General features: G+C 38.9%; 2 protein-coding genes and 1 pseudogene across 4 annotated transcripts in view; all 3 read right to left on the bottom strand.

Moving 5' to 3' along the window:
• GREM2 (gremlin 2, DAN family BMP antagonist) overlaps nt 1-35,057 on the bottom strand; it is a 108,788-nt gene extending 73,731 nt beyond the window's left edge. Inside the window, exons 1-2 of one of the 2 annotated variants that reach the window (XM_039217415.1) lie at nt 34,918-35,057; nt 30,113-30,192 (exon numbers count right to left, since the gene is read on the bottom strand). In XM_039217415.1, the coding sequence (XP_039073346.1) occupies nt 30,113-30,168 (56 nt within the window). In that variant the 5' untranslated portion in view covers nt 30,169-30,192; nt 34,918-35,057. Of the gene's footprint in view, nt 1-30,112; nt 30,193-34,358; nt 34,539-34,917 lie in introns of those variants that run through there. The other variant, XM_039217416.1, reaches the window with a different exon arrangement.
• A 123,301-nt stretch (nt 35,058-158,358) lies between these two features.
• Nucleotides 158,359-427,827, bottom strand: RGS7 (regulator of G protein signaling 7). 2 transcript variants are annotated; one of them, XM_039217412.1, is made up of 16 exons: nt 427,731-427,827; nt 322,916-322,966; nt 285,475-285,581; nt 280,462-280,513; nt 241,108-241,172; nt 239,692-239,768; nt 239,504-239,585; nt 199,441-199,515; nt 191,734-191,832; nt 190,490-190,551; nt 189,073-189,183; nt 187,712-187,837; nt 182,133-182,319; nt 179,035-179,124; nt 176,759-176,839; nt 158,964-159,026 (listed from the first exon to the last, which is right to left on the bottom strand). In XM_039217412.1, the coding sequence occupies exons 1-15, from the start codon at nt 427,825-427,827 to the stop codon at nt 176,765-176,767; spliced, it is 1,356 nt and encodes a 451-aa protein (XP_039073343.1). In that variant the 3' UTR covers nt 158,964-159,026; nt 176,759-176,764. The 2 variants fall into 2 exon arrangements, with proteins under 2 accessions (XP_039073344.1, XP_039073343.1); XM_039217413.1 differs by lacking the exon at nt 176,759-176,839 and having other exon boundaries at nt 158,359-159,026.
• On the bottom strand, nt 305,089-305,493 carry LOC120220332 (annotated as a pseudogene).
• Nucleotides 427,828-468,247: the final 40,420 nt, after the last annotated feature.

The raw sequence follows: 468,247 nt of genomic DNA, 5'->3' as shown, positions 1-468,247 counted from the left end.
CTGGCCATGTGTAGCAACATGGATGGACCTTGAGGGTGTCATGCTGAGCGAAATAAGTCAGGCAGAGAAGGACAAATGTCATATGTTTGCACGTATAGGAGGATTAGGAGGAACTTGACGGAGGAACAAGGGGGAGAAGAAGGGCGGAAATGGTGGGGGGAAGGGAGAGAGGCAAACCATGAGAGACTCTTGAATGCTGACAAAAACTGAGGACTGATGGATGTGAGGGGGGGAGGGGGGAGGGGCATGGAGGAGGGCACTTGTGGAGATGAGCACTCGGTGTTATATGGAAACCAACTTGACAATAAACTGTAAAAAAACAACAAACAAACAAATAAATAAAATGTGTGTCAATTCTGTATTGGCTGCTGTTTGTCTCCCACTAGCTTCTTGGTGGTCATGTTACTTCTGATCCATTATGTTCTTACAATTTGGTTGGAAATCTTGTGTTCTTCAGATGCTTCAAGTTGCAGATAGATGTACAGATGGAGATGCATATTTGATTTTCAATGAAATACTTGCACTGGGCTTGGTGTTTGAGGTCCCTGATACTCTCTTTTTAAAGCTAAATTAATTAGGATATGAAAGTTTTTTGAATAAGTTTCAGAAAGTTGAGGAAACCCTAGCAAAGGACAAATACGGCTCATTTTAATAGAAGGCCTGAGACACTGATTGTTCAGACAGCAATACTCTACTGAGGGAATTGCATTCTATACCAGGGATCTTCAAAGTGTCTTCCTGGAGAAGTTAATGTAGTACTGACAATTCTGTGTTATAGTTTCACTTCTTCATTTATTACCACCAATAAAGTCATTCCAAAAAAGACAGTGCCAGGTAACCTAAGTAACCATGTATTTGTAGGTCACGTGCCACATTGTTTTTGAGTGAGTACATTAGTAAAATGTACATGGATGTGATCATCTGCATACAATACTATGTAAAATTCCTTAATCATTATTATTTTGAGCTAAGTGACCCATACCCTATGCACATGCAAGTAATGAATCTTATGATTTAAGCAGGAAACAGTGCTTAATATAGGAGATACCTGGCCTATCTAGGTTAAACACCTACAGATTACCAATTACATTCATATAATATTCCAACATTTGGAACACTCTTAATACATTATCATTAATTTTAATATAGAACCAGTACACCTAAAAAAATAAAGAAGAATCAGTGTGCCTATAAAAGACAAATCCAGGTTTTTTTAATTGGAATTTCATGTGAATGTATTTTTCTACTTCGTGTGAAAAAAATTCTGATTCTATTCCATAATATTCTAATTGTGTTCAGCTTAAAAAGTGGCATTTCTTATGAGCAAGCAGAATCAACTCGTGGTAGAGGGAACATTGGATAAGGAATTCCATAGATCGGTGTTCTGTTCTAAAAGGTGGGTAGCCTTGAAGAAGTTTCATCACCTATCGAGTGAGAGCTGTTTGAATTAACTGATTTCCAAGATCCCTCCCAGGGTTACATACCTGATTAGGACGTATCTTTAGAGAAGGATTCAGGCCAGTTTCATATCTGGCATTTATGGTAGTCTCTGCCCTGCAGTGAACTTTTTAGGGGTGCTACCTATGTCCTCAAGTTCCACTACCAATTAGTTTTCAGTTTTCTAATTGAAGAATTTGAATTATTGATTGTGTTTGAGCACTGAGGAAATAATGAAGCCAAATGCAAGTGCTGGGTTCAGCATCAATTCTCAAGTTCCTGAGACATTCTGACTGCCAGAATCAGGCATCTACGTCAGCATCACCACTCAGAATTGGCTGATTCCAGAAGGGAGTCTAATTACACCCACAGGGCCCCATGAGAATTTTGGCACCTTTTGATCCAAGATGTAATTGATGCTGAAGTAATGATAAATAAGCTTATTCTTTCCTTTCTCTTGTTTTCTCTAGTTTTAATTATAGCTGGAATATTCCAACAGATTTATTAGGAGATTTTTATTTTCTATTTTAAAAAGATGTTTGTGTTCTGGTGTATTCAGATAGATCTTTTACACTGAACATAGTTTATAGAAGAATTTCTGGCAATAGCTGATGAGGCAATTGAGTCTATCGCTCTGGTGTGTTCCCATCACTTTAACTGTCTATAAAGTAATAGAGTCAATCAGTAGCACTGGAACAATAACTAAAGTAGTTGGCACTACTTGACACATAAGACATACAATGACTTTTCTAAATCTTATTTTTCTGCATTCTATATAATCAGACACACCACTTTAAAGAATTAAGTCTTCTCCAGCAGCTGACAAACTATGTCCCTATGTCAACAAAGGAGAGACACTGATAACATCTAGTTTATTTTATCTCCTGGTGGACTTTACCTTTGACTAATGATTATAGAGAGTTAAAAGTCAATTTTCTTACAGTTGTGAGGTAATCTCCCATAACTCTTGTTTCGTATAGATAAGACCCTGTTTTTCTTGGTGGATTGGTTGTATGGGATCTCATCAATTCATTAATGTTGACTAAAAACCCTAAATATTTCAGGCAAGCAGCCAAATAAGGTGACTGGGTGGGTAATCATTAAATTAAGCATTTCTCTTACCAAAGTGTCTAGGCTGGCACACACACTGAGGTACGAGGAGGGAGATGATCTGAAAAAAGGAGTTTTGTTGTGATAACACAGCTGACTAATTCTCAACTTGCCTTAATGGTAAAATAAAATGATGTATCTTTCCTTTGAATCATAGAGTCTTTAATTTTGTATTAAAGTTAGTCACCAGCCTTTGGAAGTGAATCTATCAAAATAGTGCTAAAGTGTGGGCATGCAGAGCTAGGACTAGGGTGAGGCAAGTAAGCTGCTTCCCTCAAGTCAAAATTGAAGAGGGAGCAAAAGCCTCAGTAATTGAGATAAACAACATTTTTAAAAGATACTAAAAAGAAACCCTAAACCCAAACCAAACACCAAGTCCATATAAAAAAATCCATGATGAATCAAAATATCAAAGCTTTAATAAAGACCAATATTATTTGGATTTTTCTCCCCTTTGGTTTGAGCTTAGTATACATAACTCCACACAGTATCATTGCTGACACCATTTATATTTAAAACTTTGACATTTTGTTCATCCTGGATTTTTTTGTGCTAATTTTGATTCTTTAAAATATTGCATTAAAATATTATTTATCTTGATTACTCAGGTTTTTGGCACCCTCTTAAATGTTGTACCAGAGGTGGTCTTGTCTTGCCCTTGTCCCAGCCCTGGCTTTCTACTACGATGCCCAAGGTCAGAGACTGAAATTCCAAGGTCACACAGTCATTAAGTGCTGAAGTCTGGATTTAATATCAGGCCTCATCAGGCCTTCTGTTGAGGACTGTGGTCTAATACTTCCTAAAGTGGCTGTGCAGTCTAACAGCTCTGGAGAAACCAGCTTTTTTCTTGCCAGACTGGGATAGTAAATCCAGAGCTAACAATCTCAGAGATGAGACTGAACTTTGACAGAGATCCAGGAATGAATTAAGGGCCAATTATGTCATGTAGGAGGAATGTTTACATTTTTTGTTATTGTTATTGGACAGGATTCAATCCTAAAAAGACAATAAAGGGAACTGGTCATGCAAAAAGGTAACATCTAAGGAGTAATTTCTCAGAAAAGGACCTAGCTTTGTATAGCCTAATGACGAAACAATAACCTCCAACATAGTCCTCATGCTTTTTTGATAGTCCTCACCGGTGCATTTATTTCATGCAAGCAAGAGCTCTGGGACACAAAAGTAAGCCCTTGGAACAGGAAGGGGTGCTTTTCCTCTGAGATAAGACAGAAAGTGTCAATGGATAAAAATAAGGGAAAATGTCTACTTGCAGAAAAAAAAGAAATACCAGATTATTTGCAGATAGAACTTGTAAAGTGGCTCCAGACAGCCAGCTCAGAAGTCAGTGAAGTAGAACACTGTAACTACTGGTGGGAAGGTGGGGGTCGTGAGAATGTGGAAGGCGAGGGCAAAGAGGTGGACAGTTTTGGAAGGCTCTTTGTGGTAAATGTGGTTAAGAGTTACTCTAATTTTTTCACAAAAAATAAGGCCACAGATCATACTCTAGTGGAAACAAATCTGGGATTACATAGTGGAAGAGAATATGAACCTAAGATTTACTTAACTGAAACTTAGTTTTCAATAACTTTCATTGGAAATTTCCTAAAGGGTAATTCCATTCAGTGTGTTGTTCCATTTATATTATTAACATGTTCATTCCAGCTGCCATCACAGTAAGATTGTTAATTAAAAACAATAAGATTATACAGAAGTAGAATGAATAACAACATTAGAGTCTGGGTGGTATGTGCTATACTGGGAAAAAAGAGCAAATAACAAAATCACTTCTGTAAAATCGTAGAGCATTATCAATGGTAAACCCAAGAAAGAAAGGCTATTTTCCCAAAGTAAGAAGAAAAAAATAATCAAATTGCTATGTGTCCCATGGAAGTAACTTTTAAAAACATTTATTCCAACTCCTTATAGCAAACAACCACACACCTCATAGAAATGAATTCTCTAGAGAAAACAGACAATAAAGAAAGGAGAAAACCTATGAGCTCAATGATGTACACCAGCTAATCCATCAAGGCAAGCATGAAAGCTGAACTCGAAATCTGTATTCATAGATTACTCACTATGACTTACTGGGGCTAGCAACAGAATTGGCTGTGTTCTCTCTGCACCTTAGTATAGCTCCTCCACCCCTCCTCCCAAACATAGTGTTTTTCCAATCTTGTCAATGGATCTGCCTTCCCTTTCTTGACTGAACTTGCTGCTCTCATCTAGGGAATGTAATGCAGCCTTTGTGACAGTTGGTCACATTACTAACATCACCCTTCCATATTTTCTGTTCAGATGTCAGGCAGGCCACAAACTCTGGAGAATAATAGCTTTGGTTTGGTTTGGTTACGATTCTTTTTTTTTTTTTTTTTTTAAGAAACCGTGAAACCACACAAGTCCTCAGTCCCAAAGGCTGCCAAGCCTCCCTGGTTGACCTAGTTAGTATCGTCGTGGAAACCGGGATGGGTGAAAGTTAAAGAATACAACTCTAATTAAAATATTCAGATGGCTTTCAAAAATTTGAAACTGAACTCCTTGGAGTAAAAACAACTAAGTATTTGGGTGTGATAAAATATCAGAAATTATAACAATTTTTTTCTTAAAATTTCAGGTGTCCCAACTGGAACTAAATTGAGTTCAATTAATTGAGGTTTATTAAGCTCTGCTAGTTCTTTTTCCATTTGTTTGCAGTATTTTATTTTTAAAACAACTACATAATCAATATATCAGAAGAGAATACATAAGACTACTTGTATAATTACTGAATACTTGGTAAGGTTTTTTAGTTCTGTTTCTGATGTATATTTCTGAGTATAGTGCTACATGGTTTCCTTGTTCAGTCTCAGTACTCATCTAATAAACAATCAACAGATTTATATTTAAAATATTTATACAAAATTTCCAAATAAACCATTCTGTCTCTATTTATAGTAGGTATCAAAATCAATCTTTGGTTTATAGTGGATCTTTCTTATTTTTCTTCACAAAGTCATGCAAAGCCAGGATCTCTTCTTTAAGTGAATTTTAAAAACATTCCTGGCAGTGTCAATATCAAAATAAATAGAAGTTCCATTCCTGAAAACTAACATGGAACTGAGTCGGCTATAAAAGTGATGTTGTCGCAACTTATTTCAACAAAGAGGAGTTCTAAAATTAAAAACATGTTTCTTCTGTCATGTGTCATACAAGGAAAAAAATGGAAATAAAGGAAAACTCAGTGTGTTCCTAATTTAGATTCCTCTTCTTTACTATAAACATAACTTTCTCCAACAACGACACACAAATATGTTGTGCTACTCTTGAGTATTGAAGGAATTTCTTTTTTCAAGTATGGTTCCCACCATTTGGACACAACATTAAAAAATAAAGTTATAAACATGAGTGCTAATGAGAGCTGGGTCTACTATTTACACGGATGTTTCTTGAATGGGGTTTTGGCCCTAAAACCAGAGCATCATGAAACATATTTCTTTGAGAAATTACAGTTTGGGATGTTAGGTCTGAATGCCAAGTTTTTAGATATTTTGACTAATTCACAAACTATTAAATTACCTTGTTAATGATATTAACAATTTCTAAATCATAAACTTATGGTTACCTATGTGTATGTTCTATATAAAATGTTTTATAATTTTAGCTATTAGATTTATGGAATATTCACAATGAAAACGAATCAGGCACAGACTAAATCCATGTAAGCACATCTACGTTTTTTGGAATAACTGAGCTGAGTAAACAACTTATTTTTAAAAAATAAAATATCCAAGAATTCAAGATCATCATTTCTTGAGCGCAAGTCATGAATCTTTGTATACATGTGGTATTAAATTCAAAGAGCAAGAAGCTGAAGGTGTGTGGTCTGAAGAGCGTAGGGTGTTGGCTTATTCATTTTTTTATGGCTTCTTCACTCCATGACCCTTGGTAAAGCAATTCTCTTTCTTTTAGTTTGCTCACCTAAACAATGGGTATAAAAGCATTTGCTATGCTACTGTTTAGCCTAAACAATGCTTCTGGTTGCTATGTCATATTTCCCAATTATTTTGTTTTTATTTGTTTCCAACCTTTCTCCACCCAAGTTCTGAGATCTCAAATTCACTGATGGTAAAATAAATGAAACTGGAATTCTTAACAGATGTTCCACCATAAATTCTTATGGGCTTCAGCCGAATGCATGGCAAGCTTTACGGCTGCTTATGAGGGTTAATGAGATTAACATCTATGAAAGGCTCTTGGGAGGAAACAGCAGGTTAATCCACATGCTGAACTCACAGAGGCACATTATATCCCCCGGTTTCCCAAATTGTGACCTACTAATTACTTTCATTAGAATTACCTGTGAGTTTACTTAAACTGTAGATTACAAGAAGATTTGGTAGACAATAATGAATCAGAAGTCCTAGAGCAGAGATTGTAAACCTGCATTCTTAAAAAAAATCTCAAGATTGGGGGTTTTGTGAATCTCATTTGAGACTTTTATGCCTCAGACTTTCTTTACACAATAGGGCATGGAGAACAAGCTTGAGCCGAATGTCACAGCTGAAATCAGGGCGGCTGCTATCATTCACGGTTACTGTTCTCAGCTTCCTCCTTCCCCTGGTTAGACTGCTAGTTTACAGCTCCCATGGAGATACTCAACCGAAACCATTTGTAAGTGATGGTAGCAACTGTTTACTAGAGTGATGCTATCCAGAATATAACAAATAGTACACATTGAGACCCATAAGAAAAATAGGGATTGAAAGGGAACAATCTTCACACTTAGGTAGGAATTCATCAGGCATTTGGCACTTTGGAGACTAGAAGATCTTCTCCCTCCTGTTCAGACACTTGTTGTGAGGGCATTCCTCGAAAACCGTCAGGGACGAGAGATGAATTCCCTAGGCCACAGCTGCCAGATTCCACGTACAATGACATCCATGCCCAATTCTCTCTGCCACTACTGCCTGTGGAGAAACTTTGAGATTTGTAGAGAAGTCTACAAATTAAATTGTGGGAAAGCAATCAAAGGCCGTAACATCGACTTTGCAGTAGGATCCCAACTACCCCAGAATTGATTAATTTATTTTTAGATTTGTCAATTCATTCAACAAATATTTGAGGATAGATGTGCGTTGGAAGAAGCACAACTCAAGAGTGAAACTAAGCCAAACCCTTTCTCAGTATTACTCTCAGATTCGTCATGTACTGTAAGAGAATCATGATTATGCCTAATCGTGGGTATCTGTGAGGATGAAGTGATATCTGGGGTGAAGGCACCTTATAAATAAATTCTAATGCCTGAGCAAGCATTCTTTATCCCTTGTGCAAGATGCTGCAGTAAAGGTTATAGAAATGCAAGGATGTTGAAGACAGGTGTGGTCCCCCCGTCCCCCAAGGGTAACTGCAATGTCATAAGGTGTTGACATCTACATGGGCAGCTATAGTGTGAATGTCATGGGAGTGGACGAAATGCTGAAGGATTTTGTTCTGAAGGATTTCTGAAGGATTTTGTCCGGGATCACCTGGAAAGTTTTGTTGCAGTGCATAATGGCATATCATTTGGGCTCTGAAGTGTGGTGAGGATCTCAAATGACAAGTAACTAGAAGGGCATTTCTCGGAAAGGGGAGGACATGAGGAACAGTGTAGACTTTCAAGGATGGAAGATGTACTTGGGAGAAGATATACTTTGCCTTCAAATCCATCTCTACCTTGGGACCATCCTCGTCCATATGGTAGTACAAAGAGCAACTATGAAAGTAGAGTAGCTAGTGTCAGCCATACATGCTTGTTGTTCTTCACGAGACTCAAAGAAACCTAAGCCAGTATGCCTCTAAAAATGGAGATTTCTGTCCAAGATGCCTGAAATTTGGGCAACTGTAAAACATTATGAAAAGTTCATGTCAATGCTAAAATATTTCACAGTAATATGTATGTAAGGATGGAACATGAATAGATAAGTTAGGCTTTTGTTAAATCTCTCTTCTTAGCCTATTGAAAATAAAAATTGTTTGAATTTTCACAAGCTTTCTCTTCATACCAATCATCAACAAATATTTTCACTTGTTGGAATGCTACATCAAGATATAAGTTCTTGTTTAAACAACTGATAACTCTCTTTGACAAAACATGTATGGAGACACTTGTCTCAACTTGTTAGTTACTACTACATACATAATTTTCTATGCAAAGTTTGTTGTAAAGTATTCAAGATATTGTCTATATTATATAAATATCTGCATTTAAAAACTTGAAATAAAGGAGGGGATAGCCTGCTAGTTAAGAGCATGAACTCTGGGGCTCCTGAGTGACTCTCCGTTAGGTATCTGACTCTTTTGATTTTGACTCAGATCATGGTATCACAGTTTGTGAGTTCGAGTCCTGCACTGGGCTCCATGCTGACAGCACGGAGCCTGCTTGGGATTGTCTCTCCTTGTCTCTCTGCCCCTTCCTTGCTAGCACCTTCTTTCTCAAAATAAATAAACATTAAAAAAAACAGAACATGCACTCTGAAGTCAGACAGCCCGAGTTTGTAACACAGCTCTGAGATTCAGTAGCCCCTGATCTCAAGCTAGTTACTCAACCTGAATGGATTGTAGCTAATATTAAGTCCAAACATTTTAAATCAAATTGACTCTTACCGAAAAGCTTCAAGAGAGTTTAATAGCCTCATAAAAATGTTAATAAAAGTATATTAAATCAAATATTAGTTAAATCAAATTTTAGTTAAACGAAGGTACACAAATGAGTTGTATTTTACTTAATTTAATTAATGAGTTTAATTAATGAGTTTAATTTGACTTAATTTATATTTTTACTTATAAAATAAAAGCAATGCATCTTATAATAAATAATGTAATAAATAACACATATATGTTATATATAATTTATATAATTATATTTTACAATATAAATAACGTGAATAGATAAGGTGATTATTATGATAAATATAACATAAAAATAAACTATATAAACATAAATATAATATATAAATGTTACATATTATTTATATTACATTAATAGTATTATATAATAAATTATATGCATACAAAAATAATAATTAATTGATCTTATTAAAAATAAATTCTCTTTCTCAATTGTATTGCTTTGGATTTCTGGAAGCATTTTTGGCCATGAAATATTTTCTTTTTTTTTTAACATTTATTTATTTTCGAGACAGAGAGAGACAGAGTGTAAGTGGGGGAGAGGCAGAGAGAGAGGCAGACACAGAATCTGAAACAAGCTTCAGGCTCTGAGCTGTCAGCACAGAGCCTGATGCGGGGCTCAAACTTATGAACCATGAGATCACGACCTGAGCCAAAGTCGAACACTTAACAGACTGAGCCACCCAGGTGCCCCATGAAATATTTTCTAGATAAAGAATTAAACTTGGAATTGAGCTTTTCTATGCCTGTTAATTTACATATATAAATAGGTATTGACTGAATAAGGGTTCTGACATCAAATTTTCAATACAGGTTTTTCTGTCTTTACATTTTGAAAAGGTATTAATTACAAAATAAATTAGTATTAATATATAATTGATTTTGGTTGTTCTCCAAACTAAAGCATTAATATTAATACTTCAAGTAAACCCTTCAATAGATATCTACTTGGAGCCTATAAGGAGATTCTGTAATAAAGTGGTCCTCAAACTTCAGAGTCGTGTGAAGGCTCATTAAAGCACGATTTCTGGGCTTCATCCCCAGATCTCTGATTTTCAGGAGGTCTGGGCGGGGGTGAGAATCTGCCTTTCTAACAAGTTTTCAGGTGATACTGATGATATTGGTCAGTGAACCACACTTTGAAAACCACTGCTATAATTCATTACAAGAATTAAAAATGTTGGATTCTTATTGTCTCATATGAATAAAACTTTATTAAGAAATCTGTTATATGTTCTTCTCTTCTTTGAACCAAGGACCAAATATTTGTATGTTTTTCTTTTGTCTTTTTTTTTTCCTCTTTAGATTTTTTCTTTGAGCATAGCTGACACACAATGTCACATGAGTTTCAGGAGTACAACATAGTGATTCAACTTTTCTATATATTTGTTCTTGAACTCCAAAGGATGCATAGAATCTAGGAAAATCTGTTTCTTGGAAAATGACTTCTGGATTCCACTGCTGACATTCCCCCCCTCCGCCCCACTTTAGATATGTTCTATAAGACCTCTTTGTACTTTGTTTCTCCTCCTCAGCATACTTTATTTTGATGATGATGATAATCTCCCTTTATGGGATTTTAGGATTTTGCTTGGCCTGGGTAAGTCCTAAAAATAATATTTCCTTGTATCTACCTGCACATTGTCTTATAATCTATAATTACACTGAATTACCATTTGAAAGTACAATTTCTGGAATGTGACACTTGAGAAATAATCCTTAACTGCAGAAAATGTTGCTTATTCTGCATGATACGCATTAATTTCATGGAGGAAAAAGGGGCAAAAGAGGTTAAGAATATGTTCAAGACTGGGCAGATGTCAGAAGTATCCAACCACATAAAAATGCAGATATCATTTTGGAAGAATTAAAAGACGTGACACATAGCGAATGAGAAATTGCCAATGTTCCTATTTCGCCAAACATTCACACCAGGAGTTTTCCCTGCACGTGCTGCACCAAATATACCTGCAGTCAGTGCCTTTTTTATTACATTTTTTTTTTTTTGAGGCAAGTGCTCCATTCAAACAACAGGAACTGAATTGTCTTCTATAATTTTGCTCTGATGACCAAGGTATGCGCTACATCAGTTCAGACTTCTAAACCACCTCCTTCCATTCCCTTCGGCCTGCTTTCTTCCTTCATACCCTTCATGTCCATTTAACTCTGCATCACCCCTTGTTCTGAAGCTGAATCCTCTAGACCCATGGCTGTCCCCTTCCCTCCTGCTACCTGAACAAGAATACGCACGGAGTACTGCAGACATTTTTTTGGTCGTTCCCATTTCTGTAGTTTTCCTTCCATTTGGAAAAAAAGAATGTGGTTTAGTACAGACAGCATGGCATTAAAATAAAGCTGTAGGCTCCAATCTATCTATTAACTGCAAGACCTTTATCTACAAATGTAGGTTCCGTATCACATTTGCTTGATTTCATGAGATGGTAGTGAGGATCAAATTAGACAATCCAGGTAAAGTCTTCTTTGTGTGCTACGTAAGCATAACCTTCATGTCAGGGCTGGGACTGGGGTGAAGCAGGTGAACTGCCTGGGTGCTACGTTTAGGGAGGTGCCCACTCTCAGGGTTGTGCCTACACAGGGTGTGAAGGCTGCCTTCAACTTCCCACCCTTAACTGTTGTCGTCACATGCAATTCAGTGGACGAAGGGGTTAATATCAGAGTGAAAAACAGTGAAAAATAGATTAAACACTATTCTTTCTCCTAGGGGAGATGTACTTAACAGAGACAACAGTTTGGGATTAAAGAAACAGAAATAAAGTTCCTAGCTGGTGAAAGACCCCTCAGAAGTTCGCAATGGATACATGGCAGCCTATTCTACCCAGGAATAAGGCTAATCCTGCGTTTCAAGAACACTGACTGAAGAGTACTAGCAGGGAGGAAGCTTGAACATCTACAAAGAATTTGCATCGACTGAGCTCCTTCTCAGAACAATTTTCCCACTTGGGTCCTCAAAGTAAAGACTTTAGAATTTTACTATATTTAATTCAGAACCCACATTAAAAACAAACAAAACCCACACATAATTAGAGCAGGAAGCTCTCTCTCTGACTTATCCTAGAAACTGTTATGCTTCACAAGCAGATTGAAGGGAAATTTCTCCCTGCCTCAACATAACATGAAGACAAAGATTACTACATAGTGACAAAGCTAAATCATCTCAGGAGGATAGAGTTCCTTGCTCACTAATGATTATCATCTGCCAAGAACTAGCATGCTATTAATACTTGCAAAGTTCTCTGGACTAGAAATTCATTACTAGCAAAAGTACAATTCCATTTTTATTCTAGGTAATTAATCTAATTTGACTTTCTCCTGCTGCTGCTTAGCAGAAATGGATGCTGACTCCCTTCTCTATAAAGAACAAGCAGATCTTTACACTTCTCACCGAGTAACCTTAACGCACATTTCTTTCTCTTTATCATACCTTCTCTATGCTTAGTGAATTCTCCAAGTGCAGAAACTTGTCCAGGGCTGTGATTACCAGCAGAAAAGATACCCAGCGCCTGATGGCTTGTGTGTAAGGAAGGAGGTGGGCCTGAGGAGAAAGGCCCAGGAAAGACTCATAAGCCAGGCTCCCAATCCCAAAGGAAAATAACTAAACGCTACACATTCATGGTGTTTTTCCTGAGAATACAGAGTTGGGGTGGGGCAGCCTTCAACCTTCATATGCTTCCTTCAAAGAAAGCTGAAAAAATGTTTATCTCACTACGAATAAGATGGCTCTTAAAGAATGAAGTTCAAGTGTGTTGATTTCAGTGATTTACTCCATCTCTAGAGCTGCCTCAGGCAAAGAAACTGCATGTTTGAAAATGTCCTTCTAAGGTTCCAGTCAGCCCACTCTTCTACTGAAAGTGAATGAAACTGGACAAATCAGAGACTGCAGAAAACTACACATCAGTCATTAAAGCAGTCAGTGGAGAATTCTGGAAACAGATATGACATATATTCTAGATATTTCTGGATTAAATTGATTTTATTCTCTAGTCTGATTATTTGATCCTACTCTTGGGTATGATTATTTTTTGCTATTCTAAAGTTAAATTGTTCTACGGAATATGTCAGAGACAAATGAAAAGGTAGACATGAGTGGAAAATAAAATCCTGGAGAAACCTCCCGCCCAAAAATAACTTCGGCTAAAATTTACACCCTGTGTATAAATATTTCCTTCCAGACTTTTATGCATATTTATATACACATGCTTATGTTCAAAAGTTTTTAACTTGTGTTGTCACTTTCATGAGTATTTTTCCAGGTAAATAGATAAGCTTTAATACATTATTCTTATTCACTGCATTGTGTGCCATGTGTAGACACCACAGCACTTCCCAATACCTTGCTTGCACTTGAATCCTTGGCGCAGGGTCTGCTTCTGGGATTACCCAAACTAAGACCCCTCTTACGGTCTCTTCACCAGGAGAGATGCTGAAGGCACGGCCTCCGTGTTGTTGCAGAGGTAATGGAGGAATGCATCCAGTCACCAAACATCAGTATAACATTTGACGTATTCACAGAAAAGCAGAGCGGTGAAGACCATGTTTATTTTTCATATTGAAAAACTGTAGACTCTGAGGTTAAGCAAACTTTGTACAAGGTCATGCGGCTGGTTAGAAGAGCCAGTACCAGATCTGTTTTCTTATTAGACAACTGTATCTTTACTAAGTAGCAGTTGTGTTTCAAAAGTGAGGTCAGCTTGGGATGAATATGTTGCCTGAATTACTTTTCGGAAGTCTAAACCTTGAAGTATACAGTCTATTCAGAGTATTTTAAAATCATAGTTATTTGCCTTGTTCCTGATCATAATCTCCGCTTTCCATTCTCTTTATGTTACATCTGCAGCACCTCTGTCACTTCCTTTGTCACCTAAGGGTGAACTGTCTCTTCCATGCACTCTACGGGGTCATAAACTCCTAAGTGCCATTTAGCTGAACCTTAGGAGGTTGGACTCATGGGGGACAGTGATGTGCATAAATAGTTACAGTTCAAGGCAGTGTGTGGTAAGCACTCTAAGAGAGGTAGAAAGTCCTTTGGGAGGATAGAGGAAGGAAAGATAAAATTCTGGCAGAGGGAGAAGGGGAGGCTTGATGGAACAGGTGGCCTTTAAGCTGGATCTGAAAGGATGGGTAGGATTTCAGCAGGCGGTTGTCAGGGTGGGGAGGGGAGAAAGGAGCAGCATGAGCACAGAAAAATGCAATATGTGTTCAGGGGATGTCGAGTGCAGTGGGGTGACGGGCTCACAGAACACATCGTCAGAGACAGAAGAGACACGTTGAACATGATTAAGTTCACATAGAATAACATCAGAGTCCTTTACCGTGACTCTGACATGATATAGTACCTGGCTTTGCCTGCTTTTCCACCTCAAATCATGCCATTGCCATTTGCACACTAAGCTCCGAGCACATTTGCTTCTCGAAGTTCCTAGAAGTTTCTTCTGCTCCTCCCTGGCCCAGGGATTCTGCACTGCTTCTCCCTCTAGCCTCCATATATCTGGCTTCCTTTTCTCCTAAGTTCTATTGAGGTATGACTGACATATATCATTGCATAGATTGAAGGTATACAGCATAATGGGTTGACCTACATATATTGTGAAATGCTTAGCACAGCAAGTTTAGTGAGCATCCATTATCTCATATAGAAACAATAAAAAGAGAAAGAAGAAAACAGAAAAATATTTTTCCATGTGATGAGAACTCTTAGGATCTACTTTCCTCACAATTTTCGTATACATCATGTAGCAGTGTCAGCCATGGTCACTGTGTTGTAGGTCACATCCCGGTGCTTACTTGTCTTCGTACCTTCTGACCCCCTTCCCCCTATTCTGCACTGGTTTCTTCTTCTTTTTTTTTAAATTTTTAATGTTTTACTTATTTCTGAGAGAGAGGGAGACAGCATGAGCAGGGGAGGGTCAGAGAGAGAGGGAGACACAGAATCTGAAACAGACTCCAGGCTCTGAGCTGTCAGCACAGAGCCCGACGTGGGGCTCAAACCCATGAACTGTGAGAGCATGACCTGAGCCGAAGTCGGACGCTTAACTGACTGAGCCACCCACGTGCTCCACACTGGCTTCTTCTTAACTGACATTTATTTCAAATAAAATCTCCTTGCCCACCCAATCTAAAGTAACATTCGTGCTAATTTCTATGTAGAAGCTAACAAAATTATTTATGATTTGTTTGTTGTACACTCTCTGCTACTGTAATTGGCTCATGAGGGCATGCATCCTATAGTCATGGTCTTTCAGGGCATCCCCAGAGCTCGGCAGAGTGACTAACACATACAAGAATTAAAAAGAAAAAAACTGTTGAATGAATAAATTGAATGAAGTAGGATTAATATTGTTAGAAAACTGGAAAGACATTACACGGCTTAGAGATATACCTTAAATAAGGTATTCGGCATCTGCTTATGGAGGTTTGCATTAAGGTCTCTGAATCATACTGGTTCAAGTGTGCAGAGTATCGTACCATTTCGGATGTCCTTACTCATGCTAGCTCACACATCGTTTCTAGGTGCAATTTCCTCTCAGTACATTTGTTCCTTCTTCCCCACATTTCCCACCTCCAGCATTTTCTGGCCATTATTTCAACTAAGTGCTAGGCTTGGTAATTTTCCTAATGATCTGGAAATGGATTGCTCTCTTGCAGATGGCCGTGGATTGAGTTGCCCAAGACCCGGTCATAAGTCATGACTTGCTGAAAAGAAAGGGAGTGTTTTGAAGTGGAGGGGCCTTTGGAGGTCATCCAGCAGTTTTTGAAACAGCTCCAGCAGCCAAACTAGTAGGCCCAGTACCTTCCCTGGTAATCTGGTTTCCTGATTTACTATGAGGTATGGAGCTGTTTATGATGCTTTTGATAGAAAATAAATGACTCTTAATTCTACCGTATGATGAAGTTCATATTTGAAATGTTTGAATAGGTTTTTCAGACCATGGTTCTACAACTGGCTATAAAATTTTACAGTCTTGTTTCAACGATATAAAAATCTGTGATTGGAGCCTCTACTCCAGGCTTCAACGGGAAGAATCATAAAGCTGAGGCTACAGCTGAGAGACCCTTCTTCCTGGCTTTGGAATAAAAAAGTGCATTGAACTAAAGAATCAATGTGTAAAGGTTGGTAAGCCTGATTTAAGACTACTTCTAAGATTAAGTTTCACCTGGAGGCAGAAGAAAAGAACACTAATTAACATATCCGATGATCTCTAGAGTGAAAGGCAATCAAAACTGTAAGACACAGTTGATTCCTAAACGGAGTTCATAGGACAGAGACGATTTGTTTTATAAATATTTTGATTGTGCCAATGGACACAATGAGATGTCATCATAATAGTGGCCTGCTGAATATCTGAAGGGAAGCCCTACCTGTTTTTCACGTGGAATTTCTTCCTTGTCAAGCATATAATTTCTTGCTATAGCTTCATAAACATACTACAACTCATTCTCAACATTTCAACTTTTTATGTTGAAATGTTGAGAATGAGTTGTAGTATGTATGTGAATTGTCCAGGGTCATGTTGAAGGTCAGCATCCATGACTCCAAAGTTAAAAGTTTGTACTTCCTTGAGCTGCATAATTAAAGTGGCTCCTCATATACCTAAACATTATTTATCTGACATCTTTGAACGCAGCCAAGAACTGGGGACCAGGTTAAGATGATCTCTGAATAGCAAAAATTGGCGCAAAATTTAGGAACAAAATCTTCCACGCTTTTTAGAAGACCATCCTCTAGAAACTTGCACACTTTTATTTAATACTCAATTTTAATAAGCTCTGTTATTTGGTTTGCTGTGGCTGATAAAACAAATTCGCCATGGTGAAGAGTAAGGGATAAGAAACCACAGACTGAAAGGAGGAAAAGGAATAGAGTTCTTATGTGAGGCAGTACACGGCATACAGATGAGAAATGTCTCAGCCTCATAAAGATGACATGACTCAATTATAAAGCATTTGAAACAGTACCTGGCACACAGCAAGCACACTGTAGATGCTTATTAAATTAATATAAATAAATGTGTAGCTTAATAAAACATGAGGGCCTACAGCACAATTGATGTTCTCTAGGATGATAATGATTTTACAAAGGAGGGTTTTATCACTTTTAGTACATTATATTTAATAGGGCAGGAAAATAAACACTTTTTGAAAATATTTCCAGCAGAAAAGAAACATGTAACTTAAACCATAGCAGTTAAAATGGTACATTGGGATTATTTTCAAAACTCACATAGATGGAAGTCCAACACTTGATGTCATCTGACAAATAGGGTTTTCTGAAGTCTTTGTTCTTTTTTTTTATTAAAAAAAATGCTTAATGTGTATTTATTTTTGAGAGAGAGAGAGAGACTGGGACAGAGCGTGAGCAGGGAAGGGGCAGAGAGAGGGAGACAGAGAATCGGAAGCAGGCTCCAGGCTCTGAGCTGTCAGCACAGGGCCCAACACGGGGCTTGAACCCACAAACCATGAGATCATGACCTGAGCTGAAACTGGACGCTTAAGTGACTGAGCCCCCCAGGCGCCCCTGAAGTCTTCTTGTTCTTGATTTATTTCTTGATTTACTGTGTAACACGGAGTCTATCACAATTCTGAGATGTGACAGAAACTACTTTCTAGTGACAGCAGTATATTAGGAGTCAGTTTTTCATGTGAAAAGAAAAGCTCAGGGTACAGTGGAGACCGAGGTTCTGCATCCACCTCTGGCCTCATCAGTGATCTTAAACTTAAGCAAAACTGCCTATAGTCATATGCTTATACATCTCACCTCCAAAATGTTGTCAACTTTGGGCCTTCCCTACTCTCCACTGCAGAGACAAGTATTTTGAAGACACGAGTCTTGTCCCTGGCCTTACACCATGATGCTGAACAGGAGAAATTCGCTTCCTTGGCCGTTGGCCTAGAATGTCGCCATCCCATTCCTCTGCCCCCTGATGAAATTCCAGGCTTTCTTCAAAGCCCATCTCAAATGCGACCTCCTTGTGATGCTTCCTCTCCCCTCATGCTCCGCACGCGCCACAGGAAATGGGAGGCTTCTTTGCACTCCACCATCATTTGTCATCTATGCCTACCATAACATGTGTCTTAGGTCCTCAACTTGGAAGCAGAAAAGCATGGTGGCCGTGAGCTGAGGCCTGAACCTGCACATATCAAGGCTTGAACCCTTTTTCCACCAGTTATATGTTGACAGACCTTGGACATGCTCACCTTGCTGAGTCTCAGTATCCGAATTTGAAGGGCCAGCATAAATATGTCACTTAGTTCACAGGACTGAATGAGAATGACATGGGATAATGAACAAAAAATCAATTAACAGAGTGTGTGCCATGTGGACTGGTCTCAGGGAATTCTGGTTAGCACCGTTACCATTACTAACATAAGTCATGTATATATCTTTTTTCACTAGATTGTGAGTGTCAACAAGGGAATCCTTAATAGTGCCCAGCCCCACCCTGGCACACAGGAAGTTCTTAGTACTTGTCAATGAATATATGTGATTGCCTTCAGTGTCACATGTAATTTTCCAGGACTGTGTTTTCCTAAAGGGCTTACACTCCCCGAGGGGCCAGACCACTCTTCTTTCATCCCATTGTTTGCCTGTAATGGCCTACCTTCTGCCTGTTGTCCCAGAGAAATTATTAATAGCACCCACTTAACCTCTGATAAGTGTCTGGTTTGGACAACAAATTTTATGGACACCTAGTTTTGAGAGGCGTCTCATCAGCTTCATTCCCAGAAACTAAGTTCCTTGATTTGCAAAACATATACTACATTTGACGTTTGGGGGAGCAGTCAATCAGTTGCTGTATGGAGCTAAAGTCCCGCATACAGAGGAAATGTTTCAATAAATAGTTGCTAAAAGAATAAATGGAAGAAAATGGAGCCATTCTTTATTTTCCCTTTTTTGGGGGAAACGAAATAGGGTAAAATATTGGCTATGAGTCCAGGAAGATAGGAATATTGGACTGAGAAACTCTTTCTGCCATTTAGAATTAGAGGTGGGATAACACCACATGGGTAGAACATTAGAGCTTATAATAATAAATCCAAAATGAGATACAAGGGCAAGACCAAAGAAAAACCCAAGTCAAGGATATATATGCTGTCTGGCCTCATATCTACTTATAAATAATATTTTCAGGGAATGCTACTATGAAATTTAAAGGAAAAACTTAGTTCAGAGTTTCCTGGGTGCCTGTTTGTTTGTTTTTTGATAATAGGCAGTGTGGCTCGCTGCCGTAGCCCTCAGGAAAATGGTGAGGTAGTTGCTTCTTTATTAATCCTCAGGCTCCTTTTCTTAACTTATTTTGCTCTCTCAGCACTGGGCCCCATCCTTTCCCTGTGTACCCTCTTCCCTCTGTCTCTCTGCCCTGGTGCACCTGTATCCTGGCCTTGGCAACCGAGAGCTCTTTGGTCAATCATCAAATACCACAGCGGTGTTTTTCTTTCCAAGTCACTTTCCAAATTATGGAATGGAAGGTGTTATTTCCTATTAAGGGAATTTCAGGCACCAGAAAACCCACTGGGAAGAAAGGCAATCTGAGGATGAGGATAGCGTTCTGGAACACGTCTGGAGGCAGCATATTGAGTGGATGGAAAGCATGGGATTTGGAGTCCGGCCGAGTTGGGTCTGAATTCTGGCTCCTAGCTACTGGCAGTGTGGCTTTGGGTCTTCATTTGTGTGAAAGGAATAATAATAAGACTTGACTCTAAGGTTGCTTTGAAAATTAAACGGGAATGTCTTTGTAAAACACCTAGTAATATGTGCAGGTGGTAAACTTGCTGAAGGTTATGAGTTAGAGCTTTGGAAGTAGATAGGGCTTAACTTTTGCTCAAGGAGAAATAACTTGACTCTCATGCTTCCGAAGCACAGAGATAGCACTGCTTTTCTCGGGACTGTTATTAAGGCTTAAGTGCATTTAAAAAAGACCGACTCCAGCCCTTGAAACATATTAAGTCCTAAACGAGGTGTGGCTATTATAATAACACTTATAGTTAGATTGCTCTACTGTGGATGGTCTCAATGAATGACAGAGATTACCTTTCTTGTCATTATTATTATCGAATCTTTGGCATTTCTAAATTCCTTTGAGAGATGGATATCTTCCTTATTTCAACATAAGGTAGAATCTTGATTCTAATCAATCATTTTATATAATAACATTTCTTAGCTGGGGGAAACTTAGTCAATGTTTGAAATCCATTAGGTTCTTCCAGGGAGAAGCTAAGGAAATGCAAACCTACAGACAGACCACTTGCTTTCTTCTGTCCCCCATTACTACTTACCACAGTCATTTGTGTGCACCCACCCAATATTGACCGGATCTATCTTTAACGCCATCTTGGGCTGCGGAGAGCAGTTTAGAGCACTCCAGGTAAGCCTCTGTTATGAAACAGGATTCCAGTTCAGCTGCCTCTAGTCACGTAGATGTACCCAAACTTATGCTCTGACAGAAAAACAAACATTTGGTTATCTCCTTGTGCGTACTTGGGGGAGAGGGGAAAAAAAAAAGAAAAAAGAAAAGGATCTGACCTTTTGATAGTCACTTTCTCCATCCTGCGTTCTGGCCAGCGCACAAGTAAATAAAGGCTGGAAACCACACGCCTGCTGTGCCATTCTTCGTCCTGAACTAAAATCCAGCCAACGCCAGATATGAAACCAGAAACAAGGAGCATTACTACTCTACTCAGGCACATTGCCTTCCTCAGATCATGTTTTTCCGAAGAGCTACACCTGAATGTGACTTGCTGGGATTCCAAGAATCCTTTTTTATGATCGTGGTTATGATCCGTTTGGAAAAAGCCAGGGATGAGACCACGGTCTCTGGTGTGCAGCAGAACCCAGAAGCCAGAGCGTTCAGAGAGCAGAATGCCGGGGGCGGGGGGGGGGGTGTCTCCTGAGCCACGGGCGGCCAAGCCAGCAGGACAGTTTCGATGCCACAAACCGTCTGCACTTACTCATGGTTCAAACCACTAGGGAAAAGTTGCACAGCACACCTTCTGTACTGTCACAACAACAACAACCAGCCTGCTAAGCAGATGACTGTAGGGGTTGTTCACTGCTTCGCACACCAGGCACACACTCTCCTCCGATGTGTGCTTTCCAGTCTCCACGAAGCAAAACTAGTGATTCCCATGTGGCATTTTTGCCCCATTCCCACTTCCCTTAGCTCAGAGGTAGCCCTTCCTACTGAGTGTTGTTTTTATCTTGTTAGCATGTGTGCCCCCGGGAGAGCCAGGACTCCAGGAGGTCGAGACCACAGCTTAGTCCTTTTTTAGATTCCTAGTGCCTGGCGCACCGTAATCACGCAATAATGTCTATTGACTGTATAAATCGGAACCCTGATGAAACAGGGCCGAAGTTTTAAACTGATGGCCCATTTGTTAACATTACCTGTGACTTTTTCTACATTTAAACAAGTACAGATCCTTACTTTCAAATCCACATGCTCTACGTTATTCGTTGTTTTTTTTTTTGTTTTTTGTTTTTTTTTTTTGCGCACCCTCAAAACATTTTCAACGCACCCGCCCCTCGCGCCAGGTACTCGGGGTTTACACAGATGGAAAAAAATACTTTCCCCTCCTTTAATGAGATTACTGAGTCTGTGTCATGAGCTACAGTCTATGTATTCAGAAGCCGCCCTAATAAATATTTTGGGGTTTATTTGATAGTCTTGGCCGTCATTGGAAACAGAAAATCAGTTCAACACCACAGCAGTTAACTGTTGACTAAACAGCTCCAAACCTCAGTTGGCCAATGTTTGAATCATATGGAGACGATCTGAGTTTTACTGCCATCAAGAAACAACGGGAATATCTAATGCAGGAATTAGGAATGCATATCAGTTTTCACAGAACAGTGTGGTAATTATGAGAGTACACTTTCTTGTTGTCATTAAAGGGGCTTTCTGGTAGCCAAACTATTGTTCTGGTGTGTGCTGAGCCTAAAGACTCCACTGGCCTCGCTGCCTTTGATCTTTTGAGTTTCTGAAGTTGTGGGATTTTGCATGCTACACTGATAATCTGGGAAAATGTACAATCACTATAAAAGGAAATTTTCCTATTAGTCCAAGAATAATCGTTTATAGCAAAACCACCTGACAGAAACATGCGGGTGCATATCACCCTTGTGAGACCGAAGATATTTTTACAACTGAGGATTATTTTCTTCCCTTTGTACAAATCCATATGGTGCCTATTCAGACATCAGTCATCAGCAATGCTGTCTCATTCACCCCCAAGAATAGAGTTCACAATTTTTGCTCCAAATTTGGATAAAAAGAACTTTTATGAAGAGTTAGCTGTTTCATCTTCCACAGCCCAAATACTTGAGGTCAATGGCATGTAAACTCAACTGGAGTAAGGCAGCAAACATGAATGAAGTAGCCAAGGAGCGTGGCTTTCCTGCCTTGGACGTACCCTGCTTTATCCATCCCCTGCTTCCTGCTGCAGGAAACATCTTCCTGACTCTGCAAAGGACAGTGCTTCTCCCACAGTGAACCGTCCATCTGTTGCTGACTCTCATGGTAAGCTGGGGGCACCATGGGTAAGGACTGCTATGCTTCATTCATTCATTCATTCATTCATTCATTCATTAAATAGAGAGTAAAGGAAAGAGGTGTCCATTATTTACTGGAGGATCTGTCCCAGGTGAATGTCTGGTTCTGTGCATGTCTGGTTCCAGAAACAAAAGGCAAGTGGAAGGAAAAAGAACACTGTGTCAACATGACTTGACTAAGGAAGAGCAGAATGTTTTTCTCCTGAGAGTAACCTTCCTCTGACAGGAGGAAGAAGGTTCTGCATGGACTCTGAAACCAACTCTTTTCTTTTCCCAAATCCTGTCCAGAGGCTGCATTTGTTGGTTAAGGTAATTCTAAATATGACCAAGTAAACCAGTCTAACTAGGGCATTTGAACTAGTTGGTGGGGATGGAGAAAAACCTGACTACATATATCACAAGAAAGATCCATTCTTGGTCCAAACAGAGGGAAAGAAAAGTCATTGCCATTACTTCAGTAAGCCAAAATGTACCACGGCACTTGGAGACCTGGGAAGGAGAATGTAAGGCGACTTTACTCTCCTACTACTCTATTCCATTTTCCATTTGTTCATCACTTGCCTTGAAGACACTGTTGGACTTCTAAAAATGACTGGGACTATTTCAATGGACCTCAGCCTTAGGGAGTTCAAGCTCTTGGATTATTTAGTATTACAGAGAGCAGGAGAAAAGGTCATCCAAATTAAACAACAACAAACTCCACTGCATTTATACAAAATCCTTCTACTTGTCCTCAAAGCAAAGTGATTTCTCCCCCACTATGGCACACAGCCTTGTAGGCTGCACCTTGGACCTTTGTGAAATCTCCTACAGCACTTCATGTACTGTTGATTTAGGCTTAGGGTAATGGTGGAGGTACACTGGGGAGTATGGGGTAGTAGAAAGAGGAATAGACAGGGAAATAGGGAATGTGGATTCTACTACTAGTTCTACAAAACACTAGTTACCAGTCTTTAAATTTTTTAAAAAATGTTTATTTTTGAGAGAGAGACAGTACGAGAGGTAGGGGGCAGAGAGAGGGAGACACAAAATCCAAAGCAGCTCTGAGCTGTCAGCGGCAAGCCCAACATGGGGCTCGAACCCACAGACTGTGGGATCATGACCTGAAGTCAGAAGCTTAACCAATTGAGCCACCCAGGAGCCCTTCATTAGCAATCTTAAAAAGCACATGAGTTTATGAGCTATCAGTTCCTTATCTGTAAAATGAGAAGATTAAATGAATTGTTTCTTTGTATCTCTAAAACTGTTAAGTTAGAAGACATTAATAACAGGGGGCAGAATGGGGCGCCTGGGTGGCTTAGTTGGTTAAGCGTCCGACTTTCGCTTAGGTCATGATCTTGCGGTTCGTGGGTTCGAGCCCCGCGTCGGGCTCTGTGCTGACTGCCAGCTCGGAGCCTGCAGCCTGTTTCAGTCTATGACTCCCTCTCTCTCTGACCCTCCCCTGCTCACGCTGTCTCTCTCTCTCCCCTAGAAATAAATAAAAATATTAAAAAAAATAATAATAACAGGGGGCAGAAAACAGAAAGGAAATAGTGAAAAGTGGCACACTGCATGTTTGCCCAGCCCTTAAGCATCAAAAATTCTTCATTGGAAGTGTTTTCTCAATCCTCCAACACCCTTGGCACATTATCTGCCCACATCCTTATATCCAGCTTTTTATCTTGTGTTTTTATTATTGAAATATATGTCTTATCTTCCCAATTAGCTATAAGCTCCTTGAAAATATGCTCCATCTCTTGATATTCTGCCATTTCTAGCTCTGGATCCATAAATATTTGTCTAAAGAATCAATGGTTCTGACTGAGTGCCTAGCTTAATTAACTTTAATTAATTCTTCTAAAAATTATTACAGTTTAAAGGTAAGATTAAGACCCAAACATTTATCTCAGTTTATAAAATTGGATTTGAACTCTCAATTCTAAAGTATTCACAGAAATGAGCTGTTGTTTTAATAAACATTTGCCGATACTCATCCTGAGGACCTTTGCTTTTTTACCCCAATCCACTAATATCAAAAGCCTGCTAAATAAATAAATACATGCATATACACATAAACACTTACATACATAAAAACAAGAGTTATATTTTTGTGCCTGGGTTAAACACATTATCTTACATAACTCTTAAAACGATGCTATGGAATTTTAGAAGAGGAATTCTGCCACTAAGTAATAGCGCCACTCACCCAGGAATGGAGCTTGGTTTATCCGACTCCAAAGTTCATGCTTACCAGTAGTGCGTGCTCCCTCTGTGTTTGGTTATCCACCCAACACAGCCTACCTAGATTTTTATATCTCTGTGAGTCTCTGATATGAACTCTACATCAATGCAAGGCAATGCAGCCAAAATTACTGAAGAAAAAGGCAGTATATAAGAGCTGTGTTGTAGTGGAAAGGCAGTGAATTTTATTTGGTGTTCTTAAGTTCTTAATTTAATGTTTACTTAGCCCCCGACTGGCTTCACAAAGCTAGGAATTTACTGAAGCTTCAGTTCTTTCTCAGTAAAATGTGGACAATAGCACTTATCTCCATAAGTTTTTATAAAAAATGAAATACTGTGTATTGAAATATCTAAAATGCATAGTATATGCTTAGTAAGTCATTCCCTGTCCCCCTCCTAACTCTGCCTTTCAGTCGAAGCACTGTCTTCCCAAATTCTGTAACAATAGAAAAATGAACTACACATTTACAGAACACCTTGGAATCCTCTCTTAAGGAGAACTCTCCTCCTCAGCCTAACCAAGTCTCAAATAAAATGCTTTACCTCCCTAGAAGTTACCAGAGGCCACCAAGGCTCCAGCCATCCTGAAAGCCATTTGCTATCAACACTTCCATTGAGTTGAACAGAAGTTGCTCATCCTGCCATATCCAGGATCCGTTTTTGAGGCTCTTATTTGGGTACTTTGTGGTCCAGAACTATGTTCTCCATGAGATAATCTCACAGTGATACTTATATTGAGTAGAATCACAAGTATTCTTTCTCATATTTTCCTCCTGAATTTATTTTTTAAAAATGGAGCCCCTGGTTCTGCAACAACAGTGACCCCTACAGGGGTATTCATTGATCCATCTGCCAAACATGAAGTATCTTGGACTAGAGATGTAAAGATGAAAACGCAAGGCCCCTTAGCTATCTCACAGGACAGCTGGGGAGAAAATACAGGAAAAGACAATTAGAATGCAGCCTAGAGCTATCTCTGACTGGGAAAGCCATGCAGAGAGTCTCTGACTCTTTAGGGCACTAGCCAGACCTGATCAGCCACTGCGGCCTTCAGCCATCCAATTCAGCCATCCAACAAGTTCTTACTGATGTTTGAGACTTGCCTAGAAACACACACAAAGATATGTGGCAAAGGTACGACTTTCAGGACTCTTCTCTTCTTACACTAGCTGGCTGGCTCAAACCCTTGCAAATCCGAATTGAGGAAAGCAATGGACTTCTCTAGGTCTTTTGGTCTTGACCATGTAGCCTCAGTGTTAGGTGGCAGCATCAAGGGCCAACTCGGTATCTGATGTATGACTTTCCTCAACCGAACTCCATCCAGGGCCCCCCTCACCGCCTCTGCCAGCACAAGCTTCCTTGGCTCACAGGGCGGCCCATTCCAATTGGAGCAACTTCAGCTGATAGAAAGTTTGCCATCTAATAAGCCAAATTTATCATCCTATAGGGTGAGTTGTCTTACATTTTTTGTCCCCCGTGGGCTTCCTTTGGGTCTGATGAATCTCCTTTTCAGGATAATGTTTCTAAGTTCAGAAATGTATACTTTAGAAAACTATGTATGTGTGTGTGTGTGCATATATACGTACATACATATATATATATATATATATTAAAACAAACTGTGATATGGATTTATGTGGTCTTCTTTATAACCCATTACTAATAAGATCTAGAAATAGGTATAATAATTACCATAATTTTGAAGTAGTGACATGTGTGATATTTTGAGACATCTGTATCAACTCTAACGTGATATGAAAATAGCTCTGATTTCTACTGGTGACACAGTGACGGTCCTGTTAATACTACTATGGTTTGTTGCGCACACTCATAACTAAAGGCAATGGGAAATCACAATTACAAGGCAGTAGAAACACAGATGCAGTTTTTTTCCACTCAAATTCATAGACTCCCCTGAATTCTCATAGACTACCCCAGAGTAAAGAATTCTTTCACAAAGATTTTTTAAAAAACTGTTTCTTGCAACCACAGAGATCAAAATAGTCCCCTTGAACTCTCCTGCTTCTCTTAAATGAAGCTGTCATTCATTGTTTCCATATTCTTCAGTAACCTTATCACTTTGTCTGCATGAGATAGAGTTTGTTAATTCCAAATTGAAGCACTGAAACCAGGAGGTCAGCAAGCTTTCCAGGGCCTACGACCAGCCCATGAACCCCCAAAGGAACGAAGGACGGGCTTGCAGGGACATCGGCGGCCTCTCACAGGGAGAAAAATCCGTCAAAATGGTTATTAGGTATTTTAAAGTCAAAGCAGTATGTTTTATGAAAAGAGGAGTAACTGACTGAAAAGCATTTTTTTTTAATGTGTATTTTTATTTTTCAGAGAGAGAGATTGACAGAGTGAGAGCAGTGGGGGAGGGGCAGAGAGAGAGGGAGACACAGAATCTGAAGCAGCTCCAGGCTCTGAGCTGTCAGCACAGAGCCCGATGCGGGGCTCGAACCCACGAACCGTGAGATCGTGACTGAGCTGAAGTCAGACGCTTAACCGACTGAGCCACCCAGGTGCCCCAGGAATAAGTGAATTTTAATGACAGTTTCATTTTCTTACCTAGATGATCATTTTAAACACAAAGATGTAACACAAGGGATCAGTAATACAAAGCAAAAAACAAAAAAGTTTTTTCCCCAAGATGAATGACTGAATTTGTAGTTTGTCTGGCCTGTGCTAGATGTGTGTATTTACAGCTTTTCACCTTTCAACAGATAATAAGCAGGAGTCTCTGATCCTAGCTTTAAACTAGATACAACTGGATCTCAATGGAGGTACAATGAATTAAGCACTAATTCTGTGCTGGGAAATAAAAAAAGATGGATACGAAATGGCTTCTGTCCACAAGGGAACCTAAAATTTATTCAGAAATGTAAACACATGGCAAAAATAATGATACAAGGAGCACTAAAGCCATGGTTTATTGGAGGAGAAATACCCAAAAGATGTAGAGGAAAGATAATAATCAGTAGACCTATATCGTCATTCAAATGGTTTTGTTAACAAGGCAAAATAATAACCAGATTTTCAAGGCATCCCGTATTGTAATACTATGCAAATGGCATGATAATTACTAGGATATTCTTTGTCTTCTCCACTTGTTTGAGCTCTTCACGATTATCCCAACAGCCTTGCACAGCACCTCCCACATGGTATCCTCTCCACACATAATATAAATAAGTGAATGAAGGTGTAACATACTATAGTAATGGTGGAGAACAGGGGTTTTGAAACCCAGTTCTGCAGTTTGCTTGGCTGTGTCCATTTTTGAAAGCTCTTAATCTCTCTCTAAACTTTAGTCATCTCACCTGTAAAATGGGGATAAGGACAAGAACACTAGGATTTGGGTAGAGGTCATATGATGCCTGTAAACTATGTAACAAACAATCATCCTGCAAGGAATGTTCAGCTATCGTCACAGAAGGAAGCATGTAGAACTGATGCTCAGAGCTGGAATGAAATATGATAATCCACTTCCGCTTTCTCCTTTTAAAGAGTGGACTCAAGAGACTGTGGGTTGTCCCTAAGGCCACACTTGCAGTGTGAAAAACAGAACAGGTGCAAACCCGGGTCTCCTGAGTTTCCCAGCTTAATAAGTCTTAATAATAACCAGAGAACCCTCTTCCAGGTCAAGAGAGTCTTAATGCCACTTGGTTCCCTAAAACAAAGTAATGTTGTTGTCTGTTTTCTCCAAAGTTTACATTCTCTGAATTCATAGAAGTGAGATACCTGAAGTACTTTTTCCATATTATTTGTCACGTTGGAGTCTTGGATAGATAGACTTGAAGCGTTTCTATTGCTTCAAATACTGAATGAGGAACAACGAGGCATGCTGTCTGCAGGCTACGTGGCATGGACCTGAGACATGAGCACAGCCTTAGCAAAAGGGTTAAGATTGGCACCTATCTATTTTTCTCTCAGACAGTAGGCTTGAGGATGGATATTTTTCATTTGTTTATAGTCTGTCAAAGGAGACACTTCTATGACGACAGACATAAATCGAGCCACAGTCAATCAAGATTATTTCCATATACATGATTTTAAGCGTTTAGTGATGAGCTGGTGCTTCTAGAAAGAGGTTTGCTGTTGTTTTCAGCTGTATGAGGAATGGCTCACACAGGAATTCAACGCAAGACTGTATGTGGAAATATAGAGCGTCATGCTGGGAACAATACCCAGACTATCCTAGTACTGTCGCTGTTGTTACTGCCATAGAAACAAGAAGCTCAACAGCTCCTTGTTGAATGAAGGCTTACATAAATGGTCATGTTCTTAGCTATCGAACGCTGTGGTTATCATCAACTGCCTTAATCAATAAAACTTGCAGAAGATAAACCCTTGAGGTTGTAGTGAAGATTAAATTACATAATTTGCAGGAACACGTCTAGTATAACCTGGAAGCTTCCAAGCGTCTGAGAAATGTTAGATGAGTCGTAGCTTGTAAAGTGATTAATCAAGAAAAGTTAAAGATAGCTTGAAAATTTGATGAGATTTAGACCCCTAGAAAAAGCAGTTGGCTATGAGATCTCATTATAGAGCTACTGGATTTTTATGAACTCTCAGTGCAGTATCACACATTTATCAACTTTCCCCAAACACCACAACTGTGATTAGAAAATATAATGCATTACTCAGGGTTTGTGTTGCAATGCCATAAAAGCAGAGTGAGGTGGCGAGTTTCCCATAGGTGATAAGATTAGCTTCCTCCGGCCTTTAGAATCACGGTGGTAGAACCAGATGGAGTGATTTTTAATGGGGACAGTATTTGTACTAGACAAAGTCAAGTTAGCTTAGCGTTTCACATGAGCTAGCCAAGTGTTCCCCTGCTCAGTTGTTCTGTTTTTCCGCTCTCTCACTGTTTAAATAAATTACAGGAGAGGAGAATTTTAGCTTGAAACTGCTACTAATCCATAACATGAAAGTCATGTCTGCGAATATTTGTGCTCTTGGCGTCATACCCTTCAAAAACTCTATTCCGGGAGAATGTTTCCATTAAGTCATGTATTTCCTTTGTGTCTAATTCCCTTGCATTCATAATTCAGAAATGTTTTCTTAGTGTAACATGCCCTCAAGTATGTCTTCTCCTGAGGGTTACTGTATCTGCCAGGAGGCTATGGTCGTACTTACCCTGCTTTGCCTCTCAAACAGGTAAGTGCCTTCAAAGAGATTTCTCCTTCAGCCATGGGATTCCTTTACTGCAAAGTAATCTAAAAAAAAAAAAATAAAAAGAAAAAAGAAAAGAGATGGAACCCAGAGTTTCTCTGACTGAAAGGAGATTCGAAGAGCTACATTAAAAGCTGAAAAGCCACGGTGGAGATTTTCAACCTCTAAGATTTACCTCTCCCTCCGTGTTGCTAACCTCCTGCTACTACAGCATTGTCTTGGTTCTACGTGACCTTGGATGAATCTTCCCCTTCCATCCAAGCCCCCCCCAGCCCTGGGGCGCTACGGAGTTCCAGACAGTATATGGGCAGTGCTACAGAGGCTAATCTGACTGAGAGTGGCGAGGACACACAGTGACCTCCCTTTCTTCCCAGACACCAAGAAATCTTTACTGTGTCCTTGGAAAACCCTCTTGCTTTGATTCAAGGACGCCATACCTCCCAGCAGAGAAGAGTGGCACCAGAGAGAGGCAGTGATCAGAGCCTCCAAGGCCTCATTCGTACCCACAAGCTGAGCCCTGCCGGGCAGCCCCTGAAAGTCCCAGGATTCACTTCCCCAAATTAGCCTCAGAATTACCCGTTCTCGACAAGAGCTCATGGCTCCTCTCACCCCATGTGCCTGTCCCCAGCCCAATGTTCCTTCTGCCTCCTTTTCTCCCAGGAGGAACCTCAACTTTTCACCAAGAATGCTCTCTTCTGGGCCTCTCAGACTTTGTTTTAAAACTCCCTCTGAGGGGCGGCTGGGGGGCTCAGTTGGTTAAGCATCCAACTTCAGCTCAGGTCATGATCTCACAGTTTGTGGGTTTGAGCCCCGCGTTGGGGTCTGTGCTGACAGCTCAGAGCCTGGAGCCTATTTCAGATTCTGTATCTCCCTCTCTCTCTGACCCTCCCCGGCGCACGCTGCCTCTCTCTCTCTCAGAAATAAATAAAACATTTTAAAAAATTTAAAAAAAAATAAAACTCCCTCTGAGCTGTGTCCTAGGGCCTTCATATTTAGCAGCAAGTTGTGTGGCATTTGAACTAAAGATGGCAAAGAGACAAAGGTGTTGAAACAACAATCACCAACCTAGCTAAATTAAGATGAAATGTGCAGAAATGACACTGACAGCTACAGGCTGCGCACTTTAAGAGTGATTATCTCTCCTACGCACATTTAAATTTTGCTCCCAGAATATGGCTGATCCATGAAAGAAACAACAGTTGCGAGGCTTACGGGCCATGTGTTTTTAAAAGGCTGGACCAGGTGTACTATGGAGGAGGTTTGGCCATCTCTGAGATTCTAAGAGGCAGATGCATAATTTTTATTTTTGAGCACATGGTCTTAAACTCTGGAACACTCAGAGAAGCTATTCCCGCCCTTCTGTTTTGAAACCAAATTCGCCAGGATTCTAGACACACTACTGATTGCCAGTGTGTAAAATGCATTCTTGTGGCCTTGAACCTGCCTTCAAAGACATGCTTAATATAAAGGCTAAGTTCTGGATGAAGTAGCTCATAAGCCTTTCCCCTGGAGAACCAACTCAAGAAACCCCATTTTTATTTTCTTTTATTCTACGTCCCTTTCTCCCACTCATCTGCTGGCAGAGTCAAGATAAAGACTGACTGAAGAGCTTCAAAGAGTGAAGCGAATTCAAAGAAATAAAAGTTCTCTCTGAACTATGCTGCTTTCCTTGTTTTGCCCGGCAGCACCAAGTCTGGACGCAGAACCAGAACCAAACATTTCTGCATGTGGTTTCCCTTGTTAAGTAAGGCCCAAGACTCTGCTTTCTAAAAGGAGGAAGGTGCGGACAGTTAGGGAGTCTGGTTCAGCTATTTGGAGATTGGAGTCTCCCCCTGGTCAAGAGGAGGTAACACCTTTCAGAGTCTGTATGCTGCCCTCTCCTGGCCTGTGTGTACGGAAGTGTTAGGTCATTGAATGTGTTGATGTTCGTCCCATACCTGTGTGCAAGGTGCATGTGTTCACATGAGACACTCAGAAACTCTCACTAACTTTCATACTTGAAGCTTATTTGATGAAATAAACTCATTATTCCTTTGTCTCTTGGCTTCATATTCAAGGATGCCGATCATTAGGCCACCTTCGCTCATACTGTGGTGCTCTGACCCTCTCCTTATTCATCATCTTACTGCCATGAGGCTCTGGGACCCTGCTCTGCAAATCTGTGATCCAAATGAGCTAGGTCCTCTGGATGCGCTGGCCAGAGACATCTTCCCAACTAGAAGTGGTGGCTATGGGAAGTATCTGTATTTAGATTAGTGGCTGGAAGACCATACGTTAGCCTGACTTGTGATCAAGACTAATTCTATGCATTATTAGCCAGTGTGTCCAATTCATATAAAGGAGAACTCTGCTGTAGGAAGAGAAACAGCTAAGCAAACACAGGAATAGATGGCACCAGAGGCCAAATTTATAATTACACACTTTCCCCTTTGAAACAATTTGTCTTATTTGCTCTTCCGTTGTGTGACTTGTTTTAAGCCCAATACTTGTCACATTTGGTTGCAATAATTCATTACTTTCTCCTAAATACTTAAAGGACCCTGATACTGAGGAAATGCTTGCAGTCTGGCGTGGGATTGCTAGAGTAACACTGCGGTAGAAACGTGGCTGGTCTAATCTGCTGTGTGCCTGGGACTCCACAGCCTCTCCGTGTTTGTCCTTGACCTAGGCAGGCCAGGCCTCTCCATATCAATCAGAACTCGGCGCCCAGACTGGAAGCCTAATTCCACTCCTTTGCTTTAGAAGAAGAGGGCTAAGGAAGAGGTGTTTACTTTAAAGAGATTTAAAGGCATGTACCTTGTTTAAACTTTACCAAACGCATAGGGTAAGCTCTGGCTGGCTATACTAAAATGCACATGGAATGAACTCTTGATTACTTCTTTCAATGAAGAATGATAGCACAAAACAATGAGTAATCAAAGCACTGCTTACATTTATCTTCAAAATGCCATCACGTGTCTTAGTTCAGACCAAGTGTGTATATGTATTCGGTCTCACATTTACTTTGTCGCCACCAACATGACTAAAGTCGCTTTAGAGTTTGAATGGCAGGAGGGAAACAGGTCTCAATTTATTTCAGATATTATATTTATAGATTGAAAAATGTTCATAGTGACACAGAACTACCCTTTTAACTGCATAGAATTCAGTTGGGTCAGTTAATTAGTATTTATTTAAATAGGCGAATTCTTGACAATCAGTTTCCTTTGTGATACAAAAAGAGAAAAATACTCATCTATAAAATCAAAATGCGCTCCCCTAAATAAAATATTCATTTGCCGTGTTTATTCTCTGACATGATTTCAAAAATACCCTGTTAAATCATTCAAACTCGGCCACGGGCAAAAATATGGACATTTTTCATGGCTACACTCATGCATTTTCCTTAATGACAAAGGAACATGCTCATTTGATAAAAGAAAGAAAACAGGTCAATGTAAATTCTCCACTGTGATATGTAAAATAAATACCTTTCTATAACTTCCTTATCTGTCTTGGGCAGGCACAGTCTTGGATAAGGAGTGCCCTGAAGCCCAGCCATGACAGAATGGGGAATTGATTGTGAGTTACCAACGCATGGTTTGAATATGTCCCACCAAGAATCTAATGAGAACAGTGCGGGTAAGATAAGGTCTTTCTCCTGCACCTGCTGCTGTGACATTCTCTTGCTGAACTAGAGTCCCAATCCGCATATGTTCTTCACTGCAGGAAAAGCTGGTTTTCCAGGCATTCAGAGCGGTTATACGCCAGTTATTTGAGGATCGCCCAGAGCAAGACTCATCTTTTAACTCAGGCTTCATTCAATCCCCACTGGCTTTTCCAAGGGAAAGACTGAACTCATGAAGCAATGTTAATTTAATCACAAGTAATCAACAGGAAAAAAAAGTGTTATATAACCTTCTTCAAAATTTGAAATCAAACATGGGAAAATCCCAGGAAATAGATTTTTTTTTTTTTTTTTTACAAAACTCATGTCTCAAAATAAAATGAAGAAAGAACGGAAAAGACATGGCCAGATGCCTACCGAGTTCAGTATCAAATAAAATTAAACCAAAAATGGGCATTTCCTTACAAGTATCACATTTATAATACATTTCCAATTCACGACTTCTCTTGAAACTCATTCTACCTGAGGGTGCAGAATACAAATGCATTTTCAACTCAGAAGACAGTGTAAAAATAAGTCAGGTACACAGGAAGGGTCACTGACCATTACACTGGGAAACCCCTCTCTCCCTTCTCTCTGTTTCTTTCAACCACAGCAGAGCGACACAGACAGATTTCACTCGCGAGCTTAGCGCACGTTGGCCACACGCTTTAAAGATCCCGACCACGCTCAAGTCCGCTCGGCGCCTCTTCCTTTGGGGAGGACATTAACCCGACAGGCGGGTGGGAACGTTCGGAGCCTGCTCTCTCACAATCGGTGTTTGAGTTGCTATAGGTCACAGTTCTAACGGAGTCACCAGGACACAGAAACGGGCAGCGTGACAACACGCAGGTCCTGATGTCATTTGAGAGAAAAGGGGGCCGGTCAAGTTCGAGGGTCCCTGTTTCACACCCACGGATAATTCCGTAGGCGAATAAATCCCGTGGCCCCCGAACACACGTTAACGGCCCTGATCATCCAGGGGGGACGAAGCGAGTCACGCTCGGGGCTTTCTGCTCTAGACCCGCGTTGGAAGCAGCGCTGTCGATGACTTTTTCGAGCCTCGCGAAGGCAGAAACCAGAAACCCAGCCCGGGCCACGTCCGTGGCGACGCGCTGCGTACCTGCGGGGACGCGATGGAAGCCTCCTCCGCCGGTCCCTCTCGGCCGCGCCGTACAGTCCACGCGGGCCGCGCGCCGGCTCTGCCTCTGCCGTCTCCGGGGCCCGGGGGGCGCGGCCGCGGTGCGGGGCGCGCGGGCTGGGGGCGCGGGGGGCCGGCTCCGCGGGGCGCGCGGGCTGGGGGCGCGGGGGGCCGGCTCCGCGGGGCGCGCGGGCTGGGGGCGCGGGGGGCCGGCTCCGCAGGGCGCGCGGGCTGGGGGCGCGGGGGGCCGGCTCCGCGGGGCGCGCAGGGCTGCGGCGCGCAGACGAGCCCGGGCGCGGAGCTCCGTCTGACCGGCCGCGGCGCTGCCCCGGGATATCAGCGCGCGCTGGGATTGCTATTGGCTCCGCGCACCAAACAAATCACACCAGCCACCCCCCCACCCCCGCCCCCCTTCTCGGTTTCGCTCAGCGCTTGTTTCTCATCTAACCCACAAACATTGCAGCCACACACACTTCACTCGCTCGCAGTGTGGCTCTGCTCCTTCCAGTCTGGATTTACAACCCTGCGGTCAGCGGTAACATTTTTTTTTTTTTTTTTTTAGCAGACTTCCAATCCAAGCCTTCTTGTTTATGTAGAGAAATTCTCCATCCCCTAAGCCCACAAAACCCACTCATCCCTCTCAGATCTTCTTCCTCCTTTTTGTTGATGGGTTTGCAATGTGAAGAATGTGCAAAGCCTATGTGTGTGATGCGTCTGCGTGTGTGTGCACACACACATACACGCACACACAGCAGACTCCTTTTGTTTTGAATAATTGAGGTCAGCGAAATTAAAGGCAAGCTGAGCCCAATAACCTAAGTGAGAGCTCAACTAATAAAACCTTGAATGAATTCAGTGGAAAACACTCATTGCTTGAGTTTGTTTTCTGTTCCAAATAGCGCGTTGGTCATTATCCCTATTTTTGCCTATTGAATGCAGAGGTTTCTAATGTAAATCAGACTCTTACAGCATCCAGTGAACGTGGAACAGTTCTTGTGCGACGTGGGCTCCGTGCGTTGTACCCGAAGGCTCCGGTGACGCCTGCATGCTTCCTCTCATTATTTTTTGGTCTTTTGTCCCCTGATGGCCTCAAGACAGACACTGTTAGTGTGAATCACTGGCCAAAGAAAGCTGGTGAGACTCTGGTGATAAAGTTTCCTGGATTAAAATTTTCAATCTGTGTATGTCAATAGTGATAAAACTTGGACCCTTCCGCAGGGAAGGAGCCCAAGAAAAAATTTCTGAGATCTGACAAACTTGGCTTGGAAAATTAAGAATAAAATAAAATTTCACTGTGTTTTCTAAAGCAGACCCTCCTTTAACTTACATCCCCCCCAAAATCATTTTCACTTGTGCCTATGAAAATTTTAATGACAGCTATTTTTGAAAGAAGCATTACTTCTGTAATACTGAGCTCTATTTTCATTTTTGACTTGGATTTTTCCCCCCAATGTTATGACTTTTGTATACTGTTTTGGTGTCTGATATTTTGGTTTCAGCCCAGCTTGTAACATATTTTGTTGCAAAGTCACAGGAAACAAAAATTAGTTTTGAAATTTATTATCACTGACAAACTACCTGCTTGTTTTTCTTGCTTGGACATGTTCCAAGAAACTTTGTTTTCAGCTGAAACCAGCTGAAATTGACAAAAGAAATACAAAACAAAACCACATTTGGCCACATTGGTTTCTGTCCACCACAGTCCAACTTGAAATAGCATCTCCTTATTACTTTTACAACTCCAATCCATTCCTTTTCCTTAGTTAAAAAAAAATAACACTGTCATAAATCTTTGAATGTGTGAAGTGTATTTCCTCTAAAGGCCTCAACGTTCGTAGAAAGAAAGGAGCTATAGGTAAGACTTTCCAGATTTTCCAGGTGGAGAAACAGAGGCAGGGAGTGATAAAGTGATTTGCCTTAGGTCATGAAGGTGGACAGCAAACAGAGCTGGGAAATTGGATGACTGCTTTCCTTCTTATCTTTTGAGATTACTGTTCTATACAAATTATTCAAGTCAAAGGAAAGTGAAGTGTTAATACTGCAGGTTTGGATTCCCATGTGCCTTTGCAAAGAAGAGCTAACAATTCGAGAAATCATTTTATCAACTAGGTAAATAGTTATTTTACACATTATTCCAGGACGGGTCATGATATGTTCTGATAAGTTGCCAATAATTTGTACTTGTCTTTCTAGAAAGAAGTGACTGATAAAACCAAGCAAGTTGTTACATTTTCTGCTTGTTATTGGGGGGATCACTATCACCCTTCGTGTCCCTGAAAAGATAGTGTAAATAAAATCATGGATAACAAAGTCACAGACAAATCTTAAACTTTATTTTAGGTGATCATTCAAGCCTTCTTTCTTTTCATTAATGAGGAACACAACTGTGTGGTTAAGAAGACACCTCTTCTACCCAGTCATGTGATTAAGAAAAAATAAATTATCAGTATTTATTTTTCTATATTGTATTCTCTTGATCAATTTGCTACTTGTAAAAGATAGTTTTCAAATACATTTCTCAAATGCTGCAACTCAATTTGCTCTTTATAAATGACATAGGTGGTGTTAGTAAGAAAAATTCCGCGCCTAGGAACTCACTACAGTAGACGGCCAAGCAGATTAATGGCAGAACAATCCTATTTTATTTCCCATTCATTCAGCCACATTAGGATTATTCTGTTTCGTTCAGTGTGGCACTTTTTACAAGAGACATTCACAAATTGGCATGTATCCAGAGGGGTCAATAAGACAAATGATTGTGGATATTATAATTTTTAAGAGATGATAGAAAGAATTGGGCAGTTTGTCTTGGAGAAAGCACTTGGGGTGAACATGGTAACAATTTGCAAATAACATACGTGAAAGAGGAAATATACTTAGCATCCATATGTGCTTCAAATGTATTGTCATTTTCACAAATACTTTCTTACTTGAATCTTTTAAGAGCCCTATGAAGAATATAGGATAAGAGTATTAGCCTGGTTTTGCAGAAAAAGTCTGTATAGGAAAGTATAGGAAAGTAACATAATTTAGTTAGGGTTATGCCACTAAAAAATGGGAAAAACTTGAAAAGCATTCCAAGCCCAGTGCTCTTCTGGGGAGAAGGTAAAGGAGGTGAACTAAATTCCAAATAGAGTCAGACTTCTCATAATAAGAGCATGCAGTCAATTGCAAAGATTTCCTGGCAAATTGATGATTTCCCAAGGACTAAAGTAGTCAAGAAAGGGCTCACAGTCATTGAAGGAGATTATTAAAGCATTGCTGTAAAGGTCAAACTAGACAATCCCTGGTCTATTCCAGTTTGACAGCATCTTTGATTCTATCATGGGGCTTTAAAATATTATAAAAGATCCTGTCACCAAATGATCTTCATGATATATTATTAAGTTAAAAAAGGTTTCAATTATGATCTAAGTATATTCCTGGACTAAAGGTGATTGTAGACGGTCTTTTAATGTTTTACATGTACTATGAATATGTATCATTTGTTAACAGGAAAAAACTTTTAAAAAATGATATAGGAGAAAAATAAAAGGTTGCAATTGTTTCTCTACTCTTCAAAGATATGAGATTTCCACATAACTAGTATACTGAAGACTGATGCATTCCTAGTAATATAAGCATCATACTTGATGTTTTCTATACCTATTTATAATTTTCTTTCCAACTTATAGTAGATACCTTTTCAATGCTGATATTTTTTCTTGCATATCTCATATTCATCTTTGTAGCTTTCTTTTAACCTCTCAAGTATTGATAAATGGATAAATACATGCCTTTTAGTCTTTTTATCGCTATAATAATTTTTTTAGGTTATCATGACAGTTTAAATTTGAAATGATTGAAACATTCTGATATAAAAAATTTAAGTCTTCAAATAAACATATATTCATCCATCAGATAAAAAGTTTCATTTTATAGAAAGGTAGAAGCTCTGTTTATTAGTGTTGTATACTTATGTCAAAATCTCCAAGTGAAATGATATTTAGGATTCACGGATTTACATGAGCCTACAGTTTTACCATGCACGCATTTCTACTGTTTACATCTATGGAATAACATTTATCTCTCTTGTGTCACAATCTTCATGGCCCAAATGCAGACGAGTGATTTATAAGGTTTTTATGAGTTTTATAGCAAAAAATATAGCCCTTACTGGGCTGCAGAACAAGCTCCTTGGGCAGGAGAGTGCCATCTGTCATGTCTGTGTCACCCCAATGGAGCAGCGAGCACAACCCACAGAGGAGCTCGGGAAATTAACAGGAAAGAGAATGTCCACATATTCAGCTCTAGCTCCGTATTCTCCCTAAAGACCCAGGGAGCAGGTGGCTGTGGGTGTTTTTGATTCATTAGTTCCTGCTCATTAGATGTCAGCAAGGCCTCTGCGCTGTACTCTGATTTCTGAGATGGGTATGGAAAGAGGCGAAGAGGGCACGAAGCGGGCAGAATCAGAGTAAAGAGAATATGAAACCACCTCTGACCTCACTATGGTTATGACACGGCAAAAGAAGATAGCTGAAATAAGATTTGAATGACAAATGTAGTTGAGATCGTGGCCAGGACAGTCTCAATTATAGTGCCTGCCACCCCACAGCTCTTTCCCCAACCTCACTGCCTGGTTAAGGAAGCACTCCTAGATAGTTCTGCAGGTGAGTGTAAATGCGTCATACTCATGTCCCTATCGCTACAGAGAGCAGACTAGACGGGGCTCAATGGCAGCCAATCCATGCAGAGATAATGGTGGTAAACTGGCAATGAGATTTCCTCTTTTGCGAATCTTGAACTAAGACTATCTACATCTCTTTCTCTACCTATTTATCCATCTGTATCTGTCTATCCACCTATAGTTGGCAATTGATAGCAATAACATAAGCTTAAAAGTCTGAAAATCAGAGAAAAGAGAATATCCTACTTATGGTCTTGCTAAAATGGCCAGTTAGGAAGTTTTGACTAAAAACGCAGCACTAAGAATGCAAGCCAAGATGAAGTCGGGTTGTTCAATCTTTCTTAGCTTCCACGGGCTCTATTCATATTTCCCTTGTTTCTGTATGCATTCTTAGACTAAGGCTCCCAATGCTAGAGGTAAGGTTTGTGAATTCCTCCTCCTTGCAAATGAGACTACAAGAGGAAAAGAATGCAGTGAAATACGGGGGCAGCTCCTGTAATCTGAACATTTCAGATGAACCACAGGCTGAGTTTTAGACGATGGACATTATTGCACTATCATTCCGTATGTGGACTTTGATGTCAACACAGAGTTTGAAGGTGGAGTCACTTACTGTTTGGGATTTCTGCTTTTCTTCTCGGGTTTTGGTTTTTACATATATAAAAGTAGGTTAAAATACCCACAGTGTAGACTTCAAGGAAGATTAAAGCAGATTTTGCTTCAGAGAGATTGTACAATGCTTGGTCCAGGGAAATCACTTAATAAGATAAGGGATCCAAGCTCGACCGAGTAGACATCTCATATGCTGTGGAGAGCGGGAGCTGCCGCAGTTCACTAATTAGCATTTGAATGTGGATGGGAGAATATGCTCAAAATGAATTGGAGAGAGGTTGTCCTCTCTGGGATTGCCTTTAACATCCTCAATGCAGTCTACTGATTCGATATTTAGAGATAATCCCAAATCACTCAGAGCTGTGCCATATGGGAAGAGACCAGTCTGCCTGTTTCCATTTTAGAACAAATTAAGACAATGCAATCATATGAGGAGTCTCTCTCCACTCCCTAAGGCCAGGGACTGTGCCTCATTTGACTTTTTATATCCAGTGCCTACCAGTGTGCCTGGTACATAGCTGGCACTCAGTAAACTTTAGTTGAGTGACTTATTTTATAAATAATTTTATGAGAAAATTGACTGACTGATGAGTGAGTTTGTTAATGGAAAGATAACTTCTTTATGTGGATTATAAACTAGCTAGGAATGTGATTCTAAAAAAAGGGTCCCAATCTGTTTTGTTCAAGAGAAATGCTGTTTGAATTAAGTGGTTAATGGTACTTGATTGTACTATTGTTCAAAATCCTACTTTCCCCACTCTATAGGACCCATCCCTAAGAGAGGGTTATATACGCCCTCTCCCTTGACTGAGGCTTGGCAATTTGGCTTACTCTGGTCACAAGTTACGTTTGTATTTCCACAACAAAGCTTTTAGAGCCATGCATGGCTCCCAGTTTTCCACCGGCTCTCGTTTTCTTCCAGGAGACCAGCAGGGTGCTGGTCTCTGAATCAGGACAGCATGAAGATAGCCAAACTGATACAGATACGAGGATGAGAAATAAACTTTAGTTGTCATAAACCACTGTGATTTTGTGGTCACTTAGTGACTGTAGCATAACATAGTTTCAGCTGACTTATAGGACACATTCTTAAGTCACTTAAGATTCCAGAACTTTTTTGCATAGGTAAGATCCAGTATGCTTGTCAATAGGCAAATGTCCTCTGGTCATACTTACATTGGATATTACACATTATTACTTTCTACGTATAAGGCTCATGTGTACCCAGGAATCATTTGGTGATGATTTCTGAAGCTCATTTCCTGGCATGTGGCCAGGAAGACACATTGGATTGACAAAGGCGATGCTGTTGAAGGAGCCCTGCTGGAATGAACATCGACCCCAACAGGGCCTCTGAATGTGTCTTGATCACTCCTGTCCTTCCTCAGTGACTCCTAGGAAAAACAATAGCTAAGGGGGGGGGGGGTGTTCCTAATTCTTACCAGCCTTAATGACTTATCACACTTTTTTTTTTTTTTAACAGAAGTCAGTTTCCACATCTGTAAGATGGGAATGTTAAGACTTATCACCCGACATTGTGTAAAAATTATCCATGATACAAGCAAAGCGTTGAGCAAAGAGTAATGTGTATTTACCTCTGAGGTTTTCCATGTGCACTTTCTTCTTCCTGAAATAGTTTTTCACCTTGAAAATTCATGCCCTTCCTTCTAGGCTCAGCCTGATGCCACATTGTTCTTCAGCTTCCTCTGTTGGTAGTGGGTCAGACATTCTTTTCCTTCTAAAATCCTCATATGGAAAGTCTCCCTTTGTCTTGTTATTCTTAGTGAATATAATCTGTTGCCCCTATTTTACTGCAAACTGTCTGGACAGTTAACTTCACAATTCAGACAAAGAACTTGGGAGTCAAACAGCCTAGGTTTAAGCCTTCACTCCATTAGTCTCTCAACCTCTCTCTGACTCAGTTCCCCATCTATAAGAGGGATATCAATAATCCCTCTTCAGGGATGTATCTGGTAGAGTTCTTGGCAGTAGACATGCAAAGAAGCTTTGTTAAATGACTAAGAGGCTGCTTGTGCCATTGTGGAAGGAAACACTACTCTTCCCCCCTTGTAGTATATTCTGTTAAATAGACATGTTCCCTGATTGCTGCATAAGATCCATTGGTTACATCTCAGAGCAATTTCTGGAGGAATAGGCAGAGCTTAAATACTCTGAAGCAATTTTCTCTGGTTGTGCTTACAATAGCAGAAAGTATTAATTTTTAATTAATTTCTGTTAAGAATGGCAATATGCAATACTACTCTTTCTTTAAACCCTAGTCCAGGTCATCTAAAATGTACATTGATCGGGTCACCCCTCGCCAGTCCAGAGCCAGAATTAAAATAAAACAGTCCTCACTGCTGCTTCTGTTCTCCTGCACGTACATTCCTGCTGTCTGGAAGGACCCAAAGCAAACGTTCCTGATATATTTGGAAGGGAACGAAAGTCAGTATGGAACAGCATTTGACCTCTGTCTTGTATTAATGTGAATCTGAGGCTGCCCTACACGAACTTCCGAAAGTGACGTATCTCCCTGTGGGATCAGTGACAGGGGGACAGCTGGCCAGCCTCAGAACAAGCATGGCCCCTTAAGGGCTGCAGGGCTGTCCTGTTAGAAAAGCAAGGGTAACAGACTCCTCCCCAGCTGGTGCCTTTGTATGGACTTTCTCATCAAGGGTAGTTACAGAGCCAGGGTTGAGGAGTCACAAATCTACGGGGATTTGGCAACAATAGGATTATGTTCTGTTAGTCTTGAGCATTCAGAAATTCATGAATATTGAAGAAATGCATGTGGTCACCATAAGAAAATATCGATTAAGCTTCTGTACCCAAGTGTCAGCATATTAGGAGTTAATAAAGTGAACTAAATTGATTGGTGACATTGATCTCTAACTCAGGCAGTGGAATTAGACCTTGGGTAGGTAAGGAAATCAAAACCAGTAGACACACCCTGTGTCCTTGCAAATAGTTCTAAAGTCGGTTTATTCTTTGGTTTTATATTATCAAAAAGATTCTTTAATTTAATATTTATGTATGTGTGCCTGCATGTATGCATGTATGTATGTATGCATGCATGTGTGCCTGCATGTATGCATGTATGTATGGGCAGTCACTCATAGACAGGATGCAAGACAGAGTTGATTTTCATGCGAAACCCCATGGCATTCATATAAATCATATTACAAACAGAAGTACCTTGTCCCTCTGTTCTCCTTTTGAATGGTTGGTTTGCACTACTGAATAACTCCTTACCACATCTTCACTCAAATTGGGATAAATTAAAAGAACTAATATCTCTTTTTAAAAATTTTTTTAAGTTTATTTATTTATTTTGAGAGAGACAAAAAGAGAGAGCTGAGAAGGGGCAGAGAGAGAGGGAGAGAGAGAGAATCCCAAGCAGGCCCTGCACTATCAGCATGGAGCCCAATGTGGGGCTCAAACTCACAAACCATGAGATTATGACCCATGACCCATGACCCGAGCCAAAACCAAGAGTCAGACATTTAACCGACTGAGCCACCCGGGTGCCCCAGAACTAACATCTCTTAAGAGTTTATTAAGCCTGGGGTGCCTGGGTGGCTTAGTCGGTTAAGCGTCCGACTTTCACTTAGGTCATGATCTCATGGTTGGTGGGTTCGAGCCCCGCATCGGGCTCTGTGCTGACTGCCAGCTCAGAGCCTGGAGCTTGCTTCAGATTCTGTGTCTCCCTCTCTCTCTGACCCTCCCCTGCTCACGCTGTCTCTCTCTCTCTCTCTCCTAGAAATAAATAAAAAAAACATTTAAAAAATTAAAAAAAAAAAGAGTTTATTAAGGCTTATGCACTTGCAGTGGTTTAACTCATTTTACAGGTAAAGACACAGAGGCTTCCCCTGCCAGCAAATTGAAGACTTAGAATATGAATTTGAATCCTCCATACTCCACAATTTATGCTTTCTGTCTTACAATAAATATTTTCCCATAAGAAAAGCTCTAAATGCACAGTTAAAAGAAAGCACATCAGTCAAATTGCATCACTAACATTTTAGTATTTTCTTTTCTGATTGTTCATTTTTTGCTCAGTGAGATCACACTACATATTAAGCTTCCATATTGCTTTTCTATTTAGTATTATATTTGGGCATTTGAAATCTGAAACAAGATTATTTATAAAGCATGTTATGATTACATAATTTTCTAGATCATGGATACATTAAACCAACTTTTCTTATCAGATATTTAAAATATATTGGAGATTTGTTATTATAAATAAATTTGTAAATACATTTTATTATGTAAAAATATCTATGCATTCTGGATATTTTAAAAGATTCTGAGAGATAGTTCTGGGTTTTTGTATATTCAGCATTTTTTTAAGTTTACTAATTTTGAGAGAGAGATTGTTAGTGGGGGAGTGACAGAAGAGAGAGAGAGAGAGGGAAAGAGAGAGAGAGAATTCCAAGCAGGCTTTGCAGTGTCAGCACAGAGCCCAATGTGGGGCTCAAACCCATGAACTCTGAGATCGTGACCTTAGCCAAAACCAAGAATCAGGTGCTTAACGAGCTGAGCCACGCAGGTGCCCCTTGTACATTTAACTTCAAAGTAACACTAATTTTCTCATGGTGATGTCGTTAGCCACCTATTCATGGTAATTTTGGAATTCTATGCATTAACTAACAAATATTTCAAGCTCTTCAGTTCTGACAATATCTTCTTTAATTTAATATTTATTTGTTTGTGCACTTATTTATTGGTGATCAACACTCCTCACAGAGGATTCCAGACAGAGCCAATTTAACTTGAACCCCCATGAATTCATAGAAATCACATCTTAAGCCTGAGTAACTCGGTGCTCTGCGATCCTGATTGGTGCATCAGTCTTCATCTTTGCCCAGAACCAGATGTTTTCTAGGCTCCAGCACATTTCCATGTGAACGTTTATTTGTTTCTATGACGTCAAGCATTTGTCAATCATTTTAATATTTTATAGTCTTTATCCTACTTATTTTTCAAAAACTAATGAATATTGATAGTGGAGGTAGAAAATGTAAATTATTAAGTATAGCCAAAGTGGCACAATTTCATCCTCATTTGAGACTCACTGTCCTTCAGTTATTTGACTATGAATGTGTTCAGTAATGAAAACAAAATTAAGAAACGTACAAAATGTTGAAAATGCATGTAAAAGATAGTACTTCAACAGTAACGTGAAATTAGAGATATTCAAATAATTTTAGCAATTTCGTAATTGAAACTTCCCTTTAAAACTATTTCTTAGTGGGGCGCCTGGGTGGCTTAGTCGGTTAAGCGTCCGACTTTCGCTCGGGTCATGATCTCGCAGTTCGTGGGTTCGAGCCCCCCGTAGGGCTCTGTGCTGACTGCCAGCTCAGAGCCTGGAGCCTGTTTCAGTCTGTGACTCCCTCTCTGACCCTCCCCTGCTCACGCTGTCTCTCTCTCTCTCTCCTAGAAATAAATTTAAAAAAAACATTAAAAAAAATTACTTAAAAAAAAAAAAAAGAACTATTTCTTAGTATGTGGCCTGTGGATAGTCTGTGTCAGAATAACCTGGGGTCCTTTTGAAGAATGTAAATTCGTCTGCTTCCGCCAGAAGTGAGAGGTGGAATAAGAACTGGCATTTTAATACATTTCTCAGGAGATTCTTAGCCACTTTAAAATTTGAAAACAATTGCCCTTAAAACTCCTTTTTCCACTGGTCAGCTTCTCCATGTTTGGCATTTGAGTGGGTTTTCAGAAATATGTGATCAATTCAAGGAATGTCTATAGTACATGCTACTGTTAAAGGCTCCTCATACACATATCTAAAATTGCTTGAAAATTTTCCACGCTCTGCTCCCCCATAATAGATGAAATTGCTAGTTGCTTATTAGCGGTATCATTCATTTTTTCCCCTCATTTGCCCAACCTGGGATTTGTCATGTGTTGTTTCCTGTTTTTAATGACAGGACAATTAGGAGTGTGTGTGTGTGTGTTAAATTATCTGTGTGTGTTAACTCGTTTATTTGCTTACAGTGGGCTCTTGCCATCCACTCTTGCCATCTGGGAGACAGGAGCATGGTGGCCACGTGTGAGCCTGGGTTCAGGTGGGCTGGCAGACATTGACCAAGGAGAAGACCCCGGGGAAGCCAAACCCAAATTAGGTGTCATTTTTATCTACACTATAGGGGCCAGTGTTTACCACAGCCATGTGCATTGGTATTCTGTAAACTGTTTCTTTGTATACGTTCTATTCCTTTAACTTTTAAGATCTTGGTATGTATCTTTCTCAATCTATGCAGTACTTCTTTACATAGTAAGGTATTAACCCTCTGCCATGTTTATTCATAAATATTTCCACAGTATATTGTTTCCCCATACATTTACCCATGCTATTTTAGAAATATAGCATACAAGTTTTAAAGTATATTCCATTATTATATTAATATATTTCTTTGTTACTTCTTTCATTATTTTACAATATTTGAAATCTATTTCCGATCCAAGGATGAAGTCAATTTTTGCCTCTATTTGCTTTTATTTATATTCGAATTGTAAAATTTAACAAAGAACAATATATTGATACAGTTTAATTTTAAGTAATATTAAATAAATTCAATTTAATTAGATAAAATGTATTTTGTTACATAGTGTAAGGTGACATGGTTGGTGAATAACTAATACGCCTAATTTGTATTAGACTAGATCTTTGTAAGTATGTTAGATTATGTATGTTTTATAAAGATATTATATTTTATATAAATGGTACCCCATTTCTCTGCTTAAACAACCCTTAACTAATGAAATAATGGTCCTGATTCTATTGGCTATGGGGATTCTCATAGTAACATAGATACTAATCAACAGAGAGGTTGTTTTTGTCCTGATTTTAATGGTAATGAGTGAAAGTTCTACTCTTTCCCCATTAAGTATAAAGTGGGTGATTAATATTTATAAATATTTGTCATATATACGGTATTTGTTACATGTTATTTTATTTTGTTAATTATGATAGGGAAACGTTCTTCTGCAGTAAAAGAATAGTTTGAAAATGTAGTTCGTGTGCACTCCTTACGCTCATTTTGTACAGCGAACTGTGCTTGAAGGTAGGGACCTATAGCAAGAGGAGAGAAATAATTTATTCAATGCTCAGCTTTTGAGTTTCAAAACAGACCTTCCATCTTCCACACCAGGACACTTCTGAGTGTGAAAAGAGGCACCTTTAATTATGCTGGACAACAGGCTGGGCCCAGGCTGTCCTCAGATACACTGAGAGAGTCACAGTCATCCCAACCACAAAGGATATGGTTGGAAAAATCCAAATATAAGAGGAATAAAAATCCTCCCAGCTGGGGAGACGGCAGACAGTCCAAGGAAATGCAGTGGATTTAGGGATTGTTCAGTGTCCCTCAGAAGGGATTCTGAGCAGATATCCCAGTTCCCTTCTGGGGCTAAATCCCGTGAAGGCAGAAGGAACCTGTGACGTCCTCATTATTCTTATCTTGCTGGTGTGAAGCTGACATGGCTGAGGGTAAGTTGAGGTACAAGCGGCTCAGTCAGGCTCATAGGACACCCAAACTGGGTGGCATGGGGAGCAGCCAAAGGGGTGAAGCATGTCCATGGGGAGCCAGGAAGCCCGGCAAAATCCTTTGATAGAGACCAGAAGGCTAAAGGAGCAGATTTTCGTGTGGACAGACACCTGGAGTGAACAGGAATGACTAGTTACAAGAAATGACAAAGGAAGGGGGGATGGCAGCTAAGGACCATGGAGCATGGGTGTGTGTGACAAGATCACACTCTATATTTGGAAGATAATTCTGACAAAGTTATAGAAGATGTATAAGGGGAGAGATGTAGATCGAACCTCCAAACACCCAGTTACCCATACTAGAAATCATCGAGTCATCTTTGCTTTCCTCTCTCCCTCAGTCGAACTTCCTATATAGCCAAAGACCAAGTCCTATTGCGATCTGGCATCTTCTTGCTCTAGCTCAGATCTTCTTTATATCTTTCACGTACTTTTGAAATGACTTTTTTTTCTGCCACTCTTCTTCCACATTTCACTAGTTCTTCATCTTCTGAAGTAAGCCATGGATCCTTCTGAGAGACTATTAAAATGTATAGGGCTGCTCAGTCCAATATGGTAGCCAGTAGCCTCATGTGGCTATGGAGCACCTGCATGGTGTTGGCTAGTCTTAATTAAGATGCGCTCAGTGTAAAATACATACCTGATTTCAAAGATTTCATATTTTAAAAGGATGTCAAACATCATGATCCATTTTTATTGATTATATGTTGAAATGACAGTATTTTGGATATATTGGGGTAAATAAACTTTCTATTAAAATAATTTTACCTGTTCCTTTTATTTTTTTATGTGGCTGCTAGAAAATTAAAGGTACACGGATAGCTCACATTACATTTTACTAGACAGTCTCAGCATAGCTACTCGTTTTAGAAAAATACACATAGTCATGTGAACAATTTAAATTCATATTTAATTGTTGGCATCCATAACCCTATTTAAGGTTGATAGAATCCAGGTAGAAAATCATAGGTCCAGTCTATCCTCCAGAATGCTCTCCGGTGGATCTTTCAAATAGCAAGTTTAAAAATGTCATGGCTGTGGCTTAAAATATTGAATGGATCTCTCATTACCCACAACGTGATGTATTTCTATAATATGAATTTGTGTGTAATATTTACTTTTCCAGTCCTTTTTCCTGACACATCCTGACTGCACACATCCTATCCTTCAGCTTCTCCAAACAATTTGACCTTCTCCCAAACAGGTGTGCATACAGCTTTTGCCCTTTTCTCGGCCTCTTCCCTCAGCCCAGTTATTCCCTTCTTCCTTGCTTTCCTGTCTAAATACTCCTCATTCAACAAGTTCTCATTCAAGTGTCATTTCCTCTGTTAATCTTTTTCTGTCATCAAAGTTTGTGGTAGTTACTGCTATAGAGTCATTCTGTCCCATTGCAGTGTACTCACATCACTATGATGTCAATTTACTTCATGTTGCAGTTTTATAAACACATAATTAAGGGGATCACACATAGATATATGTATATGTCTTCCATACTCCAATATGAACTCTTTTAATCAATGACCTTATACTATCATTAATAGTGACAAAAGCTGATAACACAAATAAACTAGAAAAACACCACGTGAAAGAGGAAGTTGACCACAGGTTTATTATGAATTGACCTCTTTCTTCGCATATTGTGGGTGCACCATAAAAGTTTGTAATGAATGAAAAAGAAATCCTAGAGAAAAGATCACATATTAGATTTCTGGATATGTTAATAAGGACTGAAACTATGTGAATAGAATTGTGGAAATAGAAGAGAAATAAAAGGGATCTAGCTCATGTTTGGATAGAGAAAATAAGAGAAAACAGGGGCCAAAGAGCACTTTGAGCCCACATGATGGAAATGGATGGTGATGAGATTACTGGAAATTGTTGGAGGCTGGGAAAAGAAAAATGACAGAAAGTTTAAGATACAGCGCAGAAAGCTGGGTGCTGAGTTCAGCTGGGTGTCCGCTGACCGCAGGGTATATTCTGAAGAGGTTCCAGAAGTTACAAAACATTCGACTACAGAGTTTGGGCGATACTTGAAAATTATCTGCTTAAAATGTGTAGACAGGACCATGGGAGATGTGATCAAGGGAGAGTATGTGGGAGAAAATGAAGAGAATCAAGGCCGGGGTCCTGGATGATAATGCTTAAGGGTTGGAAGGAAGAAGTGAACCCAACAAATGAGACAAAGACAAAGAAATTAGAGATGGAGAAAGAGACTGGGAGGACGGTGTGCCAGAAAAAAAATGGAACAAAACAAAACATATGCAAAATTGGTCAAGAATAAGTACCAAGATGAGGAAGTCGTGAAGGTTAAATGCTACAGAAATCAAGTATGGTGAGGACAGAGAAGAATCTGTTGGATTCCACATGTGTAAGATTTCACTGCAAGGAGTAGACAGTGTTTGCACATTTCACGCAGAAAGGGATTTATTATGACATTAGGTGTTTATGAAGCTGTTGACAGGGAAGCAATAGTGAAAATCAGGGGCTGATGATTGGTTTAAAACTCACATGCTCCTCGTGGAAATCCAGTGGTCAGCACGGTTCTGTCTTAGTTCTGCTGTTTGTCACCACACCCGTCCACTGCCTGGGTGACCCTAGAACTGCTTGCACCATGCTCATCCACTTCTGGAGGAAGATGGTGATTGCCTCCCCTCGGACTTCTGGATCTCACAGGGATGCATCTCATCGGCTAAACCTAATCAGACCTGGAACTGTAGCTGCCATGGAGTCTTAAAATTATCGTTTTTATCCTTTCATTCCTTTCGAATTTGAGCAGGATGGGGGAAAAATAGACGCCAAATGCCAGTTAACCTTATTCAACATTTTGGGATGAGCAGGTTACATTTGACCCTTGAAAGAACGGTTTTAGTAAAGTGGTAAGATCTTAAAGCAGCTAAAGATCATTGAAGTGGCAGGAAACAGATGTGAATAGGTAAGAAATGCAGAGTAAGATGGAAGAGGGGCAGTTGAAGCACGATTGTCCTCTTGAGATGGTTGCACTATTTTCTTGCAGGTTCTAAAAAGCTCTCATTTGTTAGGAAAATAGCTTCTGGACTTAACTCTCAGCTACTCCACTTACTGGTTTTGAAATTCGGAGCAAGTAGCATGAGCTCTTTAATTATTCATTTTCTCATTTGTGGGATGAGGGTAGTAGTAATGCCTGTAAGATTCACTCTGAGGGTGAAATTATTTAATCCCTACCAAGTGCTCACAATAGCCCTGGGCACAACGCAACGTACAAGTCTCTGGTACTCTTGCTAGCTGGGCCCCGTGTTCTTTTGAGTAAGACCCCCTGGCCACGACAGCACCAACTTCCTAATCTGTATCAAGTGTTACATTAGTTTGCTAAGGCTACTCTAACAAAGTACACAGAATAGGAGGATTTACCACCAGAAGTTTCTCACCGTTCTAGAGGTTGGAAGTCCAAGATGAAAGTGCCAGCAAGGTTGGGCTCTCCGGAGGCCCCTCTCGTTGGCTTAGAAATGGCTGTCTTCTCCCTGTGACTTCACATGGTTTTTCTACTGTGTGTCTCTGAGTCGAAATCATCTCTTATAAGGAGGCCAGTAAGATTGGGGTAGGGTTCATCCTAATGACTTCATTTTAACTTTAACTCTTAAAAGATCCTACCTTAAATATAGTTATATTCGGAAGTACTTGGAGTTAGGACTTCAATGTATGACTTTTGAAGGGACACAATTCAGCCCATAATAGGTGTTATCTGACTGAAAACACTTTATATCGTATCCTTCAGGGAGGGAAATTTGGAAGCGTATTAAAGGACTAAGTCAGATAAAATTTTTCATCAGAAGAAGAACTCAAAGCCTCAGTCATGAACTAGTTTGCTTGAATTCACACAGCTGATACAAGTGGCAACAAATTCTGCCAAATTCTAACGCAATGTTCTTATATATTTGACCCTCCTCTCTTCCTCAGCACCTCTTATTTATGTCGTCTAAGCCTGAATACTTCTTTATATGTACGAACAATTCTTACAGCTCCTGATATTTAGATATTGGATTGAATAGTGATCTTATTCCATTAGGGTGGAAAGGCAGAGAACAAGATGGTTTTACAACAGAGATTGAATAAAAGACAAATATACAAAAAAGCCCTTGGGTAGGGCTGTCCCAAGAAGACAACTTGCTACTGTGTGCCTACATGAAGTCTCCACCAACTCCTTGTAAAACATGGTACCGGAATCCTCTAGCTCAGGCCCCAGGGCCTCTATTATGGCAGTCTGTGCCACATATGTATCTGACTGGGGTGGTCAGTGTGGCCATATGTTGCTTATTAATAAACTCTTTTGGCCTTGCAGATTGCTTAGAGGATGCCAGATTTCCCCAATGATTTTGTTTACTACAGTCTCCATCATTAAGTCTCAAGTAGCACAGCCATCTCTGTCCTACTATTTAATGATGGGTCATTCTAAAAGTATAATGTTTTCACTCTGAGCAGATGATCTAGTCTAGTCAGGACTAAACAATATATCACTTCTTTCATCATTGTCCTCTGTGAGGCGTAGAAAATGCAGGTAGCATGAGTTGCATAGTCTATGGTATATAATATGTACTCAATAAATGTTAGCTATTATTAATATTAATATATATAACTAGTTCTGTTCTACATAATGTATAATTAATTCATTATTATTAATATTAATAAGTCTCAGAGGAGGATAAAAGTGCACATGGCAAAAATAGCTGAGAAATAAGTTTTTAGTTCATATTAAACAACTGCTATTTGGGTACTAAGTTTCCAAATTTATATGCCACATATAAAACTCTTGTTCAGATATCTAATCTCCCTTTCATAGCTCACTCTTATTATATTAATGGTTGATATTTCTCATTTTTGCCATTTATTATTAGAATATAATTCTGTTATATAAAAAGTACAGAGAGTAATACAATTAATAAGCACATATCTACAACCCAATACGACTTCACGCATTCCAAAGCACAAGTGAAACCTACTGTAAGTTTTCATACAATCCCCTTAACCTCTCTTTCTCCCTCGAGATCTTCAATCTTAAATCCTGCCACTGTTATTCCACCTTAAAATGGGCAAGACTTCCCCCCAAAAATAGTTCTACTGGATAGCTAGTGAAGGAATAAGGATAGAAACATCTATAACTGGGTGCCAGACTCTGAAAACTGTGTTTTCCCAGTGAACATTGTTCTATTTGTTAACTTACAGGGAAAACTGCCATCACCATATTTTTCTCATCCAGTGTATTTAGAGCAACAATTTTTAAATTCTGGGCCCTGACTCATTAGTGAGTCATGAAATCAAGTTAGTGGGTTGTGACCTGCATGATTAAAAATAATGAAATGAGACAAAAGAGAAGTGAGAAATGAGAAAAATATATCGAAGTGCCCATAATAAGGACAAATATTCTTAGGTGAACTTTTTGTTTCACTTGTTTATGATTTGTAAATGATTACATATTTATATATGTATACACAGTTGTTAAGTGAATTATGTTTGTGTATTATAAATATAATTCAGAAAATTATATTTCTTCCCATGGAGTCTATTGAAAAAATCCTGAAAATGGCTGAGGTGAAAGACAACAATGCTCCAACGGACCTGGTATCCAGTCTTCAGCATCAGTGAGGAGGAGGCAGTGAGAGGACAGTGCAACATCAAGGCAGAACTTCAAGACCAAGACTACTGTCCAGGAACTTGAGGCAGGAAATGTACCCTCAGCCCTTCTTCTCCCATGCAAACCACTGACTGCCTAGGACTCTATGTAGACAGGAGAGCAGCCTCCATTCTGAACACCAACACCTCTGAATGCTGAGCTGGCGTCTTACTCCTCTTTGTACTCTCCATCGCTCCGGCTACCCAATGACTTTCAAAGTACTATGCCTGAAGTAGGTTTTTCACTACATGTTTATGTTTTATGAGGACCTGGGATTTATATTGATTACAAATGGTAAGATATGTAGACATAGAAATGACTGTCATGAAGAAAGAAGTGTTTTATACTCACAGATTCTAGAAGAAGCACGGCATGTCATGCTGGGCCACATGGGGAAGCACCGAGGTCAGTCAGGAGGAAGGGAAAGTGAGGGAAGAACATGGACCTTTACTGGGTTTTCTATGGGAAGGAAGGGATGAAACAAGCTAAATGAGTTTAGGATCAGTTATTTTGAATTATTTCAATGGACTCTGGGGCCTAAGGGTTGTCCCTAGTTGTCTGATGCCTGGCCCTGGGGTGATTAGGACAGGTGGTAGTGGCCTTGTGAGAGCCCACAAAGCAGGTGGTTGGGTATATGGACTCAGGGTTGTTGGTTTGCATATGAAAGGTGTACCCAAAGGTGAACTGTTTGCTCCCTCTAGGAGTTGGCTAGTCAGGACCAGCATCAGCAAGACCTCCAGATATCAAAGCATCAAAAATACAGAAAATAAAGAGATATTATTAATGATTAATATAGTCTGAGAAATGAGGATAGACTAATAAAGCTGTTTTGTAGTAGTTGTGCTCTGAAGCATAAAGCAGAATATAAGTTTATAATTTTATGTTGTTCTCTCTCTCTCTCTCTCTCCTATTTATATGTCCTGTTTGGTGGTTGGTATTCATTTTTCTTTTTATATTTAAATATTATAATAATCTTGAGTTAGTAGATATAAACTCGTTTCTGCATGGGAAGAGATTCATTAGAACATAACTTTTCATCAAACCAGGAGTGATAATATATTAAATGAATGTACTTACTCATATGGAATCTTATCTTTCTGGCATAATAAAGCAAATAAAGAATGATAATGTGGTTTATATTTGTTAAGGTTGCTAGGGAAAATACACAATGCCCAATTAAACTTGAATTTCAGAGAAATAACAAAAATTTTTTAGTAGAAGTATGTTTCAAGTATGGTATGAGATAGACTAAAGAAATACATTGCTGTTTTCCTAAACTTTGGTTTAACTGGATATTCTATAATTTCTTTTTCCTCCCCTTTGGCTAAGTCTAATACCTTAATGTGGTAGGCAGAATTCTAAAAGTGGGCCTCTAAGACTCCACACCCTAATCTCTGAAACCTGTGAACACGAGGAGTTTCCACTCCCATGATTACATGATGATATATACAGTTCTATAGAACACAACTGACCTTAAGATGGGAAGGTTTTCCAGTGAGCTTGATCTAAGCAAATAACCTTTTTTATAAAAAAAAAAAAAAAAAGCTTATGTAGAGAGCTTTCCTTGGTCAATGAAGGAAGAGGGAATAGAAAAGAGAGCAGCAGAAGAATTCAGAGAGATTCAAAGTATGAGGACTCCACACTCCATGGCTGACTTTGAAGATGGAGAGGGACCACATGATAAGGAGTATGGGCAGCTTAGAAGATTGAAAAATTGCAAGGACCTGAATTCTGCCCAAACATGAATGACCTGGATTCATTCCAATGAATTTTTTCCTAGACCCTCCAAATAAGAACCCAAACCCATCTAATGCCCTGATTTTGGCTTTGCGACAAACTGTACATCATACGCAGATGAGCCCATCTAGACATTGGATCTATAGAATAGTGAGCTTATATAATGGGTACTGTGTTTAGCTTCTATGTTTGTAGTACTTATGCAGCAGGAGGAAATAGATGTAGCCTGTATATACATTTGTTTTCAAAACTCTTCACATATATTTTAAAACTTGATTTTCAAATGGAAGATAGACACAAGATGAGTTTTACTGCAAGTTTTCAGATATATCCATTGGCATTCCGACAAATTAAACGACTTCCTTAAGGTCCCCTGTCTTTGAGATATAATTAAAAATCAAATTGTCAGAGAGTGCTTTTTGTTGTTTTTGTTTTAAACAAGTGTTACAATAAAATACTTGAAACAAGGCATGGATATTTGTGAAAACCTAGACTGTTTGTTTTTTACTTTTTTTTTAATCTCTCCCTTAATTTTCCAGATATGAAAGCCATCCTTTTGTATAGGATTTCCCATGTTTGGTACTGTGGAAGAGATTTTAAAAGAAGTGAGCTTTAATGGGATCGAAAACTAAAGGAGTCAGTTTGGGGGCCTAAAGTAGAAGAGATAGAGAGGATTAGGGCCTATATACAAGATACCAAGAGAGTATTTCCAAAATCATTCTGTCACTTTGGCTGTAGAGATAATCCAAAGCTATGTGTGTGTTCTACAGACCTCTAGCTAAGTATTAGCTAAGTATTAAGTTCAAAAGCAGCCTGCTCCATTTTTCACTCCACATCTGAGCATAGCCAAGGAATAGGATTAGAAAGCAGTGAGCTGTGGCTCATACTCTGGCCCATGGGGCTTTGAGAACATGATCCATGTTTTCACAAAGAATGAAGACTGACAGTGCGGAAGCTTGCCTGTTCTGGCCGAAGGATTCACACCACTGATAGTGTGTCCTGAGCTATACCAGGTGTTTATTGTGAGGCCCACCCCAAGCAGCTCCGCAAAAGGAGATTCACACCCTTTTCCTCACCCCAGCTTTCTCTGATTCTACAAGCAAATACCCTCTTATTTCCATTGTGTGTAAAGTCAATAGCCCTTTTCCTTTAACCTACTATTTAAGATCACAAACCCTGGAGGCAAATCGACTGGGTTCAAATCCTGAATCTAGAAAGAACTGTGATTTTCAGCAAGTTACTTAACTTCTCCAAGCCTCAATTTCCACATCTGTAAAGTAATAATAATAATAATTAAACTCATAAGGTGTGGTAAGAGTTAAATAATATATAAGTGAGGTTATCATTATGCTTGGCATATGTTATACATTTTTAATAATTTCTACCACTGACTTTATTCATATTATTTGTACTATAATTAGCTGTTCATTTATGTTCATCTCTTATTAGGTTATGAGTGAGTTTGGAGAGCAGTGACCCTTTCTTATTTATATTAATTCCCCTGAACATCGACTATGATGTCTGGCACATAATAGATACTCAATAAATGCTTGCTGAATGAATGGATTGATGAGTCAGCAATTGCTTTGAAGCGTTCCTGCTAGAAAATGTGTTTGGCTGCTTTTTTAAAAAATGGTAAGTATGTAGTGGGTTTGGGGTAAAGCCAGAGGTTTTTCCTTACCAGCTCTGGGACAACACATTGTTAGCATCCCTGTAAACTTGGAAAGAGAGAATTGGATGGCATACCTTCCAGATATATCACATTAAGTGACAGACCAGCTAAGCTTCAGTCTAGTCTTCATGTACTTTTTAATTGACAAGCCATGGCAACTATGCCATCCAATGACTTGCTTTCTGTCTGCCCACAGTCTGTTTCCCTAAATTTATCCCCACCATCAAAGTGAGAAAACTGCTCACAAACTCATGGCCATGCGGACATGCCAGCATGGTATTACTTCATATTTTGCCTGAGGTGTTAGAGCCATGTGGATGCACTTGAACAACAGGAAAGCCAAAACGATTCCCAAAGGATTCCAGAAATGACTTCTGGAAGCACATTTAAAAAAATTCCAAATGGATGTGTCTGGAGTAAGAAAAGCCTGCAAGTGTGTACATCCACCTTCGAAGCTAAAGTTTCTCTAACTCAATGCATACTTACGGGTTTGCTGTTTCTAGGGGTCTACCGAGATGCCCTAAACTATTTGTGTACTATCGCATACATCTCTATATTTAAGTGTGATTTTCTATCTAAAAACTTTCTACATTTTTCCATGGAGATAAGGCAGTTTTCTTAAATCCGCACGTACTCCGTATGAGTCACGTAACCTACATCATTATTCTCAGAAAGGAAGTGTGTCTGTGTGCTTGTGTATGTGTGTATAGGCACACGTGTGTGTATGAATGGTGGAAAAGTAATGTTTGTGCTTGAATAATCAAAAGATTTCACTGATTTCCTTTCTCATTTCTGGCAGATGGTCATCTTTCATGAGATATGTTCATGTTAGAAAGATTCATTTGGTTCCTAAAACCAATCACTTATACACAAAAGCATTTGTTCAACAAACATTTTTGAGCACTCTGTGCATGAGACTCTGATAAGAATTCTGGAAAATACAAAGTGGTACAACAAAGCTCTGGATAAATAAGAGTCCAGGTGTATACAATTATACGAAATGCAAGCAAGAGCAGAAAAGATGCCACCTATGGAGTTCAACAAAGAGCTATTATTTCTGGCTCTACTGAGCTGGAAAGGCTTTGGAGGAGGTGGAATCTGAACTCAACCTTAAAGTATGGGCAGGATTTTTGTCAATGGAATAAAAGAAATATGGTGGAAGAACATTCTCCATAAGTAGATGAATAAGCAAAAAAAGAGACAGAGCTAACAGATTATAGGGATGGGTCAGGAATGCATACAGGCTTGTTTATCCAGAACAGAGCTTTTATGTTGGGAAGGAATAGGAGGAATATTTGCAAAGTAGACAAGGGTCACTAGAAAGATCAAGTATGGCAGTTGTATCAGAACTCATTAGTTTGTAAATAACAAAATACAAAATAAATAAATGACTTAGAACTTTTCAGGAAAACAAACAAACAAAAAACCCGAAATTAATAAAGCTCCAGGGTTTAGGAAGATAAGGTGTTGGAAACACCGTATGGCACTTCAAAGAATCAAGACTATAAGAACCAGAAGAAGGGTATAACCAGCAATCAGTGACTCCAGGACTCCAAATCCCCCTTTCATTTCTTTTATTTTCTCCCTTTTGTTTAGTTGTTATGCAAATCTTTTCTGTCAGGCAAATCTTTGCAGAATAGAGTTAAAAACAATGGCCACCTATAGCCCCTACTACACATACCTCTACTATCATGCTATCAGAGACAAAGCTGCTTCTTTTTCAGCTCTAAATCAGGAAACAAGCGACTGGGCTCTAATGTACTTGACTTCAGTCACATGACCACTCTAGTCCAATCACATAACAATGGGAAGTGGCATTATGATTGCCAGGCCCGTATCACATGCCCACCTTGTCATCCAATGGGAAATGAGCAAGCTTTCTGGAAAAAAAAAAAACTGAATGCAGTAACAGCTACAATTTATTGCACTATACTAAGAGTTTTATTCTTTTTTAATTAATTCACTCATTTATGTATTTATTCCTTTCATTTTTATCATATGGACAAAGGAGAAACACTAAAGGTCTTTTATTTAGTAAATAAACCAATCAAAGCAGAGATTGTAGTGCTCTCCAGGGTAGACTGGAACAAAGAAGAAGAGAGGGCTATATGATATTGATTATCATACAAAAAGGGATGCAGCTGGAGCCAGGGTGGGTCATGCGAATGAGGAGAAAGGAAGTGACAAATTAAATAATTAAGAGGTAGATCATCATGGAAGAGACAAGATTGCAACTGAAAATATGAGAATACAGGAGTCAAAAATGACTTTACTGATAAGAGTAAGGGGGACAATTAAGGCAATACTAACTGAAATTGGAAAGTCAGAATGAAAATTAGACTGGTTGAGAAAATAATATTCCATAATAATAGCATTCTGGAAATAATGGGTTTGAAGCGACAGTGAGTCATCTGAGTGGTATTTCTTGCAGGTCGTTGCAAAGTGCTCTGGAGGGAAGTTGAGCTAAGGATTCACACTAGGATCATCTGAATCAAGATGCAGTTTGAAGTTATGGGAGGGGACCGAAATTCCATGGGAAAGAATGTAGAAAGACAAGAACTAAGAAGGCATATAGGATGATGGAGCAGGAGGAAGAAATCTTTAACCAATGATGATCTTTATTATGAACAGCATTGTGTCCCCCTAAAAAGATAGTTTGAAGTTCTAACCCTGGGTACCTGTGAATGTGACCTTATTTGGAAATGAGGCCTTTGTAGATAAAATCAAGTTAAGTTGAGGTCATTAACATGGACCTTTAATCCAATATGAGAGACATCCTTACAAGAAGGTGGGGGGTGGGATTTGGAGAGAGATATAGACCCAGAGGGAATACAGCTATGTGAAGGTAGGGACAGACACCAGACTTCTGCTGCCCCAAGGCCAGGAGTACCTGGGACCATTAGAACCTGGAGGAGATGAGAAGGATCCTTCCTGGGAGGTGTCGGGGAAGCATAACTCTGCTGACATCTTGATTTGGGGGAAGTCGTGAAAAAGTGCAAGCAGATCCCATTATTGAGAGTTTGGAGCTCCTCAGGTTTGGAAGTGAATTTTCATCTAATCTGAATAGAAGCAATCTGTGCTGTAGACTCTTCCACAGCTGAGCCATTAGGGAGATTCAGGAAAGAGAGGTTTTCAGTTTGGGAGGAAACATTTTGAGACTGCCATGTATGCCCAGAAAATAAACTATAAATGAAAAGAAAGGCCTAATTGTGGGAATCGTCTGGTCTCCTATTTCTGGAGTTGTGAACACTACTGAATAATATCACAGGCAAAATTAGGGGACAGAAGACATATGAAATCAGGGACTCCATGGTTGGGATACATATTAATTAAATTTTGCTAACATTTTAAAATTCTCTTTAGACCTATGAGTTTGCTGTGTTTAAAATTAGAGAATTAACGAGCCAACTGAACCATCCACTGGAGAGATTAGCCCTTATTCTTGTGAAACGCTTGAACAAAGAAAATATGCCAGCTGCATAATAAAACAGTCCTCTGACATAAAGGCCACACATATTTTCACTATGCTTTGTGTGTTCATGAAATGATCCAATAGCTTTTTTTGTCAGTGAAGACTCAATGGATTGCTTAAGATTACTGGAGACTTTCACTGACCTTCAAAATTTGATCTTTGTGTGAAGTTCTTTTAGAGTCCAAAGCATTATGTAGCAAGGAATGGATAATGTGTTGTAACAAATCCTTTTAAAAATATGTCTATAAACATCCAGTGTTCTAATACAAATGCAGTAAATGGTATTCCTCGCAGCCAGAATAGGCTCCCGTACCAGGAATAGGCTCAGTCCTGCTTAGTGCACCAAGGTGAAATTCACCACCCTCAGTGTGACCAGGATTATGAGTTTTACTTGAGATGAGGCCAATATCATGGTCAAATCAGAATGTTTCCTCCCCAGTATATGCCTTTCCTTTAGGAATGAAGAAATGCTTCTAGAACTCAAGCCTTGGGAAACAATACTTTCTTTGAAGTGTTTCCCTTCAATTTTTGCTCAAGTGGTTTAAGAATTGCCTGATTGAGAAGTGAAAACTTTGTCCTGAGTTTCCTGCTGAAAGGAACATTTTGGCCGCTGTTTGGAATGAAAAGCATTCTTCTCATTTAGGAAATCTCAGTTAAAGTACCACTAAATATATTAGCTATGTGACTTTGGGCACGTCACTTCACTGCTCCAGGCCACAAGTTTCTCATCTGTAAAATGGACAGTAGATTATTTCTGAGCAGGTTGATCCTATAATTTACTTTCTAGAGTGAATTATACTAGCCCCAGGAATGAACTGGAACTATCCTCGAGAAACTAGAATGTATGGTCATTTCTCTCTCTGGAGTTTTGAAGCCCTGTAACCATATGGTTCTTAGGTTTACCGTCTGTACCCAAATCTAATTGCTGGGCTGGTCTTTGTGTTATAACTTTCCTCTAGGCAGGATATGTCTATTCTGCTTTGAAGAATAGTTTGACTTAATGGAAGTGTTTCTCTGTCTCTTAGGTACAGAAGATGTAAATGTTCGAACTTGGGCTGCTGCTGGGGAACAGTCAGGTTTCTCATGTCTTATCTAAGCAAAACCCAACTCTAGACACACTCTTCTCCCACATGGATTGATATCCAGGTCCCAAGAGAGAATTTTTTATTCCTATATCCTGGGATCTGGGTAACCATGAGCCAGTACTAATACTTGGCTGTTCTGAGAGTGATATTAAAAACCATTGCAGCGAAGACCGCACATAGGTTATTGTCTTTCATTTGTGGTGATAATGACCATGATTCTTTCATTGGAGGAGATACCAGAGTCTAAAGGAAACTAGGAGTAGCCATCTTCTTTATCATCAGCAGATTGGAGGCCAGAGTTGCAACTTTCAGTCTAGAACTAACTTACTTCACTTATTTAATAATTAACTCATCCAGCAAATACTTAATGATTATAACTATGCACCAACATTGTATAGGAGACTCAGCTTATCGGCTGGGAAACTGATAATTACAATACAGTACAATAATTGATGGAATAGAAATCTCACCAAACATTAAAAGACCACATACTTTGTGAGGTGGTTCTTATTTCTGTCCTTAATATGCTTCTCCAGTCTACATTATTTAAATTACCTCAACTTATTAAAATGCAGGAATTTAGTTAACCCTTTTGTCATCTACTTCTTTAAAAAAATTTTTTTTAATGTTTTATTTATTTCTGACAGAGAGAGAGACAACATGAGCAGGGAAGGGTCAGAGAGAGAGGGAGACACAGAATCCATAGAAGGCTCCAGGCTCCGAGCTGTCAGCACAGAGCCTGACACGGGGCTCGAACCCATGAACCCTGAGATCATGACCTGAGCCGAAGTCGGACGCTTAACCGACTGAGCCACCCAGGTGCCCCTTGTCATCTAATTCTATTACCCTGTTCAGCCCAGAGGAATTAATGTTGGTTTAAAATGGATTTCTTGTTAGCTTATCTCTAATTAAAAAAAAAAAAAGATAGTATTAAAAACATATTTCTTCTAAAGTTCCCAAATTATTAAATGTGCATTTAGGAATAATTTATTTTGGGGACATTTACTTTGGCACCCATGTTAAATTTATTTCTCCTTTGGTATTTTAAGAGATTAAAGGTAATTCATGACATAAAAAACAATAACATTTAAAAAATAAAAGAGATTTCTTGTTAATGGCACTGAGTTGACATCCAATGCAGTTATACCAGAGTGACATTGTATGGGCACAAATTCCCTCTTGCTGGAAAGAATTTTAGTTTCATCCATGCTTTTTCCCTCTCTTCTCATTTCTTTCATTTATTTTCCTTCTCTGTGCTTCCACACAGACACTTAGTCACACATATGGTGTTTCTGTGACACGTGTGCATCCTTGCCTCACTCACTCTCACACGCGCACTGTCCTGGGCCCATGCACATGCCTATCACTCATTCTGTCGAAGCCTCTTACCCACTGAGTTTCTCACTCTCAACTACACATGATCTCAAGTTTGTAATTTCCTACAGATGCTCTGTGTCCCTGGAGACACATTCTCTCTCCTTTGAGCACACAGCCTCTCTCTAACAGCCTTGCTCTCACAGGCACACGCCCACATCTGCAGGCATTCATGCCCCCGGCCCCTCCCACACCTCAGGCTTCTCACTGGTGATCAGGGGAGGGATAGGAGACAGGAAGGGCGGAGGAGATACCAGTAAGTCATCTGCCTTCCGCCCACATTTTCTTCCATTTTTTTTCTTCCTTTCTGGTAAGCAGAGAGAAAACTTGCTGGTAGTATGGTATGGCTTTTTCCAAGCATAGGATGAATGTAATCAGGCATCTGAGAAACTTTAAGAGTGATGTCATTAGAAAGGGTCAAGGAAACATTTCGCTGTCCCCAAAGAGAAAAACCTGTCTCACTCAACAGCTACCTTCTAAGAATTGTGACCACTGGGAGTATTTCTTTAAACAAGGCATTTTGTCTCTACGAGAAATATTAGAATTCTAGAGGAGACAGTACATGAAATAGAGTTATTATTGAATACTGATCCATATCAGGGATTGGCAAACCTTTTGTGTAGCAGAGGCCGTATAGTAAATATTTTTGGGCTTTTTGGCTAAAACTATTCAACTGTGCCATCATAGAATGAAGGCAGCCGTAGATAATACATCAGCTAAAATGTATGGCTGTGTTCCAATAAAACTTTATTTATAAACATAGGCAGTGGGCAGGATTTGAACCATGCTCCCTAGTTTGTAGATTCCTGATCTATATAAAGAGCACCGTGTTTAACCATATATTTTTTTCTTTTTTCTTCCTCCTCTCTCTGTTTTTCTTACCATTTGATTTGAAAATGGCTGAATTAAATTCTTAGTAAGTTTGGAAGATTAATTTAGAATGGTCAGATGTAAAGAAATCAGCTTTGTACTTCATGAAAAATCCTCTTTTGGTGGCTCTAGAATCATGCTAAAAAGATAAGAAATCATTTGCTAAAGTAGAAACTCTATCATACAATGAGAACATTTAAGTAAACAACTGTTTCAAGTATAAGCCCCAATTAGATTTTTATCAGAATCAAGTTGCTGCTGCTTATGTAGCCACCTCTCTTAGGAGGCTCCTGGTGTGTAAGGGAACCATGTACAGGGGAATGATCCCTAGTACAGAGAAGCTGAGATAGTGAGAGTAAGCAAGACCTTGCTAGCAGGCATGTTTAGGAGGTTACATCTGCACAAGGGAAGCTGGGGAGGAGGGTGACATGACCACCCTGGGGATTAGTTGACTCCAGTAAATTCATGGTCCAGTTAAGGTTTTTAGTTTTTTTCTCCTCTAGTAAAATTTCATCTGAAAGTATCTTGTTCTTTCTTTTCTATAATATATATGCTTTTTTTGAGAGACGGAGACAGAGCACAAACAGGGAGGAATACTGAGAGAGGCAGAAAGAGAGAATCCCAAGCAGGCTCCGAGCCTTTAGGACAGAGCCCAAGTTGGGGCTGTAACTCATGAACTGTGAGATCATGACCTGAGCCGAAATCAAGAATTCAATGCTTAACAGACTGAGCCTCCCAGGCCCCCTAGAAAATATCTTGTTCCTGAGCCAACTAGCTAGAAAGTAGTTTCAGATTTGCATGCCATACTCTTTATTAGTTTTCCTTTGTTCTTGAAATGTTATTTAAATTTGGCAACCACTTCTGAATAATAGAATACGGTGAAGATATGTGCATATTAACATGTTTATACGGTATATTGTTAAATGAAAGACAAAAGCAGATTTTGGCAAAGTCCTGATAGGAAAATCTCACATTTTCTGTGTGTGTATGTGTATGTATGTAGACACAGACACAGACACACACACACACACACACACACACACACTCATTTCTAGAAAAGTTCATACAAATATGCACAAATTTTCAACATGGTCATTTCTGGGCAGTATGGTACTCCTAAGTAACTATACTTTCTCCTTATCCATTTCAGTTTCTTTCTCTTTCTAACTATAAGCAAATATTAGACTTATAATTCAAAGGACAATGAGAATACTTTCATTTAGAATATTTTTCAAAATTGAACATTCATGACTTCAATTCTAGAAGGAGGGGTTATTCATGTGTTGAGACTGGGGAGGAGAAGGCCTTCTTATTTACCTTGCCCTTTCTACACAAGTTGTTGGAGGAAAGTTACTTCCCATATGATTCAGGCATGTGCTTTATCAGTGAAGGGATAAGTTTGTCTTTGCATTTAACATTATGTATGAGTCAACAGTTCAGCCATATTAGGAACAAAAAAAGATTTTGAATGCAGTGTTCTTTGTAGATTTGGCAAATTACTTAACTTCTCTGAAATTCTATTTCCTAATGTCTACAAAAGAATTAATAACACATACCTGACAAGTGTATGAAGATTAAATGATGGGACAACTGGGTGGTTCAGTTGGTTAAGCATTTGACTCTTGATTTCAGCTCAGGTCATGATCTCATTGTTCATCAGTTCGAGCCCCACATCTGGCTCTCCACTGACAGTGTGGAGCCAGCTTAGGATTCTCTTTCCCTTCTCTCTCTCTGTCCTACCCTGCTTGCTGTCTCTCTCAAAATAAATAAATACATTTAAAATGATAACAAAAAACAGACCAACAAACAAAAAACCTAACTTCTTTCTCTTTCTCACATGTTCTTTCTCCTCTAGCAACGGATTTCCCAAATGAGGAGAAAAATAAATGGGTTATACTGCCATCTTTAATAAGTCCCATTGCTTGTTCTCCAAATTCCAAGCCATTTGCTTTCTCTTTCATTCTCTGAGAAGGCAAATACCCAGATAGCAAGAAAATACTGGAGGAAGAAACAGATGGCAATCCAATTTGTGCTTTGAATGGCCAATATAATTTCATTTCATAAGGAAAGTCTAGAAGCATTTGAAATAATCCAATTGCTCTTTATAATATCATTTTTTGGAAAAGAAAAAAAAACTTGACTCAGGCAGGTTTATTTTAAACCAGAGATTGGTTTACTGCATGTGATACCATTGATACCATTTCTCCATATTCCTCAGTTCATCACTGAATCACCAACCCCCTTTCCCTGCTGCCTTGTACCCAAAAGACCACCAAAATCGACATAACACCCAGTTTCTTCCAGTTAGTGGAAGACTATCATTCAAATGTGTGCATATTTCTTGATTTTACTGTTCTGCACATCACTACGTTATGGTATGAACCGGTGTTCATATCCTCCCTATCAGGAATGTTGGGGTTTTCATTGTAGACAAAGATATTAATATTGATTGTGTGATTTTTCGTATAAGGGAGAAATAGTGTCAGCCTCAGCATATGCCAAGCTGAGCTCACAAATGTTCTCTACAATCTTCTTCTCTTGCACACACTTTCTCTCATAATAGTATCACGTTTTCCCACATCATCCAATTTGAAGACCTACAGAAGAAACTCCATATTTTCCAATATGGCATTTGGGAGCCTTGGTAATCTTGGGTTAGCATCCCTGGCTAGATACATGGATAGTGTCTTGCCATTTTCTGCTTCCGGTGTGTAGTTCCAACAGCATGAAACAGATTCTGAATGCCTGTATACAGCATTCTACCTCATTAATTCTGCTTTAGGCTCATGTCTGCTCCTTCTTAAATGTATTTTCCCCTATTGACTAACTTCTATATGTTCCTTAAGATACAATTCAAGTATAAAAATTCTATGAAGCTTTGCCAAACTCTCCCAGATAGATTAAGTCCCTCTTTTTGTGTGTGTTTCTATGTAACTTTTTCATTGTACTCATCAACTCAAAACTATTTGTGTATCCATATTTCAAATGGTTCTATTGGCTCTTAGAGGTCAGGTAGCTTGCTTTCTTGTATCTCTGAAGTATACCATAATGATTTAAAGACTGTAGATGTCTACAGGTACCTACTGAATAAATGGACTAATCCATAGGTATATATTAGTTATCTGTTGCTTCACTACCTCATGCAGAGGCTTAAAATGACAGATATTTATTATCTTATAATTTCTGAGAGCCAAGAATCCAGGAGTAGCTTACCTGGATGGATCTAGCACAAGATCTCTCATGAAGTCAAGATATCAGCTGAGGTTGTAGTAAACTGAGGGTTTGGATAGGGCTGGAGCATCCACTTCCAAGTTCACTCACATGGCTGTTGTCAGGGACACTTCAGTTAACCTCCCAATGGGCATCTCCATAGAATTACTCATGACATGACTGATGGTTTCCCCCATAGTGAGTGATTTGAGAGAGTAAGATAGACCAGAATCTAGATGAAGTCATAGTGTCTTGTATAACTTCATTTCAGAAGTACCATAGCATTACTTCACTGTATTCCACTGGACACACAGACCAACAGTAACACAACACGGAAGGGTCTGGATATCAGAAGGCAGGGATCACTGGGTCATCTTGGAGGCTGGCTACAACAGGTAACATTTGTCACATTCCTAAAATCCTCCTAAGTAGGTATTCTCTCCTTTGTCTTCTTATAGGTCATTTCTGGACATAGGAATCATTCACAAAGAGTGAATCAAACAGGGTCTGGGTAAAGCCTCTGTAATTTCTGGGACCTGTTTGTTTTGTAAATAATAAGAGAGCAAGAGAGATTATCTTTGGAGAGATACAAGTTTCTCTTGATATTGTTTATTCAACAGCACTGGCCAAGTTCATTAGCCTGACAATAAGGTATTTATTATGATTGGTTCTAAAGGCTCACACTTGATATTTATGCATTTCTCTCACATGGGACATATAACCCAAGAATATTTTAAGTGGATGAAAATTTAAGGATTAGGTTTAAGAAACTGGGTTGACTGTTATAGGGAGGAGCAAGACGAGCAATGGGAATAAAACCAAAAATACTAGTCCAGTTGGGTCCCTAAACAAATGATACTCAATTCGGGGCAGAAAAGCATTCCGTCAAGATCAAAGATAGTGGCTGCAGTTTGTATTGTGCTCTGCAGACATCAGCTCAGCCAGCCAACCTCTCTTAGCCCTTCTGTTTGCTTGTTTAAAGTATGAGTGTACTGATTCACATGTAACTATATTTTTCTAAAGAAAGACATACTCACTCATAGACTTTTTTTTTTTTTAAAAGAGGTGAGATGCAGCAGGCCCTGCACAGAGGTTGTTTCCTCCCTGGCTGGATGCATGCTTTCCATGCCTCACATTTCTAACACGGGGTAGAGCTCTTGCCTCCCAGGAGGGAATGAAATTGTTCCCTCAATTGTTTTCCATATTCCTTACTAACTTCCCTCCACAGGAAAAGTAACTTACCTGGCTGGAAACTGGGAAATAGTGCAGCTCTCCATTTGGGCTGTATCTCATATTTCTGGCCTCATGGAATCATGGCTGTATCTATTCTCAGGCAGTCCAATTTGTCGTTGGGTCCAAGCCACTTTCTCTGAACCTCTTTAACTATCAATAAAGCTGTTACGTGCAACTTCTATGATTTCCATATCTGTCCCTCGGTTGGTTTCAATATACTAGAGAAGCCCAGGTTCAGTTAGATTTCCCACTTACGCACTCCTATTACACTCTAATTTTTCATGGCACTCCTCACACCTGCAATGTATTTCTCCCTCTTTACACAGACGTGAAGTATGTCATAGCAGTTATGGTATGAGAAGGGGAGTCATATCTTCTGGGTTTATATTCCAGCTGTGATGTTTATTACTTAATATGCACTTTAGTAGGTTACTTAACCTTAAAAAATAATTTACAGAAAAATTAAACCCTGGTAAAACAGAGATCTCATGTACTTCTTCTTCCCTTCACCCCAATTTTTCCTATTCATAACATCTTGCATTGGTGTGATATAGATATAGATATTTTACAATCTGTGATCCAATATTGATACATAATTATTAAAGTCCATAGTTTAATTTAAGGTTCATTCTTTGTGTTGTTCAATTCTCCGGTTTTTGTCAAGTACGTGATGTCATGTATCCACCATGACAGTATCATATAGAATAGTGTCACTCTCTTAAAAATCCTTGTGTTCATCCCTCCTGCCTCCAATCCCTGCGAGGCCACTTAATAAGAAAAAAGAAGAGATTGGATTTTACCTTTGTTCATCCTTTCTTTAATGTTCTCTCTTTTATTATGTAGATCCATGTTTCTGACCTACATCACTTTCATTCTCTCTGAAGCTTCTTTTAACATTTACCGCCATGCAGGTCTACGGGCAACACACCTCCTCAATCTTTATTTGTCTAAGTCTTGTGTGTGTGTGTGTGTGTGTGTGTGTATGTGGGTGTTATTTTTGAAGGATGGTTTTTCTGGATATAGAGTTCTAGATTTTTCTTTCAAGATTTTTATTTTCCTTTGATTTTTCTGCAGTTTTAATATAATTTGACTGTGTGTAGATTCCTAGGTATTTCACTTGTTTGGTGTTCTCTGAACTAGTTGGATCGATGGGTTGATGTCTGTTATTAATTTTGGAAAATTCTCCACCATTATTACTTCAAACATTTCCTCCATTTCTTTCTCTTTTTCTTCTCCTTCTGACATTTCCATTATAAGCATGTTGTATCTTTTATAATTGTCCATAGTTCTTCGATATTCTGTTGCATTATTAATTTAATTTTTTAAATATCACATTCCCAGGACTTATTTTGCTTGTAATTGGAAGTTTGTAGCTTTGACCATGGCCATCTGTTTTGCCAACCTTCTATCCTCTAACTCTGGCAACCACCAATCTGGCCTCTGTATCTGACTTCGATTTTTTTAAAATCCATATGTAAGTGAGATCACACAGTATTTGTCTTTCCTATTTTACAGTATTTATCATACAGCAGTTGTCTGACTTATTTCACTTAGCATAATGCCCTCCAGGTCCATCTATGATGCCACAAATCGCAGAATTTCCTTCTTTTTTAAGGCCTATATATAAATATATTTAACAACTCATTGTATGTTTATATACACCACATTTTCTTCATCCGTTCCTGTTGGTGGACACTTAGATTAATATGTTTTGGTTATTAACCATAGCTTTACAACAGGTTATTTAAATACCCAGAAATGGAATTGCTGAATTTGTGGTAGATGTATTTTTAATTTTGGGGGGGAGTGACCTCCAAACTGTTTTCCATACTGGCTGTGCCAGTTTACAATCCCACTAAGAGTGCACCATGTTTATCTTTTCTCCGCACCCTACACATAACACTTGTTATCTTTTGTCTTTTTTATGATAAACCATTCTAATAGGTGTGCAGTGATATCTCATTGTAGTTTTGATGTGCATTTCCCTGCTGATGAGTGATGTTGAGCATCTTCTCAGGTACCTTTGGGCCATATGTATGTCTTTTTGGAGAAATGTCTATTCAGATGCTAAATTTTTAATCAGATTGTTTATTTGTTTCTACTGAGTTGTATGAGTTTTGTAAATATATTTTTTGGCTATTAACCCCTTATATAGACTTTATGATTTGCTAATATTTTCTCCAATTCAATAAATTGTTTTCTGATTTTTGTTGATGGTTCTCTTTGCCATATAGAAGATTTTTAGACTGATGTAGTCTCACTGGGGTTTTGTTTTTGGTTTTGTTGCCTTTGCTTTTGATGTCAAATCCAAAAGTAATCATTGCCAAGACTGATATCAAGGAGCTTAGCCTTATGCTTTCTTTTATTTTCTGTTTCTTTCTCTTGTCCTTCTGCTATTGCCATCATGTGTATATTGTATATTTTGTAATTGTCCCTGTAGCACTTGGATATTCTATCCCCCCTCTTTTTTTTGTTTTTGCTGTTTCGGGGTTTTTTTTTGCACCTCTGCTTTAGAAGTTTGATGTATTGGTGTATGTTTAAGTCCACTGATTCTTACATATCTAGTCTACCAATAATCAGCCCATGAAATGCATCTCTGTTACAGTTTCTTTTTTTCTAGTAGGTTCCTTTGATTCTTCCTTAGATTTTGCATCCCTCTGCCTACATTACACACCTATTTTTGCATATTGTCCACTTTTTTATTAGTGTTCTTAGCATATTAATAATATTTACTGTAAATTCCTGGCCTCATAATTCATAACTCAGTGCCATGTCTGAGTCTGTTTTTGATGCTTATTCTTTCTCTTCAGACTGTGTTTTTTTTTTCTTTTTAGCATGTTTTGTAATTTTTTTTTGAAAGCTGGATGTATTATATCTGGTAAAAGGAACAAAGATACATAGGTCTTTAGTCTGAGGTCTTATGACTTTGTGGCTAGGAGTTAGTATGTGTTTCTGGCTAGGAGTTCATCTGTGTAGCTCTGATGTCAGAGGCTAAAATTTCATCTAGTGTTATTATTTTTGTCTCCCCTGTTGGTTTTGGGCATTTCTAGAGACTATTTAAATAGGGTCTGAGGCTTGCAGTTGTTTTAGCTATAATCTTCTAGAACCCTCATGAAGTGGGGGGTAAGGTAGAGAGGAGGGAAAATATTCTATAGCCCTACAATTAGGTCTCAATATTTTACTGTATCTAAGTTAGCTATTTCCAAAGTCACTAAGTTAGAGGAGAATGGAGGCACCTGGGTGGCTCAGTTGGTTAAATGTCCAACTCTAGGGTTCGGCTCAGGTCATGATCTCACGATTTCATAAGTTCAAACCCCACATCGGGCTCTGTGCTGACAGTGCACAGCTTGCTTTGGATTCTCTCTCTCCCTCTCTCTCACCCCTTCCACTGCTCACACTGTCTCTGTCTCTCTCAAAATAAATCAATAAAATTTAAAAGGAGACTGAAGTTGGATTTTTCCATTTTTTCCAAGTTGTTTTTTAGGCTTCAGTAAGAGCTCCTGCTAGTTAGGATCCAGTAAGATCATTTTCCTTGAGAGCAGCCCCTTTTTAAGGAAGACAGAGGATTTTGGTCATATTTAAAATGGCTACTTTTTCCTTTCTCCTACTGGAAGAAGGTTAGAAGATTTTCTTTTCTCAGTAGTTCACCATGAGAACTTGGTAGGCATCCTGGAGGCGAAACTCATAGAAGTGTGGAAGCCACCCAAGACTGCATCCCAGCATGTTTCTTCCTCCAGCTAATCTACGCTGAGCATCCAACAGTGCACCAATTACAGTTTTAAGTGTTCAAGCTGATACTGGATCCAGCTATGGAATTTTGCTCCTGGGCTTCTGTTCCTCACAAATTGTGGTTCTCTGTGTCTACGTGTTTGTTTCTCCAGTTTTCAGGGCAACAGTTTACCTCATTGCCTCAATTATCTGATGCATCTAAGAAGAGTTCTTGAAGTTTCGTTTGTTTAGCTTTTCTTTTTTCCTGTTAGGAGGACAGGAGAGATGACTGCCAACTTCCTTATATTTTGGAACAAAAACTTGAACTACAAACTACTTCATTTTTTTGTACTTTACTTTCTTCATTTATACAATGAGTAGAGTAATATCTAAATTAGAGGACTGACGTGAGGTTTAAATGCGTTAAGAGGTGGTCGAGATTGCAGCAGAGCCAGGCATATACTAAATCGGCAATTAGTAGTATTATTAAAGGGCATAGGGAAGGGACCAGGTCAGTCTTGGTCATTCTGCTCCCCAGCGCCTAGCACAGAGCAGGCCATAAATTTTGTTGACTAAATAGTCTCATTGATTGACTAACGTGACTAAATGGTCTTGAAGACCGACTAAAGCTTTGGTAATCTCTAATATATCACATGTTTTCTTTAGCTTCTAGAATCATAGGATTGTGCTCATTTCTGTGTCCTTTAACTCCAGATCACAAGCAAATGGGGCCAATGACACACGGGCGGGGGCCGGGCATTGTAGTTACTTCCCATAGTTGTTCATTGGAGCTGAGGGGCTGACAGATGACTAAAGAGATTCACATCATAGTACCATTTTATATTTTCATTAATCCAATAGAATGTGTAATACAGGTCTGAATCAGCCAACTTTACATCCCCGTGGCATCTTGAGTCCTTTTACCTAGTTGGGTCCTTTCTATCACCTACATAGGGAGCATCACATCCTCCGTAGCTGAAAGTCCAGTCAGTCTAGGAAATTATGAACGTGACAGGGAACACATTCAGAGTTCCTTATCAGAGTGAATTTCACAATGTCTCCTCACTATGTAGGTAATGGGATAGTCTCAACATTTCAATACCCAGCAGATATTTTTGGCTTTACTCCATCTAGTGGTTAAAATCAGAAATATTTCATTTGGTTATTTCTCTTGCTTCCCACTTTATCCTTAACTTGTGTTCTAATTTCCTTTAAAATTTATTTTCCTTAATTTTAGATCATCCAGTCTCCTCCAGATCTTCTGCCTTCTATAAATGCAGAGTTGTCTGAGATTGTAGATCCTTGGTTTTACACTTTTTGGCATTTTGTTTGGTGTTTTCAAAATCGCAGGTGTTAAATGAATAGATAAACACAATTCATGCTTCTTTAACACAGATAGAGTTTGGTCCTGTCTGCTTCCTTTTACAACCCCTGTCTATTGAGAAGAGTAGGAAAGGTAAGCTCAAAGAAAAAGAATTAGCATCCAGTCAGCATTTCATCTCATTCCCTTACTTACTTGTTCTAGAAAATAGTTAAGATAGTTTACAAAGTCTTATGAACTTCAGGAAGAATTCATGCAATAAATAGATTAAAAAGAAGGAGAGGAAAGAGGCAAGGGATAATATGGAAGCTCAGGCAAAAAGACAATCTATAAAGATTGACAAACTTATACGAGGGCCAGAAATTGCCTATGAAGTGTCCAGCAGTGACTCCTGAAAGGGAAATCGGATTAGTCACAAGAGAAATGACTGAGTATATAGCGTATGTGTCCTGAAAGTTGTTTCTCTCCACAGTTGATCCTAGATGTTAGGTGTCAGTGAGCTGAGATCGATTGATACAGTAGCTAGTGATTAGTAATAATATAGTGGTTTTTGTATTCCCTCTTCATGAGCACTTCTCTGAGACTACCCCAGTTTTGACCTGTGGCCTCACACTTCTTTGATTGCGCTGGCTCTTACATGGGTACTTCTGGAAACAGCCTGTCTTACATATTCCCCCAGACTAACCTTTCAAAATTTGACTCTGATCATATCATTCCTTGTTTATAAAGCTTAAGTGGTTCCTTATTCTTTGAATACTTATCTTATTATTTAAAATCTCTCGAACTTAGTTGTGGTATATTTATACAATGAAATACTACATGGCAATGAGAAAGAATGAAATCTGGCCATGTGTAGCAACATGGATGGAACTAGAGGGTGTTATGCTGAGCGAAATAAGTCAGGCAGAGAAGGACGGATACCATACGTTGGCACATATAGGTGGATTAGGAGGAAGCTAACGGAAGACCATGAAGGAGAAGAAGGGGAAAAATAGTTGGGGAGAGGAAGGGAGGCAAACCATGAGAGACTCTTGAATACTGAGAACAAACTGAAGACTGATGGGGGTGGGGGAGAAGGGAAGGGGGTGATGGGCATGGAGGAGGGCAATTGTTGGGATGAGCACTGGTTGTTATATGTAAACCAACTTGACAATAAACCATTTAAGAAAAAAAAAATCTCTCAAACTTACCATTACAAACTAACCTGTCACATCTCTCTGCACAAATGTTTAACCTATTGGCAACCATAAACCATTGTGGAAAGTGTTTTTGCAACTGTCTTCTTTGTGGCCTCTTACATACACCACCAAGCCTGCAGAAAGTGTATCGTTTCTTCAAATCTTGTTTCAAATACCAGTTCTTCCATGGAATGTTCTAGATCCTGCTTCCTCCTTCATCCTCTGCATTCTCATGTAGTTAATACATATTGTGGACCTCATCTTGCTCCGATTTACCTTTTCATTTCATTTCAAGTGCTGTTCCCCAAGCTCACTGTGTTTCAGCCACACTGGCTTCCCTTCAGTCTCCAGGGCCGCCATGCTGTCTTATGCTGTGGAGCCTTTGCCAGACCTCTCTCTGCCAGGGTGTCCTGTTATTGAGTCTCTGCATGGTGAGACCTATCTCAGTTCTCAAGATATCCCTGCTATAATCCTTCCTTCATAAAGCTCAGAAAGTGGATGTCTTTCTTTATTCTCCATTTTTCCTATATGACACATTTTTCAAGACATAATTACAGCTGCATTTATTTGTTTGCCAATTAATTTTCTATCTACCACCACTAGATTGTGAACTTTAAAGAGTGGGCTTATAATAAGGTTTTGTTCAGTGAGTGAATAAATACATCATGCATGCTGTTATAGAAAAATATTGTAATTATTTGTTTTTATTAAACATCACAACTCCTCTATGCCTAGTACAGTATTGAAAACAGAAGACGGTTGATAAATAAAGATGTTTGTTGAAAGCAATTGATTGTGTGGCTTTCTCCTTCATGGTTTGTAAGACTTTTGGGGGCCAAAAATGGTGCTCCTATGTAATACTACTTCTCACAAAATGTTCCCCAATTACAGTGTTCATTTTATTGAAACAATAAATAGAACATTGGATTAGGGAACATGCTTCATTTTTATTTGTTCCAGAAAACCGGTACATTGAAACTATGATATTTTATGGTAGATCATTATAATGAGTCATCATACTATCCACATGTAATTAAAGAAACACATAATAATACATGTATAAAGAACAGGAATGTTTATATAGCACTGTACATTTTCAGGGCAATAACTTTAGTTTATAATGTCAGGGCGCTCATTCTCAGTTTCTTCTAAAATGGGCATGTTGCCATTTCTAGTGCTTCTTTTCAGGATTCCATGAAAGTTATCTTCCCTGGCTATTTTTATCACCCACAAAACGCCGTTTACACACACAAAAAGCACTTTTTTGTCATTTTGGTTGTCCCAAAGGCCAAATATAAACACCAGCATTAATTAGTGGATTGGTAAAATAATGTAGTGGAAAAGAGCTTCAGTGTGACCCTACGTCTGAAGTAGCTTGAAGCTGTGACTTTTCAGTAGACAAGTTTGACCTTAAGAAAATAACTGGCTTCTTTTCAACGAATTTCTTTCTCCTTCTTGCTTAGGCTTGTATACAAAAGGGAATTTTGTATATTGCCCGAGACACAGTAAGTGTTAAGTATTATTTTCCTAATAATAAATAAAGAGGAAATTTTCAAAATAGGAAAATAAATTCTTATTTCCTAGTCATTTTCCTAATGATCTAGCCAATCTATGTGGCTCAAAAAAACTTTCCATCTTGTGTATGTTGATTTCTTGCCTGAAGACTTAGTTATTTTCTGGTTAGGAATTTTTCTCAAACTTTGTCTCTGGCAATACTCTTTAGGGTAATGGCTCCATTTTAAAGGAAATAGAATTCTAGATGTATATATAAAGAGCTGTCAACACCTCTGTTATGTCAAACGGAACCCAATCTGAGCCCATCCATTGCACATGGAGCGATGGTTTATCTGCAAACTGAAAAATCCACTTCATTTAAAACATAGCTCTTTATGATGTGATCAATTACTCAGACTGGCCTGAAAATGTCAGATGTGTGGTCCTAACTCCAGTCAAATGAGGTGAGTAATTTTCAGTCACTTGTTCAGTGGTTGAGCCAAGAAGAGAGTAAATATTTATAGGCTTATCCCAGGGCGCTGGCTAACAGAGTGCCTGGACAGCTTCTAGAGCAAATAAACAAGAATCCCCTACAGTATTTAAACTTGTCCACTATTTCTCAGCCAGCTTGATTATATACCACTCATTCCCAACCACATTTTGATTGTCCTGCTGCTAAGTTATAACAAGTATTTTAGAGGGGACAAGAGTTGTTTTCCTTTTTTTTTTTTTTTTTGACCGCATGTTTAGATTGTATGAGCCATTGTGTTTATTCCGTGTTTTTATTCCTTAGCTTGCTTATTCTCTCTTAGTAGGTGACCACAATGTTTGCTTTTGCTCATTAAGCTTTTGAACATCACACAAAGCATTCCAACAGAAAACTATCTAATTTGTTAACTGATTAAGTAATTTCATCTAAAATCAAATATCTAACTTCTGAGAGACTTGAAGTTGGGAGACAATTAATTTTATGAGGTTCTGAGAACTCAAGAAGAGTTTGATTTCATGTTTAAGTTTTCATTGATTATGTTAATAAAACCGTATCTGTTGCAAGGATTTTTTAACCATGTGTCTTTTTAAGTTTGTATGTGAACCTTCCTGACAAGTCTTAGAATTTTACAGCTGGGAGTGATCTTAGAATTTACCATCTAGTCCAAACTCCTCATTTTACAAATAAAGCAATTGACATCCTGGGACATTTAGGAGAGGACACACCCCAGAACCCAATGATTGCTAGTGATTTTGTGGCGTGTTTTCCCAAGATGAGCCTTCCAGTCTTTCTGATAACATTTTAAATTCTTGTTTGATGAGCATAGTACTCTTTCAAATATAGAGAAAAAAACCCCACCTTCCCCCCCCCAAAATGTTTATTAAGCCCCTAAAGATGGTAATTAATCTTTGGATCATTACCAAAGATTAATTGGTAACCCCTTTGGGAATCTGCTGAAAACTCTGGATGTTCCCAACAGAATAACTCATAGAGACAGAAATTCACACCTCATTTCATGGAATCCATAAACTCCTGAAACCTTAATTCCAGATTTCTTTATTTATTAACAAAGATCTACCATGATAATGGTGGTCTAATTATATTTCTGTACTTGAACAAATTTAGATATTAAATACCATTTGAAGTAGTTTGATGGTTACTAATTAAATGATAGCTATTATTACTAATAAGAGTGAAAATAATACACTCTGCAAAAATACTATTTTTGATTTCTATGCCCACATTGTCAGACATAATGAAACTATCTCCGTTCAATTTCAACTCACAAAGGTAAACAGGTTTTGTTTGACATGATGGGATGCTTTACGGACAACCCAGAATAAAGATTCTCTGAATTCCCTAACATACATCTGAGAAATAGCAATAATAAATGCTACTCAGGATCTACATTGGGATTGGAGTGGAGCTGAACATCATAGCAGAGTGTATTATCTGATATGCAATGGCCAGACTGTAAGGGGACTTCTTACGTGGTGGGAAGCTGGCCCAAGTTTGCATATCTCCAAAATTCGTACTTCAGATCTCAGCCGTAGCACTGTCGAGGCAGCTGTAAGGAAAGACATCCACATTTATTCACACTTAAGGATGTAAAGAGAGACCTCATGCTAAAAGGATAGTACTGGGGGCGCCTGGGTGGCTCAGTCGGTTAAGCGTCCGACTTCGGCTCAGGTATGATCTCTCCGTTCGTGGGTTCGAGCCCCACGTCGGGCTCTGTGCTGACAGCTCAGAGCCTGGAGCCTGTTTCAGATTCTGTGTCTCCCTCTCTCTCTGACCCTCCCCTGCTCACGCTGTTTCTCTCTCTCAGAAATAAATAAAACATTAAAAAAAAATGAATAAAAGGATAGTACTGTTAGCGGCTTCTAATCCGGTCTCTCCTAACAAATGCTCCATCAAACAAGACAGAAAAACAAGCATACAAGAAGATAGGAATCTGGGTGGAATTTTGAAATTGCTTAACTGAAAAAAATGCAGATGCCAGTGTTATTCTAGCAAACAGAGCAAGACTGCTTGCCTGAAATGAAGTCAGAAAACATTTCTTATTTCCCTGTGTACTGTAAACAAAGTAAACTGGAAAACTAGAAAACTGTAGTTTGCAAAGATGCTGCTCTTGAAGGCAGGTCTGGACTTTCTGGCACTTTCTCTTCTGCGCCTCTTCTGCGCCCACTCAGAGGCCAAGCCTGGAAATGAAGAGGCAGGAAGAAGGGAGTGGAGGCAGTGACGTGATACTGCCTTGGGGGAGAACTACTCTCAAGAGAAGCACAACATCTTCACAAGTGATCCAGAAAATGAGGAGGAAAAGGCTGTTTGACAGGAATACTTGCTGAGGATTATGGTCATCAAGAAAAAAGTTTTACTCTGAAGTCACCAGGCATTGAGATAAGACATTCAGCCCCATGTCAGCTGAGTGATTCTAGATGAAAGAAAGCCCTCCCGACTTTTGTAATTGGTTGAGGGGCTTTGCACATCAGCCCAACTTCCCTCCATAAATAGGAAATGTGGATTCAGCCAGAGTGAACGTGAGTAGAATGAGCCAAGAATAATCCAAGAAGGCTGCTGGGTTTGAAAGTTTTTGTTGAGGTCTTCGATTCTTCTAGGATGACATAAAAAAAAAAAAAAAGAATGAATGTGATAAAATACTGCAGAACAAGGGAACAACAAGGGAACAAGCATCAACATTCTGATTAAGAGTATGTTAAATCACACACTAATGTATTCATGATATGATACTAAGTGTAAGAAGTAGAGCACAAATTTAGACATACACTTTGAACTCAATTTCATTTTAAAATTATGTAACACATCGATATACTCCACATACTCAATTATATACCCAGATCAAAAGGTGAAATTACAGATTATTTTTAGTTTCATCATTGTTTTATGTATATTTTTCCACTATAAACATCTGTTATTTTTGTATCAAGAAAACAGGGGGGAAGAAGCGCTTAAGAAAATTAGTAAGAAGTGGGGCACCTGGGTGGCTTAGTCGGTTAAGCATCTGACTTCGAATCAGGTCATGATCTCACGGTTCGTGGGTTCGAGCCCCGCGTTGGGCTCTATGCTGACAGCTCAGAGCCTGGAGCCTGTTTCAGATTCTGTATCTCCCTCTCTCTCTCTGACCCTCCCCTGCTCATGCTGTCTCTCTCTCTCTCTGTCTCAGAAAAAAATAAAAAACATTAAAAAATTAAAAGAAGAAAATTAATAAGAAGAAATATTAAGGAATTGGCTGAGGTGAAGAAACATGGTCTCCAGCCTTGTTTTACTCTTAAGTATAAGACATGAGAAGCTGAGTACCTTATATTTCACATTATACCCATTACTGCAGTGTGTTTGGACCACAGGCTGAATATATTAGTAGTTGATTTCTTTTGGGTTCTTAGGCATAAACGGTTAAAAATTTCATTAAAAAAATGTTTTGGGCCCCTGGGTGGCTGAGTCACTTGAGCATCTGACTTCAGCTCAGGTCATGATCTTGCCGTCTGTGAGTTCCAGCCCTGTGGTGGGCTCTACATTGATGGCTCAGAGCCTGGAGCCTGCTTCAGATTCTGTCTCCCTCTCTCTCTCTCTCTCCCTTTCCTGCTTTCTCTCTCTCTCTCTCTCTCTCTCAAATAAATAAACGTTAAAATTTTTTTAAAAAATGTTTTAAAACATTTTAAAATGTTACCCATTATTTTGTAACACAAAATCTTTATTTATTTATTTTAATGTTTATTTATTTTTGAGAGAGAGAGAGAAAGAGAGAGAGACAGAGCATGAGTGGGGGAGAGGCAGAGAAAGAGGGAGACACAGAATCCCAAGCAGGCTCCAGGCTCAGAGCTGTCAGCACAGAGTCTGACACAGGGCTCTAACCCATGAGCCTTGAGATCATGACCTGAGCTAGAGTCAGATGTTCAACTGACTGAGCCACCCAGGTGCCCCAACACAAAACATTTTAAACCAATTGATAATTTATTAGATGTGTTTAGTTGTTCCTGACAAACAAACAAACAATAAACAATAGTAAGTAAGTCTATTTTATTGCATGATTTTTTTTTTTCATTAAATCCTGCTTTCGGATTTCTGTGGGCTCTGTTTTTTGTTCTAAATCTCGTGCTTTGGCAAAAGCATTAGATTCCTTTAAGGAATATTGAGGCTATTGTCAGCAATAATCTTTCTCCAGGACTCCATGATCGACACACTTCTCCTTCAGATGGAGATTATTGTGGTATTTGTGGAACCATTCAGTCTTTCCAATTCAAAGAATCTACTAGTGATAATGTGACTTTTTTTATTTTCCATATAAACAGATCCATGCCAATGGTACATTGTGGTTTCATTGGCTTGTAGGCATCTCAGTATTTGCGCTCATTGGAAACAATTGGATGTTTCAAGATAAGTCAGGCAATTCTCAGACACAATATAAGCCATGAGAATATACTCAGATTTTTGGTTTGCATTTTTCCAGACCTGTGGGCTAAGGTTGGACTTTTGTTAACATAACTAATCTCCACGCATGTGGAATCATAATTTTCATACCATTTTAAGAATAACTCTTTTCATCAGATTTAAAAGTTAGCAACAGTAAAGATTGTTTTGCTGATTTGTCCAACTCCCTTACTTTAAATTGCTTTTTAAAACTAACAAATCTTGTACATTGATCTAAATTTCTCTAGTTATTGAGAAAAAGCTGATAAGAACATCTGTGTTAGCTTATATTGGAAATCTAGAAAAACTGAACCTGTAAAAACATAGAGTAGAATGGTGATTACCAGGGGCTGGGGGCTAAGGGAATTAAGGAGATTATTTAAGGGTACAGACTTACAACTTACATAGATAAGTAAGTTCTGGAGATCTAATGTACAACATACTGATTATAGTCAACAACGCTGTATTAGAAACTTTAAAATTGCTAATAGACCAAATTGTAACCATTTTCAACAAAAAAGAAATGATAAATATGTGACATGAAAAAAGTATAAACCAACATACTGTACAAGTTAAATTTATACACTTGTATGTCAACTATATCCAGTTTAAAAAAAATCTGTGGAAAAAGATCTATGTTAGTATTTGTATCTTTGACATCCATGTTGCCGAAGAATAGCTAATGCTTTCCGTACTGAGATGTCAAGAATATTGAACTGTGTATGGATGTCTCAAACTTGCATGTACCTCTGAGCCCACTGTCTCACTTTTAAACATAATAGCATGTTTACAGGAAGCTGGTTATGCTGTAGGTTGGAGGGAAGGAAATTATAAACCCATTAAAGGGAAGTTCTTATGTATCAGTAAGTATTTTGGTATTGCCAACCTAATGATACGTAACATACATTCTCACAATCAGTATCTTAACAATCATAATAACTTATTCTCAAGGATGTGCTAGCTGGGTAGGGTGACTTTGCTGCTTGTGACTGAGCTCATTCATGTAGGGTGGCTTGGATTTCTTGATCTAACTGGGACACAGATGGATAGCTCTACTTTTCACTGCAGGTCTGTGGGTTGGCCAGTAAGTTCAGCTGCACATGTTTCTCATCCTCCTTGGAGCAGCAAGCCAAGTAAGCAAGTTCTTCTGATGGCATGGCAGAGGGCTGAGAGGGCTGTGGAGCTAAGCCTCTAAGGCCTCTGCTTGCATCATGCCTGCTAATATGCCTCCAGCCAAAGAAAGTCACAAGGCCAAACCCAAGGCCAAGTGGAAAGGAAGTACCCTTCTCCCGAAGTGACTAGAAGATGGAGTGGAACATTTTGAATAATAATCAAATCCATTACACCATGGTAGGTTAAAATGTTAGTTGAAAAAACCCTACTTCTGTCCATGATGAAGTAGCTTCAATTGGACTAAGACTCACATGGCGAACTGCTATAAAAGTAGGAAAAACTACAAAAACGACTGCTTGAAGACATTTCAAGTCCTAAGGCGGCCAGGAGTTGAGAGGCTGAAATCTGGAGACAGGAGAAGCACATGGAACTGAGCACCACGTTGCCTTTTCTTTTAATGTTTGGAGCATGTGCTCATTTGCAGCACATGAACTAGAGGCCACATGTAGAGTGGTGTGTGGGACTTACAGCAGTCTCTCCGAGCTGGAGGGCTAGAGAACAAAGATCAGTGCTTCCAAGGTATCTACTACTTACAGAAATCAGATCACAGAGAAAAGGAACTAGAACTCTAGACACTTGAGCCTAAAATTCTGTGTGAAATATTTCCTGGAGTTTTTTGTTGATGCTTAATATGTACCTAGGTGAGGCAAATATTCCTGGGAGGGTAAAGAGTGAGGAAGAGATTTTGTCAGTCTTATAGTACTGCAAAGATAGAGGTAGAAGTTTAGGGTATAGCATGCAGGAAGAGACTGAGGAAATACTTTTTGGTGAGAGTCTTCTGGAAGAGAACTACAAAATCCATAAATATTTGTAAATTAGGCAATACATTTCTAAGTATCTACATGGTTGAAGATGACATCAACATAGGAATTAGGATATTAGTAATAAGAAAATATTTTGAATGGATGACAATGAAAAATAACATATACCTTGTGGGATTCTGCTAAAGCAGGGCCTGAAAGAAGATATAAGTGCATATTCTAGAAAAGAAAAACATGTTAAAAAGAATTGATCTAGGTATTCATCAAATTAGTGGGAGAAAAGATAGTAAATTAAACCCAGAGAAAGAATAAGAAAGGAATAATAAAGTAAGTGGCAGATATCAGTGAAACAGCAAACATGATATAGAGAACATCAATAAGGCTACAAGTTAGTTCTTTGTAAAACCTAAGATCAATAAACTACTGGGAAGATTAATATCATAAAGAGAAAAAAACACAAATTGCCAGCATAACTGTGTCCCAGACATATTGAAGAGGCTTAAAAAAGGCTATAATGAGCAACTTTTGCCAAAATTAGGTTACGGTTAAAGGGACAAAATTCTTATGAAGGACAACTTAATAAAACCAAAATGAGAAGAAAAAATGAAATTCTGAAACATGAAGTAATGAAAAAATAGAATCAGTGATTACACATGTTTACACACACACACACGCACACACACGTGCACACAGGCACATACACATACGCACGCACACACCCAAACAAAATCCCAAACCAAAAAACCCAGGCTCAGTTGTCCTCACTGGTAAATTCTTGTGATATTTAGGGAAGAGATAAGGCCAATGCTTCAGAAACTCCTCCAGAGAACAGAAAATGTGGGAACACATCCAAACTTATGTTTGAGACCAGCCTAACCGGATTGCTAAAACTCCTGAAAAAGATATTAGAAGAAAGGAAAGTGAACATACATAAAAATATCCTCCACAAAGTAGTAGTAAGTCGATTCCAGCAACATATCAACTGGACAATGGATCATGACCACACTGGATTGATTTCAGGAGTGCCAAGTTGTTAGGTACCCAGAAAATAATGTAACTCACCTCATTAATAGGATAAAGGAGAAAAAGATAACATCATCTCAATAGATTCAATAAAATATTTGATACGTTTCCTGTCTCTTATCAAATTAGGGATAAAATTGAAGGTAAGTGAGTCTTCCATATGTAAAATTATAAGACATTCCTGAAAAAGAAATTTTAAAAGACAGAAATAAATGGATAAATCATGTCCATATTGCAAAACTACAAATTGATTCCAAATTGGTTTATAAACTGAATACAACCTGTGTAAGATTCCTGCACATAGTTTTGCATGTATGGGAAAACTAACTTTAAATTTCATACTAAAAATGGAAATGGCAAAGATAGTTAAGTCAATGTTGAAGGGAAAAAAACCCCCACAATCAAAGGACTTATACCCACAGCTATCAAGAATTGTCTTAAAGTTATAGAGTTAAACTATGTGGTATTGGTGGAAGTACAGATAAGGAGATCAGTAAGAAGTGTCCAGAAACAGATCTAAATATATGCAGTCATTTAGTTTTTGAAACATGTTACTGCAATACTATGGGATCCTGTCCAAAAAATGAAGCTGTTCACAAAACCGTAGGGATTGTCTTTTATCAGTAAACACATCACTTCCCTTCGAAATCAAAAGCACCACTGGTTGATACCTGAAGAGCTCATCACCTTTAAAAGAAGCACCTTCTCATTTTCTTGTAATTTTGACAAACAACTGAAGGACACAGTTTCTTAAATGCCAATCACTTGTGTATTCTGTAAATGGGCGGGGGGGGGGGAGGTGAGGGGAAGGAGGCTCCTCTCTAACACATGGGGACATTCAGAGCTACAATGATGGCCTCATTATTATTTGGATTGAAGCAAAATGGAAAACAGTCTCCATTCTGGCAGTATAGATCCTTCAAAATACAAAGAAAGTGCTTTGCACTTGGGCCCTTTGTACTCTTACAAGAGACTGAAATGTTCACACCTCCAAATCTATTATAATTTTTAGCTGGGAGGAGGAGAGAAGAATAGAAATACCCCAGCTGGCAGGCAGCACAGGTATCTGACTTGGTCTGAAGGCCATGCTTTAATTTCCAGCCAAACAAACAGGGTTTTGTGTGTGTCTGTTTGTTTGTTTGTTTGTTTGTTTTGGTGGGTTTTTTCTGAGTCATATCAAATATCAGCCACCCAGACTCACCATGATATCCTGAGTCCTTGGTTTGAATTTGACAAAGGAAGCAGGCAAAACTCTTTTGGCGCTAGTTTTAACATGAACTCTGTGTACTCAACATGCCATTCTCACTTAAATTTCTATTACGTGGCTGTTCTGAATCCATTCACCGATCTACAAATTGGTAAAGCAGATTATTTTAGGGGATTTCTCTCTGCTTTTCACTAAGAATCCGCTATATTAGTAGGAACTCTATTAATAAGAGAGATGAGCTTTTAACTATTTCATATTTTCAAGGCTTTGGAGGCTAACATCAGCCCAGACACATCATTCCCTGGAGCTCTCAGATCAGGCCCACTACCTTTTAGTGCTGAGATTCTGAGTGATCTGTGTATTCTGGCTTTAAATAAGAGCATGTCGTTGCAGAAAAACTGAAAAGTGAGGCTGGGTATTAAGTCAGTTACAAACTAAGTGGTTCTTAAGGCTTTTGCTGCTTTGCCATGAAATTTGCATCTAGGAAACTGGATCTGTGCTCAAGGCACCACATATGTTTCGTATTTGCCAAATAAAGTTTCAAACCTCTGCCTCTCGTTCCCGATTTCCCATCTGTGATGTGCATCTCTTCCTTTTTCTCTAAACGACAGTCATTGTGTTCTGCCTTTTCAGATTATAATCTTAAAGTGACTGGAACTCATTGGCTTCAGAAGGGTTCTTTCCCCCTCCCCTCCCCCACTATTTCTGGAATGTGACCAGACAACTAGACCATTCCCATTGCAAACTATGATTGAGATAATACTATTTAAGAGCCTGGGAGACACAGTTTTGTGCCATGGCACGTAACTGTTTTAGGTAAAAGACATACGACCAACACAATAATGCAATCTCTCAAAGATCCCAATGACTGGCATAAAAACTGCCAATAAGTAGAAGTAGAAGAAAAGTGTCCATGTGCTTAAGTTTACACTGAAGAGCGTTTGGAATTCACCACTCTTGGTATGCCATAGTCTTCTCTTATTTTATTTATCTGGTTGTTCTTTGAGGCAGGGTAGTCCCACTAATAATCTGTGGGACACAGCTAATCGCTGCCCCTCACTAATAACCTTGACAGACCTTATGTTCTTAAGCATTTGCAAAACTCATTTAAAAAGCCAGCCTGTGCATCAGGAGATATTAATCTATTGTATATGCGAAAGAATTATACTGTCAGTGAAATTTCACGAACTGAATGCAAAATCACGTATAGATACGTATGTTTATTTTTAGAGAGAGGTTGTATAGCTTTCTTCAGATTCTCAGAGCAATCCAATGCTCCCCAAAAGTTAACAGGGCTGTAATTAGAATTGTTTCTTTGTTAAAACGCACCCAGTCTCTGGGTTTTATACAAAGTACTGAAATTTAAGGTCTCTCTTGCTTGCCTAAGCTACCATCGTTTCTCTTTATTTTCCAAATTATTCAGAGTAAAAGGATCATATTGTTCTGCCTTTTGTGTTTTTTAATTTTATTCTTGTCTACATCTGGGCAACTTTCAGAAAAGCAGAAATCTGTGTTTGGCTTCTCATCTTACTCTTGAAGGGCTGGCAGAGCAATGACCGCCCACCCTCGTTGTTACAGGATTTTTGTTGTTGTTGTTCATTATTATGTTTCTGGGATGCTTTTAAAATATTCATTTTTTTTGTTTGTTTCTCTCTAAACTATCCTCAGCTCTCATAGCTCAGAGGAATTCATATAAATTACTTGCTCTCAAGAAATTTTATGCTGGTAGACTCTAGAAAGCCCTTGTCTGCTTTTCTCCTTCATTCTTATACACAATGACAGTTTCCTGCTTATCTTAAGGGCTATCTTGTTTCCATAATTCACTTCAATGAAATTGCCAACTGTATAGAGAATTAGCTCTCTAGCTCCAGAGAGGTATTTGGGATTTCAGTAAGTGAAATTGCTGTATTCCATTTACTAAAGAAAAATGCAGTCACCTTCATCTATCTCCCAGCTTTGCTTAGATCACAGACTCACAAAGCTGTCTGCGTAGCCTATAGTCTGGCCATATTTACCCAGTTCATTCTCGCTTCAACTATACCAGCCTACAGCCACCCATTGCTTTCTTACAAGATCTCTGGGGAGGTGGTTTATCAGGGTTTAGCTGGGCCAGAGGACAATGGACTAGGGTAAAAGTCAAAGTTTGACAGTTAGATTTTTCAAAGTGCTTTTAAAACATTTTGAAAGACTGTTAAGGAACATCCCTTGGTGACCTGAGATTTTTAAAAATTTGTTAATAGGTTCACATTTTTGAACTTGTAAACTGACGTAATGAGTAATATTTCATAATTTATACACTAAGGTAGATGGAAATGGATCTTTTAGCTAAGACTACTCATCTTCCTAATCAGTTAATGTTTACTGGAGAGAAGCCAAAGATTTAATCAAATGGCTTATCCTGCTAAAGAGGTAGAACACAAAAGTTTCTTATGAGAATGTTCTCCCGACTTCTGCTAAAATTTCAAGTGACTGAACACTTGAAGCGTTGCTTCACCTGAGAATATATTTGAGTGTTTTCCTCAAAACTACTTTTTCTTTATTCAGTGTTCATTCTATGGGCCCAGTATTTGCGAATCCATAGGCTGGTTTTTGATAAAACATTTGCTTTGCTTCTGAGAATGGAGGGCCAAGGATAGCTGAGGCTAATTGCATCAAAAAAGTCTGAACTACAAGTCGGTAGCCCACCCAGAAGCATGCACAGGTTGTCGATGCCACTCAGTAATGAAGTTATTGTTATTAATCTTGAACTCAGGAAGTTAAAGGGTTGGACCCACAGTCCCGATTTCTTAAAGGGCTGATCTTGTGAAAAATTCAGTCTTAGTTAACCCAGCTTTGTAATATAACCGATCACAATTCTGAATAACCAGGATGAACACATAGTTGTTGGTTATGAGAAATAAACTGGGCTGTCCGTGTTGGACAAAAAGAACAAATCTGCCTTCTAGATGTTAGCACAAAGGAGAAAGGATACAAGTTATCTAATAATCCTGAAAGATAAGAAAAATTGTCTTACCTCCCACCCTGTGTTCTTGTTGGTCACTTGGGATCCAAACCTAAAGTCCCCAAATCCCAACACCACTGACAGTGCTTACAGCTTACTGACTTCAACATAGATAAATGGTCCCGTTAATGTCAGGAAAGTTTTGTTTGTCTGTCTGAAGAATATACATCTGTATTTTAAATTGCATTATCCAGTTTATCCAGGGGATAAAAGATGTTTACCTTCACAAATTCCTGGCTTCTGAGCTGAACTAAACAGGACAAGTTTAAAGGCAGGAGCTCAGAGCAGTTCACAGCCTTTTGACAGCTCTGAAGTGGTCTGCCAAGGCTGACTTAGTAAAATCCAGGCTTATCTCTTGGCTTCTGGATTGACTGCAGCGGGATCTCGGGGCTTTTCTGCTACCTGCATCTCCAGTGAACTCCATGCAAGGCTGGTAGTTGCAAAGATGATAAAATAACACTGCAAAGTATTGTTTGGCATGGGATTAGTGTTCACAGGTGTGAGTCCAAGGAATTGCTCAACAGCCTGTGGAGGCCAAGTACGATCTGCCACATCAGTGGCATGCCTTGCTAGGTCACCTCTGGCTGGCTCTCGTCCAGTCCAGTTGTACAGCCACGCCCAGGCTTTTATCTCATCTTCTTGTTTCCGGTTTGCTGTGTGTCTCTGAAACGAGGTGTTTCTTCATTACCAAGAAGGGCAGAAGGGTGGAGGCAGAATATGAGATGATGAACACAGGACTCTAACAGATCAGCCCCTCCATTCCACCGGACTTGTGCTGGCTTGGAAATGAGCTGCTGACCAGTGTTGGAGAGGGCAGCAGCTGCCATCAAGCACCCTACCACAGCTCAGAGTGAAGAAGGAATGGGAACCGGAGGAAGCAAGGGATGGGGAGTGTCATCTTTACCAGGGAGATCCCCATGGTCATGAAGCTATGGATACAGGCCAAAAAAGCAGCCACCTTTCCTGTCTTGTGTGAGCCATAGTGATTTTTCAGGCACAGAACATGTTTTCCTTTTCACTATCGTGTGATTATTTTTTCCATATCATGATGTTTGGTAAAAGGGAAATGTATGTGGAAATAAATAAAGATTAGGTCCAATAGAATGCAAGGTGTCTTGTATTGTTGACAATAGAATCCTTTAGTCATTATTACGTGTTTTGAACCTCTACTCAATAAATGTTGAATTAAAATGTAGAGTAAAGAATTACTGGTGAGTAAGATCCTAGATGTCAATCTAGAAGATATGCATCTAAAGCTGAACTTTTGTCCTGAAGTTATCACATCACTGTCCCTCCCTTCCAACAGCTGAATCACTTTACTTTCTTTCTAAATCAGATTCCTTAAATGATCCCATTTTTCAATTTCCAGATGTCCACAGTCATGTCTTCCAGTGGCAACTCTCAAGCGAAACAGGTAAAATGAAATATTATCTGAATTCAGTGTTGGTCTATTTAGTTCTTGATTGTAGATATTGCCCTCCCTGACTTATGCCAAATCCATCTGTGTTTTGTCTCTGCAAAACTCCGATGTCTTCTTTTGAAGACCTTTCACTTTTTGTCCCAGGTGCTAATCTTAGAAACTCAAAGCAAAGACCCAATTTTGTTTAATTGTAAGCATTAGGAATGAATTTGAGCTTGAGAGTTGATAGGTTGCTTACCTCGAACTTACTTTCTCTTTCCATCCATTTATTCAGTTTCAATAATGAAGAACTTGCTGATGACTTATATAGAAAATCTCAATTTTGCCTTCTTCGGTGTTGGGTTTTTCACTTCGTAGCACTGTTACATGAGATAAAAAATTGTTTTGTCCCATAAACTTTATAGCATAAACTCTATAAATTCTATACCAGAGACTACAGAGTAAGTTGAAGTGAGTAACCATGGGTCACATTTGGCTTTTGGAAAATAATTATTTATATGACTTTTATGGTTGGGTTAACATCCTCTTGCTTTTATGTTTGAGTTAACGTCCAGGATCCAGTAGTGCACCTTCCTGAAGCATCATCAATCTTTAAAGAACCATTTTAACTGATAATTAGGAGGATTTTTTTTTTCATTCTCAGTCTTGCATAGGAGGGTATGAAATATTTCTTTCACTGCATGTTACTGACACACATCTATCCTCTGAAAGTTTATTTAGTAGCTTGTCAATATCAAGCAACTTGAGGATAAGGTAACAGTAACTTGATGAGTAATTCATCCTTTTGTGAATTCTAATAGACAGTCTTATAAACTGGAAATGGGAAAACTATGCTCTGGTTGCCAGGGTCCCGTGGTGCGTGCATCTACGGGCAAGAAGCCATGGGCACATGCATGAATCACATATCTAAGTTTACCCAATAATGTATAACTTTAAAGACAATCTTTTGTAAGTGGTTATTAAGCTTCCACTTATTTTAAAAGTTCCCTTAAATGTTCCTGCCACAAAAAAGAAGTGGCAGTTATGTGATGTGATGGAGGTGTTAGCTAACACTGCAAGTGTATTTCATAAGTGCATCAGATCAACATATTATGTAACTTAAATGTACACAATGCTATATGTCAATTGTATGTCAACAATAAACTTGTGTGTGGGGGGGTGGTTGTCAAGCACTATAATAGGCACTGATGGGATTAGAATGATAAAACTGAAACATTGTTTACCTCTTTTGTGAAACTTTTACTTAACCACTGTCATCTCATAGTACAAGCTCATTCTTTGATGCTTTGATTGTACTCCATACAGACAGTAGAATGTAGATTTAGAACACTTGTTGAACTTTTTGTTTATATCTCTCTCTCACATGTTAGACTGTAATCTCATGGAAGAGAAACACTATGCTTTAATTACTATGAACTTCCAGATTCTGTTGCCCTGCACTTAGCAGATGTTCAATAAATAGTCCTTGAACAAATGAATTAACAGTTTCTGATCTCAAACAGATGGACATAAAAATTTTGAACATACGAATTGTGAAAGAGAAATTGGAAGTATATGCCAAATCCTTATGTAGAGTATTATGTGTGAAGATTGGACCCAAGAAGCAATTAGTGTTGTATTTTTATCTTTGTCTTAGAGTCAGAAAACGTTTAAAAAGGAAGGGATAATGTGATCTAATATGTTTATTTTGCAGAGAGGGCAAGAAGGACTTGTAAAGGTTGAAAGACTTACCCAAGATAAACAGATGTTTTATCTGTTTAGAATTAGCACTAAAATCTCCTCATGCTTTGAAAATTACGTGTGTTTTTCAGGTTGTTAGTTGTGTGTTTTCAATGTGATATGTATTATAGCTCTACCTTGGTTTACCCTTCTGTGAGAAGTGTGAATACGCATGATCATTAAAAAGTATAGTTTTTATTGAATCAAAATAAAAGTAATAAAATGGATTAGTATGTCATTGATAGCTATGTATGAAGACATACAATTAATCATAATGAATACTTATTTTATTGAGAGCTTACATATTACCATGTATCAAGCAACCTTCTAAGTATTACACATATATTAATTTATTCATCCTCTTAACAAATGCTCAGGTATATAAAGGTAAGACAATAGGGACAGAGCAATTATGTGCATTGGCCAGTATCATGATCTAGCAAGTAGTAGAGGATGATTTGAACCCAGTCTTTCCCTGGAATCCAAGCAATTGACTTAGGATGTTTTCTTCTGCAGATCAGACATGGTCCTCACCACCGAAATAGGTACATAAATGTGTGAACACAATACAAGGCAACAAGTCCTAAACTTTAGATATTTGAGAATCCAGAAGAGGAAATGAATAGATAATATTCATGAGGCTTCTAAAGGTGGCCATAAACCAGCAGGGAGCTATGTATGCATTGCCATCTACAAACTTCATAGGGCATTAAGACCTCCCTCCTACAATAAGCTCGCTTTATCCTCCTTGATTTCTTCTTCCATTGCACCAACTCTGGTTTTGAATGCACATGTTGCTGGATCCTGCAGCGAATGTTTGTGGAATATACCTTTTGCTAACTCTCAGTCATACAGAACATTCACCAGTTGGGAGCTCTGACACTTAGAAACAAGTAAGAGGAATTTTGACTAGCAACAGTTCTTTCTGGATGTCTCTATTTATGGGTTTCTTTATCCCTTATTCATCTTCAAAAATGCCAAGATGGTATGATTATTAAGAGATTTTCTTGGCAGAAGATCAATCAACGCTTATTATTCGGATTTTGATTTAGTGTTTCGTAAGTTTATTGTCAACACTAGAGTATTCAAACACATATCAGAATTGCTGTGTAATATAGCTGAGGTCCTGATAACATATTTGTCGTGGGATTGCTTTGAAATGTGTTCCTGAATTCTCCCATCAGAGGATGTCAATGTCTCCTTTATTTAAATTTGCCCGCTGAAGATTAGAATTCCCATTAAAACTTGAAATATATTATTGACACTATTTTTCATGACATAATTCATGACATAATATCATCTGTGTTTAAATAGCAAATCCGTAATATAGAAAAAAACATTATTTGCTTGCTTACTCTTCTGCTGTTTTCTTTCCATCCCTGAATGGAATAGCGGAATGGTTAGTACTAATGGGCTAAATCAGCAATTGAAATGGACGTAAGAAATCAAGGCATCTCAAAGCAGACACAGCTTGCTGATTTTAGACTCAATGTGGCGTTTAACAAAATGATCAGATGAATTTAATTTACTCCTGTAAATTTTCATTTTATATTAAAGTAGCACTACGATACACTGGAATGGCCATTTACATCTTTCCTTGTTTTGCCATGAACAGGCTGTATAACTTTGAATACATTACTCAGCGTGATTTTACATTATTTCCTTTTCTGTAAACCAAGAAAGGTTGTTAATAGGCTGATTTCTGATTCTACTAGCTCTAAGAATCTGAATCAAATAACATTTATTATTTAATAAGGCTCTCAAAGTATTAAAGTACTTTTCAAGAGTACAACTTTGAGTCAAAGAAATCTGGGTTGAAGGCCAACTTTGCCACTTCCTAACTGTATCCTGGGGAACATACTTAGCCAACACTGAGCCACACATTCCTCATCTAAGAAATAGTGAGCTCTTTACCCATCTCAGTTGCTGTGTATATAAATAAAGGGATGTACACAAAACTATTCACATAAAATCAATTCTAAATAAATGTTTTTTCTCTTTTTCCATAAAACCCATCACCGATTATTCCTCTTAAAAATCCAACCAGTAATAGAATCATATCAACCAAGAGTTAATATCATTAAGTTTTATTTCCATTAACTAGAAAATACATTCTCTCTTTAACTTTTGGTTAAACTACTGACTCAATGACCCCTGAAGCAAGGCATCATCAGCAGAGAACCAACAATCTCTGCTGATAACCAGCATATCATTTTGATGATTAGCTTGGCTGGAATTTGCTTTTTGATGTTTTATTATGAAAAATTTAAATACATAGAGGTGTCCAAATAATTGTACAACAAACATTCATGCAGCCATCATCTATACTCTACCTTAAACTGTTAATTTATCTGTTGTATCACCTTTCTATCTGCTCATTTTTTTCTCCATCCACCTGATTGGTATTTATTGCAAAATTAAAAAAAGTTACCTCCATTAAAATCCTGAGAATAAAAATAAAAGCAAGAAATATGCTTCCCCTGGAACCAGACCAAAACAAATAGCAGGGTTTCAAAACTTAAAAATAATGAAATGCTTCATGTTCTAAGAGGTAAAACCAGCTTTTTACCTCTTTGATAGCTAAAATATTTATTATAGCTATAAAGTGAGAATATTTAGGATAGTGGAACTTAAATACTTTGCAAAATTAGAAAGTTCAACCATCATAGCAGAAGACACATATGTCCCTTATTTTTCTAACTTGAGGATAAAGCTAATTAATTATATATTCTGTATTCTATAAAAAATAACTCCAAAAGACATTCTTATATGAACTGAAAATACAGAGGCATCTTGGTGGCTCAGCCAGTTAAGCCTCTGACTATTTTCGCTCTGGTCACGATCTCATGGTTTGTGAGTTTGAACCCCCCATCGGACTCTGCACTGACAGTGTGGAGCCTGCTTGAGATTCTCTCTCTCCCAATCTCTCTCTGTTCCTTCCTCGCATGTGCATTCACCCTTTATTTCTCTCTCTTTCTCTCGCTCAAACTAAATAAACTTTAAAAAAGAGAAAATATCATCCTCCAAATGCCATATTTTGACACTTATGCAACTCAAATGTTAGATGAACAACATTTGGTTCTGGCAAACTTTTCTCCGTCAAGTTCAAATCCAAAGGAATCTTTCTGTTTAATTATGCTACTATAATGCTTTCAAATGAGCGCTGTTAATGAAGATCCCAGTGGTCACTGTGCTAAGACATATAGTTGACCATGGAACTCTCCACATTTCAGTTGGTTACAGCAGAAAACCTGCTTTGCAGCATTGTGAGACTCTCTTTAGGAATCAAATATCCAAGGGCATTTATATGTAAGTTTAAACTGTCGCTGTGCATACTCCTCTTGTACGCTGTTTCTATGCAAACTCTGCCCATCTACAAGTGACTCTTTTAGAATCGAAGCTCTTTCTCCAGGTAGCTTCAGTTTCATGGAATCTCTTCTTCCTCGTTGCGGCACTGCCGGTACCATTTCTTCCTCCATCAGACGAGCTCTGTCATAATGAAGAGCAGCCTGTGTTTCTCCAGAAAATGCCCATCCAACATTTCTCCTTGGGACTGTCTGCAGTGGAGAGGTAGTGTGTTCTAATAGAAATAACAAAAGTTCTTGGGTTAGTTATTCAAAGAATATTCACCAAGTGCCTGCAGGGTACCAGGCACTGTTCACAGTGCGAGGGTTACAGTGGAGTGAGATGCATCTTTTGTCCTTAGACAGCATACTTTCCTTCATATGAGATTGAAAAAAGGGGGTCTACAAAATGGCTAAGATAATTTCTGGTCATGATCAGGGCAACGAAGAACGTAAAGCAATGTGATAGAGGGTAAGGGAGGGAGCTCTTTACGGTATCAGGACAGACTTTTCTGAGTCGCTAACATTTGAACTTTTAGCTGAATGATGAGAAAAATGGTCATGGGCACATCTAGGGAAAGCACTTGTCAAGCAGTTGAGGAGGAGATAACTGGAGGCATTTAGGTCTCAGGACGGTAAGGAAGGATCTAGTGCAGGGTGGATAGGTTGCCTTAGGCAGGGGCAGTGCCTCACTCCACTGACACAGGACGGAGGCAGGTGTGGACACGGACTCTGTGTGGTATGACAGTAAAGGCATTCTGGATGAAGCATGAGGTGCAGTCAACATCGGATAGTGAGAGGAGGTGAGGTACTGGATATTCTAGAAGGGACAGAAAGACAAGTGACCAGGCAGCATGGAAAGATTGTCTGGCTTTGCTAAATGCCTGTTTCATACTTGGGGCCTCAAGCTGAAGATGCACTCAGTTATCCTGGTTGTGTGACTTTTCTCAGACTGTTTCAGTTGCTCTGGGGAAGTGGGTGGTATGGAGTAGGTAGATGTTTGGAAATTCCAGACAAGTATGACTGCGGGAAAGAGGAGGAACAGAAGAAAGAATGTTGGTGGGGGAGTGGTTATTGAGCAGGATCATGAAAGCTAAGCTTGCTAAGGAAGGTAAGAAGAACACGTGCAGGAGATCAATAATGGAAAATGGAATGAACTACATTAGTTATAGGTGAGAACTTGAGTAAGTTAGCTGAAATTAGTAGAAAGTGATATTCAGATGTGAGATATTTAAAATGGATACATTATAGGTGGTGACAATAACTCAAATGATAGTAACTGTTATTGCTTATTTACAATGTGCTAGGCCAAATGCCAGGAGATTCATAGTCATGAATTCCTTCAAACTATACAGCAGTTCTCTGAGTCAGGAAGCACAGGTGCAGCTATTTTACAGAAGAAACTACAGAACAAAACATTAAGCAACTTGCTCAAGTCACATAAGTAGAAGTGGCTGGGCCATGTTACAAAAAGATAACCACATTTAGAGTGAGGCAATGTGAGTTGATGTCCAGGGTAGAGAAAAGATGATTGGAGCAAAGGAGGAAATGATGAGGAAAGCCAGGGCAAAAGACAAATCAGTGTGTGGACTTCATTCATTGGCAAGAATTATGATAGGTATAGTAGTAATGGAAAGAAAGATGGTCACATAATAAAATTTATCAATACGAGGTCGAGTAACCAAGAGGTTGACAAATGATAGCACCAAGAGGAGTAATGGGTGGAAACTTCTGGTCATCTATGTTGCAAGCCATAAGGAGGCTTTGAAGAATGAAGAAGAGATGGCTTAGAGGCAGCAATGAGTACCAATGGAGGCACCTCCAGAGCCTCAAGTATTTGGGAATGTGTATGTTAACTATGTTCTCTTATTTTCTGTGCTCTTGATGGTCTGGCATCTGGGGCCTCACTGACTGGGGAGAGACCCAGGGTGGCTAGCCAATTCTTAGGGATGGCAAACTTGCCCAGGGGTGAGCTTTTCATATGCAAACTAATGAATGCAGTGCTTCCCCTCCACCCATTACCCCCCAGCCTGGCTTTTATACTCCCGGCCAATATTATCCTGCTCTGATCACCCCAGGGCCAGGTATCAGACAGCTTGGGACAAACCCCGGAGCCAGCTGTAATTATTTAAACTAGCCAATCCTAAATCCGTTTACCTTACCTCAACTGTTCCTTCATATGGAAACCACAGGAAGCCTGTTGCCATGTATTTTCAGGCTTCCCTTTGCTTCCTGATCAATTTTTGTGCTTCCCCATGAGCCCCAGTCCCATGGCATGGTGTGCTTCCGCCTCTTGGGAACTGTGAGTAACTATCTTTTCAATGACAGACATGTCTTAATCTGTTGCCGTCACCATCCTTAAATAATAATAAAACCTACAGTTTAAAATAGTGTGGAAGCAATGACCTCAGGGGATAGTAATAAGGTTTTGTGCAAGAAAGTGCTGAGGAGGGTTTGAGTTCAGGGAAGAGCTTGAGGATATTGGGGAGTTCCAAAGGGCACCAAGGAGAGCTTTGGGAGGCCCTATGTTTCATATATTTCATCTATATTTCATACAGATTAGGGAACTGCAGATGTACGTGCATTGGTACTATGTTCCTTCTTCTTCGGGCTTCCTTTGAGGAGCCTTAGGAGGACACAAGCATAAGCTGACTCAGAAGGGGACCCTCTGCTTCTTGCAACCTTGATCTATTTCCACGCAGGCCACACGCTGTATGTCACGCCACCAGTTGTATGTCAAAGACAAAAGAGTTTTCCTCCAGAAAGCTATTGATATTATTGTTAACATTTATTTAGCATTTTCACTTCTACAAAGCATTTCATCATATATTACCTGAAGCATGATGCCCATGACGGCATAGATAACAGTAACAGAAGCAGAAAGATACTTGGTCATAAAGGCAGAATTCCATGGTTTGAATACTAGCTTCTCCACTTAGGAGACTGTGGTGCTTGGGAACATTTTTAACCCCTCTGGGCTCCGATTACTGTGAGGTGCATGATCCTATACCTCAAAGCTTGTTGTAAGTATCAACAGAAAGAATGGATATGAGGATATCTATAAATTTTCTGGTACATAATAGGTGTTTTAAAATGTATATTGTTTGTGCTTGCATATATAGATGTATGAATACATATAATTTTAATAACAAATTACTGAATGTGAAAATACCCTGGTTATCTCTGGTCACCGAAGCTCAATAATTTCTAAGCAGCCTTGAATGATGTCAGAGTTGGTATGTTCTTTTCCAGTGGTACAGCTATCAGCTTATTTGAATATATGAAGTAACATACGAAGTAGGGGTAAAAAAAAAAAAAAAAAGGAAAATATTTACATGTGCCAATAAAAAGGAAACTAACAAGTTAGTATGAAGAAGGTATAAATGGAGATCTAAAAACACAGAAATTAAAGAAATAAGTAAGTACAGAAAATTCTGAATCCTGGGAAAATTCATGGAAAAAAATCCAAACAAATATAATATTTATGGCAAAGAATGGAAGGAAGGAATTGCACACACCAGAAAGACAAGCCCACAAAACAGCCTGGCACCTTGAAGGGAGAAAGTATGTCTAAGAGAAATGGAATAAAGCCAGTGAAGGGGAGAATCATCAAGGAAAAACTTCTTGAATAGAGTAACTGGGTAGGAAATCAAAAACCAGCGAAAGTCCGTTCAGAACAAGGACTAAAAGTAAAAACATTTTTTAAACATTGTGCTATTAACATAATAAAATGCCTTAAAACTGGATATTAATTAAAAAAATACTTAGATTGTCAAATGTTCTCTTTCTTCTTAAAGAAATTATACAGAGCCCCAATGTACCTGAATGCACCAGGATGAAAAGTAGGGTATGGTGTTGCCATCAGCAAACACTTTCATCATCTGCTGTTTGACTCTCTTGAGGTCAGAGTTTCATCAATCTTTAAATTTAGTTTGATAATCTGGATGTAATTGGGGTACAGTGGATCAGTTTAGATGAAGTTTGCATGTTCTTATTAAACATAGTTGCCAGTGATCTCAAAAGTCCTTGACTGCCAAGAAGAGATGCCTTCACATTTTCCCTGGCATGGCCTTTCCTGAGTGTATCGACATAAAGCTGAGACGGAGTCAAGCATGTCAGATATTTGCATCCCTTTGCTCTCTCCATGCCGTATTTAATCACATCATATTTAATCATATTTAATCTCATCTTATTTAAGTTGCTAGATGAACATATTGTGGATAAGATGCAGTGATGGCTGGCTGGTCCAAAGGGCCATTCTTTGAAAATGTTTTTTACATGACATCATAAAGCACTTTGATTAATGGTAGATTCTTAGGAGGACATTCATTCCAGGCTCTTTGTAGCTTTTTACCTAAGTCCCACTCATCTTTCAAGTCTAAGTTTAAATATCACTTTATCCATGAAGGTTTCCCAAACCCCCTTAGCTATGTTAGGAGAGCCTGTTTTCTGCTTCCTTAGCCCCTGATTTTAGTAACACACACATCATTCTTCTAATGACCTATCAGTGCAGTACCTCCCAGCCCAATCATAAAATCCTATAACTCATTCAGTGCTGAAGCCTCAATATCAAACACAACAGCTTGGAACATGGTCAGCCCTTAATGCATACTTGCTTAGCATATGGAATGGTAAATGAATGTGTAAATAAAGTGATTAGAATCTGAAGAAAACTTTGATCGTAGTATGAACCACAGGGAAAACTTTCCATATTCTTTTAGTCCCTGCACCTGTCCAGAAGCACTGTGAAGCTGATAAGGGAGGAACTATTATGTCAATCTTACACACAGAGACTTGATCTTACACATATGATCACACACCTCCTACCTTTATGACAAGGAAAATGTCCATCTCACAGAATTCATGTTAGTTCATTTGGACATTTGATGACTATAAAGCTACATATTGGCCATTTTATTTGACTTCCAATCTAAGAAAGTTACTTATCAGCTCCTCATTATTGTTTTAGCACTTTTTAAGTTCAGTGTGAGGTCAGGTCAGGTATGTTGTCCTCCAATGAACAACTAAAGAAGTGAAGGCTAAGCTCTCAGCAGTGCTGATGGATTTTGAGGAAATTTTGACATTGATACAAAGGGCCAAGGTGAAAAAGACCTGGACAAAACCAGAGTTTTGTCTTTGAATATGGCTGATGAAGAAAATTGAAGGGATGTACAACAGTCATTGTTACCCACCAAGAGGCAAATTCTATTACCCATAAATCTTGGCAGATGCTGGAATTTTCAGGCACAAAAAATATCTGAATATCTGGTAGAAATCATCTTATGGCCCCTCACTGTCTGTAGAGCAAGTTCTTTGCACCAGATACAACATCTTTCCAAATCTACCTAGAACCCGTCTTCCCCTTATCATAATCCATCCAAGCACCCTGCACTATGCTCACATCACATCAAAACAACATGCGCTTCTCCATTCTAGATCTTTGGAAGATGTTCTCATTCTTCCTAGAAGTTCTTTTTTGTGACACTGTTGTTGTTGTTGTTGTTGTTTTGTTTTGTTTTGTTTTGTTTTGCTGGTCTGCTTAGATTCCCATACAGAATATCACCAATTGGGTGGCTTAAAAACAATAATTTATTTTACCACAGTTCAGGAAGCTTGAAATCCAAGATCAAGGTGCCATCAGAGTTGGTTTCTGGTGAGTGCTCTCTTCTCAGGTTGCAGAAGCTACTTCTCTGTGAATCTTCAAATTGTCTTTCCTCCGAGCACACGAGAAGAGAAAGAGATCTCTGATATTCCTTCCTCTCTTTGTAAGAAAGCCAGTACTATCAGATTAGGTCCTCATCCTTTGACCTCACTTAAATGTATTTACCTACCTAAAGACCTATTTCCAAATACAGTTACATTGAGTAGTGGGGTTTCAGCATGTGAATTTTGAGGGGAGGGAAGGGACGGAAAAGGGACACAATCCAGTCCATAACACTTCTCCAGGGATACTCTTACCCATCTTTTAAGATTCGCACTGAATACTTAGGTACTGAGGAAATACAATAATCTAGGATTATTGGAGAAGGGAAACTTTAAATTGATTTATAAAGGATGTGACGTGTTGTTCAGAGAGAAGAAAAGATTCATAAGGGGGAAAATCAATACAACAATGAGGCAAGAATCAATAGGGGCGCCTGGGTGGCTTAGTCGGTTGAGCGTCCGACTTTCTCTCAGGTCATGATTTCACGGTTCGTGGGTTCAAGCCCCGCGTCGGCCTCTGTGCTGACAGCTCAGAGCCTGGAGCCTATTTCAGAGTCTGTGTCTCCCTCTCTCTCTGACCCTCCCCTGCTCACGCTGTCTCTCTCTCTCTCTCCTAGAAATAAATTAAAATATTTAAAAAAAATTTTTTTAAATAATAAAAAGAATCAGTAAGTGTCATGAAGGAAAAGGGAAAAGACTGTAGCAGAGAAGTGAATGCTCAACTAAAGAAGCAATATTAATTAGTCACCAGACTTCTGAACAGACAAACTGAAAGAGGACTAAACCCACCAGGGAATGATATAGCCTAAAATATAAATTTTTCTTGGTACTCTGAATGTTAGTGAGTAAAGTCTTGAAGAACTTGAAAGCACCAGAGCTTATGGACTTTCAGTGAAGAAATGTTTCCCTTATTCCTTGGAAAGTCACTTGCAACTTCTAGAATAGAGATATTTACTAATAATACTGAATGACCAAGCACATGCAAATATCTGGATTTAAATCTAAAGATGCTACATCACTGCTTGGAAATATAGAACAAGAAGTTTCAAGAACAGATGTGTAATATCTACCAACCTTCTTCCCTTCTCCCTGCCTGGCTGCACAAAAATCCTACTTCATCCCTTTGTGGATTGGGGAGTCCCAGTCAAGGTCACTCTTGTGGGTTGAAGGTCTTTGGTGAAAGACTAAATGAGAGAGGTCAGCATCTGGCATGGATGCTAGTTGTTATATATTGACCAGCAAGTTCTCCATCACTTGGGCTAAAATGAATTATGTTTAGTGCTCGCTTCGGCAGCACATATACTAAAATGAATTATGTTTAGAGGATTAGAAAATCCCCTGAATGAAACAATAAAGCAATTTCCAGAAGAAAGAGGTTATCTGAAAGAAGGTGTTTCTTCTTGGAAATTTTTCTATCCTTAGAACAGACAAAAAAAAAGTTTCACTTAATGGTCTCTTGAATAAAATGAACAAAAAGCAGAGATGCATTTTAAAAGGCAGCATATCCATTCCATTTCTTTCCAGACAGGCTTTTACTAAAAACATTGATCACGAAGGCTCCAGCCTTAGTTTTCTAAACTTCAGAATTTAAAATAAACAGCTATCAGTCTCCTTTCTTACAGAGGGAGGTTAAATAGCACATTCTTTCCCACTAAACCAGAAGCAACATAATGCAGAAATTTTACTGACAGTTTTAAAATGAATTACTGGATACAAAAATAACAGTAAGAGTCCCACAGCTTAGCTAACCAATCAAATGTTTTGCATGATAAAAATACAGCCATGGCCAAATCCTAGATTTAAAAGAAATAATATTTACATGCTATTAAAATTTCCATTTCTTTTTTTTAAATATTTTATTTATTTCGGAGAGAGAGAGAGAGGGAGGGAGAGAGAGAGACAGACAGACAGACAGCGTGGGCAGGGGAGGGTCAGAGAGAGGAGACACAGAATCTGAAGCAGGCTCCAGGCTCTGAGCTGTCAGCACAGAGTCCGACACGGGGCTCAAACGCACGAACCATGAGATCATGACCTGAGCCGAAGTCGGACGTTTAACCAACTGAGCCACCCAGGTGCCCCTAGAATTCCCATTTCATAAAGTAAATCCAACGTACCAGCTGTTGTCTTCAGCAACTGAAGCTTTTCTCACAGCTATTACTCCATATCTGCGCAGGGTCAGAATCTCACCATTCATGCTTAAATCATTGCCTTTTCATTCCATTCTGGAATCTCACCTCCAACTTTTCTTCACTTCCATTCTTTACTGTATTAATCAACACTGAACAATGGCTACTTGCTTTATTTCCCCTAGCTTTACTGAGATATAATTGACACATAACATTGTATACGTTTAAACTGCACAATGGATTCATTACTTCGAATTACATCGAGTGTGGATATTAAGACTATACTCTACTGTCATGCTATTTATCACCTTCACTCTCACCCTAGAGCCTCCATGCCATAGCCTTTCTTGTATCTAGGGTACACGGCTTCTCTTACTTCTTTTGCAATGGCTACTTACCCTTTTTCTCTTGTGTTTTACCCATTGTCGATACTTTTTCTTCTAATTTTATGCTTATATTTGTCATTCTAGTTAGGGTTTTAAGAGCCCTGTGGATTTCAAAATAGTCCCCCTTGCCCCATCCAGTACTAAAAATAGAATCTACATTCTAGTGACAATTGGTTGGTTGACTCTGATTCAGCTGAGACAGCCAAAGCCCTTATTGTCCACTGTTCTCCAACTTCACTGAGAGACAGCAAATAACAACACAAACTAATTAAATTTTCTTGCCGTAGTTGACCATTCTCTAAAACAAATTTTAATGTGACAAATTAATCTAAAAGAGCAACAACAGTGCACAATAGCAAAACTGAAGAAGAGATGAACTCTATGCATTCAGTGTCCTAAGATAAATTAATTTACAACTGTTGAAATATAGCAACAGACCTTAGTCTTTAGAGCATTTTCCATGTTGTGTTTTTTTTTTTTTATAAAATGTTTAATGTTTTATTTACTTCTGAGAGAGAGATAGCATGAGCATGGGAGGGTCAGAGAGAGAAGGAGACACAGAATTGGAAACAGGCTCCGGGCTCTGAGCTAGCTGTCAGCACAGAGCCCGACGCAGGGCTCAAACCCACAGACCGTGAGATCATGATCTGAGCCGAAGTCGGACGCTTAACAGACTGAGCCTCCCCTCCATGTTGTGGTTTTTGGAGTAGAGATCCCACGTCCAACAACTCAGACAATTTGTATGATTACATACTCTCTCTTCAGCCTTCTTCTTGCCATATTCCTCTCTTGCTTTTCATCCTGCACTGCTCCATCAGAACGCTGATCTGTAGCCTTCTGCCACATGGCGCTCTACTGCTTGTTCAGGGGCTCTACCTGCAGCATTTTCTGACCCCTCAGGGCTTTGAGGAATGGCAGAAGTGCCTTTCTTACTCACACAAAGGGCAGGTATGGGGCCCTTTTCACAGTCTGATTGAAAAGAAATCAAGCACAGTGACAACTGACAGTGTGCTAAGCATCTCTACACAGCTGAGTTTGATAATATTGATAAAAGAGAATCTATTGGGTCTAGATTTCCCAACCCATCTGTGGATAATGTAGCTGACATCAGAAAATTGCATCAGCATCAACTTGATTTGGTTGGGAGGCACAGCATTAACTTGTATGCAGTGAGATATTCTAATCTAGTAGCAAATCTCACTGCCCTCTTTCAAATCACATCAATCCATCTATCCATTTGCAGTCTATACTATTTAACCCATGTTCCAGGATCACTGAAGCCATCGTGATTTCTCATTCTTCCCACTAAGTTTCTGAATTCTTCTGGAGAACTAAAAGATGCTCTCCTTGGCCCTCCAAAAACCCATACTAGTGGACCTTTGTACAAGCTGCTATTTAACCACACTTTTCTCATTCTAGGCTAGCTTTATCACTTCTTTTCGTCTCCCCAAGAGCTTCTGAATCCAAACTTTGCCCAGATAATTTGTAGGTTAAATAAAAGATAAGTGATGACTTACTCTCATGCAATCTGCTACAGACGGAATGTTTGGATCCCCAAAATTCATATGTTGAAACCCAGTCTCTAATATGATGTATTTTGTGGGAGGACTTTGGGAAGTGATTAGGGTCATGAGGGCAGAGCCCTCAAGTGTGGGATTAGTGTCCTTATAAAATGGAGCCCGAAAGCTTCGAACTTGGCTATGTGAAGACACAGTGAGAAGACAACCAGGAAGCAGTTTCTCACCAGGCACTGAATCTGCTGGAGCCGTGACCTAGACTTCTCAGCCTTCAGAACAATGAAAAATAAATGCCTGTTGTTTAGAAGCCACCCGGGTTATAATATTCTGTTATAGGAGCTCAAACAGACTAAGATACAATCCCATCCTGTCTCAATGTGTATTAACCTTTCTTTTTTTTTTTTTTATTAAATATTTTTTTGCTTACATATAATTACATTTACTCATCTTCTTTAGTGATGCTTTGGTGGAGTTTACAGTGATCTCATCTGTTTCTCTGTCGGTACCCTGTCTTAAGTTATCCATAGCTCCATAGCAGGAAGGGATGCTGTAACATAGCCCAAAAACCTACTGAGGGCCAGGCACTGTGCTAGCTGCCTTTACATGCATTTCTACTTTAGTTTCCACTGAATGGGACTATGTTCATTTTCTGTACACTGTGAAATCTGCAGTAAATCACCATAGACAGATGTGTACCCAGTCATTCTGTGGTGTAGAAGGACGATGACATGGGTGGGATGATGATATACTTTATCAAAGCGAAACTACCAACAACAGCAGCCAAAACATAGCCAGAGATGATATCATTCCTCTGGAAATATCATGCCTCCCAGAATGGAAAAAGCATCTTCACGGAGAAAAAAGAAAATCCCTTTTAAGACCCTTAGGCTGTGAATGTCCTCAGGACACATTGTTTTCTTGTGACACAGTAGGCTGACAGAAGCTGAGCCCTCACTTTGTTCTATACTTCTCTTCTCATCGCCTTGAACAAAAGACTGAAGGAGGCCTGCACAGGGCAACAGGACTCAATTACATAACGGCTGGGTACCCTGAAAGCCCTCTGCCTTCGTGTTTCAAGGTTAACAGAGAAACAGTTTCCCCCAAAGCCTTTCCATGTCTTTCTCCCCTTTCACTCTACCTCCTCGCCACTACCCTATTCACCCCTTCCTCTAGAGTTGGCTATAAAAGACTTTGCGTCTTGGTTTAGGGTTGGAGTCACAACAATTCCAAACTCAGCAGGCAGGCTCCAAGCCTGTCTCCTTCCAAGGGGAGGCTGTCAGAAGCAAGGCTGCCTCTGTGACGAAGACCAGCGCAGGAGGGGAAGCCACATATTTCAGACCCGGAGGGGGAAGTTCCGGCCCCACTGTGACGGGTGACAAGATGCCACAGACTGTGAAACAACACCAACCCGGTGGGAACTGCACCCTGCTGCTTGGAGATGGCGCTGTGCACATTTTGGCTGGACTTCATTTCTTCCCTTCTGTAGACGCCGAAGCCAGTGATTAATGGTGGGATCCAGGGGTTTGAAAGTTATGCAAGTTCTCTCTGGTCTCCAGGGAAACTGGTGCCAATTCAATTAAACCTATCACATGATATTGGACCTCTACTGGGCACTCGTAAGTTGGCGAAGTTTTGGGGGGGAGGGAAGACGCAAAGAAGTAAATGGTACCATCTCTAATGTTCAGGGTTGCTGTGCAGATTAGAGATTGTATATTTAAATTGCATGATACACAGCAGGCACTTAGTGAAAGAGAACTTTGAGAATTTGAATGGCAACTATGCTTGTTTATTCCTAGGTATGGATGAAAATGTTGCTGTCCACTTTACAAAATGTATAGGTAGAGAAAGGGATAAAAGGTAGGAAATGGGTTTCCTTTTCAAAGCGTGTGTGTGTGTGTGTGTGTGTGTGTGTGATCATTTGTACCTGAAAAAAAAACTCTTTCCAGACACCCTAATGTGCCTATAACAAGCAAGGTGGGGGGTGGAGACATGATAGAATTGATTGCAGTCAACTGCAGTAGTTGTTATCCTTGATTTGAAATTAAACAGAATGGGGTGCCTGGTTGGCTCAGTCAGTTGAACTTCCCACTCTTGATTTCAGCTCAGGTGGTGATCCCAGGGTTATGGGATCGAGCCCCACATCGGGCTCTGCGCTAAGTATGGTGCCTACTTAAGATTCAAGATTCTCTCTCTCTCTCTAAAAATAAAATTAAATAAAAAACATTTTAAAAAGAAAATTAAACAGAAATGGCTTCTGGATTGAGTCCACATTATGTCACTTCTTTGAGGCTCAGTTTTCTCATCTGCAAAAGGAGAAATAGCAGTACCTTGTAGTGCTGCGGTGAGAATCTAGATGCGAGAAAGCACTCTGCCTGCCAAGCTGCAATTACTCTAGCAGGAACAGAGCCAAGGGGCAGACCAGAGGGGAAAAGAAAAGGCTAGTCGAGAGGCAGTAAATAGAGAAATAGACCTGGTGTTCAAAAGCTCAGTAGTCTACTAGTTCCTTGGATAACCTTGGACAGTTGACATCACCTCTCCGGTTGTCAGGTTCACCTTCTAGAAATATAAGATTAGAAGCATGTTAGTGTCCTTTGCACCTCCAGTGGTCTGGGATTCTTTGAGTTGATTTCATCTTCCCTAGATTCTCCCCTCCAACCAAATGTAGACGGAAGTCCTGGCAAAATTTCAGACTTTCACTCATTTCCCTAACTCTAATGAAGAGTTAGTTCTCTTTTCTTGAGGGGAAGAAAAGGCTAGGATCTTTCTTAATTTCACATTCTGCTGTGTGATCAGGCATATAGTATTATTATTCTTTGCTGTCTCTGCATATTATTAAATAGATGCCAAATTCAACTTGGCATTTCAAAAAACGAAAAACCTTTCAGAAATGCAGACTGCTTTGGGATGTAAGATTTTTATGCAAATATAAAACATTAATACATTTAAAAACTTAGAGCACTTTAGTTTCCAGGAGAGAAAGGAGTGTATTTTTAGATACTTAATTCAGTGCTTACTTAATAAGTATTTAATAGCTATGAGGCAAATTCTTTAACCTCTTTCTTTCTGTGTAAAACTAAGGTACCAAGTCTGAAACAGTCTTATTGAGAACTTGGAGGTGAATGAGAATAGCATTAGCTTTTTCTAGCACCTAGTTGTAAGGAGTGAGCTTTCATTGAATGGCCCCATGTTAAAACTAGCTGTGGAGTGTGGAGGATGAGGCTCCTTCCATCTATGGTTTCACCTGTTACCATAGTAACTACACATAGTTTTCTTCTTCTTCACCATCAATTTTATGGAATAGCTTTTTGGTGTAAGTTACCAAACAAACCCAGAAATGTAGCAATTGGTCTTCCCAAAGATAGGTGAACATAGAGTCCACAAATCTGAAGAAAACCAATTCTTTCCTCGAGGTGGGTAGAGGCCTGGAGCAAAAATTATATTGAGAGAAAACAGGAAATTTATCGTGCCTTATGAGTCACCCCCATCCCCCAAATTGTGATGCTCATCACAAACGCAAACTGCAGGACCCAATATGTTCATGTGTGTCTGTGTGTGTGTGTGTGTGTGTATGTGGCATTGAGGGGTGAGGTATGCATAAACTCTGAAAATTGGGTTTGAGTTTCATTAAGTCCACAGAAAAATGAACCTTGGGGGAGCTGGTAATCAGAGACTGGTGTTCTTATGTAACATAAACGTTTTGTTTTTAAATGATATTATTAATATACTTGGCTGCTTTAAAAATAATATACATTCATTATGGAAAGTTTGGATAAGATAGAAAAGAAAAAGGGGTGCCTGGGTGGCTCAGTCATTAAGCATCCGACTTTGGCTCAGGTCATGATCTCTCAGTTCCTGAGTTCAAGCCCCACATCGGGCTCTGTGCTAACAGCTCAGAACCTGGAGCCTGCTTCAGACTCTGTGTCTCTCTCTCCTCTCTCTCTGCCCCTCCCCAGCTCGTGCTCTGTCTCTCTCTCAAAAATGAATAAATGTTAAAAAATTTTTTAAAAAAGAAAAAAAGAAAAGAAAAAGGCACTGGATAATCCCAAGATCTCCAAGTAACATTTTTCATGGATAGACTTCTGACATGATACATATATATATTTCAGATTGCAGTTAAATAGTAGTTAAATATAATGTGTGTATCTAATATGTATTTAAATTTACCTTATGGATTTTTTGTCTATTTTATATTTTGCCTTAACAAATTTAATAGCAGGTTATGAACATTTACACAGCCAGCAAACATTCTATCGTAACATGGTCAGCAAACTTTTTCTCTTAAAGGCACACCCTATAAACATGTTTTACTTTAGGGTCACAAGGTCTTTGTCGCAACTACTGAACTTTGCCGTTGTTCAGAGAAAATGGCCCCAGACAGACAAAATGTAAATGAGTGAACTTGGCTGCTTTCCAGTAAAACTTTATTTACACAAACAGGCAGAAGGCAGGGTTTGAACTTCTCCGGTAGAACAGCATTTTAAATGACAGCATATTTTATTTTGGGGATGTACTCAAATAAAAAGCAAAGTCATAATTGTGTGTTGTTGAGTACTACACTTTTTCAGCTTAGTGGCAATGTGTATTTTTTTGTTTTGTTTTGTTTTTTTTGGTAAACCAAACTTTGTGTCTATAAGACTCTTTCTTTGTAAAGAGAGGTTTTAGAAGAGCTGTGCAAGAATTTGTGATACATACTAAAAGAAAGTTTGGAAAGTTTATGGCAATTCCTGTGTAGATAGCTAGAAGTATGGAGCATTTTTAAGATGAAAGAGGTTTACCATGACTACATCCTAGAGCTTAAGAAAGGAAATGACAGTGAAATTCATCAGCCATCATCCTTGCTGCAAATATATTTTTCAAAATGTTTATTCATTTATTTTGAGAGAGAGAGAGAGCATGAGCCCAAGAGTGGGGAAGGGGGAGAGAGAGAATCCCAAGCAGGTTCCACACTGTCAGCACTGAGCTGAACTCGGGGCTCCATCTCACGACATGAGATCATGATCTGAGCCAAAATCAGGAGTCAGACACTCAACCAACTAGGTCACCTAGCCACCCTTTTGTTGCCAACAGTAATTTCTAGTGGTATTTTTTTTCAATACAGGAAGCTTGAAAATTTTATTTAGCTAAATTCACCCATCTTGTCCATTGTTACTTCATATTAAGAATTAAGAAAGTTTTTCAGCTCTTGATATTGAAAAATATTCTCCTAAATTTCCTCCAAATGACCCTTTGATATTCATTTTTCTACTAAAAACCTGAATGCATCAGCAATTGACTTTGTGGTTGGTGTCGAAGGTCAAACTTTCTTCTGTTTCTTTCATTCTTTTTTTCTCTCTTTCTCCCTGCCCCTCTTTTTTCTTGCATCCTGCTTGACTTCCTTTCTTCTTTCTGTCTTTCCTTCTTTCTTTTCTTTTTTTTTTTTTTATTTATTTCTAGGAGAGAGAGAGAGAGAGAGCGTGAGCAGGGGAGGGTCAGAGAGAGAGGGAGTCACAGACTGAAACAGGCTCCAGGCTCTGAGCTGGCAGTCAGCACAGAGCCCGACGCGGGGCTCGAACCCGCGAACCGAGAGATCATGACCTTAGCGAAAGTCGGACGCTTAACCGACTAAGCCACCCAGGCACCCCTCCTTCCTTCTTTCTAATAGTTAGCCAGTAAGTACACACCAATTATTCGATACTCTGTAGTTTTTCTACTGGTTAGAAATGTTATCTTTGTCATTCAACACTGTAGTAAATATACATTTTTTTGGATCAAACTATGGTTGCCTGTTACTTTCTGCATGCCTTTGAATCACTGCAATATTGAACACTGTTTTTATAATTATGGCTTTATTATGTCTCTTAATACATGCCAACCTTTCTTTTTTTTAAAGCTATCATTTACTCTTCTAGAGCTTGAGAAAAATTAAGTTTATGAAGAAAATCAGAATTTTATAGCAATTTTATCATTTTATAGATTGATTAGAAAAGAACCAACATCTTTCCAGTATTAACTCATACTAGCCAGGCCATAAAGAGTCTCTTAATTTATTAAAGTCACCTTTAAGTACCTTGGTAATGCCTTCAATTTTATTTCTAAAAGTTGTATGTATGTTTTATTAAATTTATTCTCTACGATTTTTGTATGTTTTGGTACTGTTGTGAATGTATCCTCTTCTCTTACAGTATCCCATTTTTCTATTGTAGCAGATATGAAGAAAAACATTGAGATTTTACTATAACTGTAATTAGTCAGCTTACCTAATTCTCTATTGTTTGTTACAATAGCGTTTCACCTGATTTTCTGTTACATTTCATCTCCTTTATATATGAGCATTTTCTTTTTCCTCTCATTGCATTGTTTAGTGCTTTCAGGAAAATGTGAAAGCGGTAATAGCAAAAATCTTTCTTCCTCATATATTTAGATCAACTCCATTGTTTTTGGCATTTAATATGAAATTGCCTATTATATGATACTCATATGCTTGACCATATTAAGAAAATATCCTTCTCTTTTTTAAATTTTTTTAATGTTTTTAATTATTTCTGAGAGAGAAAGAGGCAGCACGAGCAGGGGAGGGTCAGACGAGCAGGGGAGGTCAGAAAGAGAGGGAGACACAGAATCTGAAGCAGGCTCCAGGCTCTGAGCTGTCAGCACAGAGCCCAACGCGGGGCTGGAACCCACGAACCAAGAGACCATGACCTGAGCCGAAGTCGGATGCTTAACTGACTTAGCCACCCAGAGGCCCTGAAAATATCCTTCATATTTATGAAGAAATATTTTAAAATTCTAAATTGATGGACTTTATCAAAAGAATTTTTGCCATCTTTCAAAATGATCATGTGGTTTGTCTGCTTTAATTAATTGATATTGAACCATCACTGTATTTTTTATTAAATTACACTGGTATTATTCTTTTATTATAATACTTAAGGCATATGTTTGCATCTATATTCATAAGTAATATCTTAATTCTTGCAAATTGGAATAAAGTGAAAATGTCTCTCGCTCCTACTTTATTATAAATATATATAATATACAATATATATTTACAGAATTACATACATTATTATTATATACATTTATTATGTATTTAAAAACCCTATTTTCATTTTTAAAAATTGTATATATCCCTTTAAGGAAGATAACTTTAAATAAAATACTCATGACACGTTCATTTCTCCCCCCCGTGAAGCCCCCCAAGTCAGTTACAGTCTGGCCTTTCTTGCTAAGTAAACATTTGAAATAGAACTTCTTTTCCTTTAATGTCAATGCCTGGGATTTTTGGTATTATCTTCATTTTACAAGTGAAAAAACAGAATTTTGCCCTGTGTTTCCACAAATAAGTGTCGTTGCTGACTTTTGCCTCCAGGCTTTTCCCGTTCCACATCCAGTTTCTACCATCCCAAACCACCTAGACATTTCTGCTGGTTTCTCTTCTGCCATGTATAATCCAGACTTTCTTTCTTTCTGTTTTTGTTTTTTTTTTTTTTCAAATTTTTACGTCTATTTTGTGTCTTTCTATCCTACATATCTCTACACTGTGGTCTAGTGGTTTTCATTCAATCATGTCAAGCACTGCTTTCTGGGTAAGGGAAAGAGACTTGGTCATCTTGCCTTCAGAATGCATGTAGAAGGATATCTATCCACACAATAATTACTAAATTGTAAAGATTTTTCAAATTCCTCCCCCTTTACCTATCCTTGTTCTCCAAGACAGGAAGGGAAACTCTTGAGTATGTGGGATTCGTGTTCTTCACCCCCACTCCTCGCTCAGGCTCTCCCCCACCCCACAACTCCCAAACCTCTCAGTGTGACCCTCATTAATTGCTCTGACCTCACAACAGCCCTCATTTGTTCCCCAGAGTACCGCCTCAGATCTGTACATCACTTTGATTACTTCCACATCTGGGATTCGTCACACGCTTGTGTTAACCATGACCATGTGCAGAATTACCCAGCAGGATTTAGGAGACACTCAGTCAGAAAAATCATCCCTACTAAGAACAACATCTGGAGAAAATTAAGAGAAGATATTTTTCCATTGAGAATCCTTTGGAAATATATTTATGATGTAGAGACAGACAGACACTAGCACACAGGCAGAAACGGATGCTGCTGCTTCTCTCCTGAGGGATAAGGGAGAGCATTACTTCTTCAGAAGATTCCTGAATTAATTATGCACCATAAATGCAAATGCCTGGCAAATTCACAAATAAACAAGGGATTTTCTCATAAAGTCTTGTTTAGAAACAGGCGTCACCTCCAATAGAAATGTCTCCATAGACTTTTTTGATACCATGTGTGTGAACAAATAAAGATTTTATAAAAGGGAGAGGGGAAGTGGGCCACATTTTCCTGAGTTGGATCATTGAACATCTCCAACTATTTTCCAAAGCTTTGGGGTTGGCAAAAGCCAAAATTGGCTTCGCCAAGCATTTTTCCCTTAATTTTTAAATCCATGTGCATTAAGGGAAATTTAATCCGTATGTTTCTGATTCATTTACACTTAACTCATCAAAATATTGTTTTGTAAGAGTCATTTGGCCCTCAAGAGGACTTAGGAGCCCTCTTAGCAGCACACAAACGCACACACACATGAGATCACAACAAATCCTTGGTTCCTTAGAATCAAGAGTCATGACTCTCCTGAGCCCACATCTAAACGGCTGTGTCTTGGTAAATGATGGCCATTTCATTGTGTTTTAGCTGCAAAAAATTTTATTTTCTACTCTCCTGAGTATATTTGGAATAAATCATTTCAGGAGTTCCCTACTTCAGATGTAGGCCGTATTCTGCCTCTGGATGAGTGGCTCCTCTGAGAACCTAATGTTAGGCAGCTTAGACTTTCCTGTGCTCCTTTAGTGCAACTTACAATAAAAATGCATTAATTTTTACAAAATGGATTCCAGTCAGTTTAGAGGAGATCAATGATGATGGTGAAGATTTAAGGAAAGATAGACAGGAGCACCTCCATGGAGCCTGGGTTTGAGGAAAGCCAAGTAATGTACATGAAAGGTGTAGGTTTGGGGAAGGCTGTGCTAAGGTTTCATTTTTATATTCCCTCTGCCTGATAATAAGGAATGATTTAGTGGCAGCTCCAGATTGTGGTAAACATTTCAGAAGAGTTCCTGACATTAAGAATTGGAAACTATTAGAATGTATTCTTAAGAGAAGTACTTAAATATGTGAGGCCACCTAACAACACATCTCAAAGAAGTAGGATGGATTCTAGGACATTGTAAGGCCTAAGAAATCCTCATTTGATACATATTTAAAATAAAGTCCCATTCTCCTATATGGCAGATGGGAATTTCGGGTGGTAGTTAAGGAGGCAGAAAAGGGTTCAGTGAGTTCATTAATGGGGAAATGATCTGCATTTCTTTCCCCAAGGCAACCACTAAGGATTTGGTGAACTCAGTTGCCATGTGTTGCAAATCTAACTTGGAGGAAAAAGGCTATTTGCAAAAATATGTCTGTCGTTGGTGACAGCATCTCTTACAAAGGGATCAGTCTTTCCTTTTGTTAGCGTGATGTCATTTGTTTCCCCTGACTTCTTCACAACTCCTGTTTTTCTCTTCTCAGGAAAATGTCTTTAATTGAATTGTATTTTTCTAGTTTGACAGCAGGTAGTCTTTCTTCCTGAAGCTGTCATCTTACTGTGGACACATTTGTCAGGCTCAAGAGATTTTACTTTTTTGAACATTCGTTAAGTTTTCCTAAGTATTTACTTCCAAATGAAATTATGCTTGTTTAATTTTTCTTAGGATTAAATACTTTTTATATTTCTCTTCCAAAGCTTTGAAACAGAGTAACACATAATGGATTTATAAGAAGAATACATTTAATAGCCCAATTAGATTATCAAATCTGTTTAAGGGGAAAAAAAAGAATCTGGTAATGGTTTGATTTCACCAAACTACTTTGTATATTTTTATTTTCTAAAAAAAATTCTATTTCCTGAAGCTTAAGTTCTTCAAGTTTTTTTTCCCCTCACTTAATTGAAACCACTGTTTTCAAGGGAAATGAAATTAAAGAAAGATGATATTTTCTCACTCAGTAGAAACTAGTGTCATGTGAACAACACAGATTCTCCATTGACATAATTTTACTCTTATTTTTGTGTGTGTGTGCATGAATTTTTTAAAACCGTAGCAAGCCAGAAGTCCTGCCTTCAAAGCAAGACAATTAAAAATTCAAAACATTTAAGCTTTGTTTCCTATCTCCCACTTTCACTCATCCCCAAACCTGGGCAGTTTACTCTCCCTGTTCCTGCATACTGGCTGTCTCCAGGCAGCGTGGCTGGGGATCCTGAAATTACATTGCCTTCCCTGCTTTTCCACCAGCAAGTCTCTGCTTAGCCAAGAAGATCCATTCCGAAGGCCACACAAGGTGTGTTTTCCAACCTCTCAGAACAATTCACCCATCCTCTGGTCCTAAGCCAGTATACCATCAGCTACCATTGAATGAGTGCCTCAGCTTGTGCTAGCACTTTACGTAGCTGATGAGGTCCCTGCTCACCTTCTAATGGGCAAACACTACATGATTAAAATTAGGATCACTTGTATCTGGGTCTGTTTACTGTAACAGATAGGGACTCCCTGAGGTCAGGAATTTGATATGCTATAATCTATACCCACCCAATGAGAATTGAGTTCAATATCAACAAACAGTCTTGGTAATGAAGCTGGTGGATATTATCCTTTCCAAGTGGGAGAATTTAGTCAAGAACATGGCAGATTCATTTAGATTCATTCAACTTCACACATGTGGAGTATAAACTCCATCACGGTATATATATCCTTACTGTTTCATTCAAGAATTTATTCCCATTTTTTGCGACTCAATTTTGTGACACTTAATTGGGCACCTAACAGGTCTCTTGACCTCATAGGTCTTACATTCTATCTGAAAGAGTCAGATGGAAAATAGTTAGACAGTAACTGAATTCTATAGCAGATGATATAGATCCTGTGGAGAGAAGTAAGACAGTGTTAGAAGGAAAAAAAATACAAGAGATGGATGTCAAGGGCTTGCTGCGGAGTGAACAAGGGCGGTCTCATGTGTTAGGGGATATTTGGGCAGAAGCACAAGGAAGGTAGAGAAGTTGGCCATGCTAATACCTGAGGGTAAATGCTCTGGCAAAAAACCCTGCAGAGCAACAGTTCTGAGGTGGGTTCATGGCTTCTGCGGAGCAGGAAGAAGGACAGGGAGTTAGCAGCCAGTTCAAGGGGGCTGTGGCAGGAGATGAGATCAAACAAGATGGAGTCAAGTGTTAGAGAGACTTTTAGGCGATGGAGTGGGAAGGTGGAGGGCTTTGAAAGGGGCAAAGCTGGCTCTGACTTGCGTTTTAAAAGAAACATCCTGGATGCCGTGTGGAGAAGCCTGAAGAGGAGCAAGGAGAAATTGGGGAGATCATGAATGATGCTAATTCTGTAACCCCGGGGAGAAGAGCTGATGGCTTGGGGAGAAATGGCTGGATTCTAAGTACATTCTGCAATTTGAGTCAGTACGATTTGGAATAGTAGAACGTGGCTTGCAAGAGAAAAGGAGGAAGCAAAAAGGACTCCATGCTTTTAGGCTTCAGAAACTCAAATGTCAGCGTGTCGGTCTATTGAGGCGGAGGAGACTTCAGTGGGAGGAGGCAGGCCAGGATGGTGAGGAAACCGAAAGCCACACAAGCCAAGCCAAGGATAAGGCCTGGATCTGACTTACCCTCCTGGTAAAGGTATACTTTTAGATTTCAACAACTCATTACTTACCTACATAGTGAAAAGAAAAATCCGAGGTGCCAGTTCCCCCTTGTCCCACACACCAAAATGATGACCCGAAAAAGAAGGGGCTAACCGATGGCAATGTGAGTGTGGGGCAACTCTTTGCTCAAGCCACCTCTTGACAGAAGCAAAGCGGTTCCCTAGTCTCAGCTCTCTTCTCGGGGTGAGTAGGCAGAAAGCTTGGGAGGCGATGAGCAACTGTCTCATGACTGCATCTCAGGGGATATGGGGAAGCGAGTAAGGGCTGGCCGTGTAGCCACAACCTCCAGGCTTCCTGTTATCTTGTGTTCTTGGGGAATCACAAGGCGTTCCGCCAACACTTAGAATAGCTGTGGTTCAAGCCTTTGCCTACGTGGCCTCTTTGGATACACGGAAGGCCCCCAGGGTGACATGGTGTAGCCCTAGCCCTAGGGGGTTAAAGAGTCCGGTTTTGGGATATGTTGGACATCCACATGGGTGCTTGAGACCGGGGTTTGGAAAGTGTGTGGGGGAAAGGGGTGCTGGCGTTTGGTCAGGAGATTATACGTTTGGGTGTCACTGGCACATACATTTTAAATTAAAGGCAGGAAATGATGAGATCACCTAGAAATGAAATAAAGAAATGAGACGAGGTCCAAGTTCAGTATAAGCTTACTCACTAATTTGCACGCATTCACTTATGTATGTATTCTCCTTACCAAAGCATATGAAACACTTAGAAAGTTTTAAACTACCTCCACAATTTAAATACTAGACAGCAGGGGCGCCTGGGTGGCTCAGTCGTTAAGCGTCGGACTTCGGCTCAGGTCATGATCTCACGGTTCGTGGGTTCGAGCCCTGCGTCGGGCTCTGTGCTGACAGCTCAGAGCCTGGAGGCTGTTTCAGTCTGTTACTCCCTCTCTCTCTGACCCTCCCCTGCTCACGCGCTCTCTCTCTCTCAGAAATAAACATTAAAAAATAAATAAGTAAATACTAGACAGCAAACATAGGGAATTGAAAGAAGTTAGAAATTGTAAATGGAACCACGAAGAACAAAGCATTATGCAATGCAACAAGTGTTCAGGCCATTTGCAACAAAGAAGGATTGCTGGGTAGGAGACGGAGGCATGGTGATAACCATCTGCCAGGGTCCAGATGACTTCAGCTCACCTTGTACTGTCACCGTAAATAGGAAAAAATTACACTACAGAGGAATTTTTCACTTTATCTTACTTTCTGCAAAGTATCTTTTCTCCGGCATGTGGTCAGGACATAGGTCAGGGTCAGAGGTGCATACTTCAAGAATACAGGTATATATTCCTGCTACTTCGAATGAATGAAAAAGCCATTTTAAAAAATGCCAGGGAGGGGCGCCTGGGTGGCTTAGTCGGTTAAGCGTCCGACTTTCGCTTAGGTCATGATCCCGCAGTTCGTGGGTTCGAGCCCCGCGTCGGGCTCTGTGCTGACTGCCAGCTCAGAGCCTGGAGCCTGTTTCAGTCTGTGACTCCCTCTCTCTGACCCTCCCCTGCTCACGCTGTCTCTATCTCTCTCCTAGAAATAAATTTAAAAATATATATATTTAAAAAAAAAAGAAATCAAGAGTTGATTTAAAAAAAAAATGCCAGGGAAATAACTTTTATGTTTCTACCCTTCCTAGCTTAAAACTTGGTATTAGAGTGAGAACCTCCAGCCCACGAGTCCAATTCCTGCCAATCCCCGTACCAGGAAGTCAAGCGGGAATTAGAATTGAAAGAACCAGAAAACACCTTCTCTGTCCCAGCTCCTCTGAGTGAGCGCGCAAACACAGAAACTTTGGAAGTGGCACGTCAAAGTAACTGATGATTTTTAACAGGCTTATCATGGTATTCTAAGCATCATCTGTTTCACCTACTTGAGGCATAAAGTCAAATGGCATCTGTTTGTGCGTTTGAATTAAAACGTCCCTAAGCTGTTATCCTGTTCTTGTGAGAATACTTTTCTCCCTCTAGAAAGTATTAGATCCTCCTTGCTGGGATCCTCAGAACCAAAGCCTTGTGGATAATTCACAGTCCAAAGGCTCATTCCTAGATACTTCCCATTTCGTGTTGGTGTTTTTCAGGGCAGCCAGAGCTGCTTGCTGAACCCATCTCTGGCGGCCCGCCGGTGACCTAGCCAACGCCACCCTCTGGTTTCCCAGGGATGCAGTGGTCTGACTGCAGGCGGGTCAGCAATCTTTGCACCCTGTACGGGTCAAGAAATCCCTCCCTATCAGGGTTTAACGTTGCTCGCTGACCCCAGGCTGGGCTGCCACTACATGAGCTTGCGGCCACACAGCTCTTCGAGCAAACAAGCTTCACAGATGTTGTCTGCAAGGCACCACCTTGTCAGGCAGCTGACCGGTGCCCAGAGTCAGCCTCTCACATGAAGCAGCACCCTGGCCTGGGACAACCAACTTCCTGCTCTGGCACTTCATTTTGTGCAAAGAACAACCAATGGCTGTTGTAAACGGTGACAGTGTGCCCCAGCTCAGTGAATTTCTGGACACCCACCACCTCGTGGATGTCACCACGCACGCTTCCCTTGTTATCACACTCGTGCACATGTCCTAAGTCATTTGCTCAGCGCCTTTTTTGGATCACACTGCTTCCGGAAGCCTCATTCTAGCTCTTTAGGGATTTCCAACTCGGATAACAGAATCCGGGAGCACCCTCTGGGTAGGCTCTTAGACATGTCAGGGATTCAGAGTTCTCCCAGAAATTGTGACCTCCAAACTGAATAATTCCATCCGCCTTTCATAGTGATTCAAACCTCAGACTGCAAATCAACTTAAGGTCCAGGATGCTTACCACCTGGGGCCCATGATCTCTAAATTAAAAATCTTAGAGGCAGTCACCACGTTTCAAGAGGGCTTGGCTTAGGTTGGAAGAATGTCTAGAGCACGGTCCTTCTTGGCAACCACGCAGGTTGGCAAAGAGCTGCCCGAAGGTTTCTGCAAGAGAGAAGGGTCGGCGGTACTTCAAACAACAAGCAGTCCACATCTTGTTGGAATTTGCTCTCTCACTCTCGTCAGAAAACAGGGATGGGAAGGGAGTGAGGATTTCTTTGGTTGTCCTTTCTATTCAAATATAACCTCCAGGTGGAAATGTTTTAAAGGAAAAAAACCAAACAGGATCAAAAAGAGAATTTAATATAACTGACATACATGCATTATTTGATTAGCACACAATTCTAGAATTCTATAGTAGGCAGAGGGTTTTTTTTCTTTTAGCTATCTTCAATTTATAGATAGATGACCCCATAATAATTTATCAATTTAGAAAAGAAAAGGCACTCTTATCCCTCCCTCTGCCTTGAGCTATCGTAGCCAGCAAAGCTTTAGGGTAGCCATTTGGTTCTACTAATTTTTGTTATAAGAAGCTGGGCAACTCAGCAAGTCATTTAGCCCATCAGTTCTATCAGCTGTAAATATTGCAGCATTTCTTTTTCAAGGTTGCTAGGAAGACAGCGACGTTTGAAGCATTTAGTGTGAAACCTGGCATGCAGTATCATGTAAAATAGTTACTATTAAGATTGTTAGTAACTGATATGCACTACTCCATGCAAATTCTCCTTTTTCTGTCCCTCTTTTCCTTGCCAAGTGACTGCCTAGAACTTACATCTTTGAGTTGCCATCAGTTAAGTCATCTGCTTATAAACAGGTGTAACAGACTTCAGAGTGATTCTCGTCACTTCCATTCTTCATCTTATAATGCAGTCTCACTGAGTCTGTTAGTCGGAACTATGCGTAAAATGTCCACCCAACACCTCTGTGAACTTGAACATCTTTCAGCCTCCTGAGAGATGCTAAGTGACCACTAGATGTCAGGCTTGTTAAATGGTTAAAATGTACTGCATTTTTCACCCCTACGACTCAGAAACATTTTTTTCCTCCTTTTTTTAAACCTTTTTTTCTCCTTTTAAAGAAATTTTGACAACTGTCTCATGAGGATCACCTTACACTGGTTTGGAATGTTCCAATAGGCTGCTCAATTTTATCTGAGTTTGTGAGTCTGTGATTCATGCTAGTATAATTTGATTTGTTCAAAGATACAACTTTAGGGACAGACTCTAGTGTCTTTGCTCCTGCGATGAAGCAGCTGACTTACACAGTCACCCATGGCCCCAAGTCATGTTGAAGAATACACACAACTGCAAAGCCCTAAGGGAGTCAAAAGGTGAAGAGAGACCAGGCTTGGAGAATGGTCCAATGATGGTGATAATCAGAGGCTGCATCTGAAAGAAAACCGCTAGTATGATTTTTTTTAAAAAACAGTAACTAAATTCTGTATCTTAGAAATCTAGGTTTGTGGGACAAAAGGTGTCTTCTTTTCCCTTCATTTTTCACTGGGACCCTGAAGCTGGACAGTGGACATGTGCGTGTAGAATCTTGGCTCCAAGGGCAGCCTGCATAAGTGCCTTTGCTTAGCAACGTTAGCGTCTGGTTCAAAAAGGCCTTTAAGTGTTGTCTGAATATGATGATGGAAGTGAACCATAACAGGATGGAGGAAAGAGCAAGAGAAGAATGAATGACAGAAGAGAGGCCCCTGGGGGAAGAATAAGCTTGTCAACGCACACAAGAGGAAGAACATTGTATTTTACAAATTATGTAGGTTCCTAGCGCCTAAAGTGCATAAACCAAGAAAACAAATAAATTTGACAAAATTTATACATATTAGTTGACTCTTCCCTGCCTATGTTTATAATCTCTGATTTAAAATGTAACTTAAATGGTTAAACAAAAGGAACATTAAAATGGTTCCTTTGTGGACCATCATACCCAAACTTACAGTGCATTTCACGATCTAAAGCTAACCATTACACCATGGAACTCCATGTAGCTATTACATTGTCCCGTAAAAGGCAATATTATTCTAATTATCTTACCTTTGTATTTCACCCCAGTTCTCAAAAACATTTTTCTGGTGCTTCTGGTATTCTGGTGAAGGAATCTTAGAGAGTATCCATTCCAATTACTTATATCTCAAGAAGGAAATACATCCTGAAGTCGATAAATTAACTGCTCAAGACCTCAGTCAGCCTGAGATAATTCTTGGAATTCGTTTATGTCTTATAAATATTTTGACTTGTCACTTAATAGAGCGTTCTTCAATATTTCGCAAAGCAAACAGGAGAGGGAGTCCTCCCTGGTGTGGATATAGCACAATGTCTCTTAATGGTGGTGGCTAAGGGGACCCTATTATGAATTTCCAGAATTAAAGAAATGAACATTTTATTTATTTTCGAGAGAGACAGAGTGAGCAGGAGAGGGCCAGAAAGAAGGAGACAGAGGATCTATAGTAGCCTCTGAGCAGTGAGCACAGAGCTCAACCCAGGGTTTGAGCTCATGAACTGAGAGATCATGAACTGAGCCAAAGTCAAAAGCCAGCCACTTAACTGACTGAGCCACCCAGGTGCCTATGAATCTTCAGAATTTGAGCGCACTTGGCAGGCTCAACTCCCTAAGACCTTGCTCTCTCTCAAAGGCTTATTCCTTTACTGGTGATGGGGGGAGAAAAAAAGGGGTGGATGGTTGGAGAACCCTTTCAAAAGGGCTCAGGTAAAATTTTGTAGGTTAGTGGAATGAACACAGGGTTTGGAATGCATAGCCTGAGTTAAAGCCTACAGGACTTGTGAAGTAGCCTTGAGCTAATTCTCAGAGTGACAGAAGAATCAATTGTTAAGGTCAAACTGCTCAGTTAGCCTATTATTACAGTCAGAATTAAAGGTAGTTTGTTGCGATTTTGGAAGGAAAAAGCACACATGGGCATAGCTTGTGCAATGTAAAACGTGGTAACAGATACTTTGAAGAATCCTCTTCTAAATTTCCCAGGACAGTATCAAATTTTAGGCAACAGAATATATTAAATGTGTAGCTATATTTAAAGTGTTATTTTACTCCTCTGCTGCTTAGATTAGATATTTTGTTTTTAATTTAGACTGGCCTTCTATCTAAGGGATTGAAAATGGTTTATAGAAATACCTAACTACAAATAAAATTAACTGCATTAGTCAGCATGTCCTTATGTACTTGCATATAAATACATTCAAATGCTGGAAAAACTCCGTGGGGAATTTTTTATTTCTAAAAATATCTTCATTACATGTGTAATAGTAGAAGAGCAAAAGTGAGCTTGAAAGCTCTGAGGGGGAAGTGACTATTTTGGTGAAGGAAATCAAGAAGGGCTTCACTAATGTAATAATGTATGCTAAGTGGAATTAAAATTTTTTTAAAAAGGAAGGGGAGTAAAGGATATAAGTGGATGAGACTCTCAGGAAACCCTGAATCCCACACCTCGATCCCCAGATGGCTTCTGATGAAGAAGCCTGGGGAGCTGCCCCATTGTGCATGCGATGGCAATTCTTAATGGTTCTGCTTCAACTCTTCCTAGAGGAAGCAGTAATATCAAGATTCCTATACAATGTCTTCCTGATGTCAGTGACATAAAGGCAGGACCCTTTTTCTCCCTGCCTCTCCCCTCACCTTCTGCATTTTTCTGCCTTCTTTTTTCTCATTTCCTTTTCAATTTTTCTTTCCTTTTTTCCCTCTCTCTTCTCCCTACCCCCTCCCTCTCGTTTAGGTTTCATTTGCTAGTAACCAATAAAAAACAACAAATATTGAGGGGAAAGTTAAGTGGATCCAAAGTCCTCAAACTAATTGTCCATTACTTCTTGAATGGTCCTTGTGATATATTGAAATATAAAGTGAGTCTGGCTCAACCACTCCTACACTCTTTCCCAGCTCTCTTTGTAACAGGCACGTGGGAGATCTGTTTTGCCCATTGGTGGGTAAAAACTTCATTTCAGATGCCCTTTAACCTGAAGCCAGAATGCAAATTCTTGGTTCTTGTTGGAAATGACATGAAGCTACACTGAATTTTATTTTTTGTACACTAAGCACTAATTGCTGAAAATCTAGCAGATTTAGATCATACTGCTAAGATTGAGAAGTTTTGTTGCTATTTACCACCTGGCAATGTTTCAGACTTCCACTTTACTGTGCACTGTTTCCTATGTGATCTCTGCTGTTCAGGACACAGACACTACTAACAGTGTTCCAGCCAGTTTTGAGTTTCTATTAATTTTCATTAATTTCATAAGTTTTACCTTGGTTAACTCCATCATTATTAATTTAATTTGGAATCGATTTTTTTATTAAGTCCATGAATATTGCACATTTCAATCTGCAAGATTTCTGGCTCCAAATTGTATCATAAATAAACTTTAAATTGGTATACATTGCAATCCAAAAAGAAACTATCTATAATAAATCTGAATATTAGCCTTGTTGATACAGCTAGTATGTTTAATTCCACCTTGCCTATCCCACTTTCCGAAACAACGATATTTCAATGCTGATGTGTTGCCAATGATGAATTTGAGCTACTAAAATACAATTCAGTATTCCTTCAAGGTAACTATAATCAAATTACTGTATGTAGAACAGTGTTGCTATTTATTTTATTTTTTCCATCTTTGATGGTTAACTTTATCTGTCAACTTGATTGAACTATGGAGTGCCCAGATAGTTGGTCAAACACTCTTCTGAGTGTTTCTATTTTAACATTTAAATAAGTAGATTGAATAAATCTGATCACTTCTCCCTTATCTGGCCTCATCCAACTGAGTGAAAGCCTAAATAGAACAAAAATGCTGACCTACTCCTGAGTGAGATAATTCCTTCCCACCTAAATGCCTTCAAACTGGGACACGGGGTTTTTTTTCCCTGCCTTCGAACTCAGATTGAACCATCAGCTCTTCTGGGTGATGACTTACCTGGGACTTGCCATCCTCCATAACTGCATGAGTCAATTCCTTATAATAAATCAATCTCTTTCTCTCTGTATCTGTATCTACTTACCTATATATATATCTCCTCTGTCTGTCTATCTATCTATCTATCTATCTATCTATCTATACTACTTTATTTTCTTTGCTTTAGACAGAAAATTATTCTTAATATCGACACTAATTTTCACTTGGTGTGTGTTCCCTCCCAATGCTCCCAAATGTTCCAAAATTCCTGGCTGCTGAAATGAACAGAAATTAAATTTCATTGTTAAAGTATGTTTAAATTGCATTTCCTCCATCAGATTAGAAAGTAAAAATGTAGTATTATGAAGAGATATGCCATTACTATAGACAATTAATAATAATAATATATAATAATGATGGTGGTGATGCCCATTCTCTACAACATTGGCATACAGCTATCCTGGTATGTGTCAACATTATAATATTGTAAAGGACAGAAAGCCTCCTTATATTCTAAATTGCCAATATTCTGTAATACACTATATTCTAACATTCAAGTTGATGAGATTAGGGTGTACTTTTTATGATGGAGCTGTTCTAGCATAATGTTTTGCTAAGGTACTTTTTAGTATTTAGCACTTTTTTTAGAAGAGTGACATGGAGAATCTCATCTCATGGAAGGAATGTCATCTCTTTCTGTCCCTTGCTTGGAAGTCACACAGACAATTTTTGTAATAATGGATAAATCCATGGAGACACAGATGACTGCACACTAATTCTTTGAAATATATATTTGCCTAGTGCAATGATTTAAAAAATGTTAACTCATTTGATACTTAATGAATAGCTTTGTGGCTAGAGTAAGATAAATGCCATAATTATCTCCCCTGTGATATAAATGAAAAAGCTCAGAGTCAAAGATATTAATAATAATTATACATAATATTTATTGAACTAGCTATCTTAAATAACTTTCTCATATAATACTTCAATAACTAGGTATTTCCATTATTGTTATTTAATGGATGAGAAATTAAATCTGTAGAAAATTAAGTATCTTGCCTAAAGTCCCACAGCTAACAAGGGTCAGGATTAGAGTGTGTCTCTGCTCTCACTCCAAACACTGGGTGCTAAATATTTTTCTTCTGTCACCTGAGATGACTCAAATAGCAAACAGCAGACTCCAGGGCTCCAAGACATATGTTTCCCTGCATATTTTACTTCTCTGAAATTGGGATGCATCGTGCCATCACTGTCTCCTGTCTTAGCCATTACTGCCTGTGTATGCAACCCTCAGTTGCTATTTCTGGTGCAGGATTGGAATGCTTCAGCCAACAGACCAGTTAAAGACCATTTGGGGAAGAAATAAGAGATTTGGCTGTTACCTGATAAACCTTCCATTGACACCTATGGGTAAGGTCGAGAAAAGATTGACATCCATACATTAAAGCAAATAAATATACCAATGCAACAAAATCAAGAGCCCAGAAATAAGCCCCATCATATACAGTCAAACTACTATATGATAAAGGAGACAAAATACTCTGGGGAAAAGATGGTTTCTTCCCTAAATCGTGCTGGGAAAATTGGATATCAGGTAAATGAATGAGAGTGGAGCCCTTTCTCACACCACACACACACACACACACACACACACACACACACTGAAATATATTCAGTCATAAAAAAAGGAAATCCTACCATTTGCAATGACATAGATGAAGCTTTAAGGCATTGTGCTACTTGAAATAAGCCAAACAGAAAATCAATTACTGTATGATCTCATTTATATGTGGAATCTAAAAACAAAACAAAACCAAAAGAGCAAAAGCCAAACACATAGAAAAGTAAATCAGATATGTGATTACCAGAGGTGAGGGTTCTGTGGTGGGCAAATTAGAGGAAGGTGGTTAAAAAGTACAAACCCTCAGTCATAAGATAAGTGTTATGGGTGTAATATACAGCATGATGACTATAGCTAACACTGATGTATGGTATATTTGAAAATTGTTAATAGAGTAGATCCTAAAAGTCCAATCACAACAGAAAAAGCATTTCTCTCTCTCTCTCTTTCTTTTCTATCTATATGAGATGATAGATGTTACTTAATCTTATTTTGGTAATCATTTTACAATACATGAAAGTCAAATCTTTATGCTGTATGCCTTAAACTTACATAGTGGTATATGTCAATTTTATCTCACTTAAACTGGGATAGGAAAGAAAAATCCAACATCAAAACTTACAGCCTGGGTGCCAGCACCCAGTGATAGTAACACAGTCCTCTTCTAAGAAGTGCTGGACCACAAGCCCTTGATGACACAGATGAAAATGCTGTGTGGAAAAATGAAGACATCAATGACTCTGGTTCCCAAAGTGACCATAAAGAACCATATTTTGAATGAGGAGAATCTTTTGGGATCTTTTAAACAATCTATTCTTTTCCTATTTTCCTCTTTGTGTGTAGACGTGATATGTGATGAAATATTGTCTGAATAAGTTCTAAAAAAGATTTCAATACATTTAAAATAGAAATAGTTATATAAAAGCATGACGTTGTTTGATTGACAGTGTTTGTGGGCTGCCCCCCACCCGTTTATAGTGGTACATAATAAAATTGTTCATTTTACAGTTGATGCATTTTTGGTGTGACAAAATATGGTAATAAGTTAATCTGCTCCTCACCATACCAAGCTGCTGGGCCTTATTTTTATATTTTATATATTTATATTTTGTGTTTCCTTTGCCTTACAAGAAAGCCAGAGGTCAGAAAACAAGAATGAGATTAACATGTTAAACAACTATTTCAAGTGAGTACTATGAACCCATGAACAGTTCTTAGACATTGGAAATCAGGTCAGAATTACTTACAACTTTCTTGCTTATTATCAAGAACCAGGTGTCAGCAAGCCCATGAGTCTGGCAGACACAAAGACCCAAAGAAGCCTTGTGTACTTGAAGTTGCAGCTCATTTTAGATCCTAAGAAGCAGGGAGCACACACATACTCTCAACACTGTTTCAATTTAAAGGTATGTAGGACTTCCACAGCAGGTGGCACAGCAGTTTAAAAAGTTCTGTCCCATCTACTGTATTCCATGCCCTGTGCTTGTTCCTGGATGGAGGATGTCAGGTTAAATAGTCATCCACATCAAAGACAGGGACACAAAGTAACACAAATATAACTTGTCTCTAGTTAAGATGAAGAAATGCACAGGCTCATGGGGAAGGACCTCTGAGGCCAAAAGTAGGTGTTAAATCACAATGTACGAGAAAAACTCTCCTCACCAAGAGAAACAATTTCCACTATACTAGGTTTCCCTGAATTCTTCAGTTGCTGAAGTTGAATGTTAAGCTAAGTCAAGATTTAGTTTTTGATAAGAATGATAGAACTATGTATATATTAAAGAAGTTGAATAGCTTAAGGTGAGATTTAAGAGCCAAAAAATCTGTTTTGTCTAACATTGGATACTAATTAGTCTTCAATTTTGATAATCTGTTAGGTAAAACACAAGTGTATTATTTCTTTTAACATAAGCTGAGGTCAATTTATTAACTCCATTGTTTTACAGACACCAGTAAAAAATTCAGTCTGATAAATGTGAAACTTCTGATGATTTTTGTGAAGTTGATTGCCCAAATAATGCTTTCTTTCTTATTGGAAGTAGTTCTTGAACTTATGAGTCCTCCACAAAGTCTACACAATATTGTTTATTCTTTTAATTTTCTTTTTAAGTTCTTATTTTAATTCCAGTTAGTTAACAGGCACTGTTACTGAACTCAGCAATTCCATAAAGCAAAGTAATATCCATATGATAGGAGTCCTAGAAGAAGAGGGGGAAAATGGGGCTGAAGGTTTATTTGAACAAATTATAGCCAATGACTTCCCTAATCTGGGGAAGGAAATAGGCATTCAAGTCCAACAGACACAGAGAACTCCCCTCAAAATTAACAAAAACAGTTCAACATCATGACATATCATAGTAAATGTGCAAAATACAAAGATAAAGAGAATTCTGAAAGCAGCTAGGGACTAAAGGTCCTTAACCTAAAAGGGTAGATACATAAGGTTAGCAGCAGACCTGTCCACTGAAACTTGATAGGCCAGAAGAGATTGTCAGGAAATAGTCAACATAGTGAGTGAGAAAAATATTCAGCCAATAATTCTTTATCCATTAAGACTGTCATTCAGAATTGAAAGAGAGATAAAGAGTTTCTCATACAAACAAAGACTAAAGGAGTTTGTGGCCACTAAACCAGCCCCACGAGAAATTTTAACGGGAACACTTTGAGTGGAGAAAACAAAAGGGCCAAAGCAACAAAGACTGGAAAAGATCAGGGAACATCAACAGAAACATCAACTCTCAGGTAACACAAAAGCATAAAATTCATATATTTCACTAATCACTCTGAATGTAAATGGACTAAATTCTCCAATCAAAAGACACAGGGTACCAGAATGGACTAAAAAAGATATCCATCTATATGCTGCCTATAAAAGACTTATTTTAGGCCTAAAGACATCTGCACATTGAAAGTGAGGGGATGGAGAAACATCTATCATGCTAATGGACATCAAAAGAAAGCCAGAGAAACGATACATTTATCATACAAACTAGATTTTAAAATACTGTAACATGAGGTAAAGAAGGGCATTATAACATAATTAGGGAGTTCATCCATCAAGATGATCTAGCAATAGTAAATATTTATGCCCCCAACTTGAAACACTTAAATACATAAATCAATAATAAATGTAGAGAAACTCATTGATAATAGTACTATAATAGTAGGGGACTTTAATACCCCACTTACAGCAATGGAAGATCACGTAAGCAGAAAATCAACAAGGAAACAATGGTTTCAAATGAAACACAGGACCAGATGGACTTCACAGATATATTCAGAACATGTCATCCTAAAGGAGCAGAATACATTTTTTCTCAAGTGCACATGAAATGTTTACTAGAATAGATCACATTCTGGGTCACAAATCAACCCTCAACAAGTACAAAAAGATCAAGATCATACCATGCATATTTTCAGATCACAGTGCTATGAAACTTGAAGTCAACCACAAGAAAAAAAATTGGCAAGCCCTCAAATAAACAGAACTAAAAGAACATTCTATTAAAGAATAAAGAAGAAATTTAAAAATACTTGGAGCAAATGAAAACAAGAGAGTCCAAAACCTTTGGGAGACAGCAAAGGCAGTCCTAAGAGGGAAGTATTTTGCAATTCATGTCTATCTCAAGAAGCAAGATAGGTCCCAAATACACAATATAATCTTACACCTAAAAGAGCTAGAAAAGGAATAGCAAATAAAGCCTAAAACCAGCCAAAGAAGGGAAATAATAAAGATTAGAGAACAAGTAAATAATATAGAAACATCAACAAAAACCAGTAGGACAGATCAACAGAGCTAAGAGCTGGTTCTTTGAAAGAATAAGCAACATTGATAAACCACTAGCCAGACATATCAAAAAGAATAGAGAAAGGACCCAAACAGATAAAATCACGAATGAAAGCGGAAATATCACAACCAGCATCACAGAAAATGAAACAACTATAAGAGAATACTATGAAAAATTATATGCCAACAAACTGGACAATCTGGAAGAAATAGACAAGTTCCTAGAAACTCATGCACTACTGAAACTGAAATGGGGAGAAATAGAAAATTTGAACAGACCCATAAACAGCAAAGAAATAGAATCAGTAATCAAAAATCTCCCAATAAACAAAAGAATCCTGGCCAGATGGCTTCCTAGGTGTAGTCTACCAGACATTTAAAGAAGAGTTAATAGCTATTCCTCTTAAACTGTTCCAAAAAATAGAAATGGAAGGAAAACTTCCAAACTCATTCTATGAGACCAGCATTGCCTTATTTCAAAGCCAGACAAAGACCCCCCCTAAAAAGGAGAATTACAGGAACATAAATGCAAAAATTCTACTAGCAAATCGAATTCAACAGTACATTAAAAGAATTATTCACCATGATCAAGTAGGATTTATTCCTGGGCTGCAAGGCAGGATGATATTTGTAAATCAATCAATGTGATACACCACATTACTAAAAGAAAGGGTAAGAACCTTATGATCCTGTTGATAAATGCAGAAAAAGCACTTGACAAAAATACAGCATCCATTCTTGATAAAATCCCTCAACAAAGTAGGGATAGATGGAACATACCTAAACATCATAAAGGCCATACACGAAATACATCTACTATCATCCTCAGTGGGGAAAAGCTAAGAGCCTTTCCTCTTCAATCAGAAGACAAGGATGTCCACTCTCCCTACTACTATTTAACATAGTACTTGAAGTCTTAGCCTCAGCAATCAGAAAACAAAAAGAAATAAAGGGCATGCAAATCAGCAAGGAAGAAGTAAAACTTTCACTATTTGCAGATGACATGATAAAAAAAAAACAAAAAACCCAAAGAACTCCACCTAAAAACTGCTAGAACTAATACATGAATTCGGCTAAACTGCAAGATATAAAATCAATGTGCAGAAATTCTTTGCATTTCTACACCAATAATGAGGTAGCAGAAAAAGAAATCAAAGCATCAATCCCATTTGCAATTGCACCAAAACCCATAATATACCTAGGAATAAACCTAAGTAAAGAGGTAAAAGATCTTAACTCTAAAATTTGTAGAACACTTAATGAAAGAAATTGAAAAGGACACAAAGAAATAAAAAAGCATTACATGTTCATGGATTAGAAGAACAAACATTGTTAAAATGTCTATGTTAGCCAAAGCAATTTACACATTTAATGCAATCTCTTTCAAAATGCCACCAGCATTTTTCACAGGGCTAGAACAAAAATCCTAAAATTTCTTATGGAACCACGAAAGACCTCAAATATTCAAGCAATTCTGAAAAAAGAAAAACAAAACTGGAGGCATCAAAAGTCCAGTTTTCAAGCTATATTACAAACTGGTAGTCATTAAAACAGTATAGTACTGGCACAAAAACAGATACGATCAATGGAACAGAATAAAAAACCCAGAAATGGACCCACAATTATCAATTCATTTCTAACAAAGCAGGAAAGAATATCCAACGGAAAAAAAATCTCTTTAAAAAGTGGTGTTGAGAAAACTAGACAACAACATTCAGAAAAATGAAACTGGATCACTTTTAAAAAATATTTTATTTATTTCTGAGAGAGAGAGACAGCCTGAGCAGGGGAGGGTCAGAGAGAGAGGGCGATACAGAATCTGAAACAGCCTCCAGGCTCTGAGCTAGCTGTCAGCACAGAGCCTGACATAGGGCTTGAACCCACGAACCGTGAGATCATGACCTGAGCCAAAGTCGGACGCTTAACCAACTGAGCCACCAAGGTGCCCCAAACTGGATCACTTTCTTACACCAGAAACAAAAATAAATTCAAAGTGGATGAAAGACCTAAATGTGAGATAGGAAACCATCCAAATCCTAGAGGAGAACACAGGTCCAAACTCTACGACCTCAGCCAGAAGAACTTCTTACTAGAAAAGTTGCCAAAGGCAAGGGAAACAAAACCAACCATGAACTTTTAGGACTTCATCAAGATAAAAAGCTTCTGCACAGCAAAGGAAACAATCAACAAAACTAAAAGGCAACCTAAGGAATGGGAGAAGATATTTGTAAATGACCTATCTCATAGAGTTAGTATCCAAAATCCATAAAGAACTTATTAAACTCAACATTCCAAAAACTAATAAGCCAGTTAAGAAATGGGCAAAAGACATGAATAGGCATTTTTCCAAGGAAGACCCAGATGGCCAAAAGACACGAAAAGATGCTCAATATCAATCACCATCAGGGAAATACAAATCAAACCATCATGAGATACCACCTCATACCTCCAAGAATGGCTAAAAATAATAACACAAGAAAAAACAAGTGTTGGCAAGGATGTGGAGAAAGGGGAACATTTTTGCACTGCTGGTGGGAATGCAAACTGGTGCAGCCACTATGGAGAATGGTATGGAGTTTCCTCAAATAATAAAATTGGAACTACCCTATGATCCAGCAGTTGCACTATTCAGTATTTATCCAAAGAAAACAAAAATACGAATTCTAAGGGGTAATTGCCTTCTGATGTTTATAGCAGCATTGTCAGCAATTGCCAAACTATGGAGAGAGCCCAAATGTCCATCGTCTGATGAATGGATAAAGAAGATGTGGCATATATATATATATGTATATGAATATTATTCAATGTAACATTGAGTGGATGTAGAATTTAAGAAACAAAACAAATAAACATATGGTAAGGTGGGGTGGAAAAAGAAGGGAGGAGAATGAACCACAAGAAACTCTTAACAATAGAGAACATACTAAGAATTGATAGAGAGAGGAGAGTGGGGGATGGGCTAGATGAGTGATCGGTATTAAGGAGGGCATTTATGATGAGCATTAGATGTTGTATGTAAGTGATGAATCACTGAATTCTACTCCTGAAACCAACATTGCACATTAACTAACTAAAATTTAAATTAAAACAACAACAATAAAGAAAAAGACAAAATCAGCTTTTACTATATTTACATCCAACAAAACTTCACGAGGAGTAATCTTATTGCAGTCAGGCCTCTTGGGGGACAAGGCACTTCCCATGGTGGAGTGGCTTGGAAGAACTGGATGGGGACTGTATGGGGCGCCCATTCTTCCTCAGGGGAGCTTGGGGTTCCTCTAGCTCTCTCCTGACTTTCCACGAGCTTATCTGTTTTTGTGCCAGTACCATACTGTTTTGATTACTACAGCTTTATAATAGAACTTAAAGTTCAGAATTGTGATGCCTCCAGTTTTGCTCTTCTCTTTCAAGATCACTTTGGCCATTGACGGTCTTTGTGGTTCCATACAAATTTTAGAACTGTTTTTACTAGTTATGTGAAAGATACTCTGGTATTAATAGGAATTTCATTAAATATGTAGATTGCTTTGGGTAGTACAGGCATTTTAAATGTTTGGTAGAATTCACCCATGAAGCCATCTGGTCCTGGGTTCCTGTTTGTTGGAATTTGTTTGATGACTGATCATCTTCGGCAGCTTATGTTTTGGTCTGTTCAAGTTTTCTATCTTACCGTTTCCATTTTGGAAGTTCATATGTTCCTAGGAATTTATCCATTTCTTCTAGTTTGTCCAATATGTTGGCATATAGGTTTTCAGAATACTCTCTTACAATTGTATTTCTGTGGTTTTGATAGTTATTTCTCCTCTCTCATCTGTGATTTTATTCATTTGGGTTTTTTTTCTCTTCTTTTCTTGTTAAGTCTGGCTAGAGGTTTATTGAATTTATTGACATTTTTCAAAGAACCAGTTCCTGGTTTTACCAGTTCATTGTATTGATGTTTTAGTTTCTATACCTTTTATTTCTGTTCTAATCTTTATTATTTCCTTCCTTCTGCTTGGGGTTTTGTTTGTTCATTCTCTATCTCCTTTAAGTGTGAGATTCACTTCTTTATTTATGATGTTTCTTGCTTCTTGAGATAAGTCTGTATTGCTGTATACTTCCCTCTTAGGACCACTTTTGCTGAACTTTTGCTGCAAAGATTTTGGACCATTGTGCTTTCATTTTCATTTGTTGCCATGTATATTTAAAAATTTTTTTTCTTTATTTTCTTGTTGGTCGACTTATTAGTTAGTAACATGTTATTTAACCTCCATGTACTTGTAATCTTAACAGATTTTTTTTCTTGATTTCTAGTTTCATAGCATTGTGCTCAGAAAAGGTACATAGTAAAGAGTTTGATCTTCTAGAATTTGTTGCGGCTTCTTTTGTGGCCTAATATGTGATCTGGAGAGTATTGCATGTGCACTTGAAAAGAATGTGTATTCTGCTATTTTAAGATGGAATGTTCTGAATATATCTGTTAAATCCATCTGGCCCAGTATGTAATTCATAGTCATTGTTTCCTTGTTGATTTTATGTTTAGATGATCTGTCCATTGATGTCAGTGGGTGTTAACATCCCATATTATAATGGTATTATTATCAATTTGTTCCTTCGTGTTTGTTATTAGCTTTTTTATGTATTTGGGTACTGCCATGTTGGGTGCATAAATATTTGCAATTGTTAGATCATCTTGTTGGACTGTTCCCTTTATTATGATATGGTGTCCTTCTTTACCTCTCGTTACATTCTTGGTTTCAAAATCTAGTTTGTCTCATATAAATATCGCTACTCTGGCTTTCTTTTGATATCTATCTGCATGGTAAGTGTTTCACCATCCCCTCCTTTCAATATACAGGTGTCCTTAAGTCAGAAATGAGTCCATTGTAGGCAGCATACAGATGGATCTTGTTTTGTTTTGTTTTTTTAAATCTATTCTGTCACCCTATGCCTTTTTATTGGAGCATTTATTCCATTAACATTCAAAGTATTAATGATAGATATGTTTTTATTGCCATTTTATGACTTGTTATGTGGTTGTTTCTAAATATTTTCTCCAATGCTTTGTTGTCTTTCTCTCTTTCAGGATTTGCTGATTTTCTTTTGTGATATATCTGCATTTATTTATCATTATTCTTTGCATATTTGTTAGTGGTTTTTCATTTGTGTTTACCATTAGGTGTGAGTATAACATCTTCTGCTTAGAGCAGTCTATATTAAGTTGATGGTTGTTTAGGTTTGAACCCATTCTTTTCTCCTTTCCTCCCCACATTTAAAGTATATGGTATCATTTTTAGATCCTTTTATTTTGTGAGTTCCTTGACAGATATTTTATTGAAAGATTTATTTTTACTATTTTTGTGTTTCCTAGGTTCATACTGTCACTTTTGCTCTCTCTCTCTCTTTTTTTTATCCAAAGAATCCCTTTTAATACTTCTTGTAAGGCTGGTTTAGTGGTCATGAATTCCTTTAATTTTCGTTTGTCTGGAAATTCTTTATCCCTCCAATTCTGAATAATAGCCTTGCTGGATAGAGTGTTCTTGACTGCAGATTTTTGCCACTCAGCACTTTGAATATATGATGTCACTCCCTCTGACTTGGATAATTTCTGCTAAAAAATCCCCTGATAGTCTGATGGGATTTCCCTTGTATATTACTATCTACTTATGTCTTGCTGCTCTTAAAAGTTTTTTCTTTGTCATTATATTTTTGCCAATTTAGGGAAGTTTTCAGCTATTATTTCTTCAAATAAAACTTCTGCCACCTTTTCTCTCTCTTCTTCTTTGACTCCTATAATACAAATGTTACATTTGACACAGTCACTGACTTCCTGAAAGCTATTCTCTGCAGTTTCGCTTGATTATTTTCCATTACTCTGTTTCTGAGTCACTAATTGGTTCCTCTGCTTTTCCAAGCCTACTGTTCATTGCGTCAAGCTTTTGTCTAATCTCGTTTATTGCATTCTTGATCTCTAGTTGGTTCTTTTTTATGTCTTTATTTATGTCTGATGTCTTCCACTATTTTCTCAAGTCCAGGGAGTATCCTTATGATCACTGTTTTAAATTCTCATTCAGGCATGTTACTCATCTCTGTTTCACCCAGAACTCTGGCCATGACCTTGTACTGTTGTTTTTCATTTGGGATAGAATTCTCTGTCTTTTCTTTTTGTCTATGTCTCTATGCCTGTTTCTCTGTGTTAGGAAAGTCAGCTATGTCTTCTCTTTTTGAGGGCAATTGCCTTATGTAGAAGAGGTAGTATAGTACCTGCCATGTGTTGTCCTCTGCTTCTCAGGGCCTGGTGTTTCTAGTGTCTCCAATTTATGCTGAATGTGCCTACTCTTTTGTCCTGGCTGCTTTATCCTTCAGGCTAGTCACCTGCAGTGGCTTTCTTTGCCTGCTGTTGGCAGTGTTTGATCCCAGGCCTGAAGGTGCCATGTTTTAACCAGGTGTGCTCTGGTCTGTTTGTTAAACAACATCTGTCATTGCCATTGGAACTGAAGCTCCACAAATCTTTTGAGTCAAGAGATATGGTGTTGGCAGGAGTTTGTGCCTATCTTCTCAGGGGGAGGGGCCACCATTGTGGGACTATGGCAAGCCTGACTATGAAGGGGTGTTCCACCAGAGTCTGGCAGAGGCAGGACTTGGTGTAAGCAAGGTATATAGCTAGTGTTTGCTCTGTGCTGGTTGCCACAGGTGGCCCTGTGCTTATGCTGAGGTGTCGGGGAAGGAAATAGCACCAGTCAGTTCCTTTGTTCTAGAGGGATGTCTCTGAGAACACTGTCTCTCTGAGACAGCTCTAAGGTGAGCAAATAACCTCCCCACTGTGTGCCTCAGGCAACCTCCTGATTGCTGTTTCCACACACTGTATGTCTGCCAGTTGTTTGCCTGCCTTCTTTCCATGAGCACCGCAGTGACCTCTGGGTTCTATCTCTGCCAAACCCACTGACCTTTAAAACTACAGGTTTGAAGTCCTGCTTATTGCCAGAAGTCATAGAACTTGTCCCCTCTTGCTTTCCATTCCAAGACAATTGCTATGGAGAATTGTCCACTCCATGTGCTCCTCGGTGTGTTTGTCTGTCTCTTGCTCTTTTTCATGACCTTGGCTCTCTCCTAACCATAGCAGCCACATTCCATTTCTCTTCCAAACCAAGTCTCTGCCCTTCCTACCTTCTTTGATGTGGCCTCTTCTCTACCATTAGTTGTGGAGTTTGTTGTATCAGACTTCAGGCTGCTTTCTCGGGCATTTGGGATGGTTTAATTGTTATATTGTCGTATTCATGGGACTTTTCTGTCATCTTCCCCTCCTCTTGTCCACACAATATGTTTTTAAAAATAATAATTCTCCAGACCTCCCTCAAGGTCTGCTACTCTGGCATATTTACTATCTGGGGCTATTGACACAGGAAAAACAGCAAACACAAGAAAATCACCCAGCCCTTTTTCTTAAAAGAAGATGAAATTCTTCTATTAAAGATATCCTGCCTGAAGCAGAGAAAAGTAACATTCAAAGATAAGAATTTGAGACTGAGAGAATCTCATAGACACACAGATTTTGTCAAAATAATTTTCTTCCTTTAGCCTCTCCACATAGTCACTTCCCTACAATCACCTTTCTTTGTTCAATCTAGTATAAAAGTAAGTGGGCTTTCAGCTCTCCTTTACTAAACCATGATGAAGTTTCTGGGAGATAGTAGGGTTTGTGGGATCTGGAGCCAATGACCAAGAAAGAATTCTTAAAAACATCTTTGGTGCCAAAAGGTGATTTTATTAAATCACGGGGATAAGATCTGTGGGCAGAAAGAGCTGCCCAGGGATCATGAGGAGACACTGGTTATATACTATGGGGTTGGGGGAGGTAAAGTCCAGGGGAAATTTACAGTGAAATTTTCATATGTTAAAGAAGACTCCCAGGATACTGGAGGCCTATCTATTGTCAGGTTAAGGTTGTTTTTCCTCTAGGAAAGCATTAGCATTTAGACAATACGAAGTGCCCAGAGAAATGCTCTACTCTGCCTGCCTCAAGTATTTTCCGATTGGCTGCAGGTAATAAGGAAATTTAATTTTATCTGCCATGTTCTTCTGCCTTTGTTTCCCACATAAAACCATATATGAGAGAACTGAAAAAAATCTCTGATTTTTGCTTTAGAAAATATAGTTATTTTTCTTAAAGTGTTATTTATGTTACCATGTTATGATTTATTCCTTTTTATTTTTAAATAAATTAATAAATATGTTTAAAATTTTAAAAAAAGAAATGGGTTTTGCCATTTCTTTAGGTCTTCATTCCTTATGAAACCTCCATGTCATGTAAAATTTGCATTAAATAAATTTCTATACTTTTCTCTCTGATCCGTTTTATGGCAATTTAATTTAATTTTCAGTCCCAGGTAAAAAGAATCATAAGAAAGTAAAGATAAAAGTTTGTTTCCCCTATAGATCTTACTTCTAGAATGTTGTATCTTAGTTTACTGTATCTTTTACAGTTCTCTTTTTGAACCATAAAGTAAAAATTATAATCTCTATATTCTCTTAACATTTATTATTTATCTGTATGTCTTAGATCATATGCATACAAATGAGTTCCCTCCTATTTAGATATCATTCATGCAACATCATTTATTAAGCACACACCAAGTGCAAGATACAGTGTTAACTCCCTTATGAGGGGACATATCTAAACATGGTGAAGTATAAGGGCTTTGCAGTCAGGCACACTTAAGTTCAAGTCCCACCTTCTACCAATTACTAGGTGTGAGGGTGAGTTTTCTAATAGAGCAATTGGTAAATTCACTAATAAATTGAATTTATAAATTCACTAATAAAGCACAGATTTCTACTCTGTGACTTCTTTTTCATTCTCTTAACAGTCTCTTTTGAAGAGGAGAAGTTTTAAGTTTAGATTAAGTTTAGATGAAATTCAATTTATTAATTTGTCCTTTTACAGATCATGCTTTTGGTGTCATATCTAAGAAATCTATGCCTAACCCAGGTAACAAAATTTTTTTTGTTTACTTCTAGAAGTTTTATTCTTTTTATTTTATATTTAGACCTATGACCCATTTGGAGTTAACATTTGTGTATAGATTGCATTCAAAATGTTTGCATATGGATATCTAATTTTTTCATCATTGTTTGTTAAAAAGGCTATCCTCTCTTCACTGAATTACCTCTGCATATTTATCAAAAATCAGTTGTGAATATAAGAGAGTGTATTTTTCCCAACCCATGGACAGGCCATATCCCACCACTAAATTAGATCTTCCTTAATTTCCCTCAGTGATGTCTGAAGTTTTCAATGTATAGATTTTTCACGTATTTTATTAAATTTATCCCTAAGAGTTTCATATTTTTGATGCCATTGTAAATAATATATATAGCCTCCACGCTGGGCATAGAGCCCAACGTGGGGCTTGAATTCACAACCTTGAGATCAAGAACTGGGCTGCAATCAAGACTCAAAAGCTTAACTCTCTGAGCCACCCAGGCACCCTGTAAATAGTATTTGTTTTTAAGTTTCAATTTCTTATTGTTTTTTCCTGCTATATAGAGATACAAATAATTTTTTACTGTAACTCTATGGATATATAATTCATACATCATAACATTTATCCTTTTAAATGTACAATTTATTGGTTTTTAGTATATTCATAAATTGTACAACCATCACCATTAATGTTAAAATATTTCATGACCCAGAAAAGAAACTCATTACCAATCACTCAATGTTCCCCTTATATATATATATGAAATGAATATGAAATATATATATATATATATATATTTTTTTTTGGTCTATATATTTGGTCATGCTCTTATGAGCCCCAAGATAATCATCACCTCATGCAGCTGCGATGTTAGGCAATTACCACTGATTATTTTCTGGCCAACACCCTACTGATAGAGCTGTCCTCATAGAGCAAGCTCTGAGTCAGTTCAAATAAAAAGAAGCCCTGAAAATAGACTCTTTCAAGGAGATGCCAGACAAGAGTGACAAATCTTTTGAGGTAAGGCTGTTGGAGAAGTCTAAACCTATTCCTCCCATACACTGGCAGAGGCCTTTGGTTTTCACTGTAGTTGTGAGACTTGGTTTTCAAGGTTACAGACAAGGGAAATGGGGATGAAAATAGGACAAGTTCAAATATCAAAAGCTCACCATTTTTACAATTCAGATGGCTTTCTTGAATAAATGCTCTTCCAAGTGTTGCAAGCCTTTGGTTAATTGCCAGAGTTTTGAAAAAAATGGATCTTGATTACTCCTAATGGCTAGCGTTCTCATTATTCTTATGGAGGGTAAGACTTTTGGAGGCCTTTATTATTCTGGAAGTACTTCCAAAACAATGTTTTTGATATATAGATCTTTCATCTTTATAACCTTGCTAAATTCACTTATTAGAACTTACAGCTTTTTTTTTTTTTTTTTTTTTTTTTGTAGATTTAATTGGTCCAAAATGTGGACCAATGAATTTTAGCTTCTGGCCAAACTTATTAGCTTCTACTGATCCTCTGAGAAGAAAAGTGTTAGGGTAAACTGAGACGAAAAATTGCGGAAGACATTACCTGGGCTCAAAAGCAAGTGTCAGGGTTTCCCTTCTGCTTTCTGTCCAGCTCACATGGACACAAACTCACATGGACATAGTCTCCTGTCAGGAAAAAAGGATTCCATTGTTTCTGTTTTATGTCCAAGTGGCTATGGGAAGCAATCTGAGGTCTTAAAGTTCTGGCTAGAAAAGAAATCTCAGAGTCTACCTTGCAGACACAACTCTTCCTATAGACATGAAGAATGTAAGTTCCATGGCTTGAGTTTGGACTTAGAATGTCCACACTAGAGCTCAGATCTTTACCCATTTTCTCCATTCCATCATTAGTATGAAAGTCCTGGTTTTTAAGACTTTATAGTGATTCTTCCTGGTTAATTTATTAGTCATTAATTCTTAAAATTTTTTAATGTTTTATTTACTTTTGAGAAAAAGAGAGAGAAAGTGTGAGAAGGAGAGGGTCAGAGAGAGAGGGAGACACAGAATCCAAAGTAGGCTCCAGGCTCTGAGTTAGCTGTCAGCACAGAGCCCGACATGGGGATCAAAACCCACAAACCATGAGATCATGACCTGAGTTGAAGCCAGACACTTAACCGACTGAGCCACCCAGGCACCCCTCCCTAGTCATTAATTCTTAACAGAAAATATTTTCTATTTGTTCATATGCATTCATAAACATTTACAAATTTATTTATTTATTTATTTATTGGGGGGAACTCTGGAAGGCAGGTTGAGGGGGTCTTGTGGTGACATTGCTGGAGAGATTTCCTAAGCTAAAAAAATCAGTTATTAATATTTCTTTGAATCGGTTGTCTAATTTTTAATCATCCAAAGGCCTGAAAGTTAGGCACATGGCCAGGTTTTGAATTTGTGATACCCTTATGTGCTTTTGCAGAAGAAAACTTTAGACTCAGAAGTGAAAGATGGATCTTTCGGGGCGCCTGGGTGGCTCAGTCAGTTAAGTATCTGACTTCTGCTCAGGTCATGATCTCACAGTTCGTGGATTCGAGCCCTGCGTCCGGCTCTGTGCTGACAGCTCAGCGCCTGGAGCCTGCCTCGGATTCTGTGTCTCCCTCTCTCTCTGCCCCTCCCCACTCATGCTCTGTCTCTCTCTCTCTCTCTCAAAAACAAACATTAAAAACCCTTAAGAAAAGAGACAGATCTTTCAAGACAGATCTTTCAATTCACCTTTATATCATAAGGCCTTGCCAGTTGTTCTTGCTCCATTCAAAACTTCAAAAGAACCTATGAGATGAGAACTGCCAGCAAGCTTGAGGAGGGAATAAGTGTCTCTAAGAACAGACAAGACAAAGTAAGCCACAGGCTCATGCCTGGTCTTTCTGCATGGTACAGCTTGTCTTTCTCCTCAAGGCATCATTGATAGAGGAGACGATGGATTAGGGCTTTGAATATTGAAGTCATTTTATACGGAGCAAACTGAGGAAGTTCAATCTGTTTATGTTCAGAACATACAGCAATTTGCACGCATTACAATATTTAATGGTTCTGATTTTGACAAGATTAGTAACTTACTTGTTCTTCAAATAGGTAGTGGTTGTTGATGATGGACACAGGAGAAAAATGAGTCTATCCAAACACAATACAGAAAGAATACATGTTTTTCGCCACTGTGGATTTATAGTAGCAAGATCTGCCTAAGAAGCCCGTGAGATTGAGACTTACTAGCACATACTCTCCCAAGAAGCATCACACCTTCTAGTCTTTGTTTAGTTTATTTGGTTGTCTGGATATCACATATCTATAGTGAAAGCAGAAAAATGCCTCAGATGTTTTTCCCTTCTTACTTGCTGACCCGGATCTTCAATTACTCTCGACTGACAGGGCATCCCTGAGACTAGTCTGCGTTTGGATTCACCAAGCCAGTGAAGTCTGTAAGAAGCTCCACTGGTTCCGCAATTAGTTAGTTTATCACTCACCTTTTATGGCCAGAAGCCAAGAGCAACATGGCTATGAGACTGCAAAAGATTCACTGTATTAAGTACTCAAGTGCCTGTAAATGAAGTAAAGGACATGCAAGCCATACTCTTCCCTTATCTCTACTAGTTTAATGTGTTCCTTTATAGAAAGTACATTTCATAGAGAATCACCTCTATTCTCTCTCCACAATGTCTTTGGAAATACCACGCTTTCTTCTTATAACAGCTGATAAGTTATATTTGTAAGTAATAAAGAATTCTGCCTTTTCATTCTTAACTCATTTGAAATGCAATATATTTGAATACTTTATCATCCTCAAACTGATCTTCTTCAGTGGAAACATATCCCAAAAAGTCCGAAGTAAATAGAACTTTTTTGGTAAATCAGACTTTTTATTTAGGGCAGAACTTAGAGATATTTTAATCTCTGAGGGCATGAAAGAATTTATAAATTATTTTAAATCAGTGGAGAGTAGTAATTATGTATTTTGAGTGTTAGCAACATCACCTTTACTGGAATGGGGAAAAGAGACTACATTTTGAAAGAAATACAGAAAAAGTCATCCACAGTCCCACCAATTGGAGTTAACCCTATTAACTTTTTGGCATATTTGGTTTTTTTTCCCTCCTCGGGTTAAAAAAATGCACAAGTTATATATGAACATACAATAATTTCTTAAAAATTAGAATGTTACTCCCATTACAAGTAAACTTTCATCTTCACCTCTGTCATGATCCATATTGATTCAACTTCCAAGCACAGACAATTGCTTTATCAGAATGTCTCTACACACTTTTATACAGACACAAAGTGTCTATTTTTCCCGAGTTTTTTAAACATAAAAAAGTTGTACACATGGTTTAACAGCTTACTTTTGTATTCAACATTATTTTTGAGGACTCCCTATATTGGTGAATACAGACAGAATTCACTTTTATAACAACTGAATAATAATCCATGGTATTTAATTTCATTATTTCCCTGTTGCATTGTGAGGTTACTTTATTTTCTTTTCAATTTTGTTGATCTTTTCAAGAACCAGGTCCTGGTTCCATTCATCTCTTCTATTTTTAAAATTTTAGTTTCTATTTTGTTTATTTCTGTTCTAATCTTTATTATTTCTTCTTGTCTGCTGTCCTTGCATTTTGATCTTCTTTTTTAGTTTTTTTTTCTTGTTTGTTTTTTTTTGGTGTAAGGATAGGTTGTTTACTTGAGATTTTTCTTGCTATTTGAGGTATCCCTGTATTGCTATATACTTCCCTCTTAGACCAGCTTTTGTTGCATCCCAAAGGTTTTGGACTGTTGTGTTTTCATTTTCATTTGTCTCCAAGTATTTTTTAAAAATTTTCTCTGAATTTTTGGTTGACTCATTCATTGATTAGTAGCATGTTATTTAACCTCCATGTATTTTTGGTCTGTCTAAATATTTTCTCAGGGTTGATTCCTAGTTTCTTAGTGTTGTGATTGGTAAAGATCCATGGTATGAGTTCCATCTTCTGAAATTGTTGAGTCTTGTTTCATGGCCTAATATCTTATCTATTCTGGAGAAGGTTTTATGTGTACTCGAAAAGAATGTATATTCTGCTGTTTAGGATAGAATGTTCTGCATAGGATGAATAGGATGGACTGTTAGATCCATATGGTCCAATGTGTCAGTCTAAGCCACTGTTACTTTGTTAATTTTCTGTTTATCTAAGATCTGTCCATTGATATAAGTGGGATGTTAAAGTTATTATTGTACTACTATCAATTATATTATTTATGTATGTTATTAACTGCTGTATCTTTTTTTTTTTTGTGGGTTTGCCATGTTGGGTGCATAAATATTTACAATTTTTAGATCTTCTTGTTGTATTTTTCCTTTTTTTTTTTTTTTTTACAAATAGTTTATTGTCAAATTAGTTTCCACATAACACTCAGTGCTCATCCCCACAAGTGCCCTCCTCCATGCCCTGTATTTTTCCCTTTTTGATTATATATTGTCCTTTTTTGTCTCTTTTTACATTTTTGTTTTTAAAATCTAGTTTGTCTAATATAAGTATGAGTACTCTGGCTTTTGTATGACATCTATTTACACAATAAATGTTTCTCCATCCCCTCACTTTCAATCTGTAGGTGACTTTAGGCCTAAAATGGGTCTCTTTTTCTTTTTTCAAATTTAAATCCAAGTTAGTTAAATCCAAATTAGTGTAATAATGATGTCAGGAACAGAATTCAGTGATTCATCACTTACATATAACACCCAGGGCTCATCCTAACAACAGTCCTCCTTAGGACCCATCACTCATTTAGCTCATACCCCCCAACACCTCTCCAGCAACCCTCAGTTTGTTCTGTTTGTAAGAGTCTCTTATGGCTTGTCTCCCTCTCTGTTTTTGTCTTATTTTTGCATCCCTTTCCCTATGTTATTGGTTTTGTTTCTTAAATTCCACATATACATACAAGTGAAATTGTGTATTTGTCTTTCTCTGACTGACTTATTTCACTTAGCTTCGTACACTTTAGTTCCATCTACATTGTTGCAAATGGCAAGATTTCATTATTTTTCATTGCTGAGTAGTATACCATTGTGTATACTAGTATACCATTGTGTGTGTATATATATACATATATATATATATGCATATAATGCACATATATGCATGTAATACATATATTATGGAAAGAGCCCGAATGTCTTCCTAACAAATCTTCCTTATACAAATGTATCTTCCTTATACATTTGCTAGTCAGTAGACATTTGGGCTCTTTCCATAATTTGACTATTGAAGATAATGCTGCTATAAACATTGGGATCCATGTGCTTCTTCGAGTCACCATTTTGTATCCTTTGGGTAAATACCTAGTAGTGCAATTGCTGGGTCGTATTGTAGTTCTATTTTTAATTTTTTGAGGAATTCATGCTGTTTTCCAGAATGACTGCACAAGTTTGCATTCCCTCCAGCAGGGCAAAAGGGTTCCCTTTTCTCTGCATCCTCGCCAACATATGTTGTTTCCTGAGTGTTCATTTTAGCCATTCTGAGAGGTGTGAGGTGGTATTTCAATGTGGTTTTGATTTGTATTTCCCTGATGATGATTTTGAGCATTGTCTCATGTGTCTGTTAGCCATCTGTGTATCTTCTTTGGAAAAAACGTCTATTCATTTCTTTTGCACGTTTCTTAAGTGGGTTGCTCATTTTTTGGGTATTGAGTTTGATAAGTTTTTTAATAGATTTTGGATACTAACCTTTTATCTGATATACCTTTTGGAAATATCTTCTCCCATCCCATCAGTTGCCTTTTAGTTTTGCTGATTGTTTCCTTTGCTATGCAGGAGATTTTTATATTGATGAGGTCCGAATAGTTCATTTATTTCCCTTGAGGTCCCAAAGTTCATTTTATGTCCCTTGCCTCCGGAGACATGTCAAGTAAGAAGTTGTTACAGCCGAAGTCAAGAGGTTGTTGCTTGTTTTGATGGTTTCCTGTCTTACATTTGGGTCTTTCATTTACTTTGAGGTTATTTTCTTATGGTATAAGAAAGTGGTCTAGGTTCATCTTCTGCATGTCACTACCCAGTTTTCTCAGGACCATTTGCTGAGAATGGTCTTTTTTTCCACTGAATGTTCTTTCTTGCTTTCTCAAAGATTAGTTAGCCGTATGTTTGTGGGTCCATTTCTGGGCTCTTTATTCTGTTCCAGTGATCTATGTGTCTGTTTTTGTGCGCATGCTATACAGCCTTGTAATACAGCTTGAAGTCTGGAATTGTGATGCCTCCAACTTTAGTTTTCTTTTTCAACATTACTTTGTCTATTCAGGGTCTTTTCTGGTTCCATACACATTTCAGAATTGTTTGTTTTAGCTCTGTGAGGAATGCTTGTGTTATTTTGACAGGGATTGCTTTGAATATGTGTATTGCTTTGGGTAGTATCAAAGTTTTAACAAAATTTGTTCTTCCAATTTAGGTGCATGGATGTTTTTCCATTTTTTTGTGTATATTCTTCAATTTCTTTCATAAGCTTTTTATAGTTTTCAGTGCATAGATCTTTTACCTCTTTGGTTAGGTTTATTCCCAGGTATTTTATGGTATTTGATGCAATTGTAAATGGGATAGATTCCTTGATTTTTTTCTTCTACTGCTTCATTTTTGGTGTATAGAAATGCAACTGATTTCTATACATTGATTTTATAACTGTGACTTTGCTGAATTCATGTATCAGTTCTAGCAGTTTTTGGGTGGAGTCTTTTGGTTTTCCATGTAGAGACTGATTGTTGTCTGATTGTTAAGTCTAGGACTTGCAACACTATGTTGAATAACAGTGTTGAGAGTGGACATACTTGCCATGTTCTTGACCTTAGGGGGAAAGTTCTCAGTTTTCCCCACTGAAGATGATATTAGCTGTGGGTCTTTTGTATATGGCCTTTATGATCTTGAGGTATGTTTCTTCTATCCCTACTTTATTGAGGATTTTTATTAAGAAAGATGCTGTAAATCGTCAAATACTTTTTCTGCATCAATTGATAGATAATGTGGTTCTTATCTTTTCTTTTATTGATGTGATGTATCACATTGATTGATTTGTGAATATTGAACCAGACTTGCATTCCAGGAATAAATCCCACTTGATTGTGGCAGATAATTCTTATAGTGTATTCTTGGATCTGGTTGGCTAGTATCTTGTTGAGAATTTTTGTATCCATGTCCATCAGGGAAATTGGTCTGTAGTTCTCCTTTTTAGTGGGGTCTTTGGTTTTAGAATCAAGGTAACGATGGCCTCGTAGAATAAGTTTGGAAGTTTTCTTTCCGTTTCTATTTTTTGGAACAACTTCAAAAGAATAGGTGTTAACTCTTCTTCAAATATTTGGTTGAATTCCTGTAGAAAGTCATCGGGTCTTGGAATCTTGTTTGTTGGAAGATATTTCATTACTGATTCAATGTCTTTACTGCTTGTGGCTCTGTTCAAATTTTCTATTTCTTTCTGCTTCAGTTTTGGTTGTTTATACATTTCTAGGAATTTGTCCATTTCTTCCAGATTGCCTAATTTGTTGGCATATAATTGTTCATAACATTCTCTTATTATTGTTTGTATTTCTGAGGTGTTGATTATGATCTCTCTTAATTCGTGATTTTGTTTATTTGGGTCTTTTCATTTTTCTCTTTGATCATTCTGAGTAGGGGGCTATCAATTTTGTTAATTACTTCAAAGAATCAGTTCTGGTTTCACTTACCTGTCCTACTGTTCTGTTTTGTATTGTTTTTGATTTTGCTTATCATTATTTTCTGCTCTAATCTTTACTATTTCCCTTATTCTGTTGGTTTTGAGTTTTATTTGACGTTCTTTTTTCAACTCCTTTAGGTGTAAGATTAGGCTGTGTATTTGAGAACTTTTTTCCTTCTTTAGGAGGGCCTGGATTGCTATACACTTTCCTCTTATGACCACAGTCGCTGCATTCCAGAGATTTTGGGCTGTCATGTTTTCATTTGCATTGGCTGCCATGTACTTTTAAGTTTCTTCTTAGTTTCTTGGTTAACCAATTCATTATTTAGTAAGATATTCCCTAATCTCCAAATATTTGTGGTCCTTCCAAGTTTTTCCGTGGTTGATTTCAAATTTCATAGCATTATGGTCTGAAAATATGAATGGTATGATCTCAATCTTTTTGTACTTTTTGAGGGCTGATTTGTGACGCAGTATGTCATATATTCTAGAGAATGTTCCATGTGCACTTGAGAATATTGTGTACTCTGCTTTAGGATGAAATGTCCTAGGTATATCCGTTAAGTTCATTTGGTCCAGTGTGTCATTTATAGCCGTTGTTTACTTGTTGATTTTCTGCTTACATGATCTGTTCACTGCTGTGAGTGGAGTGTTGAAGTCCCCTATCATTATGGTATTATTATTGCTAAGTTTCTGTATGTTTGTGATTGATTTATATATTTGGGTGCTATTAAGTTGGGGGCATAAATATTTACATTTATATCTTCTTGGTGGAAGATTATGATATAATGTCTTTCTTCATCTTTTGTTACAGTCTTTGTTTTAAAAGCTTTGTCTGATATATGTATCGCTACTCTGGCTCTTTTTTGTTATCCATAAGCCTGATAGATTGTTCTCCATCCTCTTTCAATCTTCAGATGTCTGTAGGTCTAAGATGTGTCTCTTGTAGCCAGCATATGGATGGGTCTTGTTTTCTTTTCCATCCTGATACCTTATGTCTTTTGATTGGAGTATTTATTTCATTTACATTCACAGTGATTATTGAAACATGTGAACTTAATGCTACTTTATTACCTGTAAAGTTGGTGCTTCTGGTAATATTTTCTTGTCCTTTCTAGTCTTTGTTGCTTTTAGTCTCTTGTTTTGTTGTCTTTTCTCCTTTCAAATAGTCCCACTTAAAATTTCTTGTAGGGCTGGTTTAGCGGTCACAAACTCCTTTAGTTTTTATTTGTTTGGGAAACTCTTTATGTCTCTTTCTATTTTGAATGACAGCCTTTCAGAATAAAGAATTCTTAGCTACAAATATATATTTTTTAATTCAGCATGTTGGATATATCCTGCCAGTCTTTTCTGACCTGGCAAGCTTTTGTGGACAGATTTGCTACGAACCTGATCTGTCTTACTTGTAAGTTAAGGACTTTTTTTCCCCTTGCTGCTTTTCATAATTCTTTCCTTGTGTGTGTATTTTGTGAATTTGACTATGATATGCCTTGTTGATGGTTGGTTTTTGTTGAATCTAATGGTAGTTTCCTGTGCTTCTTGGATTTTGATGTTTGTGTCTTTCCCCAGATTAGGAAAGTTTTCTGCGATAATCTGCTCACATAAACCTTCAGCCCCTTTTTCTCTCTCGTCATTTTCTGTGACTCCTATGATTCAGATAGTATTCCTTTTTAATACGTCACTGAGTTCTCTAAGTCTTGTATCATGATTTTTTGTCTTTGTTTCCCTCTTTATTTATGCTTCATTATTCTCCATAACTTTATCTTCTATATTGCTGACCCTTTGCTCTGCTTTGTTCATTCTTGTCATCACAGTATCAGTTTGAGACTGCATCTCGGTTATAGTATTTTTAACCTCAGCCTGACTAGATTTTATTTCTTTCTTTTGGAGAACAAAAGAAAAACAATTACTAAAATCAAATAAAGGAAGGTATATCCTAGGTGTGTTTTGGTTTGCTTGTTGAATGAAGCTTGATAGAATAGAGAAAAAAGGGAAAGGGAAGAAAAAAAAGTTAAGAAAAAAATTTTTGAATAAAAAATTAAATAATAAAATAGAACAAAATAAAGAAAATAAAATAGAACAAAAATTAAAAGAATAATAAAATAAAAAATGATTTGCTCTTTCTGTATCCAAGAAAGATAAGAAAGAAAAAAGAAAACAGTTTAAGCAAAAACAGAAGCAAAGAAAACAAACAAATAAACAAACCAGCAAACAGAATAAAACAAACAGAAAAATTGTTCCTGTCTCTGGTGCAGGAACTTCAGGTCTTCTCTGACCTCTGATCAAGCAACCCTTCTTTGTCTCAGGCCTCTATCCACCCAACCTGCCCATGTCCAAGCTGTCCCCCTGCCATGTGGCACTGCCCCCGAAGTTTTATCTCAGATGAAGTTGTGTTTCAAAACCCCACATTTCAGGGGCATCTGGGTGGCATCGTTGCTTAAGCTTCCAACTTTGGCTCAGGTCATGATCTCATGGTTCGTGAGTTTGAGCCCCACATTGGGCTCTCTGTTGTTAGTTTAGAGCCCACTTTGGATCTTCTGTTCCTCTCTCTCTGCCCTTCCTCCGTTGTCACTTTCTCTCCAAAAAATAAATAAAACATCAAAACTCTACACTTCAGAGACACCCCCCCTCCTTTGCATGGACCCACACAGACTCTGCAGGAGCGTCTTTCTGAGCAATGGTCAGGTGCTAGCTTGTACCAAAAAATGTTTGTGAGATTGCCCAGTGTCAGAATTTCAGACATTATGGCAAATCACAACACATGCCAGTGCCAGGTTTCACTGCACTCTGAAGTCTTGGTCCCAATACCAGCAAATGTGGCTGCTCTCTGGGATCTGCTGGAACCCTTACCCTAGGAGAGACCATATGGCCTCTACCAAGTACACTCCAAGCAGGGGAACCACTCCTCCCAGTGTGGTACATGGACCCCTCAGACCACCTGCTCCTGGGGATTCACTCTACTTCCTCATGAAGAGCACCACCAGGCTTGAGCTCCGAGGCTTCAGACTCTGTGCTCCAGTTTACAGAATCTTGGTGGTATTAAAACCCTCTCCTTTCTCCCCATCAATGGTTTTGGAGAACAAATTTCTCAGTCAGTACCCTGTGAATGATTTCACCCTCTCTACAGCTACTTTCAGGGAGAGTATGTGTGATATGGATGCAGCACACTCTCCCCTTTACTCTTTTTCTCTCTGTCCTCTCTCTGCTAAAACAACTCCCTGCCCTTTATGGTTTTTCTCTCTCCCAATTCACCACTCCACACCATGCACCTGCCAAGTTCTGTGGCTCAAGTTATGCAGATTGTTGTGTTAATCCTCAGATCAATTTCCTAAGTGTTCAAAATGGCTTGATGTAGCTGCATTTCAGGGGTGAGTCAAACTTAGAGTCTCCATATTGCTCCACCATCTTAACTCTAAAATGTGTCTCTTGTAAGCTTATAGATGGGTCTTACTTTTTTATTCATTCAGTAACCTTTTGTCTTTTGATTGGAGCGTTTAGTCCTTTTACTCTTCTCCCTTACATGGTTTGGTATATTGTATCATACATCCTTTTATTTTGTGAATCCCTTGACTGATTTGTATAGATATACTTAATTTTACTATTTTTACTGTTTCTTTCTTATTCCTGTTTATGGTCTTTCCTTTCTACTCAAGAAGTCCCCTTAACATTTCTTTAAAAAATTTTTTTTAATGTTTTATTTATTTCTGAGAGAAAGAGAGATACAGCGTGAGCAAGGGAGGTTAGAGAGAGAGGGAGATACAGAATCTGAGACAGGCTCCAGGCTCTGAGCTGTCTGTCAGCACAGAGCCCGATATGGGGCTCGAACCCACCAACTGTAAGATCATGTCCTGAGCCAGAGTCGGATGCTTAACCGACTGAGCCACTCAGGCACCCCCCTTTAACATTTCTTATAGGGCTGGTTATTAATAATGCATTCCTTTAACTTTTGACTGGTGAATTCTTTATCTCTCTATTCCAGCCTTGCTAGATAGAGTATTTTTGACTAATCATTCTTTTTCCTGCCCCCAGCACTTTGAATATATCATGCCTGTCCCTCTGGCCTGAAAAATTTCTGCTGAAAAATCAGTTTTAGTCTTAGACAGTTTACCTTTTCTGTAATTGTTTTCTCTTGATGCTTTATAATTCTCTCTGTATCACTACCTTTTGCCATTGTAATTACAGTGAGTCTTGGTGTGGACCTCCTTGGGTTGATTTTGTTGGGGCTCTCTTCGTCTCCTGGATATGTACTTCTGTTTCCTTTCCCATGTTTGGGAAGTTTTTAACTATTATTTTTTCAAATAAATTTTCTGCCCCCCTTCTCTCTCTTCTCCTTCTGAAATGCAAATTTCTCCTCCTCTATAATGCAAATATTATCATGCTTCGTGGCCTTGTTGAGTTCCCTAAGTATGTTTTCATCTTTTCTTATTTTTTCTCTTTCTCTTCTTCAAACTTGATTTCTTACCATTACTCAGTTCTCTGGGTTTTTGCTCCAGTTTTTCTGCTTCCTCTAGTCTACTATTTATTTTCTGTAGTATATTTTCAGTTTTGCTTATTGAGTTCTTTGTCTCTGATTGGTTCTTTTTTATTTTCTTTCTCTTTGTTAGGGTCTTTCTGAGGTTCTCCACTCTTATCTCAAGTGCAGTGAGTATATTTATGATCATTACATTCTTTATCAAACATATTGCTTACCTTTGTTTTGTTTAATGTCTTGCTGTGATTTGTCCTTTTTTTTTCATTTGTAGCATATCCCTTTGTCTCCTCATTTTGTCTAACTCTGAGTTTGTTTCTACTTATTAAGAAAGTCAGTTGTGTCTCCTGCTCTTGAAAGCAGTGGCCTTACACAGAAGAGGTCCTGTAGTGCCCTGCAGTGCAATGTCCCATGTTCAGCGGAGACTGGTACTTCAGAGGTGTCTTCTATGTGTGTTATATGCACCCTGCTTTTGTGGCTGAGCTGCTTTCCCCATAAGTCCAGTTGTTAGCAATGGCTCTCTTTGCCTGTTGTGAGCAGGGTTTTGTTCCTATGTTGTAATGGGCCAGTCTGGGGCCTCCTTGGGCTTGAGTTGAGTCAGATCAGCTGTTTGCCAGAGATGCGGTACCACCGAAGTACAGGGCACTTCCCTGTGTTGTCCCTGAGAAGCTTCCTTTGTTGGGTGGGGCTTGCAGTCAGATCCCCCATCTTGCCGTCTTGCCCCATCCCACTGCTGCAGCTGCAGTTGGACTACTTTACGTTGTTTTCTTCTCCTCTCCCTGGGTCAGGAGTCCCTTTGGAGTGGTGTTAGGTCCTGTTGGGGCAGCTGGCACGCTGCCAGGCTTGTGGCACTGCTTTGAATGGGCTCCAGCCAAGTGCATATTGGAGGAAGTAGGTCTAAAGGAGAATGTAGGGGTGGGGCACCTTGTGTCAGGGGGGTTTGTGCAGGTCTGCTGTGAGAGGGAACCTGAAGGTGAGGCCTGTCTGGAGGAGGAGTGTCCACAGGAGAATGCTAAGATGGGGCAGTCGTGTCAGCAAGTTAGGTAGTGAGTGTTAGCACTTTGTTCCCACAAGGGCTCCTGAGTTTAGGATACGACGCCAACCAGCTCTTTTGTTCCTGTAGGATGAAATCTCCCAAATCTCCCAAAGATCCCTTAGAGCACAGGCTCTAGGACTAGTAAAGAAATCTCCCTCCCAGATGCCCCAAGCTTTTTTCAAGCTGCTAATTTTATGCTGTATCTCCTTGGATGTTTGTTGTGCTGTCTCTTGGCAGGGACTCGGTTTCCTTTCACCTTTCTGGTTCTCTCATTCCTGAGCCTGCTATTTTTAAAGTTCAAGGTGTTAAAGCCTGGTGATTGTAAGAACTTGTCAGATTATGCCCCTCTGATTTTCAAAGCCAAATGGTGTAGGGATTCTCCATGCCTGGAGAGGGTGGTGTGAGGGTCTACTTCTTTACCTTCTCTGCTTCCACGGCATATCTCCCTCCCAGGGAATGTTCTACAGATTCATTTACCATCTTCAATGTGGCCTCTTCTCTGTATTTAGCTGTGGAGAGTCTGTTCTGCCAGTATTCTGGTCATTTTCTGAGTTATTTACACTGATGTAAGTGTTACCTAGTTATACCCATGGGATGAGTTGAGCTTAGGGTCCTTCTACCCACCATCTTCCCCAGAAGTCCCGTTGAATATAGAATTTTAAAGTGAGGGTTTCACTCTGCAGACTTCTGGTATTTAACGTTGCCAAAGATAAAATAAATCAGATTTCTGTTTCTTTGCCTCCTGGTAAAGAAATTTTGGGATATTTAAAAAATTTTTCTTTCATTAATATTCTAAGTTTCACCATGAAATTCTTGGATGAATTTATATTATATATATTTATATTATAATTATGCCTCCTCTTCTCTTATGTTTACATACTTTATTGGTTTAAAACCTTAAAAATACTTATTTTGAAGTGCTTTTCAGATTGATCTTGTCTTTTTCCTTTGGTGTAAATTCTTCCATACTCTGTCACTGACAATGCTTATCCTTATAAGTATTTTTATGAACATAGTTTGTAAGCTCACATTTCACATTTCCCCCATATTTTCTTTCATGGAAAATCACAGTCTGTTTCATAGCTCCAGGTCAGGGTGCATTTTATGCTCAGGGAATGTCCCTATGTATGCTATATTTCCTGCCCCGCACATGCTGCTGACATGACACCACATACTCTTTAGGTATGCAGGATGACACTGGACATTACGGTCACTGGAAATGGCTTAGTTCTCTAGTAACCTTGGGGAGTGTGCAACGCTATCCCAGTCTCTGCTCATGGCAGAGTGTTGCATTCCACACTTGAAGCTCCCTGAAGGTAGTGTTAGCTGAATCTGTCGTCATGAATGTATGAGAGTTTCTGGCCTCTGCCCCTGTACTTTCTGCTTGGATCCATGCCTAGCTCTCCAGTGCCGAGTGCTCTTAGTCTCTGACAACACCAAATATTCACTTTGGTTATTTTCTTGTTAGAAACTGTTCTCCTTTTCACTTTCACAAATTGCTATGTGTTTTTTAATCTTGAAAATTTAAAAATGATTTCCATTTGGAGTGGAGGTTTTAGAATGTATTCAATCTACCTTCTTAAATATTAGGTCTTAGTCTAGAGGAAGCTGAAAGCCTTTCCAGTCAACTTTGTGCTAGGTCTGTCAAGGCTTACTATGAAAAAGAAGTAGAAAAAGGGGCCTTTGTGTCTGAACACTCAAAGAAGTTTGGGAAGGCCAAAGGCAAGAATAAATCAGGGAAAGGGTAGGGAGAAGGAGCACTGCATATTGCAGTATGTACCATCGTAGAGCTGGTTCCATTATATATCTGCAGCCCCCAAAGTGCCAGGGCAAACAACCAGAATAAGAACTGGTATGTGGAACTGACTCACCCCACTGAGTCAATTCAAATCCTGTGGCCTATGAGCAATTCTTCCAGATCCACATTCTGTCTCTTTCCACAGCCTGTGCATTTAGTCTCACCCACCAAGTGACCAGTTCTTATTTGACTGGGACTATCACCCAGCCTGGCAAACACCACTGCCATGGAATCAAGAGACTTCAGGGTCTTTATTCATGACATATCACTCAGCTCTGCCGATACTTAATATCCACCTCTCTGTTTGGTCCAGGAGACCTCTGGAAATCTAGAGTATGGGGAAGGAGAAGTTCCTCTATTGTACTTTGGGGCCAAAAGTCATCCTTCACTCAGAAAGATGGATGGTTTTACCCCTGGTATCTTATTACTACTATCTGCTCTCCCCTGCACCTCCAGCTCACACTGGCTAGATTCCTAGAAGAGTTTTCCCACACACAGTTGAGGACACAACCGCTTTCTAACAAGCCCTGTTCCCATTTTCCAGAGATGCAGTTTCCAGTTTTATTTGTTCAGGATACTGTCTCCTTGACTTAGCCAAGTTTCATTTTTTTGGGTCACTCTTTTGGTCCTGATGCTTTACTGACTCCATATGGTTGGTAACCAAGACACCATCACACCTGACTGTTCTCCATGTCTTTCCTCTGGTCTCTGGTATTCTGATTTACTGCTTGGCTTTGGCCCTCTGCACTTCAACCCATGTGATTTTACTTGAGATAGGAGTGGTGTTTGAACATGTATTTTATCTTTTTAGAAAAAATGACCTTCTGGAGGAAAAGAAAGGGAAGAGAGTAAAGTACATATTATTTTTGACTTCCAATTATGTACCTAATTCTGCACTTGATGATTTAGATATGTTGTCTTTATGTTTTCAACCAATACTGGAATTTGATGTTACTAACCTTTAAAAAGATAACAAGCACCAATTCATTTGATTTCCAATCAAGTCGAAATGACTAAGGTGTCAAAACTAAATAGAGACATCAAGATTTATTAATTAGTTTATTAATCAAGGGGTACTCATATCTTCCCAGTAACTAATGACCTTTGTAAAGCTGAAGTTGCAAATGTATTACATTTCAGCTCCAGGGAAACTTCCCTAGGCATTCAAGGGCATATGTAACAGTTTCTGTCTTAAACTGATTTTTGAATAATGATGTCTTATGTTTGATACATCATTTAGTATCTTTTTGAAGACTAATTTGGAGTATAGAATTCTGAATAAAAAGATACAAAAACATGGGTTTACACAACAAAGTATAAGGGATACTTGCATGTGATATGCGACTTTAGTTCTCTCTCCATTTTTTATGTTTATCAAGATCTTCACTATCTCTATTTCCTTAAAATGGCTTACCTCCTGTTGATGTTTTAGAGATGATTGGAATATGCAAAGGGATTGTCATGGACAATGGTAAAGTCATTGGCTAGTTCAACGCACTCTTTCAAGTGTATAATTAAGTGTAAATAAGTGTATAATTATATGTGTGGAGACAATCAGTGCATTTACCTGGACTAAATTTGTGTTAGTAGCCAAGACTTGGTTTCCTCACAGACCAAAATTACTCTTAAACCATCATACATCTATAAAGAGAAATGAGCACTCAAGAAGGAGAATGGCAGATGCATGAAAGTCCTGAGTAGCAACATGCACTCACATACTTGTCATAATGAAGAGAGGGCGTTTTTGCCTCCATTTATTTTACTAGTGCCTGATGGGGGTAGAGTTGTTGACCGTATTTCTCTTACTTTTACTAAAGCAGAAAACCTATGGAAGATCCACAGAAAACATTGCTGTAGACATTGCAAAGGGAAGAATCAGGTCAATGCAGTTTAGAGGATGAATTAAATAGATTTGCAATTGAGTGTGGAAACTCTGGGCCACTGCTTTGGTGAATAAGTCTTTAAATTGCTTTAAAGGAGGAAAAGACTTCCTAAAAACCATTGTATTTATTAGAAACTTAAGAGTTTTTCTTCCATGCCTGATAGATCAAATTGTCTAAGAGTCAGTGTGAGGCAGCTGCCATGTGCTTGAGTGAACTCCAAGAACTCTGACATTTTCCTACATGCTTCTCCTGAAATACACTGTTTTGTAGCCCAAGCCTTGTCTACACTATATTAAATGGAGTCATTAGTCTATTTAAAGATTTTCTGTACTTAAACTCAGAAACTGACTCACAGGCATACTAGGATCTCCTGACTTGATGGTACCTGCCTGAATGTTTCTTTCATTCTTCTTCCATTTCTGTGTAAATTTGTGACTTAAAATTTTCAGAAAGGATGAGCATCCAAGGAATGACAATTTGTGAGATAGCCTCCAAAATAACCTATCCTATTTCTGCAAGGGTCATTGTCTATTCAACATATTCTTCTAACAGGTATTGCTTTCTTTCAAATAATGTTTCTATGACGTAGCATTTCAATGTAGCTTCAGTACCATCTGCCCAAAGCCATCCTGAATGAAACATTTTTAAGAGAGAACATCTATATATTTATATTTATATGCACTTTATGTATTTCTTTTAAAAAGTCATAGGGCATATAATTAAATCTTTTTAAAAAACCTTAAAGTAGTTAAGGTGTTCTGATCATTGTTCATAAGTAAATTTCTCCTATCAAGTGGCTTCCATTTTATTACCGTTCTATACAATAGCTCACAGACTTACTACAGATTTCTCACTGATGTTGGTAATTTTTTCAGAATTTAAATTTACCTATGGTAATTAATTACATTACTTACAACACTATGTTTCTCTTTTTTAAATATCCAGAGTCTGCAATGCTTACAAGGATGCAAAGGTAAACAAGTTAGGGCCATTTTCCCCACTGTGTGACCTTTTGTGTCTCTGATCCAATTCTTTTTCAAAAAATTTTTAATGTTTATTATTTATTTATTTATTAAAATATTTAAAAATGTTTTATTTCTGAGAGAGAGGGAGAGAGAAGCAGCATGAGCAGGGGAGGGTCAGCGAGCAAGAGAGAGAGAGACACACAGAATCCGAAGCAGGCTCCAGGCTCTGAGCTAGCTGTCAGCACAGAGTCCGATGCTGGGCTTGAAACCACGAACCGTGAGATCATGAAGTCAGATGCTTAACTGTCTGAGCCACCAGGGCACCCTTATTTATTTTTGAGATATATATAGAGAGAGACAGAGAGTGAGCAAGGGAGGATTAGAGAGAGAGAGAGAAAGACACAGAATCCAAAGCAGCCTCCAAGCTCCGAGCTGTCAGCAGAGTCTGACGAGGGGCTCAAACTCATGAACTGTGAGTTCATGACCTGAGCTAAAGTCAGATGCTCAAGCAACTGAGCCACCCAGGTGCCCCAATCCCTGACCCAATTCTTAAAGGGAATCAGGTTTCTTATTTGGGGTCCTTGGATGAATTTCAGAAGGTGTTGTGAATGCTCTAAAATTCAGTGCAAATGTTTCCTATGTGAGAGTATATGTGGGTTTTCATAAATTTTACCAAAAAAAGTTGGGTGGTATGGTGAATCCGTGTAGTATAGTGGGTTCTGGAGTTGGACTGCCTGAATTTATATAGCAACTCACTGCATAGCTGTGTGACTTGGAACAGGTTACTTAACCTCTCTCTGCTTTAAATTCTCAAAATTGCAGAAATAGGTTGCTGTGAGTATTAAATGTGATAATTTTATGGGTATGTAAAGCCCTTAATACCATGGCCAGTACTTACTAAACACACACTAAAGATTAGTAATTATTGTGTTCTCAGAAGAATTTGTAACCACCAAAGAGTTAAAAGCCACTGATTTAAGGCATTTTTAGAATTATACTTTTTTTTAAAAATTTTTTAATGTTTTATTTATTTCTAGGAGAGAGAGAGAGAGACAACGTGAGCAGGGGAGGGTCAGAGAGAGAGTGAGTCACAGACTGACACAGGCTCCAGGCTCTGAGCTGGCAGTCAGCACAGAGCCCGACTCGGGGCTCGAACCCACGAACCGCGAGATCATGACCTAAGCGAAAGTCGGACGCTTAATCGACTAAGCCACCCAGGCGCCCCTAGAATTATACTTTAAGAAAAATACCAGTTTCCGGGTTGGGAGGTCACACTCAAACCTAATTCCCATAGCACTATCCATTAGCAAAACACAGAGATGAATATTCATAGGGAGGCAGAAAGGCCTGGAAATGGGAAATGTGGAAAGCAGGTTTGTGTGCTCCTGCCTAAGAGAAAAAGCATCTACCTGGTCCTGGCTTAGCCCCCAGGAGAAGCACTTTCAGCCAGCTCCTGACTCCTGTACCATCCAAGCTTGCCTTAAAGCCCTAAACGTTTGCAGGATGATAGCTTAAACTGCAAGTCTGCATTTGTGGACGTTTCTCAGCATTTTCTTTATCAGTGTGTGGAAGACAAAATTACAAAACAATGAGATTCTGCATCTTTTAATGAAAGATAAAACAACAATATAAACATACACAAATTTACAGAGAAGGGATCAACTTTAATACATTTGGAGTAAAAGGTGTTTCTTATTTAAATATGGTATAAAAATAAATGCAAGAAACATTAACCGAGAAAGTATAGAGAACAAAGACAGAGCTTGTTTCTGACTGTGAACACACTGGTGAAATGAAACTTTCTGTGCTAATTTATTGTTTAATAAATGTGAAGCCATATGTATACTTATTGATATATGTTTTTTTCTTTTACAATTCTTCCAGTTTTTGAGTGAGTGAATTTTCAGTGAACTGTGTGTCTAGCAGAAGCTTTAAGAGAGAGAGAGAGAAAAAAAAGGTTTACTCCACTTGAACTTGTTAAAAAGGAAAAGACACAGATCTAGCTTAGTACAAGGAGAAAGTAAGCAGACAACATTTTGAAATGGAGGCATTGTGATGGTAGAGTCCCTTGGAATAGCAATGCCTTAATGTACACAAAGAGAGAACAATTAGGGTCCTTTGCTCATGCAACATCTTGGTCTAATGTCCTCTGCTCCAGGTAACAACAAAGAGCTACAAAGTATATGCAATGACTCCAGTCTGCTTCCATGTTACAGATGATCCTTTTAGTAAGACTGGACAAGGCTTGTTAACCTCTTTGACGTGAGAGATTTCCCCTGAGAAAAAAATATAAGACAAGGGGGAAAAAAGAGTATGATCACTGAAAACCAGATTACGAGTAGCATTTATTTACTGCGGTTGATTTTTGTGCAAGGGTCAAAATGGAACCCTTTAGATGCATCTTAGTTCAAACTTCCTTCCTCCCTCCACCAGCACACCAAACAAAATGACCCGCCCCTCTTCCCCCCTCCACCCCTTTACCCACTTCCTCCCCACTGCAAACAGACTGATGGTTCACAGCACAGATTAGCAAATAATAAAACATGTCCATAAACATTTCACCAAGCCTTAGCAATGATGCAACACCTAGATTTTCAACTGGTTCTAAACATGTCACAACAAATGTTAGTAAACTGCCCTGAAAGACAGCAATGTGAATGCATTCTTGTTGGATTGCTGGAGTTAGTGTCATGTTTATAAATATCTAGATATGCAGAGTGTATGATTTACTTAGATGAAATTTTTTTTCAAGGTGTGATTGGTAGAAACTCAAGTTGAGTCTGTCTTCTGTCCTATGTGATAATGGAGAAAAAATGCCAATTGTACCTCTACAGATAAAAGTCTATTTGCTCCTTACTTCAAACCATCGACATCGTCCTCTCCTTCTTCACCTGATTTCCTCCAACCCCAACCTCAGAAAAATCCCATATATTCTGATTCCACATATTGTGTTAATACCTAGAGTATATACTCATTTTTTTTTTTTTTGAAATCTTGAAAGCCAACACTGTCCTGGTTAATACTAGTACTCTAGGAAGATTAAATTTAAATTTCTGATCAAAGTAACAGACTGTCAATTGATGATTTCTGCTTCATGTTTCATTTTATATGTTCCAGTAATGAAAATAAGATGGTCCACTTATTGAATGGAATTTATATTTCTCAGAGGATAAAATAATAACGGAAAGACAAAATATTTTTTTGAGAAATATAATATTTTAGTAATAAATTCGTCAAAACAATAGTCTTGATTTACTACTATTATGGATCAAGTTTTGATAAAATGGCGATGTGCTGTTGAGAGACAAATCATCGCTCATGGCCACATTTTGGGAAAAAAGCAATATGTTTAAGAAATGATCAATAATTTCAAAATCAAGCTTTCTGTACACACTTCACAGTAACTGACAAGGGCTCTGTGGATGACATGAACAGCAGCAATGAAAACCAAGCACCGTTTCCTTTTAATTGGGGAAAAAGGTTCGAAACTTAGCTTTTAGCAACTAATAGTAGAAGATAATTTCCCACTGGCTATGCTTTAGTCACTTTTTTGGAGGAAAAAAATAAAAGAAAAAGCAGTTTGTTAACAAGACATCCTACTTTACATTATATATTGGCCTTATATACAAAACGTTTGTTCCTTTGGTCACCACTTCTGTGCTTGTTTTCTTGTCCATAAAATGGGGATAATTACAGCTCCTACTTAAAAGATTTTTTTTTTGAAGAATATGAGACTAAATTGCCTAAAACTATTATTGGAACATTCTATGTACTAAGTTCATGTTGGCTATTACCTCACTATACTATTGTTATCATTGTTTTTATTGTTATGTGCTTTCTAATTAAGACACTGAGACCAAAGTCACTATTCTGACTCTAAGAAGGGCGTAGAGTTGCTAATGAATTGGAATCTAAAGTTTTACTGTTCTTCCAAACCTGGGCAACAGACTGATTAAATAATTTTGAAATCTAAAAGCTACCCTCCTATACTTGAAGGCCACACTTTCCTACACTTACTACTATATTCAATTTTTGTGCTATTATTGTAACTGTGTACATGAGTTTATATATATTTATTCTGAGACAGAATAATATATTTTTAAAAAGTGCTTCCTATTTCTAATGTCATTTGTGGGATGAAGAAAATGTCATCTTGGTTGAGGCATAAGACTGAATGCTTACACAGCAGTAGAGGAGGGGAAAGATGCTAATGTAAAATTGTTACTTTTGAAACTACTGATTAGCACGATTTGTTAAAAACTACTGGGAAGAAGAATGAAACAGTAACACTGAAAGAAATTCATTTGAAACTCCTATAATCATTTTGTATTTGGACTATGAAAACGACAGTTATCTTTGAAAAATCTAATAAATATTAACATGGCTCTCTTTCTCCAGATTTTTGAAACATCCTTAAAGCTATTAGTACTTGGGATGTATGGGCTACACTAAAAATTTAGGGGGGGAGGTACCACGTTAGCTTGAAAGGCTATTATCCTAGGAGATAATGAAAAAACATCCATGGAATCCCATAGAAAAGTACAGGTCTACAGTCAACCCTGGAGTTTGTGATAATAGGAAAACAGATGAACAGAAATGGGAAACAATCACAAGATGAAACACTTAGTGTGATATGGACTTACCACATATGTAATAAAGGTATTCATTTTGTGCACTGAGACAACTAAAACGCAAATGTGGGTACAACATTAAAAAGACTTAAGTCCCCCAGTCCAGGGTCAAAGTAAACAACATGGGTGCCCAATGAGTCGTATGGATTTGAAAATCTGATTTAAATCTGTCTGTAAACTCTTTTCAAATCCCACCTTGTTTACACACCGGGGGGAAAATAGATAAGTACTATTCTAGTGCAGAAGGAAATACAGTTACTCATCCTATTGGAAAATCTTAAAGTAAAAAGAACACTGATCCTTTCTTGTAGGGAAGAAAGGATCTGCTGTTTTGTAAAAATCCTTTTCAGTGCAGTTGCTTGGAGGCTGTATGGAATCAGTCCCTGCCAATTATCTTTTCATAATTTTTCCAATTGAAGAACCTGGGAAATTTTATAGCTAGGTTCTAAAATTTTAATTCTGGAAACTGAGGGCTGAAAATCCCTCACAAATTGCAATTTTTACCAAATTGCTCACAATTGAATTCTGTATGAATAACATTTATTTTTAACCAAATGACTACATATGTGTCATGTCACTTATACCCTTTCCGATAAGATTCTAAAGAATAAGGATCACATTGGAAACAGCAATTGATAGGAAAGACAACGACAGAAACTTAGAACAAAACAAAACAAAAATTCAAAATCCTATGATATTTTGTAATAGTTAGTTAACGGGCAAAAAAAGAAAGCAGCACATAATCAGTTTCAGCACAAAATACACCTCAGATTTTGCTGGCATCTAGCTGAATATAGTATCTACTCAATCTACAAACAGTAGAGTTGCCACATAAATTCATATAAACAAGGAGAGTTTTCTGGCATCTCACAGTAAAACCTCACCTCTACCAAATCGAGTCCTCCTTATCTTAAAAGAGATGTCAAGATTTTGTTATAGTTAGGAAAATATGCCCCATGCCCCAAAAACAAAACAAGCAACCTATGTGTTTGTTCTTAGCTCTTCCAAGGTAACTATCAATAGTTAAGAATTTTACATGATTTAAAAAATCTTTCTTGGTTTCAAAGTAGTAACAGAAAGTTGACAATAAGGAACTGTGAGTCAGTAGAAATGAACATGAAAGCCAGGCTCTTAGTTCTAGTCTGAGAGCCTGAACACTAGGGAATGGAGGTAACTCTCCATACCCCTTCCCTGCAGACACTAATCCACAAAGGGTGGGCAGAGAAGCTACATTTGCTTGGGTGACTAAGCTGCTTGTTTCATTACTGCTGTAAAACACACAGCAGTCTTTCTCAGTCTATAGAACACTAAAAAGACCAAAGAGAAATGAAGGGATAGATGTTGAGAAACATAGACAGCCAGGAAAGAGCTTAAAGAGAAAAGGAGGGGATTATCAGCATCTTTTGGATTAAAAAAAAATAGGTAACCTCTTAACTCTTGCACTCCCTTACCACTCCAACTTGTATACTTCCTGTCAGTGCATCCTACTCTCTCCTAAGTGTTGCTGTAGACTCCAAAGTACATTCTAGTTTGCCTCGTAGGCTCCAGAGGTCACAGTGAGGGACCGAGAACAAGAAAATGCAAGTCTTGCCATTGAGTGTCTGTTGATGTTCGTGGCCCAGCTGTCTCACCAGCTGCCAGCCCCACCCCTATGTGATAAGGAGCTTGGTGATGATGCGATACTGCTGGACTGGAGACAGGGTGTGCAATTAGAGACACGAAACTCAAGGATGCTGGTTGGTTTTTTACTCTCATGTTGAAAAATTCCCTTGTTTCACTTAACAAATAAAAATGTCTTTGCCTGAATTCCTAAATCCTTCATAACCTGGTTTCCCTGGCCCTTCAAACTGCCTCTCATTACTCCACAATATGGTTCTTTGGCTGGCCTTTGCACCTCTGCCAGCATGGGCCCCCTATCCATGTATCTACCTGTTCATATCCTATCTACTCTTCATAGACAACCTTCTTATCAATGTCCTTGCTAGAGCCTTCTACCTGGCCCCCAGAACTCCACTGCTGATTTCCTCTCTGGGGTTTCTTGCCCACAGAATCAGAGCTAGTGTATTTAGAAGCCATTTTGGATAATTCATTAAGTCAATTGGTTTGGTGAAATAATCAACAGCTGTTAAACAGCATTAACATTATAGAAGTCCCCAAATTTGTACTTGATTCTTTCCTAGAGCTGAGTTCCTTGACTGAAGTCATATTTTAAAACTAAACTTCCTGAAACCGGGGTAATGAGATTCAAATGTCTTGGGCTAAGTAAATTTTGACTTGGGGGAAGAGAGGCACAGTAGAGTGAGAAATGGGAAATACTCTAGTCACACCCTAAATATTGACTAATTAACTGACAGAATCTGGGTCTTTTTAACTCTTAGTTTGCCCTGGGTGTTCCTATCAGGAAAATGAACTGAGAAGGTGTTTAGAAGGAATTGAAGCTAGAGCACGTGTTTGGAAAGCTCTTCCATGCTTAAAATGAAACCAATTCTCCTGGGTAAACTTGCAGGTGAGTTTACTGAATATGTGACTAATTTTATCAAAACTATGGGGAGGGTCAGTTCCTAGAAAGTTAAAAATAAGTTCAAATTGTTGAGATGAAGGCAGGCAGGCAGGCAGGAAGGAAGGAAGGAAGGAAAGGAAAGGAAAGGAAAGATTTTGATAGTTTGGGGGCTGGTATATGTGATGTTGAGCACTGGGAAAAATTCTATTATTATACTAAAAAGAGAGGGTTTGTGAACACATTTACATTTAAGTATCGATTACTAGCTTCCTGTGCATATTGAGAAAGAACAAGTAATGCCAAATACTTTCATTTCCTTACTTTAAAATATTTTCCTAAAATAAAAGTAGTATATGTCCATTAGAAAAAAATAAGGGAAGCATAGAAAAATATAAAGAAGAAATAAATATTACTTAACTACAGTTATTTACATACTAATATATACTTCTATGTTTTACAAATTAAAATTTTTTTTTACAAAACTGAAATTATACTGTGCATAGGATTACCTTGTTATGAGTAACATACATATGATTCATGTTACATGTTTTTTGTAAAATAATTTTCAAATTGATTGCATTAGTGGGTAAGGAAATAAATTTAGATAGATGCTACCAACATTAAGAAAAAAATCGAGTGTTATAGATCAGAACACATCAAAGTGCATCACCTATCATAAGGGAATGTACTGGTTTTGAAATATTATTTTTGTTCTACAAACATATAAACACACAAGCAATTTATACAGTAATATGATATATACACACACACAAACACATATGCATTATGTCAAATGTGGGTGGCAATACAAAAAATGATGAAAGCCACTACTCTAAAATCTAATTTTCAGTAGGTGCATAATATTCCATCAGGTAGATATACCTTAATGTATGTAAGAAATTCACAATTGCTGTACATTAAGGTTGTATTTTAGATTTGGCAGTTATATGGTGCAATGAATATTCTTGTATGTGTGTGAACATCTCAGGATATTTTCTCAGGCTTAAGTTATCAGAAGTTGAATTACTGATGGAGAGTGAAAGAATTTTGAAACTTTTGATATATTCTGTAAAGTTCTATTCAAAAAAAGTGTTTAGAAATTTGTATTCCTATTAACTGTGTATTAAATCACAGATTTGCTTGCCCCCTTTGTAACACTAGATATTATCATTTTAGAATAAAAAAACATTTTGTAATGTTTACTTATTTTTGAGAGAGAGAGATACAGAGCGTGATCAGGAGAGGGGTAAAGAGAGGGGCACAGAATCCAAAGCAGGCTCCCAGCTCTGAGCTGTCAGCACAGAGCCTGACGCAGGGCTAGAACTCACCGACTCTGAGATCATGACCTGAGCAGGGAAGGTGGTCCCTTAACTGACTGAGCCACCCAGGTGCCCCACTAGATATTATCATTTTAAAAAATAACCTTTTTGGAGGAGAAGCTTATTTTGTTGCTTTTAAAATTATACTTGACTCTTAATGAAGATAGGTTTTCTTCCTGTTTTGTCATTATTTATTGACTATTTGTATTTTTTAAAAAACTGTTCAAGTCCTTTGCTCCTTTTTTTGAATGGTATATTGCTCTTCTTATTATTTGTTTGCAAAGAACTCCCGTGTAAACGCTGCTAGGTCTTTGTCCTACATGCTCACTTACTCATTTTTAAAAAGGGTTTATAGACTTGAGGACAGAAGGTTGGTTTCTTTCACAAAGGTTTGTGGAGAAAGGCATGTCGTAGTCTTTCGTGATATATCTTTGGCCAAGATACAAGATACAATGAAGTTTGTAGTTAAACAAAACGCTATCTTCAAGGAGTGCTAAGTATTGGAGTGGTGGGAATCTGTCTTCCCCTCTGTTCTCTAGGTATTTTAATCAGTTATTTTGACCATTAAACTCATGTAGTTCTGATAAAATATATGCATCTGCAAATGTGGCAATCTTGGTTAAGAGGGTAACTAAGAGATACTTTAAAAACTTAGGTAAAGCTATAACTCACATGATAAAATTTAATGAAAAGAAGGATGCAAAACCAACTTAGATTAAAATAAACAACTCACCAAAAACCTAGAAAGATTGAAGAGGTGGAATCTGAACTGATGAAAAAAAATTTTGGAGGTCTAAGCCCCAAATGACTCTACATTTTGATATGGCTGCAGTGATTGGGAGCCTGGGGTTGGGGAGGGAAACTGGGGCAGTTTTCAGGATGGTTTGTAAAAGTTATAGGACACGTCTTCCTTCTCTTTTTTCCTTTTCTTTTCTTTTTTAATTTTAAAGTTTATTTATTTATTTTGAGAGTGAGAGAGCATGCATGCCCATGTGCACACAGGGGAGAGGCAGAGGGAGAGGGGCTGGGGCGGGGAGTGGGGGAGAGAATTCCAAGCAGGCTCTGTGCTGTCAGCATGGAGCCCAATGTGGGACTTGATCTCAGCAAACATGAGACCATGACCTGAGCTGAAATCACAAGCCAGATGTTTTACTGGCCAAGCAAGCCACTCAGGTGCCCTTCTATTTTTTCTTCCTATTGGGAAGACAATATTCCCAATATGTGCTGCTTGGGTTACGTCTCTAATAATGTATTCAGTTACTATTTTGGAGGACTCCTGAGCGGAGCAAATGTTTGAGGTAAGCAAACAAGATGATGAAAGAACATGAGACTACTATATGAGAAAACATTAGAACTACATGTTTCTTTTTTCTTTAAAAAATTTTTTTTAATGTTTTATTTATTTCTAGGAGAGAGAGAGACAGCGTGAGCAGGGGAGGGTCAGAGAGAGAGGGAGTCACAGACTGAAACAGGCTCCAGGCTCTGAGCTGTCAGTCAGCACAGAGCCCGACGAGGGGCTCGAACCCATGAACCGTGAGATCATGACCTAAGCGAAAGTCTGAAGCTTAATCGACTAAGCCACCCAGGCGCCCCTAGAAATACATTTTTCTGATGCAAGTCTTACTCAGATTTAATTTGATGGCAATTTAAGGCATCTTTATTGAGTCCCATTACGTGCTCAGCTTCGTTTTCATAGAATCATCTTTTCTTTTCATACTCACATTTCAGGAGCTAATATATTTAATTATGTAATTGCTATCAATTCAGTCATGATAAACTGCACATGGGAACAGACATAACTGACTCTTAACCAAGTAATGCAACTGGTGGTGGCAGAGCTGTATGGGCACAATTGGAGGGTAGCCTCTCAGCGGTGACATTTGCTGTGCCCTTGGGATCTATCAGTGGAGAGAGAGAATCACCGGCTACTCCAGGGCAGTGGTGTTCAGAGCGTGGCCCCAAAGCCAGTAGGAGCAGTATTACTTAAGACTTAGTTAAAATTGAAAATTCTTAGATCAGACGTTATGAGAGGTGAGATCTAGCAATCTGTCTCATCAGCTGTTTCTGCTGCCGCCAAATGTGAGAACCGTGGATCTCTGGTAAGGAGGGGTCAGGAAGGAATGCTTCTACCTAGATCACAGTTCTTAAATGTTATTGTTCTGTCGTGTTTATAGCAAATGGAAAAGGAGAGAGAGAGTGAGATAGAATACCTCTACTCAGTTTATCTTGGGTGAGGTCATGGAATCTGCATTTTCCAAGGCTCTGGTGGTTTTGAGACATGGGATATGGGTAGCTGAACTGCACAGAAAAACAGTGAATTTTGCTAAAGCAAAAGGAAATAAAAAGAACATGTGAGAGGAGTTGATGCAATCACACCTTCAAGCAATTTGACAGCTGTCTAGATCTAGATGTTTATTTTATTCTGTCCAGTTCCAGAGACTTCTGCTACAGAAAAGTAGATTATGTTGCAAACAATAAATGAATTTCTAAAATGTGGCATGGACTTCTTGTGCCATCTGAGAGTACCACATCTCTGGAACTTACGGGCCAGAAAATGCTAGATGCCTACTTGTGACTGAGTCCACAGAAGGGATTCATGCAATGGGCTGGAGAGTGGACCATGGGAAATTGAAGCCTCTAAATTCCTTTTCAACTCAGAGGCTTAAAAAATTTATCTTTCTCAATATCTCCCCACAGTACTTTGAAGACTTAACTTTTATAATTAGAAAGGATAAAGACTTCCCAATAGCTCTTACTAGTTTTATCAGAAATATGTTCCTCTTGGATATTAGTAAGTATGTCTCAAGTGAATAGCCTTGATAATAGGTGCTTGTTATCCACCTTTGTAACTCAGCCATGTATACTGGTTAATTTTTCTTTTTTACAAAATTTTTTAATGTTTTATTTATTTCTGAGAGAGAGAGAGAGAGAGAGAGAGAGCGAGCAGGGGAGGTCAGAGAGAGAGGGAAACACAAAATCTGAAGCAGGCTTTAGGCTCTGAGCTAGCTGTCAGCACAGAGCCCGACGTGGGGCTCGAACCCATGAACTGTGAGATCATGACCTGAGCCGAAGTTGGACGCTTAACTGACTGAGCCACACAGGTGCCCCATACAGGGTAATTTTTCTGTTGTTGGTGAAATAGATGGGGAAAAAAATCTTTAATATCAAAGCAAGTAAATCAAAATGACTTCATAACCCTCCCCCCCCAAAATAGCAGAAACTTTCTTCTCCAGAAATCATAGTCAGTAGAGTTTAGAAATGGTGTTTTAAATTTTCAAATAACTACCACAAGCCTATTTTAATAATGGTCTTTTCTGGTTGAAATTACAGGTGTAAGTATTGCATTTAGAGTTGGCCAATATTTGCTGTTACTACTCTTAGATCCTAGCCACTGAAAACAACAATGAAAAAAACCCAGCCATCAAAATGTTATGCATAATGCAGAATATATGGGATTTTGCCCAGTCTGGGCTTGCCCTAGGGTACCTGGAGATGCCTAAGAAAATATAACAGGGTGTCTATAGGATTAAACATAATATATCTTGGGCAATAAACATGTATACAATTTATATAAAGATGTCTATTTTTTAATTTTAAATTGCCTATTTTAGTTGCATTGCCTTTAAGTATTAGCAAAAATTAGGGAGAAGTGAAAATCATACCCATGGCTAGTCATCAGTATAAAAATGGTGCTGATGAACACATAACATTGGTACATGTGGCTTTAGCGTGGGTAAGAGAAAATGAGAAATAGATGGTTTGGGAATGATATAGGGCTGCCTAGTAAGTGACCTCATATCTAGAAATAATTAACATATGAATCTACTTTTAGTGGAAATTAAATTTAGGCATCATAACAAAGCCAATCTTTATCAAGTTAAGCCCAATTTGTATTTTCCTAGCTACATAAAATAAATTTCTGAAAAGAATATGTGAAATTACCACCTTTAGACCATTGATGAAATTGTATTTAACTCCATGTAATTCTATTAAATTCTATTTAACTCAGTGAGGTAATTGAGACTGATACAGAGACTCAGTTGATAATCTGCAAGTACTCTGCCAAACATTGTAAGGCTGAGTACATAAGCACACTGGAACATTCCATATTCTCTTGCTCTACTCAGCTACAATTCTGTGACTTGACATAAGAGTCAGATATAGTTGAGTAATATTTCAAGTTTACGTATCTTCAAATAAAATCAAAGTGATGATGTAAAATTATTTATTGTATAACTCTTACAATTCCCAGTTGAGATGGTCTGAACTTTATTATTCTACTATCAACTCTTCCAGCAAACTTGGTTCAAAATGTTTTAGCATATATGTAAATTTACTGGTGCCTACAGTTCTACACTCCCACCTGTACTTCTTCTATTTTACTGGCCAAGTTCCTGGTATCTTCAGATGTGGATTAATTCAGTAGCTGCTAATCTTTCAGACATGTCCTTCTTTCTTTAGGTTCTTCTAACTTGCCCTCCAAGTTAGAGGAGGAGTTCTAACTTCCTCCCTCTGCCTTCAGCAGAGATGAAGATGGCCTCGCGTGTGGATCCAGGATACAAGGTGTCTCCTGGACCTTCTCTTGAACTATGCTCCTCAAGCTGGAGACCTCACGGCAGTCCTTGCCAGCCACACAGCTGCATTTGTCAAGTCCTCAGACGCTTTTTTTTGGTTCTACCTTTGCTCTCTCTCCTTCAGGGCCAGCCGCCCAACTCTCCAGTAGGCAGATCTCTTGCTTAGGCTTTAACTCTTCTCCCTGCCTACTATGTGCTGCTTTAAGCATGATTTACATGAAGGAAGCTAGTGGGAAGCTAGTAGGAAATTAGTTCTGTCCACTGAACCGTTCACTTTCCTGAGAAGAATTAACCAACTTAGGTGTACGTTAGTGGCATCCCCAAAGCAGTTACTTCTGTTAATATCTGTTCTGTTATAAACTGTAAGCTTCCTAACATTAGTGGCTCTTTCTTATTATCTATGTACTCTAAGATAGGGAGCAAAGTGACCCGCAGTAGGTGGTCAATAACTGCTTTGTTGCCGTTGCTGTTGGATAAAAGAATCCAATAGTGCTTGGGCACATGGCTGCTATTGGGTTATAAACTTGTCATGCAGAGCCCCTAGGGTGCTTTCCAATGAAACAGGAAGCTGGGACCTTGTAACCACTGGTGTTAATCTAAGGCCTCTAGTATATTAGAGCAGTACTTTGGGAAATGGTATTAAACTTCTGCCTCTGGCATATGTACTAGCAATGGGGAAGTTTCCCACTGGGGACTGTCTACTCTTCAGCCTCAAAACATTCCTTAGGGGAGGGCGCCTGGGTAGCTCAGGCTGCTAAGCATCTAACTTCGGCTCAGAACATGATCTCACGGTTTGTGAGTTGGAGCTCCACATCGGGCTCTGTGCTGACAGCTCAGAGCCTGGAGCCTGCTTTGGGTTCTGTGTCTCCCTCTCTCTCTGCCCCTCTCCAACTCATGCTCTGTCTCTCTCCCTCTCAAAGATAAACATTGAAAAAATACATATTTAAAAAAACATTCCTTAGGAACCCCCAGGGTTGCATTGGATGCTCCCTGACCCCAAACCACCATACAATCCACAGCTTATAAGCCTTGAGTGGCAATTTAAGAACTAGTGATGTTACTAGGGGAACATAAAGATATGTTGTCCAAACGAAATAGGCTACATTTCACACCAGTCAAGTTACATCATGCTGCAGGGAACCTGAAATTGCTTTCTTAGGCAAGTTACCACCACAAACAGTTTCAGTAAAACAAGATGGATAGCCATATATACCAACAATAAAATGATAAATGAGATAATTTCAGGTTCATGAGAGAAGAAAGAGGAGAAAATGGTTTATCCTTCAGCAGATTGATTTTAGGTGTTTACTGGTAATATTTATGGTGGGGAGACCCAAAGACCAGTTTATAAATTATATTTACCTAAGATGTTCTAAGAATTTTCTAACATAGCGATCTCTATGAAAATACCTGTAATCTCAAGCAATGAATCTTGACCAGAAATGAATATGCACAAAGCTCTCCTTCAGATAAATTCACAGGTGTATAGATATAAAATAAAAACCTTCCCTCACCTGCTTGTATACCATGATGGATGTCTATCTGAAGCAAAATCCACTTCATTATGAGGGATGTTTATGTAAATCAAGGATCTCACTAACTCTTTGGAGATCTTTACTTTAATGCAACTCTATTGATAAAAAAAACAATCTAGAAAATGACCATTCTGAATACTCTAAGGTTTGTCTTTACTACATTGTGGTAGAAATTGGTATCAATGGAAATAAAAGTAAAGATAGGTTGTAGGATAGTCAAAACTTAATGAATGAATAATCTAGAGCTAGTAAAGCAGGATATAAAAACAATGATAAAAATGTAGCATACGAGTAGATCTTAGATTACCAGGTCAATTTTCTCTATTGGTTTTACTCGTGGTGAACAAATTTGAACATGTGACACATTTCTACATTTTCTTTTTAGGTGTTTCAGGATCCTTTCTAACAAACTTTATCCACATTTAAGGTTCCTGTAAGCCCAAATAGCAAAATCTAGAGCACTCAACCGGAAGTGCCAGGGCTCAATCCTGGGTGGAAACAATGTCTAGTCCAAGGAGCAGTTGGGAAGGCCACATGAATGGATTTGACACTGCATTGCCTACTCCTGGCATTGCCCCACAGCCGGTCTGGGGCTGTATTTCCCAAACCCGGAACCTGTATTACTCACAGGATTACACTGAATTGACAGGGGGGGAGGGGGTCTCAATGTGTAATCTTGGTGGTTGTTAGGGTATGTGGAGAAATTTTATGCTAGACTTCATATTTGATGAAAACCAAGTTAAAAATGATTTAACCAGGACTTAAAACAATCCATAGAGTCTTTGACAGTATCTTAAAACAACAAAACAAAACAAAACAAAACAGTGAAAGAGTCCCAGAATGTGACTACAGTTCTTCATAGATTGAGGACCAATTGATCATTAATGTGTAACACAGTGGTTTTGGAATTAAAAATACAAACTCTGATTCATGCCTTCTTCAACCAGTTATTTTTTCTTCTAGTATGTGCTCGTGTTAGGGAAAATATAAAATAAGAGAGGAGGAAAAATAGAGAAGTAAACTTCCTTTAAAACTTTGCATTCCATTTAACCAAGCGATTAAAATTTTATGACTATATTATGAGAAAAAAATCAATATTTCACTTGACAGATATTTATCATACCTTGATGTATAATGTAAAGAAAAAGCAAGCAAGCAAGCAAGAAAGCAAGCAAGAAAGAACAATGTAAATGTCCATCAATAGAGGGTTGGAAAATAAATTTCAAGTATATCCATTCAGAGGAATTGTATGTAGTCAATAAGTAAAATTATGTAGAAGAATATGAAATGACCTGGAAGATATTTGTGATGCAATCTAAGCAAATAAAGCATGTTTCAAAAGCATACTTAACGTATAACCCCGTTTCTTTATGTATTTATATAAAGAATACTTATATTCATTTGTATATAATATTTACATATGTTTGTGCAAAGTGCTAATTAAAACTACTGGCGAGAGAGATTATAGATGAAGAAGCTGGTGGTCAGCTGTTTCTAAATATTCATATGGCACGAAAGCATAGATTAGGTTTCAAATGTAAATATTAACATATCAAGCTTTCAGGTCTGGGCTCTTTATGTCATTTTGTTGCTTATATTAAATTTACATGAGGTGTATTAACCAGCACTCCATAATGGGCTCAGGTAAAGAATTTAATTGGATGTAACCAAAAAGAACATTCTAAAAGAACTAAGTATTCTATCTTTCTCACTTTTTAACAATCCAAGCAAGTTATAGGAGTTTATTTACATTTGTTCTTATCAATATGCATACCAATCCATTATAGAGTTAAATAAAGATTTGATCCCAGAAGATCAACTGATTTCAGTGTCAATTCAGTGCTTTTGCTAAAATTCTCTCATACAGTTTCCACAGCTTCTGGTAATTTGTGACCATCTATCTAGAGTATGCCTTCCAAGCCCAATGCACTAGCATAAATACCAGGGCCACAGGGTTGGGACAGCCATGATGGTCATGATACCTTTTCTGTCAATTCTTGTTTTTTCTTTCCTGTTTTAAATGTTTATTTATTTTTGAGAGACACAGACAGAGTGGGGCGGGGGTGGGGGGTGGGGAAGAGACGGAGACAAAGAGTCCAAAGCAGGCTCCAGGCTCTGAGCTGTCAGCACAGAGCATGACGCGGGGCTCGAACCCATGAACCGTGAGATCATGACCTGGGCTGAAGTCAGACGCTCAACTGACTAAGCCACCCAGGCGCCCCTGTCAATTCTTTTCAAGGCTCTGCAGATACCAGGCTTCACTGAAATAGGGAAAACTTTCTCCCCAAATAGGTTAGATTAGGCAAGTTCTTGAGAGTTCAACGTGAACATTCTCTATTTCTCATTTCTCCTTTTCTAGCCCAGAGCCAGGCTGACTTAATTTCCCCTCACACAAACTAAGGAGAGGACGTAAGTAGTACAGCCAGTACTTGATACATGAATTTTGGTTGAAGGTGTGGATGATCAATCCTCTTACCCTCTTTTTCCCCCTTATTTCCTATCCATTCTCCTTGTGGTTTGTGTGGCAGACAGATGGCATGAGACTTCAGTGGTTGGAGAAACGGTGTCAGATTTGGTGATGGTGATGGAGGAAGAAAACAGCTGTTAGGATTAGCACAGCTCATGGCTTTGTCAAAGGGAATGACGTCTACGTAGTAAGAATAACATTTAGAGGCATGAAAGAACATAGCAAACCTTGAAGGACCTTACCCTTAAGATCTTATCTGATGGCAATGTAATAAAAAAGTAAATCACAGGAAATGAGATGCCTTGAGTCAACAAGGGCACGGTGAAGGTATTACACAAATGTGAGTTATTCTTATCCCTCCCACGTTGGACAAAATGAAAGACAATGAGTAATCTGTGGAGGAGTGAATTTAAAGTCCAAAAACTTTGCTTTCAGTCTTGGCTTTAATTTCTCACCAACTGAGTGATACCGGCATGCTGAAGTGATCTCACCTCCCTATTCCTTACTTGGCCATCTGGGAAAGGGCGGTGACTCCTGCCTGACCACCTCTTAAGACTGTCATGTATGTAAACAACAGTGACAACAAAACAAGCAAAAAATAATGCGTGTCTTTGGAACACTGCAAAATGCTGCGCAACTGTTACCTGTTTATTAGAATTATTCTCTAAGGTGCTGGCAAGAGTTTACTAGTCTCATTAACCAATGGAAGTTTGAATGGTATTGGGAAGAATTGCTGAGCATAACATTTTTGATTCTTGTGTGAAACAAAACAACAATGCCATTTGTATAAGCCAGGTTATGAGTAACTGTCCTAGAATACGTAAATAAACTTCTACAAACAGATACTAATTGGAAATGGACTCAGACGAGTGGCAGGTGGCAGGATTTATTTATCTCCTATCAGTTGGAAGAATATGAAGGAGCAAGGTGTTCAATGGAGAAAGAAAGCATTTGGGAACAAAATAAATTTGGGGTCACTGCTAGAGCTCCTAATAACTGGGTGATTCTGGGAAAATTTTGTACCTCCTCTGACTCTTCAGTTTTCTCCCTTATTAAATGGGTAAAATAATGAGTATAATAATACCTAACCTGCAGGGTCAGATTATGTTAAGTTAGGTAATATAAAGTGCCTAGTGCAGAGCCTGGTATGTGGCAGGCACTCAATGATTAGGAGTCATTACTATCTTACTTTACATACTTGTTTACCTGTATTTTCCCTCTTCTGTTTTTTTCTTGAATATTATCTATGTTGTAGCCTCCCTGTATTTGCCAGACTAATCTGCACATAGGACTCCTTTAAAATGTTTCTTTAAACTCCCTATTTCCATATTTCATTATGTTTACCTGATCATAGTAAAATCACTTTCATCCTGTGTTAGAATTATTTTACTGATCCTGTAAAGATATCCTATTAAATTTATTATGTAGGTACTTCGGATTCCTAACACACCTGCTGACCCTCAAAGGAATCACAAACACGGAGCAACACAGAACCAAGGGAAAATAAAAAAGAAACGAGGATAGAAAGAGTTAAAGGGACTTTAAATAAAAACTAACGATCCTAGGATTTAATGCTGTATAGTATATTAGTTTTCATTTTTGTATATCAATAATTGTCAGGATAGAAACCCACTTCTCATGGGTAATAAAATAAAAACAATTGTTTGTAATCAATTGAGGAAATCAGAGAGCCTTTTTAATTTCCTTCTTCCATTTCTTTAGAGTACTACTAAAACAAAACATCCAATGAAAAATATTACTTTTTCTGTTCCTGGATGGAAAAAATAACCCCAGACAATTGCGTCTGAAGATCATCTGTAACTTACAAGTGTGTTGTGTGTATATATATGTGTGAATGTTACTCCACCTCTTTTGCTTCAGTAAGTCCAGCCTTTTCTCCCTTTCTCCTTAAGAGTATGGATGCCCTTCTTGTCCTAGTGAAATCCAATTAAATGTAACTTGCACTGGGAATTTTCATGTTATCAGTGGATGCTCCCTCCCTACCCCAACACCAAGCAGAAAAAGTTCATCTCTCTCCTGTGCACCACATATCTTGTTTATAGCATTAGATTCCTTAGCAATTAAGGTCTCTACCTTATACGTGCTCCTGAGACATAGCACAATGTCTGGAATATAACTGTCATTTTATGTATGAATTTTGATTGGAGGCGTAGAATATTAAGCCTGCCTTCCCCTTACTTCCTATCGATCTTTTCTTAAGTTCGCAGTGTGTGACAATGTGCTCCTATTTTAAAAGTTGGAGAAGTAGGTCAGAATTGGGGATGGTGTTGGAGGAAAGGCAACCATTTTGCTTCCCTTTTCCATCTTCCTTATGTTGTGTTATTATGTTTAGTCATATCAAACAAATTTCCATTCCAATCTTTAGAACAATAATCTGTCAGCATGATGTTAGGAAAGGATGAATTTGGAAGAATTCTTAAATATTGCACAGGGCACTGTGCAACAGCCTATGGCTACATCCTCCAGCAAAATCTTGAGGCTTTTTTTTTTGTAAATATTGTTTTTATCTTCCCATGGTGACTTATGAGGCATGTTTAGGAAAATTTTATTTTAAAGGTCAGAGATTCCAACAGAATCAGCCAAAAATTTTTGAAGTTTATAGAGTGATTAATTCCTAGAGTCCTTCATTTTCCAGCCCTTTAATTTGTGCAATCACATTGAATGTTCAAAGTCTATACTGCTTTTCAAAGTCTTTCAAATACTCTGTGCCGAGTCACAACCGGCAATTCATAAATAGAACTGATTAACATTCCCCACCACAAAGATCTTTGAAGGAAACTAAAAACAAAAACAGCATATTTGTTGAATCCAATTTGCTTACATTTCAACACACATAACTCCACTTAACTGGCCATCACAGCAAAAGCCACAACATACACACACACACGGCAGCATGGAGCTAACCACACAACTTCAACAGACAATGCAGACAAACTTGAGTATAAACCAAGATTTTTCTACCTCTTTTCATAACAGGTTAGTGCTGGCCCTCAGTGTTGGTGTACAGTTTTTATGGCATGGGAAAATAGGGATGTTTCTGCCCTATAAAAATAAATGTGTTGAAGGCTTTAGTTTGAGCTTACACACGTCAGAAAGTTCCAAAGGCACTGGCACAATACAAAAAAAAAAAAAAAAAAGAATCCCACATACAAATATATCACCAAAATATCACCAAAACACATGGCAGGATACTAAGAAAACAATGGTAGGAAAACTACTGGTTTCTTGGATGATTTATGCAATAGTTTTCAAAACCTTTCTCAAAAATAAAGCATAAGAGAGACATGCTGGTGGGTCTTTGGTGGGTATATCTTGTCACCAACCACCATTCATACCAAGTCTTTGGCTTTAAACTGCTCCTTAGGTCATTTTCTCTCCATCAAGTAGAAAGCATGGAACCCTCGTTGTTCTTTAACTTTACAAAAAGCCCTACGAAGGGCTAAGAGAAAGAGCATGTAGAAATGCATGCACTATCTTTAAGAAAGAAAGGGATCCAATAAGGAAGAAAGTAAAAGAAAAATACGTCAGAAATCTTCATTTTATATGTCATCATATATACTTCTTTCCAAACCTTAGTTTGATACGAATGGATTTTCATGGATGACGTCTTTACTCTAGAAAGAGCTGGGGCAGAAAGATAAGCAAGAAGCAGAAGTTCTGAGTCCGGATAAAGACAATACTTTTGTTACATCAACGGATGCAGGGTGAGCAATGGGGCTAAAAATTGGGACAATTTCCCAATTAGACTTAATGATTTGCAATTCCTCAAAAGAAGAAAACTTACCACATTCTGTGCAAATTTCTCAAAAGATGTTCTGCGATCCATTGAGTGTTCCGACTTACATGAGTGGGGTGGGTGTAGCAAAGGGAAATAGGGAACATAAAGAAAAAGAAAGCAAGGAAAAGAGAGCATAAAGAGACAGGATGATGAAATGAGGCAACACCAAATCCATGTTCTAAGTCACAGGGACCAGGAACGTAGGAGGGCTGCCAAGGAAGGATGCTACACACAGGACATAGGCTCTGTTTTTATTAGGACTTTTATTTTTAACGCCAAAACTCTTCCTGTGCAAACAAAGTGGTATGATTTCAAGCAAAATCAAATGACACTAAAATGAAGTAGCTACACGAAGGTTTTAAGCTGACATCTGCAAAGCCTATATATGAATATCTAGTGGACTATCTTAAGAACTTCTTCATACTTTTCTTTTAGGACTAGATTTCTGTTTATTACATCAATACTGTAGAGCATTGCTGTCCAATAGAATTTGGATGCAAATTTCATTCTATGGTGTCCAATATTTTGGAAGCTTTTAGCTGAGGCCACTGAGTATGTGACATCTGGCTAGAATTTTATGTACTCTTAATTAATTTAAATTTAAATTTAAACAACCCCACGTGGCTAGTGGCTTCTGTACTGAACAAAGCAAGTTCAGAGTATCTACGGCCAGTGGCAAAGGCCAGTGGACTTCTCTAAAAATCCTATTAGCCTAAATTACAGTCATGAATTACACAAAATTAGAATTTCATCTCAAAAATTTCAGGACACTCTGGATTATTTTGACATTGAGAAATAATGAATGATTTTGAATTTTTATATTCAGATTTTCCATACCCTGCCTTACTGATTATATTGATTCTAAACATTAATTGAATAATGAGGTCTATTGCAGCTCTTCCAAAATGTGTTTGGCTAACTTGTTAGGTGTGTAAAATTCATCATCAAGATACTAAGTAGTCCAGGATGAATGCCAAATTAAAATATTCTGAAGCAAGCATAACTACATTTTGGCAAGTATCATTGAAAAAAATACGTCTATATTTAGCTATGGGGTATGTGGCCAAAAACATACACCCAAGCTTCCTGGACAAAGAAAATCCTCTTCAAGTTTTTGACCTATTGATGTTATTCCTTCATATTCATCAATTTTAATTTTTTATATTTTATTATTTATATTTTATATAAACTAGACATACAAAAGACTAACATGAAACATGAAAACAGCTTCTAAAAAGCGTTGTAAAGCATGAACATCTGCAGAAATAAACAAAACAAAAAAGAAAATAAGCAATCAACAAACAAAAACTAAAACATCTTCAATGGCCCTTATAAAATGCAAAGGTTAGGGGAAGGTGTTCACTTACCATTTGTCCAACACCCTGGCCTCAGCAGAGGGAACTACTCCATATAATTATAACTGAGAACCAGATTGAAAAAGGTCACAAAGAACCAGTACCTTTTTCTTTGCCTGTAGAAGCTCTTGATAGGCACTGGATCTTATAAAACGTGGGTATGAATCACTTTTCATCAATTTGTAAATGTGCTCCTAAAAAGAAATAATTGTTGAAGTGCTTCTTTATCATTTCTCAGGGAAAACCAAATACTGTGTTAAGAATACGGGGGATGGTTGAAAACAAATCTGGAAGCAGCTAAAGTTAATAATGATAATGTTGATGAGAATGCTTTGTGTTTACAGAACATGTGAATCTTCAAACTTACCATTTTATTCATGGATCCATATTTAAAAGTTACAGAGAGTGAGGGGGGAAAACCATAAGAGACTCTTAGATACTGAGAACAAACTGAGGGTTCATGGGGGGTGGGGGGAAGGGGAAAGTAGGTGATGGGTACTGAGGAGGGCACTTGCTGGGATGAGCACTGGGCGTTGTATGGAAACCAATTTGACAATAAATTATTTTAAAAAACAAATAAACAAACTGGACTGACAGCTACAGAGGAGGCAAATCACAACCAGTGCTTGAAAAATATGGAATTCAGTTAATGGAATGTCATGAAGTTATTTCAGATCAAGCTGTTGATTTATATAGGTTATTTGAGAATATAACTCAATCTACTATCTCTTAAAATTACTCCAGGCCAAAAGCAAATGATGTGAAGTCAAGTCTGAGTAATCATCCTAGATACCTTGGCATCTACAATATACTTGGAAGATGCAGACTGGCCAGATGAGTCATCTCTTTGGTGCAAATTATATTTAAAAATGTCACCTACATCTACTTTGAGCCAGAGCGCAAATCCAAAAAATATTGTGTGATATTTAATTGCTAAATCTCCCAATTTGTATGCTTAAAAAAAAAAAAAAACAACCCCTGCAGTGGCAGATTAGGTAAATATTTAAGAAGTGAATCCTATAATTAGTCTGCACAAAATGTCCTATTGTGATCATGAATATTGATAGACAAAGAAGTCAAGGTCAAAAATGTATTGATCCAATTCAGTTGTTGGCGTTATCTAGGAAGAGTCTGCTCTGACGAATTGCAGCACAAATGCTCCTTCCTCCTTCTAGTCTAGTGAAAAATCACATGTTAGGTGAAAAAAGAGTGTATGCTGGATGTCCTGATCTTTCTTTTTTTGCAGAAAAAACATATTTCAGGAAATGACTCCACTTCTCTGGTCTCAAACACACCAGAAAGAATTTGGAGTGATTTTTCACTCAGTTTCTAGCCCAAAGTTCACCTCCAAGAGTATGGTACATTCGAGGCCCTATCAGAATTTGTCACTGGAAAACTGGAGAGCTGTCTTGTTTTGGAGTCAAACATTGAAGGTTTCAGATCTTATCTTGCTCAAGACCTGCCACTTACAAACATGTAAATATGGGTCAATTTATCTCTGAGTCTTAGTTTCTACTCTGTACAATAGGGTGGCTGTGAGGTTTAAAGGAATGATATATATTTAGCAAACTAGGGGTATATGTATAGTAAGTGCTCAGATAAACTTGCATATATGCAGGCACACTTCTAGTGACTGCCTATAGTAGTTAATTTAATCCTCACAAAACCTCAGTAAGGATGGGAACCATTATTACACCCATTTTAGATATGAAGGTCACAGAGCTCTGACTAGAACCCAGGCAATCTGGCTCCAGAACCTGCTTTCTTAACCATTACACTGTGTCCTTTCTCAATAATGGCAGGAATTTCTATTACTGTATTTTTGAAGATGGGATTTAAAAAAAACTCATCAACATTTGGAGTTAAATATCTGAGCTTAACTGAAAAAGATGCCAAGGGTCAGGTGGTATTGTTTTCTATAGAAAATTATGCCTTTTCATTTTATTGAAGACCTATTAAGCAAAAATATTTTTAATGTCACATAACAAAGAAATGTTCTTTTTACGACTTTGGGGAGATCATTTCAAATGTTTTACACATCGTTGGCTCTAGAAAAATACTTGAAATTTTATCTTCCACTGAAAGAAAGATAAATTCACAGAGAAGTAAGCAAGATCACAGAGAAGTAAGCAAGAAGACTATAATTTTCATTGTGCTCTCTTGCATGTGTCTATAATTATCTCTACATAGAAGCCCGTGGCAAAGAATGGGCGTCTGGTTAGCTATCTCAGCCGGTGTTAGTTTTCTATACAATGGCTTGTTTCTTTAGACCAAAGAGAAATATACTTTCCACTGAGAGTGAAAATAAGGAAGGGCGTGTATGTATCTTACTCTCCATCTTCTAGATTTTATTTTAGCAATATCGTTATTTGAAGAACAAGATACTTTCTAGAACTAATATTCTTCTCTAGAAGAGGTTTAAGAAATTAAGAAGTATGCATGTTCCAATTAAAAAGCCAATTACAGCACATCTTATTAAGAAAGGAATACCCAAAAGCTTATTTTTCTTCTTGAGTACAATTTTTTTTTTTTTATGAAAGGAGAAATTCAGACTGTGTCTAAGGAGGCAATTATGTCCAGTTTGAGGGAAAAAGTCTAAATATTTGTCTTAGGAAATTAATATCTTAATATAAATTTCCTTTATTTTTCCTTTCCACAGATTAAAAAGTTAACTTGGAAAATTCACATATGCCTAATTCTATTATTTTACTGTATCATCAGAGACAAAATTGGCTTGAGTGTGACATAGTTTTAAATTACTTTAGCTTACTTATGAGTATTCACAATGCTGAATAATTTAGGAATGTCAGCATCTTAGAATCTCCACCTTGGAAGATACCTCAGAGATTTCAACTATGTGTTACTGAGCTGGGGCCATCATTCGGTAAGTGTTTTCTCACATATTGGGTGACAGGGTAGAAAATGAAGTAAGAGTGTTCAAATATTTCAAATATTCCCCTTTAAGAAATTTTCACAGAAAAGCATTCAAATTTACAAACCATTCCCAGGCTTTAAAGACTGTCCATTTTAATGTGTCCCTCTTTTTTTCTAAATCAATTGGAATTGTTTTACATACAGTTACCTACATTGAAAATATTAAGTCTAGCTGCCAATTACAGTGAAAATAAAGCAGAAATATCTCAAGCGTCAATTTCCCAGACGCACATTTGTGACATACTGTCAGGCCCACCCGTACACCAACCTGAGCATCTTCAAATGTGTATCGTCCAGGCTCCTTCACATTCTGTGTGGTTTTATCATAGCTCTTAGAATCCAAGTTAATGGCGCTCGGGGCTCCAGGAGCCAGAAATTCTTGCCATATTTCTTGAACTCGAGAAGGGACTTCTCTAATAGGCCTTTTCTTCAGGTCTTCCACTGCTAGCCAGAATCTATGGAAAATGTGACACCAAGCATTTACTGTGATGCCTCATAATCTGCAAATTCTTGTAATATTGACTGATCATACAATTCACATTAATGCATAGCAATGAGCTCCTTTTTTCTGAGGGCTTCCAATATATGGCCTTTACTGATTTTTTTCCCATTAGTTGTATTCAAAGGTATAAATGTTTTCAAAGGGAAATATTGAAAACAATCCCTTTTAAGTGTTTGCTGTTGAAAGGAGATCTCCCAGAGCCCCGATTCTTTATAACCTTTTTACTAAAGCAAAATAGTACCACTAAAGAATCATTTGTTACAAAGGAAGACAAGATTGAAGAGAATTAGGGTGAGTAACATAGTGCATCTGCTTGGGGGAGGAAGCAGGGCACTGTACTGTATTATTTGGATCTGTTGTCCATGTGGACAATGAGAGTAGTATTGGAGAAGATTTTCTGCTCTACCTGGCAGGGGAATCACAGCGAAGCTTTACTAGAATTCAAAGAGGCCTAGACACAAGATCAGAAAAGGCCCTCGCTGGAGAAATCAGGGCAAGTAACTAATTTGAAGCTGTTTAATTCACAGAATTATGGAATAACAAAAACAACAAGCTTTCACATGCCCTTGTTTGAAAGGTTTAAATTTGCAGAGGCATCATAGCAATTCAGAAGCTCTGAAAAACAAAACAAAACAAATACTGACTTTCTTCTAAGTATATAAATATATTTTATATGCTTCTATATAGAATATATATGCTGTAAGGAAAAAACATCAGAATGCATTTTGGCTGTAAGAACAAATAACAAAGTCTAATAATAAAGGACCACATTGTATTAATGGGTTTCATTTCTTTAAATTTTGCTCTATGTTATATCATTTTGGTGAGAACTAGAAATAATGTTGAAAAGATGAATATGGGGTGCCTGGGTGACTCAGTCGGTTAAGCATCTGACTCTTGGCTTCTGCTCAGGTCATGATCTCGTGGTTTCGTGAGTTCAAGCCCCATGTTGAGCTCTGTGCTGACAGTGTGGAGCCTGCTTGGGATTCTCTCTTTCCCTCTCTCTACTCCTCCCATGCCTGTCTCTGCCTCTTTCAAAATAAGTCAAAAAACTTTAAAAAATGGATATATATATATATATATCAGTGTAAGTTTTTAAAATGAAAAAAAAAAAACTTGAAAAAGGAACATACTAGGTCTATTATCCTCAATATGGACCATTATCACCCTAATGGCAGATGTAGTCATGAAATGGGCAAATGACACAAAGGCAAAGGTCATTACAGGTACAGAGTCTTAAGAGAGGTACAATTCGACAGACAGAACCTTCATAATTATCAAATTTTAACTTGGGCTCTAATGAAAGGTCAGAAATAAGCAGTTGAGCTAGAGTTAGAAAATCAAATACGACTCCATCTAGGGAATTTCCAGTTTCTAGAGATCGTTTTCCTTTAGATATAAATAACGGTAGATAGTCCAATTTGGACAATCCTTACACATGAAACTACTGTTATTGTCTTCAGAAGGGAAGGCTCAAGACCATGTCCTCCAAAAATAAGAGATTTGGACACTGTGCAAATCTAATAGGAATGCCAAGTGCCGTCTGAGGGGGCATACATGTTGTAATGAGCACTCATTCAAGTGCATTCCAGCGTGCTTTCGACACCTTAATCAAAAGAATTTTTCTGTCCTCAAAGAAGCACTAGAGAAAATGGCTGCCTAACGTTAGGGCCCTGGGAGTGGCTCTCAGGGGACAGAGCAAACTGCATAGTGTGGGAGTGCAGAGCAGGAAAAAGCCTGCTGGGCAAGCACTGGGCTGGTAAAGGGAAAGCTGATACAGATGCAGTGACATCTTAATAAGTTTGAAAACACAGAAAGATTAATGAGAATATCTACAGTAATATGTAAGTGCAGGCACTATTCTAAGTGGCTTAGCCATATTAACTAATGCAATCTATACAACTCTAGAGTACATGCAACTATATCGCCCATTTTTGAGAAAAAGGAAACTGAGGATACGAAGATTAAGTCACTTATTTAAGATTGCCCACTATGAGTGTTTGTCCCTGGATAATTTGCAGCAGTTGATGTGCCCATAAATGTCTCTAAGAGCATCATTGCCTTTCTTTATTTTTTTGTTTATTTATTTTTGTTTTGTTTTTTTAAAATAGTTTATTGTCAAGTTGGTTTCCATATAACACCCAGCGCTCATCCCCACAAATGCCCTCCTCCATGCCCATCACCTCCCTTCCCCTCCCCCCCACCCCCATCAGTCCTCAGTTTGTTCTCAGCATTCAAGAGTCTCTCGTGGTTGGCCTCCGAGTGTGAGCGGGAAAGGGGAAGAGAGAGAGAGAGGGAGACAGAATCTGAAGGAGGCTCCAGGCTCCAAGCTGTCAGCACAGAGCATGACGCGGGGCTCGAACTCATGAACTGTGAAATCATGACCTGAGCCGAAGTTGGACGCTTAACCGAATGAGCCACCCAGATGCCCCACATCATCGCCTTTCTTATTCTCAGCCTTACTGCAGATGCTGTAATAACCTAGTAGAGTGGAAAGGGCACTGGTAAAATCCCACTCCCCTTAATATATGGTAGCTGGAATATGAGGAAGTAAGTGTATCAATATCTTTGAGCCTTGAGTTCAGTAAAATGGGATGATAGTATCTATCTCACTAGGTTTCCGTTAGATAAGATAAATTACGTAAAAGGCACTTTTGAGTGCCTGACATATTTTTAGACACTCAACAACAAAACTCATATTACTACATTTCCTTAGTACTTCCCCTGTGCCGCGTGCTTTACCTGAAAAGGGAATGAGCAAAACACACCAATGGACAGTAGAGGTTATATCTGAGGAATAAGTAGTCATCACTACACAGTATTCCTTGACTTTTCTTTCCCCATCAATACCTGAAGAACATAGGATTGTCACGCTTCTGTAAAGAGCAGGTGCTTACAGGCAGTGGCTTGATAAGATGAACTGAAAATTTTTTAAGCTCAATTAGCCCTCCTGGCCAACTGGACTGTTCTTCCTTCTTCAGTGTGTGACACTGGGTACCTAAGCAGAAGCAGTGGGGCTCAGATTTGGGGAGCAGTGGAGTGTAGCCTCTATTGGTTTTTTAGAAAGCCTAGAATGCCAATTACTAGCCCATCTGACTTGGACAAGATGCTTCGCCTCCCTCAGACACATTTTGCTTATCCAAAAATGGTACAAGAATGTTTACATTTCATTTTTGTTGTGATGATTAGATGTGTGATAATCAGAAAGAGTGAACACAGAATATAGCATGGCATACTCATAGCAGTATGGATATAATTATAATATATATGAACTATGTCATATTTCTTAAATGAAATGACTTAGTTGGGAGACTTGCATGGCAGGGCGCCTGGGTGGCTCAGTTGGTTGAGCATCAAACTTCGGCTAAGGTCATGATCTCGCAGTTGGTGAGCTGGAGTCCCTCACCGGGCTCTGTGCTGACAGCCTAGAGCCTCGGATCCTGCTTCAGATTCTGTGTCTCCCCCTCTCTCTGCTCCTCCCCCACTCACACTCTGCCTCTCTCTCTCTCAAAAATAAGTAAACATTAAAAAAATGAAAGAAAACTAGCATAGCATTGAATTATTGAGATGAGAAACGGTTAAGGCTTGAACTGAGGAATCAGCAGTGATTCAATTCATTCATGAAACAAACATACTTGGCACTATTTCCTTTGCCCAGAGCTTCCTTTCTCTTACATTTTGTCTGGTTATCTCCTGACATCCAAGTCACAGCCTAAAGCCATTTCCCCTGGGTGCCTTTGCTGACCTCCAACTCTAGGTTAGTTATCCCTCTGCACTTCTCAGAGCTAAATAACCATGATTTTGTGTTCTGATCTGCATTTTTCTCTGTATCCACTACTAGGCTGTAGTTTAAATGAGATCAGGAACCATTTTTATTTGGTTAGTGATACTGGTGAGGCTCATTACTTGTTTATTTCTTAAGTTTATTTTTATTTATTTTGATAGAGAGAAGAGGGGCATGAGTGGGGAGGAGAGCAGAGAGAGAGGGAGAGAGAATTTCAAGCAGGCTCCGCACTATGAGCACGAAGCCCAATGCAGGGCTTGATCTCACAAACCATAGATCATGACCTGAGCTGAAACCAAGAGTTGGACACTTAACCTGCTAAGCCACCCAGGTGCCCCATTTCTTGCTTATTTTTTCATCGTGATACCTATGATGTCGGCATTTATTTAAAAACTTAGAGAATTAGAGGAAATTCCATCTTCCCATCTGCTAAGAGGCTAAAAATATCCTTTATCTCTGCTATACGCTTTATGCATTCTTATACTCAATAACTGATGAGATGACCTTGATACAAAAAAAATATTTAGCAATGTAGATCTTCTAAAAGCCTTGTCAAGATGGGTTCCCACACACTTGAAGGAATAGGAGGCTGCATCCCAATGGTTCATGACAGGCACGCATATATAATAAAATTATTCCAGGTTCCATCTGTGGTCATCTTGCTTAAACCACAGGACATCTGTCAAAGTTCTACATGCTTCTGAATGGTTTGGTATTGGTATCTGTTAAATCATCTGTAAAGAATGTGACAATGCCTGGGGCTGCAGTGTTCCAATGAAAATAAATGAATGCTGAGACTTTTCCATAAATGGATTCCACAGGACTGCATTAAGTCATGGGAAAGTAAATTAGGGTATCATGTTTCCAAAGAATAATGAATGAAAGAGCTCATGGAAAAAGATTTTTCTGTAGTGGAAAGTTATCACTCACTTCAGCGGTCTTAAACAGAGCCATTAAAATCTATTGCAGTGTCTCACATTTAAAACTTTAATTTCCAGGTGCCTCTTAAGTTAGGAAAATTTCAAAAATATGTAAGGATGATGCTTACAACAGATGGGTGGAATGCACACCCCTCGCCTACTAACAGCTCAGTGTGGCACGGCCCTCAACTGTCCTGAAGCTATATTTAAATGTAACAAGAGCATGAGCTGCCGCATAGTGTTATTTCAAGCTATTTTTAATAGGCCCCCAGACCTTACTTTAAGAAGACCAATACTGATAAATAATGATAATTTAACTGCATAAATACTATTGCCCATTCTTTACTTTGCTAAACAGTAGTTCAGATATACTTCTTTATGGAGTCCATTTCAAAAGCATCGCATTTATATACTTAATAGATGAAGAGATAATGTAAAAACAAACCATTATAAGGAACTAATAATGCTGGACAGGCTTTGCCTTTGTTATCTTTTCTTCCTCCATTGAGAGGCAGAAATTCCGTGGGTTCATATCATCATCATGTTGGTAGGAGGGTAACTGATCTATTTAGTGCACAACAACCACACATATCACAGCAAGTCTCTCTGACGTAGAATAAGATACAAACAATGTGTCTTACCTTAAATTTTCTGAGCTGAATTCTGACTCTAGGAATTTAAGGAACTGTTCTCTCCCAACTGGGTCTTTCAATGCTTCATCCATGCCAAAGCCCCATCGTTTTACCCTCTGCTGACTTGGTTCTTTGCTATAGGAGATAAAAATGAGGACAAATATACTCCTTTCATTACCAGTTCTATCTTCTGCTACTACATCTCCCCTCAAAATCATATATACCTTGAAGTTCCCATCTTTAACATATCTTTCAGGAAAAAAAATCTGTGCTTGATGGATGTGCATGAAATCACAGTGAAGTATACATTAGGCATGAACAACAGAGTCTAATCTTTATTAAGCATGAGGTACTAAGTGCTGTAGATGGATTCTTTTAGATTGCTTTCTGCAACTTTTGAGCCAGGTACTATTCTAATTCTGAATTTAAAAATGAGGACATCAAGTCACAAAGAGGGTTATAACTGGCCAATGTATGAAAGGTAATAGGGGGCCATATTCTAGATGTTCTCACCCCAAATCACAATTTCTAGTGTGCAGCCTCGTGGTGGTATGTTGTACTGGGGGAAAATGCACTGGGAACCAAAATGCCTACATTCTAGTTATGAATCTTGTTAATGAAATGTGTGACCTAATCCTGGCTGAATCACAACATTCTGGGGCCCCAATTACTCATCTATAAAATCTAGAACTTACGGATGGAAAGTTTGCACTTGTCAAGCACTTAAGAACACTGGCTGGAGGCAAAAGAAAGTCATTAAACAGAGTCTAGAAGAGTGATACAGAGGAGGAAATCCACACTCTGTATAGTGATAGGCACTGTCCTATTCATGACTCTGTCAAGATGGAGGATATACGCCTTCCCTTACAGAGGTCATGAAGGAAACCAGCGAGTCTTAAATCATGCTTTGGTTTTCTTAAGAGGCCAGTCTCTTGTCACATTCTCTTGGAGTGTTTATGACAAGTTTATTTTGTTTTAAAATTGAATTTTTAAAGCCATACCTGTAATGTGCTTAAATAAGTATGGATTTAACATTCATTTTGCTTGAATACAGGGGCCTGTGTGGCTATGTGGATTTTCAAAGAAGCTAAAAACCATGAACCAAATTTCAAGAACTGAAGAGCCCAACTCTGAATAGTCCATCCTGAAACTCTTGTACCTCTAATTTTGTGCCTGTCCTCGGGCAATGCACATCTGGACACAAATGCAAGTATCTAAGGTTTAAAAACCATTACCTTGAACAAGAACTTTATATCACGGGCTAATAGAGACACAGAGTAAAACAGGCCTTACAATTAAAAGCTATATAATTCTTCCTATTTTACTCGAAATTAGTGAAATAACTGGAGAGAAGAGAACACATCATATACCTTGCTTCAAGTTCCCAGAAAGTAGTATCGTCAGACAGCCACGGGTTAGAAGGGTCAGGTGGCACAAGGAATGGGTCATATTCTAAATATTGTTCCGTGTAACTTAACAGGCTAGAAAGAAAAAAAAAAAAACATTTTCATCTTCCTTAGTTTTTTGGCTGAGGTTTTACCCGGCCCCAAATAAAGGATACAATATAAAAAGGTCTGGGCAAGGAATTGCTTGCTTACAGAGTAAAATCCAAGGGAAGTTTTTACATGTCAGTAACTTTTATGCATCAATTTATTGTGCATCTTGGAAGACAAATGTAGCTAAGGAGTCCATGTGTGCCCATGCTCAAGCCAAGTGAGACAACATCCTCCGTTAAAATGAAGCAAAATGGAAGGCGTCAGTGTGTGAAGAACAGTGCTAAGGGTCAGTTCCAATCCTTGGCCAACTGGTCCACCCACAGCTGAACTTTTTGCAAACTTGGAGAACGGGTTAAAAGGAAATTTTTATTGAAAGTATTTATAGGAGTTAGGTAAAGTGGGAATCACTAACATTTTTTTAAAAATCTGTATTTTAAAAAAAAGAAAAAGAGAGGAAAGGAGAGGAAAGAAGTTGAGGGGAGATAGGATTTGGCAATGCTCCAAAGCGAAGAGTGTGTGTGCCATTAATAACAGATTTAAATGAAGAAAAGGAAAATATCGAAAATCTGTGTTTAATTCAAATTCTGAAGTCATGCAATAACTGAAAAGTGTGAATGTTAAGATGAATTTACAGAGAGGCTCTAAGTTGCCAAAAAGTAACTTGATAAATTGAAAGGTTCATTTCTCTCCGCAGGAGTGAAAAATTCAACTCCTCAGAAATGTCTTCTATATCTATATCCGATTCTGGTTGTGCAGGACTGAGTCTTTAGGGCCTAAGGACAGTAATGATCATTCTGTCATTTAAACTAGAATAAACGTGTTCCCTGGAAGTTTTTTTTTTCTTTTCTTTTCTTTTTTCTTTCCTTTCCTTTTCTTTTCTTCTTTCTTTTTTCTCTCTCTCTTTCTTTCTTTCTTTCTTTCTTTCTTTCTTTCTTTCTTTCTTTCTTTCTTTCTTTCTTTCATTCAACATTTATTGTTTTTAAGAGACAGGGAGAGATAGGACACAAACAGGGGAGGGGCAGAGAGAGAGAAGGAGAAACAGAATCCGAAGCAGGCTCTAGGCTCTGAGCTGTCAGCACAGAGCCCAACATGATGATCAAATCCACAAACTGTGAGATCATGACCTGAGCTGAAGTTGGACACTTAACCCACTGAGCCACCCAGGTGCCCCATCTTGGAAAGTTTTCTATGTACAAAAGGTAAAATAAAATTTCTTACAGGATTCTATTTTCAACACAGTTAACTGTTGCATGAAATTCTTTTATTTATATGGGCATCTCGAAATACTTACCTATCAGCAACTTTTGACATTTTTAACCGATGTCTATCTAACTGTATTTGCCAATATTTAATCTGAAAAGAGTTAAAGAAGTAGTTATGTAAGTAGTGGCATTCTCATAATTTTCAACTCTAAATTCTGATAGACTGGGCAATTCTAAATAAGAATATGTTACAAGTCAGTAACATATCAAATGAGATGGCTCTGAAAATTAGTGTTTGAATGTAAACATAGCCAATATCCCTATAGAACAGTAATGAATTTGCACATTCTGCATACTTTAACAAACTGTAACTTTATTTTAAAAGCATTTATAGAGATTTTAAACATTTATTCAGAGTGAATAACCAAATCAGAATCACCTGCAATATTAAGTTCAGAAAACAAACATATTTGTCATTTGTACTATAATTTGAAAGTAAACCTTACTTCCTAATACTAGCCCAAGAAAGCATCAGATAGGTGTTTGTGGAATAAGTTTACCAACATTTCACGACACTCATGTGGACATAACCACACGTGGAGAACTTCAAAACTCTCTAAATTACTTTCCGTTCATGGTGATTTAAAATATACTAGAAAACGTATCATTACACTATTGCTAACCCACATCACAATAAAATATTAGGGAAAAGAATAAAAACATTCTTTTGAACCGAATCAAGAGATTTCACTATTATTTGATATAAGAGACTCTGGCGTTTGACTCTGGAGTATTACTTGGAGCCCAAACTATGGATCAATTTGTGAAACAAGAAGTGACCTAGGCCATGAGCATACACCAGTGTTAATGAGGGAAAACTTCAGAGGCTTATGGAGAGCAGTGCTGGAGAAACAAGAAAAAGCTCTCTGTGAAGATCACATCACATGATTGGATATGAAAACACGTGACTCAACCTCACCAGCTTCTATTCTTCTCATTCTTCAAGAAGAGCTCCGGAGTACAAAATAACTCTTGAAATGGAGATGTCTAACCATCAGTGCACATCATTTTAAAAAATTGGTTAGAGGAAGTGGGTTTGGGGGAAGTAAAGTGTGAAGAGATCTGAAAATCCTTTCTATATATTGATATGTTTTCAAGAGACTACCTGTCTTAAAATTAAGTGATTTCACTAACTTTTAACTGCAAATCTTCTCTGTGAAACAGTAAATCCTTCAAATAAGCTTTTATGACCCTTGTCATTAAGATTCACCATGTAGTCTTCATAACTACAACTCTGTAAGCCCTTCACAGATTATTTTATAGGTAGACCCACCTGTTGTTGCAATTCATCTTCTGTTGCAGGTTTAGTTTCTGGTGTGGGTGTGTGGGTAGGACTGTGACTTCTAATGTCATTTTGTAAACCATAGACAGACTATATTAAAGTAAAAAAGAAATATGTTAGGACAAAATATATTTATAGTCCCAGACTTTCCAAAAGGTAATTTTGTGTTATATATTCAGTAAAGTATCTCCAAGCTTTGTTACATATTTGATTAAGCTTCTCATTAAAATTCAAAGACACTGCTATCATAAATATCTTATGAATATAAAATAGAAGCACAGCCCTTTGAAAAAATATGTGGTTAGATTATTAACTGTGACAGAATAATTGATTATATAGAGAGAATATGGTAAGTCTGATAATAAAATGTGGCGGTGGACTGAGAGTACTAAGTTGGGGAATAACACTATACAGCATTTAACAAATATTGATTTCAAAACAAAATAAGGGTGGATATAGAATAGAATAAAAAGTTTATAAACCAAAAGAAAATGAAAAGAATCTGAGTTTTACCCAATGGAATATTGAGGAGAGAGACCATGTTAACAATTCCATTGTCGATTTGGTCTCTGTTAGTGTGATCAAAGACACCCCAGAGTGCTCCAAGTTTCCTCTCTCAGCATTGGGTTATTTATCTCACCACACTGGCCTTGCCATTCGGTGCCGTTGGTGCCTTTTGCAATCATCAGAGACTGCAAAGTTTTCACCTCTCTTTGGAATCCTTGATGCCCCGGTGCTTCTTTAGTATTTTGTCAAAAGGTCAAACCTACTGCTTAGGAATACTCTTTTTTGAGAAAGACTCACTGCTTAGTACATACAAATAAATGCCTGGAGTCGTACAGACATACAAAAATTCTTCAACTGAGGATAAAGCATTTCACATATCAAATCAAGAGAGAAGCCAAATAACTTTTTCTTTCATATCAAAGAATTATGTTTTTATTTTAATGTTAATGTTTATTTATTTTTGAAAGAGAGAGATACAGAATGTGAGTGGGAGAGGGGCAGAGAGAGAGAGGGAGACACAGAATTGGGAGCAGGCTCCAGGCTCTGAGCTGTCAGCACAGAGCCCAACGCGGGGCTCGAACCCACAAACCATGAGATAATGACCTAAGCCGAAGTTGGACGCATAACCAACTGAGCCACCCACGTGCCCCAAAGAATTATGATTTTAAAATAAAGGATTTATTAGAAGCTACTGAGCCCTTTTTCTTTGGACAAGAGTATGAAAGATAAGGACAAAATAAAAATGTGCAAACCCCACAAAATTGAGTTACCAGATAGGTTTGGAAGAAACTCTTGAAATCAGAAGAGGGTAGATCCAGATGTTTAACAGAGCCAATTTTCAGGCCCATCACCAACCATACTAGTATCTCTAAATTCTATTGTGTTTTGTTCCTGTTTTCACTCAGACTCTATCTGTTCTTAATGTTAATCTGTTGGCTCTATACATGGACCTTTGGACTTGGTTTTTCCCTTCTAACTCCTCCTTACCTTGCTCTTAGCCTTTCTTCAATAGATATTCACTTGGATTTAACCTACCTGAATGATCCAGTTTGGACTGCCTTTGGTAAATCTTTCAATCTGCCCTCTCTTGACTTAGCCTCACCTCTTGGAACTTAATTTCTATCACTGGGCATCTGTTTCAACCCAAAATGAGTATGGGTTGTCTTCACATAGGTTTTGAATTAAATATTAACAGGAATGAACTGTCTGGCTTAATTTTTCTCTGTTCTTCCATTCATTCAGTCAACATTTATCAAACACCTAATGTATGCTGGAGGTAATCTTGAGCTGGAGGGATGTAGAAATAAACAAAGATAGATATGCTTCCTCTTCCATTGGAACTTAACAACCTAGTGGAGGGGAAACATGTTACACAAATAAACATAGGATTAAAACTGTGGTAAGTACTGTGAAGGAAAACAATAAGAAGAGCATAGGGCCTGAGTACAAGGAGACTTGATTTTCACTGAAGAAACAGAAAAGGCCTATGTGAACTACTAATACTCATATTTGAGCTTTGAACTCTGAAGTGACAGTTGAAGTTGATTTTTTAAAATTGGGTAAGTAAAACACCAGCAATTATTCAATAATTGTAGAAAATAAATGGAAACATTGTCCAAAATGTCTATTATTTTTCAGGTGTGTTACATTAATTTTTATAAAGAAAATAAAAAGACCCTAAGGTTTAAACATTTCATTCTTGTTTACCTTACTTTAATTAAAGTACTTAATAAGAATCTATAGTGTGTGTAAAAATGCTTATGAGAAGATAGTTGGCTGTTTTAACAGCAAGTTTTTGGGTTAAGATTAAACATAATTTAACACACTGCTGGAAAAAATACTACATTTTATAGTGTCACGGAAGTAAAAGGATGTATATATTATCTTCTATCTCTATATTTGTATGATTACTTTAGTATGTCTGCACAATACATAGGTTCATGAAGGTCCGTGTAAGAACGACATCACTGGAAGGTGAAGTTTAAAGCTGTCTTCTAGCAGCCTCGCCACCAGCTCTGAGCTTACTGTGGACTTTATATTCTTTGTCTTTCATGCAAGTAAGCATCAGGAGTCCTGTCTTTCATCAGTCAGAGTGCCTTTCGTTTCCTGGGGACCAGTGATAGCTTTTAACTTTGATTCTTGGCTACAGTGAAAATGACCATGAATAATGAAGTTTTATGTAGAAGGCTTATTTTATGAACAAAGGAGGTAAGGAAATTGATCTGAATTTGGCAGACACGTTATGGGGATCCTCTGAAATGTAAAAGGCTTTGAATATGTTTTAGAAAAAGTTAATACATTAAAATATTGGCCTAGGGTGGGTGAAGTAGAGGTAGCAACAAGTAGTAATGGGGAGAAAGGGACATGAAGCTGTCTGAATGTCTTAATATCTGCAGCTGGGGGAAATGAAAATTAACTAACTGGGATCCATTCTGAGTTGTTAGCAAAGCTAGTTACCAATCAAGATGCTTTGACTTGATGAACACGTCCATTTATTCAAACACAGGTTCCTGGACTAGCTTTCTTTTCATATAGGGTACCATCCAAATGAACACTGGGTAGGTTATTCATAAAATGAAACAGATCTGACTTTCTATATAAATCTGTTCATATGTGATTTCCCCTCATGTCTTAGAAGAAAGAGGTCTAAGAAAATTCTCTATGTTTAAAACAGAAACTTTTATTTATTTATTTTTATTTATTTCTGAGACAGAGAGAGAGAGTGTGAGCAGGGGAGGGTCAGAGAGAGAGGGAGACACAGGATCTGAAGCAGGCTCCAGGCTCTGAGCCGTTAGACAGAGCCTGATGCGGGGCTCGAACCCACAAACCATGAGATCATGACATGAGCTGAAGTCAGAGGCTTAACCGACTGAGCCACCCAGGAGCCCCAGGAACTTTCTTTTACAACAGTAACTTAAGAGTGCAGGAAGCTTCTATGCTTGTCTCTGCTGAGTGAAATCTCTGGGATTTTTCTAACTGGTTAGAAGGAGGGGATATTTCTCTTTCTTCTGGATTTCTCAGGTCAACTAGAGAATGGATTGTGACCACATCTGCTGTCATGTGGAGGAAGCCCTGGCAGAGAGAGGGCAGAGAAAGGAGGGCAGGGTTAGAGAGAAACTTGATGAGTCCCTGGGTCCATCACCCCCAGGGCTAAATCTGCCCCTGCCGATTCCCTAGGCTTTAGAATATTCCCTGCTTTTAGCCATTTTGAGCAGAGTATCTATTGCCTGCAAGTTTATTGTATTTCTTACTTAAAACCCTTTTGTGTCACTCTAAGGCATGAGTAGTTTTTTCTATTAAGATTAAAATGCCACATTGTGCATACAGACATAAGGAAGTGTCAGGCTTTTTATGTATAAACAGCTATAGCCACTGCATTAAAAGCAGAAAAGCTAGACATTTAATTGTGAATTTGCTAACCGTTCTTCCGGAATGTGCACATTAGCTATTAACTAAAATATGAAGTGCCTCAATGCTTAAATGAAGGTGATAGAAAAAAGAAAAGCGATGAGACAAGACACAGCTTACTGTTGTTTTGAAATATGGGTTCTGGAGTTATAGGAAGCGATCCAAAGTGTGGGTTCAGTCATGTATGCACAAGTGTTGTTTTGATTTCCCTCAGATTTTGTGTTATTCTAGGCCCCCACTTGCTATTGTCATAGAAATAATCCACCCTGTGATGGTTAATTTTTGTGTCAAGTTGGCTGGGATATTTATTCAAACATTATTCTAGTTGCTTCTTTGAAGATATATTTTGAGTGAGATTAAAATTTAAATCAACAGACTTTGAATAAAGCCTATTGCTGTCCATAATGTGGGCGGGCCTCATCCAATCAGCTGAAGGCCTGAAAAAAAAAAAGATAGACCTCCTTCAAACAAGAGGGAATTCTGCCAGCAGACGGCAATTCTTCCCCGGGACGCTAGCCACTGGCCTACCTCATCTGATTTGGCGCTTGCCAAGCCTCTACAACTGGGTGCATCAATTTCTTAAAATAAATCTTTCTCTGTCTCTCTCTCCTGCCCCCTTTGGGGGAACCCTGATTAATTCACAGTCTGACCTATTATAATTAAAATTTTAGAAGCAGGTTAAAGAAAGCCAGGCACACAGTGCCCCTTAAAACTTGCCTAGATTAGGCTGATTTCTTCCTGGCGATGCTATCTTATCATTCATAGAGACTTACAGAAACACAGTTCCTCCCACTTCTTTGTGTTTTAGTAAAGACAGATTTAAAACCTGCCTAAATACTTACACATATCTCAAATCAGATATACATCTAAGCCTTCTCTTCACATATTTGATATACATATTTGAAATTCAACAATTAAATATAACATTCCAAACTCCATGTTGTTTTAGGTACATATGATGGATTACTGCTTTTGGGATTTACTGGGTCCCTTATTCTTCTTATATAATCATGAGACTTATATCATTGCAGCTGAATGCCAAAGAAATGAACAGCGGCTCTCTCTGCTTGCAAAGATGACATACAGTTCAGGGCTTCCACTTTCTTACCGGCAGAGGTTTAAGACAGAGGGTGGCCACACAGCTCAGAGAATGAGCAAAGGACACAGCCCGATTAGCTGAGGCGGGCAAAGGCAGTTTCCAGAAGTGGTAGGCGGCCTCTGCCATTTATGTGTAGGGCTTGCAATCCCACAGACTTGTCTGCTCCCCGAGGACATAACTGTGAACACTTCAGAGAACGGTGGGCCGTTTGTTGCTTGCCGTGTTTTTTTCCTGTTTGTTTTTGTTTTTAAATAAAATGGTGTGGCAACTGAGAATCCCAAATCATTTCAATTCTGTTGATACTATGTTATGGACTGGCCTGTGTCCCTTTGTAATTCATGTTGGTGCCCTAACCTTCAATGTCACTCTGTGTGGTGATGGAGTCTATAAGGAGGTAATCAAACTTAAGGGAGGTCACAGGGTAAGACCCTAAGCCCATGGAGCTGGTGCCCTTATAAGATGGACAGATACCATCGCTCTCTCTGCCATGTGAGGACAGAGTAAGAAGGCAGCTCTCTAGAAGCCAGGAAGAGAGCTCTCACCAAAATCCAACTTGATCTGAGACTTCTAGTCTCCAGAACTTTGAGTAAATAATTCCCATTATGTAAGCCACCCAGTTTGCAGCATTTTGTTATGGTAGCTCAAGCAGACTAACACAATTACGTGGTTATATATGTATAGATATTTGTCTGCCTGCTCCATTGGATAACGAGCCATGGGACCAAGGTCAGGTGTGTCCCATTTACGATCCGATGTCTAAAAACCAGTGCATGCCCACCATAAAGTAGAGACCTGTTAAATCTATTGATTGAATGGGTCATGCCAGTTACTAAATACGAGATAAAGCAGCAGTGGTCATAATTCTACAAAAACAAACCAGTATGTGGCTTAGAGTCCTGTAACCTTCTGTGTAAAATTATACATGTGAAGATTCTAGCAAATTCTGCATGTCTGGATATGAGAATCTACATATATGAAAAGGTGACAAAAAAATCAGTATTCTCCAATTGTTGAAAACAAGGGTGAAAACTTTCTTTTTTCTCTGGCAATTTCAGAGTTAGGGAGCTCTGCATGGGGCCCTATGGTTCTACCATTATTGATACACAGGAAACTAGACCACAGCCAAGACAGACAGGGCTCAGTAATTCCATCTCTTACAGTGTTTCACCTTGCCAGGCCTGGCGTTTCCCACTGTTAAGTGAAGCACAGCGTTGCCAATTGATGCTTTTCAAGCATTCCAAGCACGACGCCATGTGAGACACAGCTAAGACAGCAATCCCGGGCAGTGCTAAGGTGGCTGCCTTACATTTAAGCCCTATCTGCCTGTCCCTGTGCCTTCTCTTCTGAGTGACCGCATATCTCAGTCGGTGTCTTTTGGGAAAACTTGACACAAAGTAAGGTATTCTGAAAAGTAATTCTTCCAGATTCAGAAGCAGTGATAGGTGGCTAAATGTGCTTTTGGAGAGCTGATCGCAGCTCTGAATGCTATTCTGCAGCACAAAGCCAGTCTCCATGCACCCAGGTTGCACCATGCACACAGGGTGGGAGGAACTGCATGAGACCAGTCCCAGGAGAGCAGGGCCAGCGAGCCCGCTTTGGTCTGGCTTTGCCTCTTTCTCTCGGAGGGCTCCTGGGCCAACAGCTTTGGAGCACTGCCTCTGAGCGGGTTTTGTGGCACTTTCTCTTGGTTTCTTTATCCTGACATCAAGGTAAACTGCCTTAAAAGAAAAAAAGTACTGGGATCCTAGTGGGGCCTCTGAACGCATTTCTAAGAGACGACAAGAAATAAGACTACAAAGAAAAACTGCTTCATGCCTACTGCAGGGACAGCCTGGAAAACCCTAATGCTACATAAGGAAACAGCCATAAAAGGGAAGGTCTGGAACTTTAATTCAGTGGTGCCCATCGTGGGCTGCATCCTCAGGCCAGAAATTCTGATATGCATCAAGTGTTCTTCAAGGAATGAATAAAAACGCCTTCAATGTGTATGTGCTACTTTAAAAAAATATGTAGCTACGATTGTTATGTTATGTTATGTATTTTCAAGAAATTATTTACAACGTCACTGAATTCCAGATAGGTTTTTTGGGTAGTTTGTTATGTATTCTCTCATGTAACAGATACCCAACGAACGAACATACAACCACTATCTTATGGTTGTGTCACAAACTTCTGGTGTTAAAAGGGGGCCCTCACACCAACTCTGTGGTCCTACATCTTTATCATGTCCCGTTTCCCTCAGAATTTTCTCTAAAAATGCTCCTCTCTCATCGATATCACCTTTTTGAACATAATCTGCGTCTGTGTTTCTCATCCCCCGGGTTCTGAAAGAGAAGCCTCTCTCTTTGATGACCCTTGTTTCCGATGGAGAAAGGAAGTGTCTTCAGCATCTCTGTCCCTCATCACAGCCACTTGCAAGCCCTGCCTGGGCCCTGCATACGCTGGAGAACCGCGATGTTCAGGGGAGATGGGCTGACAGAAGACCAGGGCCTGAGCTCCCAGATTGTCTTTTAGCCAAGGAAGAAGGAAGAGCAGGGAAGATGCTAGAAGATATTCCAGGAAGTGGGAGAAAGTTGTTTTGTTTTGTTTTGTTTTGTTTTGTTTTGTTTTGTTTTGTAATGACTGGCACGCTCCAAACAGTGCAACCTATTACCGAGATCAACACAGCAAAGGTGGATTTTTACCTTCCGTGTTTTATGTGGGTTTCTCATTCTGGATGACTTCTTTATGTCCACTTCAGTGGTATTTACACATCCAGGCTAGAAATAGAAAAAACAGAGAGACAAAGAAATCTTTGGGGGTGAGGTTTTTGATCCATGCATTTTGACAACCTGAACAAAAGCTGTGATGACCCAGGTCCCTGGACGCTCCTTCCAAATGGCCACAGCCACTCTTCAGCACAGCCAGTAACAAGTACATTACACTCTCACTCCTTGCACATAGAGGACTTCAGATACCATTCTTGACTCAATTCCAGAGAAACAGGGACAAGAAAGGCATGGGCTCTGCCTTTGAAAGTGGGTGTTGACATTAGTAGTGGTGAATCCAGCGACTCAGAGCAAGGCTGTCCAGAGACTAAGCAGCTGGCAGCCCGGCTCTGAGTCCTCTTCTATGTGAGGTGACACTGTTAGCAAATGACTGCTTGCTTCCCAAGTTGGAAAACTACAATCAGTTGACCCAGCTCAAATCCCACATTTTTTTTTACACTGCTTCATGAAATCAGGGGACTAGGAATATTTGTTTTCCATGCACAGAATGGCAGTGTGGGCAGCTGGTACTGGCTCTCTGACGATCTCAGCAGCATTGTTTTGCTGGACTAATCGTTCTGTTGCACAGAAACAGAGAACTGGAAACCCTCTTTCGTACTTGGAGGAGAAGAGGGGTTGAGGGAGAGAGTAAGGAAAGAGAAAGAGAATGGGGCTGAGGAGAAAGGAGGGGGAGAAAAGGAAGGGGAGGAGGGAGAGGGAAGGCAGAGGTGGTGGGAGGAAGATGATGAATCAGGACAAAGAGGAGAAAGGAGATTCAAGAACACAGGGGACCTTATATCTGGACAGGTCCTTTGATACCACTTAGTATTTAGAAGTGATTGGAAGGAAGCATTTTTGTGGATTGTGTTTCCCTAACTTTCAAGGTTTGGTACCAGATATAGGGATCTCTGGTACTAGAATGCAAGATCATTAAAACATGAGATGTACTTTAAAGTGATTCTAGAGAAACTATGAATGTGGAAAAAGACTTTTGCGCAGCTGGGATGTTGCAGGAGGGGGGGTGGAGAAAAAAGGCAGCACTGGTGTGATTCCAGAAATCAGCTGTTCTCCAGGCTCACTGGCATGCAAGGGGGTTCACTTTCCGTTTAATGGGGACATGTACGCAGCATTTTCCTTAAAGACCCCTCTCCTGATAGCACAGCCATTGGGATACAACTCCACCATAATAGTGTAAGGCATAAAAAAAGTAAGGAAAGTCTTTTCTTGATTTGTTTTCTACCTAGGTTGCATGTGAAATAAACATACCACAGACACACACATGCACGTGCATACACACACACTGCACTAAAAATAAATAGGTCACAAATTTGGTTGGCGTACACATATAGAAAGAGATGGCTTAGCGCCACAGTCTGCTTGAGAGAAAGGAGGAAAAGCCACCCCTGGGTGGATGTAGTTACTAACTGACACAGAGTAACTCACCTTAGCTACCTCAGCATACGGATCAATATCTGATATTGATTTAATTTTTCTGTGGCTAGCAGTGGCAGGAATATTTTTCAAGAGGCCTCAGTGAATCTGACATGCAGCCAGAATTCACAACCACTGATCTAGATATAACAAAGATAATGTTTTGAAAATATTAAAGTGTTTTTATTTCCTATTTGATTTCCATTTCCTTGCAGCCTTCCACCCACGAGGCTCAGTCCATTAGGAAGGCAAGGCATTGAATGCTTTATGCTCTAAGTGATTCATCAAGAGCCAAGCATGGCTAGACAGATCACAGAGATCTTCTTCTGTATGTGAAGGGTGGGAATAGTAAGAATATGATATAGAGGAAAGGGAAGGCAAGCCCTTCCATGACCCGGAGAAAGAGATAATTGATTATGTATATAAGAAATATTTATTTCTACATCGAATTGCCAGATCCTGTGATAAATGGTGGCATATAAAGACAAAGGAATGATTTTCTAATATAGTAAGCACAACAAATATGTGAATCATCACAATGTGGGAGCGCAGGACTGGAGAGAAGTTTGCCCAAGGCATTATGCAACAGAACATTTCATATGTCTATTGTTACGTACATCCTCTTGGCTCTCACCAATGGATGATATATCTATATATCCATATCTATATAGATATCTCTAGATATCTATATGACATAGATATCTCTATATATAGAGATATCTATACTATATCTATATCTCTATATAGATAACTATTTGATATCTATATTATATGTGTGTATATATATGTGTATACATATATGTATATATGTGTGTATATATGTATATGTACATATATATGTATATATGTATATACACACACACAGAGTGCTTGAGCAAATTTGATCCCAATAAGATCATATTGTCTTCGGTTATTTTAACTTTTTTTTCAATTTTAGAGAGAGACAGAGAGTGCGAGTGGGGGAGAGGGCCAGAGGGAGAGACAGAGAGAATCCCAAAATGGCGCCCGATGTGGGGCTCAATCCCATGACTTTGGAATCATGACCTGAGCCAAAATCAGGTATCAGATGCTCAAATGACGGAGCCGCCCAGGTGCTCGTGTTTGGTTCCTTTAAAAAGGGAGTCATTTTTTAAGGCATATATAACATGTACCACTAGCTGGCACCACATCCACATGAAATGTTATGCCTAACTTGGTTCTCTGCACTACTAAACATAGCTTCTCAATAAGATACAAATAATGTTACCGTTACCAAGTAAGCACTCAATAAAAATGTTCAGATATGCACCACTGGCCATATATAATATTAAGTTCATAGTATTGTTCAATATAAGGAATAGTGACACAATATTTACACTGACCTAGAAAAGGATCATAAATTATTTCTAGTGACTCAAAGGTGAATTTATTTGCAAAAGAATCAAGCCCTGTTGTGACATTACTGTAGCATTTTTTATTACAAAGTACAATTGAATTCCTTGGAATCCGTTCCTCAAGGAGCAAACGATCATATTATTGAGAAATATTACTGCCATCGTGTTCATGCAAGTGTCATAATGAATTGCAAAACAGATGAAATTTTGGTTTCTTTATTCATAAAATTTTAATACCATTCAGTTCCTGTCATGGCAAAATGCCATTATTGTAGCGGTAGGCACACTGTGCGCAGGATGACTTGGGAAACTGAAGGACTCTTCAGTGAAGAGCAGCACAAAAAGATAGTAATGGAGAACCACTCTCTTTAATTCAGTCTCAGCAGCTGAAGTGAAATCGATGAAAATAATGTCCTAAATGACAAATGAATGGAGATTTAAGGATGAGGTGGCAAACAGAACTGATAATATCCATATTCCTGGAAACTAAAAAACAAAACAAAATGAAAAAAAGCCATGATTCTGGGAAAACCAAGGTTTTGAATGTTGAAATATTTTAAATAATTATTGGTTCAACTGCAGTTAGTGAAAAATATTTGCCTTTTTATAACACAGTACAAGTTTCCAAAGTTCAATTTGCAATGTATTGTACCTCAATGAAAGTGATTCCCTCATTATCCTCAAAGTGATTACAGATTTTAAGGTGATCAATCTCAGGATATTTTTTTAAGCATTCAGTTGAAGCTTTTATTTCTATTCTTGAGTCAACAGGGCTTCCTAAATGCTACACACAAAGAAGTTGTTTAAGGTAACTAACTACTCTGGAATTCCTTTCATTCACCCTCCTTTATAATATTTACTCATCTGATCACTACTCAATCTTATTTGCTGGACACAGATTCTGGAAGATGTAATCCTGATTCAGTGTAGCCTGTGAACAAATTCTGAGTCAACAGACAGAAGGAAGTCTCCTGCAGCAGAGGGGAGGGAAATGTGCCATGATGGCTTGGAGCTCTGGAAAGTGGTCAGGTCAGGTAGAAATTGTAGCCCATGGTAAGGACTTTGACTTAAGTCTAAACATAAGGGGCAGTCATAAGGGAAGTGACTTGATAAGTTTATATTTTTAAAAACTCAGTCTTGTGGGACATCTGGGTGGTTCAGTCAGTTGGGCGTCCGACTTCAGCTCAGGTCATGATCTTAGGGTTTGTGAGTTCAAGCCTTGCATTGGGCTCTGTGCTGACAGCTCAGAGCCTGGAACCTGCTTCAGATTCTGTGTCTCCCTCTCTCTCTCTCTGTGTCCCTCCCTCCCCTGCTCATGCTGTCTCTCTCTCTCAAAAATTAAAAAACATTAAAAACCTTAAAAAAACCACCTCAATCTCTGAGCCTGGAGCCTGCTTCAGATTCTGCCTCCCTGTCTCTCTGTCCCTCCCCTGCTTGCACTCTGTCCCTCTCTGCCTCTCAAGTATAAATAAACATAAATAAAAAATACATTAAAAAACTCACTGTGCCTTTCACAAAAAATTAACTCAAGATGGATCATAAACCTTAATGTGAAATGCTAAACTATAACCTTCCCAGAAGATAGCATAGGAGAAAATCTAGGTGACCCTGAGTTTCATGATGACTTTTTAGATATGATACTAAAAGCACAATACATTAGACAAATCAATGATACACTAGGCTTCACTAAAATTAAAAACTTATGATCTGTGAAAGACAAGCCAGACTTGGGGGGAGGGGGTACATCTGATGAAGAACTGTTATCCCAAATATACAAAGAACTCTTAAAACTCAACAATAAGAAAATGAGCAACCCAATTTAAAAATGGGTAAAAGGACTGAACAGGTACTTCACCAAAGAAGATATACGGGTGACAAATGAGTGTAAGAAAAGATGTTGCACATCATGTCATCAGAGAACTGCAAATTAAAACAACAATGAAATATCACTACACACTTAGAATAGCCAGGGTCCAGAGCCCCGACAGTATCGAATATTACAGGGCATGTGAAGCAACAGGAACTCTCATTCCTTGCTGATGGGAATGCAAAATGGTACAGCCCAGTAGTGAAAACGTTAACAGGTTTTTGTTTTTTATCTTTTTGTAATCCAAGTGCCTGATGTAGGCTTTGATGATTGAGCATCCATTTCAAAGAGGAACCCACTTCAAAGAGAAAGACGAAGTTTGCTTCCAACACTGGGCCTCCGTGCTTTTAGAGATCTTAGTTGGTTTCAATAACTGATCATTGTAACCACTTGTTTTTATTTTATTTTTGTTTTTTCTCTTCCAGTGCTTTATTTTTTAAATAACTTTTTATGTCTTTATTTTATTTTGAGAGACAGAGACAGAGAGTGAGCAGGGGAGGGGCAGAGAGAGAGGGAGACAGAGGATCTGAAGCAGGCTTCAGGCTCTGAGCTGTCAGCATAGAGCCTGATGCGGGGCTTTAACCCCCAGACCATGAGATCATGACCTGAGCCGAAGTTGGACGCTTAACCGACTGAGCCACCCAGGCGCCCTGTCTCTTCCAACGCTTTAAATTTCCACTCTACATTTTAAATTCACCAGTAAAGAGTGAGCCCATGACACCCTACGCCCCCAACCTCAAACCCAATAAAGGCAGTACTCTAAGGTCCATGTGCTCTCCCCTCCCCTCAACCTTATTGTGTGGCCCCAAATGGACTATACATAGTCCATTATTTGGTTCTGTAAGTTGTAAAGCATTATTTTTTCAAAGTTTCCTGATAGTTTTTGTGGAAGGGCAACATGCAGACGTTATAAGAACTATAGCATTGATCCAACCACAACACTGGTTATTGATATTATTGTTGTGTTGGCTGAGACCAACACAAAACAAGCCACCCTGGAAGACAGTTTGGCAGTTTCTTACAAAACTAAACATACTTTCACCATCCGATCCAGCAACTGTATTCCTTAGCGTTTATCCAAAAGAGTTGAAAAATTACGTCCTCACAAAAACCTGCACATGGATGTTTATTGCAAGTTTAGTCATAACTGCCAAAACATGACGTCCTTCAGTAGGTGAATGGATAAATAAGCTATGGTATGGAACACAATCGAATATTATTTGGGGCTAAAAAGAAATAAACAATTAAGCCATGAAGAGACATTAGGGGCCTTAAATGCATATTATGAAGTAAAAGAAGTCAGTCAGAAAAGGCTACACTGTATGATTCCAGCTATATGGCATTCTGGAACAGGCAAAAATATGGAAAAAATAAAAATATCAATGTTTTTCAGGGGGTTAGGGAGAGGGATGGATGACTTAGGCAGAGCACAGGCAATTTTTAGAGTGGTGAAGCTATTCAGTATGATACTATAATGGTGGATACAGGTCATTATACATTGTTGGCCATAGAATGGACAACACAAAGAGTGAACCCCAATGTAATTTATGGACTCTGGGTGACAATGATGTGTCTGTGCAGGCTCTCTGATGACAACAAAGGTACCACTCTGGTGAGGGATGCATTTTGAAGTTAGAATCAACACAACTCGATGATGGATTGGATTAAGGAGCACGGTGAGGAAAAAAGAGTGAACAATGACTCCTAGTTATTGGCAACTAGGTGAGGTAGTGCCATTTATTGAGATGAGGAAGGCTGGGAAAGAAACAAATGTAAACAAAGGGAGAAATCAGGGATGGCTCCTGGATTTCTTTTGTTTTTGTTTTTGTTTTTTAATTTTTTATAGTTTATTTTTGAGATAGAGAGAGACAGAGCATGAGTGGGGAAGGGGCAGAGAGAGAGGGAGACACAGAATCTGAAACAGACTCCAGGCTCTGAGCTGTCAGCACAGAGCCCGATGCGGGGCTTCAACCCACAAACCGTGAGATCTGACCTGAGCTGAAATCGGAAGCTTAACCGACTGAGCCACCCAGGCGCCCCCTGGATTTCATTTACACACAATTTTAGCATTTTTACTGAATTGTCCAACTAGAATACAGCTCTTTATGCGGTCATTGTCAAGATTCATGACTCAGAACATTTCAGCATTAATGCTTATACAGTAATCTGTCCCTGGCCAGCCACATCCTTTTGTGTCTTTGACCTTTTGCATCACCACTGGCAATAGGAGCATATCACTGAATGTTCAAACCCAATATCTGATTGCCAGTTATGGAGAACCCATTATTCAGAGCCTCTAGTGCATTTCTCTAAATTCTTCTCCAGTGCATCCTACCACACTCTCCTAATCTGCTCCGGTTGAAATCAGACCATTTCTACTTAATATCTAGTAACTGTCTGTTCATTCTTCCATGATAGTACCTTTTATGGGAGTAGCAGCTGCCATGCAGGCAAGTACAGCCAGACTGTCACAGTTTTCAACAAGCTACCGAGAGGATCCTAATGAGTAACTTTGCTATGGCTCCTTTGTGATCACTGGCATTGCTCATGTTTCATGCCCAGGTTTTAGATATTTAAAATATTTCTAGCTAGAATTTCTTTGGCATAAAAAAAAAAATCACTGGGTAGAGGCTGAGTTGTCATAATTACCTTGAATAAAATACGAGCTCCTCCAGGAAATGACAAAAGCCCGAGGCAGGTATGCATGAACCTTTTTCTGTTATACTTGAGCCTGCCATTCATACAAGTGATTGTTCTCCCTCCCTTTCTGTGATTTTTTTCCTTTACAAAATTCTGGCTGCAATTTGAGGACATGGAAAGATTTTCATTTGGGGAGTAAAGAAGACCACCCTTAGACTGAACACACACACTCCAATTTACTGTGCACTGGGAAATCTTGGGTTGGCATCAAGGGCATTTTCATAACCTTCAGTGAACTCTCATTTGGGTTGGCATTATGTTGCTGTCTTTCTGGAATCTCATTCATGGGAGGGTGAGTAGCAACATGATTTGGGTTTCCTTGTGTCTAAGCTTAATATCATCAAATGCCTTAAGTTTTTTTTTTTTTTTTTTTTTTAACTTTGACTCTTAAGGTGTTTATTGAATGTAGGCACAAAGGAAAGAAACCTAAACTACTAAACTAGCTCTCTGATTGCAATGGAAATTTCCCTAGCATAAAAGTTAAGAGCCAAAAAGTAGGAAAATGGATTACTTAACTCAATTGGTGAAAACAATTTTGTAGATGATAGTATTATTGGTACGGATGATTTAATGGTGTGCTGTAAGCAGTGAAGAGAACCAAATAAAATTCCTAATAGTACAAATAACTCACGAAAAAATAACTAAAATCCCTAAATAGTATAAATAAGTAACTTCAAAAGGCTTACAATAACTGTTATAACAAATAACAATGGGACAACTAGAAAATAACAACTTCGTGAAAATCAGTGGATATTGGAATTGGCCTTGAATTCAATAGCCTTGAATTACAAAGGATATGAGAGGTTCTTAAATCATATGTTCCCAAATGGAAAAGCAGCATACTTCCCTCTCCAGAGCAGACACACAGAGAAAGGCTGTCTTTAACCACAACTCAGCTCGGTAAGACCTCTATAAAGAAGATGAATTTCAAAGACACAGTCTGTTGCATTAAACTCCATTTCCAAAAGTGGAAAAAGATAAGTATTTTATTTATCTAGTGGTGTCGGAAAAGAGAGGCTCACATGAAGTTATTTTCCAGATTAAATATTTATCACTGAGGGCCCAAACTCAATTTTATTTTCACCACTAGAGAAAAAGATCTTTGAAAATAATTCCCACACATCCCTACATTCTTACACAATTCTATCCAAGGCAATGCAATCTTTTCTTGTTGATTCAAGGTCATTATTGAGAACTACACTTATTGTGCCGCCCTTAAGGCAGCAATACCTGTGAGGCTGGATGGCCCTAACTCTTAATGTTTTTCGAGTTTTTATGACATTTTATGTCATTTTTTGAATGCCTCTGCCTTCTGTCAGTTGCCAATTTTGCTGCTCCCGGCATCCTTCCTCCCGGCACCAACCCATCATCCTCTAATCTGTTACTTGGGTTCTGACAGGGGTCAACAAAGCAGACAAATGCTTCTTGAACACAGTGTCTCATATTTTAGCAAATGAGCCAACCAAAGCACCCGAGTTAGAGTGTGGGTGTTTTCACAATTTCTTTGGCTAAAATTTTTGGAGTTTATTCTTGGCTAAGTTTTGGGTAGAATTAGGTTTTTGGATATGTGAGAAAGGAAGTGTAAGAGTTGTGACAAAGGGAATGTAGACAAGTTCTCATGATATCTTTCAGAAAACTTATCAGGACATAAATATTATACAAGCTAATTAAGTGGGTCAGAGTAGACGGCATGAAAACTTTTTCTGGAGTTCTGAGATATGGAGATGGCACACAGAAGGGGAGCTGGCAATTCATTCTGTGCTCAGGGTTGGGAGGAGAAGTTAAGTGCAGTGAGACACTGGGCAGTGCCCTACAGGAATGTCGGCCTCAAATCCTGTAAGTGAACAATCATGCCTTCTGCTCTACCAGGCACTTGTGGAAGAAGCCTTCCAGACGCAGTACTGTTTAGGTCAGTTGCTCAGAAAGGGCACTGACCTGCCCAGAGCTCCTCTTTGTCTCCCCCAATCCATTACTCACCGCCTTTGCAGCAAAGGCCATCACCCTCTACCATGGTGTTCATGCCATGGCCTGGGAGTCGTCAGCCACAGCTTGCTTTGCCTTCATTTCTACGTTTCATTCAACAGCAAGTCTTGTGCACTTTGCCTCCAAACACATCCTGAATTTATCTGCTCCCCTCATGCCACCATCCTGGTCCCAGCTGCCATTATCTCACACTTAGACTATCTCAGCAGACTTCTGATTTGTCTTCATCAATCCTTTTCTGCATTTTCCACTCTACACCCAAGTTGTTCTCTGCCCTGCTGCCAGACTGGCCTTTCAATACTATAGCCATGTCACCACTCCCCTCTTCAAGCATCTTCTTATCACATTTCGGATAGAAGGCAAACCCTTTGCCATGTTCTACAAGGTGCTACAGAAATAGCCTCTGTTTACCTTTCCAACCCTGCTTGGTACTTCTTTGCCTCTGCTCACTTCAGCCCAACCTCATTCGTTTTCCTCCTATTCCTTACATGTGTAAGTCCAAAGGAACCCTTTGGACTGGCTGCTACTTCTTTCCACAAGTACTATGTAGCTGGCCTCTTGTCATCCTGGATCTGACAGAGGCCTTCCAATCATATCACCTTGTTATTATTTATAGCACTTGCCTCTACCTTTAATGTATATGTTATACAAAATGTACATATTATCTTTGTTTGTTTGTTCTTTCTCTACCAAAACGTAAGCTCCTCAAAAATAGGGGCTTTTTCTGTCACGTTTAATTTCACCACCAGAGACTGAACCTTTCTGTTACCTAGTAGGTGCTTAATGAATATTTAATGAATAAATCAATGAATGAATTAGAGGAATCATTGACTTTACATAATAGTTATTTCTGAACACTACTCATGTTAAAAAGATGAAATGAGTTTTACTGTGTTTTGATATACGTGTGTGTATGCTCCAGAATATTGGTACCTATAAACTTAAACCCCAGAAAAATTGGTCATCAACTATCATTATTATCTTACAGTATAAGCAGGAAATACATTGTCTAATTCTTCAGTTAAGCTTCAAGGAAACATTTTTGGTTCAGGAAAATTTAGCTCAAATATTTCTGTTTCTTGAAATGTAAGCAGCTCACTGGTTGATAAGTATATATGGCTAATAGTATATTGCTTCCAGGTTTTATGGAGATTGAGTACTTAAAAAGCAGGAAGACGCTGGGACCTTACAAAGGTTCAATTTTAAAGAAGGCAATATGAGCAAACTCCTCTGCCCCTGCATTTATAATTTTGATTCAAACTGTCTCCACTTTGACCTGCAGCCTTCAAGGACAAATAAAACCTGTGACTGTGTGCATTTTCCCTACCTGGATGTTTAAGGATCTATGGGACATAATAGCACATCACATGAATCAGTTTTTCGTTTTCAAAAGCATGTGGGTTTTTAACAATATATGTCATCCAATCCATGAATATGGGATGTCTTTCCATTTGTTTGTGTCTTGTTTAATTTTTGTAGTTTTCAATATACAAGTCTTTCACTTCATTATTTAAGTTTATTCCTAAGTATTTTGTTCTTTGTATGTGTCCTGTTGTAAATGAGATTATTCTCCTAATGTTCTTTATAGCTAGTTTGTTGTTAAATATTGGAACCCTTGCACACTATTGTTGGGAATGCAAAATGGTGCTGCCATTATGGAAAATGGTATGGATATTTCTCTAAAAATTAAAAATATAATTATCAAAAGACCCAGCAGTCTCACTTCTGAGTATTTGTTTAAAATAACTGAAATCAGAATCCTGAAGAGATAATAGCACTCTCATGTTAACTGCAGTACTACTCAGGATGGTCAAGATGTGGAAAACAACCTAAATGTCCCTTGACAAAGGTAGGAAAAATAAACTGTGGTGAATACATACCATAGAATACTATTCAGCCTGAAGAGAAAGCAAGCAAGCAAGCAAGCAAGCAAGCAAGCAAGCAAGCAAGAAAATCCCACAATATGTAAGAACATGGATGAACCTCGAGGTCATTGTGCTAAGTCAAGTAAGCTTACAATCTAGAAGAAATGGATAAATTCCTAGAAACACACAATCTTCCAAAACTGAACCAGGAAGAAATAGGAAATGTGAATAGACTGAGTACAAGTAATAAAACCGAATTAGTAACCAAAAAAAAAACAATGAGAAAGTAATAATCCAGGACCAGATGGATCCACAAATAGATTCTACCACACATTTAAATGTGGAATAGTACCTATTTTCCTCAAACTATTCCAAAAAATAGAAAAAAGAAAACTTCCAAATATAGTCTATGAGGCCAGCATTTTTCGATACCAAGCACACAAAGACATCACACACAAAAGAATCTATAGGCCAATAACCCTGATGAACATAGATGCAAAAATTCTCAACAAAATATTAGCAACTACATACAACAGGTCATTAAAAAATCATTTATCACAAAAATGCAGGATTTATTCCTCAGATACTAGGATGGTTCAATATTCACAAAAACCAATCAAAATCACATACCATGTCAAGAAAACAAAGGAAAAAATCATGATATTTTTAATAGTTGCAGAACAAAGTATTCAACAAGATTCAACATCCATTCATGATAAAAACTTTCAAGCAAATGAGGTTAGAGGGAGCACACCTCAACATATAATAAAGACCGTATATGATAAACTCACAGCTAACATCATCCTCAATGGGCAAAAACTGATAGCCTTTCCCTCTAAGGACAGAAACAAGACAAGGTTGCCCATCCTTGCCACTTTTATTCAACATAGTCCTGGAAGTCCTTGCCCCAGCAAACAGACAAAAGAAATAAGAGGCAGCCATATTGGTAAAAAGGAAGCTAAACTGTCACTATTTGCAAATGACATAATGCTATACATAGAAAATACTGAAGATTCCACCATAAACTACTAGCAATAAACAAATCTAGTAAAGTGGCAGGATACAAAATTAGAAATTGGTAGCATTTCTAAACACTAACAATGAAGTCAAAAAAGAAATTTAAAAAACAACACCATTGAGGCGCCTGGGTGGTTCAGTCCGCTAAGCAGCAGACTTCGGTTCAGGTCATGATCTCACGGTTCGTGGATTCGAGCCCCACTTCGGGCTCTGTGCTGACAGCTCAGAGCCTGCAGCCTGTTTCAGATTCTGTGTCTCCCTCTTTCTAACATCTAACATCTGTTAGAACTGCCAGAATCAGAAAGACGAGCAACAAGTGTTGGTGAGGATGTGGAGAAAAGGAACCCCCTTGCACTGTTGGTGGGAATGCAAACTGATGCAGCCACTGTGGAAAACAGTGTAGAGGTTCCTCAAAAAGTTAAAAATAGAACTAACCTGTGATCCAGCAATCACTATTGGATATTTATGCAAAGAATACAAAAACATTATTCAAAGGAATATATGTGCCATGTTTATTGCAGCGTTATTACAATACATAAGACGTGGAAACAACATAAGTGTCCATCAATATACAAATGATAAGAAAGATACGGTAATAAACGCAATGGAATATTATACAGCCATAAAAATGATGAGATCTTGCCATCCGTGACAACATGCATGGACCTAGAGGGTGTGAGGCTACGTGAAATAGGTCAGATTGATAAAGAGAAACACCATATGATTCCATTTGTGGAAAAATGAAATGAATAAGCAAAAAGCAGAATCAGAAATATAAATGCAGAGAACAAACTGATGGTTGCCAGAGGGAAGGAGAGTGGGTTGGGAAGAATGGGTGAAGGGGAAAGGAAAATACAGCCCTCCAGGTATGGAATGATCGTCATGGGAATAAAAGACACAGCATAAGGAATATAGTGGATGATGTTGTAACAGCCATGGAATGGGCAGATGGTGGCTACATTGTGGTGAACACAGCCTTGTGTATAAACTGCCCAATTACTAAGCTGTACACCTGACACTAATGTCAACTATATTTAAAAATTAAATAAATAAGTAGATAAATAAATAAATAAATACATAAGGCAGTTACAGAAAGACAAATCCTACATGATTGCACTTTGATGTAAAATAGTAAAATTCACAGAATCAAAAAGTGGGCTGATAGTCCAGGGGCTGGGGTGAAGGGGAAGTGGGGATTTGCTATCTAACAGGCATGCCACTTGAGTTCAGGAAAATGAATAAGCTGTAGAGATCTTATCTCATGTTAAGTATTCTTACCACAATAAAACATTACAACAAAATGTGGGTTTTAGACATAGAATAAAAGAGCTTAATTTCTAAAGGACTCATTCGGTAATCACTGTCCTGCCTCGCTCTGTATTATGGAATTAAAGATTAAAACCCCCTATGAAAAAAATCTGGAATCAAGATGTAAGGCAATACAAATAAAACAGATTATAAGAACAGCTCTTACATCATGGAGTACTTGGTCATTTTCTAGCCATTGTCATTTGAGTTTTGTAAAACATTTTATAAACTACACAGGTTCAGTCATTCTGAGCCTAATTTTTACTGAAACATAACATCAAAGACTTGCACATTAGAAGAAGGCATCAATTTTATCTGATCAAGCCTAGCACCCAATTCAAGATTTCTTCTGACAACTTCTGTGACAGAAGTCATTCAACCTTAGCTGTTACAACGAGCGCCACACTTTCCCCTAAAATAACCCCATCTGTGTACATTCTTTAGAATGTAGAAAATCTTTTAATATTCACTTATTTAAAGGGTTAAGCTATCTTTTAAAACGTTACTACTACACACACGCAAAAAGCGAAACAACATGACTACAAAATAGTTAAGATCATGGGCTGTATTAACTACTGGAAGACTGAAGTAGCCCCTGGAAGCCTGAGGGCCTCTAACAGAGCAGAGATGAGAGTGATGGTAGCAAACCCCTTGTTGCACAAAATAATATATGTGAGGGGTTAGCGTATTCCTGACACGCAAAGTACACGGAGCACATGTTAGCTGCTATTATTATTGGAAGTAAGGTCTGACAAGCAGATAATAATCACATAGCAGGAAACTGGGTCTTTCAGACTGTTAGGATTTGAGGAAGTTAAAAACAGAAGCAGAAAATAAAACAAACGAACTTTAGCAATTTAAGACCAGGTATCATATTTAATAAATAAATGAGTAAGTACCTTTTGGGTACTAATTATAAGGTATTGTGGGGGCAAGAGTGCAGACAGCTGTGTTCAGTTCAAAATCCTTCCGTTTCATCAAGTCAGGCAACAGGTTAATACATTTGAGTTTCATTTCCTCAACTGCTGCTTTAACCTTTCGCTTCTCAAAGGGGTATCTTCTAACTTTTGAAAATATGTAATGATGAATGTCTTTATGTTGAAGTTTATTATATGAAATTTAATTTGTTTTGAAACATCCAGCTGTTACTTGTGAGAAGACACATGAAATTGTTGAGAGGGAAATAGCAGAGCTGAGGAGAAATTTTCTAGAGATTTCTGGGTTTGAAAGATAATGTATTTTGTTCTCATTAATTTAGATTGTTTTTAATTTTAATTTAATTGTGTTTCTCAGAAAAGGAAAGTTCATTTGAAGCTGACACCTGACATTGGATTAAGAGAACACAACCTGTCTTCCTCCCTCCCTCCCTTCTTTTTCTTCCTTCCTTCCTTCCTTCTTCTCTTTCTTTCTCTTTCTTTCTTTCTTTCTTTCTTTCTTTCTTTCTTTCTTTCTTTCTTTCTTTCTTTCTTTCTTTCTTTCTTTTTCTTTCTTTCTTTCTTTCTTTCTTTCTTTCTTTCTTTCTTTCTTTCTTTCTTTCTTTCTTTCTTTCTCTTTCTTCTTTTTCCAATACAATTTGGGAAAATTGTATCTGAGGAAAATCAAGTGAACAGAAAAAACAGAGCCCAAATAATCACTGCTCCCTATGGAATCAGTATTCATACTGGCCTTGTCAGTATTGACAGATTGAGCCCATTTTTGCTTGCTCAACTATCCCTTTATAGACCATGTGCACTTGTGTGTGTGTGTGTATGTGTGTGCGCACACACAGACATGCACACGTTTTTAACTTTTAAATTCCATTTGATTTCAAACCAATGGGAAAAGTTGCAAGGAAGTTCAGAGGACTCCACAGACTCCCAGATTCTCCAAATATTTTTATTCTCCTTCTCTGCCTATGGTAAAAGATTAGCTATTGTCCCTTTCTGGTGGCAAATAGGATTTTACCTCAGCTATCGTAGGAATGGTTTTCTTTTCTTCCCAGCACTTGCCCAGACCCCAGCAGGAGCAAGATCAATATTGTCCTCTCCTCGCTTCCCTGAGATGCTGGCTGTCCGGCCCGAGGGCCTCGCTCCCAGGACCTCCCCAACCACATACACACACACACACACACACACACACACACACACACACACCATTACAGAAGGAACAGGACAGAAATCTGAGCACATTTTGAAAAGCTGCCAACCCCCAGGCTATAGAAACACAAAGTTAATAAGGGGGAAAACAGTTTTTATTCTCACTCTATCCGTGGCTTACATAAATAGCATCATATATTACATAATAATAGGACACTGCATCTCCAAATCTATTCCAGGATAGAAGGAGCAGAGAAAGGATAAAAGATGTAACCAGGGAGCAAAAAAAGAACAGTTTCACTCACAGAGGCTCATGATAGTTACATTGTCAAAATATTTTTTAATCCAAAGGAACAGATCAGAATAATAGAAACGTTGCTCTTTTTTCCTAATACAAAAGATTTAAATTTGGGTTAACGCATTTTGGATTTTCTAAAACAGTTAAAGGAATAAGAAGCTGGATCGTGGAGCACTGGTAGGCTTACTTGAGCACTGAAGACAGAAAATTGCAGCATTTCTGTTGACTTCGGCATAGTTTGTTTCTCACGGACACCCCAAAGCTGAAAATGTCAAACATTACAACAGGAATATGACTGAGACTCTTCAATGATATTAGGGAATATATTAAAATTCTGCTACTAAGCTCCAAATGAACACATGGAGTTATGTACATAAATTATACGTACAGTGCAGAAGTAAAAGCTACTCCCTGACACATACACAGTCTATAGACTACAATACCTGCTGATTCAAGCCCAGAATTGGCGCTGGGCGTCCCACTTACACAGCACATTCCACGCTATGGCTCTTTCCAGCAGCCTAACATGGCTTATAATATTTAGCTCCTTCTCAGAGATATTGTGATAACAGACATACGCTGCCATTTGCCTGCCTCAGAGATCAAACAAATATGCAAGGTACAATAAAGAAGCATGAAATCTTGCCATTTGCAACAGCATGGATGGAGCAAGAGAGTATTATACTAAGTGAAATAAGTCAGAGAAAGAGAAATGCCGTATGATCTCACTCGTATGTGGAATTTAACAAATGAAACAAGTGAGCAAAGGGAAAAAAGGGAAAGAAGGGAGGCAAACCAAGAAACAGACTCTTAACTACAGAGAACAAAATGCTGGGTGCCGGAGACGGAGGATGGGGGATGGGTTAAGCAGGAGGGCACCTGCAAGGCACAGTAGACCACGTAACACATGACAAGTTCAATTAATAATTTCACTTGATTTTGCTACTATACAATAAAAAAAAAAACACTAGTTGATGTGCACAAAGCTGGCCCTGGTGCAGTAAAATAGCCTGATGTGTATTATGAATTTACAAAGAATGATTGAATACTATTTAAATAGAGATCGCATAGGGTTTCAGAGCAAATGCCAGGCTTTTAGTCCAGGTTAGGACTTGAGTCTAAGCCCTATGATGGTTAAACTCAACTCCTCAGAGACTTGCTTATAAAGGACAAAAATTACCCACCTTACAAAATCTCTAAGGAATGAGTGACATAATGAAAGTAAAGAGCTTTTGTATAAAGGTACTAATCAATGTTCTTACTGTTATTGACATACATCGACAAGTATTACTGCTCCCTTACATTTTGTAGAGAGGAATCCATGTGGCAGGTATTTGACATGTGTTTCAGCTGAAGAATATACAGCTGAACACAGGCACAGCGTGAACGGCTAAGTATCCAGAGCTCACAGATGGTACCAGAAACTGATGAGCTTTGTGATAGATGACAAAGTTCTGTTGACTCAGACCTGGGCACTGACCCCTTGGTTGGTTCAAATATCAGAGCCCTGTGACAGAAAACCTCGTGTACTTTTTATTTTTTTATTAAAATAATTTTTTTAACATTGATTTATTTTTGAGGCAGAGAGAGACTGAGCAAGAGCTGGGGAGGAGCAGAGAGAGAGGGAGACACAGAGTCTGAAGACAGGCTTCAGGCTCTGAGCTGTCAGCACAGAGACCAACGCGGGGCTCGAACCCATGAACCGTGAGATCATGACCTGAGCCGAAGTCGGTTGCTTAACTGACTGAGCCAACCAGGCACAACCCCCCCACCCCCGGGCCGTGTACTTTTTAAACCTGTGTCCTGCATCAGTGTGTTGAGTGTATGCAGGTAAGAAGGAGAGCAGGTAATATTAATTTTCTCATAAATTCAAACTATATCCTCTGAACGTCCACCATGTGGCTGGCACTGGACTGGATATAGGCAGGAGCCGGCGAACTGTAGGGGTAAGAACTCTGCCTTTTTATAAGAGATGGGTGCTCCTGAATGCCTGTCATCTCATTTCCAGTAATAAAAATCATTTGTATAAGGTGCTGTCATATTCCTCATTATAATTTGTTTTGGTCAGTATTATGAGAGAGATTATTAGCTCTATTTTAAAACTATGAAAATTGGGGGCCTGGGTGACTCAGTCAGTTAAGCTTCTGACTCTGGGTTTTGGCTCAGCTCACGGTGTGTGAGATACAGCCCCGTGTTGGGCTCTGTGCTGACAGTGCGGGGCCTGCTTAGGATTCCCTCTCCCTCTCTCTCTGGCTCTCCCCTGTTCGTATTCTCTCTCAAAATAAATAAATTTTTTTAAATGTGAAAATTAAAGTTGAGAAAATGTAAATAACTTGCCTAAAGATGAACACAGGTAGCAAGAAGCATTCTTTAATTTAGGAATTACACCTTCATGTTCCTTCTCTGGGGATTTGGCAAGGAAATCACCTGACACGGCTGTGAAACATGTATACCGTCGCTCTCTCCCCCTGACCTAGAGCCCTGTGTCTCCACTTCCGGCTTAGAGGTTCCTGGAGGCAGTTCCCTCAGCACTTGCATGGATCACCCATGGCAATGACAGGGTTTTCACTTATGGTAGGGTCTGACCTCGTTTCCTCTTTTCTACCCAGTTTTGTTTTCAAATTCTTTCCACTGACCAAATCCCACTGCGGCAGTCACCCTCCAACATGCTAGGTGACATTCCCTAGAAATCTCCTCCTGGTATTCACACCCCTGCACAGTCCTCACACTGTACCACCATTGATTGGTCTGTGTGACTGATAGACTCTGGCAAAGGTCATGGTATAATACTTCCCAAATCTGGCTATAAACGAGTACTTAGGGCCCTCTTTCTATCTTGGGGTATCACGGAGAAGCTGTGTCTTGAGTACCTTTATGTAGAGGTCTTTGTGGTCAGGAACTGGAGCTTCCTCCCAACCACAGTACGAATGAAGTGGATTCTTGGGCTCCTTCAGATGACTGCAGTCCTTGTCAACAGCCTGCCTACAGCCTCATGGGAGACCTTGAGTCAGAACCACCCAGGGAAGCAACTCCCAGATTCCCGACCCTCAGAAGCAGTATACGATAACAAACATGTGTTTTTTATGCTGCTAAGTTTGGGGGTAATTTGTTACGCAGCAGTAGATACTGCTACATTTATTAAAGCTTTAAGCCTCAAATCCAGCTCTTTTAGTTTCCAAAAGACTTCAGGGATTCCACCAGGTCTCACTTATCTGCCAACTTCTTTTCACAGTCTTACCCCTTGCATTCTGGTCTCCCTTCAAAAGCACGGTTGCTAAAAGAACTTTAACTACCAATTACTGAATGACTATGTTCTATGTACATGTAAGCAACTTGATACTTTATCTCAGTGCATTCTCAATGGTCTACAAGGCAGCTATTATTACCCATCTTTAACAAATGAGGTGCCTGACACTTGAAGGTATTTAGTAAGATCACATACCTATGCAGTAAGCCGGTTTGTAAGCCAAGTGTTTTTAGCTGTAATTGTTCTCCTGATGTACTGCACAGAACTGAGGGGCTGTGCTAGCTACCCACAGGCCCTCAGCATCAGAGACAGGGAGACTATAAATGGAGAGAATCCGAGGTTTGTAGAGCTTTGCATTGTAGGAGGAGTGGGGACAGAAGTGAGAAGCACGATGTTTCTCTCTGTCAAGCTTTATGTAATCTATCATTTGGATTTAGCTCACAATCAAATGTTGGTCTACCTTATGTCTCCTCACATGAAGGAGAAATAATATAATCCCTTATCAGGCTTTTCTGAATCACGGAAAAGCATGCCAAAATTAATACCATTGCCCTTCTTTACATTAAAGATTTTGTTACAGAAATCAAAAAGAAACCTAATATGGGCCAATCTCACTTTTGAATGTCCATATCAAAATCCTACATAAAAAAGAACAAAGAAAATCCAGTAGTTCATTAAGAAAACAATGCATCATAGCAAAGTGGGGGTTATTCCGGGATTTCAGGGATCAATCAACATAAGTAACTCTGATAACAGAATTCATATATATCATTAATCCATGTGAGGAGAAAACACGAAAGAAGCCTGAGAAAAAAATTCATCAAACATTCCTACTTGAAACAGAAGAACACTCTATGCCAGTGGTTCTTTTATGAGTTGTGCAAGATCAAAAATATTTTCATAAACTACTCTGACGTTGTTTGTCTTTTTCACTGTCATCCTCTCATGAGCGTACAGTAGTTTCCCAGAGGTTACATGGCATGTGACACAACAACAGATTGACTGGAAAGCAGACGTGAGGACGCAGCTGTGTTCTACTGATTAAAGTGATTTGCAAAAGTGTAAAAGAGTGACATTCTTCTCGCTAATATTCTTTTAGTATATAAAAGATGCCATTTTCCATTAAAATTGTACTAATTAATTTATTATGTAATTGACTTCTTATTGTCATTTTAAATAAATCAACAAGAAATATTTTTTAAATATATCAGTTTTTTTTTTTAAGAGAGAGAGAGTACACATGCATGCAAGTAGGAGAGGAGACAGAGAGAGAGATAGAGAGAGAGAGCGCAAGAATCTTAAGCAGGCTCCACTCTCAGCATGGAGCCCGACTAAGGCTGGATTCCATGACCCTGGGATCATGACCTGAGCCAAAATCAAGAGTCAGATGCTCAACCGACTGAGCCACCCAGGCGCCCCACCTTTAATTTTTAATATAGTAACTACTAACAGAGAAAATTCATATAAACAAAAATTCTTTAGGGCACACAATAATTTTTAGGAATGAAAAGTAATAATAAGACCTAAATATTTGAAAAATCACACCAAGATGATACCAGTTAATGTCTCCTTTCTTAATTTTCTACATAATTGTTTTTTTAAGATACAAAAGTAAATAAAACCCATTTTTATGACAACAATTGAGAAAGAAAGAAAGGAAGAAAGGAAGGAAGAAAGAAAAGTTCACAAGAAATGTGTAAAAACAAAAGTAGACATGAACAAATGGATAGGGTGACTCAACACCCATAAAGAAGTCAATTCTCCCAAGTTTTGTATAAATTTAACAAATCCAATTAAAATGCCAAAAAAATCTTTGTTTCTTCTGATACTAGACAAATGGTTCCAAAGTTCTATGGAAAAATCGGAAAACCAAAAACGAAGAACAATGAGTGAAGAATAAGGAGGGAAGCAGCCTTACCAGACATTAAAACAGACTGGGATCAAAACATCTTGGTGCCGAGGGGAGATCCCCAACCTGGACCCCACTCCTCCTTCATAATTAAAGGGGAAACGAAAGGACCAACCGAAACAAAGAAATCATTAATATAAATGCCACCTTTCCCTGTTTCTAAAGCACAAAAGCAATCTTTCAGCCTCCGGAATTGCTGGGGGGTTTGTTGCTTTGAATGTTACTTTTCAGGAACTTGAAATCTGATGGGAGAGGAGAACAATGCAATTACCCTTGTGAGTGTGGTGAAATATCAGGCATTCATGAAGATTGATGAGGGTAACTACATAATCATGGAAGTCTTTTCTGGCCCGGTTTAATTTTTATTTATTTTTTAAATGTTTATGTATTTTTGAGAGAGGAAGAGACAGAGAATGAGCAGGAGAGAGGCAGAGAGAGAGAGAGGGAGGGAGACACAGAGTCCCAAGCAGGCTCTAGGCTCTGAACCGTCAGCACAGAGTAAGCCTGAGGCGGGGCTCAAACTCATGAACCACAAGATCATGACCTGAGCTAAAATCTGTCACTTAACCAACTGAGCCACCCAGGTGCCCCTTTTCTGGCTCACTTTTAAGTATTTTAAAATTAGGAGATAAAATGTAGGATGTCAGATGAAGAAATAATATAACTACTTGCATATTTTAAGAGGTTTCTAGGATTGATTTCCTCAGAAAGAAAAAATGCTAACTGTATTTTCTCCGGAAGAAAATATTGTTTGTTGTGGAGAGTGTATCCAAGTTGCAACGTCTTCTTTAAAGTAGTAAATAAAGAATAGTCTTATCAGAACCTTCTATGGTGGAATGAAGACATTTTCCTCAGGACAACCAAACATGGTATGAACATGGAATGATTATGAAATTTGTTATTTTTATGATGACAATATTCTCTCAAACATGAAATAAGATGTAGCTACTTGGCCCAGATTCACACAAAAACTACCAACATTCTCCATATCTGAGTCAAAGAAGCCAATGGAAGAAATTATTTGAAAATGTAACACAAATCCTCACAATAACAACAGCCAGAAAACAGCAGCATTGCTTGCAAAAATCAACTCTGTTTTTGATCCGATAAGAAAAAGGAGCAGTCACTTCATGTACAGAAAATTTTGAAAGCGCATTATCTATTTTAGACATGGAAAATATATGAAAAGCTATGCTGATCATAAAATATACTAAAAAAATTCAGGCAAGTGCTCTGGAAATGCACCCATTCTGCTTTCTGGAGTTACTCCAGACAGCTGTCACTTCTCTGTTTCTGAGGCTGAGTAGAATTGAGACAATTTAGATGATTACTCTCACACGTGTAAGAATCATGCTCGACACCACATGATTGGCTAAAAGGGAATCAGATATTAATTCCACATGCAGAGTAATAGACTTCGGGCATGAAAAAAGTGTGCCATCAAGGAGCCATCTTCACTGTTGATGAATTTAACCTCCAAACCTTCTTCCTCCCTCTTCCTTCTGTGTTCCCAGTGAGGTTACTACACGTAGAATCCATAACGTACTGAATTTAAGATCTGAACAGATAAAAACGCACCATGTATCGCCTCTTTTCATTATGTTGACTGAAGTATGATGTTCTTGATTTTCCATCTGAAGTCCTTTAGCCAATAACTTTCTAACTGTATCTTCTCCTGGGGGAAGTCCTGAATCATGATAGGCAGGGGGTGAGGTCCAAGTGCTGACCCAAGGGACCTCATACAGCAGCCCTGGACTATTCAGAACATGAGATCTCTGATCTCTGATGCTATCCGCTGAACAATTAAAAGGATAAAAACATTCTTCATTTAAGCAAAATCTGCCTCCTTTTTATCCAAACTGAAGTAGAATAATTCTACTCCTTCTTCCAGTGACAGCTGCTCAGATACTTGAAAACAGATGATTAACAGCATCCAGCTTTTCTGCCTTAAGCTTCATTTCTCAGATCTTCTCACTCTTGTACATGTTATCACACTTTCCTGCCCATCATTCCACACACGCTGCTCAAAAGATGGCCAGCATTTCTAGTGTTAGCCCTGAGAATGCAGTGCCTGGGGTGAGGCACCAATCTCCAAGTGTGCTCTGACCATTTCAGATCATGGCAGGAATGTGCTTTCCCTCATCCGGGATGTTGTGCGTCAATTAAGAGGTTCTAAGACTATTTGATCAAGTGTAATTTTTCAGAGTATAAATGTGTGGTATACTTCTTGTAGAAAAGTTTAATTACCTATGATATCAAATACCAAAGAATTATAACAAGTCAACATTTGGCATATTCTCTCCTAATTGTTTCTCTAAGTAGCTGTTTGTTTGTTTTTTTTTACAAACTTGAGATCATATTACATATAATTATATATGCAGATAATTTCATTTCAAATTTCAGCATAGGTATTCTCTACATTTATTTTTGTAATTTTATTTATTTATTCTGAGAAAGAGTGAAAGTGAGAGAGAGAGAGAGAGAGAGAGAGAGAGAGAGACTTCTTCACTGTCAGCACAGAGCCCAATGTGAAGCTCCTTCTCACCAACTGTGAGATCATGACCCGAGCCTAAATCAAGAGTCGGGCACTCAGCTGACTGAGCCACCCAGGTGCCCCAAGTTTTCTCCATGTTAAAAAAATTCTTTGAAATTCTCACCTTGAATGGTTCTATAATGAAGCTTATATTATGAATATACCTTATTTAACCACCCCTTATTTTTTTTTTTTTAATATTTTTATTTATTTCTAGGAGAGAGAGAGACAGCGTGAGCAGGGGAGGGTCAGAGAGAGAGGGAGTCACAGACTGAAACAGGCTCCAGGCTCTGAGCTGGCAGTCAGCACAGAGCCCGACGCGGGGCTCGAACCCACGAACCGCGAGATCATGACCTAAGCGAAAGTCGGACGCTTAACCGACTAAGCCACCCAGGCGCCCTAACCACCCCTTATTTTTGAATATTTATGCTAGTTCAGATTTTTAGCTACCTTTATATATTTAACCACCCTATTTTTGCATAGTTTTGGATAAATTAACTTAGTATTTCAAAAGATTTTTACTTTTTATTCATATTGCTTAACTACTTATCAGGAATGCAATGTCAATTCACACTACCATAACACTTGAGAGTGATTCTCTCCCTACTGATCTTGGCAGGATTAATATAAACTTTTGAAAATAAAATGGACTGAAGAAAATCAGCATATCTTTCTTTTAATTTGCTCTTTTTATGACTAGAAAAGCCAAACATGTTTCATATTTTTAATAGCCATTTATATTTCTGTGTGTGAATTGTCAGTTTAACACTTTTATCTACTTTTTTATGTGAAATCACAATATTTTTTCTTTCTGAATTATATAGCTATTTTATACATTATAGGACACTAAAACTTGCCATGCTTGTTCCAATTAATTTTCAAAGATTATCTATCCTCCTTTTAATTATGTTTTAAACACAAAAACTAATTTTAAGTTAAGTTTGTTTATCACTTATCTTTGTGATTTATTTTGCTGTCTTTAGGCACAAAAGTTTCCCCTATCCTAACATTAGCTAAATGTAATGTATTTTTTGAATTAGATTTTTGCACCTTTTTTCTATTTCTTTCTTCCTTCCTTTGTTTCTTTTCCATTCCTTTCTAAGAAATATATGACTTTTAAATGAATCTTAAGTGTTTTCATGTTAATAATGAGGTGAAAAGTTATTTTTTCCAACTAACATCTTTTAAGAGCATTTGTAGAATAGTCTACCTTATCTTCATTACTATGTGATGTTTATTATATACCAAGACCTTAAATACGCTCATGTTCATTTCAGAGCCATCTATTCTACCATTATCATAAGGTTTTCTTTATTGCATATTGAAATAATATGTGAATGATTTCCACATTTACCACCAGTCTTTTAGATTATGGCTTTCACATGGTAATTTTCAAATGGTAATTCCATTTACCTTTGGTCAGTTGGAGTAGTCCTCAAGTAAGATTTTTTTCCCCAAAATCAGTTATGTGGGTGATACAGTAACATAGTTTCACTTATACCTGAGAATTTCTGTATTTTCATTGTACATGAAAGACAAGTTACATATAATCTTTACTCCTTTAAATTACATACATGTTGCTTCACTGTCTGGAGGCAGATACTAAATTTTGATTGTATGTAGCTAACTACATTTTGTCCCTACCTGGATAGTACACATAATATAAAGTACTTTTTTTGTATTTATAGAATATAGTTATAGTTCATTTTTCTTAATTTATAGAGCTAATGAAAATAAAATTTTAACTTGAAAAAACAGATATATATATGTTCCCAGTAACTTCCAAATGTAGCAATATTTTGAGAATGGAAATTTCAACTAAGGTTCATTTTAGGTAGAGTGGTATAAAAGTTCATATAGAAGGCCAAGAACCAGACAATCCTTAACCTCCCACTCATTTGTGAAAACCCTTTAGCCAACCTCATAGTTCATGGTATAAAAACAAAAAAACAAAACAAAACAAAATGAAAAAAAAAACACATGAAGCCCTTTTCCCCGAGAATGAGAATAGAAACGAGTGTCTGCTCTCACTGGGTCTATCAACACTGGACTAGAGGTACTAACTAGTACAATGGAGAAGTCTCAAATCCCTTGCCAGCTCTGGGGATGGGTGGACAGAATGGATACATTAGGAGTCAGAGAACAGGTGGGTGGGGACCGTAGAAAAGAGCACTTCAGTTAAGTCCAGCTTCATCTCTGTCCAAGCCAGGAGAGAAGGGCTTTAAGGAGACTTTTGTGAGATTTAGCATATGTCTCCTACAGTGTCTGGGACACGATTGATTGGTGATGGCACAATATTGAGAAAACTAGCACAAGAGGCTGCTGAATCAGCTTGTGGCAACAAAAGAGAGAGTTGGAGTTTAGTGAGTGAGTGAGCTCCTATGGTTCAATGGGACAGAGAACATGGGCTTCCAAAGTCCAGCTGTGGTCCAGTGAGAGAAAGCTGGATGGGTCTTCTGAGGTGCCTATTCAAGAGGTCCTCCCGGAGGGATGAAGAGACAGCAAAGAAAAGCAATACAATAGTCCCCCCTTATTCAGGGCTTATATTTCAAGACCTCAGTGGATACCGGAAACTGCAGATAGTAATGAACACTATATGTACTATGTTTTTTTCCTATACACGCACACCTATGATAATGTTTAATTTATAAATTGGGCACTCTTAGAGATTAACGACAATAACTGCTAGTAAGATAGAACAATTATAACAATATATGTAATAAAAGTTTTGTGAATGTGGTTGCTCCCTCCCTTAAACTATCTTACTGTAGTGTACTTATCCTTTTTGTGATGATGTGAGATGATAAAATGCCTACGTGGTGAAGTGAAGTGAGGTGACTGATGTAGTAATTGTGATGGAGCATTAGGCTACTACTGACCTTCTGACCTTTCATCAGAAGGAGGATCATCTGTTTTTGGCCCCATGCCTGACCTTTGGATAACTGAAACTGCAGAGGGTGAAACCGCACATAAGGAGGGAGTCCTGCAGATATTGCTAGAACCCTAAGGGCTGAGGAAGAAATATGCAGCTAACCAGATCAGGGATCTGTTGTCCCTAATCAAAGACGGCTGCCAGCAATAAATCCCCAGAGACAGATGTGTGGTCAGCCAGTGGCCTCCACAAGCCCCCACAAGAGAAAGGTGGTTTTGCACATCTCTAAGCCCAGGGGTTGTGAAAGCTAAGTCAACCTAGCAGTCAAGTCAGTTAAACAAAGGCATGTGCTCCTAGCATCTCCAGCTCCCTCCCCTCTCTCCCTGGATGTGTCAGAAATCATGGCTAGTGAGATGAGAATAGGGAAGAAGAAGCTGGATTGGACAAGGCAGAAGAAGCCAACACCTGCCTCCCTCCCCACCCCTAGGACCCTGGTAAGAAGAAGCTGCGATTTCAGATGAGATGCGTAGTTTGATTAAGTTTTGCAACTGCATATTTGATCAAAATTATGTTTAGGATTTACTGGAATCCATAGGATGTGTCACCTAAGACTCAACAAAGAAGTCACGCGGTCCATACACGTTTTTGATTGGGCGCAGAAGAACTAGCATGGCAGGGTGTATTTAAAGGGGAAAATGGGAACCTAAAATAGTTACTTTACAATCACTGGCATATGCCATACCATTTTCACTCACCATGTTTAAGTCAAATCCGTATTTGGTAGAGGTTCTCATGTGTAAGAAAAAGATCTCTCTTCCCTTAAGTCTCTCTCCCTTGGGATAATCTTAACTAACCAATTACCCCAGTCACCCAGTATTTCCCAGAGCACTCTATTAAAACTCCAATATAGATCTCATCTTTTTCATGATAATTATCCTTGTAAGTCTCCATCCCACTCATCCCAAGATAAGAATTTCTCCATCACAGGGACAGACTATTATTCATCTTTGTGTCTGTAGCCTTCAGTAGAGCAAGCTTCCATAAATGAGTGGGTCATTCAAGAAACAATGTTTTTCAATGAAAATACAATGTTTTTACTTTATTCCATCTTTTTTTTCCTGGCCAACACTTCTCCTATTAATAGTATATTTAGAAAAATGTATCCCACGGAAGTAATGAAATCTCATGATGTGCTTGTTTATTGAAGGTGCACACTGAACACATGATCATGCATCAGAACATCACAGGCATACACACATTGCAGCGGTACAACTAATCCTTAAAAAACAGAATTCTGAATTTTTCTCTTTCTCTGATGAATTATTTTGAATGTATTTATTCCCATCCTGGAGAAAAGAGGGGCAGTATTTCCCAACACTATATTCATGGCCTACAGAACATTAGCTCAGTCCTTCAAAGAGACAAAAATGCCTGCAAGTCATTTTTGTAGGACTTTGCTTTTTACCACTCTCATTGCATATGTCAAAAACCCATCCACCATATAAGGCAAATAAAACTGAGTATACTGAATGTAACAGAAAGCTAATAAATAGACTTCATCATTTCTCTTTCAAGATCATGACTACACAGTGAACAAGACATGCAGTGAAAGAACCAGCAAGAATGGACTTGACATTATGCAGAGAGAATTCAATTTCACCTTCTATTGTCATACGACACTGGTGTGTCCTTGTGATCAGACATATTGTTGGGCTCATTTCTCCTGTGACATGTCCTCTGTTTCACTTTAAAAAGATGTTTTTATCTGAGATTTTTAAAAGAAAAATAATAGAATTTTTGAACAGCTCTAAGTTTACAGAAAAATTGAGCATGAAGTACACAGATGCCTCATATGCTCTCTCACCCGCCTGCCTTATTATTAACATTTTTTTTTTTACCTGAGTGTAGTACTTTTGTTACAATTGAGGAGCCAGCATTGATACATTATTGTTAACTAAAGTCAGCAGCTAACATTAGGTTTCACTCTTTCTGCTATAATTTTATGGGTTTTGACAAAGGTATGACATGTATCTGCCATTATGATATCCTCCAGATTAGTTTCACTGCTCCCCAAATATCCTGTGCTCCATCTATTCACCCGTCCCGGCCTCTTCCTTAGACCCTGAAGACTATGGATATTTTCCCCTATCTGTCTAGCTTTGCCTTTTTCAGAATGTCACAGACTTGGGATCATGTGGTACATAGTCTTTTTAGATTGGCTTCTTTCACTTAGCGCTATGCACTTAAGGTTCTACCATGTCTTTTTTGTAGCCTGACAGCTCATTTCCTTTTATTGCTGAAAAATATGTCACCGTATGGACCACAGTTTCCTATTGAAGAACATCTTGTTTTTTCCCAAGTTTTAACAAATGTTAATAAAGCTTCCGTAAGCATTCATTTGCAGGCTTTTGTGTGGACATGTTTTCAACTCATCTGGGTAAATATATGGTAAGAGGATGTTTTATTCTGCAGGAAACTGCAGAATGGTCTTCCAAATTCACTATACAAATACTTAATATTTCACTCCATTTTATTGTTTGCCTGGTTTCTGAAAAGAATCTGGTGTAATTGTTATCCTTCCTCTTCTGTATGGGTAAGGAGTTTTTCTCTCTGGCTTCTTTCAAGATTTTCTCTGGGACTTGATTTTTTTGTGGTTTGAATGCAATATACTTATCTTTAGATTTTTTGGTATTAACTCTGTTTGCTATTCTCTGAGCTTGCTGGCTCTGGCTCTGTGGTTTGGCACTGATTTTTGGAAATTAACAGTTGTTGCTTCAAACAATCAGTCATCGTTTCAATTCTTCCTTTCTCCCTTCCTTCGCTTTCTAGTCTTCTCACTATTTATCTATCACATCTTTAGTATTGTGCCACAGTCCCTGGATATTTTGTTCTGTTTCTTTTTTGTTGCTGTTCTTTTTTTTCTCTTCACAATTTAGGTTTTGAATTTTCTATTGATACTTCTTCAAGCTCACTGATATTTTTCCTTTGGCCATGTCCAGTCTATTGATAAGCTCATGAAAGGTATTCTCCATTTCTGCTACATTTTTTTTTCTAGCATTTTTTTTTTTACTTAAAAAAATTTTTTTTTGAGAGAGAGAGAGACAAAGCGCAAGCAGGGGAGGGAACAGAGAGAGGGGCAGACATGGAATCTGAAGCAGGTTCTGGGCTCTGAGTTGTCAGCACAGATCCCTACATGGGGCTCAAACCCACAAACCAGGAGATCATAACCTGAGCTAAAGCCAGAAGCCTAACCAACTGAGTCACCCAGATGCCTCTCCTTTTGACTTTTATCAGAGTTTCCATATCTCTGTTTGTATCACACCTCTGCTCTTTTATGTTGTCAACATTTCCCATTAGAAGCATTCACTTTTTCGAGGTACTTTTCTCAAATTCCTGGTCTGATGATATCAATATCTTTGCCATATTTGAGTCTGATTCTAATGCTGTATCTGTCTCTTCAAACTATTTTGTTTTTTTTTTTTTTAACTATATCTGCAATTTTTTGTTGAAAGCCAGGCATGCTGTTCTGGGTAAAAGGAACTGAGGTAATAGGCATTTGGTGTGTGGTTTATGTTTATCTGTCTAGGGGTTAGATTGTGTTTACTGTTTTCTATTGCTGTAGTTATCAGAGACTAAAATTTTCCCTGAGGTTCTTGTTTTTATCTCCCCAGCTCTCTTTGGGGAGACAACGTAGGCATCTTAAGATCTGAGGTGTGTGGCTCCTTCCCCTGTAATCCTTTCTTGTTACTTGCTACAGGTGTGGTGGTTATGCCTGGGTGAGGGAAAGCACTGGAACGCTGTGATTAGGTCTTAGTCTTCGAGGGAGCCTGAATAAATGGTTGTGGTACTATCATTTTAAAAAAATCTTTGCAAACTTGATAGATAAAAAAAAAAGTGTATGCATTTTTTCACTGCATTTTAAACATTTCTTTGACTTTTTCTCACTGATTTACAAGTTATATATTTACTAAAAGATTACTCTTTTGTTATATATAATATGGTATCATTTACCTTGTTTTTCTTTTTTTTTTTTAATGTTTTATTTATTTCTGGGAGAGAGAGAGAGAGAGAGAGACAGCGTGAGCAGGGGAGGGTCAGAGAGACAGGGAGTCACAGACTGAAACAGGCTCCAGGCTCCGAGCTGGCAGTCAGCACAGAACCCGACATGGGGCTCGAACCCACGAACCGCGAGATCATGACCTAAGTGAAAGTCGGACGCTTAACCGACTAAGCCACCCAGGCGCCCCTCATTTACCTTGTTTTTCTATTTTATTTTGTGGTGTGTATCACTTTTGAACCTAAACTCTAAAGAGACCGAATGGATGGTTTTGTGTGATAAATAAGTCTGAAGGAACTCAAGTTGAATATAATGAGTTAGTGAACGTTATAAATTGAATATCAAGATGATGGATGAAACGATGGAGTGTTAACCATATGGAAGGTAATTTACCATCAGCATATAATGAAGTCCCCTTCTCCCATGTAATGAAGTGTTATAAAGTAATGAGAATAGCAAACTACAACTACATTCAATGATATGAAAAAAATCTCATATGAAGATGTTGAATACAAAAGAGTGCATACTGATGGTTTCTATATAAATTGATGATTTATATAAAGATTAAAAGTAGGCAAACATCTATATAGTATAAGAAGTTACTACTGATACAGTAATGACTGGAATGGTCACCAGCGGGGCTCTGGGATCCTGGTAATTTTTTTTTTGTTTTTTGTTTTTTGTTTTTTTATTTTTTATTTGGTTGTTGTTGTTGTTTTGCTGTTTTTTTTTTTTGTTATTTTTTTAAACTGGATGCTTGTTACGTGGCTGTGTTCAATTTGTGGAAATTCAATGATACTTGTACTTTATGCAATTATTTGTATGTATGTTATGGTTTAATAAAAAATTGAGATACCTGTCCCTTGACCTTATGCAGGGTTTCACTACCTCTTTCCCAATAAAATGTGCCAAATTGGTATCCTCCGTAGCATATCTGCAGGAATATCTGTAATTATAGTCTTGTGCTTTATAGTTTGTGGTACAAAGAATATTCCTTTTTAGTACTGTCTCCAAAGTATAACTAGGCAACTGTGGGTTTTCCAGGTGAGAGGAAGGTTGACACATTTTATACGACCAACTCCACCTCTCAGGGCATGCATCTGAATATGCCCAGAATTCAAAGGGCCTATGTTCCCTACATTATAGCTCTTTGGATTTAAAATCAGTGTTAACCAACTTGGTGGGGGAATCCTTTCGCCATGTATACCTATATCAAATCACCATGTTACATACCTTAAAATAACTTACAATTTTGTCAATTATACCTCAGTAAAGCTGAAGAAATGTAACAAACAAACAAACAAAACAAAACAACAACAAAGTCAATTTAAAGGATGTAAGCTGGATTCACAGTTGTGGGGACAAGTATGGTGGGACCCAGAACACCACCACTGTTTCACTGTAAGAACCTCCACTAGACTTCCTTTCTTCTTCTATGATGATTTTATTTCAAGAACCTCATGGCTCCTTTCTGTTATTGGACATCAGTCAGAATCACCAGAATCTAACCAAATAGGTCTTAGCAACTCTGGATCTTATGGGACTTCTTATGTAGATCCACCACCTCTTCCCTCAGACACCTTTAAACTTGGCATTTAAAAAAATTTATTTATTTTGAGAGAGAGAGAGTGAGAGCATGTGAGTACACATGTGTGAGTAGAAAAGGGGCAGAGAGACAGAGAGAGAATTCCAAACAGGCTCTGGCAGAGAGACAGAGAGAGAATTCCAAACAGGCTCTGTGCTGTCAGTGTAGAGCCAGACGCAGGGCTCAATCCCACCAACCATGAGATCATGGCCTGAGACAAAATCAAGAATTGGATGCGTAACCAACTGAGCCATCTGGGCACCCCAAAACTTCACATTTTAATAAAATCACACACACACACACACACACACACACACACACACACACACACATACACACTTGCTTCACCAGACTGCTTCATACTAATTTATTTGAAGAAAAAACTGTACAGAGAGCTTAAACATATTTTCTGGAATTATAGGACCTATGTAAAGAAGAAAGATAAGAAAACTTCCAAATGAATTACTAATTCTCTTTGACTCTGTTGCTTCCCACTGACAAACTGCTCCTGCCTCAGAGCCTCGATTGTTACCCTGAATATAATGAGCTTCGAAATTAATTTGATACCCCTAAAACATTCCTTAAGCTGTGTCCCAAATCTACAACTCTTGACATTTCCATCTGGGTGTTGTGTTGTCAGACTGAGCATGCCCTAAAACAAGGTCAGTATTCCAAATCTGCACCTAACTTTTAGAAAATTCCTTTGCATATTTCATATTTTCACAATTTCTCAATTACTTGGTTCAAAATTTCAATTAAGTTGTATCCTATGAAATGCTACATTGAAGCACTGAAGACACACTCTTTGCTCTTTAAGACCATGGTCTGACAAATATTAAAACAAGTATTCTGAAGGTAGTGTCAATGAAACCATTAAAATGCTAATATGCAACCAGAAGTCCTAGCCAAAGCAATCAGGCAAGAAAAATAAATAAAAGATATACAAGTCAGAGTGAAAGAAATAGAATTGTCTCTGTTTGCAAATGACATGGTTATAAATAAAAATTCCTAAAGAGTCTACCAAAAAACTTAGATTTGATCAACAAATTTAGCAGATTTGTAGGATAAAAGTCAATATACAAAAATCAGTACTGTTTTTATACACTAACAAAGAATTCTTTTAAAAAAGAAATAAAGAAAACAATAGTATTTACAATAAAATCAAGCACAACAAAATACTTAGGCATAAATTTAACCAAGGAAGTAAAAGACCTGTACACCGAAAACTAACGGTGATGAAATAAATTGGAGAAGACACAAATAAATGGAAAGATATTCTGTGCTCATGGCCTGGAAAAATTAATGTTGTTAAAATGTCCATACTATCTAAAGCTATATATCTGCAATTTTTGTTGAAAGCCAGGCATGATGTTCTGGGTAAAAGCAACTGAGGTAAATAGCCATTCAGTGTATGGTTTTTGTTTATCTGCCTAGAGGTTAGGCTGTGTTGACTGAACAGTACCTAAAGCTATCTGTAGGTTCAATGCAATCCCTATCAATATTCCAATAGCATTTTTTGTAGAAATAGGAAAAAAATTCCTAGAATTCATATAGAGCACAGAAGACCCCAAATAACCAAAGCAATCTTGAGAAATAAGTACAAATCTGGAGGCATTACCCTTCCCAATTTCAAATGATATTACATAACTACAGCAATCTAGAGAGTATAGAATGGAAATAAAAATAGAAATACCTACCAGTGGAACAAAATCAAAAGTCTAGAAATAAACCCACGTATACATGATCAACTAACATTTGACAAGGGACCCAAAAATACTCAAAGGAGACAAGATAGTTTCTTCAATAAATGTCCTGGGAGAAATGGATATTCACATTGAAAAGAATGAAACAGACCTGTATTGTACGTCACCCAAAAAATTAACTTGAAATGGATTAAACGCTTAAATGTATGGCCTGAAACCATAAAACTCCTAGAAGTAAACATAGGGGGTGGGGGTGGGGCACCTGGGTGGCTCAGTTGTTTAGGCGTCTGCCTTTGGCTCAGGTCATGATCTTGAGCTCTGTGCCGACAGCTCAGAGCCTGGAGCCTGCTTCAGATCCTGTGTGTGTGTCTCTCTCTCTGCCCCTCCCCAGCTTGCACTCTCTATCTCTCTCTCTCTCAAAAATATATTAACATTAAAAAAAAAAAAAACAAAACCTTAGGGGAAAACTCCTTCCATGGGATTTGGCAATGATTGTTTGGCTATGATACCTAAAACACAAGCAACGAAACAAACAAAATCAACAAGTGATTTTGGGACTATATCAAACTAAAAAGCTTCTGCACATCAAAAGAAATGTTCAAAAAATGAAAGACAATCTATAGAATGGGAGGAAATATTTGCAGACCATATACTGGATAAGGAGTTAATATCGAAAATACATAAAGAACCCATACAACTCAGTAACAGAACAATGAACAATTCAATTTAAAAATAGGAGATGATCTGATTAGACATGTTTTTCAAAGGTATCTAATGGCTAACGGATATATGTTATATATCATATATATATATGTGAAACATTGGTGCACTGTTGGTGGGAATGGAAACTGGTGCCCCCACTGTGGAAAATAGTATGGAGTTTCCTCATGAAATTAAAAATTGAACTACCATCTGATCTAGCAACTTCATTTCTGGATGTATATCTAAAGGAAAAGAAATCACTATCCTGAAAAGTTATCTGCATCCCCTTGTTCATTGTAGCATTTTTTATAATAGGAAGATATGGAAATAACCTAAGCGTTGGTCAACAGGTGAGTGAATAAAGAAAATGTGGCGTGTATTACATACACATACACACAAGCTGAAATATTTTCAGCCACAAAAAGAAGGAAGTTCTGCCATTTATGACAACATGAGTGAAACCTAAGGGCATTATGCAAAGTGAAACAAGTTTGAAGAAAGAAAAATCTTGTATGATCATTTGTATGTGGAATTGAAAAAAATATAACAGACTCCTTGATAGAGATTAGTGGTTTCCAGAGGCATGGAGTGTGTGTGTGCATGAAGGAAATGGGTAAAGGTAGTCAAAAGGTAGAAACTTCCAGTTATAAGATAAATAAGTCCTGGGGATATAATGCCAGCATGGTAACTACAGTTAGTTGTGCATATCTAGAAGTGCTAAGAAAGTAAATTTAAAAGTTCTCATCACACACAAACAATTGTAACTATGTGAGGTAATGAATGTGTTGACTAAACTTTTTGTGGTAATCATTTAGCGACATATACATATATCAAATTATTATGGTGTATATCTTAAGTATATGTAAATTATATAGTATATGTCAATTATATCTTAATAAATGGAAAAATTAATTTAAAAAATGGTAATATATGTAACAATAAGACATTGTATGTGGAAGCAATAAATATCATAACTATTTTCACTATTTTGTGATGAAGATTTGTTCAATTTAAAATCAGGAAGAATTCAAAGAGTTTTATTTTTATTTTGAACTTTCTAATGAAGTACATTTCCATTTTCTGTACTTAAGTATTTGTATTCCGGAAGTCTTTTTTGAAGTACATGGCATGCATCAACTCCAAAGTTGGGAATACTTGGGAAAACTTGGAAACACTTGGGAAGCAAAGAAGTTGATCTAATTGTTCGTTTATTTGTTTGTTTGTTTGCAGACAAAAAGGGACAGAAAGTTGCAGAGAGAGAAGGAGAGAGAGAAATCCCAAGTAAGCTCTGCGCTCTCGGTGTGGAACTGATATGGGGCTTGAACTCATGAACCATGAGATCATGACCTGAGCCAAAAACAAGAGTGGGATGCCTAACCAACTGAGCCCCAAAGTGTCCCAAGTTAAACTAACTCTTAATGCTTTGTGCTGGAAGGCCACTAAAAATTACTAATTTTACTACCCAAAGGAAAAAAGGACAAAATTGCCTTTTCTCCACTATATTTCTGGCTAAGGAATTCCAATCTGGACTTGAATTAATCATTCCTATCATTTAAGGCTGGCAATAATATTTAGTTAAGTATTAAGAAGTTTTTACATTGAGATTTTATTTTCCAGTTGTTTCCACTTTGGTCATACAGAATCCAACATGGGGTAAAAGAATAAGCCTCATTCCAACTCTATCTAATCAAATTTCCAAAATAGAAGACACTTTTCTTGGGTCTTCTTATCCTTAAGGCCACTAATCTCTTTAATAATTTCACAATTATTTTTAATCTTGTTTTTTTACTTTGCCCCTTTACCATTCACCTCAACTACAGTTCCACCACATATTTTTTTAAATACGGTTTCTAGAACTGGGTCCAAAAGTCTAAAATTGAGTTCCTTAGCACTGTGACAAGTGTAATTTTTCCTTCAGTTGAATTAGTTCCTAAAATTCTATTAATACAGACTAAGACTATGTTGGCCCTTGAAAGAGCTTCATTAAAATACTGGAACATTAAATATACAGTTAACATAAATCCCAAATTATCTTTGACATTTACTACAATTTAGTGTATTTCTCCAATTATCTTCTTGAGTAGTTAGTTTTTGACAGTTCTATCTGGAATCCCTGAATACTGAAGAGTCCTTCTTGGGGTTAATGACTTTATTTTTCCTGGAGTAAACACAGGCATGCTCAGAGAAAGCTAGATTTATTTCATAATGGTATTAAGTACAATAGAATGATTGTATGTTAAGTGACCTCATGGTTTTTTTTAAAAGTAAAATCATGTTACATGTATTTTCTATATCTTCTTCACGTAGAGATTTATGTAATATAATATTTTAAAATAATTTTTAAAGTATATTTTAAAGACTCTGAGCTGCTATCTGAGATTGTCCTTTCTCCACTATATTTCTAGCTAATGGCTTCCAACCTATTTTTGATTAAATAAATGCCAGAGTAAAACCAGATCAAATCAAAGCAAACCAAACGATGCAGTGTAGCAGATACTCGAATTAAGAAAGGCTTCATGAGGATTAACTGTTCTCTGTTATATTTTTTATTGAAGGTTTTAATGGGAGGATTGTACAAGAAGAGATAAAATGAAAAAAATCTACAAATAATGCTATTAAAAGAACTCCATTTCTGGTTTTTGAAAACAAAGATGTTTTCTATATTGATGAAGCTAAAATCAATCCAGAAAATGTAATTACATGACTTAAAAGTCTTTCAATTAAGTTGTGTTCTAAATCTGTGAAATTTGAGTAGAGTTTTTTTTTATTCTAATGGGAATATTGATGTCTAGACTTTTAAGACTTACAGTGGTCAGTTAATATTTTTATAATTAGTCTTTTTGAAACCAAAAGAAAAACAAAGGCATTTGTTGTGATCTCTTTAATGTCCTAATAATTTATGTGAACTAATTTTATCGACATAGTTATAAAAATTGCATATTGTTCTTAAAATAGTAATAGGTTACACAAAATTATTCTATACGAATCTAGGAGATAGCACTTACTGGAGCAGCAGTACTGGAACTGGCCCTTTAGGGTTCATATTGTATAACCACACCTGACCATGGTGTTCCCTACGTGGTAACTGGGGGCCCCTAGATCAGGGATGTGTGACCTACAATGTTTTAAAGATGGCGTGAACTCCGGGCTCTTGAAAACAGTAAAATGAATGAGGAAAGAATATTCAAAAACCATGAGCAAAATATACTAGTAAAATATACCTATAACAAGACACCTATAAACACAGCTATATCACATACGCAATATTGCTAACCCTTTATGCCTTCTTTTTGCAGAACAGAGGCATGGAGTGAGTGTCTTACTCTTGGCATAGCTGCTTTCTTTCAGGGGAGCCACTCTACTCCTCTGTTGTTCCCCTGCCTTTGAGAATCAGACTATGGAGTAGGAGGTAGTTGGTTCAGGCCACTACCAGCCTTGTGTACGTGGGCACATAATATAAATCCCATAACCACCTGTATTCCCCCCACACCCCCCAGAAAACAAATGTGTATTCATGCCTGTCTTAAAGGGTTTGTGGCTACGTTCATAAAATGCCTCCACTGGATGTGAATTTTAGGACTCAAGGACTATGTTTTAATCAACATTTCACACAGGACAATGTCTGGCACATGTTGGCACAGAATAAGTGGTATTCTTACGTGATGCTGCACATTGTATGAATGGTGGCACACTGAGGTATGCTGTTTTTCATGGGGTTCAGATATGGCTTTTGAAGGAAACAGTGATGAGTCATCATACTGGCATGTGGCTACAGGACTGACCCATTTACATAAAAAAGCTGGGGACAAAGGCTATCCCTCAGATGGTTCAAAACTTAAGTTTCAGAGGTCAATAGGGAATAATCCCTTTGAAGAGGAGGGTCAACACAATCAGATCATCCCAGATGTACTAGTTGATGATTACCAAGGAAGTCCATGTTATAATTCACCTATTGCCTAAATCTAAGAGGCAGATTCCAAGTTCTAAAATAATAGCCTAAATAAGAATGGGAAGTGTAGGGGAAACGAAGAGGTTAGAAATAGAAGACTGATACTAAGAGATCCCACAGATAAGCTTCCTCAACATTTGCAACTGCTGTCGTCGGCACCTACAAGTTGAATAAGGGAGATGAATTATATACATTCAGGGTGGTTTCTCCCTCTGGGGGCTCCTTAGGATGATTTTCTAATTGGAAGCCCAGTAAAGGGTGCAGCAGGGGACCTGAGGAAATCATTCATATGTGCTCCTTGCTAAGAGGAGAGACAGAGGACTGGAGCACGACTCATACTAGCTAGAGCGAAAACAACTATGTACAAGTCTGTCTGCAACAGGGCCATACAGAGGGTGAGGAAGTAGCTGAGTAACTCGCAGGCGATGGCGCAAGGGAGTGTGCTGAAGTGGGATCAATTTACACGCTCTGTGGGCTTGAGTTCTTGCCGTGGAATGGATGTAGACAATTCAGGAAGTCATGGAATAAATCATGAGAAATGCTCTTGAGTTCCCGGGAGAATGCTGGCCACGAAAGCTGAACAGGGCCAGCACTGGGCTGCCAGATGTCCAGCGGCGTAAGGTGGATAAACACAGAAACAATGTATCAACTGGTTTCTAGAGATTGCTTAAAACAAACAAATAAGCGAGCAAAATGCCTACTTCATATTCTTGCCATACTTAGGCACGTGACCTCATAATCCTTTTTCACCAGGAGCACAAAACTCAAGCTGAATATTGAGCAGAGAAACCAGTTAATTCTCAATTCTAATCTTCTAGAAACTCAGAGAGAGAAAAATTCAATGTAGAATTTAACGATAGCATTGGATCTGAAATGGAAATACCTACATATATAAAGAAATCTTTGGAGAGAAGATCTATTTTGGTCTGATCCTGAAGGTAGATGAGAGGAATATTTTAAAATATTCTCATCAATCTTGATTTATCTCATGCTTTGATCCTGATATTTATTCTAATACTTATGAAATATTATTCTCTAATGCCTCGCCTGCCTGTGTTTATAGAAATATATAGAAGACAAAGACATAATATTAGAATATAAAGAAATATATGAGATTAGACATGTTTTCTTGTGAATGCTCATAACCAGTGTTGAATTCTTTATGCAGAATTTTCTGGTATTAATCAAGGACATTCATTATTTGTCACTCTGGGTCACACAGTTTATGCAACACTGCTTTGTTGTAGTCTTTTTTCCTTCAAGGATATAAAAGTATCAGGTTCCTCAAATGCCTAGAGAGATGTCACAGTGGAAAAATGCACAGCTTTATAAATTAAACTTGACATGACTGAATTCTGGTCATCTTACACAAAAGTGGTGATCTTTCCTTAACGAAATCACCATGATCTGTGGAAGGGTGATGGGGTTACCTCGTGCTTCCCTCACTCGTTCAGGCCTCCTTCACTTTCCAAAGGCTCAGCAAGGCTCAGCTTACGAACCGGAGATAACGTGTGACTTGTGCTTACCACAGGTCTGTGGACGTCCCAGAATGCTCTCTCTTGGCTATCGAGGATCTTCCTTTCGATCTTGTCTCTCTTCTTGTCCACTCTGTCAACAAGGTAACAATGGATAAGAAGTGCCATTAATTGCAGCACCTCTCCGGACAAAAGGCCACAACCTGAACAAATCTTCCGAAAGACTCACAAGGACTCACTTTGCTTGTGCTTCTGCTTGCATAAAAATGAACTCCCACTTCCGGGCAAATGCTCTCTGCAGCCTGGCCAGGCTCTCCTGAAAAAACACACCGCAGGTGAGGATGTTCTGGTGCTCATCGTCACTACCCCCTGCTCACTTATCTACCTTATGGACTTAGCAAGAAAATCAATATAGAGCCTCTAAAGTAGTTAAGTGTACTCAAGTTCTGAAGGATGAGTCATGCTCACTGAATATAGCTCATCCTCATATTAACAGAGAAAACAGGGAAACATCACAAATATTAACATATCACAAATATTTATGAATAGCCGACTGGAGAGAATACAAGTAAACATCTAAAATACTAAAATTACTTTGGATGAAAAAAGTGCTCAATACTAATGCATTAGAGTTTCCTGTGCCCTTTTTTGTGAGGAACAGAAAAACGATACATTTTTACTATTGATTCAGTCAATCTATCCAGTTCTTGACAAGAATGTAGACTCTCGGCGCCTACTGCCATTTCTAGTCAGTGCTTCAAAGTCAGTAATCACAACATAGCAATCATCTGAACAAAAGATTAATTTTATCTGCTGTTGGTGACCGACCCGAAGGTTCTGCAAAAATCATTTACCGAAAGCGAATGCTCTTTATTTCTCTAACTTTGGATGTCTTCACTATATGCACGACGAATCTAATGTTTTCACACTTGAGTTTAGCAAGTAAGACATACTTCTCTCTTCTCCTGTGAGTTTGTGTGTGTAGAAGTTTACCATCCCTGTTACACATGAGTTTAGCCTCACTCCTTCCACCTTGACCCAGAGTTGACCTCCTGGGTCTACACTGAGGGCCACGTGACTCTCTTCAGGTGCAAGGGAACAAAGAAGACCAGGGCTAATGTCCTTGCTAATGGTTGCTTCTGACACAGTTTGCCTACTTTGTCCTTGAGATAACGGCTGTTCCCCTGAAACTCCCCTGCAACCCCCTTGAAAATAACAAATGTCCTACACACTCGGGATCAGGGCCGCTTCCTTTATCACTTTGTTGTCTTTTTACAATAACTGCTCAATTCTGCTTCTGTACTGCCCGCTTGCCTGCTTGCTGATTAGAAAAAGCCCTGAGCCCTTGGGTTCGGGGCCGCACATCTAGAGAGTTCTGTGTTAACTCTGTGCGGTCCTGGCCGGTAATAAAGACTCCCTGAATTTGGCTTCAGTGGCTTCAGTTGGTCTCTGTGTCTCTCAGCATCACACCCCCAGTGTGAATAATGTGAGGAAGCAAGCAAGTCAGGGATGTGAGCCATTGTGATGCCCGGTTCCTGGGAATCCAGTCTTTAAAATCCAGGCACGTAGAAAGTCAACAGAATTCCCAGAAATGTCCGTGGCCTTATTCCTGTTCATTTTATGACTTCCTTTGCCAGAAAGTCCTTAGTACTTACAGCTTCATAGTCGGCTAGTTCCAGCCTTGCCTTGTTTTGCATTGTTCTCTTGCAGAGATAAACCGCTGAAAGGGGAAAAAAAAATCAATCACTTCATGCCTGCTTGTTAACATGAAGGCACTCACTGAAAATAAAAACAGTGTTATAAGTCAAGATATCTGGGTCTTTGCCGCTTCTTTCCAGTCATAATTTTCTATTTTTGTATTTTTTGACAAAAATAAAGAATAGTAATGTTTTTACTGAAATTCAAACATAATAGTATTTATAAGAAAAAGATGTTCATGGGGAGGGGCTCAATTGGTTAAGTGTCCGACTTCAGCTCAGGTCATGGTCTCATGGTTCTTGGGTTCAAGTCCTGTATCAGGCTCTGTGCTGACAGCTCACAGCCTGGAGCTGCTTCGGATTCTGTGTCTCCCTCTCTCTCTGCCTCTCCCCTGCTCACCCTCCATCCATCTCTCTCTCAAAAATAAAAAATAAACATAAAGTTTTTTTAAAAGCACAACGATATGTTTAGAAAGTTAGTAACTATATATTTTTATTAAATAAGGGGGAGATAAAGCCTTTTAAATAACACATCAAATAAGTTTAAACATCTAGATACATAGATAACACCATTTTGTTAAAAGGAACTGCACAAAGAAGGGATCATTATGGGCACATTTGATTATTTCTGTAAACTTCCGTCAACTGAAAGAATCTCTTATCATAAACTGAAGGCTTCTTGGCATCCCCTTAACTACATTTTATTTTTTTATTATTTAAAAAAAACTTTTTTTAATGTTTTTATTTATTTCTAGGAGAGAGAGAGAGAGAGAGAGATAGAGACAGCGTGAGCGGGGGAGGGTCAGAAAGAGAGGGAGTCACAGACTGAAACAGGCTCCAGGCTCTGAGCTGGCAGTCAGCACAGAGCCCGACACGGGGCTCGAATCCACGAACCGCAAGATCATGACCTAAGCGAAAGTCGGATGCTTAACCCACTAAGCCACCCAGGCGCCCCCCCCTTTACTACATTTTAGAATCATCAACTGTTTTTCCAGTAGGAGACAGGAAATTGTAACATCTTCCCTAACTAGAATACGATGACCTTTTCATTCCATTTTTCTGAGGACGCAGTGTCCTCACTGCCAGGAGAAGCCCTCCTGGGCAGCAGATTTCAGGACGGGTGCCGGAGGGAGGGGGGAGGTCACAGCAGCTCTGCCACTGACAAATCATATTTCTTTTGTTACCTCGGGATTATTAGCAACTCTTACGACAATCAGGACAATCAGGGCCCTCTGGTACAGTCCTGATTTCCAGGACATATTTTTGTCATTTTCCATAATACAAGATATTTGAGTCTCATGAATTTCAAGATAAACTCTATATGGTAGATGCTGAGTAAATCTGATGGATGAGGCCTGTAAATATTCCTTCCTGTAAGGTTAGTTCTGGAGGTGCCTTTATAATTCCCACCATTGCACTAAGCTGTGCCGCCCTCAATTTTTGATAATGAAGTTCAGCTGGTATCACCGAGGAATTCTCTTACACAGAAAATCTGAGGTCTCTGCAAACGCTGATGTATCTTCAATTTCTGCTCTCTAAATTTTCCATTAGGAAGGGCAAGGCAAAGGAGAAAGCCAACCACGGACCGATGTTAACATTACTACAGACACTTAAGAACCCGGGAGATGCTTTGAGAGCCTATCTTTCTACAAGCAACTATGGGAATTTTATTTTTCCACTAGCATTAGAAATTTTCAAAATTACTAACACTCAAAATTAGTAAAAGACAACCTTCAAAAACAAAAATGACATGATGGGAAACATATTCCTACCCTCACTGGGTAAAACTAATAAATAAAAGCAGGAGCAGAGTGATTGTTTTTTGATGCCTGTTCACTAAGAAGTGATGCATCCTTTAACATAGTTGACCTCCTATGCAGATTTCTTTAATTCTCTAGGAAACAGAGTGGAGGCGTGGTCAGGCAGAACCAAGTAATTCTTCCATATGCATTTGTTGAATAGGATCTTTTTAAAAGGAGCTATTTGGAAGTCAAATCTAAAGTGATTCCTACTAGTCTTTTTGGTAAAAAGGAAGAAGGAAAAAGGCTGGGTTAGCAAGTAGGGAACATTCTGGCTGCTGTTAAAAGAGTCTGCAAATACAGCTGTGACTGAAAGGGCCCAAACCTCACGGAATGAGTCTTGATACAGGAAGTATGTTGACAAGTGACCAACAAGATGATCAAGGAGGATTCTTTTATTCTTCATCAGCAGAGGGTGTCGGCATTGAACAGGATGCAGGTGAGAAAGGAGGTCTTAGAGAACCAGGGATTCATTTTCAATAGTTTTACACTTTATTGAAGATTTTTAAAAATGAGAGTAGTCATGTATCATCAAAACTATGGCTAAGGTCGTGTTTTTGTACTAATCCCTAATCATCCCAAAGGCACCAGAAGGGACTTTGGGGTGTTTATATATGTATGGACACAGGCCCAAGTGCAAGTGTGAATCTTCCTTAACAGAACCCTTGAGTATCTGCTGAAGTGCCAACATATTTTATTTTATTTTATTTTATTTTATTTTATTTTATTTTATTTTATTTTATTTTATTTTATTTTTTATTTTTGAGAGAGAGATAGAGACAGCATGATCAGAGAGAGAGGGAGACACAGAATCTGAAACAGGCTCCAGGCTCTGAGCTAGCTGTCAGCACAGAGCCCGAAGCGGGGCTCAAACCCACGAACCATGAGATCATGACCTGAGCTGAAGTTGGACGCTCAACTGACTGAGCCACCCAGGTGCCCCTGAAGAGCCATCATATTGAAACAACTTTAAAAAATCATTTCCAGCGTTCTATTTAAATATATTCCATCACTGATAATTTAATTTAAATTTTTTTAAATTTCAATTTTAATATCACTTTGCAGTAGTTTGAGACCAGAGGAGACAGTTTTGAGGACTTAGGGTGAAACAAACAAGTAACTTAATAGAAAGATATGCCACTGAGTGGAGGAAAATTCGAGAAGGCCTAGCGTATCACTTTGGCTAAAATAGCTACGTAGGAAATACGTACAATCTGGCTTGAATATGCTTTAGGCGTCAAAGTTTCTAGATCACACATCTACTGAACATAGAATGAATGGTGGCATTAGTTTTTTTTCCATTTACTTTCATAAAGCTCTCCAAGGGAGAATAGTCTTTTGAACAAAAACCAAGGTCTATGACGGAAGTGTTCCGAGATGTATCACAGAGGTCTGTGAGAAAATCACAAATATCCCAATATGTAAACATTGAAAGGACATAAATATATAATTCACAAAGACTAGAAATATAATTGCCACATAAATATTTGAAAAATATCCGACTTGCAGCCAAAGTCATACAAATGTTAAAATGTACCGTCGTAACGAAACTTTTTATCTTTTCAAGTTTACCGTGTGAGCAAATCCTTCCCCAGTTCCTGAGTGAAAACTCAAGCAGTATCTACAATCTTAGGCAAGAATGTCTAGCTTGAGTAATAGTCAAAGATTCATGTCTGGTTTAAAGTCCTGAGGTCTGTCCCTCTCCCTCAGGTTCTATGGGGAAGAGAAGCATGCGTGTCTTCGTTGTTTGCTGACCAAAGCTTCTGAGCCTTCTGGAGTTGGAGGATAGGAAAGAAGGGGAGCAAAGGTGGGTGCTGCTGTTCTTCCTCGACTGATATCCGTGTGCTGATCTAGTGTTGCCATTCTCTGGACTGGGCAGAGGTTGGACGCTGATTATGTTTCTCATGTTACTCTGTAGGATGCTTCGGAGAAACCCCATTCTGCCATTGCTAGGCATCACCTACAGCCCTTGTTGGGGCTGATGTCTGCCACAGCCCTTGGACTGGACCTCTGGCCTCTCTCTCCAGTGTGTTTGTCTGTCCAGGCCATTCCCTAGGACAGGACTGTCTCTCACATACAGCTTAGATCACATGCACTCTTTGCCCTGAAAGTATACCACAGAACATAGCCACCTGCCTTTCAATTCCTCCATCCATAACTAGATAGCCTGTCTCTTGCCCTTTGTAATTCCAAGGACTGGAATTCATGATCCGTTGTGTCCCCAGAAGGAGACGACTCCTGTCAAGCATTCTCAGAAATCCCTTGAAATTTGTCACTGGGCTTGAGGGGAGGGGCATCCCCCACTCATTCCTCCCACGTGAAACTGATGGGGCCCATGACCTCTGACCATCTAATAGCTACAAAACCAGTCTTTAAGCCAACATCTTATCCTTTAATGCACTCGATGTGAGCAGACAATTTGTATGTCAGTGTAGCAAAGCACTTTCACACCTGGTCTTGATCCACTTAACACTTGGGCTGGATTTCCGTATTGTAATACCTAGTTACAAAAATCACTTTCCACATTCATCAGAAGAGCAGAGTGTTACAGAGTGATGAGGTCTTTGGGGAAAAGACTTTGACAATGAGAAACAAGCCTTAAAACATTCATGGCCATTGTACTTACTCTTCTGAGAATATAACCCAAGGAAATAGCACGAAAAACAGCAGAGATGTAAGCCTTCACGGTACGGAATATAGGAACACAGTGGGGCAAGGAATTCATGTGCTCGATGAAATGTTATATTGCCACAAAAAATGATAAACCCAGAGGGGAGCCTGGATGGCTTGGTCGGTTGAAGGTCTAACTTTGGCTCAGGTCATGGTCTCACAGTTTATGAGTTCGAGCCCTACATCAGGTTCTCTGCTGTCAGTGCAGAGCTTGCTTCACATCCTCTGTCCCTCTCTCTCCTGCCCCTCCCCTGCTCATGTGCGCTTTCTCTCTCAAAAATAAACATTAAAAATATATTTGTTTTACTTCAAAGTTGAAATCATTTGATTTTTAAAATCCTTATCCCTCATTGTAAGAGTTCAGACAGTACAGTAAAATATAAACATTAAAGAAAAAATCATTATGATCTAACTTCTGTCATTATTTGGCACATATTCTGGATTTTCCCCTTCTATATACATCCACTAACATACACATGAACATCTATATTTATATCAAAGCTTTATCTGCATCTATTTATTTAAAACATGTTAAAACTGTACTACGTATGTTGTCTTAAGAACTGTTTTCTTTAATATTCTATTATGGCTAACTTCATATCAATAACTGTTGTTCAGTAATATTCTTTTTTAAAAATTTTTAAAAAAATTTTTAATGGTTTATTTATTTTTGAGAGAGAGATAGAGACAGCATGAGCACAGGCAGGTCAGAGAGAGAGGGAGACACAGAATCGTTAACAGGCTCCAGGCTCTGAGCTGGCAGCACAGAGCCCGACGCGGGGCTCAAACCCACGAAATGTGAGATCATGACCTGAGCCGAAGTTGGATGCTTAGCGGACTGAGCCACCCAGGCGCCATCCTAACTGTTGTTCAGTAATATTCTTAAAAATTATCTCATGACAACCCATTTATTATTTATTTAATGAGCCATTATTGTTGGACACTTGGATTATATCTTTTGTCTTGCATTATTTAGTAATATTTCTGGAAACATATATATGTTTGTATGGCTGTATGTTTTTTAGATATTTGCTAATTTCCTAAAGTACTATTGCTGCATAAGGGTACACAACTTTCAAGTCCTTTGATCTGTAGAACTAAATTCCATAGAGTTCAGGCGTGAGTATATCTTATAGCCTCTTCAACTCTGGAGAGTCCATTTTCAGCAAAGCAACCAGAGTTATTCCCTTAAGACTTAAATCAGATTTTTGGGGCACCTGGGTGGCTCAGTCAGTTAGGCTCCTGTCTTCAGCTCAGGTCATAATCTCATGGTTCATGAGTTCAAGCCCTGCATTGAGCTCTATGCCGACAGCTCAGAGCTTGGAGCCTGCTTCAGATTCTGTGTTTCCCTCTCTTTCTACCTCTTTCTCTCACACTCTCTCTCTCTCGCTCCCTCTCTCAAAAATAAATAAATATTTTAAAAAAGACTCTAATTTAAGAGAAATTCAAACTTCCCATTTTTCCAACTACTTCCTGTCTCACCTCCAGGTAAAAGCCAGAGTCCTTATCCGTCCATTACTTTATCCTGGGACCTTGTTTCCCTCTTCCCTCGCGGTGCCTGCGTCCCTTCAGACCCGCGCTCCTTTTCTCCCTCCTCTTCTCCCTCCGCAGGGCTGAACTGGCATTTTCCCAGTGACCCCCCTCCCACCCCAGCCCCTTTCCCAACATCCTCCTCCACACAACTTCCTACCTCCTCACACACAACTTGTGCAGAGAGATGGGCTGGTGGTGGTGGCCCATGTGTCCCCTTGGCACATAGGTGCTCAGGACATACTTGTTGAGTAAACACGTCACTAAATATTTCCTGACCATTTGGGTACCTTTCTTCTCTTGTGAATTAGCTATTCATGACTTTGCTAAGTTTTCTCTTGGGGGATTTGACTTTTTCTTATTAGACTTAATTTTTAGATACCTATGCAGGACATGTAGTTCTCCATGTTGTTTTGAGAAGTTTAATAAATGATATGGATGATATTGAGTATACTTCAGCAAACACTGATTTCGTTTTAAATCATATACATGTATGTGCATATGTATACACACCCAGCATTCATGTAGTACACGTTCAGCATCTTGCTTTTCTTCCTCAACGTGACATCACTGAGCTTCACACAGGCAGTTTTCCAGTTTGTATCTCTTAACTGCTCTCTGCTATCTTAGGAACGCAGCACGCATTGTTGAAGCCATACGCCCATTATTAAATACTTGGGCTGTTTTCCTTTTGTTTTTCCCTTTATTCTCAGTTTTCTCGAAACACAATTGACACAGCCCTGTATAGGTCTAAGGTGTATAGTGTGATGATTTGACTTACCTAATTATGAAATGATTACCACCTTAAGTTCAGCTAACATTCAAAAAAGTTTTTTTTTCCTAGTGATGAGAACATTTAGGATCTGCTCTCTTGGCAACTTTGAAACGATGCAAACAGCAGTGTTCGCTGTAGTCATCATGGCACACGTAACATCCCCAGGACTATTTATCTTGTAATTGGCCATTTGTACGTTTTGACCCCCTTCCTGCAAGTCCCCCACCTCCCACCCCTTGTTTCTGATCTTTGTCTATTTTCCTAGGACTCTGTTGTTGTTGTTTTTTTAACATTCCATATATAAGTGAGAAAATGCTTTCATTTTTTGGAGCTATTACAAATAATGATTCCATATAGGCTTTCATTAGCATATTTTCTTGGAATTGGTAGCAGGGGGGTGTGGGACGGGCACAGTATGAATTTTCTAAGACTCCGCCAAACTTCTATCCATTATGCCTTCCCACAAAGATGCTAATATCTTCACCTTCAGGCCAGACTTGATGTTTTGCCAATCTGGCTTGAGAGGTGTGTTCAGGTACAACCCTTTGATTGTGTTTATCTGTTTTCTTATATCTCCACTGTTTGCACACGAGAGGTTTTAATGAGAAAGATGTCTATGAATCTTCCTAATCAGGCTGTATTTAATTCTTTGCTTCACCACTTCCTTTAACTGAGAGAGTCAGCATAGTTTGCTTATCCTCCTTGCAGACAGATTTTATTGGGTTTTATTTATGACCTAATCTAACGATACCTGTTATTTTAACAGATGAACTTCAATTTTACATTCATTCTTGTATCAGTTATATTTGTTATTCCTTTTTGTATGTCTTCATCTCTCTCTCTTCCATCATTGTAATTTCTTTGTTGTCTACCTTTTGTGACATGGAATGAGTTTTCTTTAATTCCTCTTCTAATAATTTAGAATAAAACTTGTTACCATTCCATTAGTGGCCATTCTCATATGTTTAAATAAACGTCTAATATATTTTTCTTGAATTTTAGTTGCAAAAATTGAATACTACCTAGTGCTGACCCCCATAAATGATGAAGAAAATAATGTATCTTCACTCCCTGCTATTTTTCTAATTTTAGTGACTAGAGTTGACTGTATGCTCTATTACAGTTTTATAAAAATTAATTATAGTGTTCAGATTCCATTTGGAAATTACTTTTTTCATAATTATTTAGATCCTGTTGTTTTGCACATTTCTTTTTAAATCTAAGTTTGCAGAAAGTATTCTATCACAACTCAGATCTTCCAAAAAGGAGGGCTATGACCCATTGTGGCTACCCTTTCTATTTCTGGCTTCCTCTGGAGTTTGCTCACTCTTTTTGGAGTGAGGCCCCTACACTGGTGAAGCTGACCCAGAGGATCCTGGGTTTGCTGTGGCAGCTGTCGGCCCGCAATGCAGCAATCCTGCAAGGAGCCTACATTCCCCCCACCTCCAGTCTCTCCCCTTTACTCTTAAGCTTGCTTCCTAATCATCTGAGAGCCTGAGCTGCTTTATGAAATCCACGTCAGAGACAAAACGTCAGACAAGGCATAGGTCTGTCTCTTTGAGTGCTGTGTTTAAGCCTAAGAAAACTGAATCCAAGACAGGGCAAGACTTTCTCTACCCTTCCAAGACTTGCTCTAATCTCCCACCCCCATGGGTTGATGACTCATTAACGAGGTTGGTCTGAATTTCACCCAATTCCTTAAAGCTGCCCTAATTTCTTGAGAAAAGAAATTGTAAGTCTGATATCTCCATCTTCCTTTCATTTGGCTAATTTCTATTGATTCCAGAAAGAATCCATTTTCCAAGTGAGTGATATGTGGTGCCATTCTCCAATTTCCACACTATCCTAAAAGTTCTTTCCATTCTTGTTTTCTTTTCTGCCCTTTTTAGTTTATGCAGGGGCAGTGGGAGCAGTTTTGGAAGAAGTCTTGGAAGTATAGTGTGGAAGTCAGTTTTTGCTTCTTACATCCACCCCAAGATGCAAATATGTTTTGTGATTGTATCTACAAGTATGAAAATAATCAGAGCTGTGGACTCCTATCTCCTCCTAAAGGAAAAGGAAGTGTTCTCTGATGATTCTACCACAGAGACTGCTGTATCTTAAGGTGTTTACATGTATTTTCTTATCCAGAGCCTTACATCAACTATCTCAGAAAAGGTATTATCATCTTTATTCAATTGACAGCAAAAGTGAAATCCAACGAGATTAAGTCTACCTCCATAAAATAATAAGTAGGCAAGTCCGAGGATTATTGGGCTTGTAATCACACAGCAGACACTTATCTCATACAATATATGAAGTCCGCGACAATGAGAGTCCCACACTGGCTCTCAGAGAGTGCTAAGAAGAGAAGTCTTTTGCATCTGTTTTCTACGTGCATCCATTTTTCTTAATTTTGGAGACGGTTGCTCCTAAATGTAAGAACTATTACTGTCACTGTGAATCTTATTTTAATCCAGTTCTCTGGGCATTCATCCATTAATTATATTACAGACTGTATGCTCCAACCACTCACATTGCTAAAGAAATGAAACAGAGCTGTTTAATTTATCTTTCTTTGTAAATATATCAATGGTTCCTAAAAGGTTTGATTGCTTTGCTAAGGCTAATGAATTTTGGTAATTTGTAATTCCGTATGTTGCTGTGGTTATTTTCTTCTCAAATTTACTCTCTCTCTCTTAAAAATTAGAGCTAATCATCATTATATGCTGACTCTGTACCTGCACATTTGCCTATTTGCTAAAATTTATTTGTTGTTCCTCAGTCAATACTTGTGATGTGTCTATGGTCATTCACAGCCGTTCAGAGCAGCAAAACTTGAGTTTCCTGATGCACACGTTCCCAGTTGAGGTGGAACAGGGCAATGCTCTGCCTTCTGTTTCCAGCTCATTCTGTAAACAAGTGCCAATTCTGTGGCATTTACAGTGCCACCTTTTTTGCATTCTTGAGCTTTTTCTTGGTGACTTTGCTGTCTACAATGACCCCCAGGAATAGTGCTGCAGTGATGTTAGTGTTCCTAAATGCAAGACTGCTATGTGTCTTTTGAAGAAGACACGTATGTTGGATAAACTTCGTTCATGCATGAGTTAGGATGCTGTTGGTTTTAAGGTCAATGTTATATATATATATATATATATATAAATAAATATAATAATGTAATATAAATATATATAAATAATATATATTTAAATATATAATGTATATTTAATATAAATAAATATATATAAATAAATATATATTTAAATATAATATATAAATATAATATAAATATATTATATATAATATATAATAAATATATATTATATATAATAATATAAATATACATAAAAATATATATAAATACAATATATATAAATATAATAATGTAATATAAATATATATAAATAAAGAATATATAAACATATATACATATATGAAATAAGGTATCTTTCAACAGAAACACACATAAAACAAGAGTATGCATTGATTCGTTGGCAAAAATGTTGCGACCGGAGACTTGTGGGGACTGAACCCTGTATTACTCCTAGGAGCATCAGCTCAGGGCCCACTAATACAGTATTTGTGGTAACTTTATAGGACGTGACTACCTCAAATAACAAGAACTGACTACATGTGCTTGTGTCTTTTTCTCTCTGTCGGAGAGCAGTGAGGTAAACAGCTGTTTTCTGTGGTAACAAAGATAACCCACAACAGTTTCAGAAGCTCTGTTGGTAACCTGCAGTAGGACCTGACTTCCCGTTCTTTTTTAAGTGGAATTATTATCCCTGTTTCTTATACCAGTTAATAGATTTTTAAACCAATAATGTATTTTTAATGCAGCTCAATAAGAAACACCATAGTTTAACTTTTATCATGATATTTCAGAACTAATGTTATAGTGAAATATTAAATTTCAAGTCACTTTCCCATAATACTAGGTCAGGGTCACTTAATTTCTCTTTCTCTTATTTAAATTTATCAAAGGAAGCGATAGGTTCTGAGAATCAGCACCTTCTCCAAGAGTACATTAATAAATCATTCAGTAGGAATAGGAAACCTAACAGATAATCCCAAAGGGCTGTGTAACTTTCTAATAAATGAGTAATCTATATTCACTGAATTGGGATCAAAATAGTCATGGGGGTACCTGCGTGGCTCAGTCAGTTAAGTGTCCAACTCTTGATTTCGGCTCAGTCATGATCTCACAATTCGTGAGCCTTCAGTGCTCTCTGCACTGATAACAGGAAGCCTGCTTGGGATTCTCTCTCTCTCCTCTCTCTCTGCCTCTCTCCCACTCACAATTTCTCAGAATAAACAAATAAACCTTAAAAAAAGTCATGAGTAGTATTTTTGGATATCTGAACTTGGGTCTTCCCCACTCCCTTTTCTTGGTTTCTTAGGTAAAAGGAAAAAGATATAGGCAGTATGTCACAAATTAATGTTATAATCTATAAAAGGATGAGATTGACATCAGAAGTTACTGATAACTTGGGACATGAGACTCATGCTATGCCTATTGTCTAATCCCCTGATTATTAACGTGGAAAGACAAATTCAAAGATATCCTAGGAGAGACATGGGGTATAGTCGAATGAGCAATGGTCCGTGAGTTTTCAGATCTGGAGTCCTGCCCACCCTCATTAACTGTTGGGAAAAACCACAGCCCTAATGAGACTCCAATTGCTCACTTGTGTAACGAGTATAAAAATACTTGGTGCATCTATTCCACAAGACTGTTAGCATTGTAGGACATGATATATTGGAGAGTGCTATATTAACTCCAGAGGGAAAGTAATGTATGGAATTATTAGCTATATTGATTCTTAGATTCACTGGAAAAATTTCTTTTTCAAGGAAATTACAGATTACTTTCACAAATGAAATATCCTTTTAAAAGCCTTGTTGGGTATGAGTTTCTATATAAAGGTTTTTTTTTTTTTTTTTTACTGAATAGGACACTGCAGAGAGGGCCCTTGAGTTTTCTTAGTATCTCACTTGTGAAGTGTCTCTTCCTTGCAGAACTACCATGAGTTAGCACCACCAAGAATTTAAAATAATAAACTTAAGTACTTATGTGTTCTTACATCTGGAGTACACTGTCCAATGATCTTGAAATATTTTCCAAACTCTATGTTAAAATATACTTCAGTTGTAAACATATGGCCAGTTTTGTTCATAACAGGAAACTTGGTGCCATTAAATTATATTTTTAATTTCATTATTCACTCTATTTTCTCATTCTTTTTACTTATTACCTCTCATTATCTCAATACTGAAACTCTATTAAAAACCAAGGAAATGATCAATGTTTTCTGTTAGTGGCTTCACCAGATTTCTGGGCCATAAGGAGAGAAAAAAGATAGAAAACAATTTTTAAAAATTCATTTATTTATTCAATTCAACAAACATTTACTAGATATGTGCTATGTGCCAGGCTCTGATCTTGGAGGTGGAGGTACAACTTGTGAACAAAACAAAAAGACAAGGGAACTATTCTCAATGAACTTACATTCCAGAGAAATGCAAAGTGAAGAGGCAGTCGAGAGGGCAAAAAGACAGAACTTTCAACTGCCCAAGTACTGGGTGATGGGGGTTAGAAGCCTGGAGCTGGGTTCGCTGTAATACTGTCCTCTACCTGCAGGGGGCCACTCTTACCAATTACTCTTTGAGCCTTGGCTGGTAAGAAATGGAAAGGTGTTGGTTTTATAAAGATTTTAAGAATCTTAGGATGAGAGGGGTCTATATGCAGTAATTACATGAGGCTCCAAGGTATCTTCAGTTCCTGGAGAAGAACTGAATCTCTGCCTTCATGAGAAAAAAAAAAAAAAAAAACAGAAGGAGAAGGAAAAGTGTGACAGATGTGTATGGATATTGGACACATTCCTCCATTCAGCAACTATTCATTGAATATTTGAGTACCAGTGTTCTTCTAAGCCCTGGGGGTAAAGTGATGAGCTCAGTGGTCCATCACCGCTTGTAGCTTACAGGGAACTGGTCTAGAGGGTGATGGGCAATGCATAGTACTATGAACAATGTAAAAGCAATGTCCAATATTTATTCAATACTTTCCACATTCCAGGAACTATGCAAACATTTCACGTATTTATCTTGTCCAAGTGGTGTAGCCACACCAAGCAGGTGCTATTAATTTTCCCATTTTGCAGATGAGGCAATGCAGGTAGGAGGAGCTTAAGTAATTCTGAATTGAGGCAAGAGTCAAAGGCAAGCACTAGACATCAAAGACCACTGGTTAATCACCAAGCTGTGATATATACGTGAAGCTCCAACTTGCACCGTCTCTGTGTCTCTCAAAATAAATAAATAAACTTTAAAAAATTGCTCAAGCTCATATGAGGTATATGGATAGTAAATGAGAGAGAATGGATAGCACAATTTTTAATAATAATAATGCAATAGAAAAATAACACAACATAGTTGCGATGTTAATATGGCTGAAATATATTCTTTTTTTGTTAGGAAATAGCACACCTGTTTTCTGTTATTTATCTAAATAGAGAGGAATCTGATAGGACTCCACATAGTGATTTTGAAACTCAGATTCAGAAAATCTCTAGATGAGAGTGAATCTCAAAATGGCCCTGAGTCAGTTTTATGGCAACCTCTCCTGATGGACACTGGAGGTTGACAGATGGCTCAGGAACGCAGCCAATAGGGTAGGAAAAGCTGATTTTTAAAAGCAACTTGGCTACCCTACATGCAATTCCCTCTCAAAGTGTCCTTCCATCTCTTATTTCTTCACTCCTCCTATTTGCCAAACAAGAAGTGGTTGAGGACCTTGGCGTCCCTGCCCCCTCTGCACTCCGGCGAGCCGACCCCTCCACCCCTATCAGCACTGCATAAAGTAGGCTTAATAAATGAAACCATCTGCTTCCTGACTGACAGGACCACAATGGCCTCTGAGGTCATTTCTCTTCTATTTAGGAGACGATAATACTTATACAAATAAAAGCTTGAAAATAATCAGGGATATAAAAAGAGTAATGATGAAAATACTACTAATAGGAATAGTAACATTTATCTAGCTCTTGTTCTGTGTCGGCCACCACGTTAATGCTTTATAAATTAGCCAAGTAATCCTTCTAGCAGCTGTATCAGGTGGAGGTACTACTGTTATCTCTGTTTTACAGATGAGAAAACTGGGCACGGAGAGTTAACTTGTTCAAGTATACAGCTACGAAGCAGCTGAACTGAAATTTGAACCCAGTCGTCTGGAAAGAACTACTCTCATCTGGAGAAATATTCAGTACAAACTCTGAGTCAAAGGTTATCCTAAAACACAGAGTAACTTGGAGAACAGTTTCATGGCTCTCCAGACTGACATAAAAAGCCTAGGATGTTCAGGACAGTACAAAGTAAGAAGAGTAAATTAGCCTGATCAAGGCAGAAGAGGATTAGGGTGAGACAGAACTTTGCTAAACATCTAAGGACATGTTTCATTAACTCCTGTGAAGCTTAATTTTTGCTCTTTGACTCTACCTGTTCATTATATTTCTTTCTTTTTCTTGGGAACTTTTGATAGGTTCCCTCCAGGGAACTTCCCCAGAAGTGTCGGGATTAAAGGATATTAGCAAAAGTTATGTGCTACATAACATAACAGAGCAGAGCTACAGGTCTGCAAATGGTAAATTATTCTAATTAAGGTTATAAGGAAATTAAGTGAACCAGACTGTTCCACAAACCCAAGAAAAACACACAATAGGTAAAAGGGCTTTGATGAACAGAACAGATGAGGCATCATTTTCAAAAGTCAATAAGTGATGCCTATTCCTAGGCAGACGACAAAGCTTTCTGTTCTTTCTGAGTCCAATTCCTGACAAATGGGAATTTTAATATATTTTTTCTGACTTCACATGATGGCTGTGAAAGCTGAAGGAAATTATCAATGTAAAGACCTTTTGAAAACGTATAAGGTATTAAAAAAAAGAAAGCGTATAAGGTATTATGCAAATGTAAGATTAAATGTATCTGCCATGGAACTGATTACCAGCTTTTAGCCAAGTCTGATGAAAATTCTAAGTACACTTCAGATTTAAAGGAACATATATTTTTTAGACATAAATTAGAATTTGACTTCATGACCTTGGCAATAATTCCATTTTAAATATTCAACAGTGTATTTATAGTCTAGATCTCTCTGTAATGCATACATTTCTTTAAGCTATGATTAGCCACACTATATTAAGAAATAAAAATAGATATTTTTTTCAAATGTAGGATTTAACATTATATTAAGTGAAATGTATTCATTTGTTCATTAATTCATTCGATGTGCGAAGTAAGGTTCTAGGCACTTGGATATATTGACAATTCAGTCAATGCTCCTAGTTGCCTCAATCCTTATGTTAAACTGGGAGGAGATGAATACATAGGTAAACAATAATTATGTTTAGTATTCACTATACATCTCATAAATAAGTGAATAACCACCATTACTTTCCAAGCCAATTTAGTGCACAAGTTACTTTCATGTATCTCCTCTCCATCTTCTCTGAGCCTGACAGTAATGATGTGAGCTGCAGACATACATCCCATCTAGAACCTGGAGATGGAGAGGAAGATTCTAGGACAGGAATCCTCTGCTCATCCCTACTGTCTTCTGGACGAGAAGCTAACCACCTGTGACAGACGTATTGCTGACCCCACTCTAACGCCTCTCTGTTCACTGAAGCTTCCCCTCATTTTCCAAACAAATCCCACTTTCTTCCATATTGAAGACCGCCCCACTGACCCTGAAACACATTTCCGTCCAGTGAGCAGGCTCACTCTTTACCTTTACATGTTTTAAAAAAACATTTGTTTCTTCAAACAAAAAATTACATGTTCCTTTCAATCTGAAGTGTATTTAGAATTTTCATCAGACTTGGCTAAAAAGCTGATAATCAGTTCTGTTGCAGATACATTTAATCTTACATTTGCATAAATAAATAAATAAGATGGAAATATAAGGTTCAGAATGGAAGAGTTTAGCTAAATTTGTCAGAGGTAGTAAATGGAAGAGGCAGGGCTCGGCTCAAGGCTTTAGGACAAAAAGATCCCAGAGACTCCATGAGAATACGAGTATTTTATCGGGTGCTGACCCTGGCAGTGGTAGTTTGTGGTAAAAATCCCTCACACCGCTGCCTTATTTGGTGTTCATATAAGTTAACTAAATCAGAGTACGGGAGTGCCTGGTGGCTCAGTCAGTCTTGATTTCAGCTCAGGTCATGATCTCACGGGTCGTGAGTTCAAGCTCTGCATCAGGCTCTGCACTGATAGTGCAGAGGATTCTCTCTCTCTCCTCTCTCTCTCTGCCCCTATCCTGCTTGCTCTTTTTCTCAAAATAAATAAATGAACTTTTAAAAAATTTAAAAAAAAATCAGAGTATGTATAATGTATCCTATAATTATATGTAAATGATTTCCATAACATATCTTATGGTTCCCTCATAACACTTGGCTTCTGTTCTCTTTTGAGGTTCATAACAATTGTATCTCCATTTAGAATATGAAATTAAAACCAAGTATTCAAATTTGCTTTCATAAGTTTACAACTTTTGATGGACTTCTGACATCTTATAATTTTGTCCCTTAAAAATCTCTCTTGATGCTCTAAAACAAGGGCTTTTATGCCTGCTTAACTGTAGTTTCAAGCCCCATAGGACAAGCATAAAGGTCCTCATTGAAATTCAGAGATGGTCACCTCAGATGCTGCTGTTCACAATCCCTACATTGTTTTCTTCCTGCAAATTTGAGCATAGACAGTTGGCATCTTTAAAGCTAAATATAATGCATTGGACCACAAAGTAAGTCCTAGGCATCACTCAAAAATTCACTCAAAAATATTTATTGAACACCTACTGAAACTCTGGCTATTGTCCTGGGCATAGGGAATACAAAGCGAAATAAGATTTAGCCCTCAGACTTTCAAGTGACTCACAATCCGGGGAAAAAGATGGCTGCCTGGCCCTCTCCTCTGGGCAAGGAAGGCTTCCTTCCCTAGGTCGGCATTAGGTTTGCTGAATCTTAAAGATTAAGCTGTGCTAATCTAGCCATGACATTTTTGCATGACTCATTTTTTCTTTGATTTTCTTCTCCTTTGCATTATGGGGACAAATCTATTATGATAAAAAGTTTCACATAAAGACATCCTTAAAAATCTGTTATAGGTAAGCAGCAGATGGATTTTTACATATAGGAACCTAGTAGGACTCACTTTTCTTTTCTTTTTTCCCTATTTAGTGTATGTTAAAATCATATATATTTCTCCCATAATGGAGCTTGAAATCAAATATTTAACCATGCTTTTCTGGGTGTTATTTTTGTATCTTGGTATCCTTTTATCTGAAATTTGTCATGCCCAACCTCACTCCAAGGATGCCCTCCATGAAAGCATGGGCTTTAAAAGCTTTTGCTCAGGCACTCACCTCAGGAAAAAAAAAGAAAGAAAAAAAGAAGAGCAGTTTTAATTTGACTCAAACATTTTTGACATAATTTATTATTTATTTATTTGCTTGTTTTTAATTATTTGGAGAGGGCAAGCAGGAGAGAGGGTCAGAGAGAGAGAGAGAGAGAGAGAGAGAGAGAATACTAAGCAGGCTCCATGCTCAGTGTGGAGCCTGACATGCGGCTTGATCCCTCGCCCTTGGGATCATGACCTGAGCTGAAATCAAGGGTCACATGCTCAACCAACTGAGCCTCCCAGGCACCCCTCACATAAACTTAAATATTCATAAGTCATATAATTCTAAAGTGTAAATACCCATATTTTAAAAATATGGGCTCCAAACACCAAAGAAAATACATGGGCAGCCTCTTCTGTGGGAGGAATTTGGATTATTCTTTCTTCATCTTGAACTCATGTATTAATTATAATATCTCTGTAGAACTGATCACATGTTAGTCTTCTTTATGACAGAAATATATTTAGAAATTACTTGACATTTTAAAATTCCTAACGATTATAAGGCTTCTATGAAAAATTTTTCTGATTTCAGTCATCTTTACAACTATTATTAATCTATAGCTTATGAAAATAACATAAATACATTGCAAACTTTTCCAAAGAGTGATTTTCAAAAAGTGAAACCTTATTGCAAAATGTGCACTTAATACAAAAGCTTTTTCTTAATAAGGAAAATTTTCATAACTGTTAGAAAGGCCACTTAAAAAATGAGAAAACATAGTCATTTAAACCTATGGTTCCTTGGGGACCTCGAGAAGCCTGTGAATACCTCCAGAGGAAAACTATTTTGAAATTTCCAATATGATTTTCTTCCCTGAGAATATCGTTTTGAAGAGCGATTTTAAGCTGTCAAACATAGGAGATATATGAGATTTTCAGAAGCGATATATTATTATTGTCTGCCATTTTAATTCCACTTTGATTTAAACCCTAAAATTAATGATTTTTAAAAAGCAGTGTTTATCTTGGCATTTATCAATCTCTTATCACTGTTTCCTGCACCTCATTCTTTCTTTTACAGTCTAATTTCCAACATACAAATAGAAGTCATTCCCTCTTTTTGGAAAAGGGGAGTCAAGGGGGGGAGGAAAGACTGTAATTCACTGCACTTTTGTTAGCAAAATAATACATTAACTGAAAGTAAGCAATGCATAACCTTCTCCCAGAAAAGATATAGCTTGTTAATGATATAAGGCTCTGACATTCCCTAAAGCATGCTTTGCTATGTTTTTTGTGTGATCCACATGTAACAGTTGCTCTTCAATACCCAGACATACATGCAGGACATGTGTATAATATAAATTTACTTTTTTTCTGCAGTAATTCTTATTACTGCATTCTTATTGAAGATATGTCAGTCACCTGTAGTTTTTACAAAAGAATAACATTTTCTCTCTGTCTTTTTATTTCTCTCTCTCTAAATTTCTGTCATTCTCAACTTGCTCAGAAAGATTTAAGCAGTAGAAATCTGTTTAGAAAAATCTAAAAGTTTAGAAAATCTGCTTTGAAAGAGAATACTTCTTTACTATTCTAGAGTAAATTGTTCTTTCCCTAGGGGTCGGGCAAAGAGGGTCTATAAAGGTTTATGTGCATTGCCTAACATAGAATATTGACCATGAGTCAACCATGCTGGATCATGTAATATCGGCCTTAGACTGTGGAAAAAATAATACAGGCAGATGAACATAAACCTATTTTTTAAAAAAAAACTCATGAAATACAGCTCGGATTCTTTCCAATTTCAGTGCATAATTCATATTATTTAAAATGTTTCATACATTGTTAAATATACAAATGCCATAAATGACACTAAAACATTGCGGTGCACGTACTATTAAAGATTACCTGTAGCTAATACTTTCTCCAGCTCAGAAGGCAGAAGATTTAAAGACTATGAGGTGCTAAAATGATCCATATCATTATGGTTATGAGCCTTGAAACTTAGAACGCACACCTTAAAATCAATTTCAAAGTTTCCAAGGAAACCAATGAAGATATTTCAAGACAAGATTAATGTGATTTGCAAATCAAAATCCACTTAAGACCGTTGTCACAGCATTATGAGTTAATTGGTGCTTGCCACATTTTTTTAGAAAGCCAGAAAAAAATCTTATATTCATGAACCCAGCAATAGCTGAGATAGCAACCCCCAGTTTCTTCTCTGTCGGCTTCGTTAACATAATATATTTTGAATATAATGAAGAATACGTAAAAGAGTCCTTTGTTATAGACTAAGATTTTGTTAAACCTTAAGAAAAGAGAGAGTAAGAACGTCAAAAAGCCCACCAATCTGTGGGGATGCGCAGAAAGAGGAAGAGAGAAAACTACGGATTGAGCAAACATTTATGGCTGATGCTCTGCTAGGTGTAAAATGAGATTTGACTTTGAGATCCCATTTTATTGATGAAGAAACTGAAATTCAAAAAAGTTAAGTCACTGACACGAGGTGACAGCTAAGAAATGCCGAGTAAGGATATGAAGCAGTGTTTCTGATTCCCAAACTCATGGTCTCCCCAGGGCATCATACAGAAAGAATGGTAAGTGAAGTACAATAGGTTCAGGGTCCTCGTTGGAAGTTCTCAGGTGTGGAGTTCAAGTCCAGAGCGGGTGGCTGTCTGAGACAAAGAGCTAGAGGTGAGAGAAAGGTCATAATGGAGGTATGCTGAAAGGGGAAGGTTCACTGGTGGGCCCGGCCTGTCACCTCTCCTCGACTGCTGCTTGGCACGGATCAGAGACCCCCTCCTGCTTACTGTTGTTTCCGTCCCTGCATGAGCACAAGCCTTGCACACCACTAAATGCTCAGTATTTGCTGAACTGCCTTCACAGGATTGGTTTTGCCACATGCGAAATAAAATTATTTGGTGAAAATGTCAGTTGGGCCTGTGAATCTTCAACTTCTAATTTCCCAGTGTCCATCTGACATGACAGCTGGCACCGTCCTGCTACTTGTGCTGTGACACAGACTTCAGTCGGGAACTCTTCTGTGTCTGTGTCCACTACAGTGGCCCGAGGCATAGAAATGCTACGTGGGGACCAGGGTCTGGTAAACAGAGTTTACCCCAAGTTTGTGCTGGTCACTTTAGAATAGAAAGGTCATGGAACTGTCCACTTTGCTATCTCCTTCTGTTTCTTTGTAACTGTGCTCTGGACAGACGGCCAGCCTCTCATTAAGTTCCTTCTCAAGGTACCGCAAGAGCCACTGGGCAGGACTGAACCTCCAAAGTGCACTCAGCAATTGCCTAGTGTTCTGGCGACTCCGTTCCCAGAATTCACTCCTGACACATTTTGCCTTCGGGGTATGTCACCAGTGGTTTGAACAGAGAATCGGAAGGCTCAGCCAGGCCGTGAAATTCTGGTTCTCCCTATAAACTAAGCAGAGACATGTTTTTCCTCGGCGGGCAACAGATGTCTACAGCAGAAATACATTTCAGACAGGTTTGCAACAACAACAACAAAAAGAAGGGTCTGCAAGCCTTGTCCTTTGCTCACCCGCCACCCCGAGGTGAAAGCCTGAGGTATAGCCCCGAAACTTGACAAAATACCACAGTGATCTGGGAGTACTGTGTGCTGGCACTTTTATTATAACAGTTGGGAGCCAGCCCAGGCTTTATAAAGAAACCATAAAGCAACAGCAGGAGGCTGGGCAGCCTTAGAAAAGTATTTCTTGGCTTACAGAGAAACTTCTTAACAAGAATCTGACACGTCTAACTTAGCATGAAAGCACGGACCAGGTCAATCACAGAAAATCCAGCTTGCCAGAATTTGTTCCAGAACAATAACAGAAACACAACGGCAGAGTAGACCTGGTAGCCTGAAAAAAAGTTGCAAACAGTTAAGACGAAGTTATTGAAGTTTCCTATCGGATGCTCTGCTAAATAGGGCTTCAGCCATCTTCCTACTTATGTCACTTTTTAGTGTGTTCTAAACCTGGACAATAGTGAGGGGTGTGACCTTGACCTGGTACATCCCTGTTCCCTCTGAAACCTGGCTGCCTCATCCTTAGCTGAGACCATTGAATGGGATCATGTCTCAGGCTCCCTCCAGCTCAGACATTCCACGGCAGGATGTCATTGCCTATAACGCTGACAGCAGCATTCAGGGGCAGGGGGGAGTTCTAGTGCATACAATTCCCTCCCCTCAGAAAATTCCGATCCTGGCCAGGGTCCTCCGGTTCGTTCCCTTGTTTCACTTTCCAGGGTTCTCACAAGAGACTTTGCCTAGGGTCATTTAAGACAATCTGGGGGCGCCCGGGGGGCTCAGTCGGTCAAGCGTCTGACTTTGGCTCAGGTCATGATCTCGCAGTTTGGGAGTTCAAGACCTGCGTCAGGCTTTGTGCTGACAGCTCAGAGCCTGGAACCTGCTTTGGATTCTCTCTCTCCTTCTCTCTCTCTCTCTCTGTCCCTGCCCCACTCACACACACTCTCTCTAAAAAGTAAATAAACATTAAAAAATTAAAAAAAAATCTAAATCCCCCTTCTGTTAAGAGAATGTCGAAGCAAAATACTAATAGCCCCCCCACCGTCTCTTTGCTCAAGAGGAATATAAAAAGAGATATACAAATCTCCCTTTAAGTAGGTTTTAAATGTTTTTTTTAAGTTTATTTATTTTGAAAGAGAGAGAGAAAGTATGCGCCTGAGCATGGGAGGGGCAGAGAGAGAGAGGGAGAGAGAAAGGAATCCCAAGCAGGCTCCATGCTGTGCTGTCAGAGCAGAGCCTAATGCTGGGCGTGATCTCAGGAACCATTATATCATGACCTGAGGCCAAACCACAAGATTTGGAAGCTTAACCAACAGAGCCACCCAGGTGTCCCTAAGCGGGTTTTAATGAAAGGATTTTTTTTTTTTCAAATCACATGGACTTAGAAGTAGTCTCATATTTATTGTTTCAGCTCAGATATAAAATCTTCTGGTACCCAACCAAGGAATCACACAGTGTAGACTATTTACCACCCAGGGTATAAAGGTTCTGCCTCTAACTTCCCAGGTTAACATTTCAAAGTAAGACTGAACACTAAGTGAGCTCTAAGAGTCTGTTTCCCCCTGCCATTCAATATTCAAACAGTGAAAAAATCAGGCCTGTCCTGTTGATATGCTTATTAGCCAAAACTGTCTTTTCAGCTTTCATTGATAAACCTGAGAAAATTGAATCTTCATGAAATAGTGCTGCTAATTCATAGAATCCAGGACTATTAGTATTTATTTAAATTATAAATGATCTTGCCAAAAGTCTTCTCTATTTTTTTAATTTTCTTTTTCATTGTTTGATCTTCAAAAAGTCTCCATGGGGAGTCCAGATAGTTTTTATCACTGCTATGGCGACTAGCTGTATTTTTCCTTACTAAAACTTTAAATGGAATAAATGTGCTTCCTGTTGTTATTATGCCTAAATATAATGGGTGATTTTGCTTGTATACTGACACCATCAAAGCTCCCTACCTCCTTCCCACTCCATCTCCACCAGGTAGATGTTTCATCCAGGGGCACCTGGGTGGCTCAGTCGGTTAAGTGTCCAACTTCAGCTCAGGTCACGGTCTCACGGTTCATGGGTTCGAGCCCTGCGTTGGGCTCTGTGCTGACAGCTCAGAGCCTGGAACCTGCTTCAGATTCTGTGCCTCCCTCTCTCTCTGACCCTCCCCTGCTCATGCTCTGTCTCTCTCTCTCTTAAAAATAAACATTACCAAAAAAAAAAAAAAAAAAAAAAGCTCCACCTCAACCAGAATGTTTCCATCCTGATTCAGGTCCCCAAACATAATAACCACAATTACAATTTCCTAAGCGCTTCCATTGTGTCACTTGAAGAAGGGCACCTGATTGTGTGAGTCAAGTGATTCACAAGGAAGCTAGAAGGTGTCCATGATGAACTGGTGTTAGGAGAGCTTGTTAATTCAAACAGACCCTTACATCTGTGCTTGTCAATATGAGGCCCACAGCGCACTGCTCCAGAGATCCTGAAAGGCTGCAAAGGACCCAGTGATGCAAGAGTTTCCTTCAGTTTGCATCAGGGAATTTGAGGCAAAAAAAAAAAAAAGGTTTCACTAAAATATGGAAAGCATCAACGAAAATCAGCTTGTGAACAGAACTTACTGAGGCCTCTAGGGCAGACTTTGATGAGAAGGCTGTCACCTGATAGTTGGCAATGTTGCAAAGCTTTGGACACACATATCCAGGGATAAGTGAGATTCCAATCGTTTTCCAGGAGAATACTTTATTATCACTGAGGGCTCAGTGTTGTTGAGTTGGTCATGATTTTCAGTGACTGGTGTTCATGGCTTTAAATAATTCAAAATTAACGTTTATTTTATGTCATCATTATCATCCATTTAGATTGTTATGACCTGTTAATCCCATGGTTGTGATGCATCTTTGTACCAAAGGCATTCCGAGACAATAGGCTTCCAGAAATTTCACAGGTAAACAGCACACATACATTACAGTTCATATGTCAGTGATCTATACTCCTTTTTTCTAAAATGGATATACCTATTCTGCATTTTTTCCTACATAGTGCCACTTTGTGGTTATTTTTTCCAACCTAAAACCTACTTAGGTAAGATAATGGAGACGCAGAGTTTTTTTGTTTTTTTTTACCTTACCCAAATGTGCCATAATCAGAATGGTTGAAACTCAGCTGAAATTACAGCACAGATGGATGAGGAAATGATGTCCTTAACAGTATTGCCCATTAAGAATCAGCATCCTAGAGAGGGAGTGGGAGATTCTGAGACAGGAACCCTCATCCCGACTGTCTTCTGGACGAGAAGCTAACCACCTGTGACAGACGTATTGCTGACCCTACCCTAACGCCTCTCTGTTCACTGAAGCTTCCCCTTATTTTCCAAATAAATCCCACCTTCCTCCATATTGAACACCACCCCACTGACCCTGCAACACCATTTGCATCCAGTGAGAAGGCTCACTCTTGGCCTCTTTTCTCTCCTTCTTATTCATTCATCCCTTCCCCCCCACTCCATTGCCAAGTATTTAGGAAAGTAGTCCCAGCTGCCTAGTTTCCTTGAGGCCCATCCCCTCGTCGGAACCTGATCTCCACATCTCTTTCTCGCTCTCTTTTGCTCGCTCCTCTTCTGGCAATTTCTCTCTATATGTTGATATTCTCAAAATTCTGACCTGATCCTTCTCTTTATCTCCCTCTGTACATCCTTCCTGAAGGATCTTGTCCACAACCATGCCTTGAATTACACTGTAGACACTAAGGACTCAAAATTCTTCCTGTCTGATGCCGACTTCTGTCCTTTACTCTAGAATTGCATTGGCAGCTGCATACTGATCACGTGTGGCTAAATTCCGGCTAGTTGTCAGTCTTGTAAACACCACCATGGTGTGCAAATCTGAAAACACTCATGCCCAGTGGACCATGAAAGCAAGGCAAGTGTGGTAGAGCTTATGGGAGAAGTGTAACACTCAGACATCCTGGCTCCAATCCTGGCTATGTCAGTCTTAGCAAATAGGGAAGATTCTTTATCTCTCTTGCTCTTTCTTTCCCTCCATCTGTTCACTATGGCTAATAACATTTTGAAGATTTTTCTGTGATGAATTAAATCAGATAATGTATGTAAAGATGCAATATAAGCTGTTACCTGTCATCAAATGTGTGATATACTATTATTTGAAATGTTGTTGGACAAACAGGATACCCATTAAAAATGAAACAAAATGTAAAACCACCAGGAATGCAAATATCAAATTAATCTGACTTGACAGGGGCACCTGGGTGGCTCAGTCAGTTAAGCATTCAACTTTGGCCTACGTCATGATCTCACCGGTCCCGAGTTTGAACCCTGCATCAGGCTTTGTGCTGACAGCTCAGAGCCTGGAGGCTGTTTCAGATTCTGTGTCTCCCTCTCTCTCTCTGCTCCTCCCCTACTCACACTGTCTCTCTCTCAAAAATAAATAAACATTAAAAAAATTAATCTGACTTGGTAAACTAAATAAATATTGACTGCACGGCTTCCAAATATTAGTGTATATCTGGAAGTGCTTATTAATATCAATTCTTGGGTTGGAGCCTTAGATTTCATGGGTTGGGAAAGAGGCCAGGTTTCTGGATTTTAAAATCATCCCAGTGATACAGGTGAGTCAGGGCCATACATTGAGAAAGACTGAAATATAAGATACTTGAGAGACTACAGGTCCCCAAAACTCCATTCTAGCGACTAACAAAGGCATCCAGACTAACTCCTTATTCGAAAGCACGTTGCTTATGTTGCTTATTTCCTATTATAATGGATTTCAAGGCTTTCAAATCTGAGCTTTCTACACAGAGCAATCATCCATCACCCCCACCCTATACACATATACAAATATACACACATATATTTACATACGTATATCATAACCCAATTAATAGAAAAAAGTTCCTCTTAATATGTGCATAAATGATAATGTAAAGACACAATATAATAATGCAGACATTAATTAGGCAGTTAAAAGCTGAAGAGGCATTGCTATAAAATATCAAATGTGTTTCCCTTTTTCTTTTCATACTGTTGATTACAGGTGGCATAAAGAATAGATTCAAGCCAGCGGAGGCCCAGGGCATGTAAGGAAGGGGCCAAACCAGAAACCAGTAGATAACACAAGCCATTAGGCAGGAGGTTTCTCGAAAGATACGCTTCACTATTTGGACAGACAAGCAGCAAGACATTTCCAAGCTGGTGGCTCAGTTCATATGTGAAGTTCTTTTTAGTACAACAGGGACCAGTTCTAGAGTTGAGATTAGCAGTAGAGATGCATTTCAAAAATACTAAAATAGTCTTGATTTTATTTTGTAGATACCATGTTTAGAAGTATTTAAATTTTCCATTTGGATAACTATATGTGTATTGTATGTAAGCACGATGCAAGTACACATGCAATACACTTAAATGTGTGTGCAATATTCATATACATATATAAATGTACATACGTACATGTCAATATAAGGTTAGGAGAGTAAATCAGGTGTTTTAATTTTTGCTTAAGTCAGGGAAAAGTCAATTATTTAGTGGCTAACTGTTTTTCTCAGCAAGTTTCGTGTCCTGAAATGACAAAATTTGGGACATTTTATAAAGAAGGAGAATGATTTGTGCCTATATATATATACATATTACATATTCTAAGGATGCCATAAATTCTTTAGTTCTTTTTAACTAATAGTCTTGGATGATTAGTTAGTTCTCACATTATATTGGGTAAATGTGTTTTGTTTTTAGGACATGATTTGTTGTTCCTTGTTTTGGCTAAACTAGTTCATGGTGAATATTTAATTTACAAAATAGATTATAATACCAATACTACCCTTTATACCTGTAGTAATAAAAATATAGTAGAGCTTTTCTTTTTTATTATGAGAGATGTATGAGTGTCCATCATTTCCACAAATTAGGAGATTACTGCAATTTAGCTGAATCAGTGGAGATTTTTGTTTGCTTTTATTTTGTGTTTAAAATTGTAATTATCCCAGAGCATCTGTAAGTTTGAATGATGATCTGATACTCCTAGTGGGGTGTGATGTTTTATCTCTCTTTCTAGATGCACCTCTGATCTCATGCCAGGGCACGTTAATTTACAAATGATCATCGATCATGATAGCTTTGGGGAAAACATGTCGGAACATTAACATGTTAATTCTGTTCATTACAGGTTTATGGTGGAAGGGATATAAAGTTTCAAAACATGCAGGGGTTATTAGGATTCAGCTTAGATGCACTCTTATTTTGTTTCTCTACCCTTTTATCAAGATCTGCCAACTGAGTGTGCCAGGTTCCTCTCTCTTTCCATTCCAGGCTACAGGGAAATCAAGGGGAAAATAAGAACCTCAAATTTTCCATGGCACTGATGGTTGGGCTTCCGACGCTCTCCAAAGGCCAGTGGAAAGGGCAAACACACAGAGGAGAAACAACCAACTTTGTTTCCCATTTCTCTCAGATGTTGATTCAGAGACGATCCCATGATAAAATATTGAAGAGAAAATGAAATAAGGGCAAAAACAAAATAGACAGAGACAACTTGCTTAGTAGTGATTTGTTCTTTCTTTTCCCGATAAAAATCTGCTCTCTGGTTTCCAGCCCAGCATGTAAGCAGCTTGGAAATACTTATCCCCATCTATCCTCACAAAACTTTTAAAAAACGAACAAAGGAAAAACCAGCGGTTTCTTCCTACATCCAGCAGAGAGAATGGAGGCCAGAGGGCAAATCACTGTCCCCAAACTAGAGAGGTTGACAGGCATACAGGAAGAATCAGGACTCACTGGAGCAGAAGCCCAAAAGCAGAAAGCTCCATCTGGGGTAGGAAAGCTAAAACCGCTGACTTATTGCTGGAGGCTCAGTGTGAACAAGCTAGAACATTAAAATCTCCAGGGGATTGGAGACATCACCCATTTGTGAATTTTACCTCCAGGAGGCCTACCAGCTTCCCACAGTGAAGATCTGAGAAAAATTCCCTCATGCTTCCAACCAGAAAAGGGAAACAGCAACCATTTTAAAATACACCCAGAACATTCTGTTCTTTTTAACAAAGCTTTTCTCAGGGGAAACTATGTTACCAGTGCCTAATAAACTGGGGTTATATTCAAGTCTAAACTACCTGGGGGAAGGAAAATACCAATTCCAGCCCAGTCTAGTCTTCCACCTGGGGATAGACAAATAACCAATTTAAGCCCCTTATACCTTTCCTATGTCACTTAAGCAGGTGCAGGGGAGATAATCTCAAACAACCAAGGGGCATCTGTGAAGGTCACAGCTCAGGGGCACACTAAAAGACTGAGACCTAATCATTGGACAGTACAGTGCTTCCCTTCCTGCACTTCACACACAACTCCCTGCATAAAAGAAGAAGCAAATATAAAAAAAAAATTGCATGTCTCAGACCTTATGTTAGAAGTATCTAAGGAAACTCAAATACAATCAGGGAGCCAAGAACAAATACACCAGAGGAAATTACAGCCTCTAAAACCTACAGCAACAGGGAACACAGTCTAAATCCTAGTTAGATAAACATAATACTTCACATTAAAGGCCTATCTATCTTAGTTGCTTTTATGCAGTACGTTATGTTCTACTTTCAACAAAAACTTACAAGGTATAGAAAAGACAAAAAACAACTTGAAGAGACAGAGCAAGCATGAGAAGCTGATTTGGATATAGAAGGGATACAGGAATGATCAGACATGGAATTAAAGATAGCTGTGATTAAAATACTCAGGGATCTAATGGAAAAAGTAGACAACATGCAAGAAAAGATGAGCAATGTAAGCAGAGAGATGGGTACTTTAAGAAAACAATCAAAAGGAAACACAAATAAAAACAGTGATAGAAATGAGGAATGACTTTGGTGGGCTTAGTAATAGACCGAACATCGCTAAGGAAAGAAATCAGTGGGCTTGAAGATGTCAATTTAAACTTCCAAAACTGAGATACAAACAGAAAAAAAAAAAAAGAATGAGAGGGGCATCTGGGTGGTTCAGTTGGTTAAGCATCCGACTTCTGATTTCAGTTCAGGTCATGATCTCATGGTCATGAGATTGAGCCCTGTGTCAGTCTCCATGCAGGGTGTNCAAAAAAAAAAAAAAAAAAAAAAAAAAAAGAATGAGAAAGAGAGCAGAAGATCCAAGTACTGTGAGACAACTACAAAAGATATAACCTACATGTAATGAGAGTATCAGAAAAGAACAAAGAAAGAACAGGAAAAAATATTTGAAGTAATAATGACCAAGAATTGTCCTGAATTAATAGTAGTCCACGCTATGGATTTAATTGTTTCTCCTTAAAATTCATATGCTGAAGCTCTAACTCCCAGTAAGTTGAGAATGGGACTGTATTTGGAAATGGACCTTTAGAGAGATAGTTATGAGATCATAAGAGAGAGACACTAATCCAACATGACTGTTGTCTTTACAAGAAGAAGAAGAATGAAAAAAAAAGACAAAGAAGAGACACAGGGATATGTATGCATAGAGAAAAGACTATGTGAAAACACAGTGGAAAGGTGGCCATCACAAGCCAAGGAGAGAGGTCTCAGGAGAAAACTATCCTGACAGTATCTTGATCATGGACTTCCAGCTTCCAGAACTATGAAAAAACAAACTTCTGTTGTTGATGCTACTTAGTCTGTGGTATTTTGTTGTGGGAGCCCTAGCAAACTAATATAGACATCAAACCACAGATTCTGGTATTCATAGAACATCAAGTATGATGAATACCAAACCATCTTCTCTCTCTCTCTCTAATTCTATGTTTATATAACTATATCTATATCTATCTATTATATTCTAAAGATGGAAAACCAAAGATCAAGAGAAAACCTTGAAAGAAACTGGGCGGAGGCATGGGGGAGGAACACCCATAGAGGACAAAGGATAAGAATTACATCAAATTTCTCATCAGAAACCACATAAGCACAAAGAGAGTGGAATGAGATATTTAATATATTGAAAGAAAGGACCACAGACCTAGAATTCTTTATCCTTCAAAAGTATCCTTCAAAAGTGAAGAAGAAATAGAGACTTTCTCAGACAAATGAAAGTTGAAGGAATATGCTGTCAGTAGACCTGTCTTATAAGAAATGTTAACAGAACTTCTTCAAAGAAAAGTAAAGTCCTATGCTTGAAACTCAGATCTACATAAAGAAAGGAAGATTTCTAGAGCAGGAATAAATGAACGTAAAACAAAGCATTTTATTTTTAGTGTTCTTAACTGATCTAAATAATCATTTGTTCAAAATAATCATAGCAACAATATATTCAGGGTTATAGCTTATAGTTAACTGAAAGGAATGGCAGCAGAGTTGTGAGGCTGGAGGAAGAAAGTGGGGATATTCTCTTATATGAGGTGCTTATACTACTCATAAAGTGTGTAGTGTTATCTGAAAATGATCTTAGATTGGTTGTAAATGCATATTTAAAACTCTAGGAAAATCTTTAAACGATTAAAAAGAAGTATAATTGACATACTAAGAGACATGAGAAAATGGAACCATATTAAATGCTCAATTAAAACCAGAGAAGGCAAAAAAAAAAAAAAATAGACACAAAAAAAGAAAGAAAAAAAAGAAAGAAAAGGGGAAATAAATAGGAAATGGTTACAAATAGGATAGATATTAATCCAACTATACTAATAATCACTTTAAATGTAATGGTCGTAATATGTCGATTAAAATACAAAGACTCTCAGAGTGGACAAAAAAATGGGGCTTAACTATATGCTGTCTACAAAAACCGCATTTTAAAAATAAGACACATATAGATTACAAATAAAGGGAAGGATAAAAATTTGCCATGTTAACACTAATAAAAAGTAAGCTAGAGTAGCTAAATTAATTTCAAAGCAGACTTCAGAAAAAATAAAAAGTATTAAGAATAAACAGGGACAGAAGAAAGGGAAAAATAGTGGGGGGGAGAGAGGGAGGCAAACCATGAGAGACTCTTGAATGCCGTGAACAAACTGAGGGCTGATGGGGTGGGGGAGAGGGGAAGGGGGGTGATGGGCATGGAGGAGGGCACTTGTGGGGATGAGCACTGGTGTTATATGGAAACCAACTTGACTATAAACTATTTAAAAAAAAAGAATAAACAGGGACATTTTATATGATGAAGGGATTCATTCTTCACGAAGATATAAAAATCCATGTTTATTTTCCTAACAACAGAGCATCGAAATGCTTGAGACAAAAACTGAGAGACTTCAAGGAGAAATGGCAGATAAATATTATGATTAAAGATTTCAGCACACATCTATCTGTAGTTGAGAGATACCTTGGTGGAAAAATTGGTAAAGATAAGCTGAACAGAAGAGCATCCTCAAATTGACATTTATATCCAACAACAGCAGAATGTACAATCTTCTCAGGCTCCCATGGGACATGCACCAAAACAGACCCTGTCCTCGGCCATAAAATACACTCTAACAAATTTTAAACATAGAAATCTAACAGAGTATGCTTTCAGACAACAGTGAAATTAAACCAGAAATCAGTAACAGAAAGATCACTGGAAAGCCTTCCAATATTTATTTGCAAGTAAACAACACACTTGAAAATAAGATGTTTTCAAATAAATCTCAAGACATTAAAAAAAATACTTTCACTGAAGGACACTAACAATATAAGTTATCATAATCTGTAATACAGTGAAATCTGTGCTTAGAGGGAAATTTATAGCATTATGAATACATAAATTTTTTAAAAGGATCTAAAACCAATAAATGACACTTGCAAAACAGGCAGTGAAAAAAAAAAAAAAAGAACAGAGCAAATTTAATCCAAAGGAAGAAGAAGAAGAAAAGAAATACTAACAAATTACAGCAGAAATCAATGAACTTGAGAATAGGAAACCAGTAAAGAAGTTCAATAAACCCAAAAGCTAATTATTTGAAGAGATCAGTATTGATAAACCTCTAGCCAAGCTAACCAAGAAAACAAAGAAGTCAAAAATTACTAACACAATAAATGAAAAAAAGGGCTATCACTACTGATACCATGGACTTTGAAAAGATAGTAAAGGAATATTTTTTAATTAATTAATTAATTAAGAGAGAATCCCAAGCAAGCTCCACATTGTCAGCACATAGCCCAATGTGGTCCTTGTACCCACGAACTGTGAGATCATGACCTGAGCCAAAACCAAGAGTCAGACACTTAGCTGACTGAGTCACTCAAGTGCCCCCACAAAAAAAGATGGTAAAGGAATATTAAAAACAACTCTAGACTACAAATATGATAACCTATATAAAATACATCAATTTTTTGAAAGACACAGTCTAAGAAAAATCACACAAGGAGAAAAACATAATCTGAATAGGCCTATATCTGTTAAATAAGTTGAATCAATAATTGAAAATCTACCAAAACAGAACCATTTGAAAGACAATTAATGAAACCCATCACATCAACACACTAAAAAATAAAAATCATATTATCATATCAACAAACGCAGAGGAAGAATTTGACAAAAGCTAGCACCCATTTGTTAAAACAAAACAAAATAACTCTCAACAAATCAGGAATAGAGAGAAACTTCCTCTACTTAGTAAAAAACATCTACAAAAACCCTATGGCTAATAGCATAATAAATGGTTAGAAACTAGATACTTTCCTGTTAAGGTGAGGAACAAAGCAAAGTTGTCCCTTTTCACCACTTGTATTCAATATCTTCTAGTAAGTTCTAGCTAATTCAGTAAGACAGGAAAAATAAATTAAATGTATAGTTTGGACAGGAAGAAAGAAACTGTCTTTGTTCACAAATGACATGTTTATCTATGCAGAAAATCTAAAAAGAACAACCAAAAGACTCTTAGAACTATTGATTATAACAAGTTTGCATGACAAAAAGTTGCTTTTTTTAATATACCAATAATGAACAATTGGAATTAGAAATGAAATAGGCAGTACCATTAACATTAGCATACAAATGTAAATTGTGCGCTAAAAAAAGAAAATACTTTTTCTTTCAAGAAATTTAATGAAATGAGAACCAGATTTTTTCAATAATATACTTCATTTGACTAATGTTCCAATGTATTACTATTTTGACATTTAAAAATAAAAATTATTTTTTGACATTTATTTTATTGTTTAGTAAATTAATATTGTTTGTTGGTATTATAAATTAAGGTTGTTTACTATTTTATTGTTTAGTTTTGACATTTATTTTATTGTTTAATTAAAATACAGTGACACACAATATGACATTCGTTTCAAGTATACAAAACAATGATTTAACAAGTTTATACCTTATGCTACATTCACCACAAGTGTGGACACTGTCTATTAGAATGGCTAAAATTCAAAATACTATAGCACTAAATACTGGTGAGGATGTGGAACAGTAGCTCTCATTCATTTCTGGTCAGGATGCAAAATGGTAGAGCCACTCTAGAAAATTATTTGGCCATGTCTTACAAAGCTAAGCATAATCTTACCATATAATCTAGTCATTGTCCCAAAGACTTATCCAAATGAGCAGAACACTAATGCCCCGCAAAAACCTGCATACTAATGTTTTCAGCAGCTTTATTCATAGTTACCAAATGTGGAAGCAGCCAAGATGTTCTTCAGTTGGCAAATGGACAAAACAACTGTGGTATATTCATAAAATGGAATATTATTCCGTTATAAAAAGGCAATGAGCTATCCCATCATGCAAAGACATGGAAGAACTTAGACACTTTATTAAGTGGAAGAAGCCAATCTGAAACTCTCCCTACTATATGATTCCAATTCTATGACATTCTGGGAAAGGGAAAATTATGGGGACAGGAAAAAGAACAAGTGGTTACCCAGGGCTCAGGAGGGAAAGGGAAGGATGACTAACTAGAGCATAGGGACTTTTTAGTAATAAATAGTAATAAAACTATTCTGTAGGACACAGCAATGCTGGATACATGTCATTATACCTTTGTCAAAGCCCATAGAATATACAATACAAAGTCTAAACTCTAATGCAAACTATAGGCTTTTCTTAATTATAATGTATCAGTATTGGTTCATCAATAGCAACAAGTGTACCACTCGAATGTAAGGTATTAATAACAGGGAAGAGTATGAGTAGGATTAAGGTGATTTATGGGATTATACATTCTGTTCAGCTTTTTTGTTTTTTTGGCATACATAAAACCATTCCAAAAACTAGAAATTAAAAAAATAATAATAACTGGCTCCAAAAATAGACATATGAGGATAGATACATCAAAAGTGGATGATAAAGGCTTTGGGAGTTGTATGGAAGACTATGAAGTAGAACTGCAGAGGCTCTAAAATTAAAGCCCTCATGAAATAAACAACATCTAAATTAAGTGCCAGAAAGACTGAAACTGGAGCATCCCAGTTTCCCCTCTGCAGTTTCATTAACTAGATGGACTCATCGGAAAGCTTTGCAATGTTTTAGGGCAAGAAATAAATGCCTACTTTTAGAATAGTGAAGTTCTTTCATTTTCCCCAGCATCTTGAATTCTCCATTTTTTAACATTCTATATCACAGAATTATCACTGTATCAATATACAATGATTTAAGGCACTGTTACTTTGTCAGCCACTCAAGATTTAGGATGCAGTTCTGAAGGCATTTATGCTATTTGGTTTTATTTCTGCATTTACTTTAAATTGGCTCATTGGGTATTTGATCTCTTAAATTCATCAGAAGTACCTTGTCATCCCTCCCGAAACACACAACCTTTTTTTAAAAAAATTAATGTTTTATTTATTTTTGAGAGAGAGAGAGAGGAATATGAAGCAGGCTCCAGGCTCTGAGGTGTCAGCACAGAGCCTGATATGGGGCTCAAACTCAAGAACTGTGAGATCATTACCTGAGCTGAAGTCAGACACTCAACCAACTAAGCCACTCAGTCGCCCCAAATGCAGAACTTTTGATTATCTGTCTACAAATGTAACTGACCAACTTAAAATCTGTTCCTATTTATTTCAAAGCTGTTATGATGATTTTTGTCAGCATTTGATATTAGTTGCTGTGACTGGCCAACTAGAACACTTTCTTCTTGTTGGGCTCTTATTATTTCTATGAAAAGTGTCTGAATTCTCTATATCCTTTTAATATTGTTTTAGCATGGTTTTGAGAAGTGGAACTTAGTGTTGTCTAGCTCTTTGGGGCCAGTAAGTACATTATGTCTTCATAGGCCTGGCAGTCTTCACATCATCCTAGAGAAAAGACACCTTTGGCTGAATTTTTTCTGAGGCTCAAATCATCATCCTACAATCTAATGCAAAGCTCTCAATAATTTCTACCGTTAAAAAGCCCTTATCTTGAGAACACATATGTCTGTCTGCAACTGTCATGGGTCAGTCTCAGCTGCATTGCCACTTGGATGACACAAGGCAGGTACTTGTGTGGGGGCAGAAGTTAAGGGTTTCCCCAAACTCAGCAATCAATCACTAAAAACAATATTTTAATGCAGTATTAGAAAAATAAAAATTAATGCAAAACATCTTGATAAACAGGTCTATGATTTGATTGAGTGAGTTGCACACAGTCAGCTCCTGTCTGTATGGGAAATTTCTACTTCTTGGGGTGCTAGTCCTATCTGAACATTGGGGATTCCACCCTCAAGAGGGGCTTGTTTAAGGAAATTCAATGTGTGCTCACTGACAGGAAGCTCAGTGTGCACCGTGTGTGCCCTAGAGGGCAGCGGAAGGCCTGCCATGGCTTCTGTTTCAGTGTACAACTCTGCTCCTGTGTCTACACAGTTCTCTCTCTTTTTTTTAATGTTTTATTTATTTCTAGGAGGGAGAGAGAGAGAGAGACAGCGTGAGCAGGGGAGGGTCAGAGACAGAGGGAGTCGCAGACTGAAACAGGCTCCAGGCTCTGAGCTGGCAGTCAGCACAGAGCCCGACGTGGGGCTCGAACCCACGAACCGCGAGATCATGACCTAAGCGAAAGTCGTACGCTTAACCATCTAAGCCACCCAGGTGCCCCAGCACAGTTCTCTTGAGCTTCCTCCTGCCTTGTCCTCCAGCCCTCACTGCAAGTCCTTTGTGATAGATCATTCTCGATGCACATACATCTGGGGAAGTCCATTCTCAACCCGCATTTATTTATTTATTTATTTACAAATAGTTTATTGTCAAGTTGGTTTCCATATAACACCCAGTGCTCATCCCCACGAGTGCCCTCCTCCATGCCCATCCCCCCTCCCCCCCACATCCATCAGTCCTCAGTTTTTGTCAGCATTCAAGAGTCTCTCATGGTTTGCCTCTCTCCCTTTCCCCCACCATTTCCCCCCTTCTTCTCCCCCTTGCATTTAAATTGGCTGGGAGTGGAACGTTTCTTGTTCTTGGATGTAGAATACCAGAAATATCACCTAACTTGACTGTCAGAGAACGGTGTCCATAGATGCGTCGCCATACTGGCTTGTCTTAAGCACTAAACACAATCACTGTATTCTGCTTTTCTACAACACCAAGGTGAATACGGAAAAGAGTTTCTCCACATAAACTCACCTGTAAAGGTTTATCTTCTGCGGAACCTACTTGGTAAGTTCAAATTGGTGATGGAAACCAGAGATTGGAATGCCAATATACAGTGAAGGAAAACATTATTTAAACCTGCTGTAAGCACTACACTCTGGTCTGCCCCAAGTTGTCTTAGAAAAGGCAGCCTAAGTAATCACGGTGTTTTGGCTTTGCGGCCCAACCACGTCAGAACATCAATATCCTCTTTATAAACAGGGGCCCACATTTCATAACAGTATTTTTTATTTTATTTTTTTTGCAAATAGTTTATTGTCAAATTAGTTTCCACATAACACCCAGTGCTCATCCCCACGAGTGCCCTCCTCCATGCCCATCCCCCCTCCCCCCCACATCCATCAGTCCTCAGTTTTTGTCAGCATTCAAGAGTCTCTCATGGTTTGCCTCTCTCCCTTTCCCCCACCATTTCCACCCTTCTTCTCCCCCTTGTTCCTCCGTCAAGTTCCTCCTAATCCTCCTATACGTGCAAACATATGATATTTGTCCTTCTCTGCCTGACTTATTTCGCTCAGCATAACACCCTCAAGGTCCATCCATGTTGCTACACATGGCCAGATTTCATTGTTTCTCATTGCCATGTAGTATTCCATGGTATAGATAAACCACATCTTCTTGATCCATTCGTCCATTGATGGACACTTAGGCTCTTTCCATGTTTTAGCTATTGTGGAGAGTGCTGCTATGAACATTGGGGTACATGTGCTCCTATGCCTCAGCATTTCTGTATCCCTTGGGTAAATTCCTAGCAGTGCTATTGCTGGGTCATAGGGGAGTTCTATTGTTAGTTTCCTGAGGAACCTCCACACTCATAACAGTATTTTTTAAATGCATACTGGTAGGAAATTCAAAGCTGGATGATTTGTATTGCTGCTATGATTCACTTGTGCCGAAGAAGAAACATCATAGAAGACCCTGCATCATGGTTGCCTGCCAGAGTGGTACAGCTTCTGAGATCATGATTATTTACTTCCTCTCTTTTTTTTAACCTCTTATTGAATAACTATCTTTCCTCCACTTATATATAATCCAAGCAAGCTAGATACAAACAGGTATGTGTCTATTCAGGAGGGAAAACTAGATATAATAATTAAAAGCTACGTCTATGGTTAGTTAACACGTTACAGGCATTCCAGCTTTGGGTAGAAAATAGAAGGTGACCCTCCCTCAAATGGAGTTAACGTGAAACTGAATTACATTAATCATTTTGAGACGACTGGCTCCGAGGGATGTTCTATAAATGATTTGCTGTGTAGGCCATGCCATTTCCTCAGGCTTTCCACCGGAACATCAATCTACTGCAAAATGAAGCATGAGCTGTCATTGTGAACACTAACATATTTGTGAAAAACACAAAAGATGCATCTAGAGAGGACACTGAGAATGAGATTTTGCTTTTCTGCAAGGAAGAGAGGTGATATATCCGCTAGGCAATAACGACAATGAGCACAAAGTAATTTTGATTTATTGAATATGAGAGGAGCAGTGCCAGTTTCCTTAGGCAGATTACTTTTGATGATTCCAGCAACTTTAGGAAGTCAGTATTATTATTTCTCCTTGAAAAGTGGGCAGACTGGGACTCAGAAATATTACATGCCTCACCCAAAGTCACTTAGTTGGTGGGTGGTGTGAAAGCATCAGAAATCAGATCTGTCAGCCTCCAGCTCGCAGGGCTTTCTCCACGAACTCCTTCTCAGCTGTGCAAGTCTTTCCGCCACCAGAATTTCATACTTTTTGGTGAGACAACTACCAGACAGCATCCCAGGTTGGACAAAACCTCCAGATGAAGCACAGACCCACAAAGAAGTAGCTGTTTTTTTAAAACAACTTCTTTCTCTAAGTGCCTCAGTTTTGAAGAATGTGTGCCCTGAATGAATAAATCAGCACTCTCACTACTAAAAAGGAATAATCTATCCTCTCTATTAATATATAAGTATTCCAGTTTTTAGATGGTTTCCCATGTTACTGTGAACCTTTGATTGGCATCTTGGATGAACTACTAAATTCAAGTTTCTGAAGTGAGTGAAATGAAAGATCGCTCCGTTGGATTTTTCAACAGCCTTCTTACAGCCTTCTTACAAAGAGGTCTCTTCAAGAGCAGTGCCAAAGAAAGCCAGACTGCTACAAAGCTTCTCAATGCCTTTGCATATGCTGGCCCTCTGCCTCAAATGTGCTTTCTGCATTGTCTCCTGACAAATTTCCCCTCCTCCTTTAAAATCCAACTCAACTGGCTCTCAGTTCTTCTGTGAAATCACTCTGCAATTCCCTGAGTAAAGTCAATCTCTTGTTTATTTTAAACCAGTACATAATTTTGCACACATCACTCTTAGATTCACTCAGCACTCTATAGGAACTCCTTCTGTATAATTCTCTCTTCGCATCTAGCCTATGGGTTACCCAACTTTTTTGATGAAGTCAGAGTCACCTTATTCCCCCAGCATCTACGACAGTACTCAGTGTAAGAAAAAAATCCTCAATAAATATCGGTAGAAATGATACTTTAAAACCATGCAGTCTTATCTTCCTGTAGTCGTCAGGAAGATGTGAAGAGATGGGTACTTTTTTGAGGTCTACGTTCTTGAAGAGCTTACCTAAAATCACGGTTGTTGAACCAAGTTCACTCTAAGTTCACTAAACTTGATTTATTATAATTAATCTTCCTGTTATAGGTTTTCTTTTGCTTGCCCTCTCCATATTTAATATACCTTCTGAAATAATAGTGACAAAAATGGAGCCCCAGAGAGTCAAGGGACTTACCACAAATGACTTAGTTAAGTGGGAGAGGAAAGTGGAACTCTGAGTCTCTGAGCCCCTTTGTTACTCTGTGTAGTGGACCAAGGGCCTATGGAAAAGTAACAATAACTTTTTAAAGCTTGTTTATAGCTTTTTAACTTATTCAGAAGAAACATTTTTTAATAGTTGTGTGGGGCATCATACCATGGAAAAAGTTGCCACCAGGTTTGTGCCTTTCCAAACAAAGCCATTCACAAACTCAGTGTTGGCAATATTGATCCCAAGTTGGGATTGTGGTTTTCTTTTCTCAATTACCAAGCAATAAAATGCAAGCACGTGTTCATCCATACATACTGGCTGTCAATAAAAAAATAATAAAATGATATTTGCACTGACCATAGTCCGTGTTTTCCGGCTCCCAACAATTTGATGGCCAAAAATAGGGTGTCTATGGAATAAAAAGAAGTGGAACCCAGGTTAAGCACATACAAAATTAGTAGAGTTCTTGGTATATGAGCTATGTTCATCTTTAGCAACTATCCAGAATATTTTGCTAATCATGTATGTCATGCATGTTTTGTAAGCCAGGAAAAGTCCCCAAAGAGGCATTGTAAAGCTTTTCTTCTACAATTACTTTGCTAAGCAATTGTTCAGTCTAAATGTGTGCAGCACCTTTGGGTACTTTAAATGTACATTTGCTGCAATTTCACGTCAACTGACGTAACAGTAAAAGGCGTGCCTGCATCATTCAAAATAAGTGTTAATCCACAAAGACTGAAAGCAAAGGATTAAATTCAGTAAGACTCAAGAGAAAATGTGTTTAAATATAACAAATCATTTTTTGTGATTCATGAATCTTGTTACTGTCTTCAGCAGATCCAAAAGCTCAACTGTCAAGATTTACCCTAAGATCTGGCAAGCATTTGTCTGTTTTTGTCAATTATGTGATATAGCTCTCAACAGTATCCAATTAGATTTAAACAACTTTTTTCTCTCACTTTAAAAAATATTTCTTCATAGAGGTGCCTGGGTGGCTCAGTCGGGTAACTGTTCGACTCTTGGTTTCAGCTCAGGTCATGACCTCGTGGTCTGTGGGTTCGAGTCCCACATCGGGCTCCATGCTGACAGTACAGAGCCTGCTTGGGATTCTCTCTCTATTGCCCTCTCTCTCTCTGCCCCTCCCCTGCTCGTGCTTGCTCTCTCTCTGTCTCAAAATAAGTGACTAAATACATTTTTAAAAATGTATTTCTTCACAAAAACACTTACTGTTTTAAAATTTTAAACTGCACAAGTCAGAGGTGATTTTTTAAAAACGAATTTTACTTGATATTACGTGATTTAATTTTAATCATTTTAATTGATTGGTGTGATTAACAATCGATAGAAATCTCATTCTGTGAAATTCTAGAAACTAACAAAACTACAAAGAAACCATCTGATCAGGAAAACCCTGTTATCCTCGTCAGTTTGTATTTTCTAATAGAGCTTTCCTAGCCCCACTAGTTGGATGTGCGTGGCTCCAGACCATGGGTAAACTGAATGACTACGGTGTACTCTTTCAAACTTTGATGATGACTCCAGGACTCAATGGAACAGATGACTGCAGACATCAAACTTGTGGGTTTAATTATATTTATTAGTCAATTACATTAGCTATCCATGTGTCATGAGCATATCTGAGGTAATCTCTGATGAACCATTTGATAATTCTCCCTCCAGAAGATGGATTCTCAAGAAGGGGGAAGGGATAATTGGGGAGAATTGTTTGAATCTCTGAGGGAGAGCCTTTGCAAATTGCTCAAGACTTCCAGGGGATTTTGATTTAGGCTCTACTCCTTCTGGGAATTCTTGCAGCATAATAAAGAAGTCTACTGATGTTAGTTGTGTACACATGTAAACAAAATGACAACAAGAATTTGAGGTGGGGGGAGTTGAAACATAGAAGAAAGAAGACATCAAGGATTTTTATGGTCCCATCTTCACCTGAATCCTTCTTGACTCCTTAGGAGATAGAGCTTTAAGGGTAAAATTGGGTCAGGATCTAGGGAAACCATACAGGGACAAAGTAGTTGAAATTTTGCTTTTGTGAGGGCCACTAGTTTTTTTGAGATACTTCTCAAAAGTGTTATTTCTTGAGGGTTGCTTCTCTATTTTGAGGTGTGTGTGTGTGTGTGTGTGTGTGTCCATGTACCTTACTTTTAAAATAGCTATTCTAATCACATTTGTCAGACACGTATTTTTTTCTCAAAGCCATAAGAAATGGTCTTAACTGCATTCTTACCATTTTCCTTTATTCTTCTATCATTTACTTTTGTGAGAATTTCCTGACTAAAAATTAAGAGTGAAGTTCTTTTATGTTGTGATAGTATATGGAAATGTCATCACACCAACATTCTTCACTAATATTGCAAGACATTTTTCTAGCAAATGTGTTTTAATTTATAGCAAAAAAATAATTTAAAGAAAAACAAATGCTTATAATTCACTGAAATGTAAAAATCTACTTTTAAAGTTCAACTAGACTTCAGGACATTTTAATATACATGAGTTTCTCTTGGCTTTTCAGAGTTGGCTTCTTTTAACTATGATAAAATTGATCCAGCTGTTGCTCAATAATCTTTAGCACATATACGAATGTCAGGAAAGTCATGAAAGGGACCCAGGGAATCATGACAGATCTCAATTCCAGCTAGCTAATGAGGATAATAAGACAATTGCAAGTTTACAATAAATATGGAAATCACATGATTTAAATTGTTCTGACAACTTGAGACAGATTTACAAACTGAGCATATCAATGAAATTAAATGAAGAGTTCTGTTTGTCTCAGGTTCATGCCCCGAAGCTTCTTTGGATTCCTAATGATGGTTAAAATCTCAGTGATTCACTGGCAGAGTAGTAAACGTGATATGGCAAGTTTCCTATTTTAATTCATGATTTTTAAAATCCTCACAGGGAGCTCGATTTCAGCTCAGGGTAATCAAGAACTTTCAGCTGCTGGAACCAACATCAAAATGGAAGTGGACACCTTGAACAAGAACGTGTTTTCTCTTAAGAAAGCTGTTCAAACAAAAACCTATTAATGCCTTCACAGACATTACAGTAGTAATTCAATTACCCCTGACTTTTCTGGAGCTGCTTTTGTTTGCTTTTTAAATCTCGGTTTTAAGATCCTATGACTATTAGATATACAAATATGTCATATTTAGATTCTATTTCAAATGTGAACAGGCCATTAAAATATTTAACAGTTAATATCTAATAGTAATTAATGTATTTTAAAAGACTATCATCTGTCATCTATGCAGGCACATTGAAAACTTGCTAGCCTTCTGCCAATACCTAGCAGCTACGTAATACATCTACCACCCATTCCCTTGCCTTGTTGCTCGCTCCAGAATGTAGGGCCACCCATTCCCAGCTCTGCTCACCTTTGACTCCTGGCCGTGACTAAGACACGTAAACCTTGTCTGCCTACTAAGTTCAATGTGGGGAGGATAAAAGCATGGTTAAAGGTTGTAAATCAAGTTAACTCACAACATCGTCCCCAACTTGGGGCCATGTCTGAGCTCGTTTGCTTTAAGGAAAAAGTTTAAATTAGACAATTCTCCAGAAATAAATAGACTATATACAACGCTTCCCTCATAGATATGTTATTTTGCACAGAGATAATTTTACTTGTAATATTACTGTGAAGATAGATAAAAGTTGTTATTTTTGTAAAAAGAAAAATCAGAATTTGTGAGGTTTTTATTAGGTCTAAAGTTTACATATAGTCTCCATGCGAAATTTTAAAAAAATTTAATGTTTATTTTATTTTTGAGATAGAGCACTAGAGGGTGGGGGAGGGGCAGAGAGAGATTGAGAGAGAGAGAGAGAGAGAGAGAGAGACAGAATCTGAAGCAGGGTCTAGGCACTGAGGTGTCAGCACCGAGCCCGACATGGGGCTTGAACCCATAAACAGTGAGATCGTGACCTGAGTTGAAGTTGGATGCCCAACTGACTGAGCACCCCTATTTGACAAAAAATTTTAAAGAAAGTAAGATTATATGGAAAATGCAATCCTACAGTAGAAAAGTAAGTCCTTTAAAAAAATAAAAAAGTGTTAGTAAGAAGCAAATAATTTATTTGCTAATAAGTTATAATTTCTATTTATTAAAATGTTACCTTTAGGACCACAAGGTACTTTAACTTATCAATAAAGTATTTTTAAGCTACCACCACATTAACTATAAAAAAGATGACATTCCTTTATTTTAAAGCCTTTTAAAATTATATAATTTAACTAATATATGTTGCTTGAATATTTAGGTCAGTATCATGATTTCGGGAGACTACTTTACCTCCTAGCTGTTCAGTGCATGAAGTCCTACAACTATTTGCCTCGTCTAAAAGGATCCTAAGGACGTGACGGTGAAGGTTTTCCAGGAAGACAAAGGTCTTTAAATGTTTTTAAAACATATTAACCTCTTTGTTCTCTCTTTGCCCAAGCAAGTTCTTTGGCCTTCAAGTTATTGTTTTGTCATTTATTTAGATATAGAACATCTAACGATATTCAGAACAAATGAGAGAGAATGCTTCGATGTCTACAAATTTGACAATGGGGAGAATCCTCCAAAAATACCTAGAGCAAGAGTCTCACATGATATGTGCCCTGATTTTATGGGCTAGAATCCACCAGGGAGTTATTAAGGAATCATAATGTCTAATAACATGTAGAATACACTTCGGTAAATCATTGTGAAGTCAAGTGTCGACTGCATGCTCAAGGATCAAAATTAGAGTCCACAATCATTTTTGAAAGAATAATGGCATCTGTCTCATGTGAAAATGATTTAGAAAAATTCTTGTCAGTTTATGGGTTATCTAAGGTATACTTCTGTTGCAGATCAGCATCGTGCTGATCAGGCTTCACAGTCTTCTTGTAGGAAGGCCTCAGATACTGACATGCAGAAGCCTTTATATTCGCTACATTCTGTGTGGGAGCTTTCCCATGAGAATTTGCTTTGACTGAAGACAGTATTATATTATGGACAGGGGCCAGGGTATAATCAATTCAGTTAGTTTCATCTCTCTGCTTCCTTCCCGGTGGCTAAGGCAACTTACACATGAAGCACTCTCCCACCTCCTGAATTCCAATAAGCCACTCTCTGAATTTTTCTTAACCTTTTATATAAAACATATCTTCAATCATTATATGTTTTAGCTTTCACAAATAGTTTTGTGGAACCAAGCACATTCCAACTTTCTCTGCTTACTGTTTTTCAGTCTTAAATTTAATATTAATGAGTTTCTATCTAGCCTAAGTCAAAGAAAAGTTCTATTTTCAAAAATTTTTTTATAAAAACAATCAGGAAACAAAATGCAGATTTCTATTTTACAGGTAAGGAATATTTTCATTAAACTCACCTGAAACCGGTAAAAGGTGCCATCGTCTTTGAGGGTGAGGACATGATCCGAGATCGGAAAGAAGTAGCCATGGGCAGCCATTAATGTTCCCAAATGTAGCGCCTCCACTATTTCATGAAAACAAACAAATAAAAATGTAGGTAAAATCTTTTTTTCAAATGTTGATTTACAGGAGTAAACAGTTTTGTTCCCTTTAGAGTATATTCTTGCATTCAAACTCTTGGCATCCTAAGCGACTTGGCTTTTTTTTTTTTTTCTTCTTTTTTTCCAATTCTTCCACACAGGGTACTGAGGTGGCTCCGGTTCCTGGTAGTGACTGTGCAACGGCCAGCAGCACCGCGTGACGACCAGCACACGAGAACACAGCATTATGGAATGTTGAGACTGGAAGGTAATTCTGAAATCACAGAATCTGACTCCTTCATTTTATAGATGAGACGTACTTTGCTATATGTTAATATTCTCCCACAAACAATTCTATTTGGCATTTATATAGCACTTTAAGCTTTTAAAGGTATCCTCACTTGTCTCACCCCCCAGCCTATATAATGGATATCTGATACTATCAGGAATTCTTCTAATGACACGGATCACGATTACATGGTGTCATCAGGGAACACTGAGGCATCTAGAACCATTTATGCTGTGTTAAGTGAGTGCTAAGCAACCATCTATGGTACTACTATAGTCCTGCGATCATTGGACTGCTCTAGCTTCCACAGCTGTTCAGATACAGTGTTCTAGCAACAAACTATGAAGATGTTTATTTGACAATGAAAATATTACATTTTCTGAGAAGGCTAAGAAACGGCTGGAACATAATACTTTGATACTCACTCTCTTTTTATAGCAGCCAAAAATTTCTTCCAATAAAATGGTGAATAAAATTTGGTCAGCAGAATCATTACTGCATTTGTACAGGACAACATAAAGTTTGGCTAACTTAAAGTCTAGAAGATATGGAACTATGTAAAATAATGTTTTAGTCCAGCAACAAGTTAGATTTATTGATCTGTTCTGTAGCTTTCTATACAATTTAGTTATGGATTTATTTATGTGTGTGTGTGTGTTTTTTTTTTTTTTAGACAAGTAAATGGTTCTTTAGAATTCTTATAGTAGTTCCGGACTGTGTGTATCTATCTATATTTCTAGCCATCAATCCTGGGGAGCTTTGATTCTCCAGCCAATATTGAGTCAGTAAGCTGCTTGCTGCAGTGCAGATAAGCATAAGAAACCTGTCCCTCCCCTCCACCCTCACATGTCTATGGGAGAATTGCTGAATTTTATCTGTCGTAGTGCCCATTTTGATTGTCATCTATCATCTTGTAAACACTTCTATTGGTAACTTGCCCTTCCGGCCTGTTTCTGTGTTGTTCTTGCCTATAATAAAGAAGAACTGCCAATCATCTTCTTTGCCATGTCCTTGGAAGACTGTTGTTAAGTGTCCCAGCCATCTTATTCACACTCTCAATTAAGTCCCTCCTTGCATACCATTGTTTTTTCTACAAAGAAGCAATCTTCCATCAATTAGATGTGTGTGTGTGTGTGTGTGTGTGTGTGTGTGGGTGGGTGGGTGTATCATGTCTATATCCTTATAGCTCAAAGTCGAGACCTTCTCAAAGCCTGTGCTGCTTACAGCTATATACCCACATGTTCTTTGACTCCTGCTGAAACTCAGGAGCTAGTGTGGTGTTGTAGGAAGAACAAAACCTTTGGAGGCACTCACTAATTTTTGTTACCTAAACACCGTGTGCTTCTCCCACCTTACAGGGTTGTTGAGAGAATCAAACAAGAATATATGTGAAGAAGTTGGAATAATGTCCTGTGTATAGGAGGCATTCAATAGATGTGCTGTACCTTCATTATTTACACATGAATTCATGCTACTTTAATCCAAATCACTGCCAGGAAATCCACTTGCATAAATTTGCCATCAACAAGGCTGAGTGAGAGAAACTGGCAGTCATAAATAGCTTCCTAAATAGCCACCTACATATTATTTGTGTGTGTGTATGTGTGTGGATCATTTATAAAGTTGAAATAGTAAGCGGATCTATAAGGATTGCTGGCTCATAACAATGAGCAGGTGCTTACAGCCTTGTTCATATTCTGAGTCCCTGGACTCACCTACCAGGAGGCAGCAGTCAGAGCAACACATTACATCTGTTTTCAGATTTCAAAGTCAGATGGAGCACCTATCCTGTTATAACCATCTTTATTCGTTCTATTCACAGCGGCCTGTGGCTGAGGAAAATATTTGCGCTACTTTCCAGAAAAAGAATTGAGTTATGGCACATGAGAAAGTTTGCAGGGAATAGATTCAGGAAAGGAACACTGAGATGCCTAGAAAGATAAATAGTGAAAGGCTTCTGAACTCTAATCAGAGGAATGAGGTGACTGAAATAAAGAAAAAAAATCAGTGGGGTGCTGAAGTACTCATCGGGATTAGAGAAAATATGGTGAAAGTAAATATAGTGAAGCTGCAGGAAAAAAATCAGAAGCAAATGAACGTAAGCACATTCTGACCTGTCTGCATCCACTAGATACTGATTCTGAGATACCATGCATTTCTAGAGGGTAGGTCATATCTGCAGGTTTTCCTCATGTAGCACTACCATGCATGGTCAGGTCGTACGAAGTCATGTGCTTTGTCACAGGACCACCAGGGACATGGCTCCAGAATCAGAAAAGCGCTCAGAGGAAAAGTCAGGGAGTTGGGGAGGATTGTCTGCTTCCTTTCGGACTTTAAACTTGGCACTTCGCATATCAAGAGGAAAAAGAGCTATTGAGCCAATATTTGCTGAATGAGTTAATAAGTAAATTTATGAATCCATGACACATCAAAAATATGAACAATGTAGTGCTGCATGAAAAAAAGACAACACGAGCGATTTTGTGTTGTGATGATGAGCACCTTGTTCAGCTCTTCCAAGATAATGCAGATATTCGTGGTCGCATTTTAAGATGCTTTTATAAGCTTTTGAGGTGGGGCTGTGGTAGGTATTTTAATTACGGGAAAAGGTAATCGCGAGATTAATGGCATAAACACCACTAAGAGATCTGAGTGGGCAGGGTGTAGTGTTCTCAAGGCTGAAGTGTTTACTGCTTGTGATAAAGATGGAGCTGCACTCCCCCCCGGTCCCTCTGCTTCTGAATGTCGGCACAGCCTTAACCTAATAAGAATCCAGAGGACTGCTGACAGTCTGGGAACAAAGTGTTGGAAGAGTTTAATGAGTAATCCATCAAGATGGCCCTCCCAATAATGACACACCAGATGGCTCCACAACATTACGCTCCTAGGCAAAATAATCACTCATTAATCTCGTACTTGTGTTATTCATGCCACCCGCACAGCTAAATAAAGTTCAACAACAAACCTGCCATAAAATTCCAGTTTTTCTTTTGGAGAGTCAAGCCATGAACACACTGGGAAATAAAAACCCGTCTCCAAGCCACTGTTACCATGTGAACAGCCTCACGTAGCTTTGTTAAGCCTGATCTATTCACCACATTACTACATCCCAAACCCTGAAACAACAGAATTATCAAAATCCTTTAAAAGCAAAGAGAATTCTGCATAACGTACCTTACTTTTGAATCACAAGTACTTGAGAAAAGCATATTATAAAATAGGCGTGTGCTGTTCAGTGCTAGATTCCTGTACATAGAAATATACATAAATTTCTATACTCTGTTCTATACTTACAGCTTATTTTCAAAACTCACTAATATCTTCCTTGACCAGATGCCCAAACCCTGGCAGGCCCAGCTCCTCCCAAATGTAGTCCATAATTGTGAAATGATTGAAAAATTCCTCTGAACCAAGAAAATAATAATAAAACGATCTTGCTAAATTATGTTTTTATTTCTATCATGCATTATTTACTTTTATTTAATGTGTATTATTAAAAATGTGATTGTTTCATCATAAGCACACAGCATACTTGATGTAGTAAGTAGGATTAGTGTGTGGGGAGAAATATTTTAGAAGGAAATCCACTCAAAACAGAAAAAAATGACAGCCAATGATACGATATTAGGGAGAGAAAAAGCTAAGAAGCAGACAGGGGTAAGTTACTAAATTGTAAAACAGCAGACATTTGTCAAGCTGATTCTGAGTCATAAATATTTTGTTGAACTTCTTATCTCTGTTTAAGGAGACACGGACATGGCCATTTTAGAAACCCTTCAAAATATAATTTTTTTTAGAGCTGGCATTTGAAAAGGTGAGATTAGTCATGTGGAAAAATCAAACATGCAGCACATTTTATCCTCTCACAAGGTCAAATAAAAGTAAACTATTACTATATTTAGGAATGTCTTAGATATGTCCACATTCTCAATAGTTCTAGAGTTAATCAAAGAAGTAGGTATTTGGGCTTTCATCTATTTTTTTAATGTTTTGTTTATTTCTGAGAGAGAGAGAGAGGCAGCATGAGCAGGGGAGGTCAGAGAGAGAGGGAGACACAGAATCCGAAGCAGGCTCCAGGCTCTGAGCTGTCAGCACAGAGCCCGTCGCGGGGCTCGAACCCACGAACCGTGAGATCATGACCTGACCCGAAGCCGGACGCTTAACCAACTGAGCCACCCAGGCATCCCCTCCCCTGTATTTTTTTTTTTTAAAGCATCATTTCCACACAGAAATATCAAGTGCTGCTTGCTTTCAACAATCATAATCAGGGCATAGAAGTGAATAATATGGTGATGATATAGAAAGGATAAAATAAAAATAGATTCTATTTGGGAGAAATAAAAACAGAGGCATAGTTTAGATCAACTGTGAGGAACACACTAGGTAATGAAGACAAGTAAATAATATTCCCAAACAAAGGAGCGGAGTACAGAGCTGAAGTAGCCAAGTTGTGCACCCAAATAATGACTCCCTCCCTTGCTGATTGTGTGACTTGGTGACAACAGACTTGCGTTTTCTGGGCCTCAGTGTACTCATCTGTAAAATGAGGATAATAAAATATTCATATCAAAGTTTTGTTGAGAAGATAAGCAGAGGTAATATGTGCAATGCACTTCACATAAGGTCTGCCACATAAAAGTGTTATAAAACTTGAGTTATTGTCAGTGAGTTGATACTTAAGAAAGGACACACGCAGTAGCACTCAGTCTAGTGCTCAGGCAATGAGGAAACTGGTAGCTGGCATTGATCTAAGCCTCCAGGTCACGTTAAAAGCTTACAATTCAACATTTTAAAAGTCCTCCAGGTGATCAAACTGGGGTCTCTTGTGTGTAGATGATAAATCAAATCTGCTGTAGAATATACCTTCATATTTTCCTAGACAGCAAAGAACACTACCAAGATTCCGAAGGTTTGGTACTATAGCTATAAAGAAAGATTGCCAGAGGTAATACACCTTGCACACTGGGTTTACAATCCAAAACCTGACAGTGCCAGGGGTCATCGGGAAAGCCCCTTGTCTAGGAGAGAGGTGGGCAGGACTTACTACACAAGACACGCTGAGCTGACACTGCTGAGAAATACTGGTGACAGAGGAGTCACAGTGACAGCAGCTGGAACACACATGAATTCTTAGAAAACCATAATATTTGCTCAGGGCTCCAAAAAACCAACCCATTAAAAAAAACCAGTTGGCACTGAGAGTAACACAATCATAAAAAGTGGCCCTTACCAGACACACAGAGTAGAACAGTCCAGTTGCCTAACATCAGCAGGTATTAAGAAATTATTTAAATATGAAGAGAAATGCTAATTTATTTTATTTTTTAAAGTTTATTTATTTATTTTGAGAGAAAGAGAGAGAACCAAGTGGGGAAGGGGCAGAGAGAGAGAGAGAGAGGATTATAGCATTGACCCTGCTGTGAAGCTCAAACTCACAAACCGTGAGATCATGACCTGAGGAGGAATCAAGTCGGATGCTTAACTGACTGAGGAACCCAGGTGCCCTGCTAAATTTTATTTTAAAAAGAGACCTATGCATTACTGGTATGGAGAACTGGCTTAAGATCGTCACTACATAATAACTACATGATATCGGGATGTTCTTTTCACAAATACAGTATATCCCTCTGTGTAAATGATATACTTCCATCATTGTACAAAATGAACTACATTTTAACAAGACTCTATCATATTTATATGTGTGATAGGTGCATATAATGGTAATTCGTATGAAAGAAAATCACTTTGAGTTCATCCAAGAACCGTATAAGGAAACTGTAATAATCACAAGAGCCAAGGCAATCATAGCTTATTATGGGACACAACATTCCCTCTAATATTCAGCACACTGGGGTCTCTGGGTAGCTCAGTGGGTTGAGCACTGACTCCTGATATCAGCTCAGGTCATGATCCCAGGGTCGTGGAATCAAGCCCCATGTTGGTTCTGTGCTGAGCATGGAGCTTGCTGAAGATTCTCTCTCTCTCTTTCTCTCTCTCACTCTCGCTCTCTCCCCTTCTGCTCTCCCCCACATGAGCATTCTCTCCCTAAAAAATAAAAGAAATAATAAAATAAAATAAAATAAATAAAATAAAATCCAGCATACATTCTGTAAAATGTCTACCAGTTGGCCTCGTTGAATGAGTTAGAAGGAAGCGGGAGTGGGGTTGGGGGTGCAGTGAGTTAACTTATTAGATAGGGAGTTTCCACGTCATGGGCTTATTCACATCAGCAACAGCACACACTACTGAACAAGCACACATACATATCAAGGAAAAACATGCTGAACTGCAGGTCATGGGGTTTGAGTTCTAATCCTAGTTTAGTTCTGTGACTGCATATCTTGAGTAAGTCATCTTGTTTCTCAGGTCTTTAGAGTCGACATCCATAAATGCAGGGCTGGATCGCCAAACTCTTTCCAACTTGGCTTCTTTGGCGTGCAACCAACTTTCAACCTGAAGTTGTGGCAAAAATGATGCCACCCTTATTTTGCCACTTTGTGCCAAAGGGAAATTGATTTTTCTTCTTCTGCAAATAATCTACAGTAAAGAATTTTGTGTGCACAGAGCAAATGTCGTACTTATTTCAAACAAATAGGAACTGGATTGATGAGTATTTTCTATTTATATGCTTTGTACAACTAGTTGCAAAAATGCAGGCATGATACGGGAATAACCAGTAATTCACCCTATGTAACAAAATGATCTGAATGCATTTGGTTTGAAAATCAAATGTCCTTGGAAAATCTGACAGACTCCACCAAAAATCTGCTAGAAGTGATCCATGAATTCAGCAAAGTTGCAGGGTACAAAATCAATGTACAGAAATTGGTTGCATTTTACACCCCAATAATGAAGCAACAACAGAAAGAGAAATAAAGAAACTGATCCCATTTACAATTACACCAAGAACCACAAAATACCTAGGAATAAACCTAACCAAAGATGGAAAAGATCTGTATGCTGAAAACTATAGAAGCTTAGGAAGGAAACTGAAGACACAAAGAAATGGAAAAACATTCCATGCTCATGGATTGGAAGGATAAATATTGTTAAAATGTCAATACTACCCAAAGCAATCTACACATTCAATGCAATCCCAATCAAAATTGCACCAGCATTCTTTTCAAAGCTAGAACACACAATCCTATAATTTGTATGGAACCACAAAAGACTCCGAATAGCCAAATTAATGTTGAAAAAGAAAACAGAAGCAGGAGACATCACAATCCCAGACTTTAGACTCTACCACAAAGCTGTAATCATCAAAACAGTATGGTATTGGCACAAAAACAGATACATAGACCAATGGAATAGAATAGAGAACCCAGAATTGGACCCAAAAGTGTACAGCCAACTAATCTTTGACAAAGTAGGAAAGAGTATCCAGTTGAAAAAAGACAGCCTCTTTAACAGATGGTGCTGGGAGAGCTGGACAGCAGCATGCAGAAGAATGAAGCTAGATCATTTTCTCACACGAGACACAAAAATAAACTCAAAATGGATAAAGGACCTGAACGTGAGACAGGAAACCATCAAAACCCTAGAGGAGAAAGCAGGAAACTACCTCCTTGACCTTGGCCACAGCAACTTATTACTTGATATTTCTCCAAAGGCAAGGGAATTAAAAAGCAAAAATGAACTATTGGGACCTCATCAAGTTAAAAAGTGTCTGCACTGGAAAGGAAACCATCATCAAAACTAAAAGGCAACCGACAGAATGGGAAAAGATATTTGCAAATGACATATCGGATAAATGGCTAGTATCCAAAATCTATAAAGAACTCACCAAACTCCACACCTGAAAAGCAAATAATGTAGTGAAGAAATGGGCCAACGACAGGAATAGACACTTTTCCAAAGAGGACATCCAGATGGCCAACAGACACATGAAACAATGCTCAGCATCCCTCATCATCAGGGAAATACAAATCAAAACCACACTGAGATACCACCTCATGCCAGTCAGAGTGGCTAAAATGAACAGATCAGGAGACTATAGGTACTGGCGAGGATGTGGGGAAACGGGCACCCTCTTACACTTGTTGGTGGGAATGCAAACTGGTGCAGCCGCTCTGGAAGACAGTGCAGAGGTGCCTCAAAAAATTAACAATAGAACTCCCCTATGACCCAGCAGTAGCACTGCTAGGAATTTACCCAAGGGACACAGGAGTGCTGATGCATATGCGCACATGTACCCCAATGTTTATAGCAGTGATTTCAACAATAGCCAAAACATGGAAAGAGCCTAAGTGTCCATCAACAGACGAATGGACCAAGAAGATGTGGTTTATCTATACCATGGAATACTACATGGCAATGAGAAACAATGAAATCTGGCCTTTTGCAGCAACATGGATGGAACTGGAGGGTGTTATGCTAAGTAAAATAAGTGAGTCAGAGAACGACAGATACCATATGTTTTTACTCCTTTGTGGATCTTGAGAAACTTAACAGAAGATCATGGGGAAGGGATGGGGGGAAAAGTTACAGAGAGGAAGGGAGGCAAACCATAAGAGGCCCTTAAATACAGAGAGCAAACTGAGGGCTGATGGGGGCTGGGGGAGAGGAGAAAGTAGGTGATGGGCACTGAGGAGGGCAGTTGTTGGGATGAGCACTGGGTGTTGTATGGAACCCAATTTAACAATAAATTATATATTTTTAAAAGTATGTGCTGGGCTATTGGCTTATGAAGAAGGATAACTGGGGATTGGAAAAAAGTCTTATGTTCCACTTTCCAGCTTTTCTTATTAAATCCAACTCTGAACAACAACAACAACAATAACAAAAAAAATCAAATGTCACTCGTAAAAAATAAGCAACATAGTCTTCTGATAATACCTGCTAATAGTATCTCTTTTTAAAAAAAGTCACTGTTCATTAATATATTTAAATCGTGATTAAGTAGAAGACTAATTTCAAGCCATAGCTTTAGTCATAGAAAAAGTCACAGTTACTATGAAATTTTTAAACAAAGCCAGATGTAATTTCCTTTAATATGTATTTTGCAGGAGCCAGTGCTTCTACTGGGGGAGTGGAGTGGCCTGGGGTATCAGAACTGATGTGTGAAACTCTCTAGATCATCTTTATCACCTGCTGTTTTTTTTTTTTTTTTAAAGTAAAGACCCCAATTGGCATAAACATATGTACTTATCAGTTTCATTTTCTCATGTCTGTGTCTTTATGCTGGTTTCTGTGTGTGTTGGAAACCAATTAACCTGGAAATAAGCAACATCTGGGGATACCTGAATTTTAATATACAATACATGCCATGGTTCTACTCAATAGAGATGGTCCCTTGCAAGGAGCAAAGTTTGGAAATGAGAAGGGGGTAAATTTATTAAATGAGATACAATCAGTAAATTAATTGCTCTTTTTTCCATTAAAATTTTTTTTAACATTTATTTATTTTTGAGAGACAGAGCATGCACAGGGGAGGGGCAGAGAGAGAGGGAGACACAGAATCTGAAGCAGGCTCCAGGCTCTGAGCTGTCAGCACAGAGCCCAAGGCAGGGCTTGAACTCACAAACCGTGAGATCATGACCTGAGCTGAAGTTGGACGCTTAACCTACTGAGCCACCCAGGCGCCCCACTCTCTTTTTTTTTTCCATTTAAAAACAGCACAACCATCCATCAGTAATTCGGTTTTAATTTTAAATATCAAAAATTTATCACTATTGCATAGCAGTGAGAATGAGGCAGGTTCACTAACCAGAATAAAGAAATACAGATGAGCTGATTAAAGGATTAACACCTCCTAAAATCTTTATTTTTGCACGATAAGCCAAAATCTAAGCACCAGATGTTTTTAAGGGATTAAAATCAAATCTAAAAATATGGCTTCATAAGATTCTTTTAATAAAGTGTGTAGACAACTCTACTGCCAAAATTCAAACCGAGAATTTCTAGATGCTATATAGATATGAATAATAAGAAAAGACCGATCCTCAGTGGGTTTGCAATCTTTGCGGACCACCCTTCTATACTGGCACCTGCTGCAGAGTGCACGGCCCTTCATGAAGCAGGGACTTTCAGCCACATTGTCTGGCTCTGCTGCATATTAGAGATCCTCTAGTTTTGGATACTGAATTTTTAAAACTTTCAGTATCATGAACACCAATGTGATCTGGTGACATCGCCATTGCACATATCTCCTGCTTGATTTCTCCCCTGAATTCCTACGTTGTGTCCAAGAGCCTGTGTGACATCTCCACGTGAGTACTGAACAGACCCCTTGCATTTATCACGGCAAAGCTGAACTGCTGACTTTCATCTCACACCTGCCCTTCTTGCAGTATCTCCCATAGCAGCATATGTCAGTGGTTTTCCTTTCATGTCTCAAGTCCAAACCCTTGAAAATTTTGATGTCTGTCTTTCTCTGACTTATCATATCTAGTCCAAGAGCATATTCCAATGATTGGTCCTTGTGAACCCAGAATCTACACCCACCTCCAACCCCCACCAGCCCAATCTTGTATCATCTCTTGATGAGATCTCACTCAGAGAGGAGATGACATTCAGACTAGTTTCCATTCATGCTGTGCTCTTTGCCACAGTGATCATTTTAAAATGTAAACTCAGCAATTCCACTTCTAGATATTTATCTGAAGAAACCAAAAACACTGTAGAAGCAGTATTTACAATAGCCAAGATATGCAAGCAACCCAAGTGTCCATCAATAGATAAATGGAAAGAAGATGTGATCATACACACACACACACACACACACACACACACACACACACACACAGAGAGAGAGAGAGAAATATCAATCAGACACAAAAAAGAATGATATCTTGCCATTTGTGATAACATGGGTGATGCTAGAGGATATTATACTAAGTGAAATAAGTCAGACTGAGGAAGATAAAGGGTAATTTCACTTATGTGTGGAATGTAAAAAACAAAACAAATGAACAAACAATCAAAACACAGCCTCATAGATACAACAAGCAAACCAGATGATGAGCTGAGAGGAGGGGTTTGGGGGATGGACAGAGTTGGTGAAGGGAATTAAGAAATGCAATCTTCCAGTTATGAAATAAATGTGACACAGGGATACAGCATAGGAAGTATAGTCAGTAATATGGTAACAATGTTGTGTGGTGACAGATGGGAACTTGACTCACTGTGGTAAGAACTGTCTAATGTATACAAATATTGAATCACTGTGTGCTACACTTGAAACTAATGCAGTATTATAGGTCCATTATTCTTCAATAATAAAATGTGAATCAGATTATGAAATTCTTAGTACAATCTTCCAATAAGTTTTCATATTTCTCAGAACAGAGCTCAAATTCCTTGACTTGGCTTTAGAAAATCCTACATGATCTGGCCACTAGTTATTTCTCTGTCTTCTTCCCCTGTTATCCACCCCTTCCCATACCCTGCTCTGGAGCACCAACCTCCTTGCTGTACCTCAGACATACCAGGCATGGGCCTGCCATGAGGCTTTGCACTTGCTGTTCTCTCTGCCTGGAATGCCAGCACTCTTTGTCCAAAGAATTGGGCATCCCACTTCATTCCTTGAGCTGATCTCTGGCCAAAGCCACCACATCAGTGACTGCACACCTGACTGCACAGTATAAAATAGGATTCACTCTCTACGCATCTTTTTACTTTGTCTTCTCTTCATAGCACTCACCACCACTTACCATATTAAACATTTGTCTATTTATTATTTACCTCTTCCAATGAACATGCAAGCTCCATGTGAATGGGAACTCTTTTTTTTTTGTAGTTTTTCATTTGTTTGTTTACATTTTTGGTTTGTTATCTTATCAGCCCCTAAATTTTCTGTAATATTCAAGCAACTAAAAAAATCTATCACCAAAAATGGACACATGAATCCTACATTATTTCATAGAATGGATTCTTAGAAATAATATAATAGAGTCAAAAGTTACAGATACTTTTAAAGCATTGCTAAATATTGCAAATTTAATTTCTAAAAGTGTATATAATTTAAATTCTCACCAGGAGGTTATAAATATATTGGTTTCCCTGTAAACTTATGAACCATTTGACATTAGGATTCATTTCCTCATTCCTCATTTGCTGGAATAAATGGTGTCTTGCTTTAATTTGAATTAATTTGTGTTGTGCTACATTACACTGAATTTTAGCTAAAAAAAAGACTAGTCTTGTTATACCTAGCATGAGTGAAAGAAAAATACATACAGAGTTTTCAGCGAAGGCTTTGAGCAAGGTATGGAAGGATATTAGACTCAAGGGAAGAGTAAAGTCCTTCAATATCTCTCCAATCCTCCTAAAAATGCTTTCCTTTCTAATTCTTCATTTTTTATTTGTTCCCTAGGTTTTATCTTACTTACTTACTTACAATATACACCCTTTTGATTTCCTTTAATTTTTTTTCTCTATTATTGATCCATACCAGGCTTTAGCAATTTACTCTATGAGTCTTCATTTCTTCATCTATCCATTCATCTACTCAACCATCCATCCATCCATCCATCCATCCATCCATCCATCTTGCTATTCATCTAATATATAGTTATTCATTTTCTGCTTGGTTTCATTCCATGGATACAAAAGTGAATATGACATTCTTTCTGTTTATATCTTCAAAACACACAATACAGTAGAATAACTATGCTTTAAGAAAAAGCAGGTAATGACTTCTGGTTTCAACTGAGACATGATAAGGAGCTTAGAAGTTGTCACTCCCATTGTTACAACAAGGAAAAGCTGAACAAGCTGAAAATAAAGTTTTCCTGGAGCAATCAGACAACTGAGGTTATAGGACAAACCTTTACCTGAAAATCTGCAGAGACAGCCTAATTCAGAGACACAGCCCAGATTTACTTACTTAGAGAATCAATTCATCCCTTCCTTCCCTTAGTGATTAACCTAACAAAATATATACAGGATCTGTGTGTAAAAGATAAGAAAACACTGACAGAGGAAATAAAATATATTTCATGTTCATAGATTGGAACACTAAGGTGCCATTTTGTTTCCATTTGATCTACAGATTCATTACAAAACCAATCAAAATCCCAGCAAGCTATTTTGTAGACACTGACAGAATGATTCTACAGCTTATATGGAAAGGGAAAAAAACAAAAAAACAAAAAAAAAATCAAAAAAAACAGAATAACAACCATAATACTGAAGAATAAAAACAAAGAAGATTCGCACTACATGACTTCAAGATCTACTTTAAAGCTATAGTAATAAAGAAAATATGGTATTGGTTAAGGAACAGACAAATAGATGACAAGAACAGAATACAGAGCCCAGAAATAGACCCATACAAATACAATCAATTGATCTTAGACAAAAGCACAAGGGAAATTAAAAAAAAAAAAAGGATAGTCTTTTTCAGGATTTACTGTTTTACACAACCAATTGGTCTGTAAAAAAAAAAAACAATGAACTTAGACATGAACTTAGACACAGACACTTACATTATCACAGATGATGTAAAGTTCACTGTAAAGTGATGGCCCTCCCCCCGACCCTTCATATTGTTCTTCAGAAAGAAGTTACTAAATGTAGCCCAAACTTAAGAAATGAGGAGTTATGATCCACCTCATTCAGGGTAAAATGTATACATAAATTATTTGGAGATTTTTGGAAAGGGACTTTTTTTATATCCTTTATTCATTCATTTATTCACTCATTCATTTATTCTCTATCAGCATGAACCTATGGATGCATTTTTAAAAGTATTTTAAGATATTATCCAATGCTACTTAATTTATTTTGTTGCAAAAATGTTCCATCTCTGGTCATTGGGAACTCTTTCAGTTGGCTCCCATGTCGCTTTGGCATACCTCCATCATTATGTGTACCCTTAAATGCATATTACTAACTGAAAGAAGCCAGCTTAAAAAGGTTATAGACGGTACAACTCCATTTATATGACATTCTAGAAAAGGCAAAGCAATATAGATGATAAACAGATCAATGGTTGCCTGATGTGATGAAAATGACATTTTATCTCTGTGGTTTTTCTCTCTCAAACCTATAATCCCAGTCAACTCATGCAAAAAAAAAAAAAAATCAAACAAATTCCAATCCAGGGACAGTTTATAAAATACCTGACCATTACTCAAGACTGCCAGGGTCATAATAAACAGGAGAGTCTAAAAAATTCTCACAGTTTAGAGATGGTTACCAAGACATGACAACTAAATGTAATGTGGTAACTTGGATGGGATCCTGGACAGAAGAAGGACATTAGGTAAAAAGAAAGACAACCTGAATAAAGTATGGACTTTAGTTAATAATGTATCAATATTGGTTTAGTAGTTGTGACAAATGTATCATACTAATGTAAGACATCAATAACAAGGGAATTGGGGTGGAAGAAAGTGCAGAGAGCAATCGATGAAATTTTATTCAATCGCGTGGGAGAGTTGAAATTGTTTTTAAGTACTCAGAATAAAGATAAATGAGAGATGCCTTGGTCACCTCTCCAGAGGGCTTCCAGCCTGGCTGTCTTCTGATCTATGTTCCACAATATTGTCCTTTGATCTTCTAAAGAACAAACACTAACTTTGTATTTGTTCTAAAGATCAAATGTAATGCAACTAAAGTTATTTAACATAGTCTCAGGGACAGAATAGAAACGAACAAATGTGGCTATCATTTTGTTGCTTTCCAACTTAAATCTATTCAAAGTTAACTTCTCCCCATCACCTAACTCACTCCTTAATGATGTCCTTGGGGGCAAGTTTCATCCCTGCTCTACAAAGAAGTTGCTCCTGATAACTTATTCTGCCCAAGACCTGCCTTTACATTATATTCACTCATTCTTTCAGTCAAACTAGATGATCTGAAGCAGGCTGGTTCTCTCCTCTGTGCCTTTACTCTAGTATTTATTATATCCACAAAAGTACCCTTGCTTATCTTCACCGGGTGAAATTCTATGCAATTCCCAAGGTCCACTCAAATACAGCCTTCCCTCATGAAGTCTTTTCTAATTCCATCAGGAGTGCACCCTCCCTCCAATGAGTTCCCAATTCCTGATATCTTTTATTGTAACTGATTGTGTTCTGGTATTAGTCTTTCCTATTATTTCACAAAGATCCTGAAAGATAGGTTCTCTGTTTAAACTCTGTTTCCCTGGCCATGCACTTTACACCTGCTATGTGTGGAATGTATCATTTGTGTTGAAAATAAAGTAAGGAAAAGTGAATTTAACTTTAAAAAACATTTACTTTTGAGTATTTCTTTGATACTTATAATAAATTCCCACTTTGCTCTGATAATTGATATGATTAAAGCTTGCAGTTCAGGGGCTGATATATTACTTTTAGAAGACTCAGTTGGTTAAGGGTCCAACTCCTGATTTCAGCTCAGTTCATGATCTAACCGTTCATGAGCATGGGCACCACATCAGGCTCGGTGATGAGGGCATTGAGCTTGCTTGGGATTGTCTCCCTCTCTCAAGGCCCCTACTCCACTTGTGCACTTTCTCTCTCTTTCAAAAATAAATTAGTAAACATTTAAAAGACTAAATTAAGAGTTAATATCTTGATTGAAGCCATGCATTTAATAGTTGCTCTAAGAATAATAAGAAAATGTATAATTTGTATGAAAGGATTTTAAATTTTGTTATTTTGTACCTATAAATTGCAATGTTTACTATAAGAAAACTTGAGAATTTATTAAATTTTGAAAATAACAAATAGAAAAATTTCAAATGTCATATTCTCTATTTTTAATTAACACATAGTGCAAACACAAAATTATTTCAACTCAATCCATATTTTACATCCAAGTACATGCTTACATACATTTGGAATAGAAAATAACTAAAACCCAGTTTATTTTTCTTCTAGATATCTTTGAACTCAACTTACTTTTTAAGTAGACTTCACCCTCGACACTGAGCTCAACATGGATCTTGAATTTACAATCCTGAAATCAAGACCTGAGCTGAGATTAAGGGTCAAATATTCAACTGACTGAGCCACCCAGGCTACCTTAAACCCAACTTTTTTTTTTTTTTAATTTTTAAAAGTTTGTTTACTTTGAAGGAGAGAGAGACAGAGTATGAGCAGGGGAGAGGCAGAGAAAGAGAGGAAGACACAGAATCTGAAGCAGGTTCCAAGCTTAGAGCTATCAGTACAAAGCCCAATGCGGGGCTCAAACTCACAATCCATGAATCATGACCTGAGCTGAAGTCAGACGCTTAACCAACTGAGCCACCCAGGCGCCCCATAAACCCAACTTTAAAAACACAAGTAAAGAACTCAGACTAAAGGCATTTGAGATGAGACTCCTGGTACTTGGGACCTTACCCATCCCTCCACTGATGACATAAATGGGCCTAAGTCCAGTCCCTTAATTTTGCCCATAGGAGGGAATGCTGTGTTGCCTAAAACACAGTTTTAGAAGTAACTAGCTGCAACAAATTCTGACTATAAAATCTTCACAAAAGCAGCGCAGCTTGAGACTTACCTACGCTAAAAAAAAAAAAAAAAAGCAAATGTATTTCATCCACATGAAAAAAATTGTTAGTAAGAACTTTAGCCTAATTACAAAAATGTCTGACAGGAATGGTCTATGAAGTGCAGTCATGAATAAAGATATGCAGAATGGTAAAATCCATTTTAACTGTATTAATTCTTTAGCATGTTCAGAATTTGAATTTGAGCATTAAAGTAAATTTGGAAGTTGGGAGAAAAACAGACAAAAGCTATGAATAATAAATGATTGCTTCCAGACCTTTTATTTTCCAGAAATTTTATTTAGATAATTAATAATAGAAATAATTACTTGAATTGTGTAGTTTTTATTGGTCAAAATGGTGGAAGTAGTCAAAATAATGTGTAAAGTAAGACATGTACATTACTACGAAGAGAGCAAAGTTGTTAAAAATAAAAACTAGCGTCAATGATATTAAAATGCCACCCTTTTTTAAAGCTAACAAGTATGCAATGATAGGGAAACATACTGTATCAGAGAAACGAAAGCTTCATAGTAGTATTTATTTCCCTTTTTAATCTTCTTTGCCACCCCCTCCTTTCTTTCAGTTAATACAACGGTTTTCAACATGGAAGTATCAGTTGTATGTATGGATGAACACTATCATTTTATCTGCCATATAGCAAAAGAATCTACTATAAACTGCTTTCTCATTTTAGCTTTAAGCAGCATCTTTAGAAATTTACTGTTATTAATGAGATATCAGCTCACACCTGTCAGAATGGCTAAAATCAAAAACATAAGAAACAAGTCTTGATGAGGATGTGGGGAAAAAAGGAACCTTCATGCACTGTTGATCAGAATGCAAACTGGTGTAGCCACTGTGGAAAATAATATGGAGGCTCTTCAAAAAGTTCAAAATAGAGCTATTCTATAATCCAACAATTGCACGGTTGGGTATTTACCCAAAAAATACAAATACATGAATTCAAACGGATAGTGCACCCCTATGTTTATAGTGGCAGTATTTGCAATAGCCAAATTATGAAAGCAGCCCAAATGTCCATCAATAGGTGAACTGATAAAGAAGATGTGGTATGTATGTGTGTGTGTGTGTGTGTGTGTGTATAATTCAGCCATAAAAAAGGATAAAATCTAAAAAAAAAAAAATCTTGCTATTTGCAACAACATGGATGGAGCTAGAGAGTAAAATACTAAGTGAGCTAAGTCAATCAGAAAAAGGCAAATATCATATGATCTCATTCATATATGGAATTTAAGAAACAAAACAAATGAGCACAAGAAAAAGAGAGAGAAACCAAGAAACAGACTCTCAACTATAGGGAACAAAATGAGTGACGGGGATGGGGACAAAGTACACTGGCCATGATGAGCACTGAGTAACGTATAGAGTTGCTGAATCACTATATTGTACACCTGAAACGGATATAACACTGCATGTTAACAATATTGATATTAAAATTAAAAACTTAATTAAAAGAGTCAATAGAGATGCAGCTTAGTAAAAAGTCACAGCAGTGCCATCTCTTCTAAGCAGAAATCATAACTCTAATTTATAGGAGGCAAAACATTTTACTATTATGCTCCTGTCTATTTTCACTTACTTCAAATGAAAATTTCGGTTCAACCGAGGTGCCCAAATGTAGCAGACACAGACCAGGAATTTGGTGAGTTCTATGCTTTCTCCTGGCATGCTCGATCTAACTTTAAATTTGAAAGGTTTCTTGTGATGACAGTATGTAATGAAGTTGTTTGCTCCCTGCACTCTGTCTTCTAAACCTGAAGCTTTACTAAATCTGCTCTCTCAGAAAGGCCACCGATGACTACAGAGCCTCTCCTCGCCCTCTCAGTTCTCTCTCCTTAGCTAGCCACTGATGAATCTCTCTTCGTGGAACCCTCTGTTTGATGCCATCCAAACTCCATCTCCTTTGCTGTATTTCCCACTGGCTCCCAGACTCTTCTCTGCTGCTGTCCTCCCAAATGCTATAGTGAGGAAGTCTCTTAAAATCCATCTTTGCAATGGCTCCCATTTGCCTTTACTCTTTCTATATGCTTTCTTCTTTGGCAAGCTCATCGAATTTCAAAGTTTTGATTTCCAAATGTATAGCTTATTCATTCACTTATTCAAAACATGGGGAAAAGTACCAAACAAGGTGCCAGGCCTATTCTTAAGAAATGTGTTGTCTATTTTAATAGGCGAAACAGGCCAATAAATGGGCACTCAACCACACCATGTAATAAGAATTTCAATGAAGTAAGAGCAGTGTTCTGGAAACACGTTAAAAAGACATCCAATCCACTCCCGGGAGGTCAGGAAACTGTTCTGAAAGAGTTGATATATAATTAAAATCCTAAATAAAAGGCAGGAGCTGTGAAGCAAAGAGGACTCCAAGTAAAGAAAACAGCACATGGAAATGCTTGTGATCAAGAGGATAATGCCATTCAACAAACGACCGGCAATCTGGTGGCTGTGAGGCACAGTGCGGGGCAAGAAATTCTGATCTGAGTGTATGCAATGGTAAACATGGCTACTTCAAAAAAGATTACATATTCCAGATAAAAAGTTTAGACTTTATAAGACATGCTCAGATGGAGTCTTGGAAAGGCCATTGTAGATGCAGTAAAGTGAAAATATGGGTGTGGGAAAAGGAAGAAGAGACATGAGTTGGAAGGCTGTGGTCATTCCCAGTGGGATGTGACTACAGCTAGAATGAGGACAGAGGCAATGCAGAGACATTTTTTTCCATAGAGGTATTTTATCTGCTCATCTGTATATACCCCTAGGAAAAGAATCCCAGGATGTTCCCTCCTGTGTGTTTTCATCTTGCTTCTTCATGGTCCACGATGCCAGCTGAGGTTGTTAGTACAATGAAATCAAACTAGTGGGATGGGAGAAAATTATTCTGCCATTTTTTTCCTAGATCTTTGTGTTGTACATCAAATCTGGGGCTGCTCGCTCCACACTTGTTTAACTTGTCCATGAGTTTCACAACAATTTTCCCAGTTCTGTGATCATCAATGACCTCAAGTTCACCAATGTAACTAACCATGCTTCTTCATCACAGAAACTGAACACTGACTTTCGAGCATGGCCTAAATGGACAGGGAGCCTGGCATTTGCCTTTATTTTCAGGATTGTTAATCCTCTTAAGAGTATCTGCCAGGACATTCATGAGCACCATTATGGCAGCACAGAAAGATGGCAGAAGGAACAGTGGAGAGACATTTAAGAGAAGTCTACACAGATTTGAGGATAGAATGATGAGGTCAGTTTTTTATTTGTTGAATAAATGAAACACCTGCTAAAAATCTAAGTGAAAATCTCTATAAGATAGTTAGATCTATAGACCAGGAAGTCAGAAGGAATTCTAGATGTGTGTTCACACCAGTAGTGAATTAAATAAAGAAGAAAGTTTGGGTCTGAAAAACCCTGACAGTTAAGAGACAAATAGAGAAATCTGTGAGGAATACTAAGTTGGAGGGTAGTAAAGTTTTAGTGCAAACCAGAGAATGGAGCAATGGAAGACAAGGGGGTGTCAAAACTGCTACAATGAGGTCAAATTAAAGGCTGAGAAATGAAAAACTGAATGTAGCAACAAGAAGCATATTACTGGCCATGCTAAATATGATTATATTTATATAATATGCATATTATATATAATATTATAAATATGATTATAAGTGGAGGATACAAACAAGATTCCAGTGAATTAAGAGATGAGTTACAGACAGAGGAATTAGAGACAGAAAGTACAGCTGAATTTATAAAACTAAGAGAGAGGAAAGTAGCTAGGGTGGACCATCTATCAACATAGAGTGTTTTGTGATGGGAAAAGCCAGTGGTGAATAAACTGGTAAACGTATGGCAGTTCAGGATAGACAAGACAAATACGAAGGATGCAAGAAGAATCCTGAGGTGGTGTGAAAGGCTGGGAAAGCAAGCACAGGAAGCCTAACCCAGGAGACAAGAATGGTTGTAGACACTGTCATGATTTTTGTGAAGCATAGTGAGTCAGAGAGTTGACAAACTTCCTCTTCGATTTATATTTTCTCTAAAAGATTTTTTTGTTTTATTTTAATGTTTATTTTATTTATTTATTGGTTAACAAAGCTTTTATTTTTATTTTTTTCTATGTCCAAGATGCTTTTTATTTTTTTTCTTTCATAGTTTATTGTCAAGTTGGTTTCCATATAACACCCAGTTCTCATCCCAACAAGTGCCCTCCCCCATGCTCATCATCCCCCTTCCCCTCTCCCCTCCCCTATCAGGCCTCAGTTTGTTCTTGGCATTCAAGAGTCTCTCATGGTTTGCCTCCCTCCTTCTTCCCAACTATTTTTCCCCTTCTCCTCCCCCATGGTCCTCCGTTAAGTTCCTCCTAATCCACCTATACGTGCAAACATATGGTGTCTGTCCTTCTCTGCCTGACTTATTTCACTCAGCATAACACCCTCAAGTTCCATCCACGTTGCTACACATGGTCAGATTTCATTCTTTCTCATTGCCATGTAGTATTCCATCGTATAGATAAACCACATCTTCTTGATCCATTCATCAGTTGATGAAAAGTTATAGTCTGATGCTGAAGATGATAGTGAACGAGTCTATTGGGAGACTTCAGGAAAATGAAGAAGGTTGTGAATAATCACTCCCACTGAACAGGAGCTACAACTACAAAAGCATAATTGTCAAGAGACCCTGAAGGCCTGATTGGGTTTGGAAACTGTGACACCTTGAGGGCAATAACCTCTAGCATTGAGTGTCTTTCCATAGTGTGTGCACAGTTTCAGCAGTGAGACGGACCCGGGATTACACATACACTCTGTTGGTGGACCGCTGAAAGAGAAAATTGCAAGCCTGTGTGAACTGAAGTAGCTGGCTGTTTTGCTGCTGGTATAAGGATTCCTCGGATGTCTGTCTTCCCTGTGAGAGGGGCAGTATGAGTATATTGACTCCACCGCACTTCCGATACAAGAACAAGCACATTTGGTGAATGCATAATTTTGAAATGCTTGAATGGTCCTACCAGCAAACCTGGTCTCTCTGGTTACTGTTTTATCACCTTCACACCACAGGGAGAAGCTTGGGCTTCCACCGCCCTCATTAATCACAGAATATAACCTTCCATGGGGGTCTTGTTTAAGATGATGGGATTTTGCATCATTTGTATGGTATCATCTAAGCGACAGCTTACACTTCTGCCCTACTCTTTACTTTTAAACTGTCCACATCGCTGTCAATTTGCCTGGAACTTTTTCTGCGACACGGGGTGGCTAGAATCAATTGTTTTCTCAAATGTCTCAGTTACTAGTTACAGAGGCCTTTCCAAATAAAGGGCCTCATTTAACTTCCAGTAGCAGCTCCTGCGAGCCACGTCCCTAGGGTTTGCTTAAGTGAGTGAATACGCAGTGTGAGTAAACATGTGCTAGAATCTGCAGAGGTGCAGGTGGACAATGAGCACAGGCATGAGACAGAGCTGCACAGGGTCCTCCTTTCCAGCAAGGCCAGCGGGGGAAGGGGCTCCCAGCTGCCAGGTATTCATGCTCAACTGTTTGCTCTTATTTCTCTTACAAAGGGCTGGGGCAACCGTAGGGGTGTAGTTAAAGGCAGGTTAAGGCACTGAGTTAACATTTCTTTTATGCTTTGAATAATTTCTTCCTGTTTATGATACTGCATCAGCGACCAAGAACTTATCAGGCGACCATTGTGCATATGTTAGTACATTAAGCATTCTATCAAATTTGAGGGCCCAGTTGGGAGCTGGAAAACATTAATAAAATTTAGGGCTTCGTGTTGATACAAAGGCAAGGAAATGGAAAAATCTCTATTTGTAGAGGGACACGATGTTCTCCTTGCTTGATGGCTGAGCATTGCTTACCGGATCGAGCAGAAATGTCTCAGAAGAGCAATTCTGGGCTTTGTATGCCCAATCACCCAACACTTTCACCTTATCTCCTGTGTCATTCCAGAAAAGCTGACCTACTTTCTCTCCCTGAACTATAGGAAAAGAAATGTCGACAACTGCTACTTTTCTAAGCTAGAAGCAAGTGGTCTGACCTTGAATCGTGTTAGAAAAGATCGGGTATCTTCAGGGGTCAGGATGCTTCCCAATGGCCTTACATTTGTTGAAAAATTCTCAGAAAAGAGAATCAAAACATAACCTAAAGCAGTTATTTTACTTAGTATAATATCATTTCAGGCCTAGAGATAAATTTCCAAATTATACTTTTGGGTTTTTATGATTTTTATGAGATTCTGGTATGTCCTTCTATGCCTTACCTTGGGTTTTCCAGTGTACTATAATATTTCAACCAATATATCATGGTTTGCTTCTAATAGGATCTACTATTTGCTCATAAAACTCATTTTTCCATGGAATAATAGCAACCTCCTTAGATTGTTTCAGAACATTAGAGTAATTTCCTGTGGTTGGATAGCATATATATCCTTGACTTTACTTAGAGAAAAATAGATTATTAGAAATCAATGGATTGATAAACCTGGAAAGTTTCACTTTCTGTTCTATAACTAAACACTTTATATGCCACGAAAGGTCATGGGAACCTATTGCCTTTCGCTTTGAGGTAAACCTCTCTCTAGAGTGTGAACCATGAACACTGAAATATGAAAGATAAAAAATTTTAAAAGCCTGTTTATATGTTAATATTCTCTTTGTTAATAATATTCAATTCAATAATATTTAAATGCCCAATATGTACCAGGCACACTAAAGATGCCAGAGACAGAGCAAAGAAAAAATGAGGACTCTCTGCTTACACACAAAATGCACATTCTTTTTTTTTAATGTTTATTTATTTTTGAGAGAGAGACAGAGCATGAGTGGAGGAGGTGCAGAGAAAGAGAAGACACAGAACGTGAAACAGGCTCCAGGCTCTGAGCTGTCAGCATAGAGCCCGACGTGGGGCTCAAACTCAGGAACAGCATGATCATGACCTAGGCCAAAGTCAGACGCTTAACCAACTGAACCACCCAGGTACCCCTCAAAACACACATTCTAATGAATATGTGCCTAAGACTTTGTAAAAATGCCCTGAAGCCAGATAATCATGTGACAGTGGAGGGACCGTCCATGCCTCTGTCAACAAGGGTGGTATTATGTCAACATGCCCTTGGAAGAGGTCAGTCCTCAAACATACCCTAAAAAAAGGTCAATACTGAAATCAGATACAAGAATTCAGAAACTGGCCAAGAGTAGGAAGAATGATACCTGTATCCTTTTCATATTGACTAGGAATCAGGTAAGCCCAGACTCTGGGACTGAATATGCCTGGAAGATTTTCAGGGTTGGAGATGTCGGTGACTGTCCCTAGATATGAGGAGGGCAACAGGGAAAAAGTTTCTAAAGGACTTACAGTCAGATCTGGACTGTGAAAGGATAACAGTTACTTTCCATGATGTATTTTCCTTTTACTCTCTGTGATGCTCAAAAACATCTTGTGAAAACTTAGAGTCTGGGAGATGAAAGGGGGAGTCTGTGAGGAGGTACAGTCTTCACAGAACCCAAGTAGGAGTGGTGCCCTTGGTTGAGGTCCAAGTGATGGTAGCAGACGGTCACTGTGTTGGAACACAATCTCAAAAGGGTAACGGAGGCTCTGGTAAGGACGTGGACATCACAGATAGGTGGGGGGAAGGGACGTGAGATACTGGCTCCTGAGTGGCCCAGGAAAAATATCAGATATGGGGAAACAAAGCCAATGAGAGCTCATGCCTTCAAAGAAGACTGGACAGATATGCTAGAATTTTAACTGTCACTACCTGAGTGCTTTTTATGAATGCGTTTATTCTCTTCTTTATATTTCCCAGGTTAGCTATAGTGAATTTATAATGGTTTTTTATAATTCAATATGTTCTAACAATATTAATGTCTGCTTTATAAGGTATTATATGTGACATCTGAGATCCATCCCCAAGAAAAGTCTGTTGAATGACCTACCAAGCAGCTACTAGGGGGCCCTTGAGGAAATAACCAAGGAAAACCTGGCAGATCACTTAGTGAAGGTTAAGGCTTCAGCACTGAAGCCCCCAGAAGGGTAATAAACAAGTGTGTGTCCATATCATTGCTTACACAGAGACCCACAACTACCCAGACCACAGATGTTTTCGTGGATGAACCCCACCAGAGGAAAAATCAAATGTCAGGTTTACTGAAATAGCCAAATAACCCTCAACAGCCTGAAAAATCTGACACCCCCTCTTTTTGTGACTATTCAATAAGATCAAAGTGGTAGTGACGTCTGGCAGATCCCCTTTAAAAAAAACTGGGTTAAGTCAAAGGAGCAGTTATTTATGGAAAATGACAAAATCACAATCCAAACATATGCCTTACATGAAATGGAGTTAATCAGAACTCTACGTGATGTACATGACCCTAGTTGGCCTCAATGCCCAGGTATTCATGAATGCAGCAAAGAAGAACAATTCTGAGTGATTCTAGAGATACCAGTCACTTAAATTATAACATAACTGTAAAATTCAAAAGGCATTTAGTTTTCTTAGACACAAGGACTTCTTTGCTTACAGGGGAATTTTCAAAATATAAAAATCCTATTATATGTTACACTGAGTTTCTTAGAGTCATTATTTTAAAAAGGTCTATTTATGTAGAAGCAGGAATCTTTCTGTGTGGTTTGCTACCAAAGGATAGTGAAAAGACGGGTGCATTTGTGCCACGGGAGGATCACATTCTGGTCACAGAGCTTCTGCGAGAGCTGCTGTCACGTGTTCTGTGCTGTGGTCGCCAGCGTCTCCTGCCATTCTTAGATAGAACCATTGGAAGCACTTTATGAATAGGACAAGCAGCTTGTTCTCAGCTCAAATATATCTCCCAACTCCTTCTTCAGTTGGGAGATAAAAAATCTGTTATCTTGATGAAAGATAAAGGGGCCTGACTTTTCAAACAGCTCTTAGGCTACAGTCTATGGCTTTTTCTGGATAACATATACAATTACTTACATTTCCCCATACTTTTTGCATGGCCGATCCTGATGAACTGGTCTATTTTCAATGATGTCCTATGCTTTAGGCTTTACTATCTCTACCAAATCCTTTCTACTTTTCTTTCCTTCTTTATAATTTTTTCCTTCCTTCCTTTCTTCCTTCTTTTCTTCCATCCAAACCTACCTTTAAAAATAATGTGTATACCAGGGGTGCCTGGGTGGCTCAGTCAGTTGAGCATCCGACTCATGATTTCGGCTAAGGTCAGGATCTCACAGTTCGTGATGTAGAGCCCAGAGTTGGGCTCTTCACTGACATTGAACCTGCTTGGGATTCTCTCTTTCCCTCCCTCTTTGCCCCTGTCCGACTTGTGCTCTCTCTCTCAAAATAAATAATCTTTAAAAAATGTGTGTATTTCTCTCCCCCACCCCCCAAAAATCAAGTTGGCTTATAAAAGGAAGGTGGTGTACACAAAAAGGTTAATAAAATAGACAGCGAAGACCTAAAAAGAAGAAAACAACAGAGAGGCCAGCCAGCTGTTAGAAGAATTACATTATGCCATGGAGCAATTGTGTTTTTCCATTTGGTCTTTATTTTTTTTTCTTAGTGAATAGGATAAAAATATTAACCTCTGCTGAGATATGGAATGTTCCTAAGTGAATTAAACAACTATTTTAAAGTACACTGAATTCTAGCATCATTATGCTTGTTCATAAGTTTTACAAGCAAAAGGACAGCAATTCTAATTAGATTCCCAGCTGTTTTTAGTATTTTCCTTAACTGTTGGCAACTCTAATAAGTAATCTATTAAAAAAAAAAAAAACTCTGCCAATCAAGTAGAATTGGGAAAGACCATAAAACCCTGGGACTGGCACTTACAGATGCATGTGCTGGCCAGTCCAAACCAAAAGAGGGAAATGGCACAGCCAGAAGGCACCTGCCAAATCTCTAACTAATGTGCAGTGTTGATATCATGTCTGATATCCATCAGGTGTGAGTCCTGGCTCTCCATCTCTGCTCTGTTCCAAGCCGTAGAGGCCTCATCTGTAAAATAAAGTTGACACTCCTCCTCTGGATCTGAAAAAGTTAATGTTTTGATATCAAGTGTTTCGGGATTTGAGTATTGGTTCTACCTTTTAGTAGCTTCATGACATGAGACTTCGATTTCTGATACACCATGTGCTTCATGAAGTTTCTTTCTCTCCTTTAAAACCGAATAACACATATCGAATTCTCAACATGGTGTTCATACCTTGCTGGTGTTCAGTACACCTGAGCTCTCTTGTCTCCTTGTTTGCAAGAACTAAATAGGAAGGAAACATCCACAATGGTACCTGAAGGCACCCAATTAACTAATGTTAGTGTATTATAATTATTTCCCATCGTTATTGCAATTTAGTGATGGAGGGGGATATGAAGGCAGCCAAAAGCCCAAAGCAGAAAAGGCTTCTATCAACAACAACAAAAAATGGCCTCTTGGTGGCTGAAATCATAGCAGACGTACTAGGAGTAATGACTTCTATTTTGGTAATGAAAACTTCTATTCATGGACTTTATGAAGACCTTTCAGTGTGTTTTGGGTTTTAAGTTTTAATTAGGTAGAGCAACTGCAGGGAGACGTTCGTCAAATGACAATAGCAGTCCTTTGTTACATTTTGAAGTGCATTAATGCAAAACACGAATACATACATACATGGAGAAATGGATATTGTTAATAAGTTACATGAGACAGTGGCCTCAACAAGCTGGCTGTGATTGGGCTTTTCTTGTTGGTACTTTGAATGGGGCACATCATGGAATAAATATCTGCAGACGTTTTCACTTAATTGCCCTGGTAGAGTATTTCCAGGGGCCAATGGGCACCAAGAGAGAGATTCCTGATGATATGAAATGTACAAGATACCATACATTTTTAAAGGTGGGGTAGCATTAGAATATATGCAAAAAGGAATTACTGGTTTCTTCTGAGGAGAAGCTAGTAACACACTGAAATGAATACATAAGGAAAACCATGGCTCCTCCTCATCTCATGTGAAAATAATTAGAACAGCAAATAGTATTCCTCTTGTACTTCACTATGAAGGTTTGGCTGTGGTAGCAGAGACATGGGTTGGGAGCAGGTGCTCAAAGATGTGAGGCATTTATTCATGTTTCTTTAAGTGTTATTTAAAACTGAAAGTGTATATCTGAAAGATGTGTACTTGTGTTATGTCTACTATCTTGAAGTAGGTCAAACTAATCAATCTTGTTAGAGCCATAGGATGGCTCTGCTTTATGATTTCTTGTATGTTATCACCAGAATGTTAAACAATGCCTTAGAAACCCAGAATGTTTTCCTAAAATGGTTCACTAGCACTGGAACAATAAATAATAAAGGAGTCACTTTATTTCTTTCATATTGATATGATACCTTGCAGAATGGACAATAATAAGGCATTTCTCACAAGAGGGGCTTGATGTAATTTGCAAGTGTTTTAAATGCCCCTATCTTTATCTTTCTGCCACCCAAGTAAAACTGTTGTTTGAAGCAATATGAAGAGTATCTGGAAAAGATTTATTTTTATTTTGAGGTGTCTGGGTGGCTCAGTCGGTTAAGCATCCAACGTGGCCCAGGTCATTATCTCACAGTTCATGAATTCGAGCCCCACATCAGGCTCTGCACAGACAGTTTGGAGCCTGGAGCCTGCTTCAGGTTCTGTGTCTCCTTCTCTCTCTGTCCTCCCCCTTCACTCACATTCTGTCTCTCTCTCAAAAATAAATAAACATTTTAAAACTTAAAGAAGAAAAGATTTCCTTTTATTGTGAATGTAACAGAAATATATTGGAATATGTAGAAAATAGCTCTACCAAAGGGTACACCCAGGATGCACTAGCTAAATATAACATCGAATCTAAGAAAATCAATTACTTTATTCCAAAAGACACTATGTAAGGGACCATCTGGTCAGGTGGGTTCATGCACCTCTCATGGTTGCCAACCATGTAACGAAAAGCAGAATCTAAGCCTTAAATAATTGTGCCAAAAAGAGAAAACACACAGGTAGAGATTAGGAGACCAAAGTTCTGTTTCTTTGAACCATGTTTTTGTGTGATTTTGGACATTCATATTTTTCTCGGTTGACCTTCCAGTTGTAAAATGAATACATCTTATGCACGGCTATGTCACGATATTGTTGTAGTATTCAAATAAAACAGTGTCTTTTAAATGATTTGGAATAGCATGAAAGATTTTTCAGATTCAAAATATTATCAAGGATAACAGAGACATTCTATACATTCTCAATTCTGATATACCTTCATGTTCCTTGAGCTGATTTCTCTGCCAGGCCAACCAAATGCACGGGGTATGAAGGCAACTTGTAACAGAGTTTTATTATATTCATTAAGAGAATTTGGATCATTTTGTCTAGAGGCCTAGTAGAGAATTGGGAGGCCAATGAAGGACTCTAATGGTGAGCATAATGGGTTGATTTAATTAATTCGGTGACATTTAAGATATTCGATCCAGTTCAATGATGTGTAAGCAAAACATCTGGTAGACTTATCTGAATCTCAATTTTCCAGGTATTTTTATAATAGGTAATACCCCTAGAAGGAGAACTATTGCGACTATTCAACATTAAGTTTTTATCCTGGATAAATCTCTATTCTTAATCTTATTCTTCTATCTGCATTTTAAACCATTTCTTTCAATTTGGGTTTGGTTTAGATAAGGAAAAATTCATTTTAAATTTCTTTCTCTTCATTTTTCCTCATTTATTTAAGAGAACACAAACTGAATCATTGGCTACCAAAAACTTAATGCCACTTCAGTGGATTCCCGTTAGTAAAAATCAAGAGATTATTGATAACTTATTGATCTTGACACTTTAGTCAATGACTGGAGAGGATGCATGTCTTCTACCGTCATGTTTTTTTTTTTTTTATTTGACTAAAGCAATAAGACTAACATGTAAAATAAAAAATAGAAGATAAAATTAATCAACAAATTGAGTAGTAGCAAGTGCAAATAATTCATGGTAAAGAAAAGCTATTGGGAGCTGAATTATGCAGAGAAGGCTTCATAGAATAGATTGTGTTTGAAGGCTAGTATAAAAATTGCATGCATTTTAAAGAATCCAATTTAGCTAAATATGCCTGCAAATGTTCAGAGTTTTAAAAGAATCTGGCCTATTTAAAAATAAAATCAAGATTTTGGCACACTAGAATGTTGACTCACTTAAACTTCATAAAACACCATATTAAAAGCATTTTGCTGATGAAGAAAAAAAGAGAGAGGGAGAGAGAGATTAACTAACTTGCCCAATGCCAGTAAGTACTTGAATCAAGACTTGAGCTCAAGGATGTTTGCAGAGACTATGGCTCATCTTCAGTGCCAAGTAGGCTCTCAAGGAACACTGGGATCTCAAGAAGCAAGGGTGGATGGAGAGAAAGAGAAAAGTGGAGCAAGCAGGGTATTGTTCAGGGAACACAGAGAATGTACCTAATGTTCTTTAATATCTAGTAGTCATAGAGAGGCTCATTTCAGATTTTGGCTGCTCATTGGACTGAGGATCTTAAGGTACTCCTCACCCTGGTAAGCATCACTTCACAAGCTTGGCAAGGGTGATTCTTCCAGTGAGAGGCAGCAAAGATTACAAATGAGCAGCATGATGTCAAGAAGTTATTAATCTCTGCCAGTCATTTTGTAAAGGATGCAAACTTCATTGAAGCATTGTCTGATAAATTTTCTCAAAATATCATCCATAATTAATGACATGATTGATATTAGACACAAAGCATATTTAATAACAAATTATGAATAGGTTCTGGAGGATAAATTTTGCAAGCACAAGCCAAAAGCTAATAGTTCATATCACAGAAAGGCAGATCTGAAAAGCAGAAGAAATACGAATGTGGAAGACTTCTGCAGTAATGGCCCAAATTTGATCACATACCTCTGTATTCATGCTGTTGGACAGTCTTTCCTTACATTGGTTCTGGACTTGGCCATGCTACTTGCCTTGGCTGATGAAACAATAGAAAATGTGACTCCAGTACAAGCCACCATAGTAAGATACCAGTGCCAGCAGGCTAAAGGATGAGAGAATGAGCTGCAACTAGCTGACGACCTACCTATTACGAATACACCAAAAAATCCTAGATCATCCACCCAACCACCTGGCTACAATACAGAAAAGGAAAGCCCACCAGAAGTCAACCAAGCAAACCCCCAGAAGAGGTGACCAACCAATCCACAGAATTATGAACTAAATAACATGGTTTTTTATTGTGGGGAATAAGCTTAGGAACTCCCTGGGCTTGTACCGATGGGTTAACAAGGCACAAAGAATTAGAAAGCCATAGGATGCTCACACCAAAGTTTGGGTAAACAGAATTAGGTAAATAGGTTTAGAGAGGGCGGGGCAAAGGCCCCACTATAGAACAAAGGTATGTGAGGTAAACAAGGTTAGGTATTCAGGGCAAAAACACCCTCCAACTTAGTACAATAGCAGAGGGCTGCTTTCACAGGGAGGGCCAAATTAGGTAAACAGGTAAATAGGACTATAAATCACTCCTGGGGAAATTGTTCAGAGTGGAGCTAATGAGAAAAAGAAAGGTGCCTTGTTAACCCATCAGTGCAAGCCCAGGAAATTCCTAAGCTTATATCCCACAGTTTATTTTAAGCAACTGAGTTTACGCAGCAAAAGCTATTTGATATGATAGAAAACTATTTCAAGCAATGAGAAAAACGAGCAAAAAAAGGTATTACAAACCTGTTTCTCAAATAGAAACCTAGCAATCCAAAAGGTTCATACTGCAAAGACTGTGGTGTGTCCAGGCAGAAAGGGTTTGGACATCCTTAAAGAATCCCATACCTCAGAATGATAGAAGAGAAGCAGAATATTCTTGTGCAACTGAAAGTAAAATAGAAAAACACCACAGAGCCTTGGGAAGCACAGCACGCTTTCCCAGTGTGAGGCAGAATCACTCGGTGTGCCCCCAACCTGAGGTTTGGCAAAAGCAAAGATTATAAACAGACAGGAAGAGGCCCTGCCAATGCGAACAGGGAGCAACACAGAAGCAGTGGAGAGGACCGCCAACTGAAGACATGAGTGGTGGACTCCCAGGAGGAGCTGATATAGACAGAGACCCACCAAGGGCTAAATCCCTCCTCCTATTCTCCTGCCCCCAACCAACATATGGTGGGCATCAATTTCTTCTCTGTGAAACCGAAGTCCACTTTATTCTACCAGCTAGACTCTCACTCTGAGACTAACGCAATTTATTCTGGGCTTTGCATTTTCATACATATTCTATCTTCTCAGTAATAGTACTGAAAGGTATTAATAAAAGGATTAGCCCTTCACACTACAAAAACATAAGCTAAGTTTATAACTATTGACTCGTCGTCAACAACAACAAATCACACAAACCTGCATCCAGGATTAAAAATTAGGATGGGTGCCAAAATACATGCCCCCGAAGTCTAACAATACACTATATACATTGGATCAGATTGCAACAGCGTGGCAGTACTAAAAGAAGACTCTGGAAAATGACTAATGAAACACCCAGTCTGCAGTGGGACAGTCAGAACTCAGAAGGATAAGGGAGCACACCACTTTGGATCCTGTTCACTGAAGTCAGTGAACGGCAGCTCCTCTCCACCACCTGGAGAGCACAGAGCATGTGGGTCTTGCATGACCACAGTTTGTGGGCCACTGGGAAAGGACAAAGCAGAATACGGGGTGAGTCTGATACAGTGGGAAGGGTCCATCATGAAGAAGACCTGTGGCCAGGATTGCTTCCATTTCTACGCCTTGCCCTCTAGACTCAGTCTAACTAAAGACTAAAACTAACCTATTAATGCAAGTTAATGTGACGAGTATGGCAGCTCCAGTTACGAAGAACAGAAATTATGGCACTGTGTTACCTAAAGACAAAACACCTACCCTGTCAATAGTTAAACATCAATCAGTATTGTGAGGAATTGTTTATATTTGAGGAGAATAAATGGGAAAATGATTCATAAAACAAGCCTAAAACATTTCTAAGACATCAAATGGCATGAAGTAAACTTACAACAGTATCTTCGAGGTGTGATTAAAATATTAAAAGTGAATGACACCGATATAACTAAAGAGGAGATGAAAGATAACTTACAGGAGCATGCTGGGATGGGAAGAGGGTATGCCAAAGGCAGGTGGAAATGGGGAGCTGGAGAGAAGAATGAATATTTTAAATGCAATAGTGTTTGTTCTTCCTTAGCAGCAATAAAGAACTGAATCTCCAGTGAAGGAAATCAGAATCAATGTTATAATGTGCAAAGTTAATAAGTTTACATAGATGGAGAAGGAAGGGAAAGAGCTAAGAAAAGAATCAGAAAGAAGAAAATGATAATTGGGTGTAAGACAGAATAAAACATACTAGTAAATGTCATTTTAAAAGAATAAACAAGAATAACACAGGGAACTAATTGGATAAAATAACAAAAATGAATACAAAAAGAACTATGACTATGAGTTTTCTGAGCAATTATTATGTAATAAATGCCTTTTCACTGTTTTTTTTTTAGTAGTAGCTGCTTTATATACATTAATTCTTTAATTTTCAGGAAAGCACAAAGTAGTGGGCATCATTTTAGAAATGAAGAAATGAAATCTAAATAATATAACAGGAAAACTTATTTTCAGGTTAGTAAACCTGAATCAACAGACTTTAATTTTTCAGCAGATCACGCGAATACACCAACAAACAAACTCCTAGCAGTTGTGTACTTATTTCAAAAATGGGGAAGATATTACAGGGATCTAGGCAGTGAAACACACACACACACACACACACACACACGAAAAATTAGTTTTTTTCATTTTGCCAGTGCAAAATGGTGGTGAATGCATAAGAGCAATGAATCAATATCTATGGTGTTTTAAAGAAGAAAGTTTATTTCATCTACATTATCTAGTCAAATAGTCAACATACACACAGACAACAAAATTTATGTCAGATACACAGAGGTCAAGAATTGAACAACCACATAGAATCCTGAAAAACTGCTGGAAGAAGAATTCTAGCTTTACAATAACTCAGTTAAAAATAGTAACAAAAACAAAATTTAGTAAAATAGTGATATAGAAAGTTACCATATGTAAATCAACTCTTTTCATATGTACAAACAATGACCAGTTAATAGATATAATTGAAGAGAAGACCCCACTTATAATAGTAACACAAAATAAAGTAAGTAGGAATATGTTTGATATGAAGCATGCAAAACCTATGTGAGGAAACCTAAAAACACTGCTGAAAGACCACAAAGCAGACTTGAACAAGTGAAAAGACACAGCATGTTCTTGGATAGAAGACTGAACACTGTAACTGGCCTGGGGAAGATGGAAAGAGCAGGTCTGAAAGGGGATCAGTCAGGGTTCTACTTTGGTCATGCTGAGACTGGCCCCCTGCAGGAGGCCACATATGCATCAGATAGACCAGGATGGAATGCCATGAAAGCTATGACTTTGGGAGCACTTCACATATACCACTGAGCTACAGTGTGTATACGGAGAAAAGTACCTAGGACAGATACCTGGACATTCCAACATTTATAGATTAGCTAGGAGTCGAGACCCATCGCAGAAGACCTACACGGGCAGTGACAAGGAGGAAAAGCCATGAATGTTAGATACCCTAGAAGTCAAAGACAAGTCATTCATGGAGGGAATGTTCTTCCTGTATTTCCAGTGCTTAGTCCATCGTAAGAATTCAGAAAATATGTGTTAAGTGAATAAAAGTATGAATAAATCAATGAAGGGATGCCTGAGTAGCTCAGTTGGTTGAACATCCAACTCTTGATTTCGGCTCAGGTCATGATCACAGGGTCGTGGGATCAAGGCCCAGTCAGGCTCCATGCTGAGGGCAGACTCTGCTTAAGATTCTCTCTCTCTCTCCTTCTGCCTCTCTCCCCAGATCATTCTCACTCTCTCAGTCTCTAATTAATTAAAAAAAGTCAATGAAGAAATAAGTCTTTTTCTAGAAAAAATATTGTTAAAATAAGAACCCAAGAGATAGATGAAAACAAAACTTTTAGATGAATCTTGCATGTGTATTATATGGGTATTAAATATATGTGTGTGTGTGAACATAACAAAAATAATCCTAAATTCTTTTAATGTTTATTTTTGAGACAGAGAGAGAGAGACAGAATGTGAGCAGGGGAGGAGCAGACAGAGAGGGGGACACAAAATCCGAAGCAGGCTCCAGGCTCTGAGCTGTCAGCACAAAGCCTGATGCGGGGCTTGAACTCACAAACCATAAGATCATGACCTGAGTCAAAATCAGATGCTTAATTGACTGAGCCATCCAGGTGCCCCAATTCTAAATTCTAATTAAAGCTCCAAATATAGCTTTATGTTAAAAGAATAATACAAGAATAACACCATATGACCACTTCTCTAATAGTACCAAAATATCTAGTAAAATATTCGGTTCAATGTGCACTGAATTGCCACAACAGAAATGGAAAGGTATTAAACGTTCATTAACAAAATGTTGAACCCTAAGAATACGAATGTGGACACATTGGTTTTGGATAAGGCCTTTAAGACCATGCAATTCTCTCCCCTTGTCCCCAGATGGGCATCAGAACATGCTCTTATCCCCAGGAATTGGTGTCTTCTTCCAACTTGTCATCAAATCCTCTTTCAACAAACAGTTGAACCTAGAACCTCCAATGATCCTAGACATCTTCAAACGATTGCTTCACAATCAGCTAGAAGCCTGATATAAGTTCCTGTCTTATTTGACAATTTTCCAAAAATTTGTAGGGTTAAAATTAGACCTTCCTTTAATATTTAAAATTTAAAATTAGACCTTTATTATAATAATTATTTAGTCTCTCTATGATGATTTTCATACCTGCAGCCATCAGAGTGACTTTCATGATGTCAGTTATGTTCTTGACCATATTTAATGCTGCTGAATTGATTCATTTCTGTGTGCAAATCTGTTATATCTTTAGAGCAGTCATCAATGCTTCTTGCTCTTCTTAAAATCTAGCCTTTTCCTCTGCAGAGGTTAAACTAGTTCATTCAGACCAATCAACCAACAACTAGTTTTTCAGCCAGTCCTAAATAAGACTAAAGAACATGTATGCTCCTTCCTGGATATGATTGAATGTATCTTTCCATGTGCCTTCTAATGAAGCTTGGCAACTTCCTTAAACTGTTGAGCAACCAAATAAAATCAGTTTTCATACACATTATAGCTAAAATGATATCTCATGTGTAAATTATAAACAATGATCGTTTCTTACTAGCTTATTGTATCTGTACCTTTTCCCTGCTTCTTAGACTATTACAAAGTACATTTTTGGTCTTCCCTTACAAGAAATATTCTTGAATCAACTTCACCCTTTGAGCAATAATTTTCTTGTAAATCAGTAGCTTCTTAGTTTTCAGTGACTGTGCAAATGGGGCTTTGAGTTTGTAAAGTCAGCCTGATGTGAGGCTAAAATGTAAACTTGATAAGACTGTGGCTCCTTATGCCAGGAATTATCTCCTCTTTTCACTTAGTAACAATATGATGCTGACCATAGGTGCTTCGACTTTAATCGAATACCTAACCTGCTAGGATAGGTCTTCTAAAAGCTCATGTACCAGATGAGTGGGGGATGTTCACAGGCATTTACGTATAGAATTATAGCTACAGTCTCTGATAACATGGCTTTATAAAGTTAGCTCAAAATAAGGAAAAAATACAAACTTTGCCTTTTGATGTCATGTTATTTCTAAACCATTCTAAGGGGGTAACCACCAGACGCAGGAGCAAAAGCCATGCAGAACTATTTTCTAAATGAAGTGACAGTTTGTTGTGTGGTTGACGGATTGCTCTCTTTTCCTACCAAGCCATTCTCAGTCACTGTAACACCAATTTTTGTAAGTTTTTTGTTTGTTTGCTTTTTCAGCATCCTCTCTAAACATAATACATCTTATTTTTCACTTCAGGGATGTAAACTGTTTACTGCATGGGAAAGCTCTTATGTGACATTTTTAAAAGGTCATTAAATGCCTTCCATATGAAGAATTTTTTCCAGGCAATGCACAATGTGGGCTGGTAGAAGCTGTTCCTAAACTCTGGAAATGAGCTCAGTGCTGTAGAACAGACAGAATGTCCGCCACAGGAAATGGCTCCATGAGTTAAATAAGAGCATGAAAAAAAATCATGGAGGTATGATCGACAACTCCAAATTACAAATGACATTGTTTTCAAATCTCATGCAAAAATGGAGTTAAGGGAAAATGATAAATTAATGAGATTTAACCTTATGCGTTTTACGAAGGGCAATTTCATTACTTCAAAATCCCTTGCTATATATTATATCTACAATTAATTATGAACATGTATATGGATTACCCATTCTGCAATCACCAATCATCTGAATCAAATTTTATGAAATGGAACATTAAATATGTGAAAAATTGTTTAAATAAGCTAAGTAAATTTTAGTTAAATATATGTTGACTGCCATAAAATTTGTATAAATGCTAAAAGCATAGTTTAAATGTAATTATAATTCTTCAGATTGGCTTGCTTGTCATATTAGCTCTGAGAAAAACATATTTCTTAAAACCACAAAGAAAATAATTCTATCAAAGAGAAAATGATTTATTTACCTGGATCTTCTATAGTTAAGTTCTTTATTAACCATTGAACAATGTCTGACCCTAGAAAAAGAAAACAGAGAAACAAATATTTGTGAACATTTGTTTATATATGTTAACTTTAAGAACTCACAACTTTTGTCGCTCGTGTTAGTTAGAATGTTTCTTTTTTAGTTTATGTTTTTGCACACACACACATATATATATATATATAAAATAGTACAGGTGACACACACGACATTACAGTAGTTTCAGGTGTACAACATAGTGACTCAAGAAGTCCACGTATCATGGCGCGCTGCTCACTGCGAGCGTAGCTACCATCTGTCAGCTGATAACACTATTACAATACCAGTGACTATATTCCCAAGGCAATACTTTTTATCCCCATGACTTATTTCTTGTATAACCAGAAGTCTTCAGCTCCTACTACCCTTCACCCGTTTTGCCCACCCCCCGTCCCCCTCCCCTCTGGCAACCACCAGTTTGTTCTCTGTGTATTTCTCTGAGTCTGTTTCTGCTAGGTTTGTTTTGTTTTTTAAGATTCCACATATAACATGAAATCATATGGCCTTTGTATTCCTCTGTTTGGCTTATTTCATTTAGTGTAATACTCCCATGGAAGTCCACCCACACTCAAATGGCAAGACTGAGCATTTCTAATTGTTAGGATAACATTAAAGATCGGCCACATATGGAGTACTGAAAACAGAATGTGAATACATAGTTTGTCTCCAATGAGCCCAGATGAAAACTAGTAAATTATTTAATATGAAATATTTAAGCACAAAGGTTTAATATACCTGTAGTGGATAAAATGATTCATTCATTTGTTCATTGAATAAATGCTTATTGAATGCCCACTATGGGTTTTTTCGTCTTTTTAAAAAATTTTCTTATCATATTCTTGTTAGTTAACATAATGCAATACTGGTTTCAGGAGTAGGATTCAGTGATTCATCACTGACATAGCAGCACCCATCTAGCCTATCCCCACACACCTCCCTCCATCAGCTCATCTCTAGGCTCCATCAGTTTGTTCTCTATCAGTAAGAATCTCATATAGTTTGTTTCCCTCGCTCTTTGTTCCTTCTTCTCTCCATATGTTCATCTGTTTCGTTTCTTAAATTTCACATTATGTGTGAAATCATATGCTATTTGTCTCTCTCTGACTTATTTTGTTAGCACAATACACTCTAGCTCCATCCATGTTGTTGCAAATAAATGCCCATTATGCTTGAAGCACAATCCTTAGCATGTCATAACCAATATTTTATAAGATGATCCCTTGTATCTATTCTCAAGCTAGACCAAATTTGTTGTTAGCTTTTGAACACTCCTGTGTGTTTCGAGTCTCCATGTCTTTATAGTATACTATTCTCTTTGACAGAAATGTCTTACCACTATTTTCAAGACACACAAGACTCATTTACAATAGAACTTTCCTTGACCATCACTTTTGTTCACTGAGTTTACAACAACCTCCACTGAAATTCACTGGTATCTGTGTAGTCTTGTAGTATAGATCACACAGTGTTGCAACCGTTTATTTAAATAACACCCTCAAGCAAGTACCCTGAAGTGGGGTACCATATTCATCTTTCTATATTCAGAACATAGCAAGTGGTTGATAATGTGGGATGAATAAAAACACGAGTACATACATGTTTTCACTTCTTACAGAAGAAATGTGTGAGGGTCTGTAGAAAACATAATGTTTGAGCTAGATTTTGATATATGATAGATAATACTTAGTTGCTGGAGGCCTATGTCAAAGTTAAAAAGGGGAAAATAGTCCATAAAAATGATTTAAGGTATTCTTTCTATATACTCCATGCTGGGAAAAGTAGGGACTTGACACTAATTAAAAGTATTCACAATGTATTCAGCACATCTTGAATTCCAGGCTAAAAAATTAGGATTTTTTCCCTCTAAGTCAGGCAGAGAAAGGGAGACATATATGTTCTGTTGTGTTTGTTTTGAGCAGAAGAATGACTTTATCAAAATAAGTTTAAGGAATTTGATTGGCAATCCATAGGGAGTGCCTTGGGCAAGTCAAATAGAAAGCAGGGCAACCAATATTTCTACTGGTTGAGATCCAGGATTGAAAAGAAAAGTAGGAAGAAGACTTGATCTACCTGAAATATTAATTTCTATTTAAATCTGGCTTTTCACATCATTCATTTCTACATAAAACAGCAAAAAATACGTAAGAAATATGTATGTTTGTATACATAGTAAGCTGCATCTGGGCTGCAAGAATGCAATTTCATCTGAGCTGAGATTCCAATTCTACTGCTCTTGGGGATGGGCCTCAGCTGCACCTGACATGTGTTCATACGCACATGAGTGACATTAACAATGGCTAAATAATTCTTGCTGCTTGATGCAAAATAGCTCAAAGCCATCTTCGAAATAAATTTGGGGGAGCCTGGCCAGCTCAGTCAGTAGAGCATGCAACTCTTGATCTCGAGGTTATGAGTTCAAGCCTCACTTTGGGTGTAGAGACTACTTTAGATTTTTTTTGGGTTTTATTTATTTCGGAGAGAGACAACATGAGTAGGGGAGAGTCAGAGAGAGAGAGAGGGAGGCACAGAATCTGAAACAGGCTCCAGGCTCTGAGCTGTCAGCACAGAGCCCACCTTGGGGCTTGAACCCACGAGCTGTGAGATCATCACCTGAGCCAAAGTCGGACGCTTAACTGACTAAGCCCAGTTATTTTAAAAAGTTATTTTAAAAGACTTCACGTGTTGAATCTAACTTGTATTATTTTATATCTGTTTTGTTTACAACTGTCATTGATTTCAATACATGTGAGAATATGGAGTCACCTAGATCCTGAAGGAAGAAAGGGGAGCCACTCACAAGAACACAGGTATTTCAGAGTAGTACATTACGCCTTATAACCTAAATTATCTTGAGAGATGGTCATCCCTTTAAAAAAGAGGAGGACTCCGTTTTACAAATACGTATGTATTGGTAGTTGACAAATGCAGAAATCCAGGTACTCAGATCTTATGCACTATCTCTAGGTAACTTGCTCACTTTCCACATTTGAGCATCTACTTGGGGAACATATGTGAGCAGCTCCTGGACTTTTTCCATTCTTTTGAAGAGAGCCAAACATTGGTTCCAAGACTATAATTTTCTTTTAGTGTGAAAAATGATTTAAAAATGCTTTTAGAAGGAGTTTTTTTTTTAACTTTTCTTCTTTTTTTTCTGAGCAGAAAGAAATACAAAGGAGCCTAATTTGAAAATACATTTAATTCAGGAAACAGGAAACTTTCTTTCCTAGCCTAGATTTGAGCACTTCTGTTATGGTCATATTCTCTGCTCAGCTCTGAAAGGGATGATTGGATCACTTCTCAATATCACTTAGTAGGTGCTAGAGTGGTTTTATTGTTGTGTGGTCACTCCAATATATTTATGGGTTTAAGCTGGAATATTACAAATTATTTTATTATTAAATGTATACCCAAACTCACCATATTCACCTATTCCGCATCTATGAGAGCAAGATCTTAACTCTGAGAGAAAGGTAGAGACACACAGAGAGAAAAAAAATCCAGCATCATGACACAAAAGGAAGACTGAAAGAGAAATGTGGTGTCACAGTCACACTCAATACACAGTATTGAGTACTACAATTCAAATTTAAAAGAGTGCATTACAACCAGGAGAGATGTAGGAAAGAATGGCACATTTCTAGCAATGTCTCAGCCTTATGTCTAATGAATAAATGAACACATATGTATAATGTATATATCCAGAGTATTTTAGCATTCCATGCATCTTTATTCTCAGTGCCTCACGGTAACACGAAGAATTGTTTTTCTTTTAAAAAAAATGGCAAAGAGCTATTGAATAGCCATACTGTGAAACTAGCTAATAGATAAACAATATCATAAACCCCAAGAAATAAAAGAAATACCTCTATGACTCTAACTACTAGGAACTTTAGCCCTGAGCAGTATCTATCATTGCTTTGAATTCTTGGAGGTTACTCTTGTAACATTTAGAGTTACAGAATTATGTGCTTCCTCTACTTAGCAGAAGTACTAGAGGTTTTCTTTTTGTGTAATCCCAGTAATCTACGACTCGAAAGCCAGACTGTTTCTCATGCACTGCTCATAGTCGCCCACATGCTGTATTGAGTCTTACTTCCATGACTTTGATGGCGCTCTTCCATCTCCATCTCTTTTTCCTTTGGCCAGTTCCAACTCAGTCCATAAAGTTCAGATCACACATCACATTAATGATTCCAGGAAGTCTACTCTACCCACCCCACCTGCAGGGGGCTGTTACTCATCTTTGGATCCCAAACATCCAAACCAGTGCCTCACATGTAAAAGATGATCAGTAATTGTTAAAAGAATGGATTAAATGATAGTAAGGTTCCCTCTCCAGATCATTCTCTAAGAAAGTTTACAAAAGAATGGCATCTGTCACACAAAGACTATTAGGCTGGCAGACAATGTTCAGCTACCATACTCACTTTTCACAGTGATACCTTTCCCATTTCAAGGATACCACTTTACCACTCCACCCATCATTAAAGCAAAACAATGTAAGACATTTATACATCAGTATTATTTCCTCACCCAGGCGATGGACCCGAGTGGAGGGGGTTCCCCAATTCTGCTCTGCTGCAGTGACAAGACCTGAGCCAAGCCCTGTCCTGCACTGCATTACCTCCATCACAGCCATGTTCCCTCTACTGATCAGAGCACACTCTCAGCTACAAGTGTCAACTACAGCTATCTGTAACCTGAACCTGAACGGGAGGTTCACAAAGAGGAAAATATTGTGAAACATTTGCACATATATATATGAGGACTTTGTAAGCAACCAAAATGTTACACTTTTGGTTTGTTTCCTTTACAAAAACACTCTTTTCTCAAGTTCTGCTAAAGCTATTAATGAAAATGCTAGCTCTTAAACAGTGGAAGAGGCCCAAATATTCCTTTTCAGTATTTCTCTTTCAGGAAAATAAACAGGCTCTTTGCTTGGGGTAGAGCTCCTGGATTGTTTTTCAAGCAGATATTTAATCAAGATCATGACAATTTATCTGGATTTCTAAAAACTTTGTTATGTAAGTTCCATAAGCCATAAAAAGATTTCTTCAGACACAAAGCAAGGGCTTTGTGCCTCTTCAAAGCTGTAAAGATAAAAAGAAAAACAAAAAACAAAAAACAAAGCAGCAAAGATGACAATAATCAAAGGATAAAAGAATATCAAGATCACCTTCAGGAAGGTTTTTCACCCTCTCCCAGAACTCAAGATGATCACTGACCAACCAGAACAGCTTTCTCTTTCCAAATTGTGTTCTGAGCAACACCACTTGTTTCTCGTATAAGATGGTAAGAGTACATAAAATGCTGTGGAATTAGGCAAGGCAAGGGGAAAATGGTTCCTTGACGTAGTCTTTGTTGTGATAAAGAATACTGTGAAAAGTCAAGAGAAAGGTGTTCTCTTGCAATGTTTCCAATGTTTGCAATGATAGGGATATAGGATCCCTTTGAGGAACAATTTTAAATTTTATCTTTTTTAATTTTTCTGTTTTTACAGTTCTTCAGACTCACAAGAAATAAAGTAAGCAATAAAAGGATAAGACGTGCTAATATAACTATGAATTGTGAGCTGGGTAATGCGTTGGAACTTACCAACAATAAATGAAACAATTGATTGATTGATTGATTGATTAATCAATTCTATATGCTAGCTGCAAGGCATAAAGAAAAGACTGTAGATCATTCCTGTCCTCAACAGTTAATCTCTTTAGAACTGGACATAAACTATGTCTAATTGTCTAGTTCTAAAGATTCTGCTCTGCTGAAGATTCCTCTCTGTGTGGAATGTATGAGAAGAATCAACAATGTTATTTATTGATAAATAAGAATTTCCTCTGGTGCATCCTACAGCTGCAATAGGAAGTTAGAGCAAACTATTTTCTGATTTTTTTGTTGAATATGGTAGGTATTTCACATAAGTTTCCATTAAAATCTCTACTTCAGCTTCTAATAGTAAATTCTCAGAAATATACCAAATGAAAATATCCAGAGCCAAAAGAATGAACCATCCAAAGTGTATGTCTAAGTATGCCCCCTCCGAATGAAAATGTTGCAGTGACCTTTTCATCGGCATCTATACTCTGAAGACTTGCACAGCATACAAGGTCTTCCTTGGCTTGTCTCCTCTCAGCCACAGATCCCACACTTCCATTTTCTGGATATTATAACTTAAAAGCATCAATTTGAACTTCTTTCACCATAAACAGCATGATACTTTACACTCTATGCTAGTACAGACATTGTATGTTCTAGTTGGAGTAACTTCCTCTGTTTAAGACACAGCCCAAGTATCACTTTCTCCTGGAAGTTGTCTTGGTTATTCTCTCCTTCACCTCCTGTTGCCACCTGTTCTTGCCCTGGGGTCTATTAGCACCATGTCCGTTCTTCTGTTACAACAGACCATGTTGAATGGATAGTATCTATACATGTATCGCTAGACTGTAAAATCCTCCAGTACTTGAATGCAGTACCTGGTAGAGTCTCAAGAACTACTAGTCAGGATTTGAACTAATTTCTCAAAGACCAAACTCAGAATATAGTATTCCTTAACAGCATGGAATCTTCCTGTATTTTGAGCTAACTATTGGGATTCTTTAGTTGTCATTGCTAATCAAACAAGTTTATATGTTCAATGCTATGAAATGAAGAATCACTGGATTTCTTTGGATTAAGAACATCTTGTAAGTAATCAGAATTTTAATAATAGTTGTTAAAGAAAAAAGGTAGTCATTTTGAGCCATACCTTCTAAACTAGAAAATCTTCATTTTGATAAATAAGAATAGTACTATATAAATAAATACATGTATCCTGTTGATGATAATTATAGTTAAGCACTTCTACGTTACCTCATTTGGTCAATAAATTAATATATTCAGAGCTGAAAAGTAATTACATGTGGCCCACAACTACATTTGGGAATTTCATTTTTTAATTAAAAAATTTTTAAATGTTTTTATTTATTTCTAGGAGAGAGAGAGAGAGACAGTGTGAGCAGGGGAGGGTCAGAGAGAGAGAGGGAATCACAGACTGAAACAGGCTCCAGGGTCTGAGCTGGCAGTCAGCACAGAGCCCAACGCGGGGCTCGAACCCACGAACCGTGAGATCATGACCTAAGCGAAAGTCGGACGCTCAACCGACTAAGCCACCCAGGCGCCCCAATTGTTTTAAACAGACCTTATTTTCTAGGTTCACATAAAATTAAGGAGGAGGTATAAAGGTTTCCCATATACTTCCTGTCCTCACACATGCATAACCTTTCCTAGTACCAAATCCTACCAGAGTCCTACATTTGTTACAATTGAGGAAGGCGCATTAACACTTTATCATCACCCATAGCCCCTAGTTTATATTGGAGTTCACTCTTATTCTACATTACGTGGGCTTAGACAAATTTATAAGGACATGTATCCACTGTGCTGTATCATGCAGAGTAGTTTCATTGCCCTGAAAATCCTCTATCCTCCACCTATTCATCTCCCTCTCTCTAACCTCCATCAACTAATGAATGATCTCTTTATCTCCATAGTTTTGCCTGTTCCAGAATGTTGCAGAATTTGAATCATACAGTATGTAACCTTTCCAGTTTGACTTTCCAGTTTGACTTCTACACTTGGTAATGTGCATTTAAATTTCTTTCATGTCTTTTCATGCCTTGATGGCTCATTGGTTTCTTAGCACATTGCATTGCTTGAGGGTGCCTAGAATATGCAATGGGGGAAAGGACTGTCAATTCAATGAATGTTGCTTGGGAAACTAGATAGTCACATTCAAAAGAATGAAACTAGACCCCTTCATTACACCATACACAAAAATCAATTCAAAATGGATTAAAGATTTTAAGACCTGAAACCATAAAAAAGAAAACATAGAGAAAAGGTTCTTTGACACTGGCCTTGGCAACAATTTTCTAGGTATAAGATGAGATAAGATAAGAGGAAATAATATCAAACCAAAAAGCATCTGAATAGCAGAATAAATAATGATCAAAATGAACACAGAACACAGAACACAGAATTGGGGAAACTATTTACAAACTACATATCTTATAAGGAGTTCATATCCAAGCTATATAAGAAATTCCCACAACTGAATAGAAAAAAAATATGGGCAAAGGACAAGATAGATGAAGAAAGAAAAGATGTGATAGTATTCAGCCTTAAAAAAGAAGGAAACCCTGCTATTTGCAACGTCACAGATGAACATTATTGGTGAAATAAGCCAGACACTTAACATGCGGAATCTTGAACTCATAAAAGCAGAGAATGGAATTGTAGATGTTAAGGACTAGAGGGTGGGAAGGGGGAAAATGGAAACGTGTTGGCCAAAAGGTACAAAGTTTCAGTTACACACTATGAATAAATTCTGTAGAGCTAGTGTATCACCTGGTAACTATAATTAATGGTACTGTGTTGTATACTTGAAATTTGCTACAAGAGTGTACCTTTAAGTGTTTTCACAACAGATAATGGTAACTGTGTGAAGGGATAGTTATGTTAATTAGCTTATTATAATAATCATTTCACAATGTATACACATATCAAAAGATCAAGTCATAAACCTTAAATGTATACGATTTTTATTTGTCAATAATATCTCAGGAAAGCTCCCTAACCCTCTCTCTACCACATAAAGGTAGAAAAAGTGAGCAGTCTGTAGCCTGGATGAGGGCTCTTACCGGAACCCAACCATGCTGGCATACTGATCTCGGACTTTCAGGCTCCAGAACTGTGGAAAATAAATTTCTGTTGTTTGTGTGCTATCCAGTTTATGGTGACTCAGCCTGAGCTGACTAAGGTGAAGGACAGCAGTCAGCCTGACTAAGGCTTTTATCTAAAAAGTCCTTGTCATACCAAGAATCATCTAGGTTTTCTCCTCTGTTATCTTCTGGAATTTTTATAGTTTTGATTTTGCTTTTAAGGTCTATGATCCATTTTGAGTTAATTTTTGTGAAGGGTGTAAAGTCTGTGTTAGATTTATTACTATTACTATTATTATTATTTTTGCAGGTGAATATCCAGCTGCCCCAGCACTATTTATTTGTTAAAAGGACTATTTTTGTTCCATTGCATTGCCTTTGCTCCTTTGTCAAAGATCAGTTGACTATATTTCAGTGGATCTATTTCTGGCATCTCTGTTCTTTTCCATTGATATATTTGTCTATTCTTTCACCAATACAACCCTGCCTTGATCCCTGTGTCAGTCCTTCAACTCTGTTCTCCTCTTTCAATATTGTATTGGCCTTCTGTATCTTTCCCCTCTCCATATAAGTTTAAAAATCAATTGGTCATGAAATAACTTGCTCAGATTTTGATTGGGATGCGCTGAATCAATAGATCCATTTGGGAAGAACCAACATCTCAACAATATTAAATCTTCCTATTCATGAACGTGGAATTTCTCTTCATTTATTTTTATTTAGTTCTTTTTTTATTTCTTCCATCAGATTTTTTTTTTTTTTTAGTTTTCCTCATACAGATCTTCTACATATGCTTTCTTAGGTTTATACCTAAGTTTTCCTTAATTAAACTTTCAAAAATTTCAGAATAACTATAGATTCACATGCAGTTGTAAGAAGTAGTATAGAGGGATGCCATGTACCCTTTACACAGTTTCCACCAAAAGATAACATTCTGCAAAACGATAGTACAATATCACAACCAGGATACTAGCATTAATACAATGAAGATATAAAACATCCTCATCACTACAAGTGTCCCTCATGATGTTTACAGTCACACTCAATTGTTCTTAACCCCTGGCAGCCATGAATCTATCCTTCCATTCTACCTCTTATCATTTTAAGGATATTTAAGAATTTATGTAGATAGAGTCACGTCAGGCAGAGAAGGACAAATACCATATGTTTGCACATATAGGAGGATTAGGAGGAACCTAACGGAGGATCATATAGGCGGAGAATGGGAAAAATAGTTGGGGAGAGGAAGGGAGGCAAACCATGAGAGACTCTTGAATGCTGAGAACAAACTGAGGGCTGAGGGGGTGGGGGGAGGAATGGGGGTGATGGGCATGGGGGAGGGCACTTGTGGGGGTGAGCGCTGGGTGTTATACGGAAACCAACTTGACAATAAACTATAAAAAAAAAAAGAATGTTATGTAGATAGGGTCATACCATACACAAACTTTTGACATTGACTTTGTTTCTCACTTAGCGTAAGTCACTGCAGATTCACCCAGTTGTTGCACATATCAATATTTTATTCCTTTTTATTGCTGAGCTATGAGCATACCAGACTTTGTCTAATTATTTACCTGTTGAAGTACATTGTTTGTCAGTGCTGGCTATTATGGATAAAGATGCAGTTGCTATAAACATTTCTGTGCAAATTTTCATATGAATATGTATATATTTTTATTTTTCTAGGATAAATGCCTGCAACCACAATTGCTGGGTCTTTTGGTGTTGCTTCTCTTTTCTTTTCTTTCTTTCTTTTTTTTTTTTAAGAAATGGCCAAACTCATGTGTAGCAGTGTGGATGGAACTCGAGGGTGTGAAGCTCAGTGAAATAAGTCAGGCAGAGAAGGACGGATATCACATGTTTTAACTCATATGTGGAACAGGAGAAACTTAACAGAGGACCATGAGGGAGGGGAAGGGGAAAAAATAGTTAAGGAGAGGGACGGAGGCAACCCATAAGAGACTCTTAAATACTGAGAACAAACTGAGGCCTGATGGGCGTGGGGGAGAGGGGAAAATGGGTGATGGGCATGAAGGAGGGCACTTGTTGGGATGAGCACTGGGTGTTATATGGAAACCAACTTGACAGTATACTATAAAAGAAAAAAAATGGCCAAACTATTTTCCATTGTTTCCATAGCCATCTGACAAGTTTTGTGGTGACAGCTCACTGTCATTTTAATTTGCATCTTCCTGATGGCTATTAATGCTAGCATGTTTTCATACGCTTATTTGATCTAAGTGTATCCTCTTTTGTGGAATGTGTCTTCATGTCTTTGGCCTGTTTTCTAATTGGATTGTTCGGTTTTTTATTTCAACTTGATTTTTCAGAGTACGTATTCTAGATACTAGAATCTTGGAGATGTGGCTTCCAAATATTTCCTTTCATTCTGTACCTCATCTTTTCACCCTTTTAATAGGGTCTTTGGCCAACCAAAGGTTTTCAATTTTTATGAAATCCCTTTTATCAAGTGTTTTCTTATGACTAATGTTTTTATTGTCAAATCTAAGAAGTCTTTACTTAGCCCTAGATACTCCAAAAGTTCTTATGCTATTTCCTAAATACATTTTAGCTTTAATTTTATATTGAAGTCCATGATCCACTTTGTGTTAGCATTTGTATAAGGTATGAGACTTGGGTAAAGTTCTTTTTTTCTTTTCTTTTCATTTAGTTTCTTTCCTTCCTTCCTTCCTTCCTTCCTTCCTTCCTTCCTTCCTTCCTTCCTTCCTTCCTTCCTTCCTTCCTTCCTTCCTTCCTTTGGCTTCTGAATGTCTAATTTCTCCATTACCATTTGTTTAAAAGTATATCTTTCTTCAATTAAATTGCTTTCTACTTTTGTAAAAAATCCACTGGGCTTATTGATGTGGGCCTATTTCTAGGTTTGCTATTCTGTTTCATTGATCTATGTGTTTTCCCTCCACCAATACCACACAGTCTTGATTATTGTAGTTACAGAAGTCTGGAATATATAATGTAAATATATTATAAATTCCTCCCACATTATTCTTCTCTTTCAAAATTGTTTTAGTTATTCTACTTCCTTTGCTTTCCATATAAATTTTAGAATCATCCTCTATATCTACTAAATAATCTTATTGGGATTTTGATAGGAATGGAATTAAATGCGTGTATCAGTTTAAGGAGAATTAACATCTTTACAAGCTTCCCTCTTCAGATCTATGAACATAGTATGTCTTTCCACTTACATCTTCTTTGATTTCTTCTATTAGTCTTTTACAGCTTCAGCATACAAGTCCTACACACATTTTATGAGATTTATACCTAAGTATTTAATTTTGGGTGCTTGAAAATGGCATTATATTTTTAACTTCACAGTTGGTCACGGTCTCTAATTATTTTTATATATTGCTATATTCTACTTACTAAACTTTGCTGAGAATTTTTACACCTATATTCATGAAATATTTGTAGTGTTCTTTTTGTATTTTCTTTTTCTGGTTTTGGTACAGGGAAATACTATCGTCATAAGTTACCTCTTCTCTCTTTTGGAAGAGATTATATGAAATCAACTTAATTTTTAAACATTTGGTAGAATTCTCCAGTGAAGCCATACAGACCAGATTTCTTTTATAGAAAATTTTAAATTATGAATTTAATTTTCTTAATGGGTTTCAGGCTATTCAAATGATCTGTTTCACATTGAGTGAGTTACACTAGTTTGAGTTTTTTAAGGAACTGACCCATTGTGTACAAATTTTCAAAATATATGTGCAGAGTGGTTTGTAGTATTCTTTTACCCTTTTGATGTCTGCAGGGTTTATACTAATTTCCTGTCCATTCCTGAAAATGGAATTTGTGTCTTCTCTCTTTTTTTGCCAGCCTTGCTACAGATTTGTCCACTGTACTGACCTGTAAAACAAACAGACAAACAAAAAACACAGCTCTTTGCTTCACTGATTTTCTTGTCTTTCTGTTTCAATTCCATTGATTTATGCTGTTATCCTCATTTCTTTCCTTCTACTTGATTCATGTTCATTTTACTAGGTTCTCTTTCTAGGTTCTTTACTGGTTCTTTTTCTGGGTTCTTGCGTTGAGAGTTCAAATTATCGGTTTGAAACATTTCACCTTTTGTAATATATATTTGTGTTATAAATTTCCTTCTTAGCACTACTTTAGTGGTGTTCCACAAATTCTGACATGTGTTTTCATTTTGATTCAGTTCAATTAATTTTTTTAAATTTTCCTTGAGACTTCCTATTTACACATTGATTATGTAGAATATGCTTAATTTGAAACTGTTTAGAGATTTTGCTGTTACCTTTGTTATTGGTTTCTCCTTTGATTCTATCGCAGTTGGAGAACATACTTTGTATGATTTCTATGCTTTTAAGTTTATTCTGCTGTATTATGCTGCCCACCATTTGATCTGTTTTGGTGAATGTTTCATTATGAGCCTGACAAAAGTGCGTACTCTGTTGTTGTTGGTTGGAATATCCTATAAATGCCAATTAAACCAAGCTGACTGATGGTGCTGTTCGGGTTTTCCACATTTTGACTGATTTTCTTCCTCCTTGATCTATCAAATACTGTTAAAAGATTATCCCATTCTTCAACTGTAATAGTGGAGTTGTCTCTTTTTTCATTCAATTGTACCCATTTTGCCTCATGTACCCTGATGCTTTTGAGTTAGGTCCGTACATACTTAAGACTGACTAAACTCTTTATTCAATATTCCTCTTTAACCCTCATATTCTTCCTTGTAGTGGTTTGTTTTGTGTAAAATTAATATACCTATTCTAGCTTTCCTTTGATTAAACATTGTATGATATATCTTTTTCTATCTTCTTACTTTCAACCTACCTATATCATTATATTTGAATGGGGTTTCTTGTAGAAAGTATGTAGTTGGGTCATGCTTTTTGTCCACTGTGCCAATAATTGTCTTTTAACTGGTGTATTAGGCAATTTACATTTAATGTATTTATTGACAGGTCTGTTATTTCATTTTTTGTTTTCTGACAGATGTATAACAGATTGTTTTCTGTGTTGCGTTTTCTTTTCCCTTTCTTTCTTCCTTTCTTCCTTTCTTCCTTTCTTTCTTTCTTTCTTTCTTTCTTTCTTTCTTTCTTTCTTTCTTTCTTTCTTTCTTTCTTTCTTTTTCTATCTTCCCTTCCTTCCTTCCTTCCTTCCTTTTCTTTGTCTTCCTGTGGGCTGTTGTTAATATTATCTTAGAATTTTATTTTGATTTTTCTAAGTGTTTTTCAGGACTCTGATGATACAAATGTTAGGTTTTTTGTTACAGTCTCACAAGCTTCAGAACCTGTTGCTCATTTTTGTTAGGCTGTTTTCTCTGTGTTGTTCAGACAAGGTAATCTATATTGTTCTGTCTACCATTTTGTTAATTCTTCCCTCTGTCTTCCCATACATGTTGTTGTTGAGCCCATCCACTGTATTTTCAGATGGTTATTGCATTTTTGAGTTATTGCATTTTGAGTTTTAAAGTTTCCACTAGGTCGTTATAGCTTATATCCCTTTGCTCACTATTGCTACTTCTTTACCGAAGCTTCCTAGTTTTTTGTTTAAAGCATGATCATGATTGCTGATTGAAGAATTTTTTTCAAGACTTTATAAGACTGGATTTTACTGTTATACATGAGTTTAGCTTCAGTCCTTCTACCTTGACCCAGAGTTGACCTCCTGGGCCTGCACTGAGGGCCACGTGACTCTCCTTAGGTGCAAGTGAACAAAGAGGAAGGGCTAATGTCCCTGGCTAATGGTTGCTTCTGACACAGGTTGCATACTTTGTCCTTGAGATAACGGCTGTTCCCCTGAAACTCCCCTGCAACCCCCTTTTAAATTATTAATTTTCTTTTTTTTCGGGATCAGGGCTGCTTCCTTTATCACTTTGTTGTCTTTTTACAATAACTGCTCAATTCTGCTTCTGTACTGCCCGCTTGCCTGCTTGCTGATTAGAAAAAGCCCTGAGTCCTTGGGTTCGGGGCCGCACATCTAGAGAGTTCTGTGTTAACTCTGTGTGGTCCCGGCCGGTAATAAAGACTCCCTTAATTCGGCTTTAGTGGCCTCGGTTGGTCTCTGTGTCTCTCAGCATAACATTACCACCTCTATTTATTCAAATTTTTATTTAAATTTTCCAAATCTTTGTAAGATAACCTAACATCTTATCTCTGTCACCTTACTATTGGCAAAATGATAGCAACTTTCAAATATGCAACAGAAGGGGCACCTGGGTGGCTCGGGCGGTTAAGCATCCAGCTTTGCTCAGGGCATGATCTCACGGTTCGTGAGTTCAAGTTCAGTCCTGCATCGGGCTCTGTGCTGACAGCTCAGAGCCTAGAGCCTGCTTTGGATTCTGTGTCTCCCTCTCTCTCTCTGCCTCTTTTTCTCTCTCTCTTTCAAAAATAAATAAACATTAAAAAGTTTTGTAATATATACACCCTCCTGTTCAGTGCAGCATTATTTACAATAGGTAAGATAAGGAAATAATCTGTGTCTATTGACAGATTAATGAATAAATTGGAGTATAGATATAGATACAAATGTAGATATTATTTAGCCATAAAAAAATGGAGTCTTGCCATTTGTGACAACATGAAAGGATTTTGAGGGAATTGTGCTAGGTGAAGTAAGTCATGAACCATGACTCGAACATGGGGCTCGAACTCATGAACCATGTGATCGTGACCTGAGCCAAAGTCAGATGCTTATCTGACTAGGCCACCCAAGTGCCCTTGAGACTGCATATATTATATTTTTTGAATTTGTGTTTTTGTTTTCCTCAGCTAAAGACCCAGAAGTGGAATTGATGAATCATATGATACTTCTATTTTTTAATTTTTTGAGGAAACTTCATAGTGGCTGCACCAATTTACATTCCTACGAACAATGCACAAATGCTGTCTTTCTCCACATCCTTGCCAACAGTTGTTACTTGTTGTCATTTTGGTAACAGCTATTCTAAGAAGTCTGAGGTAATATCTCATTGCGGTTTTGATTTGCATTCCCCTGATGATTAGTGACAGCGAATATCTTTTCATGTACCTGTTGGTTACCTGTAAGTCTTCTTTGGAAAAAGATCTATTCGTGTCTTCTGCTCATTTTTAATTGTATTGTTTGTTTTGTTATTGATCTGTATGAGTCCTTTATACAGTTTGGATATTAACCCCTTATTAGACATATGATTTGCAAATATTTTCTCCCATTTAGTAGGTTGTCTTCTCATTTTGTTCATCTTTGCTGTGAAGAAGCTATTTAGTTTGATGTAGTCCTACTTGTTTATTTTTTATTCTGGCGTCTTTGTTTTAGTGTCAAATACAAAAAAACTCATCATCAAGTCCAGTATGTAAGAGCTTGCTGCCTATGTTTCTTCTGTTTTATGCTTCCAGGTCTTATATTCAAGTATTTAATCCATTTTAGGGCAATTTTTGTACAGGGTATAAGGTAATAGCCCACTTTTATTCTTTGGCATGTGGCTATCCAATTTTCCTGACACCATTTATTGATGAGATTGTCCTTTCCCCACTGTATATTCTCAGCTCCTTTGTCAAAAAGTAATTGACTCCATATATATGTGTGGGTTTACTTCTGAGCTATCTATTCTTTTTTTTTTTTTTTTTTTTTTTTACAAATAGTTTATTGTCAAGTTGGTTTCCATATAACTCCCAGTGCTCATTCCCACAAGTGCCCTCCTCCATGCCCATCTCCCCCTTCGCCCCCACACCCATCAGCCCTCAGTTTGTTTTCAGCATTCAAGAGTCTCTCATGGTTTCCCTCTCTCCCTCTCCCCCACTATTTCCCCCCTTCTTCTCCCCCTTGGTCCTCCGTCTGTTTTTATGCCAATGTCACACTGTTTTTAATTACTATAGCTTTGTAATGTAGTTTGAGACCAGGGACAATTTTACTTCTTCCTTTTCAGTTTGGATGCGTATACTTTTCATTTTTTTCTGGCCTAATTGTTTTGTCTAGGACTGCAACTACTATGCAGAATAAAAGAAGTGAGAGTATCTTTGTCTTTTTCCTAACTTCAGTGTAAAAGTTCTCAGCATTTTCCCATTGAGTATGATGTAAGCTGTGAGCTTATATACGTCCGTTAGTATGTTGATGCAAATTCCTTCTATACCCACTTTGATTGTTTTTGTCATAAATGAATGTTATTTGCAAAATGTTTTTTCTGCATCATATGATCATATACTTTTACTCTTCATTTTGTTAATGTGGTGTATCATATTGATTGATTTGCAGATCTTGAGCCATCTTTGCAATGCTGGAATAAATCTCATTCAGTCACCATGTATGATTTTTAAATGTATTATTGTATTTGGTTTGCTAATATTTTGTTGAGGATTTTTGCAAATATATTCACCTGGGGTTTTCGTCTGCAATTTTCTGTTTCTTTGTAATATCCTTGTCTGTTTTTTATATCAGAGCAATGCTAGTTTTATGAAACTGAGTTTCAGGAGTTTGGAAGTGCTCCCTCCTCTTCTATTTTTTGCGAGAAGAGTTTGAAAAGGATTGATATTAACTTGGATGTTTGGTCTTCTTTTAATGTTTAGTATAATTCACCAATGAAGCTGTCTGGTCCTCTTGTTTACTGAGAGGTTTTTGATTATTGATTTGCCCTCCTTACTAGTAATCATTCTATTCAGATTTTCTATTTCCTGGTGATTCATTTTTGGAAAGTTGTATATTTCCAGAATTTTTAAAATTTATATGACTTTATATTTATCAGTCATTTATTTTACAGCTTCTAGGTTTTGTATCTTCCTTATAAAGATTTTACCTTACTCCTCTACTTTTTAAATTATCTAATTTCCTTTAAAAAAAAACTGTAAGAATTCCTAGATGTATAAAAACCTAAACTACTTTACCGTTAACAGGAATAAGATTACCATATGTTTTTGAACAATGATAGTGACGTTAGAAGAAACACTTGGAGAACCAAGCATAAACTAAACAAGATATTAAGGACACACTGCCTGTTGGAAATTTTACTAGACTCTGATCCTCATAACTGTTGTCTTCAATATGGCCTTTGCTTATATATATTTTGGCTTATTTAATGACATCCTCTCTATATCAGAGTGAAGAGAAACTATATTACAATTATAATACAATTGCCTGAGTAAATAATCACACCTGCAATCACTTAACAAACTAAGTGAGTGGTATTAGATCTGTGGATATCTCTGATGTTGTCCAGGTGCTTCTAAATAAATGCATGTACCAAAATTAAAGTTACAACAGGCATAAAAAATCATCTAATTTCCTTCTTGTACTCCACAGCAAATTTAAACTTCTATCTCTTGTGTTTGGTTTGGGCTCTTCTTCCCACTCCTGCGCCTGCCTCCACGCAAAGCGTTCAGGAGTCTACCCACTTGATCTTTAAACAAAATTCATTTAGTACTCTCCCGGGAAACATGAGAGAATAACATAAGAAAAGCAGTATTTCTACCCAGAAGCAGTTCACTGCTTAGTAAGAGAAGGTAAAGGAAGAGAAAGTTGGAAGATTCTGACCCCATGCCTTTACTCCAATACAGGGCTAGAAATTCTGAAGAATTTACATAACTCGTAGAGTTCAATTATACATTTACTGTCTCTCCCACAGCCATTTTTACTGGTACTCAGTAATTCATTTGTTTATTCACTCCACAGTCATGAATACATACCATGTTATAATGGGAACACTGATGCCCTGGAAAGAAAACATAAAATGAATATGATGGTAACTCGCGAAGAACTCACTGAATGGTAGTTGAGGCAAGGAAACAGAAGGATATATTACAATGTGGTAAATGTTCTTATAGATCTAAGAAGAGCCCTTTATAGAGCAAGTACATAAGGCACCTAACATGGATTGAGAGGGAAGGAGCAAACACCATGGTCAGCTCCCCTCCCATTCTTTATGGAGCTGTTCCAGTATTGTGCTGCCGGTTCTAATTTTTCTACAAGGTTGCTCAAAATGAAAGCAAACATGGAAGTTTAAGGTAAACAAAGTGCACAGTCCTACTTTTACTGAGGTATAATTTACACACACTGATGTTTGGTATAAAATCTGGTGAATTCTGACAAATATACATACCACTTCAATTAACATACAGAACATTTGCATCATTGTGATATCTTACATGCCCTCATGATTGCTTCTAGTCAAGATGACCCTATGCCTTGACAAAGAAAACTAGGATTCTCATTTCTAGTACCATGGTTTAGTTTTGCCTGTCCCAGAACTTTATAAAAGAAAATCTCATAGTATGTACTTGCTTATGCCTGGCTTCTTTCCTCAACAACTGTTTTTGACAATCATTCATATTATTGCATGATCAGCATTCCTTCTAGGTGCTGACTTGTTTCCAGTGTATGAGGATATACAGTTTGTTTATAGAGCTTTGCGCTGTTTCTGGTTTCTGGTCACTGTAAATAAAACTGCTGTGAACATTCATGTGCATATCTTATTGTGAACATATGTTTTCATTTTATTTTATTTTTTTTTATTTCTGTGAGTACATTCCACCTGCTTTTGACAAAGACAGAATATAATATTTATGAACCTTAAATGTTAGAAGGTGGGAGTGAAAATAAATGCCAGTGGTATCAGCGAGTCAGTAAATCTCAATCTGATACTGAAGTGGCCTGAATTATAACCTGCCACTGTTTTTCACTTCAATTAAAAAATGAAGCTTAACAAATATTAATTCCATCAACTTACTATACCCACGTTTGCAAATTTGTCCCTATTTATTTTTTAATGTTTATTTATTTATGAGAAACAGAGAGAGAGAAGCAGAGAGACGGAGAGAGAGAGAAGCCCAAGCAAGCCCTGCACTAATAGCACAGAGCCTGATGCACGGCTTGATCACATGAACTGCGAGATCATGACCTGAGCCAAAATCAATAGTCACACACTCAACTGACTGAGCCACCCAGGTGCCCCTAAACTTGTCTGTCTTCAAATCTCTCCTCTCCTCTTTTCTCCCATTTTCTGAGGAAGAGGGTTCTACCTTCCTACCCAAGGCGAGTCCCTTTATCTTCTTTTTTTCCCATCTCCTCAAGAGCTTCACTATACTTTGCCCTCAAGTCTTTCAAACTTAAAAAAGAAATGAAGCTTTATAGACAACAGCATGGCACTCAGACTCTTGCAAGTAAGAAATTATGCACCAACAACCCTACAATTAAATCGATAACGAAAGTGACAAATGTGAATGCAAAGTAAAGGGGACAAAGAAAGATGAAAACAAACGATACCGGCTGAGCTTGCAAGCTTGGGAAGCTTCTCTGAGCACTTGGACAGAAAATGCTGAGCTACATATGAGGGGGAATTATAGCTAAGGAAGGCCCTGGAACAGATAGCCCAGAATTAGAATCAAACTACAAGGGATGTGATTTAGGCAGGAAGTGAAGCAAAGCCCTTTTTCTGAGATGGAAAGAAAAAGTGTGACTAGAAAGTGAAAGTATTTTAAACCTGTGGAAACTGGTATGTTTACATCTCAATTTTTCCTGAGAACTGGGAAGCATAACAATTTTTTGAGGCAGCTGTGGGTGACATTTGGAATTTTAAGAAAGACGTGAGGAATTGGTAGTGCCTCTAGGAGACACGGGAGAGGCTGCTGATGCAGGATCCATTTGCTACTGGGTTGATGTTGGGAAGCTTGGGATCTGGGCTGTGAGGACCCCCTCATCCCCCGCACACACTCTCCCCCCCCCACCTCATCCCCCAAACCTCCACCATCCTCCGCTCCCTTCACCCTTATCACCCTCCTCTCCCAACCCCCCCATCGCTCCCCTCCACACTCCCCTCCATTACCCCCTTCCCTCAGAGCACCATCACTCCTATCCTCCCTCCCCCCACAATCCCCCATCATCCCCTCCCCTAACTCCCCATCACCCCCCTCTCTGCATCACGTCCTTCCCCCTCCTTTACCCACACCCCCCCCAGCCCTCACCCAACATGGCTCTCAGCTGTGCAGACACAACCAGAGCACAAAGGCAGTAGGGGGTTTTCACGCTGTGCATGGCACAAAGACAAGCCCTGGGAGTCATTCGGTGGCCGAGGGGGTTGAGAGAAACTGTTGAAAGAATTAGAGGAGATTCAAAAGTCTGGAAGTGATAACAAAGTTAGGAAAATTCTGTCTTCCTCCTAGCACAGCAAATGCACAAACATGTGATGTACGGGCACATGGTCAACCTCCGTGGTATACAGTGGCAAAGAATGCAGTGTCCCCCGGGGAAAGACCAAGTTTCTGTTAAGGCCAGGAATCTACAATAATTTTCTATAAAGTTTTCTATAATTTTCTATAGAGACCCTGAAGCTGTAAGGCAGTTTGTATATATGAGCAAGACTCAATAACTAGCATAAAACTCTAGTTTGTCTCCTCTTGAAAGTTACCTAGACTGGCACTACCCAAATTTTAATGTGTGCATGAATTATGTTGTTAAAATAGTGGTTGTTTAAAAAAAAAGTTTATTGTCAAGTTGGTTTCCATATAACACCCAGTGCTCATCCCCACAAGTACCCTCCTCCATGCCCATCACCCCCCTTCCCCTCCCTCCCACCCCCATCAGCCCTCAGTTTGCTCTCAGCATTCAAGAGTCTCTCATGGTTTGCCTCCCTCTGTCTCCCCCACTATTTCTCCCCTTCTCCTCCTCCATGGTCCTCCCTTAAGTTCCTCCTAATCCACCTATATGTGCAAACATATGGTATCTGTCCTTCTCTGCCTGACTTATTTCACTCAGCATAACACCCTCGTGTTCCATCCAAGTTGCTACACATGGCCAGATTTCATTGTTTCTCATTGCCATGTAGTATTCCATCATACAGATAGACCACATATTCTTGATCCATTCGTCAGTTGATGGACACTTAGGCTCTTTCCATGTTTTAGCTATTGTGGAGAGTGCTGCTATGAACATTGGGGTACATGTGCCCCTTTGCATCAGCACTCCTGTATCCCTTGGGTAAATTCCTAGCAGTGCTATTGCTGGGTCATAGGGTAGTTCTGTTGTTATTTTTTTGAGGAACCTCCACACTGTTTTCCAGAGGGGCTGCACCAGTTTACATTCCCACCAACAGTGTAGGAGGGTGCCCATTTCTCCACATCCTCGCCAGCATCTAGAGTCTCCTGATTTGTTCATTTTAGCCACTCTGACTGGCATGAGGTGGTATCTCAGTGTGGTTTTGATTTGTATTTCCCTGATGAGGAGGGATGCTGAGCATCGTTTCATGTGTCTGTTGGCCATCTGGATGTCCTCTTTGGAGAAGTGTCTGTTCATATCTTCTGCCCATTTCTTCACTGGGTTGTTTGTTTTTTGGGTGTGGAGTTTGGTGAGTCCCTTATAGATTTTGGATACTAGCCCTTTACCTGATATGTCATTTTTTGAAATGGAGATTCTGATTCAGGAAATCTGAGTTGGGCCTGAGACTCTGCATTTCTAACAAGTTACCAGTTGATGCTGCCACAGCAGACCTTTAAATAGCAAGGGCCTGGACCACCTGAGGAGTGTAAATCAATGTCTCATGACTTAGTGGGGCTTTTGTGTTTGAGAATCTAGGAGGAGAAGCTGCCAGAAATTAGAGAATGAGCAAAATGATCACAGTAGGTCCTTTTAGTCTATATGGTGAAAGAGCCTACACTGAATTCCAAGACTGCTCAATAGCTTTGGAGGTTAATGGTTCTAATAGGAAGTGCCATTCACAAATGTCTCCAGTCGTTACTGAGTTGAGAACAACTGGCAGCATCAGCCAGTACCCCAGGATAGAGTGACATATGACAGGAGACCCAGAAATGGGAAGCAGAGATCTCTGTCATCTTTTCAAATGAGTAGCTATGCTGGAAGGCACATTGTGAATGGCTGGAAGCAGAGCCAGCAATGGGGGACAGACTGGAGAGTTCAGTAAATGTTATAGGCTGAAATTATGTCCCCCCCAAATTCCTATGTTGGGATCCTAATGCCCAATACTTCAGAATGTGTCTGAAGGTATTCGAAGAGGTAGGTAAGGTTAAGTCAGGTCATAACGGTGGGCCCTAAGCCAATATAATTGGTGTCCTTATGTCAAGTGGAAATGAGGACACAGACACACACAGAGGGAAAACCGTGTGGAGACAGGGAGAAGGTGGCTGATGACAAAACATACGGCACGCTGCTCCACCAGCCTAACAGCAACCCCCCCCCCCCCCCCCCCCGCCCCAACCACCAGGTGGGGCATGTGTGATATTTCTCAGACACTCCTGGCTGCCCAAGAACAAAGGAAATGAAAGAAAACAAAGAAAACAAATGGTTGACTGACAGATCACAGTCACGCAGGACAGGAGTCTCCTTCTGTCTATGGATAGCTCGGTAAACTGCAAGCAAAAGGCAATCTGATCCCGAGCCTAATGTCCAGAAACCTATAGACTTCATTTCCTGGAGCCCTAATATCACCCTCATCAAGATCTTAAGGGGGTTTTAATGTGTGCTGTCATAATGTGGGAAGATAAAGGCAAATGAAAAATTAAATTCTCTGTTCTGACCCCCTAGGAATCTGTAAGTCTACTTTAACATATACAAATTCCTCTGCAAACCTCCTTTATCTTTAACCTCCAAATATATGCCGGCAGTTATACTCTAAGCATATGGACTCTCTAAGACATACTTCTGAAGGGTCTCACGACTGAGGTTTTATTAACCAGAAACAAATGGCATTTTCCTAACAACAGCTAGCCCCTCAAGGTCCTGGAAACCTTGCTTCCAAAGTTCTTTCGAGACTTATACTGTCCTTAACCCCCTCCCAACCTGAAGGTATGTAATCAGCCACTCTTTTTTTTTTTTTTAATGTTTTATTTATTTCTAGGAGAGAGAGAGAGAGACAGCTTGAGCAGGGGAGGGTCAGAGAGAGAGGGAGTCACAGACTGAAACAGGCTCCAGGCTCTGAGCCGGCAGTCAGCACAGAGCCCGACGCGGGACTCGAACCCACGAACTGCGAGATCATGACCTAAGCGAAAGTCGGACGCTTAACCGACTAAGCCACCCAGGCGCCCCTGTAATCAGCCACTCTTCACAACCCCAGGGCAGCTCTTTCTGCCCATGGGTCTTGTCCCTGTGCTTTAATAAAATCACCTTTTTTTTTTGCACCGAAGGTGTCTTCAAGAAGTCTTTCTTGGGCATTGGCTCCAAACCCCATCATTCCCAAACCCCATCAGTGGCCATATATAAGCCAAAGAGAAGCCTCACTTGAAACCACTGCTGATGTTTTGATCTCAGACATCCATCCTCCGGAACTATGACACAATAGATTTCTATTGTTGAAGGCAGCCAGTCTGTGGTACCTTGTTATAGCAGCCCAAGCAACCGACAGAGTAGATAAGCCTTAAGGTGGGCCCTAAATAAAGGTGTAAGAGGCGTAGTGTGACTTTTTGGGCTGGGGGATCTGAAGGGGCCATGGCACTGAGGTGATCAGCCATTGGTGCTGTGATGAATCTCTGATGATGTGCTTATTGGAGAGCCAAAGCACTGGGGTCTTCTGTCAGGAGTCCCACTGACAGAAAATACAAACGATTACCTGGATATAAAGGTTTAAGGTGAAAAAACCAGCAAAATACGCTTTTGTGTCTCTGACCCAAACACACCAGGGGAAAGTCCCAAATAGATGAGGAACCCCGCTTCGTAATGATCTTTCTCTGCAAGTTCAACACCCAGAAAGAACAATTGCTGATCATCGGTAATATGTCAAGAATGAAATTGTATTTTAGAATATTTTATTCTGCCCTCCTTCCTAGAAGAGAAGACCAAGAGGCAGAAATTAAATTGAAACTCATAGATCAAAGCTTAACTTGTCTTCCAGAAATGCATCCTTGCATTGGTTAACATTCATAAGACTGGCCCTTTGGTGGTTGTATGACTTTGAAGTTAATGTCTTTCTTTAACCAATGCTCCAGTCTCCCGCTGATCCTATCAGTGGATCTCATCTGGGATCTCAGCATCTAGGATGCCTTAAGAGGGAAAATATGCTGACTGCCTCCCAAGGAAGAGGGAGGAGTTCCACCAAAATCTTGATCCTCTTATCAGAAATATCGCCACCATCGCTCTTCCCACATGGGTTTCTCCTCTCTTGGTGTGGCCCCTAGGTCTGGAAAATCTGTATAATGAGTCAGTTTTCATAAATTATGTATAAGAACCACATAAATTGTTTTGGCCTCTAACCAGAACTGTATGTGTTTTATTTTAATTAAAACTGAATATGTAACTCTAGCGAATAAAAGTAAGGTTTATTTTGTCTCAGGCAGAGAAAAGCCTGTAAAAGTGTATGCTCCTGGGAGAGCTAAGCCTTTTGGGTTAGTTCCAGAAACATAAAACGATTTTTGTTCCGAGTTCCTGAATTGCAACATTTAGGAGAAAGTACTGGTTGACTGCCATGAAAGGACAGAACCCATCATTCTTGAATAGCCAGATAGGTTTGTGGGTCCAAAGGCAGAATGCTGCATGTGACACTTCTCAGCGCCAGGGCAGGGGCTGGCCTTGTGGAATGGTAATAATGGCAGAGGGGAACGGTCTCAGTAGAGAAACAATAGCATCTGGCCAGTTTGCTCAAGGAGGATCTGGGAGAGATGGAAGAGATCCAGAAGGTTTTCGAGGTTTTCGGGTGCTGGGCATGGAAGCCAGATGAGACTGAAGGAATATGTTGCTTACTGGGATCATTTCCACCATGGAACAGGGTAACTGCAGATGAGGGTGGCCAGGGTACAGACAACACTCATGGTGGTGGTGGCGGTGGTTAGAGGGGGTGCCTTACACTCATCACACCCAGAGAATAGACCATGGGCTTCATCAATGCTGGGAGGTGTGGGTGCAGCCAGGCCAGAAGGCAAGACCCAAAGGCACAAGACACCTCAGTGAAGGCCAGTGAGAGCCTGAGGGACAAGGACAAAGACATGACGCTTGTGAGAAGTTTGAGGCCCTTCCTGCCAAAGCATGATGTCATGGAACCTAATCATGCAGTGGAACACTAAGGGACTGGATGTAGGTAAGGTCTCTCTGGTTCCTTTTACAGTAACAGCACCTTAAATCTATGAACAAGGGCTGTTTCCATTTGTTCTACATGAGTGGGAAGAGGCTCATTTATTGGGCTGGATCAGAACACCATCTAAGAAAAGGAGAAAAAAAGGAAGGGACTTGAGAAGAAACTTTGCCCAAGTGACAGTAAGTATCTAGGGAAGTGACAGAATAAACAGGAAGTGATTCAGTTTTTACATAAGAGGTGAGATTAAGCCATGTTCCCAGTCTCTCACTACCCCCCTTCCTGATGATCCTTCATCTATGAATAGAAATAAGGCTCATGAGGAAGTTCAGGTCAGTTTTACAGAAATAAAAAGATGTATATTCCACTCAACCTCATTGTGTTACGGCGGTTAATTTTAAAAAGCTGCATTTGCCATCTGAAAGGGAAATTTCTTTCCATTTCACAGCTCAGAAGGCTTGACTATTGCCTCCTCCCTGCTGGTGAGAAAATCCAGCTCAGTAAATGAGCCCCTTCCCACTCACGCAGAGCCAAAGGAAATGACCCTTGTCAATGGATCTAAGACACCATTACCTTAAAGTGGGACAACAGAGATGTTACCTACATCCAGGTCTTCAGTGTCACACTGCATAATTAAAATGTCTCTACCATGTCATATTAGTAAAAGACATAATGGCAGGAGGCAACAAAGTGAGGCAATGTCACTCTGAGAGTCAGAATATTAATGGGACCTTTCTGGCTAATAATGTTACTAACCTTGTTAAATACTATCCTCAGTAAAATCCAAGGAGTGAGGGCCACTGTGAAGATGTCCCTCTCAAATAACTTCACTGGCATCAGGGCATTAACTTGAGAAATGTTGGTGACAGTCTGTTCCAGATAAAAGACTTTAAAACACTGTTTCCAAAAAGGTGTTAGCTGTCAAATATTACATTCACATCACCAGCCCTACATTTTCACCTTCCTTTCTTCATGAAATAATTTCCCTTTTTCTTTACGTACTTTCATGTTCTACATTTATTTAATTTGAAGTCTTAAAATGCAAGGTCTAGACAGTGCTACAGTACTTAACATAGAAAACCAAAATGATTTTCTTCTGTGCATGCTCTGGGTTTGCATCCACCCCTCCATGGAAAAACCTTGAATCTGTCCAGCAGTCAGATAGCATTGTCTAGCTATTATCTATATGTATTGATGATATTAGCCTGTCATGCAGTGCTACCTAATGATTACATTTTAAATATTAATAATAGGTCACAAAGCACTTGATCAATTTTAGTTTTTTATTTTTATTTTTTTTTCTAAAGATAAGGGATTTTTTTTTTACAAATAGTTTACTGTCAGGTTGGTTTCCATATAACACCCAGTGCTCATCCCCACAAGTGCCTCCCTCCATGCACTTGATCAATTTTAAATCCACTGGACAAATGCATTCTATATTACTTATCTATAGGTATCTACAGAATTGAACTTTTGAAAGCTCCTTCCAGTCATTTTGGCTGTGACCCAAACCATGTGAGGACAAAGACAGAAGAAATTCCTGGCCAACAGCTGGGTAATAGTACAGCCATTTCCTACACAGGAAAACTACTCAACTCATTCATATATCCATTAATATTCTTTGAATATATATTACGTTCCAGGAAGCACCATGATACTAAGATGCCTACAGTCATATGAAGGAAGTAAAACATTCCCATAAATAAATATACTATGAACACTTCCATTTGAGTAGTAGAAATAACTATGAAAATCTTGGGAAAAACAAATCTTTCCTGCCTCTGGTGATGACAAAAGGCATTTCAGCTGGCCGTGAAGGGTGAGTAGGTTTTCACCAAACTGACATGAGACCAGCACATGGGGTAAAGCAGGTTTCACAGCTTGCACTAAAGGCAAAAATGTTAATGGAAATGCCACATAGCTCAATTCAGATGGATATAGTATGAGATAAAACTTAAAAAGTTGCCAGGTTTCAGAAGACCCCTTCATTCTCCTGTATGTATACATATATTTTTAAGTAATCTCTATACCCAATGTGGGGCTCAAACATATAACTCTGAGATCAGGAAGCACGTGCTCTACCTGCAGAGTCAGCCAGGCATCCCTCTCCTATATGTTTCTAAGCATTGAATCATGAGTTGAAAAATTCCCCCATGTTCTTAATTCATGATTAAGATACCTATATACAAATATTCATGGGTTCAAAAGATTTGCAATTTTTATCTCCAAGTTCTTGCAGAAAGTGCAAGCCAATGATACATTTTCATTTTACCTGAGACTTTAAGTTTCATTATGCTCATTTGTCCCATACTTTCTAGGCTCACTGTTCTGTTACAGCTTAGAAGACAAAATTAAACACAAGGACCATTCGATAAAACTTCCCATTCTAAGATTTTTACCACTTTTTCTTGGTTGCTAAAGAGGTAAGCTGTATTCAACTTCCCTTGACTTGAACAATTAAAAAAAATCTACTAGGGGTGCCTGGGTGGTTCAGTTGGTCTGGTGGACCTTCCGACTTCGGCTCAGGTCATGATCTCACGGTTCAAGGGTTCAAGCCCCACATTGGGCTCTGTGCTGACAGCTCAGAGCTTGAAGCCTGCTTCAGATTCTGTGTCTCCCTCTCTCTCTGCTCCTGCCCTACTTGCACTGTGTCTCTCTCAAAAATAAACATTAAAAAGAGTTTTTGAAAAATCTAATTATAAGACGTTAACCCATTGACATTTATAGCCTGATTTCATAGAGATACTTCGAGCCAAAGCATGTGCTCTGAGCTAAATTTGCTTCCCAGAAGGTTATAGCCTTGTAAACTATGGATTAAATGATTAATCTTATACTGATTGACAGCACTGAACAAATGTCAACCTCCTTTCTTTTCATGTCAGTTTCCTCCAAATTTTGGTCTATCACTATCAACTGAATTTATTTAAATTCATTTAGTTAAAGAAATTAAATATTTGGGGTAATTTCACTTAGATATTTTATCCTTTAAAGAATAAGTATTTTCTTTCTTTCCAAAGACAACACTAAGATAGTATCTGTTATAAAAAATCAAGTCAGATCAGAATAAGACATTGGCTTGTGCTGATTCTCCATTTCAGTTGTCTCTTCAAGTTGGAAAAATAACCAAGTTCTGTCTTGTACTATAGTTAGAAAACGCCCATATAGATAAAGTCACAGAATTTTAAGACCATTATGTAATTGAGTCAAGCTGTTTGTTCAATCCATAAGTGGATCTGAATTTATTATTTAATTTATAAGGTCACCAGAGAAGCGCTCAGCTAAAAACAATTAACCAGAAAATAGGCAGAACTACCCCATAAGACTATGGAAGAAGTCACATGTAGGGTGTAAGGCAGGATGGGATTTTGTGGCATAGGGGGAATGATGATGAGTTGGCCCCTAAGTCATACCAAACCACGCTTAAATTCCTCAGCAAAAATGTTACATGAGTGGTGCCTGGGTGGCTCAGTAGGTGAAGCATCTGAATATTGGCTTTGGCTCAGGTCATGATCCCATGGTTTGTGGGTTCGAACCCTGCATCAGGCTCTGCATTGATGGTGTGAAGCCTACTTGGGATTCTCTCTTCCTCTCTCTCTGCCCCTCCTCTGCTTGTGCACGCTCTCTCTCTCCTCAAAAATAAATAAATAAACATAAACAAATAAATAAATACATGTTACACAAAAACCCCTAACATGAAAATGAATACAGATGAAGAAATGAAGTCTAGAAAGTTTAAGTGACTTTGCAATGCCATCCTGGTTTAGGGAGAGAATCCAGACTAGAAAAATCTTTCTCTTTCCTGCTATGAAGCATCTTTCTGCGTCTTTTTGTTCTCACTGGGTTTTTACAGACAACATGTTGTGGGATCTAATTTTTAAAATCCAATTTGACTATCTCTGTCTTTCTCTGGCATTTTCATACTATTCATATTTAAAGTCATTATTTACATATTTGGATTAAAATCTATCATCTTTGTACCTGTTTTCTACCCATTGCACTTGTTCATTTCTTTTCCCCCTCTCTTCCTGTCTTCTTTTAATTGAGCATTTTATATTATTCTATTTTATCTCCTCTCTTGGTGTATATAATTTATGTCAATTTTTAATTTTTTAAAAAATGTTTTATTTATTTCTGAGAGAGACAGCATAAGTAGGGGAGGGTGAGAGAGAGAGGGAGACACAGAATCTGAAACAGACTCCAGGCTCTGAGCTGGCTGTCAGCACAGAGCCTGACGCTGGGCTCGAACCCACAAACCGTGAGATCATGACTTGAAGTCGGAGGCTTAACCGACTGAACCACCCAGGCACCCCTATTTTTAAGTTTTAATGGTTGCCCCAAAATAGACAATCTACAATTTTAAATAATCTAAAACCACTTTTTTTGAAAGGACAAAGTAAGTTTTATTTACATCTTTCCTTAAAACCAAATCATAATCGTGGGAGACACATTTTGAAGATGATGAGGAAAGAGAACATGCAAGACCTTGGTGACGAGGTAACGGTGTAGGAGTGAAGAGCAAGGACTCTGAAACAGTCTTCCTGGCTCACATTCACACTGTACATCTTTCTGTGCTTTGGACTCCTTCTCCGTTAAAATGGTACCTATTTCTTTCAGTTGCAATGGATAATGAGTAAATTTTGTAACGCTCTTACAACAGTGCCTGGCCCAGCGTAAGCACTGTTCTCAGTTACATTACTTCTAATAACACAAACTTCGTTGGCAGTTGGGCATATTTCTTCTGGGTCCTAATGTTTCTTTTCTAATTTTAATACTTTTGTTGAGGTATAATTCACATACTAGAAAATTCACCATGATAAAGTTCACACTGGGTCAGTTTCAGTCTAGTCACAGAACTGTGCAACCATTCCTACAATTTTAGAACATTTCAATCGTACCAAATATAAACCCCATTCTCATTCTCAGTCAGTATAAATCTATACCCAACCCTCAACCTCAGCCCTAGGCGACTACTAACTGCCTCTCTGTCTCTACAGGTTTGCTTATTTTGGAGCATTCCTATAAATGAAATCCTCTCGATCCACTTTCATTAACATTACATCACCTCGTTAGAAGTGCAGGTACCTTCTAACAGAGAACTTCTACTTCCTCCTGTCCCTTGTGACATTGCTGTTACTTAATTCACTTATCCATATGCTATAATCACCCCATGCATTGTTTCTATAATTGCTTTTAAAAAGCCCTAATTTAGACAAATTAAGAATACGAAAAATAACTGATTTTATTTTAATCTTCACTAACTTCGTTCCTGATGCTTCTGCTTTCTTTGTGTACATGCACGTTTCTGACTTAAGTCATTTTACTTCTGCCTGAAGTACTACTTTTAACATTTCTTGCAAGGCAAGGCTGCTGGCAGTGACTTTCTTCAATTTTAACTTGTGTGAGAGAATCTTTATTTCTCTACCACACTGAAGCATAAGCCGGCTATAAGCCAGCTAGACGCAGAATTCTAGGATGGTAGATTTTTCTTTCAGTTCTCCAAAGATTCCACTCCATCCTCTTCTTGATTGTCTAACGGTCGGCTGTCATTCTCGTGCATTTTCTGTTGATACATTGATCTGTATCTCCCTCTTCCTTCTTTCAAGATTTTCTCTTTGTCTTTGGTTTACTGAAATTTGTTTTTTTTGTTTGTTTGTTTGTTTTTTTAGCTGTTTTTACTTTTTTTTTTTTTCTAGGAGAGAGAGAGAGACAGCATGAGCAGGGGAGGGTCAGAGAGAGAGGGAGTCACATACTGAAACAGGCTCCAGGCTCTGAGCTGGCAGTCAGCACAGAGCCCGATGCGGGGCCCAAACCCATGAACCGCGAGATCATGACCTAAGCGAAAGTCGGACGCTTAACCGACTAAGCCACCCAGGTGCCCCTGGTTTACTGAAATTTGAATATGATATACCTAGATTTTGGTTTTATTATTTTTATTACAGCTCTTAATGTATTAGTCATAGTCATGTTAGTCATCATCATGTTAAATTCTTCATCTGATAATCCCAGTATCTTTTCTATACTTAGTTTGGTTCTGATGATTACTTTGTTTCTTTAGACTGTGTTTTTCCCTCCATTTTTGAATCTCTTATAATTTGTTGTTGTTGAAAGCCGTACATGTTGTATCAGGTAGTCAGGATTGATGTAAACGAGGCTTTAGTGTGACCATTTGTATTAAAATGGCTAAGAATTCAGCTGTACTTAATGTTTGTTGCATCTGAAGGACCAGAGGTTTCAAATTCCTCCAGCCTCCACTTCTGTTTTTTGTTTGTTTGTTTGTTTGATGTATTCTTTCTTGATTTGAGGGCTATTCTTGATACTACTCTTCAGTAATATCTGAGCTTTGCAGGTTTGGCATCTTTCTAGCAGTAATACACTGCTATAATGGAGGCTTACTGGTGTGGTGGCAGAGCATAGCAGATGGCAGTGTTCTAGAGTTTTCTGATTGTCAGCAAGTGTGCGGGACGGTTTTGTGGGACTATGGGCTTCACATGTTTCTGCCCCACCCCCTTCAAGGGGTCCCTGCTCCCTTCCCTGGCTAGTGTTTCCAGTATATTTCCTTGAAGTCCTGCCTTCTGGTGACTTTTTTTTTTCTTTTCCCCCTCAAGTTAGGTAGTGCTGAAGTGAGGTGGAACCTGCTACCCCTACCTAGGATAAATTTCCAGAATTGCACTCTGGAAAATCGCTTCCCCCCGGAGACATGAACTATTTTGGGCAGAAGAGATTGGAACAGTCTCCTCTCCCTGCCCACTGCCAAGGCCATGTGGAAATCTTTCATAGAGCCTAACCATGAGAACCTGGTCTGATTCCTGAAGGGAAAGCCCAGAATGTGTGAGAGTCCAGGAGTTTTTCATTCTTATGCTAGTCTCCCTAAGCCTCCTGCAATTCATCACAGTTACCATTGAGGTGTTTCTGCCAGCTTGTGGTGCCTGGCATCTTCTGATCCTGGCATACAAGTCTGTGTCCCTATCCCCACCCCTATGCAGGTTTTCCTTGCATGAACCTATATCTGCAGGTTTTGGGGTGGCAGGTTGACCTATGACCTTAGTTCAATGAAGAATCTAAGAAAAATCATTGGTTTTCAGTTTGTGCAGGTTTTCCCTATCATAAGAACAAGAGTGATGAACTCCAAGCTCTTAATATGTTGGAGATGAAAGTGGAAATCACGTATCTCCTAATCTGTGAGAATCTTAGCAAGTTTCTAAATCTCTTTTTGTATCATTTTTTAAATCCAAAAACATGGCCGCAGATTGATTTACCTTGTGGAGTTGCTATGAAAGGCTAAGCTCTAGAAAACATCTGCTACAAAGCATGGCATGATGTAGAGGCTCAATTAATGCCACCCCCGTACCCCATAATGCCAAGTAACTAGTTTGGCTGCATGAAAAGGAATGAATTGTTGATTTGCTCCCTTGACTTAAAGTTATATAAACATGACATATTTTTATAGGTAAGTGGATTTTTATAATAGTATCAAATGGTTGTTTCATAATCTGTATCTAAACAAAATAGAATAATCCAATGAATTGCTCATTCCAGTGATATGGTCTCTCTGATCAATAAAATATGCACGTATACTCTCCTAGGATGACCACAGAAATTACCACAAACATGTGGGCCTTCAACAAACAGGAATTTATTCTCTCCTAGTTCTGGAGGCCAACAGTCCAAAATCAAGGGGTCAGCAGGCCCATGCTCCCTCTGAAGGCTCTCAGGGAAAATCTTTCCCTACTTCCTCCAGCTCCCAGTGTTCCAGACATTTCTGTGGCTGCCTAATTCCAACCTTTGTCTCCATCGTCACCCAGCCTTCTCCTCTGTGTCTTCTACTTTCTTGTCTTCCATAATGGCACACTTGTCCTTAAATGTATGGCCCTTCCAGTTAATCCAGGATGATTTTATCTCAAGATTCTCAACTTAATTACACCTACAAAAACCATTTTTCCAAGGAAGTTCACATTCATAGGTTCTGGGGTCCAGGGTGTGGACATACTTCTGAGAAACAACCATTTGACCCACTAAAATGCATTAGCACTGCACAAACCTATCAGTTGGGTTAAACAATTAAAGTTCTGTGTAAAGTTCTAGATTGCCCCAGAAGAACAGAGCAGGGTGTCTTTAGTCCTTGTCCAATACAATGGATTCTGTGATACAATCATTGGGGGTAGATCTTTAAAGGAACATGGTCAATTGTATCAACTTACTGTTTTGTCCCAGAATGGGTCACAGTATTTTGTCTTCAGAGATGATTTTGGTTTTTAGTATTTTTTTTAATTAAAAAAATGTTTATTTGTTATTGAGAGACACAGAGAGATCGAGCATGAAGGGGGAGGGGCAGAGAGAGAGGGAGACACAGAATCCGAAGCAGGCTCCAGGCTCTGAGCAGTCTGTCAGCACAGAGCCTGACACGGGGCTCGAACTCACAAACTGCGAGATCATGACCTGAGCCGAAGTTGGACGCTTAACCGACTGAGCCACCCAGGCGCCCCTTCAGAGGCAATTTTGGATGATTCCCTTGAATAGAGAGGAAGCAAATAATATGGCTCTTATATTATAAATGGAAAATTAAGACAGAAGGGTAATTGAGTTAATGTTTACAGTTTAATTAGAAATGCTGACAGAAAGACTTGCAGTGTTGGTAGAGCTCCCTATTAGTGCTGTCAACATAGCTGCACTGCCTCATCTTCTTATTTTCTTTCTCAAATTTCAATCTGGGCTCCAGAACCAAAGAAGTTTTATTTTGCATGCATCAGTAACAATGAGCAATTTACACTCAGCTATCTTCATCTGTAAAACCACAGCAGCTGTTTGGGAGGCCTCATTCTACTGTGATAAGCAGGTTTGTGGTTTGCTTCCTCACTGGTTCACACTCATGCCGGGGCTGGGGTGGAGGGCGGGGTAAATAGGAGAGCAAGGAGACAACAGCATTCCATTTCTAAACAACAACAACAAAAAAGGTTGTTTCAAACTCCAGTTTGCTGTCTTAGTTTCGAGGTGTGTAATTCATTTTCAAAATGTTGAGATATTCTCTTGGATATAATGCTTCGGCTGCAGTTCTGAGAATACACATAACATTTGGACAGCGGCACACCTCTGATGGGCACAGAGCATGCCAAATTGTACAGCTTACTGGAAAGATGGCTGCACAAGAATATTTATCCAATTTCAGAGTAAGAACTAGGTATTAGCTCAGTGGCATGTGGACACCTTTAGATTCTCTCTCCATAGCTTTTAAACCTATATAGGAAAAGAAAAGTAACTGAAGGGTAGACTATTAACTAGGGTTTAATGTTTTTTTCTTCTTTACTATTAAAAATATTTTAATTTTCCTATATAGGTTTAAAAGCTATGAAGAGAAAGAATGAAATCTGGCCATGTGTAGCAACATGGATGGACCTTGAGGGTGTTATGCTGAGCGAAATAAGTGAGGCAGAGAAGGACAAATACCATATGTTTGCATGTATAGGAGGATTAGGAGGAACTTAATGGAGGACCAGACTGTGGGGGAGAAGAAGGGGGGAAATAGTTGGGGAGGGGGAGGGAGGCAAACCGAGAGACTCTTGAATGCTGAGAACAAACTGAGGACTGATGGGTGTGGGGGGGGAGGGGGGAGATGGGCTTGGAGGAGGGCACTTGTGGGGATGAGCATTGGGTGTTATATGGAAACTAACTTGACAATAAACTATTTGTAAAAAAAAAAAAAAATTAAGTCAATGGAAAAAAAAAGAAATACTACATAGTAGCATTGTTTTACATGATAATATCCAAATAAAAAGTCTTTTGCCTTCAAAAAAATTTTTAAAAAAATAAAAATCTTGGGGGAAACCTTCCTAAAGGATATGATAATCTCCCAGTTTTGTACCTTATGAAAATCTACTTAATTTGTTTCCATTAAGCATTAATCACTTGGCCCCACCACCATAGCCCTACTTTACTTTTCAGTACACGAGTATGTGCTCTGTTCAACCTGAGAAAATCAGTGGGGTAGGATGCGCGGAGATGAGGGGCGAGAACAGTGACCGGAAGGTGGCCAGGTGGCTTGTGGGTTCCCTCTGACAGCGGCATGTTCTGCTGTACTGTTTAAGAAAGCCATTTTAGGTGTAGTGCAGGGTCCCAGAACAACAATATTTGCTGCCTTTTCTTGAGAACCAATTATACACAAGCCTTTTAATATCCAAAAGCTCGCTATTCTTCACAACAGCCTTATCAGGTAAATACTTTCGATTTCATATTGTATATGATAAAAATAAGGCTTAAACGGTCAAGTAAGTTGCCAATGGCCTCACTAGGCAAGAATTTATGGGCAGATCTGTTTGACTGCAAACTCCATTCTCTAAACCACAGATGCTATCCCCATCATGAAGAATTAGTAGTACTTTTATTTTTTAGCACCTGTGGCATTGTTTTTGGTACTTCACATGGTTTTGTCCATTTAACAATTATAACAACTATAGGATGTAGGTACAGACCAAGATATGATATTCTCTTCAGCTTGACGAAAGCCTAGTCAGGCTTCTTCCTGAGTTTTAGCCCCTGACTTCCCTTTTTCTTAGAGTGTTTACTTTTGAAAACCTGTAATTGTAAACCTTTTCTCTGACCTTTGGGGATGTAAGTCTTTTAACGCATCTAGGCTGTTTTACAACTTAGGACTGTCTTTCTCAAAGAGCTAGGAGCCAACCCCATGAAATGTAATCATCAAGAAGACAGCACCCCTAAGTCCCAATCTCTGTGAGAAGATAGGAACCAAATCTTGGCAGGGTGTTGCCCCAAGTTGTATAACTATTTCCTCTCAGAAAAATACAAGAAAGATGACATTCTCTTCGAGTAAGGCCAACTGGCAAACACAGATGACCTATGATCTTCCTCACCCAATTCTTATAAACTCTCCCACCTTGGCTTCAGTGGAGTTGAATTCAGATTGCTTTCTGTTTTTTCTCCCTTTAGCAACAGCCCGGATAAAGTTTTCCTTAGCTGTTCAAATTTGTCCAGTGCAAGTTTTGCTTTGATAGTGCTTTTTGACACCATTTTAAAGATAAGAGCCCTGAAGCACAAAGATGAACTACTTCTCCCAGGAACACATGATTGGTAGAGCTGGGCAGTCCAGTTTTAGGGTCCTGCATGAATCGTTATACTCAAAGGGAAATAGTATATTCACAGTGTTACAAGGAAGCATAAAGCTGAAAGCCATGCTTATGAAGAATAAGAAGGTATGAAGAACTTGTATGAAGAACAAGTCAAGCAGATCTCGTTCAGATCCAGGAGGTTCTTCTCAGTAACCTTCAAGCCTTCGATGATCACAGTAACAGCTCCTGAGGTTTGTGCCTGTCTGTTCTTGTGGCAGAGTGGAAGCACAAAGGCCCTCATTTCCTCCACTGGTTTCACCACTCTCTTGACCTTTCAACAGGAAGGTCACAAACACTACTGAGGGATGGTGAGCTAGTGTGTGTGACATTTCTGAGTGATATCTCACTACATTACTTAAGGTCAAGAAATAAATGTGAATTGGTCCCTTTTTAAAGATAATCATGTCTAACGTAAATGTCATTTGATAGGATTAAGGATGCTAAATGGAAGACTAAATTATGGGGTGCAAAGACAAGTTTAGTCAAGAAACTAGCATGTGTACATGGAGAACAAAGGAAATTGTGGAGAGACACGTTTCTTTATGCTGAAAAAGGCCTTGATTTGAAATGCTTATGTATTAATTTCAACCGAGGACAATGTAGGCCAGCTCTGTGATGTGCCTGTATTAGAAGGGCAAATGGGATCCTCTCATCACTTTATGAAGAACTAGAATAAGTCAAAGCAACCACTGATTGCAAATTAAAATGCTAATTTCTACTCATTTTAATTTTTGATAAATTCCTACTGAGAGCTACTGATTTTAGAAACTTGCAAGCATCCTCAGTGGCTTGCGTTCTATTTTGTCCCCAGGAGTTTGCCGCAAGGGTCAATTGGTTTCAGGCTCTATTATGAGGAAGTCTAAAATGCTCTCAGGAAGAGTGAATGCCATGTTGGTGGAGAAAACACATTTCAATTTATGAAAGGCAAAGAATTTTAGGCCATTTAATGTTCTCTTGAATGCACAAAAGAGTTGAGGAGACCAGCTTTTAAGGACCGTGAAATACACAATCCTTAAGGATGATAGGCCAGTGGTTAGTAAGTAGTAGCAGTAACTGGAATGTGCAATCTAAGCTTTACTGAATGCTTACTAAATGCCTATGAATGGCTGAAAGGCCTTATCCACGTTAGGCATTTTAATCCTCAAAAAAATCCTTTAGATGCTATAATTATTCCCTGTTCACAGCCCAGAATAGTAAAGCAGAGAACGTCAGGCATTGCCCAAGGCCATACAGCTGGGTAGCTGAGATTTGAACCTACAGGCTGACAACAGGTTCATGCTCTTTTAACCACTAGAATGCCTAGGGGTACTGTGGTTGTGGAAGGGAGCACTGCATACTGTGTATTGCTGAAAATCACTAAGACCAAATTTGTTGGAGGGAGGACTGTCCTTTGCTTTAATCTGTGCCTGGAAAGCCAGAGAAGAGGAAGCATGGGAAATTATAAAAGCTTTTCCTTGAGTGGAGGATATGACAGTTCACATAAGAACATAACTATAACAGGGATCATTTCCAATGAATTCAGTTACTTGGTGGAGCTCCTGGAGGGGAATACAGAACCCAAACGCCCAGAGGTCTACTAGATAATGAACAAAGTCAATACTCTAAGTATAATTGACAGTGCACTAACTTCCCAGAAGTGAGGGCAGACTGGTGTTAAAACTGAATCACAATTGGATAACAAATCTCTCAGGTGAAATAGAGCCTGAATTCTTCAGGCTGTTGAATTCACCGCATAGAATGAATAGCATATGGTGATGTGGGCATACATTCTAAATGTGACAGTACCAGGTGGATATTGGTAACTTACCTCTTTATAGCACTTCTTCTTAGCACTCAACAATTCATAAATAATTCACTGAACTATTTGTTTAGTGTCTACTGCCACTATTGGAACATTAAGCTCTGGACAGGCAGTTAACCATGTTCCTAACAATGAACCAGACATGCAAAGTCATGCTATGATAGCACTCGTGTTACAGTGAGAGAGACAGATAATTGTAATGCTGCATAAATGAAATTAACTGAGATATTCAATACTGTGAAGAAAATCCAAAGGATACTGTGAAAGGAATCACGAGGTGAGGGGTTATGTGAATAATCTTCCATTTGACCAAGAAATCACTTTACAGAATTGAAAGTGTCTACATTAAGTTGTCCGCTAGGGAAGAGTTTGGAATTCATACTCAGTTTACAGAAACAAATACAATTACAGTGTATGCATAGTCAAAACTTGAATGTGCGTTATCATACTTGTTATACAGCTAGAGGTGATGTATAGCTAGAGAATGGAAAAGGAGGGCATAGTACACAGTTGTGTACCACTGAATTCACCTCAATATTACACTTTGAGCCAGGAATGGAGATTGAGGATGATACGTAGGAGACCCAGGAGAGCATGGCATTGCAAAAGCCAACCCCCCAAAAGACTGTTTCAGTCAAGAGATGCTGCTTCTGAGTCAGCAAAGAAGGTGGAGACCAATGTGAGAACCTAGACAGGCATGGTGAGTTTTGTTGAGGGTACAGATACCTTTTTTAAAAAAAAATTTTATGTCTTCATTTTGTTTTGTTTTGGTTTTTTTTTAAATGTTTTATTTATTTCTAGGAGAGAGAGAGAGAGACAGCATGAGCAGGGGGGGTCAGAGAGAGAGGGAGTGACAGACTCTGAAACAGGCTCCAGGCTCTGAGCTGGCAGTCAGCACAGAGCCCGACGTGGGGCTTGAACCCACGAACCGTGAGATCATGACCTAAGCAAAAGTCGGACGCTTAACCGACTAAGCCACCCAGGTGCCCTGTCTTCATTTTGTTTTGAGAGACAGAGACAGAGAGTGAGCAAGGGAGGGGCAGAGAGGGAGACACAGAATCCAAAGTAGGCTCCAGGCTCTGAGCTGTCAGCACAGAGCCCAACGTGGGGCTCGAACCCACGACTGTGAGATCATGACCTGAGCCAAAGTCGGATGCTTAACCGACTGAGCCACCCAGGCGCCCCAAGGGTACAAATGCTTTTTGGATAGGTAGAAAAGCAGAGGACAAGAGACAGAAAACAGACAAAACAGTCATCAACGTTTTTGTCTTTGAAAGGCTCACAGTCTGAGAAGCAAGACAGGATAGATTCATAATGAGAAAGATCTTCAAACAAACATGGCAGTTCTAGTTGTACCATCAATGATCCAGAAGAGCCACAGAGAAGGATGAGCTAGAGCAGCCAGGGAGAACTTCCAAGGATACAAGACTTCATCTTCATCTTCAAGAAATGAGGAATTAGTTGAGAGAAGAGAGAGAAAGGATGTTCTAGCCAAGGTGTTTGACCAATGTAGGCAGGTGGGAAAAATCCGTTGATCTTCTGAGTTGCAACAGAATTTTTTTTTTCCTCAAGATAATTGAGGATACAATTGAAGAGGCTAAGATCAACAGCACACATTTCTGTGAAGGTTCAGTACGGTTCTCGGGTGAGGTTTTTGAAGCGGAAAAGAAAGCAACTGTTTTCTCACTGACACAACCCTTTGAGTGGGGAAAAAGGTAGCGAATCTAGTAAAATGGATTTACATCCAATACTTTCAACTTCTGGCACAGATACCAATACTTATTTTCAGTGATCGTTTATGAAATTAAAAATAAAACAGGTAACATTCACTCATTTTAAACACAGTCCCTCCCCCTCTGCAAATCTAGCTTTTTAATAAAAAAAAAAAAAAAAAGGTCGACATGGGGTTTGGAATTGTGGTTTAAGACAATTTGGGTGGCAGGCCAAGCATTTTTGAAATGAGTTTCCACACATTTGCTATCGAACCTGTTGTTGCATTTGAGCAGAATATTCTGTGTAGTGAGATATGCAAACTAAGAGAGTTAATATTTCAAGCCTTCAAAATGAATGTTACAACATCTGAATGAGAATAAATGCCATGATTATTCAATTACCTTGCATCCCTGGGTCTCATTTACCCTCAGTTTTCCCAGCATGCTGATCTATTTACAGGTAAACTGAATAATTCTCCCTAAAGGGGATAATATACTCTTACTGACAACTTGCCCCCAAACACCCTGATTCCATAGCATCAATACGTAAATTTACTATCTAGAAACAGTTGCTTATGTGCATCATGTCTGACCTAAGCCACAACTGCCAAAAAGACTGAATTAGCTTAATCTTATTTCACTTCTTTTTGGTGGTGTTCACCTTTTCAAATATAGCCGGTTGTGGTAATCTGTGAACTGGAGGCACAAACCACAGACACCTCCACTACACTGATGAAGGCTCTGCAGCTTTCTGCTGAGGACATTCCCAAACGATGCCTGACACAACACTACAGCGTCCATGTTTGTCCACGAGCAGTTGATGAAACTAAGATGCTGAGAGTTGATGACTCATCTTAGCTTGCCACTCCTTCACTGATGTTTGGCAATGTGTTTAAAGGAATAAGCTAGGTGGAGTGTTTTACCTCCTGTTATCAAGACAATACCGACTAACTTTAAGGTTTAGAGGGGCGGTGTCTTTTTTTCCTTCTACACCAACATGGTCTGTCAAGATAACAGGTGCATCCAATACTGATTGACAGATGTGGATTTCTACTGTAATTCATTTAAGTTGGTCTGATTTCGTCACAGCTTAGATAATTTTTAAAAATGCATGGGGGAGGGCACTTGTGGGGATGAGCACTGGGTGTTATATGTAAACCAACTTGACAATAAACTATTTTTAAAAAATAAATAAAAGTGTGTACACACACACACACACACACACACACACACACACACACTCCTCAGTAGGTAGCGCTGGCTCCTATCCAGCTGTACAAATCCTAACCTCGAGCCTCCTTGCTCTCTTTTCCTCACTGTTCTCATCATCAAGTCCCATGGGCTCTATCAGTACAAGGATCTCAAAACCTGATTCTCACCTTCTCTGTCTCCACACTAGTCTAAGCCACCATCTTCTCTTCATGAGTCTCTTAATGGGTCTCTTGGCTTCCGCTCCTCCTTGTAAAGCCATTCTCTGCATAAACGCCAAAGTAACATTTTAAAATTGTTCCTATAAAAAATCCTCTTCACATATTACCAAAGATGGAAGCTGACAGTCCAAGATTGTGATCAAGGGACAGTAATCTAATTGGGCCAGCCCAAGTCATACCCCACCCCTTTGATCAACAGACACAATAAGCCCTCCCCATAACCCCAAGCTAACCATGCTGAATGAATTCTCCTTAAAGAAAAGTAGGGGTTCTGATATCAGACGAAAGGGAAATAAATGATCCATAGTAAAAACAAAAGATATGCATTATATGCTCATGATGAAATTTTCAGATTGGTTCACAATGAAATGAGAAAAAAATATGACATATTGAAATTTTTATAAAGCTAAGTATATCCAATTTTAAAATTTTTCTATATTTTTATTGTCCTTTCAAGTTTATGTTGGTGATAAAATGTCCTTCCTTCTAATAAATTATAGCAATAGCAGATTACAGTTTTTGTTTTGTTGTCTTTACTTAGCAAAATAAGGTTAGCAACACTATGACAGTACCCAAATATATTATTTAATTTTACTTGTTCATATTACCCAAACCTTTGGGAATCCTTAATTTAGAGCACATATTTCTGAAGTATATTCTAAACTGCAACTGAGGTTGCCTTACACAAAAGGAGAGGAGAAGCTTATTAGTTTATTTTCAAATATGCTCAGAAGTGCTAGATTAAAAAATATTAAAAGAGGGGAAAAAAAGGTACCCTCCTACGGAACTTTTCAGAACCTTAAAAATGGTACCATACATGGTGAATCCCTCCCTCTAAAAGATTCAACATACAGCATATCCCACAATTATTTGGCCACAGAATTCTCTCATGAAGAATCAACCTGAGAGATTCATCCTTGGAACCGCTAATCTAGAAACACATGAAACACTCCATCCAATCTTTGAGGTTTGCTGGTAAATCTAAATGCATCATTTTACTTTTTATAAAAAGAGAAAATGAAGAAACACAAACAAAATTAAGATGTAAATTCTTAGTGTCATATTGCCCTTGACTACAACCTTAGTATTTCCGAAATATTCTTTCCTTAGCTTGGGCTGCACATTTGTAAAAAAGTAATTCTCATCCACATGCTTATATATTCCCAAAGGACTGAAATATGAAGCCTTTGTATGAATTTGAAACAATATCTTTAAACCATTACTGAAGTTGTATTACTGTTGCCAGAGTAACTGTCAAGTATCACCAGGCAGGGGAAGGCAGAGAATCTCTCTCCAGGTATCAAGCACTGAAGAAAGCAAGAGGCTTGGAAACTTGTGATGGAACAGGTGTTACAGAGTTAACATTTCTGTACCTGTAGATTAGAGTTAACAAGGTCAATTTAATGACAAAGAGTCATGAGACAGTTACACTCAATTCCTCTCCAAAAGGAAAAAATAAATACTTTAAAAAATACCAAGTAACATGCTCCTTGCTGTAAACTTATGCTGGTTATATAACAGGACACACGTAGTTTTGTAACTTCAGCACTTGTTTATAGAGGTCTTATGCTGTAGAAGAAAATTTAGTACATCCATGGAGTAGCAATGAGGGTTCTGATTTACTCATTTGGATAGAATTTACTGAAGCCATGTGGAGAAGTGAGAAAGCCAATATACTAATGTTAAGTAGATTGAAAAAGGGGGAAAATAATGATAATCAGAAAAGTAACAGATGTTATTAAACATCTGTATCACTGATAGAAAATGAAAGTATGAAGTAATACTCATTTATGAGGGTAGGAACATCCATCCTATTTCATTCTTCTAACCCTCCAGTTCTTCTCATACTTAATATTAATAGATACTCAGGGTAGAATGGCACTATTTTAAGAAAGAAAGCACTAACAGGGAGGCATTCTTGGGGTGGGATTGGGGAGAATGCTTTGCTGTGGACTCAAGATGCAAGTATGGCTGTAGGTCTCAGTATACAAGGGAAGATATCATCTCCTGTTGGGGTAGTGTTTGGTGATGGGGAAATAGAAGACAAGGCTAGATCACAGCACACGGGCACCAGGTAGTGTGTAGTGCAGCCCCTGCCCTGAAGTTAAGTGACGTGATGTAAGAGGGAATGTCTAAGTTTATCTCTAGAATTCCCAGGCCAGATACTATTAAAATATGGAAAAAGGCAGGGATGTAGACTTTCTCCAGGTATGCACACAGTGCATTTACCTTTAGCTCTCAAACACAGGGAGCAAATAGAGGGATGTTAAAACAACAACAATACACTAAGATCATCATTTCAAAGAAGGATCCAAAGTAATTCAGAGAAGAGAACATCATTTCTGGGATGATGAGAAAAAAGATCAAAACTGGGGCACAGCGCAAAAGACACTCAAAATCATCATGTAGTGTGCTTTCTCAGTGACATCTCTCAGTGACTGACAGTTCTAAGGATGTACTAAATTTTCTTCTAAAAGCTACAGACAAACCAACTCATACAATCGCCAACACTACCGTCACCATTAGCACCATGACCATTCCCACCATCCTCACCATCATCATCATCATCATCATGGTTGCCATGACAGCTAACAGAGAGGGAATACTTACCATGGGTTTATCATCATTCTTAACCCTTTACATGAATTAACTCTTTAAGTGTAAACATTCTTCAAAACTCCAGCTGAAATTTTCCCTCTCTTCTTTGAGATTTCCTCTCCTTCCGGAAACCCAATTATGTAATGGAAAAGAACATAATGCCACATCATGATACAGATATGTTATTTATTTACTTTCTTAAAGGACATACTGTGCCTGGCTCCACTTTACGCCTCTCAGTGTACCCAGCTACTAAAAACTGCACAATAAACCTTTTTCAGTAAATAAACAAAATAAAAATATAATGATTTCCTATTTTTAAGACTCACTGTCATTTGGAATACAAGCATGCCTTTGGATAGATCACTCAAAGAAGTCGCTTAATTACCCTCATTTACCTATGTCAAACTGTGTATCTTCAAAATTACCAGAAAAAAGAAAGACAAATTACAAACAAATCTTATGTTAGTTGTGATAGCAAACTACGAGTTGATCATTAGCATATAAAGTGTGCAAGTACATATCACATTGAAAAAAAATCCCTGAATAATTGTGCTATCTGATATTTATGCATTACACTCTTGATTTGCAAGAAATGTTTATTCATTAGTCATGCCACCGAAGGCATAAAGGGCAAAGAAATGTCATCCAGAAAACAACTTTGCTATACTTGTTGGGTGCTTCTGGTGGTGGTGGTTGTTGCCTTCAGCAGCATTTATCACATAAAAAATCTGTCTAAACCTAAAGCACATACAATGTTAGTATACTTTTCATTCCAAAAATGTTTTTCACCAGTTCAATCTGAGCAACCAACATAGCTTCCTGAAGAAGCTTGTGAAAATAATTACTTGATAAGTGATTTGCTGCTCTATTTTACAAATATGGATAGTTGGGAGCAGGGATCCGATGATTTGCATGAGGGTGCGGTAGTATAAATCAACTAACCAAGTCTTCCTGGACACAGAGACACACGTGCTCAGCTTCCCTTGCAGCCGTGGTCATGTGATTGAGAACTAGCCAATGTAAGCTGAGCAGAAATTTCCAGGCTGGCTCATAAAAACTTCCCACATATGAACCCTCAGGCATTTTTCTGTTTGAATCCATGGACAAACATGGTGGTCTCAGGAGCCACAAAGTTAAGCTGAAGAAAAGCACGAGATAGAAGAAGCCTGAGTGGCTGAATCACAACCTGTAAGAGTGCTGATTAAGGACAACTATTTTGGACTTTACATGGATTAGAAAAAAATTCTATTATAGTGAGTCAACTAAAGCACCACTATCTGAGAGTTTACCTTCTAGACCAGCTAAGGTGCATTACTAACACAGAAATTGGCATCTGGAGGTGAGATGTTGCTATAATCAAAGCCTTAAGCTGGCTTAGTAGTCACAGAGTACATGGTTAGGAAATATCTATCGGAGGCTGGAAAGATGGAGATCCTGTGTTATTGGAGCTAACATAAGTCCATCAGGTGCAATGATGTGAAGACCAACTAAATGCTCTGGGAAGCAGACAGGAAAAGTTAGATACATCACTGTATTTATTACAATGGCCTCATGCTGGCGCATCTTCTTTTTCTTTGGCGTGTCTCCAGAGTAGTTTTCATGATCCTTTGCAATTCATGGTGGTGCATGACTGAATTCCAACCTTGTGGAATGAGTGGAGTGATCTGTGCTACTTTCTAGGCTTGGCTACCAAAATCACCTGTACATGATACACTATGCTCTTCTCTCTTATAGCCTGAGGCACACAAGACAGAGACCTTGAAAGCCACCTGGTGCCAACGGCAGAGCCATGAGATGGAAGAAGGCTCGATCTATGAATCACTACTTGGAAGATAGATGATGGCTGATCAGGGACACTTGCTTTGGACTGAGTGTACAATGAATAATTTGTATTGTATTCAGACACTAAGACTCAGGGTCTTTGCTTTTACAACTGACAGCATTACCCTAATAATAGATTCATACCTATGTTAAAGAAAATTGAACATAAAATGATTTCAAGGGTCCAAATGCTGCTTCTCCTAATATTCTACACTAACCTCACTATGATGATGCACAGGACAGACAGAAACCAATCATACATACTTACTCTTTAAGACAATTTTTACCTGCAGAACAACTATGAAGAGTAACCCAAGATGGACACATCTTCCCTTGGCCATTCGTGGCCTTTTAGTGTTTGCTGTAAACTGAGTCTATTCTTTAGAAAAGGAAGCTTTGATAGGCTAATGCCATCAGAAAAGTAGAGGCATTATTTGTGCAGAAGCCACTAGGCTAAGGTTCTTTTCCAAAGAGTTTTATTGATTTAGACAAATGTGTTTCCAAATATATTTGACATGAATAGGCATGGGTGTTTAATGAACGGTTTTTTCTACTGAATGTCCTTTTCCTCAAGGTTTTCTTGCAAGCAGCTTGACTTGTGTAGATAATGATGGAAAAATATGGAGACTCACATCTTTACCTTTTTAAAAACTTTTTCCTATTCTCAGAAATCTCACCCTGGCTATTATAAATCTTGGCTCTAAATAACCAACAGCATATATTATACCTCTGTAGGAACATATCTCTGCAAATCTCCTTTATGTAAAGTTGCTGTATTTATCCAACAGGTGTGTGTGTGTGTGTGTGTGTGTGTGTGTATAATTCAATTACATATTCAGTTCAGAGGCATAGAGAAGACTATGCTAGAATTCATGGATTCAATGTTGAGCTGTGAGACTCTCTGAAAATATAATATGCTTTTAAAGGCATATTTTTATTCTGATTATTACCTTTTGAAAGTGAAATGAAAGAAAAAGATAATAAATTATAGACACTTCTGAAAAATTGACAAGGGGCTTATTACTTCTGTTTCAGTTTTTTAGTTTTATGAATTCCTCTGGTGTTACTGGGAATTAAGTTTTACTATAATGATACTTCACTAAGGTCAAATTAATTCCAATCACTTCAAAATCCAAAGTTTGGTATTACATACTCTGCTTTCTCATCATCTCACTTCTTATTTTATTAACTGGAGAGGCTGAGGCCTAGAGAAACTACCTGTAAACGTTTATCTGACTTTATAGCCCTCTGTGATGTGTAGCCTATTTCTCTTATGAACACTGAACATAGCGATGACCCCTAAAAATGTAGCTCTACCCCAGTGTTGAGGTTGAGCCCCAAGTGGTGATATTTTCTACAGAGTTCTCCCTGCAAAGATGGCCCCTCAGTTTGTCTAGTCACAAAGGTGCCTCATTATATTTGATCTCAAAACTTTCACTTTCCCCAATCCCCTCATGTGGATGTCATCCACAGAAATGAAGCCACCAGGCATTAGGCCCCAAACCAGCCTGATGTCACAGCTACAAACTCTCAGTTACCAGCAGGGCAAAGGGGGACTGGAGGCTCTCATTACATACTACACTTAGGATTCTAGAGGCTCTGAGCACTCAGACTCGGGTTCAGAAGCTCAGGATCCCAGCTGTGAACTAACCTAGCATCACCTCTGATAAAGGAGAGATGGCGTCCTTTGAAAACAAACTGTCCCGCTAGACTTTGGACTTTTGGAGGATTGGGAGCATGTCTTGTTTGTTGTATCCTCAGAATCTACCAAGTACTGGGGCATGGTGGGCTGGCATCTGAGAATGTCTGTGGGATGGCATAGTAAATAAGGAAGAAGTCCTTGACCAACCACAGTGACATACTGCAACGGAACACCTGTTATTCCTAAATTAACTACGGTGATATGAATCCCCCAAATAAGGCAGAGAAAGAAAACACCTAGAAATGGCTGCGGTTTCTTCCAAGTGAATCCTGTCATGTGTGTGGGAGCCTGTAAGTATATACCCTCTGTTAGCTACAATCTATGCATTTCGTTTGTTTAGCAAGATCTATCATACTTGCAGTAGATAATTCGGGTAACACAAGAAGAGACTACAAAGAAGTAAAAATCCCCTAAAAGTCTATCACAGAAAAAAAACCTCCCATCATTCATGTAAACATCTCTCCAGGTAAGGCTTTTTAGGTATGTCTATGGTTATGCTTCCTATAATTTATTTTTATTTCTGCTTTTGCTATACGGGTTGTACTTTTCTTCTTCTTATAAAATGAAGGGGCATGTATATATGACTTGTTTATTTTATCCGTGGTCACTTTTGTAACATTAAATAATACATTTTTAAGCTTTATTTTAATTCCAGTAAGTTAACATACAGTGTTATATTAGTTTCGGGAGTATAATATAGTGATTCAACACTTCCATACAATACGCTGTGCTCATCATGACAAGTGCTCCCCTTAATCCCTAGTGCCTACTTCACCCATCCCCAAACCCCCTCCCCTCTGGGGACCAGCAGTGTGTTCTCTGGGGTTAAATCTATTTCTTGGTTTGTTTCTCTTTCTCTTCTTCCCTTTTATTTGTTTGTTTGTTTTGTTTCTTAAATAGTACATTTTAACAAAGTTTTAATTTATTAAGTTCAAATATAAGACAATACTTAATGAAAAAATATAAAAGATTAATAACAACTTACTTATATTTCCTTGTAGCATGCTCCAAGATTTATATACCCTCTTAATCTAGAGAAATTATCATTAATTATTGTAAGTAGTATAACATTTCCTTTCTTTTGCATAGTATTTCCAATAGACATTGTGAAAGATTACATATTCAAATGATTTTGAATGCTCATTCTACAAATCTTTGAGTTTTTTTTAAAGTTTATTTATTGGGGGGTTACAGGAAGAGAGAGGGGGAGAGAGAGAAACCCAGGCAGGCCCTGCACTGTCAGCATGTAGCCCAAAGCAGGGCTCAATGCCACAAACCATGAGATCATGACCTGAGGCAAAATCAAGAATCAGGCATTTAACTGAGCCACCCAGGTGCCCCAAAATGCTCTGAATCTTTGAATTTGTGCACAGTGCTTCTGTCTTCTTTTTATGTGGACAATAGCATAGCTGATGATAATATAACTTAATTACACAGTTTTGCCTCAAATTTTGTACATCTTGTTGCACTGTCTTTTGCAATATAATGTTGCAGAGGAAAAAGTCTGAATCCAAGGTAGTTTTTTCTTCTATAATTTCTTTTACATGTACCCTTGTAGAAATATTAATAGATCCTTGCATCCCAATAACTACCACAGTTGTCTTTTTTTTCCTTTTCTAGTTTAATCGAGATATAATTGACTAATAAAATTGTATATATGAGTAATGTGATGATTTTGTATATGCTTTCATTGTGAAATGATTACCACAATCAAGTTATTTAACATTTCTACACCTCATATAGTTTGTGTGTGTGTGTGTGTGTGTGTGTGTGTGTGTGAGAGAGAGAGAGAGAGAGAGAGAACTGTAGGATCTTCTCTCTTAGCATACATCAGATATACAATATGGTACTATTAACTATAGTCACCATGCTGTACGTTGGCTCCCCAGACCTTATTCATCTTAAAATTGAAGTTTGTACTCTTTGATCAACATCTTCCTATTTCTTCCATCCCCAGCTCCTAGCAACCACCATTCTAGTCTCTATTTCTATGACAGTTCATATTTCTTTTCTTAGATTCCACATGTAAGTGAGATCATATAGTATTTCTCTTTTTTCTCCCACCTCTGGTTTCTTTTACTTATCATAATGTTCTCCAAATTAATCCATGTTGTTACAAAAGGCAGGATTTCCTTTTTTTTGACATTGATTAATAATGCATTTTGTGCGTGTGTGTGTGTGTGTGTGTGTGTGTGTGTACATTTAATTCCATTCCATTTACTTTATCCAGTGATGGACACTTATATTTCTACATCTTGGCTACTGTGAATAATTCTCCAAACAACACAGGAGTGCAGATAACTCTCCAAGATACTGATTTCGTTTATTTTCGATACATACCCAGAAGTGGGATTGCCAGATAAGATGGTAGTACTATTTCTAATTTTTGAGGGTCCTTCATACTGTTTTCCATTACAGCTGCACCAGTTTACAACCACCAACAGTGCAGGAGGATTCCCTTTTTACCACATCCTCACCAAAAAGCATCTCTTGTCATTTTGATACGAGCCATTCTAACAGATGGTTGATGATGCTGAGCATCTTTTCATATACTTGTTGTTAACCTGTATATCTTCTTTAGAAGAATGTTTTCTTCAGGTCTGATGCCCGTTTTTATGAACCAAGTTGTTTGACTGTTATTGAGCTGTATGAGTTCCTTAATATATTTTGGATACTAACCACTTATTAGATACATAGTTTGCAAATACTTTCTCCCAATCTGCAGGTTGTCTTTTCATTTTGGTGATTGGTTACTTTGTTTTATAGAAGCTTTTTTGGTTTTATGTAGACCTTCTTGTTTACTTTTCTTTTGCTGCTTGTGTGTTTGGTGTGATGTCCAAAATATCATTGCCAAGGCAAACCTCAAGAAGCTTTTTCTCTGTGTTTTTTTCTAGAAGTTCTAAAGTTTCAAGTAGTTAATTTTTTGTGTATGGTGTAAGACAAGGAGATCTGATTTCATCCTTTTGCATTCATATATCCAGTTTCCCTAGCACCGTTTATTGAAGAAATTCTCCTTTCCTTATTTTGTGTTACTGGCACCCTTGTCAAAGAATAGGTAACAGTATATATGTTGATTTATTTCTGGGCTCTCTATTTACTTCCATTGGTCTATACATCTGTTTTCATGCAAGCCCCATACTATTTTTATTGCGATAGCTGGGTAATACAGTCTGAAATCAAGATTATTTTGGCTATTTGTAATCTTGTGGTTTAACACAAATTTTAGGATTTTTCTATTTCTGTGAAAAATGCCATTGGAATTTTTATAGGGATGGCACTGAATCTATGTATTACTTTGGGTATAACGCATGTTTCAACAATGTTAGTTCTTCTAGTTCATGAACATGGAATATCTTTCCATATATTTGTGTCTTCTTTAATTTTTTTTTTTATCAACAGCTTTTAGTTTTTAATATATAGTTCTTTCCTCTCCCTGGTTAAATTTATTCCTAGTATTTTATTATCTTTGCTGTTATTGCAAATGGGATTATTTTCTTAATTTCCCTTTGAAATAGTTTAATGTTAGTAGATAGAAATGCAGCTGCTTTCTTTATGCTGATTTTGTGTCCTGCAGCTTTGCTGAATTACTTTATTGTTTCTAACAAGTTTTTGGTGGTCTTTTGAGTTCTCTATATGTGAGATAATGTCTTCAGCAAGTGGAAAATTTTATTTCTTCCTTCATGATTTGGATGCCCCTTATTTATTTTTCTTGCCTAGTTGCTCTGGCTACAGCTTCCAGTACAATGTGGAACAGACACAGTAACAGTGGGCATTCTTGTCTTGTTCCTACGCTTCACAGAAGGGCTTTCAGTTTTTCATGACTGAGTATGATGTTAGCTGTGGGCTTGTCATATTATGCTGAGGTACATCTTTCTATATCTAATTTCTTGAGAAATTTTATCACGAAAGGATGTTGAATGTAGTAAAATGTTTTTTCTGCATGTATGAAGATGATCATATGATTTTTATCCTTCATTCTGCTAATGTAGTGTAGCACATTTATTGATTTTTGTGTGTTGAACCATCCTTGCAACCCAAGGATCTCATTGAGCATGCTGTCTAATCCTTCCACTGAGTTGATATATGTGGTTTGCTGTTTTTTTTTTTATAAGAATTTATGCGTATATATTCATCATGGGTATTGGTCTGTAATTTTCCTTTCTTGTAGTGTCCTTGTCTGATTTTGTTATCAGGGTCATGCTGCCCTCATAAGACAAGTTTGGAAGTATTATCTCCTCTTCAGTTATTTGGAAGAATTTGAGAAGGACTGGTATTCCTTCTCCTTTACATGTTTGGTAGGAAGTCATCAATGAAACCACGTGGTCCTGGGCTTTTCTTTTATGGGAGTATTTTTATTTATAGATTCAATTTCCTTACTTGTCATTGTTTTGTTTTGGTGCTTTGTAATATATATTGCTTTGTAATAAATATGCCTGAAACATCTTGACTCATTTTAATCTATAGACTTGAATTTGAGTGTATCTTAAAAATCATTCTTTTTGTTCTGATGGTATAACCATTATATGTAGGGTTAATATTCATTTCTTGCCTCCATATCTATAATCTTTTCCATAATTAAATAAGTCAACACAAGAATTTAGAGTAGTTTTTAAACAGAATAAATGCTCAAAATATTAATCACAAATATGATTAATTGCTTTAACGTCTCCTTTTTTCTTATATTTTGGCTGACTTGGTCTTGCCCTCCCTTTTACAAACTCAGCTCTGTAGTGTTGATTTTTCACTTTGAGTTTCTAATGAGTTTTTAATTTCTGCAATGGCAATTACTTTCTCTTCAGTTTCTTTCCTTATTATGGCTAACTCCCTTTATATCTAATTCCCTTGTATCATCATCTTTGATCTCTTCATTAAAAAACATTAGATGGTATGCTTTACATTTTACTAAATCCCTTCATGTTGTAAAATATTTGTCCAAAAATTTCTTCTAACTCCTTGTGTGTGCCTTCCCAAAATGTGTTCTTAAGCAATCTTTTTCATGTTCTTTTATTTTTGGGCTATATTTTGCATACAATTAACATAGGTTAAGTTATATTATGTCTAGGTATATTTGAATAGTGAGAACTATTCCATGCAAGCCTGCCTTTTGCCCCAAACTACAATGGATGATTTCTCTTTGAAACTCATCCTTGTTTCTTTGAATACTGTTTGGAAAAATCTCTTTAGAACATGAGTAGGAGGGCTAGAATTTATCTACTCTTTTTCATTATTTTTCAATGTTTATTTTTGTGAGCAAGAGAGACAGACCATGAGTGGGGGAGGGGCAGAGAGAGAGGAAGACACAGAATCAGAAGCAGGCTCCAGGATCTGAGGTGTCAGCACAGAGCCCAACGTGGGGCATGACTCATGAACCGAAGATCGTGACCTGAGCCAAAGCTGGACACTTAACCAACAGAGCCACTCAGGTGCCCTGAATTTATATATTCTTTTTAAAAAAATCTTTCAAGAATGAGTTTTTTTGTTTTCTCTCTCCTGATTCAATTCGTCTGAATCCCCAGAAACAGGGCTGGTGCCACAAAACTGACAGTGTGCCCTGGTGTGTAGAAAGTCCCTTTGGGATTCTGACTTATTTGTCTATTTTTGGGGTGGAATGTCCAAGTGTTTTGTGATCTCTTTGTAGTTTACAACTTAAGAATTTTTCATATTCTCCCAACTATTTCATTGTCTGCTGGCATTGAGGGTAGAGGCGCCCAATCCCTAAGGATTTGTCTCTTAACTTGCCAAAGGGGGAAGTGGTTAATATTTTGGTGCCATTCAAGTGAAGGCCTCGACAAACCATTTGTCTGCAGTGGGAGGAGGAATTTTGAATTACTCCACATCTTCTCTGAACTGCCCACACCCTGAAAACGTCAGTGTCTCAAAATTAGAGGATACGAGTGACACTGTATTCAGAATTCTTTCCTGAGACTCCCCTCATACTGCAGCAATCTCTCCAAAGGGGAATGATTTCTCAAACACTCATGTCTTTCTTTTAGTTTGATACAAATGATTCTGTAGTGATATTGAAAGTGTGAAGCATGTTATTGAGAACTTTCTCTAGTAGGAAGGTACATTTAAAAAAAAGTATTCTGTTACTTCTTTGTATTGCTTCATAGCTTAGTAAGAGAGGGACATTGTGAACGTAAGTATACAATTACCTTTTATTCTGGATGTTTTTCTGAGATTTCTTAATATTAAGAAAATTTTATAAATGAGAGGGAGACAACTGGGTAGATCAGATGAGGGAACATTTCATTGAAGCCTGAAGTTTTTAAGAAGAGAGGCTCTAGAGTTGTTGAAGAACCTGAACTGCTTCTAGAAGATTCTGTCGCAAACCCCAGTGCATGTTGGGCTTATTGCCTGCCTTTCTTTTCTGGAAGTGTTTCATCTCATAGGACCACCAATAGGACTTTTTATAAATCCGGTATCATTCCTACAGATCAGCAGCCTAAAACCAATAGTGTTTCTTCCGGAAAATTTCTTCCTGATCCTTACTGTGCCATGCTCCTGACAAACACCTAAATCCACAGGCATCCAGTTACCACTGGAGAATTCTGGAACTATTACTGATCAGGATTATTAGTGCTATATTTAGTTGTCTTATGCCATTTTGTGGGCTGGCCTAAAAAAATGAAATTCTATTAATGACACATTATGGAGGAATTCATTTTATCTAATAGATGATGAAATAACTTATGAAATACAATCTATCAATAATTGGGCACAAGACTGTATTATGCTGCTGTTTTGTTTGCATTCCTTTATCTCTTACAAGTTGTAGGCCTTTTAAGGGGAGAAAAAATGCTTTACTTACCTTTTTTTAATTATCTACATACTTCACAGGAAAATCACTTCTCTAAAGCTGTGGCTACTTTTTAAAGGGCTTCATTTTTCTTCTTTTATAGTTTATTGTCAAGTTGGTTTCCACACAACACCCAGTGCTCATCCCCACAAGTGCCCTCCTCCATGCCCACCAGCCCCCTTCCCTTTTCCCCCACCCCCATCAGCCCTCAGTTTGTTCTCAGCATTCAAGAGTCTCTCATGGTTTGCCTCCCTCTCCCCAACTATTTTTCCCCTTCTCCTCTCCCATCACCCTCTGTTAAGTTCCTCCTAATCCACCTATACATCCAAACATATGGTATCTGTCCTTTTCTGCCTGACTTATTTCTCTCAGCTTAACACCCTCAAGGTCCATCCATGTTGCTACACATGGTCAGATTTCATTCTTTCTCATTGCCATATAGTATTCCATTGTTTAGATAAACCACATCTTCTTGATCCATTCGTCCATTGATGGACACTTAGGCTCTTTCCAGGTTTTGGCTATTGTTGAGAGTGCTGCTATGAACATTGGGGTACATGTGCCCCTGTGCATCAGCACTCCTGTATCCCTTAGGTAAATTCCTAGCAGTCTTATTGCTGGGTCATAGGGGAGTTCTACTGTTAATTTTTTGAGGAAACTCCACACTGTTTTCCAGAGCGGTTGCACCAGTTTACATTCCCATGAACAGTGTAGGAGGGTGCCCGTTTCTCCACATCCTCACCAGAATCTATAGTCTCCTGATTTGTTCATTTTAGCCACTCTGACCGGCGTGAGATGGTATCTCAGTGTGGTTTTGGTTTGTATTTCCCTGATGAGTCGGGATGCTGAGCATCATTTCATGTGTCTGTTGGTCATCTGGATGTAGACTTCATTAAAAAAATTTTTTTTAATGTTTTATTTATTTCTGAGAGAGAGAGAGAGAGAGAGAGAGAGAGAGAGATGGGGAAGGTCAGAGAGAGAAGGAGATACAGAATCGGAAGCAGGCTCCAGGCTCTGAGCTGTCAGCACAAAGCCCATCATGGGGCTGGAACCCACAAACCGTGAGATCATGACCTGAGCTAAAGTCGGAGGCTTAACCAACTGAGCCCCCCAAGTGTCCCAAAGGACTTCAGTTTTAATAGTAGTCTCTTACTTATCTCGTTACTTCAATTTATTCATTAACAATAATTCTACCATTACAGGAAAGTGAGGTCGTGTGAGAGCCATGTAGTGGGTTCCCAGATTTTAAACACATTTCAGTGACTATTTCAAATTCACTGCAAGAAGATACTTAAGAAGCTCTCGGCATTAAGAGGGAAAGGTGTAAAAATACTTTCCAAAAATAGTAATTATCAAGTAAAAACATAATAATAAAAAGTACAATACCGAGTTAAAAAATAAAACATTGAAGAAACTTAGCTGAGAAGTCATTTCTTCCAAGAAACTTCCCCTGACCCCTCAGGCTAAGCCAGCCCCCTTGGGGGTCCATAGCTTCCTCTGCATAATTCTGTTTTCGCACTCCCCACAATGCTTGCGATCGTCTGCTTCCACATCTCTTCCTCACTAAACTGTTAACTCTCACTCATGGTAGGACATTCTATTGACCCTTGCTCTCTCAGTGCCCAGGTGCTCTACGTAAAGACTAATTCTCCCTTGGAGGGTAACTAGAATGGTCTACACCTCAAATCTGTAGACAGAAGGTTCTTTGGCTACTCTTTAGCCACTAGGCTTTTTTCTTCCTCTTTATTCTCCTTCTCAAACTGGCAATTCCCCATAAAAGGGATGTGCAGTGGCCAAGAGTATGGTTCCAATTCACACAAGTTTAAATTTTACTACCCCTAAATGCCCAGGTGAACTCAGAAGAAACAGGATGAAGATAAATGCCAGTGTTCCTTCAATGGCTTATTCTTCCAATAGCAGCAAATTTTCTGAAGAGCCAACAGGCCCTAAGTCTCAGATCTGCCTAGAGGCAGAGGGCTGCTGGGACTTAAAAACTGTATTTATGATCTTGATTACCTTGTGCTCAGAGACAAAGGAGAGGCTATAGAGAGAACTAGTCACTCTGAGATTTGCACTGAGGACACATCTCTTCCAGGTTGCTGTGAACAATGATTGTATATAATGGGGTTACTAAAACAGGCCATCTCTGGGGGACACAGCACATTCTGACGATGGTTGTAGCTTGAGAACTTCCAAATGGCCTTGTCAAACTTTTCATAGAACTACACTGGAATCAAAGACACTTCCATCCAACGTTCCCTCCCTCCCTCCCTCCCTCCTTTTCCTCTTTCTTCCTTCTATTGTCCCTCCTTCCTTCTTTCTCTTCCTCTTTTACTTAGGGTCAGATTTGCACCGCAGTCTGACATACGTGCTTTTATAGGAATATGGTTCAAATCTCCGTATTATATCCTTTATTATACTCTCTAACGCACTTCAGACAGGGAACTCTGCATTCAGTTGTCACTAACAGTACTTACCACTTAACAGAAGAAGAGAATCACTTTCATATGAACACATTAACTAATCACAAAAATATTAAGCCATTAAAAACTATTCACTATTCACATCTTCACAGTCAAATAATTGTTTACAATTCCCAATGGCCTGTGAATGGCCTTCAGAAACCATCATGGTGTGTGTGTACGTGGGGAGGCGGGCAGCAGGTCCCTACAAAGTCTCAAGTCTAGAGGGTGTTCCCCGGACTCAGTGTTCATATGATGTCCCATGCCCCTGCTTTAGGCCCATCTATATTCACAACCCCAGGAGGACAGGGTCAATGATCTGGAAACCAGATTCAGATTTCTTCATATGTGAGTCTAATGAGGGACATCAACAAAATATAAAAGGAAGTTTGATATCAACTCTTACAATCTCATTAGAATTATTAAGGATTTAAAAGATAGTTTTGAGAATTTTCTTATGGAGTAAATGAATCTGCTTTCCTCATAACTTTCCTCTCTCGACCTCCACTTGATGTCTGCATAAATCTGAGGAGAGAAGCCCACTGGGAGGGCATTGGCCCCCCAGCCTCTTCCCCACAGGTCACAGTGCCACTGTGATGAAACTATTATTAAAAATAGTATCTGGTGTCCCCTTTCTAATTAAACTCTCTGGAAGACGTTATATAAGTCTGCTGCAAATTTGTTTCTAAATTTGCTAAATAATGCCAAATCATTTATAACATCTTGGATGCAACTAGAGCGTTTGCTACTAAATTTATGTCCCATTTCATTGGGGAAAAAAAGAATCACATCCATATCAAATAACATTTAGCAAATCTCTGCACCTGCATAACTCCACACTTGTCATCAGGGTTATTAAATAACATCTGTTGAGTGGTGGTGCCACTCGCCCAAGTGGAAAAGGTGCCCAATAGTTGTGGGTCAGGACACCAGAATTACAGTATTCGGTCTGATATACCATGAGCTCATCACCTGGGTGAGTCACTTACTTTCTGGGGCAGCCAATCAGTCATGAAGTCTAGGGAACGTACTGCTCCTGACCCTCTGGGGTCACGTTGTGTGCCTCTAAGACACAGGCACACACAGGGTCTTGTGCTTCTTTGTCTTCATCCCATTCAGCACCGTATCAGCTTTCTAGGGCTGTTGTAACAAATGCCCCAAATTGGTTGGCTTAAAACAAGAAAAATGCATTGTCTTATGGTTACAGATGTTCAAAGTCTAAAATCGACGTGCCAGCAGGGCCATGCTTCCTCTGAAACACATAGGACAATCCTTCCTTGCCTCTTCCTAGCTTCCGGTGTTTTCCTGACAATACTTGGCATTCCTTGGCTTACAGCCACAATGCTTCAGCCTCTGTCTTTGCCATCATGATGTCTCCACTTCTGTTTCTCTGCCTGTGTCTCTTCTCTGCATATAAGGACATCAGGCATATGGGATTTAGCCCATCCCAGTGACCTCATCTTGATGAGATCAGCTTCCTGATGTATTCCAAATAAGGCCACATGCACAAATACAGGGGTTTGATCTTTAAAATATCTTTTGGGGGGAACACGACACAACCCAAAACTTTCACTAAGATTGGAAAACTGGTATCCTTAAGTTAAATATATTTGAATGTGTTCTTTAAAATCTGATTTCTATGCCTCTTACAATGAACTGGGCATTACTGATGGTGTCCCACATCCATGTTTCCAGAGTTCTGAGCTAATCTCTAGAACTTCTCATTTATAACGCAGATGCATTAGAAGCAAAGAAATCTTTATTCCTTTGGATATTTCTTTACTTTTGTAAAACATCTGAAAATAAATAGATTATCCAGTCAGCTCAAATCTCAAGCGACATCTTAGTCCTCATGTTTCTATTAAAGTGTCTCAATATCTTATTCTAATAGGTGGTCAGGAAAAAGGGCTTTTTTTCCCCCTTTAATCACAATTTACTGTGCACAGCTTTTGTAATGAGTTGTAGCCCAATGTTGCAGAAGACTTAGCTTGACCATAAGTGGGAGGATGATCCATCTGGTGCAGCTGGCAAGCTGTTGGCATACCACCAGGAGCCAGGGCACCTTCCAGGAAGAAATTTCTGGGGGGAAAGATGAAGCTTTGCCCAGGGAACTTAGAAATAAAGCTCCGGCCATACAAAGGCTGAGGAACTGTTGAATATCTCAATAAGTTCAATGCCTCTGTTTGTCTCTAGGCCCTTGGGACTGAAGTCTGGGATCTGTGGTCATGGGGGTGGTTCACTTAGTACTGATCAAAAGAGCTATTTTATGAGCACTAAGCGACTCTCCATAAGACACTGAGGCACAGAAAGTATTTGTTACTTGAGTGTATCCAGTACTTCCCTCAGACCTGGGCAAGAGAGGTCTGGTGTCTGGTTTCATCAGGCTGCAGCCCCTCTCCCTGGACCCCCTTCAGGTGAGGGTTCCACATGGCTAAGGCGATAGGGCCACATACTGCCTATGCTCTTAATTCTAGGCCATGCCTCTTGGTACTCAGAAATTCTCTGCCCAAATAGACCTGATTCCACTCCTGTGGCCTTCCCAGGTCCACTCCCCTGGTTTATCATCCTGAAGGCAGATTGCTCATCCAGTAGCATACAGCAGGCTTGAAGGGTGGCCAAGGGGTGGCTATTCATATATGTGCTATGGATAGTGTTTGGATTTGCAGAATGGAGCATCCATACGTTTTTCCATGAGACTGCTTGGCTTGGAAAAGCAGAGGTAGAAAAAGAAGCAGAGGTAGGCAGCAGGTGAGCAGTGGCATTCCAACCATCATGGAAGTCTGAGGAGTGCAAGAATCTGGCCGTCCTGATCATGGTCAAGGTAGACTTATCAAGATGGGAAGGTAGAGCACATATTAGTGAACATTTCCTTAGCTTAATTTCTAAGTCAAATATTTAAGCCTAGATTATGAGGGTCCTCATTTGTGCTCCTGCCCTGCAAATGTCATGGGAGGGTGTAGGTGCCCCTCTACCACATGTACCCCCAAAAGACCAGTGGGAGTAATTGTAGGTCTAAGGAAGAACAGAGGACAGCAGGAAAGCAGCCAGATGACAAAACAAGCTCAGGGAAGTCAGGTCACTGGTCCCATGTCATGTACCTAGAGAAGGGTAGAAATAGGATCCACATGCAGATCTATTCCACTGCATTTCCGTTTCTTGGTGTTATGAAATCTGGAATTACTTAGGGTTCTTTCTCTTCACTGTATTTCATGGTGTCTTGCACGCTCATGGTGCTGTTAGTCACCACTTATATTAGAAAATATTGCTAACAATCAAGTTCACATCTCCATCCAACATCCCTCGTGCAGCAGGGATGATTAAGTTACTTTGGAAGAATGATTTTCATTTCCTTTTATTTTAACCAGATTCTCATAATTCACACAAACCAACCAAATCACTGTGGAGCTCTGGCAATTTCTCTTTTAACTGATGCTGTTAAAACTTTTTTGGGAAGACCTTTCAGGGCCATCCAGAGACGTACCCCAACCAGGGCTTGCAGACGAAGACCTCCACAGATGCCCCTGTCCCGGGGCACGCAGCCTCTCACACTCCCCTCAGAACGGCATTCATCGGAACCTTGGCTTTGAATTTGAAGTGGTTAGAATCTTGAGGAAAACATGCCTATTTTTTTTTTTTTAAAGGAAAACATGCATTTTAAGAAAGGCAAAATTTGGGAGCATCTGGGTGACTCAGTCAGTTAAGCATCCAACTCTTGGTTTTGGCTTCGGTCATGATCTTGTGGTTTGTGGGTACAAGTCCTGCATCACTGACAGTGTGGAGCCTGCTTGGGATTCTCTCTCTCGCTCTCTGTCTGCCCATCCCATACGTGCACTCTCTCTGTCTCTCAGAATAAATAAATAAACATTAAAAAAAAAAAAAAAGGAAAGGCCAGACTTGGCTTCATTATTTATCTTATCAGGTTGTTTTCACTGAAACCTTTTATATAGTTTTCCCCTATTTTTCATTTTGCTAACACATGTGTTGAATTTTTTTGTAATGGTAGCACATTAAGATAAAAAATTAAATGTTATTAATAAGATCCCACTTCATCTTGACTAGAATGATGTCGTTTAATGAAGAGGTGATCTAAATATCCCCAGCCAACATTCACTAACATTTGGACAAATCTGGCATTGATATAAAGTATAGGAATGAAAGAAAATCTAAAAACTTATTTTAAATTTAGAGTCTAGTAGTCACTATCTGACATTAAAACATTGGGAAAACTAGAGTAGGCCCAAGAAATGTGCTGTATTCATATACTGAATTCTCTTTTGTGAGAAATGTGGGACTGTTTTATATGAGAAGTTTTGGAATTAATCTTGCTAATCCATGTTCAAGTAAAGCCACTAGTCCTCAATAACCAGGGAATGAAATTGCCATTATTCACGAGGAAATGGGGCCCGTCCACTGAAAGTCGGGCCCTGACACACGGGCCACAGCACAGGGGAGGGAACTGGAAACTCAAGTTTCTTCCCTCACAGGCCTGCAGAGCAGGGCTCTGAAGCGGGGCTACAGGGTAAAACCAAGCTGTCGGGGGTGGGGGGGTGCTGCCCTCCCTCCGCAGGTGCAGAGAAGAACTTGTCTCCTCATCGTCTGCAGCGTTTTGTGGCTGCCTTGGCTCCTCGACCACTCTGACCTCTGCTTCTCTGCTCACACTCAGCCTCTCCACCTGCTTTGCCCGGGGCCTTCTCCTCGCCCCCGCCTCCCTCTTGTAAGGACCCCTGTGATTTCACTGGGCTCACTGGACACTGCAGGCCACACCTCGGGACTGATTAGCAGCCTTCATCCCCTGCTGGGTGACCTCATGCAGCACAGGTCCCAGGGGCAGGGGAACAGACAAGTTCAGGAGCACTGATTCTCTGTTTTGTTTTTTTTTAAGACTCTCTTTTTTTTTTTGAAGTAATCTCTACACCCAATATGGGGCTCAAACTCACAGCCCCGAGATCAAGAGTCGCATGCTCCAGTGACCGAGCCAGTCAGTGCCCTGGGGCCCTGATCGTGCCCACCTCAGGCCGCACCCACCCACACTCCTTCTGAGGAGCCTGAAATTAAGTCCTCCATGAAGAGCAACCTCGGGCTGCACGTAGCCCAGTTCCAGGAAAAGCTTCAGCTGAAACCACCCTCGGATCAGCCAGTCAAAAGAAAGGGGCAACATTCCTGTGGTCTGAGCCAGGACTGGGAACTGCAGGTAGTTACTCTGTAAAAACTAGCCAATCACTCACCGCTTGCCTAAACCCCACGTGAGCCCTTTGAGCTCACCTCATAATTGGTCATTTTCAAAGGATTCTCAAAGGTCATGATTGGGTCCTGCCAAAAGTTAACGGATGCCTCCTTGATACTGAATGGTCAATGCTGTTACCATGGGTGTTGTACAATTATGATTGGTGTTTATGTGATGATGCTATACGTACGTGTGCACTGTAACACCCCCATCCCTGACCCCATAAGAACCCTGCTTGCCACTGTTCTGGACTTCACCTTGCTGCCGCTGCGCTGGGAGATGGGTGAGCCCCTGCTCAAGCTTGTAATAAAGACCCTTTTGTACTTGCATTGGTGTCAGCTCCTTGGAGGTCTCCGGGGACTCGCAATTCGGGCACAACACTTCAGGTGTGTCCCTAGGCGATGAAGGGAGAACCCCACTCTGTGGTTACAGTTGACAGGAGCCCCCAGAGCCAGAAAGATGGAAGAAGCGGAGCAGGTAAGAGTGAACAGAGCCCTTGCCCACGTTTCTTTTCTTGGTGAAATAAAATGTCACTCTCTCTACAGTTCACACTCTCTCTCTCTCACCTTTCTCCCTCTTCCCATCCCACCCCCTTCTCCCCTCTCCACACGCTTTATTAGACAACCAGCCTAAACCATGCAAATGGCTTCTGTGGATAGAGAGAGCTTAAAATACAAATACAAAAACTAAGTCGATTTTCGAAGTCAAAAAGAAATCAGAGAACCAAGGCACCTGATTTTACCTGCGGAGTAACAGGTAGTGGCTGACAAGCTGAGTGCTTATGTCGGATCCTCTCCAAAGCACTCCATGTGCATTACCTGACCCACACCTTACAGCTTCCGTATTCACTAGGGACTGTCATTACTCCTGGCTCGTTTCACAGATGAGGACACTTGGAGCCGTTAAATCCTCACTGATCTTCCCCTGGATGTGTCCAGCCTCCACACACATACTATACACCGCAGGCAGGGCCAGAGGGTTCAAATCAGTTCAACATTTCCCAAGAGCCTAACGTGTGTCATGGCCTGAATTGGATGCTGAGCATACAGACACGAATAAGCAAATGTCCTTGCTTCTGGAAATCTTATGATTTCTCAGGGGAAATGGAAATACCATGAAATGTTAATTCGGCTTGTTGGTGCTATGCTTAACCACTGAGGCACCCAGGTGCCCTCAGCATGTTGGGTGCTGTGTGTAGTATGTTACAAAAACCCAACAGGGAGGCGTTCCACCAGTGCTGGTGAAGAAAAGCAATGAGGTGGGTGGGGGGGGGGCGCGGATTACTGGTTCGACATAAAGAAACACTTGAGATGGATCTTAATTGCTGAATACAAGATGAAGAAGGTAAGGATGGCGGTTCTAGTCAGGGATAAGGGCGCCGTTGAGGCCCGGCTCATGGGGAGCGTGCTCCATTCACAGAGCTGCACATGAACCCTTTGCCGCCCACACTCCAGGAAGCCAGCCCTGTGTCTCAGTTTGGCCTTTTCCATTTGGGAAGATGATGAAGTCACTCCTCCCCCGATGCCTCGTGTCAAGGTTGGGAACCGTCTACTCATCTCAAAATTGCCGGAGATGATTGAACCTGAGGGATCCCACAACGAACTAACCTAATTCTTAGCAATTCCCAAGCAAAAGAATTAAGTTAATGGCTCTCCCCTGAGACAAAGCAATTCTCTCAGGAGATACGGTCTAAAAAATTTGAATTTTACCACATAGTTTGGGTGCTTTTTTTTTTGACAGAACACTGATTTCTGAAAATGAGTAGAAGCAAGCTGTACAGCTGAACTTAAATGGCCTAATCATGTCGTGTCTGCCAGAATAAGACAATTTCCTACCCTAATTCATACCATCCTCTGCTTGATTTGAAAGGCATCTACATATATTTGACTAAATTCTAGGTGTTTCAAAAATGTATACTGTTTCTTCCTAAAGGCATATGAATCTGAAAGAGAAATCCATTATCATAAAGCAATAGCACTGAAAATACCTCTTGACATATATTTAGACTTTCAGGCATAAAATGAAGATTGAGGTCAATCAGTGAAGTAATTCACTAGAACTCAGTAAAGCTGAGGCCAAATACACTTTCTAACCAAAATAGTATCCTTTCCTTCTTGTTCTCAGGCCTCCCTCCCCATTTCTTGGTCACATAAAACAAAATCTCAGGTGTTACCTCGAATATCTGTAGCAAGGTTATTTGGGAAGACACCCACCGACTTTACAGGACAGACACCGGCTCAGTTACCTGCTGGATAATCTCCACTGGGATCTTGTAGATCTCTACTTAATTTGCTTTAGTGAATATTGCCCACACGGACCCTAGAGGATGGAGAGTTTTCCTAGGGTTTCCCCGGGAGCACGGGAAATTCATAAAGTTAATTTTGGCAATTTTAAAATAAAATTCCCATCACTATTTGTCAAAGAATATAGCAAATACCAGTTATAATACAATGTACCTTTTGACCACCTATTATTTCTAGATTGACTACAGATATATTTAAATAATTCTACCTTGGGGTTCCTGAGTGGCTCAGTCAGTTAAGCGTCCGACTTCAGCTCAGGTCATGATCTCATGGTTTGTGGCTTTAAGCTCTGGGTCGGGCTCTGTGCTGATGGCTCAGAGCCTGGAGCCTGCTTTGGATTCTGTGTCTCCTTCTTTCTCTGCCCCTCTCCCACTCACACTCTGTCTCACTCTATCTCTCAAAAGTAAATAAATGTAAAAAAAATTTTTGATAAAAAAATTAAAATAAATAAATAAATAGATAGTTCTACCTTTGGTGATCCTACCTAGTAATAAGGTTCTCATGGCTCACCTATTATCATGAGTTTTTTGATGCAGAAAGTATCTATTAAGCATGTACTCCTCTGTGTTCAGAAATGTTCTATGATCTATGGCTGTCCTGCTTAACAGATATGTATTTATTCAATGGGTATGACGGAAACAAAAGTAGAAGAGTCTTTGATCTCATTAGACTTATAATTAGGTTAGGAAGAGAACATATAAAAATGGGGATTTGTAACTGATCCCAGAACAATCGGAAATACAGCTAAGTGCTAAACTGTGATTTGGTTACGAAAGCTCAGCAAAGCGGGGACCATGTGCAGCAGAAGAGTCAGAGGGAAGTGGACTAAGAGATAACCGTGTGAAAGGGGAAAACTCTACTCCCCAAGGTGGCCAAGCTCCTGGCCAGCCCCTTCCTTCCATCAGACTCTAAATGCTGAAGACGTCCAGGCTTAAATCTTCGTCATTCTCACTGTTATGTGCACGGGCTCCTCAGGGGAAAGCACTCAGTTCCATGGGGCACATACCAGTGATTCCCAGTCAATGTCTCCTACGCCAACATCCTCTTTGAAGATCCAACCACCTCCTTGACAAGCCACATATTCCACTCCAATAGGCAGTTCCAATGTAAAACATGTCCAAAACACAACTTCTTTTTAAATTTTTTTTAATGTTTTCTTTATTTCTGAGAGAGAGAGACAGCGTGAGCAGGGGAGGGTCAGAAAGAGAGGGAGACACAGAATCTGAAGCAGCTCCAGGCTCTGAGCTGTCAGCACAGAGTCTGACACGGGGCTCGAACTCACAGACCATGAGATCATGACCTGAGCCGAAGTCAGATACCCAACCAACTGAGCCACCCAGGTGCCCTCAAAACAGAACTTTAAAACTCTCCCAAATATCTCCAATATCCTACAATACTTCCCACGTATACTACATATCCATTAAAGATGTCAAAGTCCAGCCAGCTGCTTAGACCAAAACCTAGAAGTCACCTTTGACTCTTCTTTTTTTTCTTTTTTTCCCCTCACTCTCTCTTTTTGTACAAATCTAATTCATCAGCAGACTCATATCAGGTTCACGTAATCACTTCTCACCCTCTCCACTGCCCCCCGCTTTGTGCAAGCCACCATCCTTTTTCCCTGCTTCCATTGCTGCACGCCGGCTATCCAGCAAGCAAAGTTATCGTTTTAAAAGCTGAAGTCAGCTTTCTACTTGGCACATTCCAATTGGTTTTCCATTACCAACAAAATCCAAGCTTTCTTACTATGCTTTACAAGACCCCACTCTATTAATAAGTTACGAACGATTAATCATATCAGTCTGGGACATTATGACCCATGTTAAAAATATTAGTGCAGACTAAAAAATGCCATGTTATATTGTATATAGTAGGAGTAAGTGTGTTTGTTTTTTTAGTTTTATGTATGTAGGCTAGGTGAGTATTTGTTTGCAGTGAAAAATGTATTTACTAATATGAGTAGCATCTAAAACACATGTTTGCATGGGGGAACCTGTGGCTCAGTCAGTGATCTCATGGTTCATGAGTTCGCACCCACACGGGGCTCTCTGTTCAGCCTGATTTGGGTTCTCTGTCTCCCACTCCCTCTACCTCTCCCCAGTTCTCACTCTCTCTCTCTCTCTCTCTCTCTCTCAAAAATAAATAAACATTAAAAAAAATGTTTGCAAGCCCCTGACCTACATGGTTTGGCTCATACCCACCTCTCCAATCTTTTCTCATACCACACTCTTTTTCACTGAAGCCCCACTGACCTTCATTCTAGTCCTCAATCAAGAAAACTCATTCTTGCCTCAGGACCTTTGCACATACTACTCTCACTGTGTGGAATGATTTATCTTTAGATTTTTACATGTTTGGTTCTTTCTTATTATTGATCTCAATTCAAGCATCAACCCCTAATAGGTGTCCTATCTAAAGTGGTACCTTCTTTTCTGCACTGTTCCCTGTGACTATCACATCACCCTATTGAAGCCTCTTCTTGACACAGTAGCCACCTCATCTTATCCATTCACTTATTTCTTTGCAGCTATTTTCTGCATCTCTGTATTAGATTGTAAACCTCCATGAGTTCAGGGTTGTATCTGTCTGATTTACTACTTTGTCTTTGGTGCAAAGAATTGTGTTTATCATACAGTAAGTGCTTAATAAGTATCTGTTGAACACATAAAGGAAATTGCAGACCAATTCTCCTGTATGGGGGCATAGCTAGGGAGCTCTGTGGTCTCTCTTGGGCTTCTCAGGGCTCCATTTAGAGATGATAAGGCAGAGGGATTCGTTTTCAACATTCCTCTCTTTGGCTTTGTATTCGGTCCAAGAGGCCATTCATTTCAGCATGCTACACTGTTAATTATGGGTCCACCTGCTTCTTCTATTATGTAGAAAAGATACATAATTATTAAATAGTCATGTAATAGGTAGTGATTTCTTTCAGGGCAATCATTATTAAAATTGCACAAACACATACATAAATAAAGGTACTTATCTGAATTTAGGACAGGCTGACTGAATAAATTCCATTTCTCTTTCATTCACTATCATGTGCACTACCTGCTTAGAATAAGGGGTCATCATTTTGCTATTCCTCCCAATTGGTTTTCCAGCTCACACCAACATGCACATCATTACTATGATAAAAGTAACTCTTTATTATAGTCATTTGCTTCCAAGAAAGTGACATTATTCTGGCATTACGATTTAGTTAGAGTTATTTTAGACACTAGTTTCTTAATTCATTGCAGAGAATTAGTCAAACTGATAATTTTATATCATACACATTGCATAAGCATTGTTTTACCTGAATTTACATTGGAAGGAGATGGAATGTGATTCATTGAAAAATGGGCAGTCTGGGTGGCTCAGTCATTAGGTGTCCGACTTCAGCTCAGGTCATGATCTCATGGTTTTTGGGTTCGAGCCCCACGTCAAGCTCTGTGCTGACAGCTCAGAGCCTGGAGCCTGGCTTGGATTCTGTATCCCGCCCCCCTCTGTCCCTCCCCATTTGCTCTCTCTCTATCTCTCAAAAAGTAAATAAACATTAAAAAATACAAAAGAAAAAGAAAAAAAGAAAACTGATAGGAGCAGGAGATAAGAATGTAGTGCCCTGGTTCTAGCTCTAATCTTTAGCAGCAGAAAGATTTGGGTAAGTCACCTAGATTCCTGGAGCCTCACTTTTCTCATCAGTACAATAAGATACCGGTTTAGGTTAAAAAAACAACATTCTCCGCTTTATTGGGAGTTCGTGTTCTCCGAGAGCTATTTTAAATTAATCCTCAGCTCATCCACACCAAATCTTCTGAAGTAGATTATATTAATTCTCCCATTTTCTGTATGAGGAAAAAGAGGCAGAGAGAGAATAAGTAACACAGATAATTAAGTGGTGAAGATGGTTTGAAGTGAGGTAGTTTAACTCCAGAACCCATACACTTACTCACCTGTGTTTCTAAAGGATCTACAGTCTTGTCTACCTGTAAGAGTTAAATTTACAAGCTTTGTATCCAAGCATCTTATGTTAGTGTGTTGTATACTTATTCATCTGGCAGATTGTAAGCTACTTAAATGTAGAGACTATGCCCATGTTTGAATAATCAGGGGTGATTAGCCTAGTGCCTTGCACACAGTAAGATTCAATGCTTACTTTAAAAACTGTCAGTAGATGGGGCACCTGGGTGGCTTAGTCGGTTAAGTGTCCGACTTTCGCTTGGGTCATGATCTCGCGGTTCGTGGGTTTGAGCCCCGCGTCGGGCTCTGTGCTGACTGCCAGCTCAGAGCCTGGAGCCTGTTTCAGAGTCTGTCACTCCCTCTCTCTCTGATCCTCCCCTGCTCACACTGTCTCTCTCTCTCCTAGAAATAAATAAAAAACATTAAAAAAAAATAACTGTCAGTAGTGGAGACAGATTCAGGCCACAGATTGGGATAAACTGGATTGAATCTAAAGTCCTTTCTGATAGTCTACGATTTGGGTGTTGAATTCTCTTCTTGAAGGGGCTGCTGTGTCTGCATGAACTCACCTCTGACTTACTCTTCAATCTACTGCAATATGGTTTCCGCTCCATTCATGCCACTGAAATTGCTCTTGCCAAAGTCAACAACAAACTTCAACAGAGTTTCTTATTCATGTGTACGGTCTCTTCTGAGATCATTTTACGTTGCTGACTACCCCTTGGACTCAAGCATTCATCTCCCTTAGACTGGGCAACACAGCACCCCCCTGGCTTCTCTCCCACCTCTTAGGGTGCTATGCTTGTTCTCCATTTCAGGATCCACTTTCTCTACCTTATACCTACAATATTGGCATCACCCAAGACTCTGTCACAGGCCCTTCATGCCCTATCTTCTCAACATGGTATTTGCTTCCTTGTTTCGCTCTATCATCTAAACACTAATGATTTTTAAATCCATGTCTCCCACACAGATGGCTCTCATGAGCTGGTATAATGGTAAAAACTGACAACTTACTCTTAAGAATATTGCAGTATAGACAGTGTAGTGTATGTGTGGAGTGGGTTAGCATCTGAAGATCCAAATAAAGAATCCATAATCCAGGGACGGATAACTAACATTTGGAGTTAATCAAGGATCCATATTCTAGAGATGGCTTCATAACTGCTTTGTATTATAATAGTGTGTCCCAGAAGGTTTAATTAGATGCCAAAGTCAGCAATTAAATTTTGTTTGTGAAATGAGAGATGCACAAACTGTGGTTTTGGCCGTAAAGATCCAGCAAGCCCAGCAGCCCATCGCTTTGAAGCATCACTCAAGGGCTAGTCTTGATAGACCTGTGTCTCCCCACTTCACAAAGGATGCTGCATTTGTCCTGACCCTATAAATGACTGGTCCTACCAGACACAAACTTTAAGAAGCCTCATGTATCTTGAACACCTACCGCACAGTGCTTTGTGTCTTAAGTTCCACACGTCCAAAACTGAACTGATAATCTTTGCACCAACGTGTTCCTCCCTTTAAGGTCCTTTACATACTCAGTGAATGCATTCACTCATGGTCTGAGCCAGAAATCTGGACATTACTTTTACCTTCTCCCATTTCCCCAGTCCCCACATTAAGCCAGTTACCAAGTTCCATCAACTTTATCGCCTAAATAATTCTCTAATCTACTCATTTCTCTCCATCTCCACAGGCATTTCTCAAATATAAGCCAACTCTTCTCTCTCCTGGGTTACTAGAATGTCCTGTTTTGTTTTGTTTTTTTCTATCACCAGTCTTGCCCTTTCTACCTTATTCTCTATACACAGGGATGCATACAATGAAATCTGTATTCTAATTATGCTGTATTTACTCATCATAAAATATGGGTGATATTCAAAATACCTAACTGTTAACTGTATAGACATCAACTAGTCAGAACAAATGCCAAAGAAATGACAATGAGAAACTGTTGTAAACACAACTTGGAACAAGCCAGGTTACTTGGGCAACTGTACCTCCTACTAGTCTGTAAAACTGTGATGCTGCAAATTGGGTAGGTCAGAGTCAACACAGCTTGACATATAATAGGCTACTGTTAAACCCACAAAAGAATGTGAATGAGAAAAGAATTCAATCAGCAAGCTCCTATTTTCAGCCTAGTATCTAGAACTAATTCTCAATCTAAATTGAGGTTAAGGAGTAGTGTGAATTTAAGGAACAGTGACCCAACACTTTTAGGTTCAGTACGAAATCACACCTGCTGCTTTTGTAGCCCCGATACCGAACCCCACATTCACATTTTTACTGTCTCATTCTCGTTTCTCCTTAGGAAGTGATTTCCTTCTACTCTCATCTTCCCTTCACTCTCCAGTTTCCTTCTCAAGAACTGGAGATGCCCCGAACTTCAAGACTCAGACGGTTCACTAAAGTCTGTTGGTTGACTTAGTGCAACCAAATTCTCAGCTGCCTACCAAGGTTTAGTTAAGTCCAGTTGAACAAATATTTATTGACAAACTCTTGGAATACAATGACGACCTAGTCACGTTCTCTTTCCCTTTAAGGGAACACTCTGCATTGGTGGAAATAAATATGCAAATGAGCCATTGAGTAAATGGCTAAAAAATGTTTAAAAAAATGTTATCCAACAAGAAGACTAAACTCATATTTAGGATATCAGCATAGTGGAGCACGAAGGACACTAAGAAAACAATTAGAAGAGTTTGATATCATTGATATAAAAAGGAAGCGAAACAAGCAGCAATAAACCTTAACCTTGTAGTTTCATACTATTTTTATTTCGATTACATGTTAGATTACCCAGTAGTCTCAAGCTCCCAATACAAAGGGCCTCTTAAGAGTCTTAATCCATCTCTAATAAGCGCTATGATAAAGACATAAATAGGATGATATGGGAACACACCAGAAGACAATGAAACCAGTTAAAGCAAAGGAGGGGAGGATACAGAAGAGACAGCATTTTAGAGGAAGTGATGTTTGAACTAAGTATCACAGGACAAGTGAAACAGGCGAGGGCTCGAGAGCTGGGAGAGACAGGCGACCCCTTTGGGGAGAGCCTTTCATCACACTTAATTAGATCTTCAATGCTTTCCGATAGCCTAGACCACCACCTCTTAGCTCCCTGTTATCTATCCAATCTGCCACACTGAACCTTTTCTCTATGTCTACGCACCACCTCTGAGGCTTATCTGACTTGCAAGCCCTCTCCTTGGTTGGCTCCCAACACCCACCCCAATGAGACTGGTTTGCTCACAGTTTTTATTTTGCTATTCTGTCAGGATCACCTGCACTTTTCTTTGCCATTAAGCAAATGTCAGCTTGCATCTCCACTATCCTTCAAGCCCTTATTAGAAATTATCTTTCTTAAGCAGTCTTGCATGTGGATAGAAGCATGCAATTGAAGAGCTCCTTCCTTCTAAATTTTTAAAAGTTTTTTATTTATTTAAGTAATCTTAACACCAAATGTGGAGCCCAAACTCATGACCCAGAGATCAAGAGTTGCATGCTTTTCTGACTGAGCCAACCAGGCACCTCAGGCCTCCTTCCTTCTAACGAAAAGTGATCAATGCATATTATTTAGAATTGTGTCTTCATAAATATATATTCAAAGAAAATACATATCTGTGTGGCCAGTGATAACTAATGTTATTCAACTAAGACTGAGAACTTCTCAGCTGAAGGTACCCAATTTCTCATTGTTTCACATAGAACTGTCATCATGTCAAGTGCCTGGGCGGTAGAACAACACCCACACATTACGGTCACAAAGGCTCATCGAATTTTCACTTGGTTTTCTCATAATTTCTCACAAATATTAGATTATTGGAAAAAAATTTTATCAGAGTGAGCAAAGTAGGAAATTACTTAAATCTCTTGATGGAACTTAATAGTTTTGAAGAATTAGGGCATTTCATATGGGAGCAATATCAAAATAGATGACCTGAAACAAAACTTGTTTCCCTGAGAATCTGCAGCTCCTGAATTGTCTCCGTAGGCTGCTAATATTTTTCTCAGCTCTTTCTGAAAAGGAAAATAAACAAATGCAATCTACTTCTGCAGTCCCTCTTTGCTGCTCTATGAATGCAAAGGCAACATTTTATAAAGTGTACCCCTTAGACTGCTGATCTGGTGCGGTGCTCTAGAAAAAAGGCTTCTTTGGGAAATAATTTTGGGAAATAACTGCGTTGGAGAGCCCTGGTTTGGGGATACACAATAAACACTAGCATGTTAAATACCATGGTAACTCAGTAAATAGCCTAGTTTTACTTTGTAAAGCCCTTCATTTCATCAGTGTAAATGAAAACAGATTCAAAAGACTCTCCCTCAACAATATCCTTATCAACCCTCCTGCATGGAATGTCAGATTGGGAAATGCTATATTGTACCCTCCATTGAATTCATATGCTGACAGATAAGTGCTGTGTGGTCTAAGGCATTTATTTTGACTTTACATAGAAGCTTAAAGCAGCACATATCTTTTTGATGTTTGTTGTACTGAACCACAGTAAACAAGCACAGAGTAAACAGTTCTTCCATGCTAAGTGTTTACTTGTGCAACCTAGTGGATTTTATTCCAACTTTTATAATTGTAGTAGTTACTGGTTGAATGCAAAAAAAAAAAAAAAAAAAAAAAGCTAAAATAAAAATAGAAATCCTAAGAAGTGAGAACACTAGCAGTGAGCCATAGTGCTGCCATCTAAGCAGAGGTTCCATTTTGGGTTGATGGTAAATACAAAGTGGATGTTCAATCACCATACACTCACTTGATAGTCTCCGCTATAAGAAGTCTTGTTTCTGGCATGGACTAGGGCCCAGGCAACTTCCAGGAGAACTCATACAGGTTCAGAGCAGAATTACAGACTCTCAACATGGGATTGCCAGGGGGCATACATATGGTTTAGTCAACAGGCCCCAAAGCAGCTATTTTAAACATGGATCTGTTCTCTCCAAAGACACAGCATTTATTTATTCAATAGCCATTTAAAACATACTGTTTTCATCTGCTTTTATTTTCTTCTGATGCCATCCTCTATTTCCAGAAGGTGCTTAAAAATAACAAATACAGGGGCATCTGGGTGGCTCAGTCAGTTCAGTATCTGACTTCAGCTCAGGTCAGATCTCACGGTTCATGGGTTCAGGCTCCGTGCTGGGCTCTGTGCTGACAGCTCAGAGCCTGGAGCTGCTTTGGATTCTGTGTCTCCTTCTCTCTCTGTCCCTCCCCCACTCATGCTCTGTCTCTGTCCCTCTCTCTCTCTCTCTCTCTCTCAAAAATACAAAAACATTTTTTAAATGTAACAAGTATCTTGAGAATTAATTGGATTTCAACATTAGTGCTTTCCTGAGTTTCAGTAAAGCTGGCTATTAATCTCCCTATAAATTATTGCAAATATTCAAAACGGAAAACAATCACTAGCAAGAAATCATGGGTATAAAAACTCAGATATTGATCCATCAGATCCTTCAGTTTTCATGTCTTAGCACCCAAACACAATTTAATATTCTTTTTCACTGGACCCATGCTCTGTGCCTCTTCCTATTATCCAACATAGAGCAATTTCTTGCAATTATACCATTTATTCATCCACTGACTTGGCAAATATTATTTACAGCCATTCACCGATTTGGTTTTATATTACATCTGCAAAATGAAATCATCATTTCCTTTTGTAATCCAAGAAAAATGTAACTATACTGAAGAATCTCAGAGATCTTATCAAAAGGCAACTGATACCTGAAGGAAATCACATAAGGGGCAGGCCTACATTTTGTAGGTCAATATTTTTCAAAGACATCTGCTTCAAAATCACCTGAAGTATGTGTTTGACATCTAGACTCCAAGGCCCACGTGAGACTATCTGGGGTCATGGCCCAGGAATCTGCATTTCTAACTAGTACTCCTGGTGTTCTCTGTGCACCTAATGCTCCACAGGGGATATTCCTCTAGCGGCCTGGTGAGTGGAGCTCTGCACACACACCCTTCAACAGGAATACCTCCACTCTGAAGTCTTCACTTTACTGAGGTTCCTGTATGAAGTCTTCAAAAACAATGGATTTTAGTGCTAGAGCTTCTTTGAAAACCACTTCTTTTAAGTGTAACATCACCAGAAAGTCTTATCTAGGGGGCTCTAGTTTGACCCATCACATTTTAAGCATGGAACAGTGGAGCAAGCATGGATTTTGGAATCAGGAAGAGATACCTCCACTATTGACTAGTTGGGTATGTTTAACAGGTTAATTAATGTCTGTGGGTCTTGCTTTTTCTCTTCTATAAAACTGGGGCAATAGCAGGGAATAACAACATGGTGACTGTTCGGATTAGAAGACTGACAGATAAGTACTTAGCCAAAGAGTTGGTTTATACTGGGTACTCCAAATTTTAAGCCTCACCCCTCCTCAATTTTGTCAGCTTCTAGAGAGTAGCTCTATAAAAATTCTTTTGAAATATTTTCTAAAATGCTGTTCTTGAAGACACTGGCCTTTATGTTGCATAAAATACCAAACATTAAATTTCTTATAGAATGAGGTACTAGGATCAAGTTCATTGTTTTGGTTAAGACGTTATATTTCTGTAGAACATCAATGGGAATTATTTAAACACCACATTTTCTTTTACTTTAAGTTACCATAAAGTTTGGCTACAACATTAATACTCAATAACAGGAAAAACTTCGTAGTCTCTCTAGACTTATACTTTTTTTTTTAAATATCATTTATCCAACAAAAAAACTTAAGCCACTCAACAGATTTATTGAGAGAGTATACTGTCAAGTGGAAGAGTTAGAATCTGATTACTTGGGTAAATAAGCCTCATTTTTTTAGGCCTAAGATGTTGGATGAACTATTTCCTAGCCTCAAACTCCTGAAATATTAAGTTAGACTAATAATAGTACCTGTCTCATAGAATTGTTGTAGGAATTAAATAAAACAAATTATATGTAGCACTCAGAACACTATCTGGCATTTGGTATTTTGGTATGCATTCTAATAATGCTATTTAGTAGTATTTACCACTGAGAGTGGTTAGTGAAGATATATGGTAAAAAGGGCATGTAAACTACCTCAAATCTTCCACGAAAGCAAATGTAATATAAAGCATATATTTTCAATTAATAATGTAGTAAATGATAGTGTCCTTTATCTCATGCAGAAAAAACTTGACTACCATCTTCATGTAATATTGATCTTGACATCAATACTAGCTTTCACCCATTACTCAAAAAGGCACTCCTCATTTATTCTCCTTGAGACTAATTATATGAATGAATGGATGAGCAATCAGAAATGTATACGCATTGATCCACATTCCACTGATTTGTGTTATGAATAGCAGTAGACCTCTGAAGCATCTAGTCCATTCTAGGATGGTCCCCATTCAAATGGATCACCCTAAAGAAAAGGAGACACATTCAGCACTGGTTTGCTCTGTCTCCCTAGCATAAGATATGCAAAAGAAGGAACTACACTCACAAGGCCTTTGTGGTTAAGTGGTTAGCTGAATAGCTCACTTCTATTTCCTTCTCTCTACCCACACTCCAGGTTCATTACTATTAAAAATCAAACAATGTGAGGTCTTGATTTAGTGTTTTCATTTAGCAACACTGTGCCCTCAACACATAGTTCTTACACCCTTCTTTCTTTTTTCCTAAGGACCCTCATATCTTTAGACAAACCTAGCTGTCTAAACTTCTTTTGCTCCTTGAATAATAATCACCATCACATCTAAGACCTACTTAAAGGCTCCCACTGAAGCTTTTACCTTGGGATATTTGATTGACTCAAGAACAAGAACACCAAAACTGGGATCTGTTTTATTGTGTGCATCATTATTGCAAGATTTCTTGGAAGTTAGGGTGAAACTAAACTGTTTATCCGTTGCTTTGCTTGTTGGGGGAGAAAATAAGATAGAATCTTTAGACAAAGTTGGCTGTTAAGGAGTTTCTGGGATCAGTGAAACAATCAACTGATTTGTGATGGAAAGAGAATAAATGTTTCCTTCCTGGGCTGAAGTTTCCTACATTCAACCCTGCAGGGCTTAGCATCAGAGACTTGGATTTTCCAAAGGGCGTAACTGCTAACTCCTGTGTGAAGTTGCTGCTTGACTGCTGTTAAACCCAAATGTTCCCTTTTCTGGTGAAAAGCCACAATAGTTCAATGAAGCTAAATGAATGATCCCTCTTATGTATTTTGGGCTTGACTTAGTTGTGTCTTCCTTTCTATTTCTATTCTAATGTTTTGTGACACTGTACAATAAAGATCATTGTGTATCTCTCTGTCCTCACTAGCCAAAACCTCTTTGAGTATAAAAACTGAACCTGATTCAGCTCTATTCCATGATCCTATCTCAAAACTTAGTAGACCCTCAATCAATGTTCGTTAAATAATCAGAGATTCTATGAGAACCACCAAAAACTGCCATTCCAGGGCTTTGAACAACCTACATACCCACTCAGTGAACATTCATGAAAAAAATCAAGAAATGATAATTTTTTCTAAAAACAAGATTTGCAAATAGGTTAACGATTACAGAGATCATTATAATCAGCAGAAGAAAATTGTATGTTTTCTGTAACTAGTTTCTAGCCTATAGGTTAGTTAGATGCATAGGTAACTGCTCCCATCTAAATGATCTAGACAGAGTGGAACAGATGGGCTGAGTTCAGGAAGATGAAATCATAAAAGTAAAGCCTTACACTGAGGATACTGAAAGAGTAACAGCATAGGGGTGTCTGGGCATCTGAATTTGTTGAGGTACCGACTCTACTCTTGACTTCAACTCAGGCCATGATCTCAAGGTTGTAAGATCAAGCCCTATATTGGGCTCATCACTGAGCATGAAGTCTGCTTAGGATTCTCTTTCTCTCTCTGCCCTTCCCCCGCTCATTCACTTTCTCTCTCTCTTTCTCTCTTCCCCCCCTCTGTCTCTGTCTGTCTCTTCCCCCTAAAAACAACAAATAAATAAACTTAAAAAAAAATAAAAAAACAAGAGTAGAGAATGGGGCAGACTTGGCAGGAACTCACGAGGTTTGTTGCCCTCCAGCAGCCATAGTGGGATGAAGTTAATGAAGAAGCTAACGCAGTATTCACAGAACTAAATCAGTGCAAAATTCACTCAGAATCTTGACCAGATGTATAAAGTTTACGTTGAGCTTTTGGGTTCCATGCTTATATTATATAGACTAGTTGAATACTATTTACCAATACTATTTGTCAATACTATTTGTCAGTCTTTAAAGACCCGTATGATAATTGGGGCCCCTGGATGGCTCAGGCGGTTGAGCATCTGGCTTTGGCTCAGGTCATGATCTCAGGGTTTGTGGGTTTGAGCCCCACGTCGGGCTCTGTGCTAACAGCTAGCTCAGAGCCTGGAGCCTGATTCAGATTCTGTATCTCCCTCTCTCTCTCTGATCCCCTCCCCCTGCTCACGCTGTCTCTCTCTCTCTCAGAAAAAAACAAAAAAAAAACAAAGAAACATTTAAAAATTTTTTTAAAAGACCCATATGATAACCAAAGCTAAAGAAATATGGACACCGTGGACTTCATTAAGCTTTTCTTCCTTATTCTGCTCTATGATAGCCAATAACTGTAGGTGAAATCTGAGGCTTCACCACTCAGCCGGATGACACAGCAATATATTACACATATTCTTACAACAACTACTCTCACTCCCTTTTTGTCAATGAAGAAGCAGAAGAATGGCATTAGATACTCTGTTCAAGGTCATATAGTTGATGAATGGAAGAACTGGCTTTTAAGTGGTGACTGTGGCTTGAGTGTGCACTCCTTTTAAAAAAAATTTTAATGTTTATTTACTTTTGAGAGATAGAGCATGAGTGGGGGAGGGGCAGAGCAGAGAGGGAGACACAGAATCTGAAACAGTCTCCAGGCTCTGAGCTAGCTGTCAGCACAGAACCTGACACGGGGCTTGAACTCAGGAACAGTGAGATCATCACCCGAGACGAAGTCGGAGGCTTAACCGGCTGAGCGCCCCAGGTGCCCCAAGTGTGCACTCCTAATCATTACCTCATAGCTCCTCTCCCCCAATGGGATTGTGGAAATGGAAAATAGAAGAAAGCAATATAGTCCTGGCAAGAGGGTAAAAGATGTTTAAAAGACAAGAAGAACATTAGGAGAAAATTTTTTTCAATTTTGGTCAATATCATGTTCTTTATATTATCAGAAATATATATAATAATTTCAAACTAGTAACACATTTTTGTATAGGTAATGCATTGATATCTCTAATAACCCTCATGTTCTACTTCTCCATGGATGCAGTGCTGCCCTATGGCTAATTTAAAAGCATTACCACCTAGTAGTGGGCGCCTTGAAATACTGCCAGATACTCCAGACAGACTCCAGTACCTCAGAGCAATAAAGAGGAACGGAGGAAAATTTGTCGATACAGATAACCAGCAGAACCATTTATGTCTTGGTGAATCGTCCCTATACAGATCAGTAAGAGAGAAAAGAAAGCATTACATGAATGGCAGCCCTACTGAGGAAAGGAAATGATACAATGACATTGGGTCTCTTTGGGGAAGAGTGAAGAATATACATCTTTCCATTCAATTTTTCACATGTGGTTTTTTATATGACTGAAATGGTAAACCATCAGTGTGGACATAGGCGAAAATGATATTGAGGGCTGTATGAAAATACAGGAGAACGTACTTTAGTTTCTTGCTGACTTATTTCTGAGACACGAAATTGTGCTAACCCACAGTGCCCTTGATGTGGGGAAATCTTCTGGAATTGTCAACACACTGAACACTGTCATTTACTTGGTCACTGCCATGTGCAGGTAGATGAACAGCTGTCACCCCAGGGGGTCCCTTCCACACCTATGGTCCACGTCACTCCCTACTCTAGCAGCTGAAACACAGAGATGGCCGGCTCTGGTTTGACTGTTAGATGCCTGTGCAATACCAATTATTAGATATTTTGAGTACTGCCCCACTGGTGTAAATAATAAACGTGTTTCCTCAAGGATAAATAATTTCTTTAATTTAAAACATAAAGATCGGAGCATCATTTAATTAAAAAGCATAAAGATGGGAGTTAAGTGCCTGACTTCAGCTCTGGTCATGATCTCATGGTCCTTGAGTTCGAGCCCCGCGTCAGGCTCTGTGCCGACAGCTCAGACAGAGCCTGAAGCCTGCTTCAGATTTTGTGTGTGTCTCTTTCTCTGTGCCACCCCCCACCCCACCGTTGCTCATTCTTTCTCAAAAATAAAATAAATATTAAAAATTTTTTAAAAACCATGAAAATCAATTAAAATGTAATCACCGATTTAAGGGACTGATCTGGCAGAAATTAAAAATGATTCAGATGTAAAGGCATAGGTTTAGCATTACATATGACATTAATTCATAGTTCCTAGGTAGACAGCTGTGTAATGTCAGTTACACAGCTAACTCAATAAAAATAAAACTGAAAAGAAAGTGTCCTTGATATTGGAAAATTACATTGAAAGAAAAGTAAATCACACAAGAAAAATCTAATAGAACCCTTTTTGGGGCAATTCACATGCTATGAGTACCTTATGTTTGTTACGTATGCATATTTGTATTCATATTGTTACTTACACATTTATATGTAATATCTATATACATTATATATACACACATATATGGTCATTTAATGCTTATAATGACTTTCTGAGAAAGATATCCTCGCCTTCATTTTACTCATGAGATAATCGGGTCTCAGATACACTATGGGCCTTGCCTAGTGGCACACACAAGTTAGGCGGGTTTCAGTGAGGCTCAGATGACACAGCGTCTGTCTACATAACACAGACCATCCACAGAAGGGCGGAGTTTGCAGGGCTCACAGGGAGATTACTGGGCCGCCTGTACCCTGCCCCCAGGTACAGGGCAGAACTGGAGAGGCCACTGAAGAGGGGCTTTTACATCCAGAAAAGTGAACTAGAGAAGAAAGTTCACCAGGTGCTGCTGAGCTGGCCACTTTTATGAAAGATACATTGATCACTGCTTGTTGATAATCTGTCATTTAATTTCAGAACCTCAGTAATCCAAATAGATCCGCAGGGTTCTCCACGGCTTGGCAGAAATGTAAGAAAGCCTCCAGCCAAGAAGTCATTAGAGTGGGCCAAACAAAATCCATTTGCTTATGATCTGTCACTTTTATAAGCTGGAGAATCCGAGGTTTTCCAACGTCAGTCAAGGAACTGCCTCCTAGCTCCTACGCAAAACTGCTTTTTAAGTTCACCCCCACCTAAAGATGGTCTCACAGAATGCTTTACCAAGCTGAGGAAAGTTGTGTTTTTTAAAATTTTTTAAAATTTATTTTTGAGAGGGAGAGACAGAGCGTGAGCGGGGGAGGGGCAGAGAGAGAGGGAGACACAGAATCTGAAGCAGGCTCTAGGCTCTGAGCTGTCAGCATAGACGCCTACACAGGGCTCAGACTCACGAACTGTGAGATCATGACCAGAGCCGAAATCAGACACTTAACCCACTGAGCCACCCAGGTGCCGCACTGAGGAACGTTGTTTTACATGTAGCTTTAAGTGTCAAAAGACAATGCCCCTCTGGGCCTTGGGCAGGGCCAAGTTGAGCCTGCAGAGGAGGGCGACCAACTGTGGGCTGACGCAAGCTCAGAGGACACGCGAGGTGAGCTAGGAAAGGTGGATGATTCTACTAGGCATGGAATTTGGCAAGTCGCTGCGGGAAAATATTATGAGAAGAGCCTACTGGGAGGCCATGGTTGGGTGACTAGCCATTGAGAACAATGTGGGGGGCTTCCTGTTTAGAGGAGAAAAATGGGAGAGATTCCTTCATATGCACATAACTCAGAGGGATAAATGATGGGTGTAAGACAATTTCCATCATGTCTCAAAGAGTTTGACAAGAGCTTTGTGTTTCCTTTTTATGCACCTGCTGGGAAAACTGCATAGAAAGAGACTGATTGTCTTCCTTTTACTGATACTCACTAAATATATATTCTCTAGCTATCTTGGTGGCCGGTGGCGTTTTCTGTGGAAACCTGGCATTCATGACCACTTTCAATTTTTCCTGTCTCCACAGGAATTTCACCGAACTCTGTAGCTGAAGGAGCATACTCCGCACTTTGAGTTTCCTATTTCCCTTCCTGGGCAGGAGGTTTGGGCCTGACTGATTACATCTTAGGTAACAGGTGTTTCTCAGAACCAGCAGGCCTTGCCAGATATTTTCAAAATTATCCAGAAAATCTAAAAAGATATCCATTTACTTTCGTAGCATTAAGTTAGTAGATATTCTATAGTTTATGTTAGGGCTGGTTTGGTCTAAGAGAAATATAGAGTGGGGTTTAATTAATGCATTCCCCAGTTGCTGTTCTGGGCCCATGTTAGTTTGGTAGACCTGTCGTAACAAAATACTATGGACCAGATGGCGTCAACAATAGGAATGTATTTTCTCCTGAAGCCTCCCTCTTTGATTGGAGATGCCTCCTCACTGTGTCATGTGGACTTTTCTCTGCATGAACCCCTGGTGTTTTGTGAGTGCCCTAATCTCCACTTTTCATAAGGACACCAATCAGATTGGATGAGGGGCCACACCAAGGGCCTCGCTTTAACTTAGTCACTGCTTGCAAGGCCCTGTCCCCAAACGCAGTCATATCCTGAAGTACCAGAGACTAGTTCTTCAACCTGTGAATTTGGAGGGGACGCAATCATGCAAAATAGCGCCTTGAACAACACGTATGAGATGAAAGATAATTCTAACTAAGTAAAAACATGTCAGGCCTGTGTTCATGTCTCATTTCCATATTCACTAGCAGTGTGCTCTTGGTCAAGACAGTTTTGCACTCTGGTTTTCACGTACTTTGCTATAAAATGGCAAAAAAAATCAGCTGGACTTTACTTATTAATCTTTAGGTGCTAAATTAATTTTAAAGTATAATTTGAAGGCATGTATTTTAAGTAAGCATGAAAACACGCTGTGCTACTTACATTCGTATACATTTTTAAGTTTCTTCATCTGATTAAATGCACCAAATTAAAAAGAAACAATTAATAATCAAAGGTCCAGTCATGAAATATGGGATAGATGGTCAAGTGTGCATCGTGACTCTCAATCTCTAAAGTCAGTTAAATCCCATTTTGAAGTAGCTCCATCCCTGGAAGAGCATGGACTACACCACCTACCCTGCCAATGGCAAAAATAAAGGAGGGGAGAAGGATGGAAAGGAGGGAGAAAGGGAGAAGAAAGGAAGGAAGGAGGATCTTCATGTTGAAAATGAAGTTCTATGTAATACTAATTCTTAATTAGCATTTTCCAGGTTTTGAAGAATTTGTTATCACTGTATGATTACAAAAAAGAGTGAAAGTTGAATTTATTAGTTCAAAAATGGGTAGAACTAGATAACATTTATGACATTTTGGAAGACATCTAACAAACACCCAGGACATCTGATAGCTGAGTAGGGTAACACTAAAGCTTTCCTTCAGATACTACAGTGCTGAAAACCAGGGCCTTGAGAAGTGACAAGCATAGGGAACAGCTCTGCCAGAGCTCCTGGGACATGGCATGTGCCCACACAGCCCCTGCAGGCAAGCCTCCTTCAACTGCAGTCTCAACCTTGTCTGGCGGTATGTTCTCTGTGATTCTTTCCAGAACACGGCAAGATGCTGGGCTGTGAGGAGCTGTCACACAGCCTACCTGGCAGAAGGCTCTCCATCCTGCAGAAGTCCTCCATCCTGTAAGAGGCTGTCCATCCCTAGGAGGTGGTCCATTCCTCAGGAGACTGTCCATCTCTCAGTAGACTGTCTATCCCTAGGAGATGGTCCATCCCTCAGGAGGCTATCCATCCCTAGGAGGTGGTCCATCCCTCAGGAGACTGTGCATCCCTAGGAGGTGGTCCATCCCTCAGGAGGCTGTCTATCCCTAGGAGGTGGTCCATCCCTCAGGAAACTGTCCATCTCTCAGGAGACTGTCCATATTAGGATGCTGTCCATTGCTAGGAGGCTGTCCATCGCTTAGAAGTCTGTCCATCCTTAGGAGGCGGTCCATCCCTCAGGAGCCTTCCTTCCCTCAGGAGTCTGTCTATCCTCCAAGAGACTATCCATCCTTCAGAAGGCTGTCCATCCTTCAGGAGGCTGTCCATTCCTAGGAGGTTGTCCATCCCTAGGAGGTGGTCCATCCCTAGGAGGCTGTCTATCCCTCAGGAGGCTGTCTATCCCTCAGACATCTGTCCATCCTTCAAGAAACTGTCCATCCCTCAGGAGGCTGTCCATCCCTCATAGGCTCTCCATCTCTCAGGAGACTGTCCATCCCTCAGAAGGTTGCTAGAGGGCCGATTTTCATCCACCTCTCTGGTTCCAGTGAGGCACGAAATTTTGCACTTTCTCCTTCTTTGGGAAGTACCACAGAGCATAAGACCACTTAGCTGCAGAGTTTAAGTCTCATGCCACTTACGCCATGAATCATCTGGTCCCCTGGCATCTTGCAGGAATAGGGATGTCAGGAGCTAACACCAAAAAACCTTGCTTTTTCTCTGTGTGTAAATAAAGCTTTCTGAATTCATCTAGGCTCCTTACCAACCAAATGCATGGACACGGGATAAGCCAAGTGTTTAAAAATATACGCAGGCTCTGTTTAATTAGGTATGGTAAGATATGCAGACAAAAATGATGGTCATGAAGGAAGACATTTTTGTTTAGAATTCCCTGCAGCAGGAGGGACCTCCGTGCCACGTGGGCCCACAGAGGGAAGTACCAGGCTCAGTCAGGAGGCAGAGAGGACGAGGGGGAAAGCGTGGGCAAGAGCTTCATTATCATTTTCACGAGGAAGGCAAAGTAAGATAAAGATAGTAGAAATAGGATTGCCTGTTTTGAATAATTTCAGAGGGCTCTGAGGAACAGGAGCTGTCCCGAGTTGTCTAGCGCCTGGCCATGGGAGTTAGAGCACAGGAGTGCAAGAGCTCTGTGACAGCCAGAGAGAGGAGGTAGTCTGGGGTATGGGTTTTGGACTGGTTGGCTTTCATATGGAAAGTCCTTGCAGGCCAGACCTTCACCGTCTCTAGAAACTGGCTACCCCTGAGGGTGGCAGTCTTCAGGGTAATCAGGACCCAAGATGTCAAAGAAGCAGAAACTATGGGAAATAAAAAATATGGTTAACAGACCACATTAGTAGCTGACACTGTGCTATGGCTTAAGGATTGCTTGACCGCTCAACAATAGAGATATAAAAAAATTAACAAGCATTTATTTAGCATCTCTGCAGGGGGGAGGGTATAAAAATGGATGACATCTAGTCCTAATCTCAAGGAATTTACAGACCCAAATTAAGGAAACAGAAATGAACACCAGGCCAAAAGAAAACAGGCAGAAGGGGATGATCATAAATGTAAGAAGCTGACAGTGATTTTTAAAAACTTTGAGAAAAATGTAATGCATAACAAATGTTTGAGAGGCATACCTTTCTCCAGCTATGTGTATGTGTGACCTCTCTTCCTGTGTGATGTTATTTCTTTACACTCCCAGATAAATTTAGGACTGAAACATATACTAGTAAAGGAAGGCCATTGCTCTGGGGCCAGTGACTTTCTTCAGAGGGGTGTCCCCTAAGATCCCAACTAGGTAGCGTGCACATGATCATCAGTACTCTGGAGATGGGCTGGGGAAAAGAGTGGGTGCCCCTGGGTTCAGTAATATAGATTTGCATTTATTTGCCTTTTCCACTCCAGATCTCCCTACTGTATCTGATCTTCTCATATCAGGAGATTCCCCAAATTTCCAGAAAATAGACTGAGTTCTTTGAAAGGTTGCGTGGGGTAGGGAAGGGACCTAGCGTCCCAGGTGCTTTAGATCCATTCTTTCAATGAATCCATCTTTTTTCAGCCCTGCTCCTCAGCTAAGTCTTTCATAGTACACAGTTCAGTGGGGCAAATTGGCTCATTTGTCACTGGTTCCTCTGCTGCAAGTTGAGTTACAGTTCTGTCCACTCTGCTAAGAGTGGACACTTGCTTCTCTTCCATAGCTTCCCTTATTCCGAACCAAAAAATATTATTTGCGGATCTCACCCATTGTTTTCTTCTCTCCCACCTGTCCCCCTTGTTCTTGTAGATTAACACCTTTCAAATATTCTTTTATCACCACTTCTGTGGGTTTGAGGAGGAACAGAAGATAAATTCTACTGATCGGTGTTCCAGGTGTAATGAGAAGCTCCCAGTACAGTTAGGGGGACTGTGCCTTCTGATTTCTGTGACATCCACACATTTCAGTGTCTGACTGTACAAGGTGCTCAACAAGAAACGATCACTAAAGAGGCAGCTGCATAGGACAAATGCACACGCTGGCTGCAAAGTTAGACTGGTTGGGTTTCACAAATATTTTCTGAGCACATATCCCATGCCAGGACCATGGACACTGGACATGAGGGTAAAAATCAAGCCATGGTTCTCCCCTGCCATGATCCATATGGCGGCGAAATCCCCTTGGAAAGGGGTGAGTCTGCAAAATCACAGTGGGATCCAGAGTGTGCATCACCCGGGCTTGTTCCTAGTGTCAGTTTCTAACATCTGGGAGGAAGAGAAAGCTGCAGAAACCTGATGACATTCAAATAATTTAAAAGCTAATGGGCAATACCCTGTGGCATCGATTCATCCTTATAAATGCCATCTTCTTTGGATCCCTGCAACGGGCAAATCAAGTGTGGGCTGTAGACCTCAGTGGCAGCACCAGGTGATTCACTGTCTTTGATTCTTAGCTTATTTTAATTTCAAGAGGGGAAAAATGATGCTTTATTTTGATGTTTCAGCCTAAAGACCATTTTAAAAAGAAATTTCCACCTAAAAGGAAAAAAAATATTGATATAACCAAGTCTGGTGCCAGATACGAAGAACCTCTGGGATAGAGATGGCAATTGAGGATAATTAAGAGGAATGTATTATTCTGGGCTCATTACCAGAAGCCCAGGTTAAGCTAACTTAAGGAAAGTGGGAATTCACTGGCTCAGTAGCTGAAAAGTTTTAGGAGCCACTGGATCCGGGTGCTTAAAAGTTGTTGCCAGGAGCAAATGCCTCTGCTCTCTTCTGCACTGGCTTCCCTTTCAGACATTTTCCCACTTTCAGGTTTATACCTACCAGCTTAGCAACATGCAGGAATAAAGAGGCTTTTCCTGCTAAAGTACTAGCCATGAGTCTCTAGTTTCCCAAGCCTAAGTCACGTCTGTCCCTCACCATTGATCCTGGGATTAGGTTGGCCCACTCCAACCACATGGATGGAGAGTGTAATGAGGCGATTACCCAGAAGAAATCCAAGCAAATGCTGCTGAGAAAAGGAGGGGTGGCTTTTGAGCCATCAAATGCAATAGCTACTAATTGCTGTAAGATAACACTGGCCTTGGGAGTTTTGGCTACATCACCATTTTCAAAAACTCCCTAAGTTCTTAAACACGCCAGACTGCTTAGCACCGACGGGTGGTTCTGAGTGCAGCTATTTTTGAATTATTTACCGATCTTACACTGCATTTGCCCCCATCAACCGTTAACATCCCTCTCTTGCTAAAAGGCCACCTGACCAGAAAGGTTAAGAGAAATATTCAGTAACCTCCAGAGAAAGGGTTGAATACTTATTTTTAGCTTTCTGGTATTTGATCATAAATGCTTTCAGCCTGGAATGACTTCAATGAGATTTGTACCTCTGAACACTGCCAAAAAGGGAAGGGGAAAAAGTCAAATATTAAAGGAAACCTTGCTCTCGTCCAAAAGACGAAGATTCCTTACATTTTTAAAGAAAATGGTAGTTCTATTTTTAACTCCGTTTTTAGGTTCTTTAAGGTTTAGGCTAAGAGGAGAAATAGGTCTGATAGCAGAAAACTTTAACACCCAAAGGTTTTATACCCAGTATGTGTTAACCCTGTATTAACAAGTCCTTGATGGAGGGGAGAAAGCGGATGTGCCACATACAATCCGGTTGTCTATATTCTCAGTATTATCTATAGACGGGTCCTGGAGAATTCTAAAAGGGACTTGTTCTGAGAAATAAAGGTCACTAAAAACACAGGATCTCATAAAGACAGATGCACAGGCCATGAAAACTGACCTTTTAAAAAAGAGGACAAACTACTTGGGTAGTTTGTCACCTTAAGATACCTATCTGTGGAATGAGTGATCAAGAAGCCAATAATGATTCTTTGCATCAAATTTGGGTCAAGATTTGCTTTGCTTTCCACATCTTTTCAGTCATTGGTGCAACTCCTTTGAATGCATCTTCCACGTTGACTCTTGGAATGGTACCTCCGTCACCAAACTCTGCTTCAAATTCATTTGAAGTTGGCAGTTTTAGGTTTCAAATTGCAGTGACTTAACACCCAGACCCATCCTAAGATTTTACTGAGCAGAGGGCTGCTCCCACAGAAGGGGATCCTTGGCTGCCATGATATGTGGGACAGATAGGTCCATTTGATTCAGGTGTGATGTTTCTCAGAGTGAGTCTCTCTTAGGATGCTCTTCATTTGCTCCCATACCTCTCTTCTCTTCCTTGACGAGGGTCACCACAGCCTCTTTTAGTTTTTATTTTAGAGAGAGAGGGAGGGGGCAGAGAAATAGGGAGAGAGAGAATCCCAAGCTGACTCCATGCTCAGCGTGGAACCCCACACGGGGCCCAATCCCACAACCCTGGGATCATGACCTGAGCCAAAATCAAGTCAGATGCTCAACCCGCTGAGCCACCCAGGCATCCCCATCACAGCCCTTCTAGATGGCTCCACTCCACTCCGAACCCCATGGCACGAACAATCTAGCATTTAACAATACGCCATCTTACATGCCTACCTAATTATTTCAAGATGCGAAGTTCTGCTCTCACAAGAATTTTAGCATGGCTGCGATAAATACCTTCTGGTTTGATCCTTCACTGCTCAATCCCTGAGCCGACGATCTGAAGCTCCGCACACAAGCATTTAGGTTGGAATGATTATTGAAGTTCAAATTCCCAGTACTATTCTAAGGTGGAAAATCTATTGCTTATACCAACAATAATTAGACTGAAGATCACAGTAAAGTGATCTTTGGACTTCAGTTAGTATCTATTTAGTTTGAGGCTGGATGTACAGTTTCTGTTTAAAGAAAGAATATATTGTCCTTCCTCTGTGCTGCACTTGATGGCCAACTGATTTTTATTTACATCCTGGGAATTCTTTGAACACCAGTTTCTTTCACATGAGAATTCAGGACTCTGCAGTAAACATGGGGGAAAAACAGGGGGAAGAATTTTGCTCAGGAGGAACCCTAACACAGCAAAAGAAAGGGTGTAGTTTTCAAACCTCATCTTTGTTTGCATGGTAAAATTTGACCTGGTGAAAATAATTCCCCAAATCTCCAGCAAGAGAGGTCATGGGCTACGTCCATTCCACAGCACAGACTAGAGACAGAATTGAAAGTCCAACCCTATAACTTTCCTCTTCTGTCTTTCCCTGTTCTAAACAAACACTCTTAAATCAACTGTTTTCCTTTCTCAATAGAGCCCTGCATACGAGGGGAAAAAATGGGATTGGCACAGACAAATAATTTAGTACATAATTTTTGAAGAAGAAATTGAAAAAGAAACAACTACCCCAAATACTCCATTGTCACTAAATGTGACACAGGGCAGTTAGGACAAAATCTCATATTTGCACAGAAAGCACAGCTCTTTCCCTGGCAACAGGCTGAGCAGTTATGCAAATGCTATGAGGCAGTGGCAATCTGACCCAAAGAATAAATGAAAAAGACAAAAGTGGCTAACAAGGATACAAATACGTCCTGTGGTGATCAATGATAAGAATAAGTCTGAAAACTGCAACGTGATAATCGTGGTATTTGGAGAGAAGTAAGGGACATATTGCTGTGGAATTTGGACGGGCCAAGATTTGGCCCATGTTCTGGGAACATTCGGTACTTTGTTCCTGTGTCTACTGCTTAGTCAGTGGAGGGCAAAGGAGGAGGGAAGGCCAAAGGGAGAGGGTCCAGGGTTTCCGGTGCAGTGATGGGTCTCCGGGGAGTTTATACAAGCACAGTTCCTTCTTTAGCCCTCTAGCCATCGTTCTGTTTGTTTCTGTTCTCTTCCGTTGTGTTTCTTTACGCCATCTCATACTTGTTCAGCACAGATCAGCATGCAGTTTTTCTTCTTCTTCTCCTAAATAAACATGGCACTTTCTCACCAACTAAGGTGCCAATGTCCTAAGGTGAACGAACTGATACTTGTGATCAAGTCTCAAAACCAAACAAAAAGGCCACTTCATTACTATTCATGTCACCTTCCCTTGAGAGGTTTCTTATTGGACTGATTTCTCTATGAACAAAGAGACATTTTCTAGCTGAATACAGAATGAAACAAGGAAGGAAAAAGAACTTAAATTATTTTAGGGAATCAGATTATGATATATATTATACTTGATAGAACATGTAGCTATACGTTATATAATATGACATAGTTATATAATTTTATTATACTATCATAATATGTTCAAATATATACACATTATTAGATTAACCTAGAATCAAATGTCAGCTCTACTGCTTACTGATGGTAGTACCTGGGGCAAGTTATTTAACTGCTCTTTTACTTATCTCTGTAAGAACACTAATATAAATATAATATACCTAAAAAAGTTAATATTTACTGAGTGCCAAGTACATTGTAAGCACTCAGTAAATGCAAGTAGTTGCTATGCTAGCTTCTTTGACCTAAATGTGTTCATAGTCATATGTATATATTTCATATTCATATTCATAGATATGCATATATGCATAGAGACAGAACTGTCACTTAACATATAATGTTCTTCTCTGCAACATGAGAAACAGGACTAAAATCCAGGTCTCTTTTCGCTATTCCAGACAGGTTTTGAAGAATATTTACATTCGAATATGGGAATGTCCAATGTTGTGAAAATTCCCTTTAAGCCAAATAAGAAAATTTAAATTGAGAGTGTTTTGGGGCTCTGGAGAAATTTGTAGATTGTGTTTCAATTTCCTGATCCTCCATCTTGAAACCCATCTAAGCTAGTAATAGACAGCAGAGCAGAGCTGCCATTATTCTAGTGCTCCCCACTGAGCTAAAAGCACCGTGCAGTGCTGGATGCCAACAGAGCGAATAATTAGACTGAGTACTCTTTCCACTGCCAATGAATCCAGAAGTGAAATTTGTTGTGAATGTACCTGAATGCCCAGGACATCAGCTGTCCTAGGAGAAGTCATTAACGTTTGTTGAGTGTCTTCTATGTACCAGGCACAGAGTACTACAGAGGATACGAACTGAAATGAAAGATTATTCTTGTTCTCCAGATGCTTACAGCCTCTAGGAAGAATCGCGTCATGTGCCCATTGAGGATAAAATGCCACATAAAAGAAATTCCATGAAGAAGAATGCAGTGCTAGGAAAACCCACAGGGACGAATGATTATTGCAGGCTTGCCCAGGGATGGGGGTGGGATGGGAGGGAGTAAGGACGAAAAGCTCTCTCTCCTAGAATTCTGGGAGGTGAGAATTTACAGCCATTTTACTTAGTTCTGGGAGAGAGAGGTGGGAGGGGGGAGAGATGAAGGGAAAACCAGATTGTATCATCAGGATAAAAAGACAGCACAAAGCTATCAGCACAAAGTAGGTGATAGATGCACTTTGAACACGTTTACTAATTCATTATTTCGCAAAACACCTCCATACTAGCAATTCAGTCATCAAGATTTATTCATACTTGGGGATAATGAAGACCTTAGTGTCATCCTAACTAAATGTCTAACGCTAGGTTTAATTTGGATTGCATCTCAAAAGAAAGCAATGTTAATGGATTAATTCAAAGAGGTAAGCTCTTCTTTAATAGGCTTTTCTTTAGCAACCTATCATTTCTGGGATTTTAGCAAATAACTAGCAAGGAACAAAAATAAGCTTTTCAGGTCTGTTGATTTAAAGACAAGTCGACATTTGTGAGAAATAATTTCCAGAGTTGACTACTACAAAATGAAAATATCTGCATCAGTGAAATCTCCGAAGATAGATTTGCAAGACTGGCTGTGACTTGCACTCTTTTGTTCTCTCAGTAAATGTCCAGATAGCACAACCCCCTGAGTACTGACACTATAATAACACAGAAATTAGTTAAGAAAGTAAAAATGTGGGGCGCCTTGAGTGGCTCAGTTGGTTAAGTGCCAGACTTCAGCTCAGGTCATGATTTCACGGTTCATGGGTTCAAGCCCTGCGTCAGACTGTACTGACAGCTCAGAGCCTGAGCCTGCTTCATATTCTGTGTGTGTGTGTGTGTCTCTCTCTCCCCCCCGCCCCCCGCTCATGTTCAGTCTCTCTCTCTCTTTCAAAAATAAATGAACACTAACATTTTTTAAAAAGAAAGTAAAAATATGATTTATTTAAGGAAGAAAACCAGTATCAATATGTAATTATCTTTAAGTCCAAATGATAAGATGTGAAAAGAGTAATTAACAAAACTTTATGTCCCACTTCGATGTGTATAGTTATTTTTTGTGAGGAATAAAAGATAGGACACATTAAAGAGGATTGAAGGCTATAAGGCACTTTGAGAATGGGCAGAACGATTATTGTTTAATGAAAGTATCAGGACTTAAACTAATACCTTCTCAGTACCCACTAAGAAAATCTTGTGCCAGATGTTACAGAGCATCCAACATAGATAATTCCTTGGTCTTGCAACATATTAGCTGCCTAGGAGGGAAGAGAATTCCAAATCCAGGCCTAAACCAAGCCTCTGAAAGGGGTAATAAAAATCATCATGATAATATTCAGCATAACTATAATAATGATTCTATTTATTGCTCATTTTCTATGTGTCACACACAGAAGTAGAGACTTTCCCAGTAACATCGACATTAAGAAAAAAAAAAAAGAAAGATAAAGCCTTAATGTCTCTTTTTGTCCTTGTTCATCTCTTGTCTAGTTATCTAAATATTTTCAAACTATTTATATTTTTAACACAGGATGAGTAACAAGTTCTATTTTTTGGTTACTTAGTCTATATAAATTCTTCCTTGCTCTTTCATGTAAAAGCTGCCTTTTTAAGGGATACCCTTTTACTGAATCTTTCCAAACTGCTAAGTCAACTCTGCGGTTCAACTTTTTTAAAATGGCATGAAATGGTCCCAATTCTGAGGAGCTCCTATTCATTTGGTTTTGAATATGAGTAGGACGTTTTTCTATTTCTCTCCAATTTCCTTCCACGTCATAGTCAATGCCTCACTTGAAGCCTCATGTGCTCATGAAAGGGAGCAGTGACTTCAGGAGACTAGACTACGGGTGGCCCTCTGATTCCTTTCACAAGTCTCAGTTGAAGTTCTGAACTTGTCATCCTTAAGCCTGATTTGGTGTTATATCTTAAAAATAACTAACTTTCTATGTGGCTAAATCTTATCTGTATTGATGACCTCCAGGGCTTTCATATACCGCCGTGTCCTCATCCCTGGATTTTTTTCTTCTTTGGCTTCAATTGTCACTTTTTAGTACAATCTGGCATCCACTGTAAATCTGAAGAGTCCAGATGCCTATAAAGATAGTTTTTAAATGCTAAGATAAAATTCAGCACCAGCTGGGATTCCCCAGACTTCCAGAACAGCGTTTGTTTATGGCTGCAGTATGTTTTCTTCCTTTTCTATTGTCCCTTAACCATGCCAAAGTACTCTCAACGTTGCCATGTAGAAATTCTAAATAAAGCATATCAGTTGCCCCTTTCACGAAGTCTCAAAAAGAAGCTACAACATCAGTGAGGCTCAATACTTCATAGAATCTTGGCTGTGTTTGCACAGTCACTCTGTTTTTAACTATGAGCCCCAACAGATTCCCAGGGACGGACAGGAGAACTATCAGTTTATCCACACAGTTCTTTTCTGGAGAAATCCGTAAGAATAGCAATCCAGTATTCCGTAGGCACAGGCATATCTGTCCAGTAAAGTAGCAGCTGGCCCAGTGCGATGATTGACTCTTGAGGTCTGTACATAATCTTAAGTAGAGAAATCTATCTCCAGAGATTTATTTACAGCTGTTGCTCATACAGCAATAAAATGGGTCAGTTGTGTTGGGAAGAGGCTTTCCTGTAGGGAGGACATTATAGGGAGAAGCCAGGGTTCTGAGTAAAAGATAAGGTAACAGAACTATTCCAGACAAGCAACATGGTTGGTTGTCTTATTTGTAGACTTTGTTAGACACACTTATGTATTTGGACAGTTTTTCCTCCTTGGAATGGAGTAATCTGGAGGAGAAATCAACCCCAATCACAACGATAATGATTTAAAATATACAATAGCAAACTCAGATGTTTGGAAAGCACTACAGGGAAGCAGAGCCAGTTACCTGGAAAGAGGAACAGTTAACGGTCCTCATTGGTACGTCTATTAAAAAAGAGGAAGTGGGGCACCCGCATGGCTCAGTTGGTTAAGCGTCCACCTCTTGGCTTGGCTCTCATGGTTCATGAGATAAAGCCCCATGTCATGCTCTGCGCTGATGGTACGGAGCCTACTTGGGATCCTCTTTCTCCCTCTCTCTCTCCTCTCCTCTTCCTCGCTCTCTCTGTCTCTCTGTCTCTCTCTCAAAATAAATAAACTTAAAAAAATAAAATAAAAATAAAAAAGCTAACGCTAAAACCAGCATTTAGATATTCCTCAATTTGTACTGTTTCTTCTAACACTCTGGTGAAAATAAGATAAGTAAAAGCCTGTCTTTCATCTTGGTCACAACGACTTGAAGCAACCATGTTATAAAATAAATCATTTCCCTACAAATACAGGGAGAGCCCAATAAATGTCTAACCTCATCATTTCCCCCAATAAATGTCTAACCTTATCATTTCCCAGTAGCTTTGAGCTATTAGAAAAAGAATTATCTAGAATGTATGCCAGAATGTCCAAGCAGCTGAGATTAGAATTCTTTGCTGTTTCTAATCACTTACTGGTGCTATTTTACAATATGGAAAGAGTGACAACAAAGAGGGGGTGAGGAACCTTTCATAGCAAAGATAATTTCGTTGATTATGTGACAGCTCAGCTTCTCTTCTCATTCTCCCGTTGGGCTGACTGTGTAGTTACTCTGCGCCAGGCGCCTTGTCACTTTGTCAGAGAGGGCGTGGCAAGGAGGTGACAAAGAAAGGATGGGCATTTTGCAAATGTTCCTGTTTCTCACAGAGCTGGTTAGCATCTTGTTTTCTCCGAGAATTTGTGTTTTCTCAGAACTCAGATTTAAGAGCCATCAGTATTTTCTTAGAGTATTTTTTTCTTTCTTATTTACCACCCAGAAATTTCTTCTGCATTCTTGAATTGCCTTTGGGCAATCATAAGAACAGAATATTAGAAGCACAATTTCTGCCAACATATTTTATAATTGTTTTGAAAATCAATCTCTTTCTGAATTTCTGTATACCCCACGATATCCTTTCCAACAGCAGATTGAAAAAAATATTTCACAGGAAGCTGTCAGTTTCAGAAAGGAACATCTTAGACTCTTAGAAGCATCTTATAATTACCTAGATAGTCTTACAGGCTCCACAGAAAAACATTCCAGATTACTCATTCTCATTGCCTTTAAATTGATTCCAAATATAATCAGGGTTAAGTCATACAAGGCATCTTGAGAGCTTTTCTCAAAACCAGTTAGATGTAAAATATGTACTTAGAAAAACTTGCAGGGCTTAGTCCATGTCGTCGAGCTGGCTCTCTTTTGTCTTACCCGTACCACCATCCACATGACAAAGGTAAACCTACAGATTGTGGCTGCGTGACACTCATAAATGTGCATATGCCCCTTAGAGGAATAAAGGAGAAGAGGTAGGATATCTTTATATTATTACATTTAAGCTCATAGACACTGACCAATTTTCATTTACAGGACTGAGAACAGCAAAGCAACACAGAGAACAGTGTACATTGTTAGGCAGCCGTGTTAATAACAAAATATAAGTAATGATTCCGTATCCAGTACTATACAATATGACAATTCCTGTTTCTATGCATTGGAGCAACTCCACTCGTCACTCCTTTTGATATCAAGCAGGTTGAGTGGGAAAGTAGGACAGAGGGAGAAAAATGAATGGTCAGAATAAATTCTAGAGAATTAAAATGCTTTTCTGAGCCTTAAGACTAGAGACCAACAGAATCATATCCAGCCTTGGAAACGAAGGACATCCTGATTTCTGCGACAATACGCGTGAGCCTGGAGAACATTATGCTAAAGTGAAATAAGCCAGATATGAAAGAACATGATAGCACGTATATGAGGAATCTAAGTTGGTCAAACTCATAGAAGCAGAGAGTGTAACAGTGGTTATCAGATGCGAGGGAAAGGGGAAATGGTACAAAATTTCAGTCACACAAGATGAATAAGTCCTTCAGATCTACAACATCATAGTGCCTAACATTAACAGTATTGTATTGTATACTTAAAAGATTTGCTAAAAGGGTACCTCTTATGTGAAACCTTCTTCTCACCCCCAATGAATGAATGAATGAATGAATGAACGAACAAACAAGGTGGGAGGAAACCTTAGGAGGTGATGGATATGTTTATGGCATAAATACTGCTGATGGTTTCACCAGTTTATACTCATCCCCACACTCATCAAGTTGTGTACATTAAATATGTATAGCTTTCTTATGTTATAAGACCTACATACATAAAGTAGCCTAAAAAGAAAAAAATGCCAAAGCCACACAACATACAAAGTATTAGACAATTTTTCTGACCACGGATTTTGGTCTTGCCAATTGGCGGGAGGTCATTTATATGAAAGCACATTAAAAGTGACTAATCTGGGACATCTGGGTGGCTCAGCAGGTGAAGTGTCTGACTCTTGGTTTCAGTTCAGGTCATGATCTCATGGTTCATGGGTTTGAGCCCCGCATCGGGCTCTATGCTCACAGTGCTGAGCCTGCATGGGATTCTCTCTCTCCCTCTCTCTCTCAAAAAGAAATAAATGAAACTTTTTTAAAAAGTGACTAATTCTGAGAGAAATGAGAAATGGAATTAAGTTGCAAAAGAAGGACAGCGATAAGATTCAACTCTTTAATTATCAACATGTTTATGATGGAAAACCTTCACAAGCTAATAAAAGACAAAAGCTAGAAATGCAGGAGTGGCTGACTAGAACTCCCTCTTAATTTCTACCATTTTATCCTCTTTTTACAATGCTTGGGGATTTAGAACGGGCACTAGACTTTTTGGCTCCTAAAAATTTGTTCCGTAAATTCAATCTTCAAATATGTTAAATGCCTGATTTAATAGGGGCATTTTTATTTGATAGTTGTTAACAGGTAGTCCTGCAGACTTTTCTGATTGCACTGGGCTGCTTCGCAGCCATGGTCGAATTCAAGTTTAATGAAAACCCACACCATTTACAAAAAAATTGAGAGGAGAATTCTGGTTTATTTTCTGCTATAGGAAATACCATTGGAAACACGGTAATTTCATGGTCAATTGATTGAAGGAAATGCAACTCATCCAATAGGTGAAGGCTTATTTCACCATGATCTAGAATACCTGGAATGCAGAATGTCCCAGAATAGGAGAACATTTGAATGATCTAAAGAATCATGGCGTTGATGACAGTAAATACATTTCATTATTAGCTAGGTTAATCTGTGGGGAGTAGGGTGGTGGTAGTGGATGTTTCTAGAAAAATTACCTGAGGTTTGGCCTAGCCTTGGTTTTAAGCTCATCTATCATAAACACAGTGATGGCTTTACCCCACATTCTTCTATAGTGCGCAGACCTTGATCCATTTTGAACAAAACAGATTAATGGAGGGTTTGGACCTCATGCACCGATTGGTCTTCTTTATCAAGACTCAAAGAAAACCACTGGAAGGTTTTTCACCTGAGTGCTCCATTTCCAGACACAGAATAATGTGATTCTTAGTCACTTACCTGAGATCTTTCCAGAAGTGAACTGAGGCCACAGTCCTGCAGGCCAGGACTTAAAAAGCAGACGTATGTGAACCACACATTCTACTCGCCCCTAAGCGCTCACATCCAAGGTGCACCATTGGTCCTCTGATATTCTCCTTCCGCACAAAACTCCAAAAGAAATCTCATCTACTCAGCTTCTAACAAATAAGTTACACAAACCAGACCTCATGTATTTACTGTACTCCTAAATACCCATGAATTCCAGGTATGTATATTCAAAGGCTGGGCAGTTTACCGGCTTGTTCTGTGAGGATCTCAAACTCACTATGTTCAAAACTTACATCCCTTCTCCATCATCTCCATGAAAAGAGAGAGAATTCCTGTGTTTCCCAGTTCATTTGTAAAAGGCGTCATTGCGTGTTCATTTTCAGGTCATAAATATGGGTGTCCTTGTGGCCAGTGCCTTCTTTCTTACTAGATCTAACCTCTCACGCCTCCCGCTCCACCCTACCTTCTTGAATCCTGCCACCGAACTGCGAATGAAGCCCATTCTCAATCCTTGAAGTTTCTTACACATCTGATTTTTCCTTCAATTCCACTGGTCCTATGGCTCAGGCTGCTATCACCTCTGCTCCAGACTGCAGCCTCAGCTCCCGTCCCTGTCTCCCTTGTCTCCCAACTGAAATTTACTCCCTACTTTTTCCCCAGACAAACTGCCATCAAAAATTTTTGATAATGCCATTTGCCTGCCTAAAATTCATCAATTGCCTCTGACTCTTCACAGGATAAAATTCCGATTCCTTAAGCTCCTAACTACTGCTTCCAGTTCTAACTTCCTCTCCAACTTCCTCCACATGCCTCATCCTATGTCAAGGTCACTGCAATTTGTGAAGTTCCCTGAGCTTACTAGGCCCTTTCAAATCTTGAGTTTTTGAACAACTGTTCCCCTTTTGTCTGCTTAACTCTGATTCATCCTTTACAGAGAATCTTAGATGTCACCTTCTCCAAGAAATGCCTCTGACCCCAAGAGCGTGGGTTAGACTTCACACACTCCTCAGTGCTCCGGGTTTACCCCATCGTGAAAATTACCTCACCTTACGTGCTGGTCTCCCCACTAGGGAGTGGTTTCCTCAAGGACAGAAGCCACGTCTCACTTCTCTGCATCTCCAGGGCTTGCAAATGTTCACAATCTAGGGGGGTTTCTGAGGCATGTATAATGTATTACTAACAAACAGAAATCTACAGAACCTGACACAGCCAGCCCTAGGAACCCACCTCAAAACATTCTGGAATGGACTTCCAGGTTCTTGTTCATGTAATTTATATTATAAATAAAGATCATATCATTAGATTCCAGAGAAAAAATATTTTTTTACTTAAACACAATTCAAAGCCCGAAACCACTGACAAAAGGTTTTTAAAAATCCAAATCATTTACGTGTTGATAAAGCCATACAATCAATAGTGTAACCACTTTCTCGGTTCATATGGATGCAAATCGTTCCTCTGTCATTACTGTTCTTAGTTACCTGGTTCCTCTGTCATTACTATACTTAGTTACCCACTTAACCAATACTTAATGAACACCGCTATGTTGGACATTGTTTTTGGTGCAGGGGTTACAAAACTGAGCATATGGAACCTCCTTATAGGTTACCATATTCTCTGGAGGATAGACATTAATCAAATAGTCAAATCAAATACCACTAATGAGTTTATAACTATGCAATAGAATATAGTACTCCAAAAGGAAATAGCCTCATTTTATGAGAATAGATAAGAAAGAAACTGGCTTAGACCCAAGATGAGGAAGTCTAAACTGAAAAAAGGGGGAAAAGGGAAGAAGAATTTAAAAAAAAAAAAAAAAAAGACTAAAAAGCCTAGCAGTGGAAAGCTTCCATGGCAAGAAGGAGCATGGTGACGTGTACGAGATGGAAAGTAGCCCTGTGGCTAGACCGAGAGAGTCCTCTGAGAGACGAGGTCTGACAGGCAAGTAGTAGCTGAATGTTCGGTGGGGAATCCTGTTCAAGATTTTACCTTAATTCTAAAATGGGAAAAGGATTTAAATGAATCAGATTTGCAACTTGAAAATACCAGTGTGGCTGCCCGATGGAGAAAGATAGGGCAAGGTGCAGAGTGGAGGTGGAGACCAGTTAGGAGTCAATGTGATAATTCAGGTGGAGTGGAGGTGACAGTGTGGACCTATAGCAATACAATAATTGTTAACATGCTACATAAGTAGTTGCTATTTTAATATAAAAATCAAAATAAGAAACACTATGAAAGAAACCATTATTATTAAAAAGAAAATCCCTGGGGCACGTGGGGGGCTCAGTCAGTTAAGCATCTGACTTCAGCTCAGGTCATGATCTCAGAGTTTGTGGGTTCGAGCCCTGTGTCAGGCTCTGTGCTGACAGCTCAGAGCCTGGAGCCCACTTGGGATTCTGTGTCTCCCTCTCTCTCTGCCCCTCCCCTATCCATGCTCTGTTTCTCTCTGTCTCAATAATAAATATTTTTAAAAATTAAAAATAAAAGAAAATCTCAATGTTTGACTCAAACTCTTAAAACATTAAATATTGAAGAAACAATTATTTATCTCATTGGGACTTAAAGTCTATTTATTTTTATTAGACTCTTAAACTCTATAAATATCCATGATTGTGAATGAAGAAAAAATCTACATCCAAATAATATTCAATATTATTATAATGTAATGTATTTTCCAGAGATAACGCACTCAAAAAAAGCCCTATTTCAACATTTTGTTGTTAAGCACCCAAAAAGCTATGTAGTCAATTTTTTAATACATTCAAATATGCATGTAGCCAAGGTAAATGCATGTAGTAAAACACTATCAAAGATGGACCAAATGTTGTGGAAAATGTAAAATTAATAATTTCCTCTTATTCACAAACTTGTGCTGCACCTGGATTTGGATCAATATTCTGCTGCCATTCAGAGTTTAAATACAAAGGATTTGTGGATGATGTGAGTGTCACAGTTTGCTACCAAGGATTTTCAGGTGAGAGATGAATAAACACTGTTAAGTTACAGAATATGAATTCTAGGGCAATAGTTACCTCACAGGAGTAAGGCTTATGAGACTCATTCAGAGAAAATCCCCAGCAAAATCTGCAAATATTATATTTTTAGCTTTATAGTTCTTTTTTCCAATTTGAGGATACAATTGTATAAAAACTGCATGAGCACTTTTATGATACTCATGCAGTCATATTTTGGTTTCATCTTTCATTTTATATTGTGGTGGAGAGTTTCAGTTCAAAAGTAAGATGTAGTCCCACATGAATTGTGAGGATTCTGGGCAAAACAACTCCTAAGTACACAGACTCTTTTCAGAATCTTCTGGATTTATTCCTTATCTACCTTTAAAACGTGACTTGAAGCAATTTATAATATTAATCCCCCCAGTCTCTCTGTTTCTCTCTCTCTCTCTCTCTCTCTCTCACACACACACACACACACCACCTTAAAAGAACAGCAAGAAAAGACAGACAAAAATAAAGCCAATTAGAAGCAAAAAGAAAGTAGCTACGTCAGTGATGAGTCAGGTGAGAAAATACCAATGGGATGTTCAGTTTAGCAATGAGCTTCCTAGAAACTAGAGAAAACAAGAAGAGGAAAATAGAAGTTACACATTTCTTACTGCTTTTTTTTAAAAAAAGGAAAAAGTCAAGTTTATCTTCAAAGACAAAATGTTCTTAGTATTTATTTTAGAAGAAGTGTATGTCGTGGGCCCTCTCATAAGCAACATAATGAACATGATGTAAATATCCTCAATTTATATTTTGCAAAAGTTAACAAAGGAGTCCGTAAATAATCATTTCTCTGCCTACTCTAAAGGCTTCTGTATCATTATACGCTAACCTCAGAAAGGACTGGGGTAGGCTTGATTGAGACCAGATTGTAGTAAAGAAAAATAATAATCATCATCAGAGCCCTCGAAAGCCCTAGAAAAATCTGCGCAAGCAAGTTGGCGACTGCACTCAGAGCCCCGGATGAAACACCGGTGTGGCCTGGACCTCAGTCCATACTTCGGAAGCTTCAGTGTTAAGACTGAGGTTCTGACTTAGTGGGTCTGGGGTCTGGGGCCTGACCACTCTGTTTCTAACAAGCTTCCAGGCGGTGCTGATGCAACTGGCCCGCCGACCACATGTGGAGCACCAAGACTTTAGGGAGCACCCAGGGTGACCTGAAAGAGCTGCACTAATAGTACTTGGGATACGCGTCCCTGTGAAACAGTCCACAACAAGACAGACTCCCAACAGTCACGCCACCCTCTTCTCACACATGACGTCACTCGTTCGGCACAGCTGGTTCCTGGTTCTGCTACGGGCAGTGACGCTAGTAGACCCCTTGTGGCACAGGAGCTCCGCCCGAGAAGATGGGGCCTCCCACAGAGCAGAGGGGGCGGCAGACAGAGGAAGGGACGCAAGCAGCGGGTGCCAAGTGGGGCCACGAAAGAACACAGGAATTAATTCCAAATCACCGTAAGAAATATCAGGGGAGGAAAATGACCACAAATCCCAAAAACTGCTAGTCAAGCAGATGGGGCTTCATACCATTATAATTTGGGGATAGTAAGACAAAGAGGTTGGTAAATACCAGACATAATACTGTCATGCCAACCTACACCAAAAGAGCTCACTAAACCTGTGAGGCAGAGCGCTCCTGAAGTTCCTAGGAAACACAGAATGATAATTAGAAACTAATTGCCTTAATATGAAAATCTCATGGATCTTTCTCTTTATGTAGTAACTACCATTGCTGTTTTGTGTTACTGACTATCCTGCATCTATATATCCAGCCTTACCTTTAATTTTTTTTTTCTTTTAGAGAGAGAGAGCTCTAGGGGCGCCTGGGTGGCTTAGTCGGTTAAGCGTCTGACTTTCGCTTAGGTCATGATCTCGCGGTTCGTGGGTTCGAGCCCCGCGTCGGGCTCTGTGCTGACTGCTCAGAGCCTGGAGCCTGTTTCAGAGTCTGTCACTCCCTCTCTCTCTGACCCTCCCCTGCTCACGCTGTCTCTCTCTCTCTCTCTCCTAGAAATAAATAAAACATTAAAAAGAGAGAGAGAGAGAGAGAGCACAAGCAGGGGAGGGACAGAGGGAGAGAGAAGAATCCCAAGCAGGCTCCATGCCCAGACAGAGCCTGATGCAGGACTTGATCCCATGACTGTGAGATCACAACCTGAGTTAAAATCAAGAGTCAGACACTTTACCAACTGAGCCACCCAGGCACCCCTCCAATCTTACTTTTTAATTAAGATCTTAATATCATCAAGCATATCTTCCAAGACGATGTGACACTGGAATAGTATGAAATTTTGTGGGACTGTATTGGGATTGTATAAGGTACTGCTACTTGAAGAACTCAACTGAATATTTTAGATTTACTATTAGAGCAGGTAACTCAAACTTACAGCCCAACTTAACCTGATGAGCTAAACTTTTCTTGTTCAGCTGTTTTCGTTTATGGATATTGTCATTAAAAACTCCTCAGGCCATGTACCGTTGACTTGACCACAGTTCCCAGGGAAGACAGGTACGTAACTCAAGAGAATTTATCTGCCTGGAATCTGACTGCATTTTGGGCTGCAACCTTTGCTTTAGAGTATTTATGGAGGTAAATTCTCTCATAGGTCATCAAAGTATGAGTCATTTTCGTATTGTGTTTAGATGTAAAGTTAACTTTAAGTCGCTGACTGCAAGAAGCTTAATATTTCCTAGGGGATACAGGAAATGTCCTATATTTGTCTTATAAGACAAAGTAGAGCATAATAACTGCTATTAGAGAAGCAAAAAACAAGGTTTTTTTCAGAGCACAGATAACGAAAGCTCAGGACAGTTTTCTCCAAAGAGCTCTCTGAACTGGCAGTTGAAGAAGGGGTAAAAGTCTGCAGGCAGAATGACCCAGAAGTCGGGAGGTGAGGTGGTGAGAAGGGAAGAGACGGAGTCCAGCGCCAGATGTGAGAAAATACAGGCTATTGTCAAAGGAGAGCAAGGGACTGGAATAAAGTGGGCATGAAAGAAGTAACGGGAAAAAGGGGGCATGTTTTGTGAGAGCAAATGTTCTATTGCAGCTTTTGCCTGGTCCCTGTTCTGCCTCCTGTCGTCAGAGAAAAGGAAGCCCCTAAACACCAACATGTTGGCCTGCCTAGCTGTGTTCTGGTGGCTGTTACCCTCTCACCAAGGCGGAAGGCCTGCCGGCCACTGCTCTTCTCTCGACTCTTGTACACAACGAAGAACTCTCATCCAGGAGCCCCCCAGGCACCCTTCCCCGACAGGCTGCACACCGGCCTCCTGCTGACTCATCGTGAAGGCCCCGGCCTGTCTGATCCTGCCTCCTCTCCACACCGTGCCAGCCTGGGCCCAGCACGCCTACGCCCCACAGCTCGGCCATCCCGTCTCATGGAGCCAGAGAACACACTTCTAACTTACTCCTACCCATTTCTCTAGGGTTTTTCTAGTTACTTCTAATCAGACCTGTGGGGTTTCCCTATTTCCGCTAACGACTCCTTTGTCTCACAGCCACCCAAGTGAAAATCAAAACCTACACCACTGGGTCATATCGCCTAAAGCCTATATGCCCAGTTATTCAACAGATCCTCATGTTTTCCCCTGTGTCCTTCACTCCCCGGATGTCGGAATGCTGGCGCCCAGACTATTCCTACACAGGCCTTAGACCCACCACGGCGACGGCAGCCCCCACTGAACGCCAATCCACCCTGAGCGCCTCCATCCCAATGTGCTCTGCGAGAGTGCCAAGCATAGTTACGTCATAGTTACACTCTTTGGATTGGCTTTCAGAGACCCTCATCATCTGACCCAAGTCTGTCTGCTCCATCTCGACAGCCTCTTACACATCCTCACCCTTGTCCCCCCCCCCCCCCAGTTCTGCACACACAGCTGGGGACCTCAACGCAGATGGGACTCCTCACTCTTCAAACTCTGCTCACCACTGCTGTCCAGGAGCCCCTCCCAGACTCCTCATTGATTTCTTCATCCTCCCAATCTCTCTCTATAATCTATGCCACACTGTTTCACGTATCTTTAAGATCATCTTCTATTCTTTCACATCTGTTCATTACGTTTTTGCAACTGACCCAGAGTAAAATAAGGTCATGATTTTTACTTGCTTTTTTTTCTTTTGATTTTGTTTTGCTGCCATTCCCAGGGTCCAGCATGATGTGGAACCTGGTGAGGGTATTTCATAAGGAGTTAGTGACTACATGAGTTAGAAAGTTTCAATACTAAGTGACGAGAATCGATTTTAAATAGTCATGTCCATGGTGCTGGAGGAAACAGTGCCGTGCTGAATGCACACTTACCCGAGAAGACACTAGGTATCTTGGAAAGAAAGCTTTTGACGGTACGAATAGGAATTCCATTTTTTTCATCTTGCATGCGTGCTATGACGTCTTCCATCTACAAATAAAATAATTAAAACTTTTTAAAAGTCACACTTTTAAGAAAAATCAGTTCTTATAACAATTACACCAGTTTTCCCAAACCGAGTATAATAATACCACATTCTTGCCTTTCTACACTTCGTCGTGTTAATATTTTTAGTTTGGTTAAAGGATGATGGAGAAAAATGTAAGAAAAGTGGCCATTTTAAGCTCTATTAAGCTACTAAAAGGAATTCTTGCTATCAATATTACCTCTCTCTCCTGGTTTCACATTCTTTGCTTATAAAGGTTGACCTAAAAGAGTGTTTATTTTTGAAGCTGTTGGAAACCACTGTCGTAGCAAAATTCTCACTTCATTAATGTTATGAAACTCCATGCAAAAGAAAAGAGAAGCCTTGAAAGTGTCTGTGTGGATTTCCTCTTCAAGCAAGTGAGTTACTATGATTTGGTTTCATGTAAACTTTAACTGCCTGGAAATGAAGGACCAATTGCCAGCAACTGCGGCTTCTCTTACCCGGGCAAGTTCTCAAGGGTGATTCGTACACGCCTGATCAGACGAAAGCAGAACTGTAGCTTTCCGCCCATGTAGTGAATTCCGCTGTGTCTGTGTTTCAATCTGATTGGTACACTCTCTTTTGCTTTTGAAAAGTTTTCACAGTTTTAAAGAACTCTGCTTTACAAAGGCCAATGTGGAATTTAGTTCTGAATAACATTCATGCAAATCATAACCCCCATGTGTTTCTAAACGTGTGGCAACGCACACAGACACCCAGAAGTTGTATGATGGAGCCCAACATCCATTCATTCATGGACTCGCTCCACAATCAGATACTGATCAGACTCTAGACCAGACTTACTGATGAGCACTGTGGAAACGAAAATGAGTATAATACAGTTGCTAGCCTCAAAAAAGGTCAGTCTATATTGAAAATGATGGTAAAATGTGTTTAAGGTTTGTGGTTTGGTTAATAGTGTGGTACCAATATCAATCTCCTGTTTTTGGTAATTTTGCTAGAATTCTATGAGATGCTAATATTCACGGAAGCTGAGTAAAGGGCATCTGGGAATTCTCTGAACTATTTTTGCATCTTTTCTGTTTAAAATTATTTAGGGTAGCCTAGGCGGCTCAGTCGGTTGAATGTCCGTCCAACTTTAGCTCAGGTCATGATTTCACGGTTGGTGGTTTCAAGCCCCATGTCACTCTCCATGCTCAAAGCTCAGAGCCTGGAGCCTGCTTCCAATTCTGTGTCTCCTTCTCTCTCTGCCCCTCCCCCTCTCATTCTCTCTCTCTTTCTCTCTCTCAAAAGTAAATAAACATTAAAAAGTTTCTTTTAACTATTTAAGCAGAAATTTTTTAAAGTTTTAATTTTAAAAGCTTCAAATTATTCCAAAATAAAAAGTTAACAAAAATCACAGTCTGAACACTATACCAGTGAATTACCAAATTCCCGCCAATACAGCTTCAGAATGGTTTTCAAATCAGAAATCTAATTTGCCTGGATGAATATTTTCAGACTTATTAACATGAGAAACTGCTCACCAGAAACTGGAGGAGTGGGAAAAATGGGTTTCTGACGCAGCTATTTTTATCATCGTCCATGCTGCTTTGAGTGAGGTGAGCAACCTGTCTGAGGCTGCTGCCTCACCTCTAAGTGGTGATAATAATATTTATACTAACTCCTTTATAATGTTTGTAGTGTGGGGATGGGGGTGGGCTAGGGGTAAATTATTTTAAGGTTAAATGATACAACATGTATAAAGCACCATACATAGACAATAAACCTTGGACTTCAAATATCCACACATACCCCCAGTGCTTAGGGATGTTTATTCCCCACTCATGTTTTGGTTTGTTTTTTTGTTTGTTTTTCTGCAGAGGGCACACCACTGCTTCAGCCCCTGCCCCTTCCTGCCCCTCACACCTGTCACTGCAGCCCTGGGCTGACTGATCAGGCGGAAAAACTGAGGATGGGCTTGTCCTCCTTCCGTGGGGAAGCCCGCACCGAACTCTGCTGTGTGAGAGACCTGCCTTAGTGAGTGAGTACGACTGATCAGCACTGGGTTTCAGGATCCAAATTTCTGTGTGCGCACACATTCGTCAGTAATAGCTTTCTCTGTAATGCAGGTGATGCTGTGACTCCTTTCTGCCTTACGCTTTAGCTGTGATTCTCCACTCGTTCGGAATTCGGAAAATGAAGGTGTTATAATTGACCCTCTGAAGACCCTAACAAGAGCTAAAACACTGCACGTAATGAACACATCTAAGTATAGAAACCTGGAAATGGTTATACTTTTATGAGTTTTTGCTTTGTTACTGCTTGCCCTTCATTCACCTGACCGTGAAGAATAAGCTGCTTTGTCTAGTGGCAGCCTGTAAACCCTTGGACTATGAGTTTAATGGTTTAAATCAGGTCAGATTAGACAGACGTGGAAATCTCTGACACTGGTTACTACCTCCACAGCCCAGGACGTGGCAACAATCACCTCGGGTGGGGGCTGAAATAAGGCTCATTGCTAGGAGTAGAGGTGTTTTCTCTGCAAAGTCATACCACCTCTCAGTTCACTGGATCCCAAAGGCAATAGATTAGCAATCTGGGAATTGAAAGTGAGCTCTTTCGTTGTATTTTAAAAGATTCAATTTTTCCGAGCCACAATTTCCACAAGTGAAAAAAAAAAACCAAAAACATTTAAACCCTATGTAAAAAGAGGATGCATGTTCTAGACTGAAAATGTGATCATCAAAATATATTCAGCTGTTCTCTTCTTAATTCAGATATGATTTAGCCATGAAGCTTACCATGGCCTATAATGAACAGAAAACAAACCAAATAACAAAACCAAAACGATGGCCAAGACAAAGACAAAAACGATCTGGTTTCTAAAAGCTAAAATCAGTCCCAAAGGCCACATATAAAAACATATCCATCTTATCTAATGAAGTTTCCTTAAGCAATCACTTGCAGTCTATTTATTTTTATATTAAGTATGATTTTAAGACACTTGATTATCTCCTTTCCTACTATTTGCAGTAGCAACTTGGGTGAGAAACAGAATGTTAAAAGTAGACAAACTAATAGAGAAAGCCAGGCAGCAATAAGGGTGAGAGACTATATAAAGTAACTCCAATAAATACTAAACCTCTGTGGGACAATTTAAATGTAAGGTCAAAAGACACAGCACCAACATTCCACAAAGAAGATATATATACACATACAAGCATCTATTGATGGACCAGTCTATCATCTGTCATCTTCATCACAGTGCCATTGGGCTGTGAAGGGTTAGGCTGTTTTTGCTCTCAAGCCCTAGGGTGAGGAAACTTTCAGCATGGGATGACAGAACACTGAGCATGCCTGGGGCACTGGGCATGCCTGGTCACTGAGGCTCTCTCTGAGTCTTATTTTCTTCACCCTTCAAATAAGAAGTTAGAGGCAGGTGATCTGTAAGATTTCTTCCATCCAAAAAATTACTGAAGTCTAGAAATAATCATCACTGTTTAGAACTGGGTACATTTCTTTGAGTTAAAGAGTCAGTTTCTGGGGTGCCTGGGTGGCTCAGTCAGTTAAGCACTGACTCTTGGTTTCGTCTCAGGTCGAGATCTCAATGGTTCATGAGTTTGAGCCCCACCATGAGTGCAGAAGCTGCTTGGGATATTCTCTTTCCCCCTCTCTCTGCCCCTCCCCTGCTCACTCTCTCGCACCCTCTCTCAAAATAAACTTTAAAAAAAAAGAGCCAGTTCCCTATCAGAGACAAATAGATGAACCCATTAAATTGATCAGGACCATTTGCAAATTGCTTCCAACTGTCAGCACATTTTAATTTCAATGCAAATAGCAAAGTGATTAAGAGCATGAACTGAGGCCAGTCAAATCTGTTCGAACCCTGGCTGTGCTACCTTCAAATTGTATGAACACGTTAAGTTACTTTATAACTCATCTATAAAATGGAACTAATACTAATAATATACATCGTATCAGGGGTGAGGATTGGTTGATGAAGCAATGCTAATTAAATGTGTACCCATATTGCTGCCATCATCAGCATCAGCATCAACATAAGTTTCTTCCCTCATTACTATACTCAGAAGCCACAAGTCCTTTCTCTTTAACAATCCATCTGACAAAGACATCTATGGTCAAATGCCAAATATTTATTAGAGGCAAGCAGCTACCAATCACGAAGTAGAGAGAGGTACCTATGGATAAGTTCTCTCTTGGATTTCTTATAGAAGACTGGGTTCATGTTGTCCCTCAAAAGACAGAGGATTTGATCAGAAGAAATGTCTTGAAGAATATTCTTGCATAAAAGCAAGGACTATGTAAACTATGGGAAATAATATTTAGAAGAAAGGGGGAAATGAACTGGATTCATTTTTGACAAAGTGAAAATGTCTCTGCTCTCATATTCTCGATGAATTTGCGTCTTGAAGTTTAGAGGGTCAAAAGACTGAATTACAGGGTGCCTAAGTGGCTCAGTTGATTGAGCATCTGACTCTTGATTTTGGCCCAGGTCATCATGGGATTGAGCCTCACATCAGGCTCAGTACTGAGCATGGATCTTTCTTGGGATTCTCTCTCTCCCTCTGCCCGTCCCCCTTGATTGTGCTCTCTCTTTCTCTAAGATAAAAAATAGAAAAAAAATAGAATTGAGATTGAGTGCACTTTGCAAAAGTAGTCTTTCTTCTACACAAACTAATTCTCTGTTTGGTAAAGAGTAAAAATTGTCTCTTGCAAAGTAGTTTTGAGAATATCCATGGTTCGACTTGTTCAAAACATTTTTAGACCTCTATTACAGAACGCTTCACATTTTAGTTACTATCTTACAACTGTCTGTTCTCCCTTACATGTGAACTTCTAGAAACAGAAATCTCACGGGGCGCCTGGGTGGTTTAGTCGGTTAAGCGTCCGACTTTCGCTTAGGTCATGATCTCGCGGTTCGTGGGTTCGGGCCCCGCGTCGGGCTCTGTGCTGACTGCCAGCTCAGAGCCTGGAACCTGTTTCAGTCTGTGACTCCCTCTCTCTCTGACCCTCCCCTGCTCACGCTGCCTCTCTCTCTCTCTCCTAGAAATAAATAAAAACATTAAAAAAAAAAAAAACCAGAAATCTCATGTACTCATTTTTGTATTGTTAATATATAAAGTGCGTGGCCCATGAGGTGGCTCAAAAAGAGGCAGGGAGAAGCACTGAATTTTTGTCTATAGCACATGTTTGATTTTTCTGAGACCCAAAGCAAAAGTGCAAGTTAAAAGATTCTGAAAATGTTTTATTGTTTTTCCTTTTATCTAACATTTGGTGAAAAACAGACTGGGTCCAAAATACTAGAACAGAAGAGTTCAATGTGCAACAAGCTAAAATACTCCTATTATTTCTATTCTATTTCATGCAGGGATTCTTTAGCTTGTTAATTAGAGGAATTTCTCCTTCAAAACATGAGGGTAAATCAGTGGCTGTTTATAAGGCTGTCTTCCCACTTGTAGATGTGACACTCAAGTTCACTGTCAAGTTTAGTGTCATGTGTGAGCTCTTGAGATGAAAGGCACTATTGAACTCCAGCACACTGCTCTTTTTCCGGGAATTCATAATTAGCCTTTCCTTTGGAATAGTTTAGATGTCACTTCAGTGCTTTCGATATATTTCAAATACTGCTCAGGTTAAACAGTGCCCGCCCTCACATTTGGTGGAATGAAAGAGAAAGCAGATTATGCAGGTACATCTTTGAGGAGCCTTACTAATTATTCAAGAGGGGCCCGTCAGACGGGGGACTCCCACGTACCTATGAAAACAAAATCACTGCCTTGAAACCTTTCTTGTTCCCTAATGTTCTAAACAATCATGGGAGTTTACTTAAATTTACTCGTGGCTATATTTGCCAGAACTTTATCAGAAGATCAACACTATTGATTTCATGAAGCCAAAAGCTTTACAGAGACACCCTGACTGTAGGCGAAACATTTGTATGAAACAAAGCGAAAACATTTTGTTCTCCGTCGTTCTAAAAGAGAAATGAATCCATCAGAATCTCAAAAAGGAAGTTTTCTAACTTCTTATTGTAATCTCCCATTAAGCACAGACATTTGGAAATATAAATGAGAGCCTGAAAGGGCATGCTGAATGGAGTTTTTCCTACATGCACACGCTTTCAAATTATTGTGCGTGGCCATCATTTCAAGTACTGGCTCTGACAGAAACAATGACACAAGTGCTTCTTGGGTAGCTGAGACAATTCGGTGGTGGCAGGTATTACATAACTTAAATCTGCCTATTATTATTTCCCCTTCAAGAAGACTTGCTGAAGAAGAATGTAATTTGCATTTCTGAATTCAGTGGTGACAGCGAGAAAGCAGAGTCGGCCTCTAATGAAGGTTAAATAAGAATAATGAGATTAAAATTTGCCACCCAAACTGTTTTCTGCTACAATAATTCAATTAAAGCTGCTTCTAATTGGGATGATTTTCCTACATGTTACAGTTCATGGCAGTCTGTATCTCAACTCAGAATTAATTGCTTTTTCACATGAAAAAGCTTCCGATTTCATGAATAAAATTATGTCGAAGAAAATATACACTTATAAAATCTAGTTACCTGTAAACTTGTCCTTGTTCATCTGAGAGTAGACGTATTTTTTCAAAGCAATAACTCATTTTTTAAAAAAAGTAGAGATTTTATGCTTTTATGATTTTACAGAGGTAGAGAAAGACGCTTCCATTTTATGGATGTGATTTTCGTGTTATTCAAAATTTTTTTAATGTTTATTTATTTTTGAGGGGGAGAGAGACAGAACGTGAGTGGGGGAGGGGCAGAGAGAGAGGGAGACACAGAATCCAAAGCAGGCTCCAGGCTTTCAGCTGTCAGCACAGAGTCTGACGCGGGGCTCGAACTCACTGACCGTGAGATCATGACCTGAGCTGAACTTGGTCACCCAACCGACTGAGCCACCCAGGCACCCCATATTTTCATTTGTTTTTTAAATAAAGCAATTCTCTCATCTATGTCAAGGAATATAATAAATACATAAATACATAAATAAATAACTTTGCTCATTAGATTTGCTAGGATTACTTGAGTTACAAGTGATAGAATTTTGAGTGAAATTGTCACCAACAAGGAAATGTGTTGTGAGCATTGTGAGGTGTTTTATATAACTCAAAGACCAAAATGTGAGTGGGTCTCAGGCACAGCTGACCTGTGGAACATTGTCTCTGCCTTCATTTTGGCCCCTTTCCTGTCTGCCTCACTTTTCTCCACCGACCAGAAGCGTCTCCTAGCTCTCTGATGAACAGAGCAAGCAACATGGTGCCCCTACCTTCTGAGTTTTATAGCTTGTAGTCCCAAAGCCCAAGGAGATGTCGGTTCTCCCTCCCATTCCCATACCTGAAATCGGGGCCAGAAGTATGCTTTGTTGGCTGGTTGGCTGGTTGAGTTTGGCAGGGGTGTTGGCAGAAAAAACAATGGTGTTCACTACAGCTTCATTCAATAGGAAAACCCTACTGAAAGCAAGAGATAGAGAGGTAGAGTAGGAAAAAGAAATGTCAGAGAAGCATCTAAGGGAAAGAGAGAGAGACACCTGCTGACTAATGATACAGCACCAAAGAAAGACACCAGACAAAAAGAGAAGAACGGTGGGGGAGACAAGCAAATCAATAGAAGTGTTTTTCACAGCTCTAAGGGAGAAAGAAGCTTCTTGGCTAAACTGCATGTAAATTTGGTCATGGTAGTTATTTGATCACAAGGTAAAAAAAAAAAAAAAGATTATGACATATCTATGACAGAATAGCTTCGGTTTTCCGATTTTTTTGTTCCTCTGAGGGGCCAGTTGTTTAAGTTTCAAAAGAAGGCTAATGGCTACTTCTACTGCAGGCAGAGTTCAAGGAGGAAAGTTGCCAGTGTCTCCTGAAGTATTGGAAAAGGTTTCGTGAAAAAGGTAAGACTGAGCTGAGCCTACAGGGTAGCCAGGATACAGCAATGGAAAGAGAAGGAAGACGCAGAACATTCGAATCCTAAATGGACTGCTTCATCCTGGCTTCAAGATGAGAATGAGCAAGACTCGTGCTTACAACTGTGACCTATACAGGAATCCTTCAGCCACCTCGTCCAGGTCTATCCACCTCTCTGAAGGCCGCAGTGATTCTCAAACCTTAGGTCCACTGTGTCATCACTCAGTTCATGGACAGCCTGCTTGATAGTCTCTCTGTAATAGTCTCTGGTTGGCACCTACCTTAATCCACTCAACTGTCGAATTAACTTGGGAGGCAGCTGAATATGTCACCCTTTATTTAAAATTTTGATTGACCTGACGACCTCATAAACTCTCTGTAAGTTAAATAACCATTCAAATGTCTCCACCGTGAGGTGCACACCAATCATTCCAGCCTTATAACCCCCTGGTCTCCTCACGGCACCTCATGCTCCACACATGCCCAGCCATGGCTCACTGCTTCACCTTTCCCCATGCTATTCCTTCTGCCAGTGTGTCCTTCCTTTTTCTATCTTGTCTGGGGGAGTTCAATTATACTTTTAGGATAATTTCAACATTAATTTTCTTACTGAAAATTTTCCTAATCCTTTCCCCTGCCTCCTTCATCCCGACTGAATGCAGCCATAGCTCCTTTGGAACTCAGATAAATTTATTGTCATTATTTTTTTAATATTTACACCCGCCTTACTTTAAATGACTTATGTTGAAGTTAATTCTGTACCTATTTATCATTTCTTTTATTTTTTAAAATATTTTTAAGTTGTTCAATGTTTATTTTTGAGAGAGAGAGAGAGCAAGCAGAGGAGGGGAGAAGAGAGAGAAAGAGAGAGAAAATCTCAAGCAGGCTCTGCACTGTCAGCGAGGAGTCCAATGTGGTGCTCAAATGCATGAACAGTGAAATCAGGACCTGAGCCGGAATCAAGAGTCAGACACTCAACTGACTGAGATGCCCAGGAGCCTCTCTAAGTTTTTGTTTTTGTTTTTAAGTAGGCTTCAGGGCACCTGGGTGGCTCAGTCGGTTAAGCATCCAACTGCGGCTCAGGTCACGATCTCACAGTTCGTGGGTTCGAGCCCCGCCTCGGGCTCTGTGCTGACAGCTCAGAGCCTGGAGCCTGCTTCGGATTCTCTATCTCCCTCTCTCTCTGACCCTCCCCTGCTTATGCTCTCTCTCTCTCAGAAATAAATAAAAAAAAACATTTAAAAAAATTTAAAAATAGTAGGCTTCATGCCCAGCACAGAGCCCAAAACAGAGCTTGAACTCACAACGCTGACATCAAGACCTGAGCTAAGAGCAAGAGTCAGATGCTTAACCAACTCAGCCGCTCAAGTGTCCCTCATTCCTTTTAGATTATAAATATTTTGATAGTGAGCCCTCCCATAGTTTTTTGGGGCAGAAATCATAAGGAATTGGTGGTGGAGATCTTCTATTTTTCACTTTACGTATTTCTGTGCTATTTGTAGTCTTGTTTGTTTTTTAGCCATGAACATATATTACCTTTATAATTTTTTCACGAAAAATTTGGATTATTTGAGAGTGCTCAAATAACAAGATCAAAATCTTATGCTGTAAAGTATTCAAACATCTATCATCACACATTCTGGGGTCAAATGTCCCCAATTACCTGCTATAATATGCTATATGTAAACATTCTGCGCAATGACCAGTGGTCTTCAGCAACTAAACTGGTCTACCTAGAAATCACTTTTCCCCTGTCTTTTAAATTCAGAGCTAATGGACTAAACTGGTTTACATTCTTTCTAAATTAGTCACACCTCATTATCACCCTGGTAGACAGAATCAATAGTCTCAGCATCAGCCCTCACTCAGGAGAAGGGAGGAACGCTGATAAGTGAAAAGTCTTTCTTGTTAACTTTCTCCTTGATACAGAATACCTGATTCTGGGTTGAGCTCTTTTCCTATTTTAGCTTCTGGAATTAGCTTGAAATTCCTCAACGACCAGAGTTTAGCAAAGACAGACCAGTCGTTCTCTTAAAGTAACTTGTCAGTGAATACTTAGGAAACAAATGATCTAAAGACAGCCATTGCCTTGGGTGAGAGAAAAAAACAGAGAACGCAGAATATGCCTTGTATTTACTAATCCTCTGATATTAGGAGAAAAAAACCAGTAAGAGATGCCAGGAGGGTCTCTACTGAGCTTGTGATTTTAACACAGTCTCACTAATGGAAAGGGTCTCAAAATACTGTCACAGAGCATAAGAGCTCAACAAGAGCTTTGGAATTATGCTAGTGTTTCAGTTCTTCCATCAAACCTTAGCTTCTCTTTAGAGCCATGTATGTTTTCATTGCTCATAAATTCATCCAACACTTTCTGAACCTATTTAAGTTTTGTGGCTCCTTGGGTAATAAATTCTGTAACTAAATCACCTGTTACCTGAAGTCACAGGTTTTATTTAATTTTTTTTAGTTTATTTTTGAGAGAAAGAGAGAGAGAGAGAGAGTGAGAGCATGAGCGGGGAAGCTGGGGGAGAAAGAGATAGAGGGAGACACAGAATCCAAAGCAGGCTCCAGGCTCTGAGCTGTCAGCACAGAGCCCGGCATGGGGCTCAAACTCACTAACCGTGAGATCATGACCCGAGCTGAAGTCGGATGCTCAGTCAACTGAGCCACCCAGGCGCCCTGGTATTATTTAATTTTTTAATTAATATTTGACTCTCCCAAGTTTAATAGATGCACCCTCATCTTAAAATTCCAGACTTTAGTGACTAAGACCTTGTTTAGCATATTCATGGTACATAAATTATGAATTCTGATCCTGCGTCGAACCCTTCCCCTGATAAGGAGGCCCACCCTTTCACAAAGCTCTGCATAGAGTACCTCCCTCGGTATCGCCAACCCTACTTGATAATGATAAAGAAATCCTGGTCTTGCTGGTCACTGGGCACCACAGAACCATTTCCAGGAGCCTGCGAAATAAGCTCTCTTTCTTCCTCCAAAACCTTCACACTTGGCAAAACATGCTTACTTCTTTCTCTATCCTTCACTGAAAACCAGAGACCAAGAACAATCTTGTACAATGGACTGACAGCATCTTAGCCATCCACAGAAAGTGACTGAAATCAAGAGATTAACCCGGTGGCAGAAAGAAAGTTCTCATCATAGTATTTTGTGATTCAAAAAAATGCCACATTTGCTGAAGGCCTGAGACAGCCCCATCATTCTGTAAACACCCTACGAAGTGCAAATTTCATGCATGGGAACTGTGAAAACTAGTGATGCTTCTATCCGTGACTTTGCCCTTCGTCTTTCTCCTCAGACTCATCCCTCAGGAGAAATCCACTGAGCACTGTTTTCTAGGTACCTCTGGTCTTCAGGACCATTAAATGTTAAAATCTTTTATTATAGTTTAAGAACATTCATACCTACTGCTTAAAGGGGTATCACCTGTGATATACTCCTGAGCTCTTGGATTTAAAAAAAAAAAAATCTCAAAATTATCAGTGTCATTGAAGTCTTGATTACAGAAAATCTAAATGTCTTCAAAAAGATGGCAATGAATATAAATTCATAAGAATTCATGAGCATAACATAACAGGAATGGCTATGAAGGGAAGATGGAATTTAAATCAGGAGACATTAGATTCATTTTAGCTCTTACGTTAAAATATAAATTATTTAACCTGCAATTCAGTTTCAACAGAGTTATCTACAAACTATAAAGTGAACTGAAGTCCACTCTTCTACAAATTCAATTAGCAGCCAGTATTTGTGAACAAAAATGTCATTATTATGACATACTGAAGTTGAACATTCATGTTTATATAGCAAGAAAGACAACAAAAATCTGACTTTATTTTATCCCCTCCTTTCTTGCTCTCAGCCTCATTAAGGGGTACTCATATCATCAAGCCTACGTTGCAGTGTTTTTTAGCCAGGGGACAAGGGGTAGAACAGTTAGAAATCAACCTAATAAAAGTAAACATAGAAATATGGACGCCATGTTTCATCATTCTATTAAAGATATTACCACACATTATTTGCTCTGTAAGAATCTAGTATTCTCAGAGAAAGACATGAAAGTTCTTCTTTCAGGGTCTCTTGTCATCACACAATTTCCATAATGACACGTGGCATGATGTGGAATGACATTCGGAACAGTGGGATTGAACAGAGTAGGCAAGAAGGCAGACAAGACTGTACAACTAGTTTGAACACGTACGGCTCCGGAGTTAGCCGAGTGTCTGCAGACAATATAAGATGATGCTACACAGTCCAGTCCAAATGTGAAACAATGAAATAAGGCTAAGTTAAAGATTCAGCTGGGAGTCATATTAGTTCATCATCTTGGGGAAGCCTTCCATTTTAAACACTTGTATCTTTGTCCACTAAATGGAGTTAATTCTAGTTACCTCTCAAGTTCAATGAGGACCAAATGATATCTATGTATAAGATACATGGTTATAAAAACTACCAAGTATTATTAGGAATATTATCCTTAAGGCACTGAGCACATGTCCCAGAGTCTTCTTAAGTACAGAAGTTGAATTGAATTCTGATTTCAGAAGACCAAGCATTGAGTGGCAAAGTAAGAAGGAGTTAAAATAACAAGGAGCCTGACCTTTGATCCATCTTACACTCATTGTTTTTTGGTCCATTCTGTCCCCTTAGCCTGATTAGAGCTAAAAATGTGAGATGAAGTTCTCAGAGTCCAATCATTGTCAGGGAGACTTCAGACACAGATGATAATCAAGAGGTTCAAGACCAGAAAGGATAGCACATTGAGTGAGGAAATATAAGGGACACATGTTCTTGCAGCAATGATCATGGTAGGAGAATGTGACCAGCTTTCTGAGGTGGAGAGATAAGGCGTCTGTGTTCACCCTAGAATGCACTGTTCCCCAGCCTTGATCAGCCAGGCAGCTCTTTGCCCATATGCCTGCCTGGGAACCTAGAATCCGAGCCTTCTTGCCGGGGCTCAGGAGCCAAAGTTGTGAGGTCCTTTCTAAGGATGAGGAAAGGATGCCCGCCCAGTGGTTTCCCTGATGTACTGCTTCACCTGGGTAGGACGCTTCTGTTTTAAAAATGCAAACAAGGCCAAATGAAGTCATGCCCTGCACAGCCTTCTCTCTCAATGGGGGTTCTATAAGAGAATTAAGCCCTTCAGAATATGAGTAGTTACTTTCTCAATTCTCTCAAGGTTGGTAGTGGGCTAGTAGTATTCCAAATGTATAGGAGAGAGGTTAATTTATCACATACAATGGCTCCCTCAGGCAACTAGGGCTTAATATTCTCAGACAATCCAGGTTGAGCGTGCTGCTCTGGACAAAACCTGTCAGTGCATGGAGTGCTATTTTTGGAGCCACAAGAAATAGCTGTGCTCTGCTTCCCCCGAGAGGAAACATGAGGGATTTGGATTAAGTGTAGGCAGAAGGGCTAAAAACATGTATTTCCAATCATGTGATACCAAGATATATTACTTAAGTAACCTACTTTATGACAAGTTCTTTTGTAAAATGGGGGCTCAGAGATGTCTCTGGGACAATTTTAATGTAGTTTTGACAGACGTGATAAAAAATATGACCTGCAGTCACCCCCACAACATATGAGTGTTCCCGGTTACGGAAAAGTAATGCTCCTATGATACCTCTCATAAGCCACAATGGCTTAAGGTGAGGAAGCCATTACCACTAATTTGGAAAGTTTTCTGGACATTCCCAGACCCCCAAAATAAGTCTCTTAGGCTTTTCTGATGCTTTAGGTCACATCTTGCCAGCAGCCACACAAAATAAATGGAGATAAAGCCCAGATGGTCACAGATGGAATTCAAAGCTCTGGTGGCATGATGCTGAAACACTGAGTGTAGTTCCTGGGGAAAGCCCTAGGTGGCGCCACGCTCACTGACTGGGGTAAGCGCTGCCTCTATTAAGGGCTTGCTGCCGAAAGGACGCTTAATATTCCAGTTTGGGCCTTTTTTTGTAAAAACAAAAATCATCTTTGGATTTATTTTGGCTAGTGAAAACAGGTACTAAAATAGGTCTTTCATAAAAGCGAAGTGGCATAAAGAGAAGGTTCTAAAAGCAGGGATACCTGTATACGATTAGTGTTAGCAGAGGTTCATCCGGCCTGCTTAGCCTAAGAATTAATACCCTGCCTATGACTCTCATTCAAAAATATTTTTTAAAAAAGGATTATAATCTGAATGCAAGGCAAAAGCACTTTAGAAGGACAAAAGCATAATCATGGCAATGATGATTTATCCACTTCAGATGCACACACTAAAAATAAATATATGTATACTGATTTGGCCATTTGCCTTATGTTTCAAGCTTTTTAAGGTTTTGGGGTTGTTGTTTTTTTAATTTTTTAACGTTTATTTATTTTTGAGAGACAGAGAGAGATAATGTGAGCAGGGGAGGGGCAGAGAGAAGGAGACACAGAATCCGAAGCAGCTCCAGGCTCCGAGCTGTCAGCACAGAGCCCAATGTGGGGCTCGAACCCATGAACCGGGAGACCATGACCGGAGCTGAAGTCAGACGCTTAACCGACTAAGCCACACAGGTGCCTCTCAAGCTTTTGAAGGTTTTAAATTGTTTTTCGCTCCTGCTGAGCTTGACCTTTTCCTCTGTGTGACATTCCTTGGTTTACTTATTTAATACATTGATTTTTAAATTTCAATTTCCTAGAATTCTTTGGAGATCGGTGGGTAAATTGTGGAAAGGCAAAAGGAAAAGAAATTCCCCTTTAACTGTCCCTTTGTCCAGTGCTGCCAATTCAAGGCACTATGAAGTTAAAATGGACTTTATTTTTCAGAAGCATTTGAACAGGCATATTGATCTCCCCAACCCACTGAACAGTTAGTTCTAAAGAAGGAAAAACTCAATGTAAATTTTCTGGTTCATCCTTTACATGTGCAAGGCTGGGGGTGGGGAGCAGACATAATAACCTCCTCGCTGATCCATCTATGAATGAGCGCTCTCCGTACAGGCTTAGTGCAACTGCTCATTCATTCTCTTAAACTCTCCAGAGAGAAAGGACGCATGGTGGATTCCTTTACAAAAAATCCCTAAGCAAAGTAGGTCTAAGCCTAGACAAGCAAATGGCTAACTTCTAGCCCAGTAACTTTCTTTTATATCTCCCATGATTTTGTTTTCTCCATACCAAGAAAATCAGACTCTGGGCTGCCTTCTTCCTGACAAAAGTTCTCAACAATTTCATGAAAAATTGAAAAAACAAAACAAACAAAAACAGGAATTTGCCATACTTATTGCTAGATAGCCCGTGTCTATTATCTTATAGTTAAACTATGGACTTCAGGAGGTCACGCAGACTCAGCAACTGTGGGTGGCTTACAGCTGTTCCACACAGCACTGGCCAGAAATCCTGATCTGAAAACCCAATTGTATTTGTCTATTGTCAGAGACACATGTACTGCCCCCCAAATCGTTGAAATACAGTAATGTTATAATATTATTATATTTTATATTATTATATATTATTATTATATACTATTTATTTGTAAGCGTCTGACATAGTTATGGAAAGTAATCATTTTTAATACTGGTTTGAAGGACTATTCCTTATGGCAACAGTATTTCCCCTCCAGATTCCATAAGCTGTGTGAGGTGGATAACTATTAGCTCTCAGGGATCTAACTTGACCTGCAGTATGTACCATTTTATATGCAAAAAGAAGCCACATTGTGACGGTGTTTCGGTCTAATCCTATAATCTAAGAAGTGCTGCCTTGCATGTTATGTGCACGTGTAACACCACGCAATGCTAAAAACTAAGTCACATTCCTAGGGAAACGTAATAAGATTGAATGTGTATATAGAATTTGTAATGATATTATTCCTTTTTTTCATTCATATTTACCAACTTGTTCAGTTCCTAAACGCATTCTGTTTCTTCCAGTGAAGGTGGCTAAAGTGTAGATAGAAAATGCTGAGAGGGGTACCTGGGGGCTCAGGCGGTTAAGCGTCCAACTTCGGCTCAGGTCATGATCTCTCAGTTCGTGAGTTCAAGCCCCACATCAGGCTCTGTGCTGACAGCTCAGAGCGTGGAGCTGCTTCGGATTCTGTGCCTCCCTCTCTCTCTGCCCCTCCCCTGCTCATGCTGCCTCTCTCTCTCTCTCTCTCAAAAATAAACATTAAAAAATTTTTTAAAAATCTTTAATGGCTCCACATCACCTACCGACTTAAGTCTGACTTAAAATTTCTATTATGTTTCTTACCTCTAAGTGTTTGGGATTTGACACTGTCTGTATATATGTGGTAATTTTATTTTCTTAATTAATAATTTTATTAATTAATCAATGTCATTTTAAAATAATTACTAATAAAATTAGTCAGTTTGTAATTACTTGGATTAATTCAGAAAATTAATTAAACAAGGAGGCCATTAGATCTAAGTGGCTGTAATGCTTTGGTGGCCTATATAAGCAAACTAAAACCTCAGCCTGTAAATATCTCAATGTTAAGAAACTGAAACCTAAGGGGGTGCCTGGGTGGCTCAGCCGGTTAAGCGTCCGACTTCAGCTCAGGTCATGATCTCATGGTTCGTGAGTTCAAGCCCAGGTCGTGCTCTATGCTAACAGCTCAGAGCCTGGAGCCTGCTTCAGATTCTGTGTCTCCCTCTATCTCTACCCCTCCCCCTCTCATGCTCTGTCTTTCTCTGTGTCTGAAAAATAAACGTTAAAAAAAAAAGAAAGAAATTGAAATCTAAAGTCAACCAGTTAGTCAACCAACTACACTTTTCCAAATAAGGCAAATGCTAAGGACAACCAATCACAGCCAATCAGGTAGGCTTGAAGCTACAGCCCATCAATTTCCTTTCTTTGATTCTATATCTTCTCTAAATAAATCTTTCCCAGCTCCCATCTGCAGAATGCTGCTAACCAGCTCTGGTTTGGCAATGGCCTATTGGGGTCAATTTTTGCTCAGATAAATCCTTAACATTGTTAACATTCCTAACTTTATCTTTTAACAAAATATGTTATATCTACATCTATTTTTGTTTAGTCTTTTCATTGTTTCAGTGTTTGTCTAATCAAATGTCTACTGAATGAACAGTGAGGACCTTAAGGGGAATTACAGCTAAGGGCATTCCAACAAGATACATATAAAGTACATTCAACCTTTTCATGAGCCATCATGCTTCTTGGATTAATGTTGAGTGTCAGGAGGTTCTAGAACATTTAACTAGGGTTGATATGAGGGAAAGGGAAAGTAACATTTATTGTGCACTAAATATGAGCCAAGTACCCCACACACATTATTTCATTACATATTCATGACCACTGCAAATTAGGTATTATTGAATATGATTAAATGTAAGGTGATAGCCCCCCAATAATTATCTCTCAGAAAAGATGGGGGGGGGTTCTTACATGTGAAGTTTTACCAAATTCCTGATAACATGGAGATAACATGTCCTCCACAAAACATTGTCACTTTGACACCAGCTCAATCAGTGCCACTTTCAGATACTTATAAGGTTATGTACTGGAATTAATTTTTAAAGGAGGCAAATTCGTTTAACATACATTTAATAATTATGTACAACTTCAAATATCAGATATTGTAAACAAACTCTGAAAGAGCGTATTCTTAACAAATACACCAAGCAGTAACTTTTTCCAAAGTGCAAATATTCACCACAAAACCTGCTCAAAATTTGCCATATATGGTATTGGCCTCATGGTACTGAGGAGAAAAGAGGCTCAGAGAGCTGGGACCTGCCTAATGATACACAGCTTTGAATCCATCCACGTGATAACCCACAGTGATGCTCAACCACTGACAATGATTTCCCCCTTTGTCAAGTGTCTCACAAGGACTCCAAGACAGTCTGAAACAGCCCCCACTGGGAATCATCCATTGCTTCAGGTCTCCACTAGTCAAGAAAAGCTTGTGAACTTTCCTTTTTGTAGCTGGAATAAAGAAAACAATGGCTTTGATTTTCATTGTCTCAAAGAAAAAGATGAAAACTTAAATAAATTTTTAAAACCGGATCTGCTTCCTTAACATTTTGATTCCTTTGTGGAACCATGTGACCCTCGTCCAACTGAATCAGAGGGAACTCTCAGCTCTGTCATTTGTTGAACGATTTTAGGCAAGTACAGTTCACCCTTGGACAATGTGCGGGTTACAGACACTGCCCCACACCCCCACTTAACACAGTTGAAAATCCACGTATAACTTTTGACTCCCCCAAAACTTAACTACCTACCACAGACCAGAAGCCTTACTGATAACATTGTTGATTAATACATATTTTATGAGTTATATGTATTATATCCTGTATTCTTGCAATAAAGTAAGCTAGTGAGACGAAAATGCTACTAAGAGTTCATAAGGAACAGAAAATACATTTACAGTCCTGTACTGTATTACTGGAAAAAATCCACATATAGGTGGATACACACAGTTCAAACCCGGGCTGTTCAAAGATCAACTGTGATTTGACCTCTCTGAGCCTTAATCTCCTTCCCGGTAAAATGAGAACTCTAGTTCCTTAATGAAACACACGCTTGTCAACTCAATGTTTGTTCTCCCTCCCTCTTCCCGCATAAACCCTGACACGACACTATTTCCAAAAGCGCCTACTCTGAAGTGAAACTGCCCTGTTTGCTGAGTGGCTATTGTGACTCTATTCCCTCCTAAAACTGTGCCCCATCGGGTTAATGAGGTTAAAACTAGCAGAAAATTTAAAGCTTGTTTTTCAGAGAACTGTTTTCCCCCAATCAGTTATTGTTTCGTTTCATACTCCACGAACAAACCTATTAGCTCTCTCTGTAGAAGCTTGCACTCAAGGTCAATGGATTCCAGCCTATGAACAAGCAAGTCCTGCATTCCTCACCTGAGATAAAGAGCCCAGGACCCCATTCATTTTGTACAGACTCTCAGAGCATACCTGAGTCCCTTCCCCTGGTCCAACACTTACCTCTGCTTCATTATAATGTTAAAGTCCCCACCATCGGGGGAGCACAAGGTTCATTAACATATGTTGCACATATAGGCATGTTTTCTAAGTACGCCTGCACAACCCTTTGCCCATCATTACATGCGATTACAAAGCTCCCCTTTCTAAATATTCACCCTAAACCCTAAGCAAAAAGAACCTCCTTAGCCCTGCTCAGGAAGTCACGGTTTTGGAAATTATTCCCCATGATCTCCTTATTTGCTGCAAGTAAAGATGCGTTTGTGTGACAACCCACCTGGCGTATTCTCCCCCTGGAACTCACCAAGGAGCATTAGTACATTCGTTTAGTGGCAATTTTATATCATACTTTGTATTACATTATAGTCATCTGTGTACATCTCTTATTTGTTCTGTCCCCTTTTACTGGGGATAAATAGTTGAGGGTAAATCCTGGTTTAATTACAGCTGTAGGTGTGTCCTGAACAGCACCTTCTGAGAGACGGAATACAGAAAGAGAAAATGGCCAGACCACACACAATGGAACTCTGCCCCACAAACTCTGCAATCAACCCAGGAAGCCCAAATCACACAATCACAGTGATCCCAGAGTCAGGACCTTGGCAACGACTACCGGATTCCTCAATTTTTGCTCCTGCTTCTACCTCGCGATCAACCAAAGAAAGCTAAATATGCTCCCTCAACCAATCACCGGAGATGCTCACCTACAATGCCCACTTCAGGTCCAGCAATGCCGTACTGCTCAGTTAAGAGCTATGGGTATAAAATTAACAGGATTTCACCCAGGATACATTTACTTTTCTATTAAATAAAGATTAGTTCATTTTTTCAAAAATCCACTTACCTACCACTGAGGGCCCTGAATACTAATTCTCAAATGGAGAGGCGAGAACGAGGGCCCCTGCAGTCAGTTCAGGCCCTAGTGGGGGAAAATGGTTGTTTCTCCCCAGGGTATTTGTAATGTGTGACTTGGGCTGACTTCTCCTTTTCTTCTTGCCAGCCCTGGTCACTTTGGTGACTTGTTTCAGATCAGTTTCACTTGGGGAGTATGAACATTGTTTTCCCGTTAAAGGGCCATCTTCGCATCTTCTCAGTTGGTGTTAGGTATCGACAGGCATGGAGGCAATGAATATGTCCTGCCTAGGAAATCTGTGCTCTTAGAAAGTGGAGTCATACGAAACCGAATGTTATATGATACACACTTAGACTGCTCTAAAACTCTCTTTATATGTGCAATTTTTAAGGGTTTTTTTTTTTTGCAGAAAAATTTAAATAGACACAAATAAACAGAATACATTGGATCCCCATGTACTCATCACTCAGCTGTAGCAATCACCAATTTATTGCCCCAATTTATGTTTTCAAAGGAATATAAACTCCCTCTACAAATAGTATTATTGAAGAAAATGTATATTGATTTTTCCATGAGGGTGACTTTCTCATATAAAAAGTGACTGGGCTCCTACAGCATGCTTTGGCTGCTGGCCCCCTACCACTGTGGATACTTTGGCACCAGATGTGACCTTATTTAATGAGCAAGAGAGAACAGTTCATATACTAATAAAGTAAAATCTGTACTCTACTTTTATGTACATTCGTAGATAACATAATTTTTATTAACTCCTTTATACAGATGATGGAAATAAGGAAATGGGTAATGGTTTTGGGAATGATAGCCAGCACTGTAGAGAATCAAAATAAGGGTCTAGAAAGTCAAGAGACAAACTCAAGGGTAGACTCACACTGGTCAAAAGTGGACCTCCTAGTGAGGCACACTTGCAGAACAGAGTAATGCAGAATGATATTTCAAAAAGTATACACTGCCAAAAAAGAAAAAATGAACATCATTTTTTTTCAAATAAAATATAAATGTTTTTGGAATATAGCCCCCTCTCAGGGAAATCTGAGGAAAAGACAGATACCATACCACCCTGAAAATTATTCATTTGGTTGCATACAATGACAGCAATCCTTTGCATTTCAACCAAGACCTTGAAATGTTCCCACTTTAAGCTCTGCTTGCCTTCAGAGATTCTCTGGATTGCTGCTAGGATTAATATAATTTTTGAAGCTCTACACAATCCATGTCATTCAATCGACATGACAGTTTTTAAAACAAATGTGTAATTATTCTCTCAAAATGCCTCAGTAACGTCGCTGGTATTTATTGTGAATCTACCATGTTGAAAGGTTAAATGCTTATTGTGGTCTGTGCTTTGTGACAGGAAAGGAGGTGAAGAATGAGTTTCCCAGAGAAGGGGTTCTTTGACTTGTGCTTTTAGCCCTGAGTACAAATCAGAGACACTGAGTGGAGACACAGCCAAACCATGGGTGATAAGGCTTTGAATGGACTTGACCAGAACAGAGTTTGTGGGTGCTATCTGCAGTATTAAATTGAAGAAGGTTACACAAAAGCTTGAGTGGAAATCTAACAAGGGTGATAGAAAACAATGCGAGGAAAAAGAGAAGCTGCAATACAATTCAAATCTGGATAATCTAAGGTCATGATGGAGGAGCCGACAAAGACAGAAAGGACTTTGGGCAAGAAAATGGGTAGTGGCTTTGGGAATAATGGCCAGCATTGTAGAGAATCAAAACAGCACAGGGTTGAGCCCAAGCCAAGGCTGGGCTAATATGACCATTTGTAAGAGTAATACAGATTCTCTTCTGCAAAGGCAGGATAAGCATTTTCCTTACTCTCTTTTCCATTGTGACTCACTACAAACATGCATATTCCTACACACATAGATTTAATTGGAACAAATGTTTCACAAGGCAACACTTACGTTACCCTATCCTCTGCATTTTCCCTTCTATTCCATCATATTAAATAAAAATACTAGTTACTACTTTCTCAGTTGCTTTCACAACCTACTAATGGAATACAGTTCAACTGGCAGTTTGTAAAATACTACTCCACTGAGTGCATTCCATGAAGAAGTAAACATATGCATATAGCTTCCATCCGTAAGATCCACCCAATCACAAAAATTAAACAAATAAAAAAAACACCTACCTTTCCTCCTCTGCCACTATCTTATCTCATTTCATTTAAAGCCAAACTTCTTGCCTTCTAGAAAGAGCTGCCTAACATAGCAGTCTTCAAACTTATTGATCACAGGACCCCTTCATGTTTTTAAAAATTATTGAGAATCTTAAAGAGTCTGTGATCTTTTACCATTTTTGAAATTAAAACTGAATAACCTGAAATATGTATGCATGTATATATGTACTTATTTCATCAGAATTATAATAATAAATCTATTATATGTTAACATGTTTATCAAAAACATAACTATATTTCCCAAAACATATTTAGTGAGAGGAATGACATTATTTTGTACTTCTGCAACTCTTTTCAAATTTGGCTTAGAAGATAGCTTAATTTTCATATATATGCTTCAATCTATTGCAAATCATATACATATACTTTTTCAGATATTAGTGTTTGTAATTTTTTAATTAAGTTTTTTATTTTAATCCCAGTTAGTTAACATACAGTGTTATGTTAATTTCAGGTATACAATACAGTGATTCAACAATTCCATACATCACCCAGTGCTCATTTGGACAAGTGTTCTCCTTAAATTCGATCACCTATTTCACCCATTACCCCCATCTTCCTCCCTCTGGTGACCATCAATATATTTTTTTTGGTTGAAGAAAATCTGGCCTCACACAGAAAATACATTGAAAATGAAGAGGTATTTTAATAGCCTTTTCAGACAATTGGGGATACTCTTATTTGACACTGCACCAAACACTATAGGTAATAGTTTCTTAATGGTTAGTTAAACTAGAATCTGAAGCCTTATCAGTGAACTTTTCATTTTCTATTACAATAAAATCCATTGGTCTAAGCTGCACTTTGAATGGGTCCTTTACCCAGGAATATAATGCCAGTGGTCATTTGGAAAATAATGGTTCACTGAGATAGGAAGATCTCTCAAATGCTGACACATTTTATGATACAATATCAAAAATGGCCCTTGTTAATATCACCTCTGAGAAGCCTTAACTATGGGAAGCTGCCGGATTCACCATGAATGACAATTACACGTTTTTCAAAATCCTTTCATGTGAAAGCCTGAACTTTGTCTATGGGTAACTAATACTGTCAGTTGTTTTCCTTGAATTGAACTGAACTGAACTGAATTGAATTGAATTTCTGCATTTTGTTCATTAAAAATGAATGAACAAGTCTTCTAAATATTCATGTCTGAAACAACAAAGTTTGTCCTCAGGCCGTTCTTTCCAGTAACAATGGTGTTCCACTCAAAAGAGACTAGGTCAGCTTGCCCCTCAAAGGGTGGCACAGCGCTTTTCCCAGGGACAACATCCTACTGGGGTAGGAAGTCTCCACCTCTTCAAAGCCATCTTCCACATTGTGGGTAGAATGATGTGAGTGAACTTCATCATTCTGCTTTTGTTGAAAATGTTTTTGGTCTTTCTCCCTTGTCTGTAGGCTTAAGCTCAAAGTGCTTGGTGCCATACAAGGCCCTCCCCATACTGAAATCTCATCTCCTTTCCTTTCCACATTGCAGTTTTCAGTCATTTTCCCAGGTGAGCTGTCCTCACGCCTCTGAGCCTGGGAAAAGTCTACCTGGGAAAATTCCACTTACCCTGCAAGATTCTGCTCAAGGCACCTTCTCTCATGCGCATTGCTCTCCATATGCCTCTATGTTAGTTCTTATCACCTGATACTGTATTTTTCATCTATCTGTCTCTCCATTAGACTCTGAATTTCTTATGGATAGAAATTGTGTCTTGTATAGAAATCTTTACACGTAGGACACATATCTTTCAGAAATAGACTTGTTGAATGAGTGAGTGAATAGGCCAGAGAGCCCTTGGATTCCCTTATACTCCCTGTTCATGGGCAGAATGGGTCCGTAAGCAGAAGCAAATAAGGACAGTGGGCTCAGCATAAAGGGGCAATTCAGACACCACAGCAGCAGGTGACGGAGTCTGGCGCCCACATGGAGGATCTGGAGTATAGGTGGACCAGTTCAGCACATTTGAAGCAGATTTAGTAAGCCTGCTTCCTACCACTTTGAATTTGGGAGGAAGGCTGACCAGAGATGGTACACACTGTGGCCGCAGGAGAAGACTGGGATGTCAGGAGAACGTCTCTCCATGAACCCCGCTCTTGTGATTCCACAGAACACCTTGCTTCCACCCCACATTTCTCCTGACTCTGAAGGATCCCCAGAGGGCAGGACACTGGTGATCTGGACAGTTCATAGATGACAACCGGAAGTGGCGTTCAGCCAAACTGTGTCTGGAATACTGGGTGAGAAAGGTTCTGAACGGATGTCTCCAATATACGGCTTTCAGGGGTCTTGCTTCCCCAACTGCACCAAGCTCCCTAAGAGAGGAGAGTCATATCCAATGCTTCCAAAGCAGTGCGGCTGCAGCACCTTGCTTTGTAGGAGAGGACTGGAGACTAGTGCTCAGTAGAAGACACTTGGAGGGGCCCTGAGGAATGCAAGGGGCTGGGTTTCAGGAATGAAAGAACAACAAAAAGAGAAAAAGGAACATAACACGAGTCCCCCAGGAAGTGGCAGCAATAAAACTGTCATTTGAAAATTTGCCCGGAAATGAAAACTGTAACTGGTGCCGCCATACATCATCGAACGTGACAAACTATGGTCTGACTTTCCAATATTAAAATGTGGGGGGAAAACAGGTGGTATGAAAGCTTCTAGAAGACCACACTACTCTAAATTTCTAGGCAGGACCCACTTGCAGCTTTGAGGTTTAGAGAAGACGGACGAAGCAGGGGTCCTCGTGTGTTATCATGGCCGACTCTTTTCCGAAAGGTAATTATTAAGTTCTGTCCCAAGATTCCTTTATTACTTTCTTAAAGATGCCTTATGGCGTTGCCTTCAGCAACGTCTGTGTTATGTAAACAGTTGGCACCATCAGTGACCCTGGTCAGTGGATTCACACTAAAGTAATCAACGACTTGGCACTTCTTCATCCTGTTGGCAAGTCGCACAAGGAGAGAGTGAAGAATGGAATCAGCATGTGGTCTTCAGCGAGCACGGGTCCCTTCTGCTTAGTGCTCCTCCTGTTCTCCCCCCATCCAAACGCCTGACGCGCACGAGGTGCTCAATACACAATTGCTAACTGACTGAACAAATCTGAAAAGCGCCTGCTTTTGTGTGACCAGCTCGGCATGACTGCTCCCATGAACCCCTGAAGACATAAGAAAAACAGGGTGGGCTCAATCAGGCCTCTGATGACTCGCCCATGGCCTTCCCTGCTGTGACCTCCAGGCGCCAAAGTTCTGTAACATCCATGGCTCTGAGATCTAAAATCTAAGGTGGCCCAGCAGCTGCCTTCTCCTTCCCATTTCTCCAATTTTAAAAAATGTTTACTTATTTTGAGAGAGAGAGAGAAGGGGGGACAGAGAGAGGGAGAGAGAAATAATCCCAAGCAGGCTCCATGCTCAGCACAGAGCCTGATGCGGGGTTCTGTCTCACAACCATGAGACCACGACCTAAGGCAAAATCAAGAGTCAGATGCTTAACCGACTGAGCCACCCAGGCGCCCCTACTTCTCCATTATTTTAACCAGTGATTGATTCTGTCTCATCAATGGCTCTCAAAACCAGCTGCTCCTTTTATGTCAATGAAACAACAGCTCTGGTTCAGACAATTACAGCTGGACTAAGCAGAGAGAATGCCCTTCCTTACTGACAACACCCTACTCCCTGGCAAGTATATTCTTCCTAAAAAAAAAAAAAAAAAAAAAATCCACAACTCATCAAAGGCTTAGGGGCCAGATGAGAGAATGTGGCTTTAGGTTTTGACACCAAACTGGCTTGATAATACATTACCCCAGAATGATGCAGATCACTATTTTGGGCAGGGTCTTGCCTTCTTGCTTCATGAACCATAACCCAAACATCAGCCGGGATTCCATTTCCTTGAGTTCCTGGAGACATACTTTGACCTTCCAGGGGACAATCTGAGAGTCTTAAGCCACCGGAGATTCCTGCAAACTCCCTTTCTGGCTCAGCTCTGTCTAAGCCCAGGGTCATTATTCTGTGCTTGTATCGTACCGAGCTCACACCCAGCCCTCACATGGGTCTCCACAGGAATGCTACTCACTTGAATATTGTGCGAGATGATCTTACTATCGGAGACAGAGGCTACATCTCACTGCAGTGTTCAGGTTTTCCTCTGTCCAGATGCTTGGAGGCACATGTACACACACTGACCTTGTACCCCCTTCCTCTGAGCAAAATCAATCTTCCTCTGCTCTGAGGACAGCTTCCCCACACCCAGCTTTCAGCTTCTACCCAAGGATGCTCAGCACGGAATTCTCCCAACAAGCTCATTCTCTATTTAAGAAGAGTTCTCTTGTTGGCCGTAAAAGAATAAAACAATCTCTCTGGTTTTCCAATCTCAAGTAAGTTAGACACAGAGTAGGTGCTCAGAACATGATAGTTCCATAAATTGTTCTGGGTAGAGTCCTTTTCACTGTGATCTGGCACAGAAGCAGCCTGGGGCTGAGGGAGAGTTTTTTATTCCCCACCTAATCTTTAAAGGATTAGGACAGGCATATATCAAAGCCCCTCTACTGCGTAGATCTTATTCCCTCTTAGGAACCTAAAGTGCTTTCAGACACCATATCACGAATACCCACAGCTCCTAAGGCGAGGAACAAATGCCTTTGTCTCCAGTGTACAGGCGGAACCCAGAGACGTTTGAGGTAAGGCTCCCAAGCCTGCCTGCAGGGAGCACGGGACAGAATGTCAGCTGGGACCACCAGTTTTGGAAACCCAATTCTAGGGCGAGGAGACAACGGTGCCTCACAAAGACTTGTCAACTTCTGCTCCTTCTGCTCTCAAAAATGCTAAAAATGGAGTTTTCCCCATCTGTACTTATTGAGTTAGTATAGCATGGGTTCAAACCACAGGCTCTAGAATGAGACTGCTGGGGTTAAAACCACGGCTCTGCTACGACTCTCTAGTGTCTGACCCTGGCTTAAGTCAACTGACAGTTTAGTGTCTCAATCTCAGCATTTGAAAAATAGAAATGGTAAATAATAGTATCCACCTCACAGGGTTATTATGAGGATTAAGTGAGTTTACACCCTCCTACTCCCAGCCCCCCATACACCCAATATAGAGCTTAGGAAAGTGTCTGGTACAGAGAGACACCACAGAAGTGTTAGCTATAATTATTTCTTCTTTTCAAATTGTGCAGTCCTTATTTAGTGACCTGAGTTGATTTTTTTGCCTGGGTGACAGCATTGTCTAACTATAGAAACTAAACTTGCAGAATCCTGAGCATATGATTAACTCCAATATATGACCATCCAATTGTTCACTCCCATGTCTTCCTTCCCTCCTTCCTTCCTCTTTCCTCCCCTTCCTTTCTTTCTTTCTTTCTTTCTTTCTTTCTTTCTTTCTTTCTTTCTTTCTTTCTTTCTTTTCTTTCTTTCTTTCCTTTCTTTCTTTCTTTCCCTTCCTCCCTCCCTTCTTCCCTTTCTGTCTCTTTCTCCTCCTCTTTCTCTATCTTTCCTGCTTTCCTCCTTCCCTCCCTTCCTTTCTTTCTTCCAGAAATATTTCCTAAGTGCCTAATATGCAACAATGGTACAGTATTAGATTAGATACAGTAGTAAAGATAAATTAGAAGGTAATCATGGGGCGCCTGGGTGGCTCAGTTGGTTAAGTGTCTGACTTTGGCTCAGGTCATGATCTTGCAGTCTGTGGGTTCGAACCCTGTGTTGGGCTCTGTGCTGACAGCCTGTCTTTGGATTCTGTGACTCCCTCTCTCTCTGCCCCTCCCTTGTTCACACTGTCTCTGTCTCAAAAATGAATAAACGTTAAAAAAATTTTAGTTAAAAATTAAAAAAAGAAGGTAGTTATGACTTAGGATCTTATGATTGAATAAATGTCAAATTGAAATTTATTGTCAAAGCAATATTACAGGAGGAACCCAGATGAAGGAGTATCTAATTCTACCGGAAACCATAAGGAGAAACTTCTCTGAGGAGGAGGGACTAGAGCTTAATCTTGAAAGATAAATAGGAGTTTGCCAAGTAAAGAACACTTGCAGTATTGGGGGGGATTTTTTTTCCAGAATACATATACTTTTTAGGAGCTCATGTGCAACAATTATAAAAAACAATCATATATTAGATCATAAATCATGTCTCAACATAGTTTGTGGATTGAAACTATATAGAAAGCACAATTCTGTTAAGCTATAAATCAATTACTAAAACAATTAACAATGCATATTAATTGGTCATTTAAAAAATCATAAATTTCCATGCTATTTTATCAAAACAAAAATATAGGTAAATATTTAAAGAGCATAGATTACAGAGTAATACTGCTGTATATCTATATTTATTATCATCTACATATTTAAATATAAAAGCATAGTTTTAGAGGTTTCTCTCTACAAATAATTTAACATATTTCATAAATATATAAGGATGTTATTATCAACTGAAAATAACAAAACTGAGCCTTTAGAAGTATGGCTGAATAGATTTGAAAGGGGAAAAAGAGAGAGATATAAAAAACTTCAAAAGGGATGCCTGGGTAGCTCAGTTGGTTAAGCGTTCGACTTCAGCTCAGGTGATGATCTAGCAGTTCATGGGTTCGAGCCCCGTGTCGGGCTCTGTGCTGACAGCTCAGAGCCTGGAGCCTGCTTCAGATTCTGTGTGTGTCTCTCTCTCTGACCCTCCCCTGCTCACACTGTCTCTCTGTCTGTCTGTCTGTCTCTCAGAAATAAATAAAACATTAAAAACAAAAACTTCAAAAAAGATTTCACAACATCAAAAAATGTGAACTATGGAATACATGTATATCTGTAAGCACGTATGAAACACCTGAACCTCTATGAACGATTTCAAAATTATTTTGTAAAGCAATTTCTCAGGAGCGGATTATGCAAATGCTCTTTGGACACAATAATAAGAAGCAGAGAAAAGCAGCTCTTCCGAGGAATGAGTACAGAATCTTATGTAAAGTGGTGGTAACTAACTCTTTTAAGGTTTTTCAGCCTTAGATATAACTCACATTTTCCTCCCATATGGATCTACCCTCTTGGGACTGGAAAGAAGATAAATTAAATAAATAACTTAAACAAGTTAATAATTAAACAAGTAAATAATTGTACTGACGTTCCTACCTAGAACTATTAACAGAAGGATAGCTACTATTTATCTTAGCATCATGGAGAACGGATAAATATCATTTTTAAAAATTTCTCAAAATAAAACTTTTCTAACATTTTGAGAAAGAATTTCCAAAACAGAAGTGATATGCAAAGAGTTGAGTTTTTACCCTCAGTCTCAAACTGACCAGAAGACTTACTTGCAAAATGCCATAAGTGACCTTGTGTATTCAAGCGTACTTAGAAGTTATAGGATACTAGGGGCGCCTGAGTGGCTCAGGCGGTTAAGCGTCTGACTTCGGCTCAGGTCGTGATCTCACAGTTCGTGTGTTTGAGCCCCACGTCAGGCTCTGTGCTGACAGCTAGCTCAGAGCCTGGAGGCTGCTTCAGATTCTGTGTCTCCCTCTCTCTCTGACCCTCCCCTGTTCATGCTGTCTCTCTCTTTCTCTCTCTCAGAAATGAATAAAATGTTTAAAAACAAAAGAAGTTATAGGATACTAGCAACAAACGGGCAAATAAATGAAAACACTAAATCTGAACATCTTCAAGCAGTTTTTTTTGTTTTGTTGTGTTTTGTTTGTTAGGGTTTTTTTCGTTGTTTTAAAATACCACAAAATAACAACTCTTGAGTTAGAGTGACTGGAGATTTCTTTAAACCAAGTTCTTTCCATATTTCCATCTTACACTATCCGTGTGTGACCTTCGTCATCAAGAAATGGCTGTAGCAGCCCTAGGCGTCAACTTCTCACATACCAAAGTCCAAAGACAGAGGAAAAAAGGGGAAAAAAAAGTCCATCTTTTACTTTTACTTTCTTAAATAGAAGAAAAATTTTCTTAACAACCACAGCGAAAAAAATCCCTTTCAGTCAAATCACCCAGAGTTGGACTATGTGTGCTTCCTAAACCAATCACCGACAAAGAGAATGGACTACATAGAATCAACCCTCCCTGTCCCCTGAAAAGCAGTGGTTCTCAAACCCGAATGTGCATCAGAGGTACTCGGAGAGTTTACTCAAACAGATATCTGAGTTGGTCTAGGGTTGGGATCCTGAGTCTGCATTTCTAACAAGCTTCCTGGTGGTGCTGGCCTGTCTGCACATGTTTTGCACTGCCCCAAACCACGTGGGAACATGGAAGCCTACATAAATTCGGGGATATGGTAATGAAGGGGCAGGGGTGAGTAATCAACCCAAGTTCATCTAGATCTGTTACTATTTTTTTTAATTACTTTTCCAACATTACTATGTTGAAAAGAAAACCACAGGTGTAAAATGGGTATCAATTAGGCCAAGTTGCTCCAGTAATTTTCTGATAAGCAACAAGAAAGTCATCTGTCACTTGGGTCCTCTCCAATTCCCCAAAGGGAAGATAAGTTCATCTCCATGATAAGACTCTGTCCTCATTTCCCCCAAGGGAAAACGACCTTGCCTGGAATAATCTTTTTTATTTTGCTTACAACTTCCTTGGCCCTCTCTCCTCCCTATAAAAACCTTCCACTTTTACAACTCCTCAGTGCTCCCCTCCACTTGCTAAATGGGCAGCTGCCTGATTCATGGATCATTTAATAAAACCAAGTAGATCCTCCAATTTACTCAGCTGGATTTTGTTTTTTTAACTATTGTATCAAATTAATGATATGACTACATTTCTTCTGGGCAAGAATATAGTCAGAAAGTTACTATCACTGCTCAGCAACCGTATTCTTCAAATTCAGTGTTATTATAGATGGCATTATTAAACTTCTAATAAGAATTAATATTGTCGGGGTGCCTGGGTGGCTCAATCAGTTGGGTGACTGAGCATATGACTCATGGGACTCTCTCCCGCTGCCCCTCTCCCTAGTTTGCACTCGCTCTCAAAAAAAAAAAAAAAAAAAAGAATATTGTTTGGCTGACTTTAAAAAAGAAAAAGGAAGGTGGTGGTTAACATTTTTAACATTTTTCTAGCCCAGCAAGTATCCACTTGGTAACCATTTTTACATAAAACAATCCAAAAGAATGGACTTCACCAGGGATTGATTTGAGAGTTAATTACCCATTTTAAGTGATAAACAACAAAGGAAAAAAAAACCACTAAGCTCTGTACTGATGCTTTTAATTGTACTGTGGACCATTGTTCATTTGCATTTTTAAGAACTAGAATCATTTTGACATGCAAAAAAAGTCCTGGAATGAATCTGCTATTCTGCTTGGCAACACTGAGCTAGTAATTATTTCTACAAATCCTGCGGGATACTCAGTTGTTAATGTTTGTTAATAAGAAAGGAAATGATAAGAAAAACACAAAAACGACTTCAATAATGACTTCATGACCAAAAATAGATTATTTCTTACTAACTCTAAAATCTTCCACTAACAAAAAACAATGGATTTTTGTTGGCTAAACAGCAACTTGGCTAACCCACCAAAGACTCAAATTTTGCAAGTCACTTAACTTCTCTGAGCACTGGCTTTCTTACCTGGCCCATTGAGGGTATGGATTGGGCTTTTTTGTTTTTCAGTGTTCCTTCCAGACATAATCTAAAGGGGACAACTCCCTTCTCTGTCCCATCCATTTTGGACACTGGTGTTATAAGCAGTTAAACTATGGGGCACCTGGGTGCTTCAGTAGGTTAAGCATCCAACTTCATCTCAGGTCATGATCTCAAGGTTCCTGGGTTCAGGCCCCGCATCGGGCTCTATGCTGACAGCTCAGAGCCTGGAGCTTGCTTCAGGTTCTGTGTCTCCCTCTCTCTCTCTGCCCCTCCCCTGCTCCCGTTCTGTCTCTCTCAAAAATAAATAAACAATAAAAAAATTATTAATAAAAAATAAATAAAAAGTAAAATAAAATAAAGCAGTTAAATGAAAAATGATAGGAAAAAATACTGAATTATAAAGTGAAAGAAAAGAGGTCAGGATAATTCTGCTCTAAAAGGTGGGTTGGTTGTGACAGAATAGTGATGTCAGTGATTTAGAAAGCAACATAACTGAGTTACAGAGTTATTTAATGCCAGTTTAAAGAATGACATCTTTGGAGTACCTGGGTGGCTCAGTTGGCTAAACTACCGACTTTGGCTCAGGTCTTGATCTCATGGTTCTTGTGTTCGAGCCCTGCGCCGGGCTCTGTGCTGACAGCTCAGAGCCTGGAGCCTGCTTCAGATTCTGTGTCTCCCTCTCTCTCTGTTCCTCTCTTGCTCATGATCTGTCTCTCTCTCTCAAATATAAACAAACATGAAAAAATTTATAAAAATAAATCAACATTAAAAAATAAAGAAGGAATGATGTCTTTATATCGAGGACATGACTCCCTTATTTTAAAACATTGAGCAAATATGTTTTTCTCCTTTAGACTTCACTTTCTGTACCTTAAAAAACAAAAACACCTTTCCAGAGTCATGCATGAGTCATACTGATTGTCAAATTATATTAAACACTCACAGCACACAGAGAAAGAAGCCAAATGGTTATTTGGGAACGTAAGGGAATTTGAATCTCATTACATCCCAACCTCACTTTTTGCCAAATGTAAGCAGTAAAAATGTACAAGCTGGAGCTGACTTTGCCCAGCATCTTAAGTAACATCACTATTTTTTTATAAGGAAACAAAAATCATTGGGTCCCTTTGCTAGCTGCCCCATAAGAAAATGCAAAGGAAACACTTATTAGCCAAGCAAAGGCTGAAAGACATTTTGTTAATGGTCTAGTTCATTACATCAGCTTGAATCACATTACATATCCTGTTAAGAATAGATGATGCTTAAAACAATACAGCCAACTAAATGTAGCATCATCACCCACGTTAACTAGAAAATATGATGGATCAGATTTAATGAAAGGAAACAAAGGAGGAACCGTCTGGGATGGACACCTCTCAAAGGACTGTCCCCGTTCACAAGCCAGGATTTCTGTTCCCTTTTGCATTAATAAGAACCTCCCATGGGCGCAGTTGAAGCCTTTGCAGAAGCCTGAAGACGGCAGACATGATTATACTTGCTCTTACTTGTCAAATACAGAAATAATTAAAAAGTAGGAGAATTTAGGGTACTGACATTTTTTTCAGGCAGAAATGCATAGGGATTTTGTTAGAAGTTCACATGGACTCCATGGAACGGTTCCCCCAGATCCCCCAGCTCCACAGGTAGAGTGGAGCCCAGAGAAATGTTTATTCATTAACCACTCAGTAATCATTACACAGCACCCCCCGGGTGAGGTCTGGGTAGGTAAAGACCATTCTCATGAAGTTCACAGCCTATCAGTTACTAACAAAACCACAACACCTGGTAAAGAGCAAAGTGACAATCAATGCTTTTTTTAATCGAAGGAAAACATGATCATACAACTAAATAATTATTTAATAACTAAGTATAATTGCCAGGAGGGCAGGACACCCTGGAGCTCACAGTACAAATTTGTGGGAAGAGATGCTTGAGTTTTTTGAGAGAGGTCTATTATTAGCCCCGAATTTCACAAAATACATGCGATCTCAAAGTTAAAACTGGTTTTATTGTTAAAGGTGTTAATGAATCAACTTAAAAGAATGGATTCTCGGTAGGAAAAGCTCAAAAAACATAGTGAGACAGTACAGTTGTACTGTAATACATTGTAGCAAGTTATAATATAATACGAAATTGTGTTTATTTACATTGGTAAAGATTAGAAAATATAGTTAAGAGAAAATAATTTAAAAAAACAAATTCTTGGGGTGCCTGGCTGGCTCAGTCAGTTAAGTGACAACTTGGGCTCAGGCCATGATCTCACGGTTTGTGGGTTCGAGCCCCGCGTCGGGCTCTGTGTTGACAGCTCAGAGCCTGGAGCTGCTTCGGATTCTGTGTCTCCTTCTCTCTCTGTCCCTCCCCCACTTGTGCTCTGTTTCTCCCTGTCTCTCAAAAATAAATAAAGGTAAAAAAAGTTTTAAAGAATAAACTCGTTTACTTAAAATTGACTCAAAATAGAAATAAGTGTGATTAGCTATATATCAAGCTGACAACCACAAAGAACAAAAAATTATTTCAAATAATCTTTCAGTATAGTTGTTTGTGCAATTTTAGTGATATGTAAGTCTAAGGGCAAAAAAAAGTCTGAAAACAAACTCTATATTTTATTCGTGGGTTTATTGTTTGTAATAATATGTATTCTAAAATGAGACTTTTTGGTGCATATTGTACCAATGGTTAGAGAAACTAAGCAGATGTGGTGATATTAGCAACATGATGTTTACTCCAAGGGAAAAGAAATACAAATATAAAAGAAAAGAAAGCAAGAACACTCATGATACTATTTTTTAATTGTTTTCTTAATTTCATTTCTTTATTTTGAGAGACACAGAGACGGTGTGAGTGGAGTAGGGGCAGAGAGAGAGGGAGAGAGAGAATCCCAAGCAGGTTCTGCACTGTTAATGCACAGCCTAATGCAGGGCTCGAACACACAAACCATGAGATCATAATCTGAGCCGAAACCAAGAGTCAGATAGATCCTCAATCAGCAGAGCCACCCAGATGCCCCATTTTCTTTTTCTTTTTGCAATTTTAAATTTAAATAGGAAAAAAACCAGTGTAAACTAAAAAATATATACATATTTTCTTCCCACGGTTCTTTCTACTGAAAAGTTTAGAAACATCGACACAGTAGCAATGAGAAAATATGGCTCCCTGGTCCTGGGTTTCAAATACATTTCCCACCAGTTAAAGAGCTGATGGATTCCGGGGCGCCTGGGTGGCTCAGTCAGTTAAGTGTGCGACTTTGGCTCAGGTCATGATCTCACAGTTTGTGGGTTCGAGCCCCGCATCGGGCTCTGTGCTGACAGCTCAGAGCCTGGAGCCTGTCTTCAAATTCTGTATCTCCCTCTTTCTCTCTGACCCTCCCCTACTCACACTGTCTCTATCTCTCTCTCAAAGATAAATAAAACACTATAAAAAAATTAAAAACAGAGCTGATGGATTCCAAGTTTAGGTCTAGAAAAGGTGAACTTTGGACAATTTGAGGTGCCAAAAACTAATTCAAATCAAACTATATCAAAGGACTCAAAGGAGCCTGAAAGAGCTTCCATGAATTCATAATAAGAGAGGAGGAAGGAAGGAGAGAGAGAGAGTGAAGCCAAGAAGAAATGAAAGAAGTCCACAATGTCATCTATGAAGTATTCCTGCCCAACATGTTTATTCTGAATCTAACCAAGTGTTCCGTCCGGCACTAACACCACAGCCACTAGCCATTTATAACTATTGAGATTTAAAGTAATTTATGATGCTAAATTTAAACTTCTGTTCCCTAATCATCCTAAGATAACTCCCATCAGTGACCTCAAGAGAGTGAGATTATCCATCTAATCACTTGAGCAGAGTTTTCTTCCAGTGGTTACAGAAAGGAAGTCAGACATTTCAGGGCGAAAGGGTTTACCCAGACGGTCCCAGCGCTGGCTGTGACACTGTGTGACAGCCTCTGAGGAGGCCCAGGGTCAGGAGCTCCAGTCAAGGAGAGGCTGAGAGACGGCACCATAAGGGCATCTCCCACCACGTGGCCTTGAAGTCAGCCTACAACCACAACGAGCCTGGAATCAAATTCTTCCCCAAGTCTGCAGATCAGAGTGCCGCCCATGACACCCTGACTGGCCTTGGGAGACCCCGAGGGTGAACCCTGCTGAGCCCCCCACCGATTGCCAACTTACAGAACCACGAGCTATGAGAGGGGTGCTGCTCCAAGCTGCTCGGAGCGCAGTGACCCAGCTGTGGAAAACTAAGATGCTTGGAGGTTGAACTGAGGTGGCATGTGGATACTCACTGCACTATTCCTCCAGCTTTTCTGAATGCAGGAAATTTTCAACATAAAAGGTTAACGAAATGCCTATTTTTCCTGAGTAAAAATCTGAGAAAATGCAGACTAAATTAGAGGGTGGGACTCTTAAGTGGGACTTCTGGCCAATTCCAAGGTTCGACACTGACAGTGTTGACCTTAATTCATGATTATTTTATTTTATTTTTTAATGTTTTATTTATTTCTGAGAGAGACAGTGTGAGCAGGGGAGGGGCAGAGAGAGAGGGAGACACAGAATCCGAAGCAGCTCCAGGCTCTGAGCTGTCAGCACAGAGCCCGACACGGGGCTCGAACCCATGAACCGTGAGGTCATGACCTGAGCCACAGTCGGACGCTTAACCGACTGAGCCACCCAGGCCCCCCAATTTATGATTATTTTAATATGAAAATCCATCTCCTGGTTCGGGAGTCACAGAAAAATCTACGTGGGAGCCCTGATCAATATCTCCTTTTTTTAGTGGCAGGAGGATGGAGAGAGAGAGAGAGAGAGAGTGTGTGTGTGTGTGTGTGTGTGTGTGTGTGTTTGTCTGTGTGTGTCTGTGTGTGGTGGGGAAGGAGAGTTGTGTTAGGAGATAAACAGAGAAGTGACTTATTTCCTAAGGTGAATGGGCCAGAGCTGAGAGAAGTGACAGGTATCTCCACAGACGTTCTGTAAGAAGGGCACACAGATATACTAACAGGGAAGTTTACACGTTTAAAAGACGTTGGCCTTTCTTTCTCCCACTCACTCCATCCCCACACCTACTTCTTAGAAGGTTAAGTCATCTGGGTGCCTGGGGGGCTCAGTCAGTTAAGCTTTGGACCTCAGCTCAGGTCATGATCTCACTGTTCGTGAGTTCGAGCCCCGCGTCGGGCCAGGTTCTGACGGCTCAGAGCCTGGAGCCTGCTTCAGATTCTGATTCTGTGTCTCCCTCTTTCTCTGCCCCTCCCTCACTCACTCTCTGTCTCTTTCTCTTTCTGAAAAGTGAATAAAACATTAAAAAAAAAGAAGAAGAAGGTATCCTTCGCTCTGTAAAGACTCTGAGGGGAAAGCATCCTAAATTTTCCCAGAGAGAGGAGTGGCTGGCAGGCAGTGAATGGCAGAGATGAAGCAGGTACCCAGAGGAGGGGAAGATTTGCCAGAATTGCAAAGGGAAAGAGGTTCACTCTATCGCCACCACTTCTGGGATGTCTCTTCCCATTTCTTGCAACAGTCTTTGGAGAGAATAATGGTGCTGTGTTTGCTTAAGGTGGAGGACACCTACATTCCAGGACTCCTTTGGGCAAGTCTCCCAAGTAGAGAATCACGGGGAAGCAGGCACACAATCCCATTGACAGATTCCCAGGAGCCACCAAGGGAGCCACCCGGCAACAGATTGACCCTTGAAGTTTAAATGTGGGCTCCAGTCGCATAAAGGTGTCCAGCACAAGGTTATCTCCCTGAATATTCCATACAAGATGTCCATTGTAGACACCCTATCCGTCTTCAGTAGCCTATGAAATTCATACGTTCCTCCCCTGGAGTGAAGTAAGGTCTTAGAAAACCAGTAAGAGAGGTGTCAGCGGTCACCACCCGAAGGTGACCACACAGTGGGACACGCCTGTGCACGTCATGCTGCTTTGACTGTCTTTTTAATAGAGTCATATCCATGCATTGGCTTTCTTATTATAATGATGAACACTATTTTTTAAAAAGACATGTTTGAAAAATGAGAAAATTTACTGACTGTGGACAACAGAAGATAAAGAGAGTGTTATGAACATAGCATAAATCTTCTTGAAGAGAAGTAAAATGTGCCGAACAAGATACATCATGGCTAGCCGGTCAATTTCTTCACTAGCCAGTTTCCAATGAGAGTTGATGGTGGAGGCTGGATGACAAAGTTTGGTTCAATCACAAAAATATATTGATGTTTTGCAATAGCAGACAAGGTAATGAGCTCTAAAAGGTGTGAATGACGATTACTTCAGAGACTTGATAGAAATAGAGATTTCAAGGCTCAACTCCCATAGATTTTGAGTTCACAAGTTTGAGGTGGGGTCCGGGAATCCTCCTTTTTCAACAGAGATCCCCACTGTCTCCACCACAAGTGATTGTGATGGAGGTTTTCCCGGGATAGCACCTTGTGAAAACCTGCTCTAGTGGTCTGGAGGCAGTGGATGTGCCCCAGGGCACTGCTCCGCCCCATGAAGACACCCCCCCCCTCCACGCCACTGCTCAATTTCACAGTGAGTGCCCTGTGGTACACTGGATGTACCACACTGAGCTCCAGCCACAAAGCCCATTGGACAACAAAGCTGGAAAAAACAGAACCATCTGGGTACCTGAAAGTGGGTATAATCTCCATTATTAAGGAAGAAGAAAGTTACTTAATTGTTTTCTACCCTGTTTTCATTTCCAACTGGTTTGGGGATGCCCCCTAGTCCCAGTTCAAGTGCATTTGTCAACAGACTTGTTTTAAAAATTAGGAATGGGGGGGAGGGGCAAGATGGCAGAGAAGTAAGGAGCTCTGTACTTGCACTCGCGCCCATACATCACACAGAAAAGATCTGAAGCCATTGGAAATCTTACAAAACCTGAGAGACTGGGAGAAAAAGGACACAGAATCCACTGAGAGAGCCTTCTAACGTGAGTTCGAACCGGGGAAGATAAAATCGGGCCGGGATCGGAGACTCCAGGGTGGGAGGCGATCCCCCTCTACCCTCTACAGGGAGTGAGAGGGGAAAAAGACAGAGTCCGAAACAAAAAAACCTCCGCCGGGGGGGGTGGGGGGAACCTCCGCTCGGTGCATACAAAGACCGTACTTGCCAAATACCTGCACACCAGGTCCCCTCGCGCCAACTGGTCCTGGCGGGGGGGGGGGGGGGAAACTGCTTCTTTGTGCTGCTCCTGGAGGCAGGACTTCAGAGTGGTGGCGCGCCTGCCGCCATTGTAGCTCCCGGGTGGCTGGGGCCCCAGAAAGAGCCGCGCGGACACCGGGCATCCGCGATCCTGGCGGGCTGGAACTCAAGAGGAAGGCAAAGAACTAAAAACTGGGAAACTTGCCTGTGAGTTCGTGTTTCAGGTGACAAGCCATAGAGGGATCTGGTTTTCCTCACTCCAGCGGGCTCAGGCTCAGAACACTCTGCAGGCAAGCCCCCGCCCCTGCGCACCAGCCTGACCCAGAGAAGGAAGCAGAGATTCTGACTCCACCCCCAGAGCTCAGCAGGGGGCCTGGAATTGCCCCGAGGGGGTTGCCTGGGAAGCTGTGTCTAAGGCAATTTCAGCGGGGTGCGCGGACTGGGATTTGGAGACTGGGACTGGCCTGGGTTGAAGAGTGCAAACAACTTTGGCTGCGCCCCCGGGACGGGGAGTTTACATGCCCAGAAAAGCGAGGTGCAGTGCTTGGTTCAAGAAGGGACTGGAGCACTGTCACTCTCCTCCCCACAACCGCCAAGGCAGAACTCCTGCCTGACGCATTGGATCACGCCACACCCATACCTGCTTGAGAGCTGCCCTCCTCCCTTTTTCTTTTCTTCTTCTTTCTCTTTTCTCTCTTTTTTCCCCAGAACACTGACCTGATTAACTCTGGTCACCAGCTTGCTTAAACAATCACAAGTCCATTCTGTAAATGTAAATTCTACACCTACCGACATTTTCATCTCTTTCTCTCAGGAGTACTTAGACTCTATAGTTTCTCTGGACAATTCCAGCATCCTTCTCTCACCTATCCAACCATATTCTACCCTTTACCTCTTTGAAAAAAACTTCTTATCCCTTCTGCCTGTTCATTCTATTCCCAATTTTGCCTCATCCCGCCCTGTCTTCTCTCTCTTCCTCTATGCTCTTCAACCAGCACTGCATACACATGGCTATTTAACTGTAGCTGGGAAATCCAGTTATATGCTTTAAACTGTTCTTTGTCCATCGGTTTTCTTCTTTTTTCCTTTTTCTTTTCCCTTTTTTCACCCTTTTATGTATTTTATACTCCCTATTATTCGCCTTCCCTCCTCCGTCTTTTCTCTTAACTTTTTTGTTTTCCCTCTCGCTTTGCATGTTAGTTGAATTAGCCTGTGCGTTTGTGTGCTCCTGCTCGCTGTGTGTTTGTCTGTCTGTTTTCTTTTCCAGAGCTACCTCAAGAAACAAACCAGAGTACACAAGGTGGAGAGTCCCAAATATCACTACAAATAGGAAAATAAAATAACCAAGGTCCCAACAAAAGAGACCAAGAGATACCACTCAAAAAACACTCTCTGAAAGGATAGGCCCTAGAAAGTCAAAGAGTCTTCTTGGATATAGCAGCGCTCATAGATACAGAGAGCATAACAGGTCTTTAAAACCAACAAGGGCCGGAAAGCTAACTAAAATGACGAAACGAAAGAGCTCTCCTCCAAAGAAACTCCAAGAAGAAATGACAGCTAATGAACTGCTCAAAACAGATATCAGCAGCATAACTGAACAAGATTTTAGAATAATAATTGTAAAATTAATTGCTTGTTTTGATAAAATCATAGGGGATATCAAAGAAACTATGGCTACAGACATAATGGAAAATAAAAATAGGCATAAAGAATTTAAAAATGTGATAATAAATTAGAGGCCTCCAATGCACAGATTGAAGAGGCAGAAAGGAGAATAAGTGATCTAGAAGACACTATTATAGAAAAACAAGAA

The sequence above is a fragment of the Hyaena hyaena genome, unplaced genomic scaffold (assembly GCF_003009895.1).
Source record: "Hyaena hyaena isolate Hyena2069 unplaced genomic scaffold, ASM300989v1 scaffold_686, whole genome shotgun sequence".
NCBI classification, from domain to species: domain Eukaryota; kingdom Metazoa; phylum Chordata; class Mammalia; order Carnivora; family Hyaenidae; genus Hyaena; species Hyaena hyaena.
Note: the sequence above shows the minus strand (reverse complement) of the source record. Positions and strands in the feature narration are given on the sequence as shown.

Coding starts and splice junctions, on each gene's coding strand:
- RGS7 (XM_039217412.1), bottom strand. CDS start 427,827: ATGGAAGACGTCATAGCACGCATGCAAGATGAAAAAAATGGAATTCCT. Junction 239,769..241,107: donor AACTAGCCGACTATGAAGCT/GTAAGTACTAAG, acceptor GTGTTTTTTCAG/GAGAGCCTGGCCAGGCTGCA. Junction 190,552..191,733: donor AAGATGAATTGCAACAACAG/GTGGGTCTACCT, acceptor AACTCTTTTCAG/ATTAAATATTGGCAAATACA.